Consider the following 543,938-nt stretch of genomic DNA (forward strand, 5'->3'; position numbering starts at 1 on the left):
ACTTGTTAAATATTTTGAACATCACCCCTGGCTATAAGGTGCCTGGTCTCAACTGACCGGAGGGAAATGAAACCGTGAACTCAGTGTTGAGGGTGATGAGGGTGACATGAATTCTGAAAGCCAGCAACTGGTCATGGAATCCCCACCTCCATCTCCTTCTCTCTCCTCCCCAAAGCCAGAAACACCTAGACCCCACCGATTTCTGCCTTTGCCCGTTCAGAATGTCCCATAATCACATTCAGACATTATTGCACTCTTTTATTTACAGAAAACACATATAAAGCATTTCAATGTTCATTTAGCAAACCGAACCACTCTTTTTTTTTCTTCTTTTTGGCACAAAGAAATATCACAGATGGACCCCAAGATCAATCAGAAAACCATAACATTTATCAGCCATCACTGGTCCAGAGGCAGCCACAAGACTCAGACAGACGAACAGCATTGCCACAGACTGGAAAAAATAAACAAGGTCCACATTCACCTCACAGTAAAAACCTGCTCACCTGACAGGCAAGGGCGGGCAGGAGGGGGCAGTTTCTCTGCTCCAAGGGAGGGAGGGGCAGTGGGCATTGGGGGGCAGAAGCAGGATGGGGAGGGATAAACGCCATTCATAAATTAGAGAGAGGTGGCCTTTTTGTTTTTAACTTCTTACCTCGTAGAAGTAAGACAGTGCAAAAACTACCATACCCTCGCCACTCGTCCGTCGGAGAAGCTTCAGAAGTTGTGTGGTTTGGGGTGTCTCTCCTCTCAGAGTGCGGTGTGTAAGTGCGGTGCTTGTAAACATTGTCACCATCTACCAGAGACACACATCCTTGTGTCTGAACGGGGTGGGACTGGGGCTGGACCTGGACCCCACTTCAGGCCCCCTCTGCCCCAGAGATTCCTGTCCAAGACTTAGTGCAAATTTCAGAGACAAAGAGAGGCAGAGGAAGCGGGGTCTGGACAGGGGGTAGGGAGGACACAAAGACGGGGTGGGAGAGGGAGGGGTAAGTAAGGCAACAGTTCAAAACGGTCCATTTTATCAAAGCCGACACCGTGTCCCCCTCGCCCCCACCCACAGAGCCCTGGTCACGAGAAAGGGCGGAAGTCCCGCCCCTCCACCAGGCTGATGGAGGGGTTCTTGAGCTCCTCCTCCGACTTGGCCATCTTGTAGCCCAGCTGCGCCAGCACCCGCTGACACGCGTTCTGGGCAAAGGCCACGATGTCGTAGGAGAGGCGGAAGCGCCACTTCTCGGCCGTGGCCGCCGAGTTTCGCACGGTGCCGTATTTGTGCTTGCCCAGGGTGGGGTCTCCCCGCGTGTTGTTCTGGATCCAGCGCGCCACGTGGCTGTCCAAGGGGATGCCCAGGAAGCCGTAGATCTCCTCGGTCTTCTTCATGGGGTTCCTGGCCAGGTCCTCGTAGCGCACCAGCATGTACTTGCCCTTGAGCCACGGGGGCCGCATGAGGCCGGTGGACACGGAGTTGGAGAAGTCCTCGCACACCGTGGTCAGCTGTGTCACGTCCAGGTTGTAGGGCTTCCTCCCGGTGCCGTACCAGAGCCGCCAGAGCCGGTACGTGTCGCGGAAGGTCTCGCTGCGGGAAGCCAGAATGCCACGTGGGTCGCGGACCAGCTGGATGACCTTGAGGTTTAACCGGGGGTCTTCAACCAGGGCCCGCAAGTCGTTAACCTCGGGCACCCGCACCGTCTTAATGGCCACGTGGCTGCGCTCCCGACAGGCCTCGGCGGCCACCGTCAAGTTTAGCAGGCCACACTTGCGCACGCAGTCCCCCTCCTCCAGCACCAGGTCCGCGGAGCCCGGAGGGTCGCACACGGGGCGAGAGCACAGTACCCTGCTGGCCCCGCGACGGAAGATCCTGTCGGTGGTGTGGTTGACGGGCGGCGGCTTGATGTAGTTCTCCAAGAAGTAGAGGTCACAGTCGTAGAGGCTCCTCAGGAGGTCACGGCTGGCTCCCAGCATGACCCGCCGATCCGCGGGGCTCTTGCCCTGGGTGAAGCGGGGGATGAGCGTGTTCTGGACGTGGTAGAGGGGCTCAAACAGGTAGAAGACGTCCAGGTGCTGGTTGAAGAGCTGGCCCACGAAGGAGGAGCCGCTGCGTGTGGTGGCCAGTATGAGGATGTGGGTCTTCCGGGAGAGGTTATAGGCGAAGGTGGGGCTCTCTTCGCACAGCCTCTCGGCCAGCCCCGCCTCCGCCAGACCCGGGCAGGTGTGGAAGGACTTGGCGGTGAAGGTGCGAATGGCCGTGTACTGGATGGCGATGGAGGCCAGGGCAAGGAGGAGGACGGCCTTCCAGGAACATTGCATGGCTGGGCACCTTCATGGGGCTGCTTCTCCACCATGTGAGGTCTGTGGGCAAAGGCGGGCAGCCATCAGGGGGCAGCCAGGCTTGGGTACCTCCCAAGGCCAGCGGCACTGGCTTGCTCCCTCGGGGAAGCTGGTCTCCAGCCCGCCTGGGGAAGGGCTGCAGCTCCCTGCGTCAGTGCTCACACGTGCATCTGAGGCCTACATGGCACCTGCACGAGACTTTACCAGTCTCTGGGAACTCCTGGGAGCCTTTAGGGACTGATTCCCATACCCTGGGGTCTACCCTACAGAAGGCTGTGGGGTCTCCCATCATGAGCTGGGTTCCTCAGTGGGGCCTGACTGGGCAAGACCCTAACACTCCCAACTCCCACACTTGGGAATGACCAGTTCCCAGCTCAAGTCATTCCCCTCTCACTGCCTGCCACCCCTGCTGGCATCTCCTGGGCCCACCTGCATCTTCTTCACCCCCACGAGCTGGCACCCAGTTCCCCAGGTGGTCATCTTTCCTCCATCCCCTGCCCACCCCCAAGAGGAAGAAGAGTCCACGTCAGATGCCTCCCCCTGACCCAAGTCCTCATGCAGAAAGAACCCCTGCACACCGTGAGTTGGTGGGCTGCTAGCATCCCATGCCTCCTGGGCTGGGAAAGGTGGACAACTGTGTCACCCCCCTGCCCCCCCAAAGTTACAGATGCAGGTGACTAGCTTATTCCAGAAGAGGACTCCCGGGGCTCACGGAGTCCCTAAGAGTCAGCTGGCCCAGAGCAGAGGCAGGGTCCAGGGGCTGCTGAGAAGCATCCCTTCCTGGGCCCCAGTGCCCTCCAGGATTTCCTCCTGGCCACTGAGGGAGGGGTCTGGGCCATGGAGCAGATGACCCTACTGTCCGCAGAGTGAACTGGTTCCTCCAGCCCCCCTCCCCCAGCCAGTCCTCAAGGGCCTCCACCTTTAGGCCCTCACCCCCTTCTGCCCACAGGGTAAGCACAGGGACCCCACTGTGATCCAACAGTGGCCCCAGAGAACCCAGGCAGGACAGTGAGAAGAGGAAGGGGTGGTACAGAAGTTAGTGTCTCAAGGAACTGAGAAAGCATGGGGGATGGGGAGGGCAGGGAGAGCAGGGAAGAGGAGCTAAGCTGGGTGTTGGAAAGCCGCCCCCCGAGATGGGCTAGCTCGGTGACCAGCCCTGGGGAAGGTGGGGCAGAGAGGACTCACCAAAGAGGGGCTGTTCTGGGCTGGGCAGTCCGCAGCCGCCAGGTCTCCAGGCCCAGCCGGCAGTCACTGCCTGTGCAGCAGCCCTGTGGCCACAAGACTGCAAGGAGAGAGGGAAGGCAGGGGTGCTGAAGGGGGGCTCCAAGCTCCTCCCTCCCCACCCCTTCTCTCCTGTGTCCTGCGCCCCACAGACAGCTCTCCAGGGCTGCACAGCAAAGGCCCTGCCTGCTCTCCCAGATTTACCACTGACTCAGAGCTCCAAATAACCCATTGCCATCTCTCATCCCCTGGATCCAGCCCTCTGAGGCCTGGACCTCCTTCACCCACCTCTTCCACCCCCTACCCATATCCTCCTAGCAAGTCTCAGTCCCTGTGCTCACACCACGCCCCAGTGGGCAGGGAGCTGACAAGCCTGCCCGCCCAGCTGGCCGAGCATTGGTGCCCCACCTGGGCAAGCCCCCCGTGGAGACACCCCTCCCAGCTACCACCAGAGGGAGCTGCGAAGAAATCCACCGGCCGCAAACACCCCCAGGCCTGGCGAGCTCAGTTCAGCTCTGGTGACCAGACTGACCCAACCAGACACAGCGGCTAGTGCCCAAGAACAAAACAGTCAGAGTCAAAGTTGTCCCAGCAAATGGGGCCGGGGCACAGTCCAGACTGGTTCCGCAGTTAAAATCAGCAGAGCATCCTGACCCTTTGCAATTCAACTTGTTCAGTGATTCCCCAAGAGGGGGGGTTAGCGGAAGTCAGCAAGGACAGGGGTGCTCACCCCAGATCTCCAGGCGGAAGCGGTGGCTCAGCCGAGACCACCTACACGCTGAGGCCCAAGGGGAGGGGACAGCCAAGAAGTGAGGTTCCTCTTCTAGCCACCGGGAGAGAGGAGAACGGCTACCTGAAACTCAAAGCAACAGTGGACCAGGGAGCATCCGGGATCTGGATGCTCTTCACAGATCCTAAGTTAAAACACCAAGACGGCAACGTTATTTTTGTTAGTGTCCACTGAGTATTTCCTAAGTGCTAAGCGGTTTCCCCGCCCTAGCTCATCAATTCCCCGCAAGAACTTTACATGGAAAGTATTGGCTCCATTTCACAGAAGAGAAAGCTGAGGCACAGAGAGGTGGAGAAACCTACCTGAACTCACATGCTTGGCTTACCCCCATCTAGCAGGTTCCCCAGAGCCCACTCTCCTTCCTTCTAAGGAGATTCGATTTACCGTTCCTCCAGGTTACCTGTACTTGGCCTTCGAACATGCATTCAATTAATGACCCCCCCCCCATTTGTTTGTGAATCAGCATGAGAGGGACCGGACATTAGAAGGGGACTTCAGACGGTTTCTGAGACTTAGAGCATGTTTCTTCCCTTTGCTGTCTGGTCTGGTCGATCTACTGGCTCGTGGCTGATGGGGTGAACTCCTGTGCCTGTGAATATGCTTCCCACATCCCCTGTATGGAACGACTCCCTGGAGGGCAGGGCGAGTAGGTCCTCATTTCCCAAACCTGCAGTGCTGCCTGGGTCGGCTCACTCACCCAACTCGCCACATCATGTTATTCCTTACAGCCCCCTCTGGAAGGTCACCGTCCTCACTCCCATTGTTCAGATGATGAAATTAAGATTCAAAGACTAAGCAAATGGGCATGATAAGCAAGGAAGAAGTAGCAGAGACTCGAATCCCTCTGGGACAGACTCTTAGGCCAGTGCTGTGGCCCTTTCACACCAGCACAGTGGGCAAGAAACATGCTGAAGCTTGAGGAGGGGCACAGAAGCTGGAGTGAGATGGCAGGGGGCCGGCTGAGGCTCTGGGGCCTAGGAGTCCTGTTTTAAGTATGAAACTCCACTTGGTACCTAGAGGAAGCAGTTCCATGTCACCAGGTGGCAGTAAATGGGGGAAAGCACAGTCTAAATTCTAGGGAAACTCCAACGTGACCAGAGCAACACCACAGCCCTGACCACATCCCACCCCACCCTGCCTCACACCACGACAGCAGAAGGTGCTGTCTCCATCGGTACCCAGAGAGAACAGCTTCTCTACATTAAATGTGACTCCCCTGCAAAGTGCAGGCCCCCCCTTTCCAAGTGCCCCAAGACAAACGTGAACACCTTTAGAGAACAGGGAGGGAAAGCCACCAATATTCACGCAAAGTAATATTTTTAAGTTATTTACGGGTCCGTTCTTTAGTTGCAATGCTGTTTCGTTCCACTGTATTTCCTTTGTATTTATTCACAAGCATGTTAGTTACCTAGTATGAGTTCTGGGCACTATGGATAAAATAACACAAAGGAAAGCAAGCACTTACTGGGCATTCGAGATGTTTCTCCCAGGCATATGCTCCCTTCCCAGGCATCAGTTCGTCTAGCCCTCACTAACCTTGTGAGGTCATAGTCCCATTCTACAGATAAGCAGACTGAGGTTCTGCAAGGTTAGATAACTTCCCCAAGCTCGCACCCTTAGTAAGAGGTAGAGCCAGGATACCAGCTCAGGCGGTATGCTCTAGAGTCCATGCTCGAACCCTCCTCCCTGACCCACTCCCTCTTCAACTACATCCAACACCCTTTGGTCCCCACCAAGACAGGAAACAGAAGCCTTAAAGGGACTCCACTTAACTCTAGGATTCCAGTTCCAAAAACAATTCACCCAAGGTTATCTTTAAAGAGGAGCACCTTTCAGGGAGGAGACCATTTACGTTTCTTCCCCCCACTTTCCCTCCCTACCGCCACCCAAAGAAACGTAAGGCCAGGCCTGGAGCCTGCTGTCTTTGTCAATAAATCAGAAGTAACTAAAGCATCATTGCAAAGTTGTAAATCCCTAAAAAAGTAGGACTCGGATTCACTAGGTGTAGCCTGGACACACAGGAGGGGAATGTGTTTGAAGGCCCAGACACAGCCATCCCCCTCCCCCTGCCCCAGGAGGGCAAAGCGGGGGCATGGGAACGGGAAGATGGAGGAAATCTGGCCCTCCTAGAGCTGCCCCTGCTCTCCTGCCAGCCTGGCAGAGCCGGGGCCACGGCCGGCCAAGCATCCTTGGTATGCTGGAGGCATCTGCCCTGGAAACCAGAGGCCCCGAGGCCAGGCCCTTTGTTCCCAGGGGAGCTTTGGCCACTGCAAAGGACTCCTCAAGGCCCTCATCCTCTAAGCCAGACTGTGAGCCCCAGAGCCCCTCTCTGGGCTTCTAGCAGCCTCTGGCATGGCCTCCCTCCACCTCTGGTTAGTCAAAATCCAGGCGCGCCTTAAGACACAGGGACCAAGAATCTGTAACTTCTGTTGGAGTCACCCACTCCCAAAAGAAAGCTCAGATAAAGCAGGGCACAGGATGGGAGTGGAAAACACCTCTTCCTGGGAGAACTGTAATTCAGAACTAAGAGCTCAAGCCATGAAACCACCTGGATCTGTCACTTCGCAGGTGCATGGACCTGGGTGACTCACCAGTTGTCTCTGAGCCTCAGTCTCCCCACCCGTAAAGGAGGTACAACCATAGCGGTGGTTATATGAACAGGCATTTAATACGGCACAGCCCTGTGCTTGGGACAGTGGCTCTGGCACCAGCCCCGTTGATGGCCAGACTTCTCAATCTCCCTGGACCTTTGCGTTCTCACCTGAGAAGCAGGGACAATCTTAACAAGGCTGTTGTGAGGACTAATTAGTTAATACAGTGCCTGGCATGGAGTAGGCACTCAACAAATGTTACTATTATCATCATTAAATGTCTTGTTTGCTTTTTGTCTCAGGGAAGCCCCTCAGAACACATCATCACTCTCCCTAACCGCTGTGCCCAGACCTCTGCCAGGCAGGTCTCTGCCCAAAACCACTTCCGCCGGCTCCTCTCCCAGCCTGGGAGCTTTCTCCTGCGGAGCCACCGCAGTGGCTTTCCTACTTCCCTCTAGTGGCCACGTCCTGTAGTGCAGCCTCTTAGCGCTGCGTCTTGGCTGGGTTCAGAAGTCCTGGCTGGTTGGCTGCAGCCTAATGTGAGGATGTAGGCTGCGGGAGGTGATGCTGCGGGTGGCATGAGGTGTGAGGATGACACGCCCCCGAGCTACGGGCCCTGCTCTGTGCGCCCCCTCTCCCTCACCCACACAGCAAGAGGCAAGCAGCAACAGGCAGCCTCACATCATCTGGAGGGCCTCTGCCTCCTAGTCTCATTCCGCTCTGGCAGGGGAAGGAACCCTAACCTGAATGTCACAGGCAGGGGCAGCCCACGGGCTCGGCATTTCCCTGGCTGGGTGACCTTGGACTCACCCGCCTGGTCTCTTTGAGCCTCGGTTTTTCCATAGATCCAATGACTCTAAGGGCTTCCCAGATCTGGCCACTGGAGTGTTCTGATCCCGGGAAGGCCCCACACTTCATCCTCAGAGTCAGGGCCACCATCGCTGCAGGCTGGGGGACCTTCCTTCGGAAGTGGGAAGGCTCCAGTCACCTTCCAAGAATATACCAGGGCTGGCAGCTCTGCCCCTCCCTCAGTCTGATCCATGGCTGCCCCAGTGAGGCCCACGGACCAAGGGGCTCTGCCCTCTGCAGAGTTAGCCCCTGCCACCTGCTCTATTACATCCCAAGCAACACAGTGCTATGGGCCTTTGTCTTTGCTGGGCCACGGACCCCCCTTGGAGAGACACAATCCCTCTTCCCAGGAAGACCCATTTGTGCCCACAATTTAATACACACAATTAGAAGGTTCTTAAACGTCCTAAAACTCACATGTGGGCATCCCTGCTCTTCCCTAGAGGCTTAACCCCTTCATTATTAGCATTCTCCTCGACCCTAGGGTTTTCTTTCCAACTGATTCTATCCGAGAAAGCTCCACAGATGTGTAAGCACTGATGTGGAAACATCACCCGAAATATATTATTAAGTAAAAAATCTAGGGCCAACAAAGACATGGGCAATAGTGTGCCACCATTTCTCATTTTTAAAAAATCTATGTATTTGAATCTATGCAGGAACAACCACAAGAACTTGCACTGAACCAGTTGTAGCTGCCCAGTGGGAGGAGCTAGGAGACAGGGGGGAGGAAGGCATAGTTTATACTGAGTGTGTTGTTTCAGTTTGAGTTTATTAACCTTGGGGGACAGAGTGAAGCTACCCCACGCAAGAACTGGAGGGGCAACTGATGACAGGGTGGGGCACTGAAACTCAGCACTGGCGTCTCACTGTGTCCCCGATTCCGTCCCCAGGGCACTGCCGGCCAGCTCTGTCCTCCCACATTTCCAAGGCACCAGGGTTGAATTCACCACCTTTCTGCCAGAACTGGGCTTGGTCTGCTCAGGTGGGGGACAGCAGTCACCTGGGGCTGCTGAGACAAGGCAGCAGCTGAAAAAGGGCGAGACCTCAAAAGGGAGCCTGGGGCTTTGGGGAGCAGCTAAGGCCTGAGTTGGGGAAATGACTCCCCTCCCCGTTTTTTCTCCCTGTCACTTTTTTCCTCCTTTTGTGAAGCCCTGGGGAGACAGGAAAAGCAGAGGAAGAAACCTGAACATTGTATTTCTCACCAGACTCAGGAGCCAGTATGGAGGGGCCCCAAGGCTCTGGGGTCCCAGGAACTGGAGCAAGGGGCAGAGGGAACTGGACGGGGGCGGGGGGGGGGGAGGAGTTGGCAAACAGGCCTCTGGGATGGAGACTGCAGAAAGGAAATGCTTAATCCCTGCGTCTGCAGTAGCCAGCATCGATCCACCATAAATGTTTGTTTAGTTAAGGCTTAAACACATAAAACGGCAAGGTTTTTTCTTCCTAAGGAAAATGGGGTGATGAAAATGAGGCAAGGGGAAAACAGGGGTACGAAAGTCTGAAAGAACTAGGAGCCACGTAGTATACAACAGCCAAGACACTTCTGGGCGACACAGACAGGTCAGAGCTACCTGGCTGCCAGTGGGAAAAAGGAAATATTTCACTTACACGTTTCATGCATCCGTGAGATGAAGATTAAAGCACCTGCTCAAGAGATGCCCAGCTATTACTGATACTGAATCCAGCACAAGATTTCTTCTTAAGGGTCTCCTAGAGAGCCCTGAGCAGGTAGACCTCACACCTAGTAAGTCCAAGGAGAAGCTTCGCAGGGCTGTGTCCTGAATCAACCTTCAAGGCGAGCGGTATGCCCACATAGAGTTCAGCCAGTGCAACCTTCCAGGGGAGGCGATCTGGTGGGGTCCAAACTCAGCCTCTGTGGTCTGGGTCAGCCAAGGGGTTACTGGAGGCCCCAGTGCTTCTTTTTCTCTGGAGTCGTGCCCCCTCAACCTGAAACACTGTGAGGTCTGTGTATGGTCCTTCTCCCCAGAATCTGTACCAACACGAACATGGATTTCGTGTACAATCTCTATAGCCCCCGGGCCCTGTGGCTTCTCCACAGACCCCACAGAAGCAGAACACCCTTCGGGCACCTCCAATGAGGGCAAGTTCTTACAATCATGGTTCCAAGGACAAGCATCCGGAGGGTGACCGTCCACCAACTTGTCACCATCGGCAGAGCTGCCTGGCTGCCTCTTAGGAGCTCTGGTGTCTCCAGCGTCCACAAGTGAGGACCCTGGGGACATGCATGTTGTGTCAAGCCTCCTTGAGAAGTTACCCACAGGCATGCAAGGCAGCAGGCCGGGTGGTAGCTGGGCACCCTGGCTGCGGGGCCAGCCAGGCCCGGGTTCACTCCCACTGCTGATGCATTACAGCTATGAGACCTTGTGCAGGGCACCTAACCTCAATAGGTCTCAGTTGCCTTTATCTATGAAATGGGAAAGACGATCACAGAATCTTTAGAGTATTTGGGCTGTGAGACAGAAAGCTGATGAAGCTTAGCACAGGGCTGGGCACAGAGCAGGACTCATTAAGTAAGAACCCTGGGCATGATTTTTAGGGACTACTCTAACCTACAAACAGGATACGGTGGCCTGGAAACGTTCAAGGAATCAAAACAGTGCCACAGCCTCCTCCATGAAGCTCCCACCATCTGTGGGGTTGAAGACCCTTGTTGTTCGGGCTGCAGAGACTACCTACTGCCCTGCCCTGGGCCCAGCGGGTCAGCGGGTCCGGCCCGACCTAAGGGAAGTTTTCCCCAGCATTGGGGAGAGGGACCGACCTCCTGGCACAAGGCTCCAGTGTGCCCGACTCCCCACCGGGGAGCAGTGAGTCAGAAGGGCCCGGTTCCCTGTCTCAGGCTGATCCTACCACAGCCCGGCCTACGGCCTGTGGTAGGCGGGACCCTTCTGCACCGACACTGGGCGGAAAGGCCCCGGGTTCCTGTCCCCCCTCCCCTCCGCAGCAGCCACAGCCTGAGTCGGAGAGTACCCAGGCCCCACCTCCTGGATACCGGGGCTTCAGCCCCTCCTCCCAGCTTCAAGGATGGGAAACCGCCAACAGGAGCTAAAGCACAGGCAGCTGCTGCTGGAGGAGCTGGGCGGGGGGCCATCTGTCCCTGGATCCTGGAGTCTCCAGTCTCGGGCCACCTGCCTAAGGCCCCGCTGGCCCCCGGGGATGAGGGAGGGAGGGCTGGGCGCGGGGGGAGGCTCACCTGAGCCTGGGGGCTATTACACCGGATGGAGGGGCTGCGGGAGCGGATACCCAGATATGATCACGGTCCTGGCTCCCATCGAGTGGCTTCTTACCGCAGGTACCACTGCCATCTTTCACAGGTGAGGAGCACGAGGCTCGGGCAAGTGAGGGAACTCGTCCAAGTGCGCGTAGCTAGTCCGTGGTAGGGCCAGGATTCAAGCTCAGCTCCGAGGACCCCCAAGCCCCAGCCCTAACCACTAAGCTTAAGCCCTCAGGCCACACCCGAGAGCAAGATTGGCACCCAGCACCAGGAGACTAGAGGGGAGGGGCAGGGAGTGCCAGGGCCAAGGTGGCCACCAGGGTCCCCACACACACTGTTGCCAACCCTGACCTCGGCATTCACCCAAACCCAGACGTGGGCTCATCCAACCTAGTGACCGGCTCCAAGGATCAGACCCCTGCGGCGTCAGCTGGAGGGATGCGGGCTGCCTATGGCCCTTCCTGCCTGGTTCCCAGCACATCCCATGCGTGAGCTTGGGTACCTTCTCACCACTTCCCAGGGGGTACTACCTCCCCAGCTGAATGACAAAGGGGAGATCATCGCAAAGATTAGAAGAGGTAATGGGTGTGGACCAGACTGGTGCTGTGTCCCACAAGATAGGCAGTAACCAAAACACACTCTGCTCCCCACTCCCGGGCTCCAGGCCTGGCTAGGCAAGTAGAGGGGGGAGTGGGTGGCTTCATGGCCAGGAATGCCCAAATCCTATACGGCCAAGAGGACACCAAAGATGTCTTCATTACTACCTTGCCTGCAGTGGTCTGGAATGGGGCAAAGGGTTTGGGCTCAAGGCCCAGAGGTCCCCACTGGTCCCTAAGCCCAGAACTTACCACCAGCCTGCAGCTGGTCCCAAGGATGCCAGACAGTTCAATCTGTCAGTCCTCTGTCTCCTGGAATGAGAAGCGTTAGGGGGAGCCCCTCACTGGTAACATGGCAACCGGATGAGTGTCCCTGCAGGGACAACAGGGACCTCCGGAAGACATAATGGCGGCTGCTCGTGGAGGGCCCATCTCACAGGGGAGGGACCGAGGCTCACAGAGGTTACGCAACTCGTTCCCACAGCCGAGAACTGGATGCGGGCCACGGGGTGCTGTGCGTGAGGTGCACATGCAGCGAAGTTCTCCCCTGTCCAAGGTGTTCCCTAAAGGCTTCCCTTCCTTCCCTCTCTGACCCGCTAAAATCCTCGGTCAGAACCACTCCAGTTACTCTCCTGACGCTGTACACCCTGTAAGGTGCACTTAAGTGGTTAGGAGCAACCCAGCAGAGGGTGACAAACAGACCTGGGATCCAGGGCAGCCTTACCCTCCCAAGACCTTAGCAGGCCCCTGGGGAGGGGAGCTCATGCCCACCTCCCAGGGGAGGTGAGGGGCTTAACTAAGATCGCAAACATAACGCTCTTAGCGTTATGGTAACGCTCCCAGTGCACGGTACCAGGTCCTCACTCAGTGACACCTTCGGAATGCCAGCATCAGACTTGTCTGTCGTCTTCATCTGCTTACAGAATCCCCGAGGGAGGGCACCAGGCCCCCTGCACACCCCCACCCCCAGTGCACAGCTTGGGGCCCCCAGAACCCGGCAGGGACTCAGCGGGTGCTAAACTACTCCCTCTCCCAAGCAGAGGCCGGGAGAAGGGGAGGGCTGTGCTCCGTCCCCGTCCCAGAGGAAGAAGAGATGAGCATTCCCGACAATTCCCAGCCCACAGCCTTGCAACTCTAATCGACGAGCAAACACAAAGAGGGAATCTCTAAACATTTAGAAAACGCGGGAACTCTGTGCCCCACGCGGCACCGTGGGGCTTTATAAAGAACAAATCATGCCTGACAAACTTGATAGCTTTCTTGATAGAACTACAAGACTGGTAGATGAAGGAAATGCAGGCAGGGTAATACATCTTGATTTTTAGCAAAGCATTTGATACAGCGCCTCAAGCAATCTTGCAAAACTAATTCCAACAGACTTGGCCCTAAGCACTTGTCATGGGGCTGAAAGCAAGAGGGGGCAGGTCCCAAGGGTCCTGGGTGGAGGAGGCAAAGCCAGGGGTAAGGGGTTGAGGGACAGAGTCTGGGAGAGGGGGCAGGGCTGCCAAGACCCAGCGCTGGGTCAGATCTTATCTAACATCTTCATTAATGATCCTGAGAGAGGGAGTAAACAGTCCGTTAATGAAATTTGCAGAGGATATTAAATTAGAAGGTGTTGTGAACACCAGTGAGGATGGCAAAGCGGTCCAGAGAGGCCTGAGGGAAGAACCTTGGCAAGAAACTGTCAGCATGGAGGAGGGTAGGGAAGGTTCTGGGCAGCATCTGGGGCTACCTGGAGAGCCAGGGAAGAGGGATGGGCATCCCCAGGGCTGGGGTGGAGCTGGGAGGAGTCACGGCTAGCTTGGGTGATGGCTTTAACAGGCAAACCCCAAGAATCTCGGTTTTCCCACCTGTAAAATAGGACGGACAAGCAGGATGCTTTGCAGCTCTGAGAGCTGGTACTGATACAGGGACTGCCTTTAGGGAGCCTGGAGCTGAAGCCCACCTTATGGGAGGGGAGGAGGGGAACAGTGACACGGAAAGGAGGAGGGGCTGTCTGCAGGCCAGGGAGGGGAGGGCAGCAACTGAAAGAAGGGCGGGTGAGGGAGACTGGCTGGGCCGTCACTGGAGCTCAGAATGCCCTCAAGCCACGCACAGATGCTGCCCAGGCAGGCGCTGCTGGGCTAAGCAGACGTGGGCAGGCCCCTCTCCCAGCCTGGCTGGGCAGCAGCACACCAGCTGGTGCCTCAGGCTGGAGCCCCGAGCCAGTCCAGACTTGTAGGGTACGCCGGGAACACTTCAGCAGCAGAGGTTCTAACCTGCGGGGCTGAGGAGGCCAGCGTCTGTTATCCTTCTGGAGAGTTCCTGACCCCTGTTTGGTGGGAGATGCTTCTCCAGCCAGGTGAACCGGCCTCTCCAGGATCAGGGAAAGTTGCCCCATTTCAGTCCCCCCTCTCTGTCCTCAGAGCCTGGACCTCTCCCGCCCCTCTACCTCTGGCCCAATTTCAAAGGGGCTGAGGCGGGAAGCTGCCCATCCATTTGGACCTGGAGGATTTGTTCCCACAAAGCTCCTAGACAGGTGGGGTCTGAACGGGAGCCAGGACTCCCTAGCGTGGCGCTCAAGCCCTCGGCAACCTAAATCAGTGCTCCGTGGGAGGAAGAAATGGATGCCTGGTTCCCAGCTGGGGGTGTACCGGCACTGCTGGGGAGGCGCTTCCAAAGCAGGAGGCCTGCCCTGCCAGATGTCAGGACTACCTGCCAAACACAGAGGACGGATCCAGGTGAACGCACTGCCGGGGGCGTTCCTTCCAACACCCCGAATTAACAATAACGACACTTACTGAACACTCACTATGGCTGCGTTCGTATTAATGCATCTGACCTTCCCAACAACCCTATGAGGTAGGTAAAGTGCTCTTATTTTCCCCATTTCACAGAGGAGGAGGCTGAGGCATACAGTGGCAGCCACAAGCCTGGGCACCTAGTCAGAAAGCCCATGGGAGAAGCAGCAATCTGCCAAGAGCCACAGAGGGAGCGGAGCAGCTCCTGGGGCGGGAGGGGCATAACCCTAGTGGGTGGGGAGAGGCAGCCCCTCCTGTAAGGACCCCAGAGCCTTGCCCAGCCTCTCCCTGCCCCCCTTGAAGGGAGTTGGTCCAACTCCTGCCACACTTGTGGAGCCTGATTTTACTATATGTTTCCCTTCTCCCCCACCAGCGCTGGCCGCGCTACACCGAGTCCTCTGAACAAGTCTGTTTCCATAGAAACCATACAGTGACTCAGGGCTTCGGGACCTTCTCTGAACCAGATTATGAATATCAAATGCTCTCTCCCCGCACCGATGCAGAGTGAGTTGGAAAAGTAAAGAGAGACCCACAGTGGGCAAGGGAGAGAAACAGGAATGTGGGCAAGGGGAACTGGGGGTGGGGCACAAGCCTGCCCCCCCCACCCCCGCAGTGAGAGCATGGCATCTGGGACCCCCTGCAGACTCTGGAGCACAGATGTACGCCTCCTCCGTGTGTGTGCAGCCGGCGCACACATAGCCCTATATGAGCTCCATCGGCACCACTCCTCCTCTGGAAGTAGGGCCCTGTGGGCGGGGAACAGGGAGGTGAGGGGGCTCCCTTCTAATGCGGGGGGTGGGGGACTTCAGGGCCTGGGAAGAGGGAAGCTTGTCTGCAGGAGAAGCTTGACTTCAGATGTAGAAGAGCAAACCTCTGGCCAAAAACATGGCAATACTCAGCAAAGAGGGAAATTTGGATTTTAGGGGGGAAATGTGTTTCTGCTTTGAGGTGAGGAGGTCGGCATTGTTTGTGCCAGGAGGGAGGCGGCGCCACGATTTCAAAGCCTCAGCAGGGTTGGGGGAATCATTAGAAGAGACTTCCTCTCACTTGCCCTCCCACCCTGGCCTGGCCTAGGCCGCTCACCTGCCCTGATCAGAACAGCAGCAGGGAAATGAAAGTTTGCAATGCCAGGTTCCTGGCCTCTCTCAGGGGGCTAAGGCCCCAGGGCAAATCCACCCCCTCCTTTCCCCAGTAGCTCCCTGAAAACCCAGGAAGGAGGGGAAGAGAATAGGTTGGAGGCTTGATACCTCCCCAGTGAATCCGATGTGTGAGTCATGACGGTGAGAGCACTTAGAAAAAGAAACAGGGTCATGGTGATGCCTGTTAAGTGTCCCCAGCAGCGGAGGACTGGAGCCCCGGTTGCCTGCCCAGGTAAGGTCTCTCTGCCTGAGACAGCCAGCCCCACCTCAAGGGGTTGAGGAACCCTTGAAGCAGGTACCTGGTACCTCGGCCCCCACCTGCTTGCCTCTTATACCTACAGCTCCTCTGGCCTCCCAGCCAGGGTGCCTACCTCCTGCCCCCAATCCCAGGTCCCCTCTGCCTCCAGCCCCTATCGGCCCTCGGGAAGATGCTGGGCTCAATGTCTGTCCTTGACTGGACATCCACCTCCCCATCTCCTGCCCCCACCTCTCTGTCAAAGGTCTAAGCCCAACCTCTGGCACTTGGACTCCCCAGTGGCCTTTCTTAGAAGCCTTCAGCTTAGGAGCAGTGTTCAAGCCCATCTGGAGAAAAGCTGCACCAGAGGTGAGGAACGTAATCCTGGGAAGGGGCAGGCGCAGGATGGGGACGGAGGTATCCTGTGGTATCAAAATTCAGGCCAAGGTGCCACCCTAGGACGACCATTAGGTCTCACCTTTTAACCCCTAGCTTCCCGGCCAAGGCCGCTCTGGATTCCCAGAGCCCGGGAGGCGCTGCTCTCCGGGTCCTACCCAGGGAAGAGCAGGAGGGTGGTTCTGGCTTCCGCGGGGGTTCTGCACCTTCCAGCAGCCCCTGCCCCGCCCGCCCCCCGACCAGTTCAGCGCAGCGTGGTCGGTGCCGGTGCGGGGCAGGGGCGGGGGGCAGGAAGCAGGAGGCTGCCCCTGTCTCCGCGTGCAACCCTGGTTTGGAAAGTTGGTGCAGGCGTGGGGACCTCAGGGTTTCCAGGCTTCTCAGCAGCCCGGAGCCGGGCAGGCTGTGGGACGATGAGCCTCGGGCAGCCCCCAAGTGCGCTTCGCAGCGAAGGGGAGCGGGCGCCCCGGGGCCGCCGCGCGTCTCAAGTTTGCTGCCTCCCCAAATGGGGGCGGGGAGGGCTAGGGTGAGCGCGGCGCTCACCCACCGCCAGCCCGGGAAGCCCTTTCCTGCGCCCGACAAGCTGCTGTCCTCCCCCCGCCCCGCACCGCCCTCAGCGACCGTCCCCGAGCGGAGGGGCGTCTCCCACCGCGCCCGCGCCCCTCCCGGCTGCTACGGCCAGTGTCCGCGCCCCCCCGCCCCGGGGCCCGCCGGGCCCGGCCGGTACCTGGTCCGGGGCGCACCGGGAGCCGCTGCAGCGCCCCGCGCCGGCTCCATCCTCGGGTCTGGAGTCAGGCTCGCGGGGGGCCGGCGGGCGGCGGTGGCGGCGGCGGCGGCGGCGGCATCCTCCGCCCCCCGCGCCCTCCTCCTCGGCCTCCCTCCTCCCTCCTCTTCCACCGCCTCCGCGCGCCCCTCACGGGCCCCTCTTCATGGCCCGGGGGCGCGAGCCCGGGCCAGCTGAGAGCGTTCTCCGGAGCAGGGCGCGGGACCGGGGACGGGAACGCGAGGGCCCCAGGGGCGCCGGGCCGTGGGCCGGGACCCGGAGCGCCGCAGCCCGGGGCGACGGAGGAGAGCAGTAGCCGCAAGCGCCTGAGCCTCGCCGAGCGCCCGCCCGCCCTGCGTCCCGAGTCCTGAGCAGCGGCGGCGGCGGCGGCGGCGGCGGCCGCTACAGCGCCGAGCGAGCGGCAGGCGCTGCGGTCCGGGCTCCACCCCCCAAAGCCGCCCGCCCCTCGGCTGCCGCCCGCCCCCTGCTCTTCCCCACCCCTCCATCGCGCGCCCTCAGGCTCCCCGCGCCTCCTGCCGGCTCCAGCTCCCCGCTCTGCCCCAGCCACCAGCGCTAGCGACACCCCCTCCACAGGCCGGTTCCTGTGCCAATCCACCCAAACCCGGGGGAGCCACACCTACACCCCGGGTTTTGGGAGACCGGGGAGCGAGGGCGCAGGCTACCCATTGGCACCTCTTTCCGTACCCTCTCCCCCCCCCCTGCCCCGCACCCCGGGGGCGCTCTCCGAGGGCCTTCTGCCTGAGTGCTCCTCCCCCTCCAGAATTTCGGCTGGAGCCCCAGCCTAGCCCCGGGCCCGGCTGTCCTCTACCCCTTCCCCAGCCAGCGCAATGGGTGGGGGGGGTGGGACACTCCAAAACCCAGAACGGGAGCCAACCATCTTTTAGTGCCAATACCTCAACACGCACCCCTAGCCCACCCCCTCCACCCCCTTTACTTCTCAACTGTGTAGATGAATCATTTGCCCCTGTTCCATTTGTACCTCTTGGGCAGGGTCAAGGGGGTGGGGGGGGGCATTAAGGAGGATTTGCTGGCAGAACCTCTTCCAGGCCAGTGCCACCACCCCCCACCCCGGCCCAGCCCCTTCCTACCAGCCCTTGGCACTCCTAGGTGGAAACCTGGAGTCACTGCTGCCCTTACGTAGGGAGACCTGCCCACAGAGCCCACAGCCCGCAGGCTGAGCACCTCAGCCTCTCATTCTTTGCACAAATATTGACTGAGCATCTCCCGCAGGCCAGGCCTGCATGGGCACCAGGGACTCGGTGACAAGACAAACGGACCCCTGGCCTCTCAGAGTGAAGTGTAGGAGAAGCAGGGTAAACAGGCAGAGAATACATGAGATTAGTGGCCCCTGGGCTGGAGGGGACAGCAGGAACGCGCAGCTCTGCCACTGCGTCTGAGCTGGGGCTGGCCACCACCGAAGCCTCACCTGGAGAAGGGGATGTGGTTGCACTGGCTGATCCCCTGTCCCTCCTCAGCTCTGAGCAAGCAATCATCTTCTCAGGCCAGGAGAGGCAGTCAGCTTCCATCTCCACCCATCTCTGAATCTCTGATTTCCAGTCATAGCCAGACGGGGGCCAGAGAGCCACGGATGACTTGAGAACTTCCAGCACCCTGCGGAAGCCTCCTCGCCCAGGACTGAAGGCCGCCACCCAACCGCAAACAGTGTTGCAGAGTGTGGCACAGGAGCTCTTGGGTCACAACCTGCCATGTATTTGCATGAATGATGCAGCCTCTTTGCGCCTCACTTTCCTCCTCCAGAAGATGGAGATACCGGTCCTCACCTCATGGGGCTGCTATAAAACACTAGATGGTGAAATGTATGCAGAGCTCTCAGCACTGTGTCTGGCACGTGGTAAGTGCTTGATAATTGCACCGTGCTGTTACTGTTATTGACGAGTTGGTGTTCAGGGTAGCCAGGAATGAACATTCACTCACTCACCCAGAGGAGGACGTGGCCTCTATGCTTCTCTGGGGGACTCAGGATTCGGATCACTAAGACTCTCTCTCCACACAGAACCACATGGTATGAAAGCCCCTGTCCCCAGGGTCCCACCAAACCAAACGGTCATTTATCTTGGTCACAATTGCAAATTCGTAATTAGAAACTCCCCCACCGCTGCTGGCCACAAGCCTGGCAGTGGATGCCCATCAAGCCAGTGTGATCCAGTGTGATCCAAACTCATCCACCAGTGTGTTTTCCTGCTGCAGCCGCAGCAGCCTGGCCTCAGCCCTGCCCGCCTTCCACCCACCACAGCCGGGATGGTAGCGCCAGTCCTCAATCCCGAACTCAAGGTGACCGGATCTGTTTCCCAGCGTGCCCCCGAGGCGTGGCCGTGCTCTGGGATGCCTAACAAGAGAGCTGACCTTCCAGAGGCAAGAGCTTCATGTTTCAAAATCCCGTTTGTCCCTCTGTAGAAAACCAACCTCTAATAGCCCAGAGCTGAGCCATCAGAACCTTCTTTCACCCAGAGCTAATCCCTCCCCTAGTCTTCAGCCTGACAAGAATAGCCAGGGTTTAGAGAGCGCCTTCTCTATCTTGCCCTCTCAGATCCAACACCTCATTTTTCAAATGCTAGTGTATTTCGGGTGGAGAGGAGGGAAATATACCTCTGGCTGACATGAAAAGATTGGTGGGGTTGTAGTGTAAAGACGGAGTGAAATTTGGAATTTTTTTTTGAAGAATATTTCAACTCTAAAAATAGACAAAAGAGCTGGTCTCAGGAACACCGGGATTCTGTTTCATTTTCTGGAATCTCCCAGTTGACAAGCGTGAGTGTTTCGTGAGCACCTACTGTGTGCACTGCACTGTGGCAAATGCTACACAGGAAGAGAGGAAGGAGAATATCGGCATTTGCTCAGGGAATTCGGATCCCAATGAAGCAGCAAAAAGCAGCTGCTGCAAATGTGACTGGCACAAAATATGTAGCCTTGGAAGTCAGAGGAAGATGGAGCCTCGGCGGGTCATTCAGGGAGGGCTTCCTGGAGGAAAAGGCAATTAAACTGAGGCTTGAGGGATGGGTAGGGTGTAAAAAGGCGAAAGAGCAGGAGAGCCTGTGAGAAGCAGCAGCAGCTAGCTGGATGGAGCTCATTTGTGGAATAATATAGGAAGATGAACATTAATGGCTAATGTTAGAGGTCTTACCCTGTGCCAGGCGCTGTACTATTTGCTTTGTGTGTATTATTCTGTTTCATCCTCAGAACAACCCTATGAGGGAGTTATTATCATTCTCATTTTATAGATGAGAGAAACTGAGAGCCAATCAGGTGAAGCGGCTTGCCAAGGTTTGCAGAGCTGGTGAGCAATGGAGCCAGGATTTGAGCGAGCAGTCTGGCTCTACCCACTAACCACTTAGCTGCCCCACCACTGCCAGCCCGACTCTGGTGGGGGTGCCCGCAGGGAAGAACAGCAGGTGGAGTGGGCTGGGGAGGACAATGGCAGGGGTTAGGGCCTTCCGAAGCCCCCAGGCATAGGGGTTTTCTCAAATAAAGCCCCCAGACCCCCCTGGGGAACTCTAAAATGAGCTCTCCCTTCAGTATGCAGGTCCCTGGGGTTTGGGGAAATTGGTTAAGGGGTTTGGGGGCTCAAGATTTCAGCTTTTTAATATCTCCCGCTGTCCATGCAGTGGCAGTCTGTGCCACCCACCTAGTTACTTCAGTCTGATTTAAGATCTGCCTCTGCGATCCTCAATTTCCCCGGTCTCACGGGGATGCTGACAAGACAGCGAGTGCGTGGAAAATGGCTCCTGACTATTCCCAGACTTCAGGCCTGAGAGCCTGCAGCACCTGTAGAGAAAGTTCCAACCTGAAAAGCCTGGGCAGAGGTGGCAAGGCGCAGGGGACCCGTCCTCTGGAGCCTCGGTTTCCCCACAGATGCTGTGAAAGGGGTGCCGCTGAGGAGGCCCATTCAATGATAAGAGTTGGAGGAACCCTCAGAGGTGAGCTATACCGACTCCCTCATTTCATAGATGAGCAAACTGAGGCCCAGAGAGGTTAAACGACTTACCCGAGGCCACACAGGAACTGAGTTGAGCCTTCAGCTGGGTCTCCAGCTTTTTGAGGAGAAGGTCTGATACATACCTCTTATCCCCCAATTCTGCCCTGTTCTAGATGAATTCCTGTTCTGGATAAATTCCCCTTCTGGATGAATCAAGGGACCTAAACTTCTCTGTGGTTAAAATAAAACAAATATTTGAACACCTTACCTGGGACCAGGTATTGAACTGTTCCCTCAGGAATATGTGATCCCATATCTTCCTCATAAGATCCCTGTGGGTCACCAGGCCCAGGAGTCACCAGGCCTTGCCAGCTCCTGGATTCAGAATACCACATCATTTTGGCCAAAACCCTCAGATCCCTGTTCTTGTCCTTTCCTGCCCTGTCAGGTCCTCAGCCGAAGCCCCTTGAAAGGTCACCCTACTGCCCCACCTAAAAGGGTCTCTGTGAATCCCTCAAAGGGAATTTGTGCTTCTCCCAGACCAGGGTGTCAGCTGCAGTCACCACTGGCCATCTGTCATGTTTGTCTTCTCCTGCTCTAGAACTTACCAAAGGCCATGAGGCTACTTGAAGGAGTGCCCTCACCCCCTGTCAGGTCTCCCTGATTTTGGCCTTTGTGGGGAATCTAATGTCCAGGCCAAGGGGTGACTCCTGATGCCCCCAGAGCCCCAGTCCTTGGGCTGTCAGAGGCCAGAGGAGCAGCACCTTCCCCAACAGAGGGGTCCTAGGTCCCCAGGGCCCTGAGGCATAACTGCTTGTACCCTAGTTTCCCAATACCTCTCTACGAAGAGCTGGTCCTGCTGGTGGCTACAACCTCTAATCCCTGGCCTCAAAGGCAGGCCAAGGGGCCAGGGAGGAGGGCGCTCTTCCCTCCTTACTCCTTCTCTTCTTGGACCTGCTCCCAACAGACAGTTCCCTCTCCTTCTCCAGTTACAGAGCAAAACGCTCCAAGTAAATCAGGGGATGCCAGCAAATCTCGGTAAATGGGAGGAAACGGTTTACTTCTAGCAGGTAACCAAGCCACAACACACCTGCTGCCCAGACTAGCCCCGTCACCCCAGGGCTCCGGCCCTTCTGCGCCTGCCGGATGGGACGCAGGAGGGGTCTATCTTCATTCTCAGCTGATTGACGCAGGCCCCATCCCATCCTCCAGGCTCCATCTTCCTTCCTCGGGCCTCACGTGGTCCAGCCCAGATCTTGGCAAGGCGAGGTTCGTCCAAGTCCCCCATAGTTTCCGGGAGGACAGAGAGATCACAGGAGGCCAGACGGCCACTTCCTTCTGAAGAAGGAGTCTGCTCCGGCTGTCCTCTGAGGAAGAAGTCCAGCACAGAAGTTGACCTTCCCTAAGCCACTCTGCGGCCATTGCCACACTTACCCACAAAGGCCCAGGCTGAGGAAAATCAGGGGGTACTCTCGGGATCCAGTGTTTCCATAGGTGCTTCCGAGAGCTTACCTGCTGGCAGGGTGGAGATGCAGGCCCATAGCCTGTGCTCATCTGGAGAAGACTTCCACCTCAGTCTCCCCACCCAGGGCAAACCCCGAGGCAGCCGGCCACAGAGCCATGGAGGAGATGGACAGACTGACCAAAGGCAGACAAGGCCTAAGATGGGCCGCATTCGCTGTGTCTGATGTAAAAATAGTGTACAGTGAATAGGCCCTGGGGCTGGGGAGGTGTTGGGAGCTGGGAGTGGACAGAACAGGATGGTGGGCTGCAATTAAAACCCCCCAGCCTGGGTAATTCCCAGGCCTCAGCAGGGCTGTTACCATGGCAAGAGAGGCTCACCAGGTAAGACAGGCTCCTAGCAGGGCTGGGCTCCCTCCTGTACTCGTGCCTACCGAAGCCTCAGCCCCGGGATAAGACAGTTCAGTCCAGGGTGTATGGTCCAGCTCGGAACCGAGCAACATACAGGTAGAGGCCCAAGCTCTGTGGGGCATGTGCCCAAGTGGCAGGGATAGGGAAGAAGGGACAGTGTCGGGGCCCAAAAAGTAAATAATGGCATGTCCTGGGACTACGGGAGGCCACCAAGGCCCTGGCCCAGACTCTAGGGACACGGGCTGCCTCGCGTGGCCAGGAAAGTCCCGTCTGGTCTCTTGAGGCAGGAAGAGCCCTCAGGAAGCCTGGATCCTTGTCTGGTAAACCCTTGTCCCCGACTCGCCAGGTCCCCCAATCCCCTCACTTGCCTCCAGGCCAGCCTCTTTCCTGTCGCTCCTCACACCCCCTCATTACCTCTTGCTCATGGGCACTCGCCTCATGTTGGTCCCCGAGGCAATCCCTTCCCCAGCCCTGGCTGGTGCTGAGAAGGTAGAAGCCCTTCTGGCACGTTCTCTGCTGGCAGATGGTAACAAGCAGGGTGAGAGTGGGCACCGCACTGGATGTCATAGGTGGACATTAGAGGGTGAAGGGTCAGGAGATAGATGCCAGGGCTGCCCGTAGGCCTCACCTCTGAGGAATCTTGGAGAAGCTCAGGAGGGGTAAAGATTCACCTTTCACGCCAGTATGAAGTCCCACCCTGGGGAGTCTGGGCCGGAGGCAACCAGGAGGCCTGCCTCCTGGGCCAGTTCCCAGGGTGTGAGCTGCCTGGAGGGGGTGCTGCTTCTGGGTGTTCCCTATGGGCCACTTCCTCCAGACCCCCAGGCTGTCCACATCCATTGAGCCCAGGAGGGGAGAAGGGATAAGTAAGCACTCAGCGTCCACTTCCCTTTTCTCACCTGTTCCCCACGCCTCATCTGTCCCCAGCCTCTGGGCTCCGAGGTGCAGCTCAGAGTCCGCCACCTGCAGGCACCCCAGCCCCTGGTGTTCGGGAGCCAGGAGGCTGAGCGGAGAAGGGGAGGTGTCCTCTGGGCTCCCCTTGCCCAGCCCCAGGCCAAAACGTTGCTCTTTCCCTCCTCCCTCTGGGGAAGGAGAGGAAGGGAGTGTTCTGCCAGGTGTGGTCAGCCCTTGGCCAGGGGCCCGTGGGCACCTCCCACTGGACAGCCCAGCCCTGGTCAGTGCTGCACCGGCTGGCTCTGAGAAGTCAGCCCAGAAACAATGGAGCCATTCACGCAGCCTGGGCTTTGCACAATGACCCTCTTGGTCTATCTCGGTGGCTAGACAGTGTGTGAGTGAGAGAGAGAGAGAGAGTGTGTGTCTGTGTGTGAGAGAGAGAGAGAGAGAGAATCTGGAGGTAACTGGAGAGCCCAGGCAGAGGCAGGAGAAAGAACACTGACCAGGGACTTATTTATAACAATCCTGATATCCATCCTTTGTCAGACAATTGCTATGTGCAAGGCACTATACTAGGTACCTTCATTATCCCCACAACAACCAAGTGAGTCAGTTCCAACATGACCCCCCATTTTAAGATAAGGAACCTGAGGTGGGGTTATGGAAGTCAGAATAATGGTAAGTCCCTGACAGGGGTATTAACTGGGAAGGGGCATAAGGGAACTCTCCAGGGTAGTGCAAAGTTCTCTCTCTGGTTGGTGGTCACATGGGTGTACACACACACTTTCATTGTGCTGTCCACTGAAGATTTGTGCATTTTGCTGTATATAAATTGCTATATGTAAATTATATTTAAGTAAAAAAAATGACAGTACGTCCATAGAATGGAATATTACCCAGCCATAATGAAAGACGAGGGAAACTTTTTGTATACTAATACATTAATAGATCACCAAGATACACTGTTAAGTGAAAAATGGTGATGTGCAAAACATTAGTTTCCAGGTATACACAAACACATGTTTTAAAATACTGTCTGTACAAATCTGTTTGCATGCTTACATTAGATTATCTCTGGACAGACACACAGTCACCACGATTGCCTCTGGGAAGAGGAGCCCCATGGCTGGCCACAGGCTGGAGGAAGACTTTCCACCATATACCCCTTTCTTAACCCATAAGAGTGTATTACTTCTTCAAAAAGTAAGTGAAATTAAAGCAAACGATAAAAGAGTGCCTGAGTTGTCAATTCCCAAGCCATTATATCCATCGCTTCAGAGCATTTAGTTCCAAAGTCAAACGGCCTCTCTCCACTCTCCCCACCCGTCTCCAGCCTGTCTCCCCTCCTCGAACCCAGCCACACTGCAACTGGCTGTGGCTGCCCAGCTGGGAAAAGTTCATGGCTGGGATCCACCGTGGACCATCCAGGGCCCACTGTGGCCTGAGAGCCTGGAGGCTGGGCCAGGGCCGGAGCTGCGGAGAAGCTGCTCACCTCAGAGAGCCCAGCCCCCTACCAGCCCCTGAAGAGGGTGGGTGCCACGCCCTCCAGCTGAGGGCGGCTGCCCAGGTCCCCGCCCTGCCCACTGCTCCTCACTCTACTATTGTTTTCTCGTACGTTCCTTTCCCCGGTGCCTCCAAGCAAACCCAGGGAGGCCCAGGCCCAGGGAGGCCAACAGGTGTGGCCGGAACACCTGCCCGACCTGGCTGCAGGCGGGCAGTGAGGGGCAGCCCTCCTCGGAGGAACGTGAGGCTTTCGCTCACTGCCGCTCATCATGTCCCGCTCGGAAAGGACCAGCTTGGTTTAGAGTCCTGGCTCCGGATCCCAGCTCTGCCACTTCCTGGCCATAACACTGCCGGCAAGTAACTTCATCTCTTTGTGCCTCAGTTTCTTCATCTACAAAATGACATGTCCCCGTCCGGATTATTGTGAGGGGAGACGAGATGCAGAGGAGCCAGAGCACGGAGCCTGGAGCAGAGCAGGCGCGTCTTGGCAGGACCCACTCCTCACCCACCAAGCAGCAGCATCTAAGCAGAGCTCTGTGGACGTTCGTAAAGCGCCTCGCAGAAGGGGGTGACCGAGGGGGAGGGCCCGTCCCCGCCAGGGCTCCAGGTCCCTTCCGGGTCCCTCCCTGCGCCAGGGTCATCACAACAGTTCAGAGTATTGACAGCTGAGGAGGAGCCCAGGATGGCGGGCTTGGAAACCTGGTTTTCAGGTCTCAGGGCCGAGAGGCAGGAAGGATGGCCCCAGGCCCATCTCCAGGTCTCCAAGAGTTACCACAAGGAAGAACACCAAGACGAAGATGGTGGGGCTTCAGGTGGGACAGGTGTCAGGGCAGCATCTCAGCATCACCTACCTGGCTTTCCTTATCTTACCAGGTCCCCCCAGCTTTGCAACCCCAGCAGACAGGGCCTGCACACACACCCACACACACACGCTGCACAGGCATCAGACCCTTGCGGCTGGGGCTGACCTGGGCCGGTCTGGCCTGGAAGCTGAGTTGCTCTGGGCAAGTCACTGAACCTCTGAGCCCCATTTTCCCTATCTGTAAGGATCATACAGGTGACCCAGCCTGGGCTCTTTATGGCCTGTTAACACGCTGATGGGCAGCAGCGCTCCACCTCCATCCCTCCAGGATCAAATCCTTGTAGGAGGCAGGGTCTGTGACGTCTGCAGCCTTCACTTGGGGACATTAAGGACGACCTCCTGTACAGGCCTTATGCCAGGCCTAGGAGCGATAACAGTAAACACACAGCAGCCTGGTCCTGAATGAGCTCACATTCCAGCATCGTGGGGCAGAGCGGAGACAAGCCAGAAAGTAAGGGACCAGGCCACATGGTGATAATGGTGGAACTAAGGGGAAATGGAACACCCTGGAACACAGAGAAAGGAGTTCATTCTGCCAGGAAAGGGGCTCCCCTGCAGACCCCATGTCTCTTGGCCCAAGTCTGCTCTGAGCATCACATCAGTAGCTCATGTCACCCTCAGAACATCCTCAGAGGCAGCAAGAAGGTGGGACAAAACACCTCTGTTTTACAGGTGAGCACCAAGCCTCCAAGAGGGCAGTCAGCGCGGCGCTGGGATGGGTACCCAAAGCCCCGGCTCCCAGGGCTGCTGTTCCCCGGCACTATTGTGACCACTCAGTACATCCCCACCCAGGACGCCTCCCCAGGTCATTGGCTGCACCTGGCCAGGCTTTGTGGGTAAGAAACTTCCTGCCACCCAAGATCATTCTTTGGCAAGTGAGAGCTGCAGGCAGTCCCTTCTCTGGGGTGAGAGGGTCTCCCCAGACCCTAAAACAGCCCCCTCTCCCCCTTACCCACTCACCCTGTTCAAATCCATGCCAGAAATGCTGTCTCCAAAAGTCCCCTGTAATGACGCATCAGGCATTACTGACTGCCTAGCCTGTGGGAGGCTCTCACGGGGCCTAAACCACCACTCCCACCCGCCCCCCCAGCCTGAGAGGCAGGTGGGGAGACACCAGAGTTATGGCAACCAGCCCATCTGGCTTTCTGGGCATTCCAGAAAAACCTCCCCTGGAGGTGAGTTACCTCTGCTCCCCTCCAAAGTGGTTCAACCACTGCTGCTCAACTATTTTCCAGGCAGGCCCAAAATACATCTGTTCTAGAAGGCTCTCTTTACATTAATGATTAGTTCCTCAGCCTCTAAAAGAGAGACATCTCTTTAAAGGGCAAAATCTTCCAGGCTGCGGCTGAGTCAGGCTGTGAAAAGAGCAAAGAGACACATACCAGGGTACCGAGTTCCCTATCCCACTCCTTAGAGCGGTAAGGACTGTCACAAAGCAGGGGTCGTGAGAGAGGAGAGGGGGATGGAGAGCCCCAGGCCCAGGGTCTAGCTCTGGGGGCAGAGGGAGAACGTTAGGATCGTGGGACCCAAAGGAAGAACATTGAAATAGGGTCCCTGGGAAAGGTTTCTGGGGTCCAGACCCCTGCTTCAACCCACTGAGGAGGTGGGGTGGTAACAGAGGAAATGCTGACCCCACTTCCTTGCACTGCCCAACTCTAGAGGACACTCCCTGTAACACAGGGGTGCATTGGGGGTAGGGAGGGTTTCAGTTCAGCCAGAAGAACAACTTTCTGACTAGGACCTTGAACAAGACACCAAGAAGCAACTTCTACCCAAGACCCCTCAGCCTGGTCCAGAGTCCTCCTCACCAGACGTGGTTCTCTGGGTCAGTCCTGGCTGGAGCAGAGGGATTCCCCAGTTGGCCTTTAGAGAGTTGTTCTCCTGAGGGAGCGAGGTCTCCCACCAAGGAAGCAGTGAAACAGCTGGTGCCTCTCACCCCCTCTCTGGGTCCCCATTTTAAATGGGGACAGGAATGGTGCATACTTCCTTGGATTGTTGAGACGAGTAAGGGAAATGAATGTATTAAATAAAGGATTTAAAGTAACAAGCACAGAGTAGACACTCAGCACATGTCAGCTATTATTATTATTATGGCTTTGAGACTGCCTGAGCCCCTCACCACCTCCTCCTCCCCTCAGTTATTGGCGCACACACACACACACACCCCATCAATGTCATGTCTGCTCGAGCTTGCAAACAAACAAACAAACAAACAAATCTGGGCTTCTGGAACGGGACTTCAAGCCTTGCTTGGAGATGCACAAAGCCTTTGGAGCCAGAAGTGGAGAGTGGAGGAAAGGGGGGAAAGAGGGGGCCTGAGTCCCCAGGGACAGCTGCAAGCAGCAGATAAGGGCAGAGGCAGCCTAGCAGGAGCTGAGCAGGAGAGCGAGGCTCAGGTGACTGCGAGGGAGGCTGGAAGGAAATCAGAAGACCGATCAAACCTGGGGGTGGGAAACACATACGCGCGCGCGCGCGCCCGCGCACACGCACACGCATGCACCCTACAGCACCACGAGTTGGAGTCCTTATATCAACTCTGTCTTATGAGGAGGAAAAAAGAAAATAAATGAACCTTGACAAGAGGGAAGATTGTAAAGGTCACGCAGAGAGAATTGTCAGCACCCTCTGCATGGGACCAGAGAACTAGGGGGCCTGGTGACAGGCCAGAGTCCAGCCCAGAAGGACATTCTGGGAGCCTCTCAACCAATCCCAGCTCTCACCACTCCCTCAGCAACCTTGCGGCCCCTCCACATCGGGTCCCCCTGAGGCAAGAGACAGGGGGCAGCTCTCAGGGCACACTCCTTCAGGGCGGGGTGGGCTGCCTCCTGTCTGGTTTGCCCTGTTCCCATGCTCCGGGACAGCACAGTGACCTCGGGGGCTGTTGATGGGCTGACGGTTCCCCAGGGGGCCAAATCCAAAGTCCCCTTTAACAGGCTAAGCTGCCCAGAGATCTGCATAAAACTTGGCAAGTCCTCACCCTCCACCTGCCTTTTTAAACCACTGCCTTGAAGCACTCTGGCTTTCAGCGGTGACCTTGGCACCTGTTCCGACCCGGGGCTGATTCTGACGGATCGGGCTGATCTCCGATCCCTCAGTCAGGGCGAGTCTGTGCTGGGCCCCTGCTCTTCCACACCACCTCCTGCCCCAGCCCCCCCCCCCACCTCGTGCCACCCCCAGCACCACGGTCTGGCCTGACACCTTCCCCTTCGCAGAGGAGACAGTTCAGACCCAGCCTCCCTACCTCGCCCTCATCTGTCTGGAGAGCAGCTACTCAGGCTTGATGTCTCACTTCAGGTCACCTCCCCTGCCAAGCCGTTTGCTCCCAGCTCCTTCCCATGAAAGGGGAATCCAACGTACTTTTCACATCCCCATCCATTACCGTTTTGCTTTTAAACGTCTATGCATCTGCCTTTCCTGCTAGACTGGGAGCACCTTGAGGTCAGAGCCCTAGCTTACTCGTATCTGTAAACCCAGGACCTAGATCAGAACCAAGCTGAGAGTAGGCAGCGACCGTAACTGCCAAGTGAACCCCAGATGTGACCTCGGAATGCGAGGTTGACATGACTCAGCGAGTTCTTCCAACTGACCCCAAATGAACCCCAGACGTGACCTCGGAATGCGAGGTTGACATGACTCAGTGAGTTCTTCCAACTGACCCCAAAGCGGGGCACTCGTCTGGACCAGCAGATTCTGCCATCTGTCCATCCTTTGGTGCTTAGGGAACCCCAGCCTGAGACTCGGATGGTGAGAGACCGTCCTGTCCCAGGGACCGTCCTGTCCTGCACACAGGACTGCGAACACGCCCGTCTGACTATTGACCATGCCAACCACCACCCCCTACATCTCAGGGAGACAGAAAAGACACAGTTCCAAATGCCAGCATTAGGGTGATTGTCCCCCCGAGGCTCCAGCTAAACCCACCCAAGCTACAGTTCTCCAAACAGCACTTACTCACCCACACTGCCATGGTACCCCCAGCCCCCAGGGCTGGGCCTGCCTGCAGAGGGGGGCTAGTTGCCCTGTGCTGACCTAAGGTCACATTCTTTGCCCAGAAATAGAATCCAGCGGGAGGAGGGAAGGAGAGAGGGAGAGAAGGAGGGAGGGAGGGAAGACAGGGCTCCCACAAGAGGGGTCCCAAGGGTAAGATGTGGGGATGAGGCTGGACTGAAAATCCTGCTGTGCCCCACACAGTCGTAGACTGCTTCCCTGAGAAGAGCCTGGGCTGTGGCTCTGGGAGTCCCAGGGGTGACAAAGAAGAACCTGGGTCCAGGCAGGAAGTAGGCACTGGTTTTTCCAGATGAATCACTCACTCATTCAACACACAGGAAACACCCAGCTGGGGGTGGTGTCACAATCCCACCCCTGGGGAGGTCACTGTCCAAGGGGGCAGGCGCTGCCCTAGACGTAGCCGTACCGTGCTTCCGGAGGGCAGAAGCTGGGGCAGAATCCTGCTGTGCTTTCAGGCAAAGAACACACAGGAGGCAGAGGCTGGCTCGGGTCGGAGGCCGACGTGGCTGAGCGCAGGGTTTTCTGGTGACCAGCAGCAAGTGAGAGGAAGATTTTGTAAGAGCAATAGAAGGAAGTTCGCCTTACCAGCACCTACGATGGCTAGGTGCCATCAGTCCATTCGCCTGGAAACCCTGCCGGGTGGCCTCCTCCGTTCCCACTGGGAGGGAATTGACAAGCTATCTTTATTTTATTAAAGTTTATAAAGTACTTTTTGTATCTATTGCCACGCTTCACCCTCACTAGATCCCTGTGAGGAAAGCACTAGTCTCCCTTATTTGGGCAATTAATAACCTGAGGCCCAGAGAGGCACAAAGTAGCTTCTGCAAAGCCAAACTGCCTGGCTTCACATCCAGGACTCTGTGCTGCCCTCTCGCACGTTGCAATGAATGGCCAGGCTGAGGTTGTGGAGGCATCAGGCGGGGAGGAACAAGTGCGTTGACCATCATAAGTCATCAGGGGAAAGGGACTCCTGCCCTTGCAGCCCAAAAGCCAACTGCAGGTGCCCGGGGAAGAGCCGGGCAGACATTACCATGAGGAAGCCTTGTGTCCGGTTGACGTAAGTGCTGACAAGGCATTAAAGGGCTAGAGCAGAGGGTTGCTTGATTTTCATGTTGCATTCATGCTGCATCGCAGAGATGGAACACCCATCCTGTCCTCCCTGTGGTGGACTGGATAGCCAGTGCTGGAATCACTTCTGAGGGCCACAGACAAGGTGAGTACCACTCCCCATCATTCACCAGGTGCCTGGGGAGGCCCTGCTCTGCATAAGGCACTGCGGAGGTGAACACAGGACTGAGCCTCAAAGAACAAGATGCAGTGGGTGGACCACTGCAGGTGGAGAGGACAACAGTGTAATCAAAGGCAAGAAGGTGGCTGGAAAGCCCACTTCTCACAGCACCTCAGCCCAGGGGGCCAGTCAAGGGGTGAAAGGAAGAAATCCAAGCTATGGTTGGAGTAATGGAGACAAGGAGAAGAGGAGAGGACAACCCCTAGGTCACCTCTAACAGCTCCAGAGAGAACGATGGATGCTGGTGGAGAATGCTCAGCAGATGGGGAGGTAGCAGGAAGGCCACAGTCAGGTGCAGGGCGTGGAACAATGCCCGAGACCAGAGACCCCAGACAGACCCTCAGGGCCTCCCTCCTCACGCACAGGGTCTACTTCCTCATCTATGCTCCGGCTTGGTCTCACCTCCACCGGCCTCCTGTCCCACGTAGTCTCCTGAGCTTTTCCAGGCCACTCTGCCCAGCCCCGCCGTGAGCCGTCCTTGCTCTTGTCCCTTCTACTTAAGGAGCCAGAGAAAACAGCTCCAGCCTCTTGTGCCCGGCCGAGAACAGGGAAGCCAGGGTGCCCAGTGAGGGAAGTGTGGCAGGGGGCCTCACATAAACATGAGAGGTGACAAACCCAAATCAACACAGAAAATAAACTAGACCAACATTTCCTATCATGTGTTCCAAAGAGCAGGTATTTACCAGAAATAAAGAATTCTCTGGTCAAATAAGTTTTGGAAAAGCAGAGTCAAGCAGGTGTTTCTAGCAGGACTTCCCAGAGTCCCTAATACACTAATGTATATGGCAAATTTCTGAGAGGGAGAGATAGAATGCAGCATTTCCCAAACTTTTTTTTTTTTTTTTTTACCACCAGGGAACCCTTTTGTCACAGCAGGTTTCTCAGGACCAATGTTCTATGGAACATGCTTTGGAAAACACAAAACTAGATCTAAGCGATCCAGTTTCCAAGTCGAGTATTTAATCTAACAAGGAATTCAGGGATTGAGTGGGACAGACAGAGGCTTCCCACCGGAAGGCAGACACGAGACAGGTCTAGCTCTGCCACTCTCTGTCAGGGGTCATTTCACTGCCCGCCCTGCCGTCCTCCGGGACTCTTTGGGGGATCAAAGGAAATGTGTAAAGCCCCTTTTAAAGTACAGTTCTGTAAATTTAAGGACCTAAAGAGCCAACTCCCCTAGGGAGGGAAGACACACTTTATGATATGATTCGATGCATAAAAGCTCTGCAACATTTAAAAGAACTTATCTGTTGAAAAGCAAGAAACACCTATGCAAGGTAAAGATGAAACAGTGGAAGAAAAGCAAAGATGAGAAAGAGCTGCAGTGTGGGCAGTGAAGGGTGGCAGGGCAGAAGAAGGCTGGCAGGAGGCAGAAGCCCTGGGTCTGGATCCGTCTGCCCCTGACCCAACCCCCGCCCCCGTGTGGCCATGGTCAAGTCCCTCCTCTTCCTCTGTATATGAGGGTGGGTGGGGAGAGATGATCTCTGAGGCCCTCCCAGCCCTCAAGTCAGAACTGAAACCTCTTACACTGCTTTGGGGAGTCCATCTCCCCAGAGGATCTGTCCAGGTGGGTACCTGCAAGGTACCGAGGGAAAGGACAAAATCGTGCCCAAGGAGAAGCCCCCAGGGCTAGCCAGAGAAGCTGAATCTATCCCCAGGATGAACTTGGCCATGAAACTGGAGGGGGAGCCACACATGAGGAACCAAGTAAATGCAGAGTCAGAGCAGTCCCCCTGCCCATGTCTAAGAGGCTCATCTATTCAGGCTCCAACTTCTCGCTATGGGATGGGGAGCTCGCCAAAGGTAACTGGGCAGGCAGAGGCCAAATTTCAGCCTGGTTTGCTGTAGCAGCCTTTGAGGGAAACAGGTCCTCAGAGTCCAAGATGTCACAAAGCCAGGTTTGATGGATGAGGGAGCTAATGGCTCCTGGAGTCTGCAGGGTAGGGGGACGTCCGCATGCTCACACTGAGGGGTCCCTTCAGCCCCACCCGTGCATGGCTTTTCCTATTCTTCACAAGGAGGTTCATTTTCCACTTGCTGCAAAGTCTACAATTAACTGCTTGGGAGGCTGAGGGACAGTCATACAGAGCGCTCCAAACTTTTTGCACAGCTAAGCAGCCGTCTGGACTTGAGCCCTGTGCCGAGGGGCGTGTGTGTGTGTATGTCTCTGTGTCTGTACATACTCGTGCGCGTGCGTGATGGGCAGAGAGATGTTCCCCAGCCCAAGGCTTACACCAGGAGGGTGAGCGTGTGGCAATGAGGTCAGGAGACTGGCTGTCTGGTGCTCGGTGACTATGTCTGGGGACATAGGGGTGCTGACAGTGTCTGCTGCTCTGAAAGTGTGCAGACTCAGTGACAACACAGTATGTGATGGGGTCTCCAGGGGTGTGGGGAGGCTCTTGTCTGCACAGAGATTGGGAACCAGGGACTGGAGGGTCTGCTTGTGATGGGGGGGTACGTGTCTCTGCAGGTCTCTGAGTATCTGAGGGCTGCTGGATGGGAGGTGTGCGAGAGCATGAGCCCCTGAAAGGGGGAGTGTGTGCAGCACACAAGCCCATTTGAGCTTGCTGCTGGCAGCAGCCGACGATTCTAATTCCAGGCCCACCTCTGCACCAACGCACCCTAGGGCTCTGGCTGAATCACTTCCCCTTAAATGGGAGGAGTGGACAAAATTGTCTGAGTTCTGCAGTCTGATCCCCTGAAGTGGCGGGGGGGGGGGGGTGGATGCAGCCCCACTGGAGAGGGGCCTTATCCCCCCACCCCTGCAGCAGTCTCCCCCAGCAGCCGGGACCCAGAGGCCAGAGCTCTGTGGGACTTCTTCAACTGCTCGTGAAATGCTTGGGCACACACAGCCCCGGCCTGCTCAGTCCCAGCAAAGGGGTCTGAGTTTGGGGGCAGAAGGGCCAGGGATGGGGGTTGGAATTTCGGAGCCACAATCCTGGCCGAGGCTGGATTCAGCTTCCCCAGGACCACGTCCAACTCCTAGCAGCGTCCTATGGGCTCCGGGCTAGTTTCCCAGCTACAGGGCATTAGCCCCATGCCAGCCGCAGAAGCCCTCCTGGCTCACCGTGATCAATACCCTGCACCTCGGGGACTGGGGGAGGTCCCAGACTGTAAGAGGAAAGGCTGAAATCTCTTCCGCACAGCCGTAGGTTGAGGTCAGCATGAAGGGGCGGTATCCTCCAATGGACCCCTTTCTTCAACCATCTTTCCTTCCCTCGTTTCATTTTTATTCTTTTTTGCCAGAAAGAGTTTAATTGAGTCTCCTGAGGGAGACGCAGCTCCCTCTAATTCAGCTCTTAATTAACCCAGCACATCCCAAAGAGGCTGCAGAACCACTCGTAAATTAAATATGAAAAGCATTATTTATCTAGGAACAGCCTTCTAACGACTCTGACTCTGACGTTTATGGTTACTAATGAAGATGGATTTGGAGGGAGAGAAGTCAGAGAGGAGTCTACTGCCTGGCAGAGAATGAAGCCCTCGGGCCCCATGAGGGTCCTCCAGGGCATGGAGAGGGTAGTCATCACATCCAGGGGGGAGTGCCCCCCAGTCCCTGCTTCTCCAGATGTCAGAAAGGAGGATCAGGACAGGCTCAGGTGTCCAGCGGGTTGTTGGACAAGACCCTCTCCCAGCAACCGCCGGACCACTCTGGCTGCCCCGTTTTTCATTCCCAGCCCTCGTTCTGACCTTCGCCACCCTTGACTCGCCACTTAACCGCTCTGCTCCTTGCTGCTCCCTGTCTCCATCCTGTTCCTCCAGACGCCTCAGCGCTGGGCCGTTGCTGGCTAAGGCCACGCCTCCAAAACGTGAGGCCCTCCCCTCCCTCCAAATGGCCACAAGTAGCCACATCAGGAGACTCTCATCTTGGCTTTCAAGGAGCAAAAGATGCCTCTTTCTCTATGCACTTGCACAGAACAAAAGAAGAAGCCAAAAGTCATCTGGAGCCTGGAGGGTCCGGAACGGGAAGCAGTTGTAATCTGATTGGTTACCATTTCTCTGCCATCACCCCGCCCACTCCATCCGTCACTGGAGGGTTTGCCTTGGGAATCATGCCTTACTCATCTTTATAAGCCAAGTCCAGTGCCCGGCATATAAGTACCACGAATGTTTACAGAACTGTTGAATTTGCAAGAGCAGAAGAGGGAAAGGAGGACAAGGAAAGCAGGTGCAACCGAAACCAAGATAAACAGGCAGGAAATGATCATAATTACTCCTGCTTTATTACGGCTTCAGTTCTTCAGGAAAGGCAGCTCTCTGTGAGTTCCCTTCCTTCTCAGGGCCTTCCCTTCTCCCTTGAGAGCCTCCACCCCACACAGCATCCACGGTCCCTGTTCAGCCCAGGAGTAGAAGTTCAACTTCCCTTTCTTGAAAAGCAACAGGAAGAAGGGCTTGAGTTTAAGGTTTGCTCTCTGTCGTGCTGTCTTCAACTTCTCTCCAAACGAGCCTATGTCTTCTTTTTGACCCCTTTGGCCTCTAGCGAAAGAGGAGTGTCTGTAATTTCTCAACTCTGCCAGGTAACAGACCTCTCTTTACAAGGTTAATCCCTTCAGGCCTTACCCAGATGATCACGTAAATGGCATCTGCTGAGCTGCTCACTCTGGGCCTGGTGTGGCACTAGACATAGTGAGGGACACCGCACAGGGGCTCTGTCCTCCCAAAGTGTCCAGTTCGGTGAAGGAAGACAAATGAGAAAGAAAAGAAGCATCTCGAAGGGCCCCACAGTTCTCCATGATGTGTGTTCGCCTTCATTGCAATGAGTCAATAAACACAACTTTGTTCAGCTCCAGGTGCCTTGGGGAGAGGGTAGTAACAGACATGGAGGTTCCAGGGAGATACGGCTAAAGCTCTCCCCACCTTGGCCCAGGACCCTGGACTCCATACTGGGACATACATCTGAAACCCTGGGGCCTCCACCCAGGGGAGGTTCCACTCAAGCAGCCTCTGCATGCCCTGCAAACCTGGAGGTTCAGCATCCTGGTACTCTGAAATAGCTAGATGAAAACAGCCTTTGAGCCTTGAAAGACCTTGTAGTACTGTCAGCCACCAACACAGCAGTAAAATGCCAAGGTGCTGACCATGAGGTTCGTGTTTCCCCACTGAAAAGATAGACACCACCGAACTCGTGGACATCCATTCCTTTGGAAGACCTCAAACTGAGGATTCTTATAAAACCTCAAAGCAAAGCTTACTTCAGAAAAGGCGAGCTTCTGCCCGAGACAACAGACGAGCTGCTGCCTACAGAAGTGGATCTCTTCCACCTGAGGCCACAAAACAACATTAATTTTGACTCTGCAGTGTCATTTTCCTTTCCCTTCACCACTAATCTTGTCACTAACTATACTTTGACACTCTCTATTAACCAACTAAAAGATTTCTCCACATGACCTCCCCTATCTAAATCCTGTCATCTTTCACCCCCCTGAGGTCTTCCTCCCCTTAAGAAAAAAACAAAACTTTCTGGTGTATTTTTCTCAGCCCACAATTACTGCCAACAGTCGATGACAAACACCTAATAACTGTTTCTTTAAATACTTCAGAAGGTAGATTTCCTTCTAAAAGTCCTTACTTAAGTTTCCCTCATATAATTAATCTCAAATTTAATTTTAAAAAAAAGAAAAATGGACCTTGACCCCCATGTCAAAAGTATGCTTCTGTTTAGATTATTATAACCCTATCAGCAAAACTTAGCCCATCAGAAATGGAAACTAATATTGGAAATATTTTTGCTACAATAGTTTGTTCTCTGTAGAGACACTCCACGCTGTTTTGCAGAAACTGGTTAACTCCATTCAGGAAATCTTCTAATCCTGAAAGCAAAAAAAGAAAAAAGCAAAAAAAAAAAAAAAAAAAAAAAAGAACTGGCTCACTCCTGCTGGGGTAAACGACATTGCCAACATGGTCTGTGCACCACTGTGATACTGCTTTTTATGTGGACGTCAGGCTTCTGCCACCTGCCACACTCTAACTTTTCCTCTGTTTTTAGGACAAATTTTAGAGACTTTCAGATGTTTAAAATTACCACCCCTCCAGTGGATCATGTTTCCCTGAAAAGAATGTCCAGAAGCTTCCAGAAAGAGGCACACACAGACGACCTGAGAGGGCTGCCAGAGGAGAGAGCAGACTTGCTAGTTGCACCTACTAGGCAAGCTGCAGTTCCCACAGAAGGGACAAGTCAGCTGGCAAAGACAGCCCAGAACTTTCCCCTGACCCTAATAGATGTCATAAATTACACAGCTTCTGCTCTGGAAGCTAAACCAACCATTTTAATGTAAATATATCAGCCAGAGTTGTCATGGATGATCACACGGCCCTTAATTTCTTCTTAAATAACCCAAAGGAATCTACACCATAGCAAACCCTTCTGGCGGCACCTATATAAACACTACAGGCTCAGGTAGAACAATCTAGAAGTAGACTAAAAGGAAAAGTCACCCGGATCTCTAGAAAAAAAAACAGTTGGATTTGGGACACATTTTCATTGCCTAGATTTGATCATTCTGGCCCCTGTCTTCAGGATCAGTTACAAGGACCAACAACAAGTTTTGTTTCTGGCCACTCCCTGCCTTGCGACAGCTGCCTGGTGTACTCGGCTCAGTCTTCAAAGCTGCTACGCGACCCTTCTCACAGCAGAAGATTAAGAAACTTACCCTGCACCACAAAGGAGCAGGGGAGACTAGCTCTTATCCAACTACAGACTACACTCTGTAAACAGCCTCCTAATCAGCAAAATGTTGGCAATAGTGAAGACCTGAAATTCACAGATGAATGCCTTGCTGTCTGACTTTGCCCTTGGCCAAAAGGGAGGACTGGTGAAGACAGAAGCAGCCCCTGACAGGTCCTGACTCGCATTCTCGCTTAGCCCTTGGTGTTCTCCAAGCCACAACAATGACCACACACCCTCCTGTTCTGGCTGACATGAGTGACTGCTGCTTCTTTACCAGTTATGGCCTGAATCTCACTCCATTCCTCCTGCCTTCTAGGAAAGACTTATTAAGATACCAGTCATAGAATTAACACCTCTTCCTGACAGCATCCGATCCGGAGCAAAGCCCTGCTTCCTTGAATCCTCCTCCCCAAGTCACTTAAACCAGCCCAAATCCTAAAAGTCTTTTCTAACACCCTCTCGCTGAAACTGCCCATGTTCCCCCATGAGGTGTGTTTCTCCTTTGCTGCAATGAGCCAATAAACCAAGTTTGTTAACTAGAGGTGTGTTTCTGGTGACCTTTGGCTGGAGGGCTCTGACGCATATATAAGCAACTCGACAAGAGACAGAAGGTGGTACATGCTATGAAACGCAGCTCCGCTCAAAGGGGAAATTGTATCAGTATGAAGAGTCCTGTACATGAAAAGAGCATCTTGTGAGCATTTCTGGGTATGTTGGGGCAGGAGGAGGTTTTTTGTCTTTTTTTTTTTTTTTTTTTCCAGAAGTAGACTAGGCTGAACTAAATGAGCACAACCCAGACAGCCAGAAAAACGTGTCTTGATCAGCAAGATAATTAGGGACCCAGATATGAGGAAGAGGAAGACATTGTCAGTGTTGACATTCTTCTACTGGCCACAGAGTGAGAGGGAGCCTAGCGCAGTTCTTGGAAGGAGTTTGTGCAGAGAGCAAGGCCTGGGATCTCCTGGGGGAAGGCTTGGGTCATAGGTGAGAAACACTGTGTTGAGCCTGGGGACTCAGAGAGCTCATTAAAAAGCAGGGCTGCCTCCCGCTTTCTCACCAGTCTGACCAGTCTCCTGGTACCTGTCAGCTGACACCTCTTTACAAAGGACTCTCAGTTGCTTTTCTGCCCCTTGCTGCTGCCTAAAGGGGGGACACCCCTTGCCTCACCCCATCCCACCTCCACCTCATACAGGGAGTATCTGGGAAGGAGGCTGGAGGGCTACATGTGTGCAAAGCAGCAACAAGTTTACCACCAAAAGCATGCGGGACCACAGAGGAGAGAGCACATCTGAAAAGAAAGAAAAAAATCATCCTTATGGTGAAAAAATGTTGAACACATTTTGCGGGGGGTATAATGCCCTCCACGTCAAGAGAGCGAATCAAAATCAACCAGACGAGAGCTCTCCTCTCCACAAAGAGACAAACAACTCACTGAACGCACAAGGACACGTGGACCCTTCACCTAATTAGACTCCTCTGCTGAGCTGTCCCCCGCAACCTTCCTTCCCAGCATTCTCTTCACCCTACCAAACACCGAATACCAACACCACGCCAAAGGGTTTTTGCATTTCATTATAAAATGACTGACTCAGGAGCTCTTCTTTTACAAATGAGGAAACGGCGGGGGGGGGGGGGGGGGGCCTCACAATATGACGTAGGGGATGATAACTGAGAATCCAATTCAGGGTCTTTAACCCTGGATCCATTGCTTGTTTGTCTGTTTGTTTGTTTTTTCCAACAGCACGAGCTCAACTCCAGTTCCTAAAATCCGCGTCACCTAGACTGGGACAAGCTTCCCTCCTTGACGTGTTAGAGCAAGGTTGGAACACCCTGGGTAAAACGCAGGTTAAAGCCTAGGTAATCAGTCTACAGAGGGTCCAAGGCCTTTGCTATTAAGAAACATGTCAGAGGCTGCATGCAGCTGACACAGTCCTCGGTTATTATAGCCCAGGACCCAGTTGCCTTTTTTCCTTTCCTATAACATGCGTTATGGTTACATAATTACAGTAATCAAGAAACTAAAACATTGGGTGGGCCAGAGCCCTTCTCCAGGGAGTCTGAGGGTTCTGTTCATTTCTGCCTTATAGGCATTTAAAACCCTCATAATAAGTCCACCCTGGCCTGGATTTTTTTTTCCATTTTTTTTCCACAGCACTGTTTCAGGTTAATAGCCATTGACCACCTCACTTTCAGAATTTATTTTCCAAAGCTCAGTCTGACTCTGATAGGATGCTGAGGTATCCCTTCGAAATTTCTGGCTCTTCTAGTTGTAGATAGCTGGGGGGCCACCATGTTTTCGCTCCCAGATACTTCGTCAGGAAGTATCTAACAGACCTCGGTTTGCATTTCTAGATGGTAGTTTCAAAAGCTCAGACTCATAATTTTTGTTGCTACTCCTAATACTAGACAGAGCTAAAGGGTTAGAGGGACTTTCTATTAAAGTCACCTTTTAAAATTGAGTTTGGGACTCATGCTTGGTAGTAGAAGCAAGAGGACACCTGCATAGCATCGCAAGGTGAGTGGCTTCAGCATTACCTAAGTCCTGCTTCCTGTGCCCAGCCTGAACTAGGACTCACATCCACCTAGTAGGGTGGGACCTCACTCCTTTTCAGGAGCTAGAGAGGAGGCAGCCCTCAGATGCAAAATCACCAGCAGGTAGATTTAACCTTAATTATGGGCCCTGTGTATTTCCAGCAGCCATTTCTCTTCTTACCCTTGGCCGAGGCAGGTCCTTTAACTGAGCCTCAGTTTTCCCCTTCTGTGTAATGAAAGGCGAGTTGGACCACACAGTCTTTAGGTTCTCCTCCAGCTCTATGACATTATGGCATGGATTGAGTGGGGTGAGATGAAGCGCTCAAGAGAGGAAGAGTGGCTGGAGATCCTTTCTATCAGATTGACATCTGCCATTCAGGTCCATCCCGGCCCCCCTTCATACAGCTGCAGGCCAATCAAACCCCCATCACGTCTCACCTAGACTGCATCCCACCGCCCAGTTGAAAGTAGCTTCAGGAGCTCCCACTGTCTTCAGAACCTGAGCTATCAGGAAGGAAGACACACCCTTAAGGGTGTGGCCTCTGCCCACCTCTTTGGGCTCACAGTTTGCTGTGCTCCCTTAGGTGCCATGCTCCAGGATTTGCTGCTCTCTTTCTGATTCCCGTTCTCCCCACCCCCCTCCCTCTCCCCTCCCCATCTCCCACGCCACTGAATATTCCATTCAATCAACAAGAATCCCCAAGCCTGCTACTCCACCTAACTAACCCCCCTGCATTCTTCAAGATGGGCTCTGCCCTCACATTCCCTCCCTGTGAAACTCCCATCAGCACCACAGCACCATGGCCTCCTGCACCACTCCCATCCCTCCGGTGCACCCCTAGCAGAACATTCGGGAATCACGCTACTTTGTCATTCTCAGTCTCTGTGTCTGTCTCTAGATGAGACGTACTCCTTGAACACGAGGAGGCGGTTTTTTCTCCGAGCACTCTGCCTGGCACTCAATACAGACTCCGTACACGTTTGTTGAAGCAATGAATAAGGAATGAATCAATTGGCCGCCAACTTAATTGGAAAACGTGAAGAGACAGTTAAAGATTACAGAGTAGAAAGGTGCCGAACCAACGAGGCAGACAGTGTTTTCCAAGTTCACGGTCAGGCTCTGTAAACCAGAACAGGTTGTTTTGGTTTTGCTTTTGTCAGGAATTGAAAGCGTTTTGGTTTATGTGGCGAGGGTGTGGGAGCATCATCATAAAAGCAGAGCTTCGAGATTAATCTGGAGGTGGTGTCCACCACAGATTTGAAGAGGCAATCCAGACAGCGGCTGGAAGGTTAGTTATTGCACCAACCCATGTCCCAGGTAAGAAAAAAGTCATTTTTTTCGCTGACGAGGGAGTCTCAGGCACTCCAGGCCCGACCCCAGCCCCACCCCACCTTGACCTTCCATCTTCCCGTCATCTCCTCGGCTTGTCTCCCTGTCAAGGCTCCAAACAAGAGCCGGTCCAAGACGGGGAACCAGTCCTCACTCAAAGCTGGCTTGTCTGAAGTAAAATCGGCAAGTGCTTTCTTTTCTTTTCTTTTTCTTCTGTAGACCCCTGATTAGGAGATGAGGTTCCTGGAAGAAACTTCATCCCACCTTTCCCCCAACCCCCAAGCCATTAGCCAGAGCCCCTCACGACCAAATCACATCTCCAAGCTTACACGTGGGGCCCATCCCCTTTGGGAAGGATAAAATGGGCCCAAGCTTCCCTCCTAGGACTACGTTCTGTTCAAACGTTCTCCGTTGAAGAAACTAAGCCCCGTAGAGGTCAGATGTCTTGCCCGAGGTCACGCTGTTAGTTAGCGGCCGAGACCAGACTTCAAACCGCAGTCTTCTGACTATGAGGGCTCTTCGTCTGCACTCGACCTGGGACTGGAAGAAGAGCTGATTCCGCTGCCTGCTGCAGGGAGTACCCCATGCCCTGGCTCCCGCCCGTGTGGCCACAGTGACCGCTACCAAGTTCACCTGCCTCCAGGGATGGTAGGAGCTGAGCGCTTGTTTTCTTTGACCCCTGCTGACTCATGAAGTCCTTCATGACAGAGCAGGGCTCTTCTGGAAGGTGAACAGGAGGCTCAGAACAAAGAGAAGAATGTCATGGCCCCCTCCCCAGGTGCCCACATGGCTGGCTAGGACCCTGGTAAGGGAAGGAGCGATCCGCCCAGGCTGTTTCTCACGGGCTCTCACTCTCCACCCCTGATGCATATGCCACTCACAGACTGTTGATTCCCAGGGGGACGGTGGGGCGGGGGGCGGTGAATAATGAGTTGTGAATTTTCTAGAGTTCCTAGCATGCTACTGAGGATAAATTCAGGTGAGGGGCAGAGGGGTTGATGTCCCAGGCAGAGCCGAAAGCTCCTCTCTGCCTCAGAGGCACAAGCAGCCGTGGGAGCCTCAGCTGTTCCGGGCTCCCTGTTCTCTTTGCCACCAATAAACAAGGACGGCCAAGATCTCTTTCCAAGTTCTATTACTAAAGTCATTCAGCAAAGGCCTGGCGGCACTCGTGCTATACCAGATGCTATGGGAGGTTCAAAGAAGTCCAACACCTCTTCAATCCCCCCTCCTCCATTCCAGCTACATCCCCTACACACTAGTATACGGGCATTTAAGATCGTTTCCTAAAGTTGTCCTCAGCCCTCCCAGCATGGCCCATCCTCCCCGATAATAATAAAAACTTAAAATTTAAAAATTTAAAAAACCTCTTCACACTTGATCTTTCTTATGTACAAGATGAAGGTCCCCAGAGCACTTTTAATCATATCCCTACTGAAATTCCTTGAGTGATTTCTCCCGAGTGGGTTTGAAGTCTGGTCTTGCTGCTAACTAGCTCTGTGACCTTAGGCAAGTCCCTTGACCTCCCGGGGGCTTAGCTCAACCTCTCTGGGCCTTTTGTAGAAAAAAGTCTAAAATCCTCAGTACGGCAGCCCAGGCCTTCCCGGAACAGGCGCCACCACCGTCTCCAGGCTGCTCTCCTGCCGCTATCTGCCCTGAGCCCACAGTTGCTGTCTGTCCATCTCTTACAGAACTTGTCCCATTCTGAGTCTCCTTCGAGTTATGTGGTTCTGGTTTGTCTCCCAGCTGATCTCCAAACTCCCTGGGGGCAGAGAATCTCTGTAGCTTCCAGAGTGCCCAGCACAAGGTGTGAAACACGGTAAGTAACTGTCAAATCGTCAATGAGATGTTGAACAAATACCCATCATTCCTTCCAGGAAGCCCTGCTGCCCTCCCCGAAAAGGTCTGACTGCAGATTCCAGAGTCAAGCTTCTCCAGTGCGGTCCATGGACAACTGACAGCAGAAATACCCAGCAAGCTTGTTGTTAAAGATGCAGGTTCCCAGGCTCCACCCCACACCTATGCAATCAGAACCTCTGGGGAAGGCTCACCCCAGGGAGCCCCCCTCCGCAGACTCTACAGCTGGGCCCTCGTGCAAGAAGGGTGTTACACGTGCTCCCCGAAGCAGCCTGGGATGGAGATGGGGTGAAAGGGGTGGGGACTGCGATTCTGTGCCTGCTAACTGTCACCACAAGTCCCGAGAACTCATCTCCGTCTCCCGCGATCCAAGTCATGAAGACAGAGGCACCGCCTCCCTGCCCCATTCTGCTCCCCTCCACCACCTGGCATTTCTCCTCTTTTTGCCTCCCTCCTCCTTCCCCATCCGCCCAGCAGGGCTGGAGGCTGCTCTTGCCCTCAGCCAGCCTCTCCCTTCCTCCCCAAGGCCTCCTATCTCTTCTTCCACTGGATTTAAATTTCTTCTCCAACCCCACCCCCCAGACAAAGGAGTAACTCTCTTCCTCCTCTTTGCCCTACCCACCAGCATGCTAATGGGTTTTATAAAACCAACGTGAGCAGCATTTCCAGCCGCGCGCTTTATATCATACCTAATTAAACCTCTGCTGGTTACCCAGGCAGCCTCCCCTCCGTCGCGAGGCTTCAGACCGGCAGGCCCCATGATACCTCTGATGCCAAGTGTCTGTGGTCGTGCGGGCACCATCACAGGACTGGGACACAAGGGCCCAGGCCAGTACAAGCACTGGGGCTGACTGGGCACATCTGGGGAAGCCACGTCCCCCATCTTAGCCTCTGAAGAACAAAGGATTTGGACCAGACCATTTCTGGGAACCCTTTGGATCTAAGGCTCTAGGATTAGAGTACTTTAATACTCTAAGACATATTAATCCTGGGCAGAGGGCTGCAGGGTGAGGGGCAAGGTCCCCAAAGCCCAGAGAAGTCCTCTTGATGGTGCCTATCAAGTCTCAGCTTCACATTTTAGCAGCTGCTACCCTGGGGACAGGCCATAGGGCTGGAACAACCTGAGGGTATTTGCCACAAGAAGAGAGTACTCGGCCAGAGTGGGGAAATCATAGCAAACGCTCACGCAGCCTTTACTCAGAGGCAGGCAGCATTCTGAGCACTTTACATGCATTAACTCATTTAATCTCCACAACACAGTCAATAGGCAGGCACTATTATTATCCCCCTTTTACAGATGAGGTACAGGTAGGGGAAACAGTTTGCACAAGGTCACAGAGTTCGTGGTGGCAGAGCTTGGATTTGAACCCAGGGCGAGTCTCTGAATCCATGCTCTCAACCCCAGCCGTTCAACCCTATCACCTTCTCACACTCTCAGAGAAGATTCACCCCATCCTGCTACCCCATCACAGGGTAGTGGAGACATCACCTCCATGGGAGGCATCATCACGAGTGTCATGTCTTTGAGGTCGAGAATCAGATGGCCTTCCTTTGATGAGACCAAATGTTGACATATTTCGACAATGGATACCATAGGGCCTAAGCCCTTGGCAATATTGTCCAGAAAAAAGCCCTTTGGTGTTCTCACCTTTCTTCACTCCCTCTTTCTTCCTGGCACCCTCTTCTCACCTCCGCACTACCACCCCTATCCCCAGCCCACCTGCACTGGGAGTGAAGAGCACAGGACTTCAGAGACAAAAGACCTGAGTTTGAGCCCCATTCAGTCACCTACTATGACCTCAGATCTCCTAGCCTCTTGGCTCAAGAGGCAATACAGTCGAATGACAGGCGTGTGGGCTGGAGAAAGCCACCCGAGATCACCTGTGCGTCTGTGTCACACACTTTCAAGGAAGTAGGCTTCCCTACTTGTGAAGTGGGGCTTTGCTGGGTTGGCAGGAGGGTAATGTTCGGAACCTAGCTCCGGGGTAGGCACGTGATTTGAGTGCCGGGCCATGCCAGGGGTGCTCACGCAAGCACGGCCTCACTTCGCACCATGGATGAAGCAACCTCCTCCCGAGGTGGGACTTGGCGCCCAAAGTCAAAGGGGCTCAGCCTGAGGAAGAGCTTCGTGGGCAGTGCTTGGGCGGCCAGGGGCCCGCTGCCAGCTGCCGGGATTCCTCACTAAGGCCTAAATCATTCTCCACGTTTTTCTGTCACCTTCTTCCCTCGCCCTTGTGATGCCAACTCACCAGCACATGCCTGTATTATGGGAAGGCACCTCTTCAGATAAGCTGCCAGCAACAACCTGGGACACAGTCTCCAGAAAACCACGGACCCTCTCCTCTGCCAGCACCGTGCGCGTCCTACCTCTTACCTGTGTCTGCACACCTGGAAGGCCTGTTCTCATATCTCTTCAACTCAAACCCCTGCTCCTCCTTTGAGGCCCTACTGGAACCCCGCTGCTGTCTCATGGGAAGAATCCCCCCAGGTTGGAGAGAACCACCTGCTCCTGTACACGCCATGATTATCTTACGGTTCTATCCTAGGAATCTGGGGGCGTGCTTGTGACCCATCGGATTTTCTGCTTCTTTAAGAGAAACCATGCCATGCACTTTTCCTAAACCTGCTCATAATCCAGTTTGGGATCTGGACACATAGTAGTCACTCAATACACGCTTGACAAATGAATGGGGAGGAACAAAAGGACAAGCACACTGACAGGCTGCGTCAGACAACACAGAAATAGCAAACGGCAAAGATTTACTTCCCTGGTGAACTTGGCCTGGGGTGTTTCTCTGCACCAAGGACTCCCGGACCCTCTCACAGTCACCTGAAGAGTACCTTACCATCGTGCCTTTTAGATATGGACCCCAAGCCTCTTGCTAAAAATCTGTATCTCCCTCCCCAGTGGAGAGCGGCCCCTTCCCTGTTGACTCGTAACCAGAATCTGCTAGAGGCAAGTGTGGGGCTTTGCTCCTTGGGAAGATTGGGAAAGAGCCTCCCGTTACAGCGTGGGATGGGGTGAAGAATGTGCCCTCTGCCTAGCTGTGGTCCATCTTTTCAGCCAGAGACGAGAGTTTTGTACCTGGCTGGATCCTGGGGCAGATGGGTGATTGATAGAGCATATTAACCAATCCGCATTGAACAGAATGTGGCCAAAGAAAGACACCTCACCCAAAAGTCAGACAGGTGGCCTCCTCGCTATATTGGCTTTTGGTTTTGTTGGGTTGGGATACATTTGGGTTTTGGTGGGAGAAATAGTTGGTGCCGTAAAGACCCCCTCTCAAAAGTTTTTCCCTGGCTCCTTGCTAAAGGAAGGACAGGCCCAGGAAAGTACTAGAGACCTCAGATAAAAAAGGGTAGCTGAAGCCTTCTTGCAGTTTTGTCCAGAGCTAGCCTTGCGGGTGGGTCTCTGGATTAATGCCTACTCTCAGTTAGGTAGAAAACACTTCCCAGGCAGAAGCAAATGGAGGGAATAATTATCCACAACACAGACAAAGAATTATGCACTGAGAAACTCATTACAGTATAATTTACATTGATGAAAAACTGTAAAAACGTAATAACAGTCTGATGAAAGTCGCATGGTCAAATAATAGTGGCAACTCCTTAGGATAGATTATTATTGATAATCTGTTTGAAGAGGCTTTAATGGCATAGGGAAATGCAGATGCTGTAAAGAGAGAAAGCTTGACATACCACTATATACGAAGTATATACAGGCTTAACTGGGTAAAGCACCAGATCGGGAAAAAGAAACCAGCCCAGAGTGCTATGTTATCTCCATGCAGTGAGGTTCTGAGTTCATTCTCTTGTGTATTTTTCTGTGTGCAGTTTCCCGAGTTTCCTATAATGAGCATATATTCCTTTTGAAATGTGGGAATCATATAAAAAAGAAGCAAAGGAGAAAAGTAGGGAGGAGAAGGAAAGTATGGGAAGAGAAGAAGGAAGCCGAGCAGAGGACCCATGATAAGGAAGAACGAGGGCATCTTCATGGCCCCCCTGAGATGGGGGACTAGACTGCTGCTTCGGGGGCAGGGGACATGCTGAATCACAGCAGGAGGGAGAGGGCAGCCCAGGACCTAGTCCTAGGTGTACAGCGGAGGCGAAGGAAGGGGCAACAGGAGGAGATTTGGGCCTCCACTTCGTGGGCCACCGCCTTTGTGCCCCAGCATCTCTTCTTTGTCACGTACTAGGGTGAGAATGCCATCTGTCTCCTGGAGCCAGTTCCCATCTGAGCAGAGCAGGTCCCTGAGAAGAAGCCCTGATTCTTCACACACACAAACACACACACACACACACACACACACACACACACACGCACGCACGCGCGCGCGCCCCACATCTCACAGCCCTGTCAGCTCATTCTTAGTCCCCCTCCACCCCCAATCCCCAGCCTCAGGCCCAGCAGCCCAGGCCCCCTGCTGCCCAGAATAACTGGAATATTCCTCCTCCCAAGTCTCCCCCTGCAGGTCCTTCTCTCTTTTTTTTTCCCCTTTTCTCCAGGGTCTGGTTTCTTTTTTTTTTTTTTTTTTTTTTCCTTACCCTGGGCCCAGTTTCTCTGGGGCAGCTTCCAGCTACCCCTCTCTTTCCAGCTCCTTCTTCTAGTTCCCAGAGGGCCAGCCTGGGTCTAGTGGATCAGCTATCTTTCAGCACCACCTGCTGCCCATTCTGGCCTCCACCATTGTCCCGTTTCAATTTCTAGAGTCCTCAGGGCTTGGCCGCTTATCACGCTGTATCCATTCAGCTCCTGTCTTTGGAAAGTAGGAACTGAAGTGTCAGAGCATGCACACTTCGCCTTTCTCTCCAGCCTCTTTCTATAAAACCAGAACACGTTAGAGCTGGAAGAGACCTCCAGGCCAGCCCCCGGCTCCTACCCCTACCCTCAATCCTGCTCCCCCAAGACCCTGGGGCAAAGACAGCAACCACAGGCCTCCTCTGGCTCCCACAGAAACCAGCCTGCTTCTCTGCACAAGATCTGAAGTCCAGGGTGCACTGGGGAGGGAGCAACTGTAATTCAGAATACCTGCACATCAGCGCCCCAGGGAGGCTGTAAACTCTCTGGGGGCAGAAGCCCATTTCTCACCAACCTTGGTGCTCTCATGGGGCCTAGCATAGGCCAAAGGCACTGCCCAGGAATTCTGACCAACACTTGCTTCATCTTCACTGGGGTTTTCTGAGCACAGCAGCTGCCACGCCGCCAGGCACTGTGTTGCAACTCTGCAGAAGTACCACACACCGTGATTAATACCCTATCCGCTAGCGAGGAATTATAATTAGTGCAGAATAGGAAACCAGGCATTATTAGGAGGAATTAGCTATCTGTTTTCATTTCCTGCTCTGCTCCCCTGCCCCACCTCCCGCATCACCCAGTTCCAGCCAGGTCATAGGTGGAGGAGAGGAAGAGCTCGGCCACAACTTCCTTCCTTCCATCCATGTGTGGTAACACCTATGTGCCAGGCTTGAATTAGGTGATGGAAAGACGAGGATCGCCACAGTTCCTGTTCTCAGGGAGCTTCTAATCCAGTGGGAAGCGCGCTTCTCAGGCTGTTGCAGGGATGGGAATAAACAGAAGCTACAGCGGCAGTCCAGGAGAGGAAGTGCTTCCAGAGTCAGGGAAGGCTTCCAGAGGATGTAGCATTTGAGCCGGACCTGGAAGGACGGACAGCAGTGTTCAAGGTAACAAGCGGGGAGAAGGCGTTCCAGAAGCAGCTCCCGCGTACAAGAGAAATGGCCAAAGAGCACATGGTGTAAAAATGGGAACAAGCAGTGAGAGGGCTGAGCAGGGAGCCAGAGCAGACAAGGCTGTTGGCTGTTATCCTCCAGGGACACGGATGGGGACGCGGGGCGGGGGGGGACGAAAAAGAAGGTTAAGTAAGGCCCTGAGCTGAGTAAGACTCCAGGCCGGCCTCAGGAGGTGAGCCCCAGTAGCAGAGGTCTTGGGATCAGTAAAGATGAAGACAAGTCCAAGAGCATGGTCTTGGGGGGAGGGGTGTGCCGGAAGTGGCAGCCGGCACAGCACTGGCTTCTCCTATTACACTCCCTTCCCTGGAGGCTTGAGGGCACCCACCAGGGTTCTGTCCAAGGGAGCAAAGAAGAAAAGTAGAGTCAGAATTGCTGGAAGGTCGTAATTACACTGTGAATTCCAGGAGAGCAGAGGCGGCAGACTCAGGATCACTCGACAGATATTTAATGATCAGGTGGTGACTGCTCGAATAAACAAATTCTGGCAGCAGTGTGGAGAATGGTTTGCAGCAGATGGAGACTAGAGGAAGGAAGACCACCAAGGAAGCTATTGCAATGCACCTGGTGGCGGATGAGTCAAAAGTGACGAGGCTCAAGTAGGGATCCCTGGCCCCGAACAGGGAGAGGATGCCTGGGTCATCCCTGGGGAGGACAGGATTTGGGAAAGAATCTGAAGAAAGGACGAGCAGTGAAGTCCCGCAAAACTGATCAATCAGCTCCCAGATGTCCTCATCCCCTGCTGCTTTGTCTCTTGAAAGTAGGAACAGGAGAATTGCTCCCCCAGGGCCTCCATAAATGCGTTCTCCTTCTGGGGGAGAACACAGCCTCGAAGTCTCTAACCCTAATTACAGAAGGTTAAGGTAGGAGCGTAATCCAGCAGGCTAGCTTCAGGCAGCTGGACTCAAATGGAGAAGCAGCATCCTGAGAACAAGGAGGTGTGTGAGGCGCCTAGGAGACAGCAGCGGGGCCCGAAAACTCACGGTTGACGGGGCGGATGTCCCTCAAGCCTGTAGGCATAACAACTAGTTGCAGTAGCTGCTGTGGGAGACTCCACTGTCTCGGTAGCCAGAAGAGGTCAGGCCTGCCCTACCTGACCAATCTCTCCGGATCCAAACAGCCTCCTCCCAGCTTGGAGGACCATCATAGCCCCAGGGACTCAGGACTGTGAGGTCCTCCTCATTGCTGACGTCTTCCCCTTCAGATCAGATGCAAGCCCTGCCTCTAAGGATTCCTGATGACGAGACCCCATGGAATTCCCACCCCAGGACGTCCAGCCTTCAGCACAGGCCTTGGAGTCAGTTGTGGTCTCTCGTAACTAGTCTTTCTCCAGTCTCAGCAGCAACTTAGTCCATTTGAGTGAAGCTTGATGCACTCACAGCTCCAGTGCTCAGCATCTGGGACCTTATTTCACCAGAAATAAGGTGAAATAAAGCAGATGTCTAGTTCTAGCCCTTCAAGCTAAGTATTATCCCCATTTTTCAAATGAAGAAGCAGGCTCAGAGAAGTGAAATGACTCTGTCCAGTAGCGCACAGCGGCACTCAGGGCTCAAACCCAGATCTCATTAACCCCAACATCGACACCAGATGCTTCTGTCCGGTCCTGTCTACCTTAGTTGAAACATAAGGAGCAACGATAGCACAGATTCTACTCTGGATGAAAACTATATGGTCAATCCGGAATTGGGCCACCAAAAAGAAAATTAACTTTTTTTTGAGTAGCTACCACATGCCAAAATGTTGAGCTAGCCATTCAGTACACTTTGTTTCATTGTGAACTTCTCTGTCCAGCCTCTGAGTTCAGCCCATTTTGGACCCAGATCCCTCCTCCTCCTTTCTTTTCCTCCAGATTCATGAAAGTCTGTTTTCTCAGATCCGCTCTGTTCCTCCAACCAGACCAACCTGGAGCCATCCCTGAGGACCACCTCCCCACCCGCACTTCCGACTGCACCTCCAGCCACGAAGAACAAAGTGCATCGGCTCCCTCAGCGGCATCTGCTCCAGGCCCAAGCTGAGCTACACAGCGAAGCCCAGCCGGACACTGATCTCCTCTTACAGTGGTATTCCTGCAAGAGATCCTGGTTTGCTCTCCTGTCTGTAATTCTCTCTTACAAACTAACTCTATTACCCTGGCGATGGAGAGAAAGACCATCACCCAACGGCATGAGTCAGACTGAAATCAGAAATGCACAAACCCGAAAGAAAGGAACAAAAGTAATTTATAAAGGGAGGGACCCAAAGAAAGAAGGCAAGAGGGTTAACTGGTCCAGAATTCCCCCCAAACCCCTATCCTCCAGACCCCTTCCCCAGGACCTGCTGAGCCAACTGACTACAAAACAACCTTTCCTAAAGAAAGCTGGCTCCCAACTAAAAACCCCAAGCAAGTCAGCTCCTTCGGAGAATGAATGACTTGGCTTGGCAGCCAGAAAGAGGCACCACCCCCAAAATGCTGCTGTGTAAACTGGAGCAGCTCATGTGGGTCAAGTGAGCCTTCAATTCCTCATTCATACACTCAAAATAATAAGCTGAGCCCTGCCTACCTTACAGGATTATTCTGAGGACCCAGTGAGATCTTGGATACAAACATCCTTTGGGTATTAGGAGAGGAAGATGGGAAGGAGGAAAGCAGTAGGATATGGAAATCATTAGGGGATATATTTGAGGTCAAGCAAGGCCACGTGGTGCCCCTCCAATCTGGCCAGGTAGTATTCATTCTGAAAATGCATAGGGTACTGGCTGTACCTTAGGGCAGAAGCGCCAGTGTGGGGAAGTGGAGTTCCAAACTGCATGGTCGGGTTACATGCAAACAAGGCTCACCCGCTCCTCAACACGACTAGAAGAATAAGGAGTAGGACTTGAAGGAGCATGAGCTCTGAAGACAGAAAGACGTAGAGTCCTAGCTAGGCCGCCTACTTCGCTTTTTGACTTCTCTGAGCCTCTATTTCCTCGTGTGCACAATGGGAATAAGACACCTAAGTTATAGGACTGTTGCAAATTTGTAAGGATTGTGTTAAATAACTTATGTAAAGCCCCTGGCGTGCATGGTACTTGTTTGTATTATTAATAATAATAATCCCCCCTTTGCTACCGCCTCATCCCTGAAGGTGAGGAGGCAGCACTGAATGGCTAATAAGAAGAAATCCACAGTTCACCTTACAGCAGGCAGCCAGTGGGCCCTGAGCAAGCTCACTAAGCATGAGATGGAGCAAGAATATTTATATGTCTACTTGAATGCTAATGAGTAATGAGGCTCTAACTGGGAAAGAAGGGATATCTGTGGGGTTCCCATACTGGGGGTGGGGGTGAAGGGTCAGAAAAGCAGGTGGAGAGAGGAAGGGCAGATGCTGGGAGGCTAATGCTCAGACCCAAAGAGCCAAAGGCTTCTTTCCTTTGCTTTTTTTTTTAATTTATTTTATTTATTTATTTTGGGCTGCATTGGGTCTTCGTTGCTGCGCTCGGGCTTTCTCTAGTTGCAGCGAGAGGGGGCTGCTCTACATTGCAGTGCACGGGCTTCTCATTGCAGTGGCTTCTCTTATTGCACAGCACAGGCTCTAGGCACGCGGGCTTCAGTAGTTGTGTCACGCGGGCTCAGTAGTTGTGGTGCACGGGCTTTGTTGCCCCGCGGCATGCGGGATCTTCCCGGACCGGGGCTCGAACCCGTGTCCGCTGCATTGGCAGGAGGAATCTTACCACTGCGCCACCAAGGAAGCCCCAAGCCAAAGGCTTCTACCTGGTAGTGTCCGGACCAGCAAGCTCCATGAGCCCACTGAGCACGCCTTTCCAGCCCAGGACTAAATGCCCAACAAACGCAAGCTTGGCCATTTCCAAAACTGGAAACTGGAAATCCTGGGTTCCCAGGTTTGGAAGGGTGAGAAGAGTTGGCTTCAGTAATCCTAAGAGACGGTCACCATGATCTGCGGCATCCATCCCAACGGGACAGCTAGGAAGTAGCAGCAATAACCTCAACAGAGAACTGGCTTTAGCCATCCCTGGAAGAGGCTTTCAAGGCAGAACTTGACAATGAAAGAAAGCGAAGAAGGAAAGGAAGAGGGAAAATGCTGGTATGGATTGACTCACGGTTTTAGCAGATAGGAAAGCCTGAAGAAAGAGGGATAGTAAAAGGGAACATGCGGGAATGTCAGAGCAGAGGGTAGATGTATTCCTGACTGTGTACATAAAGGCAGACAGGAAAGCAAGGGAAATAACCAGCCTTATGCTGGTCACTCTACAAGGATAGTTATAGGTATTATCTCATCTAATCCTCACACCATCCTTGTCAGGGCAGTAACTTTTATCCCCATCTCACCCTTTCACAGATGAGGATCCTGAGATTTGAGGCATTGCCTAATTTATTAACTTTTCTTTTTGATTCTCTAACTTTTAAACAAAGCAACAACAACGTATGTTTTGATGTTTAGATATCCTGACACATGGTAAAGAAAACTTCCATGGCTATATGATCCAATGTAACAGTTTTTGCCTGCTATTCCAAATACTGGTTCTCTTTTCTTCAGCCCTTCTCTTTTATCTATGAATTTCCCACTTCTTATTTGTTAAAAAGACATATTCTTATCAAAATGCTTAAATGCAAAAGCAGACATCATATAACCCTTTTCCTCAAAACGACACAAGCAAGCGTTTTTAAAGGAAAAACGCCTAAGTTACAAAATTCAGTACCTTTCTCAAGACTCCTAGACTTTTCATCAGCTCACTCTGAATTTTCATCTGGAGACAGAATCAGGCGCTACTGCCTTAACCTTGGCCTTCACAGAGCCACATGCCCCCCTCCTCCAAACTCCTTCCCTCTCAGTGGCAGTCATTCTCTCTCTCTCTCTCTCTCTCTCTCTCTCTGCCACCATTTAGTTCCCCCTGCTGAGGCTGTTCCAGTCAATCAGAGGGAAAGCCTTAGCTTGCCCTTAAACCTCCCCAATTTCAGAGGGCCTGCATTCTTTCCCCTCACGCAGCAGAAGACAGCAACAAGGGTATAGAACAGTCTGTACACGACCCTCCAACCACAAAGGTTCATCTTCCAAGTTGCCTCTATTTGGCTGTTTAGAGAGAATCCCTCTCCTGACTCACTATTTGCCTGTATCGTGGAGCTATACCAGGCGGTGCCTCCCCAGCCCAAATTAACCTCCACGCGCTCAAATGTTATCCCAGGAAGACAGACTTTAATACCTCCGTGTCCAAAACATTTTCCTGGATCTTCCCACTGAAGACCCTCTCTTCCTCTGAATTACTGCACATTAGCAGAAGCTCTTAGCACTTTTGCCTTGCAGTGCAGTCAGCAGTTGTCTTTCTTTATTCTCAGACTATAAGCTGCTTGAGGGCAGGACCCAAATCTACTCTGGAGGAACTTCAGCAGCCATCTGCAGGTTCAGTCTTAAAAGGACCAGCCTTACATTTTTTTTCAGATCTCCCATATTCAAGGCTGAGCATCCCCCTAAGAGGGGCCCTTCCCTGGGAGTGAACCCCATGAAGATAAGGATTTGGGGTCTTATTCACAGATCTCCCCAGCAGCTGGAAGAACCCCTCCTTCAGAGCGGGTTCACAGCAACTAGGTGCTTCACAAGTAATGTCTCTAGGTTGGATTTTCCTAGGATAATTCATTACCCTCAGCTTCTTCTGTATCAGTGCTTATCCTCCAGGATCTCAGCTGCCCCTTTGACTAGGATCAGGTTTCTGATAAGAAGGCTTTTCTCACTGACTAGAATAGCCAGCCCCTTTTATCTGCTCTTCCACTTCTTTATTTAGAACTAGAGGTGACGTTATTTGCATGAAATACCTGTCTACTTCTCTGATAGCCTGTTACTACCAGCAACGATGCCATCAAACATGGGGGATACATAGATTTCTTTAGAACGATTTTATTAAAGGTTCTAGATCCCTTATGTGAGATAACATGTGAAAACATTGCTTAACACATAAAGGACACTTGGTAAATGCTTGCTCTCCTTCCTTCCTCCTACAGAACACGTAAAATAAAATTTAAACAAAGTTTTCCCTGGCGATTTACGTTCTTTCCCATCTGTGCACGTGCAGGGATGTCTGATTGTAGAGGGCTTCCTGTGAAGGTGAGGATACACGTACGAACACACATGGGTAAAGTGACGTGTGTAAGTGAAGAAGTCGCCGTTGCTGAGGTGAAATTGTAGGTTCTCAAAGAAGTTTTGCTCTGAAGTAAGACAGACAGGAGGTTATTCCAGTAGAGAGTAATCTCCAGTAGAGATTATTCGTCTAATGTGTGAAGTCGGGAGCCACCCCGAAGAGCCACGAGTGAGTTACGTTGCCCAGTAAACACGCAGCACCAGTCAGTATCATTCATTTGTGCTACCAAGACATTTTAAGCCCTATGATCTTTACAGCAGCACTGATGATACTGATTTTTAACTTTTTTCCCTATATTCTTCACCTCCTATCAAACCAGACCCCAAAACAGACTCTAAACGATGCTTAATTTCTGACTTTTCTGCATCCTTAGACTGCTATGATATGATTAACAGGAAAATACCGTTAAAAGCATCAGAGCAAAAAGTAAGAGTCCAGGGAGGCTAGTAACAACTTTGCGTGTTCAGCGGATGAGTGTGGGTCAGTTCTTAGCTAGCCTTTTCAGTTAATGAGTGTGAGTTAATTCCACCTGAGAAGTAGCAAAGGTGGTCACCTTAAGACTTTGTTACTGAGAAAATACAGATATTGTGTAACCATGAGTTGTGAAGGGAGTGGACAACAGGATCTCTACAAAGGCATTGTCTGCACATGCATCGCCATTGCAATCAACAGTCACTCACTCAACATGCTCAGATGTTCAGTGCATTCAACCAGCTATTGTCTGAGCACTTACTATATGCCAGATGCTGGGATACAATTGAATATATGAAAGACAATGTTCCTGCTCTCACAGAGCCTACATGTCAGTGGGGAAATGGACAGTAATCAAGAGAATAAATAAGATAATTTCAGATAGTGATGTGTGCTTTGAAGACAACACGGGAGACTGTGGCACAGAGCACTGCAGCAGAGGCGGTACTGGGTAGAGGACATGCGGAGAGCCTCTCTGAAGAGGCAACATGTGAATACTGAGAAAGGTCCAGGCCAAAGATCAGAGGAGAGAACGTTCCAGACAGAAGAAACAGTTAGGCAAAGATCCTGAGGGAACAATATGCTTGGAGTATTTGAGGGCTAGAGCTGGCTGGAGCAGAGCCTGCAGGTAGAATGGTGAAGCCAGAGAGATGGGCTGGGACGAGTGAACACCACATCTTGTAGGCCGTGTTCAGTTTGGATTTTATTTCACGCCCAAAGGACGGCCAGAGAAGGGTTTTAAGCAAAGCAGAATTGGATTTACATTTTTAAAAGATCACTCAGTTATTGTATAAAGGGTAGACCCAGGGAAGCTCCAGCAAAAGCCGTCAGGAGGCTCTCCAGATCCATCAGTCATGCACGCTAGCGGTGATGGTGTCCTTGCTGACAGTGCTAACAATAGAGCTAACAAAGGAGTGGACAAGCCAAGGATGTATTTCAGAGGTAGCATTAATAGGACTTGATGATGAATTCGCTGCAGAGATGTAAAAAGTGCAGACAAATGACGTGTGAACCCAGTTTGGGGGCTCTGAACATATGTAGATCCCATTAGTAATATGGGGGGAGACTGCACTTGGAACAATTTGAGGGCTGAATTGGGACAGAAAATCAAGGGTTCTGTTTTAAGACATGATGTGTATGTATAACATGCCTGTTAGACACCCAAGGGGTTAAAAGTTCAATCCGGACCTCATGGGAGGGTCTGCAGCTAAAGATCTAATTTGGGGAATCAGTGGCATGTGATGTTAAATCATGAGTCTGGCTGAGATTAGAGGGGTACATTTTTTTTTTTTTTAATTAGCCCTGCAGAAGCCACTGAGAAGGACTCATGAGGCAGAAAGAAAACCAGAAGAGGGAAGTGTCAACCCAGCTGAGGAGGAAGAGGCGTGAACCCATGTTTAATGACCATCCAACTCTCAGCACCATCGGTGCTGGTCCTGGGCCAGGCACTGGGATCACGGTGATGAATAAAACACTGCCCTACCCTCAAAGAACTGACAGTCTAGTGGAATTATGGGCGACACCCAGAGAATGGGAAATTTAAATTTTGTCTCTTGGCGATACAGCTTCTGATTCGAAGCAGGACAAAGCAGAACATATCCCAAGTGAGAAAGATGTCAAACCTACAAGACAGTAATAGGTGGAGTCCTTCTGTTTTACGTACAGATCAGCAGATCTTTAAACATAGGCTGTGGCACAACCTACCAGTTATTGAACTTGTACTCTATTCAACTTCTAAGAGGCTTCAAGTCTTGCAAGTAAGGCTTGCAAGAAAGGGACTGTCAGCTGCCCGGTAGCATTTAGTGTCCCCAGAGAAACAGTGTGAAAGTTGAGAGTACAGAGAGAAGGGGATCCATCACCCTGAATGTTCCCCTGTTATCCCTCGATACAAGTGCACAAGGTAAACCCTGTTAGAATAATGACATGAACAGCTCTGCAGACACATGGTAATCCCTAAGCAGCAATCCTTGAAGTTCACTGGGCTTAGATCAAGGGAGTCATTCCTGAATTTTCTGAATAATAGAAATGGAGTGGGGTGGGATTTGCAAAATGGGTTTTGGATATACTCCTGACATAATGTAGAGACCGTCACCCTTCAGCCATCCCCTTTATCCTACCTCTCCTCATCCTCTGCCCCTGGGCTCCTGCAGAAGCCACACCAGTCATCACAACACAGGGGACCCTAAAGATCTAAAGAAACAACCCAACTTTGCACACTAACGCTGCCTCTGGCAAAGCAGCTTACATAAAAGGCTTGTACTAGATTATGGACACGTGTCGGGCTAGAGTGTCATGAGGTTCTCTGGATCAAAAAGTAGCATCTCAAACGAGGGAAAGATGCAACAACAAAAGAATTGGTGAAACTCTCCTCCTTCATAAATGAACTTAGCTTAACCATCTGAATGGCCAAAAAAATTTAAAAATTAAAAAATAAAAGTAGCATCTCACCATGGTAGAAGTGAGGTAATCATTCGACCAACAGCAAGCAAGGGAGGTGGAATGCTCATCGGTGACATTTTCCCTACTGTAGCCATGTTGGATTTGTTAGCCAGAAAGACAACACAGTGCTAATCAAGAACTGGGAGAGTAGAGCTAAGGGAGTACACATCAAGGACCAGAAGAGCAGAGAAGACAAGTAGAAGGACGTGAGGACAACCGTGGCATTTTAAACATTCTTGCACCCGTATTTCTTTCAGATACTAATCTGTGTTGTGGCCTTTTGTATTTCTCCCTCTCCCTCAAATTTCAACGTGGTAACCTCAGGCTTTTAAATTCTCACCTCAGAGACACTGTCATGGCAGAAAGCTTTAGCAAAATGAACTCATAGCTGTTGGGGAAAAGCCCAAAGCCATCCAGTCACATGCTGGAGGTAGAGGAGGAGGGTACCTGTGAGAAGCAAGGAAGTGAGGAGGAAGATTTCCCAAGTCTAAGAAGGGGGCAAAGTCTAATGTCCCCTCAAGCAAATAGGGACCAGACCCTGCTGCCTAGCAAGATCCTAGGAAAGTGGCAAAAGCCAAGAAAGGAACAAGAGATCTTATTCCCTGTCCTTCCCGAGCATGAAATGGAGGAAAAGCCACTGGTCCTGACTTGCACAGACTTGTGACTGTTGAGTCAAAATGCCTTGGCCCTCTGTGACCTTGAAACCATTCAGTAGCAGGGAGCTGCAAGAATGACTGTGGTTAGGGGCTTCCCTGGTGGCGCAGTGGTTGAGAGTCCGCCTGCCGATGCAGGGGACACGGGTTCGTGCCCCGGTCCGGGAGGTCCCCACGTGCCACGGAGCAGCTGGGCCCGTGAGCCACGGCCGCTGAGCCTGCGCGTCCGGGGCCTGTGCTCCGCAACGGGAGAGGCCACAACAGTGAGAGGCCCGCGTACCGCAAAAAAAAAAAAAAAGAATGACTGTGGTTGGAGTTCAAAAGTAAACTCATGGATGTAACCTATTACCACCTGACATAAGCAACTAGTTAGAGGCATCATGAATAGAAAACACTCTTGCTGGACTTTTTAAACCTGTCATAATCTCGACTAAATGCCTCAATGCTTTCATATGCCATCTACTTATGGTAGAGCAAGCTAACGAATTAACTATGCCAGGATTTGGGGAGATGGGGGGACTTCCCTTCATATCCCTTCCTAGGAATCTAGGAGGGAAAAGGAATAAATACTAAAGTACGCCAATGGACAGCAGACTTCTCTCTTCTCAACCCTCCAGGTAGCTGTTCCTGACCCCTACCATACAACCTACAAGTGCTTTTTCTCTCATCTAAATTCTGATTGGCTGCTTTCGGCTAAACTTCCCTGGGCAGTCACCCTTGGGTGGAATCATTGCACCCTAGGATTTGCAAAATACATATTGCAAACTTGATTTTATCATTTCCTAAGTCAAGCTCCAATGAACAGATTCACACTTGCCAAGTTCCTAAGAAACAGATTTTAAAGCTCAACTGCTCCTTAATTCCTTTGCAATAAGCAATGTACCAGCCCACGTTCTCTACATAGGACATGTCCTCCTCGGAAAGGCAGTACAATGAAGAGACCAGAATAGAATATTGCTTGCTCAACACAGAATCAGAAAAGCGTAAGTACTGTCTTGCTCAAAGGATATTAGCATCTATTTATATATGTATATTTATATATAGCTTCGTGTCATCCTCCCCTAATCTAGGATAACTGTCAAGATAAAACTATCTCATCATAGGTTCACTGATAACAAGTCATGCTATATTAATCAAATTTCCTACTTTAATAGGGGGGAAGAAGGTTAAGAACAGGTGGAAACAATAGACACATTTTATTTTATACCTTGACCAGGAAAGTGTTTGACAAAGTGTCTCATAATATTTGCACCAACCAGGCAGAGATATGTGTACAGGATGACAAGCCAAACCAGGTGAACTGTCACTGTGTGATTAACCACAGTCGTACTCTTCTTGGTTCCATCCCGCTCAACATTTTTTTAAATTAAGGCAACAAAGACATAAACATAGCGTCCCTCGATATATGCTAATGTCACAAAACAGAGAGGTATAGCTGATATTGCCTTACTGAATTAAGACTCAGAACTATCTCAACAGATAGGACATTAATCTAAAAAGATGAAATTTACTACATCTAGTTGGTAAATCCTACACTTAAAAGAAATCAACTGCACTGAGTGTAAAATGGAGAACCTGGCTTAATAGCCATTCAAATTTCCAGAAAAATAGGAGAAAAAAAACCCCCACAGAGATCAGGGGTTTTATTGTCTACAATCTCCTCAGGCTGCATGAATTGAATATCCAGGTAATGATTTCACTACACACACTGTGCCCAGCTAGGTACCACTGTTAATATATTTAAGAGGGATATTAATGAGCTAGAGCAAGTCCAGAGAAGGGTAAGCAGAATTGTGAAAGGACTTAAAAAATATATTCTATGAAGCATGATTGGGGAGGTGGGGGAGGGGAAAGAATGATTGAAGGAGCCAATAAGGTTCATAATAATGAGTGGGGACATTTGTTTGCTTCCTTCAACATACGTACATGGATGAGAGATTTGGGCCTTTTACAGGGTACTGAAGGCTGAACTAGAACCAGTGGGGCCCAGTTATAAGGATGGCAGATTTCACTTCAATAAAAATAACTTTTAAAAAGAATCACAGCTATCCTGCAGTAAAATCAACTACCCTGTGAAGTGGGGAGCTCCCCATTACAAGACTCTTCAGAACAGGTTGAATGGCTATCTGCTACGACCTGCTCCCTACCAGTGAGCACACCAGTCCCCCATCTGCAACTCAGAGACCAAGGGGCCAGATATGTGACAAAACTCTAAAGAACCATCCAGAGGAATTGGACCACGTCAAAGTGCTCGTGGTCCTGCTCTGACCCAGGAACCTGGTCCTAGCATCTGGGCCTCCGGCACTCTTCCTGACGAGCCTTGTTGGCCATTTCCTCCAACAATGGTTTCAGTAGATGAAGCTGTTCTTTTACCACCTGGTCCTCAAAAGCAAGCTGGCATCTTGCGTTTCATTCTGTCCACTATTTCTTAAACTCGAGTCTTATCTATGAACCTCAGTCTCTATAGATAGGTCTCAAGAGCACCCCCAAGGAAGGCTGTCAAAACCCCAAGGCGTGAAACAGCTGCCAGCCTGCATCAACGCCTACCGCCCACTGCCAGGAGACCTGATGCCAGGCCGGCCATCAATTTTAAAGCAACTAACAAAACTCCCTGCCATCAGCTCCTGATGAGTTGGACTTTGTTACCTCCTATATATCAGGCCCTGAGGATCCAAAAATAAACAGTCCTTGCCCCCCAAACCCCCCATTCTGGTAGGGAAGTCATCACCTTAGCACACTGGTTACGCCACTAAGAGGGCATATGAATGAAAAATTAGAATACACAGTATTCTCTGAAATATAGAGAAGTAAAGGACAGTAGTGCCCCCTTATCCACGGTTTCACTTTCTGAGGTTCAGTTACTTGTGGTCAACCACAGTTCGAAAATATTACATGGAAAATTCCAGAAATAAACATTTCATAAGTTTTAAATTGTAAGTTGTTCTGAGCAGCATGATGAAATCCCATGCCGTCCACTCCCTCCCGCCCTGGACATGAATCATCTCTTTGTCCAAGGTATCCACACTGTATATGCTACCCGCCTAGTTAGTATAGGAAAAAACACAGTATACATAAGGTTTGGTACTGTCCAGTTTCAGGCACCCACCGAGGGTCTTGGAATGTATCCCTCACAGACAAAGGAGGACTACTGTAATCAAAAATTCCTTTCTGGGCTTCCCTGGTGGCGCAGTGGTTGAGGGTCCGCCTGTCGATGCAGGGGACGCAGGTTCGTGCCCCGGTCCGGGAGGATCCCACATGCCACGGAGTGGCTGGGCCCGTGAGCCATGGCCGCTGAGCCTGCGTGTCCGGAGCCTGTGCGGTGAGAGGCCCGCGTACCGCAAAAAAAAAAAAAAAATTCCTTCCTGATGTGGCAGTGGGGAAGGTTCTCAGGAAAGACTTCAGTGGACACGGCACTTGAGCTAGGTTTTGAGCGATGAGTAGGATTTTGCCCCCTGGAAAATGTGAAAGAGAGGAAGGCATTGCATTCTCTGATGATGAAAGAGCATTAAAAACAACACTGAGGCATGAAACTCGCCGGCATACTCAGGAAATCGGGGCTACCTAGTCCCGCGTGATTAGAGCAACAGTGGCTGCTGCTGGCACCGCTATCATCTACCCAGCCTCTAGGAGTCTGTTTGTCTCCAGGTATAAGCCATTCAAGTTAGCCTATCCTGCTGTCAGAGCAAAGGCAACACAGCAGAGAAGTAGATTGGATCAAGATTCCTCAGTACCAGTGATGGCCGGTCTGCTCCCCAAAACGAATCATGAGAACACTGTTTGTTCTGAGATTATATCCTTCCTACTTTTTGGAGTAAAAGACCCTTTCTTTTGTAAAATGATGGTGACTGTAGATCAGGTTTAGATATTTAATATTATGACCTAAAAAACCATTAGTCCCCCAAATTTTAGAGGGGAAATTTTGCTTTTTGTGAATCCGTGTCTGGGAACCACTAGGAGAGAAGACCTTTGAGGTACCTTCCAACACATCATTTCCAAGAACTGGGAACTTAAGTCTACACTCCTAGCCCCTCCATGAGTCCTCTTCTCCGTGGGTCAGATTAGAGGGGTCTCTTGATCAATTCCCCTTTTCCTGCAGTCATGACTATATTGCCTCACAGCAACATGCTGCATCTCCCAGATGACAGATTGCTGGGGAGTAACATTGAGACTGTTGAGTTTCTGATGAACTTGAGTGGTCTCTTAATGACATTTACAACATGTAACAGATCAGCTCTTAGCAAAGAGATCGATCTGAACAGATTTTACAGATGGCAAATCTCATCTATTGCCCGTGTGAGTGCTAGTTATCTTTCACTGAGGTAATAACTCTTCTCTGTTGCACCTCTATTTTAAAGTCCACCATTACATACCCCCTGGCTTTAGAGCTTTGACCCCCAAATCTCACACCACCTGGGGAGACATCCTCTCCCTCTGCCTCCCAAGTCCTAAGGAATGATAGTTTCTGACTATGCTGTGTTCTCTAGTGAGGGGTCAGGGATCCTGCTTTCCAGAGCTACAACCTAATGGAAAGACTCAAGACTTAAGGACTTGGAGGAAGAAGTATGCACAGGTTCGAAGGTGACACGGCCCTTGAGCTAGGCTACCTCATCTCTACCACCCTTCACTTTTCTTCTCTCTTCCGCCTCCTTTTACCCTCTCCTTTTCCGTATCCATTCTGTCCCCAGTCCCAATAGTGGTTATTTGGGATATATTCTGCTTCTCTCCTTTGGATTTCCAAATTCAGACCATCTCCTGCTCTATCCTCCACCTTTATGGTCCCTTGCTCCACTAGAGCTAATTTTCTGTATTTACCCACATGGAAATTCCACAAACTATTTAGTTCAATTCTGTAAATACCTATTTATTGAATTCTTATAATATGCTAGACATTCAGGATACAGAGATAAGAAGAGCCTCTTCTCTGCCCTCAGGGAGCTCCAGGAAACAAGGGAATAAGCTGTCTTCTACCTGGCTCTGACTCTAAAATTCTCTCCATTTTCTATTCCTTTTCTCACACACAAACCTGACTCCCATGTGTAATTAACAAGATGAGTAATGGATTTTCACCAAGATGGTGCCTCTTGCAAGCTTGGAAAGTTTAGCAAAAGAGGCTTTGCATACTTCCAATTGTTTTTGTTTTTCCCTTTGCACCTTTAAAAAGCCCTGAAAACCTGATAAGTGTAGCTCTGAATCATCAGAATCCTTTTGAGGGGTGGCTGACATAGGAGGGAAAACGTGGAGGACTTGACAGACAGGTAGGTGTAGTCTTTTCTGGGTCTCTGCCTTTCAGTTACTATCTGGTTTTCTCTTTCTGGGTCTCTCCTTCATCTCACATGATTCTTTTTCCCCCTCAGGATGGAAACAAACCACAGAAAGCTATTAAAGTCATGGGCAAGGGAGAGAGGACGCCTGCTACCACGCAGCCACAAGAGCGGCCTGGAGGCAGCAGGAAGAGCCACCCCAACGATATTATGCTTCATCTGGAGACCCTGCTTCTGAATCTGCGCCTTTCAGAAGAGGCTCTTCCCGTTCACCAGAAACTCTCCAGGTACCACCTCTGGAGGAATAACCCAGGCCCACCCATGTCACTCAACCTGCCGTAAGGTCCTCACCCATGACCTCACTTCACTAATGCAAGGGCCTATCACGTCCTAGATGCTCACCTTAGATTCTGGCCTACCAAAGGAAAGCACTAACCATTCTTCCTCCCAATTGCCCACTGACATATTTATTATTTTTCACCAATATAGTTACTAGATACAAAGTCAAGGAGAATTAGATCCACGCTCCAAAGCTCTTCTATCCAGACCAAAAAAAGCCACCTCTGCCTTTTGCCGCCTTCTGCATTTGTTTTGCTAAACCCCAGAGTTCTTCTAACATCACTAATCTGAAGACAGGACTAGAGATGGAATGGGATGGCAAAGAGATTAGGAAGGATCTAGAAAAGGAGTGATGGCTGTGCCTACCTTCTCTCAGAACTGAGATAAAGGGAACACACTATACCTGGGCACTGTTCAGAGGCAACTCCCTTGTGATTAGGTCAACCATTTCCCCAGACATGGCATCCAGACATTTCTATCAGAGTTGAAGTATAGTGGAGAAACCCCAGAAAGAATGAGTTTCAAGTGGAGAGGGGGAAGCCTAACTCTCTTCCTCCTCTCACCTCCCATTCCTTCTCTTCCCCTCTCCAGTCCCAGACATCTCCCCCTACACTGCTGCAGTTTGGTCAGGGCTGGCTCAGAGGGGGTCTGACTGTTCCCTTTCTTCTTTTCATTTGACTCCTAACCCCAGTCCTCCTCACACTCAAGCCCTCTGCCTTTCACAACCCTGTCTTCCGGGCTGCCCACCAAAAATGCACGCTTTATCCTTGCTATGTTAGACCCCAAGAAGAAAGGCAGCTGGCAGGGGTTAGAGCTCCTTACACTCCACTGCCCCTTCCACACCCCCCAAGCAGACTGAGAACGGGAGTAGTGAATCCTGACCAGGTTCAGGCCTCCTTCTGTGAAAGTGAACACCTTCTCCAAGCAGAGAGGATTGATCTGAAATGCACAGCGTAACTAAACAGTTTTTCCTGAGGCTTACAGTGCTCTAAAAACACAATGTCTCTGCGAATTAGCTGAACCATTCTTGATGAATCACAAGAGCTTGGTCATCACATTTTCCCAGACTGTCTATCCCGCTTTTTCCGATTCATTTCTTTCCATGCTTCTGTCTCTCTCCTGTTGTCTGTTTTCTGCCCGTACCCCTCTCCCTCTCTCCCATCTGACATTTTTCCCCCCTCGGGAGAGCTGGGAGAGCCCAGAAAGTGAAGATAGCCGTGGGAGTCAGAAGAACTTTCCCAATCCCTTAACCTCAGATGCCCACGCACCACATGGCCCCACAGGAGGTGCAGCAAAGAGACGGTCCCTAGTACTTCCTACCATTGCACGGTTCTACTTAGCTGGATGCGTCCCTGCTTACCCACAGAAAGACCAGTCACGTCACTCAGAGCCCCCAGCCAACGCTGGTGGGTCCTTCCAATACTCTCCTAACAAACTCTGGAGGTCTGCCAGGTCCATTACAGCAGCCATAGGCACCTTAGACTCCAGCCTGCTGGGGGCCGCCACGACCTTGCCTTCCCCCCGGCCTTATCAAGTGTTGGCTAGTCTATCGACGTTGCTATACTCTCAGTGGTTCTATCTACAATTCTGAACTTGAAGATTTCTTCTGCTGCCCCTCAGTGAAGCTGTCTCTTTCCTCACAATCTCTCCTTTCTGGCCACTTGACCTCATCTCACTCGATAATCGGAGAGGATGGGAGGGAAGAGCTGGAAACTCTGGAGAACTAGAGGAAATGAGAGGATGAGAAGGGGAAGGTGTCCACTTTCTCGTTCCAAAGGAACAGTCAGAGATGCAAGTCCTCTTTCTTGCTCATCCTCCCTAAGAAGGTAACTTATATCTAGGACCACAATATAATCCTTTAACAAATGCTCCCAAACCACCATCACAGCTCTCCTTCCGGCATGACTCAGCGCCTTGACAAGAAACTGTCTTGGCCTAGAAGTTTCCACCCCGCAGTGCTGTAACAATGTGACCAGCGGCCTTCCCGTGGGGTCCTGAATTCCCCCTGGCCACCAACCAGGTTACGCTCAAGAGGTATATGCCACCCTCCAGCTTTCTTCCCTCCCCGCTCAGGAAGTTTCCGTCGCAGCACATTTGCTGAGACCAATGGAGACCCAGTCCTCAGCCTTTCACTGAAGCCTCCCCTCAGGCTGGCTGGCACTCATCAGTCACCTCAGACACAGAGTATCTTAGTTCCCCTGGAGTCAGTCACGCAGAATTGGGCTCAGCTACCCGCATCCCTCACCTGTTGCCCAGCAAGGAAACCCTGAGGCCCAGCCACACACCCACAAGCCCACCAAGGTCCAAGCAGACTCCTGAACAGAGCTAGACTCCAGAGTTTACCGAAGGCCGCCTCCACCCTTGCCCACACCCTTCCCTCTGGCCCAACGGCTCACCATTTTAGCAGTTGCACAAATTCAGTCTTTTATTTGTGTAAAACATTAACACAAATAATGTATACTTTTAGATTAGATATTGAGTATGTTCATATTTTCTTGGAGGTTTAGTTTCTATTATTAGACGCCAAACCTGTCTTCTCTGTGAAGAAATGACCCTTCTTTTCTTTTAAGAAGAATTGCTTTGACAGTACTTGTATTTCAGTATTAATTTTGTAAAAGTGTGAAGACTGGATTCTGTAACCATTGGGAGGATGGGAACATGGGGACAGGGAATGTGGTTCTTAGGAGTCTCCAAAAAGGAAACAAAGACAAAAATGTGAGCTTTGGACAGCATTTTCTTTCTTTTGCCAATGACCTGACAACTCTGTTCTGCCTATCACAGGTACAGCCTACCTGCACCCCTGCCCCCTCCAGAAAAGCCCCTACACAGGTTAGAACTGGAGGATAACAGGGATTTGTACTCCAACTAGTCAACAAAGAGAAGTCTAGGCTAAACTGTAGGATTCCAAAAAAACAGGGGGGCCATCCAGAGGATGAAGGAGACAACTCCGGGCTCTGGGAGCTTTATGGGCAGACTGGGATACGCCCGCCGCACCCAAGAAGAGCAAAGGAGACACTGCAGTGGAGGAGACAACTCCGGGCTCTGGGAAGAATCTATTTTCCACAAGACCAAGCTGAGAACAGGTTTGGAATCCAATAGAGTCAAAGAGCTAATAGCAAAGCTTAGGATCACAGCAGGTTACAAACCAGTCAAAAGATCGCTTGGCCCCAATATTTCACATTTTCTTATTTGTTTTCTTTTTTACTTTTTATTTCCCTGTAGAAGTTACTTTTAAAAATTTCAGTCTTGTCATAGGCTGCTATGGCGAAAGGGCTGTGCTCACTCCTGTGGCAGCAATAGTGCTGCAGCCAACTTGGCAGTAAAGGTCTGCGCCCTCTCTCCTCTGTCCTATGCTTCTCATCAGAGGGGCTCTGGTGGAGGAAAGGAGAACTGGGACCAGAGAAGGACGACAGTAAGAAAATGCCTTCAAAGGATAAGGAGTTTTCATTGAATCTTTCTTACATTAGGTGGTATCCTCTCATTCTCAAACAGGAAAAACAATTCACCCAAAACATTACTCCTGAATCTTAAAAGCGTGATGCACCAATTATGCCACAAGTAGAAAAAAGAATTCAGGGAGGCCCGTTTCTATTTCTTAGAATTAATGACGCCATAATACGACTCCCCGAGGAGTAACCCTGTGGCATCCCTCTGACCTCACCCTCCTAGTGGTCCCACTTGATTCTCATCACCTCTTCTACCCAGTCCTATCCACACCTCTCGACACATCTCTCCTCTCCTTTCCCAACCAGACTCTTTCAGCAGATTTAGGGGATAAAAACTCGCAACTCCCGCCTGCCTCCTACTCTACGTTGCATCCCCCGTCCTATCTTTTCCTGTATTTGCCCACGTGAAATGGAAAGGGGGCAGCTACTGTGGCCTGTCTCTCAGAAATGCTCTTCGTTGTTTGGCAACCAGTACAAACCACTGTCTCTGAATCACTTCAACTCCTCACAAGCCGAGGAACCGTCATTTAGCAAACAGAGGCGCCCAATTCAAACTGAGCTCAGGAAGTATAGTGATTTTGAGGAAGAGAGTTCTGAATTCTGGGTTAAGGAGGTAAATATCCCTTGAGGATGAGCATAGCACTATGATGAAGCGCAGCAAAGAGATGCAGAGGGTCTGTTACTACCTCTGCGCACCTGTCTTTCCATCTCTAAGTAGGATATCATCTAGGCTCAGTCTCTCCACATCCTTGTCTCTCTTCTTCACTCCTCTCCCTCATTCCTGCTCCTCATTTTACTGTAAGGTACATGAGAGATGACAGGCTGAGGAGGCTGAGAAGGCTGGGAAGTCAAGTCTCATGGACAGGCCAGCTGCAGGACATGGCCCAGGAGGGCCAGAGGAAAGTACATGATGCATTCGTGTGCCTACATGCCCTCTTCCCACAGGCTGTTTCTCCCTTCAGAATAAGTTCTCTCTGCCGACCTGACTTCCCCGGCTCAGCTCCTCAAGCCCTTTATGACCATTAGATCCCATCACTACCTCCTGCTGGCAGCAGGGAAGCCCTTGGGTTTAATATGCAAAATCAAGGGATAATTAGCTCCTGGCCGGCCAACCACTTCCCTTCCTCTTGGACATTTCCCACAGCTTGAGTCCCCAAGACAAGGCCACTGCACAAGAAAACCCAGTTTCCATTCTACACATACTTCCCACACATTGAGAGGATTTAGCTGAGGTGAGTACCATGGAGGATGAAGGCCATTTTCTGAATCCACAGAAAACCCTCAACCCATTCTCAGCATCCTTGGTGTTTTATTAGGACCATCTCAGGTGGAAGAACAGAAAGAGACCTCCTTAGATGACCTGAAGAAGAATCAGTTTAATGGGATTCTATCTCTCTTCTAATGCTCTAGCACATTTGTTTGCCCCTCTCGCCTCTGCTCTTTTCCTCCATCTCTGACTAATCATGATCCTCTCTGGCCTCTGTGGTTTCCCTCTGGGGGAGGGGAGAACACCTGCCGTACTAGCAACAATTGGCTTCACGGCCCTGTCCAGTAGCTGTGAACAACTTGCCCAGGCCCTACTTCCCCCCAAGCCTCTTGCCTTAGTCCTGCTCAGTTTATCAGAAGCATTTCTAGTCACTAACAGCGGACAAACCATCCAAGACAATCAGAAACTAACCTTCGCTGACAGCCAGTCAAATGCTAACCCCCCACTATAGTGCTCCGTCACATTCTCCATCCCAGGGCCAACAGCCCCTCTCATGATACTATTATCACTTGCCTCAGTGCCCCAACTGCAATGTCACTGTCTTGCCATATCCCATGGCTGCTCCAAAGCCACTCATTCCATGCCTACCCAACTGCTTATTTAGCCCTTGATCCATGGACGTGAAAAATCAGAGCAGCTTCCAGAAGCTGATTGCCTAGATTTGGCTCTCAAAAGTACCCCTTGCCTGTCTCATTTGTCCCACCCAGATCTGAGCCCTGTGATAAGGTCATCAGGGATTGCCTGTGAGCATCAGTAAGGTTCTGAAGGGTTTATGCAAAGTCTGTCTAAGTTAGGAAATGGAATGCTTTCTGAAATCTTGGAAGACTGAGAACTCTAGATATATTCTTTGTAAATTAATAGAACCATATTCAGTGGAAACAAAAGTAGAAAAGACTTTGAAGACTTGGCAACTAAGTTAACTAGCTCATTTCAGGGTTAGCTCTCTTAGCTCTCTCAGTGTGGCCTCAGCACCTTTCGTCACTGGCCTCCACCTTGCCTCAGTCCTTCTCATCCTTGTCTTTGTCTTCTTCTCTATCTCCTCTTGTTTCTTTCTGGCCCACCTTATCTCCTTCCTACCCTTTTCTCCCCAGGCACTATAGGCCTCGGGCCCCTTAGCTGGGGGAGGCTTTGCACTTCAATTGTGGGCCTATAGGTTCCCCATCCTTCAACAGATCCATATTACGGATAATCTAGGGACTCAGAAAGATTCTTCATTCTTCCTTCAACATCACCTTCTCTTAGCTACCTCAGCACTGCTCACTCTGCATCCTGCAACAGATACCTCCCATTCAGTGATCTGATAAAGGGGAACACAAAAACTAGTGAGGATAGGAAAGGCCAAGGGAAATGGAGTATGAATGGGGAGCTTCCTCTTCTCTGATCAGAACGTTTATGAGCTGTACTGTGTACTCCCCAAGGTATTCAGGAGACTCCAGTGATATACACTCTCCCTGTCAAAGAGAAAATGATTTCCTTGTCTCCAGGTCTGTCGGGGGAGTCTTTCTCTCTCAGCCTTCAAAGACCAGTGGTCCCCGAGGAAGTTGACACTTGTGACAATGACTGATGGGAATTTCCAGTGGAGCCTTGAGTCTTACCACCATTCCCTTTTCCCAAGAGAGACAACAGGGTGGGCCTCTCCCCACCCCAGCAATCACGAAGGCTGTTCTGCATAAGATGACACAGCTCACCCAGCGCCTGCCCACACCACATCCCATTCCCGTTCTCACCTGTACCTCCCTCCTTCACCTCACTTCTAACAGGGCCCCATTTTAGGACACTTTTGAGAAGGACAATAATCTCTCCTCCTTCCTACTTCCCATCCTTTGGGATCCCAGCTCTAGCACATCTAACACCCTTACTCTTTAACTCAGTCCTCCCTTCTCATCCCCCAAGAGGGGTGGCTTCTGCAGTTCTCATAATCACGGTGGGGACAGAGAGGGCATGGCCTGTTTTCCGGGTTCTCCCTTTTACTTCTCCACTCAGTTCTGATTCCACTTTAACTACATTTTAACTACTCTGGCAACCCCTCCCCCACCCCAAGAGGGCTAATAACAAGAGCTAGCAGTTACTGAGTGACAACCATGTGCCAGGCATGTACCTGCTCAGCTTTCCTGGGACTCCAGCTCTAAGTCCCTACAGTACCCTCTCTTTCTTTCGTCATACTTTCCATCTCTTAATTCCCTATCTCATCTCTCTTATCTCTGACCCCCTCTTCTAAAAAGTTGTGTGGTGATCCACCATTCTTCCAGATGCCACATCTTCCGTGGCTGTACCCTTACAAGATGGGCCACTCCATATCTGTGCTCCAGCCATTCCGATATCCTCTTCGGAAGCATCTCAGAGTCCAGGCCTCTCCTTCTGTCATCCAAGCCAGCTCTTACTTAGAGGCCTTCACAGAGTGACCATTTCCACGGGCAAGAACACCCCAATCACTGCCCCACCTGCCTGCCGTCCTGCTCCCTAGCTCCTTGACCTTTAGAGTCCCCAGCAGGGGCTGCATCATTTCACCCAGGTCTCAGAACCTATTCAGGCCCCAGGAAAAACTTCAGCATTTCACACAGGCTACAGAAGCTGCAATAAACACCTTAAACTCTTGTCTCCTAAGCGCTACCTAAGTCTTCTGTCCCCATGCCCGGCCACCTTTCCTCCCTCCAGCCCACTCACTTTCCCAACTGCTTAAGAAATCAAGCCCTCATTTATTAAGTGACCCATTCAGCATAGCAGTCCCACATTTTTCTTTTTGAACGATTCATTTTGTACTTTTAGACCCCAAACGTGTGTCTTCTTTGAAGGAGAAAATTTCCTTTCACCCTTTACTAGGACGACGCTCGTTTTCAAACATGAAAAACGGCTGACCGGATATTGACAAAACCGTTACCCCAGGGTCTCGCGATGAGAGAACTGGCTGGTAACTGGCACAGCACTTCCAAGATTCATCATTCACTGGGCTACTGACCTGTCAATCACTTCTGCTGGGCCAATGAGCAGCATCGCCTCGCAAGAAACAGAGGTTGGGGGACAGGCCAAGTGTTTCTTGGCTATTTGACCCCAGTGATGGCCCTGCTGACCCCACTTGCTGCTTTCCCCGCTGACGTCTGCACCTCGTGGGCGGGTGGGCGTGGGGAGGGGATGGTTGAGTCAGCCTAGACCCACACACAGGTTAAGGGATTTGGAAGGGGAAGGGGAAAAGATTTAGCACCAACTAAATGTTGGAGTTTAGCAATAGTAAGTACTGGGAAGGCAGCATTGGTTGGATTCTGCCGAAATCCCCTTGCCAGTTCCCTTACTGCGTGAACCTCAGTTGGTCTCTCCCTTGTCCTGGGCCTCAGTTGCTTTTTCATAAGGAGGGGGTTGATTCCTCAAGATCTCTCAAACTTTTATTTTTTTTTTCAATCCACAAGCATTTATTTACAATTCTGAAAACTTCCACATAATTACAAATGGGACAACAGTAGTAAATTACTATTTGGATAAAGAAAAGATACAAGTTAGCACAACCTAGTTTACAAGCTTACAATTAGGCACCTTCGATTTGGTGCTAAGTCATAAAATATTCTTTTGCAAGTTATGAAACATATCCAATAGGCATGTAATGGCCAAAATGTACAAATGATACAAATATCTATAGACATGACAATGTACAAATTGCGACATAAATCGATCAGAAACTAGAAAATCTATGTTGGTCTTATAGTTCCAGCTTGCCAAAAGATACAGGCTTTGGGTGGGAACACAAAAAAATCCAGACCTGGCCATAACAGGGTTTCCAGAAAGTATGGGAACTAGCAAAGAGTAGGCCTCTGGATGGGAGTGGGTCCAACGTGAGATGAAACAATGCCTTAATGGGTATGTAGTATGCTGGGACGGAAAATCTAGGAGCAAGGGATATTTGGAGAATCAGATAGCTAAGTATTTGACACTAACAAAATCTACCAGTATCCCATAGGGCCTCAGGTACCATGCAAGGGTTTGAGGGATTCCAGTGTTTAATTAAATCACAATGTGACAATGGGAGGAATTAAGGACAGCCTCAGGGGTAGATGAACTGGGGATGTTACACCGAGACATGTCTCAGTTAACCTGATGGGTTCAAAATGCAGGAAGTGGGTATACGGGACAAGACAATACCCTAACTGTAAGAATAAAGGTTTCGGTCAGGGTAGGGCCTCATGTTCCTAAGTGTTGAAATAGAGCTCTTTAGTTTTTTCCTCCTACATGTAAGATTCTTTTAGAGGTTAAGATGATGCTGAACCTGCAAGCTAAAGTTAAATGGCTGGAACTAGGGAGAGGAAATAAGTTACATGGGCTCGGAACCAGGAAAAGCCTAACTAAGGGTTTGCCTAAATAGAATTGAATGTTGGAACTGAATATTTTAATATGTAAACATTTTACTGATACCAAAATGTGTCTTCCCACACTCCCCCCAATCTCACACCGCCCACCCTAACCTGCAGTAGCTATGGGTCCCTTGATTTCCATGGAAATATAGAGAAAAGAGACACTGATTTGGCTTGCAGGTATTTAGTAAGTTGTTAGCCTCACATCATATACTAGTATCATGTAAGTAGGCCATCTGAAGTAGGAAGCTTAGGGGAAAAACCTTGAAAAACACTTAAAAGCTTAAGCCACATCTCTATACTACAACACCTTTCACAATTTCTTCTCAGAGAAGCATCATCCCCATCAGTGAAAAAACTCCTATCTCATAATAGGAGAAACAGGCCTAAAACTTAAATGTGTGTCTTTGGAGATCCCGTCTATGGGATATCTTCCTGGTACTAGAAAAGTCCCCAGAAAGATCAATCTTCGCACCCCTCCCTGAAAGCTTACCACCAAGGAAAATGACTAGATCCATAGATTTCCTCCCTCAAACCAGCTTACCTCACATAGAAATCATTAGCAACTCAGCCCTTACTCACATTATCACAGTCACAAGAGTGGTTAGGGAGCAAAGCACTAACCACGGGAACTAAAACAGAGGCAACCCAGACCAAGTTGGGCTGATGTCAAACTTCTTATTTTTTTGATATTTCGGAAGACAAGGAGGGGAGAACCCAGCTTAACCACAGGACAATTAATTGTGAACATGGGGAAGGCAATGGGTCAGAGGTGGAGAAGCACTTCCAGGATCCAGAGCTAAGAGGATGCTCAAAAGGAATGAAGGAGGGATGCCCTCTAGCCTGAGGGAGAACTTGAGGAGGGGGATAGCTTGCCAGAAGGGCCTCTCTGAATGTGGACTCAGAAGATAGAAGAAGCATTTTAGGCCAGTGTCTACTCCTACTTTAGGGGTGGGGAAAGGAGCGCTGTGGAGCTTAAAGAATCTCCTCTCACCCCATTTATGGGTCGTTTTGTTTCTTTCCTGGAGTTTCCTATAAAAGGTCTTTTTGAAGAGTTTGGTCTTTTCTCGCCAAGTTGAACAAGGATCTGTTCCCACACTATAAGTGAACCCCCTTCATTTGCTGTTTTCTATTTTCTCAACCAACACCACCCGCAGAAGCTGAAATGACCCTTGGGCTTTTCCGGTGACTACCCAACACCATTTCCTGCCACCTGGGGATAAGACAGAATAATTGTTGGCAGCAAGAAGTGAGTATGGGTAAGGAAAGGGCAACACTTTCCCCTCTGCCCAGCCCTCCTCGCTCTTTCTTTCCTCATATCCTTCTGCCCAGCCCTTCCCTGCCCCCACCTGCTGATTCCAGCCAGGGCCACACCAAGTTCCACTTTTAACTCCCTCCCCAGAAATTCAGGGGACCTGAAAGCATGCTCAGGAAGGGTTATTCCCTGGCACAGCCTCTCCATTGTCTGCTCCACTGAGAAGTAATCAGCTTCCAGAAAGTTTGAGAAATCGCTTTTCAGCAAGAGGATACCAAATCAGTTTAGAGGAATGGTCTGTTATGAGTACAGTTGGCAAAACCATTTCTCTGACCCGTGGGGTATCTGAATACTTGACATTGGCCTTGGTGAGTTAGGGGTTGTCAGCCGAGGAGGTGTAATAAGTTTTTCGAGACCCGAATTATGTCTTGCTGCTTAAGCTTCTACCAAAAAGATTCCTACTTCTCAAACCATCCACCTTTCCCACAACTGTTTTTTCCCCTCTGTCTCATATTTCTTGCTTTCACTCTGTTCTCCTTACTCTCTCTTTTCCTGTGTCTTTCTCTCTGGTTGGATTTGTTTTTCCTTTTATTTTCTGAGGCCAAACTGGAATCTGGAGGCAACGTTGGCATGCCGGTGGTTCAGAGGAGGAGACCTGAGCATTCGCCTTAAGAGGCAGACCCACCCTCCCCAATGCAGCAGGGATGAATTTTACTCCCCATCCACGTCCTCAGATGCTCTCTCAGACACCCCATTGGTACTAGGCTTGTTCTCTAGGCCTACTAGAGGGGTGCCCCCACTCTAATCCAACATCCCCAGTGATTAGCAGCCCTGCCTCCTGCTTCCCATGTCCACCGCCATGGCAGGGCCCCTAAAGAAGCAAAACATAGGCACCTTAGACTCTGGCATACCGAGGCCAGGCCATGATCCTGTTGGCCTCACCTTCCTGCCATCTTTATATTTCATAAAAATATTGTTAAGGTAGCTTCCTGGTGGCACAGTGGTTAAGAATCTGCCTGCCAATTCAGGGGACATGGGTTCGAGCCCTGGTCTGGGACGATCCCACATGCCGCCGGAGCAACTAAGCCCATGCGCCACATCTACTGAGCCTGAGCTCTAGAGCCCACGAGCCACAACTACTGAGCCCACACGCTGCAACTACTGAAGCCCGTGTGCCTAGAGCCCATGCTCCTTAACAACAGAAGCCACTGCAATTAGAAGCCCGTATACCACAACGAAGAGTAGCCCCCGCTCGCCGAAACTAGAGAAAGCCAGTGTGCAGCAATGAAGACCCAACGCAGCAAAAAATAAATAAAATGAATTTTTTAAAAAATATTGTTAAATGGTATTCATGTGTCTAAAGTACTGGTTAAGTATTTGTTGTTTCAAAACATAACATTAAATTGTATTCTCCTCTTTTTCCCCATTGTATCCTTTCTGGGACCAAAATGATAGGGAGAGGCTGAGAATGAAGGTAAAGTTGGAGAAAGCATGACAGTATCCGTTTCTCAGGAGAGAGTGATCACGTGATCACGAAGCTTGCTACACACACGGTGTTTGAGAACACAAACGGCCCTGCTCCCCCCAGCCAAGAAGATGGTTTCCCTGCACTCCAGACACAGCTTTCAATTGGGGTGCATTTCCCCTACTCTATTAGGACATTATGTAACAGAGATTTACAGGTCAGAAAGAACTTTTTGTTACTTATAATAATAAAAGTCCTAAAATAGTTACATTTGGGTTGGTCCCAAATCCAGTCGACTATCATGTAGCTGTTAAAAAGATACATTTGAAGACTTTTTTCTTGTGACAGGCAGAAAAAAGCATATTCTAAAACTGTGTAGGCAGTATGTGCAGAATCTTCTAAAGGTAAACAAAATTCCGGAAGAGTTTGGAATTATGGGTGATTTTTATTTTGTTACACACTTTTTATTTTCTACAATGAGCATGTATTATAATCAGAAAAAAAAATGTAAATTGTAAAAGTAGTTGGTTCTTCCCTGTTGTAAATGAAGAAGGAATTGGAACGAACTGATTGAGGGAGCTCTTAGGGCTGGCTGTCCCTGACATGACAACCTGGCCCGTGAAGTTGGAAGGTCTAATGGGAGCCAGGAATTTACAGTCCTGCGAATTGTCAGCAAGACACAGGCAGATTCAGCTCTGGTGGGGGAAAAGACAGTGTATATTCCACCTCACCTCATCTGCACTCACTTTTCCTTTCTTACGCCTTCTTTGTGCTGAAATGACAAGGATACCATATTTAAAGGCAAAAAACCTGGGTTAAGATACCGACCCTAGCCCCTCCTAGGTGGGTAACTGGGCAAATTATTCAATCCTACAGAACCTTAGCCCGTTGATCATGCAAAGCTCACTCTCACCACAGAGCTTTTGCAATCGCTTTTCCCTCTTTCTGGAATGCCGTGCTCCCAGATCTTCCTGTGGTTTGTTCCTTCCTGCATTTGGGTCTCAATGCAAACGGCATCTCCTCAAAGAGTTCCTCACTCCAGTCACGTCCCATAACATTTTTTTCAATTTTATTTTCTCTGAGCACTGATCCCTAACTAAAATAATCTCCTGTTTTGCTTAATTGCTTATTGCCTCTTAGAAATTAAATTCTTTGGGAGCAGGAATCTCATTGTCTCGAGCACTGCTGTATCCCCAGTGCCTAAAACGCTGCCTGTCACTAATTAAATGAGTCGAACACTGTGCGATACATTTTCACCATGTTTTCTTATTTAATCTTCCTAAGAACTTCGTGTGGTTCACATATGAGGGAAAGGTTAAGAACAGAGAGGTGAAGTACAATGAGTAAGTGGCAGAGCCAGAATTAGAACTAATTCCAGAATACTTTCCGCTTCGCTACCCTTCCCTCCCAAACAGCCGGCATGGGACCTGCTTGGGAGAGAGAGGGCTGGGACAGTTCAAGGGCAGGGAACATCAAGGGCCAAGTCTCTGAGTCCAGAAAGTTCAAAATAGTAAAAAGCCTGAATTGGGTATGGTCATGGGAAGCCGTGGGAGCAGAGGACGGAAAAAGCCAGAGGGGCTTGTTGCAATTCAGGAACTTGAGAGCATTTTATGAGTATCTGAGCAGCACATGGTCTCTTTTATTCATTCCATAAAGAGAAACTGAACACCTCCTGTGGGCTTTAAGTGATTCAGAACGTCCCTGGAATGGGCAGTCCCTGTCCTTAATTGAACACCTACTGTGTGCTCTGCACGGCTCAGGGCCCATCTAGGCCGGGAGAGTCTTGTCCTTGTCCTCTTCGTATCTGGGGTACCGCATCAAGCCAACTGGCTGTCTGGTTAGCAGGGGTTACCTGCCCTGAGCAGAGACAGATGGGAGATTTCAGTCATCATTAACATTTATTGACCAGCGCAGCTGGAATTTCCCAGAGAGAGGAATTAATCTCGCTACTGACTGAGAGCAGACATCCTGCTGGGAGTAGTTACATAAATTCTGTTGCTCAAATTAATTAGGATTGTGATTCATTTGTTTAATGAGGAAGAATCTGATGGTGGTAAGAGGCAAGCCTGCAGGCCTTTCGGAACCCAGCCAATCCCAGGTGACACTGCGGCAGGTGGAAGGGCTGGCCTGGTTGAACTGGGACCTGACGTGGGTGGAAGGACCCAACCAATCAGTAAGAGGAATAAACTGAGGCAGGCAGAGACAGCCAATCAGAATACAGTGCTAGTTTAGAAGGGAGTCCGAGGCTTTGCGGCCTCCGGAGCTCCTGCCTCTCAGGGTTGCAAGCGTGGAAGGACCTCTCAGCTTCATCCCCAGTCTTCCATCCTCCTCTTTTTTCCAAGCTGTGGAGAAAAATGCAAACAGCTGAAATCGCCTCAGTAGTGCACCCATTTCCTCCCATCCCGCAAAATGCCAGATTATATCATTCAAAGGAGGAAGCATTCTTTCAATAAAGATCTTTTGCTAAAAAAAAAAAAACAAAAAAACTTTTGCTTGAAGCATATAGAAATATTTGTGTCTCACTCCCACCTCTACTTATAAAGAGATCCCTCCTCTTTACCAAGAATGTCCCGACTGCCTGTTGATCAAACCCCATCAGTGTCCTTCACTCGATCTGTGAGGCCCCTCCTCTTACTGTGACTGACCAAGATGGTGCAACCTGGATAAATCGTGAGTCGGGCACTACCAGACTTTTCAAAAGCATGTGTTTGGCTGCCTGAGGGCTTTCATCCTCTTCCCAGACTAGGCGGAGAAGCTTTGCCTAGAGCTCAGTCAGTTACACCTCACTTAGAAAATGGGTAGCCACGAAGGAGCACTAATCTGGGAACCCGAAGTCCAAAGCCGGGTGACCTAAGACAAGTCTTGTTAGTCTCTGGGCCTCAGTTTCCTCATCCTTGAAAGGGGACTACCTTCTGCTCTGAGGAGAATGGAGCTTCTGCCCTGGCACCCTGCAGACTGCCCCCACCACAGCCCCCAGCAGTTAGAGGTCGTTTTCACATCTAAGTCAGATCTTGGCACTTCTCACGTTTTAAAACCCTCCAAAGGCTTAATAATAAAAATGTAAACTAACATTTATCCCATGGCTAAAGAGGCCCATGTGATCCATCCCCTGCTTTCTTCTTTGACCTCAACCTCTGCAGCACCTCTCCCTCACTCCACTTCAGTATTTCCTCTTGAATACAAAAAGTCCACTCTCTCCATCAGGCCTTTGCTCTGGCTGGTCCTTTTCCCTGGAACATTCTTCCTCAGCTCTTTGCATGGGCAGAAACTTACCATTTCTTTCCCTGCTTAAATGTCACCGTCATGGAGACACCATCCCTCACTACCCAGTCTAAGGTAACTCAGGCCGTGGCCCAGTGGTCCAGTGGTTAGGACTCTGCACTTCCACCAGGGGGAGCAGGTTTGATCCCTGGTCAGGGAACTAAGATCCCGCAAGCCAAAAAAAAAAGTAACTCAGGTTCTATCCATTACCCTGTCTTGTTTTTTATCAGAACACTTTATACTGCTGGCCTTTTTATTGGTTTGTTGTCTATCTTCCCCAAATTGAATTCAAGGTCCACAGGACCAGGAACTTTCCCCATTGCATCATTCAGAGTCCAGTTAGGAAAACAAAAACTGCACTAGATATTTCAACAATGATAATTTAATAAAAGGAGTTTGTTTAAAACATATTAGAAGTCAGTTGCTCAGCAGCGGTGGCTGTGGTCACCAGGAAGGATATGGGACGGCTGGCAAAGATAATCACCATAGCAGTGTGTGAGCCCCTCAGGTATCTGTCTAAACTGGAACTTATGCTGTAGACATTTCTTTGTGGATTTGTCTGAAAACCTAAGGTGAGCAGAAGCAAAATGGACTACAATCCTGCAGCCTGTGAAACAAAAACCACATTCACAGAAAGATAAACAAAATGAAAAGGCAGAGGACTATGTACCAGATGACAAAACAAGATAAAACCCCAGAAAAACAACTAAATGAAGTGGAGATAGGCAACCTTCCAGAAAAAGAGTTCAGAATAATGATAGTGAAGATGATCCAGGACCTCGGAAAAAGAATGGAAGCAAAGATTGAGAAGATGTAAGAAATATTTAACAAAGACCTCGAAGAATTAAAGAACAAACAAACAGAGATGAACAATACAATAACTGAAATGAAAAATACACTAGAAGGAATCAATAGCAGAATAGATGAGGCAGAAGAATGGATAAGTGAACTGGAAGACAGAATGGTGGAAATCACTGCCACAGAACAGAATAAAGAAAACACAATGAAAAGAAATGAAGACAGCCTAAGAGACCTCTGGGACAACATTAAACACACCAACATTTGCCTTATAGGGGTCCCAGAAGGAGAAGAGAGAGAGAGAAGGGACCCAAGAAAATATTTTAAGAGATTATAGTTGAAAATTTCCCTAACATGGGAAAGGAAATAGCCACCCAAGTGCAGGAAGCACAGAGAGTCCCAGGCAGGATAAACCCAAGGAGAAATACACCAAGACACATAGTAATCAAATTGACAAAAACTAAAGACAAAGAAAAATTATTAAAAGCAACAAAAGAGAAATGACAAATAACATACAAGGGAACTCCCATAAAGTTAACAGCTGATTTCTCAGCAGAAACTCTACAAGCCAGAAGGGAGTGGCACAATATTTTTCCTCTTTTTTTGTCTTCTTTTTTTTAGATTCCATATATATGTGTTAGCATATGGTATTTGTTTTTCTCTTTCTGACTTACTTCACTCTGTATGACAGACTCTAGGTCCATCCACCTCATTACAAATAGCTCAATTTTGTTTCTTTTTATGGCTGAGTAATATTCCATTGTATATATGTGCCACATCTTCTTTATCCATTCATCCGATGATGGACACTTAGCTTGTTTCCATCTCCTGGCTATTGTAAATAGAGCTGCAATGAACATTTTGGTACATGACTCTTTTTGAATTATGGTTTTCTCAGGGTATATGCCCAGTAGTGGGATTGCTGGGTCATATGGGAGTTCTATTTTTAATTTTTTAAGGAACTTCCATACTGTTCTCCATAGTGGCTGTATCAATTTACATTCCCACCCACAGTGCAAGAGGGTTCCCTTTTCTCCACACCCTCTCCAGCATTTATTGTTTGTAGATTTTTAATGATGGCCATTCTGACCGGTGTGAGATGATATCTCATTGTGGTTTTGATTTGCATTTCTCTGATGATTAATGATGTTGAGCATTCTTTCATGTGTTTGTTGGCAATCTGTATATCTTCTTTGGAGAAATGTCTATTTAGGTCTTCTGCCCATTTTTGGATTGGGTTGTTTGTGTTTCTGATATTGAGCTGCATGAGCTGCTTGTAAATTTTGGAGATTAATCCTTTGTCAGTTGCTTCATTTGCAAATATTTTCTCCCATTCCGAGGGCTGCCTTTTTGTCTTGTTTATGGTTTCCTTTGCTGTGCAAAAGCTTTTAAGTTTCATTAGGTCCCATTTGTTTATTTTTGGTTTTATTTCCATTTCTCTAGGAGGTGGGTCAAAAAGGATCTTGCTGTGATTTATGTCATAGACTGTTCTGCCTATGTTTTCCTCTAAGAGTTTGATCGTTTCTGGCCTTATATTTAGGTCTTTAATCCATTTTGAGTTTATTTTTGTGTATGGTGTTAGGGAGTGTTCTAATCTCATTCTTTTACATGTAGCTGTCCAGTTTTCCCAGCACCACTTATTGAAGAGACTGTCTTTTCTCCATTGTGTATCCTTGCCTCCTTTGTCATAGATTAGTTGACCAGAAGTGTGTGAACTTATCTCTGGGCTTTCTATCCTGTTCCATTGGTCTATATTTCTGTTTTGTGCCAGTACCATACTGTCTTGATTACTGTAACCTTGTAGTATAGTCTGAAGTCAGGGAGTCTGATTCCTCCAGCTCCATTTTTCTTTCTCAAGATTGCTTTGGCTATTCAGGGTCTTTTGTGTTTCCATACAAATTGTGAAATTTTTTGTTCTAGTTCTGTGAAAACTGCCAGTGGTAGTTTGATAGGGATTGCATTGAATCTGTAGATTGCTTTAGGTAGTATAGTCATTTTCACAATGTTGATTCTTCCAATCCAAGAACATGGTATATCTCTCCATTTATTTGTATCATCTTTAATTTCTTTCATCAGTGTCTTACAATTTTCTGCATACAGGTCTTTTGTCTCCTTAGGTAGGTTTATTCCTAGATATTTTATTCTTTCTGTTGCAGTGGTAAATGGGAGTGTTTTCTCAATTTCATTTGCAGATTTTGCATCATTAGTGTATAGGAATGCAAGAGATTTCTGTGCAGTAATTTTGTATCCTGCTATTTTACTAAATTCATTGATTAGCTCTAATAGTTTTCTGGTAGCACAATATATTTAAAGTGATGAAAGGGAAGAATCTACAACCAAGATTACTCTACCCGGCAACATCTCATTCAGATTCAATGGAGAAATGAAAAACTTTACAGACAAGCAAAAGCTAAGATAATTCAGCACCACCAAACCAGCTCTACAACAAATGCTAAAGGCACTTCTCTAAGTGGGAAACACAAAAGAAGAAAAGGACCTACAAAAACAAACCCAAAACGATTAAGAAAATGGTAATAGGAACATACATATCGATAATTACCTTAATTGTGAATGGATTAAATGCTCCAACCAAAAGACTCAGGCTCGCTGAATGGATACAAAAACAAGACCTGTGTATACGCTGTCTACAAGAGACCCACTTCAAACCTAGAGACACATACAGACTGAAAGTGAGGGGATGGAAAAAGATATTCCATGCAAATGGAAATCAAAAGAAAGCTGGAGTAGCAATACTCATATCAGATAAAATAGACTTTAAAATGAAGAATATTACAAGAGACAAGGAAGGACACTACATAGTGATCAAGGGATCAATCCAAGAAGAAGATATAACAATTATAAATATATATGCAACCAACATAGGAGCACCTCAATACATACGGCAAATGCTAACAGCTATAAAAGATAGCTGTTAAAATTGACAGTAACACAATAATAGTAGGGGACTTTAACACCTCACTTACACCAATGGACAGATCATCCAGACAGAAAATTAATAAGGAAATAAAAGCTTTAAATGACACAATAGACCAGATAGATTTAACTGATATTTATAGGACATTCCATCCGAAAACAGCAGATTACCCTTTCTTCTCAAGTGTGCATGGAACGTTCTCCAGGATAGATCACACCTTGGGTCACAATTCAAGCCTCAGTAAATTTAAGAAAATTAAAATCATATCAAGCATCTTTTCCGACCACAATGCTATGAGATTAGATATCAATTACAGGGAAAAAACCATAAAAAACACAAACATGTGGAGGCTAAACAATACATTACTAAATAACCAAGGGATCACTGAAGAAATCAAAGAGGAAATCAAAAAATACCTAGAGACAAATGACAATGAAAACACAATGATCCAAAACCTATGGGATGCAGCAAAAGCAGTTCTAAGAGGGAAGTTTATAGCAATACAAGTCTACCTCAAGAAACAAGAAAAATCTCAAACAATCTAACCATACACCTAAAGGAGCTAGAGAAAGAAGAACAAATAAAACCCAAAGTTAGTACAAGGAAAGAAATCATAAAGATCAGATCAGAAATAAATGAAATAGAAACAAAGAAAACAATAGCAAAGATCAATAAAATTAAAAGCTGGTTCTTCGAGAAGGCAAACAAAATTGATAAACCTTTAGCCAGACTCATCAAGAAAAAGAGGGAGAGGACGCAAATCAATAATATTAGAAATGAAAAAGGAGATGTTACAATGGATGCCACAGAAATACAAAGCATCCTAAGAGGCTACTACAAGCAACACTATGCCAATAAAATCGACACCCTGGAAGACATGGACAAATTCTTAGAAAGGTATAACCTTCCAAGACTAAACCAGGAAGAAATAGAAAATATGAACAGACCATCACAAGTAATGAAATTGAAACTGTGATTAAAAATCTTCCAACAAACAAAAGTCCAGGACTAGATGGCTTCACAGGTGAATTCTATCAAACTTTTAGAGAAACGCTAACATCCACCTTTTTCAAACTCTTCCAAAAAATTTCAGAGGGAGGAACACTCCCAAACTCATTCTACGAGGCCACCGTCACCCTGATACGGAAACCAGAAAAAGATGTCACAAAAAAAGAAAACTACAGGCCAGTATCAGTGATGAACATAGATGCAAAAATCCTGAACAAAATACTAGCAAACAGAATCCAACAGCACATTAAAAGGATCATACACCATGATCAAGTGAGATTTATCTCAGGGATGCAAGGATTCTTCAGTATACACAAATCAATCAATGTGATACACCATATTAACAAATTGAAGAATAAAAACTGTATAATCATCTCTATAGATGCAGAAAAAGCTTTTGACAATATTCAACACCCATTTATTATAAAAAAAAAACTCTCCAGAAAGTGGGCATAGAGGGAACCTACCTCAACATAATAAGGGCCATATATGACAAACCCACAGCAAACATCATTCTCAATGGTGAAAAACTGAAAGCATTTCCTCTACAATCAGGAAGAAGACAACAATGTCCATTCTCGCCACTGTTATTCAACATAGTTTTGGAAGTCCCTGCCATGGCAATCAGAGAAGAAAAAGAAATAAAAGGAATACAAATTGGAAAAGAAGTAAAACTGTCACTGTTTGCAGATGACATGATACTGTATATAGATAATCCTAAAGATGCCACCAGAAAACTACTAGAGCTAATCAATGAATTTGGTAAAGTTGCAGGATGCAAAATTAATGCACAGAAATCTCTTGCATTCCTATACACTAACAACAAAAGATCAGAAAGAGAAATTAAGGAAACAATCCCATGCACTATTGCAACAAAAAGAATAAAATACCTAGGAATAAACCTACCTAAGGAGGTAAAAGACCTGAACTCAGAAAACTATAAGACACTGATGAAAGAAATCAAAGAAGGCACAAACAGATGGAGAGATATACCATGTTCTTGGATTGGAAGAATCAATATTGTGAAAATGACTATACTCTCCAAAGCATTCTACAGATTCAATACAATCCCTATCAAATTACCAATGGCATTTTTTACAGAACTGGAACAAAAAATCTTAAAATTTATATGGAGACACAAAAGAACCCGAATAGCCAAAGCAATCTTGAGAAAGAAAAATGGAGCTGGAGGAATCAGACTCCCTGACTTCAGACTATACTACAAAGCTACAGTAATCAAGACAATATGGTACTTGTACAAAAATAGAAACATAGATCAGTGGAACAGGATAGAAAGCTCAGAGGTAAACCCACACACCTATGGTCAACTAATCTATGACAAAGGAGGCAAGGATATACAATGGAGAAAAGACAGTCTCTTCAATAAGTGGTGCTGGGAAAACTGGACAGCTACATGTAAAAGAATGAGATTAGAACACTCCCTAACACCATACACAAAAATAAACTCAAAATGGATTAAAGGGCTTCCCTGGTGGCGCAGTGGTTGAGAGTCCGCCTGCTGATGCAGGGGACACGGGTTCATGCCCCGGTCTGGGAAGATCCCACATGCCGCGGAGCGGCTGGGCCCGTGAGCCATGGCCGCTGAGCCTGCGCGTCCAGAGCCTGTGCTCCGCAATGGGAGAGGCCACAACAGTGAGAGGCCCACGTGCCGCAAAAAACAAAAACAAAAACAAAATGGATTAAAGACCTAAATGTGAGACAGGACACTATAAAAGTCTTAGAGGGAAACATAGGAAGATACTCTTTGACATAAATCACAGCAAGATCCTTTGTGACCAACCTCCTAGAGTAATGGAAATGAAAACAAAAATAAACAAAAATGGGGCCTAGTGAAACTTGAAAGCTTTTGCACAGTAAAGGAAACTATAATCAAGACAAAAAGACAACCCTCAGAATGGGAGAAAATATTTGCAAACGAATCAACAAAGGATTAATATTCAAAATATATAAACAGCTCATGCAGCTCAATATTAAAAAAAAAACAAACAATCCAATCCAAAAATGGGCAGAAGACCTAAATAGACATTTCTCCAAAGAAGACATACAGATGGTCAAGAGGCACATGGAAAGCAGCTCAACGTCACTAATTAGAGAAATGCAAATCAAAACTACAACGAGGTATCACCTCACACCAGTTAGAATGGGCATCATCAGAAAATCTACAAACAATAAATGCTGGAGACAGTGTGGAGAAAAGGGAACCCTCTTGCCCTGTTTGTGGGAATGTAAATTGATACAGCCACTATGGAGAACAGTATGGAAGTTCCTTAAAAAACTAAAAATAGAGCTACCATATGATCCAGCAATACCACTACTGGGCAAATACGCAGAGAAAACCATAATTTAAAAAGACACATGCACCCGAATATTCAGTGCAGCACTATTTACAAGAGCCAGGTCATGGAAGCACCCTAAGCGCCCATTAACAGACGTATGGATAAAGGAGATGTGGTACCTATAGACAATGGAATATCACTCAGCCATAAAAAGGAACAAAATTATGTCATTTGTAGAGACGTGGATGGACCTAGAGACTGTCATACAGAGTGAATTAAGTCAGAAAGAGAAAAATAAATATCATATATTAACGCATATATGGGGAATCTAGAAAAATGGTACAGATGAACTGGCTTGCAGGGCAGAAATAGAGACACAGATGTAGAGAACAAACGTATGGACACCAAGGGGGGAAAGCAGGGTGGGTGATGGTGGTGGGATGAATTGGGAGATTGGGATTGACATATATACACTAATATGTATAAAATAGATAACTAATAAGAACCTGCTGTATAAAAAAATAAATAAATTTTTAAAAAATTAATAAAATAAAACATATTAGGAGAGAAAAATTGTTAAGGGAGCACTGAAAAAAGACAGAGGTGACAACCACAGAAAACAGTGGGGTTGTGAGAATCTAAGAACTTGGGGGAGGAGCCCACAGCACTGTGACCCAGCCCTCCCAGGAGTCATCTGTTGCTCACCTCTGAGGAGGCAGGGGAGGCTGTTCTGGGGGTGTCAAAGGGAGCTGGAGGCCGCAACCAGCTGTAGCTAGTAGGAAGAAGGGCCATTGATGGGGCAACCCCAGCGGGATCCAGCAAGCACAAAGGAAGGAACAGGTCCCCACTCCCTCCTCCTGCCTTCCAGTCTCACTCTAGTGCCTCTGCTGGCAGAAACAGGAAGTGCCAGAACAAAGAAGAAATGTAATTTGCAGGATCCGCATAGTTTATAGCATCCCTGCCCAGCATCACAAGGCATAGTAGTAAAAAGATGGATTTGGAGCTGGGAGACAGCAGCTGAATAACTAGCACACCTTTCTTGTACAATCCTGGATCCTCATGCTGGAAGAGTGTGTGGCATATAGTAGGTACTCAATAAATATTTGTTGAGTGGATGAATGAATGATGAATGATGTACCACATAGAGTGTTAGTAGCTAGGGGTGCAGAGATGAAAGACAGATTCTAACTTCACGCTGCTCACACTCTAATAAGAGAGACAGACATCATCTATGGTTCAGGACAAGTGCAGTAACTTTATGGCTCAGGATAAGTGTAATAACAAAAATACCCACAATGTGCTGGGGAAGCACAGAGGAGGGGCTCTGCTCAGTTGGGGCACCATAGGGAAGACCTAGAGAGGATCATGCTTCAGTTTGATGCTTTAGGAATTTGCAAGGAATGGAGGGATGCTGAGGGTTAACTATGTGAGGATGCAGGGTGCTTCAGGTCTGGAAACAGCTTGTGCAAAGGCAGAGAGCTTGGAGGCGGTGTGACTCAAGTAGTTCATTACAGCTGGCGCATCCACGGAAGTGGTAGCAGCTGAGCCTGGAGCGTTCAAGTTCAGCTCATGAAAGCCTCCTATGTTGCTCTAAGGAGTTTGGCTTTGACCTCAAGGCACAGGAGTGCCAGTCAAGGTTTTTGAGCAGGAGAGCGACATGACCCAACCTGAGGATTGTGAATTTGCGGGGACGAGAATGAAGGCTGGAGACCAACTAGAAAGTTGTTAGAACAGACCTGGGCAGAACGGATGGGCACTCATCTCACTGTGCTTTCAATGGGTGCAGTTGGCTCTGCATAGGTTACACCTCAATAAAGTTGCATTCAAAGAAAACACACATGACGGGGATCTGAGCTATGGCTGAGGGAGCTGAGGATAAGGGGAAGAGAAGGAAAAGCTGCTGAGGAGCTGGGATCCCTCGGCCTGGACTCTGTCACAGGATAACACAAGCTGCAGGGTCCTGAGAGTCGGCTAGCTCTTTGCATCTTCCCCCTCACACTCTTAAAATCATGGAGCTAGAAGGGGCCTTCACAGGATGCATGTGTCCCAGCAAGAAACAAAACTTCACTCAAATAGTTCAACTGAAGAGACTTTAATGAGGAGGGACTATTTCCAGAGAGATGGGCAGGATTAAAGAAACTGAGAAGGGGTGCTGAAAGCCCTGAGATTACAAACAGCTGGAGGCCGCCCCCAGGCCTCAAGGGTCAAGGGGAGGAAGGAGCATTCCTGGAGCCCAGTGAGGGCTGGAGCAGTGGGGAAATGCTGTTGGCATGAGCTGTGGCCAAGCAGAGAAGCGCTTCCTCAACGCCTACTACCAAGCAGAGAGGCGGCGGGGAAGAAATACTCCAGCCTCTCCTCCCACCCTCCAAACTGGAGCCAACTGGCAAGGGTGTCCATTGATTCATTGCACAGGGGTCAGCCTCCTGAGGCCGAGGGCAGGGCAAAGAAGGGGAGACCTGAGCCTCTAAATTGGAGGAGACAGAGAACGCAAGCCTAGTGGATCTCAATGTCCACCCTCTTGTTTTTCCAGAAGAAGCCTCAGACAGTGGAGGCAACTTGCCCAAGGTCAGGCAGCAAGTTAGTACAGGGTCACTGGCCCCTCTCCCTTGGGGTCAAGGTTCATTAGGTACTGGCCCTGCACTGAAGGCAGCCAAGTGGGGATGGCCTCTTGTCCTGGAGCTGCAGCTGCAAATCCAAATTAACCAGAGGAAGACAGCAGAGCAAGGGCAGCGGTGGGCAGTGTCAGGGAGAATGAGTACCCAGGGGCCAGCTTTGAGCCCTCTGCATCTGGAAGGTAATAGACACCTGCTTCCTCGTCTCTTTGTGACCTGCTGCCTCCCCCTGACCCCCATTTTCCTCTCTTGAGTCCTCGCCAGGACTGGGGACAGGAGCTCAGACCTGGGATTGGCAGGGACAAGGGGAGGAGACTCTGCTTCCCTGGTAGCCAGCCCTGCCCATCGATTCCCTGGAGCTGCTCACTGATCCAGCACAAGATGGTTTAATTGAAGTCATTACAATAAATTGTGCAGAAAAGCAACATCCTTAGTCTTCCAGGAGCTTCAGAGATAGGAGGGAGGGCGCTGGGAAACCCAGTGGCTGCCACTGAAGTTAGATCCCGGCTGGCTACGGTGGAAATGGGGCAGGGCTGAGAGGTCACATCGGCCTGGGTTCAAATCCCGACTCAGTCACTTAAAAGCTGTGTGACCTTAATCAAGTCCTTTTATATTCCCAAGCTTCTGTATCCTTGTCCAGGAAAATGGGGCTATTGTTACTTGTCCTCCAAGGCCATGCATGGCCCCGGGCGCTGCCTGCGTCTCCTGCTCCGTCTCCTATGACCTCCCATCTCTCTCTCCACACTTCAGATGGTTGCTGTTCCCTGCCTCACGCTCTTCCAGCTTTATTCACATGGGTTCCTGTTCCTGAAATACCCTCCCCACTTCTGCCCTGGGTCATTCCCACTCACCTTTCAAGATTCAGCTCCAAGGTCACCTCCTCCAGGAAGGCTGCCCTCCCTCATCTCTCCTTCCCCTGAATGTCTTTCGCACTTTCTAACTGTGACACCCATCTGGCATTCAACACGCACTGTCCTGCATGGCAACCTTTTTCTCTTCTCATTGCTGGTCTTCTCATCTAGAACTCTATCTTCTCTTCCTCACCCTCACACGCCTAACACACATGCTTAACATTAACATTGTACTGGTGGGAGAGTGGCAGGCTGGAGTGAAGTGCAGAGATTCCAAGCCCAGGGCTGGGCACAGAAAGAACTCAGCAGGCACCGGTAGACGACAATCTACCCTGAGCTCCCTTCCCGGAGAATTAGGATGATACATCCATCATATGCTTGTGACTTTAGCATGAGACACAGCCGCCTCTCTGCCCAGGCCCATCTGGCTCTCCACTCAGCTTCATAAACTTGTATCTGATTCATTAGCAGAAGACAGAGGATCCAGTTCAAAAAAATCATAAAATTTTAGCATCAAAAGAAACCTGATGAGCTCCCCTGGTGGTGCAGTGGTTGAGAGTCCGCCTGCCGATGCAGGGGACACAGGTTCGTGCCCCGGTCCGGGAAGATCCCACATGCCGCGGAGCAGCTGGGCCCGTGAGCCATGGCCGCTGTGCCTGCATGTCCGGAGCCTGTGCTCTGCAACGGGAGAGGCCACAACAGTGAGAGGCCCGCGTACCGCAAAAAAAACAAAAACAAAAACAAAAAAGAAACCTGATTATGTAGCGAATGTGATGCCCTGGTACCTCCGAGAGTAAGTCATAAGAAGCCTTGCAGCTTCCACCTGGGTGTCTTGGAACACCCCTTCCTGGGTCCTGCTCTGAGAACCCCAGCACCACACTGAGAGAAGCCCAAGCCACACGGAGGAGCCATGTCTAGGTACCCCATTTGGCAGCCCCAACTGAGTCTCCTGCTGGCAGTCAGCATCAACTGTCAGCCCTGAGAGTGGGCCATCTCGGACATCCAGTCCTGTTGACCTTCAGATGACTCCACTCCCAGCCACCCTCTGATGCTACCACATGAGAGAGTCCAAGGAAAAACGTCCCCACTGAGACAAATCAATCCACGAATCTGAAAGAAATGACAAGTTATTGTTTAAAAAATGATAAATTATTGTTTTTAAAAAAAACAATAAATTAAATGGTTTTAATTGTAAAGAAATCTTACCGAAATGTCATTTTACTGATGAGAAACTGAAGCTCAGAAATGCCATGTGATTCGTTCAGGGTCACACAGTGCATTAGAAGCAGAGCCCGGTGCATGTAACGGTTGTCACCCATTGCCACCATCAGAAAAGATAAAGAGGAGTGAGCTATCTGGGGCAGGAGTGGGGCAATAGGGAGGAAAGGAGCTGGATTTTGTAGAAAACCTCCCAAGTTAATTCCATGCGGGAAGAAAACAGTTCCTTAAATGTACGTGAATTTTTTTTTAATTTTCAAAAAGCGTCTCATATCTTCTTAGAGTTTACTGAGTTAATTGCTCTGTATTCTAGCCTTAGGTTTGTTTTATTTTTCCTTCCCCCTTGAGATAATTAGCCATAAGCCTACCTGAGTACATTTGTCATGTCAAGAAAACAATGGCTTCAAAGGAAGGGAAAGGACCGAGAAAAGAAGACCAAGGGACAAAGCAAAACCTCCCAGAAAATATTCACATTTCCTGAATGATCTGTCATTAAAAACGCATGCACAAGCAGGAGGGCAAACGACAGAGTGTCAGAGCAAACGTTACCTGGCCAGCCACTGTACCCAGCAGTGCTTAGAGTTCCTTATCTGAACCAAACCCATACCTGGGGCAAAAGCAACAGCCCTTCCCCAAGTCACTGCCATCTATTTGGCTAAACCACAGGCTCAGAGGTAAATCTTGGACTTGGCTTTTTTTTTTCAGCCCTCTCAATTTAAGCAACTTTTTTTTTTTTTTTTTTTTTTTTTTTTTTTTGCGGTACGCGGGCCTCTCACTGCTGTGGCCTCTCCCGTTGCGGAGCACAGGCTCCGGATGCACAGGCTCAGAGGCCATGGCTCACGGGCGCAGCCGCTCCGCAGCATGTGGGATCTTCCCGGACCGGGGCACGAACCCGTGTCCCCTGCATCGGCAGGCGGACTCTCAACCACTGCGCCACCAGGGAAGCCCAACATTTTTTTTTTTTTTTAACCCATCTTGCTCAATATACTACAATGGAGGATTCGGGGAAGCTGCATTTCATTGTAAGGCCAGAACCAAGCCCTTCTGGCCTTCATTTTTACCTTTGAGCTGATGTGAAAGGTATTGGCTTCACATCTGGACAATCCTTGCTCTGGGCCCCATAGTCCCATCGTTGTTTGTCTTGAAGGTTTGCTGTGAGAAGCCACCATCTTTTAGACATCATCTAGATCCATACTGTGTCCCAAAGGTTTTATTTCTTTTACCTTGTGTTTAATCTTTCTAGCAACCCTATGAGGGAAGTATTACCACCTCATCTTAAGGAGAAGGAAATTTAGTCTCAAAAAGGAACACACTCGGAGCAGCGCAGCTGGAATTCAAACCTAGCCCTCCCCAATTCCAAAGACACGCTCTTTCCTGTATACTCATTCTATCAGTTATCTATTGCCACAACAATGCTGTGGAACAAATAACAAGAAAACCTCAGTGGTATACAGTAATCTGCATTTATTGCTCACAGATCTGGGATGGCTGGCTAGGCGGTTCTGCTGACCATGGCTGGACTCACTAACATGCGTAGGGTTTGGCTGGCCATTGAGTGATTTAGGCTGGGCCCAGCCGGGACAACTGCAGGGACACACTCTGATCTACATGTCTCTCATCCTCCATTAGGCTAAACCAGGCATGTTCTCATGGCGTTGGCAGAGGTACGAGAGAGAAGGCAAACCCAACTGATTGCACAAGGACTTTTCAGGCTTTTGCTTACATCACATTTGCCATTATCCCTTCAGTCAGAGCAAGTTACACTGCTGAGCCCAGAGTCAGAGAAGGAGGACATTGCAGATGGTGTGGGAAAAGGTGTGAATGTAGGGAACGATGGAGACTGGGGACCACTCTTGCAGTTACCACACTGACCTCGGGCAAGTCATGGCTCCCTCTTGGAGCCTCTTGCATTTTTTTTTAACAGGATTATATCTATCTTGCAGGGTAGCTGAGAGCATTCAATAAGATAAGCTCTGTGAAACATCAGCAAAGTCAAAAGTATTCTTTCTGCTGATGTATTTCAAATACACAAGCCTGCAGGTGCGAGGGTACTCATTAATAGAGGTACATGAAAAACTCAGTTCCTATTTCTAGAGTCCAGAAGGTTTACACAAGTCTCGGAGGTAAGAAGGCCCAATCACTGAGACGATAAACAAGAATCATAGGAAGAGAATAAATCAAGGAACAAAACAATAAGTAAATGATGTAATTAAAGTTACTGTGGAAGAAACCATCAAGGAGAGAATGAGTCAGTGGCAAGTTTCAGCGATGAATCAGGCCCAATGTCATGTTTCTAGAATTCTTGTCTATTTCAAGAAAGCCTGATGTCCCAGTTAAAAGAGCACCTTGAGACTGTAGCAACAACATCTGGAAGGAAACACGCTTGTAATTTTGATTCCTCCTCAGCACCACCACTAACAACAGGGGCAGAGTGCTGGGTGCAGAGTAGGCTCTCTGAATAATCTCATGCGGAAGGGGCCGATCTCTGCAGTATTACTTCACATGTATTCAAAGGGATTTTACATTCTTTTTACAAAAAAATCCCTGTGCAATATGCCATTTGATTGTCAAAACAAAGCCGTGAATATTAATTGTTCTGTTCAACAGATAAGGAAACTGAGGCTTAAACGGTCCCTGAGTTAGTGGCAAGGCTAGGATTAGAAGGCAGGTCCCTGAGGTATTCTCTCCCAAACTAACAGAGAACCATCTTCCTACTATTAGTAACTGCATTCAGATTTTTTTCAAGTCTGTAAGAAATAACATCAAACATTTATTGAGCACTTACCCCGTAAGCATGGCAGTTCATTTAATCCTCATCACAGAGGTCACTATATGGATGGTTCCTTTTACAGATAAGGAAAAATGGAGCTCAGAGATTTAAGCCACTTGCCTGAAGTCACACAGCCCATTACTAATGAGCTATGATTCACACTCAGGTCTGTGTGACACCCCCCCCCCCCCCCCGCATGGCACATTATACTCTGCCATTATATTTTTTCAATTTAGCTATCACCTACATTAAAGCCTGGATGATTAAAAGCAATTGTATGGATAAATCTGCCCTCCCCACACACACACACACACACACACACATGCATATGCTTTTCCCTCAGTTATTCAGAGAACACGTTTTCTGACTTGTATTTTCCACTTCACTTTGCCTACCCCACCGCTTCCTCTAACAGACAAAACTCAAAGCAGAGGGGCAAGTGATATTGGTTCAGGAAACCTGTGCTGTGACCCTGAGCTGCTGACAGAATGTCTGCTATTTATAGCAACTTAGACTCAAGTACCAAGGAAAGTGTGTTCTGGATTGTTGCAGATGTCCTCAGGGAGAAAGAAAACATCTCTATGAAAAATTGTGTGGGATGCTTAACTGATGGAACATCAAACATGAAAGGACAATTTAATGGTTTTGCATCCTGGTTAAAAATAATAATAATAAAAGGATGGCCCAGCCAGTCTCTGTGGATAACATTCTTCAGACACTTAGGATATAGCCACAGGAGAGGCCACAATGCTAGCTGGATTTATAAATTGCCACTCTACACTTTAGCTATTTTATTTATACATTTACCTATTGATTTACATCTGTCCCATTCCACAAAGGATTTGAGGCTGATTGTTTGATTGTGAAGACTATGGGCAAAACATTTTATGCCTGCCTGTATCCTTGCCTTTGTCTTCCGCCCTGACTCTGGGCTTGGTCTTATGACTTTCTTTGGCCCATGGAAGAGCAGCAAACTTGATGCAAGCACAACTTGAAAAATCATGCAGAAGAGAGCCCCAGCCATCCAGCCAAGGCTATTCTAGACCAACCAGCCTCTGGCCAATTTGCCAGTGACCACAGAGCCCAGCTCAGAATAGCTAGTCCTGGCCCAGATCAGCAGAATGACCCATAGACCAATGAGAAAGACTGTCGTTTAAAGCCACTAGGTTTGGGGATGCTTTGTTACACAGCAATAACTAACTGATACAGAAATTTCATTCTTAAAAAACATTATTAATTAATCAACCATCATATATTGAGGGCCCATGATCAGTCCTATCATAGGTTCTGGGGAATACAAAAAAACATATAAGACATGATCCTGCTTGGAGTTTCACATTTACTTGTGGCAAGACAGACAAAGGAAAAATACCAGCAAGGTCTACTTAAATCATGTGGAAACTGTTTATAGCCTACTCTCTCTACAAGGCCAAGCTCAAGTGCTACCTTCCTCTTGAAACATTTCCTTCCCCTAACATCTTACCAAATTGAAGTGTTAACAGCTGCCTCCTCTGGGAAACTGCAGACTGTTGTTTAGGGAACATGAGGGAAAACTCAGAAGTGTGGAAGTCAAGGAGGGCTTCATGAGGGAAGTAGGAGTTAAGGTTCTCAACTGAGGCCCACAGTAACAATTCCTAGAATCCATGGACTGAATTCAGTGGGACCTGTGAACTTGGATGAGGAAAAATTACATCTCCGTGTTCACTAACCTCTAACTGAAACTTAGCATTTCCTTCCATTATAACTGTAGGTTACAAACCACAGAAGCAGGTGTAACAGATACTTTTCTAATCATATTTACTATTGCAGAGATCTCAAAATATCATTTATGTTCATCACTACTTTGAAATGATAGTAGTTATTTAATATGTTAATAAAGAAGCATAGCATTACCATATCACAATTTGGGGGTTTTTTTTGACATTTTAATAGCCACATCACAGCCAATTTCCTTTATAATACTGTGTATTTTTTAACGTGTCTAAAATCATATTTTTGAGATGGGGTCTATAGGTTTCATCAGCCTGGCAAACGGGTCCATGGCACAAAAATGATTAAGACTCCTCTCTATCTTGGAGAATAGGCAAATTGTGACTCCCTAGATGGGAGAGAAGTAAATATCTTGGATAGATGACCGGCATAAACAAAGATACAAGTGGGGATGAACATGAGTTCCATGGCAGGATGGAAAGTTCACCCCCTCCCCACCCTTGAGGAGAGAGTCTCCTCGGCAAGATTAAGTAAAAAGACAGAGACTTTGTTAGCATAATATTGCATCAGAGAAGTGAGAGAATAACTGATTTCTCTTAGACATGCTCTAAGAATTTGGAGAATTTAAATTCTTAAGGCTCTAACAGTCCCCCTGCAGGGTGGAGCTGGGACTCAAGAGAGAGCTGAGCTCTGAACCTTGCAGAACCACTTTCCCCCCCACACACATCTCTAGTCAAGTTGATGCCAAGAAGAGGCCACCCGCCCCAGCCCCCCAGGGACAGGTCTTCTGCACAGTGATACAGCAACACACGGCCTGTGGCTCAGTTTGGGGAGACTGGTGGCTGACTCATTGGGACAAAGGATGCTTTGCACCATTCTTGGGCTCCACGAGAATATGTAATTGGCTAACACTAAGACTGTCTTTTAGAAAAATGAGACTATGACAGTATGCCCTTGCAGACGTTACAGGCATAACAGAGGAGTGACCACATGTTCGGGGACAGCGCAGAGGCCACCCTGATGAGATCAGAGGGCTGGCTGAAGAAGTAAAGCTGAAGAGGGGAAGTAGGGGCAGGGAGGAGAGGAATGAAAGAGAGAGGAGCAAAGAATAACGCTAGGGTTTCAAGAGCCTTTGACCAAGACAGGGAAGTTAGAAGATGGGGGTTTGGGACAGATGGCAGGGTCTATCTAAGGGGTGAGGTAACATCAAGACGTCTCAGGGGAAATGTCCAGGAGTCCACTGGAGACTCAAGAGTAGAACTCCAGGGACAGACTGAAATTGAATGGGGAGAGAGCTAAGGGAATAATCCAGATAGAGGTGATTGTTAAAGTCTCCAAGAATCAAGGAAATAAAGTGAAAGAAAAGAAAGGACTGGGCCTAAGGGGATGATCACAGAATCAAGACTGAAGACAAACAAGTTAAAAAAATAATAATAATAAACCAATAAGGAGACTCGTGTCCAAAAGCGAAGGCAGGAGAACATTTCAAGAAAGGGGTTAAATGCAGCCAGTAGAAGGAACTTGTACAAGGTCTCGGGCTGTGGCCGGTGGGAGGTGCCTGGTGATTTCCAAGTGAGCAGTTCCCACGGAGCAGAGCGTAGATGGATGGAGGCCCACGGTGGGGAAGCTGGTAGGTGGGGCCAGTGAAATGGAGAGAGGGAAGCTAGGACAGAGGCAGGGCCACAGCATTGAATTAAGTTTCTTTTTTCCAAGATGATCCAGACTTTCATTAGAGAAAGAAGGAAACTGCAAATCTTGGGTATTTAAAGGTCATGTGAAAATCATGGAAACCTCAAGTTGAATCTGTTCCCACCTAAATAAGTTTTGTTTAGAGACCAGGCAAAGCCACTGAAACCATGTCAGCACAGCTCCTAGAATGGAATGACTCAGATGTCCCTGAAAATGTGTAGATGCTCTGAACCCCTCTGCTAATATACGGTCTGCCCACACTGAGCCCAGTGTCGGTGTCCGGGGGCGTCTGACACAGAGGCCAGAGCTTCTCGGAGGTCCTGTAAGGACAGGAATTCAGGAAGTGGGGTCAAAGGAAGAGCCGCTGTCACTGAATACCCCGCAGCTTCATAAAACCATCACACCATTTAACCAGCCTCTACTGTGTGCTCGGCACTTCCCCTACATTCCCCTAATCCTTAACAACAACCTGACAAAGTAGTTTAACTCTATTATTCTCCCCACTGTCCACACGAGGAAACTGAGGTTCAGGGAGATGAGATAACTTGCCTTGAACTCACAGCTACCGTAAGGTAGCTGGGACCCAAGCATGTCTGTCTCTAACTCCCAACCTGCTTCTATCTACCCTGTGACCTCAACCAACCCCATCCCACCCCCAAAAATGGAAAAACAAAATGTGTCATTAGCACCTGTGACAGCTAATGAAAGACAAATCTCCTTTAATGTTAGTGTGGCTTTCACAGTTTAACCTTCTTCCAAAGTTTGTGGTTTTTTTTTTAATTCATCTGAACTTAGCCATTTTTTTTAAAGGAATTCATTCACTTACTCTCCAAGAACACGTCCTGAACCCTTGCTGAGGACAAGCGCTCAAGTGGCTCCCAGAGGGCAGGGCTCGGGATGCCTGGGTGGTCAGGAAAGTCTTCACAGAGAAAGAACATGAACCAAATCAATTTCTTAATTTTTTGTTTGTTAGTTTAAACAAAGTATTACCTGTAAATCTTTTGAAAAGCCAAATACTGCTAAAAGGCTTACAACTGAAAATAGCAGTCTTGGGGCTTCCCTGGTGGCACAGTGGTTAAGAATCCGCCTGCCAATGCAGGGGACACGGGTTCGAGCCCTTGTCCAGGAAGATCCCACATGCCGCGGAGAGACTAAGCCCGTGCGCTACAACTACCGAGCCTGCGCTCCAGAGCCCACGAGCCACAACTACTGAGCCCATGCGCCTAGAGCCTGTGCTCCACAACAAGAGAAGCCACTGCAATGAGAAGCCCGTGCACCACAAGGAAGAGTAGCCCCCGCTCGCCTCAGATAAAGAAAGCCCACATGCAGCAGCGAAGACCCAACGCAGCCAAAAATGAATAAATTAAAATAAAATAAATTTAAAAAGAAAGTAGCAGTCTCTTCTTCTCTATTCCCTACCCCATCTTTCTCATCTTGTTTTCCTGAAGCCGTTTCCTCTGTTATTTACCACCCACTTTCTAAATAACACGTGTATTCTTCAATCTCTTGAGTCATCATCTTAAACATTGGTCAACGTCTTAATGGGCTAGAAGTTTTTCTTCCATTCTCTCTTCTCCTCCCCCATCCTCCCAAAATATTTATAGCTCAATTTTTAAAATCCTGATTCTACACCTTCACTATTATGACCACAAAAATAGATTTTATTCCCAGGCTCTATAATAGAGTATGCTGTCAGATAATTTGTCGGTATCATTTATTTTCCTGGGGACAAACTCCCTTACCCCTTAGAGTCTTCAGGTACCCTGCTGATCAGGTCTAGATGCTCCCTGGGCCAAGGCACAGCTGTTTTCCTGATATTCCCTTAGCCATTACTTAAGGAATTCCCTTCCCTTTTCTCTCCCGGGGTGGGGTTCCTATTCCTGGATTCCACATCTTCTTCTCAACTAAAACCAGGCTACCTGGTTTTAGTTGAGCACATCCTTCAGTAGTATCATGACAAAAGTTGCATGGGAGGGCAAGTTATTTTAAGATATTGTATGTCTAGAAAAGTCTTCATTTCACCATCACATTTAATTAATAGCCTGGGTTGGTATGGAATGTTAGATGGAAAAACGTTTTCAGTTAGAATTTTTAAACACGCTGGTTCCATTGTCTTCAAACTTCCAATGCTGCTGTTGAGAAGATTGATGCCATTGCTATTTTCCATCCTTTGCGTGCACAGCTGGGACCAGGGTGAGGTGAGTGAAAGACTCACCTCTAGTGCAAAATTTAAGGGAGTGCCAAAAAATTCAATGCTCAAGATATATAATATTTAATGTATATTTTTTAAATCAAAGGTAATGTGAAAAAATCATGCTGAATAAGATATTAATCTCAAATAAAAACAGGAACCTTGCTTGCCTCATCTAACCCCAGCCCTGTCATTCTTGTCTTTATTTTAAATTTTACTATTTTGTTCCTCATAGATTATTTTGCATTATTTTTAATTTTTAAAATAGTGCACCAATTTTTTGTCTTGATCACTGAGTGTTTTGGTGCCCCCCCCCTTAAATTTTGCACACAAGGCAAGTGCCTCATTCACCTCATCCTAATCCCAACCCTCTCCACAAACTTTGAAGAACTGCCCTTTATCTCTGCATCTGAAACATACTGATGAGCTTGGATGTGGGTATTTTTTCATTCATTGAGGTGGATACTCAGTGGACCTTACCATCTTGAAACCTGTGTCCTTTAATACTAGGAAATTTTCTTGTATTATTTCTTTGACAATTTCATTTCCTCCTTTCTCTTGTTTCTAGAACTCAATTAGCTGAATGTCATACCCCCTGGACTGATCCCCTAATTTTTTATGCTTTCTCTCCTGTTTCTTCTTTAGCCCATCTCTTTGTCTCTCTCTATATATTTCCAGAGAAAGTTCCTTGACTTCATCTTCAAACTCTTGATTTTTAAAAATTTTTCTATCTTGTTCTGATTATTCCCTTTTTATCCCACCCCATTATTTTTCCATGGGTGCAAAATGTCCTTTTATCTAAGTATATCAATTATGGTTTCTCTGACCTTATGTCCTGCTCACTGAATAATCTCCATTTCCTCTTGGTTCATATTTTCGTCAGGGAAAAATGAGGGAAAGTGTCCCTCGGATGTCAGTGATTTTCGGCTGTGTGTTCAGATGTAAGAGTAGACACCAAGGGAATGTAAGTTGGTGCAGCCACTATGGAAAACAATATGAAGGTTCGTCAAAAAACTAAAATTAGGGTTATCATATGATCCAGCAATCCCACTCTTGGGCATATACCCAGACAAAACTATAATTCAAAAAGATACATGTACCCTTATGTTCACAGAAGCACTATTTACAATAGCCAAGACATGGAAACAACCTAAATGTCCATTGACCAATGAATGGATAAAGAAGATGTGGGGGGTGTGTGTGGGTGTATACATACGTGTGTGTGTATATATATATGTGTGTGTGTGTGTGTGTGTGTGTGTATATATATATATATATATGTGTGTATGTATATAAAATGGAATATTACTCAGCCATTAAAAAGAATGAAATAATGCCATTTGCAGCAACATGATTGGACCTACAGATCATCATACTATGTGAACAAAGTCAGAAAAAAAAGTCAAAAAAAAATCAACGTATCTAAAAACAAAGAGACTCACAGATATAGAGAACGGACTTGTGGTTTCCAAGAGGGAAGGGGTGAGGAAGGGATGGATTGGGAGTTTGGGATTAGCAGAGGCAAACTATAATATATAGGATGGATAAACCACAAGGTCCTACTGTATAGCACAGGGAAATATATTCAATATCCTGTGATAAACCATAATGGAAAAGAATATGAAAAAGAATATATATATGTATTGAATATAACTGCATCACTTTGCTGTACAGCAGAAATTAACACAACATTGTAAATCAACTGTACTACAATAAAATTAAAAAAAAAAAAAGAGTAGACACCAAAAGGCCAGTCAGAGGCTCTGAGTGCCTGGGCTTAACAAGTCGATTTGATGAGCTACATTCTAGGACAATCGATCCTCCTGCCACCTTACCTGCTACAGACCCCTAAATGTAAGCATCTATTGGTCATTTCTTTGGGACTGTTTAGTTCCTCCAGAGAAATATTCTTCTATCTCTTTGTGGGGTTGAGGCTGGAATGCCAATATAGGTCTGATCCTGGTGCTCTTGAGTTCAGCGGAAGAAGGGTGCTGGGAGTCTCTCAATTTATCTGCAGACTCAGTCCCCCTGAATTTAGTAGGACTCCTTACCCCTCTCCTTATATACATCTGGCCTCCCCAAGACCAGAGCCTCTGATCTCTCATGGGAGTGAGGGGGACAGTCACCTGGCTACACAGAATGAAGCTGAGCACTCAGAGGTCTACCTGCTCCTTACCTAGGTTTTCAAACTACCTCCCTGTGGTGAGCCCCTATCTCCATCCCACTTCCTTTGGCACTGGTGCCTTCAATCCCTGGCCCTCTTTGGGTTACTGTAGAGGAAATCAGCTTCCTTCTCTTCAGTACCTTTACCACCCATGGGTATGGAGGTTTGATATTCCTCCTCTAGCAGCTTTCCCCCTCCATGTATTGAGATCGAGGAGTATAGATGTCTCCTAACTCCATCAAAGACAAAATTCAGGTTTCTGTTCTAATTCTCCTGGTGGTTTCTGTACAGTTTCCAGGGGGTGACTGGAGTGGAGACATCTTCCTTCTATCATCTTGGAATGTCTTGAGCTCACTCTCAAAGGTGGATAGGAGTTGACCAGGCAGCTGAGGCAGGGAAAGGTATTCCTGGCAGAGGGGATGGTGTGCTCACAGGCAAGAGGAATGGAAGTAAACTGCCTACAGCTTCTCGTGGCTGGAAGCAAGCTCAAGGGAGGAGAGGCTGGACGGGGGCCAAGGAAGTGGGTCATGAAGGGCCTTAAGTGTGTCAAGAAGTTTGTCCTTGATCCTGGAGCAAGCAGGGGGCATGAAGGAGAGGAGCCACATGACCAGATGGGCCACTTGGGGAGCAACATGGCAGGTGTGCTGAAGCAGTAGTGGGTGGACACACCTGGGAGGAGAGAGACCCACTGGGGGTTACGACAATGGTTTCCACGTGAGAAATGGCAAGGAAGTGAACTAGAGCAAAGGCAGTCGCCAAGTGAGGGGGAATAAACATGAAAACTACTCAAAGGTAGAATCAACAGGACCTGTGACTAATAGGAAGGGAGCATGAGGGGAGTGGGAGGAGTCTAGTTTGAATCCCAGGTTTCCGATTTGGGCAACAGAGCCGGTGGCAAGACTGTCCACAGAGATGGGGAAATGCTGGAGGAGAAGCAGGTATAGGGAAACTATATTTGCATTTATAGTACCTTCCTCCAAATCTAGGCTCTGGGACATCCGTACTGGTATTATATAGCTGCAGTCAGTATCCACACAGTAATCTGGGTCTTGCTTTTTTCTCTTAGCAGTACTTTTCCAAGTGTCAACAGAATCTTCAAATGTCCTTCTTTAATTTGGCCACAGAGTATTCCATCATATTAATAAATGCCCAGCGTTCTACCTCCTCGGGACTCTATTCCAGGCATTCTAAAAAGGACTGTAAGGAACTCCAAGGCGCTCTTGGCAGGGCCCTTGAGTGGCCTCCATGGTCCAGGCCTCCTGCTTCCCCCAAGGCCGAGGACTCCCAGACGGCTGGGTCAGCGGCATCTGCTCCACCTGCTCTGCCACCTAAAATGGGAGTGATGAAGAAGCACGCTTGGCCACACAGCCTGCAGCTCATTGATCCCCCAGGCCACCCCTGAACCTCATCCTCTGGTCAGCAGGCAACAGTGACCCTACTGGGCTTGAAAGGAGCAAGGCCCTCACTCTTCCCTCACCTGGGTCCTCTCCCCTTCGCGACAGCCATGCTGCTTTCTGCTCCATCCCTCCCCAGGAGTGGCCCCACTCAGATCTCCTCTCAAGAGGGTATCAAGATACGTGGGGTCAAAGTGACATCAGGGCCACTCCTGAGAATGGTGGGGCCCACACAGGGAAGCTGGTGGCCCTATGGAAGGGGAAGAGGAGTGGACCAATGGTTGTTATGGCAACCAAGGTTCCCAAGATGGAGGGAAGGGAAAAGGCTGCCCTGCTCAAGAATTGCCATGGCAACCTAGATTGTGAGGCCGGCTTGGAAGACAAAAACCACACACTCGCCACTTACAAAGAAGCAGCCAGGACTCCTCAGGATTCCTTGCATTTCAGAGAGCTGAGTGCAATGAATCAAGTCCTCCTGGTCCCACAGTTGATTTCACAGATTTCTTAGGGACAGAAAGGCTTCCACTTTTCTTTGGGAAGTGGGCCAGGGCTCGTCAACCCCTCGATTCACTCAAGAAGCACTTGTTGAGACTACTATGTCAGGGACACTGTGATCAAGGAGACCCAGGCCTTATTCTTAAATGAGGGAACCAGACATTTAAACATCAGTGCAAGGCTGTTGCTGGGAGATGTAAATGGTTCAACCTTTTCTGAAGATAGTTTGGCAGTATCCATTAAAATTATAAATGCACGTACCCTGTGATGCAGCAATCCCATTTCTAAGACTCCGCCCACAGAAATATTTGTATCCGAAGCTGGTCGTTGCAGCATTATTTGTCGCAGTATAGAGTAGGAAAGTCCCACAATGAAGTCTGGTTAACTAGGTTTGGGTGCAGCCATATATGTTGAATATACACATGAATATGTGAGTAAGAACATGAGAAACTGTTAATAGCGATTACCCCGGAGTAGTGGGATTGACCAATAAGATCAGAAAGGGGGGGACTTTCACTTTTCCTTCTGAACCATTTGGCTGTGGTTCAGAGTTACAAGAGTGTGTATTAGTTTTTTAATTTAAAGAAAACATCAAATATTGGGGGAATATGTAGGATGGTTGGTACTCTAGTGAGATTTATGGAGGTGAAAAGTGTGTACATTGCTAGTTACAGTATTGGGTTGGCCAAAAAGCTCCTTCGGTTTTAAGTAAAAATAAAAGACACGGGCTTCCCTGGTGGCGCAGTGGTTGAGAGTCCGCCTGCTGATGCAGGGGACACGGGTTCGCGCCCCGGTCCGGGAGGATCCCACATGCCGCGGAGTGGCTGGGCCTGCGCGTCCAGAGCCTGTGCTCCGCAGCGGAGAGGCCACAACAGTGAGAGGCCCGCGTACCGCAAAAAAAAAAAAGACACATTTTTCATTTTCACCAAGAACTTTATTGAACAATGTATTCACTCTTTTGTTCCCCTACCTTCTGCCATTTTTCAGGCAACTTCATAATTCCATCTTCCCAAAACTTTTTATCTTTTTGAGAAAAGAACTGTTCCAGGTGCCTTTTACAGTCTTCCAGGGAATCGAAATTTTTTCCATTAAGAGAATTTTGTAAAGACTGATACAAATGGAAACCTAAAGGTGCAATGTCTGGTGAATACAGCAGATGAACCAGAACTTCCCAGCCAAGCTGTAGCAGTTTTTGCCTGGTCATCAAAGAAACATGCCGTCTTGCAGTATCCTGATGGGAGATTATGCGTTTTCTGTTGATTAATTCCAGATGCTTTTTGTCAAGTGCTGCTTTCAAGTGGTCTAACTGGGAGCAGTACCTGTTGGAATTATCGTTTGGTTTTCCGGAAGGAGCTAACAATAGAGGACTCCCTTCCAATCCCACCATATACACAACATGACCTCCTTTGGATGAAGACCTGCTTTTGGTGTGGTTGGTGGTGGTTTATTTCACTTGCCCTATGATCTCTTCTGTTCCACATTATTGTACAGTATCCACTTCTCATCACCCATCACAATTTGTTTTAAAAACGGAACATTTTCGTTAAGTTTCAGTAGAGAATCGCATGCGGAAATACGGTCCAGAAAGTTTTTTCACTTATGTGGAACCCAAACATCAAAGCAATTCACATAACCAAGCTGGTGCAAATGATTTTCAGTACTTAATTTGGGTATTTTGAGTATGTCAGCTATCTCCCGCGTGGTATAACGTTGATTGTTCTCAATTCATGTGATCAATCAATTTGATCGCTATCAACTTCCACTGGTCTACCCAACTGCGGAGCAGCGTCCAGCAAGAGATCTCCAGCATGAAACTTCGCAAACCACTTTTGACACATTTGATCAGTCACGGCATCTTCTCCGTGCACTGCACAAATCCTTTTTTGCATTTCAGTTGAGCTTTTACCTTTCTTGAAATAATAAAGTATAACAGGCCGAAAATGTTGCTTTTTTTCTTCCATCTTCAATATTGAAACGGCTACACAAAAACTCACCAGTTTGGATAAGGTGTTCTTTTAAATGCACACTGACAGGACAGCTTTCACAATACAATCTAACAAAACTGTTTCGAATGAAGTTAAAGACAACTAAGTGCCACTAGAGCCATGTTATGGAAAACAACGAATGAGCTTTTTGGCCAATCCATACAAGGCAAGCAGCCACACTAGAGGGAGGGTTAGAAGGAAGGACAGGGCGGGGGGAAGAAGGGAGGTCTTGCAGGTTGCACCAAATTTCATCAGAAGGAGGAGGAAAGGCATTTTAAACGGATGGCAAGAGCAAAGGCTGGGAAGCGTGGAAATCCAAGTGTGTCCGAGAATGCCAAGCGGTCTCCGTGCAGAGGTGGAAGAGATGCGTTGGGACCACAGACCTTCCCCAGGGGCAGTGGGGAGCCATGCCAAGTTTGGAAGCAGGAGAGGGACATGAAAAGAGCAGAACCTAGACAGGTGTCTCTGGCTCCTGCATAGTGGGTGGACTTGGGAGAAGCCCGCGGGGCAGGAAGACACCATGAGAGGCTGCTGGGATCCCTCCCACAGGGAGATACGATGGGGACCCACCTGAGGGCAGACGGAGGGCAGGGAATTCCTGGAAGCATTTCACAAGTAGGAAGCCCAGGAGTTGACATGCTGATGAATCCATAGACTGACACTGTGTCAGGGCTAGATGGGCTTCCTCAACTTACAGATGGGGAAACGGAGGCCAGATAGCAGAAATGAGGTGGCCCCCGGTTTTATGACTGAGTTTTCTCTGGGTCTATTGGAGGAGGTGGCTCAATCCTTCTAGGACCTGGCCTCTTTTAACTTCTGATTCAGACGATCCTCAACTGAGGGGGATGGGCAAAGGTGGGGCTGCTGCCCTAGCAGCCCCTGCAGGAAGACGACAGGGAGAAAGATGTCTGGACAGCAAGGGTCCCACTCAGAGATCCAGGCCTCCTGACGGGGAGTGTTCCAAGCAACAGACTCAGGCATGGCTGGGCTGCAGGGAGTGTGGGCAGGGCTGGAGCAATGGGGGGTGGGGAGGGGGACTGGTGGTGGGCATGGTGCTCTCAAGAGCTGGTCCAGGAAATGCCTCCGTCTCCTGCCTCTCTGGTGCCCTGCCCCATGCCAGGGGACAGAAAGGGTGATGGCTCAGACAGAGCACTGGACTCAGGAGTCAACCCCTGAAATCTAGTGTCTTCCTGTCCTGCCACTCGGTAAGCTGGCCTTGAACTTGCCATGTAACAAAGGCACAGGACTCACACTGAGAAATGCTGCGGTAAACATGGCCTCCTCCTGGAGAGGAAAAGGGGAACGCCCCCGAGGGATCCTTATCGCCAAACTGCCAGTGAGGCTCCATTTATCAGGTCAGTTAGAAGAAGGACCGGTGTCGACCATCACCCTCCCTGAAATGTGCGCAAGCGAGCGGTTGGCAGCGCACTTCTACACACAATGGCCTCTCATTTGACTCAGAAAAGAAATTAAACAAACACCCAGGGCAGGTGCGGCTATTCCATTTTACAGATGCAGGAAACTGGTTCTGATTCTGATTCCACCAGCCTCATGCCAGCCCCTGGACAGCGGTCCCAGCAGCTGCTAGACTAGAGTCGGATCTGTTACCACTGGTCCAAAAAGTTCTGCATGAGGAAAGGGTGACCGGCCAAACAAGTTCGGGAAATACTACAAACTCTATCCCCCTTTCAAAGAATCACAATGCCTCTTAAATTATCAAAGGCTCTGAGAAGTCCTGTACTAAGTCTCTTCAACATAACATTTCCCTAACATACGGCCTCTTGTACAGGAAACTGATTAACAGCCTGCAGAACCTGAGTCCCATGAGACACATTTTGACAAATACAGATCTGACCAATAGAAACAGAGCACTATAGGTGGGATTTCAGACCTTCAGACAAAAGATAGATCCTTGCGCAGAGTCTTCCCTCACTCCCTCAGATCACAGCAGAAGCCTCCGCTTCCTCCTGGGCCTCAGAACAGAGAGGGAGAATGAGGCTGAGGTCTGCGGGACCCCTAGCTGTGCCCTCGGCCGGCAAGTGGAGGACCACACCTTGGCTACAGCCGAACTTGTCTGTGGCTCTGGGACCAGTTGTTTTCGGGTGGGCGGTGGGGTCAGGCAACTGGAACAGCCAAGGCACAGATGTTCCAGCCACTCTTGGACTCCAGCCTGGGCTCCTGCTTTCTCTAATTCCAATATTTGGCTATCGCTCTTGCCTAATTCATATTCCAATGTCAACACTGCATAATCTCCCCCAAACACTGACAGCCTTGGAGCTGGGAAAAGGGAAGGGACAGCTGACAAGCAGGGACAGAGATACCAAGGGGGAGGGGAAGGGGAGGTGAGCAGGAAGCAGGAATTCCCAAAGGCCCCCAGCGGGCAGCACTCCATCAGGCTCCCAGCTGGACTGGTAGGACCATCAAGCCACCCTGGAGAGACAAGACTGTGGCCCTAGAGGCACCCAGCACCCATCCTGTGCGATCAAGGCCATGAGATGTGCCCCAGGCCAAAGGCCTCTCGTGCTCAGAGAAGGGGAACCAGAGCCCACCCAGCGGTCAGGAAAGAGAGCACGACCACAATCTGGACACTAGGGTCTAGCTCCAGCTCTGCCTCTAACTGGCTGTGTAACCTTAGCCAAGCCACTCAGCCCCTCTGGGCTTCATGTCGTTTATAAAGTGAAGAAGTTGCCTGTCTCTGAGAGGAGGAAATAGAGCATCATGAGAAACAGCACGGGCCCGACTGCTAAGCTGGGTCCTGGCCCTTGACCTCACTGTACGCTGGCATCCTCATCTGTAAAAGGGAAATTAAAATGGTGTCTACCCCTGGGAGCTCACTGGGATTAAATGAAAGAGTGTGTAAAGAGCATGGATTTCTAAGCTGGCTGTGGACGGTGTGGAGCAGTTAGAACAGCAGCTGGCAGTCATCTTCTCCATCCAGGCCCTCACCAAACCGAACCTCACATGAGCTCTATGAGGGAGAGACTATTATTAACCCATTTTACAGAGGCGGAAACCAGGGGTCAATAACTGGTCCAGAGTCACACAGTTGGCGGTGAACCGAGGTCCGCCTGACGCCAAAGCCCAGGCCTGTTCCGGTGCCCCACACTGTCTTCAGAAACGGCGAAGGAGTGGACCTGGGGCCCAAGAGTAGCCCCACTGCCTGGCTGAGGGGGATGGGGGGGTGGGAGCGGGGGTGATGCAGGTCCAGGGGTGCAACTGCAGGGTGCGGAGCTACAAGGCAGCCTTGGCACTGGTGGCACTCAGGTCTCCCTCCTCCTGTAGGAGCCTGTCTCCATCCTCACTGGCCTCCTTTCCACCCCCAGCCCCACCCTATTCACCCCTGCCATTTATGCCTACCACCACCCTGCCCTCCCTCGACACCCCTTTCCCAGGCAAATGCTCCCCTAGTTCTGACCACAAACTCCCTGGAATTCAGTGACTTCCACCCAGATTTTCCCCAGGGCCACGTCCAGTCAGACTTCCTGAGGAGGGCTGCTAATCAATACACAGGGGATTTGCACGTGATTTGCATACACTTAGAAGGACCTGGAAGGCAATTATCAAGGCTGCTGTCCCCTCCTTATCTCTCTATTTCTTCCTGTTGCTTTGAAGCTACCCTCAGGCACTGCCCACCCCCCCACCCCCCCACCCCCGCTTTCCTACTTCTGAACGTGAGGAGTAATATTTTTAAAAACGTGAGGAGTAATATTTTTAAAAACAACAATCTCCATTTACTGAGCACCTACTATGTGACAGGCACTGCCCCTCACAATAATAACTAAAGGAACTACTATTTGAGGGGGTCTGCAGGGAACCCAGTAAAGAGAACCCCTCTTCCCAGCCCCTGTTCAGAACCACCAGAGAGACTGACACAGGCAGAGGAATTTCAAATGGCCTCTTTAATATTGGTAAAGCTGATTTGGGACAATACGCCTTAGGTCTGCGGTTTCATAATTCTGAACGCTAGGATTAGATAAAACCACTCATTCCTCGACTGTTGGACACCCAACCGCCCAGCCTCTCCTGGCTGAGACAGGGCTGGCCCCTGTAAAACTTGGGGCACAGTAGAGCATGGAGAGGATGCATGCTCTCTGCAGGTGGGGAGACCCCCCAGAGAGAAGGGGGGAAGGCGCTGGGCTACACTCTGAGTCCCAGGTTTGCCATTTACATGCCCCTCCCCCTCCCTGGGGAAGATTGGGCTTGGGTGGGGAAGCCAAGAACGTTACTCTGATGGGTGCTCCCTCTACGTGGAAGGAAACCACAGCAGTAGGTGAGGTGTGTCCCCCCTTTTACAGAGGTGAAAACTAAGGTTACTTAACAGAGGAGGAATGTAACTTCCCCAAAGTCCATGAGTAAAGAAATGAGGGGGTTAGCATCGAAATCCAGGGCTGTCTAACTCCAGAGCCTGTGGTTTCTCCACATCACCAGAGTCATCTCTCCGAGAAAAGCACACAGACAAGGGAAAGGGAACAAAGAGACAGCACAGAGAAGAGGACAGAGGGAAAGCTGAGGGGTGTCCAAATGTGGGTCAGCTCCAGCTGGGGAAATCTACTGCCTTGGAGCCAGCGCAGGGAGGGCCTTTGGGCACCATGGAGTCAGGGGAAAACTCTCACACGCCCACTGGGGCGAGGCAGCCTATCCATGAGTTGGTGGGCTAGAAGACAATAGGGAGTGGTGGGGACTGAGGTCAACCCGGCAGGGGCAGGCCCAACTCAAGCCCAGTCCACCTCGGGCATGCAGCAACACAAGCCCAAGTCACCAGGTCTTCGGACTTTTCAAGAAATGCTAGAAATCAAATTATTACACGAAATCTCCCTGCTTGTATAGATCGGCTCAGCGTTTAAGAGAATGAACAAACACTGTGGAGGCAAACAAAACACCACTTATTCTTGGCTCCAGCCCACTGGCCACAGTCTGAAACCTCTAAAAATCCGGTCCCGTCACCTCAGAAATGTGCTCCCTGAAGTGTGAGTTCCTGAGCTCCAGGACTGGCTGAATTCTCGTCCCCTACCATCTCCCCAGGCCAGAGCAGTAGGTGCTCAGTCAGTCGCAGGGAACATCCATGGGGCCCATCCCAGAGCCAGCAAGTGAAGAGCCGGGCCTCCTGATTCCTAGTTCAGGGCCCCTTCCACAGACTCACAGCTACTCTCACTGTCTTCTGACCCAGGAGATGCTTCTTAAAATACAGTCAGAATCTCTGTGGTTTCAGGTTGGAAATCTTCGTTTTTAACAAGTCACGCCAGGGAATTCTTAAGCACACAAATGTGTGGAAACCATCACAGGGAGATTGTGTGCAAAGACGGAAATGCACAGGCATAGGTTAGCTCTGCATGGATCAGCTATGTGACTGGAAGTCACAATCTCTCTAAGCCTCAGTCTCTCATCTTTAAAAGAGACACAATATTGGCTGCTTCACACGTTTGCCTTGAGGAGAACATGAGGTCAGGTACACAAAAACACTTTTGTCAACTCTTAAGCAGTGGTTTTTCAAACTGCAGGTCCCAGCCAATAAATGGGTCACAGGATCCATTTAGTGGGTCTTGACAGGCATTATTTTTAATGAACTAGAATGGAATAAACAATAGGAAGAATACTGTCTCATAAAACTTTTTATGAAACACGAAACATATATACATATATGGGAATGTATGCACGTATGGGAATGCTGGGTCACAATTCATAATGTTTTCTTCCCACGAGTAGTGGTCAAAAAAAGTTTTATTAAAACATATACCAGCGGGCTTCCCTGGCGGCGCAGTGATTGAGAGTCCGCCTGCCGATGCAGGGGACACGGGTTCGTGCCCCGGTCCGGGAGGATCCCACGTGCTGCGGGGCGGCTGGGCCCGTGAGCCATGGCCGCTGGGCCTGTGCGTCCGGAGCCTGTGCTCCGCAGCGGGAGGGGCCACAACAGTGAGAGGCCCGCGTACCGCGAAAAAAAAAAAAAAAAAAAGACAAACAGTAACATGTGTTGACAAGGATGTGGAGAAATTGAAACCTTCATACATTGCTGGTGGAAATGTAAAATGGTGCAGCCACTTTGGAAAACAGTTGGGCAGATCCTCAAAAAGTTAAACATAAACTTACCACATGGCCCAGCACTTTTACTCCTAGATATACACTCAAGAGAAATTAAAACACATGTCCTCACGAAAACTCATTTAAGAATGTTCATAGCAGCTTTATTTCTAATACCAAAAGGTGTAAACAACCAAATGTCCATCCACGGATGAATGGCTAAACAAAATGTGATATAGTCACATAATGGAGTATTATTCAGTCATTAAAAGGGATGAAATACTGATTCACGCTACAACATGGATGAACCTTGAAAACATTATGCCAGATGAAGAAGCCAGTCACCAGAAGCCACATATTGTATAATTCCATTTATGTGAAGTGTCCAGAATGGGCAAAATCATAGAGGCAGAAAATAAATGAGTGTTTGCCATGCGTTAGAGGCAGGGGGTCATGGGGAACGATCGCTAGTGGGGACGGGGTTTCTTGCGGGGCGGGCAGTGAAAATGTTCTGGAACTAAATAAGGGTGATGGTTGCACAACCTTATAAACATACTAAAAACCAGCTAAATTGTACACTTTAAAAGAGTGAATTTTATATGAACTGTATCTCAAGAAAAAAAAAAAACCCACCATTCTAAAACATTGTACTCATGGAATTTATTCATTAAGAAGATGAGACAGTAAAGAAAATAAAGAGACCAGGAGAAGAGAGCTAAGATTGTAAAGGCCCCAGAGGGCTGCAGAGGGATATCAGGCCCCCATCGTGTGCCCTCTGCACAGCCCAACCAATGGCAAGCCATTTGAATGAATGAATGAATGAATGAATGACGTTCACACACTACGGATGGTATTGTTACCTGATACAATCTCACCGAGGGGCAGTTTGGCAATATTTGTTAAAAACTATAAATGCTCATACTCCTGACCTCAGACTTCCTATTTTAGGATGATAGCCTTCAAAAATACTCCCAGAAGGGGGTCACCATAAATACAAGTACATTCGTTGCAGTGTTGTTTGTAATTGGGGGAAAATGAGTACACCATGATTAGCGACTGAGAAATGATGAAGTAATAATCATGATATATCATCCATGGAATACGGAACAAACGTAGGTGTCGAGAGCTGGTACTAAGTCGGGGTGGAGGGTGTAAAAACAGCATGGAGAGGGGAGGAAGAATAGGGGTTTTTCATAACAGAAGAATTCCAACTAATAAACTGGATAGTCTCAAAGTATCTCTCCTACCCCCAAGATACTTATTAATTACAAAGGAAAAGATAGTTTATAGGAGAGACACCCAGCAGCTGCCCCCTGAACCAAGTGATCAAGGTTAACATCACCTAAAACATGACATGTGGATAATGTGTACCCTCTGGGAAAAATACATTACTTCAGGGGTATTCATGCCTACAGTGCACAATCTCAATCTAATCATGAAAACAACAGCAGGCAAAACCAAACAGAGGAATATTCTAGAAAATAAGTGACCAGTACTCTTCAGAGTGTTAAGGTCGGGACTTCCCTGGTGGCGCAGTGGTTAAGAATCCGCCTGCCAATGCAGGGGACATGGGTTTGAGCCTGGGTCCGGGAAGATCCCACATGCCACAGAGCAACTAAACCCGTGTGCCACAAGTATGGAGCCCCCGTGCTGCAACTACTGAAGCCTGCGCGCCTAGAACCCGAGCTCTGCAACAAGAGAAGCCACCGCAATGAAAAGCTGGTGCACCGCAACACAGAGTAGCCCCCGCTCACCACAACTAGAGAAAGCCCGCGCTCAGCAACAAAGACCCAACGCAGCCAAAAATAATAATAATAATAAATAAAATACACAACATTAAAAAAAAAATTTTTTTTTAAGTGTTAAGGTCAGGAGAGACAAAGAAGGACTGAGGCTCCATCCCAGACCAGAGACAACTAAGGGGACCTGATACCTAAGTGCGGTGTGAGTTCTTGATTGGATCCAGGAACAGAAAAAGGTTATTAATGGAAAAACCAGTGAAATCTGAATAAAGAGTGTAGGTTAGTTAATAACATTGTACCAACGTTAATTTCTTAGTTTTGACAATTGCATTATGGTTATGCAAGACATTAACATTAGGGAAAGCTAAGTGAAGGACATTAAGGGTACGCTGTACTATTTCTGCAACTTTTCTGTAAGGCTAAAATTATTTCAAAGTGAAAAAAGTTTAAACCGAAAGGATATTACAGTACTATTTTTGTATAAAAGAATTATAATCTGGTGAGCATTTGCTGGTTGTCTTCTGTCCTGGGTGGAATAGCGTTCCCCCAAAATTCATGTCCATCTGGAACTTCAGATTGTGACTTTGTTTGGAAATAGGTTATTTGCAGATGAAATTTGTTAACATGAAGTCATACTGAATTAGAGTGGGCCCCAAATCCAGAGACAGGTGGTGTCTTTGTAAGAAGGCCGAATGAAGACACACACAAATACACAGAGAGGACACAGGGTGATGACGGAGGCAGAGACTGGAGTGACGCAGCTGCAAGCCCAGGAACACAAATATTTCTGGCCACCACCAGAAGCTAGGAGAGAAGCATGAAACATATCCTCCTTCAGAAGCCCCCGAAGAAACCGACCTTGCCAACACCTTGATTTTAGACTTCCAGACCCCAACACTGAAAAAATAAATTTCTGTTGTTTTAAGCCCCCAAGCTTAATGGTATTTGTAATTCGAGTTAGTCAGGACTCTTTACTCCAAGTGTTTAGGTTTAGTCTAGGAAACAAATGCGTCTTCCTAGCCAGCATCCTCCACCCCTCACCCTAGTCCCAAAGTCCCAAATTTCCCTTGAGGATCCATGTTGCTCAATAAAGCTGACATACTCCCATCACAGATGCGTTAGATTAACCAGCATATTCCACCTCCCCAGCCTCTAAGATTGGTTTAAGGATGGCTGTGTGACCCCTGAGGAAAATGAAACTTGAGAACACATTTGCCTCCAACTCCTGGGAAAGAAGCTTGCACACTTCCAGAAGAAACTCTCTCTCCTATTAGACCTGAATGAGGAAGCCATCTTGCTATATAACAAGGAGAACCAGCCTCCAGATGAAAAGGGCAAAACAGGAAGCAGAATAGAGAGGCAAAGATGCTGACCCATCAGTGAGCTGCTGGATCAAGCCTCACCTGAATGAATCATCTCTGGACTTTCGACTTATAGGAGCCACTAATTCCCTTTCTGGTTTAAACCAGTGGAGTTAGTCCTGACTAACTCAAGTAAGGCCAGATCCATAGAAACAAAGCCTTAACCATGATTAGGATTCTCACTCTAGCTAGCTCTGTTTTGCTTTCTGTTAGTTTCACCCTTAAACAGGTTCTACTATCCTAGTCCAAATTCAGCTTAGCAACTCCTATGGAAAGAAAACATCTCTATTTTTAACATCAGGTGTCTGCTGCAATGATGCTGTGTAACAAGCAACCCCCAAAATCTCAGTTGCTTACAGCAACAATCATTCTTCATACTCACGGATCTATAGGTTAGCTGAGGGTTTGGCTAATTTCCGCTGGGTTAGGGTGGACTCAAGTCTCCGGGTTGGGTTCGGTTTGCTCCACATTCTCCACCCTGGACTCCAGATGAAGGCCATGGCCGTCTGGGGCACATCCTTCTCATGGTGGGGGTCAGAAGCTCAAGAGGGGCAAGTGGAAACATGAGATTGCTCTTTAAGGCACAGTGTGACTTCTACCCACATTCTAACCAGAACAAGTCAGACGGTCAAGGCCACCATTGCCAGGGTGAGGAAGAATATTCACCCACAGCAAGCTACGGCAAGGACAGGAAGAGAAGGAAGATTATCAATAAATAATTTGATCAAACACATCTTTCTCAATAGTGCCTCAAACAGGTTGGAAATAACTCAGCCACCTGGCTTGGGGTCACTGCCCTTCCCTGAAGCAACCACTGTGGCCTGAGGGGGTGAAAGCAGGAGGCGTAGCCAAGGGTCCCACCCGAACTTCATAGGCTGGGGGAATGGGGGGAGGGGTTGTTTCCCAAAAGAAAATCAAAATGTTTCCACAATAAGGGGGAAGGGGGGAGTCATCTAAACCAGGGCCCAGTGCTTCTCAAACTACAACATTGCAAGTGAATCACCTGAGGATCTTATTATAATAGAGGTTCTGAGTCAGTAGGCACAGGGTGGGACCTCAGACTCTGCCTCGCTAGAAGGTCCCAGGTGGTGCTGGTAAAGATCCACAGCAATGATCAAGAATAAAACCAGGGGGCTTCCCTGGTGGCGCAGTGGTTAAGAACCCGCCTGCCAATGCAGGGGACATGGGTTCAAGCCCTGGTCCGGGAAGATCCCACATGCCGCAGAGCAACTAAGCCCATGTGCCACAACTACTGAGCCCGTGCACCGCAACTACTGAAGCCTGCGTGCCTAGAGCCCATACTCTGCAACAAGAGAAGCCACCATCATGAGAAGCCCGCACACCGCAACGAAGAGTAGCCCCTGCTCCCTGCAGCTAGAGAAAGCCCGCGCGCAGCAACAAAGACCCAACTCAGCCAAAATTAAATAAATAAAATAATTTTTTTAAAAAAATGAAATGAGGAGAGTCAACCTCCCGATGCCACATTCTCATTTATAAAATAATGCCACCTGCCATGCAGACTTTTCTTGGCAAAGAAGACGGTGCCCTCTGGGAATCAGGGGGTATAATATTTGTTCTATTGCTCATCCCCTGACTGCCCTTCCACCCCTTGGCCTCCCCCAGTCCCCAGGAAAGGTCTCACAAGCAGGCCAGTTGGGAGACAGGAAGCACATACCACAATGTGTGCAGCTTGCCATTAACTGCCTTAAACTCCCTGCGATAATGCTGGTGTCATCCATGAGATTCAGTTATGGTTATCAGGCAATTAGGCACACTGCAGCAAGGTTGTTGCATAACTAATGCTCAGCCCCCATCCAGCAGCTTCTGAAAGTGGCGCAGGTAACATGACTCACCCACCCCCACCTTTGGGAGAGGAACAGAGGACCCAAAATGTGGGCTGCCCTCCCCCTCGGGTTCTAAGGAAAACGTTCCTAGGGACTGAGCCCTAGATGCGTGGTGAGGGGACAGGGTGCAGCCCAAAGAGCTTGAGCCCGTGACTGCCAGGGAGCCCTCGCACCTGCCGTGGTGCTTGAGTGGTGGAGCTTGAACCTCAGGGCAGAGTTCAAATCCTGCCTCTGCTGTTGATTAGCTGTGCAGCATCAGGCACTCACCTCAAGTTTTTAAAGCCTCAATTTCCTTGTCTGTTAAAGAAGGTTATTGATAATAACTACCTCCTAGGGTGTTATGAAAACTGGAACAGAGAGTTGGCATATTGCTTCAATAGTTCCTGCAGGACTCTTAATTATCTCCCTGTCTGGGCCTCAGTGTCCTCATCTGTAAAATGGGGATAATAAGTCTCCCCTTGCCTAAGCTTGAAAGGTCATCATGTAAATCAAATAAGATGACACATGTGCATGAGGAGCTTGGAGCATTTCGTGGACATGCCATTGTGTCTTAGCTACCACGTGCCTGGGTCTGCTCAGCCGTCCAGAGCATCACCGTGTACATGTCCCCAGCTCTCTGCTACCCCACAACAGGGCAGTGGGTGATCAACCCCGTTAAAGGTGCGTAAACCTAATGACCTGGGTATGTAAAGGAGAATCATTTCTTGAGCTATGATCTGTGACATTCAAACGAGGCTCAAGTGACACAAAAGAGAAAAAATAGTCAAAGAAGTTTGTTGAAATTGTGCAGGTGAGAAGTGAGGGAGGAGACTGAGATCCCAGAGTAGAGGAACTCGGGGGGGAGGGGAACGGACAGAACAAGGGGAGGGGAAGTTGGCTGCAGGGAGAGTTGTCAGGCCTTTGTGAGGAAGACGGGGCTTCTCCTATCAGCCTGTATGTCCCCGTTGCCAAAACACACATCCACATGGACATGTGCATGCACACACAGACAGACACACAGAAAGGCACACAGATGCAAGCACAGACGCACACAGATGCACACATGCGTACATATACCCATAAACAACCACCAGCAGACACAGAGACACAGGCACACGCAGTTGCATCCACAAGGCAGCACACACAGACATGCACACAGATGCATACACACAGGCCTTAGAATCCACCGGCCTCGCTGAAGTTGAAGCGAACCATTTTCCCACGATCCTTTCCAGCTGAGCATGAGATTCCAAAGCTGCCCACAAGAGGGTGCTCAGGAACTAGAAATCAGGAGTCCCTGCACGCTCACACTTAGAATGGGGAGCTCAGAGGCTATGGGGACCCACCTCGCATATTATAACAGAGAGCTGAGCCCAGAGACGGAGGGGCTTGATCGAGCACACAGCCGATGACCCCTGCCCTGTCTCCCTACAAGGATTATGCTCAGGAATGGGGACGGGGGACAGGGGGTGGGGGGGTTCTCACGATCACAGTCCTGGCTGGAGAGGAAGGGTTGAGGGAAAGTTAGGATATGGAAGGTAAGTTCTCCTGAGGTTTTGTCAGACACTGTCCCTAACTGACCGTGACCCTAGGTGTGTGCCTGGCTTCTTGGTTCTTCAGTGTTGTCACCTGTGAGGAAGCTCCCCCAGGCCCTCTGGAGGCCCCTGGACAGACCCTTTCCTAGATCCATATGCACCCAGATCTTCGGACCTCTGCTTTTCCTCCTCATTCAGGACTCATTCTGTCATCTCCCCAGACAGGCCTCCTCTGCTGGTGCCCGCCCCGTCACCACTTTATTTGCATCACGTTATTGCTACTTACTGCTACTTGAAACAGCCTCATTTATGAATGTGCTTACATGTTTATCTTGTCTCCTCCAAGAGAATGTAAACCTAAGAGCAGAGTCCTGGGGTGTCCTGATGCCCCACTGGTATCACTCGCACCCAGAACGGTGCGCGGCGCCAGGCGGACCGCAGTGACTGGAGAGAAGTGTTTCCTCCTGGCCGGTCCCTGGGAGAGGCTACCTCGGCTGTGTGCTGGTGCTGCCCTCTGGCGGTGCCAGGCCCCCATCACACCTGGCTTTCTCCTCTTCTGTCGGCCTTTTCAATCTCCAACCACCTGTCGCAAGGCACATCTCTGTGGGACCATGGGGATGGAGGTAAAGGGATCTTGTCTCCAGGGATCATCCCACGTGGATTCAGATAAGTGATCCTCTACGACACCTGGTATTTGAAAGGCCAACCTCACAATGAAGAAAGATGAGTTTAGTGTATGCTGTGGATTCTGTCCCGGAGAAGACAACTTCAGGGCAGAAAATGATGGTGCCTGTGTCTCTACAAAGTCTAACAAAGAGAGCAAGAGAAGCCAGTCTGACTGTCCCACTTTACAGATGAAGTCACCGAGCCACAAGCCAGGACACAAAGAGAAAGTTGCCTGGCCTAAGCAAACCCTAGAATAACTGACCCATTCCCCCACCCACTCACCGTTAAGCACAGGGCAGTCGCATTTTATGCAAAGCATGTGTTCCTGAAGACCTTGCATAATTCAGAACGTGCATAATTCTGAACTAATTTTGCCATAGAAATGAATGCAAAGTGGAAAGGATGTGTTGCATAAATCTACCCCCATTGTGGCATATTTTTGCTTTAATGCCACTTTTTATTTTCCCGGCATTACCTCTAATATTTCACCGCACGGTCTCAGCTAAATTAACAGCACAGCATCTCCTGCCGGTGGTTTGGTCTTCTTCATAACATTTTATCACATCTCACTTCCTTTCCAACGTTATCGATTTTCAGGTGCGTTTTTCAGCACCAACATTTAAAGAACACTTGGATGACACTGTTACAGGATACAGATAAAAGATTTAAAGTTATAACTGTGAATGTTGAGAAAGTGGCACAATGTCTCCAGAATCCCCAGCAGAAATTAGCAATTTGGAGGCATGCAAACAGCCATGCATGCATATAGAAGGCCGGTATTTCTATTGCACAACCAAAGGGACATTACCATGTGGCAGGTTTACAATTCCCAGTTAACAATTCACTTAGCTCCTCCAACTCTAGGAAACTGGGCAATTCTGACAATTTTTTTTAACCGAGGGGCTTTGCATTCTTGCCAGTTTCGTGCATAAACATTTATCAGCATTTTACATTGCATCTTTACAAAGCCACACAGTTGGTATTCTCATAAACCGTGACCTCATCTCCCTTCGCTGTGTCCTTAACCCCAGGAGGGTGGAAATGTACAACCACACCAACAATCACAGATACAGACTTCAGAAGTTCCAGCCACCCAACTCATACCCATGCCAGGGCTCTTTTGGATGCAGCATCAGCAGAGGCCCCCTGCACAGCTGGGTGGGTCTCACCCCTCCTCCAAGTCAGCTTCTCTTACTAGCCAGAGAAGGACCTCCCCTGGGAGCAATCCTCCTGTTTCCTCCTGCCCCCTCTCCCCATCAGCCTTTGGTTCAAGTGGTCAGCTACCCCCTCCCCCAAAAGTAGCCTGAAGGGGTTTTAGATCCATGTTGGGGGGAGTGGGGGGGGAAGAACACTGGCTCTCTGTTTCAAGCATTTATAAGACCATCAGCCTTTTCACGTCGCCAAGACCCACCTCTCAGTACCACTCCTGTGAATTGTCTCTTTGGCCTTCCCCTGCCTGGAATTGCTTCTGAAAGGCTCCCTCAGCTGGGCCAGAGCCTGGCCCCATGAGAGGGAGGGCCAGACCCTAGGAAGGAGGAGAGGAGAGGAGGGGCAGCAGGGCAGGCTCTGACCCTGTCTGCTGGAACTCCTGTCCAGAGTCACCTCCTCCTGACCTTAAGCAAGCCCCTGTACAAGACACTTCCCCTCTCTGGGCCTGTTTCTTCCTCTGTAGAATGGGAATAATATACCACCTACTTCCCAGGACCACTGTGAGAATGAAACGCAGTCCCCCAGGTGACAGCACCTAGCACAGAGTAAAGGACAGGCAAATATTCACTGGGAGTTTGGGATGTCTGAGCGTCAGCATTAGAATCTGGGAAATCCCACCCCTGGGAGAATTTATGGTCCAATATTACTAATGACCCAGCCAGGAAGACTCTTCCCACTAATTCACAAATTCACCAGTGGGGATGCGGAAGGAATTGCTCAGCTGAGGAGGGCAGGGGTTCCCAGTCCTGGCTTTGATCAAGTGTCTGTCAACTCACCTTCTGCCTCTGGACCACCTCTAAGACTTGAGGGGCAGGGACAGGCACCTGGGGCCCTCCAAGTGGTCCATTCAGGCCAGCCCCTCCCACTGGGCCCACCCCTCCCTGCACTGCCAGCGAATCTGCAAATCTGCCTGGTGAGTGTGTCTGTGGATTCAAAACCACACTCCCGGGCTTCCCTGGTGGCGCAGGGGTTGGGGGGTCTGCCTGCCAATGCGGAGCACGCGGGTTCGTGCCCCCGTCCGGGAAGATCCCACATGCCGCGGAGCGGCTGGGCCCGTGAGCCATGGCCGCTGAGCCTGCGCGTCCGGAGCCTGTGCTCTGCAGCGGGAGGGGCCACAGCAGTGAGAGGCCCGCGTACCGCAAAAAAAAAAAAAAAAAAAAAAAAAACCACACTCCTCTTACCCCTCAGAAGACGGTGGAGTCATACAGTCGCCAGACCCGAAGGCAATGGCCACATCCAGGGCTTGATTTTCTGGACCCCTGCCCTGCCCCTCCCCCGTGGTCCCTCCCGCCTTGGTTCCTCCTCTCTCTCCTCTTCTGCTGCTGTGGGTGCCTCTCCCCGGGGGGCACTGAGGCTACTGTTGCTCCAGGCACCAGAGGAGGGACCCCACAGGACAAGAGGAGAAGGAAGGGGCAGAGTTTTCAGGAGAGAATGGGATGGCCTAGCCCCAGCACGGCTAGCCATAGGTTAAAAGCTGGAGGGCATGCCCCGCCCATTCTCGCCCCTCTCCTGCTGTTTTAATCATCTCTTCACATTCTTGTCTCCCACCAGACAAGGAGGCTTCTGAAGGCCAGGGACACCCAGCCTTTCCTCTGTATCTCCAGCACCTGGATGCTGACTGGACAGGGAAAGGATGGGTGTTCCGGGGCAGGCGCCAGGACGGTAACATGGTCCCTGCCTGTGGCTTATCCAGTGCGTTCCAAGTGTCCACACAGGGCCAACCATGCCACCAAGAAATGAACTGCCCTGGACTCTTCCTAGCTCTCTCTTCCCTCCTTTCTCAGCTCCTCAGCCTTCTAATCTCTTACTTTTCCCCTCCCTCCCCCTACCCAAGACCTCCTCCCCTTGTGCCCAGCCTCCCTCCTGGAGAGCCAGTCTGTTCCAGCTCTGACTCAAATTGGAAGGGGGAGAGGAACGGGGAAGTGGGGACTTTGGATCAGGAGGGTAAAGGAAAGGCCCCAGGGTGGCCTGGCTTCAGGGCAAAATGTCTAAAAATCATTCAGAATTTTATCCTAGGGGAAATTCACCCACTTGCGTAATTTTCATATTCAATTCTGCTACAGTATCCGTGTCCTTCCCACGTCATGTTACATCTCTAAGGACTCTCTTCTGTTACTTGAGTCCTGAGAAGCACCAAGTTCCAATAACTGTGCGTGGGGAGAGTAGAGGTAGCAGGGGAGGAGAAATTCATGCTGCCCCAGTAAAAGTTAAGAACCGCAAGGTGTGGCTTCATTGAACCCAGATAGATCCTGGTGTCAGCCCTGAAATTCCTCCTCCTCCAGGAAGCCCTTCTGGGATGGGAGGGAGAGTCCCATGATAAAGGAAGAATATTAGATGTTTCTCAGATACATCTCTTGTTCTCCTGCCTCTGCATCTTGCCACTTGGAGAGCCCTTCCTCCAGATGTGTCCAAATGCTCCCCATCTGTCACTGCCAGACTTAAATGTCACTACTTCCCAGGGGAAAGCAACTGTTCCCCTATTAGGGTCACCCCAAGCATTTTCTATCCTGGGCTACTATGATCACAGGTGCCAGGGAGAATTGCTCAGGCTGGGGACCAGGGGCAGCTCCCAGTCTGGCTTTGCTCAAGTGTTTTTCAAGCCACTTTCAGCCTCTGAGCCTCCTCTTCCACCGGCGGGGTAAGGTGAGCTTAGAGGCCATTTAGGCTCTATATCTACCCTGGTGTCATCTCCCCACTAGCCTGTGAGCAAGATCCTTGACCTATATTCGTGGGACACTGAGGAATCTGTACATTTGTTGAGTGGCTAAATGGATGAATTCAGAACTTGGGGACGTAAGATCTAAAGCTCTCTTAACATTAAGCCTCTGAGCGTCCTCAGTCTTGCAACTATACCTCCTTTTCCTTACACCAGCCCAGCAACAAAGTCACCTCCTAAGCCCCCAGCCAGGCAGTCACACCTTTGGTGTGACCCCAGGAGAAATGATCAGAAAGGTTAACAATATGTCCACTCACTTTTTTTTTCTTCCAATATATTTATACACCATGGAGGTAATAATAATAATAACTGCAAATATTTATTAAATGCCTATTATACACCTGACACTGGGCTCTACACTTTCATATGAATTTTCTCATTTAATCCTCATGATAATCCATGAGGTAGGTTCTACTATTAGCCCCCACTTTTCAGGCCAGGAAATAAGCCCGACAGAGGCTAAACTTGCCCAAGGTCACATAACAAGCTAGTGACAGAATTTGGGAACTTTGTAAGTAAATCATTTTTTATGCATTTGTGTCACAATAGATTTGCATTTTTATAGTCCTCTCTCAGACTTTAGATTTTTGTTTTTTAATTTAAGGTCCTGATCTATTTTCAGTCCATTATGCCTACTCTGTTGTTTGGCAATGTTTCTGTGAACTGTCAATTTTGTCTTCCTCTCTAAGAGAGTAGAAATATACTGTGGAGTTTGTGAAAACATAGCTAAATGGGTAAGTGGACATGGATGACTGGAAATGAATTTTTAAAATGAAACAACCTAGAAAGCAGACAAAATTGCTTTCAAAACGCGTATGAAAATTGCAAAATCACCCCAGGGTGTATCAACCTTATCAAGACATGAACTAATGGCTGTAAACATTCATTTCCAGCCAAATTCCTTTCAACTGATTCACTTGGAACCTGGTAGAAAACCTTTGAAATGTGTTATAACTTTGTCAGACACATGCATAATTGCTGAAGAATTATTTAGAAATTAAAAGCCCAAAAGACTGGAGGTGAGGATGGAGAGTAAAGAGATAACAGTAAAAGCTAAAATATACTTTTTAACGTTTCAAGGACACTCCCATGGTACATAAAAATTAATAGTACTTGGAAAAACAGGGGCCAGAAATACCATTTCAACCAACTTTTTTTGTGTCAGCATTATTGAAGTATAATCGCACACAATAAAATGCACAGATTTTTAAGTGTAGAGTTTAAGTTCTGACAAGTATGTATACCTGGATAACAACCATACAATCAAGATATTGATTGATATTGACATTGATAAGAGACTGAACATTTCCATCACCCCAGAAAGTTCTTTTGTGCCTCTTTGTAATCAAGCCATCCACCCCCAGTCAAGCAACGATCTGCTCTCTATAATCAGTTTATGTTTGTCTGTTCTAGAATTTCATATAAATGAACTTGTACAGTACATACCCTTTTGTGTCTATCTTCTTTCACTCAGTAAAATGTTTTTGAGAGTCATCCATCTTTTTGCTTAACCCAAGCAGTTATTTCATTTTCAGTAGTATTCCATTGTATGAAAATACCACACTGCATTTATCCATTCATCTCTTAACGAACATTTGGTTTGTCTCCAATTTTTTGCTATTGTAAACAAATTTGGATTGTCTCCAGATTGTTTTTTTTTTTTTTTGCGGTACGCGGGCCTCTCACTGTTGTGGCCTCTCCCGTTGCGGAGCACAGGTTCCGGACACGCAGGCTCAGCGGCCATGGCTCACGGGCCTAGTTGCCCCACGGCATGTGGGATCTTCCCGGACCGGGGCACGAACCCGTGTCCCCTGCATCGGCAGGCGGACTCTCAACCACTGCGCCACAAGGGAAGCCCTGTCTCCAGATTTTTACATAGGTCTTACTCTGAATATAATTTTTCATTTCTTTCGGTAAATACTTAACAGTGAGACCTCTGGGTCATGTGGGATATGTATATTTAACTATTATAAGAAGTTGCCAGGGGCTTCCCTGGTGGCGCAGTGGTTGAAAATCTGCCTGCCAATGCAGGGGACACGGGTTCGAGCCCCGGTCTGGGAAGGTCCCACATGCTGCGGAGCAACTAGGCCCGTGAGCCACAACTACTGAGCCTGTGCGTCTGGAGCCTGTGCTCCGCAACAAGAGAGGCCACGACACTGAGAGGCCCGCCCACCGCGATGAAGAGTGGCCCCCGCTCGCTGCAACTAGAGAAAGCCCACGCACAGAAACGGAGACCGAACACAGCCAAAAATTAAATAAATAAATAAAATTTTTTAAAAAAAGAGAGAGAGAGAGAGAATGTAAAGACAAGCTAAAGACTGGGAAAAAATATTTTTATGCATATATCTGATAAAGGATTTTATCTAGATGTACAAAGAACTCTCACAACTCAATAATGAAAAGCAAACAAACCAATTCAGAAATGGGCAAAACATGAGAACAGACACCAAAAAAGAAATATGAATAGCGCATAGGTACATAAAAAGACAACATCAGTAGCCACTAGACGAATGCAAATTAAAACCACAATAAGCGATCGCTACACGTTTATTAGGATGGATAACATTTTTAAGCTGGCAACACCAAGTACTGAGAAGAATGCAAAACAACTGGGACTCTCATACATTTCTGGTGGGTACAACCATTTCAGAAAACAGATTGTCAGTCTCTTAAGAAGTTAAATATACTTGCCATAGAGACCAAACTGTCCCACTCCTAGGTATCTCCCCCAGAGAGATGAAGACAGACCTCCAACAAAGACCTGTACACAAAAGTTTATAGCAGCTTTATTCATACCCCCCCCCCAAAACTGGAAACAACCATCAACTGGTGACTAGATAAACAAATTAAGGTACATGCAACACGGGGGAATCCTAAAAGCATATGCTAAGTGAAAGATGTCAGACACAAAAGCCTATATACTATGATTCCATTCATATGACATCCTGGAAAAACCAAAACTATAGGGACAGAAATCAGTTCACGAGTGACCGGAAAGAACTTTTGGGGGTGATAGAACTCTTCTCTATCTTGATTATTGTGGTGGTTACCCAAGTGTACACATTTGTCAAAATTCACCAAACTGTACACTTAAAATATAAATTTTTCTGTATATAACATATACCTCAATAAACCTAACTTTAAAGAAGCTGACCATTATGTGCAGGAATCCTATGGATACTTTCTCTGTACTCAGCTCTCCCAATTACATGCCACACACTGATCACACTAAATAGTGTGTTCTGCAAACACACCAGTATTGACACTTCCTGGTCTACACTTCCTGCTGCCCTGCCCTTTCCTTTCTCCCACCCTGTTCTTGGAACCCCAGCACTTCGGGAGAAGTGGGGTTATGATGGCCAGATTCATTCGCTGGAGCTGGCCGGTTCCTGCCCTGACCCCTCCTCTTGGACAGAAGGAAATGCCCACAGTAGCATCTAGGGTTCTCTGATTGTAAGCAATAGATACAGGCTCCAGCCGCCCTATGCAAAAAGGAGGTCATTGGAAGAGTTCAGCATTGCTTGCAGAGCCAAGGAAAAAGCTGAAGAAAAAAGCTGGGAAGGACAGCGAGCAGGGCAGCTCTGAGGGTCTCAGTGGCAGGAAGTGGTAAATGGGTTTTCTGGGCATTGCTGCCACCACGAATCAGCTGTAACCAATTTTAGGTTTTATTGTTATTTCTGTCCATCTCAGAGAAGGGATAAGTAAGTAATGGGCTCATTAGTCTGGCCTGGGTCACACCCACCCCTTTTGAAACAGAGCAGGACCCTATGGTCCTTGCCTCCCATGTCCTCAGCCTGACTTTTGTCTGTGGAAAACTTTAGCCAAAGAATAAGTTTAATCAGCAAAGTGAGAAAATGTAGAAACAAAGGAAAACAGTCAAATGAGACCAAGTAATAATTGTTTAGTCATTAAGCAAAATCAAGGACCTTCATTTCTCTTCAAGGGCTATAGTTAATATTCTGAGCCACATCCTGTGAGCCGTCTTATAGATACTGAGACCCCCCACCAGGTGGAAGAAGTTAACTACATGATGACCAGACTGTAGCCATGACATAAGCTGCCACAATTCCAAGAACTGGCCTCAAAGAAATGAGAACAAACCGACCCTGGAACTATAGGCTAACTGTACATAAAACAATCAAGATGACACTGATCAGACCACTACATGACCAATTTCTAGATGACTGTCAGAGCTGACTGTACTGTTTCTGCATGTAGCCTCCTCCCTCCGTCTATAAAAGCTCTTGCCCTCTGTCATGGGTCGGGGGGAGTCAGCCTTTGGACTAGAGTCTGCCCTCCCCCCCAGGATGCCGGCCTCGGAAATAAAGCGAACTTTTCATTCCACCAACCTTGCCTCTTTACTAGCTTTAGAGCATCAAGCAGCCAGACCACCACTTTCGGTAACACTTTGGCTGGAGAAAAGCGAGCAGTGCATTGATGGCCCCCAAAGACTGCAAGAGCCATGGAAGGGGCTTTCCCAAAAGGAGACGAAGATGTTCTTACCCAAAAAGGAATTGGTGCCTCCTGTGTGTACTCTCTTCACACCTCGTCAACAAAGGGAAGCAGCCGGAGTGCACATCAGGGAGATCTCATCTAATTGGAGAGTCTCCCTAAGGAAGCGATGTCTGCGCTGAGTCCTGAGAACAAGAAGTTAGCCAGGTTTAGGGGCGAACATGGGAGAGCACTGAACAAGGTGGAACCACAGGAGCAAAGGAGGAGGGAAGAGGTCCCTGCAACCTTCCAGATACCCTCTCCCCCTTCCAAAACAGGCCCCTCACAGCGGACCTCGGTAGTTTGCCATTTCAGCATCCATCCCTCTTCATCAGGCAACACCTCCTAAATTTTATTTCCAGAGCCAAAGCTTACCTACTCTCAGACCACCTTGTCTGGGTCCAAGGGTGGAGCTTGCTATGCAGGGCTTAAGCCGGGAGGCTGGATTTATCCACCTGGCTACAGTGATTGGTCAAGGGTGGTCATGTGACCTGGGCTGGATCAATTAGAATAAACATCAAGGCTTTTGAGAAACTGATTTTTTTTCCCCACCGGACAGAAACTTGAGCAATGTTTTAGGGCAGTGACATGACTCTGTATGATACTATATGTCATTGTATATTTGTTCAAACTCACAGAACGTAGAGCATCAAGAGTGAACCCTAATGTAAACTACAGACTTTGGGTGATAATGATGGATCAGTGTAGGTTCATGGATTCTAACAAAGGTACCGCTCTGGTGGGGGATGTTGATAATGGGGGAGCTGTGCATGTGTGGGGCAGGGGGTCTATAGGAAATCTCTGTACTTTCTTCTCAATTTTGCTGGGAACCTAAAACTGCTCTAAAAAATAGTCTATTTAAAGAAAAAAACCTACATGGTATAAAGTCTGGAATGCTTGAAGACTTTTGCCAGCGCATGGAGCCTGAGAACAAAGCCAACACTTGGAGAAGAGCCCAGACAGGATCTGTTTAATGTCATTGTTTGAGCTGCTGGGTCAAGCTGCACCTCAAGCCAGCCACTCCCCCTGGACTTTTCAGTGACATCAGCCAATACATTCCATTTTGCTTCAACAGGCTCTCCCCTGCCCCTCCATGTACCATCTGGGACAAGGATCAGAGTCTTTTATCTTAAAGACCAGCAAGCCTGACTCTCCTCCCATTTTACTGATGGGAAAACTGAGGTCCAGAGAGGTGGAGAGAATTATCCAAAGTCTAAAGATTGTAGTCACCAGGCCAAAAACTAGAAGTCTAGGGAGCTTTCCACTATGCCTTGATGTCTCTCCAGGAAGATCAGTACCATCCACTGAGGGCGTTAAGGATTCAATTAGCTGCTGGTACCCTCTCTTCCATCACCCCCAGCCACGACTGCGAAAAAGCTGTTGCTATCATGAGATTTCTCAGTCAAGCAAGAGTTTTTGGTTTTGTTTTTCACAAACCTACCATATTAATTTCCTAGAGCTGTCATAACAAATTATCACAAACTCAGTGGCTCAAAACAACGCAGATTTATTCTCTCACAGTTCAGGAAGCCAGAAGTCCACCATCAAGGTGTCAAAGGTTGGTTCCTCCTGGAAGCTCTGAAGGACCATCTGTTCCATGCTTCTCTCCTAGCTTCTGGTGCTTTCCAGCAACTCTTGGAGTTTCTTGACTGGTAGCTGCATGACTCCAACCTCTCCAACCTCTACCTCCGTCTTCACATGGCCTTCTTCCTTGTGTGTCACCTCTGTCTCCAAATCTCCCTCCTTATAAGGACACGAGTCATAGGATTTAGAGTCCAACTTAATCCAGTATGAACTCATTTTAACTTAACGAAATACATCTGCAAAAACCCTATTTCCAAATAAGTTCACATTCTGAGGTTCTGGGGATGAGTTTGAGGGTTGAACGCTATTCAACCGAGTACACTTACTACATGCCAAGCATCATGCTACATGCCTTGAGGGATAACTGGGATGAAATGGTGTGTCTAATAATAACACACACACCAGACTCATGTTCATTTTTTTTCTCTCTACCTATTTTATTTTTTTAATTAATTTTTATTGGAGTATAGCTGCTTTTCGTGTTCATTTATTTTTTTATGCAATTTTTAAAGGTTACACTCCATTTACAGTTATTACAAAATATTGGCTATACTTCCCATGTACAATACATCCTTGTAGCCTATCTTTTTATATATATATAAATTTATTTATTTTATTTTATTTTTGGCTGCGTTGGGTTTTCCTTGCTGCACACGGGCTTTTCTCTGGTTGCGGAGCGCGGGGGCTACTCTTTGTTGCAGTACACAGGCTTCTCACTGCAGTGGCTTCTCCTGTGGAGCACGGGCTCTAGGCGCGGGCTTCAGTAGTTGTGGCACATGGGCTCAGTAGTTGTGGCGTGTGGGCTTAGCTGCTACACAGCATGTGGGATCTTCCTGGACCAGGGCTCGAACCCATGTCCCCTGCATTGGCAGGTGGATTCTTAACCACTGCACCACCAGGGAAGCACTTGTAGCCTATCTTACATGCAATAGTTTGTACCTCCCACTCTTCCACCTCTATATTACCCTCCCCCAACTAGTTCGTTCTCTATATCTGTGAGTCTGCTTCTTTTTTGTTATATTCACTAGTTTGTTGTATTTTTAGAGTCCATATATAAGTGATATCATACAGTATTTGTCTTACTCTGTCTGACTTATTCACCTAACATAATGCCCTCCAAGTCCATCCATGTTGCTGCAAATGGCAAAATTTCATTCTCTTTTATGGCTGAGTAGTATTCCATTGTATATATATACATCCTCTTCTTTATCCATTCATCTTTTGATGGACACTTAGGTTGCTTCCATGTCTTGGCTATTGTAAATACAGCTATTACGAACATTGTGGGTTCATGGATCTTTTCAAATTAGTGTATTTGTTTTTTTCAGATGTATACTGAGGAATGGAATTCCTGGCTCATACAGTAGTTCTATTTTTAGTTTTTTTGAGAAATCTTTGTACTGTTTTCCACAGTGGCTGCACCAATTTCCATTCCCACCAAAGTGTCCAGTGGTTCCCTTTTCTCCACATCCTCACCAATGTTTGTCATTTGTGTTCTTTTTGGTGATAGTCATTCGGACAGGTGTGAGGTGACATATCATCATGGTTTTGATTTGCATTTCCCCAATAATTAGCAATGTTGATCATCTTAGACTCACATTAATTTAACACACACTCCCTGAACACCTACTGTGTGTGAGGCTCTGTGTTAGGTGCTGAAGAGCTAAACATGCCAATGGCATAGCCCCTGTGCTCACGGAGCTCCAGTCCAGGGAAGGAGCTTGGCATGTGCAGGGCTGTCAGCATCTAGGAGAGCGGAGTTCCAGTCCTGTCTCACCTTTTCATAAACTGCCCCTCGCTGGACCTGTTTTCTTTTCTTTAACGTGAGGGGTTTAGAATAGACAATCTCTAACATACTGTTAAGCCCTGGTGTTCTGAAAACTTTTTTTAAATGTGTTTGAAAATGCTTTGTAAACTGCAAAGTGCTGTACACAAAAAGAGAGGCAGAATAAAGTTAATAGTTAAGTGAGTAAGTCAGTCGACCTGGGTTCAAATCCCAGCTCAGCCACTTACAAGCCTCTATGACCTTAGGCGACTTACTTTATCTCTCTGGACCTTGGTTTCCTCTTCCATAAAATGGGATAATAAGATAGCATCTCAAAGAGTTATTATGAGTTTAGAGGAATGAGACCATGCGGTATTGAGGCCAAGGCATGGCACAGAGCAGTGCCTGATAATGATTAGCTACCATATAACTGTTAGCTACACCCTCTCTGCCACCAGGAGTTTACAGTTCATGTGGGAGATGAAACTAATAGGTGAAAAAGTTAGAGAAAAAGATCAGATAGTGGATCAACCAGAGGGCTCTCGAGTGACAGCGTGGAGAGTTCCCTGGGGATTGGGACAATGCAGCCCGAGGCACATATCCGCCCTCCAACAAACCGCGGGACAGAGGGCAGCAATGCCATGGTCACTCCATAGGACCAGTGTCCTAGGAGACCAATCAGGAAACCGGGCTCGGGAGGAGATGAACTCATGGAACAGGACAAACTTCAGCTCAGCGGACAAACTGGTCTGGGTTCAAATCTGGCTCTCACCTCCTCACTGGGTGGCCTTGGGCTAGTGACCCAATATGTCTGGGGTCTCACTTTCCTCATCTGTAAATTAGAGATTAGAACAAGAGACTATCCCTCACAGCGTTGTTGCGAGGACTGCGTGCTGTATACGGAAAACCCTGGCGTGGAGCCACCTCCAATAAGTGTTAAGTGTTAGTAAAACGCCCTCCACCAGGAGGGACTGGCTCTGTCACTCACTCCCCAAGGGTTAGCTGCTAAGCTGGGGAAAACATCACTCCCGCTTGGAGATGATCCAGGTGCATGTTACAGGAGCTTTGGGGAGTAATGCTTTTGGCTATTCTAGACCTCAGAAAAACCAAAAAGGCCCGCACCATCCCAAGCTAGGTGCTTCCCGGAAGCCAGCACCGGGCATAGAGGTGATGTCCCCGGTAGACGTTATTGTTAAAGACAGCCAGCTCTTTGCTAATCCTCTGCAGTTTTCCCGTTCTTTCATGCAGAACCCCCTCCCCCATGTTGGGACTCCTTTGTGAACAGTCCCTGGCCACGCATCTCATGCTTTGGAATTTGCCCATGCTGACGTGGGCTCCGCCACCCCGAGCCCTGCCTTTGGAATGCTCCACTCCGCCTCCAGCTCTGCAGCTTGCATTCAATCCCAGATAACTGTATCCCCTCCCTTGCTGCCTCAGACCCAGTACCACCCAATCCCGGGCCTTCCTGGAACCTTAGACGTGAGTTCCAGCAACAATTAATTACACAGTATAGTGGACCGTGCTCTAATGGTACACTGACAGGGTCTTATTCATCTCCTGCAATAAGGAGTAGGCAGCCCAGAGCTGGATGGCAGCTCATCCAAGCTCTAAGGGACTCAGGCAAGCCCTCTCCCTGCTTCTGCTCTGCCATCCTTTGCTTTCCTCCTATCTTTTGTCTCATGGTTACAAGATGGCTGCTGCCCTTCCAGACCTCAAGTCTGCATTACAGACAGAACATGTAAGAACAAGAAGCAACAAAGGCTGTACCTATATCAAGAAAGCAAAGGCCTCCCCAGAAATTCTCAGCTTGTAACTCATTAGCCAAAAGTATGTCACATGGCCACATCTAGCTGTAAGGAGGTCTGGGGAATAAGTATTTTTAGGTGGACACATTGACATACAAACAATATATGGGTAGTGTTAGTAAGAAAGAAGGTTAAGTTAATAGAGGGTGAACCAGGGGTCAGCAAACTACACCAGCAAACCAAATCCAGCCCATGGCCTATCTTTATAAAGTTTATTTATTTATTTATTTATTTTTGGCTGCATGTGTCTTCATTGCGGCACGTGGTCTTTTTCTAGTTGCGGCGAGTGGGGGCTACTCTTCGTTGTAGTGCGCAGGCTTCTCATCGCGGTGGCTTCTCTTGTTGTGGAGTATGGGCTCTAGGCGCGGGCTTCAGTAGTTATGGCACATGGGCTCAGTAGTTGTGGCGTGCGGGCTTAGTTGCTACACAGCATGTGGGATCTTCCTGGACCAGGGCTCGAACCCATGTCCCCTGCATTGGCAGGAGGATTCTTAACCACTGTGCCACCAGGGAAGTCCCTATAAAGTTTTACTGAAACACAGCAGCACCCATTTGTTACAACACTACAACAGCAGAGTAGAGTAGTTGTGACAAAGACCATATGGCCCACAGAGTCTAAAATATTTATTCTCTGGTCCTTTACAGAAAATGTTTGCCAACTCCTGGGGTAGGCAATTCATACTGTCTGCCACAAGTACCAGCAAAGGAAAGGCATAATTTTTTTTTTTCCTGGAAAGAATATACTATTTTCCAAAGAATATTCCAATCACCATGAGAAAAACAGAACATTTTTTTCCTCTCCTTACATTTATTTTACAGTTTAGTATTAATTTTTATTTTGAATCACATATAGGGCGAATGAGGAGACTTATAAGCTTTTCAGGGTACAGGGCCAATAAAGGTCTTAAATCAGCCTTGATTTTCAGGTACTCCTAGTTGTGGTGTGACTTTCATTCATTCCACAAAGAGGTACTGAGCAGCTTTTGTGGCAGGAATAGTGCCAGGTCCTGGATAGGAACAGGATGAATGAATGAATGGATAGATAGATAGATAATAAACTGAGGGAGAGAAAAAGCAAGAGAGAGAGGGATCAGACTAACAACGTCATGCCTTCTTAATTTTGCCTAGAGAACACATATATGTTCTAGGAGAAGGGAATATAGACTACGATGGGTATTGTGGGTAAAGGCCTAACTGCTGTAACAAAGAGACCACTTCGTAACTGCAGAGGTGTATATAGCACGCAAGTTGATTCCCCTCTCATAGAACGACTGTTCTCAAGGTAGGCAGGGCAGGTTGGCGGGTGGCTCTACTCCACACAGAGACCCTGGCTCTTTCCATCATCTTGCTCCCACAGCCCCTAAAAATTGACCTCGTCCCCATGGTAACAGCTGTGTTATAGGCACATTTGGGTTGCAGGTTATAGGAAGAGGAGGAGAGAACACGGAAGAGCGCCCACCTAACGTTTAAGGCCTAGACCTGGAAAGTACAACACATCACCTCTGTTCCCCAGCCATGGAGTCATGTGGTTCACCTACCCACAAGGGAGGCTAGGAACTGTGCTCTCTGGCTGGGCAACCATTCAATTATCTTGGACAAATGGGAGAATGAATTTTGGTAGAAAACAGTGATGTCCACTAGATGGAGTAGGCTCAGGAGTCCTTGCTGAACTCAGGGGTGAGAGAGTCAATACCTGCGTGTTCCCAGGAGCTCTCAGGCCCTTCTGCTACCGATCCACTGTCCCGCACACCTGGGAGGTTAGTTCTGTTCACCCTGTTGGGTAGACATCGTCTTCTTCTGACGTCATCAGTGGCTCCCAGCCATGGCAAGAAAATAGGACCACACCCAAAAAGGGCCCAACTGCCACACTAATGACCTTATGTTCTGCCACATACCAAGTTCACACCCTGGGTAATGACTCTTGACAAGACCTAAAGCATCACCCTTTATGAATGGTTTAAACAATTTACATTCCTTAAGAAAAATTCAAAAGCAGGTCGTGCAAAGTGCACAATTCCTGAGGCCTTAGACCCCTAAGAAACATCCCCACTTCCCCTTTCCTTCATATAAAGAGACAAAAGGATTGGGATCTATGAGATTTACTGTAGTGGCCTATTACAACCTTAATCCAAGGGAGTGAAGCTAATGGTGGAATTTCAGGTACAACATAAGGGGAGGGATTGGACCCAGGGATGCACCTTGGTCTCCTGGCACATGGGGAGCCCAGACTGTGCCCCAAACATCCAGTGTGGACTGTCCCTGGGTCTCTCTTGGTGAAGTGCATCTGGCCTATATACAGTATATATCTCTGCCCTAGGGGATCCGGGTGACAGCACATTCATCAGATAAATTAAGTCCTGTTAACGTGCCAAGGAGAAGGGCCCTTCCAGGAAACCAGGGCCTCTCAGAGACAAGTTTGCCCTGTTTGCCATTAAAGTGTTTGTCACAGTGAAATATCAGGCCTAAGAGAGAAGAGCACCTAGGGGCTGCTCTTAATAAACTGAAACCCACAACCTTTAAAGTTTGACCCTGGAATGAGACTCTCCAAGTAGGGGACAGAGGACCAGCTCAGTCCCTTTAAGTCTTTCCCTCCCCCAAAGGGTAATTTGATTCAAAGGTGACAAGGTGATCAGATGGCATCCTCCACCTGGAGACCAGCCCATAACTAGGAAGCAGGAAGTCCCATTTCTAGAGGAAGGGGCAGTGCAGGTATTACAGAGCAAGAGCCAGAGTGGTTGGAAGACGACAGGCCTGGGGCAGAGCTCACCCTCCGGAGGCTGTACCTGCCCTGGGGCTGTTGGTTGGTGCTCATTTCCCTGTAACCCTTCCAGTTCCCATAGCCCGCCAAGGGCTGTGTTAAACTGGGGCGAGGGTTTATGCAGTTAGCAAGTGAGACTTTAAATGTACTCCATAAGCTTTACCTTTTTCTTATGGAAATTTTCAAATGTACACAGAAGTAAGGAGACTCCTATACCCTCCATGTTCCCATGCCTAACTTTAACAATTGCCTATCTTGTTTTATCTATCAACCTTTGGGGATATTTTGGGGGGTGGGGGTGAGTATTCTGAGTATTTCGAAGCAAATCTCACCCATAAATCAAATGGTACTAATTAAACGGTATTTGACATCCTACACACAAATAGTCGTCTCTACTTTCAACCATATCAGCTAGGGTTTTGAGCAAGGAGGTTGAGGCCCACTGGTATGGTCCAGACCCCTAGTTTTAATGACGATAACGCCGGAGAACTGAGCTACCCAACGTTGGTGCTAGAGCGGGTACCAGGAAGAAGTCGGTCCTCCCGGCTGTCTGGTGAGTGACGGCCCAGGCTGGTAACCATTTCCCAGGCCCCGTCCCTGGGAGGGGGAGGGGGACCCTCCACTAACTGCTGCCAGGAAGAATCCCGGCTGTTCCCCGAACACACTTCTGGAAGCACAGACCGGTTACGCGGCAGCGGACCACGAATGCAGCCGGGTACTGGGATGTGCAAGCCGCGGTAACTGGAGCCGGGGATCCTGGGCGGTATACCCGGGTCTGGGGTGGCCTTGTAAAGAGAAGGGGGCCTGCTCCCACGACCGGTGGGATAACCCGGGGCCAAGGTCAGGCTGCGGCCCGGGTCGCCCCGCCGCCACCCCGGGTCCACGTGGAGAGCAAGCCGGCGAGGCTGGCGCGGCGCTCACGCCCGGAGCTGGGATCAGGAAGTAGTCTCCCGCGGGCGCGGCCCTGGGCGCGGCGCTGCAGGTGCGGCTCAATGTGGCGCGGGCCGGCGGCCGGTGCAGAGGAGGGGGTAAGAGCGGGGTCGCCTTCGCGGCCAGGGAACGCCAGCCCCGGGGTCGGAGCTTGCGGCTGAGCCCGGCCTGGAGAAGGTGTTTGGGGATGGGGTGCTGACTTGAGGCTCGGATCCGGCCGCCTGAAGGGTCTCGAATCGGGGGTGGGGTGGGGTGGGATGGGGGCGCTGTTGGGGGTCTCCGGCTCGGGAGAGGGATGGGGGCGGTGAAAGTAGGGGGAAGGAGGAGACTGCAACAAGGTTTTGGAAGTGTGAGCGGGACTAGGTAGAGGGACGCGGGGTAGGTTGGGGGCGGGGGTTCTCTAGACGCCGGGGAACGCGGGGTGGTCCTAAGGCTCTGGGGACGCAGTCCTGCCCGGGGATGAGGGGCAACGTGAAGCTGCAGATGAGCCGAGTCGAGGGGCGTTAAGCCTCTAGAGGATGTGGAGCAGGGGCGGAGGAGGGGGACTGGGGGGAGGAAGTGGGCCGAGGCTCTAGCACCCACAGGCACCTCCCGCGGCTACCGATATCTAACACCAGCACCACCATCTGCGGGCAGGGAGCGCACAAGGGCTGCCAGGGACCCGACGCGAGCCTGACTCCGAAGGCCATTTCTCTGAGGCTGTGGCTTTAAGGGAGACGCGGGGCTTGCGGGCTCTTTAAGGAGGCGGTTGGGGGCGTGTCAGGAAATGAATCCTGGGCCCGCCTCGCCGGCGGGAGCGGCCTCGGAAGCCCGGAGGTTGCTGGGCGGAGCGAGGGCCGGCACCTGGGGAGACTGCGCGCCTTGGGCTTGTACCGGCACCTGGGCCGTGAGCGCCTCTGACCTCGCCTGCACCCTCTTTCCAAACGCCCCCGCACGCTCTCCTTTCAGCTCCTTGCATGCCTCCTCCTCTCACCCTGCAAACCTTTCTCTCCCATAGCAGCCCATGCCTGTCTCTCTCAGCACCTCTTCACCACGCTGTCCCCCGCCCTTTTCTAACACCCCCGCCTTGCATTTCTCCCCCTTTTCCTTCCATATCTCTCCCCCGCCACCCCCCTTCCTGCGAATCCTCCTTGCTAGGTCCCAGCCCCTTCTCCCCTGACCTGTCATCTCTGTCCAGCCTTAGCCCGTCCCTCACCTCTTCCCTGTGTCTTGTCTCATGAACCCCCTCAGGGTGGCAGCAGGTTGTGGAACTCACCCCAGAGCAGAACCTCTCCATCCAGGAGACGGGTGGGAGGCCTCCAGGCCACCCACCATGTGACAGTTGAGGACTTCAGCTTGCAGAAAGCAGAAGTGAGCTCACTGCTCCGTACTCAAGGAAATCAGTCTGGCTGTAGGGTGACCCAGCTCCTCTGCTACCATGAACAGGGCCTCTCTGAAGCGGTCAAAGATCCTGCACATGGCACTGATGGGGACTTCCGACCCCTCCGGAGAGGCAGAGGCCAGCCACGAGAAGCCCTTTGTGCTGCGGGCACTGCAGATCGCTCTGGTAGTCTCTCTCTACTGGGTCACGTCCATCTCCATGGTGTTCCTTAACAAGTACCTACTGGATAGCCCCTCCCTACAGCTGGACACCCCCATCTTCGTCACTTTCTACCAGTGCCTGGTGACCGCGCTGCTGTGCAAGGGCCTCAGCTCACTGGCCACCTGCTGCCCTGGTACCATGGACTTCCCCACCCTGCGCCTGGACCTCAGGGTGGCCCGAAGCATCCTGCCCCTGTCGGTGGTCTTCATCGGCATGATCACCTTCAACAACCTCTGCCTCAAGTATGTGGGTGTGGCCTTCTACAACGTGGGTCGCTCACTCACCACCGTCTTCAATGTGCTGCTCTCCTACCTGCTGCTTAAGCAAACCACCTCCTTCTATGCCCTGCTCACCTGCACCATCATCATTGGTGAGTGGCCAGCCAGGGCCACGGGGAATGGCTGTGGGGGGTGGGGGAAGATGGGGACCAAAACCCTAAAGAATAAGCCTGTCAACCACCTTTGACTTTATCTGTCCCAGCTCCCTTGTCGTGACAGTCATATGAGGAAGAGCCTGGGGTCCAGAGAAAGCAAGTAACTTTCTGGAGGTCACCTAGCAAGTTAGGGGCCCAATCAGGGCCCTTCAAACAAGATGGGATTCTAATCTACATTTCACAGAGGGAAAACCAAGGCACAGAGAGGTTAAGTAATTTGTCAAAGATCACTCAGCTAAGTGGCAGAGGTGGGATCTAATCTCAAGCAATCTGGCTCCTTACACTTGACCACTACTATACTCTCTTGCTTCTCAAGACTTCAAGTGTCCTGACCCCCCATCCAGTGCTCTTTCTAGAGGACATGGCATCTTGTAATAAATATACCATCACCGTCTGACCTTGCAGACTTACAATAATGCCTGAGTCAGTGGCAAGAGATATGCTTTGAGATAACTTAGCCGTCTTCCCAGACTTGACCCTCAGAAAATAAAAATTATTGATGGGGACATTGTGCTAGTCATTTGCATACAGCATCTCCTGTGGTCCCCAGATACCCCTGGCTGGTAGCGTCACCATGATCAACTCTACACAAACAAGGAAACTGACACTCAGAGAGGTTAAGTCACTTACCCAGAGCCCCACAGCTAGGAAGTAGCCATGCTGGGATGCAAACTCAGATTGGCCGGACCCCCAGGCCTGTGTTTCTAACCACTCTGCTCTGTTCTTGTCCCCTAGAGGTTAGAACTGCACTATCCGGTTCAGCAGCCACTGACCACATGTGTCTATTCCAATTCAACTTCAGTGAAATTTTTTAAATTCAGTTATTCAGTTGCAGGTGTTGTTACCAGATTCTGTAACCACATTTCAAGTGCTTAGTCGCCACGTGTAGCCAGTGGCTACTGTATTGGACAGCACAGATGACAGAACATTTCCATCATCACAAAATGTTTTATTGCAGCCCATTAGGTAAGAGCACCCCCAGCTTCCCACCCCCTCAGAGCCCTCCTGGGGCTCAGTCATCCAGGAATGGGATCTTTCTTTGAACCTGTGCAGGTTCTTCCTGGTGCTGCAAATTTCATCTTGGTTGACCTACATATTCTCAGTTGGTGTCTCAGAGTCTCAGGCTGAGTTGCACTGGTTGCTGGGGAGAGGCCCATCCCAGGCCACCTGTCCTAGAAAATGTTCCCCTCACTGAGCCACTTCGGGGCCTAGGGCTGCCCAGTCTAGGTCCAAGGTGGGAGAGGGAGCAGGGCAGAGGTTGGAGTGGGGGGGAGCTGCTAAGACCCCTGGCAGATCAGGCTCGCTGCTTCCACTTCCTCCCCAAGAGAGCTGGTATGGGCTCCCAGGCCTCACTTAGCCAAATGCCCCAGGAATTTCCACTTCAGCCCTGCTGACCCTATAAGGGGTGGAGTGGGAGGGACCTCCTGGTTGGCAAATTTGCATGCCGACCAATGAAGTCATTAGGGAAACTAGGCCCAAGTCCCAGAAAGTAATCGAAGTAGCAGATGGTGAGATAGCTTCTGGGAAAGTGCATTCGCTGTCCAGCCTGATGGGGCAGGCGCCCTGGAGGCTGGTGGTCTGTGCTGGCCCAGCACCTGGCTTCCTCTCCGCAGTGTTTCCCCTTCCTTCCTTACTCCTCGAGGGGGAAGATGGGTCTCAGGTGACTCTCCAGGCCTCCTGGGATTGAGACACAAAAGGTGCTGTGGAAACCCTGGTGGGGAGTGGGGAGGGAGGAATCTAAGCAGGCATTCCAGAGAAAGTACTAGATGGGTATAAGGAAGGAGTGAGGAGAGAATGTTCTAGTCAGTAGAAAAAACATGTGCATTTCTGCATGGCTGGGCCAGAGCAAGATGCACCCATGAGGCTGCCCAAGTTAAGTGAGTCTGGACTGTTTCCTGAGGGCAGTGGGGAGGCACAGAGGGGCTTTAAGCCAGGACAGGACCTGAGCAGATCTGTACTGTAGGAAGATCATTCTGTTTGCGAGGCGGAGAGTAGATTGATTGGAGTGGGAGGGTCAAGAACGTGACCCAGATCTCTACAGCTGAAGGAAATGGGAGCTCAGAGAAGTTAAGTAAACTGTCCCCAGGCCACCCAGCCTCTACATAGCAGAGCCTGATCAGAGCCCACATCTCTCTGGCACCAAAACCACATCGCGGGCTGCTGTGGTGGGAGATAAAACGTGTAAGATTCAGCCCCTGCCTTCTGGGGAGGTGGAGTCTAGCTAAAGAGACTGTACTGTCCCCACGGGCAGGTGTCTAGCAGCCCAGGGCAGGCAAGGGTCTTGAAGGAAAGCACAGCAGGAGGAGGCCAGGAAGAGGTCTGGGTGCTGGGGATATCAGGAAAGACTTCACCCCTGGAGAGACTGGCTTTGACCCTGAAGAATGAGTGGAATCTCTCAGGAAGGAGGAGGGTGTTTCTGGTGCAGTAAATGATCAAGGACACTGAGCTCTGGTGTGAGAAGCAGGGAGATGAGAGGGGACTCGGGGTGATCGTGACATAGAGACACAGATCGTGGCAAGGGCATGGGAGGCCCCGCGTGCCAGGCTGAGACTCCTTGCAGACTTGGGGGGCAGTGGGGTGCCATGGAGGCTCTGTGAGCAGGAGATGTCACAACATGAGAGTCTCAGAAAGAGTGACTGTCCCCAAAGACCTCAGGCCACAAGTGCTTCCAACCATCGTAGGCTCCCATCTTACAGACCAGGAAGCCGAGGCTCCGAGACCTTAAGTCGCTTTCCCAAGGTCACCTTAACCGCTAAGTGCGGTATCTGTGCTCATCCTTCAGAGCTCATTTCAAATGTTGCTTTCCAGGTGCCCCAGGTCAGCACAGTCGCCCAGTTATGGGCTCTCACAGCACCCTGTACTGTTTTATGGACCTCATTACAATTGTAATTAAGGAAGTAATTGGGAAATTACTTCTTTAAAATTACTTCTTTAATCATTTTAATGACTCTCTCCTCTGCCAGAATGTGAGCTCCGTAAGGAAGGGTTCATGTCCTGAGCTGCTTCCCCAGCCCTGAGTGGTGCTTAGCATGTAGTGGAGACTTTGCACACGTTTCTTGCAGGAAGAGCAGGGAGGATGGGATGATGGGGACAGCGTTACACAGTCTGTGAACTTTGGTGGCAAAATTCTCTGTCCTTCCTCCTCCCCCCCCCCACCCTTCTCCTCCTCTCCCTACTGTAGGTGGCTTCTGGCTTGGTGTGGACCAGGAGGGCGCAGAGGGTACCCTGTCTTGGATGGGCACCCTTTTTGGCGTGCTCGCAAGCCTCTGCGTCTCACTCAATGCCATCTACACCAAGAAGGTGCTCCCGGCGGTGGACGGCAGCATCTGGCGTCTGACCTTCTACAACAACGTCAACGCCTGCGTCCTCTTTCTGCCCCTGCTCCTGCTGCTGGGGGAGCTCCCAGCCCTCTACAACTTCCCCCAGCTGGGCAGTGCCCACTTCTGGGGCATGATGACGCTGGGCGGCCTGTTTGGCTTCGCCATCGGCTATGTAACAGGACTGCAGATCAAGTTCACCAGTCCCCTGACCCACAACGTGTCCGGCACAGCCAAAGCCTGTGCCCAGACGGTGCTGGCTGTCCTCTACTACGAGGAGACGAAGAGCTTCCTCTGGTGGATGAGCAACATGATGGTGCTGGGCGGCTCCTCCGCCTACACCTGGGTCAGGGGCTGGGAGATGAAAAAGATTCAGGAGGAGCCCCGCCCCAAGGAGGACGAGAAGAGTAACGTGGAGGTGTGAGCTCCTCCGGAGACCCTGCAATGGCCCGGCCCAGCCCAGGGAGAATGCCCATGAATGAAGTGAAGGTGTCTCTCTGGACCCAGAGACAGTGGCCTTACAGACTTGATGCGAATCTGGTGGTTGAAATGGAACCAGTGTTTCCAAGTGATGTCAGAAAGTTGCCAAACCTGTCTCGACCCCCCTTCCTATTTCTGGGTTTTTGTCCTCCCCTAGGGAGGAGGGAACCCCCATGGGAAGAGCCAGTTAGGTTCTCTGGAAGAGCACCAGCTCTCTGGGAGTAGGAGAGGGACAGCACCCCTTCCTGTCCCCCTGCCAGGGCCTCCTACCTCCACATGACCTTTGGGGTTGGGGACAGGCCACAACCTTTAAGGGACAGTATTGGCAAAGCCATTACATCTTCACTTGGACTCAGGGGAGGTGGGGGTGTGACCCCACCACAGGCTTAGGATTTGGGAAACCTCACACCTCTGTGCCCCGGGGCAGGCAGCATAGCTTTGGCCCACCCCAAACCAGCCGCCTTTTGGAGGAAAAGTGTAGGCTGGGCTGAGGGAGGAAATGAACAAGCATTCTCTCTTCTCTGCATTGAGACCAGCAGCCCCCGTGCAAGGGGGTGAAGGATCGGGGGTACCAAGCCTGGCCCAGGCCCCTGCTCGTTAACACCCTCCCGCAATCGCTAACACCAGTTTTGCCCGCCTCACTCCCCTGCCCCTGAGGGGCAGCTGCCACCTGGCACAAACAGCTACCTGGCTCAGGTAACAGCCCCCCAGAAGTGGAGGCAGGGAGCCGCTTTGGCTTCTCCCAACTCTGCCTCTCCAGGGAATGCTGATGGAGCCAGGGTCAGCTCAGAGCCTTCCACCTAAGCTGTGCTGGGCCCCCCAAGATCCAGGTCCCTGCAGGGCAGGTGTTGTAACCTGATCTTGATGAAGGTGTTAAGCTAACAATTATAAACTTCCCTGAGTTTGGGAAGGAAAGAATCTTCCCTTCCCCTCACCACACCCTCTGGGCTTGAGGGTGGCTTTCACAACTCCTGTTCCTTCTGTTGGGTGTTTTGTTCCACCAAGTGGAACGAAACTCCCTGGGGTAACTCCTGATGTCTTCAACGCCTGTAACGAAAGGCTGGGGAGAGTGGAGCTTCTCACGACTACTCTCTTCGCGTCCCCGCACAATCCCAGGTGGTTTCTAATGAAGTTGGTGGGGCCCGATGCCCTGAATTGTGTGTGATTTAATTAAAAATCAGAGTAAGACATCCTGTGTGTGTGCAGCGAGAAGGGACAGGCAGGGTCTGGCTGGGATTTATGAACGAAGGCTCATCCCTGCCATCGCCAAGCCTGGGTTCGAGCAGGACAGCCCTTCTAAGAATCTGTTCTCCCTCCAGGCAAGGGGTTGATTCAAATACCAAGACTCCTTCCAGACCTCAGGTTTCATATTGGTGCTTGTTGCCATTTACTGGGCACTTGCTGGAGGCAAGACACTGCTGAGTCCTCTATTCCATCATTCATCTCCACAGCCCTCCCACGCGCCTTGAGGTGGGCACCATCGCCGATCCCCCATTTTACAGATGAGAACACTGAGGCTCAAGGAGGAGCACAGGAAGGAAGAGGCAGCAGTAGGATTCAGAAGGAGGTCTCTGCCTTCAGAGCACAGGTACGCAGCATTTTTTGAGCATCTACTACGTGCCAGGCACTGTGGTAGAACATACTGGTATGAAGACCCAAATCTGCTTCAAGGGTCTCGAATAGAAACACACATCAAATAACAGATGCAGTATTGCCCTGAGGTCTCAGAAGATGGAGAGGCCAAGTCTTCACAAGGGCCAAGATGTTTGAACTGAATATTACTGGGCAAGTAGGGGGTTCCAGGAGCAAGGGTAGACTGGCCCAGGAAACAAGGTTAAGCTGAGGAAAGAGCACATGGGGGGTGGTGAGAGGTTTTTTTGGGGGGGGGGTAGGGTGAATAGAAAAGGAGGGTGGGCCATGGCATGAACAGCCTTGAATGCAGTGGTCAATCTGGACTTGATTCTAAACGATTTTAAAACCATCACCATGTCCCTTAAGCAGAGAAGGGACATAATCGTTTCTGCACCCTTTGTATGATCAGAAAATTGAGATAACATTCTTAACGTTAGTTGCACTTTCTTGAACAAGATTCAAGGAAAACCTAAATAGTTTGAAAAAAATTCAGGCAGCCTTAACTCTCAGGACACAACTGAACAGCCTACTGTGCAAGACCCCCACGCAGAAAAGCACAAAGATGCGCAGTGCCAGCATCCCAGCCTCTCCCACAGTCAGCACCATCGCCCCCAGCTCATCTCTATGGTATTTAAAGGAGCCAAGACCGCCTCCAGGAATGTTTCCCCTGCAAGCAGCAGAAGAGGTGCTCCTTCCCCTGCAAACCCACTGTTCCCCTTCTCTCTTGTCCCTTTTTTTTGAACAAATTGTCTTTTGTTCGTGACATACAAATACAACCAATGGAAAAAGAGATCACTTTCTCCCTTTGATTCCAGTGATAACAAGTTGCTAAAGAAAAAATGTATCTATCAAGAAGGCATTTCTCTTCAAAGTTTCCTCTAAAATAAAAAGCCAGGAAGGGTTAAAAAGAACCATATAAACGTCATATACACATCTGACATCAACAAAGATAACCTGAAATAGGGTGGATACAACTAAAAAAAAAAACTCAGAAAATATATTTTAACTTGCCCCAAACAACAAACAATAAAAAAAAAAAGCCTGGTACAAAAGACAGGGATGTGGAAGTCAGCCTGCCCAGCAAAAAAAAATTGGTGGGTGAAGATGGAGAATTTAGGAACAGTGAGCTGGGCCAACCTGCAACACACCTCTGCTTCAGAACGCGTCGCTCTTCACTTCTGTTTTTGTTTTTTTTATTTTTCCAGTACGCGGGCTTCTCACTGTTGTGGCCTCTCCCGTCGCGGAGCACAGGCTCCGGTCGCGCAGGCTCAGCGGCCGTGGCTCACGGGCCCAGCCGCTCCGCAGCATGTGGGATCTTTCCGGACCGGGGCACGAACCCGTGTCCCCTGCATCAGTAGGCGGACTCTCAACCACTGCGCCACCAGGGAAACCCTTCACTTCTGTTTTTGAAGAGCACTTGACCAGGAGTCAGGAGACCTGGGTTCCACTTCTTAGAAGCTGGGGGGCCTCAGGCAAGTCCCCTAACATTTCCAGGCCTCACTTTTCCTATCTGAGATATGGGGATAACCCTTGTCCCTCCTGCCACACAAAATGATAGTGAATTAATGCTCAGCACCATTCTGGAAATGCAGTGAGCTATTGTTCTTACCAACATCAACAAACAACAACCTCTTGGAGTATTACTATGCATCAGGCACTAGGGAGACAAATAGTGGACAAGACACTAAAAACAAGTAAACAGATACAGCATGTTGAGGACAATGAAGAAAACAAAAAAGCCAAAATGGAGAATATCAGAGGGGACCCTTCTCTAGACAAAAGAATCAGAGAAGTCCTCTCCCTGAGCACATTTAACCTCAGACCCAAATGATGGGAAGCAGCCAGCCATAGGAAGAGCTAAAGAAAGGGCATCCCAGGCAGAGGTTACAGCCCATGCAAAGGCCCTGAGGAAGGAAGAGTTGGGTGTGGTCCAGAACCAGAGAGAAGTCCAGGTGGGTAGGAGCAGAGTTGGGGAACCAGCTATTCCCAGGGGACAAAAATCCCAGGAATAAGGACTTCCCTGGTGGCACAGTGGTTAAGAATCTGCCTGCCAATGCAGGGGACACAGGTTCGATCCCTGGTCCGGGAAGATCTCACATGCCACAGAGCAACTAAGCCTGTGCACAACAACCACTGAGCCTGCGCTCTAGAGCCCGCGAACCACAACTACTGAGCCCACGTGCCTAGAGCCCGTGGTTCACAACAAGAGAAGCCACCACAATGAGAAGCCCACGCACCACAACGAAGAGTAGCCCCCGCTCACCACAGCTAAAGCCTGTGTGCAGCAACAAAGACCCAATGCAGCCAAAAATAAAAATAAATAAATTTGTATTAAAAAAAATCCCGGGGCTTCCCTGGTGGCGCAGTGGTTGAGAGTCCGCCTGCTGATGCAGGGGACGCAGGTTCATGCCCCGGTCCGGGAGGATCCCACATGCCGCGGAGCGGCTGGACCCGTGAGCCATGGCCGCTGAGCCTGCGCGTCCGGAGCCTATGCTCCACGACGGGAGAGGCCACGACAGTGAGAGGCCCGCGTACCGCAAAAAAAAAAGAAAAAAAAAAATCCCAGGAATAGGAAAGGAGGAAGAGACAGACTTGGCAACTTTCTGACATTACTTGGAAACACTGGCTCCTTTTGGTTCCACTCACCATGGGGTGGAAAAAGAGGAGGTCAGAGACCAAGTTCCAGCCGGGGAACACCCTACTGACCACAGCAAGGAGGTTAGATTTATTCTCAGTGCCTGGGGAAGCCACTGGGAGTGCCATGACTGGTTTATAGCTTAAAAAGTTCCCTCTAGCTGCTGTGAGGAGAATGAATTAGGTAAATCACTTAACCTCTCTGATCCTTTTCCTCATATAAAAGAAAAGAAAGTTGTTCTAATTAAGAGATAATATGTTGATTTAAGGAGTCAACATACATGAAATTTAGTTACTAGATGAGAAAACTGAGGCCCCAAAGGGTCAAAGGACTAGTCCGGGACACCAATGACAAAACAGTGTGGTACTCAGCCCTGCTGGCCCCCTGTCTGATTTGCTTCCCACAGCTGCCTCACCAGATGCAGCCCTCGCCCAGCCCATCCCCCCACCCCCCAAACCTTGGCTCCTGTGAAAGGGCTAAATTTAGGACCTGAAACCAGCTGAAATGGGACAGCAGAGCCAGCTGCACTGAAGCACCTGGTCCAGGTGTGCTGGGAGCTTAGGTGAAGGAAGGCTATGGGTGGTGTGGGGCAGGGAGGAGTGGTTAGTAGCGTGGGGACGACAGCAGGATGTCCGGCACCTGTTGAGCACAGGTGGGGAATTTATAACATGAGAGCCAGGAATGAGTTGGGAAATCAGAGTCCAGCCCCAGATTCCACAGAGAAGCCTGCGGCTCAGAATGCATGACAGGCTTGACCAAGGCCGCAGTGCGATAGAGCCCAGACCCCTCCTCCCAGGCCAGTGCCCTTTCTACTAAGCACCATCATCATCATCATTTTTAGAAATAATAATAATCACCACGACTATTATTATTGCTAGCAATTGTTAGATACTCACCCCATGCCAGGTGCTATTCTAAGCACTTGACCCGGGTACTATTAACATCCCCCTTTCACAGATGAGGTGAGGGGACCAAGACACAGAGAAATTAGCAACGTGACCCAAATCACAGAGCTAGGTTCCCTCTCTGCACAGTGAGACTGAACATACAAATGGACATTGGCCAAGCCATATATGACAATAGAACTCTGACCCACAGCTTCGGCAGCAATCAGCTCTGGAACCCAAACCAATATCTCCACAGATGTGAGCCCAGGACAGTCAGGATCTGGGGAATGACTGCCTGTTTCCCTATTTTGGCCCGCACCCCCTACTTCCAGCTAAGGAAGGCGCCCTGGCCCCCTTGTAGTTAGCCCACCTCCAGCTTCCCCATCAGTTTAACAGCCTCCTGAAGCCTTCCCTTTTCTCACTGTAAAGCTTTCCCATTCCTCTGCCTGCCTTCAACTCTTTGCCACATTAGAAGTGATGGTGGCTGACTCCCCCGCCATAGCAGGCTCCAAATAAATAGCCTGTTTGTTCTCATTCGGGTGAGCTTTGTTTATTTCTACAACTGCCACTCCCCATCAGCTTTCCGTCCAGGTACAGGCTGGCTTGGGAGGAGGAGATAGCCTCAGGTGAGCCCCAGCCAGGTGGAAGGAGCCTGTGGTGTGAGGGTGGGGCTCGTTGGGGGTGTCTGCATTTCTATCAGTCCTGCAGTCCGGCTTCCAGGCTGCTCTGTAGCCCCAGAAGGCTTATATGATTTTCCATCCAGCTAGCGAGCCTCTCTCTGCTTCCTCCCCAGGTCACTATGCACAGGGTCCCTGCCTTACCTCATTTTTCCTTCCCCTGGTCCTTAGTGAGTGCCCGCTATATGCAGGGCCTGAGCTAGTCTCTTTACACCTTCATCTCAGGTAATCCTAAACCCCCTTTAATAACCCTGATTTAAAGCAGGATCACTTTGCCCTGAATCTCAGATAGAAAGAAATGACTTAAAACAGTAAAAATCAATTCAACCACCACCCCAGTGAACCAGTGGATCCTGAAGCCGACTCAATCTATCCAACAGAACTTGGGCTGTGGAACAGCATCATGGTCATGGAGCTGAACCCAAACCCAAACCGTATCTCATCGATCTCAGCTTTCAACTCCCATGAAACCTGGTGGGGTGGGGTCAACAGAGACAAACACAGACCTCCAGCTCTGTCCTGGGACCAAGAGCTCACATTCACTTGAGTCGGACTCTGTGGGAAGGTGAGGGGGCATAAAAGGAACATGAAGGTTCTCACCTTCTCCAGAGACCAGGCAAATAACAGGCAAGGGGAGAGGCCAGGGTGTGAGTCAACAGGGATTAGTGGAGCCTATAGCAAACTGGGGGCCAGTGAACCCAGCAGAAGGCCCCAAATTCCTAATTTCCAAAACTAGTTTGCCCCTCTGGCCACCAGTTTTCAACTTCTAGGCAATTGGACCTTAGTTGGAATCCCAGCTCTGCCAAGTGCTGGCTGGGCGTCTTTGCGTGAGTCAGATGACATTTCTGCAGACTCAGTTTCCTGGCCACTTCCTAGCTGTGTGGCCATAGGCAGATGACTTGATGTCTCTGAGCCTCAGTTGCCTGATATGTAGAGAGAGGATGATGATAGTTCCTACACCAGAGGGCAGTGCAGTGACTGGATGAGATAATGCGTGTTGCCTGCTTAGCACGCTATCTGCTACATAAACAGCAGCTGTGATTCTTAGATGGAAGCTCACGGCAGAAAAAACGGTAGGACTCTGTCCCCTCTGCCACACGGGCCCTGTGGATTCAGCTCTGAGGCCTGCCCAGAGCAGCCTTCCAGCCCGCTGGGTGGGAAGGATCTGCCCTGGCAGGAGCTGGAGATGCCAGGGCTCTGTTGCTGCATCCATCCCTGCCGCCTTCATCTGCCTTCTCTGCTCCCTCCCTCCCGCTGCAATCACAGGGAAGGTGAACACTTATTTATCACGGGAGTGAACTCCTGATATAAAGACAGCAATGGGGACCACCAGTAACGCAAATGAGGAAGGTGAGCTGGATGGGAGCTGTGGTGAAATGGACAGTTCCAAACAGGGGAGGCACGACTGAGTTCTTTTCATCTTTTGCCACTTGGGCCTATATTGCCAGAACTTCTACTTTTGCAAGAGAAGCTGGAAATCTGAATCTTTAAGTGCAATCTCCTGATTTCTTTTAAACAGTGACTCGGATTTATAAAGTACTGTGTGGGCTGTGTGGCACACACACACGGACCAGATTCAGCCTTGGGCCACCATTTCACGTCCTTTTTCTTAGAATATAACTTATTTGGCAGCCTCATCACATCTGCGAGAGGTTGACTAGGACACAGAACTGGGGGGCAAAGGTGGCAGCACCTCTATGAACCAGAGCTGATGGGATTGTCACTCTTGGCTTTGCCAGCTAAAGCACCCTTCTTTTGCCATCTCCCCAGAAGAGAAGCTCCCTGAAGGGGGTCACTCTGGCTGTTTCCACCATTTTCCAGCAGGAATGAGTAGAAACAACATTTGCAGGCCCTTAGAGTGTGTGAAAAGCTTTACTGCCCCTCTTCACACTGTCCTTGAAATGCGCAGGGATGCAGGAGAGGACCTGGGGGGCTTCTGTGATCGATTTTGCTACTGCAAATACTAAGAATAGTTAACATAGCAGCATAATAACAAAGCTTTCTATTATTGTAAGGAATATTTGCATATGGCTTCACAGTTTATTTTGAGAGGGTGAAAGAGTGAATGCTATCCCATCAACCTCCTCCAAAAATTCCTCAGGGCTTTTAATCATGTTAATAGAAGGTGCAAATGGCAGCCACTGCTGGTTGTTCACCAATAACCCCCTCTTCTGGACCAAAGAGCCCCCATTTTGTTCAAGTGTCAGGTGAACTCTTGCTTCCCTGAGGCCAGCTCCATCCAAACCCCAGGGGTGAATTGTGATCGGTCTAAATCATATCAGATTGGCCTGGGCAAGGCCATGTGTGCAATCCTGGCCAATGAGACCTGAGGAGAGGTCTGATGGGGTGCTTCCCTAAAGACTTTCCTCTCTCTTACAAAGGAAGCATTCTGTAGGTGGGTGGAGCTGCTGTAGCCATTTTGCCACCTTGAGGGAAGGAGCCAACACCAGAGGACAGATGAGCGGAAGGATAGAGGGAACCTGGGTGCTTGACCTGGGGTTCATTTCATTTAGCATCTAGTCTTTAATTCTTCTAGTGCTTAATGCTCCTACCCACCTCAGGACCTTTGTACATGCTGTTTTCTTTACCCACAGCAGTGTTTTTTCCCTTCTCCACATAGTTGCACTTGCTAGCCCCTCAGATCTCAGCACAAACATTGTCCAATAAAAACAAATCTGGACGTAGATAGGGAGACACGTTCATTAGAAAGAAAGGCTACTGCAATAGAGAGAACACACCAGTCTCAGAAATCTTTGAGCATCTCAAAATCAAGAAGAGAAAGGTTGTTCTCTTTTAGGATAAAGGAGGAGGCAAGCAGAATCTATGGAGGGGAGACAGACAAGCAATGGGAAGTGACAAATGGGATCTGATAGGAAAAACATCTGTCTTTAGTCAGCCAGTTCCCAGGAGAAGCTGATAAGGGGAGGCACATTCTACTTTTTCGGTGCTTGCTCAGGCTTGGGGCAAGCAGACTCCAGGGGCCTGTAGGAAAGGGAGAAGCCTGACTAAAGTTTGGTCAAGACAGAGCAGATGGTAAGAAGGGGGCAACTGTGAATACCTGGACAACACCAATTCCTCAGAGAAGCCCTCCTTTATTCACCCAACTTGGACCCTAGAGCCAGACTGCCTGGATTTAAATTCCAGCTCTGCCACCAACTAGCTGTGCAACCTTGCATGGGTTCCTTAACCTTTCTGTGCCTTGGTTTCCTCACCTGCAAAATGGTGACAAGAAAATGATGTATCTCACAGATTGTCATGGGGCTCAGACGAGTTGAGCAGGTCCCTGGCACACGGTAAGTGCTTCACAGACATTAGCTATGGCAATAAGATCCCACCCCTGGGCATTTCCTCCATAGCACTGTCTCCCCCACTGGACTGTAAAGTACTTGACAGCAGGAATGGGGACTCTCTTGCTCACGACTGAATCCTCAGTACTGGTAAAGAGGCTATTGCAGAGAAGGCTCTTAATAAATTTTTTTAAACGTCTTTTATTGAGCTATAATTCACACACCAACGCATTTACTCGTTTGAAGCATACAATTCAACGACTCTAATATTTTTAAAATGCATTCTAGCATGCAAAGAGGTGATGGCATTGGGGGAGAAAGGTGAGAGAGCATGAAGCCTTTAGCCTGCAGATGGGCAGTGACAGGCAGAACCCCTACCCCAGACAGTGCTTTCACTGTTCTTCCACAGGGAAGGCGACGCAGTTTCTGTACACGCCTCTCGCCTGTAGTTTTCAGTACGTTGTTCGGGGCCCTAGTGGCCAGTGTTAAGGTCGTTTCTCCTGCTGAGCTGGTCTGTCTCCTGCTCCCAGGCAATGAGGGTTTTCCCTGCCTGTGTTTCTTTGCTTTCCTTGACCTGGGGTTCTTGGCATCAATTCCTCCTCATTTTGTTCTTTTTCTTTGGGTGACTTTATAAGTCTGGATGCTAGAAAACCCAACATAAAGAGCCTAAATCAGGCTTCCCTGGTGGCGCAGTGGTTGAGAGTCCGCCTGCCGATGCAGCGGACACGGGTTCGTGCCCCGGTCCGGGAAGATCCCACATGCCGCGGAGCGGCTGGGCCCGTGAGCCATGGCCGCTGAACCTGCGCGTCCGGAGCCTCTGCTCCGCAACGGGAGAGGCCACGACAGCGAGAGGCCCGCGTACCACAAAAAAAAAAAAAAAAAAAAAGAAACAAGTTGGTATCTTGTGTCTGCTCCCCAATGAAAGTTCATTTGTAAGGTATCCTTGTCCAAAAAAAAAAAAATCCTGAATTCTTATGAAGCTCTGGAGCTAACTCCCAATTAACAGGAAGTATAGGATTACAGATTGGTATGTTAAATGATTCTCAGAGACGCAATGAATGAGAACAACCCAGAATGTGGGGCTCTCTGCAGGGAAAATGACCCTATTTCCTCAACAAATAAATTGCCAAGAGAAAAAAAGAGAGAACGAAGAGGAACCTATAGTTTAAAATAAACTTGCAAGACATGTCAACCAAAAAAAATAGAAAGAGATAAATGACAATCACTCAGCAACTATTTATTGAGCACCTACTACATGTCAGGTACCAAACCAGGTTCTGGGAATACACTGATGAGCAAGATAAACACAGTCCCTGCCCTCATGTAGCTCATGGTCTATAGAGAAAGCATCGTGGGAGTTCAGAGGAGAAAAAGAGAAGAATACCCATCTTTGAGGCTATAGGGAAGAACGATCTCCTTCCACTCTCTGTTCCATTCCTAGTAGAGCATCAACCTTGTGGAGAAAAAAGGGGAGAAGGGGACTTCCATGGTGGCGCAGTGGTTAAGAATCCACTTGCCAATGCAGGGGACATGGGTTCGAGCCCTGGTCTGGGAAGATCCACCTGCCGCGGAGCAACAAAGCCTGTGTGCCACAACTACTGAGCCTGCTCTCTAGAGCCCACGAGCCACAACTACTGAGCCTGCGTGCCACAACTACTGAGCCCGCGTGCCACAACTGCTGCAGCCACGTGCCACAACTACAGCAGCCCGTGTGCCGAGAGCCTGTGCTCCGCAACAAGGAGAAGCCACCGCAATGAGAAGCCCGCGCACCGCAACTAGAGAAAGCCCTTGCACAGCAACAAAGACCCAACACAGCCAAAAAAAACAAACAAATAAATAAATAAATTTATTTTTTAAAAAATGGGGGGTAGGAGAGAGGAACACAAAATCTCAAAAGAAATGATCAACTATACCTCAATTTAAATAAATAAATGTTTTTTAAAAAAAGAAAAGTAATGAGAGGTGGCATCTCTTCGTTCAGCAAGCATTTGGAGAGGGGATTCAAAAATGACGACAGGGTCCAGACTGGGATAGACCATTAAAGTTCCTGGCAACCTGAGATTCTAGTCCCTGTCCAACTTTTACTAAATAATCCTCAAGCATAAAGTGCCAAACACTGAGCTAGACCCTGGAAATACAGCTGTAAGTGAGCCACATTCCTTGCCCTCCAGTAATTTATAGGCTAATGAGGCAGACAGACAAGTAAGAAATTCCCGTACCATGTACTAAGGCCAGTGATAAGAAGCACAGAACGAGATGGGTCACTAGGTAGGCTGGGACCAGATGGCAAGTGATATCTACACTGAGCAGTGACACAGGACAAAGTGGAGTCAGAAAGGGGGTGGAGTGTGGCCTGTGATCCAGGTTTGAGGGAACAGTTTGTACAAAGCCCTGGCAATGAGAGACCCTAGGATTGCAACAACACTGGTTTAAGAGTTGTGCCAATCAACACCACTAAATTGCTAGCTATATTGCTAAATTCCTCACTGCTCATTCCCAAGTTCAGGAAGGGTTCTGAGCATGGGCACAACCTAGGGACAAACTGAGATAGACTCTTCATTTGATAACCCCCAGAGCTCCAGTCTGACTAGGGTAGCTTAGTCCATCATCAACACTTCACTGTGGAGAAGACATCCTGTCATTCACTCATTCTGTCAATCAGCAAGCCCTGTGCTAGACTCCAGAAGGAGAAGAGGGCGCCACCTGGCTCCCCTGGGAGGAATGGGGAGTGTCCTCCACATCTCTGAATCCCACACAGACTCCAGTTCAGTGCTTTGCATACAGTGGTACCACTGAGTCTACTCAACATAGAAGTAAAAGCAAAACTCATCTGATGGCATAATTACTATCTCAACCCACGTCCTCTACATTTCCAGCCCCTACTCCCAAACCTTCTACTGCTGCACATCAGGGCACTTCTCCCCACTCTTTGAACTCTACCGCTTGTAAATGCCACGTTGCTCACCGCAGACGCAAGTATAGCTTTGTAGGTAAAAGCAGAAGCTTCGGATTCACAATAATCGGGGTAGAATCCTTTTATTAGCGTTATGATACTGAGCAAGTCACTCACCCTGCGGCAGCCTCAGTTTTTTTTGTCCGTAAAATGAGAATAAGAACAGCTCTTTCACTAGGGTTCGTTGAATGAATGCAACTGGGCTGAACTGAGTAGTAAATGGCACAGTCAATGTAAGGGTATTATCATGTTGCTTGGCATATATAATGCACTCAATAAATGGCGGCTGCAGTAGAATGTTTTAATGATGTATATAGAGTGAGGTAGATGATGATGATATTGATGACGATGAATATGTAGGACGGCCGGTTGTTCGTCGTGTAATTCACTTTCTGGAGTCACAGCAACCCCGCCAGCCTACACAGCTTCCAGCGGCAAGCCTGGGATCCACAGTACCTCCGGACTCGGTCCAAGCCCAGACCTCTCTGGGGAGCGCCAGCCTGCGTCACCCGCCTAGCCCTCCGGCTCCTCCCCAGCGAGCCCACACATGGTGGGAACGTGAGGGGACGGGGTCAGACTGGGCGCCTCAGAGCCAATCGCCGGGCGAGAGGCGCCCAGCCAATAGAAGATGGGATCCAGGTCCCGGGGGCGGGGACCCAGAGAGGAACGGAAGTGTCATAGGTCACTGGGCGGGCTGGGGGCGGAGCCCGCGGTGTCTATGGGGGCGGAGCAGCGGTGGCCAGAGCAGTCAGGGCGGTGATGGCGGCGGCTGTGGCAACCTCGGCAGTGGCGGCCCCGGCGCCGGCGGCCCGCGCGGAAGGCGCCTCCTCAGTGCACTGGTTCCGTAAGGGGCTGCGGCTCCATGATAACCCGGCGCTGCAGGCGGCCGTGCGCGGGGCGCACTGTGTGCGCTGCGTTTACATCCTCGACCCTTGGTTCGCGGCCTCCTCCTCAGTCGGGATCAACCGATGGAGGTGAGGGGGCCCGGGGCGGGTTCGCGGGCCCGGGGGACGCAGCCTTGCCTCTGGGGCACCCATCCTCGGAAAGGGAGGCTCTGGCCCCAGTCCCCTCTGCCGAAAGACCCCGGCCTGAAGGAGGTGGGGCAGGGGGACGGAGCCGAGTCTCCAGAGGGGAGAAGTAGGGAAGAGGGAAGCAATTAGTCCCCGTAGTAATAGCCTGGGTGGACCAGGGCTCAGCTTCTGACACCGCGCGCTCGCACTGCGTGTTACCCTCTTTGGTCCTCACGACATTCCTGTGGGACAGATCATGATCCCCATTGTACAGATGAGACTCTTGAGCCCTAGAGGCACAAAGTTGACGTGCTCAAGGAGTTGCAGCCAGTGAGAGGCAGAACAGGGACTCCTTGTCTAAGGCTCTTAGGGGTGTACTGGGGGCGGGGGAAGGGGGAGGACAGGAACTATTGTGGTGTGAGGGCAGGGATAGGTTTCTGAATTGATAGCACGGCAGATGCCTGCATTCTTCAAGTAAAGAGCGCATTGCTGTGCTCCTGAAGGTCATCTGTAAGCCTGTGGTTTGTCTGAATCCATTTTTTCAACCATCCTGCCTTCCCTCCACCAAGATCATTCTGTTTCTGGAGGCGTCTAGAGACCCTGGCTTAGCGTTAGATAGGGCAAGTGCCGTCTCCCCTTCATTATAGATAAAGGCCTCAAGGGCATGTTCACTTAGAGGCACTTTGTGTCCGGAGCTGGAGAGCAGAGAGCAGTACTTAATCCATTTTGGAGAATTCCCTCAGCAGCTATGGGCTTGCTAGAGGAAAAAAAAAAAAAAAAAAAAAAGGAACCAAAGTGTCCCTTCCTCCTCTTCTCATGAGATTGTTTTTAAAGGACGGTTGAGCCATTATAGATTAGATGTTTATCAACTGATGTACTAAGATTAGGGACCAGGAAAGCTGTGATATCAAGGGTCCCTCTTTGATGATTCCCAGGAGATGGAGTGGACAGGATCATGGGAGAAGATTAACAGATAGGCAGTTGATGGGTTTTCTCTTTAACGAGTGTTTAAAACCAAGGAGTTCTGAGACCTTGTGTCCCCATCTCTCTTTAACACGCCCCTCGGTAGTCCTTTGGTTTGTTTGCATCGTTTTGGAGCATGTTTGCTTGTGACCTTGTTGCTCGAGAGGCAGGGTTATTCCCAGGATATGCTGGCTCTCCACCATTCTTTCCTCACCAAGGTGTGTGTGCCCTGCCAGGAGAGTGAATGCCCCTAGCAGTGGATCTATTAAGTGCCCCCCTCCTGACCCATTTATATTGAGAGAACAACTAAAGATAGTCCTGTGGAGAGCCTGCCCACACAATTTTCAGCTGCTGTATTGCTCTGCCTCTGCTTCAGTTTCTATAGATAGGAGGTTGGGTTTGACAAACATCCTCAAATGACCGGCCATCCCTAGCATGGACTAAGCCTGAGACTTTGCCCCTCTCCCAGTGGCAGTGTGCCAGTCAGAGCAGAGGTAATAGAATCCAGACTGCTTGCTTGCTGCGTTGTCACGGAGTTTCTCCTTTTTGGGGGTTTTGGAGGACATTGCATGGACTACCTACTCCTTTGTGGTAGTGGAAATTACAGATCAACAACAAAAACTCTGTTGCTGATTAAACTCAGATTCGCTAGAAACTAGGAGTTTTGTGGGTCACCCTCTTGTGATTGTGCTTTTGAGTGAGTGAGAGAGAAAAGGAATGTGGCAGTTCAGATGCCTGTGTCAAATCCTGAAGTCAGAGACTGTGTAGGAATGCAGATGTTAACTGAGCAATTATTTAATGAGTGCCTAATATCTGCCAGGCACACTGCTAGGTGCTGCTAGGGAAATAGCAGTGAACAAGCAGATGTGGTGTCCAGAGCTCCTGGAACCTACATTTGCATGGCGCAAGACAAGTAAACAACCTTAATTTAGTAGAACTAATGCCATGAAGTAAATAAAGTAGGGGGACAGACTAGAGCAGTGGTTCTTAACCTTGCTGCACATGGGAATCATTTAAGGATCTTTGAAAGATGTCTGGGCCCCCTTCTCTCCCAATTCTGATTTTATTGTTCTGGGTTATGGTCTGGGCATTAGGGTCTTTAAAGGTGTGGTGTGCAGCAAAGCCAGAGAAGCACTGGGCTAGAGAACCCCAGACCTGAGCCCGACAGCTCGGGATATGTATTGCAGTGCATTGGCAAGAAGTCTGATTTGTTTTGGCATCAGAAGAAAGAGGTGAAATCACACAAAACAGATCAAATACGATAACTGCTCCTGGAGCTGGGCACAGACACATTCGTACCACCCCCGCCATATTCTTTGCTCCCAGGTTCAGAGCGAGGGCAGAACTGCAGGCTGTTTTATGCACTCGGTTGGGTGTTGGGGGAGTGATGGAGCCAGCTGTACCTCTGTGTAACTACAATATGTGTAATCTTCCAGTGGCTGTTTCTGGATCTGGAAGTGACCTGGGAGAATTGTGCTGCAGCGTAACATTCTAGCTCTGTAAATATTTCAGTTGCTGCCTCTGAGAAGCCTCCCTCAGAAGAGTGGGCCCTGGGCCATCTGCAAGAGGTGGGGGGAACCAAAATCTGTATCTCTGTTATCCTCCTGCACTTCCTACACTGACTCCCACACAGCATTTTTCAGCAGATAAATCAGATTAAAATAACCATGAATGGCCCTTCCTAAGAGTAAAAGTGGACAGAGAAAGGCAACCAAGAACATGTACATTTATTAGCATAGGGGAAGGGCTTGCATACTCCTTGCCTTGGTGGTAGTGGGACGTTTATAGGCTAATTGTAGCATTTGAGCCTCAGGACTTTTTTCTGCCAAGCACTAGTCAGCTAAACCCTTTGCCGTTTTCCCCAGCCCCACCTTCCCCAAATTTACTGCGTCTAGAAGGAAGTACTGTAGTGAGAACCATAAAAAAAAAGAAGGGGATGTGAGCCCCTTCTAGATTTAAAAATGGCCCTTGCAGTTTTTCATTACCTTTCTCTCCCTACTGCAACCCAGATGGGTGTTGGCAACAATTCACCTCACCCTTTATTTATGTCATTTTCTCCTTGGCTCTGTGCTACACCTGTATTCAGGAACTTGGGGGCAGAAGGAGTTGGTAGAAATAAAATATCAGCCCAAATCACTCAGAACTAGTGAATGAGATGACCTGGGAACTCCCCAGCATGCCTGGTGAGAACAAGTGTGTCTCTCTTCCCAACACCGGGAGCTAAACACTGGTGGACTGTCCAAGTTGGGTGGTTCTTCCCTGGAACTTGGTCAGCAAGAAGGTCTACAGGCAGGGAAATTTGAGTTTCTCTGAGTTGTTCACACTGGTACCCAAGAGTCACTGTATTGTTCTGCTGCTGAGGAAATGTTTCCATTTGCCTAAAAGGAATGAAAACTTTCACATTCATCTTTCTCTTTGAAATTAGGAAAGAATAAACATAGTTTTAGCCAAGTGATACGTAGAGATCAATCCCTGCTATGGATTGTGGGTTTGGGTTATCCTTTTCCATGGGGCTTAAAGCGCTCTTAATTACTTAGGAGAAATTAATTTATATTAATAGCCTATGTAGCCAGTCTGGGCTGGCCAATGATATCATCATTACAGTTAACCTTGGCTTGAAGCAGAGAAACTTGGTCAAGGGCGATCTAGACCCAAAAAGAGAGTTCACTATCATTTTCCCTCTTCCTATTAATAACAAGCAAAATATTTCTCAACACAGAATCTGCCTTCTCTCGAGAAGTCCTTCCCTGAAAGATCTACGTGTCTTTTATTTTAAAGGGCTAGTTCCGTGGAGTCCCTGAATTACTGAGTCCTTTTAGTATTTTTTGAAATCCCAATTTGATTTCTTCCAGTTCTGTCTGCTTCTGGCTCCAGAGCACTTACATAATGCAAGTAAGCTGCGCATGTTGTCTAATCCAAAGGGTGAGCTTGAACTCTCACCCAGGACGGTGCGCTCTGAATTTCAGCCATGTGAGCTCAGCTTGGAGCTGCCAAGGGTTAGCTGCCTGCCTGAACACTGCCACCTCCAATGCCCAGGCCAGTTTTCTTTAGAGTCCCCCCTCATTGGAGTAAAGAGAAACTGGCCATGTGGAGACGAGGGCTCTAGGGGAGCACAAAGGCCCAAGGGTCTCTCTGGTGAAAGAATGCGCCCGCTGGCCCCAGTGAGCTTTTGCCCAGGGCAAGCACTGCTCCGCTGCCCCCTGTTCCTTCTTGGCAGTCCTCACAGGTGGTGCCCTAGCGGTGGCTACTCTTTCTCTGTCTGCCTGGAGGCTGGGGCTCCTGGGGGCCATCCTGAGGCCTCCCTTCCTGGAGGAGCCCTGCAGGGCTTGACTGGGGAGCGGGGGAGTTGGAAGTAAGTAACAGCATTTCTAGAGGGCCAAAGGGGAGGCAGAAACCAGGCTCTCAAAGAGAGGAAGTTCAGTGAAAACAAACTAGAAGCAAAGAAAGGCAACTTGTAAATAGAAGCTAGAAGTAAAATTCAGTTTTCTGGGACAGTGCTTCTGAACCTTTGATGTGCAAAGGAGTCACCAGGGGATCTTGCTAAAATGCGGATTCGGTTTCTGGAGGTCTGGGATGGAGCCTGAGATCCTGCATTTAAGCAAGCTTCTGGGTGATTCACAGCTGTTGATCCCCGGAGGAGCAAGGATTTGGTAGCAAAGGTGTTGGCCTACGAGTAGAGCTGTGGTGCTCTCTGATGGCTGAGTCCCTGGCAGCACAGCCTCGGTGCTCAGGGGGTAAGTCCTGGTTGAGAGGCAGTGGAGCCTGGTGGTTAAGAATAAAGACGCCAAACCACACTGTCCGGGTTTGAATTCTGGCCACCTGTTAAGTGAATGATGTTACGCAAATTACTTAATCTCTCTGTACCTGAGTTTCCCTCATCTGTAAAATGAGAATTAAAGGAGGTGATATATGTAAAACAAGTAGGATAGTACTTGGTTCATTGTAAATGCTCATTAAATATTAGTTGTTGCTGTTACTGTTATTATCCTTTGGTTGCTGAGTCCAGAGTCGTGCCTTCCGCTCACTGCCTCGGCTATAGACTTCTCTTGTCAAAGAAGAAAAGGGTTCTCACAAGGTTATCTGTACTACAGAGATGCTGCAAGGAATCTCTCCTTTTAATAAATGAGGTCTAGAAATAAAGTCTACAGAAGGCAGCTGGAACCTAGCTTTCATGTGCATGCCAGTCCTATTTGTAGCTTCAAATCAAAGTCCTGGGCAGCGTGGTGGACTATGAAGGCTGAGACCCCCAAAGTGCATGGCAGGGACATTCCTGGGAGCCGCAGGACCCTCTGTCCTGGGCTTGCAGAATCTAAGTCACCAGTTATCCCTAGGCATTCTGCCTGGCAGGGCCCAGGTTTCAAGTGGCACAGAGGCAGTTTACACTGGTCTCTCGTCTTTTCCTCCTGAGAAGAGGGTGAGGCCTGGGAGGAGGCCAGAGCAAGTGCAAGTGCGTCACTCTGTCTCAGCTTTCCTTTTCTGAGGGTGACAGTGTTTCAGAAACAGGAATTCGCAGAGGTGGAGCTTTGGCTTTGCATAAAGCAGCATTCAGCCTGTCAGTCTCCCATCGCAACCCCTTGGGGAGTCTCTGCCTGCTCCTGAGCTAGCCTGATGCTTCGGGCTGAGCCCAGGACTCAGCTCGTGCTGGAATGTGGGTCTGTGGCATTCCCCGCCTGGCAGTGTCAGGTTGTCGACGTCAGAGGTGGCAGCAGGGACTGGTTCCAGTTGGCAGCCTGGGAACAGTCGCTGCTTCTGTAAGCCTCCCATAGTCAAGGGAACGTGATGTGCTGCATAGGAGCCACCGGGTTTCGTTGTGCTCAAAATAAAATCTGGTGATTCCCGTCGTTGACAGGCCTGGGTGGGAGACCCCAGCATAGATAGCAGGAGGTGTCCATGAAAGCGGCTCACCTGCCAGGGCATCGTTCCTGAGGAAGAAGAGCAGAATGTCAGTGGATTATCTGGAGTCACGTTTGTGTTTGCCGCAAACACATGAGATCCTGCAGGAATCTCAGCCCCTGGAGCAGTGTTTGATGTGCCACTGAAAGGCTTAAGAAATGCGGCACAGAGAAGAAAACATGGTTTGAGTCTGACCGAGAGTCGGATAGTTTGTTATCCCAGCTTTGTCACTCAATAACTGTAATCTTTGGCAAATTAATTCTCCTCTCTGTATCTCATTTTCCTCATCTATAAAAACAGGATAGTATTTTCCTTCAAAATGTGTTGAGAGGGCTTCCCTGGTGGCGCAGTGGTTGAGAGTCCGCCTGCCGATGCAGGAGACACGGGTTCATGCCCTGGTCCGGGAAGATCCCACATGCCGCAGAGCGGCTGGGCCCGTGAGCCATGGCCGCTGAGCCTGCGCGTCCGGAGCCTGTGCTCCGCAACAGGAGAGGCCACGACAGTGAGAGGCCCGCATACCGCAAAAAAAAAAAAATGTGTTGAGAGAATTCAAAAGAAAACGCACTTAAAAAGCATAACAGGCATATAATGACATTGATAACATTAGTTGTCTCTGGAGAGGGGGATGGATTAAATTCCTTGGGGAAGCAGGAGGAGGAGACTTTTTACTGTGTACCCTTTTGTAACTTGAATTTTGAACCACATGAAGAGTTAATCTGTTTAAAATGTTAAAGATAAAACACATAATCTGTTTAAAATGTTAATTTAAAGATAAAACACATATCATAAAATGTATTGGTGGAATTTCTCAGAAAGGTGATTATGCCTAACTGAATAGGTAATAAATTTTTGTGGTCCTATGAAGTAAATAAATAAAACACTGAGGGCTCTCAGGCAGTGTTAATTTCCTTTCCCTTTCCCATGGTGATCCAGCTCAGGCTAGGTCTCTTAAGTTTCTGGAGTCTCCCACACCTCAACTCCCACCCCCGAAAGCATGGGAGAATATCTTACAGAGGAGTGCCTCCTCCCTCTTGGGACAAAAACCTGGTGGCCAGAGCCCTGGAGAAGCCTGGAGAATGAGCTACCTGCCAAATGAAACCCTGGCAACTGGGGACTCAGCCCAGGCTGTGGGACCATGGGACCGTGGCGGTAGACATCCGCGCAGCCCAAAGCATGAGTGCGGAAAGACAAGGGAGTCTGTTGGACCAGGGTAGGTGAGACTTTCCAGGGCTCTTGCAGTCTTGTTCCTCTGCTAATAGGACCTCAGGCCTCCATACCACGGGACTGCACTTGTCTTTCAGATGGCTTTCCCGTGTGTCCTCCCTTTTGATTCTCACAACCGCCTGGTGGTGGGAAGATATTTACCCCCAGGGCCTGAGGCCAAGAGGGGGTAAGTGACTTGCCTGTAATCACAGAGGAACAACACGAGTAGGAGCAGCTCACACATATCGCAGATTTCCTACATGCCAGGCTCTGTGCTAAATGTTCTTCGTGCATTATTTGGCTTTCTTAACAATTCTGTGAGATAGGTACCAACACCAGCTCCATATCACAGATTAGGGGCGGGGTTGGGGGGAAAGCTAAAGAGGTTAAGTAACTGCCTAAAGTCACACAGCTAGTAATGACAAAGGCAGGATTTCAGCGGAGATGGCACTGATCCTCTACCATATCACACGTCAGCCAGAACGCAGTAGAACCATGCTACTTGTTTGGCATAAACAATGTACCAGCTTCTCCCTGCTTTGTTAGGAAAGAGTAACTCTTTGTTGTGTTACCACCAACAAGGACTGTGTGGGTTCTGCAGGTTCCTACTTCAGTCTCTGGAAGATTTGGACACAAGTTTAAGGAAACTGAACTCCCGCCTGTTTGTAGTCCGGGGACAGCCGGCTGACGTGTTCCCAAGGCTGTTCAAGGTAAGTGTGCAAAGTCCAAGAGAAGATAGTGAGAGTCTGCTCCAGGGTTTCCCCACAGACTGAACGAGACAGTATTCTGACTGAGGACATGGAAATGGTCGGGGACGGTCTGACCACTGCTGCTAGGGAAGTTGGGAGCAAATGCAGCCAGTCAGCTGCCAACAGAATGGAAACTGCGTTAAGGAGAAATTCTGTGAATCCAGTGTCTTGTTGGAAAGTTCCCATCTCAGTCCAGACATGGGATGTGGCAAGTTATTCCACCCCGGATGCCACTGGCTTCCTTAGATGTTTTCTTGGCTCAAGCCAGCAAGATTTATTAGGGCTCATCCTACGCCAGGAGTTTGAGGGTGAGCTTTCCTATTGAGCAATGGGCGTTCCCCATCTTGCTTTGCTTTGCTTATTGGAAAAAAAAGTCAGCCTCTTTGAGGAAACATCCCTACTTCCTCTGTGAGTGATTGATAAAATCTTCATTTAGGTACCATATAGGCCTCTGTTTGCTATACCAGGTAGCCAGCCCACTTTTCCCCCCAACCCCTTTATAAAACACAGTTTTTAAGGCCCAAACAGAGACGAAAGTGCTCATGGACAGAGGACTCTAGGACGTTCTCCCCTCATCCTCAGTGGCACACAGTTGTTTTTCTGCCTCTCTCCACCCCAGCTTCCTTCCCTACTCTTCCTGGGGGAAAAGGCAAGAGCAAAGACTTAATGTCAAGGCCATAGCTTAGTAAACACTTCATCATTCACTTTACGTCCCCGCACAAATGCCACGGTACTGATAATAGCCAGCATTCATTGAGGGCTGACCATGAGTCAAACACTGTTCTAGGTAAGTGCTTCACATACATTAATTCACGTACTCCTCACAGCGGCCCTCACAGGTGGGCGCTGCTGTCCCTATTCTGCAGATGAGGAAACAGTATCTTGGGAAGCTAAGGGTGGTGGTCTAGGATTTGCGCCCAGGCTCTGACTCCAGGGCTGTGTTCTTAACCACCGCACCGTTAAGCACATTTGCCTCTCTTCTGCCTCTGCATTGTCCCCTCTCTCCCAGCACCTCAGAGGCCAACCCGCTAACAGCCCAGAGATACAGATCATTCATTCACTGTATGTTATTAAGCTTCTACTGTGTACTAGGCCCCATACTAGGTCCTAGGGTAATGAAGAATAAGCATGATTTCTGCTGTGAGCATTCACACTGTAATGGAGGAAACAGGCAAGTAATGGGAAGCTTCACTGCCATATGATAACTGCTGTGATGGAAAACGGGCAAGGTTCAGGAGAATCATACTGAGGGAGAAGGCCTAGGAGGCTTCTTGGAAAAGGTGTCATCTAATAATATTTTTATTATTATTCACAGGATTATGAGTCTTTAACAGTGTAATCTATATGAACTGCTAAGCATGGTACTTGGCTCATAGTAAGTGCTCAGTAAGTGTGTAGTGCTGCTGTCCTTGAACGAGGGATAAGCAACCCTGCTCAGGACTCACATGCATCAGGGCTGAGTCAGGACCAGGCTGGCCTGTGCACGGCCAGGACATTTGCCCCGGGGATTCAGAGTTTTAAGGGGCCATGACCAGAGACTTTGGTTGGAATGTGGTTTCCTTCTAGCTAGTTGCATGCTCTAGGGCTTTCTGTGGGTTTTCTGTACAACTTTTCACTGGGCCACTTTCTCCCAGCTTTGCTAGGAAATCTAGAAACTTCTACCAGACATGACTAAAGACTTGGAAAAGAATTCCCTTCTTTTTAAATATGTGGCCCCTCTGGTTGATTTCTCTGACCTCTGGGCTAAGGGCTGCTCCTCCTTTCCCAGCTCTCTGAGACCTGGAGCCTATTAGCTGTGTTTCCTACTGGCCTCAGGAGTGTTGCTGTGGAAACCATCAACACACTTCACACAGCACAAGTCTGCCAAGAAAACTAGGCCAGAAGTTTTCAGGGCCCTGAGGAGCTCTGGGAAAGGCTTGCCAAGCAGGCGGAATATGGCAATCCTGTCCCCCGCTATCTTTACCATTGAGTCAGTGCCTTTCTGGGATTGGAGGCTCCCCTGGGAGCATGTATTTATGTCCTCCTGCTGCATTCTCCTACCACAAGGACACAGCAAGTGCACAGAGCTTCCCACCTCTCTCCTGATTCCACAGAGACCACTAGCCTCGGGCTCCACTGTCGTAGGCTGCTGGCCTCACCTCAAAGGCCTGCCCTCCTCAAACCTTGTGGATCTCAGATTTTTGGTTTTCCAGTTCAAGTCATTGTCCCTAGTTTGTTCTGCAGCCCATTCTGTCAGGTCTCTAGACTTACTCTGTACCCTCCCAGGAGAGAGCTGAGTGCCCAGCTTCTTTCTCCCCAAACAGTGTTGAGCATTACAGATTCTCTCCCTACAGGAATGGGGGGTGACCCGCTTGACCTTTGAATATGACTCTGAACCCTTTGGGAAAGAACGGGACGCAGCCATCATGAAGATGGCCAAGGAGGCTGGTGTGGAGGTGGTGACTGAGAACTCTCATACTCTCTATGACCTGGACAAGTAAGAGATGGGCCCCAGGGGTCAGGTTGCCAATTGTGGGAGTTGGTGATTTGGGCCCCTGCTGAGTGGAACTCAGGGAGATTCAGCAATAGGGCCCCCTGGCACATGAAGTATGGCGTTTTCTAGAAGCTGGAAGAGAATAGGTCAGAGTTGGGGCCTGTAGAGCAGCTCAAAGAGCTTACCCGATTTGGGTGCAAAGAGGCTTATTAGGCCCAAGGGACAGAAGCAGTGAGGCTCCCCACTCAGGATCTTCATAGATCTGCTCCTAACACGCTCCAGTCCCATCCACCCCACACACTCCCGCTTCTGTCCTGCTGCTCAGAAACTGCCCTCTGACCTCAGTGGGCCCTGTCTGTCGCCCCTCCCAGCAGATCTCTGTCCTCATAGACACAACTTCTGTTCCTGAGATGCGTTCCCTGGGCTCCCCTGGCTATCTGGGTTTCCCGGCCATGCATTTAGATGTTGCTCCCGAGGCTCTAGAGATCCCTGCAGGGCCTCTGTGCTTTCAGAGGGGCTAGGAGGAAACCCTCTCCTCCCCTACCCTGCGAGAGCTGTCACCCTCCTGCTGCTGCTGCCACTGCTGCCAAGCCCTGCTCCCTGTCCCTCTCCCCACAACCAGTGGTGGGGGTCACACAGCTCTGCATGTGAGCTGGGCCCAGCTCAGGGAAGCGCTGGGTGTGGAGCTCCTCCTCCTGCCACGTGCCGGAGGAGGGGTGAGGTACTGCAGGGGCAGCAGCCAACCTTCTGTCTCCACTAACGGAAGGGAGGAGAAAGGAACTGATATATAAACTCGCCCAGCAAGCCCGGCTTGCGTAAGCTGCTTCTTGGCCAACAAGAGCCCCAGGAGTCTAGCTGCAGCCCATCCCAGTTCATCCTTATAAAAACAGCCTCAGTTCTCCTCTAAACTCTCCTGTATCTTTTCTTCCTATCTCAGTGCCGCTGTGTTTCCCTTGCTCATGAAAAAATACTTTTGTAAATTGCAAAAAAGAAAAAGAAAACCCTTGAAGCATTAGTTGTTACTATTAACCCCAGGCCCAGCCTCCGATTTAGGGAGGACAGGCTGTTCTCCACCTCTCTGTTCTAGTAATTGGGGCCCAACAAGGGAATGATTTTTCAACCAAGGAACATGTTTGCCGCTCTTATCGAAGAACTTCCTCGAGGCTTACGCTGGGTTAGAGAGGGAGGTCCACGGGACTCCCTGTGGCTTGGACAGGCAAACCAAGGACCAAGAAGGCCAGTGGGGACTTTTCTGTGATTAGAGAGATACGGTCAGTCTCTGTCTTTAGGCGGCTCCACATCGGCACCAGGGAACCTGGAATTGAGCCCCAGTTTTGGCCCTGACTTGCTCCAGGCACCTGCTCCGGCAATCTAGGCTTCATATTCCCTCTCGGTAAAATGGAGATGTAGCCCCCCTTGTCCCCTCCTTTCCACTTAGGAGTGGGACCCATGAGCGGATGAGGAAAGCCACCCTCCAAGCCTTCGAAGTCTGGGCTCTTTTCTGGGTGGGCAGGGACCTGAGATGAAGGGTCTTGTGAGTGACGGACGTCTGGGGTGCTTTGGGATTCCCAGGATTATTGAGCTGAACGGGCAGAAGCCGCCCCTTACCTACAAGCGCTTTCAGGCCATCATCAGCCGCATGGAGCTGCCCAAGAAGCCTGTGGGCTCTGTGACCAGCCAGCAGATGGAGGGCTGCAGGGCCGAGATCCAGGAGAACCACGATGAGACCTATGGCGTGCCCTCCCTGGAGGAGCTGGGTGCGTACTTCCTGCCCCAAGCCTCTCATGCCAGCACCTCCTTTTTTGTAAAAGAATTTGCCGTTTTTTCTTTTCTGTCAAAGTAATGCAGTTACTGTAGACACTTTAGAAAATACGGAGACATGAAAATGGAAATAACACTATTACCCACCACCCAGAGAAAAACAGCCTTAATTTTGCAGTAGTCCTTCTGCAGTCTTTTTTCTGTTCGTATTTATGTATGTAATCTTCTGTTTCTAGTTCATGCCTCTATTTTTGTACTTTTCCCTCTCAGATACAGGCACAGCCTGGTGCTGGCATCAGTGGGCTTCTCAATACCAACATAACTAGTGTTGTTTCTGATGAAAGGGGGTATGTCGGCCTCTCAGGTTACTGACTACACCCTCTCTCCCCTTCCCGTTCCCCTTCCTCCCCACCATCCATTGTTTTGATCTGAACAGTTAACCTTTCTCACCGAGTAGTCAGCTAACCTGACAGTGCCAGCTGTACAGGACTGTTCACCTGTCCAGAGTGAAGCTTGGGGGAGGCGAGAGAAAGGAGAGGAAAGGTCACGGTGGAAAGAGAACCAACGTGACTTAGAAAACATGGACCCATTAAGGATTATCTCAGCCCCACTAGCACCAGAAACACAGTGGTTCAGTTCCCAGGAAGCTCAAAGAGCAGCCCAGCCTGGGAGGACTTGCCGAGCCGTCACTGAAATGGCCTGACCTCCAGTCCTGTGACCTGCTCCTCCCCGTGTAGGATTCCCCACTGAAGGACTCGGCCCAGCTGTTTGGCAAGGAGGAGAGACGGAAGCTCTGGCCCGCCTGGATAAGCACCTGGAACGGAAGGTACGGCCCCGTTTCTGAGACACAGAACTTCAGATGCTGACACCCATGCCGCAGGGAAGATGGAGCCAGGTTCATGTCCCTTGGTGCCTCTTAGCTCAAGCTGGTTGAAAACTGGAAAGTCTTCCTTATGGCAATAACAACAATAATAATAGCAGTTACCATTTAGTGAGTGCTTACCATGGGCTGGTCATTGGGCTGAGCATTTCTGGGTTTAGCACCTGCTTGCACTATATCCTTTCATCTTTCCAACAGCCCTACAAGGACAGCATTAAGCTCTCCATTTTACAGATTAGGAAACTAAGGCTTAGAGTGGTTAAGTAACTTGCCTGAGGTCACACAGTAAGTAGTAGAGTGAGATCTTGTTCTATGTGATTCTAAAACTTAGGCTAGATTGCTTTTCTTTCATCTGTGTGTCCCCTTACTAAGAGGGTATCTGGTCAGTAAAGTCCATAAGATTAATTATTTTGTGTTTATGTGCCCCCCACCTTTTGCTGGGTCTCCTCCAAGGGTTTGATTTCCATTTGCTTGTCACAGAGAACAAATGACCCACCTCCCAGTAAAGTGGGAATTGGTAAGAGGAAGGAAAGAGGCCAAGGCCCCAGAGGCACCCCTCATAATGTCACATGCCCCCACCTCCCTGGGACTAGAGAAGCAGAGGAGGGTCTCATGAACAGTCAGCTCCTATTTCCTGCCCCCCTGCAGATGGTTTATAGACTGGGTCTCTAAAATCACAACTTGTTCTATTCCTGCTCAGATGGCTGGGCATTTGGCCCAGCATCCAGGTGATAATGCAAGAAGGAGGCTAAGATAGCAGACTTGGAAAGAATGCTTCCCAGCCCTGGAGGTACCTCGCCAGCAGTGAAGGCACACCATGGGCCTAGCCTCCCCAAGGCCCAGCAGCCTTGATGTCCCTATTTGGGTGTTACCATCAGACAGGGCCAAAAGCAAGCCCCAGCAATTTAAAAGGATAACTGATGTCCAAGGGCGTGGGGGAACCAGCTGTCTTTGTCCACGTCAGCTTTACCAAGAGATTCTTACGGTCAGTCTGGAGACAAAGGCTGGGCCAAGGAGGCAGAAAGGCACAGATGATTTTGGAAAAGAGGCAGACAGCTTCCTCTGGTGGTGCTAAGCAGATTGAAAATAAGCTGCTGGTGACCAGCCTTGCCACTGCTCAAGGAAAGCCTGCCTGAGAATGAAATAATACAGAGGAAAGCAGAGCTGAGATGGTGAATGCATTCCAAGTAGCACTAGTTGGACACCTAGATCCAGCTGTGCCTGAAGGCTACATCTTGGACTCTTGGTTATATGAATTAAAAAAATCCCTTTTTCAAAGGCCACCCCAGAAATGGGGTGGCAGGAGTACAATGAGACTTAAAAGTGTAAAGAGCTAACCTATAGCTTGGGGATTATTATCCCCTTAAAAGCATTTTGGGTGCCAGACCAGCATCCCTGGTGGCACAGTGGTTGAGAGTCCTCCTGCCGATGCAGGGGACGTGGGTTCGTGCCCCGGTCTGGGAGGATACCATGTGCCGCGGAGCAGCTGTGCCCGTGAGCCATGGCTGCTGAGCCTGCGCATCCGGAGCCTGTGCTCTGCAACGGGAGAGGCCACAGCAGTGAGAGGGCCGCGTACAGCAAAAAAAAAAAAAAAAAAAAAAATCACCAAGTCAGGGACTTCTTTTCCAGACACCCCTGGAGGGCCCCTTTGGAGTGGGGCCTTATGTCAGGGCCCTTCAGACTCAGTGGTAGCCTGAGGGAATACTGTATTTTACACATCAGGGAGAACAAAAGGTACCTGATGGGCGGGAGTTTAACCATTTCAGGAGGTTTATTTTAACTTCTTCAATTCTCCAAATCTGAAACGAGTATTTTCTTATGTCAGAATGGTCTAGCTGCTAGAAAGACTGCCTAAAAAGACAGGCATAGTGTCTGTCTCCAGAAACATAGTCTATAGGAGATGATAGACACGAAACAAGTAATTACAGTATGCTTAGGGTTAGGAAAGGAGTAGTTCAGAGGGTTATGGGAATGAAAGAGCAAGATGATTATATTAATCAGTTCTTGTTTGCAAGTTGGCCTTTGAAAAAGGGATTTTTGTAACTCGTATAACCAAGAGTCCAAGATGTAGCCTTCAGGCACAGCTGGATCTAGGTGTCCAGCTAGTGCTACTTGGAATGCATTCACCATCTCAGCTCTGCTTTCCTCTGTATTATCTCATTCTCAGGCAGGCTTTCCTTGAGCAGCGGCAAGGCTGGTCACCAGCAGCTTATTTTCAATCTGCTTAGCACCACCAGAGGACGTTGTCTGCCTCTTTTCCAAAAGCTTCAGAAAAAGTCCCAAGGGGTGTTTTCATTTGTCTGGCTTGGGCCATGTGACTTTCCCTGACTCTGTCACTGTGGCCAGGGAAAGGGGCGCTTTCTCTGGTCAGACTTGAATCTGGGAGTGAGCCCACTCCCAGAGTCAGAGGTGGCTTAGCTTTACTTTCCCACCTTGAACTGAGATTAGGGAAGGGTTGGGTCACCACAAGAAAATTAGGTGCTGCTACCAAAAAGGGGGAGGCAAACAGTATGATCTTTACCACTGGCTTACCCAGTAGTAGCTGAGGACAAGCATCTCTCCATAAAGGTGTCCCAATTAAATGAAAAAGGGATGATGGAATCTTGCAGCCCCTAGTGAAGACACATGATACATTAATGACCTCTAACACCAAGGAGAGTGACAGTCAGGCATGTACCCCCTGTAGTCTTGCCAAGGAGATCAGATCTGAGTCCAAGCCAGTCTCTGGTACCAGCCACCAATTTGCAGGCAACACACAGGACAGAGGGATGTGTTGAACTGCACCGTAAGTACACAGGGAAATCTGGACTGTGGGAATTAGTACAAGTCAAACGGCTTGGATTCTTTGGCAGAAAATATAAAAGGAAAAGAAGGAAATGGCAGGAAATGCATAGAGTAAAAGAAACTTAACTAACACATCAAAGTATAATGAGAACGTACTGTATAGTACAAGGAACTCTACTCAGTGCTCTGTGGTGACCCAAATGGGAAGGAAATCCACAAGAGGGGACATATGTATACATATAGCTGATTCACTTTGCTGTACAGCAGAAACTAACACAACATTGTAAAGAAACTATACTCCAATAAAAATTAATAATAAAAAAAAACACTTCAAAGTCTTTTACATGGCCAAGACTAAACTATAGGGCCTAGGGATGCACATTTGGGTGAAAACAAGAAAAAAACACTTAAAAATGCGAGAAATAACTGAAAAGATAAAGCCCTCCCTTCAAAATGTGCTTTGCAAAAACAGGAAAATGTAAACATTTTTATTTATTTATTTTTTAAATTTATTTATTTTACTTATTTATTTTTGGCTGCGTTGGGTCTTTGTTGCTGCGCGCAGGCTTTCTCTAGTTGCGGCAAGCGGGGGCTACTCTTCGTTGCGGTGCGCGGGCTTCTCATTGCAGTGGCTGTTCTTGTTGCGGAGCACGGGCTCTAGGCGCACGGGCCTCAGTAGTTGCGGCACGTGGGCTCAGTAGTTGTGGCTCGTGGGCTCTAGAGCGCAGGCTCAGTAGTTGTGATGCACAGGCTTAGTTGCTCCACGGCATGGGGGATCTTCCTGGACCAGGGCTCGAACCCGTGTCCCCTGCCTTGGCAGACGGATTCTTAACCACTGCGCCACCAGGGAAGTCCCAGGAAAGTGATTATTATAAAAGTTGGGCAAGTGGTCACTTACGGGGCAGGGAAGGGACCGTGACTGGGATGAGCACATAGATGGGCTTCTGGGGTGGCCGGCAAAGTACTGATTCTTGAACTTTGGTGATGGTTGCACAGGTGTTTGCCTTAGAATAATTTGTTAAGCACACATCTGTGTGATTTCTGTATCTGTGTTTCACTTAAAATAAAAAGATTTTCAAAGAGAGGTGGGCCAAGGATATGAGCAGGTAAATATACCTCGCGTCTGTTAGAGGTACTTAACCAATACCTGAGGGATCACCTGCCAAAGAGGTGGCCTTTAGGTTGAGACTTGAAGGAAGAGTCAAAATTAACCAAGGAAAGGGGAGTGGAAAGGAAGGCAGCACTCCAGCCAAGGGAGCTGCATGTGTAAAGGCTAGTAAGAGCATGGTGCTTAAAGAAGAGTGGTGAGGAAGGAAGCTAGAAAGATGGGGCCACTGTGGGGTGCTTGTAAGCCATGTTTAGGATTTGGGACTCTAGCCTAAGAACACCAGGAAGCCCAGTGCATGTATTGTCCTCAGGGACAGGCATTTTAAAGAATCACTGTGCTCCCACTGTGGAGGGTGGATTAGGGGGGACAAGAATTGATGCAGAGAGGTCAGTTAGGAGGCTGTCACAGTTGTGCAGTATAGATAAAATCTTAGCCTAAACCAGGTTGGTGGCAATAGGGAGTGGAAAGAAAAGGACAGATTAGAGAAACACTTGGACAGTAGGATTGACAGGACCTGGTGAGCAGGGAGTCAAAGGTGACGGCCAGGCTTTTGGCTTGGGCAACGAGGTGGATGACAGTGCAGTTTCTGAGATAGGGAATGCCAATGGAAGGGTGGTTTAAAGAAAAGAACCTGCTACCCTTGAGGTGCCTGAAAGGCAATCAAGTAGAGCTCTCTGGCAGGGAGTTGGGTGGAGTGACTTGGGAGTCTAGGTGAGCAGTCTGGGCCAGAGCTACAGACGTGGTGATCGTCTGCAAAGAAATTGTCTCGGGAGCCGTGGGACTGGATGAACTCACGCAGGAACACAGTTGAGTAGAAGGGACCTAGGACAGAGCCCTGGGGTGCCGACACTTAAGGAGTTGGGAGGGGTGGTGGACCTGGTGAAACACCAAGAACAGCCAACCAGCTGATGGCAGCCAGGAGCCAACAGAATGGCAGGTGTGGAGACAGGGAGCAGTCAGCAGGGTGAAGTGCTGCGGGGGAGTCCAAAAATACAGGGACAGAAAACGCCCACAGGATCCGGTGGCATGGACATCTCAGAGACTCTGGCAGGAGTGGTGAAGGCAGAAGTGGAGGTGGGCGTGAGGAAATGGAGAAAGGCTGGCTGCGAAGGGAGGAAAGAGGACCCAAGGGGAGAAGTCCGCAGGGTGACTAGAAGTTCTTTTTTGTTTTGTTTGAAATGAAACAAGATCATTTTCCCAATGTCCTTGAAGTGAACAGGGAAGAGAGGGAGAGATGGAATGTGCAAGAGAAGGAAGAGGGGAGGGCTCCAGAGCCAGGTGGAGGCCTTAGCCTTGGGCAGGGTCACAGGAGGGACAGGGGGTAGATGGGGATGCAGGTGAGTTTCTAGATTTGGTGGCTAAAAGTTGAGGTGTTTCCTACCTGATGGCTTCCATTTCCTTATCAAAAGGAAGGAAGGTCATGGGCTGAAGGGTGGTGGGAAAGTGTGGAATAGGAGGTCTAAAGAGGGTGTAAAGGACTTCCCTGGTGATCCAGTGGTTAAGACTCCACACTCCCACTGCAGGGGCTGTGGGTTTGATCCCTGATTGGGGAAGTTCCGCATGCCAAGCAGCGCGGCCACAAAAAGAATAAAGAGGGCGTGAAGTTTGTGAAATAGTCATCACGAGGAGAAAGAGGGCATTAGGAGTCAAGAAAGAGAAAATGGTTATTAGAGGTAGTGGAAAAAGACTGGAATCTGGAGTCAGTCCCTCCAGCTCTGTCTCTTACCACCTCTGTAACCTCAGAAGAGTCACATAACACTTTGAGCTTCCTTTCCTCGTTTTCGAAAGGAGGTAATGACAAATGCTGCCTCAGACGATTGTTAAGATCAAATGAGAGAACACAGGTGTCAGTGAGTTGTGGAGATAAAGCACTCTGCCGGCAGCAACTGATGATAAAAACAAGACCAATGATACTGTATGACAAGTGGCCCCAGCAATGAATGTCTCTGTGGGTTTCCAGGAATGGGTTTCTCGGCGCTGTTGAACAGTGGGGAGAAGTGCTTGGGTAGCCACCGTGTAGCAGCAGCCTCAGGGCCCCTGGGACAGAGCAGGGACTGAGGGAGGGATATCTTCCTCTGTAATGTAGATGCCCTTTTCCTTTCTTCTGTAGAATCACAGACCCTGCAGTGCTTTCAGAAACTTTCATTTCCATCATCTTATTTCATCCCCAGGAGGTGGGAAATTTTGTTCTCATTTAATAAACAAGTAGCTGAGGGACTAAATAACTTATGCTCATAGCACAAATTAAACAGAGTCAGGACAAGAACTTGGGCCTCATTGTTTGATCGGTGGTGGTTCCATCAAACATTCTGCCAGCGTGAAGTAGCGGGACGTGCACAGGGTCTCATCCTGGCTCTTTGGCTTTCTGGTCTGCGACCTTAGGCAGATCCTTAACTAGCTGGTGCCTAAGGCTTTTTCCTCTGAAGCCTCCAGGTCTGTCCTTTCTTGCCTTCTCTTTCTGCTGCAGGCCTGGGTTGCCAACTATGAGAGACCCCGCATGAATGCCAACTCCCTGCTGGCCAGCCCCACGGGCCTCAGCCCCTACCTGCGCTTCGGCTGCCTCTCCTGCCGCCTCTTCTACTACCGCCTGTGGGACCTGTACAAAAAGGTAAGGGGCAGTGAGGGCGGCAGAGCCCGCCCCCGGTTGCAGCCCAGAGGACACCAGGGCTTTCTGGGCCGGTCAGTTACCCTGAAGAGAGGCCTTCCCTCTGGCTTAAGTGTGCGTACTGTCCAGAGAAGGTGAGGAAGACGCCACATCCAAGAGGGGCCAGAGCCAAGCACAGCCCAAACTGCTCATCTAAACAAATCCAGGTTCTCAAGTGGAGCAGAACAGGCAGGAAAGCCGACCTCGGGGTGTGACCCCGGAGGTGGCATTTCTGCTGGCAGCAGGTGGATGGGGGCCAAGCAGTCAGGGTGGGAGGCAGGGAGGCTGAGGCTGCTGCCAGTTCTAAGGTGAAGAGCACAGCAGCCCTCTATGGGGCTGTGTCCAGAGCATTTAAAGGGGAGCCTAGGAGCGGCAGTTGCCCATCAGTGATGAGGAAATGACCCGGAGGGCTGAATGCAGGGCTGGACACGGACAGTGGGTGGATAGCCCTGTAGTAGTGCACCCACCCCCAGGAGGAGAGAGGACAACACATCCAGCTGTTCAGATTCATCAGATCCATCCTTGCGTCTGCATCGTTTCACGTTCTTTCCTCATTCTTGCCAATATCTGGATTTTGTGGCGTGGCATGCGGTAACTTTGCCCGCTTGGTGGGTAATCTTGTGATTTTAGGAAGATTATTATTTGCTTGGCAGTCTGATGTCTTAATTCTTTCATGGCCCCAGATCCAGGCTGTTGGGCATAACTTATTTAACCAAAATCTAGACTGAGCATTTCTTAGGTGTGCTGATGAGAAAACTGACTTTGACGTTTTAGAAAGTGGAGCCCAACAGGAACTCTCGAGGGCAAGGATCATGACCATTGTTTGGGAGTTTGGTTCCCAGTGCAGAGTCCGGCAGCGCTATCCCTTTCCACTGCCTGCTGCTCCGCAGCCATCCTCAGGGCTCTGAGCAGTAGTGGGCACAGCCAGGGCCCAGGGTTCAGTCTGCAGCACACCCTGCCGCTTCTCCTTCTCCTCCACGCATCTAGGGGCTTGGAGCCACCAAGTTCATGGCAGCTCCAGATTCCTTTGTGGGGAAGTTCTGAGTGGCACGGCGCTGATAGCTGGGCAAGCGTTTGTATCCACGTGCCGTCCCACCCCACCAGGTGAAGCGGAGCAGCACACCCCCGCTCTCCCTGTTTGGGCAACTCCTGTGGCGAGAGTTCTTTTACACGGCGGCCACCAACAACCCCAGGTTTGACCGCATGGAGGGGAACCCCATCTGCATCCAGATCCCCTGGGATCGCAACCCCGAGGCCCTGGCCAAGTGGGCCGAGGGCAAGACAGGCTTCCCTTGGATTGACGCCATCATGACCCAACTGAGGCAGGAGGGCTGGATCCACCATCTGGCCCGGCACGCTGTGGCCTGCTTCCTCACGCGCGGGGACCTCTGGGTCAGCTGGGAGAGCGGGGTCCGGGTGAGTCCTCTCTCATCGGGCAGCCCAGGGCAGCCCCCTTTTGGGCTGGGGGATGGGCTGGGACCCTGGGTCCAGGAGGTTCCCTCCAGATCCTTCTTGGCTTGCCCTCAGCAGAAGGCTTTGGCTCCCTTCTCCGCAGGGTGTGTGGTGACTTGGGGGAACCATGGCCGTAGGTGCCCAAGGAGGCTGATTGTCCCACCCTCCCTGCATCTAGGTATTTGATGAGCTGCTCCTGGATGCAGATTTCAGCGTGAACGCAGGCAGCTGGATGTGGCTGTCCTGCAGTGCTTTCTTCCAACAGTTCTTCCACTGCTACTGCCCGGTGGGCTTTGGCCGCCGCACGGACCCCAGTGGAGACTACATCAGGTGAGGGTGCAGACCAGGCTCTCTGGTTTCTGACCACTTTGGCTTCCTCCTAGGGTGAGATATGCTTGGCCTTTGAAGGAGACTCCAGCGTGCTGATGGGTCGTCTGGTGTGTATGTTTCAGGCGATACCTGCCCAAATTGAGAGGGTTCCCCTCTCGATACATCTATGAGCCCTGGAATGCCCCAGAGTCGATTCAGAAGGCAGCCAAATGCATCATTGGTGTGGACTACCCACGGCCCATCGTCAACCACGCCGAGACCAGCCGGCTCAACATTGAGCGGATGAAGCAGATTTACCAGCAGCTCTCCCGCTACCGGGGACTCTGTAAGGAGCCCCTACTCTGACTGCCACCCCCTAGTTCCCCGAAGGGAAGGACAACACCTACAGGCTCGGGGCGTAGAGATTCCCAGATGTTTGCAAAGGAAGGCCGCCGAGCACTGTCTTCCAGGCTGTTGACTTGACTTCCCGGGCACAGGCCACACAGGCTGGGCTGGATCAGGCCTCTCTGAATTAGTTGTGGCCAGTGGGAAGCGATGGAACCTTGATGTCATGGCCCAGCACCCCCTGCCTTTTACCTACCTGCCCTGGGGCCCTGTACAGTCCTGTGAGATGGCATTCTGATTATCCCCCTACCTCTTTCCCAGGTCTGCTGGCGTCTGTCCCTTCCTGTATGGAAGACCTCAGCAATCCAGTGGCAGAGCCCAGCTCGAGCCAGGCTGGGGGCATGAGCAGTGCAGGTGAGTACAGCCAGCCTCCCGTGGCCTGTGCCCACCCCAAGGGCACTGCAGAGCTACTCCCACTTCAGTCACTGAGGGCTGAGGATGGAGACCAGAACCAAGTTATGCCCCGATAGAACTTGTATTCCACCTGGGGAGACAGATGGTAAAGGAGCTGTGCAGGATCATGTCAGATAACAAGTGCTTTGGGGGAAAATAAAATCAAGTGACCTGATAAAAGAGGGCTGGGGAAGGGGGTTACTTTAGATGGAGTACCAGGGCCCCATGCAGTGAGCAGAGCCAGCCTTCTAAGAACAGGGGGAAGAGCATTCCAGGCAAAGGGAAGAGCAGGAAAAGACCCAGAGATGGAAACAAGCTTACCCATTCCAGGAACGAGAGGAGGGAAGCCAGTGGGGCTGGTGTGTTCTGAGTGAGGAGCTGGAACGAGAGGAGGACGGACACAGCAGGAGTAGCAGCGCGTAGACTCGGCGTCCATGAGGAAGATTAGGGTTCCGTCGTCAGGGCAGGGAGAAGGCACTGACGGGGGTCAGCAGGGCAGAGGCGTGACCTGGTTTATGTTTTAGAAAGCTCATTCTGCCTGCTGTGTGGAGGGCACAGTGTGGGCAAGAGCCCCCGAGTATAGGAGGCTGGAAAAGAGGCGACTGTAGTTGTCCAGGCAGGTGGCGGGAGAGAGGAGTAGATGGCCTTGCTGTGTTCTTAACCTCTGCCCTTCGGCTCTGGGACGAAGATCAGCGAGCTCAGACCGGCAAGAACGTCAGGGCTTTTTCTAGTTTCTAGTTTGCCCAGCCAGGTTGGCTCCCCGGGTTAGGGCACTGCTCATTCTGGCTTCAGGAGGCCAGTTACGGAGGGAATGCCTCACCTTCAGCGCGAGGATGGCAGACAGGCCAAATCAGTCTCTGGCCTGGAGCCCATGGGATTTGGGGCCCAAAAGCTGGCTGTACTGCCAGCAGGCCTGGTTATGCTCTCCTTGGATGTTTCCAGGCAGAGTCACTGCTGGAAGGAAGGCCAGGGGGCAGGTCTGAGAAGCAGCGTGCTGGTTGCATTGGTGAGCAGGCTCCCTCCCCCTAAAGAGCTGCTGCTACACTGTTGAGCGTCATCTTGGCTCCACACACAAGTCTGTGTGACACTTTGACCTGCTTCCCTACAGGCCCAAGACCACTACCCAGTGGCCCAGCGTCCCCCAAACGCAAGCTGGGAGCAGCGGAGGAGCCACCTGGTGAAGAACTCAGCAAACGGGCCAGGGTGGCAGGATTGCCCCCCTCGGAGCTGCTGAGCAAGGATGTCTGAGAGTGAGTGACAGCAGCTGAGAGTCAGCTTCAGGGACGGGCGTGGGAGAGAGGTGGGGTGAGTGTGGAGAACTGCCCTGCCAGCTGAAGGTTAAAACCCACAAACTAGATTAAAACCTGGTAGGTGCCGGGGGCTTTTCTAGGGTTTCAGCTCAAATTCTACCATCCTGACTTCTATACCTTCTAATACTAAAAAGAGAGTTTAAAGATAAAGCCTTGTTCTTTCTTTGCCAGCTAAGGGAAAAAAAAATTGACTCTTGCTACCTATCAAAGTGAGCCAAATCCAGAAAAAGAAAGCAGAGACCCGATTGAAGCTGTGGGAGAAAGAGTCCCAGGGCAGGGTCTGCGGGTGCTCCAGGCCCCTCTGCCATCGCCCCGACAGGCTGTGTCCTGTAGGCTGGCCAGCAGAGGGCAGCACTTACCTTCAGAATTCAGGCTTAGGGACGTTTGGAGGCTCACTTAGCCCAGCCCCACCTGAGGGCCAGAAGACCCAGGCTCCCTATCGCCTGTGCCTCTTACAGCCACTCCTCCATTAGTGCCTTTCTTGTGGCTTCAGCTCTGCACTTCCCTGGCAGTGCTCATCTTCCTTGAAAGCCCCCTGAATGTCTCAAAAAACAAAAACAAAAACCTGGCTCTTCCTTCCCCAGAGCAAGAAGGGCCTTTTATGCCTTTCTGGGGGAGATATAAATTACTGTCCCCTTTCAGTCATCATCTCGGGCTGTTCCTTATGTGCCGTCTGCATCATTAGGTTGGAGGGTGATTTTCTCCACGGAGCCAATTCTTTTTTCTAAACCCTCTACTTCAAGCCAGGTGAGGCCAACTGGTTTGCACATCTAGACTTGAATGCCAGTGAGACGGCGAGTGTTTGATGCCTGGGCCCTTTTCTTTACTCGGCTCTTCGTCTTAGACATTGCAGGTGGACAGATCTGTTATCTTGTTCTGGGAGTACCAGCAACCTTAGGTACTGTTCTCTTAGTTACCTCTTAACTCTGTGGTACTGAGCATAGTTCATTCTGTCTTACAAACCTGGAACTTTCCAGGGTGATACTCTGACTTTCAGGTGAGAAGATTAAAGAACAGAGGGGTTAAATGTCTGGGTCATGGTTCCTCAGAGGTAATGGCATCCAATTCAGCTTGAAACTGTTGCCAGCAAGTGTGTGAGGAAGGGGAGCATAAGACATAGGAAATGTGATACGGGGCTTCCCTGCTGGCGCAGTGGTTGAGGGTCCGCCTGCCGATGCAGGGGGCGCGGGTTCGTGCCCTGGTCCGGGAGGATCCCACGTGCCGCGGAGCGGCTGGGCCCGTGAGCCATGACCACTGGGCCTGCGCGTCCGGAGCCTGTGCTCCGCGACGGGAGAGGACGCAGCAGTGAGAGGCCCGCGTACCGCAAAAAAAAAAAAAATGTGATACGATGCCCATCCACAAGGGTTAAATAGTCTACTTAGAAAAACAAGACAAATAACCTGTAATTCCTAGACAAATGATACAGACTCTACCAGCTTATCACGAGACAGTTATTGGTGGGCCAGAGTGATCAGGGAGTACAACACAGAAGGTTACCCTAGGGGACCCAAAAGATGAATTGGATTTAGACAGCAAGGAGAGCATTTCCAACAAGAAAAACAGCTTAATGATTACATGATCTTGTACAAATTACTTAACCGCTCTGAGACTCAGTTTCCTCACCAAAAATTAGGTTCTTGTTGCAAGGATTAAATGATGAAATGTATGTGTCAGGGATGTGTGGGGCTGCTAGTTGCAGAAAACCTGACTACTGTGTCTAAAACAAAGAGGGATTTGGTTTTCCTACTGAACAAAAGGCCCAGAGCTGGGCGCTGCTAGTTTTGGTTTGGTGGCTCAACAGTGTCAGAGCCAGTTTTTCTGAGATTCTCTTGTTTCCTGGCCTCAAGGTGGCTGCCACAGCTTCAGCCATCAACTCCTTGTTCAAAGCAAGAAAGAGAAGGAAACGCAGAGACAGCTGCACTCATTCATACAATAAACATATGTCAAGTGATCGCGATTTGCCAGACACCGTTGTAGGCACTGGATATAGTTGTGAACAAGACTAACAAAGTCGTCCCTTCCCTCTTGGGTGCGTCTTTGTGGGAGAAGACAGACAGTAAACAAATAGATACATCATGTGTCAAGAAGCCCTAAGTGGTATGAAGAAAAAATAAAGTCGAGTAAGAAGGTAGAAAGTTTGGGGCACAGTGGAGGTTGCAGTTTTATATTATGAGGATTGTCAGGGGATGCCTCTCTTCCTTTTCCATCAAGAAAATAAAAGCTTTCCCAGGATACCCCTTCCCCAGCTTTTCACGTTGGCCTCGTGAGCCAGAACTGAGTCACAGAGCCTCCCCAAAGCCGGGAAATAGTGGTGTGGAGTGTCAGGATTGGTTAGACCACTGATGTCCAACCTGAGTGAGCAGTGGAATTCCCTAGAGGATTTGTTAAGCCTCAGATGGCTGGGCCCCACCCCCAGAGGTTCGGATCCGGTGGGTCTGGGGTGGGACCTGAGAATTTGCATTTTTGCAAATTTTCGATGCAGCAAAAATTTGCAGCAGTTTGATGATGCTGCTGTTCTGGGACTGTACTTTGAGAATCACTGACTTAGACCATTCCTGACCCATTGTCTGGGCCACGTCCATGACTCACTGAACAAAATCCAGATTCTGTTAGCTAGGAAGTGTAGATACTGGTCGATAACTGTCTACGCTATACAGGGCACTTAGCCCAGTGCCTGCCTTGTAAGTTCATAAATAAAGTGGTAGCTATTATTATTATTATGGATATTGTTATTATTATTTTTTTAGAAGAACATAAGGTTACAGTTGGGTCTGATCACGGAGGCTCTTTAATGTCAGGCAGATGGAGTCCTTGGTGTACTCTCTGGGAACTAAGGAGCATTTTGGAACAGGAGAGTGAATGATCAAATTGGCATTTTTGGAAGATTAACCAGGCATTGGGCTGGGACCTAAGAAGAAATGGTGGGAGGAGAGAGCCAGCTGAGAGTCTGTGGTGGTGATTCCAAGTGGACATTACAAGGGTGCAGAGGTCAGCACTGGTCTCTTGCCTTGTAGTCGAGGAGATATCCGTCAGCCTGTTGGGATCTTACGGACTGATTCTCAAGGTTTAGCCCTTAATCATGGCTGATTGATTGGAAGTGAGGACCAGGAGGTCAGAGGACAGGACAGATACTCATGTTCTTTGGAAACCCTGAGAGAAGAGAGTTTCTTAGTGAAACGTGTGCTTCTCTGTGTACTGGTGGTAGCACCTGGGCCTAAAGATGTTGAGCATCCTCGTCAGTAAAACAGTGATAATAGCATCTTGTCACCTGCCCTCCCATCGAGCATACGCACTGGGGAAAGAAAATGAAAAACCATATGTGAAAAGCCTTTGAATGAGTGAAATGCACCACGCAGGGGAAATCACATTACCACCTTTGCATATGCTTCTCAGGGTGTCTTTGACCGTGTTACTGTTACTTCGGTCAGGGCCAGCACGCTGAGCTGGATGGACCACAGAGCAGTGGCCACAGGGCCTGTGTTGATACAGTCGTATTGACCCTTCCCCCTCTCCTCTCTGTCAGTTTTACTTCTGTGACTTAGGGCAGAATTCATAACCTTTCTGAGATGCTTTAGCTATAAGGTGTGAATAATCATTCTTTACCAGCCTGAAGGCTCCATCATGGACCTTTTGAGGCCATGTTTAGCTCCAGCCTCTATAGTTTTGTGATTCTGTTATTTCTAATGCCTCAGGCCTGCGCCAGACAATGATGTAAACTGATCTTGTGGGAAAACATACCCTGATATCAGTCGGTTCTGTGTTTACCTCAAACCCACATCAGTATCTGTTCTGTATTTGGTTATCGTACAATGTTCACTAAACTGAAAACTAAGCCAGCGCCAAATAGCTCTCATTTCAGCTGCTTCCCCGTAATCCCCAAAGCTGCTGACTGCTCAGGACTCCAGCAGGCTCCAATTGTGTACAGAGTTTTCTTATTGGTCTAATTATTTTAACAGTTCACGTGATCCATTTGTCCTTCTGCTGGTACATGGTGATCTGTTGAGAGAAGCCCACTGAATATAAAGGGTTCATGGCAAGGATCACCTCTTCCCCTCCTCCGCCAAAGTTCACCCAAGCTCGGTTAGCCCTGGGGCTTCGCTGAGGAAAACCTGATTTCTGGAATCTCTTCATTGTCTCTTTGACATTTGTTCCGTGTATATCCTTCCTCACGTGAAATAATGTGTGTGAAAGGCACTGGGCGATCTGCAAAATGCTGCCCAGTGGAAGCAGAGGCCGTGTGGTGGTCAGAAACCCCATCGTGCTGCTCGCTGCCCGGGGGCCTTCGCACACGTTCTTCTCACCTCTCTGTCTCTCAGTTCCTGAAACAAGTAGTTGGGACTTGGTGTCCCCTCACACTTTCCCTGGCACTTACTAAGAAGCTGTCGACTAATGGACGTCCCCTCCCCTTTGCCATGTGATTTCTGTGGTGCAGGAAGGGCAGGCGTGTAGTTGACATGAGGAATGAGACTAAGCTAAGAGCCCAGCTTTGTACCCCATCCAGGCCCAGCTGCACCTCTGGCCTTCCCTGCTCCTAACTGGGAGCTGGCAGCAAACCCCCTGCCCCTCTCGAGCTCTTGGGCGCTGTGACTCACCCTGTGTGGTGGCGAGGCGTGACCTCTGAGACCTGCTTACAGGCTCCAAACAAAGTTTCTTCCCGACCTTGAGCCGTCGTGTCTCCTCTGCTGACACACGCTCACGCGCGCACGGTATCCACACTCCCCTCCTGGGCTGGGAGCTGGGGAAGGGTGGACTTGCAGATTTGGGTTTCTTGTTAGCGTCCAGTGGGTGGGAAGGGGTGTGAGGGCACAGGTACCCAGGGGGGCCGTCCTAACTGACATCGGCACACTGAGGGAGGTGCTCGTTCACTTATTCTATGTTCCAGCCACTTCTGCTTCTTGTATTAATGACAGGTTGAAAGAGTTGGACAATCGTGAGATTGATTTTTTTTTTTAGCGTATGTTTTATGAGTTGATTTTTTCCCTAGTGCCTCTCCCCTAGCTGTTCTTCCCTTTCTTTTAGTGCTGCTGTCATCATTTTCCTGCAAGGCCTCATCTGATTTCCGCAGCCCCCTTTTTCTGCAGACTTATGCCCTAGCTTGAGAACAAGAGCACAGGGACCATCTAATTATCTGCTGATGGAGCAACTTGAGTAACTAGTTGAACAGGCCTCTGACTAGCTTTGTAGACAAGGGTAAGCTGGTTCTTCCAAACCTTGGTTTTCTGTTTGGGTTTTTTTGTTTTTGTTTTTGTTTTTTTTGCAGTACTCAGGCCTCTCACTGTTGTGGCCTCTCCCGTTGCGGAGCACAGGCTCCGGACGCGCAGGCTCAGCGGCCATGGCTCACGGGCCCAGCTGCTCCGCGGCATGTGGGATCTTCCTGGACCGGGGCACGAACCCGTGTCGCCTGCATCGGCAGGCGGACTCTCAACCACTGCGCCACCAGGGAAGCCCCCTGTTTGGGTTTTTGAACCCATCATAGAGGGTCGTGGGTCACTGGGGCTTATCTGAGGCCAGGACACTGCCACCTCCCTTCATGAGTCTGCTCCATACCTAGACCACGCCCAAGTCAGCGTAGGTCTGAATGAATTGTTGTTATTATTATAGCCACCTGACTGCACCTCACCCCCATATCTTCTAAGCTTAGGCATCAGTTCTTAAACCCTCTTTGGGTTACCCATGCTTTGAAGAGTCTGATGAAGGATGGAGCCTCTTCCCAGAAAATTGTACCTGTTTGCACACACAGAGGAATGTACACATTTCTCTTCCTGGTCTTCGTGGACTGCCCCTTAAGCCTATCCTTGGACCCCTTAAGGATCCAGGAACCCCCAGAGTAAGAGCCCTTGTTCTAAGGAATCTTAAAGCACTCTTTATCTTCCCCCATTCCTGAAGGTGCAGAAAACACGAGAAATGGAGGTAGTAGGTAGGAGGACCTGCCTGTTGTGTATACTCTTCAAGCCTGAAATGGAGGTAGTAGGTAGGAGGACCCATTGTGTATACTCTTCAAGCCTGAAATTTTCAGTTTCAAAAGAATAGTCATCTCTTTGGCTTAACAATATGGGCCAGAGAAAGGTCTATGTATAGAATATATATCACCATCAGCATGTTTCAATAAACGTATGTACACTTTATATTTAACAAATATATTTATTCGTAGTGAAAAAATATGGCTAGGTTATTATAGTACAATCTTAAAGGAAAAATTGTTGAAAATATTTTAAAGAGGCTCTCAGTACTGACCCCTACAGGTACCCACCCACTCCTACGTTTGCTCTTGATTTTTCCCAGCTTCTAGATAAATTATCATCATCCAGTTAAAATCTTCTTCAGATTTAACATTTGTCTGAAAAGGGTCGCATGTGTCAGAAGACTGATTTTGAATCTCTGACTCCAATGTCTTGGACTCTTGAGAGCATTTCCCCTTTTCTGTTAATGTCTGAACTTCCATTTATGTTGCTTGGATATTAGTCTTCATGCCATCATGTTGATTTCTTTTTATATCCTCTAAAAGTCTTAATGAGCAATACTATAATATAGAGATTACTTAGTGATAAAAATACAGGTTTTGGAATCAGACAGACCTCGGTTTCCTGTCTTGGCTCCGCCACTTCTGAATGCTCTAGTCTTGGGCAATTTACTTACCCTCTCTGGCTTCCGTTTTCTCATCTGTACAACTGGAAGCCATATCTTCAGGGTTCATGGGATCGCAAGCTGTATTAGTTTGCTTGGGTTCCCACAACAGAGTGCCACAGACTGGGTGACTTAAACAACAGAAATTTATTCTCTCACAGTTCTGGAGGCTAGAAGTCTGAGATCAAGTTGACCGCAGGGTTGGTTTCTTCTGAGGCCTCTCTCCTTGGCCTGTAGATTGCTGCCATCTCCCTTTGTCTTCACATGGTCTCACCTCTGTGCGTGTCTGTGTCCTAATCTTTTCTTATAAGGACACCAGTCATTTGGGATCAGGGCCCACCCTAAGCACCTTATTTTAACTTAATTACCTCTTTAAAGACCTTCTCTCCAAAAACAGTCACCTTCTGAGGGGGTTAGGACTTCAGTGTATGAATTTGGGGGGACGCAGTTCAGCCATAACACAAGTGTATGGCGCCTGGCCCGTAGTGGGCTCAGTAAGCCGCCTTGTTATTATCTGTCTGACCATCATTTAGAAGGTACAAACTTTTAACGGAGCCCTGCACGTCTCTTTACTCTCTCAGACACACTAGACCTATTTCAACAGGCAACCCAGCATTATGATGGGCTTACCCTGTCCTCTGTTATCAGACATGAGGCCTTTTCTTCCCTCTGCCCCAGATTCAGGATGTTATAAGTCTTTAAAATGAGTCATCCTTGCGTCTCCTCTCCCCGCCCCTCAGTCTTCTAGCACAGTGCCAGGGTTCTCTTATCTCTGTGTGGAAATTTGCTCACCGGCTGATTGTGAACTCAGGCATTGCCTTCACCTTCAAGATGACTGGTCCCGGCTGGCTTCTGTTCCAGCCATTTTTATCTGATTCTCCAACTCTGGCAGCGGCCGCTGTGCCTTGATTCAGAAACTGCCCTTGTCATATCTGAGCAAGTGTTACCCAAGGCCTCAGGTGACTGTCCGTGGCCTTCTCCCCCTCCTCTGCTGCTCTCAGGCAAGGGGCAGAGGAGGCCCAGAGGGTCCGCGGGGGACAGCTTGTCCACGTCAGCACCCCAGAGGGCCAGTGTTCAGGCACCCGCTGGCATCCCAGCAACAACCTTGTCCCCAGGTACCGTGGCCCGTTCGGTTTGCTCTGGGCTCTTCCCAGTTCCCCAGAGAAGCAGCTGGAGGAGCTGTGTCCCTGGGCAACTGAGAGCCTCTGAACGCTCCCTTTTGCCCTTGTTTTTCTCTTTCAGCTGCAGTGCCGTGACGCTGAGCAAAGCCTGGGTGCCCGAGCAGCCACCGTGGCAGCAGAGTGCAGCCTGCAGAGCAGCTGATCACCTCCAGAGATGGAGCAAGCGTGTGCGTGCGTGTGCGCGTGCGTGTGTGTGCGCGTGTGCCGAGGAAGGAGTGCCTGCCCGCGTGCGTGTGCGTGCGTCTGTTTGCACTCTTGTGGCTCCGAACACTGCCTGGGCTGGAGGAGTACCTGCAGCAGCTTACCTCAGCCTCTGGACACCAGGCTAGAGGTCATGGCAGTGACTTTCACCCCAGTCTGTCCCTGTGAGCCAGCTGCCTTGTCTGAATGTTAGAGTGGTGGGACCTTAGCTGGGATCCTGGCATCTGCCCCCCCAACCCTCCCTCCCTCCCTCCCTCCCTCCCTCACGTCAGACTGCCAAGCAGGGGAAGCATTTCTGGCTCTTGTCCAGAGCGTGGGATTCTAGCGGCAGCTAGGGTTCTGCTGAGTTCCTGGGCAGGCTGGAGGGGACGGGTGTGTCCAGACATAGTCACCTGGCCTGGCTTATTTTAAAATTCCCTGCCACTGGGTTCTCCGGACTCTTCCTTGGGGAGCTGGGACTGAGCACGCGGCTGTAGACAGGTCTGGAAACTTTGCATCATCGTGCAGAAGTACAGCCAGGCGCCTGACTGGAGTGCTGCACGCACAGTATCATAGATGATAGCTGAGAAGAACATCTCCCTCTTCGGGCCTGAAAACCTGAGGTTAGAAGGAGAAGGCCGGCTCTCACTACTGTTCCCCAGAAGCTGACTGGAGGCTCAAGTGCCTGCACCGGGCGGAGGCCAGGTTCCTGGTGGCAGAAGCCCCATGGCGCTTCTCGCCACACTCCATGGCGTCTCGGTGTTGCCACCGGGCTCAGCTGACACCAGCCAGGGAAGCCATTCTAGTCTGCGCTTTGAAGGATTCCACAGCCTGCCCGGGGCTGGTCAGGAACCAAGCTGCCACACCAGCTCTCCCAGTAGCTGGACATCAAAGACCCAGGCAGGTGGACTGCCGGGGACAGTTGGGAAAGACCCAAGCCGAGATCCCACCCAGCGCACCAAGCCTTCCGGAAGCAGCAGGTGGGAGTGACCCAGAGAAGCCAAGGCCTTGCATTCTAGAGGCAGCCTGTGCCTCCCACCTCAGCCTCCCACGGTCGGGGCTGTGCTGAGAAAGACACCATGAAAAGGAGGGCTGTGCGGTCAGCTGGAGCAAGTCTTCCTTCCACCCATGGCCTGCACTTGAGCCACAGCGTGTGTGCGCGTGCGCGTGCGTGTGTGTGCGTGCACGTGTGTGTGTGCGCGTGCGTGTGCGTGCGCGTGTGTGTGCGTGTGTAGCTGAGAGGCCAGTTCCTCTTGGGATCGTTGTCCTCACACGTAACATTAAGCTGGCCTCTGGGCCTTCTCCTCTCTACCTCCCCTGTGACCTTCGCCGGCCTCAGTGCTGTTCATTCCCTTGGCCCCAGCCCTGCCCTTCACTGTCCTCTGTCCTGGGACCAGAACCCTGGGTCAGGCCCCTGCCTCCTACATCTGTCCAGCACATCGACAGGCTTCTTCCTGAGACGTCCTCAGGCTTTCTCAGCCAGAGAGCTGCCTTTAGAGTCCAACTGTTGTATGTACGTCACCCTCACTAGAAATGTCCCATAATCATGTGGGGAGAACAGGGCACCGGTGATGGCTTTTTCTGCAGCATTGGGTTGGGGGCTTCACTGTTCCCTTAGCCCCAGCCAAGGGGAAAGAGAATCAAGGGCTATTGTCAGAAGGAGAGTAGAGCAAGCCTGGAAGGGCTAGTCTGAGAAACTGAGAAGGCCAGAGGGCTTAGGGCCAGAGCCAGTATTTATTTAGCAGCACCTTCACAGGTCAGGACGATTCCCTTTACCTGCCCATTTAAGGATGGTTCTCTTCCCTAGGGTACAAGTTGGCAGGACCACCTCCCCCTACATCTCCACCGTCCCTGGCGTGCGTCCACTCGGGAGCTGGGAGGGGCAGGGTGAGGAGAGGGTGCATCCAGCGGCCTGGAGCTCCACAATCGCCTCGCGCCTCCCGTCTCCTGGCCCAGGTGTCCCTGGGGGCTCCTGCAGAGCATTGCCCCAAATCCTGATCCAAGGGCCAGCATGGGGAGGAGATGGTCGCAGGCCAAATGCACTTTATACAGAGGTTTTCTATTGCTGGGAAGGTGTGTTTCTCCCCCAGTTTGTGAATATTCATGTGCTCCATAAATGTCTGATCCTGTCTGAGCAGAGTTGTGCTGTTGTCAGTTTTGCGGGAGGTCTGGGGACTGGGAGGCAGTGGGGCTTAGCCCGCATGAAGCCTTAGGCCAGACCGTCTTGGTTCTGCTGAACAGGAGGCTCTAGCCCACTTTGGAGGTAGCAGGGAGGAGTGGATGGGAGATGGAGGATCGGGGAGGCTCCTAGTTGAGCAACTGGAGCACCTAGTGGTGTAAACTCCAGAGCTTGGTCAGAGTTGGAGGTCAGTCGGCCATAATGGTACAGAGCATGCCAGGGCCAGGATGCAGTTCCTGAGTGCTGTTCTGCAGTGACCCAGCCTCTCGGCCTACTTAAACACCCCCAGGCTGGGGATCAGTCAATGGCAGGGCCCCCTCCAGGCCCTCAATCCATTCTTTACCTCAACTCAGCACGTAAGCTGCAACCGCTTGGTGCAGAGGGGATGCAAGCCCTCTGGCTCTGGCCACGTAGTCAGATCTGCCCACAGACAAGCGCAGAGCCTGGATGCTGACTTTGTCTCGTGCCATCTGGCCAGAGCGGCCCCTCTCTACGGTGTGCATGGGCTTTCCTGTGAGGGTGTCTAGTCTTGGACCCCTGGACATGGGAGCTTTGTTAGCCCACACCCCAAATTCCTGTGGGGTGGGGTTCGGGCCAGGCTAAGAAAATCACAAGCTGCCTTGCACAGAGTGAGAAAGGGGGAAAGGAGGAACTTGACCCTGGGACGCATCTCATTCTCAGCTCTGCTTTGAAGCTCCTGATGGCCCCCTTCCCATTGACACCTGGGCCTGGCCTTCCCTCTCTCCCTTCTCCTGGCTTCTCTCTAATGTGGCTTTGGTTTGGCCACGGAAGCTAAGATACCTTTGTTCTTGAGCAAAAGATTCTGGAAGATGGAGTTTTCCTACACACACACACACACACACGCACACACCTGCGTATGCGCGCGCGCACGCTCCTCACCTGAGGAGGCTCCCTCGTAGAGAAGCACACACTCTAAGGAACAATTAGCCACTATGGCAAAATTGCTTCCCTGGGAGGAAAAGTCAGCACCATAGCAGCAGGTGGTTACCATTTGGGTGTAGTGAAAGGAGCCTGAGCCAAGACAGGAAAGGTAAAGTGTCCCCTCTGGGCCCAGGGGCAGGGAGAAGAGAGGCAGCAAGGCCTTCGGCTCTAAGTATTGAAATGTTCTCAGGGCTGGAGCTCGGGGGTTGCTTACTGTGCGGCAGGTGCCTGCCGCTGCTTTCTGGGTGCTAATCGAAGGGTCGTGCCACTGGGTGGCACAACCAGTGGGCAGTCTAGATTTGCAAATAGGATTCCACAGCTGTGAAGCAGTTTGCTCTGCCCCTTCTTCAGAAGGACAGGACCTCTGTGGTTCTCAGCTGGCCAGACAAGCCAGTGAGGATTGGCCAGAGGCTCTATGACCCACCAAAGCTGGGGGCCTCGCCGTGGCCAGCAGCCCGAGTATCCAGAAGTCCATGCTCCGTGAAAGAGCTCACAGGCTTAGTCCTCTTAGGGGAGAGAAGGCCAGGAGGAACCATGGCCCAAACCTAGCAGGGGCAGAGGTGCTGGGAGGAGCAGGAAAACCACCGGAAGAATCCCAAGAAGTCAACTGTGGGGGCAGGAGGACAGGCCCCAAGTCTGAGAACGTGAGAAGCTGGCTATGGGGCGTCTGGGTGCACAGAGGGGGTGCTCGGCAGGAAATGCAACTGAGCTGCTAAATGAGGAGAGGGAGAAAGCAGAAAGTCCTGACACAGGGAGGAGAAGCTGAGAGTCAGAAGCCAAAAGGAAGGGTTCAATTCACCATCAGAGGTGTTTGGGGCTGAAGGGGGGCTTGAGTCAATCTTTAGTGAGGAGACACTCTGGGGAGAGTTCTTGGGACAGAGGGTCCCCTCAAGGTAAGGGGACAGGGTGGGGTTAGCCCTGGTTCCCAGCTGGAGGTGGGGCGTTCCCAGCCTCCAGCGACAACACATTTGTATCACATTTCATCCTCACAACCGTGAGATGGACCATTATTGTTCCCATTTCACAGATGAGAAAAATCAAACCTTAGGACTCTTGTCACTAATGCAAGGCCACGCCACCTATTCACTTGGAGAGCCAGGCTGCGATTTCACACCACCTGACTCCAAATCTGTCTGCTCTAGGAGCCAACTCCCAACACCCACTCGCCTTTCTCTGCCTTCCTCCGTGACCCTCATTTCCTGACCCTCATTTCTTCGCCTGCAGCGAGGGGGTCAACTAGGGTCCTAGGGACCAGGGACCCACCATCAGTTATTCGATACCCAGGCGCTAGGCCCACCCCGAGAAGCAGAGTCCGCATGGGCACGGAGGGCTTTGAGGTGGGAGGAAATGGGCAGAGGAGCCGGTGTGGGATTTAGGGCGGGGCTGAGCCAAACCCGGGAACCACGGGGCGGAGACTTCAGCACCTTGGAGAGAGCGCGCGGGGGGGCGGAGCTCGCGGGGCAGGGGGCGGGGCGCACGAGACCCTGGCACGGAACCCGGGGGCGCGCGCGGTGGCGCTCGCGCCAGTCCCGAGAGCGGTGCGCGGTCTGGAACTGCGCCCTGCCCTGCGCAGGTGCGCCCGCCGCTCCCTCCCCAGCCCTTTACCCGCGGCGGCGGCCTCTCGCCGCGCCCCCGCCTCCTTCCCCTCCGCCGCCGCCGCCGCCTCCGCGCCGCGCTCCGCCCGGATGGCCAGGGCTGTGCGGGAGAATGGCGGAGCGAGAGAGCGGCGGCCTGGGCGGGGGGGCCGCGTCCCCGCCTGCCGCCTCCCCGTTCCTGGGGCTGCACATCGCGTCGCCGCCCAATTTCAGGTGAGAAACTCCGGCCGCCGCGACCCGCCCTTCGGTCAGGATTGACCTGCCCGGGCTCCCCCACCCCCGCGCCCCCAGCTCACAGACCCCGGGAACGAGAGGGCGGCGTGGGGATGGAGTCTCCTTCCGAGACAGAGCGCCCAGAGCCCCCCCTCAGCCTCAGGTCCAGACTGATGGCCGCTGCATATCCGTGGTGCGGCTGCCTCCGCCATTCCGTGTCCTAGGCGAGGAGATCGTGAGCTGGAATTGGAGGAGTGGGCGCGGAGGCCGCCTTCTCCCCGACGTTGGGCTGCGGCGAGGCCTGGCGTGTGCGTTGAGGTCCCGGAGGAGGCAGGCCGTCTGGGGCTTTGCCTGTGCCCAGTCAGAAGGCTTCTGAATAGAGATGGGAGCAGGCCAGGGTGCCCCGCGGGTCCCAGTTTCCTGGGGCGACCGACAGCCTTGGTGCAGGAAGGAGGGAGTCGTAGGCCCCTCCCCCAATCCTGCCTGGCCAGAGGGGCCCAACTCCCAGGCCTGGCGTGGCCAGGACCCTCCGTGAACTGTGGCAAGCCCTTACCTGGTCAGGTGTGTGCAGGTGCAGAAGAAGGCCCAACACCGAGATCCTAGGCCCGGCTGTGGGAGAGAGGGAGTCTGGTTTGGAGCACCCAGGAGTAGCCAGGGGTATTGGTGGGATGGTTCCTGCTGGGGTAGCTACCCAGGACCCTGATCTGAGCTCCTCCTTCACCTCTCTCCCTGCCCCCATCTGGTGTTAGGCAATTGGGAGGTGGAGTTCAGAGAGTGGCAGAGAGTGTTGTGGGAGAAGGGGTGAACATCCCTCCCTCCTAACCTGGCCCTCCTAACCGGCCGGCTGGAGAGGAGGAAGAGGAGGGTGTCACTGCTCCAGAGCCTCCGAGAAAGAGGACTTGGCATTCCAGCCCATTGTTTCTCCAGCTAATGAGCTGGCGCCTTCCCTTCTCCTGGGGCCCCCACCCCAGCCAGGCCCCAGCTGGGCTCTGGCGCCAGCCCATCTTCAGACCAAGGGGTTGCTGGCTCCCCGGCCCTCAGGTGGGCGGGGACCCCTGGGAATCTCTAATGGCATCATCAGGACTAGAAACCTCCCCCAAGGCCCTGAGCTGAGCTGGAAGAGCCCAGAGGGAGGGGACCAGATGGAGGAGGCCAAGCCTGAAGGCTCCAGGGCCGGGGGGCTTTGGGGTTAGTGCCTCAGAGTAACGGGGCTGAGGTCTGAGACTGACCCCACTGACCTGAAACACCACCTCGACGCAAACGCTGCCTCCCTTCCAGGAGACCCCTCTGTAGTGGGAGAGCACCGAGCTTAGACAGGCCTGGCTTCAAATCCTAGCTCCACCACTTCCTAGCTGTGTGACCTGGGCAGCTTCTTGTCTTTTCTGAATCCCGTCTGTTAGGTGAGCTAATTAATATTGATTCCTTAATGTGCGCCAAGCGGGCGCTCAACAAGTGTCAGCCCTCCGCACCAGCGGACGTTTAGATAGCTCATTACGGCTCAAAGTGTGTTCCCTGTGCTGGCTCAGGTCACCCTCACAACCACCCTGGGCATGGGCATGGGCCCGCCCATTTTGTAGATGAGGAGACTGAGGTTCAGGAAGGCAGGGTGGCTTGCCCGAGGACCCCAAGGGAGTCAGAGCCAGAGGCTGCACTGGAACCGGGGTCTCCATGTTCATTCCACTCTACCTCCAGGCCCTGCCTCTGGCCCAGAGGACAGCTTGGCCCCCCCTACCGGCTACCCCATCCCCAGGTGACAGTGCTTCCCGTTCCGCCCCAGCCCTGGCAGGCAGGTTACCATGGACGCCTTAGGGAGAGGAGCTGACGAGGCGGGCCAGCCAGGGAGTGTGTCCAGCCCTGAGCCCGGTGGGCGAGAGTGGCAGTACGCCAAGGCTGAGGCGTGGGCCCACCCTCCAGGACTCCTCGGCCTGGCCGCGTGTGGGAATAATAAGGGCAGTGTCTCCGGCCCCTCAGGGCCCGCCCCGCCGGCTCCCCCTCCCGCCTCTCACAGACCGCTGGTGTAACCCTGGTGGGGACCGCTCTCCAGTGGCTCTGGCCTGGGTTTCAATCCTGGCTCAGTCCTCTTAGCCACGTGCCAGGAGTGGGTGCTGAAGGCCTGAGTCTCTGTTTCTCCTCCACAATGCCGACTTTGGCCCCTGCTCAGGGCGGTCCTAAGACTTGGATGAGACAACACATGCTGAGTGTTTCAAGGGCTGTGAAGAGCTGCGTTCACGTAGGGCTGTTCTTATTGTTGTTATTATTGTGCATGTGTGTGTGCGCGTGTGTGTGTGCCCCCAGCACCACTGTCAGCTTCCAGGAGGCAAAAGGAGTCAATACCTAAACTTTGGTTTGCCCAATGCCCAGCACAGAGTAGGTGCCCAATAATGCCTTAGTGGTTTCTTATTTAATTCAAGATAAAATTGGAGAGTTCAGAGGAGAACAGTGCACACTGTCAGAGAAAAACGCTGTAAACGCCGCCGCCGCTTTGGGAGGCCCTCACTTTGCCCAGCTGCCAATCTAAGCACTTTCTGTGCAAGAGCATCTAGTCCTGCCCAGAACCACGTAAACAGAGTGTTATTGTTATCCCCACTTTGCAGATGAAGAAACTGAGGCATGAAGAGGTTAGATAAGTGGCAGAGCTGGGGTTTGAACGCAGTCTGAGTTCAGAGCCACCCTGGAAAGAGAGGGCCTGGAGTAAAAACAACAGAGGAGAGTTTGTGGAGGGGGACACATGGTGCGGATTTGGGAGAGTGGTGAGCGTTTGTTCGTTGATAGTTGGTTTAAATAAACATGTGCTTTTCTTTTTTTTTTTCCTGATTTTAGAAATACTCCAACCAGTTACTAGTAGTTACCTTTGGCTCTGGTGTCGGGGGAGGGATTTTCACTTACTTCACATACTTCTGTATTCTTTGACTTCTTATTTTTACCATAAGCATAGGTTACTTCTGTAACTTACAAAATAATAAAAGAAAATTGAACGTGAAAGTGATACATGTTCATTTTAAGGAAATTCTGGGAGAGAATTTAGAAACTTAGCAACGGATGCCTTGAGCTGGGACGTAGGAGGGGGACAGTGGGACGTAGGAGGGGGACAGTGGGACAGCCCACATGGGAGGCTTGTGGGGAGTAAAGTGAGCAGCTGCCCTGGGTGTGTGGAGGGGGAGCGCGGGTGAGAAGGGCCTTAGAGGTCAGCTCGTCCAGCCCATCCTCCTCCCCTTTTACTTAGAAGGAGACAGAGGGGGTGAGTGGCTTCCCGAGAACACACAGCAAGTTGCCGCAGAGCTGGGGCAGCACCGAGGCCTCAGGACCCCGTGCGGGGCGGTGGTGTTCTTCCACACTGCCTGGGGCTTGAGAGACAAGGGCCCTCCCTACTCATCTCTTCACAAGGTGCTGTGCACTCAGCTGTTCCTTCGTTCATTCAACAAGTACTTGTGGGATTTCCCTGGCCGTCCAGTGGTTAGGACTCCGTGCTCTCACTGCCGAGGGCCTGGGTTCGATCCCTGGTCAGGGAACGAAAATCCCATAAGCCGTGCAGCACAGCCCCCCAAAAAACCTACAAGTGCTTGCACTTTGCCAGTCTCACTGAGACACTCCAGAGCCACTGACAGGGGCTTGGCCCATCGTGCAGACGTGTGGTCAGTGTAGTCAGACAGACAGACAAGGCCTTACCAGATAGGCGGTAGGTGTGCGGGTCAGGGGCCTGGAGGAGCCCTGGGTCAGGGAAGGATCAGCTCCGCCCAGGCCTGGTGGGTGAGTGAGTGTCACCCAAGAGGAGGAAGGGTGAAGAGGGAAGAGAAGAGGGAGGGAGCGGCCCGGGGGGAGGGCTCAAGGCAGGAGCGAGCCAGCAGGGTGTGTGACGCCCGGTCTGGCACAAGCGCGAAGAGAGGGCATGCAGGAACGCGAAGGTCATGTTGGGACCCTGGCCTGTCCACCTGCAAGCAGGGGCAGCCAGCAGAGGTCCAGGGAATGACGGTATCAGATGGTATCTCGGGGACTTCCCTGGTGGCTCAGTGGTCAAGAATCACCCTGCCAATGCAGGGGACACAGGTTTGAGCCCTGGTCCAGGAAGATCCCACGTGCCACGGAGCAACTAAGCCTGTGCGCCACAACTACTGAGCCTGCGCTCTAGAGCCCGCAAGCCACAACTACTGAGCCCATGCGCCACAACTACTGAAGCCCACATGCCTAGAGCCCGTGCTCCGCAACAAGAGAAGCCACCGCAATGAGAAGCCCATGCACTGCAATGAAGAGTAGCCCCCGCTCACCGCAACTAGAGAAAGCCCGTGCGCAGCAACAAAGAACCAGTGCAGCCAAAAATAAATTAATTTTAAAAAAAGATGGTATCTCAGCTGCCAGGTAGAGAGTGGACAGGGAGGCTGGGAGACGGCTGGGAGGGTAGATTAACCCACTTCTGAGGGGGGAGGAGAGACAGGAGTCCAGGATGATGCTAGGTCCCGAGGGAGGGGGTGCCTTGCAGGAGATGAGAGGTTTGGCGGGCAGGGTGGTGAAGTCACTCAGGCCTGCTGAATCTGAGCTTGGCGATCACTGGGGGAGCCAACTGGAGGGTTCAAGCAGGCAGTTGGTTTGGGGTCTGGAGCTCAAAGGAGAGGATGGGGCTGGGGCCAAAGACCCTTGAGTCTCCACTTAGAGAGCGCGCGATGGCCTGAAGCCTCAGGGAGAGCGTCTCACCCAGAGAGACAGAGAGAAGGGTGAGGGGGGGGCCAGCCACGCTGTGGGGCGGGGAGGGGGGATGAAGAGCTGCGGCTGCCGGGGCCACTGCGCCCCAGCCCCTGGGCAGTGCCCGGCCAGCTGCGATGAACCTCCAGTGCAGGGACAGAACGTGGACTCGCCTCACACAGCCGGTGTGGCCAGGGCAGGAATTCAACCCCCCTTCTTGGAGGTCAGAGCCTTACATTTGGTCTCTGGATCCCTGGGGCCCAGTGGATCCCACAGATTGGTTCCCTGGCCCCATCCCCACTCCAGGGGCTCTTGCCCATCCTGGGTGCCACCTCTGGCCCCTGACCCTGCTCAGGAAATCTCTGGGAGCGTCGACCGTAGGCCTTGCCTCATCCGGCACCAGATGCCCTCGTGGAACACCCAGGGCCTGGGTCAGCCAGCACTGCCTCTAATAGGCATTTATTTAGCGCCTACAGGGTACAGGGCCTTGGGTCTCATGCCCTCAGGAAACCCAGCTCTGTGAGGGGCCAGAGCCAGGCCCCGGAGGCTGGTGGGAGGTGTGACCCAGCAAGGGCTAGGAGAGAAGAGCCCCCAGATCCCACCACATCTCACAGCCGTGTTTTGTCGGTGTTTCTTCCTGCGTTTGAAGCAACACGTGGAGCCATAAGGTCACACGTTCCGTCTTCTGCTCATTGTATTCATTGCCATTTTCTACATTAATACGCAGACTTTATTTATTTGGCTGCGTCGGGTCTCAGTTGTGACGCACGGGCTCAGTAGTTGCGGCGCACGGGCTTAGTTGCCCCGCGGCATGTGGGATCTTAGTTCCCCAACCAGGGATCGAACCCGCGTCCCCTGCATTGGAAGGCGGATTCTTAACCACTGGACCACCAGGGAAGTCCCAGTTCACAGACTTTATAACGTTCATCCCAAAGGAGAGTCATACCCGCTCTGCTGTTTGCCGTTACCAGAGCACACATCCTTGTGTATAAAGGTTTTTCCCTGGGTGGGATTATTTTCTCAGGATAGTTTCCTGAAAGTCGAGTCACCAGATCCCAGGGTTCTTGCTCCATATCAACACCACCGTGTTTAAACAGATGAGACACATGATAACCCCAAGTAAGGGTTTTCTCCTGAGACTTGTTTCTTGGGTTGGTTTCAGTTTTCAGTGAAGATGACCTCAGTGTGGACACAGTTGAGAAGGGAATTCCAGACCAGGGGAACAAACCCGGCCTGGCCCCAAGGTCCACCCAGAGCTGGGGGTGGGATGGAGAGAGGGCTCTGAGGGTGACGCTGGGCCTGGCTCGCCCCCATTCTAGCCAGTGCCACCTTCCCCGAGGCCTCCACATCCCACCCCAGACTCTGATGCAGGTGAGGGGTGGGGACACAGGAAGTTGAGTTGAAAGGGGAACTGACGTAAAGATTTCCAAGGGCGAAATCTAGAAAGACCTGGGGACACCAGTGGTTCATTCATTCAACGATGTTCATTAAGTACCTGTTGTATCAGGCACCACCCATTGTTGGTCAAGAGACACGATCCTGCCCTCAGGGATGGACTGCCTCCAAGGGGAGCCCACCACTGGCTGCAGAGCCCAAAGGTAAAAATTACAGTGACCCAGGACACCAGCAAGAGGGACCCAGCCCATAGCAGGGCTCTTGGCCTGATCAGGGAGGTGAGAGGAGGCTTTGATAAGGGAGCCTAGAGAGTTGGGGGGGGGGGGCGGCAATGAACTAGGCCAGAGGGGAAGGGAGGGGCCACAGGTGAGAATTTTGGCCCCTTTTCCTAAGGGTTGGGGGAAGCTGTTAGGATTCTGAGCTGGGGAGGGGTGACAAGACCAGATTTGCATTTCAAATGTTGGTTTTGGTGGCCCCTCGGAGAATGGCCTGTAGGGGAGCCTGAGGGAAGCGGGGAAGCTGCTTAGAGTAGGGCAGCCTGGGCACGTGTCCGAGAGCCCACTGGGCAGCTCTGCTCAGCACTCAGAAGGCAGCAGAGAGACAGGCTGGACCCTTGGACCACAGATGACCCCTGTCATGAGAGGGGCCCGTGGGACACCATGGTCAGGACCCAAGGTCACTCCGCTGGCATCCTTACCTCACTCCAGGAGGAGAGCCAGGAGCAGGAAGACAGGAATGGCCTCTGAGCAACCAGACGCCTGGCTCTGATTGGCCTTGCTCAGCTAAAGCCTCAGCACTTTACCACTTAACCCTCCCTTCGCGTGCACTTCTAACTCCACCTACTACTGGGTTGAAACGGCAGATTAGAAAGAGCTGCTGTAGGTGGAACGAGGCGAACAGGGGATGTGACAGCACGTGGCAAGGGAAAAGGCCATGACATGAACGTCGGAACACCAGAGGCTTGTGTGTTCATTTAGGGGAGCTCGGCTCAGGGAAGGGGAGCCTGAGGATGGCATGTTCAGAGTGCAGTGAGGGGCCAGCTCGGCCAGAGGAAGGGACTGGGGCACCGGAGCAGGAGGCGATGAGGTTAACGCGGAAGAGGGGGCCTGGAATATAAAGATAGACGCCAAAGGTCAGGGAGGTCTCCAGAGACCAAACCCGTGACATCGAGTCACCAAATGCTAATGTGGATGAGACCTCAGGAACCATCTCACCGGAATGGGCAAGCAGGTCTGAGATCAGCGACGGCTGCCTCCGAAGGGCTGGGGTCTCCAGATCTAGAGGTGGCCTCGTGGCGCTCAGGGCTCAGGTCTCCATGGGGAGGGTGGATCAGTGGCTTCAGGAGGGAACCTCCCTCCTTCCTTCCTTCCTTCCTTCCCTCTTCCCTTCCATCTTCCCTTCCATCTTTTCCTTCCTCCCCATAGTTGCCCTTCTTGAGCTTGGAGGGACAAAGGGTCTGTTTAGTTTTCCCTCGATGAAGGGTATCCCAGGGGATGAAGGGTATCCCAGGGCTTCGGCGGAGAGACCCAGAACACCTGGTGTCTGGAAAAGCAGGAGGAAAGGGCAGGGCTAGGGCTGGGACTGGGGCTGGGGGATGGGAGGCGGGGGGAGTATGACTTGCAAAGGGGACTCCATAATCAGTAAAGCCCCTTGATCCTTGGTTGTGACCTCCTGACAGCACCTTGCAATTCACAAACACTCCACTCAGTTAAATTTACCAGCATCCAGACATGGGGAGGGTTCATTTTATATATGGGGAAATGGCGGACCTATGGCATCTTACGTCTGGGCCTTAGTGCTCCTCATCTGTAAAATGGACAGAATAAAAACCCTCTTCCAAGGCTGGAGTGAGGATGAAGGGAGATTCAGAGCATAAAGAAGGTTGGTGGCCAGGGCACAGCAGCTGCTCAGGAGACGGGGCGGTTGCTTCTCATGAGCGAAAGAATCAGGATCTGATCTCAGGCCTCCTGCCTCTGAGCCTGATATGGCGGCCATTCCACCATCTTGCCTGCTTATGAGAAAAAAATAGGATTAAGGAGCTCCCTTAACCCACCCCACCAGAGCCAGGGATCAAGTGCAGGCTTTTTTTTTTTGGTTGTGCCGCGCTTGCATGTGGGATCTTAGTTCCCCAACCAGGGATCGAACCCATGCCCCCTGCAGTGGAAACTCAGAGTCCTAACCGCTGGACCACCAGGGAAGTCCCAAGTGCAGGCTTTTGAGCCCCAGCCCAGTGCTCTTTCCACCACTGCCCTCAGTTAACCTCATTCCTCATCTGATACAGCTGTCCCTGCCTGCCCCCAGACCTGCTGTCCCAGGAAGTGGGAATATCGGGTGATGCTGAGATCAGGTGTGTAGAGATGAGCTGAGAAGCCCCAGCCCAGGTCCAAGCCAGACCCTGCAGGTCTGCCCTGAACACTTTGGTTTGAGAGGAGCCCGTGGGGGCTGAGGTTGTCCTTGACAGACATCTAGCAGACACGCACTGGGTGCCTGGTGTATGCAAGATGACCTCACCAGCTCTGCCCTCCAGACCTCACTGGGAGGGAGGGGACCTTTATTCACCACCGGCTGGGTGCAGGGTGGGGGCAGGGTGTGAGCTCCATCTATCTTCGGAGCCTCCTGAGAGGGGAGGGAGGGCGTCTGATGCAGGCCTCGTCCTGTCTGCTCCCCAGCACTGCCTCGCCTCCACGCAGAGTGTGATGCCAATCACGAGCAAGGGGAATGACAGGGGACCAGTGAGTGCTGCCCGGAGGGCTGTAAGGCACTGACACGGGGCCAGGAGGGCTTCCTGGAGGAGCAGGCTTAACTGAGCCTTCTACCAACAAGCACAGGTTGAGAGCCTGCCGTGGGCTCCATCCAAGCGCTGGGTTAGACCCTGGGGAGGCGGGCGCCAGAGGCAGGCAGTCGCGCAGGGAGCTGCAGGTCTTGATGCAAGGCCAAGGAGTCGGCCACTACCAGGGCATCTTGGAGGGTTTTGAGTCGGGGGCGAAAGGGCGGCATTTCGGACAGCTCCTCCTGATAGTGGCGGGTGGGGTGGGACGGTGCTGGCATGGGGAAACTGAGGCAGGCAGGCCAGTGCAGGGGTCTGGGACTGCAGAGGCAGGAGCTAGACCAGGCTGGTCAGTGAGGACGAGGAGATGCAGATGTGTGCAGAGGTCACCGGCAGAGCAGGGGGCGTCTGAGGGCACCTCTGGGTTAGACACCCAGTGGTCCTGCAGTTGCCTGGTGCTGACTGAGTCCCAGGAGTGACTTCTCTGTGACTGGCCAGGCAGCCAGTGTGTATATTAACCATTTGCTTAGTGCCCGCCACTGGGTTCTCATCCCAGGGCCAGAGATGCCACCCTGTGCTGCTCTGGCTTCTGGGCTGGGCTGTCCTCCCCGCCCTACCCCTACTTCCACACCACACCCTCCCCCAGCCCTGGGAACCTACCACCCTCGGGCTCCAGGTCAGGAGAGGCCTTAAAGAGCACAATGTCCATCCAGCTCCCCCGCCCCCCGCTGTTTCTCCAGGGACCTTCCAGCTTCTGCTTACGCCACCCCGCAGTGCCAGGAGGCTCATTAGCTCCCCAGCTGCCCTTCCTGCCCTGCTGTGAGATATCCACATATGATCTGGCCTTAGCCCTGGCTGTAGCGCCTCTGGTGCCCACGGGCACTTCCTGGATGGGTACTGAGGGATGGAGCCCTGGGGAGGGGCACCCAGGTGGGCAATAGAGGCAGCCCAGACCCACCCCAGGCAGCACTGTGTGAAGGCTGCCTGGGCCCACAGAAACCTCTCTGATGAGGTATGGGGGTGAGCGAATAGCTGTGCGGATGGAGCGTCCATTTGTGGAGGATTTTGGAAGCCCCTCCATCTTGCTACCAGGAGCCCTAATTGTGGTGCTGGCCCTTTAAAGCAGATCAGGGGCTGGCTTTTGCGGGGAAACATCCCAGATTTCTGCTGTCTGCTTACAAGCCTGGGCCAGGGAGGGGGGCCACCCCAGCCCCCGACAGGGGCATTGGAAGGGCAGGTGGAGCCGTGGCATCGATTGCAGTAACCTGATCCCGCGGCGGGAGGCTGACGGCAGCGGCAGCGCGAAGGGCCAGGGGAGGAAGCTGCCTGCAGCCGAGGGTTGGCTGGGAAGAGCTGGGACCGGGGCCGGGTCGGCAGCCGCTGCCTCTTCTCCCAGCCCATCTATTTTTAATGAGCTCCCCAGGCTTCTGCAGCGGGCTGGACTCAGAAAGGCAGACCCAGGCGGTGGAGGCCCGAGGCCCCAGCCCTGTCCGGAGCCCTGGCACCTCCACCCTTCTGGGCATGAGAGGGCGGCCCCGGGGCCCCGCAGCCCCCCAGCCGGGCTGGGCTCTCCATGCAGCTGGTGCTGAAGATGGATTCCAGCCCAGACAATGACAGCTGGTTGGAGGATCAGTGGGAGAGCTGGTAGGGGTGTGGGGACCGGTGTGGGGGAGGGGAAGTACTGGGGCAGCTCCGTGGAGCTCCGGGTCTGCGTTTGGTCTGGTTGAGGTGAGAGGCAGAGGGTGTGGCCTCCTAGGATCCCCCTGGGGCTGAGTCCACCACCTCTCCTGGGTGACCTTGGACTAGTGGGTCTCCATTCTCTATGCCTCCGTCTCTTGGTCTTACTGAAGAAAAGACTCAGAATTCTCCCCAACTTCATTAGCAGAATTCTCCCAATGTCCCACCCACACCAAACCGGGCGGGGTCCCCGGGGCAGGGGCTGAGCAGGTGAGGGGACCAGCAGGCACCTCAGGGGCTGGCACAGTCCTGCAGTCTGGGGTTGGGGCCCAGGGTTGGCCTGGGGGGAGAGGGTTCTAACACAGCCAGTTAGCGTTCCCTCGCTGAAGTGCTTTGATCTGCTTCCTGCGTTCAGGACACATCCCCCTGTCCCTGCCCCCAGCTGGGCGGCCTCCTGTTCGGGGCCCACATGCCAGGCAAGAGGATTTTGTGTTCGAATTGATGAGACCAAGGACACAGAACAGGGGCATGGTCTCTCCTAGAAGAGGCTGAAACTAGACTGACACCAGACTCCCCTGCACTTGCTCCCAGGGCTTACGAGGCGTGGGACTTCCTGGGCTGGGGACATGGAGCTCTCCTCGGAGACTGGGGTGGGGCCTCTGCCAGCACCTTGGGGGTTTTGTCACTGCCGTGCACAGGGAGCCCCCCTCCAGGCATCCCTTGGAGTCTCTTCTCAACTCTCTGCCTCTTCCATGGGTGAACTGGCCTTGGCACCTGCCTTGACCCTGGGAGTCATTTCTCTGGCAGAGCCAAGGCTCTGATCAGCTGGGCCTTCTAGGCATGGCCTCCTGATTGGCAGCAGGGTGGACAACTCCCAGCTGGGAAGAGCTGGGGTAACCTGGAGCCTCCCCTTCCACTGCCACCCTAGGAGGCCTGCCCTTTGACATGAGCCCCAAACTCTTGCCCTGCCTGTTCAGTACCCCTTGCACTGGCACAGGTAGACCCCAGGTCCCATCCTCTGGGGGTTGTGATCTGCCTTCGAGTGGCTGCCCCTTGGAAGAGGTACTAGGGAGGCATCAGGGGGCCTCGGCCCGCTGGCAGCAATCCCCTGAGTGGTAACTTTGGCTTCTTGTCCCCACCAGGCTCACCCATGACATCAGCCTGGAGGAGTTTGAGGATGAAGACCTCTCCGAGATCACCGATGAGTGCGGCATCAGCCTGCAGTGCAAAGACACCCTGTCCTTACGGGTAAGGGTGGGCTCCCTGAGTGGAGTGGCAGGATGGGTAGGGACAGGACTGAAGGTGTCCCCGTATCTAGAGGGGCTTTCAGGGTCTGTGTGGCACCCTCATTAAATGCAATAACATGCAGGAAACATCCAGTACAATGCTTGGCACATCTTGAGTGCTCAGATTCTTAATTTATTATTTATTTATTTATTTTGCCAGGGGCTAAGGCAGGAGATAGCTCCTTCGACTGCCCACAAGAAGGGAGAGAGCAGGAAGTCTTGAGGCCTAGGACAGCAGCAGTTAGGGCCAGAATTAAGGGAAGCCTCAGGACTACCCTAAATCCTTTCCAAAGCTGCCTTGGCAGAGGGCCTGAGGCAGAGCAGGGTGGAGTCTGGTGGAATCTGCAGTGCTTTGGGGCAGGAAAAAAGAGCCAGGGCACTCCCTTGGCTACCATTGCACCAAACACGCCACACAGCCTCGAAGACCCTCTCTGGCCCACCGTCCTAAAGGTCCCTCTAGAAGGTTAATCCAGCATTGCTGCTGCTTTGGGCCCCATGGCTTTGTCATAGGACAGATGGCTCTCTCGGCTCCCAAAGTTCTGACTCCTGCCAGGAGGTCCCCGGCATCCGGAGAGACTGAGTCAGATAAGGATCCCCCTATGTCTTCTTTCTTTTTTTAATTGGAGTATGATTGCTTTACAGTGTTGTGTTAGTTTCTGCTGTGAAATGAAGTGAATCGGCTATATGTATGCCTATATCCCCTCCCGCTTGGGCCTCCCTCCCACCCCCACCCCCCCCCAGGAAGAAGGGGCTGCTAGCCAGGAGACGGAAGGCAAGTGCGGAGCTAGGTTGCAGAGCCCAGAGCTTCTCTCAGCCCCCGGAGGGTGGGTAGCCGAAGTAGACATGGTGTTGGGAGAATGGTTAGCAAAGGAGAGCTGCCGTGTGAGCTGGGATGGGGTGCCTCTGTGTTGATCTCCTTTTGCCCCCAGAGATTCTGTAAGTTCTGCCAGGCAAGAGGAAACCAAGGGGTGGGGCTAACCCTCCACTACCCTGTACTCCAACCCGCCACCCTCTGGCCAGGCCAGGAAGCGCTGGAGGCAGAGGCCACTGATTCTGGACTAACATAGCTTCTCGACTCCCACTTGCACAAGCAGAGCCTTGGAGAGGGTGGTCCTTGCAACGAGCAGGACCCTGAGGCAGTACTAGCTCGGGGCGTACCCTGTGGGGCCTTAGACAAGCTCCAGGGGGCCATCAAGTACTCTTGCCAGTGAGTCCTCACCTCTCAGGGAAGCGGGGAGACAGTTAACTGGTGGGGGAATTGGAGAGTCAGAGGATCTGTCCAAGGTGCCAGGGAGTTAATGGTAGAGCTGGAACTAGAACGGGGCTCTGAACGGGGTTCTCAAAGTTAGGCTGGCCTGAGAGAAGGCAGGTTGGAGGGGCCTCAGCCTGAGGACCGAGGAAGGTGGGGATGCAACTGCCTCGTCCAGGTGCCTGCCACTTGCTCCTCCCCCTCAGCATCCCTCTTCCAGTCGCGCTCAGGTCCTCCTGTCTGCACTGAGGCCCTCCTGGCTGAGACTGTTTCCTCAGTTTTCCTCCCTGCCCCCTTGAAAACCCCGTCCCCATCCCTGTGGGGCCCGAACTCCTCGGCGACCCTCCGTCCCCATGGCAACAGCGGTGACCTCACTCTGGGCTCGGCTTACTACCCGGGTGAGGTCACTGGCCGTTGCCAAGGGAACGGGAGGGTGCAAAGAGTCGGGAAGGGGGGACCGTGGGGAGGGGAGAAGTGCGGACTGCAAAAGGCGTCGCCTGACGTGGGGAGGAGGCGGCCTCGCGCATTCTCGAAGGCGCGGGAGGGCACGGTCCTCTCGCGGGGCTCCTGCTCCGTTCCCTCTGTCCCCCTCTTTGCGGCCGCGGAATGGACTCGCCCGCGTGGGGGGCGGTGCGCGGCGGCTTTGGCACTGCCCCTTCCCCGCCCCCTGACGCCCCTCTGTCCGCGCCGAGCAGCCCCCACGCGCCGGGCTGCTGTCTGGGGGCAGCGGCGGCGGCGGCGGCGGCGGTGGCGGCGGGGGGAGCCGGCTGCAGGCCGAGATGCTGCAGATGGACCTGATCGACGCGGCGGGGGACACTCCTGGCGCTGAGGACGACGAAGAGGAGGACGAGGAGGAGCGTGCGGCGCGGCGGCCGGTAGCGGGCCCGCCTGAGGCGGAGCCCCACCAGGAGACGGCGCCCCGCGGCCAGGGTCAGGGCCAGGGCCCGGGCGGCGGGGATACGTACCGGCCCAAGCGGCCCACCACGCTCAACCTCTTCCCGCAGGTGCCGCGGTCTCAGGTGAGGAGCCAGCGGCTTGGGGGCGGGGCTTAGGGGGCGGTGCCCCGGGGCAGGGCCCCGGGAGGTCTTCGGGGCGCCGGCCGTCTCAGGGTTCAGGCCCGGACGGGCCGGGGAGCAGGAGGGGATGCGGAAGAGTCACTTGCCAGTCCGGAGGAGGGAGAAGTCTCGGGCCTGCTGACACCTTCCGTAGCTTCCCACGGGGGAGGTCCCTGGGGAGGTGGTCGCTGAGGGCAAGTAGAGTCTGTCCTAAGGGAGAGGGGCCGAGCGGGGCTGGCTGGCTTTGAAGCCTTGAGAGGAGAGGCTGAAGGAATGAAAGGGCTGAGAGGGGCAGTGGAAGGATGCGGGTGAAGAGAGAAGTAGGGAAGTAAGAGAACAGGGCTTTGAGGGCGTGCAAGGGTATGGGGTTCCCGGTGAAGGTGGGTCAGAAGCGGGGCCTGAAGAAAAAGGCATGTGAAGTGGTCAGTTTGGGGGAAAGTCATGGGAAATTGTGAAGAGCTGGGGATGGTTTGAAATGTGGGCAGCTGGGGATTCCCAGAAGGCAGGGAAGAGAAATGGGAGGTGGAGCTGCTTGGCTGGGTTGGGGGCCTAGGGCCCCTGGACTGGGTGGCTGGATGCCAAGGAGGGTTGAATAGGGTTGGGGAGAGCCGGCCGGGCCCATTGTCTTCCAGGCCCAGTCTGGAGAGGTACAGAGGAGTGGCTCAGGGAGCTGGGCCTGCTGGTGGAGGGTGCAGGGGCTGCAGGGAAAGGATTGGTCCCTTTCCCAGGATCCTCTCGGGTGGGTTTTGGCAGCCAGACTCATGCATGCGAGAGCCTGTGAGGGTGTCCTCAGGGGAGGGGGCTAAGTTGTGTGCAGGGGACCTTGTATGTAGGCATCGTGGAGAGGGGTCCCGGGGGGCTGAGAATGTGGGGTGGGTGGCCCCGAGATCCAGGAAGGAGGCCTCTGACAACTACATCTGTCACTCCTCTGTCACGTGCTCTTGGGGGGGTGGGGAAACCATGTTCTGGATTCGTCGTTTGTATGATTCATCCCAGTCCCCCAAGCCAGGGGAGCTGCTGGGGAGCGCCTTCCTCCTGGCTCTCCTAGAATGTCCCTGCCCCTTCCCTAGGCCATAGGTTCCTGAGCTCCAGGGGAGTTGGGCTGGAAGTGGGCATTTTCCTTGTAAACCCTGCGTGTCTGAGACTGGCGGTCTGGCTCTGGCCCTGGATGGCTCTTGCTTCTCCCCGCCCCTCCCCCCACTCACCACCATTCACATTGGCCATCACCACCTTTGTTGAGGTTGATGAGAGCATCCCCCTGAGGGTTGGCCAGCTTCCCTGAGCCAAGGGGGTGGTCTGTCTCGCACCAATAGCCCTGGCTGGGAGGGCTGTGACTTGCCACCCCTTCTGCCTGCTCCAGAGGGTTGGGGGTGAGGCCCTTGGCAAGTATTAAGGGGTGGGGGGAGCAGCAAATGGCCTAGGGATGGCCTGATGGGGGCAGGGCCAGGGCCTCCCTGTACCGGGCACTGTTGAGCGCTGCTGTCACAAGGGCCTTTTGTTCCCTGCACAGGACACACTGAATAATAATTCCCTGGGCAAGAAGCACAGTTGGCAGGATCGGGTGTCGAGATCATCCTCACCACTGAAGACAGGTAAGTCGTGACCGTTTCCCTTACCTGGACCTCCACGTGCCCTCAGTCCCCACTGCAGAGAGCAAACCAGCAGTCTCCAGCCTGCTGGGTAGAGGTGAACTGCCGGTCCCACAGGTCTGAGCAGGCCCAGCCGCTGTCGGCTGTGGCTGGCGTGAGAGGACTGGCCTCAGAGCCTGCCGTAGGCCTACTGCCCCGGAGGCTCTATCTTGGTGTCTGTGTCCACATGCCAAGTGGAGGGAGCAGGTAGCCTCGGAGTCAGGGGCGAGGCACCTGCCTTCAGCACTGCCCTGCCTGCTCTCCAGGGGAGCAGACGCCTCCACATGAGCACATCTGCCTGAGCGATGAGCTGCCGCCCCCAAGCAGCCCCGCCCCCACCAAGGACCGAGGCACCTCCACCGACAGCCCTTGCCGCCGAAGCGCTGCCACCCAGATGGCACCTCCCGGCGGCCCCCCTGCTGCTCCACCGGCTGGCCGGGGCCATTCGCATCGAGACCGCATCCACTACCAGGCGGACGTGCGGCTGGAGGCCACCGAGGAGATCTACCTGACACCAGTGCAGAGGCCCCCAGACCCTGCAGAGCCCAACTCCGCCTTCCTGCCGCCAGCTGAGAGCCGGATGTCGGTCAGCTCCGACCCAGACCCTGCCGCTTACCCGGCAACTGCAGGGCGGCCACACCCCTCCATCAGCGAGGAGGACGAGGGCTTCGACTGCTTGTCGTCCCCGGAGCGGGCCGAGCTGCCAGGTGGAGGGTGGCGGGGGAGCCTGGGCGAGCCGCCGCCGCCTCCACGGGCCTCGTTGAGCTCGGACACCAGCGCCCTGTCCTACGACTCGGTCAAGTATACGCTGGTGGTGGATGAGCACGCACAGCTGGAGCTGGTGAGCCTGCGGCCGTGCTTCGGCGACTACAGCGACGAGAGCGACTCGGCCACCGTCTACGACAACTGCGCCTCTGCCTCCTCCCCCTACGAGTCGGCCATTGGGGAGGAGTACGAGGAGGCCCCCCGGCCTCGGCCCCCCGCCTGCCTCTCTGAGGACTCCACGCCCGATGAACCCGACGTCCACTTCTCCAAGAAGTTCCTGAACGTCTTCATGAGTGGCCGCTCTCGCTCCTCCAGTAAGTCGGCAGCAGGGAGCCATGTGGGGACCGGGGTGAGGGTGTCCCCGGGAGGTGGCCTCAGGTCCATCTGGTTCAATGCGTTAGGACCGAGCGCTCTACCTGCCCCGCGAGCCTCAGCCGGAGCTGGGACCACCCTTTCCTAGCCCGCCCCCCTCATCTACAGGTGCGGAGTCCTTCGGGCTCTTCTCCTGCGTCATCAACGGGGAGGAGCAGGAACAGAGCCATCGGGCCGTATTCCGGTAAGAGCCCCAGGGCCGGGCTGGCCAGGCAGCAGCTGGGGCCAAACCCTCCCTGCCTCTGCCGTCACCCCCTGGCCTAGACCCAGCCCCACCACTCAGCCCCAGGTGGACAGTGTCCACCCTCTAGGAACTCGGAGTTCAGGGACGGAGTGGATGATTTCGGAGCAATGTGTTGTGCTGCCCAGAGCCCAGGACTGAGCCCTAATCTGGCCGGGGCAGGGGCCCAGGAGGGTGCCCAACAGAGACACCTGACCCCACACAAAACCCACTACCCCTCACCCTCCTCCATGTGGAAATACTCGCTTCCTGTGACCTCTCACAGTTTACCAGTGGCCCTGGTCACTTGCTTCCTGGGCTGCAAGTTCCTCCATGGCAGATGCATGTCTGATTGACCTTGGTCTCACCCCCCCACCCCCAGGGAGTGACAGGCACATGGGACGCTGTGCAAACGTTTATTGAACCAGCGATGCCGACACAACCCCCCGACCTCAGGGTGGGGAGTAGATGGCTGGCTGGAGGGGCCTGGGTGGTGAATTCCTCACAGGCCCTTGTTGGGGACAGGTTTGTGCCTCGACATGAAGACGAACTTGAGCTGGAAGTGGATGACCCTCTGCTGGTGGAGTTGCAGGCTGAGGACTACTGGTATGAGGCCTACAACATGCGCACGGGTGCCCGGGGCATCTTTCCTGCCTACTACGCCATCGAGGTCACCAAGGAGCCTGAACATATGGCAGGTAGTGTTCCTTCCCCCCACCTGGTGCCACTGGGTCCCCATTTTTTGCCGGGCGGACCTGTGCTTCAGATCTCAACCACCCAGGGAGGGGGCCGGGCAGTGGTGACTTCAGGTCCATTTCATAATCGAGAAAAGTGAGGCCCAGCCAAGTCGGGGCAGCCCTGGGTGGTGCATCCTCTGCTGGGTCTGCCACTCCTCACTCCACGCTTGCTTTCCAGCCCTGACCAAAAACAGCGACTGGGTGGACCAGTTCCGGGTGAAGTTCCTGGGCTCAGTCCAGGTTCCCTATCACAAGGGCAATGATGTCCTTTGTGCCGCTATGCAAAAGGTACCTGCTCCACTGGGAAGGGTGCCCACCCCCGGCCCGGTCCCCATCCTCTCCTGGGGAGAGGGCCACCCAGCACCTCATGTTCCCATCCCTCACCCACAGATTGCCACCACCCGCCGGCTCACCGTGCACTTTAACCCGCCCTCCAGCTGCGTCCTAGAGATCAGCGTGCGGGGCGTGAAGATAGGCGTCAAGGCTGACGACTCCCAGGAGGCCAAGGTGACTGCCCCGGCCTGGCCCCGCTCTCCCGTCAGACCTCCAACCTGTGCCCCTGCAGGCTGATGACCACCCTCTTCTCTCCTCCCTCCTGTAGGGGAATAAATGTAGCCACTTTTTCCAGTTAAAAAACATCTCTTTCTGCGGATACCATCCAAAGAACAACAAGTAAGAACACGACGGGGAAGAGGTCAAGGCGCGGGTGGTGGTTCAGGGCGTGGGTCCACGTGTGTGCCTGAGGGTTCTGAGCCCCCGTCCCGCCCAGACAGACTGCTGTCCTCCCACAGGTATTTTGGGTTCATCACCAAGCACCCTGCCGACCACCGGTTCGCCTGCCATGTCTTTGTGTCTGAAGAATCCACCAAAGCCCTGGCAGAATCCGTGGGGTACGTGTGTGTGTGTCCTGCCAAGCACCCAGCCCTGTAGCCAGCCCCGGTCTCAGGCCCCGAACACGTTCCTCATGCTTGGCAGCATCCCTCAGGCCTCCCCGGCACTCGGCATGGCGTCCTTGGGTCACAGAGGCCTGGAGAGAGGGCTGGGTGGTCTTGAGGTCCGAACTTCTTGGTTGCTGGGCCCTTTCTTCAGTTGAAATCTCACTCAGGAAACACTGTGTGCAAAGAACAGAGCTGAGCAGCTCTGGCTGGGGGAGGCGCAGCCCTATCCGGGTACCCCGAGGCTCCAGTGTGAAAACCCTGGGTCGAGATCCTGTTCCTCCCCAGTCATTCTGGTGTGTCTGCCTGCCTCCTAGGAGAGCGTTCCAGCAGTTCTACAAGCAGTTCGTGGAGTACACCTGCCCCACAGAAGATATCTACCTGGAGTAGCAGCGCTGCCTCGCCCTCTGCATCCCCTGGGCCCTGGGGCCAGCGCCAGGACGGCTGGCTGCTGACAGGACATGGCACTGCTTGAGGAGGGGCACCTGCCACTACCAGAGGATGGGGAAGCGGGGGGGCTGTTGGCCGAGGGTGGGGGAGGGTGGGGGTTATGGGGAGAGGCAAATGCAGTTTATCATAATATATGGGATCAGCTTCATCTATGGAGGACGGAGCGGGCTGCCCAGGGATTGGGAGGGAGTGGGGCTGGGGGGTGGTGTTAAGCCTCTGGCCAGGAAGGGTGCCCATCCTCGGAGCGGAGGGTTCTGTCTCATCTTGGGCCTCCCTCACTTTCCCTGCCAGGGCCTCCGGGCCTCTACAAAGCTCACGCCACCTGTGAGTGCCCACCCCACCCCCGCCCCCAGCTCCCGGAGGGCCCTGAGCTCAGGCTGAGCCCAGCCACCTCCCGAGGGCTTTGCAGCAAGGAAAACAGCAGCAGGCAGGGGTGCAGTCCCTGTCCCCAGCCCTGTCACTTGTGTGGCCTCTGGGTGGCTCCTACCATCACCGGCATGCCAGCCCCTGGCAGGGGTGCGGCCTCACAGGGAGGGAGAGCGCCGCAGGGGGCCCCGCCTCAGCAGGAAAAGGCGGCTTCCGCCCCGGCCTGGGCCCGCCAGGCCCCTTGGCTGCTTCGGCGGTAGCCCCATCTCAGTCCTGTATGCTGGCCACAACTATTAAAGTGCCATTTCCTGTTGGGACCGCAGTGGGTCTCATCTGCTTGTCTACTTGGACCCCCTCCCTTGCCCGGTTCCTTTCCATCCCGGGAAAGCCCAAGCCGTTGCTGCACAGAATAGCTTTATGAGGGGTTCCTGTCACAGGTGCGCGTCATAAGGGTTCCTGTCACAGGTGCGCGTCATAATACTCGGCCACGTCCGGCCCGGCCCGCTTGCGCTGCTGGGCCCGGGAGAGAAGGGGTCGAGGCCGTCGTGGCCATGGGTGCTTGGGTCGCACCCCATAGTCTAAGGAGAGAGAAGAGGGTATGAGTGGGAGGGAGAATCTGTTCTGCGTCCACTGAAGACGTCCCCAGGCAGATGCCGTTTGGGATGAGAAGGCCCTCAGGCTGGACCTGGGCGCCCTCTCCTAGGGCATCTCTCCCCCACCAGGTAGGGCTGGGGGCAGAGGAGGGGAAGGGGTAGGGGAAGGAGGAGATACTACCGTCCACCAGGCCAGAAAGTGGCTCCAAGAGTTCCAGGGGGGCTGAAAATTCCTCAGGAACAGATCGCTGGGGCCTGCGGGAGTTGTGGGGTGCTCAGCCCAGGCCCCAAAGGGAAACCACCGCCTCCCAGCAGAGGGGGAAACGGGCCAGGGTGGGGCCGCACTGCAGAGTCCCCACCTTCCAGGCCCCTGGCCCTGTTGAGCCCTGACCCCGTGTCCCCAGGAGTTACCTTAGCGCCTCGGGGCAGAGGAGCGCAGCCGCCAGGATGAGGCTGAGGAGGTGGCGGCTCAGCGCGGCCCTGGGGTACAGAGCCCCCAGCATGGCGAGAACGAGAACCATCTTCGACTTGGGTCCCTGCTCCAGGCTTCTGCCCGCCCCTCCCCCGGCAGGACAGAACCTGCTGCCAACTCCCAGGGCCACCTCACAAAGGGCGCGCGTTCCGGGGCTCCGCGTCAGCACCAGCGCCGGGGCCAGGCTGGAAACCTCCACGCTGAGGTTGGTGGTTTGATTTTACTGAGGCTATGGACCCGCAGGGGCCACACCACACCGTGTTGCTGCCATCACTGGTTACGGGCACAGGTCTCAGTTCGGACCCTGACCTCGCCTCTTGCTAGGCGGACACATCACTTCATCTCTGTGGGCCTCAGCTCCCTCACCTGTGAGGCAAGGTACACACGTGTGTACCTAGGGACTGGCACACAGGAGGCCCTGAGCAGAGGTCACAGTCACCGAACCCTCACACCTGGAGTCCCCACCGCTCCCACTCAGCCTCATCCCCTCCTCCCGCCCCCACCACCGCCCCACCTCTCCCTCCCGTGCCTCCGCAATCCCAGGAAGGTCCTGCCAGCTAGCGGGCCCAGAGCAGGTGACTGAGCAGAGCCTGCTCTGAGGGCCTTCCCCACGCCACTCCCCGCAGCTTAGAAGAGCCTGGCCCCGGGACGCCACAGGCCCTGCCACCACCCCTGAGGCTGACAGGGATTTCAGGTTAGGTGGCAAAGCCTGGGACCTGGTCCCCTCGAGCATAAGCTTCCCGAGGGCAGGGACTACAGGAAGCCCAGTACTTGACACCCAGCAGGTGCTCGGTAAACACTTGTTGAATGAATAAATGCAGCGTGACGGTAGGCTGGAGACCGAGTCTTCACAGGCCTGCAGCAAGGCCGTGCGGCCCTCCGGTTCCTGCCCGGCCCCCATTCACGCGGTGTGGACCCGGCTCATGTTCGAAGCCACACACTGACTTCCCACTGACCACCTCTCTTTCTGTGTCCTGGACACGGCTGGCTCCCACAAGCCTACTCAGCATCCTCTGTCCCCACCAAGGTTCCCTCCACACCCCCCACCCCCCGACCTGGCCAGGAACCACAAGTTCCAGACGCTCTGGCTCTGCCTAACTCCAAACCCCTCATTTCCTTGCCTCCGAGACGCCCCCCTCTTCCTCTCTATCCACAACCAGTCCCCATGGCCTGGCTAGGTTACACCAAAACCCCTCTCCCTCCTGCCACTGTCTTCATTCAGCCCCATCCACTGTGGCAGGTCTCCAGCCACAGCGTCCTGCTCCATTTTCCACCCCTACTCACGGGCCACCCTGCACACCACCAGTGCTGAGATGAATTTTGAAACAGGTCCCCTCCCCACCGCCTCCTAAAGGCAGGTCCGAGTTTCTTGCCTGGTATTCGACAGCCCAGTGGATTTGGCCCTGACCTCCCCCTCCAACCTCATCCCCTCGGCTCCCACCGACTCCCCTCCGCTCCAGCAGGGGCTTCACCCCACTGCAACACTACGCATGCTGTTTCTGCACACGCAGCCTCTGCTCCCAGTTTGCCCAGTGCCCAACAGATGAAGTTTTACCAGTTTAAAAGCCTGCTTAAATGGAGGGTTCCCTGACCAGCATACCCTCCGGCTGGTCCCAGCGGGCAGGCAGCCCCACTTGCACGGCTCCAATCTGACCACTTTCCCTGCACGCTTCCACCTACTGCAATAACCCAGGGCACTGATGCATCCACACATCTGTCTCCCCTATCGTCAAGAGTGAGGGCAAGGAGCTGGGCCTGACTCATTTCTGACCGCACATCACAAGGCACAGAACCCACTACACGGCAAGTGCCCAGCAACGCCTGCTAGGCAACCCAAGGTCACGGGTCTCGAGTGATGACTGCCTGAAGGCTCAGTACCTTCATCCCCGAGCCAGGACCTGAGTGGGGCTTCTCAAGAGGCACTTGGGGAAAGCAGTCAGTGAAGGGCCGGCCCCTCCCGGGATGGAGCTAAGGCAGAGCCAACACAGTGCAGATGGAGCCCTCTCAGAACCTAAATGGCTGCCTGTCTGGCTAGAAACTCGAGCAGGAGCATGTGGTCTGCTCACAGCACAAAGGCAGCAAAGGCCGAGGAAGGAGGAAGTCCAGGCAGAAAGAGCAGCTGCACCATCCAAACCCCTCTACCATCCCCAGCAGCGTGCATGGCTCCACCGCAGGCCCGGCCACCAGGGAAAACATGGGGGAGACCCCAGCTCATACCACGTGAACCTGCACCCGGCTTTCCCCGGAGCCTCTCAGGCTCCCATCCCTGCCAACCTTACCACCGCCCCGGTGTCAGCCCCAATGCTGGCTGGTGCCTGACGCTCCTTTCCCACAGCAGAACAGCCTTTTGCTCTCAAGCAGGAGTTCAGGACTTGAGGTGCCGCTCTGCACTGAGCCGGGCCCACCATCACCGGGCTCCACCACGGAGCGGCTGGCAGGCAACAGGCCCCGGCAGGGGGAGGGGCAGACAGAGGCTCCGGCCAGAAGACACAGGGGCAGCTGTCATCCACTGTCTAGGTTCAGCCTCGTTTGTCGTCAGTAGGGACCGGTGAGAGAGAAGCAGCATTCACTCCCGCAGCTGTGGTGGCAGGCAGGTTCCCATGCTCGGTGAGGTGAAATGCCAGCTTTCTGTGGCTGGAGGAGCCCAGGTCCCAGTCCTAGCGGTGGCTTCCCAGCTCAGTGACAAGGTGCAGGCTTGTGTCTCCATCACTGGAGGATGCAAAGTCAAAAGGCTATTAGGGGAGATCTAGTGGTGACCAGGGCTGTGTGCAGAGCCTGGCCAGGGTGGGAGCGCCAGGCACCCTGGGCAGTGGGCACGGAAAGGTCACAGGCTTGGACACTGCCAGAGTCAGTTTTATTAGGGCAGAGGGGACCAGGGGACTGAAGGGTTGAGGCACCCCCTGCCCTTCCCCACACCCCAATTGTGGAATGTCTGTCAGCCCCAACTGTAGAAATAAATTTTCTGCCAGGTAGGCAAGTAATCCATGAGTGGCCCTGCAATGACAGAGAGAAGAACAAATTCAGGGCTGAGGGCCAGACTCCAACCTGGCTCTGCTCTACCCAGGGCCCTTCTGAGCCACTGCTGCCCCAATACAGCTGCTCCCATCCCCCAACTCTGCCACCTCCTCCCCCAGCATTGGCAGCGATATCTGTCCTCGTTTACAGACAAGGAGTTTCAGGCTCAGAGCAACCACACGGCTGTCCAGTTGTACATGCTGACGGCCCCAGCCCAGTGCCTCTCTGCTGCGGTGGGATCTCCAAACAGGCTTCTCCAGCAGGCTTCATTCCCGCCATACAGTCTCCACCCACAGAAGCCAGTCTCTTACCACTCGAGAAGCTGTCACCCACCCAACCTGACCTCCCGGGCTCCCTCTCCCAACTGTGCCAAGAATCATATTACAAGGAGACAAAGAGAAAACAGAGTGATGGGCCACACGTGAGATCTGACACACTCAATAATCATCACATCTCCGCCCCATGCTTACTTGTGACCAGGCCAATGCCTGGGACATGGTCTGCCAGCAGCTGGAGCAAAAAGAGGATCTTGGCCCTGCAAGAAAGGAGCAGGTTGAGTAGGCGGTATGGGTCCCTGCAAATGCAGGTGCTAAGAAGCCTCCACTGACTACCTGACTAAAGGCAGTGCCTCTCCGAAGACAGAAAGTCACTCTGTGGATCAAGCACATCCTCCAGGACAGAAGGACGAGACCTCTGGTCCTGCCGTCCCCCAGCCACATGCCTGGAAAGCTCACACCTCAGCCCGCAACTGGAAAGCAGCCGGGCTCTAGACACTATATTGTGTGACAATAAAAAAAGCAGAAGGAAGATGCTCTTCCCAGCCTACACCCCAGAGGCCCCTCAGCATCCTGCTCCCTGTTCTCTGGGGAAACAAGAAATTTCTCTGACGGGTTTCTGGACCACCCTTCTCAGTCCAGGCCACTGCCCTAAGGGTGCTGGACTGGCAAGGTCAGCAGGAGACCGAGCCAAACTGGAGGTCTGCAGCCTGGGAAGCCACCTCTGCCATTACCATCTCCCAACCCCTCAGTTTAATGAGATACTGGGGCTATAATGTTTCCTCTGTAGAGTGCAAGCAATCTGTAGGGGGGAGGTCATATGATCCAAATAAGTCTCCAGAATGTTTCCTCTAGAGTATGGAAGAGGATTTGGCTTTAGTACCTTATGAGCTTTTAAACTTACCTGAAAATAGGAACTGCCAGGCAGTTACTTTCACTCAGGTGGTTATTAAACATGACCTAAGCTTACTTTCTATTGTCTCACAAAGTAAACAGAGGTTGTACGGACAAAACGTTAAGTACAATTGCAACTGAACACTCCAGACTTTAAGCAGCATACTTGTTATGACCTGGACAGAGGGGGTCCCGGGAGCCTCCAGTCTGTCTCACAGCCCCAGTCGCTGTACAGGGACCCCTCGTCAAATCTCGGTCTGACCTCAGGAGAGGTCTTTGGGAGACTCGGCCCCAGCAGGCCTCTGTCTGTCTGGCTGTGGCTGGGAGCTCTGGACCCTCACAGGGGATGGCGTGAGGGCTGGGCAAGGCAGGGACGGGTCAGGAGAGTACACGGACGTGGAATCTGGCTCTGCCACTGGCTAGTGGTTCTGTTTCAGTTTCCCAACCTCTTTGAACCTCAAGTGTCTCCTGTGAGAAGTGGGGATAATTCCAACTATTTGAAAGGACGATGGGCAAGCGAGCCGAGGATGTACTGACAGAAAGTTCACGCCCATGACCCCAGTGGCCCTGCCCTCAGTGAGCTGCCTACCAACAACAGCTGAAGCTGCACCCAGGGGGGACGGCCCCGAGAAATCAGGGAGTGACCGCACCAGGAACAGCACATAGTGCGTGCTCAGTGAACCCAGATCAGGGAAGGAGGGGGGAAGGGAAAGCGTGAACAGGGGTGGGGCACCGTGACCCACTTCCCTCCCCTCTGCTTCGCCGAGGTGGGCCCTGCCATTCTAGGGGCCGGATCCTTACTCGGAGAAGCGGTCGTAGAACGGGGAGCGCAGCAGGTAGTAGAGCAGCAAGATGGTCCGGCGCCGCAGCTCCAGCCGCTCCCTCCGGGTCAGGCCCTTCCTCTCGCTCAGGAGGCTCAGGCTGGGGGGAGCGGACAAGGTTAGGACCAGCAACAAGAGTAACAGGGACCCCTGCCTGCCCAGGTGACGCCAGGCCTGCAGCACAAAGCCCGGCAGAGGGAATGGAGCCCCCAGGCAGGCCCAGGCTCACCTGGTCACATCCACGACACCAGACAGGAGCCAGGGTGTCCACGACCGCTGACCCCATAGGCCCAGGCTGAGCACTGACGGCCAAGGCGTCAAGGATGTCTCCAGCACGTGGCCCGCCCTGCCCACTCCCGTCTATCCCGCCCCACCCCAGGCCAAAGATACAGTGCAGCAGGGGCCGGGCAATATACAAGGACTCTGCGATGGTCTCCTGCAGCCCCAGCGGGGTGGGGGTGATGCTCAGCTCCTCGTGCTGCTGCTGCCGTCCCTCCCGCTGCTGGGGGGCTCCCCAGTGCCTTGAGTGCAGGGACGGAGCTAGAACACAAGAGCAGCAGATGAGCAGCCAGGCCCAAGCCGGGGCGGGGCAGGGGGAGGGCGGGCAGTGACGAAAGCCAGGCCCTCAGGCCCATGCTGACCTCAGCACCGAGGTGCCGCATCCGGCTACATCCTACACTTACTGTCCTGGAGAGTTCGCACCACTCGCTTTGACCGCTTCCCCACATATGACTGCTCCTGGCTGCCCGGGCTGCGGTCACCATCTAGAAGGAACAGACACAACGTCTTACCGTCAGAGGGACATGTTTCCAGCAGAGCCTGCAAAGAATGTGCGCGCAGTGAACGCCTGTGGGCTAAGGGAAGAATGGATACGCTTGTACTAGAGCAGAAGCTAAGTCAAGGACACCACAGCAGACGCTGTGGCTGGGAGCTGTCCACGGTGGGGAGCATTCTGCAGCCCTCCCCAGCCTGAGGAAAGGCCGGTAATCACCTGTGGCAGACGAGCCAGCCAAGAACCAAGGCTTCCCAGGCTCTGGAACAAGGCAGGGAAGACCCTTGGTCTATGGGGACCACAGCACCAAAGTGGCCATACTGGCACTTCCCTGGCAGTCCAGTGGTTAAGACCCTGCACTTCCACTGCCAGGGTCGTGAGTCCAATCCCTGGTCAGGGAACTAAGATTCCGCATGCCGTGCTGCACGGCCACACAAAAAACAAAAAAAACGAAGGGCTGTATCTTCTCAGTGCTTTGCTTTCAACATGACCATGAAGAGAAGGGAAGAGAGACAAAGAACTGCCCCCACCCAAGGTCAGGAGAGTAAGGCCCAGAGGCCAACAGATGATGGGCCCAAAGCCTTGAAGGGACAGATCTGCTGGGTACCCTGCCTCATGAGGCTGTGCTCTTGATACAGAACCAGGCCCGAGACAAGACTGGCAAGACCCCTGCCTCCCACTGATGCTCTGTGCCCTCTTCTTGCAGCCCACAAAAAAGAATGAGGATTCTGACATCAAAAGTCCTGAGTTTAGGATCTAATCCTGCCTCTGACCTCATCATTCTTTTTCTTCTCTAAAGTACAGGGTGATGAAAACAAATGAGTTGACGAGGACAGATGTGCTCCACGAACGACAATGCCGTATTCACGTGGGTCAGCTCTCAATCTACAGAGCAGCCCCATGCCCGTCTCGCCCCAGAGCAGGGAAGCGGCTTACCTTGCGACGGCGCCTGGGCCTCCCTGTCCAGCGGAACGATGGGGGGTGAGGTCTGGAGACCAGCCTTGAACCAGATCAGCAGGAACATCCGCAGTACAGCCCTGGGTTGGGAGTACGGCGAGGCTGGCGTGGGGAGGTGGCTAGCCAGCCGGGGGTCAGGGCTGCTCTGCTGAACACCATCTGTACAGCTGGCCTCAGGTACCCCCACCCAGGGCTGGCCCCCCACATTCCCAACATACTTGGCCAGCTGGATGAGGGCAACGACGAGCCAACGCCCCACTTCGCCCCACACCTTGGCAGCCCCCATCTCCATGAACACCTCCACGCACTCCAGCACGCTCAGCCATGTCAGCAGCTTTTGCTGGGACAGGGACTGCAAGAACCCCAGGCCAATAGGTCAGGGGGCACCCCCCAGTTTCAGCCCCTCCCCCTAGAGGACGCCTCTGACAAGAGATGTGGATTTTCCTCCTTCCAAGACTAAGGGTGTAAGCCTGAGTTCTCCTGCTGGGAAAGGCTATCCTACCCTCTGACACCCAGTCTCTTCACCTGATAAGGGCACCTGAACACTTCACCTAATGCGACGGCTTGAGGCTCAGACGGATGCAGCCTCATCTCGTAACTCTATGAGATCATAACATGTGCTACCACAGGGGCTGGTGGTTACTAGTTTGTTCCCGAGCCCCCATGCTTCCCACCCTCAGGTCCTGGCACAATTCTTACCACAGGTAACTTTCTTCGAAGCTCCTTCCGTAGGATCCCGTCATTGAGCAGCACGAGCAGGTTGGAGGCAGAGTACACTGAGGGGTAGAGTGTGGCCTTGAGAGGCTGGCTCTGTAGCCTCTACCCCCTCACCTTCTCCCTAGCGCGGCAGGGATCACCTGTCACCTGCTGTGCTCAGCCACCCACACACTGTGGAAACCAACATGTCTCCCCACCCACTTCCTCAGAACTCCACACTCCCCAAAATGATCTCTCAGGTGGGCGGCTGGAACAAGAAAGGATGGTTTGATCTCTATGACAAAACAGCTACTGCCCTGCTGGATAGCACTGGTCATCCAGCTGCCCAGAAGTGCCCATCATGCTCCAGACAGACACAGATGTGCAGTCTCACTTCCTGGCCTTTGCTCTCTCTCTGCAGCCTGTCCCTGAAAGTTTGTTCCATCTCTACCTTTCAAAAGCTAGCTCACCCTTTCAGGACCTGTACCTCCTGTACTCACTGGGTGAACACCACTGAGGCAGTTACAGTCTGCGGAGTCTGGAATCTGGGAGATCTGGGTTTGAATCCTGGTTCTGGGACCTTCAGTGGCTGTTCCTTAACCTCATTTAAACTTCTGTCCCCTTAACTGGACAATGAGGACCACAGCAGTACCCACCTCACATGACTGTAGAGAGGATTAAGTGAGCAAAAGCAGAAAGAGTGTTTCGCTCAGCCTCCTGACCAGTCAAGGTCCCCAGACACGTCTCTCAACTATGGAGACATACACGGAGGACCTAGGATAGTGGACGCTGTACCCTTGTCTGATTCAGTCACTGAACAGGATGAGCTAACGGGAAATCTGAAACGGGGTGGTCACCTCTCTGGGAAGCCCTCCCCCACCCTACCGCCCCCCACTCTCCCCAAAGCCCGGCTCACCCAGCTCTGACAGCTCGTGCGAATCTGCGAAACGACCTGAGGAGAAAGCACACAAGGAGGCGTCGATGAGAGTTTGCCTCACCACGCGGCTTCGGGTCCCTGGACGTTCCCGCCCTACGCCCTACGGGAACCTGGAAGGAACTTCTCAAACAGAGCTATCACTACCCTGACTCCGCAGGGAAGGGAGCCAGTGGGGTCAGAGGTCAGAGTCCCGAAGGGATTGGTCAATGGTCAGGGTGGCACCTGCCAGCAGGTAACTGAGGCCCCGCACTGCCGTCTCCAGCTGGGCCGTGGCAGCCGGATGACGAGTCACGTACTCCTGGTAGAGGAGGCCCAGGAGCCGCAGCTTCTCCATCCTGCCCTCGGGACCGATAGACCCACGGACCTACAGCGCGACTGGCTACGGCGCCCTGCTTCCGGCGCACTCCTTCCCGCTTCCGGTCTTAGGCCCGCCTCTGCGTTGCTTAACTTCCGCGGGCCAGAAGAATGGTGACTTGAAGGGCCATTGAACCACTCTTCACCCCATTTCGTAAATCACCCCCCACCAGGGTAGCGTTAACCAACTCCGGGCCTAATCTCGCCCTCCCTACTCCTTCAGGTCATTGGTTAACACACTCTGCGCTCCCGACCCCAATTGTCCGAACCGGCTCTTCCGCCTTCCGGGTTGGCTGTCCTTGCGCCTGCGCAGTTATAGCTCCAGGAACGCTTCCCGCGGCAGTCTGAACAGTTCATTCTAGAGTGGAGACCAAAAGCCTAAGGTCTTTCCAATAGAACGCCGACAGGCTCGAACGGGAGGACTGGATTTTCAAGAGCTGCGAGGTAGCGCGCAGAAAGGAGCCTCCGTCAGACTTGGGGAGGTGCGGGGACAGCCTAAGGACAGTCGCGTTTGGCAAGTTGCCTTGTCTCCCGACCCCCACCAGAGGTAGTGCTGGGGAAACTGAGGCAGCGAGGAGTCCAGCCTCTCACGCACTCACGATCCCCTAGCCAGCACCGTTAGTGCCTCGGCTTTGGCCCCAGCACCCACATGGACTGTGCCCCCCTTCAAAAGCGCCCACCCGCAGACCCATCTTCACAGAGAAAACCCTGGCCCGGGTTTCTGCTCTCGGCTCAGGGTGACCTTAATCAGGACTTTCCCTTCCTTGGGCCTCAGGTTTCCCCATCTGTAAAATGGTTAGAGGGCAGGCTTGGTCCTCGAACTCGGGATCAACCTCAAAGCGCTTTTCGGCACTCGGGTGCACCTTCCGGCTCTCAGTTTCTCCCCAAGAAATGGGGGCTTCTCCAGGGAATCTCTTCCAAGACGGGACAGCCTCCCCGAAAGGGGCGGCGGCGGGAGAGGAGCGCCCCGAGGTAGAGGGAACGGATGCTCTGGAGACGCCGCCGCCGATTGGCTGTGAGCAAAGGGGCGGGGCATGGCTGGGGCCGCGGGGCTGCGCCGTTATGGTACTCTGAGAATAGTACTGTACTACATTGTTTTACCTAATCCGCTCCACCAGATACTATCTCCACAAGAGGAAAGGATCCGCTTAAGAACGCCCAGTCAAGACTGGAATCCTGGTCTAGTCTGACCACAGAATCTAGGCATTTTAACACAGCCACCAAGAAACCACAGGTCATCCTTGCATTCCCTCCTGCAAGCCTCTTCCCCAGCTTAGTTTTCTTCTATATCAGGTGGGGAATCGAATCGTAACTGCCCTCCCCACCCATGCCAAGGAATGAAAACTCGGGGCCTAAGGAGAGGCAAAGGTCCTGGAGAACAGAGGTGGCGGCCATGGGCATCATCTACACCATTTTTCACCACTTCCTGGGTGCCAGGTTCACTCACACTTGACTCCTCCTAGCCACCTGTCTAGGTTGGTGTGAGCTACTTTTCACAGATGGGGAATAAGAGGCCCAAGGAGGGGAAAGGACTTGTCTCAGGAGGTCACACACAGCATGGCACTGGCCGAACAGACCACAGTGAGAGTCTCCTGTGATAGGGCCCTGTCTCCTACTGTCCACGGCTCAGCAAGAGCAGCGACTGTTGAGGCCACTTGGTCATGAGTCAAGTTAGCAACTGGGATTAAGACCAGTGCTCAGGGCATTTAGCGTGGGGCTCTTTCTCCCTTCCTCCCTACATCTCATCATCTTAATGAACTTGTTCCCCAAACCTCATCAGTGGTACTCCTCTAGCCCCTCCGTCTGCGGCTGCGGAGAGAATGAGGAAGGGAACTGTGCGGTTTCTTCAGCACTCCCAGGGCTGTTGGTTCTGTGCTTCTGGGGAGGAGAGAGGCACACCGCCGCCTCCCCCCCCCCCACATTCTTGGACAGAATATAAGGGACACTGGGGCTGGAGCCTCTTTCTCTTCCCTCCCTCAGGACTGGGAAGGAAGGGATCATGAGCTCAGCCAGGCTGGCAGCAGCAGGGCTGCCTGAATTTCCTCTTCAGATCCTGTGCCTGATTAGGTCTCAGAGACAAAGAGTGGCCGTGTGTGCAGGAGGTTCCCAGGGCAACCCCGCCCTACTGGGCCCCTGCCTGGATTTGGTCACCTGGCTGGGCTTTGAAGGGCCTTTGGGCAGGTTGGACCTGATCCTGCCTCCTTCACTCTGCCCTGAACCACAGGGGAAGAGAGCTAGACCAGTCTGACAGGTCTAGCTCAGATGTGGACATTGAGGCTCAGAGGGGGGGCCTGACTAGTCTAAGGTCACACAGCAAAGTCCTGGGCAGAGCTGGGTCTCGGGCCTAGAAGACCAGCACCCTTTCATATGCCCATGCCTATCTCGCTTTCCCCCTCCACACCCCAGAAGAATTTCTCGGAGGCCCAGCAAGCATCTCAGCACCTCAATGTCCCCTGAGTGGTAAGGTTGAAAAAGGGGTGGGGCCAGCACTGTGAATGACTACCGTCACTCTGCAGACCCAGCTCCCTCCACAAACTCCCTGGTCAGGCCCTCCCCTGTACCCTATCTGCTCTCTTACATCTAACCCCCCCAGTCTCTGTTGAGGGGCTTGGGGAGGGATTCACCCACACCCACCCCATCTCCAGGCTAGAGATGAGGATTAGGGGACTGGAGGCTCAAAGCTCCAGACGCATGGGTGGACCCTACATCCCCTCATGTCCTCTCAGTTCCTACACGTTTGAGGAGCCTCATCAGTCTCCATGGTAACCACTGCCCCTGGCCTCCAAAGGCCCAAAGCCAGACCTTCCTTGCAGACTCCCCATTTCCCAGAGAAAGGCATCCTGGCCTCAGAGCAGGAGGCTTGGGGGGAGGGGGTCTCAGGCTGGGCTGCTCTGCCACCACTTCTTTTGGGGCTGGGGCCTCTCAGACCCTCATTTTTTATAGCTGGAAGCTGGGCTGAAGGACACAGCCTGAAACCCTTTCCAGGTCACAGTGAGGTCCAGTGAGTCCCATCCATGTTCAGCACATACTTACAGGCCCTGGTTGGGTGCTGGGGTCCCAGTCCAGGGAGCAGCTACCTTCTAGGGGAGACATAGGCTATAAGCAAGTCAATAAGGGCAACTTGTAAGGAGTGCTAGGAAAACAATATAAACCAAGGGATGTGAAAGGAGAGGCCTACCTTGTGAGAATCTGACAGAATCCAGGCAGGATTCTAGGGCAGTTTCTAGGGCAGGAGACCCTTATGGAGGAGCAGCTCTGAAACTCTGTCTGCAGGGTAGAGCCGCGGGAGGGGCCAGAGGGTGTTCTAACAGGTCACTTCAGCTCTGCGGGGAGAATCATGCCTGTGTCACAGGACTGATGTGAGGGGTAACTGCAGTGAGGCTGTGGAACCTCAGCATAGGTCCTGGCACAGAAGCATACACGCTCAGTCAACCGTGGTTGTTTGTTCCCAGCCCAGAGCGTCGGTAACCCCTCCAGGGCGGAAGGTCGGGGGGGAAAGGAAGAGATGCAGGCCGGGCGCCAGGCACATTCACGACGGTCTAGTGAAGGGTTGGGGATCCCCGGCCCTGCCCGGGAAGCCCAGGCCGCCTGAGTCAGTAAGGCCCCTCGCCAACTCTCGGGCAGGAAGCGACCTTCACAAGGCCGCTTTATGCTGCCAGGACACCTGGACTGAGTGGGGGTGGAGCAGACGGGGAGGAAAGCGGGGACTCCAAGTGCTCCACTGCTCTCCTGGGCGAGTCTCGGCCGGCCCCGCCTCCCGCCCCCTGAGCAGGTGTCCGGACCCGTGAGGCCCGGCCTTCCAGCCCGCCCCCTCCCTCTTAACTCCGGCTACTCCTTTGATCCCGGGTCTGGGGATACGGCCCCTCCCGCAAGGGAAGGTTCGGGGGAGGAGATGGGGCAGGGAAGAGGGGGATGGGCTCAGAGCAGGTAGTTGGGACTGGTCCTTCCTGGGTGGCTGCCCCCAAGCCCTCCAGCCATCCTGAGGGTTCCCGGGTTTCGTCCCCCCACTGTAGGGGTCCTCGTAAGCCCGGGCAGGGGCGGGGCGGGGCCTCCCTCTCCCCCCCACCCCGGGGAGGGGTCTCCCCGCCCCTTCGGATTCAGCCAAGCGGAGATGAAACCTGAACCCAGGTTGGGGGCGGGGCTGGCTCCCGCTCCGACCGGGCTGGCCTGCTCCTTCATCTCCCCTTTGCCTGCACCCCAGCCGTCTTCTGAGAGAGTAAGGTCGGGATCCCCAAGACGCTGGAGCAGGTGAGGTGGCGACTCAGCGTGGGAGAGAAGATCGGGTGGCCGTCGGGCCCCACCGCCCAAGGCTGACTCTCCTCTCTCCCTCCCTGGTCCACAGGGCCCGCGATGGAGCCCACAGCCCGGGGTCGCGCCCCGCCGTGAGCACCCCCTGCCCACAGCCATGCTGCCCCGAGGGCGCCCCCGGGCGCTGGGGGCCGCAGCACTGCTGTTGCTGCTGCTTGTGATCGGTTTCTTCCTGTTCCGTGGGGACCTGGACTGTGAGCGCAGCGAGCGGGAGGCGAGTGGGGGCGGGGGTGACCCGAGATCCTTACCCAGGTCGCTAACGCCACGTGTACTTCCAGACGAGCGGCCGCGGCCGCGGGGGACTGCTGCCTTCGACGGAGACCCGCCGGCAGACCCCGGGGGCCACAACGGCTCGGATTGCATCCCGCCGCGGCCGCGGCCGCCCAAGTGCGAGGTAGGTAGGTGCGCACGGCCCCTGGCGGTGGGAATCTCAGGGGCGGCGCGCCCCCAGCCCAGGGACCTGGACACCTGTGGGAATCCCGACACCTGGTGTGGGTTCTGGCACTGACCGGCCAGCTGGGGGCGCCTGGAGTTCGCACCTCCCCTTCTCCTGTCCTGGCCTCCCTATTTGTGAAATGAGGGGGTGTACTCCCACGCTGCGGAGTCCCCCTCGACACTCCTGCCTAGCTCTGATGCCGGGTGGGGCTACACTGCCCTGGGCCAGGTGAGCCCAACCATGGGTCCTTACCGTCGAGGGGAGGAGGAGGCTGCTGCCGACCTGGTGTCCCCTCCCCAGCTCTTGCAGGTGGCTATCGTGTGTGCGGGTCATAACTCCAGCAGAGACGTCATCACCCTGGTGAAGTCCATGCTCTTCTACAGGTACAGCCAGGAGTGTCCCTCTCCTCACTTGAAGGTGGTTGTAGGAATATCCGGAGCTGGGTACAGAAAAGCTCTTGGCAGAAGTTGGTGCTGCCACTTCTGAGCCCCTCGAAGGGTAGGGCTTCTCCCGTGTAGTTCCTTCTGGGGCCTTCAGCTTTCCTCCCTTGTCCTTCCTGAAGGAAAAATCCACTGCACCTCCACTTGGTGACTGACGCCGTGGCCAGGAACATCCTGGAGACGCTCTTTCACATGTGGATGGTGCCTGCTGTCCAGATCAGCTTCTACAACGCTGATGAGCTCAAGGCAGGAGCCCTGACCCTTCTGCACCCATCCCCAGCCATCCCCAGCCCCCTGCTTCCTCCCAGGGTTGTGGGGGATCACGGGGAGAACAGGTTAGAGCTGCCTGGGACCTCCAGTCCCATCACATCTACTGAAGCTCAAATCCCTCACCCTCCTGGGGCCCACCCCTTCTTCCCCCTGTGTCACCTGAGTATGTTCTGGCACTCGTAGGCCCTTCTCTTGCAGGCTCATGCCCTGTCCTTCCACCCACAGCCCCAGGTCTCCTGGATACCCAACAAGCACTACTCTGGCCTCTATGGGCTAATGAAGCTAGTGCTGCCCAGCGCCCTGCCCCCTGACCTGGCCCGTGTCATTGTCCTGGACACAGATGTCACCTTTGCCTCCAACATTGCAGAGCTCTGGGCACTCTTTGCTCACTTTTCTGGTGAGAGGCCTGGGACCCCACCCCAGTCAGCCCCTTTCCCTGGCCCATGCAGGCCTCCCTGTGGCCTAGCCCTGAGCCGAGGTCCAGTGGCAGCCTCAGGCAGCTCCCTCGTGCCCTCCCCTCCCAGACAAACAAGTGATTGGTCTCGTGGAGAACCAGAGCGACTGGTACCTCGGCAACCTCTGGAGGAACCACAGGCCCTGGCCTGCCTTGGGCCGGGGATTTAACACAGGTGGGGACAGTTCGGGGGGGCGGGGGAGGCAGGAGGGGCGGCCACTGGTCCTTGGGCCCCAGGGGCTGGCTAGGGCACAGAATGATTGGAAGACCCCCCAGGAAGAACGGTTCTGTAGAAGGAACACTGGGAGAAGAGCCAGAAATCACAGTTCCACCCTTGTCTGTACATGCTGAATGACTATGGCCAAATCACTCGGTTCCTCTGAGCCTCAGTTTTCTCATGCATTAAATGGTGGTGACTTTAGCAGCCCTGGGATCACCAGATTTGAGAAGATGGTTGTGGAGGTGCTCTGTAAGCTGTGCTTTGCCTCCCCTTCACCCCCAAGAGGATGAGTTGCTGATAGAGCTAGTACATGCTCACATCTGAACAGTGAGAAAATACCAACACGTCACAAAATAAGCATTCAAAAGACACTTTCTTGAGCCCTGGCCCCAGAAGCTGGTCATCCCAGGTGGGCATGACAACCTCTCCCCATGAGCAGGCGTGATCCTCCTGCGGCTGGACCGGCTCCGGCAGGCTGGCTGGGAGCAGATGTGGAAGCTGACAGCCACACGGGAGCTTCTCACCCTGCCTGCCACCTCACTGGCTGACCAGGTCTGGGGGAGCTTTTGAGGGGGGGTGGGGCAGGCTCTGGGCCGAGACGTGATGGCTGTCTCTGCCCAGGACATCTTCAATGCCATAATCAAGGAGCACCCGTGGCTGGTGCAGCCCCTGCCCTGCGTCTGGAACGTGCAACTGTCAGACCACACGCTGGCTGAGCGCTGCTACTCAGAGGCGTCCGACCTCAAGGTGAATGGGGTAGGGGGACCGAGTGGTGGTGATGGGCCCAGGATGGGGACTCCTGTTCCCTGCTCCCATCCCCCCGCCGATGCCCTCCCTGGTCCCAGGTGATCCACTGGAACTCACCAAAGAAGCTTCGCGTGAAGAACAAGCATGTGGAATCCTTCCGCAACCTCTACCTGACCTTCCTGGAGTACGATGGGAACCTGCTGCGGAGAGAGCTCTTTGGGTGCCCGTGCCCGCCCCCTCCTGGGGCCGAGCAGGTGAGAGGGAGCCGCCTTCCCTTCCCTCGGGGAGGCTCTACCCCTCTGCTCTGGTGGGACCCGGCCTTGTCTGGGGCTTGTCCGCCTGCCCCACCCAGCCCGTCCTCCTCTCCCCCATCCCCTCAGTTGCAGCGGGCCCTGGCGCAACTGGACGAGGAGGACGCATGCTTTGAGTTCCGGCGGCAGCAGCTCACTGTGCACCGTGTGCACATCACCTTCCTGCCCCACAAGCCACCGCCCCCCCAGCCCCACGATGTCACCCTGGTGGCCCAGCTCTCCATGGACCGGTGAGGGTGCCGAGGGCAGCCCCAGGGAGCACGGTGTGGTCTGGGACTGGGGGTTTCGAGAGGAGGGTTCCACTTGGTGGAAGGAAGAGCTCTTACTGCCTGATGCTTGAGGAGTTCCAGGAGTTGGAGACACCGGAGATGGTGGAAGGAGCTTGGGCTTTGGGAATCATTCAGATGTCTGGAACTGCCCCTCCGTAGCTGTGGGACCATGGGCAAGGCTTAATATCTCTGGCCCTCAGTTTTCTCATCTGTCAAATGAGAAAGTACCCACCTTGTGGGGTAGTCGTGAAGATTAAATAAGAGCATGTCAACAAGAGCCTGGAAGGTGCTCAGCAAGTCACTTGAGGGGGTGTCTGTGGCAGCTAACGCGGGAGGTATCCCAGCCCTCCCTGGGCTGACCACTCCCCTCACCCCAGGATGCAGATGCTGGAAGCCCTGTGCAGGCACTGGCCGGGCCCCATGAGCCTGGCCTTGTACCTGACAGACGCAGAGGCCCAGCAGTTTCTGCGTTTCGTGGAGACCTCGGTGGTGCTCTCCGCCCGGCAGGATGTGGCCTACCACGTGGTGTACCGTGAAGGTCCCCTCTACCCCATCAACCAGCTTCGCAACGTGGCCTTGGCCCAGGCCCTCACACCTTACGTCTTCCTCAGTGACATTGACTTCCTGCCTGCCTACTCCCTCTACGACTACCTCAGGTGGGTGGAGGAGGGAGAGGAACGGCATGTGAGTGGGTGTGGATGGGGTGGGGGAAGACCCACAGGACCCTGGCGAGTGTGTCCCTGCTCCCTTCTGGGCTGCAGTGTCCTCTGTAAAATGGGGGCGGCATTTGGGTGGGGGCCGTGTCGTTTCTCTGGGCTGCCTAGGAGAGTGACAGTCTGGGAGCAGGTCCTGGGCAGCAGCTCCACGTGTGTCCAGTGGGCTTCAGGGTGAGCTGGCCCCTGAAGTCAGGTCCTACATCTAATAAAAGTAAGAGAACCACTGGGCCCAGCGCTGGAGGCAGAGCCTTCCTAGCTCTCTCCTGCTCATGGGCGCTCCATCCTCAGGGCCTCCATCCAGCAGCTGGAGCTGGGCAGCGGGCGGAAGGCAGCTCTGGTGGTGCCCGCATTTGAGACCCTGCACTACCGCTTCAGCTTCCCCAGTTCCAAGGCCGAGCTGCTGGCCTTGCTGGACGCTGGGTCTCTCCACACCTTCAGGTAGGAGAGGTCACTGCCCTGCCCTGGGGTTCCCCACACTGACCCCCTCCAGCCACGAGCTCCTAGCCTCAGCCTGGCTCCCCACCCTATCCTGCCCCACAGGTACCATGAGTGGCCCCGGGGTCACGCGCCCACAGACTATGCCCGCTGGCGAGAGGCTCAGGCCCCATACCACGTGCAGTGGGCAGCCGACTACGAGCCCTATGTGGTGGTGCCACGTGACTGCCCCCGCTACGACCCCCGCTTTGCGGGCTTCGGCTGGAACAAGGTGGCCCACGTCATGGAGCTGGATGCACAGGTAAGGGTCACCTCGTTGTCTCCAGCCTTGATTTGAATACCTCCAGGCTCAGGGAGCTCATTATACCGCAGTGGGGCACGCTGCACCGTTAGGCGGCACTACTGGGCATTCCACCCCTCTGCAGAACTAAAGCCGTCTGCCTTTGGCCCTGAGTTTGGCTCTTAGCGGCTATCGAATAAATCTGCTCCCCATTCCCCAGAGCTGCCATCTCCCCCCAGCCCAGGCAGCGACTGTCCGCGTGCCCCACCCCCCAGGAATACGAGCTGCTGGTGCTGCCGGAGGCCTTCGTCATCCACCTGCCGCACGCCCCAAGCCTGGACATCTCCCGCTTCCGCTCCAGCCCCACCTATCGTGACTGCCTCCAGGCCCTCAAGGACGAGTTCCACCAGGATCTGTCCCGCCGATACGGGGCTGCTGCCCTCAAATACCTCACCGCCCTGCAGCAGCCCCGAGGCCCCACCTGACCTCACACCTGCCCCCGCACACTCCCTGCAGACAGCACACTCCCTGCAGACACACTAGCGACCTTGCTGCCGCCCCACCCTCCCTGCTATTTAAATTATTTATGGTCTCTGTGGGAAGGGCTGGGGCGGCACCTCCCTTCGCTGCTATCCTATGGCTGGGGGTCTAGTGATCCTCTGCCCCAGCTGGTTTGGGGCTGGTTCCTGCATCCTCACCTGTGACACCCCTTTTTCACAAGTAAAGTTTTAACAGTTCCTTTTCATGTTCCTCTTGGTTTGGGGCATGAGGAAGTGAGCCTGGGGAGGTGCTGAATCTGGCACGGAGGCTGCCGGGACTGGAGTGTGTCCTGTCCACCCTCCCCTGCCCCAAACCCAACACCATGAGTCTGAGAGACTTTATTTGGCTTTATTTAGTAAAATGTTAAAATAAATAAATACAAATTGATCAGCTGCTCTGTATCCCCCCCACCCCCTCAAAACAAAAATCAAACAAACAAAAACAAAAACTTTGAAGCACAAAACTCCAAATACAAGTTCTACCAAGACTGAAATCACAAAGGGCCTGGACAAGAGACAGGTTGGGAGCTGGCTGGCTCTTTTCTGCTCAGAGCTTGCTGACCTCCGGCTGCCCGTCCTGTCCTGCCTTACTGCAGCTTACCCTGGGCTGAGGACCCAATGACACCGGAGAGAGGAGCAGGGGCCAGAGACTGCTGAGGGGACAGTGGAGTCCTCAGGGAAGAAGAGCCTTTGGGAGTGGGGAGTGAAGTGAATTTGTGAGCCCTGCTCTTCCTTTACAAGGGCTATTTTCAAGAGCTCCACCGGGGTCAGCTTCCTTCCCCTTTACTCTGGTGGGAAGGCCAAGAGGAATCTTCTCAAAGGCCACCCCCTCACTTCCTGGAAAGGAGCTGATACTGAAGACGGCTTGAAGTCAGGGTGAGAACAGGTCTCCTGTTTCCTGCCAAGGGTGCCCAGCTGAGGGCTGGGGGTGAGGTCCCCAGTCTTTTAGACAGAGCAAGGTTGCCTCCATCCAAGAGAAGCCATGGAATCGGGAGAACCCAGGGCCTGGAAAATGTACCTGGGCCACCATCCATCCTGCTACCAAAGAGCCTTTTGCCCCTTGGGGTAAAAGTCTCCTAAATTAAGCCCTTTGGATAAATAAGAAAGACCAAACCCTAAAAGGGAGGGAAGGGAGGAAGCCACTTTTGAGTGTGCTGTGTGAGTCGTGAGTTGGCACGAGAGCGCAAGCAGGCCCCACTGGCCCCAAGAGAGTAAGTGTCAGAGATGGCTGGAGCGGCAGCTGCACACGCAGAGACTGAGGTGAGCAGGATACGCGACCACCCTCACAGGAGACGTGTGGGGTGAGCAACTGCGCCCATGCACACCACCTGTCGAGCCTGAGCCAAGCAGCAGCGGGGACAGAGGCAGGCCTGTCGGGAAACCGCGCACTCACATGGCGCCGGCTGGAGGCTGCCACGGCCATGTTACAGGCCCCACACAGGTAAGGCCCACGAGGGGCTGCCCCGAGCCTGGTCTCCCCGCCAGGCACGACCAGCAGGCTTGCGCCAAAAGGGCCCGATAAGGAAGGAAGAAAGCGGAACTCTGGATGAGCTCAGCAGCGGTGAGACAAGACCCAGCAGGCTCCGTGAAAGAAAAAGGACCCGCAGGCCACACTGGCAAGAACATGAGCAGGGATGATGACAGCAACATGACCTCACTGTTTCCAGGGCGCGTCACCTGAGCCACGGGACTGACAAGGGGCGTCCTGATCCAGGGCCCGGGGGGCAGCTCCTTCCTAGAGCCAGACCAGCCGCTCCCTGGCCTCTGAAGTGACTGCAGGCCAGCTGCTCTCAGGTGTGTCTGTCAGCAGCTACACTGGGACACGGGGATAAGCAGCAGAAGGGAAAAAGGGGGAGGGAGGGAGAGGCAGCTCCGGTGGGGCAGTCATGAACGTGTGTCTCAGGCGGTCACAGGGACCCCACAGGTCTGGAGGGACGGAGAGGGTCTTCTCTTGGCAGGACAGTGAAGGAGGAGGAGACTGGGTGACTAGGGCCCTTTCTCTGCAGTAAGGGGTGCTTGGGAATTTTGAGTCCAGAATGCGGGTTCGGGGGCAGCGTTGCCTCGTTTACTCCATACTCGCTGACTTGCACAACAGCTTATGTCTGAACCTGAGGAAGAATCCACACCCAACCCTAGGCAAGGTCAGACTGTGACTACTCACAGCAGCTGGCAAAACCCTGGTCAATTCCTAGCCCTGCCTCCCACCCCCAAGAACCTCCAGGCAGCTCCTTTCTGAGCAAAGGCCTCTAGTGATCACAGTTTCCCCCTGCTTTCAAGAGGATAGGTATTATGTGGCAACCTCCAGCCTCTGGGCCCAGACAAGTCAAATGGGAGGGCTCCAAGACAGGGCGTACAGCCCGCCTCTGGGCTCTGAACCTCTGCCAACTATTCCTCCAACTAGTCCAGGCATCTCCCAAAGCTCCCTGACTAGACATAGCACCTGGGTTTTTGCATGAGGAAAGGGAGCTCCTTTCTTGCCCCCTCAGGCAACCTTGCAGCCAGGTCCTGACTCTGAGGCCTGTGCAGCCCCTCTTAATCCCCTCTTCTAACATCCCAGGAAGATGAACGGAAATGGTTGGTAGAGATGAGACGTTTTACCTAAGGAGTATTTCTCTGTTGCAATTGCTTTCAGGATCCATCTCTGTCTCTCTGGGCCTAACTAGGTGAGGGAGAAACTACTGGGCCCTTTTCCGCCCCTCCTAGACTCTGGCCCTTAGGGGGCGGGCTTGGGAGAGATGCTCTGGGAGTGCCGGGGGTTGCAGAGCCCCCGCCTCCCTCCTGTGGCCAGATGCGCGCAATGGGCTAAAGGTCTCCAGCGGGAGCGCACACTTGACAAAATTTATTTCCCACAAGGCAAGATGATAGAAATGGTCTGAGCCTTTCAGAACCCTGCTTTTCTCAAGAAGAAGACAGGCCAAGCCAAGGCAAGCACCGCATTCTAGCCAAAGGTCACCCAGGAAGCCTGTGGGCGGGCAAAGTGGAGTAAACGCCCATCTCCGGCGACTAGAGCCAGCAGGCGGAGAAAGCAGCTGGAGACTCAGACCTCTCTTCGAAGACATGAAGACACAAAGGCCACCCTGGGCTCTCTGTCTCAGAGACACCACGTCCCCTCAAGACATCTCACTCCCTTGTTCTTTCTAAGCACCAAGGGCTGATGCAGCCTGCCCCCTGCACCCTTCCACCAAAGCCGGGGTGCGTGCGCCCCAATGAGCTTCAGTGGCCATTTCCTTCAAGGCTGTCCCCCAGGCGCTCAAAATGCTGGTGGCTGAAAGACCAAGAGCAGCACCAAAGGAAGGGATCTTATTTAGGCACCAGCCTTCTGCTCTAGCAAAACCCGAGGAGACAACAGGGAGGGCCCTGACACCATCCACACTCCATGTGGGCTTCTGAAACAGGAGCCCAGATCCCTGCACCAAGAAGACAGGACAGTCTTTTCTGAGCAGGGGAGAAGGGTGGGAGAGCTCTGCCCCTGCTCGTCAGGGCCGCAGCCGTCCGGAGGACAGAAATCGTGGAGACTAGCCCACCAGTCTTGAGACACAAACACAGCAAAATGTCATCATGTTCAGCAGGTTCTGTGCTAAAAAATTATAACTACACAGCATTTTCTCCAGTTCTGACACCTTTTTAATAGAAATCACTGTTTTTAGGAAACAAATAGCACTTTTGTAATTTTTTTTTACAATGTTTCTTACCTTGATCTTAATTTAAGTAACACTAGGAAGACCTCAATCTCTTTTATTTTCCTTTTTAATTAAAAAAAAAGTTGTTGTTGTTTTCCCCCAGATACAAAGATTTTTGCCCTTGCATAAAAAAACAGTGCCCCGAACGATGACACAAGGACTCACACAGACTCACTGGACCTCACTGACACTATGATTCCTATTCTACCATGCAAGGTCTCGACTACCCTTAATTGGACTGTCAGCCTGAAAAACAGCTTCTCTATTCCTTATTTTAGTTTTTGTTACCAAAAAAGTAAAATAAACAACAAAATAAAACTTTTTTTTAAAGAAGAAAGAACAGAAACAAAAATTAAAAAAAAAAGAGAAAAGCAACGTCTCCATTCAATTCACACACACCTGGGTCGCGTGCTGCTTCGCTCAGGATCTTCTCTTCTTATAAATATAGAAAAGGGATGGAGCTTGTTTTCAAGTAAAATCACTGATCCACCTTTTTTCCTTCCTCGACACACACACCCTTCTTCCCTGCCCCGGGCAAGGGCCACCTGAGGCCTGGGTCTGCTTGTTCTTGGAGAGGGAAGGTAACCGGACGGTGCCGATTTGCCAAAGCAGGGAAGGAGCTTGGGGAGGGGTGGGGGAGCGGAGTGCTCCGGAGAAGACCCCGGTGGCTGTTTCTTGGTGTCCATCTCTCCGTGCACTGTGCCCGCCCCAGACAATATGAAATACTGCTTATCTGATATACTTTTCCCCACCCCGGCACCCTCCCATTCCCTCCCCATCCCTTCCTCTGGGCACTGGGGTTGGTTAAATCTCGATTTCCTCTTTTTGGTTTTATAGTAGTGAAAGTTTAGAAACAGGAAAGCCCACGCACTCTTTGGACTTGTCTTCTCTACCTAAACAAACAGCTCAGCAAATAAGGGTCTGGAACCTGCTCCCCCCCACCCCGCGGCCCGTCCCCGCTCCCCACCCAACAAAACAAAAGCGAGCCCACGGTGGTGGTGGGGGCTGCCGCAGGCACACACTGGCGTGTAACAGGGAGAGCAAGTGTATTATCCACTCGGCGTGGTGCTGGCCCAGAGCCTCCAGCTGGCACGGTTTCATGTGGCGTGGTCCAGTCTTTGCATGTACACACAGAATAAGAAGGATCAATTGGCAAACTCTGGTGCCACCCGGCACAAGCATCTTCTCTCTCTCTGGAACCAAAGAACCAAAAGAATTCTGTACTTTCCAGAAGAAATCCGGCTTTGCTTGTCTAGAGTCTTCAGTGTTTTGCTCTCCTTGCCACTGGGATCCCGTGGCTTCTCCTAGCAGGGCTCTGTTATTTAGTCTCTTCCCCCTGGTTACAGTTCGCTGTGCAGCTCTGGTTGGAGGAGGAGGGGGGCGGGGAGGGCACCGGCGTGGAGGTGCTGGCGTTGGCAGGGGGAGTGCAGTCCGGGCCGTTGGAGACGGCCCCCAGAGTGGCCTCAGAGTCTACAGGTTTGGAGAGGTCGATGCCGTGGATGAGGCGGATCAGCTGTTTTACCTTCTCCAGGGAGCTGTGCATCTCCTTCTGCCGGGCCAGGATGGTGTTCTTCATTTCCATGCATTTCTGCAGCCAATGAGAAGGGCAGTGGCACTGAGCCTCCGGCTTTTCTGACAGGCCTGGCAGCCCTCTCCAGATAAAAGAATCCCTGTGGACTAGTGTGCGGCCCCTAGACCTTGTTCTGCTCCACACTGGAGTGGCTGCTGCTACCCAAGGGAAGGAGGAGGCCCAAGAGGCAAGAGACAGAGGGCAAGTGAGTGGTTTAAAAGCCCGCTACTTGACACTAGGACTTAACACCAAACATGAACTACCACTATAATACCACAAAATAAAAGCCATTAAGGAAAAGCTCTCCCAGCTGGGCTGCAGCTGGTTTGGGCAGGTCTGGGTACGCATCTACCTTGCTAATGGCGCTGATACGCTCAGGGCTGGGCTGAGCTTCTACAGGGCAGACACGAGCCAGTGGTATCTGGATTCAGTCTGAGGGCCTGCTGAGGATCACTGGGTCAGCAAGATTTTAGAGGCAGGGCCTGGGGTGGGATACTTAGTGATATTTAGGAGAATCAAAGACTGCAGCCAACAGAAGACCTTCTGCTTGGTCAGGGACTTGTAGTCTTTTGCCCTTTTGTACTTGGCCTCCCACACCTGCTGGCTTCTGTTCTAGGCAGGAAAAGCGATGTGAAACCTGCCAGCCACGGGCAGTATGATGAGGAGAGACAGCGTGACTGCCACCAAGTCCAGGGCACCACCTGGCGCCCATGAGGGCTGAGGCCACCTCACTCCAAGAAGGGGACCTACTCAATGGAAAAGAAAGCCTGCTCCTGTCAGGAGGAGCCTCTGAATCCCTGCTGCAAACACAAACCCCTTTCCCACCTGGTCAGCCAGGGGTAGTATTTACTTCCAGTACTTGTCTCTAGAAAGCGCTCTTCCTCAGGCTGGTCAGATAAACCTGGAGAGGCAATCAGCAGGGCATGGAAGAGGGGCGGGAGGAAAGAGCCATGCAGATGGACCCACTAGCTAGGGCGACTGGGAAGAATTACACGCGGGGGCCTGGTGTGTGTCAGGCGGCTCCACACTCCTCCCAAACACACTCAGGAGCACGCAGGGGTGCTGGCTAGGCTGCTGCAGTTGCTACTTGATCTCTTCAGCCAGAAGACTGAAAATCTTCTCTCAGGTCAAAGCCAAGAGGATGTTCCAGAGCTTGGCTAAGGCACCGTATACCAAATGGCCACCTGTACCTGAGGGCCGAACTCTAACTGGAAGCAAACTGCAACCACCCAGGTTAACAGTGTTAATAAGCTGAAGGAATGAATCAGCGCTCGAGAGCCACGCGTACTGTTATGTACACAGAAAGTTCTGTACCTCTGTACCTCTCACCGAAAGCATGAGGTTTACTTACACTTATAGAATTGCTGAGCTGTTTCACCTTCTGCTCTAGTTGTTCTCGTTCTTGTTTTAAATCTGAACTCCATTTAAGTAATTTCTGTTTTTCTTCTTCTTTTGCTGGGAAAAAAGAAAAAGGAACTTGTTTTTGACAATAAATTCTTTGAAAAGGCCGCCATGTTCAGAAGGCTTGCCAAAGAAGATATCTTCCCCAAAGCTCCCCAAGCCCCACAGCCAGTGCACAGAACCTGCCCACTAAGACTCTCCCTTTTATATGTAAAGGGACGCTAAGAAAACTGTCCCTGGCTTGGGCCTGGCTTTACATAAATATCACTTCTCATTTTTCCCCCCCAAGGAAGTGCTACAACAAACTTTTTATTTCGTTCAATAAAAGCTTTTCATTTTTAACTTTATAGTTCCTTTTGAAAACGAAACAAATACTGTCTCCTAGTACTTGTCTGTTTATTTTTTTAAACAAAGGGAGGCTTATACAAAAGGCAGTATGGATAATTCTTTACCTGCTTTATAGGCAATATAGGAATGAACAATTGCTAAAGTTCCAGGCCATGGAATTGCTTCTTCCTTCTTCAGCATCTGAAAAGATTTTTAGAATTTTACCCTTGAGAAAGATATATAAACACACATCCACTGTGTGGTAACAAGCAACAGTGTCTGTAGCTATTGGCAGACAAAATCCAGGAAGGATTTACGGTGGCAGTGTTGCAAAACCCTGGTCTATAGTTTCTGGACTACAAAGTCCCAGTTTATCAGCCTGAAAGAATGAGGGTCAATGGCAGGAAGAGCCAAGCCACCTGAGCCCTGGCTTAGAAAGAGGCTGGGAGCTGGCTAGGCATTCCCATCTTTTCATGCCTGCTACACGACCCCCAACTACTCCCAACCAGCAGAAACATCAGCACACAAGCTGCAGGTCTGCCTAATGGCAGCAGCCACTGGCAGCTTCGTCCTTCACCCGACATGGGCTGCCTGTCGCAATTTTAGCTTATATGTGCCTCAAAGACAGCCTGACCAAGGAAATTAAGTATCAGCTCCAAGTACTGAAGTATAATCTAGACCCCGAGTAGAAGATTATCAGAGGGTCACAAAGCAGCATCAGGAAGAGAACAGAGAGAACTGTCTCTGCTACATCATGGAGACAGTAAGGGTGAGGACCAAGATTTAAAGGGGAAAACCAGAATTCCCTCAACTCAGGATTCCAAAGAACCGAGCAGGACCCCAAAGCTTGCTGAGCTACTGGGCTTATTATCTATGTAATATTTATACTTTTGCCTACTTCCAAAAAGGTCTCAAGACAGCTTATAATAAAAACATAAAGACATAAAGATACATGGATAGTTTAAATAAAAAATCAGAAACCAAACAGAAAAGGAAGGGAAGAGGCTTTCTCTTCTTTCAAATCCATGAAATATTAAGACAGTACTTTTATAGTTAGTTCTCTGATCCTGATGATGACACAGGTTAAAAGTAAAACTGCTCTTATTTGAATTAAATGATCAATTGGGCAGTTCCCTTTAAGGATTTTATTTCCAGAGTTTCAAGCATATGCTGAGTTTGGACCATTTTTAGAGAATGAGGCAGACAGTCTTATGGACTTTTAAGGGTAAAGGTAATGAAAAGATAAGTCATTTCAGATAGAGGGAAGCAGTTAGGGTCTCTCCACCTGTACATGAGTCACTGCCTCATGAACAGAGAACCTCTGAGAGGAGGGATGCTGTGGGGGTGAGTGCTGTGCTGTGAACAGGGCAGATGTGGCTCGGAGAACTACTGGAGAGGAAAGAGACTCAGCCATTCCCTCAGCTTAGAGGGGAAAGGAGGTCCTTCTCCTCCTCTGTCCCTCACCCTTTCTGACCCACCCACAGTACCTGGTCCTGACATCTGGGACAGATCCACATGCCCTTGGGAATCGTTTTCAGAGGAGGGTCCAAGCAGTCCAGATGATATACACGGGAACACGTGTCACACATCAGCAACTGGCCACTTTTTCTGCAAACACTGCAAAAATCCTCATGGATATCACCCTATGAAATTGAGAGGAAAGGTAAGAGAAAGGACAAAAAGGTAAAATTGGAATGTTAACGTACACATTCTGGATACATATAAATGTTTTCGGACAATCAGCTGTGCCCCTCCAACTCATTGCAAGAGTGTTCAAGAAAAGCAGAAATTACCAACGGTGCAAGCCTGCTCTACAGAGTTGAGGTTCCCCAGGTGGGGCTAGTATTCTTAACCTTAAAGTAGAGTTTACAAGCAACTGTAACTGTGGGGTCACCTAGGCCAAAATTAGCTTTACAGGTAATAACTCAGCATTTAAGTTTTGGTACAGTCCAACTCACAAATCATAAAGTTTAAAGACATTGAAATCCATTCATCATTTCCCATCATCAATGGGAAAGAAGACAGACAAGAAATGGAGGTTTTCGCTAAACTCTTTACTTGCTCTGGGAGAAAAACTATAGCCAAAGTTCAAATAGGAAAGTATTAAGTCAGGAGCAAAGTAAACTCCTATGAGTTTTCTAACATGAAGAATTAAAAAAGCCAAACAGCTGAGAGTGTTCTCTTAAAACCAGTATTTGGCATTTGCTGTTCAATGGACCGTTCTATTCCGGGAGGCTTTATTCCTCCCTGTAAAATGCTTCACCAGATAGATAAAGAAGAGCAGCCTAAGTGCACTCTGCTAGTCTCTCCCGCCTCCATGAGTGATGGTTCTGGTACTCAGGCGAGTCTGTGGGAGCCCTCTCAACAAAAGGCACCATCAGAAAAAAGCAGATCTATTTAAAATTTAGACAGAACATATTAAAAAAACACGAGGTATTAAAGAGGTGTTTTTCAGTAAGTCAATCCCTGGCCTGTTCTCTAAACAGGATTAACGCTGTTGATAAGGACACCAGGAAAGGGAAGACTGAAGGGTCAGGCCAGAGGTTAACTAACAAGGCAGCACCTCAGCTTGGAGGAGACCCCGGCCTTTTCACTTCCAATGTGTTGTTTTAGAATTCCAGGCTATTCTGACAGAAGGCCTAATACAGAAATTTTGCACAAGAAGCAATGATACAGAAAGCGATGCCCAGTTCTTCCTTTCTATGATATAACCCTTCAACCACGATTGCTGAAAGGAACATATCTTCCCAGACCTACTATTTCTATCCAAAGGAAAGGAAAGGAACTATCTGGCAGTATCTACATATCTAGGGTATCTGGTGGCCCAGAAAACTGGCTGCAAAAAGTTGTAAGCTACTTCAAAGTGTGGATGGATGTTAATCTCTTTTAGTAAGACAATGTTACCTCTGGGCAGTCAAAAAATAAGATACTTAGTACATGTGTAAGAATACTACATAAGAATGCAGCCTAACAGTGTAACTTCAAGGCACCGAAAGATGTTAAGGTTTCATCCCTAGATTAACTGTGACTTTCTTCTTAAAATCAGCCTGAGGGTGGCTCTCCTCTAGAGACCTAGTCTTTTTTGAACCTTCGCCCCATGTTGTAAGTCTGCATCTTTAATAAGTTTATAATAATTTTATGGCTTCAGAAACTCTTTTACACGAACCACAGGTACAATTATCACTGATGAAGTAAATGAGACAAACTGGACATCTTATTCCAAATACCTATCTTATTTGTTGGGTAAAGAGCTCTGCTCACTTTCCTTTGCTCCAGAGTAAGGAGAACATCAGGAAGTGGAAGGTGGAGAGTACATAAAATAAAGGTTAAATAATTTCTTTCAATTTCCTAAAGGAAAGAAAACTTCTATCCTATTTACATATCCTGTAGCAGCAGTTCATAATCTTTTCAGTGTCAGGACCCCTTAGTAACACTTAAAATTACTAACCACCTCAAAGTGCTTTTGCTTAGGTGAGTTGAATCTATTGCTATTTATTGTACTAGAAGTTTTAAAACTTTTTTATTTTGAAATAAATAACAGAATCACAGGAAGTTACAAAAATCATGTATTGAAGAATGTTAAAATCCAAGAACACACAAGGGCACATTCAGTTAGCCCTCAGAGTGCTATCACCACTTATCATGTAGTACCTGGAAAACCCCACTGTCCTACTTTTGAGAAAATGAGAATGAAAATGGCAAAGAATATTTTGGTATTATCATGAAAATATTTTTGATTTTATATTTTGATTGATATTATATTTTAAAATACATAAAATTATATTTTATATTTTGACCCCCTGTAAGAGTCTCAGTATCATACCCAGACCACAGATTGAGAACTACTGCCCAAAGAAATGAATATAAAATGCCAAGATATGTATTTCATCCACGCAGAATTGGTTCTTTGCTTAAAGAGAGCAGAGGAAGTCCCACAGAGTTGCTGCACCAGGTCCAAAGGGTTAGGCTTTGGTGACTGACCAAATTACTACCATAAACCAAATAGTAAGTTGAATGATGGCTGACCCACAATCCTTTGCTGGGAGCTAAAGATGTATGTTTTTTGGAAACACCCTGGCTGTATCAATTGCAACTTCATCATCTGCTAAACAAATTTTATAACTGTGTCAACATATCTTCCCTTCCCATAAAAATGATGATAGTGGCAACAAGATACATCCTAAAGATTAGTGACCGGCTGGGTCTTATATTACCAACTCCTTCTAGATGGTTACTGATCCCCAGGAAATGCCTGCCTCTCAACTGTGATTGTTTAATTAACATTGCTGGGGCTTACGCTACCCAGCAGCAAACACAGAGCCCTGTGTGTTGATTTTAATCACTGCCACTGTTGGGACACTGTAAAAGTAGAAGTCAATTATCTTTAAAGAAAATCCATTCCACTAGGTTTAACCGAGAAAGTTCTCAACATATTTAATGGTTTTAGAAAAGCTTTCTTTTACCTTTCGATTCCTGAAAAGAACAAAGTTTCCATTTTAAGAGGAAACCTGGCAAAAGCATTTAGTTGGTGATTTGATCCGAGTGTATCCTTCGGGTTCAGTCTCTCAAAGAAAATCATAAACCTCCTCAGCCAAAAGTCACAAAAAGGAAAAACAACATCTTTAGCGAAGACACTCACTTGCAGACCCACAATCATCTGTTCCCCAGCATCTGTGCATCGCCTTGCAAAGGATCCCTACCAGGAAGCCATGAGCTGGCAATACCTCGGCAATGCTTCAACTGAGGAAAACGGAGATAATCTTTGGTGCAAACAAAGTTTCTGACAGGGACTCCTGGTGCTCATTAACAGGACAGGTAGAAAACCTGTGTCAATCACTAATGCCAAAAACCAATGCTGAATCTTGAGAGCAAGACTGGGTCTGTAGCCACTAGCTATTGTCCAAGGAAGGAAACCTGCCCGAGAACTCTTCTATGACCCTGGTCCTCCGAAGATGACACTTCCTTTGTTGTTTCTGGAACCGTAACTCAGGATGTGCATACGGTATGCTTTTGCTCTTTGGAGAGGGGTAGACCTAATTATTAAGTACTAAGAAGCTTCAAGTTCAAGGGATTTTACCTGAAGACGATCCTAAAGACAAGCTCTGTAATTCACAAAAGAACTGGGATGTGCACAAAATGTAACTCTTGGTTTCCCTCCTCAAACCTGCTCATCTTCCAGTAAATGGCAGCTTTATCCTTTCAGTTGTTTAGGCCAAAACCTTTGGCTATTCTCTTTTTCTCACATCCCCTTATCTAATTCTGCTGGCTCTTCAAAATAAATGCAGACCCCATCAGTTTTTTCCATCTCTACTTCCGCCATTCAATCGGGCCAAGTCATCGTGAGCTCTTCCCAGGATGACTGCAACAGCCTCCTAACTGGTCTTCCTGCTCCCATCCTATCCTCCCCACAGTCTCTTCTCCGTTGTCAGACACAGTGATCACTCTAAAATCCAAGCCAATTTTGCAAACGCCTTAAAAATAATAAATGCACAGGACAGATCATATCTTGGGTCACAAATCAAGCCCTGGTAAATTTAAGAAAATTGAAATCGTATCAAGTATCTTTTCCGACCACAACGCTATGAGACTAGATATCAATTACAGGGAAAAAGCTGTAAAAAACACAAACACATGGAGGCTAAACAACACACTACTAAATAACCAAGAGATCACTGAAGAAATCAAAGAGAAATCAAAAAATACCTAGAAACAAATGACAATGAAAACACGATGACCCAAAACCTATGCGATGCAGCAAAAGCAGTTCTCAGAGGGAGGCTTATAGCAATACAATCCTACCTCAAGAAACATCTCAAATAAACAACCTAACTTTACACGTAAAGCAATTAAGAGAAAGAAGAACAAAAAACCCCCAAAGTTAGCAGAAGGAAAGAAATCATAAAGATCAGCTCAGAAATAAATGAAAAAGAAATGAAGAAAACAATAGCAGAGATCAATAAAAGTAAAAGCTGGTTCTTTGAGAAGATAAACAAAATTGATAAACCTTTAGCCAGACTCATCAAGAAAAAAAAGGAGAAGACTCAAATCAACACAATTAGAAATGAAAAAGGAGACGGCACAACTGACACTGCAGAAATACAAAGAATCATGAGAGATTAATACAAGGAACTCTATGCCAATAAAATGGACAACCTGGAAGAAATGGACAAATCCTTAGAAAAGCACAACGTTCTGAGACTGAACCAGGAAGAAATAGAAAATATAAACAGACCAATCACCAGCAGAGAAATTGAAACTGGGATTAAAAATCTTCCAACAGACAAAAGCCCAGGACCAGATGGCTTCACAGGCGAATTCTATCAAACATTTAGAGAAGAGCTAACACCTATCCTTCGCAAACTCTTCCAAAATATAGCAGAGGGAGGAACACTCCCAAACTCATTCTATGAGGCCACCATCACCCTGATACTAAAACCAGACAATGATGTCACAAACAAAGAAAACTACAGGCCAGTATCAGTGTTGAACACAGATACAAAAATCCTCAACAAAATACTAGCAAACAGAATCCAACAGCACATTAAGAGGATCATACACCATGATCAAGGGGGGTTTATCCCAGGGATGCAAGGATTCTTCAATATACGCAAATCAATCAATGTGATACAACATATTAACAAATTGAAGGGTAAAAACCATATGATCATCTCAATAGATGCAGAAAAAGCTTTCGACAAAATTCAACACCCATTTATGATAAAAACCCTCCAGAAAGTAGGCATAGAGGGAACTTACATCAACATAATAAAGGCCATATATGACAAACCCACAGCCAACATCATTCTCAGTGGTGAAAAACTGAAACCATTTCCATTAAGCTCAGGAAAAAGACAAGCTTGCCCACTCTCACCACTACTATTCAACACAGTTTTGGAAGTTTTAGCCACAGCAATCAGAGAAGAAGAAGAAATGGAATGCAAATTGGAAAAAAAAGAAGTAAAACTGTCACTGTTTGCAGATGACATGACACTATGCACAGAGAATCCTAAAGATGCTACCAGAAAACTACTAGAGCTAATCAATGAATTTGGTAAAGGAGCAGGATACAAAATTAATGCACAGAAATCTCTTGCATTCCTATACACTAATGATGAAAAATCTGAAAGAGAAATTAAGGAAAGTCTCCCATTTACCACTGCTACAAAAAGAATAAAATACCTAAGAATAAACCTACCTAAGGAGACAAAGGACCTGTATGCAGAAAACTATGAGACACTGATGAAAGAACTTAAAGATAATACAAACAGATGGAGAGATATACCATGTTGTTGGACTGGAAGAATCAACATTGTGGAAATGACTATACTACCCAAAGCAACCTACAGATTCAATTCAATCTCTATCAAACTACCAATGGCATTTTTCACAGAATTAGAACAAAAAATTTCACAATTTGTATGGAAACACAAAAGACCCTGAATAGCCAAAGCAATCTTGAGAAAGAAAAACAGAGCTGGAGGAATCAGGCTCCCGGACTTCAGACTACACTACAAAGCTACAGTAATCAAGACAGTATGGTACTGGCACCAAAAAAGAAATGCAGATCAGTGGAACAGGATAGAAAGCCCAGAGATAAACCCAGGCACATATGGTCACCTTCTCTTTGATAAAGGAGGCAAGAATATACAATGGAGAAAAGACAGCCTCTTCAATAAGTGGTGCTGGGAAAACTGGACAGCTACATGTAAAAGAATGAAATTAGAACACTCCCTAACACCATACACAAAAATAAACTCCAAATGGATTAAAGACCTAAATGTAAGGCCAGACACTATAAAACTTTTAGAGGAAAACATAGGCAGAACACTCTATGACATAAATTGCAACAAGATCGTTTTTGACCCACCTCCTAGAGAAAGGGAAATAAAAACAAACAAAAGAAAAACAAATGGGACCTAATGAAACTTAAAAGCTTTTGCACAGCAAAGGAAACCATAAACAAGATGAAAAGACAACCCTCAGAATGGGAGAAAATATTTGCAAATGAAGCAAATGACAAAGGATTAAACTCCACAATATACAAGCAGCTCGTGCAGCTCAATATCAAAAAAACAAACAACCCAATCCAAAAATGGGCAGAAGACCTAAACAGACATTTCTCCAAAGAAGATATACAGATTGCCAACAAACACATGGAAGGATACTCAACATCACTAATCATTAGAGAAAGGCAAATGAAAACTACAACGAGGTATCACCTCACACCGGTCAGAATGGCCATCATCAAGAAGTCTACAAACAATAAATGCTGGAGAGGGTGTGGAGAAAAGGGAACCCTCTTGCACTGTTGGTGGGAATGTAAATTGATACAGCCACTATGGAGAACAGTATGGAGGTTCTTTAAAAAACTAAAAAGAGGGGCTTCCCTGGTGGCGCAGTGGCTGAGAATCTGCCTGCTAATGCAGGGGACACAGGTTCGAGCCCTGGTCTGGGAGGATCCCACATGCCGTGGAGCAACTAGGCCCGTGAGCCACAACTACTGAGCCTGCGAGTCTGGAGCCTGTGCTCTGCAACGAGAGAGGCCGCGATAGCGAGAGGCCCGCGGACCACGATGAAGAGTGGCCCCCACTTGCCACAACTAGAGAAAGCCCTCACACAGAAATGAAGACGCAACACAGCAAAAATAAATATTAATTAATTAATAAACTCCTACCCCCAACATCTTCTTTAAAAAAAAAACTAAAAAGAGAACTACCATACGACCCCACAATCCCACTACTGGGCATATACCCTGAGAAAACCGTAATTCAAAAAGAGTCATGTACCACAATGTTCACTGCAGCACTGTTTACAATAGCCAGGACATGGAAGCAACCTAAGTATCGATCGACAGATGAATGGATAAAGATGTGGCACAAATATACAATGGAGTATTACTCAGCCATAAAAAGAAACGAAGTTGAGTTATTTGTAGTGAGGTGGATGGACATAGAGTCTGTCATACAGAGTGAAGTAAGTCAGAAAGAGAAAAACAAATACCGTGTGCTAACACATATATATGGAATCTAAAAAAAAAAAAAGGCTCTGAAGAATCTAGGGGCAGGACAGGAATAAAGATGTAGACGTAGAGAGTGGACTAGAGGACACGGGGTGGGGGAAGGTAAGCTGGGACGAAGTGAGAGCGTGTCATGGACATATATACACTACCAAATGTAAAATAAATAGCTAGTGGGAAGCAGCTGCATCTCACAGGGAGATCAGCTCGGTGCTTTGTGACCACCTAGAGGCGTGGGATAGGGAGGGTGGGAGGGAGACGCAAGAGGGAGGGGATATGGGGATATATGTATAAGTACAGCTGATTCACTTTGTTATACAGCAGAAACTAACACACCATTGTAAAGCTATTATACGCCGATAAAGATGTTAAAAAAAAATAAATGCAGGTAAGAACCTTCAAAGGCTGCTAAAACCACTAAGTTTGCTGGGGAACTGGATATTTTTATAGACTCGTCACTATCTTCACCTAAGGAAACAGGCATCTTTAGGATTAGAGATATCTGATTGAGTCTATCTTAAGAGATGAAAGCTAATATCACCAACAATGGGACAGATGGACAACATGTGCCTCTTGTGATGCACTGAGAATCAGTGCATCATCAGGTATTTGGTGCTCCTACAAAAATGCATACCCTGAATCTATTCTTGAGAAAACAATCAGATCATCCAAATGGAGGGACACTCTATACAGCAACTGGCCTATCTTTTAAAAAATGTCAGTGTCACGAAGGACAAAGACAGGCTGAGAAACTGTTCCAGAGTAAGGAGACTAAAGACAAAACACCATAAAAATTAATGTCAAGAGTGATCTTGGGTTGGATCCTGGAGCAGAAAAAACAAAGTGCCACTCAGGCATTTATTGAGATAATTGGAGAAATCTGAAGATGGGCTGTATGCTATACAAATAATGTTTTGTCATATTAAATTTCCTCAATTTCATAACTGCATTGTGGCTACGTCAGAGACTGTCTTTGTTTTTAGGAGATATACACGGAAGTATTTTGGGTGAAGATTCATGATGTCTTCAACTTCTTAACTAGATCAGCAAAACAAGCGTGTGGTGGTGGGAAGTAGCATATGTGGCGAAATTGTAACAATCGGTGAATCTAGGAGGAGGGTATATATTCCTTCCTTGTGTTGTTGTTGCAACTTTTCTGTAGGTTTGGAAATTTTCAAAATAAAAAGTGAAAAGTAACGTCACTCCTCTACTTAAAACTCTGGAGCATCTCCCATCTCACTCAGAGTAAAAGCTACAAGACCCTGCGAGACGGGCCCTGCCCTCTGAGGTCTCCTCTCCCACTGCTCCTGCCTGCCCACCAAGCCCTTCTTCTCTACGCCATATACACTTCCTCCAACGAGCAGGGCTTCTGCACTGCTGTTCCCTCTGCGTGGAATGCTCTTCCCCGCCCCAGATACTCCAACATACTCCATTCCCACCAGAGAGGCTGTCTCTTACCACTCTTCATAAAACAGCAACCTCCTGCTGTAACTCCTTATGCCCCTGATTCTGTGTCAAGTATTTTTTCACAGCACTTATCATGACCTGACATTTAAATGTTCATTTGCTTATCACCTGCCTCTGGCCGTGCAATACGAGCTCCCTGAGGGCAAGGAGCTGGTTCTGTTCCCTGTTCTGTCCCCAGTCTCAACAACAGTGCATGCTCAGCAGGGCAGTGCTCAGTATTTGTTGAGTGAATTCACGGCTTTGTAAGCGCTCATTTAAAAAGAGGGCACTAGTTTGCACTCCTGCAGCCTCTGGGGGAAGGGCTACTAAGCATCTGATGCTTTTTTCAGGAGCCTGTTTCTGACCAATTCTGATGAATAAAGTTGCTTTTCGGAAAAGTTGTCTTGAATTTTACTTGAAGCAGGAAACACGGACTGCTAGGCGAATGTACACCTTTGTTCATCATCCCCACCTCCCCAAACTGACGACAGACACCTGCACACCTCTCAGTTATACGACCTGACTTCCCCACCCCATCCCCCTTCCTGAGAACTCCTTCACCGCAGATAAATTCCAGACTTTGAAAACCCTGACTGAGCCTCCTAATGTGGTCTTTAATATGATTCTCAAGGACATGGCAGGACCTGGGACCCCAGCAGAAAGCTGCCTTACGTGGCACACAGTGTCCTGTAGGGATTACTGCTGTTCCAGGGTTAGTCAAGGAGATGCAACTGGTAAGGAGACAACATATGATAACGGTTTCCCCGATTTAAGCTCTGAGAAAGAGAGTGAGCTTTTCCCAAGTTACTTACGTCTGTGGAGGTGGGGCTGGGCAGGGACACAGGCTGAACAGGTGCAGGGAAAGTGAATGTGGTCTCTGTCTTTTCATTTTCAGGGGAGTCAGGATGACTGGATGGGGGGGATGTTGGGGTTAGGGCTCCAAACCCCAGCACTGCATTGTATTTTGGAGGACGACCTACAGACCGAGAAAAGGGAACAAAAGGGAAAAAAGGGGGAGGGAAAGAAAGGGGGAAAAATGATCTTACATACCTTTGGCCAGTGTTCCTCATTGGCTAGCATGGAAAAGGAAGTGAGGTAGCAGAGAGAAGGTTAATACAACAGTCCCAAAGAGAGGAAAAGAAGCAAAGATTTAAATGTCATTCGAAACAAATGCATGAGTGTCGAAGGGAGGATAAGAGAGCCTCAGAGAATGACAGGAGATACTGGGTTATGTTAAAGGTCTTCGCCTTGGGCAGATTATAGAGACGTTCCTCAACTATGACAATTTGAGATTTCTAAGGGGAGAACAAGATATCAAAGCCCACAGGAGCCAAGGCCAGGGAGAAGAATTTATTTTCTTTTTCCATATCTTTTACATATTGTCTCCTAAGGTTTTTCTGCAATCGTTATTCTTATAATAATATTAGTGATTCTCAGTTCCCACAAACAGACTGGCTGAGGATCTCTGCTTTTCCTCTTCTCTCCTGCCCACATTTTGGTTACTTCATTGCTTGTGAGGGTAGAGAAAGGCAAAGGGAGGAGGCAAAATTCAAGTTAACTATTCTTACCCCTTCTGGCAGAGCTAGGAAGACATATGTTCTGGGAGTAGCTGGAACCTAAGAGCTAAAAAGACCTTCTGGGCTTAACAGTGAATTTAAGTAAGTCTGGACTCAGATACCCTTCCCAGTTGATCAAAAATCATCTCCCTGCTTTCCATCACAAACATTCCAGTGAACTACATGTCTTAGAACTGGGGTGTTCCAAAGTCTCAGGAAAAGCCCTGTCATCAGCAACAGCTACCAGAAAGAGCTGATTTGAGCAGAAGCATTTTGAATCAAACCTCATGGCTACAGAGAATCTACAAGTGGGCCCTAATGCGTATGGGAAGTCCAGGTCAACCACTCTTGCCTTATGATATATCTAAGTCAGGGTCCTTGTCTTCTAAGGGCCAAAGGTCATAGCTTCTAAGCTGTAAGTGATCAAAAGTGTACGCCCAGCACACCATAGGCAAAAAAAGAGCCGGAGAGGTACACAACTGCCTACGAGCACTGGTGGATGGTACGTGGGATCATGACTTTGCCAACAGTTATAATTTATATTGGAATTATGCACAGGAGTCATGATTCTGTCAGATATTACACAAACATTACCTATCTGTGTTAAACCGGCACTGTGTGCAGTACAAAGACAGATCGTACTGGTTTGCCTTTTCTAGGGTATTTAGTGCTGCTAGAAGGGTAAGTGGAAGATAAATGCTCTTTGTTTACCCACAGAAGGCACGTCCTAGGCATTGTGAATGCAGGCTTTCATCCTCTGACCTTGGCAAGAGATGCCAAGGTCTTTCTGGCTCATTTAACCCCTATCCTCCCAGCAGATGCTGTCCACTAGCAGGTCAATTAACTGTGGCTTCTGGCTGGGGGCTCCTTTCTGAGGACTGTGTCAGAGGTCACTAAAACAACCCCAAACAAAATAAAACAACAAAAGATAACCCATGACACTGGTTACTGTGGCCCAGGAATCAATATGAAACAGTGACTTAGGGATACCCATCTAAATATGTTTTGGCTTCTTGAAGGAGGGGCTGATGAAACACTAGCGTGGGTGTGCTATCTCTCTGAGGGGAAGAGACGGTAACCACTGTACCACCGGTACAGTGCTAGCCCTCCCTAAGGCAGACAGAGGGTCGGGATGACCTCCTAAGCTTCCAATGGCTCTGAGATTGCTGTGCATACACAAAAATTAGCATGCTACTCCGCTCACTCTGCAACCTTTCTAGCCTGGAACTATAATTCAAGGACACATTATCACGTGGAGAAAAGGACCTTGGGATGTATTACTGACATCAAAGAACCATTTCAGAGCCTTGTTTATAAGCTCAAACTCTGAGCTATTAAGACCTGTTTCGACCTGCATGGTGAAGGCAGTTGCTGACCTGAGAGTGAGGTGGAATGCCCGCCCTGGAAGGTCTGAAACTGGGGGACGGAGCTCTTTAGGAATTTCTGCTTTGGGAAGCCTGTTTCGACAGTGATGTTTTCTTCTTTAGTTGCAGGTGCTCTCTTCTCATAGATTCAAAATTCTCAGTGTGGCTACCTCTCTCCTTCCTGCAAAGTCTGCAGCTCACAGAAGCTTAAGAGTCGTGCTCTGTCCTCACTGGCATCAGGACAACTTAGACACTACTAAGAACACCTTGGCAACACCAGTGCTCTGTTGTGCTCAATGATGCTAAAATGCTCCCTTTTACAGGGTGTTCTGTTCATTGTGCTACTCGTCAACAGCCTGAGGGGCCTGGGGCAGAAATCCTGCAATGAGTCATTCCCCTCAGCCAGCTTTGCCCGAATCCCAGGAAGGGGAGCTTTCGATTCAGTCTACAGAACTCTCATAAGAGATCTCACTCTCTTTTCCCCCCATTCTCAGAGAACAACAACAAAACTATATTCAAGGGATATAGGAGTTAGGCTCTAGGACAATGGGAGGAGGGAGGGGAAAGAAACACAACACAGAAAGCAAAAGCAACAGCAAGGGAGAGATACAAAAAAGGTACTCACCTCTCTTCCGGGTCCCAGGATGCATTGTACTGTTCAGGTACGTGACTGCGCTCTTCTTACGCTTTCGGGATTGAAGAAAGAAAGGTGACTGGTTGAATAGCATGGTTACTACTAATCCCGGTACAAGCCAAAGACCAAGCACAGCATGCCCGTCAACATGCCAACTAGTTAGTGCTGGTCACCCAAAGGTCTCAGTGATAACTGGATTTATCGTATGTACTTGGCTCTGAAAGAATATTCCAGAGAGGTACGTCTCTGCTTCAGAAGAAAGTTGTGTTCAGATGACAGGATGAGTTAAATTTTTAAGGTAGGTGGTTTGTATCTACTTAAACTTCAGGAAAAAACTAAGGGGGAAACAGCAAATAATAAAGATGAAATAATGTCTTCAGCCAGAGAAAAAGCCATCATTTTACAGAGCTGGCCAAGCACAATCAGGGTACTGCTCGTAAGCAGCTTTTCAGACGGGAGGTGCTGAGCAAGTCCTAAATAAAACTGGAGACGTGAGGGAATGGCCAAGTGCCGGCCAGGAATACCTCTGGCTCAAAGACCGCGCCACTGTACACTGGATTTGCTGTCGTTCTTCTTTTTCGTTCTTGCCGCTTGCTTTGGATTTCTTGGGAAAGCAAAAGGTCTGGATTAGAAGAAAGGTATGAAGGACCCCCCCCAACGTAACCTCATCGTTTACTTATTGGGTTTCCCATGACAAGTCAGAAACGAGAGTAAGTCTCTCGGTTTCACTGCAGCCTCAGCGAAGGGAAGCCCGCTGCTGGGAGCAAACATGAAGGACCATCCACTCTCACCTCTTGGAAAGCAAGGCCCTGCTGTCCTACAGTGTGGCTCTCTGTGATTGAGAGCTTAACAGTAGACAACACTTGTAAAAGTTTCCTGATTTATTTTTAGATCACTGTAATATAGGTGTGGATGAACTTTACCCACAGACCTAGATTGAGTAATCATAGTTCACCATTCTTGAATTAAATCACTAGAACAGGTATAGCTTTGCAACTATTCTTAAGATTCCAATAATCTAGAGTGACTGAAAAATACAGACAAAGACTTGTCAGAGGGGCATTTGCTACTTTATGCTGCCAGGGAAAAAAAAAGTTTCTCTAAGTGAACGGAAGTCATCTTAATGCAGGCAACTAGGGAGCTTCCCCAGGACAGTAGTGTGGATAAATAATGATAGGAAGGAGAGGGGCTGAACATTAGATAGAAGGAAGGTAAGTTTATTCCAAAAAAAGAGTCCATACTGGTTGAATCATACTCTGCTTGTGTTCCAATTTTCAGTTCTAACAATAAATCAAACAACATTTTCAAGAACAAAGCCCTGGGCCAGAAGCAAGGTAGCGCCATGAATATCTTCTCTTACCTTCTAGATGGTCATGTGTTACCAACCCCAGAGACACCATGAAGGCAAGTTTCTGTGCCAGAGAAACAAAAGAAGAATATACTTCAGTGTGGGTTCTCGCAAAGTCAGCTGCATGTTCCTACTTAGACTCCTGGGGAAAGCCAGCCCAATGGCTGGTGGGTGAAAGAAGCCGGGTTCAGGTGAACAAGGAGTGGGCACCCTCCACTCTCAGCAGCTATGGAACCGCTCTGGAAGCTTTCTGATCTTACAGGGATCAAAAGAGAAGGACTGGGGCCTATATCTTCCACTCTCTCAATGGCAGAAATCAGTATCTTGAATGACCTAAGTTTTTTCCAGAAAAATTCTCAAGGAGGGAAGAGGACTTCACAATGAAGAAACCCACAGAGGGTTACAAACAGCCTCCCACACAACAAGCTCCAAATTCTAAGTACTTCATTTGTCACACCAGGTCAGGGGTTCTTATATTTTTGCTACCACTGATTGGACAATAACTCAAAGCTAAGTGAGTTTTAGGAATGACAGCAGGTGGTTCTGCTTAATACTATGATTTTTCAATCAACCATGGACCTACAAATTATAGAGTGCTTTCTCTCTGGCCACCACTCTCAGGGCTCCATCAGAAGCCAGACTGCTCAGAACACTGCACTCCAAAGCTGGAACGTTAGATGCTTAAAAATGGAGACAGCAACAGATTGATTACTATTTTGCTCTTTGGTTGCATGTGGTCTGGAAAGTACGCCTTTATTTTCTGCTGTACCACTGCATGCAGCTGCTAAATATGCCAAATAATGTATCATCCATTTCTCTCGGTGATGAATAAGGAACATCATTAGTTGTCAGGAGACATAATCCTGCAGAATTATTCATACCATAATTTGGTCTTTGAAAATCCTGACATTTTACCCTCAACTTTAAATATCATGGTATTCTGGCCTGAAGTGATAGGTTCAAGCTATTCGAGGTACTGAGTGTTTTATAAAGATAACCTTGAACAAGCCACTTGAGAACACAGACATGTCCTTTACTGGTATCCACAGAGTCCTGAAGAAATGTTTTAATTTTATTTCTTATTTCAGAAACTAGGGTGGGCACCTGTCCTCCCGACAGCCAGAGTACTTCAGTAACGAAAAGCGTCTTGGACGTGCTGCCCATTTTCTACATTGCATACATTTTGTGGCTGCCAATTAACTACATTCCTAATTTTCACTATTCCTTCAAAACATAAGATTAGAAGGCTGTCTACCAACTGTTCTCTGTTAATAAAGCAGTGTGTGAACTGACATTCAGATGCACCTTCTTTTAATCAAGTAACAGCATCCTTCTTGGCCACTCACACCCAACTCATCTTTGCCAGTCTAGATCAAGCTCATAAAAGAATTATTAAATGGAAAAAAATCTCTTCTGTAGAACAGATTTTCAGTGATAAATAGAATAAAAAGCTGTCAAGAACTTTCACCTTATCTATGTATCACACACATGCCAATAACTAATTTATTCCCTTTATGGCAGTGATTCTGTCCAATTAGAAATATGTGTTACTCCACATGATGCTACTTGCTTGCCCACACTGTGCCACTGACACAAGATATCCTTTAGTTTCTTGGTTTTTTAAAATAAATTTCTTTATTTATTTTTGGCTGCACTGGGTCTTTGTTGCTGCGCGCGGGCTTTCTCTAGTTGCGGCGAGCGGGGGCTACTCTTTACTGCGGTGCACGGGCTTCTCATTGCGGTGGCTTCTTTTGTTGAGCAGCACGGGCTCTAGGTGAGCGGGCTTCAGTAGTTGTGGCACGTGGGCTCAGCAGTTGTGGCTCGCGGGCTCTAGAGCACAGGCTCAGTAGCTGTGGCACACAGGCTTAGTTGCTCCACGGCATCTGGGATCTTCCCGGACCAGGGCTTGAACCCGTGTCCCCTGCATTGGCAGGAGGACTCTTGACCATTGCGCCACCAGGGAAGTCCTCTTTTAGTTTCTTTTGATAAGGAAATTTTGCTAATTGCTGTTTTCCCCTCTCTAAGCCTAATACTTGTCATTAATTTTGCAGACTATAAGTTTCTCAGCAATATGCATGACTAGGACTTCTTTTAGGTTCAAGTTTTGGTCTCTTCTTTAAAGACAAATTAAAAATTAATTCATTTCATATCAGAAAGTATTATAATTTGTACTTGCTTTAAAAAAACCTGAACTGGCTTAATAAATCACTGCTTCAAAAAAATGACATGAAGCTTTGATGGCTTTATGCCACTATTTGACATGGTTTCATTAAAAAGAATGCACTGAGGATTAGAAGGAAATGGATTGCTGGTCTAATAAAATCCAACTATCATATATTCATCATCATATTACCCGTCCACATTTTTCTTTTATAGCTGCTTGTACAGAAGTATCAAACTAAAAAATCTCTTGCCTAAGGACATACAAATTCACATTCTATATTTGTACCACAGTTTTGTTTGCTATTTAAGTTTATAATTCTATCCTAAGTTGTAGTACAGATGCTAGTATTTTCATCCCTACTTTCATGCTTCAGTGAACTACTTATGAGCTACTGATTCATCTGGGATTTGGGGATCTAATGCAATACAATAGCAATAACAAAAATGCACGTGTAACAACTGTAATCGATAACACAGACCTTAACTGAGTGAACTGGACATCTTTTAAATGTTGGCTGAGACAAACAAAACATAATGATCATTAGGAATGCAGTGGGATACCTGGGGCAATGGTCACGAATCACACAAGTCTAATGTGTGACATACGTATGAAAGGCCTGTTTGCCAGCTCACGAACACTCAAGACCACACTCTTAATCTGTCCCAGGCCAACCTGATTTGGCAATAACATTACTGAATAGTGAGAAAGCACAAGACAAGGATATCAAGTGATTCAGGGAGCAAGTGTCCCTCATGATGCCTGTGAATAAGTCGCATCACATAGACTGAGCCATGCCTTGGAGGGCTGGGCCTACCTGAGGGTTCTCCTCCCGTTTCGGTTTGGGTGCAGTAGGTGGAGTGACGGTGCGGCTCTCCGTTTGTTTCTCATCTGTTTCTGTGTGGGATTTAATTGTCTAGAAGAAGAAAATTAAATGAAACTTCAGAATTCACTTTTTTATTAAAAGAATAAAAGCAAACATAGTTTGACTGTTGCCAACAAGAAAGAAAAGAACATACTCAAATTGGAAACATATTAATAAAGGAGATAATACGGACTTCATTGTAGAAGGGGGAAAAAGTAAAATGGAAGGCCCCAGTTGAAATGATTAAATTGCATGACTAGAATACCTATGAATCTATAAATACAACAGTCTATTTCAATGTACTTTAGGAGGCAGGGGTAGTTTCCCAGAAGTCAGTCCATTCTTGTTACATATGGGTCAAGCTCTAGTTCATAGCATGCTTAGGATCTGAATGATGTCCAGAAAAATCTTAGATACACACTTTTCTATTTCAGAACAATTCTAATCACAATCTAAGAGAGGTTGCAGAACTATCCTTACTTGGGATATTTAAAACCTGCCTATATCATCCATTAGAGGAGAGATGCAGTTGCCAAGGAAAGGCCATCTTGTAAAGGGCTGCCATCCTGATTACGGCCAAGCTCATCTTCCAGATGCGTCCATTCAAACAAAAGAAACACCAGTAGCATTACCATCTTCAGACACAAATGGCAGCTAGCAAACTAGTAGACTGGGTTTGCATTACTATTCTTATCTTGACCCAATGGCTAATTCATTTTATGAAACCCTCTGTAAATACTGAAATGATATTAGAACAGTGGATATAAAACTATAAACATAAACCTAATTTACATTTTCAAAATTAAAAACCATGCAGAAAAGGATTATAAGAGACTACTACAAACAACTATATGCCAATAAAATGGACAACCATGAAGAAATGGACAAATTCCTGGAAAAGTACAATTTTCCAAGACTGAACCAGGAAGAATTAGAAAATATAAACAAATCAATCACAAGTAATGAAATTGAAACCATAATTAAAAATCTTCCAACAAACAAAATCCAGGACCAGATGGCTTCACAGGTGATTTCTATGAAACATTAAGAGAAGAGCTAACACCGATCCTTCTCAAACTCTTCCCAAAAACTGCAGAGGGAGAAACACTCCCGAATTCATTCTATGAAGCCACCATCACCCTGATACCAAAACCAGAAAAAGATATCACAAAAAAAGAAAATTACAGACCAATATCACTGATGAACATAGATGTAAAAATCCTGAACACAATATTAGCAAACAGAATCCAACAGCACACTAGAAGGATCATACACCATGATCAAGTGGGATTTATCCCAGGGATGCAAGGATTCTTCAGTATACGCAAATCAATCAATGTGATACACCACATTAACAAATTAAGGAATAAAAACCATATGATCATCTCAACAGATGCAGAAAAAGCTTCTGACAAAATTCAACACCCATTTATGATAAAAAAAAACTCTCCAGAAAATGGGCATAGAGGAAAGCTACCTCAACATAATAAAGGCCATATACGACAAACCCACAGCAAGCATCAGACTCAATGGTGAAAAAGTGAATGCATTTCCACTAAGATCAGGAACAAGACAAGGATGTCTGATCACTCTCATCACTCTTATTCAACATAGTTTTGTAAGTCCTAGCCACAGCAATCAGAGAAGAAAAAGAAATAAAAGGAATACAAATTGGAAAAGAAGAAGTAGAACTGTCACTGTTTGCAGATGACATGATACTATACATAGAGAACCCTAAAGATGCCAAAAACTAATCAATGAATTTGGTAAGGTTGCAGGATACAAAATTAACGCACAGAAATCTCTGGCATTCCTATACACCAACAATGAAAAATCTGAAAGAGAAATTAAGGAAACACTCCCATTTACCACTGCAACAAAAAGAATAAAATACCTAGGAATAAACCTGCCTAAGGAGGTGAAAGACTTGTATTCGCAAAACTATAAAACACTGATGAAAGAAATCAAAGATGACACAAATAGGTGGAGAAATATACCATGTTCTTGGATTGGAAGAATCAATATTGTGAAAATGTCTCTACTACCCAAAGCAATCTACAGATTCAATGCAATCCCTATCAAACTACCAAAGGCATTCTTCACAGAATTAAAACAAAAAATCTTACAATTCATATGGAAACACAAAAGACCCCGAATAGCCAAAGCAATCTTGAGATAGAAAAATGGAGCTGAAGGAATCAGGTGCCCTGACTTCAAACTATACCACAAAGCTACAGTAATCAAGACAGTATGGTACTGGCACAAAAACAGAAATATAGATCAATGGTACAGGATAGAATGCCCAGAGATAAGCCCATGCACATATGGGCACCTAATTTACGACAAAGGAGGCAAGAACATACAATGGAGAAAAGACAGCCTCTTCAATAAGTGGTGTTGGGAAAACTGGACAGCTACACGTAAAAGAATGAAATTAGAACACTACCTAACACCATACACAAAAATAAACTCCAAATGGATTAAAGACTTAAATGTAAGACCAGACACTATAAAACTTTTAGAGGAAAACATAGGAAGAACACTCTTTGACATAAACCACAGCGAGATCTTTTTTGACCCACCTCCTAGAGTAACAGAAATAAAAACAAAAATAAACAAATGGGACTTAAAAGCTTTTGCACAGCAAAGGAAACCATAAACAAGACAAAAAGACAACCCTCAAAATGGGAGAAAATATTTTCAAATGGAATAACAGACAAAGGATTAATCTCCAAAATATACAAACAGCTCATGGAGCTCAATGTCAAAAAAACAAACAATTCAGTTAAAAAACGGGCAGAAGACCTAAATAGACATTTCACCAAGGAAGACGTACAGATGGCAAAGAGGCACATGAAAAGATGCTCAACATCACTAATTATTAGAGGAATGCAAATCAAAACTACAATGAGGTATCACCTTACGCTGTCAGAATGGCCATTATCAAAAAAGCTAGAAACAATAAATGCTGGAAAGGGTGTGGTGAAAAGGGAATCCTCCTACACTGTTGGTAGGAATGAAAATTGATACAACCACTATAGAAAACAGTATGGAGGTTCCTTAAAAACTAAAAATAGAACTACCATATGACCCAGCAATCCCACTACTGGGAAACCATAATCCAAAAAGAAACATTCACCACAATGTTCACTGCAGCACTATTTACAATAGCCAGGACACGGAAGCAACCTAAATGTCCATCAACAGATGAACAGATAAAGAAGATGTGGCACATATATACAATGAAATATTACTCAGCCATAAAAAGAAACAAAATTGACTTATCTATAGTGAGGTGGATGGACCTAGAGTCTGTAATACAGAGTGAAGTAAGTCAGAAAGAGAAAAACAAATACCATATTTAACACATATATATGGAATCTAAAAAAAAAAAAAAAAAAAGGTACTGATGAACCTAGTTGCAAGGCAGAAATAAAGAGGCAGACATAGAGAATGCACCTGATGACATGGGGTGGGAAAGCGAAGCTGGGGTGAAGTGAGAGTAGCATCAACATGTATACACTACCGAATGTAAAACAGTTGGCTGGTGGGAAGCAGCAGCATAGCACAGGGAGATCGGCCTGGTGCTTTGCGATGACCTAGCAGGGGTGGGATAGGGAGGATGGGAGGGAGGCTCAAGAGGGAGGGGATATGGGGACATGTGTATGCATATGGCTGACTCACTTTGTTGTATAACAGAAACTAACACGGTATTGTGAAGCAATTATACTCCAATAAAGATCTATTAAAAAAAAAACACAATGCAGATGCAAATGGTCTTTTTGTATGGCAACAAGTAATTAAATAAATGAGAGTGAAACTGTCTGATTATTGATGAGTAGGAGCCAAATGAAAGACTGGTTCTACAAACAGGATATCAAAATTCTCAGAAATCATTATGTTGTGAAATATTTTACTAGATCTGAAAAACTAACATAATCACTTTATTTTTTTCACTTTATTTCTTGGCCATGTCCATATTTTCCTTCTGCTTCTCATATTATTACTTTAGGAAAGTGTTAAGTATGTGTCTTATCAATACTGTGGCAACCACTGTCCTGGGGCATAAATGCTACCTTGTATTTTTTTTTCTCATCAGGGTCCTATCTTATTTCCACCTCCAGACAATATAAGCTACTTGAGAGCAGGATTGTTCTACACGCTTTTGCACCCCTTTGTACCCAGCACAGGGCCTCACCGTAGAGCAGGTATGCTGTAAAGAGACGTTGATCTTCTGAGTGGGGAGCATGACCTACCAGAAGAATCACTTGCTTTCCTCTCTCTCTCACACACGCTTTTTTTATTAACCAAAAAGGACACATTTCCCCCATAAAACAAACCACCAAACACATCTACAAAGGAACACAATGGGAAAGTAGTTTATAGTGACATTTTTAAGGTCCTGGGTATCCAGGAAGCTTATTTCATAGCTCCGTGAATTGGAAGAACAGGAGTCTGACAGGGGAGGGAGAAGAGAAGGTCAACTATAAGGGTTTGCTGCTCCATTCCAAGGCTGTGTGATGTCCCTGGGGGTCTCTTACTTCCATCTCTAGGGCTGAATAAGCAGGCAGTGGTGATGCCTCCAGGGAAGATCAAACCAATTCCTCTTCACTAAAGAATTATCCAGGGTTCAAATTTTCTCTCACGCAGAAGAGTACAGTTATCTCAAGGTTGGATAAAGAATACCAAAAGCACCCAAGAAAATAAAGATAAAGCAATTGCTGGTGGCGCATTGGTTAAGAATCCGCCTGCCAATGCAGGGGTCACAGGTTCAAGCCCTGGTCCAGGAAGATCCCACGTGCCGCAGAGCAACTAAGCCTGTGCGCCACAACTACTGAACCTGTGCTCTAGAGCCCGTGAGCCACAACTACAGAGTCCGCGTGCCACAACTTCTGAAGCCCGAGTTCCTAGAGCCCGTGCTCCACAACAAGAGAAGCCACCGCAATGAGAAGCCCGTGCACCACAACAAAGAGTAGCCCATGCTCGCCAAAACTAGAGAAAGCCTGCATGCAGCAACAAAGACCCAACACAGCCAAAAATAAAATAAATTAAAAAAAACAAAAAATGTATTAAAAATAAAGCAGAACTCCTTAAAAAAAAAAAAAAAAAGAGATAAAGCAATCGAAACAAGGGGGAGGTGTCTTTCTCTCATGGACCTTCCGCTCCAGGGGAAGCCAGCTGCCATGCTGTGAACAGCACTATGGAGGGGCCTATGAGGTGAGGAACTGAACCTCCTGCCAACAGCCAGGGAGAAGCGAGGACTGCTGACAACCATGTGACTGAGTTTGGAAGTGAATTATCCAGCCCCAGTTGAGCCTTGAAATGACTGCAGTCCTGACCAACTAGTTTGAATGCAAATTTGTGAGGGACCTTGAGCCAGGACCACTGAGCTAAGATGCAACCTGATTCCTGACCTCAAAAATTGTGTGAGATAATAAATTTTTGTTGTTTTAAGCTGCTTAAAACAAACAAAAAACATTAGGGTTTGACATCACAGAAAACAGGGAGTTTTAGAATCAGTCCTTTCACTAAAGCAAACATTAAGCTGGCAGAAACTGACAGAATCAACTTTTAAAACTCTGGAATCTAATAAAAAACTAAGAATAATCGGGGGGGGGGCACTTACTGAAGAAAGAGGCTGCTAAATTTTATTAAGAAAGTAGTTTTCCTTACCTACCAACAAATCCATCCCTTAGTTCAACAGAGGCTGTGGAGAGGGTAATCTGTGTTCCTGGTGTGGTTTGTGGAACCTCGTTTTCAACTTGTGGCTGTGTATTCTGACCTGTCTGGTAACCCCCTAAGGACTGGTGCAGGCTGACCCTTGTTTGCCCACCCAAGGCTGAAGCAGCTTTCCAGGTGCCATCTGATGAAAGCATCTAAAGACATATGTTACCTGTAGTTACCTGGTGCAAAGGATGGGAGGTGGAGTATGCAGCAGACAGACCCAAAGGTCTAGGAAGAAGGAGGCTGAGGAGGAAGATCCTTGGAGGAGTAAGGGCTTTGAAGGGCTATCACGTGTACTGGGGAACCCCAAGTGCACTGAGCATTCCCAGGGCTAGATGCATACTCAGAAAAGAGCTGAGAGAACCCTAAGCTTGTACCTCTGGCTGATCTTTGAGCTCTGTCCAAGAAAGAGGTGAAGTCTAAGACACAGTTACAGGTGGCCTGGCTTAGCATTGAAGGAATGCCCCCTGCTCAAAGCCAATCTGCAAAGACCAAGAAAGGGTTTTCTGTTTTTATTTTAATTTACTTATTACTACCTTTTTCTTCTTTTTGGCTCCAGTTGTTTAAGTAAATCTAATAGAACAGAAATTTCAATAACCACACATGACAAGAAATAGTATTTGCAAAAATAGTTTGGAAAAGGCACTAAACAAACAACTGCAGCTCTCAGCAATTAACAGCAGTAAACCCTGGGGTAGGAGGAGAACTGGGGTAGCAGTCAACTGCCTTAAATATGCTCAAAGAGCTAAAAGAAACCAGGAACAAAGAACTAAAAAAATTCCGGAAGAGGGCTTCCCTGGTGGCGCAGTGGTTGATAGTCCGCCTGCTGATGCAGAGGACACGGGTTCGTGCCCTGGTCTGGGAAGATCCCACATGCCGCGGAGCGGCTGGGCCCGTGAGCCATGGCCGCTGAGCCTGCGCGTCTGGAGCCTGTGCTCCGCAACGGGAGAGGCTACAACAGTGAGAGGCCCGCGTACCGGGAAAAAAAAAAACATCAAGAAGAACAATGTCTCACCAAAAAGAAAATGTTAATAAAGACATAGAAATTATTTAAAAGAACCAAATAGAAATCTAGAGCTGAAAAATATAATAGCTGAAATGATAAATTCATTAAGGGGTTCAGGCAAAAGAAAGAATCAGTGAACCTGAAGATAGGATAACTGAAATTTCCAGTCTAAGGAGCAGACAGAAAAAAGAATGTAGAAAAAGTACAGAGCCTAAGAAACCTGTGAGACATTGTCAAGCATACCAACATATGCATTATAGACTCCCAGGGGGAAAGGACAGACAGAAAGAAGCAGAAATATTTGAAGAAATAACAGCTGTAAACTTCCCAAATTTGATGAAATATATGAATCTACAGGCATACCTCATTTTATTTATTTATCGCACTTCACTTTATTGCACTTTGCAGATACTGCATTTTTTACAAACCGAAAGTACGTGGCAACCCTGTCTCTGTGTCAAGTTTTGGTAATTCTCACAATATTTCAAACATTTTCATTATTATCATACTTGTCATGGTGATCTGTGATCAGTGATCTCACTGCAAAAAGATTATAATGTGATAAAGGCTCAGATGATGGTGAGCATTTTTTAGCAATAAAGTATTTTTAAATTAAGGTATATACATTGTTTTTTGACATAATGCTATTGCACACTCAGTAGACTACAGTATAGTGTAAACATAACTTGGATATACACTGAGAAACCAGAAAATTCATGTGACTACCTTTATCTGCTTTATTGTGGTGGTGTGGAACTGAATCCACAATATCTCCAAGGTATGCCTGTACACATCCAAGAAGCTCAGTGACCTCCAAGTAGGATAAACTCAAAGACACTCATACTGAAACACAGTATAATCACACTGTCAAAAGCCAAAGAGAGAATCTTGAAAGCAGCAAAAGCAAAATGATGCATCACATGTAAGGGTCCTCAATAAGATTAACAGTCAATTTCTCATCAGAACCAGAGACCACAAGGCAGTGGGATGACACATTTAAAGTGCTGAGGGGGCTTCCCTGCCGGTCCAGTGGTTAAGACTCCACACTTCCACCGCAGGGGGCACAGGTTCCATCCCTGGTCAGGGAACTAAGATCCTGCATGCTGTGCAGCACAGCCAAAATAAATAAATACACAATTAAAGTTCTGACAGAAAAAAGACTATTAACCGAGAACTCCATTTCCTGCAAAAAGCAAAGGGAGTTCACTGCAAGTAGACCTGTCCTAAAAGAACTCCCTTTAGAGGTCTTCAGGTTAAATAAAAAGACCCTAGACAGTAACTTGAAGCCAAACAAGAAAAAAAACTCCAATAAAGGTAACTACATAGGTTAATATAAAATCCAGTATTACTGTATCTTTGATTTGTAACTTTTCTTTTTGCTTCCTATATGATTTAAAAGAGAAATGAATGAAAAAATTATAAATATGTATCAGTGGCCACACAATATATAAAGATGCAATGTGAGACCGTAACAACATAAAAGGGGGCTGGCCAGAGCTGTATAGGAGCAGAGATTTTGTATACTACTGAAGCTAAGCTGGGATCAAATTAAATTACATTGTTAAAAATTTATGAATGTTATCTATAGTCCCCATGGTAACCATTAAGAAAATAACTAAAACATACAGAAAAGGAAATGAGGAGAGCATCAAAAAAGTACATACACTGGTGTAAAAAAAAAAAAACACACACACACAAAAGATGGCAGTATTGGAGGAACTGGGGTCCAAAAAAGACATAAGACATGTAGAAAACAAAGAGCAAAATGGCATAAATCCTTGCCTATCAGTAATCACTTTAAATGTAACTGGATTAAACTCACCAATTAAACAACAGAGAGTGGCAGAATGGATTAAGGAAACAAGATCCGGGACTTCCCTGGTGGCGCATTGGTTAAGAATCTGCCTGCCAATGTAGGGGACACGGGTTCGAGCCTTGGCCTGGGAAGATACCACGTGCTGCGGAGCAACTAAGCCTGTGCACCACAACTACTGAGCCTGCCCGCCTAGAGCCCATGCTCTGCAACAAGAGAAGCCACTGCAATGAGAAGCCTGCGCACTGCAATGAAGAGTAGCACCCCCTCATCACAACAAGAGAAAAGCCCACACACAGCAACAAAGATCCAACACAGTGAAAAAAATAAATAAATGTTAAAAACAAAAAACAAAAAAACACAAGATCCAACAATATGCTATCTACAAGAGATACATTTTAGAGCCAAAAACATAGAAAGGTATCCATCAAAGGATGGAAAAAGATACTGCACACAAATAGTAACCAAAAGAGTACAGAGATGGCTATGCTAATATCAGACAAAATTCACTGTAAGTCAAAAACCATTACAGGAGACAAAAAAGGTCATTATATATTGATAAAAGAGTCAATTTATCAAAAAGATATGACAATTTCAAATATATATGCACCAAACAACAGAGTCTCAAAATATATGATGCATATACTGACAGAATTGAGGGGAGAAATACACAGTTCTATAATAATAATTAAAGACTTTAATACCTCACTTTAAATAATGGAAAGCACACATAGAAAGAAGATCAATAAGGAAACAGAGGACTTAAACAACACTATAAACCAACTAGACCTAAGAGACATAAAGAACCGCCTACTCAACAACAACAGAATACACGTTCTTCTCAAGTACACATGAAACATTCTTCAGGATAGACCATATTTTAGGCCACAAAACAAATCCTAATAAATTTTAAAAGACTGAAGTCATATGAAGTATTTTTTCTGATGACAACAGAAAGAAGCTAGAAGTCGATATAAAGGAATACCAGAAAAATTTTAAGTATGTAGAAATTAAACAACATACTTTTATTTGGCTGCGCCGGGTCTTAGTTGTGGCATGCAGGATCTTTGTTGTGGCATGCGGGATCCTTTTTTCTTTAGTTGCGGCATTCGGGACCTTTAGCTGCAGCATGTGAACCTTTAGTTGCAGCATGCGGGATCTAGTTCCCCGACCAAGGATCGAACCCGGGCCCCCTGCACTGGGAGCGTGGAGTCTTAGCCACTGGACCACCAGGGAAGTCCCTAAAAAACATACTTTTAAACAACCAGTGGAACAAAGAAGAAATCACTAGGGAAACTTTCTATCTCCCTGAAGAATGAAAATGAAAATAAACATACCAGAACTGATGAGATGCAGTGAAAGCACTGGTCAGAGGGAAATTTAAAGCTGTAATAGTCTGTACATAAAAAATAAGAAAGCATTCAAATCTAAATGCTTATAACCTAAATAACCTAAATTTACAGCTTAAGGAACTAGAAAAGAAGAACTAAACACAGAGCTAGCAGAAGGCAGGAAATAATAAAAATTAGAGCGGAGATAAATGAATTGGAGAATAGAAAAACGACAGAATTAATGAAACCAAAAGTTGATTCTTTGAAAAGATCAACAAAATTGAAAAATCTTTAATAAGACAGAATAAGGAAAAAAGAGAGAAGACACAAATAACAAAAATCAGAAATAAAAGTGGGGACATTACTACCAATCTTATAGAAATAAAAAGGATTATAAGAGAATACACTGATCAACTGTACACCAACAGGTTGCCAAGGGGGACTGGATTGGGGAAGGGATGGAGTGAGAGGCTGGGGTTAGCAGATGTAAGCTTTTATGTATAGAATGGATAAACAACAAGGTCCTACTGTATAGCACAGAGAACTATATTCAATATCCTATGATAAACCATAATGGAAAAGAATATAAAAAGGAATGTATATATATGTATAACTGAAGCACTTTGCTGTACAGCAGTAATTAACACAATACTGTAAGTCAACTATACTTCAATTAAAAAAACAATCAGATAACATATGAAATGGATATCAGATGAAATGGATAAATTCTTATAAACATACAAATTACCAAACTGACTCCAGAAGAAATAGAAAATGTCAACAGACCTATAACAACTAAAGAGACTGAAACAGTAATCAAAATCCTCTCAAGGGCTTCCCTGGTGGCGCAGTGGTTGAGAGTCCGCCTGCCGATGCAGGGGACACAGGTTCGTGTCCCAGTCCGGGAAGATCCCACATGCCACGGAGCAGCTAGGTCCGTGAGCCATGGCCACTGAGCCTGCGCGTCCGGAGCCTGTGCTCTGCAACAGGAGAGGCCACCGACAGTGAGAGGCCCACGTACCGCAAAAAAAAAAAAAACCTCCCAAAAAAGAAAAGTCCAGGACCAGACAGCTTCTCTGGTGAATTCTACCAAACAGTTAAAGAATTAACACCAATCCTTCTCAAACTTTTCCAAAAAATAGAAGAGCAGAAAACACTTTCCAACTCATTCTATGAGGCCAGCATTATCCTGATACCAAAGCCAGACAAAGACACCACAATAATAGAAAATTACAGACCAATATCTGTCATGAATATAGATGCAAAAGTCCTCAATAAAATACTAGCAAACTGAATCCAACAGCATATTAAAAGGATGATACACAATGACAATGTGGAACTTATCCTAGGAATGGAAGATATTTTTAAAAAAATCAATGTAATATACCACGTTAATAAATGAAGGCAAAGAAAAACGATATGATCATCTCAGTTAATGCAGAAAGAGCATCTGTGAAAATCCAACACCCATTCATGATACGAACACTCAGAAAACTAGGAACAGAAGGGAATGTCCTCAACTTTATAAAGGGCATTTATGTGAAACTACAGCTAGCATCATACTCAATGGTGAAATACTGAAAGCTTTCCCTCTGAGATCAGGAACAAGAGATGTATGCCCACTTTCATCACTGCTATTCAACATTATAGTGGAAATTCTAGCCAGAGCAATTAGGCAAGAAAAAGAAATATAAGGCATCCAAATTGGAAAAGAACACATAAAACTATCTGTTTTTGCAGAGGACATGATCTTATATATACATAAAATCCTAAAGATTCCACAAAACAACTACTATAGCTAATAAATGAATTCAGGGAAATTGTGAGGTACAAGATCAACACAAAAACCAGCGGTATTTCTAATACATGGTAATTCATGATAGCAATGAACAATCCTAATAGGAAATTAAAAAAACAACTCAATTTACAATATCATCCAAAAGAATAAAATACATAGGAATAGGGACTTCCCTGGTGGTGCAGTGGTTAAGAATCCACCTGCCAATGCAGAAGACATGGGTTCGAGCCCTGGTCCAGGAAGATCCCACATGCCACAGAGCAACTAAGCCTGTGTGCCACAACTACTGAGCCTGTGATCTAGAGCCTGTGAGCCACAACTACTGAGCCCATGTGCCACAACTACTGAAGCCCGCGTGCCTAAAGCCCATGCTCTGCAACAAGAGAAGCCACTACAATGAGAAGCCTGCACACCACAATGAAGAATAGCCCCCACTCGCCACAACTAGAGAAAGCCTGCATGCAGCAACAAAGACCCAACACAGCCAAAAATAAACAAATAAAAAATAAATAAATTTATTTAAAAAAACAAAAAGAAAACCTAGGAGTAAATTTAACCAAGGAGGTGAAAGACTTGTACACCGAAAAGTATAAAACACTGCTGAAGAAATAAAGAAAACCTAAGTAAATGGAAAGACATCATGTTCAAGGACTGGAACACAGAATATTGCCCAGATGGCAATACTATGCAAAGCAATCTACAGATTCAAAACAATTCCTATCAAAATTCCAACAGCCCCCTACCCCACCCTTTTTTTGCAGAAAGACTGGAAAAGCCAATTCTCAAGTTCATGTAGAGCTGTAAGGGTCCCTGAATAGCCAAAACAAGATTGAAAAAGAAAAAAGTTGGAGGATTCATATTTCCCAATGTCAAAACTTACTATAAAACTATAGCAATTAAGACAGTGTGGTTGGTACTGGCATAAGGACAGACATATAGACCAACAGAATAGGACTGAGAGTCCAGAAATAAACCCATACATCCATGGCCAATAGATTTTCAATAATGATGCAATGATCATTCAAATGGGGACAGAATAGTTTCTTCAACAAATAGTGCTGGGAGAACTGGATATCCACCTGCAAAAGAATAAAGTTGGACCCTTGTTTCACCCTATATACAGAAATTAAGTCAAAATGGATTACTGACCTAAATATAAGAGCTAAAACCATACAACTCTTAGAAGAAAAATTAGGGATACATCTTCATGACCTTAGATGTGACAATGGATTTTTAGTTATGACACCAAAAGCACAAGCAACAAAAGAAAAAATTTAAAAACTTCTGTGCATCAAAGGACATTAGAAAGTGAAAAGACAACCTATATATTGAGAGAAAATGTTTTTAAGTTACATATCTGATAAGGATCCAGTATCCAGATTATATAAAGAACTCTTACAACTCAACAACAAAAACATGAACAACCCAGTTTAAAAACCGGCAAAGAACTCAGAGATTTCTCCAAAGAAAATTTACATATGGCCAACGAGCACGTGAAAAGATGCTCAACAACGTTAATTATTAGGGAAATGCAAATCAAAATCACAATGTGATATCATTTCACACCCACTAGGATGGCTATAATTTTTTTAAAAAGGAAAATAATAAGTGTTGGTAAGGAGGTGAAGAAAATGGAACACTCATACCTTGCTGGTGGGAATGTAAACTGATTCAGTTGCTGTGGAAAACAGTTTGGCAGTTCCTCAAAAAGTTAAACATAGAATTACCATATGATCCAGCAATTCCACTTGTAGGTATATACCCCAAAGAATGGGAAATAAGTGCTCCAACAAATGCTAGTGCATTAATATTCACAGCAACACTATTCCCAATAGCCAAAAATAATCCAAATCTATCAATGGGTGAATGGATAAACAAATTGTGGTATATACATACAAATGGAATACTATTTGACTATTAAAAAGGAATGGAGTACTAATACATGTTACAATATGGATAAATCTTAAAACATTATGCTAAGTAAAGAAACCAGATACAAAAGGTCACATACTATATGAGTCCATCTATATTAAATACCCAGAATAGGTAAATTTATAGAGACAGAAAGCAGATTGGTGATTGCTAGAGGCAGGGGAGGAGCAAATGAGGAGCAACTACTTAATGAGTACTGAGTTTCATTTTGGGGTAATAAAAATGTTCTGGAACTAGACAGAGGTGGTAGTTGCACAACACTGTGAAAGTACTAAATGCCACTGAGTTGTTCACTTTAACATGGTTAATTTGATGTGATGAGAATTTCGCCTCAATTAAAAAAACAATTAGGTTGGGAAACAAACAAACAAAAAAGATTAAGCTAAAAGTATGGTCTCTATCAGAGGTTATAAACCACTATCCAGAGGTGAAGCTGTCCGGCAGGTGTTATTTTTTGCCTACATGGTGTTTAAACAGTTACTGATATATATATATACTTTTTAATTTTTTATTTATTTTATTTTTATTTGTTTTTAATCTCAAAAGTATATCTTGAAATCTCTCAAAATATCTGGATTTCTGGCTTTTCTTGAAAAAGTTTTCGTATGATAAAAACTGGCTATTGTCAAAAAGTTGCTGCCTCCTTGAGATGGAGTATATTACTTTGCACTTTACCACAGTCTCTTCTACTTTCTATTATCTTCTTGACACCAAGGCCAAATTGTCGATTTTATCACACTTGTCTTACTATTTCAAAGAAATTAAGAGTGGGATATCTCTTGTACTCATGTTCCCATTGGAAGTGGAAAAAAATCTACTTGTTTACTCCCAGTCTGTTTTACTCGTTTATTGATATATTTCCTACTTGGCACCTGTACGAATTTGCAAATCCTGTTCTTTTTTGGTTTTACAAAGATAAAAACCAAAAACTCTGAATAGAACTAAATTAGCCATTTATACCCCTGAATTACAAATTCATCTTTTAAGGCTGGGCTGCATGAATAATGAAAGTTAGGTGCTTGAAAATTTTTTAAATGTACAAAGTTTCATCAATCAAGGTTAAAAAAATCTGGATTGAGGGCAAAGAGTTACCACCTCAAGTTTCCTTAAAGAGAAGACTGGGATCTGAGGCTAATACATTGGATAATACTCTCAACTTGGAAGTACTCTTTTTTTTAGAGGACATTGTGTAGGTTCCTATACAAAATATAGATGGAAGTAGGGGAATGGGTGGCAATCTGACAGATTTTCCCATACAACCTAGGATTTTTTTCAGTAGCCTAGCCTTAGGGACATACATAGATGTCTTTGTTGCAGGGATTGGGGTGGGGTGACGTGGATAAGAAATGAACATAATCCCTGAGAACTAAATGCGTCAGACACAGTCTAACGGACTTTAAGCTCTTTACGTCATTCCGCCATCCACAGGTGTTTAGCCCCATTTCACAGAGTGCTGGCGAGGACAAAGACATAACAGGAGGCAGTGTGGGGGCCATGATATAAGTCTGTCTGGCTTTATCTGCCTTTCTGCCTAAGTATGTTTCTAGCTTCAAAGCTCTTTAAACTCTACCACTCAGTTTCTCACAGCCACAAGGTAATGTGGCTTCTGATAAGGGATAAGACAGGTTCTCTTATCTAGGGTGGATAAGGAAGTTGGGGATGCCTGATGGGGGGAAGGAGAAGTGAGACCACTGTTGTTACAGCTGACGCTGCCTCTCCCTTTCCTATGCCTATGTGAAACTACACGACCTGCCATGCTTCCTCCCCTGGAGGCAGAGCCACAGTGCCTGCCCCAGACCAAGCTCTGTGAGGGTACAGGCTTTGACCTCCCAACCCTTGTGTTAGCACATGTCGCATGGCAGCTGGCACAGAATCTACATTTTTTATTAAGTGACTGTTATCACCCTAAACAAAAGAGTAGCAAGCAGAAAGGAACCCATCTAGCCTGGCCACAGAGAGAATGCTGGACACAGGTTTTGATAACTCTATGAGTAGGCTGTAAGTGGTACTTCCGTGGCTACATAATGCTCATCTATGGGATCTCTTAACAGCTATAAATAAGATACTGGAAATGAAACATGGAAAAAAAAAAAAGAGGATAGTAGAAAGATCTGAAGTAAGAGAATTCTGAGAATGGAGTCTAAAGAGAATCCTTGCTGACTGAGCTTGATAACCTGTAAGACTGCTGTGCCAGGTGGCCTGCTAAACTAAATCAGCAATGACTACATTCCTCTATTAGATCAACAAGAAGAAAGACCATGGAATTCACTGCTAGAAAATAATTTTTTTTTGATTTTTAAGAATTCATGGATACCTTTTTATGATATTTTTATAATCAAAATGAAAAGCTCTATCAATATGTAAGGCTGGGATATGAAAAGATATTCAAGATTTAATATGAAAAAAAAGCAAGTTACAAAGTAATATACAGTTTGATTTTGTATTTTCCTTTAGAAAGAAAATATGTGGAGGAATATAATCTAATCTGCTAATAGCAACTTTGGAGGGTAAAATTATGGGAGAAATTTACTCTCTTCAATGATTATGAAGGGATACATTTCTACAATATATATTTCTGTAACGTTTGAGCTTTCCTTTACGGTGAACAGGTATCATCTTTGTAATCAGAAAAAATAAGAAATGTAAAACTGAAATGAAACTGAAGATTCTTGTCTCCTAAAAATATCTTTATCAAAAAAGAGGTCAAAGAGAAATAGTATTTAATAATTTAAAATAACGTTTTGAGGGACTTCCCTGGTGGCGCAGTGGTTAAGAATCTGCCTGCCGGGCTTCCCTGGTGGCGCAGTGGTTGAGAATCTGCCTGCCGATGCAGGGGACACGGGTTCGAGCCCTGGTCTGGGATGATCCCACATGCCGCGGAGCAACTAGGCCCGTGAGTCACAACTACTGAGCCTGCACGTCTGGAGCTTATGCTCCGCAACAAGAGAGGCTGCGACAGTGAGAGGCCCACACACCGCGATGAAGAGTGGCCCCCGCTTGCTGCAACTAGAGAAAGCCCTCGCACAAAAACGAAGACCCAACACAGCCAAAAATAAATAAATTAATTAATTAATTAAAAAGAAAAAAAAGAATCTGCCTGCTAATGCATGGGACACGGGTTTGAGCCCTGGTCCGCGAAGATCCCACATGCCGCGGAGCAACTAAGCCCGTGCACCACAACTACTGAGCCTGCACTCTAGAGCCCGCAAGCCACAACTACTGAGCCCGCGTGCCACAACTGCTGAAGCTTGCGCACCTAGAGACCATGCTCCACAACAAGAGAAGCCACCACAACGAGAAGCCTGCACACCACAGCAAAGAGTAGCTTCTTCTCACCACAACCAGAGAAAGCCCACGACCTGCAACGAAGACCCAACGCAGCCAAAACTAACTAACTAAATTTAAATAAATAAATAAAATAATGTTTTGAAACCACATTCTTTACAACTCTAATGCTCCTCAGAGGTCGTCCTTTGAGAGCCAGCACGGGACATGATGGCAGCTGGTCTACAAACACGCCCCCACCCAAACTCCTAAGCTTGGGCATCTTACTTTCATTATTTTAATATTGAAGTTCTGCTGATAATAAATTTGAAAACTCCTGATCTAAAATACATGTAAGTAATTTATCTCTAAATGTTCCTCAAAGCATTTTGGGGGGTTTGAGTAGCCTCCCCAGGAATAGAGATGTGTTCTTGCTGGTATTTCTTGATACGAGATTTTGGTACCCAGGTTCTTAGTGCCAGATCGGCTGCATTTATGAGCTGCCTGGGCAGAAAGCTGGTATTCCATGCATAAGGCTCCTCTGTTCAAGGTGGCCAAGGCAGCAGGAAGCCTTCTCATTCCCCACCATCTGGCCAGCCTCTCTGAATCATGGTCAGCCATCCAGAAGCAGAAGATTCAGGATCACCAGAGACTATTTTCAGTTGAATGAGAACTCAAGCCTGAGCAATAAGAAATAGGGCAATGACTTTTTAAATCAACTTTCTTGAAAGAGCTTTTCTTTCCACAATTCTTCTTTCTTGTCACTGGTCTTTCTTTAAATAGAATATGGTGACTGCCTGTAAATCCTTTTTCTTGGTTTTAGAAATCTTTCTGTCATAGAACCCTTACGTATCTTTGGAGGTTACCTGTATTTCTATAGACTTGTGTTTTTAGGAGAAAATCTGATTTTAGAAATATAAATGAAAGGCTTCAATATCTGAGCTAAAATGTCTGTATCCTCTAGAGTTAAAAGAATGAATTTTAGAAATCTTAATTTTTTCATTGGCTCCTCACTATCTGTAATAACCAGGGAAAACCTTTGAAATGAAATCCTTTTCCTTGCTTTGTTTATTCTTCCTAACTTTCATAGTGATATCCTCATCTGGATTCTTACTGGGCCGAAATGAATATAGCATTTTCTGTTTACTACCTTATCTGTGCTTCCTGACTGAGGGCAGCAGAACCCATCTGTGAATTTCTGCTTCAGAAGCAGCAGGGGGAGCTCATTCACACAGGAATCAAAATTCATGAATAAGGGGATGGTGGGTAAAGCAACCCAACTTTCTTCGGTAAGAACAGCCCTTTTGCATTGTGGATAAATTATCACATGATAAGTAACAGACAATGGTGCTAACATAAGGAGCCGCTGAGAAGATAAAGACCCCTTACAGACTGACCAGCCTCAACGGCAAAGCTACTGCCCAAAGCAGGTGCGTACTCTGCCTGTACCTGTTTTTCAAGGCTTGGCTTGCTAAGCTGTACAGTTTGAGGTCCAGCGAGTCTGGTGCCCGGAGTAGCTATCACAATGCTGGTGAGCTGGGCCATGGGGAACGTTTTGGCTATGGTTGCAGTCTGCCCATTGACGACACGGACGGGGTGGATGGAATTCTGGGAGGTAGGGAGGGTCGTGGGAGTGAACTTGGTCAGCATGACAGGCCTCTGGATAAGTTGAGGAGCTGCAAGCATGGGAGGAGGTGCTGGGGCAATAGGAATGTTATTCTGGGCCACAGGCTTAGGTCGAACCTATGGAGAAAGAAAGAACAATTATTGCATTACTTAAACTTCTCAAGTCCTATAAATCTTAGACATTGCCAGATCCTCTGCACTATATATGTGAGTGAAATGGTATTCAGTACAAATATTAATATCCATTTTAGTATTATCAATTCTATAGATCTCAGCATATATAATATTACAAAGATGCATCAGCTCTTAAGAGGATGCAAATGTTACCCCAGAATGTAGTTTTTCTGATTCCAAACCGCAGCTCCCTCTCCTATACCATGCCGCCTCTTCGGGCTGAGGTCAAATGCCTAATCCAGAGACTGGTCTCACCCAGAACTTGTGCCCAGTATGGTAATAATGCTGCCACTGCCCTTAATTCACGTTCTAAATTTCTTCATATCCACAGCTCAGTTCACTCCCATCTCTGGCCCTCTAACTCCCTGTTCTTGGGTGCTCCTTCTCTAAGTCTCCTTTGTGGTTTCCTCTACCTCTGCCCAATCCAAAATATAAATATTTCTCAGGGTTTTGTCCTGGTACCCCTTTTCTTCTCAATGTCCTCACTCTCCTGGGAACTCTCACTGCATCCTACAGCTTCAACTACTATCTATATACTAAAGACTTCCACACTTGTATCTCAGGACCACACAGTTCCTTAACTTCAGAGTCATTTATTCAACTCCCTGTTATACATCTCTACTTGGAAATTTCACAAGAAGTTCAAAATCAGCATGTCCAAAACTCATCAACTTCTTCTTCCAATCTTTTCTTCTTCCTATAATCATTACATCAGTAAATGCCCCTTTCTTACTAAAAAAACTTCAGAATCATTCCTAATGCTTCCTACTCTACCTCTACTTCCTAAATCCTTCTCAGATATGTCTACTTTCTATCCTCACTACCACTACTCTAGCTGTGTTTGCTTTACTCAAACAGTGGCAGAAAACTGTGATTAAAAACATGGGATCAGCCTTGCCTGGGTTCAAATTCTGGTTCTACCACTTACTAGCTAGCTGTGTAACCTAAGATAACACACCTAATCTCTCTAAGAGTATTTTTCAAACTTTCTAAACTGTGACCTGTGGGCAAAATCCTTTCTCCTTATGCATAAGAATTTCACCTTCAGTTAACTCTCTAGCTGTATACCCCTGGAAACCTGATAAGGGAAGAATGTCAACTATGTTAGCAGGCCACACTGCTTATGGTACAAATGACCTCTTGCTGCTAAATCAAATCTAACATTTCCATTACTTGCAAAAAGCAGAGATGGAAATACGTTATTAAAAATAAACATTTTTAAGTTGTTTAAAAGAAAAAAACGACAATGAGACACCCTGCTTTGGGCTTCCTGAAATGGGGTGACTCTTGTAACTGTGCCTGTCCGCTGCGGGGACCTTGAAAGCCATGCCTATAGAATTGTTATAAGATATATTAGGCTCCTGTAAGGCATAAGATTTCTGTGCTAGGGTGGCTCTCCCACTGACCTGATAAAGATCTCACTTCCCTGTACCTGAGCAGTCCCTGGACTGCCGTAGAGACTATTATATGGACTGCTATAGGGATTCCTACTGAAGAAGCTGTCTTGCTGGCAAGCTCTGGTTTCTGTCCTATATCATTCCAAGTAGACTGGTGCCAAGTGTGGCCTCTGATAGTCTTGTGAGTCTGAATACTTAGCTGCATCTAAGACAACCCTATAGTGTGTGCTGTGGATACACAACAGGAAATATGTTTCACGCTGTAACCAATACGCGTACATAGATATTTATCTTTACCTCTCTAACATAAAAACTTCATGAAAAAATACTTATGTGCTACATACTCTAACATTTCCTATTGTCTTGTTCATTTTACTTAAAAACTCTGGTTACAATCCACTAAATTGATTTCACAGCCTACTAATGGGTCATGCCCCACCGTTTGAAAAACAAAGACTAAGCCTTAGATTCTTATTCTTAGATTCTTACCTGAATACCTACTTTCAAAGAGTTGTTGTGAGGATTAAAATAGATAACCCATGTACAGTGCCTAGTGCAGTAAGTGGCACATTAGCAAGATTCTCTAAATATTAGCTATTGTTATTGCTGACAATGTCCTGTTTTTCCTGCCACATTCTTGACAATCTCCAATCTATTCTCCACACAGTGCTAAGAGGGAATTTTCTAAAACAAAAATCTGATCATGTCAAGTACCTGTTTGAAAGTAATTTAATGGAGCCCCACTGTTCCTAGGTAAGGCCCTAATTCCTATATAGCCTACAAGGTTCCAAAGGCTTTGGCCTATGGGCTTCTCCAGCCTCCCCTTACTCTAGCCTGAGTCAGCCACATGGCCCACTGTGCTCAGCCACACCAAATTTCCTTTGGTTCCTTAAGCCGACATGTCTCTCTGCATTGTGGACTTGCATATAGGCTCTTCTCTCTGCCTGGGACATTTTTCTTCTTCCCCCAAAACTTTCTCAAGCTAACTTCACTAGGATTTTAGGTCTAAGATGGAATGTCAACTCTTCAAGGAAACTTTCTGTAATATTCTAAGAATGAGTTGGCTGTCCTTCCCATGGATTCTCAGACTATCCTGTACTTCCCATAATGGACACAGTAATTGCCTGTACATGTGTCTGAAGCTCTATGAGGCTGAGAACTATCTTGAAAACTTCATATCCATAGTTCTTAGTGCTCTTTTGATACCTAAGGTATTCATTAAGAATTTATCTGATAGACGATTGAAATAGTCTTATGTTAGCATTGCCCATCCCCTCCCCAGAGGCAATTCAGAAATCACTTATGGCCACTGACCACACACATCCTTTCCCTTCTCTCTTTGCCTGAAAGCTGAGGCTTCAGACAGGAACACCCAATCTTTCTACCAGGCAAGTCAACTCCTCTCAAGGTCCAGACTGGGACAATCATGACATTCTGCCATAAGAATGGTGAGTTCAGCCAATTGCTGGAAGAATACTCTCATGAGAATATGGGTAGAGTTGCTTGGGTCTAGGTAGAAAGTTCCCTGTGCAGCTTCCTAGTCTGAATCTTTATCATCAAGACTTTGTGTTTAAGAATGATGCTCTATGTAATCACTTTCCAGAGTAGAACCGAACGCTTCCTACCAGTTAGTGTCACTATTGTCTCCTTTCCTACTCTCCCTGGCATACAGCGAGTGGGGTGGGAGGTTGTGGGGAAGAAGTGGTAACTGCGTTCCTTCCCCACTGGCAGGCAGTTCTGGCTAAATTCTTCCAGTAAGTCAACATTATAAGGTTTAAAATGGTGCTATCTTAATTATTTTAAATTTAGGAAAATTTCCCTTTCCTTATATCCCTCTGCTACAGCCTTTCATCATTGTTAAGAAACCCTGATGATAAAACAAGCTTCTTCTCACACAGATGTAGAGAACCAAGGGGGGAAAGGGTTGGGGGTGGGATGAACTGGGAGATTGAGATTGACATATACACACTACTAAATATAAAACAGATAGCAAATGAGAACCTACTGTATAGCATAGGGAATTCTACTCAATGCTCTGTGGTGACCTAAATGGGAAGGAAATTCAAAAAGGAGGGGATATACGTATACAGCTGTATATAGCTGATTCACTTTGCTGTACAGCAGAAACTAACACAATACTGTAAAGCAACTATACTCCAATTAAAAACAAATAAAGCTTCTTTTGTGGGACCTCCCTGGTGGTCCAGTGATTAAGACTCAGAGCTTCCACTGCAGCGGGCATGGGTTTGATCCTTAGTCAAGGAACTAAGACCCACATGCTGTGCAGTGCAGCCAAAAAAAAAAAAAAAAAAAAAGCTTCTTCATGGTATAGAGATCAGCAGCTAGAATCCTTAGCTAAGTGGGATCTGAATACAGCTGAATTGACAAGTGCATTACAGGCTGCTTAGAAAGGGCTCACAAGGATTTTTGTCCCACCTAACCCATCACTGGGCTTGTCAACTGATTTACTCACCTGTGGAAGAAAGTTTGGACGTGGAGTGAGTCTAGGAGGGGGGATAAACTGTGGTACTTTGATGGGCTGAGGAGGTGTTGCCTGAACCTGCTAAAAAATGAGAAAAGTAAATCAGAGAGGAAAATAATTATTCAATATCAAAGATGGTATTCTTAAAGTATTTTCAGCATCACTATTCTCTCAATCAGACAATATTTTCTATAAGCTTTCACCGTAGAATTAATCATCTGAATTAACACTGCCTTAAGAAACTTGTTTACTCTCCTGCTTGCAGGCTTTACCCCATAAAGTAAACCGACCTCATTTCTGTTTCCTTACACAGCTAACGTAGAACACAGCAAGCTCAGCAATCACAATTTCCTCTGACGTTCAAGAACTCTTGCACTTATGTTATTTTATTTTATTTTATTTTTTTAACATCTTTATTGGGGTATAATTGCTTTACTGCACTTATGTATTTTAAAAGTCAACACTGGATGCAAAGGAAAATCAAACTTGCTGCCTGGACAAATGGGCTTTTTCCTAATATAAGAGCTTTACGTAACAGTGAACAGCTTTATTCCTATAGAGAATGTTCTAACTCTCAGCGTCCGGCTGAGTGATTTGGTTACTCCCCTAAAGATTCTTGGGTAAGTAGTAAAGCTTCACTTTAATGCCCTCTAGTTTCACTCACCACTGGTCATTATTCGAAAGCCACTAAGAGCTCTTAGCTTCCATTTTAAGAACGGACATTTAAACTACAATTTGGGTATATTCTGAAAACAGTTTTTAGACAGTTTTACCCTAGAAATCTCAAGAACAATTTTTATTCAAGTGCTTCTTCCTTCTAGGGATCTTCTTTCTGATGGACCTTGGACATGGGCACTGTTATTTGTGAGTTTCTTGAAAAATTTTTAAGTGCCCAACTAACTCCAGTACTTCCTGAGTGCAATTTCAAGGAAGAGTGTACTAAAAAAATTCACGGCATTTTCTCCAAATTGGTAACATAGCACCAGAGAGTTTAAGCACTCTAGTTTCACAGGAAGGAGTGTGGTTAGGATAGAGGGAGAGATACGTGAAACAGTGTAAATGCCTCTGTGAAGGACACTTTCCCCCCTTAAGTCAAGTCATCCTTTGGCCTCAGATAATACCTCAAAGAGTTTTGATCCTTGGTGTAAGAACACCTCTATAGTTATTTAAATAGATAGCAGGAATGCCAAATTCCCTTGTCAGCCCCGAAGGGGAATCTGGTATGGTAGAAGAGTGATGGAGACTGAAAAATCCAGCAGGAGCATAAAATGGATATACTCTACAAATGCATATCCTGAACCCTCGCATGTGGGCACACATGAGTAGCAGCTGCTGGCTTACCAGAGTGACTGTGTTTTTTGCCACAATTTGGACAGCCTCTGCCCCAGGCCCAGTGACCTTACTAGACGTCTGGAGGTTGACTGGTGTGTTCTGCACATCAGTGCTGAGCACAGCCTTCTGACTGTTGATGGCGGTCACCATAGCAATGGTAGGTCTCTGGCCCACAACAGAGGCAGGCATGGTCGCAGTTGCTGCTTTCAAGACGAGAGGTAGTGTCTTTGTGGTAATCATAGAAGCTGTAGTTACAGTCTTCTAGGAGACATGGAGAACAGACATTAGGACGCTGAAGTGTCATCCCACTAAACAAAATGCTAGCCTCCAGAAGAAAACAAAGCAATGATTCTCATCATCAGTCAAGTTTCTTGGTGTAACAACATTTCTTTTGTGTACATAAAGCACAGTTCTTACTGTACGAAAAGGCAATCTCTAGTTTGCCAGAGTTCTCAAATTTAGCTTTAAGTTCATAGTAATAACTGCAGACTAATATGGGCACAGGGTTCTCAACAAGGAAGGGGTGGGCTTACAGATACAGAATATGAGTATACCTATTTCTTCTGATTTTTCTAATTCTTTGCTTGCTCTCAATTAATTTAAATTTTGTAGAAGTTGCAAATCAATGAGGTACACACCATCTCTATCATTAATTGCTACAACCTCATCAATATGAAGAAAGCTATCATATAATTCTGGATATCTGCCTCCTGTGACACAAAGGCTGGGATAAAACGACAGGGTCTTTTAATTCTTTTGAGTGCCACCCTGGAGAAGAGGAAGGGCAACTCACATAAGAATTAGTACAATTGTTGCCTCAAAGGCTGTAAATCCCAAACTCTAGATAATGAAACCTATTAACCAACTAGTATAGTAAATACCAGCTCTTGATACCAAAGGGATATGAATCACAATCTACAATCTTTGCTCTGCAGGACTGCTGCAGAAGTGAGGAAAGATCCAGAAAAGGGCGACAAGGTGGAAACAAACACTTGAGCTTCAGAAAGTCTTACAGATCAGAGTCTGAACTGAGGTGAGAGGACTTGACTGATGCTCCGCAAGCGCTACTGCAGCTTTGAAGCTGTATTTTTCTAGACTTTCTATTAGAGTAATTAAAGGAGCCAGCTACAAAACAAGAAAATATAAACAACCTGATTTCATGGCATACACACCTATCGAATGCTACTAGTCACTCAAGATAGAGATGTTTCAGAAACGTGAAAATATACCTGGTCTAACTTGTTGGTTCTGATTTTGATATTATTTCACCTTTTTCTTCTTACTTGCACTGTTCAGTTTGGTAGCTAATAGCCTCATGCAGGTATTCAAATTTAATGAAAACAAAATAAAAATTAAAACATCAGTCACACTAGCCACATTTCACATGTTTACAGCCACACATGGCTAGTGGCTACCAAACCGGACAGTGGAGCTTTCCAACACCACAGAAACACTACAGAAAGTTCTATTGGACAGCACTGCCCTCGACCAGGGAAAAGGACCCCACTCTCCCTGAAACAGATCTGAACAAATTCCTTTGTGAATTTCTATTTCAGTGTCTATGCAAGCCCTTGTGTATTGTTTGGTTCTAAGTAATTTTTCTGCCTTAAACACATACATGCATGTATTATCTAATATTTTAACAACTTTTTTTTCTTTTAACCTAAACAATGTAATAATCTGGCCCTGTCTATCCCATCACAGCCTAATGAGCAATCCTTATTGATGCCTGCAATTAAAATCACCCAAATATGTTCCTCTTCTCTAAGTCAACAATACAGAATGGCTCATTCTCCTTGCCACTGTCCTCTCAAGTGTGAAATGGGAGTAAAAGGGGGAACACGGATAATTATTTATTTTGGGAGGTAGCAGGTCATCCTGCCTATCAGTGATGAAAACCAAATAAAAGCTAAGTGCTATTTATCATCAGAAATGTTACAGTAGTGTAGCAGCGGGACTGACTCTGTATTACCTGCTATTTTTAATATGTGTTTTTAACCCAGTGTGATATTAGCTCTCTCCATCAATTTAAAACATTCAAATACAAAGAACTTTTTGAAGTGGTGAGCAAGTCACACCAGATGGCATTCAATCCTGGTGCCAATACAGGTTATGGAAGAAAAGCTCTAGTCAGCAGAACTCACTGACATGGATTTTAAAAACAGTCATGCATGTTGGTTCTACTTTAAAAGAGGGTCAATATACTTTTGTTTAAAACATCCTTGATCAGGTAAGTCATTAACAATCTTTTGAATAATTTTTCTTAAAAAGTGAGTAAAACCTCAAACTCACCTGATTTATATACTTAGCATTACCTGCAACACTAAAAAGCACTGAATTCTAACAAGTCTGTTCATATGTTAGGTTAGCATTTTTATTCTACTTTATAAATATTTGGTTGTAGCTAATTTCACTCCATGTGAAATTCTAGCATCTACATAACTCTCTTCGTATACAGAGGCACAAGACCTAGTACTATATGCACTGATGAAAAGCTTTTGAAGACTGCATTTATTTGCAAACCATTTACTGACACCAGGTATTGACACAGGTACTGCTTAGATCTTCACTCCTGGTCTGGTGCTTATTCTACTGTTAAGTACTAGGGAACATACATCAAACTCCTGGAGTTCTGAGTTTAGATGACAGAGAGAATCTAGAATTTTGATATCCAAACCTAATGAAAACCTCTGAATTGTTCTGGCAGGAGGAAGAGAAGACAGTGAGGAAAGGTGCCCAGAAAAAAAAAAATGATTTTTATGGAAGCTGCGATTAGTCCTTGGCTGGTTGATGCTATCCAAGTATGATCACCTTCAAAAGATGACAGCAGTTTCCCCCGTTTCATGAAGGGGTTCTTTATGAACAAAACCCAAACTGCATGAACTAGAAGTTAATGCAGAAAATACATGGCAAGAAGCACTAACAGCAAAATCCTTTTATTTTTTTGCTAAGTTTTTTTTTTTTTTTACCTGCAAAGCTGAGGTATCGATTTAAAAAAGATAAACTCCAACATACAAATCAGAACTTAGAGGGATTATTACTATGGGCTCTAATTAACTTCCACACCTATTTTAGACTATTTGTTTAATTTTTTAAAAATTTTATTTATTTTATTTATTTATTGGGTCTTCGTTGCTGCATGCAGGCTTTCTCTAGTTGCACCGAGCGGGGGGCTACTCTTTGTTGCAGTGTGCGGGCTTCTCACTGCAGTGGGTTCTCTTGTTGCAGAGCTCTAGGCACATGGGCTTCAGAAGTTGTGGCACACGGACTCAGTAGTTGTGGCTCGAGGACTCTAGAGCACAGGCTCAGTAGCTGTGGCACACAGGCTTAGTTGCTCCGCGGCATCTTCCTGGACCAGGGCTCAAACCCGTGCCCCATTGGCAGGTGGATTCTTTACCACTGCGCCACCAGGGAAATCCCTATTTGTTTAATTTTGAATGGAAGGTAACTGTTGTACACTCGGACAACTATCAATAGAACCCCTCCTCCTTCTGTCTATGAGGGTTTATTTTCTGTTTGGTTTTATTAACTGCATGCTTCTTTACATTTGTACCCATTTAAAATGACAGAGTTGTGAATTTAAGTTGAAGGGTACGCCTGTGTTCAACTATTCTTTCATTTTTTTTCTGTAGTTTGGAAAAATTTCAAAATATACATACATACATAAGCTGGAGTTAGCTAAGGAAAGGGGACTGATCCTCCCACTGCCCCATGACTTGGTACATGCTAATCACCTGACTTAGAATAAAACACTTTCTCATCCTAGCACTTCCTCCCTGCCCATGCCGATCGCTAAATTAATAGTTAATCCTTTCTGGACTTAGAAATTTAGTATATGCCATGTATTAAACTTCCCATTTGTCCTTGACCTCATGAATCTTTAATGACTCCCTAAGACTGCCAAAACCCCCAAAAGTTCTGCCACATATTGGAGGGCTTCCACAAGCTAGCCTCTTCCTACCTTCTGGTTTTATGTCCCTCTCCACCATTTCCTGGAATCCACGCTCCAGCCACATCAGCCTACTTGCTATTTCCAAGACACGCATTTACTTTTTTGAGTCCATACTTCTGTTCACATTGTTCTCTACACCTTGATGCTCTTCCCCCTGTGCTCCATCACTGAAATCTCACTTATCTGTCAAGGCCCTGATCAAAAGCCACCTCCTTTATGAAGCACTCTCTGATCCCTCTAGTCAATATTACTGTCCTCTGGTATTTTCACAGGTGCTTTCATTTTATTCTTCTTTGTTAGCTGTTTACATCTTCCCCTCCTCTAAATCTGTTAAGTTCTTGAAGACAGAAATTCTGTCTTATTTACAAGACACTGCCTAGCAGAAAGCTTGCATATAGTAGAGACTCAATAAACATTTACATAATGAATGAAAATAATTATCATAGTTTACCAGATTCTAGGCAGGGACCATTACTACCTCTTTGTATACCAGAAGCTCTTGTATAAGGAGCATGTGATAAATAATGATTGACAGTTTACTATAAAAACAAAACCCAATAACCTAGAGATCTTATGGCTTTTAACATTAAACAAAACAAAATAATATAAAACAAGCTTAGCTAAATCAATTAAATATATCAGGTGGGCTACCAGATGGAGGGATGCCACATAACACTGTTTTGGGGATAGCCCTAGGCCCCTTACTATTACCATCCCAAAGCAGCACAGAACTCAGATTACCAGGGAAGGAAATAGCTATTGTAAGTATTATATAAGTATTTTCTCTGATTTGTGTGATATGGAATGGTACTTGAACAGAAAGTTTCCATGGGTTAGGAGAGAAAATTCCTAGTACCAGGAAACAATGAATTCTACCACACTCCTTCCATGTAAACACTTTCTGATCAAATTGTACTTTGAGAAGAGAACCACCAATCCAACTCTGTTTAAAACTCCAAAAAAAGTAAACTGATAGGCAATCTTTTAGAAGAAATATAAATGCTGGTCAGGGGGGTTTTAAAGTCAGTTTGAATGCCTAATTTCCAAATAGCCTTGGAGGTTAGGGTAAAAATGATGTAGGCCACTCTAGCTACCTGATTTACAACAGGGATTCTTCATTTTCCTTCTTTGGCATTTTATATAATGTTGGCATTTCTTTTTTTGGTATTGTATGGCAGCCTACAGTAGCGAATGGGCAGAATTTTTAACCAGAACATCTGGGTTCAAATCTTGGCTCCACCATATAATAGATATATGATTTTAGGTAATTACTTAATCTTTCTGTGCCTTAGTTTTCTTTTCTAAAAAACAGAGATAATAATAATACTGTCCTTAGTAGGGATGGGGTGAGGACTGCGTATGTTATACCTGTAAAGTGCTTAGGAGAATGCCAGTATATGGTAACCTCTATTAACTGTTAACTATCTTTAGTAATCTTCAGTATTTTTGTAAGTAATGTATTTTTCATTTGCAAAATATTGTATACGAACCAGCCCAATGTCCATAAGTGGTGACTAACCAAGTAAACTAAAATCTTTTTCTCTACATATAGATACAGTGAAGATGGTGTTGGTGGGTGAGAGGTGTCCATGCTTAGGTTTCAGAAGATCCCAAAGTCTTTAAAACCATGTGCAAAAATGACTGTATTAGGTGTGAGTGTATTTTTCCAGGGAGGGAATCCATGGCTTTCAACAGAGTCTTAAAGGAGTCTGGGACCTCCAAAGATCAAGAACCACTGCTCAAGTGTCCCACTTTAAAAGGTATGCCCACACTACATATAAGTATGTGGAGATCAAGCTTGAATACTTTTCTTAATAGAAACATTCCCAAATCTGTCCTTTTTGTGTGTCTTGATTGCCTCAATATCCTTACATTATATGGTAGTGCAAATGCCCTTTTCAGTAAAATCATTTGCACAGCTACACCAGTTAGCATATTATTAGGCTTCCCACCCCTTAGTGCTATTTTTGACCTGTAGCTTCCATTTCAGATTTCCTTTACTATGTGAGAACAGATACATATTCTCATATGAGACGAACTGGACTTGGAAATGAATATTTCATTTCTATGAAATACACCACCTTCTAAATGCCTCTTTCTACCTGGTTCCATGGGTATTGATCCTGGAATATGTCCACATCTAAAATTGCTAAGAATTCCAGAAAAACAAATTCCTGAGGGTCAAGTCACAAAGACTTTTAGAACAAGTGCAAACAAATACTTCCAGAAGTTCAAAAGAAGACTTTAATTCTGTTCTAATAAAGAGAAGTGATTTTTCGTTGTCACTGATTACCTTTTCTCCTTCTTTGGACAGATGGGAAATCAGTTTAACTTTTACTCCTTGGTAATGTCATTTCCTTCAGGCAATGAATTTCAAGTGATTATCATCCCAGTACAGTATAAAAAAGTAACCAAAATAACCTTTGTTTAGTGCTGGTTGAGGTTGTTAACATAGTCTGAAACAGGACCTAGTTCTCCATGACCCATAGCAAATCAGCCTACAGCACGAAGCCCGAGGTGCTCCATCCACACTTGTACCTGTGAAGCAGTCAGGCTGGGAGAGGATGCAGCCGACTGGGCGTGGTGGTGGTACTGCTGTTGCTGCTGTAGCTGCTGTAGTGGTTGCTGCTGTGCTGTTTGTAGTTTGTTTTCAGATTGTGGCAATGGCTGTATTTGGAACTTGTCTGGTTGTTCTTGCTTTACTATCAGGTTCTTCCGAAGCTGTTCAACTACTCTTTTCTACAAAGGAGGACAAAAAAGAATAAAATCTATGAGAATATTGTTCTATCTCAGCTGTATAGAAATAGGCAGCAATTATATTCCTCTGACACCTTTTCTGTAACTAGCTTATTCTAGATCTTGTTACCTCTAAAATTTACAGATTAGACAACTGAGGAGAAACCCATGTCATAAGTAACGTTTTATATCAATCTATAAAGGGAAACAGAGGCACAGATGAGAAGAAAAGCTAATGGAGGTCGCATAGCAGAGCTGAGACTCCTTGACTATTATTATTTAGTGTGCTGGGCTGGAAGGGCAGTATAACGTAGCAGTGAAAACACAACTCTGCAAACATACTGCCTCAATTCAAATTTCAGTTTTGCTACTTACCAGTTATATGATGTTGGTCAAGCCACTTAACCTATCTGTGCCTCAATTTCCTGTTCTGTAAAGATGAGGTGATTAATAATATCCTTAGGATTCTTACGAGTACCAAACTGCCTCACGTAAAGTACTCGGAACTATGAGTGGCACACACTTGGTCATTTATTTATTTTTTTTGCATCTGATAACATATATACCAGTTATGCTACAGTAATTTTTGTTAATCAAACAAACATCATGTATCTAATAGCAGTTTCAAACATTAAACAGACTTTTAAACAAAAAAACCTTGATCCCAGCACTATGCAATATACACAACAGACATTGTAAATAACTGAAACATGTAACTCATGAGCACTGCTTTGCTGGGACAGGATCTGTGAAAACACATACATTTGCTTAGGCAGAGTAGTGTTTTAGCTATATGGGATGAAAATTTTTAATTAAGGTTTTTTGAATTTTCTGTCCTTGTTGAAATCCAAGAAAATGGTGCATTTGGAAACCTTCATTACTATAATAATACATTTCAACAAAAGGTAAGCTCCACGCGGCTATGGGTTTATTTTGTTCACAACTAAACTCTGCACCTAGAACTACGGTGGCTAAGTAAATGTTCTCATTCTCTTCACATGATGTGTGAAGTGATGGAACCAAAGACCAGCAAATGGCTCAGAGAAAATATAATAACCATTTGGGGTCAGACCTGGGTTCTGACGCTCCTGCCCTAATGGCTGGAAGCAAGTATAAGCAGCACTCCTCGCCTACACTTTCAAGTGAGTTCACCAGCTGAGGTTTGTTACTTCTGACAAAAATAGATTGTCTTCTCATATAGATTTAAATAGAGAAGAAGTAAATGAAGATCTTTAAATAAGGGGTTAAGTGAAACCATAAGGGCCGGGTTGATTTCACATTCCTGCCTATGATTCTAACCAACTTCACTACACACACTCTCTAAAGAATCCAAACCTGCAGGTTACTTCCTTGACATATTGGAACATTAAAACATTTACAAAATGGATTTTTAAAAACTTTAAGTCAATACAAAATACAGTCTTGAGAAAAATTTTAATATTTTTATGACTGATTCTTTTTAGGCAATGAAAATATCACATAAAGGCCGATTTGGCGAGGGCGGGGCGAGGGCGGGGCGGGGGCGGGGCGGGGCGGGGGCGGGGGCGGGGCGGGCAGGTCTGCTATACTTTGTACTCTGCTAGCACCACCTCTTTGAGCAGTTAAATATTAAAAAGAAAAGATGTAGAGTCCAAAGTCTTTCCAGAAACCATCTGCAGAATACTAAAAATACAAATTAATAAAAAAATTCTTAAAAAATAACTTTCAAGTCTTCAAAACCCTATTTCTCAAGTGTAAAACTTAGGTAATTGAATAGATACAGTTTAAGAGAAGGGGAAGTAACAGTAGCGGTGGCATGGATAATCCTGAGTACCACATGTAGACTTTATTGCTTGGTGACTGCCAGAACAATAAGACATTTAACAATTAAGTAATTATTTAGAGTTGCTTTCAGTCCCCCTCCCCAACATATTAATCAGCATTAATCAAACATATTAACAAACTAGCTAAAGTACAGCATCATTCTTAGTCCCTTTACCAAAACAAAAACAAACCCCCCCAGCTCAAATCAGGGGGAGGAGAGAAACCAGGAGGAAATAATACAAACACAAATGTGACACCTGCCAAAAAATAAACTTTGAATAGAAACAGCACAGGAGGGCTTCCCTGGTGGCGCAGTGGTTGAGAATCTGCCTGCCAATGCAGGGGACACGGGTTCGAGCCCTGGTCTGGGAAGATCCCACCATGCTGTGGAGCAACTAGCCCCGTGAGCCACAACTACTGAGCCTGCGCGTCTGGAGCCTGTGCTCTGCAACGAGAGAGGCCGCAATAGTGAGAGGCGCGCGCAGCGCAATGAGGAGTGGCCCCCACTAGCCGCAACAAGAGAAAGCCCTGGCACAGAAACGAAGAGCCAACACAGCCATAAATAAATAAATAAAATTAAAAGAAAAAACAAAACAGCACAGGAAACTAAATAATTACTATACCAGGCACAAAAGGAAAGGGTGTTTTTCTCCTCTATAGCTGTTTTTAGGAAATACAGTGTGCTCTCCTACTTACTGCCTAACCGGGTTAAACTAGAAGCAAGAGACAAAGCTTGGAACCCACTCCCAGTGTTTTGTACAACAGAAGGGAACAGTAGGGGAAAGAACAAGAAAGGGACGCAGGCTAGAGTACTCTGAAGCCATATGGCTAGAGCAAGGTGACAACCAATCAGAACCAGAATCAGAAACGTGGGAGTCAGTGAGTCACGATGCATTCACAACTGTTCCTCCCCCAGGGCCTGAAACTAAGCGAGGAGGGGAGATGGGATCAAAATACTCGCAAACTTTCATTAGTCCTTGAGAAGAGGAAAAAAAGAAGAGAGAGAGAACTGTGCAGATTGGACACGGGTCAGATCATATGAGGTGAGTAATGCTTTCTTTGAAAGAAGGCGCTGGCATATTTCAGAGAGCCGCTCAGAAATGCATTGTCCTGGCAGTCCTTGCTGTGTTCACCAGAAGCCTAGAAGAATACCCAGAATATAGTTGTGCACGTCTATGAAATTTTTTTAAAAAATCAACGGTCAGGGGAAGCACTGTTGCCTTCTGTCAAATAAACTATTCACTGCATTTTGAAAACCAATGATCTAAAGTTAGGTGAGCTCTGCAGTGGAGGCGCTCCTTAGGTGTACAGAGACCCTGCACACTCTTTTAAGGACCAACTAATAAAGGAGAGTTGCCCTGTGCAGTGGCTGGCTTTTCTAGGCTCCACAATCCAGTCTTGTTCTAGTTCAGTCTTGCAGCTCTGGCAAATACAACAGTCACATTAACTCCAGCAGGACCCCAATCTGGGTCAGTACCAGTTCTGGGTGGCGGTGAGAGAATACAGCTATAATATTTCATAAATTTTAGCTTGTGGTATCAAGCAAAGTTCCTAAGAAGCCTCATCTCCACAGGAAGTGAGACTATATTCTTCTACCATTTCTTTGTCTTAAACAAAGAAATCATGACTTCTGCTGGTCACTGATGCAGGTTATACTGGCCTAAACAACTGGATGTTTTCAATGTTGTTCACATATAAAGGAGACCTTTAAACATAGCTAATTATCTTGGAACGTTATCCTGAAGCTTTCAGAAAAGGCTAAGTCTCACAAACTGGCCATTCATCACTCACTAACAAGTTAATGAGAGCTAAAAAAGCGGGGGGGGGGGGTGGTAAAGCAATTACACTCCAATAAAGTTGTTAAAAAATAAAATTAAAATTAAAAGCGGGGGTGGGGAACAAAAGAAAGGAAAAAGGAAAAGCTGGAAAGAATGAAGGCAGAAGAGAGAGAGAAACGTTAACAATTTATTACCTTCTCTCCTTAATATATTTTCTATAAACAACAGGCCAATGTGCCAGGTATCCAGAATGGCAAGTACCGCCCCCCTCAATGCATCTGTCAAGAACTGCTCCATAAACCCAGGATGGGATTCCAAGCCTCCAATTCCCTTGACATGCGCATTGCTAGGTTTCATCAGGGCTTGCTCAGGCAGAAGGGTTCACAGAGCCTCTGACACTTGAAGTCACAGTTTCTGAGACAGGTAGTCACCGTGATCAATATTGTGACATTCAGCGATACTATCAACGTGTTCACATGACAGCAAGACAGATTCCAAAGAAAAACACAAAAGTTTATCAGTCCGATTCAACAGAAAATCGGGTTCATTTTTCTGCTACGGAAGTCAATCATTCCAAGTGCCATGGCCTTGGTCAATACAGAAGGGAGATGGAGTGGTGGAAGAACAGCCCCTACCCCTCCAATCGAGCCACCAATTTATTTCCATCCAATCCTCACACAAATCTTAGAAAGCTTCTCTCAAAAGCAAATGCAGGGCTTCCCTGGTGGCACAGTGGTTGACAGTCCGCCTGCCGATGCAGGGGACGCGGGTTTGTGCCCCGGTCCGGGAAGATCCCATGTGCCGCGGAGTGGCTGGGCCCGTGAGCCATGGCCGTTGAGCCTGCATGTCTGGAGCCTGTGCTCCGCCACAGGAGAGGCCACAACAGTGAGAGGCCCACATACCGCAAAAAAAAAAAAAAAAAAAAAAAGCAAATGCAGGCACAAGACCTGTCCTCCACAACTGGACGCTGGTGCTTCAAGGCTCCGTTTTTCCACACAGTCACTCAGCTTGCTTGTGTTCCACTCAGCATTATCTGTTCTTGAATCAATTATGAGAGGGCCACATCCACCCAGACATCTTCCTACACAGTACTGCCTTAAAAATTCATCCTTGTTTCCTCTATGATCAACCACACAATCAGAAAATATAACCTCCCCCCTCATACCAGAAACTGGTAGACTTGTAACTTGTCACAAATCCAGAAAGTCAAGAACAAACCCTACCCATCTTCATACCTAAAATGCAATGAAAAATCTTTCCAGGTCTTCAGACTCACCAACTGCCCAAATGAAACCAGGGATACTACATTTTTTGTGTGCATAAAAACTAACATGGAGAAATTTACATTTCTTAATAAAATCCGAATTTACCCAAAGAGAAGAGAGGAGAAAAATAACCTTTCTACTGTCCAACTGAAAGTCAACCAACTGTTTTTATAAGTAACACCAATATTCAACAACACTGAAGATACAGGAAAGAGATTACATGAGTCTTCAGAATGCTGCCTCATAATTATCCTCTAAACAATAGGGTATGTTACTGGCATAACATTAATGACAAAATTACAATCCAGAGTAAAAGGTATGTGCTGTTTAAAGAAAATAGAAAATTAAGTGAAGATTCCACCATTTTATGAACAAAGACACAGGAACAAGAAGCAATAAACTCAAAATAAGCTCCTTCTTGATGTGATATATTACTGAAATTCAATGAGAGAATATGTACTGAAGTTATCAGAGGGAATGTTTAGGGGAGACACACAGGATAGAATTCTGACAGGAGAGTAGGAGGAAAAATATTGGTGGCAGCATCTATAAAAATATACTTAGGGGAATTTCCTGGCAGTCCAGTGGCTAGGACTCAGGGCTTTCATTGCCAGGGCCCAGGTTCAATCCTGGGTCAGGGAACAAGCTGCGTGGCATGGCCAAAAAAAAAAAAAGTGTGTGTGTGTGTGTATATATACATGCATATTTAGATAAAAATAACTGTTTCATTCATTTTGTAAGGCCCTAGAAGGTTTTCCCCCAAACTCTCCAATATTCAGTTTCAGGGTTAGAATTAGACAAATAGCTTCTAACCTTATAAGCCTTATTTAAAAGGAATATATTCCTGAAAAACACTACCTGTTTGACAGAGCAGCATCTACAACCTCGTCTTATACAGTGAACTGTGTATGTTGTCTTCTAAAGAGGATCTGTTTGGTCATAGAAAGCTGGGAACATAGTCATGTTATAGTTCTTCACAAGGTGTCATGGAATTTGAACAGTACAATTTAGATGAATTAAGGAACAGCAGCAGTTGGAATTATCAGGGTTTTTTTTTCAGTAAAGTTCAAAATTCTCTACATGGATGCTTAACAGATGGTGGAGAATGCATAAGTCATGATACTGATTAGACTCTGGCTTCTTTAATTAAAAAAATATTCTTTGGGGTTTACTCTTCCTTCAAAATACACACACACGCACACACACATACACACGCTGATACGTACATCAATAGGTTTTACATCCCATCTCCACAGGAGATTAGACCTTTTATTCATATCAATGGGATTTATATCCCATTTCCATTGGGGATTAGACCCTTTATTTGACAGCCTGATTGAAATGCAGTTTACTTTTTTCTTATTTAGCTCATTCACGCTCTAATAGGTAAACTCAACCCCACCTTCCCCCAACTCCTTATGCATGACTATAAAGGACTGCTAAGACTGCTATAGTCAAGTTCTGTCTAAATCGAGGAACCCTTCTAAGAACCTGGGGACTGTCTTTAATTTGCATCAAACAAGAAAAAGTGTAGCTGTTTACTCAAGAGAGATGGGTCCCTGGAGAACTACAGTGCTTCAATATGTAACATACCCAGATGCTAGGACAAAATAGTACCAACACAGAGACAGACTAAAAAAGAGCACTGCATGCTGGGAATGGTAGTTGTTATATATTTCTCTATAATAAAAGACGAACGAAGCCAAAATCAGGACCCAGTTTGCTTGCATTTAAGTTCTCTATGTTTCTTTGAAGTACTAAGCTATACTGTCCTGCTTGCTTAGAAACATGTTGAAGATCAAATGAATTAATGGTAGGGAGTGCTTAGGAAATTGTTGAGGGCAATGTGAAAATCAGAGATGATAACCCATAAAAAATACAATTTCTCTAGTGTGAATTTTCAGGTAAGAGCAGCAGCTAATTAAATGTGACTTTTCAATGTCAATTATCTTTCTTTTTTTTCCAATTTTAAAAAAATTTTTATTTATTTATTTATTTATTTATTTATTTATGGCTGTGTTGGGTCTTCGTTTCTGTGCGTGGGCTTTCTCTAGTTGCAGCAAGCGGGGGCCACTCTTCATCGCGGTGCACGGGCCTCTCACTGTCGCGGTCTCATTTGTTGCGGAGCACAAGCTCCAGATGTGAAGGCTCAGTAGTTGTGGCTCACGGGCCTAGTTGCTCCACGTCATATGGGATCTTCCCAGACCAGGGCTCGAACCCGTGTCCCCTGCATTGGCAGGCAGATTCTCAACCACTGCGCCACCAGGGAAGCCCCTCAATTATCTTTCAATCATTTTATTTTTAACACCTAGTCAAACATTTTATGTTTGTTCAAACCTCGTTTTTTTTTAAAACGAGAATCACCAAAAAAAGTACAATTAAGAAAGAATGCTACCTGTTGCCTTTTTATCTCATAAATCAAGGTTATTGGGGAATATTTTCCTGTGTAGAAATATAGGTATGGCCCGGATTTCTTATACCTTCATTAGTGGTTCAGGGCCATATTCTGAATGCATAAAATAGATGTCCAATTTAAATGTAGCCTGACCCAGCAAAGACCCTAAATACAGTAATGAGAACAGCAGAATAAAACATAAGAACCATTTATAATCTGCGCAATTTAGCTGTTTGCTAATATAGAAAAGTGTCTGAATCACTGTTTGTACCACAGTGAGATATGACACAAAGGTTATTAATTTGTAAATTAAACTCCAGTTCAGTAAAATGCATGGCCCTCTGTAACTATCTGTTACAAACCTGCACATACCACCAGCTTGTCATTCATCATTCCATGGCTCTACCCCCCAACTTAAAAAGCAGCATTGCCTTGTTAATGTCAGAGCTGTCCCATACACTACAGAAATTCTCTCACTGCTCTGCCCTGAAGCTGTTATGGTTTTCCTCACAAAAGAAATATGATTGGAAATGGCTGCACAGTAGCTGTCCCTGACAAGTTGGATATGAAAATACAATTTAAGCACAATAATGATCCTAAAATGGGGGGAGGGAAAAGGAAGAAGAAAACCAAAAACCTGTATTATTTTACAAAATACTGCTCAGATACAACAGATTGTTTTGCTTACTCCAAGCCCTGGGTACACTGGAGATAATGTAGAAAGCCCTCTTTTCACAGAAACACAAGACATAATCAGATTCTGGGAGAGGTAAATATAATAGATTATCTAACCAAATTCTACACAGAATACACGTACTAAGTCATGGATCAATCATTTCCAAAGGCAAGGATATATTTTAACAATCCTCAATTCTGCAGTTTTTGCTTAAAAGAGAGAAAAAAGACAGACAACAGTATTAGAACAATATACTGTGTCAGGCAGGATATATCAGGTAGAAAATATTTTTTTATAAAATGTAATGTTTACCTTACGTTTAAACAAAAGTAGGTCTTATAAATCACTGAACACTGATATTCTGAATAAGTATTTTAACAAAACTACAACCTGAACAATACTCTTGATGCTTAAAAACATGTTTTTTATCACCTGCCATAATAGGATAAACACGTAGATTAAAAGGTTCCAAAGCTACTGAATGAATATGTTTTAATTTCACAAAAAGTATCCAGCATTTCAGTAGTTTATCACCAAGTACTTGTTACAATCGCTTAAAGAAAAAAAATGAACAGTGTTACATATTTACTTTCTGACAAGACCCCACATAAAACAACAGAGGAAGCAATTCTATCACCTACGTAGGCTGCCAAGATGAGGGATAGTCAACTTCAAGGGATTGGACCTTCCAAGACACGTGACAGAGGATGATTTGCACTACTTTGTAGTTAGTCTGAGTTTTCTGCATCAGAAAGAGAAGAAACCTGAACTCATCTTTCAGAGCAGGTTTGATTTTTTGTTTTAAACTGTCAGTACTAGAAATATTACTAAAGAGAGAGAGCTTCAGCAATACAGGAAAAAAAAGCATGAACAAAGCATTTTGTTAAAAATTTTAAATTTTTATTAAATCTGAGGTGTGAAGAAAAACATTTTTCATAGGTTATGAAAATTACTAAATCCAATTCACAAATCTCTACACAAATATTTCAGGTCTTTACACACACACACATACACACGCAAGCACATACTCTAACTTTCAAAAAAGATGGAATGGCCACAGTAAAAATGATTTATTTTTATCTTCTTTTAGCATATTTTTTAGTATTGAAGGTGTAGTTACTCTTTACTGTACTGTTCTCCAGTTTCCACATCCAACAAAATTACTGAGGTGCAGCGCCAAGAGAAGAGGACATTGTACTGAACATAAGATACGTCCCCCCTTTTTTTAAAAATAGACAATTTTTTAAATTGTAGACTGCTTTTCATTTTTATATTTTATTTTATTTTTTTAATTTATTTTTCACTGAAGTATAGTTGATATACAATATATATAAGTGTACAATACAGTGATTCACAATTTGTAAAGGTTATATTCCATTTTAAGTTATTATAAAATATTTGCTATATTCCCCGTGTTGTACAATATATTCTTGTAGCTTATTTTATACCTAATAGTTTGTACCTCTTAATTCCCACCCCTATATTGCCCCTCCCCCCTTCCCTCTTCTTACTGGTAACCACTAGTTTGTTCTCTGTATCTGTGATAGACTTAAATTTTCTTTTTTTTTTCTAGGTATGCGGGCCTCTCACTGTTGTGGCCTCTCCCGTTCCGGAGCACAGGCTCCGGACGCGCAGGCTCAGTGGCCATGGCTCACAGGCCCAGCCGCTCCGCGGCATGTGGGACCTTCCCGGACCGGGGCACGAACCCGTGTCCCCTGCATCGGCAGGCAGACTCTCAACCACTGTGCCACCAGGGAAGCCCCTAGACTTTATTTTTTAAAGCAATTTTAAGTTCACAGTAAAACTGAGTGGAAAGGGACTTCCCTGGTGACGCAGTGGTTAAGAATCCTCCTGCCAATGCAGGGGGCACAGGTTCGAGCCCTGGTCCGGGAAGATCCCACATGCCACGAAGCGACTAAGCCCGTGCGCCACAACTACTGAGCCTGCACTCTAGAGTCCACAAGCCACAACGACTGAGCCCGTGAGCCACAACTACTGAGCCCACAAGCCACAACTACTGAGCCCACAAGCCACAACTACTGAAGCCCGCGCGCCTAGAGCCCGTGCTCCACAACAAGAGAAGCCACCGCAATGAGAAGCCTGTGCACTGCAGCAAAGAGCAGCCCCTGCTCGCCGCCAACTAGAGAAAGCCCGTGCCCAGCAATGAAGACCCAACGCAGCCAAAAATCAATCAATTTATTTGAAAAAGACAATGATGATATAATCACTGCACACCTATTAAAACAGCTAAAAAAAAAAAACTGAGTGGAAAGTACAGAGAATTCCCACATAGCCCCTGCTCCACCACCCACAGTCTCCCTATCAGCAGTCCATCAGAACGGAACATTTGCTAAAACTGATGAACCTGTGTTGGCACATCAGTATCACCCCCAATCCATAGTTTACACTAGAGTTCACTCTTCTTTTAAAAATTGAAGGATAGTTTATTTACAGTGTTGTGTTAGTCTCTAGTGTACAGCAAAGTGATTCGGATATACATATATATATTCTTTTTCATATCCTTTTCCAATATAGGTTATTACAAGATACTGAATATAGTTCCCTGTGCTCTACAGTAGGACCTTGCTGTCATCTATTTTATATATAGTATTTGAATCTGCTAATCCCAAGCCCCTAATTAATCCCCCCCTTTCCCCTTTGATAACCGCAAGTTTGTCTTCTCTGCCTGGGAGTCTGTTTGTGTTTTGTAAATAAATTCATTTGTATCTTTTTTTTTTTAGATTCCACATATAAGTGATACCATATGATATTTGTCTTCATCTGATTTACTTCACTTAGCATGATAATCTCTAGGTCCATCCACGTTGCTGCAAATCATATTATTTCATTCTTTTTTATGGCCGAGTAATATTCCATATATATATATGTATATATATGTATATATACATGTACACCACATCGTTTTTATCCATTCATCTGTCAGTGGATGTTCAGGCTGCTTCCGTATCTTTTTGGTTATTGTAGATAGTGCTGCTATGAACACACTGGGGTGCATTATCTTTTCAAATTAGAGTTTTCTCTGGATATATGCCCAGGACTGGGATTACTGGATCATATGCTAGCTCTATTTTTAGTTTCTTAAGGAACCTCCATACTGTTCTCAATAGTGGCTGCACCAATTTACATTTCTACTAACAGTATAGGAGGGTTTAGGGTTCACTCTTAATGCTGTACATTCTATGGATTTTGACAAATGTACAATGACATGTATCCACCATTGCAGTATCATATGGAATAGTTTCATTGCCCTAAAAATCCTCTGTACTCTGTGTATTCATCTCTCCCTTGCCCAACCTCTGGCATCCACTGATCATTTAACTGTCTCTATAATTCTGCCTTTTCCAGAATGTCATATGTTGGCATCATATAGTAGCCTTTTCAAATTGGCTTCTTTCACTTAGAAATACATATTTGTCCTTCCATGTCTTTTCATGGCTTGATAGCTCATTCTTTTTACCCCTGTATAATATTCCATTGTCTGAATACACCACAGTAGTCTCGATTTTTAGATACAGTCTAATGCGGCAGCTGGTGAGTTCTACAATGACTACAATAAAAACAGCAGCAATAGTATCAAGTAGATATCACCTGCCAGGTAAGACACTAAGGCTCTGAGCATCTAAGTGACTTGACCTAGGTCTCAAGTTATGGGCAGAGTCAGACTTAGAAGTTCTAGTTCCTGGTATCTAATTTCTTATCTTTCCCCTCCCCCCATTATTTTACTTGCTGGTAAGGACTTGAAGCTCTCACATCTATATACTGTATAATATGGCAAGCCACAAAAGCACCTAGTAAAAAACCTTAAAAAAAAATACCCGCCCTCCATCCCATTCTGCTTTTAGGAAAAGTAAGTAGAGAGGCAGTATAGTGCAGCAAAAAATAATACAAACGGTCAAGAAATCTGGGTTCTGGTCACATATCTGTCACTACACTAGTTTTGTGACCTTGAGTAAGTTATTTACCTGATCTTGGTCTCAGTTTCTCCACTCAGTCTTCAATATTCTCTTCTGTTAAAATTCTGTGAATCTCTAAATAACAAGAATACAATCTCTTGATCTTTACTTTCCACCTCTATAAGCACAGTACACAGAAAACTACTAGCGCTCACAATGATGATCTTGACACACTACAAAGAAGCTAAATCATTAAAGAATAGTTTCATTCAGGGATTAAAAATTCACATGAACAGGGGTCAAGCAGGTAATGCATGTGAATGAAGCAGGCCAGCTATGAGACAATAGAGAGTGATGGGAACTAAAGTCAACTGGAGAGGGAATGACCTGTCTAAAGGCACTAATGTAAGGATTGCTTTTAACATTGTTAAAATATCTTTGTTACTTAGATTAAGCCCATGGGTTACCAGTTTTCAACCTCTAGGCAGCAACTACATTCACTGAACTGTAGCTCCTAGGAGAGGAATCAGTCATCACTTAGGAATTTTTTCAACAATAAAAGGTGAGTCAAAAAAGAATTTCAGATAACCAGAAAATTCAAATGGCTTTCCTGTTAAGCAAAATCTTGGCATTGTTAAACAGCTGGGTTGTGACTTTAGTGGGAAGAAGCACAAACATAAAAGCAAGTGATAAATGGGTATTAAGAAAAGTATGGTAAGATAAAATATCTTAAGATATGAGAGACAATACACAAAATATAAAAGAATAAAAAATTTAGTAATATGTTCCATAATTGTGCCAATTTTATCCAAATAGCTTAAAGTACCTTGCAGACAATTTAACCTCCTCCCATCATGTAACACCAATGTAAGAATGAGCTAGAATCAGTTTCTCTACCACCCAACCGTAGCTGTCCCTAGGGCTGAAGAAAGCAGCTGTTTAAACAGCCACACTGTAGAGGTCAGAAAAATGAAAACTACCTTGTTGAAGCTGTCCAGGGAATTACAGAAAGCAAAACATAATCATCAGACTTGGAATCCAACCAGAACACTAGAAACAACTCCTACACTTAACTGGTTCTTGTTTCTGAGTACTGGGGATTTTTCAAAATCACTTAGTTTACATGATTAAGGAAAAGGAACTTATGTTATAAACATACGTATTCATTAATAATTTTTCAAGAATCTTACTTTCTGAGTGAACCCTAAATGAAAAATGATGATACCATTTTCACAAACATTTCCCTAATAGTGTGATTTTTTAAGCTTAAACAATCATACGTTTATATAGCACTTTCTAGTTGTAAATTTTCACACCCTCTTATCAAATAAGATTCTCACAACTACATGGGGTGAATTAAGGCAACTGTCTTTGATTCAGACAGGGAAACTGAGGTGACTGACGACTAACCAAAAGTTACACAGTTACCTAACAGTAAAAAGGGCACTAGAATATGGAATCCCTCTCCTCTGGAAAACTAGTCTGTTTTTCTCTTGTGCTGAGTCTAGTTTCACTTGCTCATAGGGTTCCTGCTACGTGCAGAGGGCTCGCACCCGGCACTCCTCACCAAAGCTCCCAGTGCGAAAAGCTGGAAAACTAGTCTGAATGAAGCTCTGTTCACTGAACAAAGAGCTGGAGCTCATTTGTCTGAGCCAATACTTCTGGGGCCAACAGGAGGTTGGATGATATCCAAGTGGACTGACTAAATGTAGAGTATACTGGTGTGGGGAGCTCGGCCAGGGGGAGAGATGTCCTTTGTTGGACATCCGTCTCTAGATATAGTTAACTGTCTGGAAACAAAGATAGATTGTCAAAAGCCAAGGAAGAAGAATAACCTGTGCAACAAACTGAAGGGGCCAAGCAGGAGAGGAGCCTGAGGATGCGGTCAGGTAGGAATTGGGACAGCCGGAGATGAAGCATGGATGGCTTGAGAGATGGGTCTGGAGCAAATTATACCAAGAGTGACCATCCTAAGGCAAATTTCCTATAAGCTCTGAGCACCAGCAGGGCTGAGAATGTTCTTAAAGGGACTGGGCAGTGCTGGATAACTTGCTCCAAAATGCCAGAGAGACTGTATTTCTATCATCAAAGATACTCTCTCTGGCAGCTGAGGAGGGATACACGCTGGAGCCAACACAACAAGAATGATACGCTTCCTCATCTATGGAGTATGATGGACAATTTTAAGATTCTGTTGCTAACCTTCTACCTCAAGCCAAAAACTTCAATTCTGGAACAATGACTTCAATTTAATAAATGTAATGGATGCTGGCAACATTTAGACTGGTAAAATAGTGGGTTCCAGTATTTAAGGGAGTAAATCACAGCAAACTTTACATACCAGCCACTAATATAAAGCTGGATTTAAAATTTTTATTCACTAACAGATTTATCCTACTGCCATAAAAACTATACAGCTATTTTGCTTTTAAAGTAGAGCACAGATGAGCAGAACCCATATGCAAAGGGGCTGGGGAAATAATATTATAAACCACACAGAGAGGTTTTAAAATCAGCCTCCCTGCTTTCAGAGCCGCTGCTAGGAATCCTGGCTGCCCCTCCCTCACCGCCATGCAAGACCAGGGCTCAGTCAATAAGACTGCTGTGCAAGTGACGCAGCCATCACTTCTGCTTAGTCTCCACAGGCCTAATGTATGTGATGCTGAATTTACTTATCTCAGTAGGCTGCACAGCCTCGCCAGGAATAGTTATATTTTAGACTTTGTAAGAAAAAGATGTCAGGGGTTTTGTTGTTGTGGCATCATTCTGCAACACCTTATTTCAACTCTGCGCTGAGCTGGCAAAAGCCCTCAATCAACTCGGCTCCGTAATCCAGCTCCACTTACCCTTCAGATGTTCCAGTAGCAGGATGAATTCGCAATACTCACTGGCAACGTGACACACACTAGTACACAGATTTGTCCACTCATCACACCCTTTGAATGTCTCCTTGGTCCTTCTCTGTCCTTGTACCTCCAAGCTGTCATTTTCCTTTCTAAATATTTCCTGTGATATTTTCATCCAAAGGAACTAAGGCTCTAACTCCATCTCGAGCCCACTGAAATGTGTGTAATAAGAATCTCTGCAATATGGACATCCTGGGAGAAAAACCCATCAGACGGTATTTGGGCTTTCTACAGCCTACTCTGCTTAGATGCTGAGAATGAGAAGAGACGGTTGTTTCCATCCCCTTTAAAAGAACCCAGTTGATTTAAGAGTGGCTGTAAGGGCAAGCACGACAGACTTGGAGAAAGCAAGGGTATTGGTCGTCTGAGGCATACAGTGGAATGGACCTACTCGTGTGCAGGCTGTCAGCCTTGCCACTAATCAGAAGGGGGAAAGCATCTTTAGGAAAAGAAGATGGAACAAATTGAGTGGAAAAGAAGAAGTGACACAAAAGCACAATGTTTAACAAGGAGCTTTTCTTGATGGTTGAAGGTGCTCCTTTCCTGAGACTTCCTGTAATAGGAAGGAATCATTCCTACACAGGGGTGCATACCTATACTTCACAGGGTGTTTGTTTGTGTGACAGTTATACTGTCATAATTTTAGATGGTTAAACCTCTGCCCCAGGGTTTATAAAAGATCAGAGCACTTGTCACTCTTGGTGCAGGTAGAGTGAGATAGAGTAGTTGAGCAGTTCATTTGTCTTTGTAATTACACTCCATTAACCTTCCACATGAGAGCTCCCCTGTGCCTCCATACCAGCAGCACCAACTGGCTGCATTCGATAAGGCTCTACAGAGTCTGCAAGACCAGCACATGCAACAAAAGGAACACTTTAATACTGCAGACTTAAGCAGAAGCTGAATGCAGCTCTGCAGCTCCTCTACTTATTGGCACACATATTCAGCTCAATTATACATGTGTAGACAAAAACAAACCAAAACCGTAAAGTCTTGAAACCAGCAAACAGATGATGGGAACTTATTCAAACCAAAAGTGATTCAAAATCTTCTGATAATCTTCACAATATTAAAACCCCAAATTTATTACTATTTTTCTAACCTTTGATAATGTGGCATCCTATAAGAAATGTACTCAATATACTAAAGCTTACAGGGTGACACAATCACTGGGTGATCTGTATTACAATTAGATCACTTTGGTGTCTACAAGCTGCATGTTGTGAAGGTAATTTACTCAAGTATTTCTCCTTAGGTATCTCTCAGTAACTCATTAAAAAAATTGGTTAAGGGCTTCCCTGGTGGCGCAGTGGTTGAGAGTCCACCTGCCGATGCAGGGGGACACAGGTTCGTGCCCCAGTCTGGGAAGATCCCGCATGCCGCGGAGTGTCTAGGCCCGTGAGCCACGGCCGCTGAGCCTGCGCACCCGGAGCCTGTGCTCCGCAACGGGAGAGATCACAACAGTGAGAGGCACGCGTACCGGAAAAAAAAAAAAAAATTGGTTAAGAACTAGCACTAAGTCTATCCTTATCCTCCTTGACAGTGCACATATAACTGATTTCCCTTTTCCCTTTTTTGAGAGAGAGAGAGAAAAGAGACCTACCCCATTAATAATGCATTCTCCTGCAGTTTTTAATGCAGTGCCCTGAACGCTTCTTTCCATCCGTAGATTAGTGCTCCTACCCTGAGCAAAGACCAGGTGGTACATGCTTGAGCAGATAAAACGAAAGCCAGTTTGGGAAATAGGTGCGGGCACAATTAATCTTGAATAGGTTCCCAATTATTGGGGAAACAAAAAGCAGCCAAATGTATACCTCTGCTCTAACCAATGGCATCCACAGCCCTCACAGCATCTCAGAAAAGGTTTCCACCATTGTAGTTTGTGTTTTTGGATACATCCCTACCACAGTGACCTAAGGAAGGTCGACAGGTACCTTGACAATGCTACTCACTACTAACTCGCTTTCTTTGGCAAATATATGCACTGAGAGTGTTGGTCTATGGTAAGTGTAATCTGACAATCAGAAAATTCAAGTACAAGAATTCAGTGGTACAGCATTTTCTTCATCAAATGTTACATTTAAAACACTTTTCTAGAGATATAAACTACAGCAAAACCTTGTTTTGAAAATTAATGAGATACTTAGTACTTCTGAAAGTATCTGGCAGAGAAATGATTGCTTGCATTTACATTTTGAAGATGGATGACTGGATCTGGGAATTCCACTACACTTTTTTTTTTTAATGCTTTACATATGAAACTGAAGGATTTTTCCACTAATATTTTTCTTTTGCTTGATACCATTACAAACTCACGTTACTTTATGTTTGTATGACACTAACCACCGTGGTATCCTTTTTAAAAAATTCTCTTCTTAACCCAAATATCAGATTTGTCTTGCAACTAAATAGTTCATAATTCTTTAAAACCCAGTATCAAAGACATAAGATTTTTCTTGCTGCATATTACAGCAAGCATGACAGCTGAAGCATTCAGTATAATAATACTGAATGACCAAATGCCAAAAGATAAAGCCAGCCCATGCCTATAGGACCCAGCTCCTGAAGATGTTGGGTTTCAGTGTCCAGATCCAGTGACAGATTTCTCTTCTGCCTAATGATGCGTATTTTTCACTTCCTAATGAGTAGAACTTCTTTCACTAAGTACTTAGTTTTCAGTTTTAGGAGTGGTAGATGTTAAAATTCCATTCTCTATAACCATGTCAAGAATCAGGCAGAAGCCAATCTACCTGCTCCGGACCTGTGGCTCTGACTCATTGTTGGGCCATCTGTTTATGTGTGCTGCTTGTCTCATGGCGCGAATCAACCTGCTGCTGGGCAGACCTGCCTCGTGCAGCAAACTCATTCTGCAATTTCAACCTCCCTCACCAGCAATCGGCCCTCTTGTCGGAATCTAAAACTACCACTTTAATCAACTAGAGTCAGACCTCACTCTACTGCTCTTGTACCAAAAAATGATACACCACAGGCCCATGTGCAAACAGGTCATCTCTGAACACTGAGCTCATGAGGAAGACGGCAACACAGTTTTGCTCCTATCCAAACATTTTAGTACCATCAGCAGCAATCAGCCTGCTACCCAGAAATATACACGTACTACTGTGGACAGGCTAAAAAGATTACTGAATCCCAGAGGACAAGAGCATGAACTACAAATACAAACCATTCTGGTCTTCTTTGTTTTAAAGATTGGCAACTTATCCAGAGATGGGTTTCCATCTGTGTGATTAGCACACAAATGTAAAGCAGCATTAGAAAAGGTTCTCAGAACATCCTTTGAATCACCCACAACTATCAATTTGCTTGCTGTTTTGCACGCACTTTGCTAATCATTCTTTCATCTTAGATTTAAAAGGATGTCAGGGCCATAATAGGTTGTATAAGGTTTGAAGACATTATTTATTGAATATATCTACAGAGTATGTATTAGATTTTGAGGTATAATATTAAAAAGTTAAATTCTTTAAAAAGTTTATATAGCTATTTCAGGAAACAGAAGATGTGTATGTAAAAGAACTATAACATTTCTTATAGATTATTAAAAGAAAGTACACAATTACCAGAACTAGCTAACAGTCAAATCGTAGATGTTAAAGACTTTAATGTTTTCCTTTTGAAAAACAGTAGACTTAAAACTGACCAAAAACTCACCAACTACAATTGTCTAATGATTTTTTAATCCAACCCTTCTGGAACATTTCTATTAGGATATAAACTTACAGGTCAGATTTTCATTGTTTGTTTCAAAGAGGTCACTATGTGTGTTATTTTCTAAATGCAAAACCTATGTTAAAACAAGAATTTAACACTCTAAACTTGGAGTAATGCCACATCAATAGTTCAATAAATCTTAACCATCAAACCTAGACATTTTGCTAAAAAACGGAAATAGCACACTGGAACTTATTAGCTGCTTTAAAAGCAGAAACATCATATAAGTCATGTATAGTTCTGGTAGGAAAGCTGAAGGGAATGTGGAAGTTGAAAATCCATCAAAGTCAAGTCAAGGATTCTGTGACTACCAGGGTGGTGGAAATGGGGCAGTGTTTTAGAATTACGTTTTAGAATCAGGGCTCTACAATGTTTTAGAATGGCTAATGATATGGCCATTAGAACTTCCATATCAACAAACTTCTTTTCCAATGAATTACTGCCATGTACTTAGCCAATGGGCCCATAGGTTCTAATGAGATAAAACCACGTTCACCTGACCTGAAAAATAAATGAGACTAATAATGAAAGCCACACTTGTAGTAACTAATCAGTGTTTCCACCACGTGTCCCACAGCTTCAACAGAACAGCTAATAACACAGGGAAGAAAACAAAAACATTGCTAGCTAACACTGCATTTTTGTACAAGAAAAGAGCAGGAAGGGGATTAGCTGCATTCTTTTTTTCCCCCTGATGCTTACATTTTAAAAATTCCATTAGTGTCTTGCCAGATTTTCAAGAGAAAAACTGCATGCATCAGAGTTAACTGGTAAGATAGGCCATGGGAGAATAAAACCAATAAGAAACCTTTCTCTTCTGCACTTCACAGGGCTGTCACTCGTACTAGAAAAACGTCACTTTGAAGCCCTGTTTGCATTCCATTTTTAACTAGAGGGAAGAGGATGGAGGTCTTTGGTTTCTATGACAACCCAGATGGGCCATAATACAAGATACTTACAAATGTTCAATTGCAGGGATGCCAAATCAAATTAAGGCAGAGTTAGCACTACTTCATAAAAACTAGATGGAGGAGAAAACAAAATACTTATGGCAAAATGATGCCATTTCTAGAAGTGGTTCTGAAAGATTTCATGAGGAAATATAAGAAAAAGAATGACTATTTTTAGTAAAAACAAAACGGCAAAACTAATATATAAAAATAAAGCTCCAATTTACATGAGTAAATGTTTTCATTAAATTTGACTACTGGAAAATTACTACCTCGCTTAATGTTTAAAAAAATTCCTCTAAAACAACATGAATTTCATTAGTGATTTAAATCATTACAATCTGGCACACTGGCTGGGCTTTAATGGTAAGTTGAGCTCCTTTGAGCAACTTTTTCCTTTGCTTCATCCTTAAGATCTGTTTCTATATTTGGCTTTCATAAGTAGGGTACTTAGTCCTCAAAATAAATGTGGAATGGCTAATGTTTCAGAAAGGAACTAATTTGTAACTTGTACTTACTATAACTTGTGAAATTTATTAACTTTCCAATAGAATACAAGAGTAATCTACTAAATCCCTTTCCATTTATAAATTATGATTCCCCAGCAAACACTTCTAGCTTTTAAAAGCACTATTCTGAAAAAAAGGTATTCATATGTGGCCCTCTTCATTTGAGGGGAAAAATGAAATGCTTCATATTCAATCCTAGTAAGTGATCTGATTTAGATCATGATCTTACCAATGGGGTTACATCTTTAACGCCTTTAACATCATAATGAAGAACTATGGACCTGGCCTCCCAAAATGCCATAAGTGTAAGAATATATACACACACATACTGCACACATTTCAGGGAGTTTACAGCCCCACCTTCACCCCGAACAGCCTCCAAAAACTAGTTCACATCCTTATTCAGGTGCTTTCTTCCCCAAAGCCAAAATCACATGCTTGTAATAATGGAAGTCCCCCAAACAAACAAACACTTAATATTTTCAACAGTAAATACACTGATGGTACATTTTTACTTAAAACACAGCCCATATAAAGTGAATTCAAATAAAATGCATTAGTTTATGGACTTCCCTCGTCGTCCAGTGGTTACAACTCCACGCTCCCAATGCAGGGGCCCAGGTTCCATCCCTGGTTGGGGAACTAAGATCCCACATACCATAACTAAGCCCGCGTGCCGCAACTAGAGAGCCCGTGCACAGCGACTAGAGAGCCAGTGCACTGCAAGGAAGACCCAGCACAGCCTAAATAATTAATTAAATTTTTAAAAAATGAAGTGCATTAGTTTAATAAATATGTATCTGCTGCAAAAATTTTACTAAAGCTTGAATACTATAGTTCCAACTCTTTGGGACTTGCAATACCAGGTAAGTTTGTTTCGTGCCTTTTTCTTCTCCCCCGAAAGGCATAAACCCATTTAAAATTATTTTGAGAGATTCTGAGATACGAGAAGGTTGTAGAAACAGGACTAGAACAAGTTTCTTGGTAGAACCTTTTAAAAACTCAAATGTTTCTTGTTTTGAAAGAAAATCTGTATATGAAGAGTTCCATTTAAACAAAAGTAGCCCTGAAAACATTGTACCTACTGTACTGTACAAGGGAAGAGCTTGGGTTGAAAGCTAAAAAAACTTTACCAACCAGGATGTTGGTTTTCCTTTCACCCCATCGATATGACTCTGGTCATCACTCAGCCTCTCTTTAATATTAGTAGCCTCTGTGATAAAATTAGGATAATACCTATATATTCCCCACCCCACTCAAAGAAAAAAGAGAAAAAAACTTTAAAAAATAAAATTAGAGTTATAAAACACTCAGTATTCCTAGCACTGATAATGACACTAAATAATAAACTGATAGTCTAAAAACGCTGATGAACTTGATTTTAAAACACCATAAAGCTGCCTGCGGCCCATTATTATGATGACATTTTCACAAAGGGCAGCGAGAAAAGGCTGTAATTCTCACTAGGATGATGACTAGTACTTACAGAAGATTAAAAATAAGAATGATATATTATGTATAACAGAAACGAAGATGGAAACATACACTTGGCTCAGGACACTATGGAGAATATGATATTTAATTTGAAAGGTGCTGTCAAGACCTTGCACACAGGCCCATACAAGTGCCTTAGACTCTGTGGATACTTGCCCTTCATCAATTGCTTCCTATACCAGGATTTCCTTTTTCACTGTTGCAACCTAATATTCTTCACCCAGGCAACCACAAGCCTATTTTGGAAAGGTTCCCTATTTCAGAAGCCTCAGTGCTATTTCCATTTGGAAACACATCTTTATGAAAATATGTATCATCCCCAGAACTAAAATGCTTAGATATATTAAGTTTCAGCTGTAAGTGATATTTTTAGAAAAGTGGTAATTTCAGAATCTCTACTTCAAAATTACAGAGTTGGGTTTTTTTTTAATGGAGTCACGAAGTAGAAAATTAAAAAGATATACCAGTGCTTAAAGTCCTCTCCTCTCTTTTTCTAGTCCCATTTTACTTAAAAATTTTTAAACTTTATTTTCCTTAAATTTTAAAAATCACCAAATTATGCATACTAGTAAGAAATTTAATCAGATATTCATCTTCATAAAAACCAAATAACTCAATGAAAAAGAGCTCTTAACAACAGTCAATGTTCTCAGAAATGGTCTGACATTATGGATGGTGCTCCTGTACAACACAGTGAATCAGTCTGAGATGGCTTGTATACAGCAAACTTTTGACCAAAGGAAAAGGATTTCACTTTTAATACATAAGAAATAAAAAACCAATATGTTATATGCCAATTACACTTCAATAAAAAAACTACACAAATATCAAATCATTATGTCATACACCTGAAATACTGCTATACGTCAATTATACTTCAATGAAAAAAAAAAAGAAGAAAGAAGAGACATGGGGGTGGGGGCAGAGAAGAGAAGGAAGTCCTTGTTCTCAGATTGTATTAAAAGCTACTTAAAACATGTAAGTGAGGATACTTCATGAACTAAAATATTTGATCAGTGGCTAACAGAACATCCTGTATCCTTTTCTTCAACGTAACAGTTTTAAAGAACCGTGCTCATTTGACCTCTTATACAACAGAAACTCATTTTCCTTCATGTTGGTTTGCACAGCATAGGAGTATTTATTTTGTTATAGTAATTAAGTTTTACTGTGGATGAGTGCTATATCCTGCCAGCAGTGGATAGCATACCACTAAACTGTCTCCTCAAGACAAAGGACTTATCACCCAAAGATCTGTTTGCAAAATAGAGTTAATGCCTCCTGAAAAGATGATCTTTCCCTCTCATTCATTATACTCATATACCGGCATACACTCAAATTTTATTCCTCTTCTTATGTCTACTCCCAAAGGAAAAACACACCATGTAGATAAGCTCCAACTGTCATGCGACACTATTTACTCTTCCCCTCTACAACAGTATTTCTCTGTCATCAGAAACTTCTCTGGGTACTGAAAATGAGATTATGCAGTTAAATTTTAATACATGCCTGTATGACACCTGTAAATACAAACATGTGCATAAGGTGTGATTAGAAAGAAATGAACTAATTTTCAGAAGTCACCAAAAAAAAAATCAGTCACAATACAGTTATGCCTTGCATATACTAAATTACCTTCGGCAGTTGCTATTTTTTGGTTAAAGCTTCCTAAGATCATAAGAAAAAGTAAAACCCTCATTTCAGATACTAATTTGACTAATGGGCACAGTGTACTCAGATCTTCCTGTTCTGATTTATAAAACATGTTATTTTGTCCATTGACAGACAAATGGATAAAGAAGATGTGGTATATATAACCCACGGTAATCTACAGATTCAATGCAGTCCTTATCAAATTACCAATGGCATTTTTTATAGATCTAGAACAAAAAAATTTTAAAATCTGTATGGAAACACAAAAGACCCCATATAGCCAAAGCAATCTTGAGAAAGAAAAACAGAGCTGGAGGAATCAGGCTCCCTGACTTCAAACTATACTATTAAGCTACATTAATCAAAACAGTATGGTACTGGCACAAAAAGAGACATATAGGTCAATGGAATAGGAGAGAAAGCCCAGAAGTAAACCCAGGTACCTACTGTCAATTAACCTACAACAAAGGAGGCAGGAATACACAATGGAGAAAATAAAGTCTCTTCAATAAATGGTGCTGGGAAAACTGGACAGCTATTACATGTAAAAAATGAAATTAGAACATTCTCTAACACCATACACAAAAACCAACTCAAAATGGATTAAAGACCTAAATGTAAGACTGGATACTATAAAACTCTTAGAGGAAAACATATGCAGAACACTCTTTGACATAAATTGCAGCAATATCTTTTTGGATCCATCACCTAGAGTAATGAAAATAAAAACAAAACAAAACAAAAAAAACAAATGGGACCTAATCAAACTTAAAAACTTTTGCACAGCAAAGGAAACCATAAACAAAACGGAAAGACAACCCACAGAATTGGAGAAAATATCTGCAAACGATGCAACCAACAAGGGATTAATCTCCAAAACATACAAACAGCTCATGTAGCTCAATATCAAAAAAACAAACAACTCAATCAAAAAATAGGGCTTCCCTGGTGGCGCAGTGGTTGAGAGTCCACCTGCCGACGCAGGGGACATGGGTTCGTGCCCTGGTCCGGGAAGATTCCACATGCCGCGGAGCGGCTAGGCCCGTGAGCCATGGCCGCTGAGCCTGCGCATCCAGAGCCTGTGCTCTGCAACAGGAGAGGCCACAACAGTGAGAGGCCCACGTACCGCAAAAAAAAAAAAAAAAATAGGCAGAAGATCTAAATAGACATTTCTCCAAAGAAGACATATAGATGGCCAAAAAGCACATGATAAGATGCTCAACATCACTAATTATTAGAGAAATGCAAATCGCAACTACAATGAGGTATCACCTCACACCAGTCAGAATGGCCATCATCAAAAAGTCTACAAACAATAAATGCTGGAAAGGGTGTGGAGAAAAGGGAACCCTCCTACACTGTTGGTTGGAACGTATTACTGGTACAGCCACTATGGAGAACAGTATGGAGGCTCCTTAAAAAAACTAAAAATAGAGCTACCGTATGATCCAGCAATCCTACTCCTGGGCATATATCTGGAGAAAACCATACTTTGAAAAGATACATGCACCCCAATGTTCACTGCAGCACTATTTACAATAGCCAGGACATGGAAGCAACCTAAATGTCCATCAATAGATGAACAGATAAAGAAGATCTAGTACAGATAGTATGGAATATTACTCAGCCATAAAAAAGAATGAAATAATGCCATTTGCAGCAACATGGATGGACCTAGAGATTATCATACTAAGTGAAGTCAGACAGAGAAAGATAAATATCATATGATATCACTTACATGTGGAATCTAAAAAATGAACTTATTTATAAAACAGAAACAGACTCAGAAAGCAAACTTATGGTTACCAAAGGGGAATGGTGGGGGAGGGGGCGATAAATTAGGAGGTTGGGATTAACATATAAACACTACTATATATAAAATAGATAATCAACAAGGACCTACTATACAGCACATGGAACTACACTCAATACTCTGTAATAACCTATATGGGAAAAGAATCTGAAAAAGAATGGATATATGCATATGTATAACTAAATCACTTTGATGTACATGTGAAACTAACACAACACTGTAAATCAACTATACTCCAATATAAAATAAAAATTTTAAAAAGATGTGCTATATATAAACAATGGAATATTACTCAGCCATAAAAAAGAATGAAATAATGTCATCTGCAGCAACATGGATGGGCCTCAAGATTATCACACTAAGTGAAGTAAGTCAGAAAGAGAAAAACAAATACCATATGATATTACTTATACGTGGAATCTCAAATATGACACAAATGAACATATCTACGAAACAGAAGGAGACTCAGATATAGAGAACAGACTTGTGGTTGCCAACAGGGAGGGAGGGTCGGGGAGGGAAGGATTGGGCGTTTGGGATTACCAGATGCAGACTATTATATATAGGATGGATAAACAACAAGGTCCTACTGTAGAACACAGGGAACTATATTCAATATCTTGTGATAAACCATAATGGGAAAGAATATATATATGTATAACTGAATCACTTTGCTGTACAGCAGAAATTAACACAGCATTGTAAATCAACTATACTTCAATAAAATTTTTTTAAAAGCACATTATTCTGACTCTATTGGCAAAAGTCCTTGATTGTTCTCAACTTTTTTATTATAACCAGTGGATAAAACTATCGGCAATCCTTTTACTAAGAAATGTGAACTACCTTATGTTGGAATAGTTACATAAACATTAAGGGAACCATCACCACCAACCACTTACTCCCGATGGGCGATGAATAAAAGTATAATATTTGTAGCGCAATTAAGCCTCTATGGCTCAAGACGGATCATCCCATCAATTTTGAAACAATTTTATTCTAGCTATATGAATCTGATTATAAAGAAAAAAAATCACTTCTAATGAAATGTGGAACGGCTTTTTTGCATGTGAAATGTATTCATCATCATTTCTTTAAAAAAATTTCACGTCAGAATTCTTAAGAACAGAAGAAAATAAAACATATATGGAAAAAAAGCTTAATTATTTATTTGGGGCCTACAAACGACTGTGGAAAAGCACAATTTTTAAACTTTGAAATTGACTAATCTGTAATATAAAATGGTCTTTGTAGATAATAAGTAATTCAAATTCACATAAGAAAGAATTAAAGAATTGGGACGTTTGTTTTATTTTACATTTATGACTGAAGAACCAGAATAACCCACAAATGAATCACTGTTGATCTAGTCCTTACAAATAAGAACCAAATTATTTAAAATTAAATCTGTTATAAGCTATATGCTTTAAGAAGTATCTGCTTCCCATTTTCAATTGTTTTCCAATGTTTCCAGAAGCCCAAACAAGATTATGATAATAGGGCGATAAACTATGAGGAAACAGTAAGTTCTGAATCTTTCAGTTGGATATATAATTAGGGCAAAGGCTAAGTCAAAGCTAGAATTAATTAGTACCTAACAAAATACTGTAGTTTATTACAGTTTTTTAGTTTGAATAAATCTGCCCTCAGCCTTCTGATCTTCCTAGTATCTCCAAATAGCCTCCACAAATCACTATATATAAACAGCAGAGTCCAAGAGTACACTGCCACGCTCACCCTGTAAAGATACTCAAATCAGCTGAACTACATAGGAGGCTGTCTGCTTATGTTAGAGGATGAAGATATCACTTAATGAATTAACGCCATCTAGTGGGATCAGTGAGATTTCAGCTGAATCTGGTTTACTCCAGGTTACTACAATCTATTATTCAATTGGTCAAATACCTTGTCTCAAAATATACACTTGTATTAATAAGTGAACTATCTTGAATGCCTATTGTAAGAATGTGGTAAAGTTGCCTACAATAAAAAAGGCACAAAAATATTTTAAGATCAGCAATCTTAGAAGGGAATAATATTTCTACTCTTTCCTTCAAAGGCACGAAATATAAACCAACACTTACTAACAATATGCATTTTCAAAGATCAGAAGAAAAGCGAAGTCGAAATCAAAACATTTGGTCAATAAAAAATTTTAAATAACAACAATAACAACTATTACTTATTTATTAGATGCCTAGCATATACCAGGTATGTCAACAAGTTTTCATCTTTTTTTTAATAGAAAAAATACCATATTTTAATAGAAGATCACCATTTATCAGAATGCATACCAAAATACTACAACAAATTGGTCTTCAACAGAAACAGCACAATGACAGAAAACTCGATATGCTACACCTCTGAGGAGTCTGCAACCAGGCTAATTGGAAATCAACACACAACTCCCACTACCCCACACACAAATATGTACAGATCTTTAAAGCTATCTTGCAATGTAGTTCTACAGACAAGTCCGTTACAAGAACACTTACATCCAGAGTGACTAATCAAAAAAGCGATCCTTCTTCCCTCTAACCATGATGTGAATATCCCATCTATCAACACCAGCTTACTATATGCCCAGAAACATGCCAAGAGATGTGGAGGTTCTAAGAGAGGAAGAAGAGTCCTAGCCTTTGAAGGAGCCCAGGCTCAGCTCTGAATCCAAGAATCAGTGGCACTTTACAGAAGATACTTACAACTACCTTTTATCACAGTTTCACTGTTAATTTTATTCACATTAAAAATAAACTGCCAGTGTGAACATTAAATCCATCATGATTTTGATTCACTGACATAATTTAAACCAAAGATTGTTGAGAAAAAGATGTGCACCCTTCATATAGCCCAACAATACAAATATCCGTATTTTAATTTCCATAAATATGATCTATTTTTGTCATTTGCAAGTCTTAGGATAATGTTAGACTCTCCCATAAGGTACAGTATCTATCACAGCAATCAGCGTTACTAAAGTTATTTACATTCCTAACAGCATATTTGCTTCTACTTCTCTTCGCACTTCTTGGGATTACCATACTCCCAAGGAACTTTAAGTAAAATGTGTTCATTGTTTTTCTATCCACCGGTAGGTGGGAAAATAACACAGAGTGACATTCAGACAAGTAGCCTGCAAACTATTCCATTTTCTAAGTGGGAATGTTAACTTTAACATTTCAGCATCTTCTCCTACACCGTGTATTTGTTTATACACACACACTCCTACACTCCACCATGTCAAATATTAGATTAATAATATATAATAATGTCCAGTTGATAATTCAATTAAATTTAGCAAGTTTTGTAGAATCTTTAAGGGTATCAAAATTTTCCTGTGTGTGTGTGTGTGTGTGTGTGTGTGTGTGTCCTTATTAAAGAAAGTACAGAGCAGAGTTCCATACTATAAAGCATATCCGGGGCTCTATGAACCACACATGGCCTCAGGTCTGAAAAGAATGGTAAATTTAATCAAAACCCCTCTCTCCATTTCCTGAAAGAGTCAGGGAACAGGTGGCATACATTTCATCTTGACCCAATTTACTTCACTAGAGAAGTGCCAATGGCCTGAAAACCACTCCAGGGGTCAAAGGTAGAAGATGGGAAAAGAGCCTACCTGACTGGCTGAGTTGACTCTCAAATCTACCCGTACATCTAGCAAAGGAAGAGAAACAGCAAGATATAGAGGAATGGGGCTGGGTTTGGTGTGAAAACCTGATGCTGCTGGACAAGTTACACCTCTCTGAGTTCAAGTATACTTATTTATAAAATGAAAATGAAAATAACAACAATAATAATAAAATGTATATTTATGTCACATAAATATATCTGAATAATAGTTTTGTTAGATTTAAGTGACATAAATAAAAGTGAACATATAATAAATGTGAATGCAAACTGCAAAATGCTATTTTCAGCCTAATAGTCTTGTCTACCCTATCCACTCTCATCCCACCACTGATCTGAACAATATTCACCCTCCATCTTATCCAGATACTTTGATAAGATCGGTCTCTTTCCTGCTCAGTGAACTTAACAAATTTGGTCCCCTTTTTAAGCTTTTGTTGATGATATTCCCTGGGCCTAATTTACCTTTCTTTCTCTCCTCTGCCTCTGTCCCTCTACACTTGAAGGTTCTGATAAGTACCACCTCCTCTATAAAACTTTCCTTGACTCTACCTGCCTAAATGATCTGTGAAACCCTATTATACCAAGTGACTGAATCATACATAATTTAACATCTAAACATATAACAGTAGCAGCTGAAAACACATATAGTACTTACTATATGGCAGGCAATTCTAAGCGTATTATGTAATTTAGTCTTCAAAGCAATCCTATGATATAGGTATTATTAGTATCCCATTTTACAGATGGAGAAACTGAAGCACAGAAAAAAGTTAAGTAACTTTCCAAGGTTCCAAAGTAGTCAGTGGCACAGCCACAGCAAGATTCTAACTCAGGCAGTCTGGTTCCAGAGCCCATGTTCTTCTCCACCATACAGTACGGATTCTGCTTGTTAAATGTTTTACGTGCTTTTGTCTTTTGACCCAGAATGTATGATCCCTAAGGATAAGGGCATTTCATTTAGTGTAACCCTTCCATAACCTTGCATTTTTCTGGGCTATACAATTACCCAAGGTGCTCAGTGTTACCTTGAAAGTAGAGATGGACCATCAGTCACTTTATATTCTGGGGAAGGGAGTTCAACTTTACAATGAGTCATTCCAGACTTCAGTGTTTTCATTAAATAAATATACTAATTTGTTAAGCTTCTGATAATAGATTATTCCTGTTTCTAGCCTAGAATCAAAAAATTTAGGGATGTCTGAGGAACATTACTTTAGTCACTTAACAATAAGTAACTTTAAAAATGGTGAAAAATATGCCTAGTTTGAGAGTTAGTTGCAGGAATAAGGACAATCTTTTAACGATAAAAACTAAAGCTCTCTGATTTATACCCACAAAGCAGTCTCTTGAGCATCTGTAAGGAAAATAAATAATGGAGATTTAATAATTCAATGATTAAGTCACCTGAGACCAGGTATAGCACCAGTCCAAATATATGACTATTTTTAAAATGTCAGCATTCTGTAACTATAACTGACATTATGGTTTACAAAGACTTCTCTTTTAATTACATTATGTTATTTGCACCTCACAACAATCCTGTGAAGACACTTATTTTAAAGAAGGATAAAGTGAAGCTCAAGGAGATTTAGTGATCTGTCCAAAATTACACAATTACATGGCAGAACCAGGACCCAAATCTTTGTTTTCTGATTCTAATGCCTAAATTCCTTTCTGCTTTACAACACTGATGGGAATAGTGGTGTAGATAACTCAAAATGAAATTAAATTTGGAGTATGTTTTTTGGTGTCTCATCTATTGGTAATTCATAATACTGCAAGTCAACAACAATCATAAAGCAAAAATAAAAGCAGTCTTGGCTCTGGAAGAAACAGCAGGTTTCCTAAGCCACTGTGCCCTGGCCCACAGAAGTTAGAGAAGAACAAGAAGTCAAAATGTATGTGTGTACCTCTCTTTCTCCTTTATTTTTTTAAGTTTACTGTTCCCCCTCCCCTAACAACCCCCCCCCTTCCAACCCAGTCGACTGGGGGTAATAATGATTAGTTGATTTTTTTTTCTTTTTCATTTATCTATTTATTTATTTTGGGCTGCGTTGGGTCTTCGTTGCTGCGTGTGGGCTTTCTCTAGTTTCGGCGAGCGGGGGCTACTCTTCGTTGCGGTACGCAGGCTTCTCATTGCGGTGGCTTCTCTTGTCGCAGAGCACGGGCTCCAGGAGCGCGGGCTCAGTAGCTGTGGCTCACGGGCTCAGCAGCTATAGCTCACGGGGTCTAGAGCACAGGCTCAGTAGTTGTGACACGTGGGCTTATTTGCTCCGCGGCATGTGGGATCTTCCCGGACCAGGGCTTGAACCCATGTCTCCTGCATTGGCAGGCAGATACTTAACCACTGCGCCACCAGGGAAGCCCTCATTAGTTGATTTTTAAGACTGAGTTGCTAGGTGCACTGGAGCAACAGAAGTAACCAGACAGTGAACAGTATCTCCCTCTTCACTGGCTTCTTCCCCTCCACGTATCAACAAGCACGCTCAGGTCTCCTCTATATAAAAAGCAAACACACTCTCTCTCTTCCCAAGGCTGCTATTCTCTCTCCTCTCCTTTCCTGACAGGTGAAAATGAAATGTGTGATGAGGAGAGTGCCCAAAAGAAAATGGGCATCCACTAAATCATAGTTACCATTCCCCTTTCTCACTGAACTCTCTGTTGTTGTTGTTATTTTGAAATATTAATTTTTTTAGGAAAGCATTTGATAGTTTTATTAGATTATATAATCAGTCTCTTTATTTTAAAACTACGTGCCCTGAGGACATCAATTAAAATATGGGTTTTTTCATTTGTTCAACAAATATTTGAGCACCTTCACTAAATTTCTTAATGGAGTTACTGGGCTCTTTGATCTTCCCACTAGACTGCGAGCTCCTTGAAGGCAAGAATAAACTGTTTCAACTGGTAGCTTCACTTATTAGCTTGCCAGTAGTAGGGTGTTTAAGAAGTGTTCAATGAATCAACTGAAGACGGCAATTCCTAAGATATCTTCTGGCTCTTGAAGTGTAGGATTTCATGACATCTCCCACTTGGTACTAAGCATTGCTTTTCATTTCTAAATTCATGAAAGAGTTTTGACTGAGATCCTTTCTCTTCTCTGACTTCTGCTGAATAGTGATGTTATTTCAGGCAATGTCTTTAGCTAATAGTTCCCGCAAAGCAAAAAATATGGATGCCCGTGAGTTTGGCACAGCAGAGCTGTAGAGCAGTTTTTATTTACTGATTGACTTCCACAATAAAGGGATTACTATGAATTTTTTGCCTTCTTTTAATTTAAAAACCATATACGCAACACACCAAAACAAAAAGACCAAAAGCTTCTTTATTAGTATAACATTAATTTTAAAACTTTGTGCATAAAAATTAGAAGCAGGCTGCACACCACAGGTCATTTCCTTCACTCTCTCTAGACTTGCAGACTAGGAGTCAGTCACTGTTCAGTACTTCCTATGCATCTTGGAACCCAGACTAAGCTACTTCCACTACGCTCTGCCTTGCACTAGACCCCCTCCTCCTTTTGACCTTAACAGTCCTTATTCCTGAGCTGCTCATTACTACTGGAAAGAATCCTTTAACCAGGCCACGGGCTCTGCCTCAAGCTCACGCCATCTTTACCTTCACCTTATGGTCATCCTTAGGTGATCATCTATCAATTGCCCTCAAAAGCTATTCAAATCTTTGTCTTCCTTGACTTCTTTGGGCTACTGCACTGTTGACCATGCTCCTCCTGGGATCCTCTGCTCACCTGTCACTATTACTTGTCATTATTTTCTTGTTTCTCTTTCCCATAGCCCTGAAAGTTCCTTTAAGTTTAGATCCTCTTATATTCATATGTTTTTTAAGTTCCTATGCTAGGCCCTCTTCCTCTCCCTCTCTACACTCATTCCCTGGGTACCTACATTCAATTTCAATGCTGCAATTCTCTCCTTCATGGAACAATGGAAGTCCACATACCCTGGATAGAATTTTGGCCCTTATCACTAGCTGTATGGCCTCAGGCAAGTTAATTAACTTCAGTCTGTTTACTCACCTCTTAAATGGGGTAACAGTATCTATCTCCCAAGGCTGCTGTGAATATTAAATGAGGTAACAGTATAAGGTACTTACCTAACAATGTCTGGAACACAGTGGAGGTCAATAAATCTATATCCCTAGCCCTGGCCTCGCTTGAACCCCACACACCCACATTGAACCTCACACACCCACATTGAACCCCACACACCCACATTGAACCCCACACACCCACATTTCTAATTGTATGATACGCATTTCTACCTTAATGCCTCACCAACACTGAAAATTTGGCCAAGACCAAATGCATCACTGTCTTCCCCCCTTGCAGTTTCCTACCTTAATAACACCCTAATAGCTCAAGCTGGGAATCCTATGCATGTTCAGTCCCTCACTCTTAGGTCTAATTAGTCCTTGCACTGTCTTATACTCCTATCCCACTGCTGTGATTCAGGCCTCTTACTAGGACAATTTGTAACATCTTCCCAACTGGTACCTCTCCCATCTAGAGCAGATACATCCCTTTGCTAATAGAATACTTTCTCAAAAAGGGATCTCACCATGTCATTTCTCTGCTTAAAATTTCCCGTGTCTTCTCCCTAGTAACTATGGAATAAAGTCTAAACTCCTAGGTGAGGCATTAAAGCCTGTTAACAATTGTACCTCATCTCCCACTATATTCATTCCTTCAGCCACTCGGAATTATCTGCTATTTCCAGAACTTGAAATGCTTCTTCTTGCCTCTGTACCTTTGCTTAAATCAGTTCCTCCCTTCCACCCAACACCTCTCCTGCCTGTCTAAACCTCACTCATTCCTGAAGACCTAGAACAAACACTGTTTTTTACACAAACCTTTCCCTAATCCCCTACTCAGGATTAACTAACATCTCTCTTCTCTATGTTTGCAGAATACCCTGTTTATAACTCTGTAATGGCATGTACCATAGTCTACTTTATACTTCAATTTATAGGTTATACATTTGTCTCCTCTGCTATGCTGCCAGTGCCTTGAGGACAAGGAGACTAGGTCCTATGTATTTTCGTAGTCCACTGCCTGGAAATTGGTAGCCCTCATAGATGTCTGTTAAACTGAATAGAATAATTATATGATTCTATCATCTAGAATGCAGACCTACAGCACTTAAAAAACTAACTAAACAGAAACTACCTAAACCAATAATCGAACTTAATGTCACTGATAACAGGGCAAATGGTCATGGTGTGCCCTCCTGTGATGAAGACACGAAGTACTCTAAGTAGTATTCTTAAACCAAAAATGTTTAATGTGGATTTACTCATGAGGAACCAAATCAGATAAATCAAAACTGCAGGACATTCAGCACTGCAACTGGCTTGGACTCTTCAAAAATTTCAACTAATGAACCTCTGCCCCTTTCCCCCTCCCCCCACCAAAAGGCCATGAAACTGCTGTGGATTGAAGATCAAAGAGAAATGGCAACCAAATGCAATGTGGGATCCTTGATTGGATCCTGGATTAAAAATACTAAAGAACACAGTGGTCACCTACTGGGGAAATGTGCTTTTGAGATTAGTGCTACTCAAAAGTATAGTCCATGGGCCCAGGCTGATCTGTAAACTATTACTGATAAGTGGTAAGATAAGTATAAAAGTTGAGAACGAACATTTAGAAATGTTTAGAGAAATGTGACAATAATTTTATGTCTTTAATAATAAAACAATTGGGCTTGTGCTTTGTATATATGCTGTTTTTTTAAATTTCATTTTTCTAGTAATCCATTTTATTGTATATTACAAAAATGCTGGTGATGGACTGGAAGTTTAAAAACAGATCCTTTACCACAGATAGTCTGAGAAGTACTCTATTAGAGAAAAGTATTGCATCAATCTTAAATTCCCTGAGTGTGATACTTATACTATGGTTATGTTAGAGATAAACGCTTAAGTCTTTAGAGGTGAAATATGATGCTTACAAAAAGCAGCAAAAATAAATTTAAGTAAACATGTATACAAAGAAAGTATACATCTCGATAGAGAAAAAATTAACTAGACTTTTAAATCCGAAAGATGTATACCTGTTAAATATATATATATATATATTTTTTTTTTTTGCGGTACGCGGGCCTCTCACTGTTGTGGCCTCTTCCGTTGCGGAGCACAGGCTCCGGATGCGCAGGCTCAGCGGCCATGGCTCACGGGCCCAGCCGCTCCGCGGCATGTGGGATCCTCCCGGACCGGGGCACAAACCTGTGTCCCCTGCATCGGCAGGCAGACTCTCAACCACTGCGCCACCAGGGAAGCCCACCTGTTAATTTTTAAATGACACGTTTGCTATCTTATAGCTCTAGTACAGAGAAAAATGAGATTTTTATTAGCACTAAGAGTGAGTAAAGATGCAGGAGATGTCAGAGTATACTGAAAGCTAACAAGACTGCAGACCACTGCTTGCAGACAGTACTCAGATGTACTCTCTTCCTGCCCCGTGGGTGTGGACTGCAGACACTCTATCTGCAGTGGTAGTGCTCCATGAAGCTTGTTTGGTAATCTGAAACTCTTGACAATGAAGAGCTCCAGATTTTTAAGTAACACTTCAGGATTTGCACTTTTAAAAAAACCCAAAACCAAACTGGGAAAGAGATCATTATCCTTACCCACTATAATATTTTATTTCTAATTTCTACAAAATTAACAAAGATACACAGATCAAAATGCAAGTGGTTTTGTCCCTGAAAACTGTTAATTATAAATATGTGGACTAATAGGGAAAAGATTAATTTCACCAAATTAAAAAAAAAACAGAAACTGAGACAGCAATTGATGCTTGTAGAAAAAATGATGATGCTGTACTGATGACTGCAGGTAGGAGCAGATGGCAATAACTTGCTTAATGGCACTGCTTACTGCATACCATGTCACACACGCTCACAGATGTACATCACCAATCTCTAAAATAACATCTCAGAGTAATGCAACCCAGTGCAAGACTTTTTACGGCAAAAATCAATGTATCATCACTGTAAGCAGCAGAACACACAAATCATGTAAGAAGCTAAAATTGTGTTTAAAGACAAACTCATTTGGTCAGAAATAAGGCAAGAAAAAGAAAGGGAGAATAAAATAAGACTTTCCCAATCTGGAAGCTTAGTCTACTTTGTTTTTTTTGTTTGTTTGTTTGTTTTTAAATTTGGAGCCTTTTTTTTTGAATTTTATTTTACTTTTTTATACAGTAGGTTCTTCTTAGTCATCAATTTTATACACATCAGTGTATACATGTCAATCCCAATCACCCAATTCATCACACCACCACCACCACCACCCCCCGCGGCTTTCCCCCCTTGGCATCCATACGTTTGTTCTCTACATCTGTGTCTCAACTTCTGCCCTGCAAACCAGTTCATCTGTACCATTTTTCTAGGTTCCACATACATGCGTTAATATACGATATTTGTTTTTCTGACTTACTTCACTTTGTATGACAGTCTCTTGATCCATCCACGTCACAACAAATGACCCAATTTCGTTCCTTTTTATGGCTGAGTAATATTCCATTGTATATATGTACCACATCTTCTTTATCCATTCATCTGTCAATGGGCATTTAGGTTGCTTCCATGACCTGGATATTGTAAATATTGCTGCAATGAACATTGGGGTGCATGTATCTTTTTGAATTATGGTTTTCTCAGGGTCTATGCCCAGTAGTGGAATTGCTGGATCATATGATGATTCTATTTTTAGTTTTTTAAGGAAACTCCATACTGTTCTCCATAGTGGCTGTATCAATTTACATTCCCGCCAACAGTGCAAGAGGGTTCCCTTTTCTCCAGCATTTGTTGTTTGTAGATTTTCTGATGATGCCCATTCTAACTGGTGTAAGATGATACCTCATTGTAGTTTTAATTTGCATTTCTCTAATAATTAGTGATGCTGAGCAGCTTTTCATATGCTTCTTGGCCATCTGTATGTCTTCTTTGGAGAAATGTCTATTTAGGTCTTCCGCCCATTTTTGGATTGGGTTGTTTGTTTCTTTAATATTGAGCTGCATGAGCTGTTTATATATTTTGGAAATTAATCCTTTGTCCGTTGATTCGTTTGCAAATATTTTCAAATTTGGAGGCTTTGAAACGCACATACTCCATTTTTGAACTTTCGTGGATGCTAATTTCTCAGTTACTGGTTTTTGCTTTACCTTCTCTGAAGAGGCAAAGGAAGACCTGCTTCTAAATATTTTCTAGGAGATGGGAGAAAAGACTGTCAACTTTTTTTTTTTTGGCTGTACGTGGGCCTCTCACTGTTGTGGCCTCTCCCGTTGTGGAGCACAGGCTCCGGATGTGCAGGCTCAGAGGCCATGGCTCACGGGCCCAGCCGCTCCACGGCATGTGGGATCTTCCCGGACCGGGGCACGAACCCGTGTCCCCTGCATCGGCAGGCAGACTCTCAACCACTGTGCCACCAGGGAAGCCCAGACTGTCAGCTTTTAAACTTGGCAATAAAGGCACTTTTTGATGAGTGTAGGATCTGAGTTTCAAATAAAGTCGTATCAAAAGTAAGCATAACATCAAATCAATCTTAACTGTTTTCACTTGAGACCTAGATTAACCTAGAAGCTAACTTTTACTGATACATACACATGCCATGCCAAAAAAACAAGATGGCCCTTTAGAAACTAAGTAGGAATGAACCAGGCCCACACAGCACTTGGATATGACCAATTCTGGGCAAAGTCTGCTGAAAGTAGGCATCAGAGGAACTTAAAGACACTCTGCCGTACTCCTAAGCTCTGGAGTTGGTATTATGGAGTATCATGTTCTTATTGATGCTATAAACTGCACTCTACCCACTTGAAACAAATTTTTTCAAGACCTAAATGCTTTACTTTTGTATTAACTTAGGCAGTAAGACTACATTCCAGTCTTAGCAATGAAATTGAGTCTCATGGGTCTGTTTGGATTTGACGGGCTCCTTTGTTTTTGTTTTTCGTACTTCAGCTTGAGAGCTAAATAGCAGCTCTGCTCTAGAAATGCCAGCAAAACACTGAAATATGAGTTACATTTCCTGGTAGCCAAGGACCACATAACCATATAAAGCAGGAAAACCAGTGTGCTTGACTTTCAGGGTTCCTAATAATCTTAACCATCATGTCATAGCATCTCAAATCCTCTTCCTTTAAGGGCATACCACTCTTGTCTACATTTTAACTCTCCTTTTTGGGCTATCATTTTGAAGAGACTGCTTGACCCAAATGATGGGATCTTAGGCCAACTCTGATGAGCAAAGCCACTCCAGTGGAAGCAAGTCTTTTCCTACTCCATTTTATTCATCCTGGTTATTTACTACCAGCAAACAGGCAATTCTGCCATTCAGAAATACTCTGACTGGAAATATGATTACCTTTTCTTGGATCTGGTCCCTACTTTCTGGCATCAGTGGTGTCATTTCCCAACGTCTTCTTTTGTTCCCTGTTGACACTCTCAGACACGGCGTTTCATTCACACATATTGCGTCTGTAGAGTAAGATCCTGTGACGTGTTTGGGGATGACACTAGAATTCCCTGAAGTGGCTGCTGATATGCTGCAGCAAACCAATTTTTCATTAGAACTGCCACAAGGAACGGGAGCACCGGCTCTGACAACTGCCTGACTGGCCTTCACGCAGTGGCGGCAGGGAGCACCTGGTCCATGTGCAGGAGGTGAGAGTCCTCTCTAGGCACGTGTACTATTGCTGTGCCTTTCAAAGCAGTCCCTTGGCACAGCGGACTCCCACTTCCACTTTTTCTGCTTCTCTTGTGTCTAACACTATCCGATGATCCAGAATATAAAACACTATCCTCTTTGGTCCTATTTACCTCCACAAGTTATGGAATTTCTCAAACATGAACATGACTCCTAGCTCCCTACATCTTAAGTTATCTCTTGGGAACCGCACCAAGGGTAACTGATTCCACGTTCTAAAGTATCATGTTTTGAATGCTGATGTGCTAATAATACATGATAGTTATAACTGAAAAAGATGATCACAAATCTAAGCATTTCAAATACATGGAGGGGACCAATAGATAGATTTCTTTTTAATACTTTCACCAAATTTTTAACTATTAACAAGTATACATCACCACCTCTGTTAGTATCATGAATCTGTGAACGGTGTCATGCTGGGCTGAGCATCACAGAAAGTGTCACAGAAAACAGTCAAAAGTCAAAATTATCTTCCTTGAGCTCAGATTCCAGAAATTCCTGACGAGGGGAAGAATAATTTACTTTGCAAGGAGAAAAACCACCACAAGAACAGAAAATGCAGGCAACACACTAAGTGGAAATGGATCTGTGTATGCGTGTGAGGTGTTCTGGTGAAACAGAGATAACTGTATGTCAACAATATCTTCTTTAAAGAGACACAAATGCTGTAATGAAACAAATGAGTATGACATAAAAAACTAGAAGTTCAACATATGCATATATGATTCTGTAATTTTTCTATTATAGAATAAAACCACGTTCTATTAGTTTTTATTACTGTTTATCTAGGCTGAGGTCTCACAGCTTGAATGATATGTGGAAAAGCTGGAGAAATAACAAAAATAATAAGAAAAAAGATTAGAAAATAAACAGAGAAAAGTTAAAGGAATTTGTACTATTTAGTCTGGAAAAGGAACAAGTGACTTAGGAGAGGACCTAGTGTAAGTCCAAGTATTGGCTTCCCAGCCTTCTGTAAGACAAGACAGGAGCTGGCAGAGTGAGGGATGGACAATTACTCAGGTCCCTCCCACTTTGAACAGTCTATCCTACACAATGTTGCTTTGCAGAGTAGGAAGACCTAAGCAGAAGGGATTTAAGCAACATGTCAGAAACTAGACAAACATTCGGGAAGTGCCAAAATCCATTCCCAGAAACAGGTGAGGAAATTAAGAAGGAAGACTGCTCTCTCTCCCTAGAAAGGCTTAGGTCAGCAATCCCAAATGGCATAATGAGGAATAGTGGTATCCCCTGAGATACGAGGTGTGTTCCCGGAAAGAGGTTAATAAGTTTGCCAAAACCCAAGTTAAATACAGTTAATTTCTTTACTGTAGAATTTCAGAGTCTTTAATTGCTAACATACGTTAAGAATCTCTAAAAGGCAGAGAATATGAAGCATTTCTTAAAATTTTCTAATAACAGAATGCTTTTTTCATGAAAGCCTGTTAATATGTTGGAGCTTTAATGTTCCAAGGAACACAGTTTGGGAAACGCTGGTTTAGGTGCAACTGAATTAGAAAGCAAGGAAAGGACAAGGTGGTACCTGGGGAATGTCTCCCAACTTTATGATTTTATGTATTTGGGCCAACTGGGATGCTGATCTGCTTTCTTTCTCCTACTTCTCATTTATGCCTTGACCTAGGCATAAGTCTACCTTCCATCAAATTATTATTTTCTCTGACTTTCCCAATTCTCCCACTGACTTGTCTAGACTATCAAAACTTTTCTTCCTTTCCTCTTTCCCTCCTTCCCTCCTTCGCTTTCTTCTTCCTTTCTTTTTCTTGTTAGTAGTCCTCTTTCTTCCATAAAAGTGCCTTCCTTTGCTTTCCATTTGTTAATAAGCAGTATCACTTTTCTTTCATTAACAAACACTTGTCATTGCTTTTCACTTAATACTAAGTTTCACTTTGATGTAACCATCTAGTTCATATTCTCTTCTATTTTTTCACCTATAATTTACTTGTATAAGACTTAAGGATTTCTCTAAGACTAAACCTGCTGTTCTGATGACTCTCTTATCTCCCTTTTCTCTACCATAATGACTCCCTATCTCTAGATTAGTCTATGAAGCCATCATCCCTTATCACTGAACATCCCTTCCAATAAATAATTCCTTACAGAAAGCTCTTCAAGGTGAGCATTATGCAATGCTGTTCCATTCTTGATTCTTAATCTTGTCATTATTAGATACTATTCATCAGCTATGTAGTGGTGTTCTACATACTTTATGAAAATAAGTATGCACTACCTACCCACAAGGAGTTTTCTCTGAAAGAGATAACACTGAGGTGGGTTTTCTCTCAGACACATGTGTAAAGTTTTATTTACTTTTTATTTTTTTATTTTAATAAATTTATTTATTTATTTTATATTTGGCTGCATTGGGTCTTCATTGCTGCACACGGGCTTTCTCTAGCTGCGGTGAGCGGGCTTCTCATTGCCGTGGCTTCTCTTGTTGCAGAGCACAGGCTCTAGGCACACAGGCTTCAGTAGTTGTGGCACGTGGGCTCAGTAGTTGTGGCTCGCGGGCTCAGTAGTTGTGGCTCGCGGGCTCTAGAGCGCAGACTCAGTAGTTGTGGTGCATGGGCTTAGTTGTTCCAGGGCGCGTAGGATCTTCCCAGACCAGGGCTCGAACCCGTATCCCCTGCATTGGCAGGAGGATTCTTAACCACTGCGCCACCAGGGAAGTCCTAAAGTTTTATTTTTAAAATCTTTTCTCCATCTCCCAATAGAATACAATATTATGCCATAGATTTTTAAAAGGGAGGAGTCCTCTCATGTCTTAACACCACTAAGTTTCTTCTTCGCCCAAACTTGTGTCCCCTTCACTTGGACATGACCAACAGGCAGGTAAACATTTCAGTTAGTTTTCAGATAAAAGTCAAATTCTTGCTGATGAAGTAGCTATCCCCTTCCTTCCTGCTTAAGCATTAAGTCTAGACCTTCCATGATAACAGATTAAGTAAGCAGAGATGCCATTCTCCTAGTAAGACAATAATAAAACCCTAATCATTTGTAGTTCTGGGCTAAAAAAAATCATTTTATCTAAGGAGTGATTCTCTGATAACCTGAAAACATTCCGATTTGATTAATTATATTTTTCTTACAATTTCAATTTATTTTTTCTTTTAAATTTTTCATTTTGACATAATTTCTGACTTACAAATAAGTTTTAAGATGGCACAGAGATGTCACTGTTTGCAGATGACATGATACCATACAAAGAGAATCCTAAAGATGCTACCAGAAAACTACTAGAGCTAATCAATGAATTTGATAAAGTAGCAGGATACAAAATTAATGCACAGAAATTTCTGGCATTCCTATACACCAATGATGAAAAATCTGAAAGAGAAATTAAGGAAACACTCCCATTTATCACTGCAACAAAAAGGATAAAATACCTAGGAATAAACCTTCCTAAGGAGACAAAAGATCTCTATGCAGAAAACTATAAGACACTAATGAAAGAAATTAAAGATGATACAAACAGATGGAAAGATATACCATGTTCTTGGATTGGAGGATCAACATTGTGAAAATGACTCTACTACCCAGAGCAATCTACAGATTCAATGCAATCCCTATCAAACTACCAATGGCATTTTTCACAGAACTACAACAAAAATTTCACAATTTGTATGGAAACACAAAAGACCCCGAATAGCCAAAGCAATCTTGAGAAAGAAAAATGGAGCTGGAGGAATCAGGCTCCTGGACTTCAGACTATACTACAAAGCTACAGTAATCAAGACAGTATGGTACTGGCACAAAAACAGAAATATAGATCAATGCAACAGAACAGAAAGCCCAGAGATAAAGCCACACACATATGGTCACCTTACTTTTGATAAAGGAGGCAAGAATATACAATGGAAAAAGGACAGCCTCTTCAATAAGTGGTGCTGGGAAAACTGGACAGCTACATGTAAAAGAATGAAATTAGAACACTCCCTAACACCATACACAAAAATAAACTCAAAATGGATTAAAGACCTAAATGTAAGGCCAGACACTATCAAACTCTTAGAGGACAACATAGGCAGAACACTCTATGACATAAATCACAGCAAGATCCTTTTTGACCCACCTCCTAGAGAAATGGAAATAAAAACAAAAATAAACAAATGGGACCTAATGAAACTTAAAAGCTTTTACACAGCAAATGAAATCATAAACAAGACAAAAAGACAACCCTCAGAATGAGAGAAAATATTTGCAAATGAAGAAATGGACAAAGGATTAATCTCCAAAATATATAAACAGTTCATGCAGCTCAATATCAAAAACACAAACAACCCAATCCAAAAATGGGCAGAAGACCTAAATAGACATTTCTCCAAAGAAGATATACAGATTGCCAACAAACATGAAAGGATGCTCAACATCACTAATCATTAGAGAAATGCAAATGAAAACTACAATGAGGTATCACCTCACACCAGTCAGAATGGCCATCATCAAAAGATCTACAAACAATAAATGCTGGAGAGGGTGTGGAGAAAAGGGAACCCTCTTGCACTGTTGGTGGGAATGTAAATTGATACAGCCACTATGGAGAACAGCATGGAGGTTCCTTAAAAAACCAAAAATAGAACTACCATAAGACCCAGCAACCCCACTACTATGCATATACCCTGAGAAAACCATAATTCAAAAAGAGTCATGTACCACAATGTTCATTGCAGCTCTATTTACAATAGCCAGGACATGGAAGCAACCTAAGTGTTGATCGACAGACGAATGGATAAAGAAGATGTGGCACATATATACAACGGAATATTACTCAGCCATAAAAAGAAACGAAATTGAGTTATTTGTAGTGAGTTGGATGGACCTAGAGTCTGTCATACAGAGTGAAGTAAATCAGAAAGAGAAAAACAAATAACGTATGCTAACACATATATATGGAATCTGAAAAAAAAAATGGTTCTGGGGGCTTCCCTGGTGGCGCAGTGGTTGAGAGTCCGCCTGCCGATGCAGGGGACACGGGTTCGTGACCCGGTCTGGGAAGATCCCACATGCCACGGAGCGGCTGGGCCCGTGAGCCATGGCCGCTGAGCCTGCGCGTCCAGAGCCTGTGCTCCGCAACGGGAGAGGCCACAGCAGTGAGAGGCCCGCGTACCGTAGGGTCAGGACAGGAATTAAGACGCAGACGTAGAGACTGGACTTGAGGACATGGGGAGGGAGAAGGGTAAGCTGGGACGAAGTGAGAGAGTGGCATGGACATATATACGCTACCAAATGTAAAACAGATAACTAGCGGGAAGCAGCCACATAGCACAGGGAGATCAGCTCGGTGCTTTGTGACCATCAAGAGGGGTGGGATAGGGAGGGTGCGAGGGAGACACAAGAAGAAGGAGATATGGGGATATATGTATATGTATAGCTGATTCACTTTGTTATAAAGCAGAAACTAGCATACCATTGTAAAGCAATTATACTCCAATAAAGATGTAAAAAAAAAAAAAAAGATGGCACAGAGAGTTCCCCTATAACTTTCATCCAGATTCCCCAAATGTTAACTCTGACACATCTGTTTTATTCTTTTCTCTCTCTTTCTCTCTCAGACACACACATACACGGTTTTTCCCCTGATCCATTTGAGAGTAAGTTGCAGGCATTACATGCCTTTCCTATTTTGCTAATAAACAAGGAGATAGATAGGTAAATAAGATGGGTGCACGAACAGATGTGATGAAGCAAGTATAGATAATGGGCATATTTTGGTGTTCATTATAAAATGCTTTCAACTTTTATTGTATGTTTGAATTTTTTCATAATAAAATGTTATGGAAAAAAATCAGAAAATCAACACTGATACAATACTATTGATATTTTCTGCAGACCTTATTCAAATAAAGTTTGCCAATGTCCCAGTAATGTCCTTTAAGCAAAAGAAAATCCCAGATCAAGCCTTGTACCTTATTTAAATGTATCCTATTTTCTCTATTTCTCTGATGGGGCAACAAAGCAAGTCAGCTTTCTGATTATTCATGATTATGTGAGAGACCTAGGCTAAGGATAAATCAAAATACCAGAATATCCAAAACTCTGTTATTTTTGGCTCATAAATTGTCAGGCTTTTAAATGGTCCTTTGGGGGTTAGATATATCTCTATAATTATGGTTTGATTGAGTTTTAAAATTAAAATTCCATTCGAATGTTCTGAAAACACCCAAGCTCACTGGCACAAGAAGTGTTTCTGTAGTAAAGTTTGCCTCGAGGAAAACTGTCCTCAGTGGAAAATTTAGTTGCAGACAGTCTATGACGTAGATAGCATGCCCAAGGTGCGTGAAAGCTGACAAGACATGGACTCGAGGATGCCATTCCAATGCTTTACAATCCTTTGCAAAAACAGGTGTCAAGGTTATTTTTATTAATGTATCTTTTTTTTGGACTCTTAAAATAAACCTAAGGAAGGGTATTGAGGAGGGTTTTTTCCCCTCTTCTCAGAATAAAAATGTGGAAAAGGTTTAGCTACTTCTACTATACCCTGCTTGCCACTCAAACAAGTTTATGTGGTAAACTGTCTCCATACTGAATGGCTGACTGCCTTTTATAATCTGAATTAGAAAATGCAAAAAAAAAAAAAAATCCTTTAAAGTCAAACAGTGGAATTAACATATGAGCAGAGCTCCTGTGGGCATTTAAATCCGTAATTAAAAAGCCTGAGACACGTTGGCTTGGCAATCGTTATTGTCTAACGTGCACAGATAGCCAAAAGGTACTGAAATGCGACATTCTGTCCCACATGACTCACTCAGCAGAGGCAGCCTCACGAAGAATGCCGAGAAGGCCTTACATCTTTAAATGCCTGGCCCACCAAAGGTCTTTCCCCCAGCACTGAAAAATGCCCAGAGGTCCTGGGGAGAGAAGGTTGAGTGTTTACAACTCAGAAAATCTGCTTTTGCTAGCATGCTCCATTTCCATGCAGGAAAAGGAATCCTTTTCCAAAAAATTAAAAGTCGGAGAGAAGGAACACACGCACAGACGCACGCAAATCATCATTCCTATCTGATGTGCGAGAGCACAGCACACAGCACAGCAATCTAGCTACGAGCCTCCTAGATTATAAATAGGCCGCCAATCCAAGCAGCAGCTGTCTCACATCGCTCTGCTTTTTCTCCCTGATTTTATTATATTTCAAAGATGAAGCACAGATTTCTACAAGTTTTCTCTATGTTAACAGGTACAACACGCACAGGCCAAGGAAATTTGTTTTTAAGATTATGCACATCAAACAATATTCCATGCTAATCTGCCATTGTTTACCTTGTTTATACATGTATAAGGGGTTTAACAGGTTTGTACTCCTGCATTTTCTGTTATAAATTAGGCCCTCCGTATTATAATTCTGCACTCAATCGCAGTCAACCAAGAAATTGCCTTTATGAAGGCAACTGAGCACCGTGCCCTTTCTGGACTTTGAAAACAGTACTACCTACACCTGAACGCAGACGCCTGCACAGAGAACACACAAAATACAATGCGATTTGATGAAGTCTTTAATGCATACAACTCTTTCAAGAACAAAGCAAACCAATCAACTAAATGTGCTACTTAAGATCTTTATACCCAAGTTCTGAAGACATTCCCAATTCACCTTCCATCACATGAGGACTAAGCCAAAGCTACTGAGAGACACCTTTTGTTCCCATATGGAAAAGCTTCCTTCTCAGAAATCAGTATTCAGGGGACACCTTCTAAACAATTATTCCTATCTCCTCTTTATCCTGTTTTCAGCATATAATTCACTTTGGGAAGATACTTAATAGGCAAAGTGGCCATTATTTTACTTTCTTGTTTATGGTCAGTACATTAAGAATTCCTACTTGGCTGTCACAGAAATGTCACCCCTATACATGATGGACCCTATATTATGCCAAGGGAAAGCAGCCTAAACTACCATTTTCTTTCTTGGCCAACAAGGAATTCACTTCAGCCTAATAACACAAGCAGGGTTAACATTTACTACAGGTGGAATTAATAGAGTGGTAGTTAGTTCTCTAAATGCTTGAGTTGGGAATCTCCGGGGACAAATTTTTCTGAAGGGTGGGCTTTGGGGGAATACAACAAAAAAGGAATTGAAAAAGTTGTCTTACCCAAAAAACTACACTTGTATTCTTAATTATCCTGAAAACTTCAACTTCCCAGCATTTGTTTGGTGTCAAGATACAAAATTATTTCAGTTTTCAAGTACATGCACATAAAGTTGTCATCCTGAACTATAAAAATAAAAAAATACTGCACATCAAAATATTAACAGTTGAGCACTAAGCTTACAAGCACATTTTGCTTTGCTGACTTAATTGAAGGCTTTACAATAAAATATATTATTTTCATAATTAAAATAGTAATTATAGTAGCTACTATATTTTGAGGAAAAAATGTTTTCCCCTCCTCATACTAAGGCTTCCTGATTCAGCTGCAATGCTCACGTTAAAGTCTATATGTTAAAAATACTTCTTTACACTTTAAAAGCTTGCCTTTTAAAGCCATTTTTAATTTTTCACTTGCTTTAAGTGTGTATTAACACATCCCTGAAGGACACGTGAACAAAGGATGAATCCTATTGGATCTCCAAATTGAGCAGAAGTCCAACGTTGATGTGATCATGGTTTACTAATCTGAATTTCCCCTTTCCAAAACAAAACATATCTGCCATGACAAAGTAAACTTTGGGGCCATCAAAGAATTAATTCAGGAAGTCAATGATAACTTCTTGTCTCATAATCTTTGGCAAATTTTTTGCACTTAATGTCCTGAGATACTTTTCACTAATTAATTCTACTTGATACTTACTGAGTTTCACAAAGTTTCATGAACTACTTAGGTTGAATTTTTCCTCATATAATAGATTCCCCAAACAATATATTCTCTATTCTAGAGCCCCAACTAAGTAACTGTTCTGAAAACAGACTTTTTTTTTTCCTACTCAAGGTTCTCTTTGAGCTTAAGGTTCAAAAAATTCTTCACTGTCTTCATTGTTAAACTATATTTCCTTAAATATAACCTAAAAACCTAGCAATAAATTCCACGTCATTTCCAATAGTACACCTGAAATAAAAACAATAAATCGTCACTGGAATGCTTTTAGTTAAAAGTAGTTCAACTTTACTCCACCTTACCTATCCTGCAGTTACACAGTAAAAATAACAAAGGCATAGAAGAAAATAAAAATGTGAACTTCTAAGTTGGGAGCGGGAGACGGTTAAAATACTCTGTTTATAAAAGTGTTTTAAAAGACGTATCCTTTGAATGGTGTTTTACAACTTGATTTGATAATTATCCTTCTCACTGAAATTTATTCTCAAAACTGGAATGTAATACTACCTATTGCAAGAAGAAAGCCCTGACATATAGGACTGATACAGTAGGTTGTTACTCATAACAGCCTTTGGACAAAGAATCAACATGAAACAATAGAGCAAACTGCTGACTCTATCTGGAGAACATCTTGCTAATACATTAAAAGTTACTGTAGGTTTAGAATCCCAGCCTCTGAAAAGAACTATCCAGAGAATATGACCAAGCTACATTTTTGGTTTCTATTCTCTGATTTCCTTAAGTGAGTATCAAACAAACAAAAATTATTTTTTCTTTCTATACGCTCTCCTGCTCCAATCAAGAACGCTTCTTTCACTATAAGAGGACAATGAACAATCTTTTATTCTAATCATATTATTTGCCCAGGTTTTTAACATTTGTCTAACATTATGATGATCAGATTCTTTGAATCAGTGGGGGACTAAAATCGGAAAAATAATCTGAAAACAGACAATGGTAAAGTATTTTTTTTCAGCCCAAAATGTACAAGTAAGCTACTTTTCATTAGTCTACCACTCTCTGAATGTTACTAAAATTTAACTTTTTTTTTTTTGCGGTACGCGGGCCTCTCACTGTTGTGGCCTCTCCCGTTGCGGAGCACAGGCTCCGGACGCGCAGGCTCAGTGGCCATGGCTCACGGGACCAGCCGCTCCGCGGCATGTAGGATCCTCCCAGACCAGGGCACAAACCCGCATCCCCTGCATCGGCATGCGGACTCTCAACCACTGCGCCACCAGGGAAGCCCCTAAAATTTAACTTTATATAACAACCTTGAACACAAAACTCAAAAAAACTTTTAACCCCACAATATTGTAAACCAACTATACTCCAATAAAAATTTTAAGAAAGATCTTTTAACCCTAAAATACATACTTCTTAGATCTTTGAAAGAAACAACCTCCATCATAAACATAATAAAATTTGTGTTCAAATAATATTTTATGCTTTCATTCAACTATTTTCACTTCCATTTTTTAATCTGCAATTTTCAGAACTTTAACATCATTTCTTCTGAACTACATTTTATGAGTGTGTGAGTGTGTGTGTGTGTTTATGCAACCAATTTCCACTATTTTGGAGTGGGCTGGGACTAGAAAAGAATGCTGATTTCAGAAACGTAGCATCTATCCATATTTGCTCATAAGTAAATAAATGTTTTAAATAGCAAATAACGCAGAACCAGAAGGAGCTAGAGACTATATTACTGAGTGGAGTTCTACGAGAAATTCTTGTACAAGAGCGTACTTAGTAAAGAAGTGCCCTCGTGCCATCCATTTTTAGCCTCCCCAGCTCAAAGTCTCAGAATCATCTCTCATTGTTTCTTCATCTGCCTTATGGCCCAGTTTCAACCAATTCCTAATCCTGTTGATTCTTGTTCACCTCCGCAGTCCTATTCATTCCAAACCTCTCTTCCTCGTACTTCTTGCCCCTTACCTGTGTCAGAAATAATTTCCTTATCCCTAAACTGCAATAATATGATTCTAACTCTACGTCTGCATCCCATTTCTCCCTTTCGATACAATGCCGTCAGATTAATTTCAAGAAAGCATAACTCAGATTGATTATGTCACTTCCATGGCCAAAAAAAAAAAAAAAAAAAGACAACAGCAAAGAATCATAGACTATTAGAGTGGTAGAGTGGGATGGAGCCCTTGTGGTCCCTGAAACCATGAGCTGAGAGAGAGGAGGAAGGGAAGGTAATGGAGCTGAAGCCTAGAAACAGGAACCCAAAGACAGTCGACAGGACAATGAGGTGGACATGTGGCAGGATTCAACCTAATTGTTTATGCAGACTGCACAAATTCATTTCCTATAAAGTTTGTAATAAACATGCATAACAAGGCAGTATATATTTTAAATTGTTTAGTTAGTAGATTCATTTCTCTTTAGATTAACAGGCACTCTGAGGCAGGTCAAATCAAAAGGGTTTGGCCGGGACTCTTCCTCTGGTTTTGTCTGTAATGCCTAACAGTGCCTAGCAAAGGATGAAATAATCTCATTTCTTTCAGAGACTTTATTAACACTATACACAAAAGCTGGAATTATTCTTAAGTTTTCAGAAGTGACACTTACCCAGAGACTGTGGAAATGGGGTGAGACATAAATGCTTAATTAAAGTTAGCAGCACTATTATGAGTCCAAGGTTCTGGATTGGATTGTGTCACACAATTACCCAATTTCCCCAATGCATGTCTCTGCCCCACCCCCCTGCCTCCTTTTCCTAACCAAAATGAAAACCATAGCTCTATAAGCTGATAGCTTAGATCACAGTCAAAGCCAAAATCTTAAGAGCTGCTTTAAAAAGAAAACTGTCCTAATGTATAAATTTCTCAAAAGGAAAGACACTAGACTTTGACTTAGATAACTTCTAGAGCAACATCCAGTGTCCTTAGGATCCTGTTACATGAAATGATGCCCATCTCCTAAGAAAAAAAGGGGTAATATCCCTACATTTTCCTGTTTATAAACATAATACAATTTCATTTAAAATGTTTCAAAATACTAAAATATCAAGTAATCATCCATCTGCCTCAGAGATAAGCACTGTTATTTGTTTGATTTATTCTTTCTGATGTTTTTCTAATTTTATATAACAATATTGGGATTGTATATCATACATTGTTCTGCCCTTACTTTATTTAACAATATGTCATGGACGTGTCTCATGTCAATACATGTATCACCTACTTCTTTTTCTTAACAACTGCACTTATGAATATATCATACTTCATTTAACCAGTCCACTACAGTGAATGTTGTTTTCAATTCTCCACTGTTATAAAAAAAAAAAAAAAGCTTTAATGAACATCCTCGTAAAAATATCTTTATTTATTTACCTGAATCTTTCCTGAGAATAAATTCTTAGAAGTTAGGTTGCTAGGTTAAAGGGTAGTCCAATTTAAAACTTGGATTCCTATTCCAAAACTGCTCTCCAGAGAGGCTGTGTATTCTCATCAATAGTATGTGAACTGCCTGTTTGTCTATTCCTTACAAGTACATGGACTTGACACCTTTAAGATATTTTTACCAGTTTGATAAGCAAAAAATATTTCATTATTGTTCTATTTATAATTCTTTGATTAGTGAAAATGAGTAACACTTCGTATCTACTGGCCACTAGTGATTTTAATACAGCCAACAATTTATACAGAAGTGTGTGTGTGTGTGCATATGTATGTATGAATGTGTATGTATATACATACAGACATATCTCTAATAAACAGGTTATTATCAATCTTTTTGCATCCCTGTGAGCCCCTCTCCAACTGCATCCCTCTCCTTCTGCCCAAGAGGTAGTTACTTTTCTGAAATTTTTTTAATTATTCTTTTTCCTTTATAACTTTACCACTTAGGTAACTATCCACCCACAATGTTTTATCAGTTTTGATATTTTTTCTGTGACTTGTATTTCTTTTTTGCCCAATATTGTGAAATTCTCCATGTTGATACATATGCCTGTAGTTCATTCATTTTTTTAAAAAGTATAGACAGTATTCCACTGTGGAAATTTACCATAATTTATCTATCCTGTCAAAGGACATCTAGATTGGTTCAATTTTCTGTTATTATTTAAAAGGCTGCTATGAATATTCTAGTATAAGAGGGCCTCTAGAGCTGCACTGTCCAATACAGCATCCACTAGCCACACAGGGCTATTGAGCACTTGAAATGTGGCTACTTGAGGTTATGTTGTAAATGCAAAATATACACACCAGATTTCAAGGGAAATATCTCACTGGTAATTTTTAATACTGATTATATATTGAAATGATAATATTTTAAATATATTTATATCTAAAGAAAGTTTATAGTTAATAAATTTAATAAAATATACAATTAAATTAATCATTATGATATAATTACAATTAATCATCTGTTCACTTTTTTGTAATGGGGCTACTAGAAAACTTTAAATTACATATGTGGCTTCTGCTCTATTTCTATTAGACAGTGCTGCTCTAGAGTACATACCTAGGAGTACAACTGGTGGGTCACAACATATACACGTCTTCAAATTTGGTAGAAAACACAAAATTGTTTTCCAAAGTGGTTGAACCAGTTTACATTTCATCCAGCAATGTACACGGTTTCTTGCTGCTCTATCTTTGGCAACAGTTTTTGCTGTTGGATATTTTAATTTTTGCCAATCTGGCAGAAGCAAAGTGGTATCTCATTGTGATTTTAAATCTCATTTCTCTAACTACTAATAAGGTTGATCAACTTTCATATATTTGTCCATTGAGGTTTCCTTCTCTCTATGTATACTAACATGTTTCCTTCTTTTGTGAACTGCCTATTAATGTCCTTTGCCTAATTTTCCCTTGGGATGCTCATCCTTTTCTTAACGATTCATAAGAACTCTTTAAATATAAGACTAATAATCCCTTGTAAGACATGTGTTGAAAATATTTTTCTTGGGTTTTTTATTGCTGTTCTTGCAATTTTGTTTTTACTGCCTGTGCCTTAAAGAAGGCTTTTCTTCTTTTTTCCCATTATGTTATTTACTCTTTCCCTGTATGGTTTCTGGTCTTCTTATCATGCTAAGGAAGTCTTCCACACTCCAATATTTTTTTTAAAACCAACAAAACTGTTTTCTTCTAGTATTTTTATATTTTACCTCTAATCCACTTTATTTTTCTTATTTTATTTATTTTTTTGGCCTCATTGGGTCTTCATTGTTGCACGTGGGCTTTTCTCTAGTTGCAGTGAGTGGAGGTTATTCTTTGTTGCGGTGTGCGGGCTTCTCATTGCGGTGGCTTCTCTTGCTGTGGAGCACGGGCTCTAGGCCTGTGGGCTTCAGCAGTTGTGGCATGCAGGCTCAGCAGTTGTGGCTCATGGGCTCTAGAGCGCAGGCTCAGTAGTTGTGGCGTGCGGGCTTAGTTGCTCCGCGGCAGGTGGGATCTTCCCGGACCAGGGCTTGAACCCATGTTCCCTGCATTGGCAGGCGGATTCTTAACCACTGCACCACCGGAGAAGCTCTCTAATCCATTTTAAATGTATTTTTTGAGTATGATGTGAAATAGAGGTAAGAGCAGACAAAAACTAGAGTGACCGTCAGCTCATCACAAGTCCCTGAGTGGCTGTGGCTGTGCTCCCTACTTTCCTTTTTTTGAGAAGGCTTTCTTCTTACCACCACCCTCCTTCCAATGCACACAATTACACACACACACACATGCCCCCACAGAAACCAACACACGCTCAGTGTAGGAGCTCACATTACCCTGTCTCCCTGGACATAGAAATTGCTCTAAGCCTTAGATGGGGACTGTGGGCAAGCATGTGACCCAAGCCACAGAAATCAAAGTACTTCCTCAGGGATGTTCAACATGGAGATAAGACTAGAGAGTACTTTTCTTCACAAGGTGACAAAGTTTTGAGCCTGGAAACTGCTGGAGGCTACATTCCCTGCCACACAGTTAAGTCTACCATAGGAGAAAATAAAGCTGAGAACATAAGATGTAAGAGAAAGAATATCTTAGCTATTGAGTCCATGAGGGCTAAGAGGTTTGCTGCTTCTTGAATTCCTGAAGCTTAGTTGTTCAGCTATTCCCTCCTTTCAATGATACCTTTAAATCCTTCCAACAAATTCTTTTTGGCTTAAGCTAGTTTGAGTTGAGTTTGCAATATGCAACCAAAACAGTCCTAACTAGTGTATGAATCTCACTTGATATTTTTCCTTAAGTGGATAGCTAATTGTTCCAATATCATTTATTAAATCATCCATCTTTCCCTACTTCTATAATACATTAAATTCCAACTTATATTAAAGTTTTGTTTTTGAGTTTGTTTTGTTCTGCTGATGTGTTTGTTCCTGCCAGCATAACACTATTTCCCCTATTATAACTTTCTAGTATGTTTTTGATTCTGGCAGTTAATTATTTCACTACACACATTTATTGAACACATTACATTGTACAAGGCACAGAGAATATCCTCTTGAATAAAAAGATGATGTCCTAACTCTCATTGGAGTTTAAAACCTAGATCCAAGAAAAGATAAAGAGTTACAATAAAATAAAATGAGTGCTAGATTAAAGGGAATAGGATGCACTAGGTGAACATCCAACAGTTGGACCTAACCTGATGCAGAGGTCAGGGAAGGCTTCCAGGAGGAAGTGGTTTTTACACTGAGACCTGAGGATGGATATGAGTTTGCGAAGGTGGGAAGAACAGTACCTCAGAAGGAAGAATGGTTAAGTTCAAAGGCACAGAGGATCAGGGCCCATTTAGTTAGTGAGAGAAGCCCCCAAATGGCTGGTGTTTGGAATGAGAGAAAGAGTAGAATGAAGAGAGGGTGGGAAAGGTAGGTGAGGATCATACAGGTTTTTAAGTCATCTGGGGATTCTGGACTTAGTCCTAAGAGCAAAGAGAAGACATTGAGGGGTTTTAAGCAAGGATTCAGATCTGTGTTTTTGAAGACTCACCCTAGTTACAGTAATTGGAAGGGAGGAAGACCGGAAGCAAGGAGATCCACAAAGAGCCTCTTTTAATAAGCCAGGCAAAAGATGATAATGGCATGGACTAAAGCAGCGATTATGGAAAGAAGATAGACTTAAGAGCTATTTAAGAGGAAGACTGGCAGGACCTAATGACTGAATTTTGGAGATGAGTAAAAGGGAACAATCAAGGATGCCCTTCAGGTTTCTGGCTTTAATATTATAGTAGACAGTAATATTTAAAGCAATAATATTTAAAGCAATAAGGAACATCAGGGGAAACAAGCTGGAGAGAAGATAATGAGATCAGTTTGGGACATCCTGAGTTGGAGGAACCTGTGGGACATTTAAGTGAAGTTGTTCAGTAGCAGCTGGATTACAGGTCTGGGCCAGAAGTGTACCATCCCCCATTACTCTTTTCCAAAGTTTCCTTGGTTACATTTAGGTGAACTTTATTTATTTATTTATTTATTTAGCGGTACGCGGGCCCCTCACTGTTGTGGCCTCTCCCGTTGCGGAGCACAGGTTCCGGACGCGCAGGCTCAGCAGCCATGGCTCACGGGCCCAGCCGTTCCGTGGCATGTGGGATCTTCCCAGACTGAGGCACGAACCCGTGTCCCCTGCATCGGCAGGCAGACTCTCAACCACTGCGCCACCAGCGAAGCCCTAGGTGAACTTTAGAATCAATCTGTCAAATTCCTCAAAATATCCACTGGGTTTTGAATGGAACACTATTAAATGTTTAGATTTCAGAAGAATTAACTTCTTTAAAATGTTGACTCCATCCAGAAAGAAGATACAGATCTTCATTTATTCAAATCCTTTTATATCCATAAGTATAGGTAAAGGTACAGGTATTATACATTTCTTGTTAAGTTTATTTCTATCTTTTAAAAGATTTCTTGCTTTTGTAACTAGATAATTTTTTCCATTATTATTTCCTCACAGAATACTCCTGATATGAAGGAAAGTTCTTGGCTTTGATTTTATCCTGTAGGTGGCCACCTTATTGTTATTAGCTGTAGTAATGTTCATTGATACTCCTGGTTTCTCTAGGTAGACAATCACATCATCCACAAATAATGACAATACACATCTATTGTTCCAACAGTATTTTTCATGCCTTTTTCCTATGTTATTGTACTATCTAGAACATCCAGAATAATCTACTCTCTTTTTACCCCTTGGTCAGTATTGCTAATGGTTTGTTAATTTTGTTGATAACTTCAAAGAATCAACTTCTCATTTTGTTTACTGATTCTTTCTTTAATTCTGACTAATTTGACTGAAGCACATCCAACCAAAGTTTTTCAGACAAAAAGTTTCTCGGAAAGGCTATATGAAAAGTATACTTTGTGAGTCCAAAAATGTCTTTTACCCTCACACCTAAATGACTCATATCCTAAATATGAAGTTCTAGCGTCACAATCCTGTATCCTCATGCTGATGAAAAATGTAACGTTCATCTGATTCTTATTCCTTTACAAGTAACTTTTTTGGTTGTCATTATTAACTATTGAGAGGTTAGTGGGATTCTTCTCCTTAAGTACTTAACATTTTTAGCAATAGGATGAGTCCTTTTTTCCCAAAATAATCTCACCTGATGCTAAGCTTTACCTATCTGAGGCTTTTTTTCAGCTCAGAAATTTTTTTCTTCTGTAAGTTCTTTGATCAGTTTTTCTTTTGAAACTATTATATAGATATTAAATCACTTAGATCTAGTATCCATGTTTATTTTTCTCTCTCATATTTCCCACCGCTTTGACTCTTTGCTATGTTACAGGAAAATTTAATTTTCTTTTGACTTACTGATTCATCTTCTTGCAGAGTCCACTGTGTTATTCACTCCCTCTATTACATTTACTTCTGAATACGCCTATTCATTTCAATCTTTCAAAAACTATTTACTGAACACCTACCATTTGCCAGATCACACTCTAGTCTCTTGAAGGAGGTAAAGCTGTGTGTCTGTTTAAGAGCTTCCCAGGCACAGAGAATGGCCACTCTAAAGCCTGAAGGTGGGAAGAGCCCAAAAGGTTCAAGAACAGCAAGGAGCCCCATGTGGCTGGAGGAGAGGAGGAAATGAGGACAGGCCATGAGACCTTACAGGCCACATAACTGACGGTAATAAGGATAGCCTGTTTTTGTTTTACTGATGAAATAATATCCTCTCAAACCTCAGTGAGAATACTAATGAAAAATTTAAAAAGTTATCTCCTGTTTTCTCACATTAGCTGCATTAGCAGAGGTGGGGTGAGGGATCTGGTTTGACTGCTCAGCTTCATTCCCCACTTTCAAGCTGTTGATTCTCTTCATATAACTAGTAATTTTTTTTCTTGTCTGCTTATACGTACAAATAAAGGTTTAGCTAATCAATATATGTGTGGCCATGAAAGTCCAGAAGAAGGCTTTGTCCCAGGCAAAGTGAATGTGTGGGGAAGTCTCAGAATACACATGTAAGTACAGGGCCCATCTTGAAAGGAAGCAGTTCACCATAATTTTTACTACAATATTAATTCTCAGGAAGCATGTAATGGTCAGCACAGGGAGCTCTAACTTAAACCTAGAGACCTGTACTCTAATAGTCATACGCTTCATATCAGTCAATAATATCTTAAAAATCAAGACAGGTATAGGCTTAGTTGTAGATTATAACGACTGAATTCAATTCTGCATTTCACTCCACCCTTCTCAGTAGTAAAGACAAAAGGTCAATGTTATAAAGAGCAAACCAAAATTACAGAACACTATCAGGACCTCAGTTAAAACTGCACAATCTGCAGCTTTCTAGACTCCTTGACTAAAGTCAGAGAAAATAAGTTAAAATTCTTCCTATGATTAAAAATATCTGCATGAATGAAAAACACTGAATGCTTATCAATCTGTTTCCTTTTCTGCATCTTCCCAACACTTCCAAGCAACACATCTATGAAAAAACCCTCAAATAAGTTTACTATTATTTGATATGGACAGCATTTTTTGGGAAAAGAGATTAGACCTTTTATAAGCCTAAAGCACATGTAACTGAAAATGTTCCAGTAGGAGAATTTAACCTTCCAAGTCATTTTGTGCTGGCTCTGAGTATGAACTATACCAGATATAACAGGGTTACTAGATTTGGTTTCTTCTGAACAACCTCTGGCAGTAATCCCAAGTGACTTTTCACTCTACTCTTGTATTTTAGTGGGTAGAATATAAGTCACATAGGAAACAGAATTTCATTAAACCTAGTGGTCCAACCTCAGTGGTGAATGGTGGTAGGATGGAGGCAGGGTTGGCTGGTAGTGGAAGAAAATACCTACACTACTCAGCGATGATACTACTTGTAGTTTATAAACAAAGAAAAACACTATGTTACACAAACTATAATAAAGTTTTTTAGGGAATCTTTCATTCCAATAATTTAGCAATATAATTACAAGTAGGAGATATAATTTGTGGACAGCAATTTTAAAAACATGGGGAGGGAGAGGGCTTGTGGCACTACAGCGCTTGTATAATCTAAGGTGATTTTCAGAGTAAAACAGCTGGATTACTCATTGTAGTATATTAGCGTTTAGCAACTAATATGATCTAGTGTATGGAAAATAAGAGTATGTGCTAAAGGACTACTTTAAGAGGTCCTGCTGGTAAACACTTGCTCACAATTCAATACTGAAGCATCTTATACAAAATTGCATACTATGGTGAGGAGTGGAGAAGTCTATAGATGTTCAAGTTTAAATACCACTGCAATTTTTTCTTATAGCACTGATTCTCTTTCATGAATTGATTATTTAAATAGTAAAAACCCAGGAAGAGCTCCCCCATTCCTCTCTGGTTAAATGTAAATCTAACATGGAAGCAACATAAGTGTCCATTGACAGATGAATGGATAAAGAAGATGTAGCACATATATACAGTGGAATATTACTCAGCCATAAAAAGAAACGAAATTGAATTATTTGTAGTGAGGTGGATGGACCTAGAGTCTGTCATACAGAGTGAAGTAAGTCAGAAAGAGAAAAACAAATATCGTATGCTAACACATACATATGGAATCTGAAAAAAAAAATGGTTCTGGTCAACCTAGGGTCAGGACAGGAATAAAGACGCAGACGTAGAGAATGGACTTGAGGATACAGGGAGGGGGAAGGGTAAGCTGGGATGAAGTGAGAGAGTAGCATTGACATATATATACTACCAAATGTAAAACAGATAGCTAGTGGGAAGCAGCTGCATAGCACAGGGAGATCTGCTCGGTGCTTTGTGACCACCTACAGGGGTGGGATAGCGAGGGTGGGAGGGAGATGCAAGAGGGAGGGGATATGAGGATATATGTATACATATAGCTGATTCACTTTGTTATACAGCAGAAACTAACACACCATTGTAAAGCAATTATACTCCATTAAAGATGTTAAAAAAAATGTAAATCTATTCACCCTTAGGACTACACTGACAGAGCTCAGAGGAGGGTACTACACACCCACACCCACTCACACACCACACAAGATTAAGGTTCTTGATCTAGCAAGATTAAGGACTTCCCAGGTTGGTCCCATCCTTTGTCAGTGTACCAGATTTAACTATGCCTGTATATAATAAATAGGTCATCCTTGCTGATTTTTCATGGTGAAGATAATACAGGGAGCACTAGATACACGCATTCATTTCTCTCTCTCTTCATTAAAACACATACAAAAATCCAACCTCCTATTCTCCTTCCTTTTTCCATCATCTCCTTCCCCAATGACCCCCAAAACACACTGTGAAACACAGAAGCAAAACTGGTCATATTTTTAAAAACTGAATTTTCATAACACACACAAATGCTTCTCAAACACAGTAAAAGTCACTAAAAAAAGGAAAAAAGTTAGAAGGATGGAAAAGACAAGTTGTTAACAAATGAGATCTTAGAAACATTGGGATGTAGAGAGAAAGTACTATGTTGACTACTGATTTGTGTGTGGTTATTTCTGTTGAGCAATGACTTTTTTTGCTGCACACTACTAAACGCTTCAAAAAACGGATTATTTTTAGTCATCTGGGTCAAATTTATCTTGGGTACATTAACCAAGGGGTTAATCTGAAAGTTAGAAGTTTCTTCTCCTTGGTTTCAACTACAGGCAGGCCAAGATTACCTGCTTCTTTCAGCGGTGGTGTGATCTACTTAGTAAAGTATTCACGTCAGGATTCTGAAGGTACAGGTTCTGCCCAACTTGTTGCTTTGTAAGCATACCTAATACATGAAGACCCAGATTTAAAATAAATTAGGAAGCATCTCTTGGTTTTATTTTTATTACTTTTTATTTTGTAAAATTTCAAACATACAGAAAAGTTCAAAGAATAATACAATGACCCCTTCAATAAACCAGTATCCATATATCCTCCCACCCTTCTCCAAATCATCATGTATCTTTTTTTCCCCGTGAACCATCTGAAAGTAGACAACACAACACTTCATCCTTAAAACACTTCAGTAGTAGGCATTTCTGTTACAGAAAGATTGCATGCATTATAGTAATGATATACCCCAGAAGATCCCTGAGAACAGGATTCATCTAATTCATTTTTTAAATCCTGTACGTCTGTTTAACTATTAAAAATGGCAATTTCCCCTACTATATTTAATATGGTTTTAGATCTTCAGAACAATCTTTTGGAACACACAGTCTAAAGAAAGGTAAATAAGTAACTCCTCAGAATTACCAGTTCAATAATATTCTCGCTATTTTCCAGGGCATCAGGCAAATAAATATAGTGCTTATCATTTTAATAAAAGTAAACACATCTTGGGTCTGTGGGAGAGCCACATGACCGACTATATTCCTCAAGAGAGCATATTTCAAAATTTTAGGGATTCTTGAACCAAACTTTTAGAACACTGGACACATCTTTGGGCATTTTAAAGTGGGAGTTGGAATTTGACAATGATCAAGAAGATCCTAGAAGAAGCTGTATTAGCTTGTGTGATCAGTGCAATTCTGGAAGAATCCATCACCACTCAAGTTGGTCTAAGATCAGGTACAGGACAGGCCATGGACACATTGTAAGACTGGACTGAAACCAGACTTTTTTGTAAATCCTGGGAAACTGAAGGAAGAGACTGGTGAAATGTGTAACATTTCTCCTGGACAAGTAATTTGAACTCTCTCAATCTCACTTATGTCCTATGACTAAGACATGGTAATCAGGATGTCCAGAAGATCTCTCTCCCTCTAGTACCTCATATTATTCTAACATTCCCTTTCTCATCTTACTGTCCTACCCCTCCTTTTCATAAGAGATATTTAAGTTTTTAATTTTGTGAGGATAAAAAAAAATGACATTCATGTTTAAAATGCCTTTTGGGTCCCTTAGATGTTAGAAACTTAATCAATACAAAGTACACTTTATATAATCATTAAGCTTAAATAAATAATGTAGGAATAAGATTCACAACCTAACAATGATCCCATTCTCTCGAAACACTTCTTTCAAAAGTTATCATATTCAAACAGAGAAATAAAACAAGTTTATGCAATTATGGGATTTATTCCAAAATATCATGCATCTGAAGACACAGGCTACTGCTGTTTACTTACGTCGTCACCTTTATCATTCATTTACATATAAAGGTTTTTCCCAAATTAATCCTTTCTGGCTAACATACTATATTCTACAACTAGAAAAGCAAACAGAAAGGCAGATAAAGCCCATATCACGGTCTTCTGGCTATTAATATCTGCAGTGCTCTCTCCTCACACTGGCCTAGTGAAGCCTTGGCCCCTGAAGTGATAAAGATGAGCTCTGCCAAACTATTCCCCAGCTCTAAGGCGGTATTAACACGATGCAAAGTGCCAAAAGGGCCGTTACAAAAAAAAACTGACCCACTTTTAGAGGTCAGCAGCTTTTTCCTTCTGGTGAAGTATGAATATTTAAATCAAGCAGACAAGTCAAGGAGCAAACATTCCATCCTGAATGCAATGTGTGCATCTCCGGCTCAGAGCTGAAAGGATCCCACTGTCATATACCAACATGGAAATGAGCGCTCGCTTAGGACTCCAGAAGGGCAGTTTTCTAATCATTTCACTGTCTTTCAAACTTGAAGTTCCATATTTGGACGTGAGAGCAGAAAACAGTAAAAGATGGATCACAGCAACTGCTTTAAATTATATCTTAATGATTTATATCAGGCATAATATAATTTAATTTGTAGTAAATCAAGCAAACTGAGGAAAGGTTAGGTTTGTGGTTAACAGCTGTAAATTTGTTTTTACCTTCATGATATAGTAACAATGCTTTAGAGGAGTACTAGATTTGAGAAGATGGTAAACTTATCATAATAAAATCGACTAGAATCAAGTTTCAACCTAAGCACTACTGTTTAAATGAGATTAATAATAGCACTGTCAACACAACACAAGATACAGGAAAACGAACTGTAAAATACACTACTATTCAAAAGCCTACCTACATTACAGGTATAGGCTCCTTTTGGTTTTATTGAGAATATATTATTAAATGAAAATATACCTTAAACAAGTAGAAAAACAAATACTGAAAATTCATATTAAGGTAAAAGATACAAGTGGAAATTTTAGGGTCATCCGTTCCTACTCAAATCTAAAATTATAATTTACAACAGAAATTCCCAATCTTTACACTGCCAGGGCCCCCTGAACTACTACCCTCCTCCCCCTCCCCTCCCCCATTTGGATCTCATATTTTATCTTTCAAACAAACAATATTTCTATGTGACACCCTGTACAACTTACCATAGGTAAGATTTCTCTTATTGCTTCAGGCAACCCCAGATCAGGAAGCAAGGTTATAAATCAATTTCGCTTCTGCAACAGCTATCCAAACTCTTTTAAACTTTAAACCCATTCTTTCACTCACAAACATTCTCATTTATAAGGAAACAGGCCAAGATTTCACAACTAGGAAACAAAACTCCTTCTAAGGGGAAAAACCCTGCTCTCTTAACTTCCTTCTACAAGATGGAGAATTGATGTAGTTCCGTGAATATGTTGTTTCAGCAAAATAAACAAACAAACAAAGCAAACAGGCCAATGAAACCTTACTTCCTCCAAATACAAACTCATTCCACCCTTCAACTGCTAAAGCATTCCATTCAAAAGACAGGTACTGACCAAAGTTCTCCGAGCAAGTCTAGTTCTAGGCTAAGGACAGTATGGTCAATTAAAGCCTTCTGATACCAGGCCTTATCATAACCACTCAATCTTAATTTTCACTGTTTCCCAACACATTTTATGAAAAATTCTAGCATACAGTAAAGTTCTTATGTTTGTTCTTACATATCACTTTCCTTACTATATCCCTGCCTCTGCTCACATGCTTCCTCTTAGAATGCCTCCATTCTTTCTGCCTTTCTGGATCCAGGTCCTATCTGGGTTTCCTAACCTCTCACTTCTCATTATCTATACCACATACTAACTCTATTATGCAGTGTCCTGTTCTGCTATGTATGTGTTTACTCCTTTCTCCCTACTGAAGATCATAAGCACTAGCACACATCTAGATATTAACACAGAGGAGGGCTGAAAAAACACTTCCTGGTTGACGGATTTCATATAAAAATACACAGTTGAAATTTGCTGAGTGGAGCTGGGATGGGTGGAAAAAAGAACAGAGAGGCTGCCTGATTCAGCAACTGATATGTTTTCAAGACTCCACTGCTACCCCAGCCTGATTACTTGCTATATTTTACCCGAGTAAGCAAGATGAGAATTAGAAAAAAATTATTTTTTTCTTATATAAGCATTTTAGGTCCTAATAGAGTCACAAGAAGGATCCAAAGCACTACAAAGTATTTCAAAGAAGACAGGCTGGAAATCAAGATTCTCTCTCTGCACATTTAGTTGATGAAAAAGGGCAGGGGCCTAACTTCAAAGGAAATCACTATCTGTTCTCTAAAACATGTAGGTTACTAGATTTTTCGAAAGCCCTACTCTCGCCTTCTGTGAGTTCCCTTTATGCTGCAATGAGGATATGGCAGCCACATGTCCTAGGGAGAAGACTCTGGACAAGGTTTACCTACTTGGCATGTGGTCACCAGGGAAATGAGGAGAAACTCCACTTTGGGTTAGACCCAGTGGCCCATGAGCGCACCACGGGCTCTGCTTTCTTGCTCAGAGAGATAAAGCACCATATTAAAACTCAATACATTTGGGGAAGAAAAGATAAAAACACAAAAAGTGCCTGGCTTATCTTCAGAAATGCAATTCTCAGCTTTGTTAAGTTCTGGCATTCAGCTAGCCAGATTACCAAGCTCATTTAAAAGCTGAAGGCTTTACCTCAACTTCATATTTTGCTATTTTCAGGGTTTGTTTCCACGAGTGCGCCTGAGCTTGTGTACATGTGCTTCACTCAATTCACACACATCAGTGAACAGAGGCTGCAGAAACCCAGTCCACAGCAGGAGGTTTAATTAACTGTACACAGGACCGTGGCAACAGCACTGGGGCCGTCTCCCCTGGGGCAGCACACCAACAAGGCTAATATGAAGGAAGATCCACTCCTGGGGGAAAAAGTGCACCTCCATCAAGTAAGATGAGAGATAAATATGACAAAAAAGAAACTCCTCCAAAAAAAAACCAAACAACCAAAACAACTTGCCAGGACAGCCTCAGCAAGAAACTACAGCTTCTCTTAACACAAGGAAAGAGAAAAGCCGAATTTACTATTTTCCAATAGATGGGTCAGGCTTCACTCTGCTACCTGGTGGGTTATTAGAAGCTACCCTAAGGCAATCTCATACAGGCCTTTCTAATCATCTTACACATTCCTCACATATATATTCTCTGTCAGAAGGGTTGGTAATGGCATTAAGCCATAAGACCAAAATAATATTAAATGATGATGGCGGTGGTGAAGATCTAGGTTGTAAAGCAGACGGTAAATGAGCTTGCTACATGTAAACGTACTGTAAAACTCAACAACTTGGAAGGAAGTCTGCCTTCACTCTGTTAAGAGTGTCTGGACAAATGAGAATAGTTTCCGAAGACTCATCCAGGATTTCACCTGTCTACACAGCAGGGCAACAGTTGGCACCGTACCCCATAGTGAATGATCAAATCAAAAGTATATATTCAGGAGTTGTGCACTGTTTTCTAGGCTAGATCATGGTCCAGTGGTTAAAAACCTGACTTTCAATGCAGGGGATGCGGGTTCAATCCCTGGTCAGGGAACTAAGATCCCACATGCCGCGGGGCAACTAAGCCTGCACGCCACAACTAGACAGTCCACGCGCCACAACTAGACAGCCCACGCAACACAACTAGACAGTCTATGTGCCACAACTAGGCAGCCTGTGTGCCACAACTACTGAGCCCGTGTGCCACACTAGAGAAGCCCGCGCACTGCAACAAAAGATCCCACATGCGGCAACAAAGATCCCACGTGCCACAACTAAGACCCAACACAACCAAATAAATAAATAAAGAAATTCATTTATTTATTTAAAGATAAATAAATTTATTTTAAGATGAATAAATAAAATGAAATAATAAATAAATTTATTTATAAATAAATAAACTAAAAAACAAACAAACAAAAGAATGACACTGTCAGGTCAAAATAAACAGCTTTACCCTCAATAAAGTTTAAGGTGATCTAAAATGATTCAGGAGGGCTATTCAGGCATTGTTTTCATGTTTAACAAGTGACAACCTCATAGAGAATAAATGTAATTGACCAAATAAATATCACCAGAGGCAAATAAATGAGCAGTAAATATAGTATAGACCCAGACCGAAATAAAGGCTTCAGGCAAGTTACTTCACTTCTCTGTACTCTAGGTTCCTCTGATACCAGCTCCCTATGTAACTCACGGGGATGTAGAGAGGATTACTTTGATAGTGTCTGTAAAATGCTCTGAGCTCCTTAGAGAAAAGTGATATAAGTGGTTATTACTACGTCCCACTGAGATTGTGAGTTTGTACAATATAAAGGAAAGGAAAAAACAAGACTCTTTGATAGTTTGTTATAAAGAATTTTCATAGCTTGGCAAGATGTTTCATAATTGTTTTTTATTAGTTAGTTTTTATTATATGTCCATGAGATAGGATACATTCCTAGCTCCCACCTTTAGAAAAAGAAACCAAGACAGGACGTTAAGTGACTTTTGAGACGGGAGACATTCTTATCTCTATTTTCCAGATAAGGAAAACAAGACAGAGAAAGTGAGTGACTTTTCTAGTCATATTCAAGAGGTGAAAGGGTTAAGCATAATTAAGAATCTGGAAAACATCAAGGGTCACACCATTACCTTCTTTGCAATTCTGACATTGTTCTGACCAGAGTGCACTGACTAGGAAACAGAAAGCCTGAGATTAAATACTTGCTCTATCATTTATTGGTTGTATAATCTTAGAGAAGTCACTTTTTCTCTATGTATGTCACTTTCATCTGCACACTAGGGTTCAATGGGGATCAAATTAGATGAAGCATGTGAAAACTAAGGGCAAACAAGGACACACTGTGCAAATAAGTCATTACCTTTATTAGACTGGTATTCTTGTTGGGAATATGGGTTCTCCTAGCCTCTACAACTTTAGGAAAGACAATTCAATTCAGTGCCTTCAGACCAAATGAAATATGTAGTGATAATTTTTTAAATAGCTTTATTGAGACATAATTCACATACCATACAATTCACCCATGTAAATGTACAAATTCAATGGCTTTTAGCATATTCACAGAGTTATACAACCATCACCACTATCAATTTTAGAACATTTCATCACCCCAAAAGAAATTCCAAACACATTAGCAGTCACTCCCCATTCCCCCATCTCACACACACACACACACACACACACACACACACACACCCCTCTGCCTTGGGCAGCCATTAATCTACTTTCTATGTAAATTTGCATATTCTAGACATTTAATATAAATGGAATCATAAAGTATATGGTCTTTTGTGATTCGATTCTTTCACTTAGCGTGTTTTCAAGATTCACATGTGGCAGCATACATCAGTACTTCATTCCTTTTACTGCCAAGTAATATTCTATTGTATGGGTATACCACATCTTATTTAACCATCTGTCAGTTGATGGGCTGTTTCTACTTTTTGGCTATCATCAATAATGCTGCCATGAACATTTTGTGTACAAGTTTTGTTTGGACATATGTTTTCATGTCTCTTGGGTACATACCTAGGGGTAAAATTATTGAGTCGCATGGTAACTCTATGTTTAACACTTTGAGGAACTGCCAGACTGTTTTCTAAAGCGGCTGCACCATTTCACATTCCCACCAGCAATGCCTAAGGAGAAGGTAATTGAAGGGAGACCATTAACTGGGTGCCTGCTCAGGGAATAGCTACACTAGCTCTGCAGAACGATAACTTGTGTTACTGACAACAGGGATGAAAGTGCTTCACACCAAGTTTTAGAAAGAAGAGATAATGGCTGTTGGTGTATCTTCCTCCTTCTGCCCCCCAGCCCACCCCCCCACACCCCCCGGCCTTGCCTAGGCCCAGGTTAAGACAAGGAATATAAGCAGCTTTTTTATACACAGACTAATGTTGTTCCCATCTCTAACAGAAAGTAATGCAGAACTTGCAGGGCCAGGCTTTGAAAAGTCTTCTATCATTTCTCAGATCTAGGTAGTAAGATACCTTGTCCTTTTCTGTTTAGTAGAATTGGTGTGTAAAATTTATGAAATTTTATATGCCAGGCCCTCAGCATTCCCTTCAGTGCATCAGGCTGAGCCCAGCCCAAATACATACGTTTAGTACAGGTCAAGCATACGTTAGCTCCAGTACAGCGTGTTCCTATATAGTGGCATCTGCAAGCCAAATAGAACTGGTAGAGGGAAACAGATGGCTTCTAAAAGGGGAAGAGAAGAAAAACGGAAGGTCAGGTAGAAGAGGGTGGGGGGAAAGAAGGGAATAGAAAGAGGATAAGAGAAAGGGGAAGCATATTTTCTGGTTTTGCTCTTCCCACCTGTCACAGCACTCTCCTTGCTGGTTGCCAGCATGCTCCCTTGCAAACGCAGCTGCAAGTGACAAAGAGCAGCCACTGTCCTACTCAGGGGGTCCCTTCCATGTTCCATGTTATAAACTGTACTGAAATGCCAGCTGCTTACAAGAAAGGGAATTATACACCCATTAGAGCCACGAGTAGCAAACTGCCGACTCTATCCAACTAATTATAATTAGCATTGAGACCCATAGGTTCCCTACAAAATAATGTTAAGACTACCCAGAAAACAGTAAAAAGCAACAGAATCAAGAGATTAAGTACTAAAAAAAAATGTGGCTTATTTTAATTTTGTAGATTTGCCAGATCTGTTATTAATTCAACCAATGTAAGATCGTACTGTCATATATTCTCTGTAGTCACCACATGTTCAATTTGCTGTGGGGCTCTGCTCTTTTACAATTAAAAGAAAATTACCAAGTCTTTCCCCAGCAGAGTTAGGGACTGCCACTAGGGATTGCCAAAGGAGGGAGATGCTTCACACCAAGTTTTACAAAGGAGAGATCCTGGCTGTCCAGGCATTTTCCTTTTTCTCCCCCCTTGCCGAGGCCTAAGCCAAAGCCAAATCTAAGGCAAAGGGAACACAAGCAGCTTTTTACACACAGACTAATGCTGCCAGCAGCGTTCCAGTGGCCTTGCTCACGGCAGGAGAAGGCGTAGTGCCTAATACTGCTGGGTCTTGTTGAAGAAAAGTGGCTGGCTTCCTTTGATCAGCTGAGTGGTGTGCTGATCAGTGTGATTTCCCTGTTCTGCTGACTGTGAGCGTGTTGGGGAGAGCAGGAGAGCTGGCTTCTGAGAGGCCCACGCAGGGAAGCAAATTCCACAGCTGCCGAATCACAGAAAGCAACAAGAAATAAAAGAGGGCAGAACTGGAAGCAGACACCTTAATTCTGCCAGCGTGTTACTTACTGAAATAAGGATCTCTGGGAGGGGAATGAAGTAGGTGCTTCGATAACTCTAATTCATCAACTGCAGTACTATACGTAACTATTAAACACAATGTTCAAGCCCAGAGTCCAACCTCCTGAAACTATCATTTAATGGAAAAGTTTTAATCACTTCATGTTGATGGGTGAGAGGAAAAATTGAGAATTACGATTTTTTTTTAATTGAAATGGAAAAAAACCAGAAACTCATCAGCATAGATGGCTCCTGGCATAGTTTTTGAGACAAAGGAAGTATACCCAGCACCTGAGTGTGTGTGCGGGACTACAGCTGCATACCCTCTCTCCTATTTGCCAGAGAAGCAGCTGCTGGATTAACACGAGTTAATCTGCTTGCATGCTATACAGATTTTTTCCCTAGTAAACTGCAAAATTTACCTAAAGATAAATATAGCAGTCTCCTAGTTCTCTGCTCCATTCAGCTGCTACTGAGAAACACTTCTGTTATCTCAAATTTCATCAGCAGATTGTACTCCTTCCTGGGGAACAACAGCAAAAAGTAGCTTTCTAAAAGCATAGTTAGTCTCTGAGGTAAAATACACCATATTGAAATGACTTCTTCCAAAAAGGATAACTTTCCACCTTTAAAGTTCTAATTCCTGATAAATAGAGTATGTGATTTCTTATACTAGATCTATTCAGTGTTGCTTTAAAGAGTAAATAGTTAACTGCAAACTGAACAAATTGCTTTGGCTATCCTAGTACCAGAAATGAAATGGATTAGGTCAGCAGGTGGCATGTCATTTCAGTGCTGCCTGAGGCCCCAAAATACAGTTAGGTCATTTTTATTCTGGTGACAGCAGGAATGAAAACCTGAGCATTTAACATTACCTCCCACCTCCATTCTCATAACCATCTTGGGCAAAAAGAGTTTCCAGAAGCCCCTGCATCTCCAGCATCTAGGCTGCTTCTAAGTCCTCCGAGGTACCCAAGCTGAAGTTGCCCAAGGAAATCTGGGACAGGATACTCTGATTTTGGTCTTCAGAGTCACAAAGCTTCTTGTCTACACAAGGTGAATGAGTTCTCCTCAACAATTCTTAAGCATGTCAACATGTAATTCCATTCTGTGGTACTTTCCTTAAAGAAGAGAGTGATTATTATGCCTCTGCTCCCATGGGGGGAGTGATTGGAGAAAGGAATCAACTTAAGCCGACAAACAAAAAGAAGGGTGATGGGGGGTTGGGAAGACAGGCAGGAAAAGACAGGGTTAACTGGGAGGAAAGTCCTTCTGTCCAGAAGTCAGGAGCTTCTTACAATGTTGGAAAATTTAAACAATCCAACAATAGCTTTTCTTGTTAAGCCTCCTTTCCCCCGTATGTATTTCAAACTATTAGTAAAATTCCAAAACTAAGTTGCCTTCAAAGCTTGTTCCTCTGATAACAGTCAAAATGAGATCAGATCATTTGATAGTGTCTAGTCTATGATGTTGAGATGATAATACTCAACTTGTCAGGAAGAAGGAAAATGGGTTTTGACATTAAACAATCTACAAATTTCAAGATTTCATGTCCTATCTTTAGACAATTATATTTATTTTTCTGATTGTACTTCTCTTGCCATTTTTAGTAGTAGGAAGTTGAAAATAACATCGGTTCAATAACTTACTGGGGATCTTATTTTTTTGTCTTCTCAGTACCTTTTTGGAGAACTACTCTTCCCCCACTCTCAATGTACGTAATTTTTTCAAGGATGATTTCAATATTGCTTCTGGGGTGGCATGTGACCTAGGCCTGGTCAATGAGAAGACTCCAGTTCCCTGGCCACGGTGAAGGATGACTGGTTCAAGAATGCACCTGAAAATCATGTTTTGTGCTGATACTTCCAGAAGAACAAAAAACCTTCTCTTTCCATTGGGGTTGATAAAATGGCAGGCTGTAAACTAAGAGCTGCCAGAGGCAACCACTGCCAGTACGGGACATCCTGTCTGCAGATGAAACCGAAAGGAGAAGGTGTTCTAAAACGTAGTTTAAGTCCCTAAACATAGCCATGCCTGAAACCAGCCACATCTCTCAATTTACTAGTTGTATAAGCCAATAAATTCTCTTCTTTGCTTCAACAACTTTGAGTTGTTTCTATCCCTTGAAACGAAGAATCCTCATTAATACACCAGCCAAATAACCTTGGACAAGTCACTCCATCTCACTGCATATCAGTTTTCTGAACTCCAAGGAGGAGGGAGAAAACATGTTTGTTTACCTTACAGAATCGAAAACTAAGCACTACATAGGAGGCATTGATATTTTAACTAAAACAGAAGGCAGGGATAGGAGGAATAAGGTATTCGTGGCGCTAAATTGCTCCTAGCTGCTACTGCTAATAACATTCTGCTTCTATTAGTTTTCTCATCATTTGCCCTGGTGGGACCTATGAAATCTTTATCAAACCAGTTAATCACCTAGTAAGTCTTTAAGTATTTTCCCTTTAATACAAATTCTTTTAAGTATTTTCCCTTTTACCTTCAGTTGATGATACTTTTCCACCTTCCTAGACATCTTTGATCAAGCTACCTAAGTAGTTTACCATGATGGATGGATAAATAAAGGGATCACAGAAAGGGAAAACTAACAGCTCCAGCTTCAAGGGTGTGTGTGTGTGTGTGTGTGTGTGTGTGTGTGTGTGTGTGTGTGTGTGCGTGCGTGTGTGTGTGTGTGTGTGTGTTAATGTGCTGGGAGGTGAAGCTACCCCTAAACAAGATGAAAACCTAAGTGCTTCAACTAATGTACCAGACCGTCCCTTCCCCCAGAGCGTTAGTATTCTAAGAGCAGAACTGAACTATTAAGATTACATTTTCAATCCAGAATTCACAATCAAATGTAATGTGTATTTTGGAATTTTTTGTAATGTCCTGATAAATCCTTGGTTTCATAGAACACCAGATCACATCCCTTATGGATACCATAAAGAGTAAGAAACTTTCTGTAAGAATGTATCTGATCTACAAAACATCAATGTCAAAGGATTATTAGTGAAACAAATACCCAAAAGTAAAAGTACTAACTTCTGGTCCTCTTTTGAGTGATGTAAGTGGGAAAATAAGCAAGAAAAGCACAACTATATTTTCAAGAGCTACGAAGAAAAATAATGAATGCACCACACTTCCAACTTTCAAAGTTTCCGGGCCTAAAGATTAATTATGAACGAAATCATTCTTAAGAGGAGGTTTTATTTCAAGACTTTTTTAATACCTTTGACATCAATTAGTTTTTGTTCATCATACGTAAAATTATAACTACATGCTATGACTGGTAAAAGGAACCCCATGGCTCAGCATTTCCTAACCTTAACCAGTGTTTCATATAAGTGTTCATATAAGCTGAACATTAATATTTTGAAGCAAATAAAAGATATGATGCTTTTCTCAAGATTTCTCACATGTTTCTGAAGGCTAAAATACCTTGGTAAAAATTACACACTTCTAACTATGGAGAAAAGTCAAAGAAGAATTCCAACCAACTCACTGTCTTTCTTAAAAATTTCTTCTCTACAAGAAAAAGCTGAAAAGTCAGATTATTAATATGATAGTTTCTTCTCTAGGAAGATTCAAACAAATCATTAACTCTGACAAACCAACACCATATAGATTTGTCCCCAGAGGATTCAGGAATAAAAATGCTATATCAAACTGGCATAGGGTTATCAGATTTAGTTTGGGCAATATCAAACACTTTTAACTGAACTCAACTTGCTTCTCCTGCACATCTCTGTATGTCTGGGCCCCACTCCCAGAGATTCTAACCCAATTGGTCTAAGATGGGGCCCTAGACACAGCATTTTCAAAAGCTCCTCAGGCTATTTATTCTACGGTTCAAGCTAGGGTTGAGAACCACTAGTCTGCAGGTAGATGTGGCTTTGGCCTTCAAAACAAAGACTAGATTTTATTTTGATAACTATTCTATAACTGTTGAGAAAAATCATTACTTTTTTAATCACTATACATTCACTAAAATGCCACTAGAAGATAAGCTCCTTAAGAAGAGAAACCCTATCAGCCTCGTTTTGCGCTGAGGCCAAGTAAAATGCCTGGCACGTAATAGGTTCTCCATAAATATTTGTGAATGAATGAATTAAAAGCTGAAAAGTCTACCTCATTTTTAGTAGGTTGAAGAAATACAGTAGAAGCTCTCTTAAATCAATAATGATCAGGACCAGTAATTGTTCAGGTAACGGAAAAAAGTCATATAAATGAGTAAATCATAAAAATTTGATACACCTACCTAAGCATTTTATTTTAACTTAAATGAACATTCACTTACTAATCTTGTAACATAGGACCAGGCCTCTTGTTTGTATGGGTCTACATATTCAAGAGTGTCAAAATGTCTTTCTTTCATAAATCATAACCATAATTCGTCCTCCACCATATCCACTTTTAGCTTTCAAATTATAGTGAGAGATCAGCTCGGTGCTTTGTGACCACCCAGCGGGGTGGGATAGGGAGGGTGGGAGGGAGACGCAAGAGGGAGGAGATATGGGGATATATGTATATGTGTAGCTGATATACTTTGTTATAAAGCACAAACTAACACACCATTGTAAAGAAATTATACTCCAATAAAGATGCTGAAAAAAAACAATTATACTGAGAACTTAAGAACTTTAAAGCAATGAGAATGTAGAATCCTTCTGGACGTTAATAATTTACCTCATTCTTTTATAGTTGTCTTACCCACACATAACTAGGCAGCAATTTTTTACTAACTCACCTTTATCAACTCTTTCCAAAGCATTTAACTTGGTGTTCGTAAGTCATTGGTTTATGTAATAGCTGAATTACATCATTACAATAATGAGAACAAACAGCATAAACAGGTCGGGGAACAAACACCACTCATTCTTGATAATCATTCCACAACTGATGGGAGACATGTATGAGTACCCTAGACAGCAACCTACCGGTCACAGGCACAGAGGGAGTAAAGAGTGACAGTTAAGCCAGTCAGTCAGTGGAAACTTTTCTGAGCTTTTACTGTTACACAAATGCTGGCCACAGGTTTCTTCCCACTGACCTTTCCAATTCCCTAGAGCATTCAATTCATCCCTTCAATTAGTAGATGATCTGAACTGAGACCCAACAAAAAGTATCACCAGGTCTGAAAAATGCACCATCAGAGAAGCATCAGGTGTACAGGCAGCAGGAGTCATGGAATCTTTAATACAAAACACCCTAACAATACATCCGGCTTCCCTAATTCATATGTAAGGCATTTATAAGTTAACTATTTAGGGAATCCGTTTAAAATAAAATAGATGAACCTAAAATCTGAATTTTAAAAATGCTCAGCACAAGCCACTGTGGAAAACAGTGTGGAGGTTCCTCAGAAAACTAAAAATAGAATTACCATATGATCCAGCAATCCCACTCCTGGGCATATATCTGGACAAAACTATAATTCAAAAAGATACATGCACCCCTACGTTCATAGCAGCACTATTCACAATAGCCAAGACATGGAAACAACCAAAATGTCCATCAACAAATGAATGGATAAAGAAGATGTGGTACATCTATACAATGGAATACTACTCAGCCATAAAAAAGAATGAAATAATGCCATTGGCAGCAATATGGATGTAACTAGAGATTATTATACTAAATGAAGTAAGTCAGAAAGAGAAAGACAAATACCATGTGGTATCATTTATATGTGGAATCTAAAATATGACACAAATGAAACTATCTATGAAAAAGAAACAGGGGACTTCCCTGGTGGTCCAGTGGCTAAGACTCCACACCCCAATGCAGGGGGCCTGGGTTCAATCCCTGGTTGGGGAACTAGATCCCACATGCCACAACTAAGAGTTCGAATGCTACAACTAAAGATCCCGCATGCTGCAACGAAGACCCGCACCAGCAACAAAGATCCAGTGCGCCGCAACTAAGACCCAGTGCAGCCAAATAAATAAACATGTTAGGAAAAAGAAGAAAAAGAATCACAGACATAGAGAATGGACTGGCGATTATCAAGGGGCAGGGGGTTGGGGGAGGGATAGAGTGGGAGGTTTGGGTTAGCAGATGTAAGCTTCTATATATAGAATGGATAAACAACAATATAGCACACAGAACTATATTCAATAGCCTATGATAAACCATAATGGAAAAGAATGTTAAAAAAAGAATGTATTAATATATATGTGTAACTGAATCACTTTGCTGTACAGAAGTAATTAACACAACATTTTAAATCAACTATACTTCAATTAAAAAAATGCTCAGCACATTATTTTACTTAAAATCTTTGTAGTAAAAGCCTGAAAAGGATACAGACAAGTAGAGTAGGTCTGCTTTGCTAATTCTGAATCAGCTCCCATTCGTCAGGTGTCTCAAATGAGGACACTCTGGTAACAAAGAACTGCTGCCACCAGGAGGCTCTGCAATGTACCTTTTACTGAAAGTCTTGAAATTTTAAATATTCTTGTTTCTTTATAGCTAATGTGATACCTTTTCAAATATACAAGTTTTCCATGGAAACTTTTTTAAAAATAAAGTTACAGCATTCCCACTTCCTACTCCCAGGTAACGGGACCTCAGATTTTGAATTTTATCGTGTAAGAATAAAGAGAACTAGTTAAAATTTTTTTAATGCAGCAGCAATCTTGTTTTTATTTAAACCTTTCCCAACAAAGCTGGTAACTCCAACTTTATTCCATGGATCACCTGGCAGAAGACTTTGAGAGCAAAAGAGACTTTGCGTTTTCACTGGCTTGGGCTCTATGGGCCAGCATCTATGACAAATTAACACAAATTATTTCTATGTTAAATATGAAGGTGATGAGAATGGCAAAAGGTAAATTTTCACTTTAAGGATCTGTAAACCTGGGTCTCAGTATCACAGTCAAGATTTTAAAACAAGGACCTGGACTTTTAAAAAAAAAACAGGTCCTTGTTAACATGTTTTTTAAAAGGAGACTGCAGAAACTTGTTAATCTGTCAATTTCTAGGAATCTGAACTTGTTCAAGATGAACATGTCACTTCATTGTCCACAAAATGGGCCTCTCACTGTTGTGGCCTCTCCCGTTGCGGAGCACAGGCTCCAGATGCGCAGGCTCAGCGGCCATGGCTCACGGGCCCAGCCGCTCTGCGGCATGTGGGATCTTCCTGGACCGGGGCATGAACCCGTGTCCGCTGCATCGGCAGGCGGACTCTCAGCCACTGCGCCACCAGGGAAGCCCCACAAAACGTTTCTTAACCTGTGTGTTTACTTCACCAATAATGGCTCTCCTAATCAAGGAATCAGGATTTAGCTGCAAAAACACAACGTAAATTTCATAGATGCTCCTGTTTAAAAGACCTCTAGACAGGGAAATGTTAAGATTAGCTACAGAACCCTTGTGCTTTGTGTTAAACAAACCATGTGCTGTCCTCCTCCCCAGGGCTCAGTTCCATAAAACAGTTACATTATTTACAAACAGAATAGTTTTGCCTTTTGCTGAGCTGACAGGCTTTTCACTTACCTATTTTAAAGACTAATCAAGTGCCACATCTCATCAAGATAGCTGATTTTATTTGCTTTAAACATAGTAAAAAAAAAATCAAGATAAAGTGCTGGAAAAGACCAAAAAGTTAGCACAAAAAAATTAAAATGTTATTGTTATTAATCTGTTTTGATTTACATGAAAACTGTAACTGGGTTTTATCTCCCTCAAGTTCATATTGGACTTGATTACAGGAAACAGCGGAGTATTTCTTTTCACTAGATCATGGCCACCAGGCTACTAATGCTTGAGACTTTTTTGTTTCCCATCTTCAAACGACGTAAGCAGCTGCCATATTACTGCATACTCACACAGCTATAATCTTTGGGTGTCTGTGGGTTTTATGGGAGAGGGTTTCTTATCATTTTAGAACAGCCTTTCTCAACCAGGATTCCTCATTTGAACTACAGGACACTAACTTATTTTTGTGACTATTTTCTCAATTACCACAAGAATAGTACGAAACTACAGAACCATTCTAGACTCACAGGAATGTTAATTCAATACATGTAATGAATACCAAGAGCATTAGGGCTTAATTCTCCCACTGAACGCATGCTGGTTTAGAAACTGCAGAAGAGGTTGAAATTTCTTGAATTATATATAGTATTATATATAATATAGTATAATACATAAGAAAGCTTACACTTTTTGTTCTCTGTGTTGTACTTTCTGAACAGAGAAAAGAGAGAACTTGGTGTCTCTTTAAAAATGTCATCCATGGGGCTTCCCTGGTGGCGCAGTGGTTGAGAGTCCGCCTGCTGATGCAGAGGACACGGGTTCGTGCCCCGGTCTGGAAGGATCTCACATGCTGCGGAGCAACTGGGCCCGTGAGCCATGGCCACTGAGCCTGCGCATCCGGAGCCTGTGCTCCGCAACGGGAGAGGCCACAACAGTGAGAGGCCCGCGTACCCCCCCCAAAACAAAAATGTCAGCCATAATATGGCTCAAGCTGAAATCAACTAAAATCCTAAATCCAGCAGCAGCAAGGAGTCTCACTAGTGCAAACAGGCAGTAGTAGGGCTGTTCTAGAGCTTGCCCTAGTTCACTTAAAGGAGGCCTGCCCCATCCAAACCAAGATCGGGTCTCATGAGAAGGCACTACCCACTAACCCTGGCTTAACAGCAACAGATTTTCAGGTGAAAGCCAACTCGGAGCAGAAAGTATAAAAATATGATTCTTCGGGGAATTTTCCTCTAAAACACCAGGCTTGCACAGCACATTTTCAAGCTTGTCACTGGGTGACTGACCTGCTAACCTAACTGACAGGTACAAAGCACTATCTGGAAAAAGTCTAATCTGTTTTCGATGTAAACTCAAAACATAACTCTTTTTCTACTTTGCAAAGGGTTTTCTGTCAGATAATTTCCAACTTGAAGGAGAACTCTAATACTATAACATCTCACCTATGAGAAAGTCTTGTTAAATGTGAAGGATCTCACTTAAACGTGCAGAAAACAGAAGCAAGAGACCCACAGCCCAAACACCTCTCTGCACTCTACCACTGCCCTACCACAGAGGTGGGGGAAGGAGGAAGGATAAACTGTCAATATTCTAAGATGTCAAGCAGCATAACCTTACAACTTCCTATCACCCACTTAGAAAAAAACTGAATAGATATCCCCAACAGAGGAAACATTATGGGTGTTTCCTTTTTATAACTAGGCTTAAGTGTGCTTTAACATTAGTAAAATGAAATCTGATTAAGACTCTGAAGGGCAGTTGGAAGCGTGTCAAACTTCTAACACAGGACTAAAAGAAAAGCTGTGACTTACAGGACTGATTACAGTTGACCCTCGAACAACGCAGGGGTTGGTACACTGACCCACCTAAAAGTCACCTCTGTGTATGTGGTTCCTCTGTATCCATGGTTCCGCATCCAGATTCAACCAACCACAGATCATGCAGCACTGAAGTATTTACTATTGAAAAAAATCCACGTGTAAGTGGATCCATGAAGTTCATGTTGATCAAGGGTCAACTGTACTCTCAGCATCTAAAAGGGTGCCTGGCATATAGGAGGTGCTCAATAAATATTTGCCAAATGAACTGATCGTTAAAGCTTTTCATTACATTCAAGGTAGAATTTCATCCAGCACATTAAATACCGAGAGCCAGTAAATCGGTGAACAAACCAAGTGAAAATGCCTGGCCCTCATGGAGTTTACAGTTTGGGGGCTTTGACTATAGCACCATAAGGTATCACTTTAAGGGCAAAAGGGACATTATATCCTATGGAGCTAAACTTATGAGTAGTACCATGCTTTTATATGTTTTATTATTATTAGAGCCTAAATCTATTCTCCACCCAGAAGAGAAGAGCAACCAACTAAAAAGGCCAGTTTGTCTCTCCTGTAGACTCCTAAGGAATGCCTTAACCAAACTTTGGAGTCACCTTGTGGCTTATACTAATAAAAATGAAAAGGAAGAATTAAATAGGCCCGAGCAGAGTTCCTAACACTGTCTAGAATGGGTGGGAGGCCAAAGCCTTAGTCAGCAGATGACCTACCTCAGGAGTCCAGGGTAATCCCACAAAGGCTAATAAACATCTTATCTAATAAGTCCAGTCTTTCATTTTTCTATTTAGTTTTTAATTGAATACAGGTTTAAAAAATAATACTACAAGACATAATAAAAACAGCAGTCCCTTGTACCAACCCTCTCCAACTCTCTAGTCCTACTCCTTTCAGGAAACCACTTTCACCTCTCTTAGAGATTCCTTCTTCTGTCTTATTTTAAAATATATATTCATTGTGGGGACTTCCCTGGCAGTCCCATGGTTGAGACTTCACCTTCCAATGTAGGGGGTGCGGGTTGGATCCCTGGTTAGGGAGCTAAGACCCCACATGCCTTGCGGCCAAAAAACCAAAACATAAAACTGAAGCAATATTGTAACAAATTCAGTAAAGACTTTAAAAATGGTCCATGTCAAAAAAAAACTTAAAAAACATATATATTCATTGTGATTTCTTGATTTTTCACTTTAATCATTACCTGCTGAATTTCTACTACAGATAACTGAAATCCAGTTCTACTACTACCTTCCCTCTTCCCACTCCCTACTCCCACTGCAGTCATATCACAATTTTTAGTTAAATCCATTTTAAGGTTTATTATTATTAGAATCATGTAAGTAACATTAATTGGTGAAACGATCAATACTACAGTTATACTTATTTTTTGGACATTTTGTTATTCCTGAAACTAAAAATGCCTTGCTTTGTCATTTGCTTGGTTTTCTATACTACTATCATTCATTCTTCCCCATACTCTCTAAAGAAGCTATAAAACATCTCTAAATAATGGCTCAAAACACATCATATAATCTATCAGTCCCTTTTTTTCTTGGCTACATCTTTCCTAGAGTCCTCCATCCTCCTGTTCAACCTAAACTGTTTGTTCTCTAAACCTGTTGTAAACAGTCATCTGGGTTTTTCCTTCCTCAAATAGGAGATTTTCTTCATCTCTCTTTTGTTTTGGATTCCCTGTTTTCTGGATCCATGTCTTCATCTTTATTGGTTTCTTTTCTTGTTTTGATGGAGAACATCCTTCAGTAGCTTCCTCAAAAGGGTGCATGGGAGGTAGGTTTGTAATCTTGCATGTCCATAATGTCTCTATTCTACCCTCAGACTTGATCATCAAGAGTTGGGATGGGTATAGAATTCTACATGGGAAATTACAACTTTTCAAAAGCATCATTACACTGAATTCTAGCTTCCTGTACTGCTGCTGAGAAGTGTGATGACATCCAATTCCCAATCCTTGTTCACAACTGTTTGTTGTTGTTGTTTTTTCCCCTTTGAGAAAGCATTTAGGATCTTTTATTCACACTGTCTTTCAGAAGTTTCACAGTGATGTGCCTTGGTATGGGGGGTATGGGTCTTTTTTAACTCATAGTTTTAGGCACTCAGTAAACTCTTATTAATCTGGAATATATGCTCTCCAGTTCTGAGAAATTTCCTTGTATTCATTATTGGATGATTTTCTCTTCTCCATTTTCTGTTCTCTTGTCTTAGAATTTCTATTAGTCAGACATTAGACCTTTTGGATTGATCCTTGAAAATTTCTCTCTTCCACCATCCATCCCTTTGTCTCTTCATCTATTTATTGAAAGACTGCTCCAATTTCATCTTCTAAACCTTTCATTTTTTATTATCAAGAATTCTTTTTGGTAAACCTGAAACTAACACAACACTGTAGATCGACTATACTTCAAAAAAAATTCATTTCCTTCTCTAATTGTTCCTTTATTCCTAGCATCCTGTTCTTGTTTCAGAGATGCAATACCTTCTCTTATTGATCAGAGGATCTAAAGTTATAGTTATTTTGAATTGTCCCTTCCAGTTCTCTGGATCTGTTTTGACTTTCATGTTAGTGGCTTCCCTTAAATGGCTGGGATTCTTGGCTGTTATGTTCATATTTAAGAATAAAAGGCCAAGGATGCAGAGCAACTAGAATTCTCATGCACTGCTGATGGGAATGTAAAATGGTACAACCACTTTGCAAACATTTTGGCAGTTTCTTTAAAATGTTAAAAATATACATACCATACCACTGGAGCCACACCTAAGTATTTACCTAAGAGACATGAAAGCTATCTCTACACAAAGACCTGTATATGAATGCTCATAGTAACTTTATTTCTAATAGCTAAAAAGTGGGGGAAAAAAAACCCAAAGAATATATACTGTATAAATACATTTATTAAAATTCTAAAATGTATAACCTGGGACTTCCCTGGAGGTCCAATGGTTAAGACTCTGCACTTCATCTGCAGGGGGCATGGATTCGATCCCTGGTCGGGGAACTAAGATTCCATATGCCGCACAGTGCGGCCAAAAAATAAAAATAAAATAAAATGATGCATGTTAAAAAAAACTGAAATAAAATAAAATGTATAAACTTAATTTATAGTGGTAAAAAGCAGACCAATGTTTGCCTGGGGACAGGGCTGGGAAAGTAGGGGAGGAAGAGAGAGATTGCTAAGGGACACAGGAAACCTTTAGAGGTAATGGACATGTTCATTATCTTGATTATAGTGATGGTTTCACCCCATCAAAAATTATACTCTTTAAAAAATGTGCACAGTTTATTTTATATTAATTATGCTTCAAAAATTATAAGAGAGAGGGAGAGGGAGCAGGAGGGAGGGAGAAAAAATAATCCAAAATAAAAGTGGCTTTTAAAAAAATGAGGTGCTTAAAAATGAACTGAAAACTGTGGGGCTGGCATGTATGTATGTAAGAGGGCCTTTTCATTATTCAGTATGTATACTGTTTCCAGTGTGGCACTCACTCCTCTCTATACTGTTATACTGCGCCTACTATCTCTAAGTCAAGTGCCTCTCTGGTTAAATTTCTCTCAAGTTGGCAAACTTTTTCTATAAATGGCCTGGTCTTTGTTGCAGCTACTCAATTTTGCCATCGTAGCCTAAAAGCAGCCAGAGACAATATGCAAACGAAAGATTTGTGGTTGTATTCTGACAACATTCACGTAATCAGGCAGCAGGCCAGATCTGGCCCAGGTCCCGGCCAGATCTGAGCCCATAGCTTGCTGATCCCTGCTCTACAGAACCATACTGGTCTTTCCATCTTTGAAGAACTGATCAATTTCTCTTCAGAAGTCATGGCTATAAAACGCTTTATACCTAAAGGAGACAATTAACCAAGTAAAAAGAGGAAAGCAAGTCACGGAGAGGGGATACTGGAAATTTTATAAGTTGTAGATAACCTTATCAGCTATTAACAGCATATGAGGCTCAGGGGCAGTACCTCTGACAATTTGCAAACACTGTCGCATCTGATGCACTCACATCTGGGATAAACAGAAATCAGAGTAAAAAGTATGTGTCTTCAGAAGTTTATATGACAGATGTTTACAAATGACTTCTGTTACTTTTGTCTACCTTGACTTCAGTTGGGGGTTTTGGGTGTAATAGTCTCGAAATTTCACTCCAGATCAAAAAAATCAAATAAACATCCAATGGAAGAGGTGAACTTCTGAATAATATGTTAAAAAAAAAAAAAAGACTGCTACCTCATTCTTAATTAAAAGAAAGTGATGGATTAACTCAAAATCTTCATAAATCTGTCTTAAATTCACGACCAACTTCTATAATCTGTAATAAATGAGGCACACTCAGAAAAACGAATTTCAATTTCTGTCGATTAATACACTCCCCAATTTTACTCAATTCTTTTCCTTCAGGAAATACAACATTTCAGGGTGAGTTTATCTGTGCCTCTTGACTCCATAGGAAAGGCGGTGTTTATTTCTTCTCCAATCACTGTATTAGATGACAGAAGCCCTAGATAAAACGAGATCAGCAATAATCATTCACTGCTCATAGGAGAGGTAACTTCAGAACTGATCTCTACCTTTAGTGTTCTTCTTGGTCAAAATGATATAATTTATTTTGGCAAAAGCAAGAGAGGTTTTTTTAAAAGGTGATGGAAGTGGGAGTGGGAGAAAAGGTGACAAATTAAACATAACAGTTGATTTCTAGGGCCTCATTTTTCAGAGCAAAGGAATATTTGGTGCTTAACTGACAGAAACTAATAATCACTCTGTCATTTTCAGACAGAGCTAGTATGAGAGAATTTACCCAATCCCTGCTGATTCACACAAACATTTGTTTCCTGAACTTAGAGTACATCAACTCTGGGGAACTTGTCTTCTGTAAAGATAATTTTGCAGGGCAGCCTCTCATCTAACCAGCTACCGTATGAAGACAATGGTAGCTCAAGAGCAAGCTTCTTTTTACTGTCTGGTTCTCTGTTTAAAAAAAAGGAAATGAAGGAATCTGTGATTTGGCCTGTCATTTACAGTGTTCAACCTTTTAAAAACCTGAAATCCATGAATACCATTGGGTTTGATAAACTCCAGCTTTCCTGAATAATGCAGGTGTGTGAAGGTATTGTTAACCAAGGGATATCAGGCTGCTATGCTTCAAAGGCATGGAGTATTAATATTAATAACCTGACAGTGATTGTTTACAATTTTTTAATATCAAAAAACTTTAAAATAATTTATAGTTCACATTTGAAATAAATTACATTATTTTCTGTATTAGATTTAACCTTACAATAATATACTACTTTAGCGAACAGCAAAATTACTTTTGCATTCCTTGCCCTAAAACAGGTTGCTGCTAGGTAGGGTGGCAAAGGGAAACCTTTCTAAAACAATCCACAAAACCAGTAACAAGCACTAAGGCCTCACACATCTTTCAAATATACATTATATTTAACTTACATTAGTAGAGAAAACTGTTACAGATGGAGAGAGACTTTGCTGATTGCCTTTTCAAATCCATTATTTTCCATCTCTTCTGTTTCCTTGCTAACAAAAACTAATTTCGTTTGTGTATCTAGTGTCCAAATGTTTGAGAGGCGAATCCTCAGCTCCAGGATATAAATCAGTCTTGGACCCCACTATTCCTGCCAGTCACTACTTTAGACATTGGCATGTGACAAAACTGTAGTCAATGAGATGCAAAGTCTGTTGAATGACTTCTAATTAAGTTTTTCCTTGCTCTTAAGAAGAGACATAGAAGAAGAACCGGGAGGATGTAAAGCCTGGAGCTGCAGCAGCAATCCTGTGACAACAAGCAATGTTTGCTGACTCACTAAGGGTGAGAAAGCAGAAAGATGACCAGAACATGTGTTCTGATGGTGTTGCTGAGATGCTGAACTGGAAAACTCTAGCAACTTCTTATTAGGTGAATCAGTAAGTCCACTTATTATTTTAGCCACTTTTAGTTGGATGCTCAGTTACATGCAGCTAAAAGTACAGGAACTGATGCAATTATAATGCCCATATTACAGATGAGGAAATCAGTTCAGAGAAATTCAATAGGCAAGACCAGTAAATACACACAGACTAGAACACACAGACTAGAATGTACTGCTTTTCTTTGACAAGTGTTGTTTAAGTATCACTGTGTGTGAAGCACTAGGTATACACTGGATTTTAAGGATGAAAGGAACACAGTACTGAGGGACTCACAATCCGGAAGGGAGATAAGCATACAAACAAATAATTAGTGAAATGTGATAAAAGCAACAGAGCAACGAACTATCAATTCACAAGAGAACACATTTAACAATGCCAAGAGACTTCAGGGTGGGTATATCCAGGAGATGACAAACTTTTATTCTTCAGTGATTTAAAATTTCAGAAGACAACTTCCTGTGACTCTATAATTATTTTTTAAAGTTTTTAAAAAACAGTTCCAAAGAAACACATATAACCTCACAAACATTATGTTGAACAAAATAAGCCAGACAGAAAATAGTACACCCTATTTGATTTCATATAGGCAAAATTAACCTAGCTTGTTAGAAGTCACAATAGTGGTTTCTCTGGTGGAGGGCGGTAGTGAGTTGAAGAAAGCACATGACCGTTTCTGTGGTGATGGTAATGTTCTGATACTGATAACGGGTGCCAGTTACCTGGGTGTTTCAGTTTGTAAAAATATATTTGAGCCGGATGTACATATATATAAATATATACATATATGTGTAATTTTTGTATTTATACTATATTTCAATATTTTAAAAACAAATTTAAAAAGAATATACAAGGTTAAAAGTGCCAGCGTCCTCAGTCACCTCTTTTGAATCCCACTTCTTAGAGGCAATCACTGTTAACAGCTCCACGTAAATAATTCTAGAGTTTTCCCACGTATTTCCAAGTATAAATGACCATGAATGCATATATACAAACATGGTTTTTAAATATTTTGTATTTTAAATAATGAATCATATTGTACATCTGTTTTATAATTTGCTTTTTTCACCTTCCATTCATCTTTCTATTCAGTTAAGTACCTCATAATATGCATATACAGCTCTTATGTATTACTTGCTAATTGCACCCTGATTTATTTGTAGTTGTTTTCAATTTTTGTGTGGCTATTTCTGAACCATAAGGCCCTAAAAATTAGCTTACTGGGTCAAAGGGTAGAAGGTAACTCCAGGTTTGCTCTAAGCAAAGAATATGGGAAAGAACATCCCAGGTCAAAGAAACAATGGAGCATAACCAAGAAAATTAAGTATGTGGAAGTCTGGAGGAAAAGGTATGTATGAGTTCGGTGAAGAGGCAGGCATGGACAAGACAATGAGGGGTTTTCTGAGCCATCATAAGGAGTTTGGACTTTTCCCTACAGTACAAGGGAAGGTGAGTTACTGACCGAAGGATCTCAAGCAGGAAAGCAACATACAAGGGTTTTACTTTAGATCATCCTGAAAATAGCGGAAAAGTTGAATCATAAGAGATACTAACTGGATGCAAGGCAATGCCATGGAAAGGGAGTAGGAGGGTATGGGCAATGCTGAGGAGCCTGAATAAAGAGGACTTCGTAATTATGGACGAGAGACCAAGGGAGAGTGAGAAGAAGTCCACGATCATTTCCAGGTTTCTGCCTGGCCACTGGATGAATGGGGTATCACTAACCACAAAGGGAAAGAAGGAGAAGTAGAATTTGAAGAGGGATGGATATAGGATTCTGTTTGGAGAATATAGAGCTTTGGGACATCTAGCAGGCAGAAGCTGAAAATACACATCTGTCTGGACCTCAGGTAAGAGAGGAGAAGAGGAATAAAGAGGTCAGTGGCATTCAGTGGTGGTTTAAGGCTCAGTTTAAGGTGGTTTAAGGCAGGATATCACCTACAGGGGAAAAACAGAGCAAGATGAAAAGGAAGACAAGGATAAAATACATACAGAATATTAGTTTTTAAAGGGTAGGCTGAGGAACAACTGCCTGAGAAGGAAACTGAGCAGGTGCATTCAAAGAGGTAAAAGGAGAACCAGGAAAGGAAGGTTCTTGGTTCTCTGAAGAAGAAAGTGGTCATTAATATGAAATGCTACAGTTAGTTCAAGTAAGATGAAGTGTGAAAAACTTCCTTTAGATTTGGTAATTATGTTACTGGAAGTTTCTGTGAGCTCAACAGAGTAGAATGAAGATGGAAACTGATTGCAGTGGGGCTCATACAGGACTAAAAAAAAAAAATGTAGTACCAAATACAGCCTGAGTTGAATAATATTTAATAATTTAATAAGTTTAATAATGAAGGGATGGAGGGTAGAGAGAGATAGGACAATGGCAGAAATAAATTAAGAAACGAAGGAATTTTGTTGTTGTTTACAAGAATACCAGGGATGTAAGCATGTTTTATAAGGTCAGGAAAAGAAACCTAAAGAGGTACTACAGAAAGAGGTAAGTGATGTAGCAACGATGCAGAGGACACTGTTTCTAGATATATTACGTTTCCAGATTGCTGGACCCAGGCTCATTTACTAGTTTATGCTACTTCACTTCACAAAAGTTTTCCTTTCCTGGAACTATGATTAAGCTGCTCTGAATTGGAACAGAGGTAATAACGTTATTGAATGTTCTTAAAGCATTAAGTAAGAAACAATATTGAGAATATTTTTTCCCAAAAAAAGGGGGAATTTAACTATTTGAATGAAAATCTCCTTTTAATGGTAAAATTTCTTAGTATGGACTTTCAACATACTGGGCCACCTTACTAGATTACTAGCTTCTTGAAAGCATAATGAATTAATACATTCAAAAATGCTTGCCTACATATGCACCATCTAGGCTTTGGGGGTACAAACATGATCAAGACACACTCCCTGTCCTCGAGGGAGCTTACAAACATATAATTACAATACAACACAATAAGTACAAATAAGAGAGGTAGACATAAACACCATGAGTACACAGAAGACGGATCTCTAACTCTGCCTGGAGTGTGGACAAAAGTCAAGGGAAGCTTTAGAGGATCTTTGCTTAAACTGGGTCTTTAAAGGATAAGCAGGAATTTACCAGGCTAAGAGGAAAGAGAATTTCAGCTGTAGAGAACAGCACGTACAAGCGCATGAAGTCTTTAGAGACTCCAGTGAATAAAGGTGACATCAGGGAACTTATGGGGTATGTACGGCAGGAAAGGATGCAAGAGAAGCGATCAAGAATGAGTTGCCAGGGCTTCCCTGGTGGCGCTGTGGTGCCTGCCAATGCAGGGGACACGGGTTCGTGCCCCAGTCCGAGAGGATCCCACATGCCGCGGAGCGGCTGGACCCGGGAGCCAATGGCCGCTGAGCCTGCGCGTCCGGAGCCTGTGCGTCCGGAGCCTGTGCTCCGCAATGGGAGAGACCACAACAGTGAGAGGACCGCATACCGCAAAAAAAAAAAAAAAAGAAGAAGAATGAGTTGCCAAAGGTGTCAGGGTTAATGAGCCTGCACATCTTTTAGGTGATGACCAGTCACAGGGAAGTAACACTGTAAGGTTTTCATTCTCAGCATCTCCCATGGGCCTAGGACCATGCCTTTTACCACAGAAAACTTTCAACAAACGGATGTGGAACAAACAGATGAGTCAGAATCTTAGAACGATAAAGAAATTTGAAAAGAACACAGATCCCAGGGAGAAGGGAATAAATTAGAATGAACTGATTACTAAAAGCACAAATTAATTTACTGACACAGTGGAAAGGTAGAGTCAGAATTATACTGGCTAAGGCCCTGTTAAGCATTTGTTGTGTACACCACCTACCACCCAAGAATTAGATTAACGTTTTCCAAAGAGTCAAAGTGAAGAGTCCCTAAACACAGGGCTACAAACTTGGGCTTTGACTAGATTTTCATAGCTTGAAGCAATTGCTCTCTGTTAAGTAAGAGATGAGTAAAGAGGAAATAAATACAGTAGATACCAGTAGCCCAGTGTCAAGACATGCAACACCTGATGATGAGGATTAAAACTTTCAAACCGAATTTTTTAAGTCATTGTACTTACCAGCACCAAAAATAAATGATTAGGATGACCTGAGAAGATTACTCTAACCTACTCAGCTAGCAGACTGCTGCACTTGGTACAAGTCACCCACTTAACTTGATTTCCTCCACCATATTCAGGTAAAATGTCCTACAGTAACATGGCACAATATTATTAAAATATGAGTTCCTTCATCAAGCTTTTCTATCTTAAAGAGATAATCAAATCTTTGACCAGCAGATTACAACTACCGGCCTTTATTCTGCACTCTGAGAATAAAGGTTAAAAAGACCCAGGAGATATTGCAGCAGTGGGAACCACAGTCACATCAAAGGCAGACAACCTTTCAATCTTCAGAACCTTTATGTTCCTGCCTTGTATTTCTGAGCCCTTCATTCGTCTCATCTTGGTTTATTATAAGACAACAGGATTTCACCAGGAGGAATTTGAAATAATACATTTCCTGTATTTGGTGCAAGGGAGAAGGAACATATGCACACAAGAGTCAGTAAACTCAACAAACATTTGGACCAATGGTTTCACATAAATGGTGTGCAGGAGGGGATGAACTAGATTAAATCCTAGGAACTCCTAAACTTTAGATAAAGATGAGGTCAGACTCCCATTATAATTCAAGGAACTCTAAGAAAATAACAATTCTAAATTCTAATGTGACATGTCGATCACACTAGTTTGGTTATGAATGAGAGAGGGTAACTTTCTATGGTTACTGGTATCAGGCTGGAGACAGTCATGTATCAGGTTACCAGTATGAAACTACAAGAACTAATTTACTTACATGACTCCAAGGCAATGGAGCTTAAAGGCAATGTAATTATTGTGCCTAATGTCCTATTTCAAAAAATATGTGATAAAGGTCCACAGAGTAATTTAAGAATATAATTTACTAAATAAAACCGAACAAATAGTACAGTGATCTGGATTCTAGTTGTGAATCTGATACAATTAATTATCTAATCGTGGCTAAGTCACAAATAGTCCATGTCCCAGTTTATGTATTACAATGATGTACTCATGACTGAGTTAAATGTGAAATGTTCTAAGCTCCTTAAAAAAGTAGTACTTTACTTATAAGACGAAGGTATTACATATGAGATGAAGTTAACCACCATGACCAAAGCTAACAATTTCAATTTAAATAGAACTTACCTCCAAAAATATTCAGTGCACTCGATACATGTTCATTAACTCTTAAAAGGCATTATTCAAACATTTCATAACTAAGGCAACAGACGTATTAAATTACTTAATAACTCAAAATCTTATCAACAAGTCTGTGACAGAGTAAGAAACAGAATCAAACTCTCAATGTCCCCCTGCCCCCCCCCGCCCCCCCCCAGTCCACTGTTCAAGTCACTACTTAGCTTAAATTATGTTGTTCTATGTATCGGAAACATAATTAGTTATGGCAGAAACAGAAACTTCTCTCCCAAAGGCTTCAGAATCTACTTTACCAAAATATGTTCAAATTTTAAATGAGAATGGTTCCATGAACGGCAACTATTTATTAAACCCAGAAAAGTATTTCATCTTGTATTACGTTGAGCAATCTGTAAGGAATAGAGACTATGATTTTTAAACACAGAGTCAGAAAAGCAAACCAGGAGCAAAGACCAAAGACTATGACGGGGTCTACCTCTCTCAAAAGGATTAAGAAAAATAGAGGAAAGAGTGAAAGAAAAACAAAACCCAAAATCAAAAGGTAATTCTATGGAATATTTGTACCATGGACAAATGGCATGAAAAATATACCTTCAGGTAAGCATCAGATACATATTAATCCATTTTCCAAATCAGCAAAGTGCTTCCCCGTTAGTGGCCCCCGCTAAGGTATCTCTTGGGGAAGACTTGTTTACTCTCATATATGCTGTTAATCTGATACAGCCTTTTCTGGAGACTATTTAGAAATAAGTAATAAAAGTTTTTTTAATATTGTAAAAGTTTTTTTATACACTTTGACCAAGAATGGTAGATGGATTATTGCTTTCAACTCTTCATATTCTCTCTGTCGTAAAATTATACATTCACACCCTTTGTCATGTAATTTTGCAAGGGTTGGCCACATGGTTTGTTTTGGCTAATGAGACTTGATACCAGCAGAGGCTTAAAACATGTTCTGGTAGTTTGGCTTATTTCTTACACTCTGGTGATAAACCATGATATATGACTATGCCCCAGGCAGTTGCTGCCCCTTCATGATAGGCCTCAGGACAAACACATTTAGAGGAGATCTAACCCAACCTACAGCCTGAGGCAGGCCAACCAACCCACAAACTGAAGTAGATTTGCCTGGCCAAGCCCAGCCTAGATGAGGAGGATCTAGACCCAGTGTGAAAATAAACCCTTAGTGTTGTAACTCAATAAAACACTGGTTTGTTATGCAGAACTGTTATGGCAATAGCTGACCAATACACCCAATAATCTCACACCTGAGAATGTATCCTGGGGCAATTAGAGAGAACAGATTCACATATTTAGGGTGAATTTATCATAGCAACATTTATAAACAACAAAAAACTGAAAACATTCTATCATCAAACAATAGTGTGAATAGTTAAATAAGTTATGATCTAGCCAGACTATTAAATATTTAAAGCTCTTAAAAATTATGTTCTTGGGACTTCCCTGGTGGTCCAGGGGGTTAAGACTCCACGCTCCCAATGCAGGGGGGCCCGGGTGCGATCCCTGGTCGGGGAACTAGATCCCGCATGCATGCCACAACTAACAGTTTGCATGCCGCAACTAAGAGCCCGCATGCCGCAACTGAAAGATCCCACATGCCGCAACAAAGATCCCGCGTGCCACAACTAAGACCCAGTGCAGCAAAAATAAATTAATTACTTAAATTAAATAAAACTGAAGAAGAAAAAAGAATTACGTTCTTAAAGAACACACAAAAATGTATGATAATGTTCATAATATTTAAGTTTAAAAAGTATAAAAAGCAAGGTGCACTGTTTAAAAAATATCTACAAGTAGAGAAAAAGATCAGGTAGATAAAATAATTCTTTTAAGAAGTACAAATGATTTTCTGTGCTAAATATTATTTTATGCTGCACTTGGAATAAAGAAGTAAATAAGTATGTTCCCTGACTTCTTGAAACAGTCTAGTGAGGAAGACACATATTAAAAAATAATAATCATATATATGTAATCACAAATTGTGATAAACTATTGTGGTAGAAATTGCTAATTATCCCCAGTATTTATTTCCCCCTTCTTGCTCAGTACTTGCTCACTGAATTTTATTGGCCCATGGCCACCTGGAATGGACTATACTTCCCAGCATTCCCTGCTCCTACTTGGGGCCATGCGACCAAGTTCTGACCAATGGGATCTAATTGGAAGTGAGGCATGCAACTTCCAGTAAACATCCTTAAAAATAAAGGGCTTGCTTTCCCCCTTCTTACCAGATGGAGCAGCTATTTTGGACTATGATGTGGAAGCTTCATGCTGAGAATGGCAGAGCGATAGAATAGGAGGAGCCTGGGTTCCCTGGCACTGTGGAACCACTGTCACCAGCCTTATTACACCTACAGAGCTTTCACATGAGACAGATAAAATTCTACCTTGTTTAAGTCATTTTCATTTTGGGTTTTCAGTCATCCACAGCTGAACCTAATCCTAAATGGCACAGCTATGAAGGAAAGATGAAGGGTTCAATGAGAGATTATAATAGAAACTGTTGGTTTTGACAGGAGCAAGGGGTTTCAGGGATAGGTCCTCTGAGGAAGTAACTTTTAAGTTGCAACCTACCTAATGCCTGGCCAGGAGAGCACCAGGTGAAGGGAGGTGGGGTGGCAAACCCCTCAAGGCGGGGGAAATCAAAGATGAAACTACTATGGCCTAAGCCTGAATCTCAGTAGGAATAAGCAACAAACTGGGATGTTAAGATTGCTTCTACAATGAATGAATCAGAATGAAAGCAGAGCACTAAAGCAAGTAAGTGCATTGGCTCCAATATTAGAATATCCATTATGACAAGCAAAAGACCACATATACATGTCAAAAATGAGAGGGGAGAGGTGCAGAATGAGAACAAATGCTATTAAAGAAATTAACAGTTGCTGCTACACTTCAGTACTACTAGTGTTTAAAATAGTTGGATTCTCTGATTAGAGTGGTTCATAAACCATAAGGAGAATGTCATTAGATTTTTAAATGCTAATCCTCCCTGGAAAAGACAAGAATTTGGTGTTAAAATTTTTTTTTAATAATTGTTTCTTGTCTATTTCTGATTATAAAAAGGAAGCGTATTTATTGTGGAGAATGTAGCAAATATACATAAGACTATAAAGAAAAAATAAACTACCTGTAAATCATCACTTTGCAACAACATTTTATAATGACGCTGTTTTTATATGCTGATATGCCTACATACACATATACACACAACACACAAAAATGGAATTGTAATGCATATGAAGTTGCATGTGCTTTTTCATTTATTTTACCATAAGTGCATTCCTATGTCATTAAAACATTTTTGAAACCATGATTTTTAATGGCTATATAACATATAATTTATTTAGCTAATCAAGTCTGGGTTAAAACTGTCAACCACAAGGACTTCCCTGGTGGTCCAGTGGCTAAGACTCCATGCTCCCAATGCAGGGGGCCCGGGTTCGAGCCCGGGTCAGGGAACTAGATCCCACTAGCCGCAACTAAAGATCCTGCATGCTGCAACTAGGACCTGACGCAGCCAAATAAATAAATATATAAATATACTTTTAACGTTTAGGAAAAAACCCGTCAACCACAGATTAAAGCCCTGTGGGTCAAGAAGATGACTTCAAAAACTGCCATGGGGAGCTTCTGTTCAGAAATCTCAAATTATAGGTTGAAGCACTGGAACTATCTAACAAGAATTCACTCAAATTCACTGAGTTTTAGCCATGAAGGATGCTTAATAAAGACTATATTTTCCGAAATGGAGTGCACCATTTTGTAATTAGTCTTGAGGAAGAAACAGAATAAGTATCAAAGACTGAGGTAGCAATAACAAATAAGAACTAATAAGTGCCTACTGTTAGAATCGGTGACTATCTGCAGTGTTTTATTTTTTAATAAAGCATAATAAGGGAACATATGCTTTTATTATTTCTATAATTAAGTTTTAAAGTGGATTTGGAACAATGATTATAGAAAAATGCATATAGAAAAAGAACGGAAACAAATATGACAAAGGGTTAATAGCTGTTAGTTCTTGAATATGACATTCTTTGAACTTTTCTGTATTTAAATTTTTTCTCATAACCAAAAACTTAATATTAAATTATTAGTCATGCGAGTAAGGTAATTCAGATTTCAGTTATTAAAGTAGAAGGAAAATCAGTAAGTTTTGCCAGAGGCTAAGTAGATCTTTTGAGAAGGAAAAACAAAAAGCTGGGCATACAGCATTGGGAGTTTGTTCTAAAATAAAACTATTTTAAACAAAATTATCAGTGTTTCATGTTGGAAATAGGTCTGAGGAAGGACAAGCTTTTGAATTTTATAGCTGTGCTTCCTTCAAGTACTATCCTACCTAAAAATGATACATATTCTGTTCTATCAAAAAGGTTGTTTCAACAGTTAAGCAAATACTTTAAAAACTGCCAAGACTGCATTTTAGTTTCTGACACTAGCTTTCTTTACTTTGTATACCTAAGATTTTCCTGATGCTACACGCATTTTTTAAAAGTCTAGGTTCTAAAATCCAAACTTAGTTCAGATGACAGAGTTTGCCACTTGATGAAACATCTTACTAAACATAAATGGTTGCAATGTTCTATTAAGTGAGGTACCTAGCAGAAAAAACATTAAAGAATAAAAAGTTACAGAAATAAACCAAATCTTTACATCAGTTCTCATAAAAATTTCAAATAAATGTACATTTTTTACAATTGCCCCATTTTCCCCAAATGTAGCCTTAGGTTGTCTTAACTTTGTGATAACATCCCCTATCCCTTACTCCACTAATCAGTTCTCACCTTCTTTCCCTGCTAGAACACGTGAATTTTTCAGCAAAAGTGACTCATTCATTGGCATCTTGTCAAACTAACCCTGAAATTTTAAGGAGGCTCAGTGCTAACAGAATTTTAAAGCTAGAACATTTTCACTAACACACATCATTTTGACTTTAGAGAAATGAATCACTTTCAGAGCCAAATACGTCTAACAAACTCTGTTTATATTTTTCCTTACAAATTGTTCTCCACCATGTTACCTCCTCCCAATTTTAGTTTGGCAATTCCATAATCTAAAATACCTCTTATTTCTGAAGAAGGCAAGATGGGGGAATGCAGAAGCATTAGAATAGGAGAGGGAAGAAAAAAGCAATTGTTCACTAAGCTTGGAAAAAGATTCTATTCTGAAACATTAATGATTCGTATCTATTCCACATAGTTCTCAAAATTTATTTCTCCCCTTAGTTAAATGAAAACACAATACAATACATAATATAAACACAGTCAGGAATCTCCAGGAATAAATTACTCTCATTGCTATTATTTCACTAAATAAAAGTTTTAAAAAAAACACAAAAATCAATAACTGAGAACTATATAGCTAAAAATCTTCAATAAGATATCACTAGTATAAACTATCAATTGCAAATCACCTCATCATTTTGGTTCACACATTCATCTACTCCAAAACCACCCCTTTTAACCAGAGGGAGAGTGGTAGGGAAGGAACAAGAAAACAAATGCTTTGTCAGATTACCACGGACATTTACTTATAGCTCTATCAATTGTCACACTCCACCTGGTGGCAGGAGCTGCCTGAATTGGCGAAGTGGAGGTCATTATACAAGAAATTCCAAAGAACACTTTCCAGATGTCCCTGGGAAAAAAAGCAAGATGTTCTTTTTCTGTCCTATATAGAATATATCTAACAAGGCTCCACCAAAGTTTTTTCACATAATAGTAGGTCAATATCTAACAAAGATTAACATAAAGGAATGACAATGATCAGAATGGGAGATCTACACTTAGAGCAATCTACTTACAACCACTCCACGTTAAGTTCAGTGTCATCTCAAGCCTTTAAAACAGGTAACAAGGCACATCCAGCAACTCTAAGATTCTCTATCACATACTCCCACTAACTTTCTCTGCCCCTATCCTCTATGGGTAAACTATAGAGTTTAATTAACACAGTTAACAGCAGCCTGCCACCCTGCTTTTAGATATTCGCCAGTAACATATACCCATGGGGTACTCTAGAGACTGACTTCAACCAAAAATAAAAATAGATAAACAGATCTCAAACAAAATTAAAACTGAGTCTGGCTGCCCACACTTATTTTCACACATGAGGAAAAATAGCAGTTCTCCTAGAAGCCTCGAGCAGACATATCTTTAGAACACAATGTTAAAAATATGCCCCCCCTCCTTTTTCCCCTACCTGTTTCTCACTCAAAGCTGTGATTTTGGCTTGAAGTTCATGAAGCTGTTTCTTTAAATCAGCATTCTGATTGGAAAGAAAAAATATCTGTGAGGAAGATATTTCATTTGTTAACAGAAGAGTAGCGAGATGACTTTATGCAAACTGTATTACAAATGATGAAGCAATCTTAAGCATTTAGCCAATCATATTTGTCATGCATTAAACTGTAGTCATATTACCACCACCCAGTGCATAGATCCTAAATGTAGGTTGCTAACACTAAAACAGGGGTAAGCTCCTTTGCAACTGCAAGAAGTTTTATATTTCAGCGTTTTGTACTGTAATACTACTCCTTTCTACTAAAATAGTTATTCTTCATAAGAAGTAACAGTTGACAGAAAACCTAAAGCTCCACTAATCAGTTGTAAGTATGAACACACTGCATGCTTAACGGCATTATCAGTAAAAAAAAAAAAAAAAGGTTTTTCTCTGCTTGCCCTCTCCCTTATTTAGTAGAGTACATTTGTTATTTTAGCCTAGATTTGGAAAGCTGTCAGTGCTGCAACTGCCTTAAACACTACATCATTCAAATTAACATACTGACTACCAGGGCAACTTCTCAGTTCTAAAATGTTAGGAATCAGAAAAGAATACTCTTTTAAATGAGATACACTGAGCGTGCTTGTCTTTTACTCACATGAGAGAAAAATCCAAAATTAAAGTTTTCAAAAGCTTAATGTAACAGGATCACTAGCAGATTGAATACCACCCCAATGAGAGACTACTTTTCCTTCGTCCTTTCACATGCAATTCTTTCAATTCATCCTGCCAGGTCTTCTGACAGGGTCGGGGCATACATCCTCCCCTTCACGTTTACTCCATGTGGTCTTTTTTGTGACAGCATGTGAAATAAGACCTCTCTAATGAGATCACCCACAAGCCTGTCCAGCAACTTACTGCCCCCTCAGATTCTTCACATTAAGACTGCTCTGTTACATGACTGCCAGCTGTATCAGAAATGCTGAAGTTTTCTAACAATATTTCAGTTGCTGATAACATAGGTTACCATATTAAATACAAAAGCGTCTATTCATCTAAGGTCTACTGACTCTTGGTTCCCTAAACCTAATTTAAATTATAATATATATTAAAAAAATTAAAATGGAGGAGCTTCTCAAAGAAGTTGGACTGTCAAACAAGAGTTAAGTGGATATCACTGCCAGCTCTCAGAATCAATGGTTTGTGTTAAAGACACAATAGTTAAGCCACTGGGGGCTAACTTCGTAGAAATGAATATTATTTCCCACTTCTAAAAATCAATCTGCCTCAGTACCATTCTTTAATCCAAGAAGCTTTTTTACTTAACTTTACAATGAGGCATGTATGGTATGTTTAACAAGCTAAAAAAAAAAATGTGTGTGTACATATACAAATATACATATACACACACACACCCCCCACCATCAGTGGGTCTAGGCAGGTGTTCTGTGAACAGATTACGAGTAAACAAATGCAAGGGAGAAATCCTGAGCATGTCTGAATAAATACTCTCCACACTTATGACCCACTGTCTAATTGCTGCAAAAGACACTGCCTGAACAATAAATATACTAATTAAAGACAAGATAAATTTTTAGGAAGATTTCTCTTCAGGGATAGAAAATAAAATGCCTGAGCCAAAAACCCCTATGAGACTTTAAAGAAAAGGTAACACCTGATGAATTACTATATAAGGTTCTTTAAAACCCTCTCTAAGGGCTCTTTCAAAAATGAAATTTTTAAAAATGCTTTAAAAAAATTATTCTAAAATTCTATTCTGAACATAGTGAGATTAAGTACTTAAATGTTCTATACTATAAACTATGAGAAAATAAAAATGGTTCTGGGCCATATTCAATAATTCTGAGATTACAGAAAGCCTTGCAAACTCTGATTTTGAGTAAGTGGGCTTGTGGAAATGAAATTTAAGCTATATGAAGAGTATTAACTCTCAATTCTTTTTCCTAAAATATTCAAAGCAATTAGCATAAGTTACAAGCAAAATAACAGTAACAAAGATGAAATAATAGCTATATTATAATAGAATGACTGGAGCTTTCTTAATTCTTATAAATGAAGACCAATGTACTAAAAAAAATTGCTGTTACAGATGAGATAATTTCTAAAACCTAAGTATTGCCTGTATTTTAATATTTTATGGTCACTTTATTTTAAATTATTTTTATTTAAAAATTAAATGAATAAAAGTAGTATTTTACCTGTGGATCCTGCTTCATTTGAGCAACCAGTTTCTGATAATAAAAAGAGAAAAAGAGCCATCAGTCTTACATATAAACTCACTATGGCTAATCAAGCTCAGTCCCCAAAATCTAGAGTGTTAAGCCCACACAAAAAAATGAGCAATACCACAATCAGAACAGACCAAAAGCTTCTGTGATCCATATAAAAAGTTAATGAAACACTCCTCTTAATAATAAAAAAAAAAATCAAACTATCGCTTTATATTTGAAACGAAGAGCTTCCTGCCTTTAAACAAATCTGGAGATGGGCTGGGGGAGGGGAGCTTTCAAAAGACAATTTAAATAAGCTGAATGCTCCAAAAGCCAAACGTCCCTTTAAAGGTTGTCATTGTCTAGAGTCCCAAGTAAGTCCTGGAAAGAAGGTGCTCCCGTACAAAAACAGGCCTGTCTGTATACAGCAAACAGATTTGGCGAGTCTGTGGGTTTGGTTCACAGAAGGAGCCTAGTGTCAGATGTGACTCTGCCACTGTCCTCTCTGTGGGGGGAGGGGGGATGTACTCAGTGGAGCAGTGATGCTCAGTATTTGAGAGTAAGGAAGCGAAGGAACAGTAATGCAAAATTCTACCTACCTGGGTTCCTGTGGGAAGGAGAGTATTACCAGAATACTGAATGAGAAAGGCCTTTACTAGGGAACACATAAGTCCAAAAAATGAAAAACAAAGAAAAATGGACGTCAACTGACCTAACCCAACTTCCAAAAGCATCACGGCCCAAAGGTAACAATAACCAGGGACGGAAGAATTTGAAGCATAAAGGAATGTCAGAAGGCTGAGTCCTAAAAGTATCTAGGAATAAGCTGTTCTCCAAGTGAATTTTTCACATAGCTGAAAAATCTGTCCCTCTCTTTGGGTGACAAGACACTTTTAAAGTTTTTAGTCATAGGGACTTCCCTGGTAGTCCAGTGGTTAAGAATCCGCCTTCCAATGCAGGGGACATGGGTTCGATCCCTGGTTGGGGAACTAAGATCCCACAAGCTGCGGGGCAACTAAGCCTGCACACCGCACTATTGAACCCGCACACTCTGGAGCCCACACGCCACAACTAGAGAAGCCCGCATGCCGCGATGAAGAACCCACACGCCACAACGAAGACCCAGCACAGTCATAAATAAATAAATAATAGTTTTTAGTCGTAAAATAAAACCTTTCTAAAATATATTATATACTTATCTGTCTTATTAAATAGAAAAAAAGCAGCATTTAATGACACTTAGAGGCATGATTACCTCAATATACTATTCTACAAACAATACAAAAAGGTCCTTACAATAAAGGCCCCAAACTGCTGTGTTCTAAAGAGTTCTTGTGCCTGCATTTGAGTTTTTCAGTCTACTCCTTAATGCCAAGCAGTCAGCTAGCAAATCTTGCTACTATTACTATGCCTCCCTCTAAGAGCCCCTGAACCCCAATTCCAATTTGCTACTTCTGAGCTGCTTTGTGATACACTCAGTGAAGTAATTCTAAGATGAGTGAATAGCCTAAGAAATCCCCCTTGAGTAAAATGTATAATCTTGTGTGACTTCTAACATTTATTCTAGCTTGTCAAAAACCTTACTTCAGGTGCTAAGGTATACATTTTGGATGGCTGAGACTGCCAACCATGTGACCTCCAAATACACAAGGTATATGTTACTACAGTCTACTTCATATATGACAGTGGTAACTCTTCTATATCCTGGTCTTAATCTACAAAATAGTAATAACACACATTCCAAGAACTCACGGAAATAGAAACATAAGGTTTTATACATATACATTTTTACTAATGCAGCCTAAAGGGTAGCCACATTCTTCAATGAAAAAAGTCCTTCATTTTCCTTTCTGCTTTTGCCACCAGGGAGTGGAGTACTACACTAAAGTTGCCTTTTTAAAGCTGAAAAAGGTTTTCCTCCACGACACTGAAATTTAAAAACTGATAATCAAAGTAAGTCTCTGCCTCTGGAGGAAATAAGTAAGCCAACTTTTCTACTATAATCAAGCAAGCTGCATTTCAGACCATTAGAGGCAGGACAGAACAAGCTGGGCAACTTAACTAGACCATCCAAATCCCTAGTGACTTTAAGTGACGTTGTGTGTTATCAAAGTGAAGTTACTTTCTATTGTAAGAACGCAGCAATTTTTCATGAGAGTATAGTTTAAGCCAAGGGCTGGCAAACTACAGCCCACAGGCACCCTGCCTTTGTAAATAAAGTTTTACTGGGACACAGTCACACCCATCCATTTATACATTGTCTATGGCTGCCCTGTGTGTACAGCAGCAGAGCAGAGTTGTTGTGACAGAGACCATAAATGATGCCCATAGTATAAAATACTTCAACCTCTGGCCCTTTGCAAAAAGTCTGGCCCTCTGCTTTATACTATTCTCTGTTCCATGTAGAGTAAAAATACTCCAAAAGTTAAAAAAATCTGCATAAGAATAATCAAAAAGGCAATTTCCCAAAAAAGATGAGATGCCCATCACAGGCCATTATTATGTAAACATTCATTCAATAACAACCACGTGTACGTCACTACTTTTTAAATCATCTCGGTCCATAAAGAACAAAAGTATACTTCTACCACAGCAACACCAGGTAGTTTCAGGACATACCTTCTATACAGTAAGCTCATTTTCAGCCCTAGTTTCCCTAAGTGGAAATGATGAAGGGGTGGCTTCTGCCCCAATATTTAGTCAAATGTACAATCTGACTTTGGCCTCAGCCTAATAGCCAGTGCTTACTTTGATGTCATTTCTGGCATCCCTGAACTTGTCATGATCAGTGATCATGTAGGTTACCATGTATCCAATCAGAATAACAGCATCAGATTTACAAGCAAGGCATGTCACTTGGATTTACTGTTAAAACTTTTTTTTTTTTTTTTTTTTTTTGGCCACACCGCGCAGCATGCGGGATCTTAGTTCCCTGACTAGGGATCAAACCTGTGCCCCCTGCAGTGGAAACGTGAAGTCTTAGCCACTGGACCACCCAGGAAGTCCCTACTATTAATACTTAAACTTTTTTTAATAGGAAAGGATTCTAAATATAACTGAAGTGAAATATCTTACATACTTTATATGTTAAAAGACTATCAACCAACACTGATAAACATAAATAAATGTTTATTACCATACAAACAAAATGCTATATAATAATTAAGGATGAATATAAAAGCTATTAATTTTATGCTAAAAAAATAGTTAAATATACAGGAAAATAATGTGAATATTGAGAGTGATAACTTTAGGAAGAATATTAATCCCTTTTGAGTCAATAAATGTAATTTTAAAATTTAAATTAGATTTTTAAACAATAAACGTTAAATTTTTTCATAATTATAATTTTTATAAAATTGGTATGCTTGAATTAAAAATATGAAACAAAAGTAATATTTAAGAACTCTAATTTTTAGTAATTTAGTTCAATTTAGTTCATGAGTCTTCCAAGAAAAGTCTTACTTTGACTTGTTCACGTCTTATGAGGATGAACTAAAAGCAGAATATTAACTTTGCCATCTCAAAATTTCTTGAGAGGAGGAGTATGTCCCAAAATCACATATGAGTAAAAACTTCAGTATACATGGTAGTCAATTTAAATATGTCTTGTTATTTAAAATATGCAAGTTAACACAGGGAACTATATTCAATATCCTATGATAAACCATAATGAAAGAGAATACGAAAAAGAATGTATATATATGTATATATATGCATAACTGAATCACTTTGATGTACAGCAGAAATTAACACAACATTGTAAATCAACTATACTTCAATAAAGTAAATTTAGAAAAATAAACAAATAAAATATGCAAGTTAAGTCACACGAACAAAGTCCCTCAGATGAACCAAAAAACAGATAAAAAAGAGAGGTTTTTTTTTTAACACCTTCGCTATATGGAAAAGAATATTTTTAGTTCTTTTGTCTGGAAGAGAAGTCAGGAATATTTTATTAAAGTTCTCAAAAATATTACCAATGAGTTTGTTGAGTAGTAATAAAAGGCAAATAACATGACTCTTGGACAAGTGACTGAAAAACGATTAAAAGCTCTGCTAAAAATCAGAGATAGCCTGTTTACTAATTTAGCCATTACTAATAACATGATGCAGGAGAAGCCAGGAATGCAACATACCTGGTGAACCTGAATTTCCACTTTAAGAGCCTCCTGTAGAGTCTGCAACTCCATCCTCTACCTTCTCCACTTTTTCTTATGTCTGCTAATTCTATAGTTTCTTCAGCCTCTGTTTAAAATAACAAACTCCTCTTCTTACTGCAGCTGTAGAGATCATAAAATGTTTTGGATCATTATGTTGGGTATAAAGGAAATATACGTTAGATAAAATAAATTACATTAGTCGAAATATTTCGTCAACTAAACACAGGGCAAAAACTTTCCCCAAACAGATTTCTTTCCAAAATGAGTAGTTTTTTCTGAATTGGCACCAAAACTTTCTGGGTTTTATTCTCTGAGCATTCCTCTAGAAAACACTTCAAATAAGTAAGAAATGAAAAAAAAATGTGTTTAATCTGGTCATGAAAACAGCTAAGCACTTACTAGGCGCTCAGCACCACGCTAGATACTACTTTCTGAGGATACAGAGCTGAACAAGACCTCTTCTGTCCTGGATGCGTTGGGAGTCTAGAGGGGGAGAGGACAACCATCCAGGACATGCTGTTCTTAGAAAGAGACACATAACAACATGATCATACATTTTTAACCATCACACAGAGTGAACTGGAGAGTTCAGGATCTCTCAGAGGTTAAAGAAGGCCAGAGTACTCTCACAATTTGGATGGCCTCTCACTCTATTTAAAAAATAAAGCAACTCAAAATAGGGGCAATTCTGGTATAATTTAACGGTTTACATTTAACAAATTAATACTTAACACATTGCAATGAACTCTGCTTTCCACAAAGTTATGACAGGGATGTTAAAAAATAAATCGTGCACAACAAATGATGTGGGTCTAGCAATAGAACAGACTTTTCCAGCTATACAATGAACACCATCTTCTTTTCAAGCCTGCCGGTGCATCTCTTTGGCTGCATGTATAAATGCAGGTGGAGACAATGTCAAAAGTCTAGATTTGCGAATGTGAACCTTCCTATTCTGCTCTGCTCATCACTACTGCAAATTAAATTAACTCAATGGCTAATTTTTCTTTTCATTTTTTTTTCTTTTTTCTTGAACGTGGCCTTAGACATGATTTTAGGTACTGTCCCTGAAGCAAAAGTTTACTTGAATAAATTTAAACTTTACTTCTTTCTCCTTTCTTCCTTGAACCTATAAAACTTGTAGTTAGAGCAGCTTTCCAGCATTCTTACAAACTGAGGAAGGGAACAATCAGGAAGTTAGAAGAACTGTTACTCCTTATGCCAATTCAATGAGATTCATAATCTTTATACTTTCTAAAAATTATTTATCTATGGATAAATTCCTAAGTTTTCTTAAAAATTCTTTAAAACCTGATTTAACAGAGTTATAGGGAAATCATTAACTTCAGGCTGTAATCGTGTGAATATTAATCTTCATTATATTTGTTTAATCTCACTAGGCTTAAAACGTCATTGGCAATCTCTCCCCTAGGGCTTGTATACTATGTTATGTAATATCAAAATACTCTAACCTTTTTTTAAAAAAATAATGAATTTCAAAAGTGTAAAATTCCTTCAAAGTTGTATCTGTGGAGGCTAGAAAAGCCTCCGCATTATTATGGTACAATGATATTGTCAATCAAAAATTTTCACAGACGTAGTATGTTTAGGGAAGATAATTTGGAAAGTGTGATTTTGATGAACAAACCCAGGTTTTTCAGATATTTATTACCTTAAAAAATCTTTTGAACTACATAAATATCAGAATCATTAAGTTACTGATTTAGACCAAGGCTTTTGTTGTCATGTAAGTTTATTCTATACACTAAAGCAAATGTTAAAAAACTATACAGTCACTGTAATTTTAAATATTAAAGTAATCTCCCTACTCAAATTCCTGACTTATGTATGCATTAGAGTTCTTCCTGAAAACAGTACTTAAATTAGTTTTAAGGCTATCAGAAAATGTGTCCAAAAATGATTCCTTATAATTTTTGTCAAATTAAGTATCACCTTGAAGGGTATTTTCAACAACAGAAAGGCCATATTTTATTTTACTGGTAGCAACATATAATATCAAAGCTGAACTCAGCTCATAAACTCTGGAAACAAACAGCAGGTTAAAAACATGGAGAACTTAACAATATACACAAAAAAGGGTTAACATAATTTGTACAGTTACAGAGTGCTTACAAATTAACTACAAATTAATTTTTTTTAATTATGAAAAAGCAACTCACAGAAGAAATAAGAATGACCAACATGAAAAACATCTATTTTCAAGAGAGTCATAGAAATGTAAATTTAAGAAGACACGTTTTTGTCAATCAAACTGACAAAGATTTGTAAAAACAGTGATACTCTGAGCTGTCTAGAGTTTAGGTCAGGTGGCACTTTCATAATTTGCTATTAGTTATCTCTGAGCAGTAGCACTCAGGGTTATTTACTTTCTTCTTTTCAGAGTATCAATATTTTCCATGGAAAATATGTACTTATTTTTAAATAACAAAAAATTAACTTAGAATTGCTAGATAAAACATCAGAAAATTTTATACTGATGAAACAAAATGTTCAGGAAAAGAACAAGTAAAACCAGGGTTTAACCGGGAGGCTCCAAATGTCAGAGTGCCTCACAGGATAAGAAGCCTGCAACTCAAGTTACTGAGGAGGTGACAGCTTTTACTTCCTTCATCAGATTGTTGTCTGCTTATTAGAGACACACAAAGGCACAAAATTTTATTTGGCAAGGACACTAAATGCCAATTACTCATTTTATTTCAAGATAAAACTGAAGGGTTAAAAAAGGCAGTGACTTAGTAAAAAAAAACTTATGAAGGATTAGAAGATTCATTTGATATCTTTCTTCTTCATAAAAGTCTCTTTCTGAATAGCAGTTTTAAGAGACTGGTTTCTGCCTAAAGGAACAAGTTGTATACATATATATTCATAGCCTACAAAAACAAGGCAAGCACATGTTGAATCCTTTTAAAAAATATTTGGGGGCTTAGACAACTCATGCAGCCACCACGTGATGACCATTTGGAGGCAGTTTATAGCATTATAAAGAAGGTATTATTTGCTAAATTTATAAAAAGATGATTTAACATATTTCGACCAATTCTAGTAAGTTATAAATATCAGCTGCTGCAACATAAATATGAACAGACTCCTAAAACAGTTTATTGAGGTACAATGCCTTTCACCACCCATCAGCTCTAAATACTATCACCAGAGAAGACAAGTGCCGAACACAAAATACCAACGTTCGTTATATTGAAAACTGTACAAACGAACGGGACACCTAATAACCTCCCAGCTTCAAATAACAAAAACCCCAAAACATAAATAAAAACTCCACAAACCTAACAAACAAAATAATCAAATCCCACTAAAAAAGGCAGATGTAATGTCTAGAAAGAACATTCACTGTCTCAAAAAAAAAAACAAAAAAAAAACCTGATTCCACTCACTGTGTAACCACTCTCAACTTTAGGTTTGTTTGCTTATAAATCAGGAAAATGGAAACGGTATCACCTATTTCATAAAATTGCTATGAGGTTTAAATTAGGTGAAGTTATATGAAAAGCCCTTTGTAAACTGTAAAATTCTATGCTATTCTTAACATACTTAATTTAACTCTTATTCATACACAAACTTTTATATCAACTTCTCAACACAGCATATTGCTGGAAAGGCTGTAGGGTTTCTTATTTTCAAATTCTCTAAGAAAGGGGCTTCTAACTATTTTATCTGGTTACAGTTCTGCTTGGAGATATGTGACCTCTAGGTCTTTCATTATGATTCTAATAATGTAGTAATGCTCTAATTCTGAATTTTTTACCAAAAATCACTGCTCTGTTCCTGAATTGGTATAAAGGTTTTTCCAATCAAAACAACTCACCAACCAAGTTTCTTTTTTTTTAATTCTTCCTTCCTTCCTCCCTCCTTCCCTCCCTCCCTCCCTCTCTCTCTCTCTTTCTCTGCGTCCGGTCTTAGTTGCAGAATGCAGATTTTCGTTGAGTCATGTGGGATCTTTCACTGCGACACGTGGGCTTCTCTCTAGTTGTGGTGCGCAGGCTCCAGAGCACACGGGCGCTGTAGTTTTCGGCATGCAGGCTCTTTCATTGAGGCGCGCAAGCTCGGTAGTTGTGGCGCACGGGCTTAGTTGCCCCGCGGCATATGGGATCTTTAGTTTCCCAACCAGGGATCCAACCTTCGTCCCCTGCACTGGAAGGTGGATTCCTTACCACTGGACCACCAGGGAAGTCCCCAACCAAGTTTCTTTAACTAACAATAAGTCTGTAATACATTGTACCCCCGGACTGAATTCCTTAAAAATGAACAACTCAGTGTTCTCTATACCATATATCTACTTGGTGTAAGACCCCACTTTTGATCTATACTCTCAAAATTGTGTTTAGAGTAGGTTTAATTAAGTTTTTAAAATATGAAAAAGTAGAAAGCCTTGACAGATCTATGTATCCTTACTTGACAGATGCCTAATACTAAAACATCAGGTTTCAGTTTCTACTAAATACTTATTGCTTACTATGTATCTAATGTGCTAGGAGATAAAATGTATCTTTAACTTTTAACTAGTGCTAAAAATGATCACAAACGCCAAAAATAAAAACAATATTTTAACAGCTCTTACTGAAAACTAACGTTTACTAACTTGAATCAATAAAATGACATTAAAAAACAATGTAACGTTTTTCTTATTTTCACGGTGATATTTCTTTGGTGACACTCTACAGATCAACAGAAAACACTGCTGCACAAAGAGCTTGATTTTAGAGGTCACCCTCTGAAGCTGGCAAGGTTACTATGCTCAAATCCTGTTATTACAGGTGTTGACAAAAGTCACCTCAGCTAGTAAGACTGATGTTTCCTAACCACTAAAATAAATTTATATGCACACATACACATACACACACACACACACACACACACACACACACACACACACACACACACAATTAGGTTTATGGTATCTGAATGTATGGATGTCTTTGGGTATAAAATACGTATCTTCCTTTTCTCTGGTTATTTTGGGGGCAAGGGGGCCAGGTCCTCACTAAAGAAAAGGAACACCTACACAAGTCATACCATTCCAACACAAGGGTGTGGTATTTTCAGTCGAGTCAGGGTTTCCCCACAGCACCCTCTCCTACACAGGTCTGCTGCAGTGTCCTGCCCCTCTCCCTACCACCAGTGTTCACTCTAACATACAGGTTCTACATCAGCTTCCTGGGCCCAGGCCTGGTAGGCACACATACACTCTTCTAGTTCTCGCCTTTCTTTACAGAAATCAAGCATGTGTACTAAAATCTTCCCAACCATACCCAACAACAAGAAAGATGAAGTATATTTAAAAACTCACAGAAATTCAAAATGAAGGAGCCTGAAGAGTAGTATAGAAGCATAGTGACAATGAGGTCGAGATTTTAGAAATGGTTGCCACATTTACCAGAATGCTATTTAATGATAAAAAATAGTCCAGACAAGCCTGGCCAGAATCATATATATAATGACTACACAAAGGATAACATAAGAGGGTGTGGTGGTCTTAGTATAATCAATAAGTACTTAAGAGAAGTGGAAGTTATGGGAGAGAGATTTCAGATCAGTGTAAGGAAGAGCTAAGGATTAGAGCTGTACAAAAAAGGAATGGGTTACCTTATGAGGTAGTGGGCTCCCTGTCAATAGAAGTATTCAAGAATGCTGCATATCATATCCCCCTCTTGGAGATTCACAATGCACATTAGCATATTAAAGGTTCTGAGAAGTCCTGCAGTAAAGAAACCTGTTTAACTTTGTTTAAAGCAGCATTTTCCAAATTATTTGACCACAGAACATTTTCCCCACCCCCGCCCCACCCCAATAATATTGATTAATTTCTGTGGAACTAGAGTTCCTCGGAATACATTACAGAAAATATGAGCTACAGTTTTTTTTAATGTAGTGTTCAGTATGTAACCAAATAACAATATGCCAGGGACATAAGAGGAGAAATTGCCACACCTGGTAAAAGGCTGAAAGAGAAGGCCCTTAACGTCCCTTCTTCTTTAAGAATCTACGATTCCGTCGCATCTCAGAGTAAAGGGCTGTAGGGTCTTGATTATTTATTTTAAGTGGTTCCATGAGAGAAAGGCAAGTAGAATAAAATGGTAGTAAAATGTAAGATTAACTGGTTCAAATGCCTCCCTTTCACGTTCAAAGCCCAATCCCCAAAAGGTTAAGAGATACCTCAAGGACCATAATTATGAAAAGAAGCTTTAACCAAATATCTACTCCACCCACTAAATTAATTACTATGAGAGAGAATTAAAACAAAAAAAAAAAGAGTAGTCTTGCATTAGGGGACTACCCTATTCCAGTTATCTTGTTTGAATTTAATTTTTTAATCATAATACATGCTCTCCAAATAAGATTAATATTTGTTTGGTCTTTAGACACTGGACTGCCCTGTGTAATCTGAATTAGACATTCAAAGAAATGATTAAGTGTGATGATTTATAAGCTGTTAAAGTAGACATTAAAGTTGATACTAGGAAAAAAATGTGTTTGCCTCTATGCCCCACACTGCTACATTTCTCTCTTTTTCTTCCTCTTCAAGAATTATACAAAACAACACACACTGAAAATGCAATATCAGACATGAAGCCAACTCAACATTAAATTTAGTAATATACATGCTTAAGAGTCCCAAATTTCAAAGTCAAGGTTCCCATAGCTACATTAACCTAGCCATTTTGCACATATACTAAGGCCATCAAATTTAACGCATATTAAGTAATACAAAACACAATGGGAACCTTAACGTTTGAATTTCCTGATTTTTTAATTTTTAGCCCTAACCACTGCATTAAGGACATTTTTCGCAAAGGGGACCGTTACATTTTAAGAGGTTACTGAATGCAGGAACATGCATGCCTAGCAGTATTATTAGGAACACAAATGCATTTGAGATTTGGCTACGTGAAATTAGACAAAAATTCACTTTCACTCAGTACAAACAGCAAAGTCTCATTCTCATTTCTGGGAGAGAGCTTTTTTTGCAAAAATAAAAAATAAAAATCACTGAACATTTGAATTATTATCCAACTAGCATCAGGCACACTATGGCTGCCTGAAGAAAGCACTTACCAATTTTGGGGAAACTGGCTCTCCTTCAGCTCTCTTGCTCCCTACAACAGAAGAAGGGGAAAATGGAATTAGACTACAAACACAGATTTATGACATGTCATCAAAAGCTGATTTTTAACAGCAACAACAAAAAAAACCACACACACACAAAAATGTCCAAAGTTTTAAAACCAAAAGAAAAAAAAAAAGAGATAGGTAGTTTTTACAACAAGGAAAGAATTCAAGGGCAGTTAGATCTCTTTTTCCGGTTTTTTTCACTTTTCCACAGCTTTTTCAAGACAAGAAAAACTAAGTAGTTGACGGCTTCCCTTTCCTAAGAGACAGAGAAATGAAATGCACCTCATCTAAGTAACACAGAAATACAACCCTCATCCCCAACAAAGGAACTTTCACTGTTTGCTGCTCTATGTTACAAATTAGGCTAACATCACTGGCCCGTAGTTTGGTCCACTTAAAAGGCCTTTTTTCAATTAATCTTGAAATGGATTTGTTTTATATAAGGCTTAAAATTCACAGCATTTTATATGTATAGTCATAATTTAATTTTTCATTCACAATCTTAAAGTCTCACCACCTGAAACTGTAAACCACATAACACAAAAGTGACTTTCCCTATGCCACACAGTTAATCAGTGATTGAGCCAGAAAGAAAATCAAGGTTTTGGGATCTCAATCCAATGCTCAGTGATGCTTTTATCAACTGTGTGTTGTTTTTTTTTAAGATTAACTATACTCCATTAAGTTAATTTCAAGGTCATGTCAGGCTATATTGTTTATTTATTTTTAACTCTTCCTTGCCCCAAACTTCTTTTTTAGTTAAAAAAAAAAATTTAGGAAGCAAATATTAAAACTTTTCCCTTAGTATTAAAGTATTAAATTATTTAAACTCCACATACCATGTTCCAAATCTGAATCATCCTTATGCTTTAAACACAGTACATTTGTTGACTTATGTTACTCCAATAGGTATAATGTAAATTCTCATTTCCTTAAGGGATATTTCAAAAAATCTTCATGTCATCCAAATTATAAATTTTTATTTAATCATGTACAGTCATACCAAACACACAGTAAAATAATTTTAAAGGGCCCCGATTCATGCAGTTAACATTCATTTCCAAAAGAAATCCAATTTGCTGTTTTATCCTGCCTTTCTTTTAGCAGCAGCACTTTTTAAAGTTCTAAAGTCCATATAAATGGCAATTTTAATCACCAAGATTAGAATGACTCCCAACCAAAAGAAAAATGATGCAAAAATCTGTAGAATGATGTGGTTATTAACAAGTGGGTTCTTGGGAATTCCCTGGTGGTCTAATGGTTAGGACTCCATGCTTCCACTGCAGGGGGCACAGGTTCAATCCCTGGTCGGGGAACTAAGATCCCACAAGCCGCACGGTGCAGCCGAAACAAACAAACAAACAAAAACATGAAGTAAATGCTCAGTAAATAGTTGTTAAATGAATGAATTCACTGAGTGGACTCTTAACTCTCTGTTGCAGGCTTATTTTCCCTATTAGGCATTTCTTATTAGCTCTTTCATGCTGGGGATAATTATGCATCGATCTCCCACAGCATTATTTGTTAAATGAATGACTTTGGATAAAAACAGTTGATTAGGAAGTAAAATACTGTCATTTTAAAATATAATGAAAAGACAGATAAATTGGATCAAATTAAAATTAAGAACTTCTGTTCACCCAAAAAACCCCAAAAAAACCCTTACGAGAATGAAAAAGCAATCCACAGAACTGAAGATTATAACTGCAATACATATAATAACAATGGCTTATATCCAGAATATATAAAATATGTTGAAACTCAAAATGATCAGGGTGGGGTTAGGATTTTAACTTTTACTCATATGGCATCTGAGAAAGTATAGTCAAATAAACTCTTCTGAAAATCATATTCAGTAAAAAGGGACCATGGATGCACCTTATCTCTGGGGCATTTTCTCCAAAAATAAACAGCAGAGTCAATCCCTAATTGACAAGGAATTTTGCCATGATATCATGAAACTACTCATAAAACTGCTTGCAGGGACTGCAGAAATCACATTGGAAATCAAAGCCCGAGAGGTTAACTGACTTCCCGGAAGGTTACACACCTAGCTGGTAGTAAAGCTGGAGAGAAATCTACAGATCCTGAGATTCCTTTGACTGAACTGGCCTTTCCACTAGACCTCACTTCCTCTTAAACAGCTGTAGCAGTTACTCTCCTAAGAAATAAACTACAATAAATGCTGACCAAATACTTTTGGGAAAATCTTCGTATAAAGTTTTAAAGAAAAATCACATAAGTAAACTATCTAGGGCAGGTTTTAAAACCTGAGATCCTTTATGCCTAAGGGATTCCCGTGAATAGGCTTCAGAGGGGTTTGCCAACTCCATGATACTATATGCTAAATTTTGAATGTATGAGAATTCTGGGAAGAGGATCCACAACTTAAATAAGATTCGCAGAGGTTCAGATACCCAGAAAAGAGTAAATTATTTTTAGACTGGTGATTCTTAAACACTGTGCATCAGAACTACCAAAGTGTTCCTTCTAAAGACTGATTATTGACTACCGTTGGGATACTGATTTAAAATATATATATATATATATTCTATTTCTGTAATTTAATAAAAATGAGTTAGCAGCAAAAAAGATCTACATATAAATTTGTACTTTTTACACTATCCATATGCAAAATATATAAGACTGAAATACAAGTTTGATTTCCTCATGTTAAGCTGATTCAAAGTCCACTTAATTTGTTTCTCATATTTCACACTTGTAGCTAAGGTAGTTCAAATTTTTTGCCTTATTTGCTTATTAAATTATTAAAATATAGACTTGTTCTTGAAAAATACATTCAAAACACATAAATTGGAGTAAATGAAATTATTTTTGCTTTTAGAGAGGAATACCATCTTGCTAACATAACTTCATGTGATTTTTTGCAAACTGAAGATTGTTCACCTCCTCTCCAGAACTTCACAAGCAGCTTCTTTAATCAGAGCTGGTAAAGAAATGAATCATTCAAATTTCTGATGTGGTTGTAAAATTTAAAATATCATCAATAAATCAAAAGTGATTAATAACTACTTTGTAAGTACCTTTTGTAAAACATCTAAAACCTTTGTGTATAAAGACTATACATTAAACAATCAACAAATTTTGCAGAGAAAAAGTTCAACACTAGATCATGTTTTAAATTAGGCTAAAATCCACCCCATTACAAATTTTGAACAATTAAGTTTATAGTCTGTGCTCAATCATAAATTTTGATAAGGGACTAGAATAGCACAGATAATTGTCATTCAAAGACACTTTAAAATGTCACCGTACGCAGAAGATTCAATCTCTTCTACTACACCAAGTTGATACACTAATTTTATATACAGTAAATTTTACTGCTTTTTATCTGCCTTTCCTAATTCTAACAGAATATAGTAAGTTTGAAATAAATTTAAAGGCAAAAAATGCTCAGAAGAAAAAGCAGAATCCTGCTAAATGAGATTTAGTCCTTTAGGCCTCAGTATCATAATCATCCCTCTTGCCCCCATCCCTCTTAACCTTACCCTCTCATGGGCATCACTCTAGCACTTCTCCCCTCGCTCTCAAGAAGCATCAATTTTTCCCTCATTACTGGATCATTTTGTTTCCTTTGTCTAAAAAAAAAGCCTCCCGTGACTCCATATACTTCTCTAGTTATTGTCCCACATCTACACTCCCATTTATAGCAAAACTACCTGAAACAGTTAACCAAAGTCACTGTCCCTAGTTCCTCTCCTCTCACTCTCTACTGCACCCACTCCATTAGGGCTTTTGCCTCCTTCAATTTTGTTAAGATCACCAGTGACCCCCCTGTTGCTAAACTCAACAGTAAAGTCTCAGCCCTCATTTCTCTGTTCGAACAGTATTATTTCACCTAGTTGACCATTCTTCCTTCCTGAAATCCTTTCTTCTCTTGACTCCCAGGACACCACTCACCCTCAATTTTTTTCCTAATCTCTCTAGCCACTGTTCTGGGTTTCCTTCACTAGTTCTTTCTCATCTCTCAAGACCTCAAAATGTTGAAGTGCCCCAAGGCTCGGTTCTTGGAACTCTTCCCATTAGGTAATCTCATGTAGTCTCATAGCTATATAAAAGGGTCTGTACTGGTGACTCCCAAATTTGTACCTAGCCCAGACCTTTCCCCTGATTTCCAAACTCATATATCAAACTGCCCGTTCAACACCTGTCAAATTGGCTCCTCAAGCTCAGCAAGTCCAAAACTAAACTCTTGACTGCCTGTCCCCCAACCTCCTCCCCAGAGTCATCCCCATTTCAAAAAATGGCAACTCTATCCCTTCAGTCAAAACCTTAAAGTCATCATTGACTCCTCTCTTTCTCACACTGTACATCCAATCCTGTAACTGACCATCTTGCCTCTGCCTTCAAAATACATGGACTTTGACCACTTGTCTCAAATATACTTCCACTTCCTTGGTCCAAGTCACCATCATCTTTCACCTGCATTACTGCAACAGCCTCCTAACTGGCCTCCCCACAACCACCTTTGCCCCCCAGAGTCTATTCTGTCAGTAGCCAGAGTGACCTTTTTAAAATCCAAGACAGAGCTAGTTACTCCTCTGCTCAAAATCCTCTAATGGCTTCCCATGACACTTAGAGAAAAAGCAGAAGTCTTTTACAATGGCCCACAAGGCTCTAAGTGATTTGGGCCTCTGTTACTCTCAGACCTCATCTCCTTTCCTCTCCCCATTGCTCAATCTGCTCCAGCCACTGGCCTCTGTTTTGTACTTCTGAAACTCCAAACAAGTTTCCTTCACAGGACTCTCCTGGAACACTCTCTCCCATCAAGTATCTTCACAGCTCACTCCCTCAAATGTTTAGGAAATCTATAGCAGTTGCAAGAGTAGAATACTAAAGGACTAAAATATTCATCAGAATTGTTCTCCTCCCCAAACTTTCACTTGGGGGATGCTCTTTCTTATACCAAGAATACCCTTTTTTTTTTTACCTTTTCTCTGCCTATCCAAATCCCACCCAGTCATTAGGGTCCAGATAAAGACTCATGATTAATGGAGACCTTCCCAACTCCCAGTTCTCCCTTCTTTGAATTCTCAAACTGTTTATCATCTCTCTCGTTCATCTTAGAATTTAACCACATATTGTCTCACACTGTTACTTACCTGTCGTATTTCCCTAACTAGACACACACACACAAGTAGAATAGAAATAATGTCTTGCACCAGTAGTTCTCAAACTTAGAATCGGGATAACTCTAAAACTTCAACAAATATATAGATTCACATGCCCTACCCTTAAAGATTCTGAATTCATTATGTCTGATTTGGAGCCCAGGTATCTATATTTTATTTAAATTTCCCCCAGAAGATTCTGATGGACAGCCAGGATTAGGAACCGTTGCCTTGCGGTCCTCTATTTCCTTTGGTACCTGGGAAAGTGGGCCTTCAAACAGCCTAAAGCTAGAATGGACACCCCAGAGTGCCAGATCCATACCTTCATTTCAAGAACAGTGGTCCAAAAAGTCTAGATGTCTAGCCACAAGCTATAAAGATTATAAGAGGGAAAGCCCAGTCTAAAACCCAGGTTTACTGCTCTCAATCCACGAATCCTTCCATGAGACTATACACAAAGTAACAAAAATCCAAAAATTCAGATAAGTATAGTAAACAGTGATTATCTAATCCTTGACCAGTGATTGCAATGTCCACACGCTAAGACAGTGCAGATTATTAGCTCCTATATGCTTGAAAAACGTGAGCAGCATTAGCTGACTTAAAATGCTAGAGAGTAATTGTGGAAAGGCTTACAAATGAAAAAAATAATTTCTACTAAGTTCTTACAATATGTACAAAAACTTGTAAAATCATTTATTTTGTAGTGGATAAGTATTAAAAAAAAATAAATGCAAAGAAGAAATCTTGCTTCATCATATTATAAAGTACAAAAATTCTTATTCACAAGCTTCCACAGTTCACAAAGGTATAAATGTTTTCTGAGTCTAATCATCATAACATAACCTTAATTACAGATCAGACTTAGTAAATCACCCCATATCCCAAGACAACTCAAACTCTTATCTTAATAATCAGTTAACCTCAGGACCAAAACTCTTACCATCAACAAAAAAAAACAACTGAGATATCTATACAGCATTACAAAAGAGTTTGGATTTCTCTTGGTGTATAGGGATTTAAGCAAGGGCCTCCTATTAACATTAATGGGAGTTCTGGGTGTAAACCATAGGCACCAAGGAGGAGGATCAACGCCCAGCAGTGCATCTGTGAAAACTCTTTCTGTTGCACTAACTGCAACTACTGGGACTTGTTCTCTCAGAGATGGGATAATAGACCCCAATTCCTAAGTCTCCAAAGCACAAATATAATTCAAGTAAAACTCACTAAGGAAGGTCATTGGTAAACACCTAATTTTAAAAATATATGAAAAAAAGCTAAACTAGAAGAACAATTACCACATAAAGGAAATTTTTAAAAATAGCACCAATATGCACAGAAAAAAACTAGTGAACTGCTGTAGATAAAACACCTCACACAAATATTCAACAGGATTAAAACAACTGCAGCAGAAGCTTGTCCAAAGAAACACACACACACACACACACACACACACACACACCCACAACAAAACAAAAACTCCTCCCCTGATGGAGCCCTAAGTACACTTCAATCCTTGCCTTTAAAACACAGAAGAAAACTCCTGCTGCACTGATAGCCAGGAATAATCACAAAGCACTTCCAGACGGACGGATAACAATCACAAGCTGCCAAGGAGGACCAAAACGAACTAAACAAAAATCATAGCACGTTACTGTGTTCCATACTGCCTCATTTCTCAATACAACACTGCTGGGACTTCCCTGGTGGTGCAGCGGTTAAGAATCCGCCTGCCAATGCAGGGGGCATGGGCTTGAGCCCTGGTCCAGGAAGATTCCACATGCCACGGAGCAACTAAGCCCATGCGCCACAACTACTGAGCCTGCGCTCTAGAGCCCACGAGCCACAACTACTGAGCCCGCGAGCCACAACTACTGAGCCCACGTGGCACAACTACTGAAGTCCGGGTGCCTAGAGTCCATACGCCGAAACAAAGAAAAGCCACTGCAATGAGAAGTTCGCGCACCACAACAAAGAGTAGCCCCCACTCGCCGCAACTGACCAGAGGGCAGAGAGCCGAAGCAAGAAGAACTACAATCCTGCAGCCTGTGGAACAAAAACCACATTCACAGAAAGATAAACAAGATGAAAAGGCAGAGGGCTATGTACCAGATGAAGGAACAAGATAAAACCCCAGAAAAAGAACTAAATGAAGTGGAGACAGGCAACCTTCCAGAAAAAGAACTCAGAATAATGACAGTGAAGATGATCCAGGACCTCGGAAAAGCAATGGAGGCAAAGATCGAGAAGATGCAAGAAATGTTTAACAAGACCTAGAAGAATTAAAGAACAAACAAACAGAGATGAACAATACAATAACTGAAATGAAAACTACACTAGAAGGAATCAATAGCAGAATAACTGAGGCAGAAGAATGGATAAGTGAGCTAGAAGACAGAATGGTGGAATTCAGTGCTGTGGAACAGAATAAAGAAAAAAGAATGAAAAGAAATGAAGACAGCCTAAGAGACCTCTGGGACAACATCAAACACAACAACATTCGCATTATAGAGGTCCCAGAAGGAGAAGAGAGAGAGAAAGGACCAGAGAAAATATTTGAAGAGATTATAGTCAAAAACTGACCTAACATGGGAAAGGAAATAGCCATCCAAGTCCAGGAAGCACAGTGAGTCCTATACAAGATAAACCCAAGGAGAAACACACTGAGACACACAGTAATCACACCGGCAAAAATTAAAGACAAAGAAAAATTATTGAAAGCAGCAAGGGAAAAACGAAAAATAACATACAAGGGAACTCCCATAAGGTTAACAGCTGATTTCTCAGTGGAAACTCTACAAGCCAGAAGGGAGTGGCATGATATACTTAAAGTGATGAAAGGGAAGAACTACAACCAAGATTACTCTACCTGGCAAGGATTTCATTCAGATTCGATGGAGAAATCAAAAGCTTTACAGACAAGCAAAAGCTAAGATAATTCAGCACCACCAAACCAGCTGTACAACAAATGCTAAAGGAACTTCTCTAAGTGGGAAAAACAAGAGAAGAAAAGGATCTACAAAAACAAACCCAAAACAATTAAGAAAATGGTCATAGGAACATACATATCTATAATTACCTTAAACATGAATGGATTAAATGCTCCAACCAAAAGACACAGGCCTGCTGAATGGATACAAAAACAAGACCCATCTATATGCTGTCTACAAGAGACCCACTTCAGACCTAGGGACACATACAGACTGAAAGTGAGGGGATGGAAAAAGATATTCCATGCAAATGGAAATCAAAAGAAAGCTGGAGTAGCTATACTCATATCAGATAAAATAGACTTTAAAATAAAGAATGTTACAAGAGACAAGGAAGGACACTACATAATGATCAAGGGATCAATCCAAGAAGATATAACAATTATAAATATATATGCACCCAACAAAGGAGCACCTCAATAGATAAGGCAACTGCTAACAGCTATAAAAGAGGAAATCGACAGTAACACAATAATAGTGGGGGACTTTAACACCTCACTTACACCAATGGACAGATCATCCAGACAGAATATTAATAAGGAAACACAAGCTTTAAATCATACAATAGACCAGACAGATTTAATTGATATTTATAGGACATTGCATCCAAAAACAGCAGATTACACTTTCTTCTCAAGTGTGCACGGAACGTTCTCCAGGATAGATCACATCTTGGGTCACAAATCAAGCCTCGGTAAATTTAAGAAAATTGAAATCATATCAAGCATCTTATCTGACCACAATGCTATGAGATTAGAAATGAATTACAGGGAAAAAAACGTAAAAAACACAAACCCATGGAGGCTAAACAATACGTTACTAAATAACCAAGAGATCACTGAAGAAATCAAAAAATACCTAGAGACAAATGACAATGAAAACACGACGATCCAAAACCTATGGGATGCAGCAAAAGCAGTTCTAACAGGGAAGTTTATAGCTATACAAGTCTACCTCAAGAAACAAGAAAAATCTCAAGTAAACAATCTAACCTTACACCTAAAGGAGCTAGAGAAAGAAGAACAAACAAAACCCAAAGTTGGCAGAAGGAAAGAAATCATAAAGATCAGAGCAGAAATAAATGAAACAGAAACAAAGAAAATAATAGCAAAGATCAATAAAACTAAAAGCTATTTCTTTGAGAAGATAAACAAAATTGATAAACCATTAGCCAGACTCATCAAGAAAAAGAGGGAGAGGACTCAAATCAATAAAATTAGAAATGAAAAAGGAGAAGTTACAACAGACACCGCAGAAATACAAAGCATCCTAAGAGACTACTACAGGCAACTCTATGCCAATAAAATGGACAACCTGGAAGAAATGGACAAATTCTTTCCAAGACTTAATCAGGAAGAAACAGAAAATATGGACAGACCAATCACAAGTAATGAAATTGAAACTGTGATTAAAAATCTTCCAACAAACAAAAGTCCAGGACCAGATGGCTTCAAAGGTGAATTCTATCAAACATTTAGAGAAGAGCTAACACCTATCCTTCTCAAACTCTTCCAAAAAATTGCAGAGGAAGGAACACTCCCAAACTCATTCTATGAGGCCACCATCACCCTGATCCCAAAACCAGACAAAGATACTACAAAAAAAGAAAATTACAGACCAATATCACTGATGAATATAGATGCAAAAATCCTCAACAAAATACTAGCAAACAGAATCCAACAACACATTAAAAGGATGATACACCGTGATCAAGTGGGATTTATCCCAGGGATGCAAGGATCCTTCAATATATGCAAATCAATCAATGTGATACACCATATTAACAAATTGAAGAATAAAAACCATATGATAAAAAAAAAACTAGAGAAAGCCCACGCATAGCAACAAAGACCCAATGCAGCCAATAAATAAATAAATAAATAAATTTATATATATATATATATATATATATATATATGGCACCGCTGTACCCACCAGGCTAAAAAATGAGCAGGTGCCTTTCAGGCTATAAAAAAATTAGTGAGACACACACACACACGTACACACACATCAATCACAAACACAAAGGGAATGATATTCTTTCACATGAAGGGGCTTAAGAAACACAAGGCTTTGCTGTAAGCCTAGAAAACTAAGAGTAGGCCTTACCGCAGCAGTGAGGAAAAAGCCAAGGTTTATCCCAAATCCCCATTCAAAGACTAAAAGAACTAACATTTATTTCACTTAAAAGGCTTTGGCAACAATCCACTTTTTTTTTTTTTTTTTTTTTTTTTTGCGGTATGCGGGCCTCTCACTGTTGCGGCCTCTCCCGTTGCGGAGCACAGGCTACGGACGCGCAGGCTCCACGGCATGTGGGATCTTCCCGGACCGGGGCACGAACCCGTGTCCCCTGCATCGGCAGGCGGACTCTCAACCACTGCGCCACCAGGGAAGCCCAATCCACTTTTTAAAGAAAGAGAAATTAAGATTTTCCCCATTTCCATCTCCCACAGAAAATTAGAATATTTTCTCTCTAACTACATAGGTTTAGCTCTACAACACTAATGAAAAAGAACCCTGACTTAAGGCCTGAAAACTAAATGGTTCCATAACATTCACATTAAAAAAAAAAAAAAAAAAAACTATGTAGTCCAACGTATTGATTCTTTACCATCACTGCTATCATTAATGAACATTTAGCTTTTTATCTGTACTTTGAAATGTCAGTGAGAAATTGAAACAGCTACAATATGCTGGGGATTTTAACTTTTGAAACAAAAACCACAGCGAAACATGAGTCTGAAGCATAAAGCCTCAATCATGCTGATAAGTAAGTGGTCCTAAAACTTGAAAGTGAAAGCAATACAGACCAGAAAAGAAGTTTGCTTGATATTAATGCTAGCCTTTAAAACCAAAAATATGTTCTGTTACAGAAGACTGAAATCAGGGCTTCCATTAACCTTGTTTAAAAAAAAAATCCCATGAGCATGGATTTTTTTCCTAAGTCTCTTCATCAGAGCAGCATGGGGTCCCATTAGGCACCCTATTTTACTTCTACCTTATAAATAACGTTAGCTATTCGCTATTTCCATGGAAACCAAGTACAGAGAAACCCACTTAAATGAATACCGGTTAAAGGAATAAGTTTTATTTTAGAAAGGTTTTGCTGCTCTAGATGAACTCTACTGGGGAATACTACAAAGTCTTCGTAAGTATAATTTTTTAAAAGATATCTTTGGTATAGTGGGAGCTTATTAAGAGTCCTGTTAAATAAGTACACTCCTTTCACCAAGTATTCCAAACAGCATCATAATGTTAAAAGATATCTTTCCAATGCACTGTACAGGGGTTTAGATGCACAACCACCAATGACTATGTATGCTTTTTCATGCATCAGCGTGGAATAATTACCCCTATGGGTCTAATTTAAACTAATAAAAGCAAGGAAATTTAGAAATAAGGCTACCATCACCTTGTAGTAACTACTAATGAACAGGACCCACAACTGGAGACACACGCACAACTTACTACCCCTCCAAAGAGAAACAATAACTTAAGTTCTAACATCCTAAAAACTGTTACCAGGTCCAGGGATAGCAGACAGTCAAAATTCCCTCCTCAACAAACTTTCACAAGTTATAATATGTATTCCCTAGTCAATCAATATATACATTTGGGTAAAATAGAAACAGAATATGCAGGATAAAGTATAGAACAGGCTTTAGTGATTTCCACTTTAAGTTGACTTAAATATTGCCTGACATACTCTAGAAATGATCATTACCGGTGGTCCACACAAACATTGCAGAGAGGCAAGGGCACATAAAATTAAATGCAACTCATAAGAACAGTAAATTCAAAACTAATAATCTTGAGTTTCTAAAGATAGAGAAGAAAGCTAAAATCTTTCCAGCAGACATGGTTCTCCATCAAGTTGATGGTGGCTCAGATATCTTCAATAAGTCAAAAAACTAATGAAAGCAACATTATCCTAAAAGATGATTACCACTGTTAAATTTACAGTGTATGAAGAGTTAACATTCTGGCACACATACTTTTCCTTTGAGTATACCAACATATCTACCTGTAATACATGTTCTAAAAACATAAAATTACTTTCCTTGTTATGTTTCACATACCGTAAAGTTTGGCAAAATACAGATAATTGTTGAAGTTCGGTTAACAGGTACGTGGGGTTTGTTAATATTATTCACTCTACTTCTGTGTATGTTTTTAAATTTCCATAAAAAGAATTTTTTTTAAATCCTATAAAGTTAAAGCTCTTGTCTCAAATATGTTTTTCTCTATGTGTAACTGAATAATGGATTAAATGCCTGGTACAGATCTTAGAAGCCACCAAATTTAAAACCAAGATAGCCATTACATGTAACTACAACTGATTTCCAATTTTTACTTTTCTTACCAAAACAATTCAGTTAACAGTTCAAAATCACTACAGAAAAATCTGAAATGTGTTGCTACTTGCACAATAGGTCTGCTATGGTGCAAATACCAACAATGAAATGAAAGCAATCAATGCCTAATAACAAGGTATCATAACCATATTTTGTATTTTACAAACTAAAGAAAGAAATTCTACTAGTCCTCTCTCTACTAATAAATCAAAATACTTTCAGAATGAGCAACACCAACATTTCCATTTTCTTTCTCCAATTAGGCCCATAGGACTACAAAGGGCAGTCTAACAAATTAATGCTTCCTATTTCCTTTATCTTAGTTAAGTTAACAAGGCTTCCCCCTCCCCCTCTATGATCCCATCTCACCCCCTACCAGAAAATACAGCAACTTTTGAGGTAAAAAGGTCTTTTTCTATTCTCTCCCTTAGTCCAGACATGAAATGTTTCACAAATACTCAGTTACTTTGGAAGTGATTTTAAGCTATTATCCAACTCCTGGCTGAGGGCCCAAAATGGAGAGGTCCACAAACTGTTAAGCCTTAAGGTATTGATAACAGCTCTCTCTGTTTAAAAACTAATAATTACAATGATGTTATGTTTTGAAGAGAAACAGAGTAAGATGGTGGTTGCTTTGGAGGAGTGATGCACAGCAGACAGGGAATAGTATAGGCACAGTACAGACATAAAAGACTGTAAAGAAGAGGGGAGAGGAAAAGCAATGGAGGGTCGATGGCAGCATCTCTCTACAAAGTAGCTAATGCATCATGAACTGGACAGGTTCCTGCACAAGTGTAACAGGAGTTCAGCCCTGTCATAAGTAGCCCACCTTTTACAAATCAGGCAGGGACAAAATGATTTTCAAAATTGTGTAATTCTTTAAATCAACCCCAAAGAGGCTATAGGGTCCACTTCTAACTCCTATATTTGTTAAAATGAAATATACTTCTAAACTTTTTACAATTCCATTCACCCAAGAGAAGCAACTTTTATAGGCCCTGCATACAGGCTGAAATAAAGAAAACACAGTACACATGCTACGCTAAGTCTAAGACTACAAAGCTTTACTTACTCTAGCTATTGTAAAGTAGTATTATAATTTTTTAATTGAAAAAATTAAAATTGCTCTATTTTTAAAAATATTTGTTGAGTTAAAGTACAGCACTTTATCAAAACAAACTTGTTGGAATTTCTGCTCAGAAAGCAGAAACAATGTTTTAGGAACACAGACAAAATAAAATATAGTACGACTTCCCTGGTGGCACAGTGGTTAAGAATTCGCCTTCCAATACAGGGGACACGGGTTCAAGCCCTAGTCCGGGAAGATCCCACATGCCGCAGAGCAACTAAGCCCGTGCGCCACGACTACTGAAGCCCGTGTACCACAACTACTTAAACCTGTGCACTTAGAGCCCGTGCTCTGCAACAAGAGAAGCCACCGCAATGAGAAGCCCGGCATCACAACAAAGAGTAGTCCCTGCTCGCCGCAACTAGAGAAAGCCCGCACGCAGCAACGAAGCCAACAGTCAAAAATAAATAAGTAAATTTATTAGAAAATAAAATAAAATACACTAAATACTTCTATCTACCTACTAGGCCTTTATCAAATGGTGCAGCTGGGTAAATGAGAACAAAAAGTTAATGGAAGCTATTATTCTATTTTTAACTCAAATGCTCACTAGTGGTAACATATACTATATTCAAACACACTTGTTGAATCTCAGGGAAAAAACTATACAGACCAAAGACCAAAAAAGTTTCAGATCTAAATTGGCAGTAAATGAATAAGATTAATTATATTTCATACTTAATGATCATTCCCCTTCCCTCAATGACTGGTTTCACTTACCAGATAGATACATACATACCTATAGATACACTTACAGATACCTACATACTAATGAATACATTGAAAACTCAAAAATACATTAAAGAAACCTCAAAATATATTAAAAACTCAAATTCTTTACCAAAAAAATCTTAATTCTGAGATCACTGTAAGGCAGAAACTTAAAGTGTGGCTTTTCTCACAATCAACCTGCTCTCAGGCCCAGTTTCTAGGCTCAACGTATGATGATTAAATATAGAAAGAAAATAACAATCACTGTAAGAAAAGACTAGGCACCAGATGAGAGGAAGTTTCACAAAGGAAAAATGCTCAAAACCAAAAGGCAAATAAACTGTGTCCATCATTACTAGAAAGCATTTGTATGCCACTTTTATATCTCTGGGGTTCTACATTTGTTTCCATTAGTTCTTACACCAAGCATACGTTCTCAAGGGTTAAACAAACACAAGCAATTTGTCCTGAGCCACAGACCCAATGGACTGACCAGCTGATTAGTATTTTGAACTTGTGAGTTATAATGCTTTATCTACTACTGCCTTGGTGCTAAGTGACCTACTATAAACACCAGTATCTTGGTGCAAAAAAATCTTTCATCGCTAAGAGTTTTAATAAATATAAAATGCCCTGAAAATACTTTTTAAAGTCTCTGTAATAACTGACACCCTCCCATGTATTCTATATTTCTCTCAGCAGTTTTCACAAACAAGAACTCATTAAATCACTTTACCATCCATACCTTTTCTAATGACGTTTCAGGAAGAAAACTCTCCTCTCTTCCTAAGTTGTTCCATATTTAGTCTTTTCCCATAAACTTTTAGAGGGACTGTAACAAAAGCAATGATAATAGCAGCTATTGCTTATAAAGTGTCCTAAGACTTCCCCATTTTATCTTCGTATCAATCCAAAGAGGTTAGTATTATCATCCCTATGTCATCAGTAAAGAAAATGAAGTCCAAGTGAACAGCACAATGCTTGTTATACAGCATGTACAGGAGACATCTTTTTTGAGAAGAGCTTAAATAATTAGTCCAAGGTCACACACTCAACTAAGTGGTTGCACTAAGATTCCAAACCAGAGGTCAGAGCTCCAAGCTCAGGCTCTTTCCCCACTATGCAACATTTGTCTCAAGCCTTGAGAAGAGAAGAAGAATCCAGAATTAAGGTTAAGTAATAATAGCTAACAATAGCTACCATTTATTTAGTGCTTACTACGTGTCAGGCACTTATTTATTCCTCGTAACCACCTCAGAAAAAGGGTATTATTATGTATTCATACTTTACAGGTGGAGAAACTGAAGCAGAGGCACAGCAGGTGAAGTGATTTGGCCACTGCCACAGAGCTAATTAACACAAATCCAGATTGCGCAGAGCAAAGCCAGGATTTGAGCCTATGCGTACTCTTACTCTTAACTGGCCCATACTCTTAACCACTGTGCTCTACTGCCATGCTAAAAACTTCCCTTGTCTTGAATGGCATGAAAACAAAACTTTTAAGCTTTTCACAAAATGAGTAAATTGTAAGCCTTCATGCTTTGACTGAGAGAAAACTAGTAGTGCTTTTCTAAGCATGCGCACCAGACTTCTTTACAGGCACAGAAGATATGCCCCTAGTGATTAGATCACTGCACTGCTCAGGAAGTGGCACACTGTAAATCAGGTTAAGAGCCCCCAGCCCATCTCCCTCCACACCCAGACACACTAACCATGCACTGCAAGTTACAGGCAATTCAGAGATGTCCCTGTGCAATCTTCTATAAAATGAATGTCACTCTGGAAGTACCCAAGTGTGCATAGTACCCTTCCATCACCCTTTCATCCTCTTCCCAAACACCATAAAAAACACAGCAAAAGGAATGAATGAATCTAAGCTACTTAAAAATCATAACAAATGTCCAATGATAACTACAAATTTAAATGAGAAAAAAATGCAAAATTCTCATAATTTTGTAACTTGTCCAAATTCCACATTCAAAAAGCAGTAAGCCTCTTTGAAAGTCTCAATTCTTAGACTACCTTATTATCATAAATGCGCCTTGAAGGGTGCGTAGAAAAGCCCATTTTTGCCTCGGATTCTACAAATGTTGATATGCATATTTAAAACAAGAATCATTACTGCTGGATTACAAGTTATTGGGCTTTTATATTAATATCTATTAATATGACAATGTATTTAATAATAACAAATAAAAATATTAAGCATGGATTTAATATTTGTATATTAACATGTAACATGTACAGAAAATAAATAGAAAAACAGGACTGGACCTGGAGGTACTAAGAACCTGACACAATGAGAACAGGAACTACTGCAGCTCCCTCCATTGACATCGTAAAGTTGCCACATTTTCTGGGCTCTCTTTTGAATTAATGTGGCATCTGTTCCAAGTACAGCATGCTAACATTTTACTAAAAGATATTTTCATTCTACATTTGTATCTGGTTTGCTTTTTATTTGAACTCCTGTTTTATTTCAGTGGTCATTATTTCTTTATACCAAGTTGTCAATTTGGCATTCCTGATCTATCTCTCCTGAGCACAAAAAGGGTGGGGAGGAACCATCACCTTAAAACCCTCTAACAGCAAAAATTACAATATGCTTTGCATATAGATTAAATAAAGAAAATAAGCAGCACAAAGATTTTTGTGGGCTTTTTAGTATCAGGTCCTGATAAGCTAATGGCATCTGTTCCTTTCAGAAAAAGAATTCTGCTCTGGGGGGTGGGAGGGGGAGTAAACAAATACTAAACAGGATAATTCAAGTTACAAAGTTTGGTCTTCATGAAATGATGATTTCAATAATTTGCACATATCCAAGTCTATCGAGTGATAATTGCTTTTTCAGATAGCCTCAAAAATGCTGCAGCAACAAGCCAAATACAACCACTTGTACTTAACATGCATGCTGCATACTCCACAATGTTACGTCATATCAGGCACAGAGAAGACGCTTACCAAGCTATCCTGCTTTCTATAAACTGCCTGACAACAACAGAAAAAGCCACTGCCATCTCCACAGTGGGAGCAGGAGCTCAGGGTAGGCCAGCCTTTTCCCTTTGGACAACTCTGAAGAAAACAAATAAAGCCTATATTTTTGTCTTTTAAGCTAACCTCTCTCAAGGCCTTTACTCTCGACCATTCAGCCTTCACGGAAAGAAAGGCTGTTTCTTTAAAATTAAAAAGCTGTAAAAGATCGCTCCAACTTAAAAGCCCCACACCTTGTACCAACGGTCCTCCAGGTGTCCCCATGGCTACCTCTTCTGCAGAAGAATAGTCTATCTCCACTGCGAGTCTCCAAGTGGGTGTGCCCACCCGGGGGAAAGAAGAGGACCGTGGGAGGAAACACAAATTATATTTTTAAATCTCATCCTTTTAAAAATTTCTAATTTCCTATATGTTTTATAACATACACACAATACTAGGTTCAGTAAATTATATCTAAGTATACATTTACTGGGGGCCATAATATTTAAAAGTTTGGATACTACAGGTTAAGAAGACCAAAACCAGAATATGAAAGTCGGAAAATTAGGCTCTGCTATTAACTTACTCAAATTCTTGTCTCTGCCTCAGTTTTACCGTTCTCAGTTTTACCGTCCATGACATGAACTGAGTCCTTTGTACACTTATAAAATTATCATGAGAAATAATAAAATACTCTCTAGGGCATGGTCTGAGCCACACAAAATGAAAAGCACACATGAATGCTACCAACAAGAAATAACCAAAAAATAAAGAAAGAAAGAAAGAACCTTAACATGGCTTGTTAAAACTAGTTAACTGCTACACCCTACCAGATCCAATTCTTAGAATTTTAAGGCCATGCTTTAGCACTTCACTAAATACGGGTCTAAAGAAGTATAAATCACCTTAGATAGGAGCGCATTCTAGAATTAGAATTTTTTTAAACTTCTATAATGAAAAACTTATTACCTACGAAATAAAATTTTTTAATTTAAAAATTACAAAGGTGAATTATGAATAACAACCTTATCAACAAGTCAAAACTCTCAAAGCCAGAATCAAAAGATATTTAATGCAGATTATAATGTCTTGAGTATGCTTTTTTTTAATATATGTAACACCAGAAAAATGAATTACTGGCACTCAATAAATTATCAGCACTTCCAATAATTTACCTTTTTTTACTGCTTTAAAAAATGCTGGGTTACCAGTATAGCATTTGAAGGTGGCTGAGTAAATAGGGATAGGGATGAAGGTGAGTTCCACCAACACTACTCATATGAAGAACTAATTCCTGGGCAGGATATCTGGATGCCCATTAAACAGTACTGGTCTGAGCCGTTACTAATGAAAACAGCACAAGCATTTTCTTGGTTTTAAAACTCTACTTTACTGTGAAAATGTTGAATGAATCCCTCCTAACAACCAGGAAGAGAGACTACCAGTTTAAAAAAAAAAGTTATCTGAAACCACAACTGATCTCTTTATAAATAACTACCAGAATAAACTAGCAGAATTTAATTCTGAAATGATACTTTCTAAATTACTTGTGCAGCACAGAAAACAATGTTGTCATTTTACATCAGTTAAGACTTTAAAATTTTTTAAATAACAATGGCCATTTCTAAGGCATTAGGTGCAAGTAAAAAGAACTTAAAATGCTTTTTGCCCCATAGGTAATAATCAGTCTAGGGCATTAGGTTTATAATCTTAATGTACAAATCTTACCCACCTCTCTCCTTCCAACCTCACTCCCATTTCCCACCTGAGCCTTATGTTCAAAAACAAGCAAGTTTTTTAAATAGCCACCTGAAAAAAGTAAACTTCAAGAGAGTATTATGGTATGATTCTACTTATTTTGAAAATTCATATACATTATACATAGTTAAATGCACAGGAAAATTTTTAAGTAGGTGAGAATGGGATAACTTTAGTCTTCTACTTTACACATATCTATATTGCAAGTATTACTTTTATAACTCCGATGCTCTGCCTTTTAATATTTTTAAAGTATTAAAATAACATTAAATATTAAAAGAAAGGACACTTACCATCAAACGCTCTAAAATGTTGAAAGTTAAATAACAACTAATTGAAATAGCCAATGTAATCTATCTGCACCTACTAAAAAAATTTATAAAATAACCTATCGTGCTCCCGTGCCCAAATTCTAACCTTTAAGAAATAGGTATTAGACCCCACTCCACAGTAGGCGCTGTGCTTGGCAATGGGCATACAATGATGGACAGGACATACACTATCCCAAATGCCTTCATTTCCAATCCATTCCAGTGCTTACTACTTCCAAAACATTCAACCTAACCCAACCAAAATCAGATGAAACATTCTTAAAATGATATGTCATAGCTGTGGCCATTTCAGTAGATTGAAAAACTTCTTTAGTAATTCACTTGCTAGGTTTCTATGGGAATTGCACAGTTTAGTACAGCATTATAGACACTTAAGAGGAGGAGCTCTGGAATCAAACCTGGGCTTGAGGTAAGATTGTATGATTTGCTACCTATGTTATTCCAGGGAAGCCTTCATTTCCTCATCTGTCAAATGGGAGTAGAATAATAACAGTAAATCCTCAGAATATTGCTGTGAGGATTAAAATTAAATGAGATCCTTTATGTAAAAAAGCTTAGTACTAAACATAATAAACACTCAGCAAATGTTAATTATTATTAATATTATAATAGATAACTTTAAAATACAAAAACTGTTCACAACTTGCCAAATATTTAAAGTCTTATACCTATGCCATTTCTCTAAGAACAAATATGTATATTTGTGTATATCTGTATATTAACACATAAAAATATTTTTCAATATAAAAACCCATAATTGAAACTTTTCATTACTGTAACACACCAGTACATTTGTGATATTTTTATATATATGATATATACACACAAAGGCATCAGCGTACGTTGTCAAGAACTACACTGTGAACACATGCTAAGAACTTGTCTGTTGGCCATGGTGGGAGGGTGGGGGGAATCTAGATCACCAATTATGATTCTAACTCATATATTTAAATTTTTTTAAATATTAACATTGTTAACACAACATAGAGAAATATCTTAAAATCCAGCCATCTATTAGTGATTAAAAACTCAATTTATATGTATTGATACTTCTTTAGTCTATAAAGTACATTCATGAGTATTATCTCATCTAATCCTTTTAGCAACATAGTGAAGCAGGCTTTTACCATTATCCCCATTTTACTACAGTACTGGGAAAACTAAAGCCCAGCTAGGATGAATTTCTCAAATGCATAGCTAGTGACAGGACTGATCTTAAAGCCAGGTCCTCTGACACCATCACAACCATTTCATTTACATTGGTCTCAGACATTTCATTAAAAAAAAGACAGAAAACTGTGCTCAATAATTTAGGTGTGTCAGAGAACTCTACAGATAATTATGCATGGCTGCCCAGTTTTACTCTCCTTGTTTCCTCTCCTTATATCTAACTACAGTATTTCAGGAATCACACAAGTGTGCACACTATAAAATGTAGAACAGAATTCATCCAAACTTCCTGTACTGGCCAATTAATACCAGAGACCATTTTCTCCCTTACATTTAGCCCTTTGAATTTAACATCTTTGTAACCACTGATTAATTTCATTTTAATATTACATCTTGAAAAGACAAGTTAACATGAAGTAAATAAAACCATTCATAATGTGGAAGAATATCAGACCAGATACCATAAATTTATGACACAGCTAAAGAATCTATCTCATGTCTAGTATGCAAACATTAACAAGGTTCAGTTCACGTTTGTGAGGAAAAAAAGGTTAGTATTATTACAGTGGAATGGGTTGTTGTATAAACAAGTACTTAAATAATTACTACTAAAGGCAGAGTTTTCTTAAATAAACACAGCAGCCCTCAGTAATAACATTTGAGGAACTCTGCTAGAGTAGGGACTGGCGAAGCAGATAAGAAAGACACTTCCCTGATTCTACATACACTCTAAGGCACACAAACCACAACTTATGCTTACATTTTTCAGTATTCCCAGGTGTCCCTTTCCCTTCTCAAAAAGCTAAAAGCATGCAGATAAAAATATCCTTGAACAATCTCAAGAGCCTAAAAGAAGTTAGTGTCCTAAAAGAGAAAAATAATATAAAGACTTATGATTTCTTTGAACTAACATTTTAAGTACAACCCACAGACCTGAAACTACATTTTCTTTCTGGGGCTGCTGCTCACTGGCCTCCAATACATCAATCCTATAACACTGTGAACTGTGGTGACAGACTGGTTCATGCTTCTAAACACAACAGAATTTTTCCAAGGTTACATACACCGTGACACGAGGAACATTTTTGCAGCACCTTATTTTCATTAGTCAACTAGTTTGGATGTTCTAACAGTGCAAACATTATTAACAAAGAAATTTTCATTATCTTTTGAACTCTCCAAAGTCAACCAAAGGCCATGGCACAGTGGCAAAGAGTACTGAATAGGCAGAGCTGAATCCTGGTGAAAATTCTGCTACTGGCTGGTTGTCTGACCTCAGGCATCTATCACTGAGGGAGAAACTGAGGTGCAAAGACATTTTAAGTACAGCAAAAAATTCCAGGGAATTGCCACATCATTACCATAGGCCAAAAATCTCAAGGCCTTGTTAGAACATCCTGGGTTTCTGATCAAGTAATAATGTAAAAAGAGAGTTAAAAATGTAAAGCATAATATTTTTTAAAATAACAATAACCACTACTACTACCACTATTGCTAACTCTATAAACATTTACTGAGCCTTCATTATGGGCCAGGAACTGTGCTAATCACTTTCACAGATTTTAACGTTTAATCCCCGCAACAACACTGACAGTAGTTAATAAAGTGAAAGTATTAGAACTCTCAAAAGGACAGAAATTTTAAGTTTACAAATGAAAATATAAACAAATTATTAAAGAAACCTTCCCTTTTTCTCTACCTTCCAGCCTATACCTTTGAGTATTAAATTTACACTAAAATCACATTTATTTTCAGGAGTCTGTCTTCCATTTAAAGAATACTGAGATTCAAGATGTTGACAATCATTACAGAAGAATAAAAAACTCTGAGCTTAAATACTGGCACCAAAAATACCCTTCCGTCCAACTTTACTGAATAATTGCCCCCATTCAAAGAAAAGAGAACAGCATACATATCCGGCCCCACAATAATAGTCTTCTAATTCTAATGCCCACACTAGCAATCAGTTAATGCTGTAATTATAGGGACCTATATCGTCACAGACAAAAAAAATTTACAACTGCGAAGTCAAGTTTTGACTCTATATACATACGTACGCTATTTTACATGTAAATCTTACAGTAACTGACTTAAAAAAACAGCAAACTCATCTAAGGTAAACTAATACACTAGGGTGTTTCTGAAGACCCACTTTAGAATATCAGCAGCGTAATAACCATGATATTAGCAATCAAACTTTACTTAGCAGAAAGTTCTTAGAGGCTTGGGAAGCTGTGTATAAAATGGAGTAGACAGGAGAGAAGGGTTCCCTGTACTGTTTAAATCAACTACAGGTCCCAGCATGCAATGCTCTATTCTGGAGTTAGGCAAAAACCGCAATGCATCTTGGGACTTGTAGTAAGTAAACCACTTCCCCCTATCACAGTAAGTTTCAAGAAACTGAACTATCTAGCACAATCTGACTAGATCTTACTATCAGGGCCTAGTCAAATCCAGATAAAATTTGGTTGTTCTCTGCCCTAGCACAGATTCTTTAGCATATACTGGAAAAAGTATCAATTAACATTTAGATCAACATTTTCACGTTAGAAAAACCTTATACAGGATAAGCATATAAAAGAAATCCTTAAAAAGCAAAAAGATGTGTTACAATTTTTAAATTATATTTAAAGACACAATTTTTAAAACAATTTTTTAAAGTCTGATCAATTTCAAAGCTTTCTATTCCCCACCCCCCAAAAAAGTTTTAATTGTTTTACCAGCTTTTCTCTTAACACTCTTTCAAGTTATGTTTTTATGAATAATTTTTCTTGAAGGAAATTCTCATAAGAAAACATTTCCCGTACTTTAATACTACCCATTAGGAAATGTATTCTTATAGCTATACACATACCACCATCACACACACACACAACAACAAAAAAACGAATAATACTTAAGTTCCTCTTTTGTCAAATCCTTACTCAATATTTACCCCCTCCACTCCTCACCCTTCATTTCACACACACGTGTGAAAAGAACACTCAGGGGAAAAAAATTCCATTTCTCTCATCCACTGACGTCTTCAAAAAAAAAAAAAAATTTTTTTTTAAGCAATCAATAACATGTCCAAACCCAAGTAGACAACTTTGAGCTGTAATTTATGTATATAGTTTCTACACACACCCCTATTTTCTGCCAGACTGAAGGAGGAGGCTGGGAAAGAACTAAGTGCAATCTGCATCAGGAGGCCTAACACAGGTGGTGGGTTATTTTCAGGCAACAGCACCTTCACAAACATGCTGTGGAATACAGTCCAAGAAATTCCTAACAAGGAAAGATAAGCTGGCACACAAATTTAACATAATCCAGCTAAAAATCACCTGCAACACAAGCTACTACATTTCACCATAAAAGTGACAGGCTACTATAGGATCTGAAGCTTCATCAATACAACATACTGTCCATAAGGCCAGAGATAGCAGTTGCCATGGTTACTATCACCCACTTTTATCAGGAAATATTGTCATTAACTCTGAAGTTTTGGGTACTTATTTAAAATTTTAAAAAACAAAAGTTTAGGGTTCTGACTGTTAACTGAATAAAAGAATCAACTACTGTTTAATACCTAAGTATGCTGCTTTAGAGATGCACATGGTTAACAATACTTGGATCTGCAGCAGAAAAAAATCAATTCCTTTCTGCTGCTCCTTCTCCTCAAGTACTGACAGTTTGTATTCTCAATGCAGCCAAAACAATAAAACAAAACCCATCTTTCTGGCTTCTGTGTTTAAGTTATTTTTCTCCCCTAGGCCCACAAACAGAGTCAAAATAAAGCCTAGATCATCAACCTGTTAGGCCCCATCCCTTTCCTAGTTCCAAATTACCGGTTCACTTTTTTGTCTACTTTAAAAAGCAGAAAAACATTTCCACAGATGATTCCAAAATATAGGAAAGAATAGTTTCCTTCAGCCGAGACCCGCTCACTATTTTGTATTTAGCAAGGGGGTGGGGGGTGTACAGTTTGCAGTGTATTGGAGGGAGAGAAGCAGAGAGGCATTCAAACTGCCAAACAAGTGTCCAGTGTAAGAAAGTTGCCTTAGAAAAGCCCAAAGGATGACTGAAACTCACATAATATTATCTCTAAAAGGGAAGAGTTCACCACCATCCCAGTTTAAGACTCAATTGATAGACAAGCAATATAAAAGTTATTCTTAAAGGTCTATTTCAGCATTCTCACAAAAGATAACTGTTCAGAAATTCAGTACACAAATATGATGATATGAAAGCCTACAAAACAGTGTGGCCACATATACACACAAATATACAAAGAAGGAAACATATGCTATTTAAGAAATAATTATCTACAATACTTTTAATGCAGTGTTAATATATTACCTCTTTAAAAACAAAACACAACAAAACACCACAAAGCAGCAAAAATACACACCTGGTAAAGTTAAAGTGATCAAAACACACTGCTATGCTCCTAAAGAATACTTAGGGCCTACAAAAAAAGCCCATGTACAAAAGTTCTGAGAAGTCAACATAAATCATTAATATTTCCCATGACAAATTAATATGAAAATTCAAACAAGAAATCAGCTCTGAATATAGATATAAAGGAATTCTGTCAAAGGTCAGAGACCTAAAACTTTAATCCCTTCCTTTTCTCCCTTTCAATACTAATTAAATACAAAAGACTTTGGCAATAAAATACTAAGAATACAAAATTTAAAAGCACATTAATATAACCTTAATGTCAGTATTTCCTCAATAAAAGCTTTAGTATTCACCGTCTGCAGGATGAAAACATTAATATTACCCTGAGAGGTTTCATTTTTATCTAAACAGTTAAATGTTTTTCTCACCCTTCACCGAAGCAAGTTTCTACATTTCATTTCTAATTGAGGTTATTTCATAAAGAGCAGTCAATTCTAAAATTTAGGGTACTCTATCTTTTGATATGCTCATAAACATAGGAACTCCCAATTATCTATATGTCATTTTACCTTAGTCCAAATAGGTGAGCAGAGTCTATTAAGAAGGCCAGAACTCAAAGTTCTGAGTTTTAAACTTCTGGGTTATTTTTACACAAAAAATATTTCAGTGCACTCCTCTAGATTTGAGTAGTCATTTCCTCACGCATCCCTCTAAATTAGAAAAACAAAAATGATACACACACGTACCTAATACGAATGCATACAAATATGTCTTTTTCACTTTGAAACAAGTTTGAAAGGTTTAGTTAGTAAGAATTTTTCAGAATGTTAGCAGGATCAGTCAAAACAATCAAAATATTAACTGTGACATCTGTTACTCTGTGTGTTAATAAGAGTCTATAGAAGAATCCGGGAACTTAAATAATCACTAAAATCAACTACTATCACATCAATGGTGAAATGAACAAAAACTTTAACAGGGAATACACATTTCACAGGATCTACAAAAGGAAAAATGATCTTTTTTTTGAATTAAGGGAAACTGCCTAGGCAGCATTTTTTAAACAAAGCTTCAAAACTGTAACAAAGAGCTTTTTGGTAACCACAGCAGTATTTAAAAAAAAAATTCATAAAGTGTTCTGGGTGTACTTTTAATGCACTCGTTTCCCAAATGATATGGAGAAAGTTAGTATTTTAAAGACAGAAGCTTCTGTCCATGTATTAATTAGCCACCTATCTCAACAACTTAACATCTGCATGGTTTCTGACAATTTACAAAGCACTTTCACATGTATTATCTCATTTGATCTTATTGAGAAAAAAGTACAGTATTATTCCTAAAAAACAAACAAAATTCAAGGCAGATTCATCAAATTTTCTACACATTCCCAAGTTTTTAAACTTTGACATAAAACTTTACAAGCCGCCACAGTAGCATGATATTTCCAGTGATAAATCAATTCACCTAACACTAACAGACTTTCAAAGGACATGTGCTATAAATGCTACAAAAATACTTGCATCTTTATGCAGTTATTGTTAAGTGTTACTAAGGGACATATCAGCAATGACCCATACCCACAGACAGAACTTTACTTCTAGCTCAAGAATCTCAGTCTTTGGAGGCCAACTCCAATACATCAACCATATGTATTTATAACGCTGAGTGCCTAAGAATTTATCTATTAGGATCACTGTCCATAGATTGGAGGAAAAAAACACAAAAAGTCTAAAAATTTTTCCATACAGTATCTCCCTTTCCAATAGTTCAAGTACTCTACATCCCACTTGTATTAACATTATAGGGATGACCATAAAGCCTGAAGTCCCAAGTCATACCAACTACTTTTGTTTATAGCCATCCATTGCACATAATTTTTAAAAATGTGTTCAACACCCCACTCACCAATATGGGAATAACCCCTCTTCAAACTAAAATAATTCTAACAGCACTCTGTACCTCAGGGCAGCATCCTTAAGCTATCCACAATAAGCAATCTACTTTGTGTAATATTGTAAGCAGGTAAAAAGCAAATGGAACTTTTCAATAGACTTACTCAAAATCTTTCTGGAACTTTAAGGTGTTAATCCTGTTGCTTAGTTGATGCTAAGTAGAGCTGTAATAAGTAGCAAGACCCTCAAAAGTCATAGATTTCCTTTATCTTGCTGCAGCACCTCCTGCTGGATAGCATTTAGAGTTCTTCATGTAAGCAGAAGAAGAGTATTTCTGACGCAGCTCTTTCCAGATGACTGAATGGGAAAAAGGATGGACCCTTCACAGCTAAAAGAAATAGGGCCCCATCCATCACTTATACCTCTTAAAAATAAAATCTGGCATAGGCAGGAGTCTTAATTGATTACTTTTCCAGTTCCATAAAGACCCGCCAGAGTTCAAAGTGCAACATGTTTAAATAAAGCTTGCAAAATTAGCTAAAAACTATGTTAAAAAGCCTTTAGAAGCACTCAAGGAAAAGACTATTAAGACCATCCAAGCAATGCCAGTCATATTGCAAATACTATTATGTTAAGACAAGCAAAAGTATGACATAAAGAAAAACACCTGGAATATTTTTAACATGTTAGCCAAAAGTTTGTGTTTTGCGAATTTTCTGCACTACTACTATGCTCTTCATTTAAGGATAGTTGTATATCTACAAAAGTTTTAAGTGCAGAAATTTTTTTCATAAACATGAGCATAACTGCACACAAAAACTTCCTCTTTGCCATCAAAAGATGTGTCCTGAGATTTTAAAGTGCATTCTTCAGACATTTTAAATGGTCCTTAATAAGCCAGTTTTGAGCCCACGATGTAGATTCCATATACAGAGACAGAAAAAAGAATAGAAAAGAACTTACCAAAATCAAAATGAATAATAGTATTTCCAGTAAAAATGTAGTAACAGTTTCCTACAACGCTGTGAAACCAAGTAAATTGTGAAACTTAAAAAAAAGGGGAGGGGGAGGGGGAGAGAGCTAGTCTTCAAAAACCAAAAGAAAATCTGACCTATTTATTTCCACTGCCCAAACTTGAGTGAACATCAGATGTAAACAAACAACATAAACACTGAAAAGTACACTCAGATGTCATAGCCCCAGTTTCAGTCCCCTTATCAGGCCCTCAATGAAGCTACAGATGTTGGTGAGTAACCTCTCTAAAAGGAGATATTCAAGCTCTGTGCCCTAAAGAACCCCTAAAAAGTGTGCCTATGAAAAGGTTTCCTAGAGTGCATAACTGCTTTAAAAAAAAAATTTCATCAGCCCAAATTAATCTGTTTCTAATATTCAGCTATCAATTATTAATATATAAATGTTCTTCCTTCTCTAACGTCCTCACCTCAAGCATCTACATTCCTGACACCTACTATTAACAAAAATGCACAGCTCGCACCCCAGTTATGGGGCAAATCTTTGCAATCCAAAACACAGTCACAAAGTTCACTGTCAAGGCCAGTGCTGAGGCCCACATACCCCCGGACCTTAACTCACATTTGAAATTCTAGAAAGCCATACTTGCAGAGACATCATTTAAAAACAAAACAATGTGGACGTGAAAAGTAAGATCCTCTACTTCAAGACCTAAACAAAGAATATTTCAACATATGACCGGAATATGATGACACCAGATTCACCAATAAAAACAAAACCTGCCTACCATTAGCAGCCGTACCCCTCATCTCAACAACTCAACTACTTAGAAATCACTCTCAGCACATCTGCACCCCACAACCGGCGTGTGGCCTTCTCCGGGGGTGCAAGTCACAAAGTTGAAAGGAGACATTCTTCCCCCGGTGCCCAATCTCGACATCAACCCCTCCCCTGACAGGGCCACCTTGCTGCTACCCACCATCGCGAACGTGGTCAGGGGAAAAAAAGAAATCCTAACAGCACCGCTCAGCAGAATAAAGAGACCAAAGAGAGGATGACGAGAAGTGTTGGGAACTGCGTGCACGACGGGGCTGGACCAAACGGAAAGAGTCCCACTCCGCGCGCCCCTCCCCCCGGCGGGGGCGCGGGCGGGGGAGGGGCGGCTGCGGCCCCTCTTGGAGCGGCCTGGCGGCCCCGGCCAGCGCAGGGTCCCGGGGGCGCCCCGCGGCCGCGGGATGCGGGGGCGAGTGCGGGAGGACCGGCCCCGGGGTGAGGGGTGCTGGCACACTCTCCGGAATAACAAGTTGCAGAAGAAGAAGAATAAGCGGAATTTCCCCAACGCTGCTCCGGCCACCCAAGACAAATGCACCAACACACACATACACATACACATACACATACACATACACACACACACACACACACACACACACACTCGGGCCCGGCAGCGGCAGCAGCCGCAGCTTTTTTTTTTTTAAACCAGATCCCTCAGTCACCAAACAAGATGGTTTTCAAAAAAAAAAAAAAATTAAATAAATAACCATAATAAAAACTTCCCCCCGACATCATCCTGGGGGGAGGGGGTAGTGAAAGAGCCCCGGCGACCACCCCTGGGCGGAGGGAGAGCCCAAGGGGGCGGACGAGGCTCCGCGCCCCCCGCCCACGCCGGCGGCCCCCTCCCCGGCCCCCCGCCGGGACAATGTGACGCCCCCTCCCCGCCACCCCCGGTGCGCCGCCTCTGTCACCCGCTCCGGCCCAGCACTCAGCGCCCAGGCTCCCGAAGCTGCTCATAAACTTACTTCCAATTTATCCTGGGGAGGGGTGGAGGGCAGAGGGGAGGAAGGGGGAGACAAGGTTTTTCCATTGTCTTTTTTTTATGGGGGGAGGAATAGGAAGGGCACGCAGGGGGGCGCCCCGAAGGGGAAGTTATTGCTCAAATCTCAAGTTGACTGAGGGGGTCCTGCCGAGAACACCCCCCTTTCCCTCCTTCCTCCCACACACCCCTCCCCTCCCCCTCCCTCCCCCCAAAACAAACTCCAAGCAAGCAGACCCTGTACCTCCCAGAGACAAACACCAGAGACAAGACAGAGAGAGAGAGACAGAGAGAGAGAGACAGAAAGAGAGAGACAGAGAGAGAGAGAGGAGGGAGGGGGGAGGGGGAAGGGGAAGGGGGGAGGGAGGGGAAATAGAGCTACTCCAGAAAAAAAAAGAGAGGAGAGTGAGGAGAAGAGAGAATGGAAAAGCTGGGATACTGCACCCTCCTGCTGCTGGCTGGCTGTCCCCCCTGGCAGCTGGAGGCAGGAACTCTGAGCAGGAGAAGCAGGAGGAGGAGGAGGAGGGAACTCTTCTTCATGGGGAGGGAGGGAAGAAGCTGGAGCTGCTGCTGCTGCTTCTGCTGCTGCTCTGGGCCTCTCGCACTTTTTAGATATTAGTGTGTTAAGATGGTAGGTTGTTCCCTTCTCCCTCCTCCTCCTCCTCCTCCTCTCCTCTTCTCCCCCTCTCTCTCTCACTCACTCTCTCTCTCTCCCTCTCTCTCTGGGCTGTTTCTTTCCTCCTCTTCCCCAGGCAAGGGGGGGTGGGGAGGAGGGGGTGGGGGGAGGAACTGGATCCTCCTCCTCCTCCAGGAGAGACACACAGGCCCCGGGCCGGAATGTGGGGGGAAAATCAGAGCAGCAGGAGAGAAACTGTGGGAGACAAACAAGCCCAACTCTTCATCCTCCTCCTCCTCCTCTCAGCAGCAGCAGCGAGCACCACCAGCCCATTCACCACCCGGCCCCGGGCCGCAGCACCTCCGCCGCCTCAGCCCGGGGATCCCTCCGCCCAGGCCCAGACACACTCGCCCGCGCGGGAGCCCGCCGCGCGGCCCCGCCGGCCCGCCGCCGCCGTGCGCGCCCCCGCCGCTCCCGAGAGCCGGGCGAGAGGGACTGGGGCTGGGAAAGCGGGGACGAGGGCGGGGGGAGAGGAGGCGCCGGGGTAGAGGGGAACGGCGGGGAGGGAGGGGGCCGCCGGGCGGAGTTGTACGGCGGCCGGCCCAGGCCCCCGCGCCTCCTCCCATGGCTTCACAGGGCGCGCGGTCCCCCCCAGGGGCGACGGGGCGGCGGCGGGAGGGGCGGTGGGGGCCCGCGGCGGCGCTCGGGCGGGCGGACTACTTGACGTGTCGGTGCGGCGAATTTATTTCACTTTGCCTAAGGAACGGGGTGTGCTGCGGTCCCCATTGCCTAGGGAAAAAACCCGGATGTAAAGTGAGTGAAACTAAACTAGAGTGAAGTAGGGCAGCAGCAGCCAAACTCCAGTGCAGCGGCGGCGGCGGTGATGGGGCTGAACAAGGAGCGGCGGCGGCCAAACTCCGGGGCCGCCGCAATGATGGGCCCCGTGCAGCGCTGCAGCTCGGCACCCGTGTAGCTGCAGCCGAGGCGAGGCCGGAGCCCGCTGCGGCCCCCCCAACTCAGCGGCCCGAGCCCAACTCCCCCTCCCGTCGCAGGAGCTGCACAGGGGCTCCGGAGCGGCCCCAACTCCCTCCAGTGCAACAGCAGTTGGAAGGGGGGAAATAAAGCCGCGAGGGCAGGGACGGAGAGAAGCGATGGGGAAGCACTGCAATGGGAGAGCGTGGTCCAGGCAACAGGAGAAAGATGCAACCTCAAGTCGAATGCAACATGCAATCCCCGGCCGCCGCTCGCCCGCTCCCTCCCCTCGCCACCCCGCCCCCTTTCCAAATAACTACCCTTGAACCACTTTATTAGCCGTACTTAGTCCCACACTCGCTTCGGGGAGGGGCGGGGGACGGGATCCTTCGCTCACCTTTATTTATTGCTGCTTTCTCCCCCCTCTCCATGTTTTTTATTCCTAAGTTCTTTTGTTCTAAGGGGGATGATGGCATTTACTTTTCTGCTTTGTGTAGCAGGGCAGTCGCTGGGAATCAGCCACGTATAATCCGGCGGTTTGTCATATTTTATTAGTGAAAGTATTTTATGCCTATTCTACCTCCAAGGACTGTAACATGGAGAACTGCAGGGAGGAAAAAAACATCAGAAGAATTCTTGTTTTGAGAGATTTCTTGGCGGGGCGGGGAGGGCTTTTATTTATTTATTTATTTATCCCCCTGCAGGGGGGTTATTTAGATTTTCAAATCGATAGTTTTCAACTTAGAGCTGAATGTTTTTGTATGGAAATACTACTAGATTCTAAAACAACCCCCAACCACAATAAAGAAAAAAAAGTCCAAAATCTTAGATTAAAAAAAAAATCCCTGCTGGACAGTGATATTATCTGTTCTGTGTAGCACGCTGGACTTAACGTACTGTTGGCCTCCGAATGTTAAATAACAATAAGCCCGAACCTCAACTGAATACAAATGGGGGGTGGGGGTGGTTTTGTTTTTAAGGCTCAGCACTTTTGTAGCATCTGCCACTACGCATTTTCCAGGCATTGATTAGCCATGCAACTCCCATAGACATGAAGTCCAGTTTTTGCAGATAAAGAGCAACAGTGGTGAGATGATCTGCCCAAAGTCAAAGTGAGTCAATGACAGAACCAGAAATAGCCTTGGGCTCTATTTGTTACTAGTCACATCTTTTCCATTAAATACTAATTCCTCCAAGAAATAAACAGTATTTAAAAATAAATAGACGTTCTTTACCTTGTTATGTATTTCCACCAGAGGTGCTTTGAGATCCTTGGACATGCAGGCATTTTCTTACTTCTGTGACCTGCAAAATTAAGTTTCGTTTCTCAAGAGAAAGCAATTTTTTAAATTTTTGATTTCTTAAAGCTAAAAACTAAATGAAAGTACGGGCTTTATTTTATATGTGTAGGCCATTTAGTACCCTGAGCTTTACGTTTAAAAAAAATTCACAGCAGAGAAAGTGTGTAAGAGTTTGAGATCGAAAATGAAAATCCCTATAAATGATTCAAGAAGCCTGGTTGAAAAGAAAAAGAAGAAGAAGAAGCCTGGATGGATGAACTCATAATGTTGTGAAACTAAACCCATAACACAGTCAGTATGAATAAAGGAAGGACTGCTCAGGTAGTAAGACGCAGCTTTACAGTCTAGAGATAACTCTAGTGTATCTAAAAGATGAGTGAAGGCGGAGGCCTTTCAAGCAGGACCCACTAGGCACTGGACCATAATCTAATGGTGTCATTTCAAATCAGCCCAGGCTGTCAAAATTTTTTCAGAGCAAGACTACTTTAGTGTTCTTGCTGGGCGGGGGGGAAAAAAAAGAAAGAAAAAAAACTTTAAAATGTTTCAAAATTTCATAGAAAAAATTCAGAAACTCAAATTGTGCCTGAATATGTAAATGCTATAGAACAGGAGTCAGCAGACTTTCTTCTGTAGTAACCTGGATAGGAAATATCTAGACTTTGCAGACCACACAGTCTCTCTCACAACTTCTCAACTGTATGCAGTAGTAACACAGAAGCAGCCATAGAAAATACATAAACAAATGAGCCTGGCTGTGTTCTAATAAAGCCTTTATTTATGGGCCCTGACATTTGAATTCTATGTACTTTTCATGTGTCAGAAAATATTCCTCTTTTTTCACCCATTAAAAGAAACGTTAAAACATTCTTAGCTCGTGGGCCTCAAAAACCAGGGGGTAGGCAGGATTGGGCCCATGGGCTGTCGTTTATCAACCCAACTTTTGACGATGAAAGCCCGTGAGCTTCTTGTACTAGAAGGTGCTTGGTTACTAAGATGTTTGAATAGCAGTCAGAAATCAGTGTCATGCAAACTCATGTTTTAGATATTTACACGTAATTAAAATAGTATAACCAAATAATTGTCTAATACCCATATAACTATCAAACTCTATGAAAAAGAATTCTCTAGCTTGTGGTTCATTGTTGGACCACGTTTGCATTTACATACCCTTCCTCACTCTAAGATGGTGAAGAGCAGTGGAACCAAGTAGCCGTGGACTCCCACACCCAAGAAGTATCACTCCTTCTCAGCTAAGGCACTTTAGGCAAATTACTTAACCTTTCAGAGCCTTAGTTTTCCTATCTTGTAAAATGCAGCTATTAATACCTACTTTGTAGGGCTGTTGAGAAAATTGAATGAAATAATTCACGGAAGGTGCTTAGCACAGTGTCTGGCACACGGAACCACATAACATATCTTTTCCTGTGCCTTCAAATTCATTTTCTGAGTTAATGTAACTAGAGAAGGTGAACACGTCGAGTCCCAATACCTGGTCAGTGCAGATGTGGCATATGGCGTCCAAGGAGTCTCGGGGTGACTTAAGGTTGTGATATATTTCTGTGGGTCTTTCTCAAGCTCATAGTGTGCCTGACGTGGGGCACTCACTAGACACTCACTAGCTGTGTGGCCTTAGACAAACATTTAGGCCTCCTGAACCCTGGTGTTTCTCATACATAAAATACATATAATACTCTGTAGGATTTTTGAAAAGTCTAACTGGCATAAATGCTAAAGAAAAAAGATAACAGTATAAGTTAGTGAAGATCCCAGAAATAAGCTGAGAATTCAAAGTTCACCATCAGAATCTCCTTTGAAGTAAACTGTTCAACTTTCAGACGTGAATGACGTAATAATAATAGCAGGGGCACAATGACTTAGAGTTTGTTCTCCGACCACCTAGTTACCCTCCAGAAAGCATTTAGTAGTCATCAAAACCCTGTTGAGCAAAGTTGTAAATCTCAAATTTTATTAAATATTGGAGTACAGTTTTTAATTTTTATATAAGCAGTCAAACCTGTCAGTGTTTTCCTATATATTCCTCCCTTCTGTCCCATGCTTCAAGAGGTCATCCAAAGTCCAAGATTAGGGCTTCCCTGGTGGCGCAGTGGTTGAGAGTCCACCTGTCGATGCAGGGGACACGGGTTTGTGCCCCGGTCCGGGAAGATCCCACATGCCGCAGAGCGGCTGGGCCCGTGAGCCATGGCCACTGAGCCTGTGCGTCCGGAGCCTGTGCTCCGCAACGGGAGAGGCCACAACAGTGAGAGGCCCATGTACCGCAAAAAAAACAAAAAACAAAGTCCAAGATTAGAAAAATACCTACAATTTTCTTCTTGTATTTTTATGGTTTCTATTTTTTACATTTACTCTGTGTGTGTGTGTGTGTGTGTGTGTGTGTGTGTGTGTGTGTGTGTGTAGGTTAGGAGGTAGGAATCTAAATAACTTTTGTTGGACAGAAAATATTTAATTAATATAAGGATTCTATTAGAGAATGTAAAATGTCATTCAAAATAACAAAACAGCTATCTCCCTATAAGGACTATCAGTCTAATGCAGAGATACTGTAAATATAGGAGAAATATAACAGAGGCATTATATATTGTAGTATCATAGGGAAGCATTATATATTAGAGAATAAAGAAGTTTCTTCTGCATTTTCTTATTTTATAGTTTTGTAGTAACATAGTACATGCCATACCCTAGATATTAAGGTTTTGGTACCTGTATTTGCATATGATTGTCTCTGATATTCTGGAATTCGACAGTATTTCAAACAACATAATGACCCGGCCCCCCAAACAACTACTGGAACAGCTTTCTCATCCAGTCCCCCCCACCCGCCACCTGTCCTTCACACTGTCCTTTTTTCTACTCCAGGCTGAAAACTAACCCCATTGTCTCTTAAAAGGTCACTCTAAAGAAGATTTGAACACTGCCTGAAAACCTGAGGGTCCTGCCTCTTCACTGAGGCAGGGAGGTAACTATTGGAGGTTTTTTTCCAATTCTTACTGGGCTGGAATAAATGAAAACCTGGCTTGTACCAACAAAATACTTAAATAAGGAGAGGAGACATATCAGTGTGATTTTTAAAGAATTATGACAGAAAATCCCCAGTGACTAGCAGAAGTTGAATGTATGTTCTTTCTCCCCTCTGTCTCAATGGTTTCTGATCTTTTAAAAATCTCTTTAACTGTCTTGTGTGTGCTTTTGTGGTGAGCTGAAATCATCATTGGAAATGGGTCAGATATAACTGGTAACTAAATAAATACTGGTGGATAAGCAGTCAACCCTCTCGAGAGTATTCTTTTTTATTTATTTATTTTATTTTGGGCTGCGTTGGGTCTTATTTGTGGCACTCAGGCTTCTCGTTTCAGCGCGAGGGCTTCTCTCTCATTGTGGTGCATGGGCCCAGCAGTGGCTGCACACCAGCTCCAGAGCGTGTGGGCTCTGTAGTTGCGGCACGCAGGCTCCCTAATTGCGGCTCACAGGCTTAGCTGCCCCGAGGCATGTGGGACCTTAGTTCACCAACCAGGGATCAAACCCACGTCCCCTGCATTGGAAGGCAGATTCTTAACCACCGGACCACCAGGGAAGTCCCTCGAGAGTACTTTTCAATTTCCCTACTATGTCATAATCACCAAGGTCAATTTAATCCTAAGCAACTTCAGGTGTATGTGTTTAGTAGCACTGACTAGACCAGGGCTCTTCAACGTCGCGCTATTGACATTTGGGGCCAGATAAGGTTTTGTCGTGGGGGCTTTGTAGGATATTTAGCAGTGTCCCTGCTCTCTACCCACTAGATGCCAATAGCACCCTCCCCTCACGGTTGTGACAACCAAAAATATCTCCAGACATTGCCACAAGTCCCTTAGGTGTGTATGGGGCAGGGAGGAGGGTAAAATTGCACCAGGTGGGGGATGGGAAGGTAGGGGATGGGGGATTTCAGGTGGTCAGGGTTGATCACCACTAAACAGATAGACGGATAAACGGATAAATGTAGGTGTGTATTTGCATATGTGTGACTCTACCCTCCACATGTGTGACGCTGCAGATCCCAATTCCTTTTCCAAAAAGTAACGGAGGTGGATCAGGGGGCCTAGGCTGGATCTGTTGGTAAAAACTAAAATGGTTTCAATTAGAGCTGTAGAAATGTCTGCGCTAAAGCTGCTGAGCTGCTAAAAGTATCACAGGGAGATCCTCCAAGACTGGGGATGTGGAAAGAACTTTATCATCTTGTTATTTGTGCCTTTAGTTTATCTATTATCAACATAAATAAATTGTATTGTGGGCCTTGAGCAAGGATGTTATCTAGTGGAAGGCATTCCCAGATTTGGAGTGTGAAAACCTGAGCTTGGGTCTGGGCTCTGCAAATGTCTAGCTAATCACTTTATCTCTCTGGGCCTATTTCCTTGTCCAAAATGGGTAAAACAATAATACTTAATCCACTGGGTTGTTGTGAAGGTCCAAGCTGTTCATGAGAAGTAGCAGGGCTTATTCTTGAGGAATTAGGAACATTGAAATCATACGGTCCTGGGTTGACCTTGGGTAGATGATACACTATTGTAAGCCACAGTTTCCTTGTGTGCAAAATATAGAAATAATCATATGACTTCATAGAGTTGTCACAGAGGTTAAATAAGTTACATGTGCTGGATAAATATTATTATTGGTCTTTGGTGAACTGCATCACATTGCACAAATACATATCATTTTATTGTTATTTCTTTTCTGTGAACACTGAAACCTGAAAATCTGAAGAACTAATTAATACATCTATACAAGTGAAACCCTATTATAAATATGTTACAACCCAAATTCCAAACAAGTGAAAGCAGCGTTAAATTGTAGTGTGCAACCTTTCATTTTCCAAGTTAAATCAGTTAGGGCACAAGTATTTTGCAATGACGTAAGGTTCTCCTCCCCTTATTGAAATAATGTTCTAATAAGTTTTCTACAGCCTCTGTATCACATAAAACCCATGGGGTCAAGCACAGCATGCCCAGGTAGCACAATGTACGTTCATCCTGAATATTGAAATCTGACTACGTGCTGCAAAATTCACCTTCCCCAAAAGCATTGGCAAATTGCGTTGCAGTCCTAAAATGGGGGTGCAGGGAGGTAGGTATCTGAGGGTATCTTTTATAGAAACTGTTTAATTAAAGTATAACATTCATACAGAGAAGCGTACAAATCACATCAGGAATTTTCACAAAACGAACACACCTATGTAATCATTGAGTGTTTTTAAAGGTCTGAGAATTCTGTCATAAACATGTGTTTTATCATTAGGGGTGTAAAGAAAAAGGTGATCATGAATTTGGAAGAAAGCAGTGGAGATTTCCCAGAGGAGATAGCAACTGCCTTTGCTGTCCAAATGTGATTTTGAATTATCACGTGGCAGTTTTGCAAAATGATCAGTTGGATCAGATGGCCAAAGCCATATCACCATTTACCACTTGCTATATGATTCTGGACAATTAACTTCAAGTTCCTCAGTCTTCTCATCTGTTAAATGGGGATAAGAATAGAATTGTTATTAGGATTAAATGAAATAACGCTGGTAAAGGTTTGGATGAGTTCCAGCACATAAACTCTCAATAAATGTAAATTATTATCTATTTAGGATGATGCCCCTTGGGACAATAGGAAAGAAGTTACAGAGATCTCAAGAATTCTTTTAGAAAAAAAGGGAAATTTTGCACAGAAGGGGAGTTGGATCAAAATAGCTAAGGGGTGCTATCACTGAGCCCCAGGACCAGCAGGGAGGGTTGGTCTGTGGGAAAGCCTGCAGAATTAAGCCTGAGACAAAGCAGAGTACCTGGAGTTGGCAGGCAGGGTGCTGAACCAAGGAGCTGTAAAGATAGTGCGGTTCTGAACAGAAAGCCACAGGGGTGTGCCTGGCATCCAAACAGGACATGACCTGATTTTTCAGAAACCAGAGTAAGGTCTAGGAGTGATTGTTTGTTTGATGTGGGCCTATAGAGAGGAACGAGAGAAGAAGCAGCCACAGGAATCATAATCCCAGGGGTCAGATCCTTGAAAGCCCTGTCCACTGAAGGAAGGGGACTCATTTAGGGCTTTATCCACGGCTAGGAGACTGGAGCAACTTAGAGTTTAGGAATGACCTCAAATGTATCTGGCCTGGCATTCCTTCACACTGAAATACGATGGAAGGATGCACTTGAATCGACCTGGATCCTGAATAGAGAAAGATATACTACTAAAGAAGAAAAGAAAGGAGGCAGTCTGAGTCTCAGAACCCAGACATGGCAGAGAAATCTGCCCCTCTGAATGACGGCAACAAGGAGTTACCCCAAATCCAGCCAGCAGCCTGATTTGTCACAGCTGGACCTTAGAGTGTCCTTATTTCTTCTTCATTATCTCAATCTTGCAAATGGCTTATCATCTCTCTAAGGGTCTTTGAAAGGAGGCAATTTGGTTTCTTTTTCCTTGATTGGTTGTAGGAGATGCATCAGAGTATAAGATTCAGCAGGACAATTTTGGTGAATAAATGTGACCCACTGTGCTCATTTTGAGGAAACATCTGTCACTGATGGATAAAGAGTATGAAATACCCAAGTCAGGGATGGCAAATCTGTGGCCTGTGGGTTACCAGAGGTCTGAACTTGGCCTCAGAATCCTTCTCAACACAGTGCATCAGCCATTACCAACTATTTGGAGCTTGCTCAAGATAGAAATCCATTTTGTCATAGCAGGACTTACCCCTCATCCCTTGTTATAATTAATGCACCCATCCTAACCACTTCTCCCAAAGCCCAACACATAGGGTATCAGATATGTAATTTGCTTGGCTTCAACCTTGCATATTTAAATTAAGCCCTTGATAGGTAACAATTGCCTATTTAGGGATCTGTTCTCATATTTCTGAGTTTATAACTGATTTATGACCTATAAATAGTCACATCAACCTAATTGCTGAATAATTTATATACTGAGGTCATGATCTCTGGATGAACCTGATACCCATTAGTGTTAAACTCAACATCTGTGTGCATCCGAGCTAGACACACAGAGAACCATACCCCAAAGTGGTAGCAGTGGAAAAGCAGAAGACCTAGACTTTATTCTCTCCTTTTACATCCAGCCAATGTACTTTCCTTTTAGTTTCATCCCTAAAATGGGATAGTATTTCCCCACGGGTGGCAATGCTAAGAAAACTATTCAAATAATAAATGTTTTTAAGGCTCGCAGAACTCAAAAACTTTGGACTCAAAGCATTATGTCTATAGATGTCTATTGATGAAAGCTTTATTACTCCCCCAGGGCTAAACAGAGGTTGAACATTTGTGTTTTACACTTTGTTGCATGAATAAGCCAAATCGCTTCCACACTATGATGTTGATGAGATGGGAGAGAGGTTGTTCCCAGCTTTGAGGTACAGTCCTCTGTTGTTCCCATCTGTAAAATGGACACGCCATACTGCTCATGTTCCTCTCTTTGCCTGCAGAGAACTGATGAGATAGAAATTGCAAAAGACTGAGTTTACTGAAAACTAGTGCTGTAAATGAAAGACAGAGGAATTCATTAAATTTTAATTTTAATTTAAAATAACACTACTTCTACCATCCCAGCATCTGGGTGGGTGAATGAAACTAGAGGTAGTAGTGGGTTAGCAACTTTGGGCTAAGAATTTCACTGGTGGATAGGGAGATAACACAGAGAAGTAGGGACCAGAAACAGCAATATATGCTCCTAACTCATTGAGAGTGAGAATTAAAAAACAAGAAGCATTTTCCAATAGCCACTTGGGGACTTTTGACTCCACGAAGGTACAGGGGTTATGAGTCTCAGAGCCACAAACACTTTAATACTACTTCCTCAATTAGCATAAGCACAAACTTGTTTTTCCAAGTACATTGTGTTGTTGCTGTTCATCTAACAGAAAAGAAAAACTCATTCCAATTCCAATCTGGATGAAGACTACATTTCCTATGATAAACATCAGTGGGCTGATGGGAACAGACTCATTCCACGCTGAAATGCTCGAACCTAAGCTCTGTGACTAACTTTGCCTAAAGACAGCTCATTTCATCCTGGAGCATCCTCGCCTCAGCAGCCTAGGCAAAACCAAAAAGATCACAGAGCAAAACCAGCTGAGAGTATGACAACGTTAATGTGGGGATTTTATGTTCATCTGTTATGGGGACCTAAGTCAATTTACAAAAATGTTGTTTTAAGGGAAAATGATTTGGCCTGAGTAATTGTGAATAACAAGAAAAAGTAAACAAACAAACAAGATATGGTAGTGGGTAATACACGTGGGCCCTGCTTCCAATCTAATTTTAGATCTAAATTTTTTTTTTTTTTTTTTTTTTTTGCGGTACGTGGGCCTCTCACTGTTGTGGCCTCTCCCGTTGCGGAGCACAGGCTCCGGACGCACAGGCTCAGAGGCCATGGCTCACGGGCCCAGCTGCTCCACGGCATGTGGGATCTTCCTGGACCGGGACACGAACCCGTGTCGCCTGCATCGGCAGGTGGACTCTCAACCACTGCGCCACCAGGGAAGCCCAGATCTAATCTTTAAAATTAAAGTTTCTCATTTTTCATTTTACCAAACTTAAATTTCAGAGATATTTTATCCTCATTGCTGATTGGATTTCAATTGGAAATAGCTCCCAAAATTTTAAATCTGAATTTCTCTGCCTTCTCAGGTACATTTAGCTGTTTGACACATCGAAGTGTCTTAAATTTCTGTGAACTTGGAATCTAAGTCCTAGTTCTGCTATTTGCTAGCTGTACATTGAAAAAGCCACTGGCTTAACAGATTTCTGTTTTTTCATCTTCAACACAAAAATATCTGTATCTTATCACACCAGGATAGTTTGGGGATTTAAAACAGGGATCCCTAAAATTTTCTTTTTTTTTTTAATTTTTGTTTATTTATTTACTTATTTATTTTTGACTGCATTGGGTCTTCATTGCTGAGCGCCCGGTTTTCTCTAGTTGCGGTGAGCGGGGGCTACTCTTCATTGCGGTGCGCGGGCTTCTCATTGCAGTGGCTTCTCTTGTTACGGAGCACGGGCTCTAGGCGCGTGGGCTTCAGTAGTTGTGGCTCGCGGGCTCTAGAGCACAAGCTCAGTAGTTGTGGCACACAGGCTTAGTTGCTCCGCAGCATGTGGGATCTTCCCGCACCAGGGCTCGAACCTGTGTCCCCTGCATTGGCAGGGGGATTCTTATCCACTGCGCCACCAGGGAAGCCCCCCTAAATTTTTCTTGATGAGTTTTTTTTTTTTCCCCTCTGTGAAGACTTACTGTTAATCATTAACAGTAAAAATAACAGCTGCCATTTACTAAGCATTCTGGGCCAGATGTTTTGTACATACTTAAAATTTTATAGGTAAGAAAATTGAGGTAGAGAGGGGTTAAGTAAATTTCCTAAAGTTACATAAATAGTAAATGGCAAAACTGGGATTCCTGCCCATGGCTACTTAGATTCAGGTTCTGCTTTCTAATGGGAATTCCCACGAGCCAGGAGGAAGGAGATATAGGGTACTGCTAGACTAAGAGATAAATCAGGCAAGGCTTTAAAAAGAATGAATGAATTCTGAGACAAGGATCTCTGAAGAAGAGCAACTCACCTACCCTTTGGCAAAAAGAGATGTAAGTAAGTCTCTATCCCAGGTAGGAAGACATATGGTATAATAGGAAATGTGGAGTTTGGAGCCTAAGTGAGAATCTTGGTTATTATTTAGCTGAACGGCCTTGGGAAGGTTATTTATCCACTCTCAGCCTCATTTTTCTCATCTGTGAAATAGGCATAATACTACTTGCAGAGTTGTTTTGGTGGTTAGAAATAATCCATGTAAAGTGTCTTGCACATGGTAGGCATACAATATACAACAGGCAAAATGTCATATCCTTTCGTAAGTACCTTGGCAGCGTTTCCCAAATTGTGTTGTTGTTCATAGGCATTAGGTAATAAAACGAGAAAAGATCAAAGAAATTTTAAGTGAGAGGACAGTTTGGCAATCAAGTAAACCCAGGAAATGCTGTTAAGCAAAGTTACACTCTTTCCTTAGTGCAGGACTTCTCAGAGCCTTTAAATTGCAAAGACCCAATAAGAATCTCCAAGAGGAAGTATTTTCCCAATTTATTTGATTATATAGCCCAGTTGTTTATTAAGCATCTTACAGGACTGATGTTCCTGTGAACACGTTAGGAAGCGCTGGTCTGGTGAGTTTTGGAAGAAAAAGCTGAGTTGCTCAGGTCCGGTCATTATGACGCATTCACTATTCTGCAGTACCTCCAGAGCCATATCTCTTCTCTATTTATTTCTCCCTAAAATAGGACTTCTCCTTTTTACAAATGTCACAGAATGAAGCTCTAAAGAGTGATTTCCAGCATCCATTCAAGTGAAAAGTTCAGCTCCCAACAGGACCAGGCAACGTCCACAAAGCAAACCAAGGCAGGCCATGGGGCCAAGGCATTATTGGGCCTTTCAGGATGGAGGGACATGGCTTCTTCTTTCTGCCTGCCAGAAAAGCTTTAAAAGTGCAGGTTAAAAAAAAAAAAAAAAAAAGTGCAGGTTACTCCAAAGACCACCAGAAGGCACTGGCATGGGGAAAAAGAGAACCCATGTCACCTACCCAGAGAGTAAAAGGCCAGCCTATCCAGAGTGGCCCTGCTTAGGCATCTGTCCATGCACTTGTCAAAGGCCAACCAGCCCAAGGAGGGGGAAAGACTTAAATAGAGGATCAGTTTTTTATTTTCACGTAAAAAGCACTTGCCCTCGGGTTATAAATGTTATTGCATTTGTGTAGCACTTTACTGCTGCCCTCAGCTGGCAAGCATCACAGGATACCAGTGGCAGTACTTTTATAACCTTTGATCAATAGCTTATTTCTATCGCCTTCAGTCCCAGCTGCCAATCCGTTCTGTATAATGTGGGAGGCAGACTTCGCCACTCTCCAGCTGGACATGTTATGAATGTAAACTGTGAGAGTAACATATGTATGTGCATTGAGTGGGGGACATGGGATTTTTGAACAAGAACTGACAAAAATGAGCCCCTTGTTCTAGGGGACTACCACAAAACTAGGAGTTTTCTCTCTAGTGAGTGCTTCTCTCTCTCTCTCTCTCTCTCTCTCTCTCTCTCTCTCAAACTGCAAGTTTGGTAGTCTTTGGTGGGTCTAGAGAAATGAGACATGATTCTTTTTGTGAGTGTTTTCATCTCACGTATATTTGAGGGTGGTGGTGAAAGGTCATATGGAAAGATGTAAACGTTCCAAGAGAGGGCCACGACTGTCTGGTTCATCACCCCTGTATTCCCAGCCCCTAGTCAGAGCCTAGCACAGAGTAGGTGCTCAGGAAATATTTGTTGACTAAATGAATGAATTCCAGTTTGCAATGGGAGGGCAGGAGGTGAGTCCTGGAACGTTCTCCTGGGGCTGCCTGAGCAAAGAGCAAAGGACAAAGGCTTTCTGTGGCCAGCAGCACCGGGGACCACAAACAGCTACTGCGGGTCTGTTTTATTTAAGGCTCACTGCTAGGCACCATGGGAACCACAGAGAAATAAGGGTGACCAGCTTCTACTGCTCTATTTTTCCACAGAAACAAGTCAACCCCTTAGAGGACATATACCCTGCCTCACCTTCTTCACCCCACTTCGGAAACCAGTTTTAGGACCAAGCCACTCTAGGAGAGGTCTTCAAGCAGGGCCCCAAGGCTCCCCAACATTTTTCACCACTAGGAAAATGACTCCAGCTCACAGTAAGGCAGCCAAGCCTGCCCTTGTCTGAACCTGTGCCCTTGAGACTCAGCCAAACCTCTCCCAGCTTGGTGGAGGGATGTTGAGGTGACATTCTTCTCCCTGCCACTCAGTATCTTTTAAACAATCCTCCTCCACCTTGGGAGAATATGCATGAACTCACTGCCGACTAGGGCCACGGAAGCTGAAAATTCCCTTTCTCCCTGGGAGGCGAATTCATCGCAAGTGAAAAATAAGAATCTGGGATGTGGGCAAGTTGTTCTGAAGTTCTTTTGATTGCCCGTGATAGAAAGATATCCACCGTCAGGCGGAGTTAGTGAATGAGGGACCTCGTTGGAAGGATGAGTGTCTCAGGGGGCTAGATCAGTGGGCTTCAGAAGGACCTGGACTCGAGCCCTGGCAAGGGTTGGGAAGCTGGAGCAGTAGCTCCCCACGTCTGCCTGCTGCCAGCTGCACTTGGGTTTCCTCCTGTGCATGGAGTTCACAGCCTCGGGGGCATGTGGCGGGAGAGGAGCGGGAGGTTGACGCAGGCGTTTTTGGCTCCGGACCACACTGCCTGTAGTGCACCATGAATTAATATTTTTAATAAATCCTGTAACTATCTTGTGAACAGATCACTTTTGTGGCACTATATTTTTTGGTGTTAAAAGGATTAAGTTGTTTCATATAGACATTAGACATATACCATCATTTTTGTAACCTTGTTTCTTTATTTCTTAATGTACCAGGAGCCTCAGGAAATAGAAGTGAGCTCTAAGGCCTCAACTAAGAGTTATGTTCTGCTCTGTGTAGCCACCCCAAGTGGCCAGCCAGGCCCAGGCCAGCTCTCAGGCCCAGTTCTGAATGTCTAGGAGAGGCTGCTCTGCTCCACTTGGGCCAGAGGGTCACCCTGGCACAGTCCACTGTGATACTGCCAGGGCCCCTTAAGGAGGCAGAAGAAAAGGGATCCTTATGGGCTGGACAGAGACACTCCACAATGTGTCAGTGTTCACTATCCTCTTCCTGGGCTCACCCTGTGCAGATCCCAGGATGTTGGACGTCTCCAGCTGGGAGACAAAAAACCAAAAAATTTAAATAAATGTCAGGGGTTGTATTTAAAGCCATCAAATCAACCCATCTTGAAGGCGTCTCAGGATCCTAGCTGTCCTCCAAGAGGGCTTGGTCCAAGTTAGTCTTGGTTTGTCCATCCCGCCTCCCCCTCCCACCTTCCTCCTTTCTTTCTTTTGTTTTTTAAGAGTAACAACTATCTTTTAAAAATATTTTTAAACAGGGAAGTATCACCAATAAAATGAAAATCATTCAATCCCACCTCCCCCCCTACCGGCCCCCGACACCCCTCCCAAGAGATAACTACTGTTAACATTTTGGTGTACAACTTTCCAGGTAATTTTCAATAAAATTAGCTCCACTCTTAAAATACCCCTACTTGAGCTTCCCTGGTGGCACAGTGGTTGAGAATCTGCCTGCCAATGCAGGGGACATGGGTTCGAGCCCTGGTCTGGGAGGATCCCACATGCCGCAGAGCAACTGGGCCCGTGAGCCACAACTACTGAGCCCACGCGTCTGGAGCCTGTGCTCTGCGACCGGAGGGGCCGCGACAGTGAGAGGCCCGCGCACCACGATGAAGAGTGGCCCCTGCTCGCCGCAACTGGAGAAAGCCCTCGCACAGAAACAAGACCCAACACAGCCAAAAATAAATAAATAAATTTTAAAAATAAAAATAAATAAAATAAAATAACCGTACTATAACATTGACTTGTATTCCATTTTTAAACTTAGCAATATATCATATGTTTCTTTTCATATCATTGCAAATTATTCTGGAAACATTTTATTTCCTAAACTGGAATCAATTTTGTTTCTTCTGATGTATAAAATATTCAACCAATACAGAGAAATAAATTCCCTCAGATTCCCAGTTCCTAAAGATAATCACTATTCTTAAAAAAGAAATCCTTCAAGTTTTTATTTATATGTATGTATATACATATGTATAAACATACATTTACATAAACAGAATCATAACACATAGTGTTTTGTAACCTGCTTTTTCCTACTTATCACTAGATCATGAATATCTTTCCATGTTAACACATATAATGCATCATCCTTCTTAATGGCTACATAGAATTCCATTCCATTCAATGAATGCTCATAATTTATTTAACTAATCACCTATTGTTGGAAACATTTGAATTATTTCCATTTTTTTTCTATTCTAAGGCATACTGCACTAAATATCACTGTATATATATCTTTGTCACAAGTCTGATTATTCCCTTAAAACAATTCCTAAAAGGAAAATTGCTGAGAAAAGTAGGATACATCTTTTAAAATTTGATTCATATTAATAAATGGCTCTGTAGAAAATTGTACCAATTTACATTTCTCCAACAAGTAAGAGATAAGATGATTCTCCACACCATCTCCAGCATTAACCATTATCACTCTTTTTATCTTTGCCAGTATGATGGCCAAAAATGATATTTTATTGTGATTTCAATCTGTAAGTCTTTGATTATTGGTGAGGTTGAGTGTATTTTTATATCTTTGTCAGTTGAATTTAATTTACAAATTATCTGTTTATGCTTTTTGCCCATTTTATTTTCTTAAAGTATTCTCTTTTTTTCTTTCTGGTGAGTAGAGGTTCTTTTATTAAGTAGTCACCTTTATTAAGGCTATTAACCTTGACATCAATGTTGAAATTGTTTTCTCAGTTCATTGTGTCTTGTGCCATAGGATGTTTTTATCTTATGTTTATATCCGTCCTAGGGAACAGAAAAGTCAAGTAACAGCAGTTTAAACCATTTAAAATATTAACTATTTAATTAACCTGAAATCCAGAGGTAGGTTGTCCCAGAATTGGTTTGATGGTTCAGAGATGTCATCAGTCCCTGTACATCTTTCAAATTTGCCATCTATAATGTGTGGACAGTGTCTCCCCTTGTAAAGTGAGATGGCTACTACACTCCAAATACTACATCCTCACGTGCCAATTAGGAAGGAAGAGGATAAGGACCATTTTTTTTTCATCTCTCAGGTCTGTCTTCTCATCGGGAAGGAAAATCTTTCCCAGTGGTCCCCAGCAGATTTTTATTTACATCTCATTGGTAACCAGTGGTGTCTGCCAAAATAGTCAAACCTGTCAATCATTTCCTCCATGACTCGTGGTTTAGCGCCATATTACCAAAGGCTCTGCTCACCCCACAGATTCTTTTAAAATGTGCTCCAGTATTATCTTCTTGAACTTTCAAGGTTTTTGTTTGTTTAATTTTCTTAATATCCACATCTTTAAATTATCTGGAGTTTATTTTGGGGTGTGGTTTGACATAACTTTTCTTTTTTCCCCTAAGGATATTCAGTGATACCAATAACTTTTATTAAATAGTAAATACTTTCCCCACCACATTGAAATACCATCTTTGTTATATATGAAATTCCCCTATATTCATGGGCCTATCTCCATTATCTGTCTTTTCCTGCACTGGTACCACCATGTTTTTAATCACTATAGTTTTATAGGTCATTTTTATATCAGTTAGAACAAATTATCCTTTTTTCATTATTTCCTTGGCTATTCTCCACATGTTTATTCTTCTAAACAAACTTTAGAATTAGTTTAACTAGTCCCCTCCCCCTTCCAACAAATGTTCTCTCTTGGCACTTTGGGATTACATTAAAACTACAGATTAATTTTAGAAGACTTCACACCTTTGCTAATGTTTAGTCTTTCCTTTCAGGATCATGGAGTGTGCCTCTCCATTTTTCAAGCCTTCTTTCATGTCCTTTAGCAAGGTTTTATAGTTTCTTTATAAACACCCATTTTCATTAAGTTTATTTGCATTTTATTTTTTATGCCAATTTTGAACAGGATCTTTTATGCCAACAGGAAAGCTAAGGAAGGACCATTCTTGCATTCCTTAAATAAACCCTATTTAGTTATGATTATTTTTAAATATTGCTTGATTCCATTTGCTAATATTTTATTTAGCATTTACTCCCAAGGGAGGTTGGGCTATAATATTTTTACCCCTTGAAGGATTTTTATAATAACGTTTGCAACGTTTAAAAATGAATTAGGGAACTTGCAGTTCTTACTTGACTTTAGAACTGCTTTATCCAATACAGTGGCTACTAGCCATGTGGGCAACCGAGTACTTGGAATGTGCTTACTCCAAATGAGGACCTAAATTTCTAATTGAATTTAAATTAACGTACATTTAAAGTTAAAACTGATCCTCAATTCAGTTACTGGAAATTGTTTAAGTATGTTTGGAACAATGTGGCTATGTGACTCTACTTTTCAACTGTAAGTTTCATGAAACCTAAATCTTCAGAGATCAGTATTTCTGATGAAAATTTAGCATCTGAATTGAGATGTGCTGTAAGTATAAAATACACACTAGAGTTCAAAGACGGTGTGAAAAAATAATTTAAAATATCCCATTAATAATTTTTATATGTTGAAATGATAATATCTTTGATATATTGGATTAAATAAAATATATTATTAAAATTAATTTTACCTGTTTCTTTTTACTTTTTTATGTGGTTACTAGAAAATTTTTGAGTATATATGAGGCTCATGTTATATTTCTATCAGTCACCACTGCTCTAAATTTTTAAATAATAGCAATTATCTGATCCTTTATAGTTGATAGAACTACACTTTTTGTTTTAATTGAACTGCAGTTGATTTATTAGGACTACACTTTTTTTTATATCTACATGTCCTATCAGATGGATGAACTAAATGTGCTTAACCCATCTGTTATTGTTGAATATTTAAGTTATTGCTTCCTTTCTCTCTTTTTTCTTCCTTTCTTTCAACAATTGTAAACAACTTTGTGTTTAACAAGTTGGTGGCTGTATTTTTATGTAGGGGAATGACATGATCGGATTTGCTTTCTGAAAATCACTTTGGTTATATTGTAGAGAATAGGCTGGCCAAGACCAAGCATGGATTCAGCCAGTTAGGAAGCCACTGCACAAGTTCTGGGGAGGTGGGGCATGTGGAGAAGGAAAGAAATGGACACTCTCCAGAGATATTCAGGACAAAGAGCCAATAGGACTTGGGATGAACTGAATACTGGGATCATGGCAAGGAAACCATCAAGAATGAGTCCTTCGGTTCTTGTTAGGCAACCAGAAGTTGGTGAGATAGTCACTGAGTTGGGAATCCTAAAGAAGGTCTTGTTTGGGTGAATAAGCTCTTGAGTTCATGTTAGGAATGGTGAGTTTAACATGTACTTGAGGCATCCAAGTAGAGATGTGGAATACTGTAGATAGATCTAGAGCAACAGGAGAGGAGAGGATGGACATCAAATCTGAGAGTCATTGGTGTATAGATGAAGTTCGAAGGCAGAAATGGCCTGAATGAGATTGTCTGGGGAGAGAATGTCAATTAAGAGATCTGCGTGTTTGGGGGAACAGGAGAGAGGTGACTAAGACCAAACCTTGAGGAACATCAATATTTAAAGCCAGGTGGAGAAGGAGAAGTCAGAGATGGAGACTGAAAGAGTATGACCAGAGGTATAGAGGCAAAGCCAGGGCAGTGTGGTGTGGCTTGTCACAGAAGCCAGGGAAAGGGAGTATTTTAAGGAGAGAGTATCAACAATTGCTGAGAGATTAAGTTAAGATTTTAAAAGTACCTATTGCTCAATCTCACTACTAATCAGAAAATATAAATTAAAACAATAAGATATCACTGTTCAACTACCAGATGGTTAAGATTTTCAAGATTAATAATATTCAGTGTGGGCAAAGATGGGGAAGGGTTACTCTCACATCTTGTTGGTAGAAATGTAATGGTACCAACTTTGGGGGTTGTTTTGACAGCATCTATAAAAATATAAACTGCATACACTCTTTAACCCAGCAATTTCTCTTCTATGTATCTATACTCGGGAAATGCTCACTCATATACAAGAGGTTGTGATTACAATACTGTTCACTGCAGCATTGTTTGTAAAACTGAAAAACTGCTAATAACAGAAATGTCATTTGGTAGAAAGAAAACAATGGCATATATTATTGAATACTGGGCAGCAGGGTAAAAGAATAATGTAAATTTATAGACGCTTAAATAGAAAGCCCCCCAAGACAGGTTGAAGTGAAAAAGTAAGTTGTAGAACAATAGATAGAGTAAACTCTTATTGGTATACATTTATAAACCTGTATACTTGCGTATTTAGATTTATATGGGTATAAATACATAGACATATGTCTGGAAGAATATCTAGCAAACTGTTAACAATGATTAACCTAAAAAGTGGTTTAGCGTTAGTAAGGATCAGTAAAGGAAGACTCGCTTTTACGCTGTATACTTTGGAATGGTTTGCATTTTTCAAACAAAAATTTATTGGTGAATTGTTTAAGTTTTTATGTTTTAATGCCCATGAAATTCAGGAACATGGGGATTATTGGTGGTGAGTTTAGCCATGTTGTCTCAGGGATAAATGATGAGAGTGAAAGCCAGATTGGAAAGGTTTTCCTCTTTACTTCTGTGCTCTTATTCTATTACCCCCATTAGATCTATGACAGCAGAGCCAGGCTCTGGAGGGGTGGCAGAAAAAATATGAGCTCAGTGATAGAAGCCTCAGATGGAAATTCTGGCACCGATATGTACTAGCGGAGCCTTTTCTTATCTGTTTGTTGATTGGAGTATTCACTGGGTTTTATGAGGATTACATGAGATGATATTATATCACAAACAACATTCAGGTGGTCAATTATATTATTACTACACTAATCCTGGCGTCCCAAAACTCATTTACTGTCCTGCACCTTGACCTCTTCAAGTCTTATCCCAAACAGCCAAGGCTTGCCCAGGACCTGAGTTCATGTCAGCGAGGCCTCATCTCACCAGCCTGCCCCAGCCAACTGGTAGTGACACCTTGGGGAGCTGTGTTGAGAAGGATGCTTAAGGCCAGCAAGCAAGTGCATCACAATCCTCAGCAGTGTCTGAAATGGATGCAGGAAGGGGGAGTCACACACACACACACACACACACACACACACACACACACACACACACACGCCTCTTGTTTACACAAGGCAGTGAAACAGGCAGAGGCTGCTCTCTACCACCTTTTCCAGGAATTTGGCCCCTTTCTCTTTCTTTCCACTTTTCAGCCATTCTTACTATCAATTGGTTCTATGTAATCTTTTCCGAGGTTTAGCTTCCCTTTAAAAAGGTCTCCCAGGGATATCTGTGTTCATGAAGGGCTTCTTGAAAACAGAAAACCCTTCAAAATCCCCCCAAGTGAATCTTTAACGGTGAACCACTAGCGCAGTGAAAGGTAGTCATTGAAATAATTTTGAGCCCAGAGTTTTATCCCTAACTTTGAAATCACACCTCAAAGGTAGCCTCCTTTTCTGCTTCTTCTAAAGTCAAAAGGACACTCGAGCAGTGTAATGACCCCTATGACAGCATCCTCCCAGCCAGCCTGGTCTGGACCCAGGGCCTGCCTGGGTCCCAGGGCAAGTGTGACCTGAACGTGGTGTGGGAAAGCCCCATGGATGTCAGCTCTCACCTCTGAGACCACCGGCTTCTCACTTTGTTTCTCGCAAACTCCCATCTCTTCCCTACAGGCACTTAACAAACAAGACGATGTATGGGACATAAAAGGGCTTGTGTGCGCGTTTAATGATGATGACAGTGATGACAGCTTTTATGGAGGCTGCCTGGGACCAGGGCACAGCACCTGCGCAGGAACTTGAGCCTTTTCCCTCTTTCACATAAAATAGTCCTTCTTCACACACCCTTCTTTCAAAGATTTCTTAATCTTAAAAATGACTTTCCTAGAAGGATGTCCTTTCATTTTGTCTCTATTGTTAGATTTTTAAAATAACGATTATATGTTATTTTAAAAAAGATTTTTTCCATGGGGGTGGGGGTGGGGTGGGAGGAACAGACACTCTAATAGCTGTCTCTGCCTTCATCCTTTACAGCTGAGTTATTTCCGACTCGCTTGAGTTTACTGGATGACAGCTACATATAGTTTAAAAGTATTTGTCCTCTTATCCGTAGCATTTGGTATGATTAATCCATTGGCATAAAATACAAACAACTTTATCTACATTGTTTGAAAGACGCTAGAGTGAGGAGGTATGAAGAGCCCAGCAAACAAGCCCAAAAGCTGGATAAGAATGGCATTTTGGGCTTCCCTGGTGGCGCAGTGGTTGAGAGTCCGCCTGCCGATGCAGGCGACACGGGTTCGTGCCCTGGTCCGGGAAGATCCCACATGCCGCAGAGCGGCTGGGCCCGTGAGCCATGGCCGCTGAGCCTGCGCATCCGGAGCCTGTGCTCCGCAACGGGAGAGGCCACAACAGTGAGAGGCCCGCGTACTGCCAAAAAAAACAAAAACAAAAAAGAATGGCATTTTGAGTTTGTTTGGAAATGAAGCTATCTCATTCTATTTGTCCTAAATTGCCTTTTCCTTTGCTTATTGTTGGGTTTTTTTTTTTTTTTTTTTATCATCTCTTAGTTTTCTATTGCTACGTGACAAATTATCACAAATTTAGTGGCTTGGACAACATCAGTTTATGATCTCAAAGTTTCCGTGGCTGCGCATGGCTAAGCGGAGTCCTCTGCTCAGGGTCTCCGGGGCTATAGTGCAGGTGGTGGCCAGGGCTGGGGTCTCACCTGAAGCTCAGGGTCCTCCTCCAAGCTGTGTGCTTGTTGGTAGAATTCACTTCCTCGCAGCTTGCTTCTTCAAGACCAGCAGGACCTTCTCTGATCTCAGGGAAGGTCTATGTCCTCTTTTAAAGGGTTCACCTGCTTAGGTCAGTCCCACACAGGATAATCTCTCGTTTGATTAACTCAAAGTCAACTGATTAGGAATTTGAATTACATCTGCAAAAACCTCCTCACCTCTGCCATATATGTAACCTATCAAAGGAGTGGCAGCCGACATATTTACACAGCCACCCACACTCCAGGGGAAGGGATTATACAAAGGTCATTGGAGGTCATTTTAGGATTCTGACTATGACATCCTATTTTTACACTGAGCTATCATAGACAAATGAGAAAAATTCAAGTAAGCAAAAAGAAAGATAAGTTAAACAATTGGAAATGCTACCACCTAGAGATAACCTCTCTTAGCTTGTTGACTTAGCCCCCTACACGTTTCCCATGTGAATGTATTTGTAAAATGAGATCGTGGCATACATACTGTTCCATTACTGACTTTTTCTCACCCTAACAATGTTTTGAAACTCTCTTTCTATAGCCACACACACAAATATCTATTGCATCCACTCCAAAGGATGTAGTACACTCCATTTTATGAAGCTCCTATAATTTATTTAAGCAGTCCACAATTTGGGGGGGAGATTAAATAAACTTTTCACATTTAAACAGTTTTAGATTTACAGAAAAGTTGTGAACTTAGTACAGAGAGACATATACCTCACACCCAACCAAATAACAGTCTCCCCTATTATTAACATCTTATGTTAATATGGTACATTTGTTAAAATTAATGAATGTACATTGATACATCATTATTAACTAAAATCCATATTTTATTCAAATTTCCTTGCTTTACCTAATGTCCTTTTTCTGTTCCAGGATCCCACACAGGATCCCACACAGGATCCCACACAGGACCCCACACAGGATCCCACACAGGACCCCACACAGGATTCCACACAGGATCCCACATAGGACCCCACACAGGATCCCACACAAGACCCCACACAGGATCCCACACAGGACCCCACACAGGACCCCACACAGGATCCCACACAGGACCCCAATAGGACCCCACACAGGATCCCACACAGGACCCCAACAGGACCCCACACAGGATCCCACACAGGACCCCACACAGGATCCCACACAGGACCCCACACAGGACCCCACACAGGATCCCACACAGGACCCCACACAGGACCCCACACAGGACTCCACACAGGATCCCACACAGGACCCCACACAGGACCCCACACAGGACCCCACACAGGATCCCACACAGGACCCCACACAGGACCCCACACAGGATCCCACACAGGACCCCACACAGGATCCCACACAGGATCCCACACAGGACCCCACACAGGACCCCACACAGGATCCCACACAGGACCCCACACAGGACCCCACACAGGATCCCACACAGGACCCCACACAGGATCCCACACAGGACCCCACACAGGACCCCACACAGGATCCCACACAGGACCCCACACAGGACCCCACACAGGATCCCACACAGGACCCCACACAGGACCCCACACAGGACCCCACACAGGATCCCACATTACATTTCGTTGTCATGGCTATTTAGGCTCCTCTTGACTGTGACAGTTTCTCAGACTTTCTTTGTTTTTGATGACCTTGACAGTCTCGAGAAATACTTAGCCAGGTTTTTTGTAGGATGCTTCTCAATTGGGATATTTGTCGATGTTTTCCTCATGATTAGACAGGGGCTATGTTTTGGGGAAGAAGGCCACAGAGGTAACTGCTATTTTCAGCACATCCCATCAAGGGTGCATACCATCAACATGACTTATCACCAGTGATGTTGACCTTGATCACCTGGGTGCTGTACTGTTTGTCATGTTTCTCCTCTGTCAAGTTACTCCCTTTCCCCCCCTTTTCCACACTGTACTTTTTGGAAAAAAGTCACTATGTGAAGCCCATACTCTGGAGTGAGGAGTTAATCCCCCTCTTTGTGGGCAGGGTATCTACATAAATTGTTTGAAATTCTTCTGCATGGGAGATATGTCTCTTCTCCTTCACTTTTCATTTTTTCAATCATCAATATCAGTATGGACTCATGGGTACTTATTTTATACTTTGGGTTATAATCCAATATTACTTTGTTTTGTTCCTCAAATTGTTCCACTTTCAGCCATCGGGAGCTCTTTCATTTGGCTCCTGCATTTCTTTGACATTCATCATTGTGGGTTTAGTCTTTGTTTCTCCGAGCACTTCCTTACTTTCTGGCACTACAAGATGCTACAGGTTTATCTTGTATTAATATTTTTCTTGCCCCACTCCAAGAATCAGCAGTCTACTATTTTTTGACACTTGGATCATTTCCAGTTTTTTGGTTTTGGGTTTTATTTTTTGTATTTCTAAACAAGACTGCAATGAACATCCTTGAGAATATATAAATAGGTATATTTATCTGATATTTCGTTTGAGTTATAAAAGGGCAGAAGCTGGAACTTAGACAAGACCGGTGAAAGGATTTAGACCAAACCTTCCTCTGCGTAGCCACTTTGAAAAATAGTTTGACAGTTTCTATAAAATTAAATATACACTTTCCATATCACTGACAATTCCAGTCCTAGATATTTACCCAAGAGAAATAAAAACATGTCCACCAAAACACTAATACTAAATAGTCATAGCAGCTTTATTTGTAAAAGCCAAAAACAGGGACAGTCTAAATGTCCATCAACAGGTGAATGTATAAACAAATTGAGGTCTATCCAGACAATGGGATACAACTCAGGAATGAAAATAAATAAACCATTGCTCTGTATAACAACATTTTCCAGAAATATCATAAAAATATGTTGAGTGAAAGAAGACACAAAAGAGTACCTTCAATATGATTCCATCTGTATGGAATTCTAGAACAGGTAAAACTATAGGAACAGAAAACAAACCAGTGCCTGGGATGGGGGAGACTGACTGAAAAGGACTCAAGGGAACTTTTGGGGGTGATGGGAATGTTCTATGTACTAGTGGTTACACAAGTTTATACAGTTTTAAGGCACTTAAAATGGGTGCATTTTTTGGTATGTAAATCATACTTTGATAAAGTTGATTAAAAGAAAACAACAACAAAACTGAGCCCAGATTGCAGCAAAAGAACCTAGAGTAGAGGGCAGTAGGCAAGGAGGCCTTCTCAGGGAAGGGGGTAGGGCCTCTTCTGTCTCTCTCACGCACTCTTCGTCAACGAGAGATGCTCATCCTGATTCTTTTTTTAAAAAAATTAATTTATTTATTTTATTTGTTTATTTTTGGTTTATATTTGGGTCTTCGTTGCGACTAGCGGGTTTTCTCTAGTTGCGGTGAGCGGGTCCTACTCTTCATTGCTTTGCGCGGGCTTCTCATTGTGGTGGCTTCTCTTGTTGTGGAGCACACGCTGTAGGCGCACAGGCTTCAGCAGTTGTGGCTTGCGGGCTCTAGAGCGCAGACTCAGTAGTTGTGGTGCACACGGGCTTAGCTGCTCCACAGCATGTAGGATCTTCCCAGATCAGGGCTCGAACCCGTGTCCCCTGCCTTGGCAGGCGGATTCTTAAGCACTGTGCCACCAAGGAAGCCCTCATTCTGATTCTGAAATGTGCCTCTCCCCACTCCTCAGGGATCCCTCATGCTGAATCAGGGCCTGGGCTTGGAGAGAACGCAGGTTGTAGACACATAGAGTGGACCCACCGTATCCAGCAGCCCTGAGGCTGGAGGTGCTTTGTGACACGTCTGTTTGTTGGGGTGCAGGGAAAGGGCTAGAACACACTGGGGCTTAGGCAACTTTGCTGCAAGACACTCCCAAACAGAACTTGATGAAAGTGGGGCTGCCTCAGTGCCTGTGCAAATGGGCAGAGTTCTGCAGGCCTAAAATTGCCTCACCAATGGGTGAGCCCCGCGTCACCCAGCAGCGGTGTGATACCTCTAAGAGGAGGCAGCATTTGGGGCCAGGGAGGACAGCAGGTGCAGTGACACAACAGGAGACCAGGGTTTGTGGACTCTGGTCTCAAGGGACATGCCTGGGTGTCCCCCTCCACTCACTGACAGAGGTGGTGAGTGATGACCAGGGCCAGGACTTATGGAAAATTCAAGGGGAACTTTAGCTGTGTGGAAGAGCGAGACATTTGTGAAAGACTAGATCTGCTGTCAGTCAAGCGGAGTTTGAGATCTGAGGGATTTATGTAACGTAAGCTCATTCATTCCTTCGTGAACCTTTGTTGAGGGCCTTCCATGAGTCAGATGCTGATTTAGTCACTGGGGATAAAGCAGGGGCAAAGCAGAAAAGTCCCTGCTATCATGGGACTCACCTTCTCTGACAGTTACATCCTGTCATTTCAGCTGGAGGGAGTGCTTTGAAGAAGACAAGGAAGGGTGAAGGCGGGGGGAGCCACCTCAGGTTGGGTGGGCAGGGCCCCTCTGAGGAGGGAACACTTGAGCATAGTCCTTTGGACCAATGGGCTGGAGAAGCCTGGAACATACTAGTTACCAGATAAATTCTTAGCAGGGCAATTTCTGGGTCAAAGAGCGTAAACATTCTAAGGCTTAAATTCTTCTCCAGAAAGTTTCCTAGGTTGCCTTTTTAAAGAAAGGGGGAAACACTATGTGTTTTAGGAGTGCTTCAGAGTTTTTTAAATGTATGTGTGTGTGTGTGTGTGTATGTGTGTGCGATGTCTCCTTTTCCAAATGCCACCCCAGAAGGGATGGTTCAAGTCAGTTCAAGTCTGTCAGACCTAAGATCTTAGGAGCTAAACATCCTAGTAGTTGAAATGGCAGTCAGAAAGGCCTCCGTGTGTATCTCAGCTCTAGCACTGACCAGCTCTGGTGTGACTTTGGACAACTTTTGCCGGAAGTTGTGTAAGCCTCAGTTTTCTCATCTGTAAAATGGGCCTTCTAATAATGCTTAGCTCCAAGGGTTATGTGAGGGTCAGACAAGACAACATAAATGAGGTGCTTTGCGGAGTACCCAGCACACAGTAGGTGTTCGTGATTCTTTCTCTACAAGGGCTCCAGTGCAGTCTCCTAGCCCAGGGCGCTATGCTCCCACAGGACATAGACAGGGTGTAGGCCTGCTCTGTGCCTTCTTCCAGACACCAGATCAATTGTTGTCCACTAAGATTCCCTATCTGGCCAATGTTCCCCACCCAGGTATGAGTTAAGCTGACTTTAAAAGATCCTAGATGATGAGCGTGTTTGTGTGTATCTGTGTATTGTGTGATTTTTTTCTCCTAGGAAAGAACAAGGATTTTTCCACACTCCCCTAAGCGAAACCAGATGAGCAGAGTTAGCTCAAACTTCTCAAAAACAATTCACCTCTGCACTTAGACCAGATATGGAATGTTTCAACCCCAAAGTATACTTGTTGGTGTCTGTGTCTGAAAAAGCACAAGTGATTCGGAAGAGGGTCAGAGTGAAATCATCATGAGCCCAAACACCCTTCAGCTACAGACGGACGTGGCAAGTTTTGATTGTTTGCTTGTGTCTTAAAAAACAAACAAAAAAACAAACAAAAAACTCAAATGCAAATACAGCCGTTATTTTACCTGGAACTCAGACATGAAACGTTCTGCCTCTGCTCTCTTCACATACTTTATATTGTGCACATCAGCTTCTCACATTTGCTCTCCAATCGTCCACCAGGTCCCCGGACTCAGCAATCACACCTCAGCAGTTCTTTAAACTTAACACGGAAAAACGCGCTGCTCCGTCATCCTCCGCCTACCCCCTCCCCACCTCAGGGCAAGGTGTCCACAGCAAGGATGGGCGCATCTGGAAAGCCCTTCTCAGTTGTCAGTGAGGGCAAGAGTTCCCAAATGCTGATCTGTGAACCAAGTTTCCACCCATCCCTAGTGAGATAAGATAAATAAGAACAATGCAGAGAGGTTTTCGTAAGCTAAATGTATTCCATTTTTAATTCTTAAATGATGTCCTCTTTATTTTTTGTTTTCAAATATTCTTTTATGAAATTTAGTGACAAGAGATGGAGATCAGTTGTGTTGTGTTTTTTTATACTGTTCTTTCTTGGCAAAAGAAAAAGTTGGCCAACTTCATGCTCATCAAAATGTATTTTGAGATTTTCCTAGTCTACAAACCCCTGAAGTCTGGGAATCACCTGGAGAAGGAACCAAGTGCATGGACAGAAAAAAAACGCATATAAACTGAGTACCTGCCCTGTGCTGTGCTCATGAGTCATTTCATCTCATCCTTACAGTAACACTGGGGAGCGGGTGATAGTATTTCCATTTGATGGATCAGGAAAGCAAGGCTTCTAGCGGTTAAGGGACTTGCCCAAGGTCACTCAGCTAGGAAGGGGGAGAGGGAAGGCTGGGATTTGAGCCCAGGCTGCATGAAACTAGATCCGGAGTCCCCTCCTCCACCTCATGTCTATTCCAGAATTCCCAACACAATCGAAGATTCAGAAAAGCATCTAAAATTGAAGTAGGTGTAGGGCCTTATTCAGAAGCAACACTGAGTAAATACATTCACAGATCAGGAACAACCCTTCCACCCACAAATGAGAGGGAGAGAAAGGGAGAGGGAGGTGAACTATGCTATTCCATGGTGGATGCACTTTCAATAAACACAGTGGGTGAAATTATGAAAGTGTTAAGTGCTGAACAATCAGCAACAAGCTGATTCATACGCGAAGGGGCAGGGGCGGGTCCTGAGCACATTAACTGCCCTCTTCAGACGCTGAGAACAGGAACTGGACACGGAAGCAGCTGCCCCATTACCAGACAAATGTAGAGAAAGTGACAGTTCAGGGAAAAACAAGAGTGATTAAGGGATGGAAGAATCCATGAGTAAAGATGAAGAAATAATTATGCACAGCTTGGCTAACTCATAAATCAAGGACGTTCATTCCATCTACAAACACCAGCAAGGTGAAAAGAATCAAAGAAAGATGGGCTATTTAATGTACATTTAAAAGTGAAACAATGGCTAGAATTGAGAAAGAGCTAGAAGCTGAAAGTCAGGGACACGTGGACTCACTGTGAAAAATCACCTCGGTGGGGGGGTGGGAGAGGGAAGCAGCCAGAACCCCAGGGGGGTTGAGACACCAAGGAGATTGGACAAAGCATCAGATAAGGCACAGTAGGGAGCAGCGCCCCTCTGGGCTGAGACGTGACCTCAGTCTTTGCCCTGCCTTCCTCTTACGGCTTCCACACCTCTCTCCCCCTCCTCCCCTTCACCTCAGGAAGACAGGATAGCAATTTGAGGAGGGAAATGGTGTCAACAAATATCGCCAGGTGTCATAACAGCAGCCCACCACTCGGTTTGATTTGGGACCATGGCAGAGGAGCATTCATTATCCCCCAAGAAACCAGCCCCACAGCAGAACGACCCTGAGGGCAGAGAAGCCCCTCAAGGCCTCTCCCCTGGAGCCTGCAGGGATCGGGTGACCAGGTTTATTTACCCAGAACCAGCTGTCGCAGGATTTACTGCCAGCACACGAGGGGTTCCCCAACACTGCAGACAGAGGAAGGTGACATTTGGGCAGAGTTTGGGCTTCGTCAGCCGCTGGAATCACCTTCTGCCTGAAAGTGCCTTAGCCAGAGAAAGATGGAAGACCAGGGATACGGTCTCCTTTCCACTGTGATAAAACCACTTGGCCCAACCTGTGAAGAATGTGTTTTTGTCCCGAAACGCCTCACTGAGGAAAAGGGGGCAGGCAGGACAGGAAGCCAAAGGGTCAAATGTGGGTTTGGGAAGAGGCTAGTACTTAAGAGATGTGGAGGGAGCAGGTGAAGGGTGGTGCCTTCTTGAGAACGCACTGAACACCAAGGAAAAAACAAAAAGCAGTGGAGAGATGGAAGAACAGAGAAACCTAGTCGAGGTTGTATTATAAGCCCTCTGGGACCTAACGCCCCCGTTTCTTACATTGTCATGCATATTATTGGCCCTCCACAAAGGTTTGTCATCAACAGTGCAATTAAATAAACATAAGAACAATGCAAAGAATGGAAAGACACAGTGGGCAATGGGACACGGGGGCAAGCTAGGAGCTAAATAAGGCCCATGGCATAAATTACAAGCTTACTGAGGGCAGGGGAATCTGGCTACAAATTCTGCAGTATTTTCTCCTCCACAGAGCTCCAAGCGTTTAAGGGATAAATGATACCAGTTACAAAGTCAAGCATTTTAAAATAGTGACAACCCCCAAGAGGTGAATTTCAGTCCTTTTTCAATTTCTCTCCTGGGTCTCTTAGTGATTTTTTTTCTCTCATAAAACGAGCACTCCAAGTTTTTAGTCTGATATGCTTCTCAGAACAGCCTGTTGGCTCTAAATAAGCTAAAGAGAAGTAATATAAAAACCCTGGTTTGGAACATCAGGTCCAGCCATCGATTATGTGGCCAAGTGGCCTGGCTAGAGAGTGCTGGACCTTGGGCTCTCCATCTCGGGAGCCATCTTTTCGTGCTTACATCCATTCACCAAACCAGGAGCCAGCAAGCATCAGTGGTGGGCAAGCCACGGTGCTGGCCTTTGGGGAAGAAACCAAAATACACAGGACACTAGAAATGCAGGTCATCGAGGACAGGAAAGGCGTACTATTCATTTTATTTTTTTTGTCCCTCAGTATCTACCACTGTGAAGAAGGACACTGCAAGCCACCATGAGTCATTTACTACTTAGTATAGATGAAGGCTCAGAATGACGTTAGTGTAAGGGTTTTTGAGAGATAGAGACAGAGACAGAGAGAAAGAGAGAGAGAGAAAAATGGAGAGAGGAGGAGGGCGTGGGTCCATAGAATGAGGGAGCACAAGCCAGAGTGAGGAGGGGAGGGCCAGACTGGGAAGACTAGAGGAAGCAAGACAAGTCATATAACTGCGTTAATTAATTAAACACACACAAGACAAAACTTCCTTACAAGTCACCTTACTGGAATCAAAGATAAAAGATACAAGCCCAGACCCTTGGGGTGTGATTGTGTGCATGTGATCACACAGGATACAGAAAAATGTGAACAAACATCTATAAAACAATGTGACAATTGTTACAATAAAGTTAAAGAAAGGGATAATGGATGAAATTTTAAAATGAACTGTGGATTCGAAGATGTATTTGTATCCACGATAAATATCCTGATTGTGACGACTGTACTGTAACCCCTGTAGAGAATATCCTGATCTTAGGAAATATACACTGAAGTATTTCAGGGTTTAAAAGAAAGTGGGTTTTGTTGTTGTTGTTGTTTTTTCCAATAGGCACGTGTATACAACATCTGAAGAGCACACAGGATGAAAGAATGACTCCAGGGGGGGAGGAGAGTAGGGAGGGGCTTCACTGCGGATCTGACCTTTGAGTACAAGGGAAAAGACAGAGGAGTTCATTTGGAGAAGAGGGGTTGGAGAGAGGGCAGGCTAGGAAAAGGTCATGGGCAAAGGTGTGGCATGAAAGCACGGAGGACATGCCCTCCTGGAAACCTTAAAGAGCGAAGCCTACCTAGAGTTTCCAATCTGTGAGAAAGGATGTGGACAACACAGATGGACAAGACTCTTTGGGTCAGTGAAGGGCAGGCTCTGCAGTTGGAAAGTCAAAAGCAATTCCTCAGTAGACACAATTCTCATCTACAAAATAATCACTGTCTGTCTTGTGAGACAGAGCCTATGCCTGTAATGAGTGCAAAAAAGCTCGACTATTTTGAAAAAAAAAAAAAAATTAAATCAGGGTCACCTCAGCCAGGAAGCATTCAGAATTGGGTTGGGTAAACTCAGTTTCCCAAACATTTATGAGCAACTTCTGTGTTGGACCCTGGGGATACAAAGACGGAAAACACATGGTCCCCGCCTTCAAAGTAGATCACAGGCTGGTAATCAAGAAGAGCTTCTTAGACAAAGTGAGTTTTGAGTAGGAGAGCAGGGATGTGGATTGACAATCAGCCAGACCTCCAAGCGTTTGGCTTCTTCAGGCCTGCCACTGACCTCCAGGGGGGTGTTCGGTCTCTACTGCGGCTGGTACCCAGGCATCAATGCACTGATGCTAGGAGAGAAAGCCAGAATGGAAAGGCTATTTAGGAGCCAGCAGTGGTAGGAAGGGCCTTCTAAATTGGAGATAATTGACCTGTGCTTAGCTACAGTGACAAATCTGTTGGAGGAATATAAAGAAATTAAATTGGTCAAGAAAATTAGAGGCCAATCTCATTTCTTCACCTAGATGCAAAAATCCTAGAAATTGAATTCAGCAGCGTATAAAAAAGATAATGTATTGTGGTCAAGTTAGGTTGATCCTAGGAATACAAGAGTGATTTAACATTAGAAAAGCTATTAATATAATTCACCATATTAATGAATAAAGACCATATGGTTATCAAAACAAGTGTAGCAAAAAATATTTGCTAAAATTTACCACCAATTCATAATGAAATGTCCTACCTGATAAAGAGCTTTTATCAAATAATTACAGCAAACATCATTCTTCAAGGTGAAAGACTTGAAGCATTGCTTTAAAATCAGGAACAAGATAAAAATGTCCACATCAACTCTTCTTTCCAGCATTGTACTTGAAGTCCTATCCAGTGCAATAATAAAAAAGAAATAAAATGTATAAGTTTTGGAAAGGAAGAAATAAGACTGATATCTTTATAGATAATATAATTGCTTATTTAGAAAACACAACAGACTAGAAATTGCTGGAATTAATTTTTAAAAGTTTAACAAGGTGGGTGAATAATATAAATTGACTGCATTTCTACCCTCCACCAATAAACAGAAAGCTTAATTTTAAAAGATGTCAGTTATTATAGCAACCAAAATTAAGGTACTTAGGAATAAACATGATGTAAGGTGTGGAAGACCTTTAAAAAGAAAAAAATTTACTTTATTGAAAGACATTACATAAGACAAGTAAATGGAGAGATGAGCCACATTCATGAATAAAAAGTCATAATATGAAAATAACATCAACACTCTTCAAATTGATCTATAGAGTCAACTCAACTCAAGTCCTTATCTCAAGAGGGCTTTTTAAGTAATTTGACAAACTAATTCTAAAATTTATATGGAAGGGAAGAGTCCTAAAAGAAGCCAAGACATTCCCGGAAAAACGAATAAGGTGGGCTTCCCTGGTGGTGCAGTGGTTGAGGGTCTGCCTGCCAATGCAGGGGACACGGGTTCGAGCCCTGGTCTGGGAGGATCCCACATGCCGCGGAGCAATTGGGCCCGTGAGCCACAACTGCTGAGTCTGCGCGTCTGGAGCTTGTGCTTTGCAACAAGAGAGGCTGCAACAGTGGAGGGCCCACACACCGCGATGAAGAGTGGCCCCCGCTTGCTGCAACTAGAGAAAGCCCTCGCACAGAAACGAAGACCCAACACAGCCAAAAATAAATAAATAAATAAATAAGTAAATAATAAAACAGTTCTTTAAAAAAAAAAAGAATAAGATGTAAGGACTTTCTCTACTATATATAAAACATACTACAAAGCCCTAGTAAGTAATATAGTGTGATATATGTACAGGGACAGATAAATTGACCAATGGAATTGAATAGAATGCCCCAAAGCAGAACTACACGTATATGGAATCCAGATTTATGACAGAGATGGCACAGCAGACCACCAGAGAAATAAATGTACCATATTATCCAGTATATGGTACACAATTTGTAATTTACATGGGGGAAAAAAAGATGGATTCCTATCTCACACCATATTCAAAAGTAAATTCTCCGTGAATTAAAAGCAAAATGTAGGGACTTCCCTGGTGGTCCAAGACTCCACGCTCCCAGTGTAGGGGGCCTGGGTTTGATACCTGGTTAGGGAACTAGATCCCATATGCATGCTGCAACTAAGAGTTCACATGCCGCAGCTAAGAAGTCCACATGCTGCAACTAAAACAGAAGATCCTGCGTGCCACAACTAAGACCCAGCACAGACAAAATAAATAAATAAATTTTTTAAAAGTCTTTAAAAAAGAGCAAAATGTACAAGGCAACACTTTAAAATTTTTAGAAGAAAATATAGAACAATTTATCATATCAGGAGAGAGAAGGATTTCTTATACAAGGTACAAAATGTACCAACCACAAAATAAAAGATTGATATATTAGACTATATTAAAAATAAGAATGTCTTTCATCAAACTGTATCTTAAAGAAAGTGAGAAGGCAAGCCACAAAGTGGGAGAAGATATCTGTAATGCATGTAACTGACAAATGAATACATAAGAAAATTTTCCTATAGCTGTCTGCACGTTCATTTCCTGGTCTCCTTCAGAACCTTGCTCAAATGTCATGTTTTTCATAAAACCTTCCCTGTCCCCTGTTTAAAAAATTGCAAGCTCACCACCACTCCCTGCCTATTGCCCTTTCCTGCCTTATTTTTAGCTATAACATTTATCATTACCATACATACTATACATGTAACTAAATGATTTGATTGCCTTCCACCCCTCTCCTCAGTAGACTATAAACTCCTAAATGAGACAAGGAATTTTGATCTATTTCGTTCACTGCCTTATTCCCAGCATATAGAAGAGTGCCTGGCACATAGCAGGTACTCAATGAATATTTGTTGACTAAAACTCCTACCAATCAATAATAATAATACCAACAACTCAATAGAAAAAAAAAATGAGCAAAAGACTTAAACAGGAATTTCAATAAGAAAAAACACAACTTGTCAATAAACATATAAAAAGATGCTCGAATTTCTTAATAATCAGGGAAATGCAAATTAAGACCAAAATGAGATAGTATTTTATACTTACCAGATTGGAAAACATTAAGAATTCTGACAATACTAGGCGCATTGGCAAGGATGAGGCACACAGGAACTCTTAATACACCTGCTGGTGGGAGTGGAAATTATTTCCCTCTTTAGAAAACACTTTGAGATTAGCTTGTAAAGGTGAGCATGTGTGTAGCCTGTATGTCAATTTATCTGTTCTTAGGTTTATACTCTGGAACATTGCCACTCAAAGTACAGTCCACAGACTTTTGCCGGTATGTGAAGGAACGATCTGGTACAAGCCAGCCACCTTGAGACAAGTACAGAAATCGACAGTAAGGATTAAGAAAATTTGATAGCAACTTGACACTGCCATTCTATACTTATTTTTAATTTTTTAGACTTTTTTATCATGGTAAAATATACATAACATAAAATTTGACCATTTTAATCATTTTTAAGGGTACAGTTCAGTGGCATTAAAAGTACATTCACACTGTTGTGCAACCATCACCACCATCCATATCTAGAACTTTTTTTTTCATCTTTCCAAACTGAAATTCCACACCCACTAAACAATAAATCTGTATTCCTCCTGCACCCCCAACTCCTGGCAACCATTTTTTCTGGCTCTATGAATTTGACTACTCTCAGTATCTCATACGAGTGGAATATCATACAGTATTTGTCCTTTTGTGACTGCCCTATTTCTCTTTAGCATAACGTCCTCAAGTTTCACCCACATTGTAGCATGTGTCAGAAATGCTTTCCTTTTTAAGGCTGAATAATATTCCATTGAATCTATGTACCACCTTCTGTTTATCATTCATCCATTGATGGACACCTGGGTTACTTCTGCCCTTTGTCTATTGTGAATAATTGCCCTACTATATTTATTGAAATATAATTTATGCCTGTTGAATATAACAATTAAAACTGGGCTTTCTGTTTGTATGTCTTTGAATTTTTAATAATCTCATTTTCCAAGTAATTCGTTTTTATGGTATTTTACAAAAATAATCTGTGACAGATTGGAAATTTTTCTAAATCTACCCACAGATAGTTCAAGGAGCACAACCCTGGAGCAAGGGTTTCCAAACTTTTCTAACACCCATGAAAAGAAAAACTCCACATCACAGCCCAGGACACATAAACATAACTGAAACAAAAGTTTCACAAAACAATACTTAACCATTTCCACAGGAAATGCACTAAGGTAGTTATTGCTCTGTTTTATATTTTTTTGCGGTACGTGGGCCTCTCACTGTTGTGGCCTCTCCCGTTGCGGAGCACAGGCTAGGGACGCGCAGGCTCAGCGGCCATGGCTCATGGGCCTAGCCGCTCCATGGCATGTGGGATCTTCCCGGACCGGGGCACAAACCCGTGTCCCCTGCATCGGCAGGCGGACTCTCAACCACTGCGCCACCACGGAAGCCCCATATTTTTTTTAAAATCCTGGTTGAATCTATTAAATTGATTTCACAGGCCACTACAAATCATGAATCCCAGTAGGAAAGCCAGTGCTTTTGAGAAATTCTTGCACATGTGTGTCAGGAGCCATGTAAGAGAATATTCCCAGTAGCATTTATTCGTGTAAAAAAAAAAAAAAAAAGGAAAACAACCCAAACATCCATCAACAGGAAGCTAAATGAATAAATTGTGATATATTCACCTAATACAATATTACTGGGGCTCAATCAATGTTTATTGAATGAATTAATAAACAGCTGTGAAAATGAAGTACAGCCACATGGAGCAGTTTGGCTGAATCTTAGAAATACAATGTGGAGTGGACAAAGCAAGTCACAGTTGATTCTATACTGAACAAAACTATTTTTAAAAAGCTAAAAAAGGGCTTCCCTGGTGGCGCAGTGGTTGAGAATCTGCCTGCCAATGCAGGGGACACGGGTTCGAGCCCTGGTCTGGGAAGATCCCACATGCCGCAGAGCAACTGGGCCCGTGAGCCACAATTACTGAGCCTGCGCGTCTGGAGCCTGTGCTCCACAACAACAGAGGCCACGATAGTGAGAGGCCCGCGCACCGCGATGAAGAGTGGCCCCCGCTTGCCACAACTAGAGAAAGCCCATGCACAGAAACGAAGACCCAACACAGCCATAAATAAATAAATAAATACATTTTTAAAAAAAAAAAGCAAGCAAAAGTAAACACTATATTGTTTAGGGATCCATGCATGTGATAGGACTACCCTAAAAAATCAAAGGAACAATAAACACAAAATTCAGGACAGAAGTTACCTCTGGGGAGTAGGGAGAGGGTTGGATCAGGGAGTTCACAGTAGCTTAACAGAATTGGAAATGTTATTAAGTCGGGTGGTTTACAAATGCTCATTATTATGCTTTGTACTTAGATATACATTGTATATATTCTTTTATCTATCAAACGTTTTTTAAAAGATAGAAATGAAGTTGATGAAATTGGAGGACAGAGAATTCTAGCCACATTGCGCAAGCCATTGATATTTAAAAATATCAGTAAAATAGGGCCCCCTGATCTTCTTCCAAGAGTGTGAAAAAAATAGCTGATAAGCTTTTTTTCAGACTGAAAAGAAGGGTATCCAGACAAGGTGTTGAATTGGCTATCATTTCCCATTATAGAATAACTGCTCCAGTTTCCTTACATCCATCCACCAAACTCCCACCCCCTAACTGTTTCCAACAACCATGGAATGTTCTTCTGCATCCCTGACTGTTGGTTGCTCTTAGAATTCTGGGTTAGGGGTCTTGGGGAGGCAATAGAAGAAGACTACAGCCCCTCAAGGGTAGGGGCCAAGCTTTATTCATCTTCATGTTTATAATTTTCAGCCCAGTGCCCGTGCAGAATAAGTACTGGATAGTTCTTTCCTGTACAACTGAATGAAGCAGTGAATGAAAGAATAAATGACTATTGCAATTAAGCTAAGGACGCTATACCATTTCTGTCACTACTGATAACATGAGATTATTTCAGCCTGCTCTGACTCATGATCTAACCTGAGACATGGTAATGGGCGTGGCTTCCCCAAAGGTATTTATGAATTAAAGATCTGAGGGAGAAGGTAAGATGAGGTCCCAGGATAAAAGTGGGGAAGCAGTCGCCTTTAAAATAAAAATGAGAAATCTTGGGAATTTTTAAAGCCCAGTTGGGCATATTGGTAAGCTAGTGATTATCTTTTTTATCCCCACTTTAATTTTTATCGTGGTTAATCCCAGAGTGTCATGAGCAGAGTACAGTGGTTAACATAACGGCATTGTCTGGGTTTGAATCCAGATTCCTCCACTTCCTGGGGAAGCTTGGGCAAATTACTTAACCTCCCTGTACCTCAGTTTTATCATCTGTAAATGGAGATAATAATAGCACCGACACAGAATTGTAATGACAAAAAATGATTCAGTGAGTATATAGTCATAAAGAGAACAGCGCCTAGCACACAGCAAGCACGCTATCAGTGTTGTTAAATAAAATCTTCACCTAGATCGACAAATACACTCGTGTGCCCATGTGCCTCCTGTACTCTTAGGGTTAGTTGCCGTGTGGGTACTCAGACTTTTACTCTGACAAAACAATTTCTGTGGCCTTTTCCGTGGAAAGCCCTTGAGAGGTTTCATCTTTATGGCCCTTTGCTATAGGACCCTTTGCTTAATTAGCATCCTTGAAGTCCTGTTGTTGGTACCTTCTAAGATTGTCTTTAATATATACATAGATTCCTGACATGCTGCCTGTCCCACCATTCTTTCTTTTCCCTTCTCTCTCTCTTTCTCTCTGCTTCCTCTGCCCTCTTGGACTGTTGGCAACAGCCTCGTAACAGATTTCCATTCCTCTAGTCTTTGTTTCTGCCAGTTCATCCTTGGCCCCAGGGACACATTAAATCTTCCTCCAACAACCGTTTGCACACATCATTCTCACCCACCCCCTCTGCTCAGAACCCTCCACTCCTTTGCCACCGTGTACAAATTCCTTAGCTTGACTATCAAGACCTCTAGTGCGAATTTAGCCTTGCTCTCCCACTTTATCTTTCTCTATCTGTCTTTACAAACTTTTTTTTTTAGGCAACCAAATTAGCCTATTAGTTGCGCTATACCGGTCATGCCTATACCCACCCAGGCAACACCATTTCTTCCACTCCCAAGCCTGGAATGCTCTTCTCGTGACTTCAGAGCCTGGGGAAGACACTCTAAGAGGTAAGAGAAGGGCATCAAAATGGAGATGGGGGAATATCAAAAGCAAATTTTATGTTTCTAACTTGTTCCCTGACTTGGCCGTGATCCCAGGAATGGGAGAAGGATTCTCTCCCTCTTCCTCCTTCAAAAAAGGCACAGAGCATGGAGGTTAAGGGCATGGGCTCTGGCTCTGTTGTTTCCTGGCTGTGCCTCAGTTTTGCTCATCTGTAAAAGGAAGCTAGAAACAGCACCCTCTGGAGTGGATGTGGTGATGAGCCACACAGGTCCCCCTTCAAGGCTGAGATCCGTATTCTCCCAGCTGTGAGAGTGTTGGCTGCCGACTGCTCACACTGAGTCCCTTCCAGGAATTGCCCTTAATCAAAGGGAGCTGCACCACCCAAGATGATGCCCTCTCTCTGGGGCAGCCTGCAACCAGTGAGGGGTCAACAGTGGGTACAGAAGCCTGGCCTCTTTGCCTTAACTGGACAACTCTAAAGGGCCATTCCAGCTTCTAATCTCCCCATACAGTTCACTGAGGCCTCTGTTGTGACTGCACCAGAGCCCAGCTTCTCTCTCTGCCCAATCCAGCTTCCTTTCCTTCCCCTCACAGGTGTTGTTCCCAAAACTACTCCTCAATAGACTACACGCATGCAAATATCTGCTTCAGAGTCTGTTTCCCAGGAAACCTGACCTACAATGGTTGGTCTAAGAAAACAGTCCCAAAAATGAGACTTTGGAAGAGGATCACTTGCTGCCTGACTGGCTCTGAGGACCTCATGACTAATGGTAGGTCAACAGTGAGAGCACCGGGCATGTGGTTAGGGTGCTAAAATTTTCACTGGTGATGACCTGGGATGGGACACAGTTGGACATTAATGCACTGGCGGTGCAGCTTATCAAGTGTTTGAGAGCTTCTGGTAAGAACTATTTGTAAAGACTGTAGAATGAGATGGCTGTTGCTGGGGGTTAGGGGAGGGGCAGTGGATTGATTCACTGAAGAAAGACAACGAAAGGCCCAGAATGATTAATCACCAATATAAGGCAAAGTGTAAAAGCTTGAGGGTAGCCTATATAAGGTAGCATATAAAGAGACTCTTAGCTCCTGTACCAGAGGGCAGAGGATCAGGCCCAGAACTTAATTATAAGAAGATTGAATTCTCAACACTAGCAGAGCTGATTGGAAAGATCTGGGGATCTGATTGGAAAGAATGGGACCCTGAGACTCTCATGAGGCTGAAAACCAAGATAATGGTCAGGGTGGCAGTCATCTTGAGGTTCAGCTAAGACTGGAGCACCTGCTTCCAAGATCACTCTCATGGCTTTGGCAGGCCCTAGAAGATCCTTTTCTAAGCTCATTCCTGCAATTGCAGGTAGGCCTTGGGACCTTGCCATGTATCCTGAATGTCCTTACAACACAGCAGCTGGTGATCAGAGACAGAGACAGAGAGAGAACCAGAGGGTCTCCCGAGACAGAACCTACAGCCTCTTTGGATGCTAATCTTGGAAGGGCCATCCCATCATATCTGCCATTTTCTATGCGTTAGAAGCAAGCCACAGGGTCTGCTCCATATACCAGTAGAGGAGAGTACACAAGGGAGTGAGTGCTGGGGGCGGGGATCATTTGGGGACCATCTTTGAGTCTGCTTCCCACACCCTAGCAGGCCTTTTCAGGTGCTAGAGACAACATGTTCTACACTTGAGGACATTGCTCTGACCCATTTACTTAGTGACAAGGAAGACTGTCAGCTTTCAGTGGGGCCCAGAGCACGAAAGGGCTCTGCAGCAGGTGCAGGCTGTGGTGCAATTGCCTCCATGGTATTCAAGGCATCTATGGCGGGACGAGACACTGTGTGGAGTTTGTGGCAAAAGCCCCAAGAAGAATCCCAACTTAGCCCCCTGGGGCTCCGGAAGAAGCCCACGCCATCTGTCACAATGGTTTTTGCCCATTCAAAAACCAGCAACCACTGTTCTGTTGAGCCCTGGGAGACGCAGAGCATCTGATTAAGGGACATTAAGTGATCTTGCATCCAGAGCTGCCCATCACAAGATGGGTTCTGTCAGATCCACTTAGTCATACAGTCACATGGGCTCAGAGCTCTCCGTCATCAGATGCAAGTGGTATATCCAGACACTATGTCCACAGCAGAGGAGGTGTGTGGTGGGTATCAGAACCAGTGGAGAAGCAGCAAGTGGGGAGAGGGCACCTGGGAGAAAAGTCTCTGTTCTCTGTATGTTGAGGGTGGCAGCAATGAATCTCCCTTTCATCTACCAGCACCACTCCCCATTCCATCATAATTGTCTAATAACTTTGACATTCATCTAAAATATGAGAATTGGGGTCTGAGAGTGACACTGAAGCCCAGCTTTCACAAAACTTGCTTAGCAAAGCAAAAGGTGTTTCCAAGTTGCATCTCATTCTTCCTGCTTGGACAACCCCTGCAGCTGTGTAAAGACACCCTGAGTCTCCTTGTTCTCTCCTTCTCCAGTCCTTGAGGGGTATCCCAAAGCCCCATTCCACCCACGTCCTCCTCAACCTGACCCTTCATTTTCTTAAGAGCCTTACCAGGTCCCACATCTATCCAGGTTGTGAGGTCCCAAGAAAGAAGGCAGCAGGCCGGCACACACTGACCCACTGACCCAGAAGAGCACCACAGTCCACTCACTCACCCCAGCTCATCTTGACAGAAAAGGGCTCCAGTCTTGCTGAAGGAGGCTAGCTTTCCCATGATTCTTCCCTACTCCAGGCAGGAGTCTTTGGTTGCAAGCAACAGAAACAAACTTTGGCTAACTTAAGCAAGGGGATGGGTTGCTGGGAGGGTGGGGCCAGTTCACAGAATCAAGAGACAGCTGAGAATGAGGCTGAAAGAGTTGGGAACAATGACAGCCACGACATCCTGGAATAGGAGCTAATCAACCATCTTGTTGGGGCTGCTTCTTGCACAATGTTACGCTGTCCTTCTGTTATTTTGGTTAAGATCCCAAGTCCTTGAATCTGATTGGCTTGGCTTGAGTAAAATGCCCTCTCCTTTGCCACCTTGATTGACAACGCAACTGAGACTGGAGCAGAAGCAACTGCCCAAAACAGAAATTGGGGCTCTTATCAAAAGAAGGGCGCAGGGCTTCCCTGGTGGCGCAGTGGTTGAGAGTCCGCGTGCCAATGCGGGGGACACGGGTTCGTGCCCCGGTCCGGGAAGATCCCACATGCTGTGGAGCGGCTAGGCCTGTGAGCCATGGCCGCTGAGCCTGCGCGTCCGGAGCCTGTGCTCCGCAGCGGGACAGGCCACAACAGTGAGAGGCCCGCGTACCGCAAAAAAAAGGAAAAGAAGGGAGCAGAATGTTGGGCAACCAAAAACTATGTGCATTCAAAACACCCCCAGTCTCTCCCCACTTGCACAATTTACTTGTCTACCAAGATTCCGAGTGCTGTGTATGAAAAGTTGGCAGAACCGTAAACTAAACCTCATGATAGGCAGGATTGAAATCAGTGGAAGGAAGCTCAGTTTCAGGAGAATTTGGGCTTTTTGGATCAGAAGACCATATTCTAGTCCCAGCACTGCTACTAATTGTGACCTCTGTTTCTTCATCTAAGCAATGGGGTAGGCAGTGATCTATCCAGCAGGTCATTATAAGCATCAAAATAGTGCGGCTTCCCTGGTGGCACGGCACAATGGTTAAGAATCCGCCTGCCAATCCAGGAGACATGGGTTTGAGCCCTGGTCCGGGAAGGTCCCACATGCCACAGAGCAACTAAGCCTGTGCGCCACAGCTACTGAATCCCGCATGCCCTACAGCCCATGCTCTGCAACAAGAGAAGCCAACACAATAAGATGCACATGCACCACAACAAAGAGTAGCCCTGACTCGCTGCAACTAGAGAAAGCCGGCACGCAGCAACGAAGACCCAACGCAGCCAAAAATAAATAAATAAATAAATTTATTTTTTAAAAAATGATAGCGTGCTTGAAGGCACTTCGAAGGCTGTTAAACGTGCAAACTTGAGGGACTGTTATTGGTCGTTTGGGTTTTTCTAATTTACTTTGCAGATCACGTCATATTGACTACTTAACCTGAGATTGCATTTGGCCAGAAGCAGTGCAGTTCTGACCTTAGCTGGCAGACAGGCTGCAGTGAAGCGAGAGGAAGGAGAGAGCTCTGCAGGTAATGCAGTGGGCAGTCTTATTTCAGCCTATTTTGCAATGCAATGATCTTGAGGAAATATCAGGATGCAGTTCATAGAGAGTTCTTACTAACTCAGAAAAATCAACTCCAGTGAGAGTCAAGAAATAGAAAACTGCTAGAGTGTAGGAAATAGCCATTTGCAAGAACACATCAGATATTCAATATTCAACACAGTGGCAATGTAGCATATGCGTTCAGAACACGAAATTTGAGTCATGAAGACCTGAGTTTGAACTCTAGTCCCATCCCTTGCCTCATCTATGTGAGTACAGCAATAATTCATTAAACAAATATTTATTGAGGACTTATTATATGCCAGGCATTATTTTAGGCACTGATGATACAATGGTGAACAATATAGATGACAAACCCCTGCTGCCCTCGTGGCCTTTACTTTCCAGTGGGAGAAGAAAGTAAATAAAGAACCAAAAAAGGTAAAATATATGGTATATCAGGTAGTAATAAATGCTATGGAAAAAATAAAACAGAGAAGGAAGCCATTGGGGTGACTGGGGAAGAGTTACTATAATCTATAGCGTGATTAGGTGACAACCCAGTGGTGACACTTGATGTGATGGTGACATCTGAACCAAGAGTTGAGAGAAGCAAAGGACTGTGCTAGGCAGGTGTCTGGGGGAAGATTATTCCAAGCAGAGGGAACAGCAAGTGCAAAGGTCTGGTGGTGAGAGCACACATGGAAAGTTCAAGGAACAACAGGCAGCCAGGATGGCTGGAGGAGACCTCATAGCTGCAGAGAAGATGGAGATTAGGGCAGAGTGTTGAAGACAGGGCAGATGCCTAGGACTGGTAGGTACAGTACTTTGGCTTTTACTCTGAAGGAGATGGGGAGCCACTGAAGGGTTTTGAACAGGAAAGTAACATATTCTAATGTACATTTTAAAGTCTCATTTGAGCTGCTATGCTTAAGTGAGGGCAGAAGAGGGAAACCAGTTAGGAGGCTATAGCAAAAATCCAGGTGAGACTTCTAGTTTCTGGTCCAGCTGTAAGGAGCTTGGGAGTTATCGCTTTGTCCTAACGACAAGTAAAAGGCTGAAAAACTGAAAAAACAGTTTAGATTCATCAGAGAAGTGAGGTCTCAAGGCAAACTGCTGCCCCCACAAATGTGGACAGCCCGCCAGGTCAATACATAGAATCAGCACTTAGAGCAGAGACCACGAGCAGAAACATCTGTGGGAAGCAGTGCCCGGGCAGGAAAACCTGAACTGCAATTGACAAACTTCCTGAGGCTCAGTGTGCACAAGTCTGAGCGTTAAAAACTCCAGAAGGGCTTCCCTGGTGGCGCAGTGGTTAAGAATCTGCCTGCCAATGCAGGGGACACGGGTTTGAGCCCTAGTCCGGGAAGATCCCACATGCCACCGAGCAAATAAGCCCGTGCACCACAACTACTGAAGCCGGCGCACCTAGAGCCTGTGCTCCGCAACAAGAGAAGCCACTGCGATGAGAGGTCTGTGCACCACAACGAAGAGGAACCTCCGCTTGCCGCAACTGGAGAAAGCCCACGCGCAGCAACGAAGCCCCAATGCAGCCAAAAATAAAAATAAATAAAATAAATTTATAAAAAAAGAAAAAAAAAAAAAACAAACTCCAGAAGACCCAGTCATGGAGAGGTGCCCGCACTTTGGTGAGTTTTACCTCCAGGGACTCAACCGTGTTCTCATGGTGAATATTGGAGAAAAACCCCTCCAGCTTCTGGCTTGGGTAAAAGAAAAGGAACCATTCTGAAATACACCAGAGCATTCCGTTCTTCTTAACAAGGCTTGCCCTCAAGAGAAACTATTTTACAAGAGTCTAAACTATTGGGCAGTTTCCAGAGCATAATCCTCATGGAGAAAGGGAGATACCCAGCTCCAGCCCTCTCTCCTCATCCTCTCCCATCTAAGCTGGGGGTGGGGTGTGGGGGGAGAGGCTGAGAAGCACTTGTGAAATTCACAGTCCAGGGGTACAGACTCACTGTAAGACTGCAACCTCATCAAGGGACTACAGAATGCTTTCTTCCCCCAATACCTTACCCTACATTACTAAAGGCCTATTTACTGCAGTTCCTTTTACCCAGTATAGCATGTCCTCCTAATAAGAAAAAATTATAAGGCATATCAAAAGGCAAAACAACACTTGACTTAAAGAGTCAGAACACACATCAAAACCAGACTCAGAGATGGCAGAGATGATGGAATTATCACACTGGGAATTCAAGACAACTATGATTAATATGCTATGGATTCTAATGGATGAAGTAGACAGTATGCAAGAACAGATGGGTAATGTAAACAGAGAGATGGGAGTTATAAGAATGAATCAAGGGACTTCCCCGGTGGTGCAGTGGTTTAGAATCTGCCTGCCAGTGCAGGGGACATGGATTCGATCCCTGGTCCAGGAAGATCTCACGTGCCACGGAGCAACTAAGCCCATGTGCCACAGCTACTGAGCCCACATACCACAACTACTGAAGCCCACAAGCCTAGAGCCCATGCTCCCCAACAAGAGGAGCCACCTCAATGAGAAGCCCACGCACAGCAAAGAGTAGCCCCATCTCACCACAACTAGAGAAAGCCCACGCACAGCAATAAACACCCAATGCAGCCAAAAATAAATAAATAAATAAAAAGAATGACTCAAAAAGAAATGCCAGAGATCAAAAACACAGTAACAGAAATGAAGAATGCCATTGATGGGCTCATTAATAGACTGCACATGGCTGAGGAAAGAGTCACTGAGCCTGTGGCTATCTCAATAGAAACTTCCAAAATTGAAAAGTAAAGAGATAAAAGACTGAGAAAAAAAAAAAAAACAGAACAGAATACCCAAGAATACCAAGAACTGTGGGACAACTACAAACGGTATAACATACACTTAATGGGAATACCAGAAGGAGAAAAAAAGAGAGAAGAAACAGAAAAAATATCTGAAGCAAAAATGACCGAGAAATTCCCCGAATTAATGTCAGACACCAAACCACAGATCCAAGAAGTTCAGAGGACACCAAGCAGGATAAATGTGCCCCACCTCCAAAAAAAAACTATGCCTAGACATATATTCAAAATGCAGAAAATCAAAGATAAAGGAAAAAATCTTAAAAGAAGCCAGAAGAAAAAATTACCTTATCATAGAGGAGCAAAGATAAGAAATACATCTGACTTCTCTTAAGAAACCATACAAGTAAGTAGAGAGCAGGGTGAAATATTTAAAGGGCTGGGAGAAAAAAACCACCAACACCGAATTCTGTCCCCTGTGAAATTAGCCTTCAAAAGTAAAGAAGAAATAAAGACTTTCTCAGACAAACAAAAAATGAGGGAGTTTGTTGCTAGCAGACTTGCCTTGAAAGAAATGCTAAAAGTTCTTTAGAGAGAAGGAAAATTATATAGGTCAAAAACTTTCATTTACATAAAGAAAGGAAGAGCAATGGAGAAGGAAGAAGTGAAGGTATAATAAAAACTTTTACTTTTATTATTCTTAATTGAGCTAACAGAGAACTGTTCAAAATAATAATAGTAACCATGTATTCAATATGTGTGTGTGTCTGTGTGTGTGTGCACAGGCTTACTTATAAGTGAAAGGAATGACAGCAATGATACAAGGGACAGGAAGGAGGAAATAGGATTATTTTGTTATTATAAGGTACTTGCACTACCAATGAAGTAGTATAGTGTTATTTGAAAGTGGAATTGGATGAGCTGTAAATATATATTGCAAACTCTGGTGTAATGACTAAAAAGAATAAAAAAGGAATCATAACTGATATGTTAAGAAAGGAGAGAAAGTGGAATCACATAAAATGCTCAGTTAAAACCACAAAAGGAAGAAAAGGAGTAGAAGACAAAAACGGGAATGAAGAACAAGGGCAATGCATAGCAAACGGTAACAAATATGGTAGCTATTAATCCGACTATACCAATAATCACTTTAGAATTTAAACATCAGTGGTCTAAATCAACCAATTAAAGAACAGAGATTGTCAGAGTGGATCAAAAAAACAAGAGCCAACTCCAGGTTGTCTACAAGAAACCTACTTTAAATAGAAAGACAAACATAGAGTAAAGTAAATGGATGGAGCAAGATATACCATGTTAACACTAATCAAAAGAAAGCAGGAGTAGCTGTATTAATTCAGACAGAAAAGACTTCAGAGCAAGGAAAGTTATCAGAGATAAAGAGGAGTATTACATAATGATAAAGAGGTCAATTCTCCAGGAAGACATATCAATCCTTAATGTATAGGCTCCTAACAACAGAGTGTCAAAACATGAGAAGCAGAAAGTGACAGAACTGCAAGGAGAAAAAGATGAACCCACTATTGCAGTTGGAGACTCCAACACCCCTCTATCAGAAAGAAACAGATCCAGCAGGTAGAGAATCAGTAAGGACATAGTTGAATTCAATAGGACCACCAATCAACCAGATATAATTTATGTCTACAGACTGCTTCACCCAACAACAGCAGAATGCATATTCTTCTCAAGTCCACATGGAACATTCACCAAGATGGACCACATTCTGGGCCATAAAACACACATTAAATTTAAAAGAATAGAAATCATGCAATGTCTGCTCTTAGACCACAACAGAATTAAACTAGAAATCAATAACAGAAAGATAACTGGACAAGCCCCAAATACTTGGAGATTAAACAACACACTTCTAAATAACACAAAGTCAAAGGAGAAATTTCAAGAAAAAATTTTAAATATTTTACTAAATGAAAATGAAAACACAACTTATTAGAATGTGTGGGATACAGCAAAAGCAGTCATTAGAAGGAAACTGTTGGCATTGAATGTGTATATTACAAAAAGAAAAATCTAAAAGTCAGTCATCTGAACATTCACCTTAGGAAACTAGAAAGAGAAGAGAAATTAAATCCAAAGTAAGCAGAAGAAAAAAAAAACTATAAAAATTAGAGCAGAAATTAATGCAATTGAAATAGGTAATCAATAGAAAAAATACCCAACAAAACCAAAAGTTGGTTCTTTGAAAAGATACATAAAATTGATAAGCCTTTACTGGGCTAAGTAAAAAAGAAAGAGGACATAAATTACTAATGTCAGAAATGAAAGAGGGCTTCCCTGGTGGCACAGTGGTTAAGAATCTGCCTGCCAAGGCAGGGGACACAGGTTCGATCCCTGGTCCAGGAAGATCCCACATGCTACAGAGCAACTAAGCCCATGCTCCACAACTACTGAGCCTGTGCTCTAGAGCCCACGAGCCACAACTACTGAGCCTGCATGCCACAACTACTGAAGCCTGCGTGCCTAGAGCCCGTGCTCCACAACAAGAGAAGCTACTGCAATGAGAAGCCCATGCACCACAACAAAGAGTAGCCCCCTCTCGCTGCAACTAGAGAAAGCCCGTGTGCAGTAACAAAGAGCCAACGCAGCGAAAGATAAAAAATAATTAATTAATTTTTTTAAAAAAGTAAAGAAAGAGACAACATTACTACAGATCCCATGGACATTAAGAGAATAATCAAGGAATAGCATGAACGACTCTATGCCCACAAATTTGATAACCTAGATGAAATGACCCAGTTATTTAAAAGACACAGTCTGCCAAAAGTCATACAAGGAGAAATAGACGATCTGAATAGGCCTATGTAAATTAGAGAAATTGAATCAATAATTAATAATCCTCCAAAACAGAAAGCACTAGGCCCAGATGGGTTCACTGGTGAATTCTACTAAAAATTTAAGGAAGAAATTGTACTAATTCTGTACAGTCTCTTTCAGAGTATAGAAGCAGAGGGAGTACTTCCTAACTCATTCTTTGAGGCTAGCATTACCAGTACCCTAATATCAAAACCAGACAAAGACATTATAAGAAAACCACAGACCAGTATCTCTCACGAACATAGGTGCAAAAATCCTCAACAAAATATTAGCAAAGCTAATCCAACAATGTATAGAAAGAATTATACACCATGACCAAATGGGATTCACCCCAACTTTGGGAGGCTGGTTCAACATTTGAAAATCAATTAATGTAATCCATCACATCAAGCCAAAGAAGAAAAATCACATAACCATACCAACAGATGAGGAAAAAGCATTTGACACAATGAAACACTCATTCATGATAAAACTCTCAGCAAACTAGAAATAGAGGGGAATTTCCCCAATTTGGTAAAGAACATCTGCAAAAAATTACAGTTAATATTATACATAAACGGTAAGAAACTGGAAGCTTTCCCACTAAGATCAGGAACAAGGCAAGGATACCCCTTCTCACCATTCCTTCTCAACATCATCTTGGAAGTCCTAACTAATGCAATAAGACAAGAAAAGGAAATAAAAGGTACACAGATTGGGAAGGAAGAAATAAAACTCTCTTTGTTCATATATGACATGATTGTCTATAAAGAGAATTGGAAAGATTCAACCAAAAAACTCCTGGAACTAATAAGGGATTATAGCAAGTTTGCAGGATACAAGGTTAATATACAAAAGTCAATCACTTTCCAATATACTAGCAATGAACAAGCAGAATTTCAAATTAAAAATACAATACCATTGGGACTTCCCTGGTGGCACAGTGGTTAAGAATCCACCTGCCAATGCAGGGGACACGGGTTCGAGCCCTGGTCCGGGAAGATCCCACATGCCACGGAGCAACTAAGCCCGTGCGCCACAACTACTGAGCCTGCGCTCTAGAGCCCATGAGCCACAACTACGGAGCCCACGTGTCACACCTACTGAAGCCAGCATGCCTAGAGCCATGCTCCACAACAAGAGAAGCCACCACAATGAGAAGCCCGCGCACTGCAACAAAAAGTAGCCCCTGCTCACCGCAACTAGAGAAAGCCCGTGTGCGGCAACGAAGACCCAACGCAGCCAAAAATAAATAAATAAGAAAAGAAATGCAAATTAAAACAATAATAAGATTCCACTGCACATCTATTAGAATGGCCAAAACCCAGAATACTGACAACAGCAAATGTTGCTGAGGATGTGGAGCAACTGGAACTCCCATTCATTGCTGGTGGGAATGCAAAATGGTTCAGCCACTCTGGAAGACAGTTTGACAGTTTCTTAAAAAGCTAAACATACTCTTAACATATGGTCCAACAGTCATGGTCCTTGGTATTTACCCAAAGGAGTTGAAAACATTCACACAAAAGCCTGCATACAGGTGTTTAGAGCAGCTTTATCCAAAATTGCCAAAACTTGGAAACAACCAAGATGCTCTTCAGTAGGTGAGTGGATGAACTGTGATACATTCAGACAATGGAATATTATTTAGCACTAAAAAGAAATGATCTATCAAGCCATGAAAAGACATGGAGGAACTTTAAGTGCATATTACTAAGTGAGAGAAGCCAATTTGAAAAGGCTACATACTGTATGAATCCAACTATATGACATTCTGGAAAAGGCAAAACTATGGAGAAAACAAAATGATCAGTGATTGCCAGGAGTTGGAGGAGGAAGGGATGAATAGGCAGAGCACAGAGGATTTTTTTTAGGGCAGTGAAATTATTCTGTATGATATTTTAATGGCATACATGTCATTATACATTTGTCAAAATCCACAGAACATACACCACCAAGAGTGAACTCTAATATAGACTATGGATTTGGGGTGATAATGATGTATCAGTGTAGGTTCACTGATTGTCACAAATGTACCTGTCTGGTGAGGGATGTTAATAATGTGGGAGGCTGGGGCAGGCAGAGGGTATAGGGGACACCTCTGAACCTTCCACTCAATTTTGCTGTGAATGTAAAAATGCTCTAAAAAATCAAGTCTATTTTTTTTTTTAATTCAGGTAAGAATCAAGGGTGGTTTGGCAAAAGTAGTAGCTGTGGAGGTACGGAGAAGCAGTTGGATTATGGATTTATCTTGAAAGAAGAGCCAACAGAATTGCCAGTGGATTGGTTGTGGAGTATGAGGGCAAATGAAGATTCAGCCTATAGCCTAGACAAGATGACATATGACAATGACTTCACACAGTGCCAAGCACATATTAAATATTTAGCAAATACCAAAATCCCATAAAATTTCAGAAGAGATGATGGTCCTCAGCAATGTAATATCTTAGTTAGATAATTTGTGGAGGTGGGGTTCGGGACACACAAGGAAATTGAAAGAAGAGGATGGCTAAGCTCTAGTCAACTCTAATAACTCCTCTTTTATATATAAGCAATATTTTTTTTGTCGTCAGTAGCTCAGTTCTGGAAATAGGAGATAATAGAGTAGGAACAGAGAAAAACAAGAATGATTCACCCCAGGACCAGTACATAGTAATAACTCCAAAATAAATAAGTAACAGGGACATAATGTACATTACAGCACAGGAAACATAGTCAATAATATTGTAATAACTTTGTATGGTGCGAATCTATAAAAATATCAAATCACTATGTTGTACACCTGAAACTAATATAATATTGTAAGGCAACTACACTTCAGTTTAAAAAAAGAAAGAAAAATAATGCCAGCCTTTAAAAAATGATGATAACTCCAGAGGTAACACTTATTAGTAATCACAGTGGCAATATTAGCTAGACAGGTGGAATGTTAGTTTTTGAAGGCCTGTGCTAAGCCACCCTCTTCATTGCAGTGCTTTTAGCATGAGGTAAATGAGGAGTCATTTGTGTTAAGGTGTGGGAAAAAAAAGCAAAAGGATTAGTTCTTTAAACACTGATTGTCAATTCCCAAAGGATACACTCTACTTTAGTTGGAACATTCCTATCATTTGTTGAGCCCTTACTATACATTAGGCACATGTATTTCTCTAGTGTTGAAATCAGCCTAGCTGATTTCAAGGTAGATATTATTGTGTCCATTTTACAGATGGGAAAAGTAAGGCTCATATAAGGGGATCACTAGCTAAAGAGCCGTGAACCTGGATTCAAACCCAAGCCTATGCATCTCCAAAGCTCATGCACATACCACACTGCCTCACTTTTGTTTTGTTAACAATAACCAACCTTCACTGAGCACTTACCTCAGGCCAGGCCCTGGTGTTTTACAATTATTAATATGAACTACTATTATCCCCATTTTACAGATGGAGAAACTGAGGCCTAGAGAAGTTAAGAAGCTTACTGTAGACGTTTCAGCTGGTAAGTCAGGACCCAGGCACTGTAGTTCTAGATTGTAGGGTCCATACTCTTATGGTTTTTTTGTTTGTTTTTTGTTTTGTTTTGCAGTACGCGGGCCTCTCACTGTTGTGGCCTCTCCCGCTGCGGAGCACAGGCTCCGGACCCGCAGGCTCAGCGGCCATGGCTCACGGGCCCAGCCGCTCCGCGGCACGTGGGATCTTCCCGGACCGGGGCACGAACCCGTGTCCCCTGCATTGGCAGGCGGACTCTCAACCACTGCGCCACCAGGGAAGCCCCTACTCTTACGTTTTTTTTTTTAAAGTGCTTTTAACAAATATAATAGTAATGTATACTCATGGTAACAATTTTAGAAAATTCAACAAAAAAATGAAAAAATCACCTATAATCCTACCATTCTGAGATAACCATGGCTATCATTTGGGTGGATAACATTTTAATCTTTTTCCTACACACACACAAACATTTTTTTAAAAAAATAAGATCATATTATATTTGTTTTAATCTATCCTTCATTTATTCACTTAATAATATGTTGTCGACATCTTTCTGTTTTAAATGTTTTCTACAATGGGGCTTTTTTTACTCTCTCGGGTCATGCACCTATTTAAGAATCCATAAGAATTCTCCCTTTCACCCAAAATGTGCACACACACACACACACACACACACACACACACACACACAATTTTGCATATAATTTCAGACTCCCTGAACCATGGATCCTGGAACCTCCAGTTCTACAATATTATTTCTTTTTTTTTATTGAAGTATAGTTGATTTATAATGTCGTGTTAATTTCTGCTGTACAGCAAAATGACTCAGTTATACATATATATATATATATGTATACATTCTTTTTAATATTCTTTTCCATTATGGTTTATCCCAGGATACCACATTATTTCTAATGCGTGAACAATATTCCATGATGGACGGATGCCCTATAAGTTACTAAACCAACCTAAGTCAGTCCCCTATGACTGGACATTTAGATTATTTCCAATTTTCCACTATTCTAAACAATATTGCAATGTCTGTTCCTATGGATAAATCTTTGAGTATAGCCCTAGTTATTGCCTTGGGATCAATTCCAAGAGTACGATCACTTTTAAGGCTTTTGATAGTACTTCCAAATTGCCCTCCAGAAAGGTTGTATCTATTTACACTCCCGCCAGCAGCTTCTAAGAGGGCCCATTTTCCCCACATCATTGCTCACATCTGGTCTTATAAAACACTATATTCTGTACCTTTTTAACCCTGGCTCAGAACTTTTCTTTCTCCTCTTGCTGTCTTGAAAGCAGCAATTTCTGGCTCAAGGAACTGGAAACAGCAGTCTTTGGGGAAGACTCCAGGTTGGGAATTGCTGTCTTTCCCTGCTTCAACAAAACCACAAAGGCTGTGGTTTCCTAGATTTAGCAGAAGACCCTTCTTTTCTTTGATAGAAAAAGCGTCACTGGGTGAGAAGAAACAAACAGGCTAACCTTTTTTTTTTTTAAATCTTGGTTGATTTTTAAACATTTATATTATGAAATGTTTGTCCCCAAGGGAACCAGGAGGGCTCCTTTTAGTAGATCTTAAAATTCATAGACAAGTAATTCTCCTTCTCTCCCACTTTAGACAGCCAAATCTGGCTTCTGATGTATAAAATTTACTAGAAAAAAAAACAAAAAAAACTTAAGTTTGGCTCAAGAACTCCACAAGAATGGTTATAATGAGAAATCTCTTGCATATAGTAGGCACTCAATAAATATTTGTTGAATCGCACCAGAAGACTGAGACACGCACCCTGGAGTAATAGGGAATTTCGTGTACGTGTTTAACTACTAAAGCTTTCATTAACTGTGGCAGTGTTAAATACAGCCGGTACTAATGAGGGGGAGTGGTGACCTGAATACACCAAAACAGAGGGAAATCCCAGATCAACTCTATTTAGTCTTGAAATACAGTCCATCATTTTTTTTTTCCTCTAACAAATGTACCTTTCCAATTCTGTTTGGCTCAGGCGAATACTACAATAAGCTTATCCTCCATTAGCCCACAGAGAGACCATGCTGGGACAGGCAGTCGTCAGGCTAGATTTAAGTACTGCAAAAAAATTTTCACATATTAGATGATATAAAGGAATTATTGTTAATTGTTTTAACTATGATATCAATATTATTTTAGCTATGGAGGGATATGTTCCTTTTTTAAAAAAGATGCACCCTGGAATTGACAAATAAATAAGTTACCAAAGACCATCTGCAAAAGGGATAATAAAGATTTGACTATATTATAACAATAACTACTGTTTACTGGAAGTTCTTTGTGGAAGCCAGTTCACTTACATTAACTTGAATCCTTATAATAAACCTCTGCAAGGCAGGTATCATTATCCCCATTTTACAGGTGAATAAACTGAGGCTCAGAAGCAGTAGTGGCTATCCAAAGTTTCTGCCCTGATTCTGCTTCAGGGAACTCCCCTCCCTCACTGATGAAACTGACAGCCAATGTACCCTGCCCTCCTGCCCAGAGGTACGGGACACAGGGCTCTGCTGTAATCCTCGGTCTGCATGGAGTAATGCTCAGGCCAGCGCTGCTGGACACTCTGAAGAGGTCAGCCATTGGCCCTTTCTGAGGTCAGGGGCTGGGGCTTTTCTGTCCATTCTGTGACCCTTCCCTGCTCATGGCAGCCCGAGTTGGTTTCTATCGTACACAACTAAAGGATGATGACTATCAGAGAAATGTTATCTGACTCGCCCCAGACTGCCCAGCTAGGAAGTGGCAAAGCAAGGATTTGAACCCAGGGCTGTCTGATGTCAAAGCCTCATGCCACTTCTCAAATGGCATGCATAAGGGGTCAAGTTCATGTGCCTTCCAAGTCCCAACTTTCACTTTCCCTGCCATCTTCTGCTCCCCTGTAAAATTCTTACACACTTACTTCCAGGTCTCTCTACCTACAGGGTGTGGGAATACATCACTGCACTAATGTAACTACACCTCCACATGGGGAACCCAGTGTTTAATTCAGTGATTAATCCATATTCCCCTAGACTAAAAAGCTGTTACTGGTACTCACAGCACTCTTTGTAACTAGAACAGCACTGAAGGGGAGGCATGAATGGGTTGTCTGGTCCAAGCTCCTGCCTCAAAGAAATGCTGCCTAAAATCAACAGCATTCAGTCACGTGACAGGAGTCACTTTTGCCATCACAATTATCACAAGTCAACCTTAAGTAGCACCATGTGCTATTCTAATACAGAATGTGCAAGCCCTGAAAAGACAGCCTAGAAGAGAGTGCCTCAGGGCCTGAGGGTAGTGGGAAGACTGCAGCCTCTGCAGTCAGAGATTCGCATCTTGTACCAGGTGTGTGACCTTGGACTTACCTTCCCTGAGCCTCAGTTTCCTCATCTATAAAATGGGGATAATAATAATAGTGCCAGCCTCACAGGTTCTTGAGATGCTGTATCAGATGACAAAGTTAAACTGCCTGATACACTGTAGGAGCCAACAATGTCAGTGCTTCCCTTCCTAAAGAATTTAGGACAGTTGATCTCTTATTCCTATTTTTAAAGATCTCCAAGGAAGGAGAAACCATAGCATCCCTTGGTAGCTAGTGTCTGTGTTTCACAACCCACTTAGATGATGTGTGAATATAGCACAGAGGCCCACATCCAAGGAGGCTGGCGGAGGCTGGGAGGCATGCCAAGCAGCCTGCTGGACCGTTACCATCCTATCCCTTCCCCCTACCATTGCCTCCTAAATATATATATTAGCTTAGCCATCCTTCATAGGCAGACCTCCTTTTGGAAACCTCTCTGATAATCCCCTGGTTTGAAATGTTTTTGGTCTTCTAACTGCTATAACACCTGATGGCTGTAAATTCTTCAGGCATTTACCAAAAACAGGCTGGTACTATAACTAACTAATTCCTTCATTGGTTAATTCAATAAATATATTGAATGCCTTCTACACTGCCAGACAGTGTCCTAGGCACTGGGCACACAGAAATAAACAAAACAAATGTGGTCCCTGCTTTCGTGAAGCTCACATTCTAGAAGAAGGCAAGGGGACAGAAAATAAATGTAGAGTGTATCAGTTGATCAAAAGTGCAATGGAGGGAATTCCCTGGCTGTCCAGTGGTTAGGACTCTGCGCTTCCACTGCAGGGGGTACATGGTTCGATCCCTGGCGGGGGAACTAAGATCCCGCATGCCACATGGTGTGCCAAAAAGAAAAAAAAAAAAAAGTGCAGTGGAGAAAATTAGAACAGAGTTGGGGTGTAGCTATTCTAAACAGGAGGAATGCCAACACCTGAGACCTGCCTGCCTCACACCAGCTCCCTCTCATTCCCTGTGCCCCATGCAGCCTTTCTCTCAGCTTGTCCAATTCACCACATTCCTTCCAGCCCCAGGACCTTTGCACGATCCTTTTGTCTGGAACACTTGTCTCTCCTTACCTCCTCCTAGTTAACTCCCTGTTTTTGATGAAGTGACTCACTGGAAGGAAGTGAGGGGACTACTTATATGTTCTTGGCTTCTCTGGGAAACTAGAAGCTCCTGGAGAGTAAGAGGAGGCAGTGGAGAGCAGTGGTTAGAGAGACACTTCTGGAGTCGGGCTAACCTGCTTCAAATCCGGGCCACCCACCATACCCTAGTTGTGTGACAAGTTCCTAACTTCCCCAAGTCTCAGTCTCTTCTGGAAAATTGCAAAAGAACAATATTTATCTCATAGGAATATTGTGGAGATTCAGTGACAGCATGAACATACAATGTTGGGCACCAAAGGCAGATTTACCCTGAAGCTAATGGAACTTCAGGAGCTCCCCTCAGCAATGCGTTTACGTGGTCACCTGCTTCTGTAAAATATGTTAACAACCATCAGTTAAGACTGCTGTCTCTTCCCACTTTGACTCCCTTCTGTCATACTTCTCTTCCTGTCAAATGGCCCCGGAGAGGACACAGTCCTTTTGTCTTAACAGTTTCGATGGAGAACTCAACCACTGCGCCCCAAGAGGACAGGAGATTGCCCTTCCCGGAAAGTGACTGGGTTCACCATCTGAGGATCCCTCCAGAGAGCTAAGGGCTCTGGGCAGGTGTCCCCCACACCTGGAGGAGGAGGAGGCTTTGGGGAGCAGGACAACACACCTCCCAAGGGATCTCCAGCTCCAAGGCTCTGTACTCAGAGCTCAGGGCACTCTGGGATCTTCCTGAGTCATCACTGAGAGCCAGCCCCAGGGTCAGGCTGTTCTTATATTTAAGCTGAAAAGCTCTTGAAATCTACAACCAGCTTGGGAATGAGTTGTTTCCTCCTCCTAAGGGTTGAAAACAGCTCATGACCATCTTCCAAAGGAAAACCTTCTCCCTACTTAAAAGCAGTTATAAAATCACGTCTCAGCCTTTTATTTCCCAGTGAAATGATGCCAATTACTAATACCAAAGGGAATGAACGTGACTCATTGATGTTCTCAGTTCTGACAGCTGATTGCCATAAATTCCCGGGTCCCTAGAGTTCACTCCACCTTCTCCTTTCTGACTGGTCTCCACAGTCATCGCCCAGAAAGTTACCCTTTCTTCTTGCTTTTCTCCAGGAGACTTCTGGAAGGACCCCTTAACGCCCACTGGTCTATTTACAAGATCTCACTAAGTCCCTTTGCCCATCTCCTGGCCAAACTGAGAAAAGGACTTGATTTCAGTGTCCTTGTATGCATTTGTGCATGTACAGGCATGTTTATGTCTAGTATCTATTAAACAGATAATCTTTGTTCATCCTCATCTGCCCCCGGTACTACACACTGTCCACTCCTGCCTTCCCCAGGGCTGTCTCCCAGTCATAAATTCGGTGGGTTCATCATCATTCAAAGTACACAACAGCGGGCTTCCCTGGTGGTGCAGTGGTTGGGAGTCCGCCTGCCGATGCAGGGCACGCGGGTTCGTGCCCCGGTCCGGGAGGATCCCACGCGCTACGGAGCGGCTGGGCCCGTGAGCCATGGCCGCTGAGCCTGCGCGTCCGGAGTCTGTGCTCCGCGGCGGGAGGGGCCGCGGCGGTGAGAGACCCGCGTACCGCAAAAAACAAACAAACAAACAAACAAAGTACACAACAGCAACAGACAGAAGCATATTAGCCTGGGATACCTCGCTGAAGGGACATTCTGCTCAGAAGGAAATGACCCCTCGATCCCTTGACTCCCAAGAGGCTCAGGCCTCATCCTTCCCTCTGCTTTCCTGCCCATCCCTAAAATGAGAGGAAGACTTTAGACTCACAGGAACACTTGCTTTTTTTGAGGGTAGGAGGGAGAATAAATTTGGTTGACTTTGAAAATTGTCATAATGTACTGAACTCGTGGCCCAACAATGTTAGGACACATGTCACTCTAAAAGTGTGATCGTGCTTTGGTGAGGACGGGGCTGGCTGGGGGGAATTACCACTTACAGTAATAATTTATTACCACTTACAGTAATAATATTCTCCTAGCTTTCTGAAACAGTCTCAATGGCTGGGCATATCTTTTCTTAATTGAGGCAGTTTGTTAAATGTGGAATTCAATGTGATTGGAATGTATAGCTTTCTGGATACTCTAAAAAAAGAAGGTGAGGGGGGGAGTCCTTTGTCAGACCATGTGCCCTGATTTGGGATTCAGAAAACATGATCCCTGTAACAGGAGAACTCTGTATCCTCAAGTCCGGGAGCTTTTATTGATGGATTCAAGAAGCTGAGGCTAGGGTAGAGGACGTGAAAATACTTTGAAAAAGACCTTTTACGATACAGATGCAAGCGTTTATCATCATCATCATATCATCATTATTAGCAATAATAAGTGGATCAGGGGGATCTTTTCAAATGCAAATCTAATCACATTGTGCCTTTCATCCAAGGCCTCCCACTGCTCTTAGGACAGAAGCCAGAGCAGTATCGCAGCCCTCCAGGCCCTGCATGGCCTGGTCTCCTGCCCGCCGCACACCCGCTCCCTCTCATTCCCTGTGCCCCCAAGCAGGCCTTCTCTCAGCTTAAATTCACCACACTCCTTCCAGCTCCGGGACCTTTGCATACTCCTTCTATCTAGAACTTTTGTCCCTCCCTCCCTCACCTGATTAACCCTCTCTTTTTGTCCCAATATCAGTGTAAGCACACTCTCAAAGAAGCTTTGTCCACCTCTCCTGACTGGGTGAATCCTTCCCTCCTACAATCTCATAGAATCGTGTAAAGCCATCCATATGTTCATTAATTCATACTTATTGAGTGACTACTATGTGTCAGATGGTATTCTGTAGGCTGGAAATGTAGTGGCGAACAAAAGAAGGCCCTGGGTTGCTTCCATTCTAACAGAAGAAGAGACAATAATCAAATAAACACATACATGTGTAATAGAATGCTAGGCAGTGATCAGTGCTATGAGGAAAATTAAGCTGGGTTAGGATTGGTGTGGCATCAGGGGTAGGGGTAATGGTTTCCAAAAGGGTAGCAGAGAAAGCCTTTTTGAGCAGATGACATTTAAACAGAGACCCCAGTGAAATGAGGGAGCAAACCATGCAAAGGTGTGTGGAAAGACGACTCCAGACAGAAGGAACAGCAAGTGCAAAGGCCCTGGGGCAGGAATGAACTTGGTAAGCCCAAAGAACAGCAGAAGGCCAGGGTGGCTAGGGTTGAGACAGCAAATTGGGAAAGTACTAAATGAGGCTGGAGGGCATGCAGACAAGTCTTTTGAGGAATTTTGCTCAAAACGAGGAGCAGAGAAATAGGGAAGGAGCCAGGGGAGCACATGAGCTCTGTGGAGGGTGTTTCCGGTTTGTTTTTTATTTGTGTTAAGATGGGAAGTATTACAGCATATTTGTATGCTGAAAGGAAGGCTCCAGGAGCTAGGGCAACAATGGCGATTCATGAGAGAGGAGATAATTGCAGCCAGTCCTTGAGCAGGTGAGGAAGAATGTGGTCCAGGGCCCAGGTGGAGAGCTTGGCATTACACAGGCACAGGGATGATCTGTAATTTGCAACAGAAGAGAGGACAGAGCAAACATGTATGGATGCTGGAGGTTGGTAAGTTTGTGGTGGGGAATGAGCATTCTGATGGCCTGTTTTCCCCATGAATAGGAAGATGCCAGCAAGAGAAGGGCAGTGAAGCTGGAGAAAAGAGGAGAAGGGACAAAGAGGCATCTTGGAGAGTGGCACAGTGACTGGGCACTGCAACAGGACCGCTGGGCAGTGCGGAGGCAGTCCACTGATTTGCAGACTTAAATGTAAAATGAAACCTGTCCTGGCTGTTGTGGGTGTTTTCTCCAGCCACGTTCCTGTGCCCAAATGCAGGTGCAAAGGAGGTGCTCTGTTGGGTTTAACCAGGGCGGGGGTTTTGGCAGGTGGAAACAGCAGAGCAAGGATGTTATGGAGCAACCATAATACTAGGCCATGGAGTCCAGGCTGGGTGAGGAGGAAAGGGAGGGCCTGGGTCAGGGCTGGTAAGGACAGTGAAAAAAGTGATCGAGGCATTGAAGAGCTCAGCAGGATCAGAAAATTGTGGGAATGGGAGTCCCAGGATAACTGAGCTGGGGTGATGTGTGGTGATGATCTGACTAGGATGGTTAGAACGGAAACTCCAGAAGGACTGTGGTTGTGGCCAGGTCTGTGTTTGACTCCGTGGGTGAGGTAGACGACGGGGATCGTGGCACTGAGGCATCAAGAAACAAGAGGCAGGGCTTCCCTGGTGGCCCAGGGGTTGAGAGTCCGCCTGCCGATGCAGGGGACACGGGTTTGTGCCCCGGTCCGGGAAGATCCCACCTGCCGCGGAGTGGCTGGGCCCGTGAGCCATGACCGCTGAGCCTGCGCGTCCGGAGCCTGTGCTCCGCAATGGGAGAGGCCACAACAGTGAGAGGCCTCCGTACCGCAAAAAAAAAAAGAAAAGAAACGAGAGGCAGGGGGATGCATGGTCATCTATGTGGATCTTACAGTCACCGTGGACAACGGCAGGAGGAGAGGTACAGAGGAAGTCAGGGAGCCAGGTGGCCAAATTGTCAATAACCACATGAGCAGGAGGTAGGTAGAGAGAACAAGACATGGTCTCATGACAGGCTCATATTTTTCACGTTTATATGATTATTCGATTGATGTCGATTTCACCCTCTACACTGTACTTTCCATTAAGGGTAGGGGTCATGTCTATTTGTGTCCACCATGTTATCTTCAGCTTCTAGCTCAATGCCTGGCACATAATAGGTACTCAGTAAAAACTTCTAGAATAAATGAACAAATACTGTTCCCTGGGATTGGAGAAAGAGAGGATGGGAGGCATTGAACCAATATAATTTGTTCTTTTCTCTTCCCATTGAAGTCTTCACTGCAGTCCTAATTTTCAGAAATTTCAGTCAATGGTCACTCAACATTTATGAAATCCCTGTTAGGTGCCAGGTGCTGTGCTACGTGCTTCAGAGAAAAAGAAGACGTGATTGCAGCTCTTGGATAGGTTAAAGTATATCCTTCTAGGCAGACTCATGAATAAATAACTTTGATACAATGTGGATAGAGTAATGACAGGGGTCTGAGCAAAATGCTCCAAGAGTCCTGAATCTGACTGCCAGGGGAAGAGGGGACGGCTGTGGGTTCAGATAACATCAAGAGAATGAAGATGGGCAGCAAACAAGACAAATGGAAGTCAGGTGAAGGACCAGTTTTTCCAAAGGTATCAGAGATGGGAAAGGAAAAGCCTGGCAAATTGAGAAGACTGATGAAGCTAGAAATTAAGCTAAAAATGTCACCTGACCTTTATATTTATGGTCAATTGGTTTGCAGTGAGCGTGCTAAAATAATTCAATGGGAAAAGAATAGTCTTTCTAACGAATGGTGCTGGGACAACTGAATATCCACATGGAAAAGGATGTAGTTGGACTCCCACCTCCCACCACATACAAAAAGTAATTCAAATTGGATCAAACACCTAAATGTAAGTGTTAAAACTATGAAACTCTCAGAAGAAAACCTAGGTGTAAATCTTCATGACCTTGGACTGGGCCAGGAAGTCTAAAATCCTAAATAAGAAATTAGCTATGTCACCAAAAGCACAAAACAAAAGAAAAAATAGATAAATTGGACTTCATCAAATTTAAACTTTTATGCTTCAAAGGAAACCATCAAGAAAGTAAACAAACAACCCACAGAATGGGAGAAAGTATTTGCAAATTATATGTCTGATAAGGAACTAGTGTCTAGAATATACAAAGAATATTTACTACTCAACAATGAGAAGACAAATGACCTAATTTTTAAATGGGCAAAAGATTTAAATAGATATTTCTCCAAAGAATATATACTAACAGGATAGAAAGTCCAGAGATAACAGGATAGAAAGCCCAGAGATAAACCCACACACATATGGTCACCTTATCTTTGATAAAGGAGGCAAGAATATACAGTGGAGAAAAGACAGCCTCTTCAATAAGTGGTGCTGGGAAAACTGGACAGGTACATGTAAAAGTATGAGATTAGAACACTCCCTAACACCATACACAAAAATAAGCTCAAAATGGATTAAAGACCTAAATGTAAGGCCAGACACTATCAAACTCTTAGAGGAAAACATAGGCAGAACACTCTATGACATAAATCACAGCAAGATCCTTTTTGACCCACCTCCCAGAGAAATGGAAATAAAAACAAAAGTAAACAAATGGGACCTAATGAAACGGAAAAGCTTTTGCACAGCAAAGGAAACCATAAACAAGACCAAAAGACAACCCTCAGAATGGGAGAAAATATTTGCAAATGAAGCAACTGACAAAGGATTAATCTCCAAAATTTACAAGCAGCTCATGCAGCTCAATAACAAAAAACCAAAAAACCCAATCCAAAAATGGGCAGAAGAGCTAAACAGACATTTTTCCAAAGAAGATATACAGATTGCCAACAAACACATGAAAGAATGCTCAACATCATTAATCATTAGAGAAATGCAAATGAAAACTACAATGAGATATCATCTCACACCGGTCAGAATGGCCATCATCAAAAAATCTAGAAACAATAAATGCTGGAGAGTGTATGGAGAAAAGGGAACACTCTTGCACTGCTGGTGGGAATGTGAATTGATACAGCCACTATGGAGAACAGTATGGAGGTTCCTTAAAAAACTACAAATAGAACTACCATACGACCCAGCAATCCCACTACTGGGCATATACCCTGAGAAAACCATAATTCAAAAAGAGTCATGTACCAAAATGTTCATTGCAACTCTATTTACAATAGCCAGGAGATGGAAACAACCTAACTGTCCATCATCAGATGAATGGATAAAGAAGATGTGGCACATATATACAATGGAATATTACTCAGCTATAAAAAGAAACGAAATTGAGTTATTTGTAGTGAGGTGGATGGACCTAGAGTCTGTCATACAAAGTGAAGTAAGTCAGAAGGAGAAAAACAAACACCATATGCTAACACATATATATGGAATTTAAGAAAAAAAAAAAAAAGGTCATGAAGAACCTAGGGGTAAGACAGGAATAAAGACACAGACTTACTAGAGAATGGACTTGAGGATATGGGGAGGGGGAAGGGTAAGCTGTGACAAAGTGAGAGAGTGGCATGGACATGTATACACTACCAAACATAAAATAGATAGCTAGTGGGAAGCAGCCGCATAGCACAGGGAGATCAGCTCAGTGCTTTGTGACCACCTAGAGGGGTGGGATAGGGAGGGTGGGAGGGAGGGAGACACAAGAGGAAAGAGATATGGGAACATATATATATGTATAACTGATTCACTTTGTTATAAAGCAGAAACTAACACACCATTGTAAAGCAATTATACTCCAATAAAGATGTTAAAAAAAGAAAAAGAATATATACTAATGGCCAGTAAGCACATGAAAAGATGCCGAACATCATTAGTCATTAAAGAAATAAATGCAAATCAAAACACAATGATGGGGGCTTCCCTGGTGGCGCAGTGGTTGAGAGTCCGCCTGCCGATGCAGGGGACACGGGTTCGTGCCCCAGTCCGGGAAGATCCCACGTGCCGCGGAGCGGCGGGGCCTGTGAGCCATGGCCGATGAGCCTGCGCATCCGGAGCCTGTGCTCCGCAACGGGAGAGACCACACCAGTGAGAGGCCCGCGTACCGCCAAAAAAAAAAAAAAAAAATCACAATGATGGGACTTCGCTGGTGGTGCAGTGGTTAAGACTCTGCACTCCCAGTGCAGGTGGCCTAGGTTCGATCCCTGGTCAGGGAACTAGATCCCACATGCATGCTGCAACTAAGAGTTCTCATGCCACAACTAAGGAGCCTGCCTGCTGCAACTAAGACCCAGCGCAACCAAATTAATTAATTTATTAAAAAAAACACAATGAGTTGCCACCTTATACCCACTAGGATGGCTATAATAAAAAAGACAGACGTTAACAAGTGTTGGCGAGGATGTGGAGAAATTGAAACCCTCATACATTGCCGGTAGGAATGTAAAACGGTGTAGGTGTTTTGGAAAATAGTCCCTCAAAAAGTTAAACATTGAGTTACCATATGACCTGGCAATTCCATTCCTATATGAGAAAGAGAACTGAAAACCTATGTCCACACCAAAACTTGTACATGAATGTTCAAAGCAGCATGAATCACAACAGCCAAAAAGTGAAAACAACTCAAACGCCCATCAATTGATAAATGTATAGACAAAATGTGGTACAGCCATACAACGGATACTCTTTGGCAGTAAGAAAGAAGGAAGCACTGATATAAGCCACAACATGGATGAATCCCGAAACATTATGCTAAGTGAGAGAACCAGACACAGAAGGCCACACAGTGTATGATTCTATTTGTACGAAATGCCCAGAATAAATGGGGTGATGAAATATCCCGGAATTAGCTAGTGGTGATGGCTGCACAACTTTGTGAATGTAGGAAAAACCACTGAGTTGTAGGTACAGAGAGGGTAGATTTTATGGTGTGAATTACAGCTCAATTTTTAAAAATGTCATGTGGTGTCCCTGTAGCATGAAGGCCACGCTAAGGGGCGTGAATTAAATCCTGTGGGCAATGAAGAGTTCCTTAATATTGTGTGTGTGTGTGTGTGTGTGTGTATGTACCTATGCACACAAATGTTCATTCTGTTTCCACTACAGTTGGAAAATCAGGAAGGTGAAATCAACAAAAAAATCCCACAAGGTGCTGTCACCTAGAAGCAATTGGGATGAAAGTTTGTTGTATTTCATTATTGCTCTTATTCGTGTTTGTATCAAGATTATGTTTTATGTACAATTTGGTATGCTGCTTTTTTTGTCAGTTACCGTAACTTATTCTAAGCATTACTTAAAAATAAATTTCCTTAAAAAAAAATAAAAAAAAATAAAAAAAAATAAAATAAATTTCTTATCTAATTATAATAGTTATTTATGGTAGAAAGTTTGGAAAATATAGAAAATTATAAAGAAGAAAATTAAAATCATCCATAATCCCACCAGTTAGAAGTAATCATTACTAATATTTTAGTGTATCTTATTTTGTCTTATTTTTCTATGAGTAAATGTCTTTTTTTGTGTGTGTGGCCCTGCTGTGTGGCATGCAGGATCCCAGTTCCCTGACCAGGGATCAAGCCCACGCCCCCTGCAGTGGAAGCATGGCATCTTAAACACTGGACCACCAGGGAAGTCCTCTATGAGTAAATGTCATTTTTAATGGCTGTATAATAGGCCATCCAGTATCATAGATTACTTCCATTGTAATATAGTTAGGTTATTTCCCATTTTTCTTTATACAAATAATGATGTAATAAATATCTTTGTGCATGAAACTTTTTCATAGCTGGGGTTATTTCCTTAGCTTCTCAGAAATGGAATCACTGGGTCAAAGACAAGATATTTAAGCTCTTATGTTGTATTCTTATACAGCATTCTAAAATGATTCGACAAATTGCATGTCTATTAGCAATAAATGAGATTGCCTGTTTCACAGCATCCTCATCAGCACTGAGGATTACACTTTAAAAAATTCTCCTTGCTGTTTTTATTTTTATTCTAGTAGAGGTTTCGTCAGAAAGAAAGTAGCGTACTCAGGTTTGTGTTTTAGATGATAAAGAGGCTGGGCTGAAGAGAGGTGAGAGAGTGCAGACCAATGAGGAAAATATTGCACTAGCGAAAAAAAGAAACAACACAGCCAGGCAGTGAAGGTGGGTGGGTTTAGAAGACTTTTAAGATTAGAAAGACATTTCTAAGAAAGGATGGGTTGGATTTGTGACTGGTGTGAAACTGGCAGGAAAGAAGCAAGAAGTGTCAAGTTTGACTCCAAAGTGGAGGCTGAATGGAGGGTGATAGTATTAGGCAAGACAGGGAAAAGGGAAGGAGCAGGTTTAGAAGGAAAAACAAAGCTTCCTGTTTGCAACACGTTACTTGGGGTGCCTTCCAGGGTTCCAGGTGGAGATGTCAACACCCCCATTAACAACATGAGTCTGGAGCTTGGAGGAGAGAACGACACTGGGATAAAAGCTGGGGAATGTATGTAAGTGATAATGCGTGAGATCACTGGAGGATGAAGAATAAATTCTAAGGAAAACCAACATTTGCAAGGCAGAAGAGGAGTGAGTGAAGGAGAAAGGCCTGCTTAGGGGCCACTTGGGGAACCAACAGACGCTGGTGCCAAATACCAGGGGGCTCAAGGGGGAGAATGGCCAACAATGTCAAATGCCTCCAGTGCTACAAGGGTCGGAGAATGAAGACTCCCGCAGAGGGTCTTAGAGAGGAGAGGCTGAGGAGGAGGTCCAAGGCAGAAACCCAATCAGGGGCTGCAGAGTTATCTTGCAGGCAGTTTGGGGGTGTTGGGAAGGTGTGAGAGAGGGCTCTAGCCTCAATGGGAAGTCATTCTCCTCAAGTTTTCCTCTCTCCTTCCACGCCGGCGAGAGCTAGTCCGTGATCCCACTCTTGACTGCTCACCTGAGGGTACACATGTGATGCAACCGAGGCTGAGGACGAAGCCCGGAGGCCAGCTCTCCGTCCAGCTCTGCTGTCATCTCCGCCGCTGACTTGTGCTCAACCCTTGATCTCCTCACCTGCAACATGAAGGAGTGGGTGAGTAAAAGGGTGCCTGAAGCAGGCCTCCACTTAGTGTTGGTCCCCACCCACGGATTCACAGGACTGCAGTGAAATGATTTATGAATTGCCAAAGTGCAGGAATAAGTGGCCTAGATATTTTGTAGGGCTCTCACCTCTAAAATCCTAAAATCCCAGCTCTCTGAAGATAGTCCTAAGAAGGACACTCTAAAGAAGGAAATATAATGGTGCAGCTCAGCCAGGGTTGGATGGAACAGGCATCTCTGTTCCGCCCCCTCCCCCTCCCCCAAGCACAAGTGCTTTGATTTGGGGTCTTTGCCCCATGATGCCGCGTTCCCAGCCTCTCTTTATCCCACAGTCTTCTGTGTGTTCTGCGGGTCACGGCCCCCAGCACTGCTGTGTCTGCCCAGCGGCCAGGCTCGATGCCAGGCTCATACACACAGTAGATGAATTCCCATCTTATCCGTGAGGAAACTAACCCATTCCCATCCTTAAACTCCTCGAGGACGGAGATGTGTATCCCCAATATCTAACAAGAGTCCTGGTGGGTGCTCAGGGAATGTGTGAGATTTGTTATTTTCCCAACACTGCTTGGCTAATGTGCGGCAGAAACTAAATTTGAACCCATAATCCTTTCACTCAACCCATTACTCTCTCTCCCCACGGTCAGTACAGAATTGTGGGACATCCATCACCAATAGGGATTTGCAAGCAGGACAACCTCCAGGCCTCACACTCAGGGAGCAGTGTAAGCATGGGCCAGGTCCTACCTCTGGCCATGATTTTCTTCTGTTCATACTGGCTGTTGATGAAGGGGTAAATCTGAACTGTCTATACATGGGATACAGTCTTTTAAACTTCATCTTTATTTTTCTCAATATCATGATCGCTCCTAGTTTAAGAAGTCAAATTGTACTAAATACACTTTTAACCAAAAGCAGCTCCTTTTAGTCCCAGAGGCAACCACCGTCACTCTTCTGCACATTTCTTTCTGGTATTAACCTTCATATGTCTAAAGAACAAGCATAGAGGTTATGTCTCGACTTGTGTGTTTCTCCGTCATCCCTTGGCCAGCACGATGAGTGAGGTCTTCTAAAGCATGACGTGTTCCCCTCTTCTGCTCAATGTAGTTACAACTCTTGCTTAAGTTAACACCTAATGTTTGCTTTATTATGATATTTATTCACTTGAACTAGCATACCAAGATATGCTTCTTTTCTTGGACAAATTTTTGTTTACCCTGAAGTTAGTAATTAGCTCTTTTTTTTTTTTCTTTCTCATTTGCTTAGTATTCTGGATATCTAACAATGACTTTTCTTACACCTTCTACCAGCCTTTTAACGTTTCCAGACACCAAGCAGTCAGGTCACCTCCCGCTTCTCTTTGTCTCGCAGACCTCCCTCCTGGAACCTTCGGCTTTTCTCCTTCTCTTTGGACTGGCTGCTTCCATTTCCCATCATCCCGGAAGCTTCCTTTGCCACTGTCCTGATATGGATCCCCTGAACCCTATGTCACCCTCTTCCTTGGTTTATTCCAAGGAAGGTAAGCCTGCACGTCTAAAATGTCTTTACTTCCCCTTGACACTTAATTGATCATTGAATTCAATACAGAATTATAGGCTGGAATCACTTTTCCTCAGGATTTTGATACGTTGCTCTATTCTCTTCTAGCTTCTGATTTTGTTGTTTGTTTGTTTGTTTTTTACGCGGGCCTCTCACTGTTGTGGCCTCTCCCGTTGCAGAGCACAGGCTCCGGACGCGCAGCCTCAGCGGCCATGGCTCATGGGCCCAGTCGCTCCGCGGCATGTGGGAACTTCCTGGACCGGGGCACGAACCCATGTCCCTTGCATCGGCAGGCGGACTCTCAACCACTGCGCCACCAGGGAAGCCCGCTTCTGATGTTTTTATTGAGCCGTTTGAGGCCATTCTGATTTGCTGATCCTTTGTAAAAGCCCACTTTTTTTGGTCTCTCGGGAAGCTTCTAGGATCTTTTCTTTACCTCTGAGGTTCTGAAATTTCACTGAGATGTGCTCTAGTGGAGTCTTCTGCCCATTGTGTTTGGTACCTAGCGGACCCTGCCAAACTGGAAATGTATGTCTTTCGGCTCTGGGGAGATTTTTTCATATTACTTATTTCTGTTCTTTCTTTCTGAAATTAGGCAGAATGAGGAGGTGGAGAGTAATGGGAGATACTGTTTTGGACAGAGTGGCCAGGGGAAGTCTCTCTGATGAACTGACATTTGAGCAGAAATTGGGATGAGTGTCTTCTCGTCTATCGGGGGAAAACTATTATACTTTTCTTTTGTTCCTTGCATTGTCTCTTTTTCTTTTCAGTTTCTTTTGTCCACCTTTTTTAGTCTCTCTCTCCTGTCGGGAGGCTTTCCTCACATGTCTGGTGATCTTTGGCCGAGCGGTCACATTGAGAAGGAGACACTAAAAGCTGATGGGCAGCTGCCAGTGTGACTTGGCTTGTCAATGGTGGCAGTCACTGTTAGGTGACCAGGAGGCACATTGACTTTTTCATTGGGGAGCTCCTTCCTCTGGGATTGCTTAGTCTTTCCAGAGAAGAGTCTTCCGGTCTCCTGCCTGGAGGTGGTGAAGGAGGGTGGAAGTGTCAGGGGAAGGCAAAGTCACCAATCAGTCATCCAGGCTTTCACTTAATTCCCCTCACTCCACCTTCAGTGATTCCGTGGAATTCCTGGGCCTTTCTGGGATTCTGCAGGGCAAGCTTTTTGTATTCTCGTGAGCATCTCCCGCTGCAGGCTCTGCAATATCTGCTCCTTCCCTCCCTCTCCTGTCCACTGGTGTCCCCCTTTGCCCTTGCCCTTCGTCCCCATCACTTCGATGGGATTTAAAAACAGCATGCATGTAAACACGCTTTCAAACTACTATGTTTAACCAGGACAGATGGATACTCTATGAAACAAATTCTAGCAAAGAGATCACACTAAGAATAATTTTTTAAAGAAAACCTTCGCAGGGGATCCCTCCCATAGCGAGACCACTGTACTTGACAGTCATGGACTTTTCTGGGTGAAGTGACTTCAGACATTATCTATTCTCACCACCTCATTTTACAGATATAGAAAACGAAACCCAGGCAAAGTCTTGCCCAAAATCACAGCAGAGAGATGTAAGGAGTCCCTGTATTTTCCACTTATAATCCAATGCCTTTCCCACTGCCATTCAGCCTTCCCAGAAAAGCCCCTAAGGCAGTGGAAAGATTTTCCTCCTGATGCGGTTTCCAAAGCAAATGCCTTTTTGCCTCCTGGGCCATTCTGACCCTGATCAGTCCCATCTGGAGAAGAACCGTGACAATGAACTAGACATTGTTTCTCAGCAAGACCAGGAGGCTTCCTGGCATTTAAACAGAGATCATTTCTTAAAGGACAGAGTCAAGATAACAAATCCACCTTAAAATAAACCTCAAGTCAGACCACCAATTAACACCTAAATGTATTTAAGTGGAAATAAGTTTAATTGTCCTAATTAATTTTTCACCAATTTTCACATGTCACATTTTACACTGGCTTGGCAAGGAAAGTAATTGGATCCCTTTATAACCATTTTCCACTTCCTGATTTGCTAAGTAGTTCAATGCTGTTGTCTACAGAAAATATGCATCACTCCAAACTGGTCACACTGCAACTTTATGACGTTCATAACGTATTGGGGGAGGGGTGGGGGGAGTAGCTGCAAAGATGAAAATGACAAGATACTGTATCCAGCGGAAAAGGTGCCCTTGGTAGGCAGCTTCTAACATGGTCCCCAATGATCCCTTCCTCGTGGCTTTCACACCCTTGTGAAGTCCCCTCCCCTAGAGTGTAGACTGACCTAGTGACTCACTTCTAAGGAGTAAAATATGCCAGAACTGATGCAATGTCACTTCTGAGATTAGGTTATAAAGAATTCCATCTTAGTTGCTTTTCCTCACTTTTCCTCTTCTTCTCCTTCTCCTCTCTCTCTCTCTCTCTCTTTCTCTCTCTCTCTCTCTCTCTCATCCCTCAATCTGGGTAAAGCTATGTCATGAGCATCCCTATAGAGAAGACCTGAGGCCTCCTGCCAAAAGCCACATGAGTGAGCTTGGAAATGGAACCTCCAGCCCCCGTCAAGCTTTCAGACCTTGAGGTCCCAGCCAACAGCTTGAGAGCAACCTCATGAGAGACCCTGAGCCAGACCACCAGCTAAGCCACTCCCAGGTTCCAGACTGTCAGCAATTGTGTGAGATAAATATTTACTATTTTAAGCTGCTAAGTTTGGAGATAATTTATTTTACAGTAATAGTGGGGGAGCTACGTATGAGTTCTGACTTTTCTACTTCCTTGCAGAAGCTTCTTGTGTTTGTCCCTTAACTTCTCTTAATTATGCCTGTTTCCTCATCAGTAAAAGGGGGATAAAGACCTTACCTACTGCACAGAGTTGCTGTGGAGTTCAAGGACAAGGAAACTAATTTTAAATGATCGTGAGGCATTAGGCATTTTTATCTAGGCTATCTCATTTAATTTCTTCCAAATGGAAAAAAACACATGTGAATCATAACCAGTAAATTAGAACACCATGCTAGTATTATTAGAGCCAATTCATTTTATGAGTTATTAAAACATTGTTTTTAGCAAACATCAATCTTGGATCAACCTTAAGTAAACCATATGCCTTTTAGAACTGATGGGTTTTAATTAGTTTCTTAATTAACATGTGAGAAGTTTGTAAACCTGTTAGTTTTGCTATCAAAACCAGAAGAACAAGCTTTATATATTTCCCATGGGAGGTGCTCTTCAGGGCCAAGGCTAAAGCCCATGGGCCCCTCGAGTTAATATGGCCCAAGCACAGTGCTCTTCCACAACCCCCTTCTCCTGCTCGCCAACCTGGAAACCAAGTCATCCACCCAGAATCCTCCCCTTCCACTCCTCACCCCATGTCTTGTCACCAGATCCTGCAATTCTAATTCAGAAACATTCTTCCCTTCCGCCCCCATGCCACTGTTTTAATTCAGGTAAATCTCATCCACATTTAATCATTAATATTATTATAATATTATATACAATTATAACATACATTAATATAGTGTTCTTTAATTATACTATTATGATAATAAATATTAATAAATCATATTTATTGACAGTGCATCATGTTTCAGAAATTGGGCTCTGCGCTGGTGATCAGACTTACAAAGGCCCACCCCCGCTCTCCCCTCCCCTGTCTTCCTGGAGCTAACAGGCGGCTTCATTCAGCTTTGCAAGGGCTAAACTAGAATTAAAGGTTAAGAGTAGGCTGCCTCAGTTTAAATCTTAGCTTTTCCACTTACTGTGTGCCCTTAGACAAGTTACTTAACCTCTCTGAGCTTCAGTTTTCTCACCTGGAAAACAAGGATAACAATAGCAAGAATTAAGAGAATTAAAATATTTGAAATGCTTAGAACAGAGCCTGGCAAAAAAATGTTAACTATTGTTATTTTTGGTCCATGTCGTATTTTCTCCAACACCAGCTCCCTGAAGGCCAAACCGTCCTCTGTCGAGCAGTCTGGCTCTTCTTCCTAAGGAACCGTTTAACCATGCCATTCCCTAGCAAACATCGGGAATATGGGCCTTAGCATGGCCCACCTCTTCGGCTTACCCTCCACTTCTCCCCAACCCCAGCCCCAGCTCCCACACTCCTGCTCCACTGAATGTCTCACCATCCCCAAAACACACCACTCTCAGCCTAACTCTGCGTCTTTGTGCCAAGATATAAAGGAGAGAAGACAGCTTAGTCAAGCAGCGGCAAAACACAGCACCCAAGATGGCGACTGGACGCTCCCACTTCTCTTTCAAGCTCTGTTAGGAAAAGACCAAAGCGGGTTGGAACTTAAGTACTTCTTTATGTCAGGGGGTAGCACAGGCCTTAAAATGGCCAGGGATTACCTTCTTTCGGAGCACAGGACTGCCTCTGCTATCATCAGAGAAAAGAAGAGAAAGGAAGAAAGGGGGCTTCCCTGGTGGCGCAGTGGTTGAGAGTCCGCCTGCCGATGCAGGGGACATGGGTTCGTGCCCCCTTCTGGGAGGATCCCATATGCCGCGGAGCGGCTGGGCCCGTGAGCAATGGCGGCTGAGCCTGCGCTCCGCAGCGGGAGAGGTCACAACAGTGAGAGGCCCGTGTACCGCAAAAAAAAAAAAAAGCTTGGATTTTAGAGTAAGTGAGACCTGTGTCTAAATCCTGGCTCTACCTCTAGCTAAACAAGTCCAGTACCCTTAGTTTCTTTGTCTGGAAAGTAAGAATCATAACAGTACCTTTGCAGTGTTGATGTGAGGGTTAAATGAGAAAACGTGAAAGTAGCCAGCACATCCCAGGCTCTAGATTAAATGCTACTTTCCCTTTTTCTCCTGTCCTGTTCTCTGTGTCTGTGAAGGTCTCCCTGCTTCCCCTACCCTGTGTTCCTGGTGAACTCCCACTCAATCAAGTCTCAGCTCAGTGTGACCCTCCCAGAGAAGCCTTTCCTGGCTTTCTCAGGCAGAGCTCGTGGCTCCTGCCACTGTCTCCTGCCGAACTGGAAACTCCTTCACAGCAGGAATCACTACCTCTAAACACCTTTGGATCCTCAGAACCTGGCATCATGCAAAAAATAAATGTCAGGGGCTTCCCTGGTGGCGCAGTGGTTGGGAGTCCGCCTGCCAATGAAGGGGACGCGGGTTCGTGCCCCGGTCCGGGAGGATCCCGCGTGCCGCGGAGCGGCTGGCCCGTGAGCCATGGCCGCTGAGCCTGCGCGTCTGGAGCCTGTGCTCCGCAACGGGAGAGGCCACGGCAGTGAGAGGCCCGCATACCGCAAAAAAAAAAAAAAGTGTCAGGTAGTGTTTTATGATTTCCTTGTGAAAATGAAGAATTCTTAGGTGCTTTAAAATATTTTCATTACAGTACCATTTGTAATAGAGAAAACTGGGAAGTAGCATTCATGTCTAATAATTAGAGGTTAAGTAAATTATGGTTCCTCCTTAAAATGTGGTGGTATGCTGCCATTATAATCATCTTGTAGAAATGTGCTGTTGACATTGAAAAAAAGAAATGTTCTCAATATATACTGTGAGGGAAAGAAGCAGTTTTCAAAACAGTACTATGTACAGAATGATCCCGTTTTGTGATAAAAATATAAATGTTTATGTATGCATAAAAAAGGTCTGGAAGGACCCAGTGGTTGTCTCTGGGTGGGTGGAATTTGCATGTTTCTTTTCCTTCCTTATGCTTGTATGTATTTTGTGATTTTTCTATAATGAGCATAAATTACTTTTGTAGTAAGAAAAAAAAAATTTTTAACTACCAAAAATTGTTTTTCTGATTGTAATGCATTTTCATTGTAGAAAATTTGGAAAGTCTGAAAACTATAAAAAAGAAAAGCTAATTATGCACGTTTTTCTACCGAGAGTCTGTTAACATTCTAGTATATTTCTTTCTAGTCTTTTTTTTAATGCATGTATGAATTTTTTTTAACTTGAGATCTAACTGATGTATAGTTTAATATCCTGCAATTTTTTATTACGTTGTGAACATTTTCAAAAAATTATTACAAATTCTAAATATCAGATGTCTTACAAAAGGTTAGAATAATCAGCTATCCTAGGGAAAAAAATAGGAGAACTAAAGAGAGGGTTAATGGCCTCCCATGTACAGCATAACGCATTTTAAAGACTTTCCCAGGCCCTAGAGAGGCCTTGTATTGTATAAAATACCTAAAATATTACATATTAATAATTTTACCTGTAAAATTTTTGAAAGGGTTTTTAATACTTTTGCTACTGAATTTGGCTAAACATACTCATTTAATTTACAACTGGTGAACAACTCACTTAATTTACAATTGGCAATAATTTCTCAGTAACTATCGTGCCTATTGGGGAACTCTTACAAAGTGAGTAAAATCCAACCTATAAATTGTTTTCAAATATAAAGAAACACTAAATTTTAACAATTAATGACGTGAACACAATGTTACATTTTGTAGATTTTTAATTAAACACTTCTTGATTTTACAGTTTCCTTTTCCTATTTTGGTGCCAATAACTTTTTTCAGATCTCAAACTTTTCCCCAGGCCCTTGAAAAGTCCCTACGCCTTGGGGTCTGTGTCCACCCTGACTCACAGAGGAAAACATCCTGCTTGAGACCCTTTGGCTGCTGGGTAGTCATGGCAGACAGATATCAGAAACTTCCAGCAAGGGTAGAAGTCACTGCAAAGGCCAGCAATGGGAGAGGCCAATCTATGCAGCAGAGTCGTTTTTTCTGTGCCAACCTCCAAATACAAAGTGGGAAGGTTTGGACAGGGGATTCCTGCACAGTAAGTTTTTGTTTCTCAGGAACAGCAGGTAAATTGGGGAGAAGGAGGGGGGCGAGGAGGAAGAGGTAGAAAAGGAAGAACAGGAAGGAGAGAGAAGGAAGGAAAGAGGGAGAGCAGGGAAGAAGGCAGGTTACCGTTCATTAATTGCTTGGTTACTGGTCTGCACTGAGCTGAGCGCTCTACATACTGCATTTCATTCGATACTCATAACAACCCTGGGAGATAGCAACTCTTGTCACTCTCATTTTACAGTTAAGTCTCCTGAGGCTCAGAGAGGTTAAGTCATTGGCCCAAGGTCACACAGCTAGAAAGTGACAGAGCTGGTGGTCCAAGACTGTTCAACTCCATAGCCTGTACATTAACCCCTATACCACTTGGCCTCCCCAAACACACCTGCCCTATCTGGCCCTCCTCCTAGTTCCAGAAGGACAGAAATTAAAGCTAGAAGAGCCGCATGAGATCAGCTCACCCTTCCCGTCTCTACCCTTACCAGAGCACTGCTCACAAGGAAAGTCTTGTTCCCTCACTCTGCTGAGCCAAGTCCTCCCCGAGGGGCACCGTGCCTGGCCCAGAAAATGTGCTCAGGACATGTTGGCTGAATTAATGAATTAAATAAATCTCTCATTTTGCTGAGAAGGAAGTCCAGAGAAGGAAATGTGGGGACCACACAACAGGGGTAATTTGCCTGCGGTCATCCAACAAGATAGTGATAACAGATTTGGGATTAGAATCGCTGCCAGTGCTTCTTGCACTGCTTTACCTGAATTTGTGTGAGGTTTTCCACTTTATATGATCTCATTTCATTCTCACAGCAACTATGTGATTACTATCATATGTCATCAGATCTAAGATCATCAATAGGACACACCACTATTTTATGTAACAATAAGAAAATTTAAAAAAAAACAGCACTGCCAAGTATCCTTGAGAGATACCATCAACTGTAAGATGCATCCCTAGCATGTGAAAAATGTGTGATGTTATCCACATTTTATAGATGTGGAAACGGAGGCTCAGCGGCATAAAGTGGCATGTCATGGTCACACAGCTATTAAGGGTCAGACGTGTATGATTCAAACTAGTCCTGGGCTCTCTCTACAATTGTACCTCAAGGCACAATGATTTGATGGTTGGTTTTTTGTTTTGTTTTGTTTTGGTTTGTTTCTGCCATTTAAATGAGAATCTTACTTAGCTGGTGACACAGATACCTCCCCACCAGATTATAAGAGCCATTTTTCCAGTGCCTAGCACCGTGGCTGGCCCAGAGCCAGCCCTCAAAACTTATCTAAGAGGTGGAGTGGGGGTCACACTATGAGGCACCTCAGAAGTCCAGAAAACACAGACCTGAGTTAGAAGTCCACAAACTGCTGCCATTCCTGTGCTGCCGACACCAGGTGAGGTAAAAGCCAGGTGCAGAGTGGGAGTAGGGGCTGCGGAAGAAGGCCCTTTACTTAGAGTGAGTCCTGAGGTGGACAGACCTGGTCAGAGTCCCAGCTTTACCAGCCACCAGCTGTGGGACCTTGGGCAAGTTACTTAATCTCTCTGAGTCTCTGTTTCCTTGTCGATAAAATGGGAATAATGCCATATTACCTATGTTGTGGGATGGTGTGAAAATTAAATGAGAAAATACACATAAAGAGTTTAGCACAGGGTCTGGCACGTGCCAAACACTCAACTGATCACAGCAAAAGCCATGTACACGAAGGAATGTCTGTCTTACATCATCTCAAACAAAACCAAGTTGGCTGGTCATTGGGAGATTTCATTGGGAACCCTCAGCCTCAGACTGGCCATATAAACAGGCAGCCTTGCAGTGGAAGATCTCCCACCAGTTTTTTAAAGATCAAATACCCAAAATAAGAAATGAGAGTTGGGAAACCACTACAGATACCAAACTAATTAATAAAATCATAAGCATTTACCTTGGTCAACCTAAGCCAAAATGTTGAAAGCCCTGAGTTGAATAGATAATTTTCTAGGAAATAGAAAATATTACAACTAATTTAGAAGAGTTTTAAAATGTATACTCCAAAAAACCTGAAACGTACTAAATACCACAGAATAAATTGAGGATGTCTTCAAAGAACGATACCCCAAAAAAGTGTCAGGTCCAGACGGTTTCATGGGTGAATTCTACCTGCTATTTAAATTGTTCCAGAGCAAAGAGAAAGCAAGAAAACTTCCAAATTCTTTTTATGAAAGCTAGCATAACACTGTGAAACCTGACAGGGAGAACACAGTAAAAGAAAGACTCAGAAAGAGACACTGACAGCTGCCTCTCTGCAAAGTCTGTACCTAGAAGCATTTCCTGTAGGGTCAGGAGCAAAGTAAAGATTTCCACTAACACCATCATTATTAACACTGTTCTAGAAGTGCTGGACCATACAGTTAGAAAACAGAGAGAAGTAAGAAGTATAAAAACAGGTAAGGAGAAAGCAAAATTATCATTATTTTTAGATGATATGACTGTATATCTAGAAAACATAACTCGGGCATTATCAATAAAATCATTCAATGACAATAAAATAAGATGACTGGTTATATGACTGATATACAAAAGTGAGTAGCTTTCTTACATGCAATCAGCAACCAGTTAGAAAATATAAGAAAAGATTCCATTCATATGAGCAACAGCAAAAAACACAACTATTTAAAATGTGCTAAATCTATAAGAAGAATGCTTTAGAATGCTACTGTAGGACTTAATAGTCTGAATAAATGTAAAGACATATCCTGTTTTTGAGTAGGAAGATGCACTGTTGTAAAGATGTCAGTTCTCACAAATCATTCATATTTACAGTGATTCCAATTTTTAAAACATACTGAAAGAGTTGCTTTTGGAACAACATGAGCTGATTCTAAAGTTCACATGAAAAAAAATAAGCATGCAAGAATAGGCCGGGGGGGCAGGGCGGGTGGGAAGTGAGGATAGACTCTTTGCCAAACATTAAAACATAATGTAGTTTTTTAGATATGACACTAAAACAACAAACAACAAAAGGGAAAGATAGATACATTGGACCTCATCAAAATTGAAAACTTTTGTGCTTCAAAGGACACCATTAAGAAAATAAAAATACAACTCACAGAATGGGAGAAAATATTTGCAAATCATATGTCTGATAAGAGACAGAATATATAAAGAGCTCTTACAACTCAATAAAAAAGATAAATAACCAAATTTTTTAATGGGCAAAGAATTTAAATAGAAATGTATCTAAACAAGATATACAATGTTTAATAGGCACAGGAAAAGTTGTCCTACACTATTAGTCATTAGGGAAATGCAGATCAAAACCACAATCAGATACCACTCACAAGGATAGCTAAGATCAAAAAGACAAACATTAACAAGTGTTGGTGAGGATGTGGAGAAATTGGAACCCACATACAGTGCTGTTAAGAATGTAAAATAATGCAGCCACTCTGGAAAACATTCTGGCAGTTCTTCACAATGTTAAACATAGAGTTACCATGTGACCCAGCAATTCCACTCCTCTATATATGCCCAAGAGAATTGAAAACATATATCTACGCAAAAACTTGTACACGAATGTTCATAGCAGCCTTATTTATAAGAGCCAAAAGTGGAAACAATCCAAATGTACATCAATTGATGAATGGATAAATAGAATGTGATAGAGCCATACAGTGGAATATTATATGCCAATAAAAAAGAAATGAAGGAGACTTCCCTGGCGGTCCAGTGGTTGGGACTTTGCCTTCCAATACAGGGGGTGAGGGTTTGATCCCTCATCAGGGAGCTAGGACCCCGCATGCCTCTTGGCCAAAAAATCAAAAACATAAAGCAGGCTTCCCTGGTGGCGCAGTGGTTGAGAGTCCACCTGCCAATGCAGGGGACACGGGTTCGTGCCCCGGTCCGGGAGGATCCCACATGCCACGGAACAGCTGGGCCTGTGCGCCATGGCCGCTGAGCCTGCACATCCGGAACCTGTGCTCCGCAATGGGAGAGGCCACAAGAGTGAGAGGCCCGCCTATTGCAAAAAAAAAAAAAAAAAAAAAAGAAGCAATATTGTAGCAAGTTCAATAAAGACTTTGAAAATGGTCCACATCAAAAAAAAAAAAAAAGGAATGAAGTACTGATACATGCCTCAACATGAATGAACCTTGAAAACATTATGCTAAGTGCAAGAAGTCAATCATAAAATGCCACATACCAGATAATTCTATTTATATGAAATGTCCAGAATAGACAAATCCTTAGAAACCAAAAGAAGATTAGTGATTGCCAGGAGCTAGGGGCAGGAAGGAGTAGAGAGTGACTGCTAATGAGTACAAGGTTTCATTGTGGGGGGATGAAAATGTTGTGAGATTAGCGAGCAGTGTTGGCTACACAACTCGGTGAATATACTAAAAACACTGAATGGTATAACTAAAGGGGTGAATTATATCCCAGTAAATCTGTAATTAAAAAAATAGTGGAAGGGGCTTCCCTGGTGGCGCAGGGGTTAAGAATCCGCCTGCCAATGCAGGGGACACAGGTTCAAGCCCTGGTCTGGGAAGACCCCACATGCCGCGGAGCAATTAAGCCCGTGTGCCACAACTACTGAGCCTGCGCCCTAGAGCCTTTGACCCACAACTACTGAAGCCCACGTGCCACAACTACTGAAGCCCGTGTGCCTAGAGCCCGTGCTCTGCAACAAGAGAAGCCACCGCAGTGAGAAACCCTCTCACCGCAACGAAGCGGCCCCCACTCGCCGCAACTAGAGAAAGCCTGCACACAGCAACAAAGACCCAACGCAGCCAAAAATAAATTTTAAAAATACAATTAATTAATTTTAAAAATAGTGGAAAACTTTGATAAGCAAAACAGCTCAAAAGACTAGAAAAGATACAATTACCCACTAGAATTTAGTATATAATCAAGGTGGCATTTCCAATAAGAGGAAAGATGGATTCTTCTGAAAATGATACTGGAACAACATTCCTTGATGGGTTAACAATGCGGGGAGGGGGCCTGCGGGGAGGACAGCACTTGGAACCTTACCTTGCTCCTTTCAACTAAGTATACCCAGATGTATCCAAGACTTAAATGTAAAAATTAAAACCATAAAAACATGAGAATTAATCAGGAGAATTTTTTAAAATTTCAAAGTGGGAAAGTCAAGACACAAACCGCAAAGGCCTCAAAAGAAAACAAAAGGTATAAATTTGCTTTATAGGGCTTCCCTGGTGGCGCAGTGGTTGAGAGTCCGCCTGACGATGCAGGGGACGCGGGTTTGTGCCCCGGTCCGGGAAGATACCACATGCCGCGGAGCGGCTGGGCCCGTGAGCTCAGCATGGCCGCTGAGCCTGCGCGTCCGGAGCCTGTGCTCTGCAACGGGAGAGGCCACAACAGTGAGAGGCCCGCGTTCCGCAAAAAAAAAACAAAAAACAAAATTTGCTTCATAAATATTTTAAATTTCAACATGGAAAAAATCAAAAGACATAATAAACTGGACAAAATATTTATAAAAATATAAAACAAATTTCCAATTTCCTTGTTATATAAAAATATTGTATGTATCACTCACTTAAAAAAAAAAGCAAGCCACTAGAAGAATAAACATGAGCAGACCACTGCCAAAAATTAAAATATAAATATAAAAAGATGTCAAATTTCACTCTTCATTAAAGAAATGTACATTAAAACAATGACTAGATACCACTGTCATCTATCAGGTTAGCCAAGATGAAGAAGTTTGCTAAAATACTGCCTATTCAAAGGTGTGAAAAAATTGGCACAGTTGAAAAACTTATGTCCACACAAAAACCTGCACATGGATGTTTATAGCAGCTTTATTCAAACCTGCCAGATCTTGGAAGCAACCAAGATGTCCTTCACTAGGTGATGGCTATACAAAATGTGGTACCTGCATACAGTGGACAGTTATTTAGCGATTAAAAAAAAAAAGAGCTATCAATCCACAAAAAGACATGAAGGGATCTTAAATGTACATGGCTAGGTGAGAGAAGCCACTCTGAAAAGGTTACATATTATATGATTCAAACTATATGACATTCTGGAAAAGGCAAAACTATGGAGACAATAAAAATATCAGTCTTTGCTAGGAGTTTGGGGTGGGAAAGAGTGAGGGATGAATAAGCGGAACAGAGAGGATTTTTAGGGCTGTGAAACGATCGTGTATGACACTATAATTGTGGGTACATGTCATTATACATTTGTCAAAACCCATAGAACGTAGCATGCCAAGAGTGAATCCTAGTGTAAACTAGGAATTTCAGGTAACAATAATGTATCAACATCGGTTCATCTAATTGTAACAAAGTACCACAGTAATATAGCATGTATATAAGAGGGGGAACTATGGGAAGGAGGTATATGAGAACTGTACTTTCTGATCAATTTTTCTGTAAACCTAAAACTGCTCTAAAATAAAAAAGGCAACTAATTTTTTTAATCGCACTGGTACATTAGTGGTAGGTGTGCAAATTGGTACAATCCCTTTAGAGTAAAATTTGACAATACCTTCCAAAAATTTTTAAATGCATGCCCTTTCACACAGACACTGCTTCTCAGACTTGATCTCACAGGTAGGAAGTGACATTTATACAAGGACATTCATTAGTTCTGTTTGTAATAGTAAAAGACAGGCAATAACTTTGTGGTAAGCAGAATAATGCCCCCCAAATGTCCACATCATAATCCCCAGAACCTGTGAATATGCATGGCAAAGGGGAATTAAAGTTGCAGATGGAATTAAGATTGCTAAACAGCTGACCTCAAAATAGGGAGATTATCCTGGATTATCCGGGTGGGCTCAATGCAATCATAAGAGTCCTTGAAAGTGAAAGAGGGAAGCATAAAAGGACAGTCAGAATAATGGGACTTGAGAAAAACTCTACCAATGGTTGATGGCTTTGAAGATGAAGGAAGGGGACACAGCCAAGGAATGCAGGTCTAGAAGTGTCTAGACACGTCTGGAAGCTAGAATGGACAAGGAAACAGATTCTCACCTAGAGTCTCCAAAGGGAAGGAAATCCTGCCAACACTTTGATATTAGCCCAGCAAGACTCATTTCAGACTTCTGATGTACAAAACTGTAAGATAATAGATTTGTGCTGTTGTTAAGCCACTAAATTGGTGGTAATAAATAAATAAAACTAACACAGGCTAAATGTCTATCTGTAGAGGACTGGCTGAATAAATGAAGTGTAATACTATGTAGCCTTAAAAAGAATGAGGTAGCCCTATATATACTGATAGTGAATTAGTTTCGAGATACATTGTTTAGGACTTCTCTGGTGGTCCAGTGGTTAAGACTCCTCATTTCCAATGCAGGGGACACGGGTTCAATCCCCGGTCAGGGAAGTTCCACGTAGTAGTGCGGGCAAAAAAAATACATTGCTTAGTTAAAAAAAACAAAAGGCAAAGTTCAAAATCCAGGTAGATCCTTATATGCACATAGACTATCTCTGGAAAGATACACCAGAACCTGATAATATTTATTGCCACCAGGGGAGGAGAAATGGGCAATAAGAGGTTGAAATAAGGGAATTCCCTGGTGGTCCAGTGGCTAGGACTCTGTGCTTCCACTGCAGGGGGCATGGGTTTCATCCCTCGTCAGGGAACTAAGATCCTGCAAGCTGAGCAGCCAAAAAAAAAAAAGAGGTTTCAATGAGACACTCACTTTTCACCGAATCCTCTTTTGTGATGTTGTAGTTTTTGTTCTCTGGTTGTTTGTTTGTTTAAATCATGTACAAGTATTAGCTTAAGAATAAAGAGGGGAAAACTTTTTTAAGAAAAGGGAGAGAACTCTGCTCAGTCATAAATGAGTTTGTAGTGTTTTCATCTTTCTCATGAGCAGTGATTGAATCCCTTCCACAAGTGGCGCACTGTCACCTGCCTTTTCTTGTTTAATCTCCCTAACAACCCTGACAAGTTGGTGTATTATTATCCCTACCCCTAGTTGGGGTGCTGAGGCTCAGAGACCAAATTGCACGGCTGGTAAGTTTGCAGCTGGATTTTAAAGCCTGCTCTTCTGGCTCCAGGGCTGTCTCCTCAAACCACCGCACAGTTGTCGCTGGTTCTAACAGCCACGGTAGGGGCCAGCTCAGCCCTCGGGTGCTACCACGCAGAGCTGTCAGACAAGGATCTCAGCCGTCTCCGTTGTTTTCTTTCAGGTCCCTTTCCCAGATCTCTGAGTTGAGGAGAAGGTCAGCCTCCAGAGGGGCCCTGCCTACGCTGCTTTCTGGGTTCAGCCCACCTTCTCCTGTTACATCTCTCAGCAAAGTTCCTCTGAGCCTTCTGGGGAGAGGCCGCTGCCCACGGTCACCGTGGCTCTAATTGTTCTCGCTGGTGGGCTCACGTTGCAGTAGGCCCAGTGCAGTCACCTGCTTTCCTCATGTGGCGATGAAACCCTAGAGATGACGGGCCTCTGAGTAGCACTACATCTTGATCAAATAAGGCTGCCCTGAGATTTCTCATTCCTGCGAGCCTGGGGCAGGAGATGAAGGGGGTTTCCCCGTGTCTGTCCACAACTTACAACTCTGGACCAGCAATCTGCCTTCCCGGGCCTCACTTTCTGGTAAAATGGAGATCAGATTCCCGAGCTGCTTGGACAGATGTTGCTGGGCCATTTACCTCTTGGGAGCGCTGTTTAAATACAGCCAAACTGCCTTTCATGTTGAGGATCTCAAAGCATTTTAAAATGAGTAATTAATGAAGTTCAACCTCCAGAAAAAGCAAGAATTATTATCTTCATTTTATAAATAGATCAAAGGTCACACAATCAATGGCAGATGTAGGAAACAGATGTAAGAATTCTGCTTTTGTCCCTGGCTGCAACCACTAAATCCCACTTCTGGTATCACTGACAGACCTTTTTTCTGCTCTCTGACTTCTGTCCAAAGATGTGGAATTGGCCTTTATATGTTTCCACTTAAAGGTTTGAATTCTATGTATGGTTCATATGCCTTTGATATGTCTGGAATTTATAAAAGAAAGGGAGAAGAATGATATTTGATGCTTTTCAGAGATCGTGTTGGGACTGAGCCTTATATAGTGGGTCAAATGCCAATAAAGGGAGGGGAAAAAAAACGCTCACCAGATCTTCAGGAAGTTCAGTTTTATTCTCTCTCTGAAAGAACTCTGCTGTTAAAATTAAATAGAGTGTATCTTTAGTCACCAAAATGATTGTTCTGGGGATAATGAAAAGTCACCACTTATTGAGCGCTAACTTCCTCGAATACATTGTATCGTGTGATTCTCACAAACAGCTGAGGTTTTCATATTCCTTCATTTTATAGATAATATAACTGGGCTTAGGGATAGAAGATGGGTTAAGGAGAAAGGAAAGAAGAGAAAGAGAAAGCTCAAAGGAAATTAAGCAAAACTGACTGGATATGTATTCTGTGACAGAGGTGTTATGTTGTGATAGATACAAAGATGGAGACACGAAAAATGAATAAAATAGCTCCAGATTCCTGCTCTCAAGGAGTTTACAGCCTTGTGGGTCACTGAGGATGAGGGATGAAGTGATAAGCATGTAAAAAGACAAATAATGTCAATACACCTCAGTACAGAAACATTTACTATTGAGTCCCGGTATGTGTTCGACACTACATGCCTTGTGGAGGTTGGTCCCTCTTCTCATAGAGCTTATAGTCTAGTGGGAAAGTCAGCCATTAATCAATCACACAGATTTAAAACTGCGCTTGAGTGGAGTAGGAGATACCAGATGGGCTACAGCCTGACAAAGAATTGGTACCCAGAATATATAAAGGCCTCCTACACATAATAAGAGATAATCCAATAGAAGCACTGTCAAATAAACCAAGAGGCAATTTTAAAAAGATGAAAGGCAAATAACCAGTAAACACATGAAAGTATGCTCAGTCTCTCTTGTAAACAGGGAATTGCAAATTAAAACACTGGAATACCATTTCACACCCACTAGCTTGGCAAAAGTTTTAAAGCCTGACATTACCAAGTGTTGTTGAGGAAGCCAAGCACGGGAACTCATATATTGCTATCGAAGTGTAAACTGGTACAACCGCTTTGAAAAACTGTTCAGCCGTGCCCAGTAAAGCTGCCAATTTACACGACCTGAGGCCAGCGATTCCACACCCAAGAATCTTCCTGGGTGGCTAACTTTCACACAAAGGGATGGGTATAAAAAATATTCATTGTAGCATTGTTTCTAAATGAAAAAAAAATTGAAAATAAGCTGAATGTTCTCCAGAAGGAGATGGGTAAAGTGTGTTGAACTCATCCAATGGGACCCGAATCAGCAGTGAAAATGTATGATCTAGAACTACATGTGTGGCTACATTTCATAGTCATAATGCTGAGTGAAAAAAACTAGTTACACAATGATATATCCAGTAAATGCCATTTCTTCAAAGTTTACAAACATGCCAAACAATTCTATGAAGTGTTTATAGGCACAAACATATGTAGTAAAAAAATACAAAAGCATAAATGAGAACGATAAACCCCAAATGCAAGAGATCAGGTACCTTAGGGGAGGGACAGAAATGAGTTCAGAGGACTCTACCTAGATCTGTGAAGTTTTATGTCCTTAAAAAAAGATTTGAAGAAACTACAGCAAATGTTAAGCTTTGGCAAGGAGGGGGGGTGCCAGGGAAGGGGTACAGGATAAACAGGTGTTAAGAATATTATTCTCTGTAGGTGTTTTTGTATGCTTTGATCCATCAAAGGAGAATTCAACTGAATTGGGGGTGGGTGGGGGAGGGTCAGGGGAGGAAGTCTGAGGAAATGATGCTTACTTAGAATGAGAGCCAAAAGTTGAGTAGCTGAGAAAGGGCAGAAAGGTACAGACAGAGAGAACAGGCTGTACCAAGCCACTGGCATGGGAAGGTGAACACAGAGGCTGAGAACTGAGACCCCCACTGTGGCCAGAGCCAGGGAGGAAGAGGCTGGAGTTGTGGGTGAAGGTGGGGGGCAGTGTACAGACCAGGCAGGGCCTCAGAGGCCATCCTGAAAGATCAGGCCTTTATGCCAAATACAACTAAAGCAGCAGGGATAGAAAGTTTGGGGGTCCAGAGACACTTCACTCAGCCAGATAGCAGAACAGGGAAGGCAGTCGTGAAGACGTGACTCACATCTTGAGCTTTGGGGAATGAGTAAGAGGAAGCCAGCTGGGGCAGGAGGGGGAGTGGGGAGTAAATTCCCTTGATAGGGCCCAACAGCAGTAAACGTACGGAAGACCTTGAATCGTGTGGTCCCAGCATGGTGCAACACCCAGGGCTAGCTCTGAAAGGTATCAGATAGAAAACGGCAGAGGAGGGTGTCCATGAAGACGGAGAGGGCTTGGGGTCCCAGGCTGGGCAGCCTTAAGCAGGGAAAGGCATGGCCAGGCATGACTGCAGGTAATCGCTCTGGCGGTGTGTGGAGGATGGATTTGAAGGAGGCGGGAGCGCAGCAGGGAGATCCTTGAGGGGAATATGTTAATAGCCAATGGGAGACGGCCCCCTAAACCAGGCTGGCTGGAATCAGAATGAAGAAATGGAGAGTGCCTGGAGAGGTGTTTAGAGGGGCGAGGCGTCTAGGATGATGGTCCTGCCATCACTGAGATGGACCAGACGCGGCGAGTTGGAGATGCGTGCACGGCAAGCCAAGTGGAACTGTCCGGCCAGGCCAGCGAAGAGATGGGCGCGCCGAGGGCTGCAGATGGAGCCTGGAGTGGGAGGCGCCTCCTGTGGGTGGTTAATAACCACTCACAGCAAATGAGTTGGTCCAGAAGGAAGGTGGAGGAAGAAACTGAGCGTGTCGCTGGGGACGAGAAGGAATAAGATTGGGGCGGGTGTGGGGAAGAGAGGACAGGAGGGGAAAGACCACGCAGACACTAAGCGGCTGCCAGGAGGTCAGCCCCGCGCGGGGCTGGGCGGGCTCGGGGCGCGGGGGCTGCAGGCGGAGCCCCGGCGCGCCCAGCGCCCGCAGGCGCGGGAGAGCCAACCCCGGCTAGGGCCTTCCCGCAGCTCCTCGGGCTGCCTCGGCCGCAGCCGCCGGGGGCAGCAGGGCACTTGCGCGGCCGGGGCACCACGGTCATCCCAGTCACCCCAGGCTCCCGCGTGTCCAGGCCGCGCCTCCCCCCCGCCCGCGGACCTGGCGACGTCACTGCGGCTCTGACGCGCGCTAATGGAGGCACGGGCGGAGGCGGCGTGGCGCAGGCACCCTCCCGGGAGGTCCCGGTCCTTGCAGCCCGCGGCCGCGTTCTTGGCCCTCCTCCAGGGGAACCTCGATTTTCCAAACTCGGGAAGGCCGGCTGTCCTTCGGCTACTGATTAGGACGCGAGCGCCTGGTAAAAGATTTTAACAATGCCCGGAAAGAAATAGCCGGACCCAGGAAAGACTAATAATAGCCGCCAGCTAGAGTTCTGCTCGTGTGCTCAGCGGTCTTAAGAACAATAATAACGACAACCACAATAGCCACCATTTATTGAGCGCTTACTCTGTGCCAGGCACTGTGTTCAGCGCTTTGCAGGCAACAACCCTCGGAGGTAAGTACCTTTATTATCCCTATTTTGAAGGGAACCGGGGCACAGAGAGGTTAAGTAACTCGCCCCAGGCACACAGCTAGCTGAAGTCAGTGCCAGAATTCCAACCCAGGCTGTCTGATCCCACGTAATCGTCATGTAAACCCACTAAAGTCGGGATCATTTTCTCCATCTTAAAGATGAGGAAATTAAGGCTCATGGAAATTTAAGTACCTTGCCCAAGGTCACCTAGCTGGAAAATGGATGAGGCAGAAAGCGAACCCAGGGCTCCTCTCTGTCCGCAGAACCCGTGGTCTTGGCCAAAGGCGATCCGACAGCCCAGCAGGCTTTGGCCCCGGGTCCCAGAGGCGCAGCCTCTGCGGGTTTTGGGTGGGTTCCCGCGGCCTCCGATCCCGGATGAATTGGATGTTTCCGAGCATCGTCTCTGCTCAGCCCACAGGCGTCAGATAGGGACGCTCCTCCCGAAATCCGGTCGGGGACCGGGCCACGAGGTCCTCTGAAGGGATGGAGCGGGGGCGGAGGCAGCGAGAGGGATCCCGGGTCCCACCTGCAGAACTGCCGGGCGGGCGGCTTGCCCCGCGCAGCCGGCAGAGGGCGCTGCCGCATGCGCCTCGGGTCCCACGGTTACCAGACCCCGGGGTGGGCGGGCCTCGGCCTGCAGGAGCTAGACTCACAACCCCAAAGCGGGTAGCAGGCACCCCATATGGCCCCTCGCCTTAGCCCTGGGCCTGCTTTTCCTGACCACTCTTCCCCATCTTCTGTGCTCCTACCACCCAACCATCGGCCTTCAATGTTTCCCCCGTCCCTGCACTGCTGGTTTGGTCACCTCTTGAGAGGCAAGAACACTGATCCCATCCCATTAAAAGGCCCAGGTGTTTACAAGTCAACTCAGCCTTGTCTCCCCTTCTGATAGACCCTTTGGTGATGCAAAAATTGATAAAAATCATCCATGGAAACAGATGACTAACTTTCTTTCCTTCTCCAAAATAGGAGAGGATTGGTTAAGGAAGGAGCGAAGAGATAAAAGGACCGTTTTTTAATAATAGCTACAGTGTATTAAGCGCTTGTTTTGTGCTGAGTCTTCTCTGTGTCTTGACTCCTTAATCCTCATTACAGCCCTGAGAGGTGTGCATCGTTATTCTCATTTGACAGGTGAGGTCACAAGGCTGGTAAGTAGCAATGCTGGGAATCTACCAGGAGTATCTGACTTTAAAGTGATGTTCCCGTCACCCATCACGCAGAATATACAAGGTGATACAGCTGAACAAAAGAGGTAAGATACAAACCATGCAAAAACAAACCAAAATCTATTCTAAGACTGCTCAAAAATACCACATGTGTAGCAAAGGCTTCAATAGCTTTCTGAGACCCAGTCTGAGACTCAATTGTCTAAAATAGGAAAACAAATCCTCAAGGTGCAATCAGAGGAGAATAGGAATGAGGCGTTCGCTTTCCCTTGGAAGAGCATCTGGAGAGGCCCACTCACTTTCTATGTCTGGGCTCTGAGGAAATAAAGGTGGTTCTAGGAAAATCTGAAAAGTATGAGAGGGAAAAAAAAAATCCCTTCTGTGGTTTTTACTTTAACCAAGACTCATTTTGCTATTTGTGTTTTATTTTTAAACTAATGTGGCTCTCTCCACCCTTTAAATTGGCACATAAATAGCAAAAACAGAAGGAAGGCCAGCTACAAACTTCAAATGTGGTGGGTTTCTCAGGGAGGAGGTACCTGACTTGAAGTGAAAATGAGGATTAAATGAGGTGCCTTAAACATTTCAAAGACAGACTTTCCACAAGGAATTTAGATCATAAGCCTTTAGAACAGAAGGTTTGTCTGGGTTTAGGCTGGGTATAGTGTTGAGAATTTATGAGTGCCCCCAGAATGTGGAAAACGAATCACATTTTTAGTGCCTGTCTCCATCATCTAGTCATCTGGGCCACCACTTTGCTTATGGCTTTAAAGGATGGCTTCTGGGGGATTTTCCTGTCCTCTGGATCTCAGTCACACACCCTCCCTCAGACCCCTTACTTTTCCAGAAGTTTGCTCCGGGAATTCTGTCGAGGTGAAGCAATGATTGATGATGTCACTAGGCTTGGTTGAAGAGATTGACTGGCCAGCTCTGGAATCACTAACTGGAGGTTTTCCAAACTGGGAAACCAAAGCAGAAGGAACTTCTTGAGACTTGTCACTTAACAGTTGTGACTCTCTCACCCTACGTCTTTGAACTACAAGGATTCCCCTCTTACCCAACACCAGAGAGTCCTGAACATCCTAGGCTGCTTCTTGCAAAATTCTTAGACCTCTTTGACCTTTCCTCTCTCTGCTGCTTCCCTCATTCTTTCAGTGCATTCATTCTACAAACATGTATTGAGGGCCCACGATGTGTAGATCCTAGCAGTACAGCAGAGAACCTAACATGAGCTCAGAAGGTTACTTTCTCCCATTCCCACCTAGCTTCTGACCTCCTGGCTCCAACTTCTATGCCTGGAGAGGCCCCATAATAGTAAATGACTTGCTTCTCCAGGTGAGGACTGTTGCTTAGACATATCTGACATTCTGTCAGCTTCTGGCAGCTCCCTGAGATCACACTCTGTGACCACAGACGCCACTGTGGTGACACCTGTTTGGTTGAAGGTTTGGGTCCTGATATAACTTCAGAAGCAGGGCTCAGAAATGCTCCAGCTCCAGCACTAGCCCATGCTCCTTCCTTCTCTAGTAGTCACTCCTTCCGTTTATAAGATCACTATTGACCAAAATAGCTCAGGCCATATTTATGAAGCATCTACTCTGGTGAAAAATCCCATAGTGCCATAATACCCCACTGTCCAAAGGAAAATGTTGGCTTAAACAAACAACAGTGACTATCTGGCAAAAGGATGTGTGGGATAATGCTTATGAGTCTTTTCGGTCATTTTTCTATTGAATCTTGGGACTGAGTGATTCATAATAATGAGGGCAAGGAAGAACACTAGGCCTGTTTTAGCTTTCAGGATTATTCAAATGGAATAGATTTCCACCATCAACACCCTAGCAAAGACAGAATGCATAAGGTAAATTGCCGGGTTTTGTCTTTTTGGAAAATCCATTAATACTGAATGATCTTGGTTTTAAACCATTCCCCCACTCCCCCCCCCCCCAAAAAAAAAATGAGAGAGAGGACTGAACTGTAGGATTCAGATTACATCCTTGGAAATCCCTTTAGAAAGTAGATTCTAAATCAGTACTCATTCTTCTTGAACATCCCACCCCCAAGACTGGCCCAACCCTCCTAGATACAGTATTATTTTCTCTCCCCTTGAGGAAGGAGTGGCTCAGAGACCAGAAGACTGAGGGAGAGTAAGGAAGACTTTTCCATTACCTGAGTTGCAGAGCTGTTTGGGTCTAGAGAACCTGTATATGTGTGCTGTGTCTGCACTGAGTTCATGACTGTGCATCCTCTGGCTAATGTCCAAAGTCTTCATAACATGGGGACTGAGATGTACCAAAAGAAGGCCTATCTGTGAAGGAGGACATGTGTCCACCCACCAAGAAGTTTTTGATGGTCAGTGTCTGCGTGTTCAGCTGCTGGATGAAGAGATTTGGAAACCACTAAACATTCCTACTGGGATCTTTCCAAGTCCTTTTGGGAATCGGCAACAGCGCTTATCCGGGGAAATTAGTTTTGCACTTTCACGGAGCGAGAAATTCCTCGGGGGCATTCTTGTTCTTGGGAAGAGGAATCAAACCCTGCTCACTCCTTCAGGGCCCTGGCTCTTAGTAAAGCACAGCGAATCCCAGTTTGGTTGGTCCAGCCTGGGGCCTTGGGGTGGGAGCAGATGCAGCAGCGGAGTACAGCGAATTTCACCTGTGGCTAAGTCCCTACCCGCCCCCCCCCCCCCCCCACGACTGGCGCAAGCGTGAGATTTCAGTGGATCGTGTTACCAGCGTGTAAACACCTTGAGTGGCCGCCAACGCTCCCAAGCGACCACAGAAGATCTCAGACCTTTCCTATCTTCCTAGAAACCCTGGCGGCCCGGCCGGCTGCTTGCTGTCTGATGCAACAGTTTGCAACGCTGTTCTGGGAGCCGAGCCGGCCGCGGGGCGCTGGGCGTCCTGCCGATGCGCCTGCGCGGGCTGCGGCCCGTCCTGCCGGGAGCGGGAGAAGCTTTTCACCAGATGTGCTGGGGGCGGGGCGGGCAGGGAGACCTTTGGCAGCTCGCGCCGGCGATCTGAGCTTAATTAAACTTCTCCCGAGGCATTGGCTGACTGATTGACCCAGTGATCCAAAAAAATCAGAGAGGCCCGAATCGCCCTAAACGCGACAGGAGAGCGAAGTTGGGGAGTTGGCTTTCGGTTTCCAGAGCTCGGCCTCTCTTCCCCGAGCCCCCCAAGTCCGCAATGCTTTCGGGGTTCCAAAGCTCACTAGGGCGTCAGGTCTCGCTTGCCTGGGCCCTTCTACTGAATTCTCAAAGAGGGAAGAAGAGTGGTTACAGAGGAGAAAAGAGGCAAAGTTTTGATAGCATCTAGATCAGTATCTTTCCTCCTTCATTTCTCCACCCATGTGCCTTAGAAGGTTTTATAAGCAAAAAGGAACATGGCATCACGGATTTTTTCCCAAATTTTTGAGCCATTTAGGTATTGCCTGCATGATTTTCTTCCATACTCACATTCCTCCTATATTATATATTTTAAGTTGACTTTTATTAACTTTCCTTATTTTTAAAATTAACTTTAAGTCGATTCCCTTTTTCTACATAGCCTTGCCTGAAGCAACAACATTAGTGAAACCACAGCTCTGATGTGCTAGTCATATATTTTAATACACTTGAAAATAAACTCATAACTAGTCAAATTAAAAAAGTATGTGTTAGCTAAAATGTGTCTTGTCTACTACATTTGAAGAAAAACTCCAGAGGTAATAACAATAGCTAACATATGCTGAGTGGTTGCCAATGTCCCAGGCACTGTTCTAAGATTCTAAGGCCTTAGGACACCTTAGAAGGTGGGTGTTGTTTACATTTTACAGAGGAGAAAAGTGAGCCACAGAGAGGTTAGGGAACTTGCTTAAGGTCACAGAGCCAGGATGCAAACTCTACTAGCCTCGCTCTAGACCTATACTGCTGGCCTAAAAAGAGGCTAAGTTACTGCCGAGATCCCCCAGGTGGTTAGCATACTCCAGATTTGAACCCAAGTCTGACTGACTGCAGAACTGAGCTTTTAACTAACGTGTGGGGACTCTTTTGCCTATATTCCCAAATCTCACCTCACACAGCCTTCTCTCTGTCCGCTTCCTTTGGAATCCAAAATGCGCTTCCAGGTCTTTCTCTCCTTATTCCCCCGCCCCCTGGGTGGGACAGAGTTTCTCTGTTCTAGTGTTTTCTTCTCTTCTCTGAATTAAAGTAACCCATAAATCTCTGATTTCCCTGGGAATCCCTACTTTGAAGGTCCTGTCTTCTCTCCTCCACTGACCATGGAACTGCTTAGAAATTCCACCTATCGGCGTTGAAACTACATTTCCCAGACTGCCTTGCTCGCCTGGAAAGAGAACAAAAATCCTGTGTCAAACCATGTGGCTCCTGTTTGGGGGTCGGAAAATCTGGTCACTAGCTAGGACAAAGATTGGTATGCCCATAGACTAATCCATCTGGCCCCAGGCAGACATGAATTTCCCAGGCCTCAATGATTGGGGGTAGGGGTGAGTTATTTCAGCAAACAAAACCCTCAATTAGGGGTTTAAATGAAGACTTGGCATAAGACTTCTAAAAGATGGCTGACCCCTGCCCCGTAAATATATTTTTTTTTCTGCAGCAGCCCTTGCCACCACTCCTTCCCTCTCTTCCCTTCCTTTTCCTTCCCCTTCTTCCAGACTCTTCTCTTAATTGTACCATCCTGCCACTCCCTTGTCCCCATCCCCACCCCCAAGCCCACACCCACTCTTTAACTGTTTAGTATAAAATCCAGCCCACCAGACTGAGGTTTTCTTCGACCCAAATGTTATTTTCAGAAGGAGCCATTGAGGTTGGGGTGTAATTGCAGCGTTGGGCCTCTGCAAGCCAAGCTGAAAATAATCAGCGAGGCAGATGGGGTGGGAAGAGTGTGCGGTGGCCACTTCCACCAAAGAGCAAGAGAAACCCAGTGGGGTGAGTCAGAGAGAGGCGAGTGCCAGGCTGGGCCTCCTGGGCTTACAGCTGGGAGTTGAGTTAAGGAGAAACTGCCCAAGGTGTTGGGCCTTTGACTGAAACCAATCCAAGGTGGTTCCTGGCTGCACATCACAAGTCCACATTTCTTGTGACAGCTACTAAGCTTCTCTTGCTCTTCCTCAGTTGGGCCATAGAAGCCAGTACTCCAAATGGGCGCTTGGCCATCCTGTTGGCTCACCCATCTCTAGAGCAGGGTGTCTCAACTTGGGCACTACTGGCATGTCAGCTTGGATACTCCTTTTGTTGTGGGGAGCTATCTTGTGCGTTGTGTAGGATGTTTAGCAACATCCCTGGCCTCTACCCACTGGACGCAGTAGCACACACACACACACTTACACAAGTCAGGACTACCCGAAATGCCTCCAGACACGCCAAATGTCTTTGTCTGAGAGAATCACCCCTGGTTGAAAACCACTGGTCTAGAGTGATCCAGGCCTATTAAAGGGTCATGTCACCTGTCCCCACGGTGGCCTCATTGCTTTGCATTACATCTGAATGAGCCCTGATAGAAACTATTGGCCAATTCCTAGTTCCATTGACAACTGTTGAATACCTCAAACCCAGCACAAGTGCCCAGGCACTGGACAAGGTGTTGAGGATGAAGCGGCAAGCAAGACAGATGTGGTCCCTCATGGAAGTAACTGAGTGATTAAACAAGCCTGAGTTAGAGGCTTGTGAAGAAAAGCCCTGGGGCACTACAGGAAAATCGAAGAGGGCTTCTCACCTAAGTTGGAGGAGGTTGTCAAGAAAGGCTCTTAGAGGAAATGAGGAATTAGCCAGCTGGAGATTTGAGGGTGAGGCAGTGTTCCATGGAGTAGGCACAGAGTGTTCAGAAGCGCTGAGTTAAGAGAGAACGTCATACATTCAAGGGACCCAGAGAAGTCTGTCATGGACCAGGCTGAGGACAGTGGGTAGTTGTTTTCTCCTCTCACCCCCAAAACTTGCTTTCCTTGTACTCCTTCTCCAGATTTCTAGCACAAGCAAATAAACTTAGGATCATATTTAACTCCCCCCTCTTCCTTGGTGTTGCTCAACCCCCCTCAGTCACCCAGTTACCAAGTTCTGTCGGTTCTGCCACCAAAATCTCTCTGCAGACTATCTCCTTGTCTCCTTTCCCACCACCACAGCCCTGATGCAGGCTCTCTTCATTACTCAGCCGAATTTGTGAAATAGCTTCCTAACGAGTCATCCTCCAGTCTCTACCTCAGAGAAAGACACAGATCTGCCCATGTCTCTGCTGGCTTAGAAACCCTGCATGGCTTCCAGAGGCTTGTCAGACGGGCTTCTGCCTCCCCCACCCCCACCCCCACCCCCGGCTCTCAGGTGCCCTTTGTTAACTGCTTCCAAGATCACTCCCGCCCTCCCACTCCCTAGCCACACCAGACCACTAGCCACACCCTGTAGGCCTTCACGCCTCTGTGATTTTGCTGTTCTCTTTATCTGAAAGGCTCTTTCCCAACCAAAATCATTTGGGGGAATTCCCACATATCCTTTAAGACCCAGACAAAATGAACTCATGATATCCTTTATCGCTTCTTAGAAGCCTTCTCTTAATTCTTCCCTCTGTTTTCACTGGGATTTATATATTGCTGCTAGTTTACCATTTGTTATGTTGACCCATAGTGACGTATTTAAATCTGTCCTTCTCCTAGAGTCAGAGGGCCTCAAAGGCAGGCAATGCAGTGGACCCTGCTGGTTGATTACCCAAGACCCATTCACCCCACTTCCAGCTTCCTAAGGAGTATACAAGGCACAGTGTATTATTTAGCAGACAAGCTAAGTTGCCGTAACAAACAGACCCAGAGTACAGAGGCTGAAGCAAGCCCATATGCCTCAAGGGAAGCTGACCCCTTGCCCAGCTCCAGGGGTGGGCCCACCACCCTTCTCAAGAATTGGTTCGGGAACCTGGGCCTGAACTAATCAGTGTGTGGTAGAGACTTCTCTGGTTCCCTAATATCCGCTCTCCCCTTCTTTAGTAACATTACTCCCAGTTTGGGGCCAAGCGGATAGCTGCCTGGTAAGGACTGCATTTCCCAGCCTCCCTTGCAGCTTGATGTAGCCACAAGTCTAAGTTCTCACCAAAGGACTGTGAGCAGACACGATTGTACCACTTCTAAGCTATGCCTTCGCAAAGAATGTGCGTGTGCTCCCTTGTCCTTCCCCTGCCCTTCCCCCCCTTTCTGAGAGGTAATAGAAATTGGAACAGTCTCCCTGGACCTAGAGAGGGAAGCCACATTTGGAGGATGGTGGAGCCCACCTATCAGTCTTGAATGGCTTTTTTTTCCTAACTCTTCTATGATATGAAAGAGACATAAACTTCTGTTTTGCTTACACTTCTGTTTGGAGTCTTTTAGGCCTGTGACCTAAGGGCCAGTGAGATACAAGGAAAGGTTTAATAGGGGTTTCAGGGAAAGATCTCTCTTGTTTTTATGAGGGAACATCGTGGAGCAACCTTCTCTCTTTCTCTTCCTCTGCACATTGCTGGGCCTGGAACTATCACAGTGCTCTTGCTACCAGCCTAATACATGGGCTACAAACAAGGAGGGCAGAGCTGAGAGAACCGCAGGGAAATGGAGCCAGAGTTTCTGGACTAAACAACTCTGAGGTCCACTGTCTTGTCTGCTTGGGTCGTCATAACAAAACACTACAGACTGGTGGGCTTAAACAATAGAAATTTACTTTCTCATCATTCTAGAGGGCTAAAAGTCCAGGGTTGGTTTCTGGTGAGGCCTCTGTTCGTGGCTTGCAGACAGCCACCTTGTCATTGTGTCCTCACATGGCCTTCCTGTGTGCTTGCAGAGAGAGAGAGCAGTCTGTTGTCTCTTCCTCTTCTTATAAAGACACCAGACCCATCGGATTAGGGTTCCATCCTATGACCTCTTTTAACCTTAATTTTCCGTGTCCCCAGATATAGTCCCATTGAGGTTAAGGCTTCGACATATGAGTTCGGGAGGAGGTCACAATTCAGTCCATGACACCCACTCTACCTCTGGGCTTCCAGTTTTGTGAGCCAATAAATGTCCTTTTGTTGAAACCAGCTCACATTACTTTTCTGCCACTTCTAACCTTACATTGTTTCACTCCTCTTGGGCCTAGCACAGAAGAGGTCTATAAATATTGGTGGAATAAATGCCCAGTCACTATTTTTCTTCTCTTACCTGAAATGACAACATCACAGATAAACTATAAACATTTGTCTTTCTCTCTGCCGCAGCCTAAACACCTAAAGCAGTAGCATGGACCTCATCTCTAGAAAATTCTTCACAGACCCAGCTATAAAATCAGAAAGTTGAATTAAACACACTCTAGCCTACCTTCCAGCAGAAACATCCCAAGTCCCCTCCAGCTCTGATGTCCCATGGCTCTGCCCGAGGCTCTCTGTGTCATTCTGTGTCCACACTGAGGACCTTTCTAGCACTAACAATGTACAGTCTACCAAGAGGGCCCTCTGGGCTCCTGCCCCCACCCTCTTACGGTCTAGGGTTCTGTTTGATGCCTTCTCGAGCTCTGGAGTCCCAAGATTCTGTAACACTACGCTGAACACAAGGAAGTTTTTGAGTGGCTACTAGACCTCTTGCCCCGCAGCACAGAAGAGAAAGCCCAGAGGAGGGCCTGGACTGTCACAGCCTTGTCCTTCCAGAAGAAATCAGAGGCTGACTCTGCTGAGAAGCAGGCAGGTAGGGGCCTCACAGTGCTCAGACATACGTACAGTAGATCCTGCAGCAAGGACACTCGAGTTCCTTGTGCCCATCGCTCAGCCATCCAGACTGCCATCAGTGGTGCCCAAAACAGGGCACGTGCCAGTTCCAGGCAACACACTTTCTTCTTTCAGCCATGAGAACTCCACTCGTACAGACCGGGGAAAGGGCAGCCTCATTACTCAGCCAACTGGAATGTGGGAAAATTAGACCTCCGGGAAAATGACCAGTGAGTGGACCCTGGTCAGCCAGGACCTTGAAGGTCCAGAGGTGCTTCAGCAGCAACTCCAATCCTTTCTTCCCACGCCTTTTGAAGTTACCATCTATAGGACACTCACCATGTGCTGAGCACATATATTAGCTCATTTTCTCTTCACAAGGGCTCTGTAGGATGCATCATTGCTAGCCCCATTTTATAGATAAGTGAATTAAGGCTTAGAGAGGTGAAATGGCTTGCTTGGAGTGACAGAGCGGGATTTGACCTCAGGTTCTTAACCAGATGCTTGCTGGGAGACCTTTGTAATTTGACGGCATCTCCTCTGGTTTTATAACTTAGGCGGGCCTGGGGGAAAGGCATGGTGAGACCCCAGACCTGTGAGGTCAGTGCCGATGGGGAAGAAGTTAAGACCAGAGAGAAACACAGTCACAGTAGTGAAGGAGAAGACTGGCAAAGACCAGCAGGCAGTCAGAGTCAAGTACAAAGAGTGTGGCCAGCTCCGTCAGTTAGGGTCTACTGGACCCAACCAGGGTGGTCAGGATCTCCCTGGGCAGAGCGGTGATGTCTTAGTCTGTTCGAGCCGCTATCACAAAATACCATAAACTGGGTGGCTAATAAAAAACAGGAGTTTATTTCTTTCCGTTCTGGAAGCCGGACATCCCAGATCAGGGTGCCAGCATGGTCGGATTCAGGTGAGAGCCCTCTTCCAGAAGGGGCCAGGGAGCTCTGTGGGGTCTCTTCCAAGAACGCTAATCCCATTCATGAGGCTCCATCCTCATGAGCAACTCCCAAAAGCCCCACTCCTAAAACCATCACAGCGGGCATAGGATTTCGACATATGAACTTGGAGGAGACACAAACATTCAGACCATAGCAGACAGGAAACTCCCAAGCATGAGGGTGGGCAGAAGCTCCATCCTACAGCCAGGCCTCTAGGGTGCCCCTTGGGTGCCAGTTAAGGTGACCATGAACAGAATGGAGCGGCCTCCAGCAGGACCTCACGGACCCCAGACCAAGAGCCCTGGCAACTGGCAGGTCTGAGTCTACAGGATGTCTTCCTGCCCAGCGAGATCCATTCTGCCCCTCATGTTCTCCCAGCCTCAATACGATCTCAGCTGGGCCACTTCCTCCTCGTGTGGCCAAGTCACCTAATCCCTCTGGACCTCAGTGCCCTCCTCCATATTTTGCGGGAAATAGAGTACCCCCTCTTGGGTTGTCATGACAACGAAATAACGCCTAGTGCCATGCCTGGCACAGAGCCAGTGGTCAGTGACTGGGAGTAGCAGTCATAACTGTTGTTAATAATAATAATAACCTGGGCAGCAATAGAGGAATTGGTGACCTGTCTGTGAGGGTCTTCAGAGAGCAGGGGCAGAAGAGATAAGGTGGGGCCCTGTTTGGAGCAGTCAAGCCGGAAAGCAGCAGCATCTGGGGTTCTGCATCCAGGGGCCACCTGCTGGTCTCCCCCCTTGGAGGACTGGCACCCATTTCCCTGACACCTCAGACTCAGTCACAATTCTTCCTCCAGCTGGTCCTCGGACACTCCAGCTGCCACGGTCCTAGCAGGGGAATATTCAATGCCTGAGAAGGGGATGGAGGTTTTGTCCCTCCCCTGCCGCTTCCAGGTAAAGGCCGGATGCCAACAAAGGGCTGGGGGGTGGGAGAGGCGGAGGACGATGCAAGCATCAGGTGCCTCCACTGGGTGTTTGCTATATGCCAGGCTCTGTGTGAAACACATAGACACTTCCTGTGTCCTCTCGGGTTTAATCCTCCAGCCACTAGAAGAGGAGGTATGTGTCTGTTGTCATCATCATCATCAACAGAAAATTCCCCATTTGATAAAGGCATTGAGCCTCAGAGAGGTTAAGGAACTGCCAAGATCCCATAGCCAGAATTCAGCAGAGCCAACGTTTCGACCAACTCCACCTGATAGAAGACTTCAGCCTCCCAAGGAGGAGTTAATGTGTCTCTCTCGGCCCATGGCTCTGGCATCAAGAGGGCACTGGTCCTGGCATTTGAGTCAAGGAAGTAGGCGGCCCACTGGGAAATGGATCGCTCACAGAGCTCATCCATGACTCAGCCTGGGCCTCCAGGCCTGTTGCACCTTCGTGATGTTTGCCAGATGTTGCAGGCTTGAAAATGGTGGTCCACCAGGAGGTGGCTACTGCTGCCTGGCGGGGGGTGACCCCATACACACAGACGCGTGTGGACACACCGGCCTGACCCCCACCTTGGCCCAGGAGAGGACAGTGAAGGGATGTTCGTTTGGCAGGTGAGTGGGAAGGGCTGGGTGGCTCCACTCTCATCCCCCTCCCAGTTCTGGGGAGATGCTCTGATGTTTTCCTGCAGAGCTGGCTATGGGCCTGGAGGCTTTTACTCTCCGTAAAGTCAAGAAGAAAGGACACTGGGAAACTCCTTCTCCAAAATCCGTTCAGACTCGACCAGCCTCTCTGAGCCTCTGAGCCAGACGGTGGCTGATGCCCTTGTGGACTCACACTGAGTAAGGACAGGCTGCCTCAGAAACCTCATCTCCAGATCCCACCACCTCCTGGAAATCAACCTCCCAATGACCCCAAGCCTTGCTCCAGGCTCTGAGTCATGCAGAATGGCTCCCTCCTAACAGCCCCATGCCGTAGCCTGGTGTGGCTGCAGGAGCATGGGCCTTGGGGTCATCTGAGTCTCAGTCCAGACTGATAGGAGCTGTGAGAGCTGGGGCAAGTGACCCAACACTTCTGAGCCTCAGTTTCCTCTTCTATAACATGGAGGTAATAACTATACCCACAGAAGGTCTAGTAAATGGGAGTGCCCCTGCCTCTTCCCTTTATTCCTCCTCCTCCTGGACCTCCTTACCTCCACTGACCACATAAGCACCTAGCTGCAGGCCCTCATTTCCCAGCATCCTCCCAGCCTCTGAGCTTCTCAGGAGACAGCGGTTTTGCCACCCTTTGCTTGTGGCCTGCTGTGGGCCAGCTCCCCCTGAGAGCAAAGGCCTCAGAGCTGGGCGACTGGGGCCGCACCCTCTTTGTAAACACTAGCTGGGCACCAACTGACCTCAGGAGGGAAGTGCTCGGCTGGGACCCTCCTCCTTCGGCCCTGCCTGCCACTGTATGTTCCAGGGGAAGCGCCAGGCCAATCTGGCACCCTTGTACCCAGGCCGCCTCTGTCCTGGAAATAGGCATTTGGAGCCAAACCCTTGGTTGAAGGTGGAAGGAAGTTAACAGGCCTGAGTGCTTCCCTCCTGCCCTCCCTCAGCCCCACCCTGGCTGTCCCAGACAGAGCAAGTTGTCTCTAATTTAAGTGTTTTTAATGATCATGACAGACATACATAAAGAGGACTTTACTGTTCCTTTTTGTTTCTTAAAAATAAAGACAGGAATGAAGTATAACAAAATATTAATCATTTTAACTCTGGGCAGTGAGGATGTGCGTGTGTTATTGCTCTTTGTAACATTCTTTTCTGGATTGTTTAAATTTCTCTAAATAAATAAGATTCATACAGGTTTATTGCAAAAAAATTCAAAAATGCCAAACAGTGTAAAGAGAAAAATAAGAATCACCAAAATCTCTACTTTGGAATCAGACCATTATATATTGGCTTATCTTCTCCTGGTCTTTTTTCTAGCATGTATTTGTATCTTTTTTTTTTTAACTGAGATATAATTGGCACATAACATTGTATTCATTTAGGTTCACTTTATTCTTTTTACAAAAAAAAAAAACTCTAGAATTATACTGTTTAATAACGTTTTTCCCTCAACACTATATTTTGAACAGTTTCCCATGCCCTTGAATATTAATATTTACTTAATATTAGTACACTTCTTTTCAGTCTTTTTTCCATGTAATCATGAATAAGGTATATTTTTTAGGATTTGGACCCATATGGATCATACATTGGGTCATTTATACCTTTTATTATTTTTCCTTATCCTAAAAGTACTACTTCTGTTGTAGATCGGTACAAAATACAGATAAGCAAACAAAAGTACATGTGAAATGCTTGTAGCTTCACCATCCTGAAATAACCTCTGCTGACATTTTAGTTTTTAACCTTCCTGTCCACTTTTCTACGTACATATGTAAATATATGTAAACACACATTTGAAAATAAAATTGGAATCATACAATTCATATTATTTTGAACCTGCATATTTTGTTTACTTAACAACATACCTTATATTGATTGTAATTGTTTCAGCTACAAATGACAGAAAACCCAAATTTACAGTGGCTTAAACATGTTCATTTCTCTCTCTAGTAAATGACATCCAAAGGGAAGGAGCCCAGGCTGGTACAGAAGCTCTGTGACCATTAGGGACCTAGGTAGGCTTCTTCTAACTGGGGGTCCCCATCCTCAACAGGTGTCCCCCCACTCGGGACCCAAGACAGCTGCACCGGGAGGAAGAAGCAAAGAAGGAGTTGCCTCTCCTCAGAGGACACTCCCTGGAATTCACATGCATCACTTCTGCTTATACCTCACCCACCAGAACTCAGCCCCACGGCCCCTGGGAAATAGGATCTTTTCTAAGTAGGGGTTCTATGACTACAGCAGAAGGGGAGAGTGGGTGCTGGGGGAGCACTGGCCTCTCTGCCACATTTCACAAACATCTTTCCAGTGCATATAGCTTTGTATTCTGTATTTTTCTCTTATGTTTTTGGTGAACACTTTACCACATCATTAAATATTCTTCAAAATTCTTCATTTTTAATGGCTGCTTAATAGTCCCTAATATGCGTATAGCATTGCTTATAGATCCAGTGCCTTGTTACTTGATACTTGGGTGTTTGGCTCTGATAAATAAGCCTCTTCTACGGTTAAAACTTGTCGGAGGAAGAGCTCCCAAGCTTTCCTCTGTACCCTGTGGGTACCCACCCAAGACATTTGGCTGGGGCGTTAGGGTAGTATCTGCCTTAAAAGCTGACTTATGGGCCTGAGTTTGTTTCTACCCCCAAAAATGGAGCTTTTTGGCAACAGCTGTATCCCGCTGTTCCCGCTGCAAGGGAAGTCACCGGAGTGGGCAGAGCCAAGTGGGCAGCTCTGCTCAGGGTGGGGGTGCGCGCATGGGGGATGGGTGGGAGTAGGGAGTGAGTAGGACGAAACCAGTGGACTCTCAGAGCCAAGGGAGGACCTGGCCCTGACGAGGCTTGGGGGGTCTCAATGGGGCCTGTTTCATTTTTCATTCAAGTCCAACAAATGCTTTCCGAGCTTCTACTCAGGGCCGTGCCCTGCGCAGGCCCTGGGGATGTCTCAGAGAACACGAGGTCCCTGCTCTCCAGGAACTTAGTCTACTTTAAATTCTCCAGTGTTAGAGTTCAACATGGAGAGTTGCCTAAAACACAGAATCCTAGGGCCCACACCCAAAAATCTGATGCAATAGATGTTGGTGGGCCTAGAATCTGCATTTCTTTCAGTCTCCCCAGTTGACCCTGATGAGGGTGACCAGGAACCATTTTGGGGGAAAAATGTCAATCAAGGCTCTTGGAGAAAAGCTCTTATACCAGGCGAACCTGGAGCCTCTCTCTGCTCAGTATGTAGTTTGTGCCTTGACTAAGCCTCCGGAGATAATAAAATAATGAGGGTGACTGCCAGACACAACTGAACCCAAACCCTAGTTCTATCCTTTGGTAGCTGAGTGACCTCAGACAAATTCTTTAACCTCTCTAAGCTTCAGTTTTCCCATCTGTAAAATGGGGATAATCATAGCGCTTCCCATGGGAAAATAAACATTAGTGCTTAGCAGTGTCTGACACTCAACCAATTCTGGATATTATTATTTAACTAATTTAAATTAATTTATTAATTAAAATTGCCTCTAGAAAAGTAATTACAGCAAGGGAGACAAGGTATATAAAGCTTCTTATACGCTGCCTGACTCATGGTGGAGGCGCTCAATAAACGGTTATTATTATTATTAACATCCTCACATTCATTTTAATTCTAGGTTTTATCATCTCTGCAGCTGTACCCACCACACAATTTTGTCCTCCCAATCATGGACAAAGCCATGTCCTCCCAATCATGTCCTCCCAATCATGGACAAAGCCATGGATTCATGGCTTTAAAATGTGGACTTCATGTCTGCCCCTAGTGCCCCAGCATGAAAGAGACTTTTTCAGGTCCTTCTGGAAGGATGTCCAAGAGGCAGATAGGTAAGCATGAGTGGGAACCTCAGGTCCCTACTTTCAACTGCCTGCTTTTGGGGAAGCCCAGGCCTAGAGCTGGGCCATTCACCCAGCCCCAAGGGTCAGGACTGTGGAAGCCCAGGGCTGCTGTGAGGTAAGAAGGAAGAGGCAGGTTGCTATTGATGACTTCCTTTTCAAGTGCTCATGGATGACGTGGTTACCATGGTGATGCTGGTGACTGAGCACCAGAGCCTCCCTTGAGTTGTGAGTCAGGTTCAGCTTTATTTATTAAAAAGGAAAAGCAGCACCCTGACCTGTGAAGGACAAAGCAAAGCTCTACACGGAGGCCAAAGGGTTCCCCACTGGGGGTGAATCGGCAGCCCTGCTCAGGGTCCACCAGCCTCCTGACATCAGCTGACCCAGCCGGCTGCAAGGCCTGGAAAAGGCCACAGAGGTAAATGAGGAGGCCAGCGTCTCAAACTGTGGCCCAGGAGGGGAAGCACAAACAGAACCCACACTGCCACTAGGGAGCAGATGCCATCTTCCCAGCTCTGAACAAAAAGCCAGACTCTTTCAGGGGACTCTGCCCCACTCTGGTATGGGAGTCCACAGGGCCCAAGGAAATGGGTCTCCAAGTGAAGACCAGGACCTGGTCCAGAGACGACCAGTGTTGGCTCACCCACCCACCAGTGTGCACACACTAGTAGTGCTCTCTGTGAGGGGCAGGGTCCTGGAAGGACAGGGGAGGCCGCAAAAATTTCCTCCCACGGCCTGAACTGGGAGGTGGGGCTCCTTTTCCCAGAACTCCTGCAGGAAAAGAGGTAAAGGCAGTGATGACTCCAGCTGCAACAGAGACGCCTGGTGGAGCGCCCGGCCTCGTGTCAGCATGCCATGGGGAGGTCCATGGTAAGAGCACCAGAGACACACTGGAATTTTCCTGAGCTTGGACACTGTCCCAGAATCCCAGACCTATAGCGGCAGGGTTCTTCAAACCTGCTCGTTTGTTTGGGTTCACTGCTGATCCCATTGACCGATGTCCTGGTGGTCCCACCTGCTACCCAGCTCTGGACTCCAAGCCCTTGTCTCCACCCACTGCCCTCATCAGTGAGCAGAATGTTGGGGGCTGAAGTCAGGGTGGATGGATTTAAGTCTTCTTCTGCCCCTTATTAGCCTTGTGACTGAGCCTCTGTGCCACCAGCTATAATACACAGGTGATAATCATAATAACATGTAATCCCAGGGTAGCTATGAGGATGAAATGCAATAATATTTGCAAACGTTTATCACAGCGCATGGCTGGCACACTGTAAACACTGGAGAACCGTTAGCCATTGTTGACTTTGTGCGAGACCTTATCACATCCACCTGGATAACAGCAGCAGCCTCATAATTCCACTTGCTGATCCTACCTAGTCTTGCTGGCCTCCAACCTGTTGTCCACACCACAGCAGAGTGGTTTATGGAAAATGCAATCCTGGTCATGCCATTTTCCTCTGTAAAATCTGCCGGTGGCTCCCATTTGCCTTCAGAACGGCTCTTAGCATCCTTTAGGGGGCCTACAAGGCCCTGCAGGAAATAGCGCTGGGCTACCCTCTCCAATCCTACCCCCTCACCATGCCTTCACTGCCTTGAAAAGTTTTAGCCATTCCCAACTGTTAGCAGTGCCCCAAAGGTGCCAGGCTCTGCCATACCTTCAGGATTTTGGCATGCTATTCCCTTTGCCCAGAATGCCCTTTTCTCTTTTTGTTTATCTAACAAACACCTACTCATCCTTCAAGACCCACATTAAGAACCCTCTATAGTGTGAAATGTTCCTGTCCTTCCCTCAATGCAGAGCGGACCACTCCCTCCTCTGAGCCACTCTGGTTCTCTCCATAAAGACATTTATCACTTTACATTGCAATCGTTGCAGTTTCTGCCTGTGACACCTTTCAGCTTCTTGAGGGCAGCACTGATTCTAATTAGTGTCTGTTTCCCTAGAACGTACCATGGTACCGTAACAGTCACAAGAGATGACGGACTGAATGAAGACAAAAACCCCGTTTGTAGAAGAGGAAACTGAGGCCCACCTAGGAGCAGTGACATTGCTAAAGTAGAGTCCAGAAGCCCTGTAACTCCAGGCCCTTCTGATGGCAGGGACTATGGACCATTCATTCCTCCATCCATCACTTATGAAGCACCCATCATACACCAGACACTGTGTTGCTTCCTCGGGTACAAAGAACAAGGTGCAGTCCTGGCCATCAGTATCCCACAGGCAGGTGGGATAGAATGACAGGTGTACAGACAATCCTTCCACTGTGAGTTGGGACAGAGGCTATAGAAGGAGCTATGGGAATTCCAGGGGCCCCAATATGGATGAGGGGGAGAGAAGCCCCTGTTTCTACGTCTTCCACTCCCTCTCCCCAAAGTCTGGAGGTCAAGTTCCCATAGACCACCAGGCCAAGGCAGCAACCCTCTAGGTGCTGTCACCACAGGTAAACAGACATACACACAGGCTCACACGTACCGAAGGCAGGTGACACGGGCATGCCTTGCCCCATGGGGCAGGACAGCCACGAGGACACATTTGTGCCCCTAAGCAGTGATGTCAAGAGCTGTCCTGGGGGTGAGGAGAGATGAAATCAGACAGCAGAGCGTTTCCTGACACTTCCCACCGCACAAAGTCCTTCCGGATATCAGGTCTCACTGGCCCCCCACCAGGTGGGGTCCTACAGGCAAGGCAGATGTTGTTTTCTCCCCCATTTCCAGATGGATAAACTGAGACTCAGAGAGATCTCAATGACTTGCCCGACCTCACTGCCTGGCCAGTGGAAGTGCCAGAACCGATCCCCAAGCCTTTGCTGGACCTTCAGTCTGTGCCAGGCCCTCTGCTGGGCAAGGGGACACAGAGGCCAGTGGGACACAGTCCCTGTCCCTTGTGGAAGACAGCAGCATAGCTGCCATCCTCAAGTCAGACCGCACCTGTGTTTAAATCTCCATTTCCAGCCATGTGAGCGGAGCCGGTTGTCAGCCTCCGCCACTTACGTTCTGAGTCCGTCTCATGCTCAACCCCTCCAATCGCTCCCATCACACACAGAATAAGCTCCAAACTCCTCAGCAGACCCCGCAAGGCCAGCTCCTGCCCTCTTACCCAGCTCGCTTCCTCTCACTGTCCACCCCTCATCCTACGGGCCTCCTGGCTGTGCCTGGAGCAAAACAAGATCCCTCCAACCTCTGACCTTTGCCCCTTCTCTTCCTTAGTCATGTGACTAACTCCTTCCCTCCCCTCAGGTCTCTGTTTCCTCACAGAAGAGGACGCCACTGAGTCCAAAACGATGGCCCTGACTCGAGACGATACTTTTATTCGAGGCCGTATCTTTACGCTATAGAACATGATACTACGTGTATTTGACCATTTGTTGATGGCCTGTCTCCCCTTCAGTACAGATGGGTAGGAAAGTGCCCACTTTGTTCACTGCTACTTTCTCAGCGCCTAGAGCAGTGCCTGGCACATAGTAGGAGCTCAGTAAATCTTTATGAACATGAATGAATCAATAACCCTCAGTTTCCTCCCCTTTGAAATGATACCCATGGCACACAGTTATAAGGACTGAATGGTGTTATAAATGGAAGACGCTCAGCCTCGTGTCTGGTGCTAGGTTGGCACGCAAGAACGCTGCTGCTGCTGTCGTTATTGTGCTCACAGCCTCGTGGGGGAGACAGGTACAAAAATAAATTACACAATGTGCTAACAAAACTCTTACTTCGGAGCCCTCTCCTCCACTTTGGGGCAGCAGCCCCTCCATCTGCCTGAAGGTCAAGGCCCAGAGCTCTCGCCCTGGCTGCTGAGGTCACCCTGGGGGTCTGTCTGGCCCTGATGGCTGGGAGACCTCTGGGCCCCGCCTGGGCTGGGGGCAGTGGGCAGAGTCCAGACTGGCCCTCAGAAACCCTTGATTTCTCCCCTGGGAGCAGGCCCCACATCAAAGCCGATCTCACAGGGGCGAGGCCTCGAGATAAATGGAAGATTAAAGAAGGCGAGGTCTCCACAGGCCACAGGGAGAGGCGGCCGGCTACTGACCACAGAGAGGAGGCCCTGACACAGCCCTGGTGGCAGCCATCGTGGGGGGCAAAGGCAAGAAGGGAGCCCAGGCCTGGGCAAGTAGAGTTGGGGAGGGGTACCTTAGCCCGAGCCTGGCCCCCCACTATTTCCCTTTGGCCTGTCCCTCCAATGCATGCCTACTTCTTAACCCTTTCCCAGCCAGGCAGCAGCAGCGATATACAGAGGAACCCCTGGGTCTCTCTTCAAGAGAGTTTGTTTGGTCATTGAGTTCAGTCATTGGGGTTTGCTCCCTCCAGCGAGCGAGCCTGTAATGAGGACCTCCGGGCCCTGGTCTCCCTCCCTAGGGAAGGTCTGTAATTAGTGCAGGAGGCGAGGCTGGGGAAGCTCAGACAATGTCATTTGAACCAGGATGAGACAGGGCTCAATTGCTAGTCTGTATTTTTTTCCCCCCGGTGCCATTTCATATACAAAACTCTGGCAAGTTTAACCCTTTCTTGGCTGGCCTCTGATGCTGGGGCTGGCTTACCATCTTTTCCCATGCTTAATGGGCCATCCCTACCTCCCCGACATACACAGCCCAATTCAGGTGAGCCATGGTTTCCAACTTCCCTAACATCCAAGCCACCTGACGATCAATCATCCAACAAGCCTTCACTGAGCGTCACCGGATACTAAGCACCAAGGGGAGGGGACCCAGAGGAAAGTCTCCCATCATACCATCAAAGAGATTACAATCCTTTGAGCAGTGGAGGCACGGACACCCCCAAACAGGTGGCAAGAAATGCACGACAGAGACATCCCTGGTGGTCCAGTGGCTAAGACTCTGCACTCCCAATGCAGGGCGCCTGGGTTTGATCCCTGGTCAGGGAACTAGATCCCACATGCCGCAACTAAGAGTTCACATGCCATAACTAAAGATCCCACATGCCGCAACTAAGATCCCACGTGCCACAACTAAGACCCAGGGCGTGCAAATAAATAAATACTTTTAAAAAAGAAGAAAAAGTAAAAAGAAATGCATGACAGGTTAGAATCAGGCGGTGAGGATCAGCGCAGGCCAGGGAAGGAGGCCACGTGGAGGCAGAGCCGACAGGATGAGCTCAGGGAAGACTGGTGTGTGGTAAGCACTCTGTAAATATGTACTGAGGGAGCCATCTTCCTGGAGCAGAGCATTTCTGCAATCAGAGTCTGAGGGCTGAACCCACAGGGAGAGGGGAGGCAGGCAGAGCCTCGGCAGCCCCAGGTGGACACAGGTGACAGGTGTCAGAGTCTACTGGGATAGGCAGAGGCTATTGCTTCTTCCCACAGGCTCCTGAAGCACTCATTCTGAACCCCTGAACTACAGTTCATCTCACACTGGACTACCACCTGTCTGATTACCCCACCGAACTTCCAGCAACCTGAGAACTTTGTCTATTCACCTCTGGTTTCAGGTGCCTAAGCACTGAGCCTGGCACTCAAGAGATACTCAATGAATGCTCCTTGAATCAATGGCTGGGCTTGGATGAGAGGGTGGAGATGTGGGCAAGAATCCACCTCCACAGCCTTTCCCAGAGGGGAGGCCAATTTTGGCCCCACTGCTGCTGCAAATCACATCACAATCTCCCTAACATATAAAGAGCTTCTAGAAATCAATAAGATAAGACCAACCACCAATTTTTTACAAGTCAGAGAATGAAAAGCGTCTACAGAAAAGGAAACATAAATTGTTCGAGGACATCTAAAGAGACTCTCAACCTCACTAATGATAAGAGAAATGCAAACGAAGCCACTCAGAAGTTTGATAATATCCACTGTTTGAGAGACTGTAGAGAAACCAACAGCTTCATATACTGCTGGTGAGGGGGTAAGTCGATATGAAATATTTGACAATATCTGTCAACATTACATATGCACATTCTCTTTGACCCAGCAATACCACTTCCGAGATTTTATCCTACATATATACAGTGCCTGAACAAGGCTATCATTATAGCATTATTTGTTAACAGTAAAAAACTGGAAACAATCTAAATGTTCATCAGTTGGGGACAGGTAAATAAATTATGGTACAGTCACACAATTGGTAGCTACGCACCTACTTAAAAAAAAAAAAGAATGAGGAAGTTCTCTATGTACTAATGTGGAAGATTTCCAAAACAGATAAAATGGTGTGGGGGGGAGATGTAGAACAGTGTATTTAATGTAAATTTATTTATTTTATTTTTGGCTGCGTTGGGTCTTCGTTGCTGTGCACAGGTTTTCTCTAGTTGTGGTGAGCAGGGCTACTTTTCATTGTGGTGTGTGGGTTTCTCATTGCGGTGGCTTCTCTTGTTGCGGAGCACGGGCTCTAGGCGCGTGGGCTTCCGTAGTTGTGGCTCGCGGGCTCTAGAGCGCAGGCTCAGTAGTTGTGGTGCACGGGCTTAGTTGCTCCTCGGCATGTGGGATCTTCCGGGACCAGGGCTCAAACCCGTGTCTCCTACACTGGCAGGTGGATTCTTAACCACTGCACCATCAGGGAAATCCCTAGAACAGTGTATTTAATATGCTCCTTTTTGGTTAAATAAAAAAGAGAGAAAAGATGTATATACATATGAATACACACACACACACACACACACACACACACACACACACACACACACATACCCCACTGAAGGATGCCCAAGAAAGTAATAAAATTAATCATATGCTGGTTGAAGTGTGGGAACTTAGTGGTTAGGACATAGGATGTAGGGATGAGAGGATTAATTTTCATTATTTTATATATATATTTTTGCAGTACGCGGGCCTCTCACTGTTGTGGCCTCTCCCGTTGCGGAGCACAGGCTCCGGACGCGCAGGTTCAGCGGCCATGGCTCACGGGCCCAGCCGCTTCGCGGCATGTGGGATCCTCCCGGACCGGGGCATGAACCCATGTCCCCTGCATCGGCATGCAGACTCCCAACCACTGCGCCACCAGGGAAGCCCCATTATATATATATATATTTTGAGTCATGTGATGCATTATCTATTCAGCAAATTTAAAAAGACAAAACAAAACCCAAAACCCTCTCCCTAGGTATTGGGGGTTCCAGGTTTCTTCCCAAGTTGCTGAGTAGACAGGATTTCACTTCAGCTGGCTGACCCTCCATCACTGTCCCTCCCCAGTGCCTGCCAGGTTTTCCTGAGGCCTTGGGTCCCCATAAATGGTGACTCTCATCCCAACTCGTACCTTAAGAACACAGACTATGAAGTCAGACCAAGTCACTGTGTGACGTTGGGCAAGTGTCTTCACCTCTCTGAGCCTCAGGAAAACAGAGTAATCATGTTATCTATCTCCAAGCCTTGTGGTAAGGCTTAAATGAGAAAATGCAGAGGAAGGGCTTAGATAGATCCTGGGACATGATAAATAGTACTGTATAAATGTACCAGACTCACTGTTCATATTCTTTGTCCATATTTTTATTGGATTGTTGGCCTTTGTCTCATTGATTTATAGGAGCTCTTTATAGATTCAGAAGATTGAGATGCGCACTGCAAACTGGCGGAGCACTGAAGGGCAACGGGTCCACAACAAATGACAGTTTGTGAAAACCATTATTTCTATGATTATTTCTCCTCCAGGCCATGCAGGCTGTGTCTGAAGGCATATCACACAGGAGACCTCAGGGCTTATCTGGAAATGAGTCTTTACTCATTGGCTCTGTGTCACTGTCAGTGTGACGGTGTCCCCTGGGTTGACCGACATTGTCATTCTCCGCTACGGCTTTCAGAATAACCACACCCCTTTCCCCTAGATTAGGCTCATCCTTTGTGCCCTCCCCAGGGGTCCCCAGGTTTGTGCAGCACATGCGTGATCCCCTGTAAGGAATGAATTCACTAACAGGTAAGTATAAGGCCTCCCTGGGGAATCCCAAAGTCATCATCCAGGGGCTCCCCACGGGAGACAGACTCTAGGTGGGCAGGTCTGAAGGGATACAGCGAGGAACAGAGGTGCGGAATATGCAGCACTGGAGCTCCTTGCCCTGATCCTTGGACCCTTGGTGCTTGCTTGCCATAGAGCTGAGAAAAAATGTGGCTCCCCTGGGCCCAGATCCATTCCTTTCCTCCGGGGAATTGGTCCGCCCTTCAGTTCTGGAGGCTCCAGAAACGTTCCTCAGAGCATCTGGAATATATATTCACTTTAACTGGTGATTGCCAAGACCAGCTCTGCTGGTTTTCTGTTTGTTCTGCTTAGCTATGGGGCCTAGGACTGGTCCTTGAAGACTGGGGATGCCCAGGACCCCCAGTGCCCCCTCTTTGTGCACGACCTGGGATGGGAATCCCCACCTGGACCTGCTCTTCAAGAAGCGGAGACTGGGGCTTCCTTGGTGGCGCAGTGGTTAAGAATCCACCTGCCAATGCAGGGGATGCGGGTTCGAGCCCTGGTCCGGGAAGATCCCACATGCCATGGAGCAACTAAGCCCGTGCACCACAGCTGCTGAGCCTGTGCTCTAGAGCCCGCAAGCCACAACTACTGAGCGCACGTGCCACATCTACTGAAGCCCACGCACCTAGAGCCCGTGCTCTGCAACAAGAGAAGCCACGACAATGAGAAGCCCGCGCACAGCAATGACGAGTAGTCCCCCTCACCGCAACTAGAGAAAGCCCGCATGCGGCAACGAAGACTCAATGCAGCCAAAAATAAAAATAAATAAAATAAATAAATTTATTTAAAAAAAGAAGCAGAGACTGGATGAGGGCCAGTGAGAGCTAAAGGCTCCTCCCAACTCCTGAAAGCCTCCTGCTTGCTGTGCATCTTGTCCACTCCTAGAGTCTGGCACAGTGAAAATACTGTCAAACTGATCCAAGCTCAAATTCCCAACTCTCTTGCTTAATACCTGTGTGACCTTGGACAAATAACATAACCTCTCTGAGCCTCACCTTCTTTCTTTTTATGGTTAATTGTTTTTATTTTTTTTAATGTTTATTTATTTATTTGGCTGTGCCGGGTCTTAGCTGCAGCATGAGGGATCTAGTTCCCTGACCGAGGATGGAACCTGGGCCCCCTGCCTTGGGAGCGTGGAGTCTGAGGCACTGGACCACCAGGGAAGTCCCCTCACCTTCTTCACCTATAAAAGTAAAAATATTTTTGTATTTATACCTGTCTCACTTCAGGGTGTATTAAAGTTTCTTGAGAAACCCTACAGACAATGGAATTAAATGGCTATTAATAGAGGGAAAAGGATATGGAGAAGGGGGATTAAAAAGCTAAGATGAAGCCAGGGATGCAGTTAGTTTGTGAAATGCACCCCCATGAGACCCTGTTGCAAGAGGTGGGCCCCAGCAAACTCATCTCTGAGCTTCCTGACAGCCCAAGTAAAGAAGGAAAGGCAGTGAGCTATAAAATCCAGAGTGTCCATTAGATAGAAAATAGATAGAAATTCCACCTCTGGGAATTCCCTGGCGGTCCAGTGGTTAAGGCTCCATGCTTCCACTGCAGGGGGCACAGGTTCAATCCCTGGTGGGGGAACTAAGATCCTGCATGCTGCCCGGCACAGGCAAAAAAAAAATAGACCCACCTCTCGGAAGCAGCCAGCGTTTCTGGGCCCTGAAGTCAAAGAAAAAGTTCTCACCTGGGCCTTCCAAAAAAGGGCAAGTGGGGAGGGGATGGTGTGTGCAGCAAGGGTGATACTATCTCCTAGGCCTTTCTGTGTTTGAAATAAAATAAAATGCCTGACGGTGACCCTCAGAGTGGGCTGCTATGGTAGGTGCTTCAAATGCGCCCACTTCCTTTTTCCTACTCAGTCCTCCATCTTCTCCCAGGTAAGGGTATCTGTGAGATCTCTCATGCACTCGAGCAGTCAGCTATTTAATCATTCAGCAAACACTTACTGAACACCTACTATGTGCCGGGCTCCGGATCAGGCAAACATCCGAATCACCCTAAACCTAGCTAGTATCTTCCCCGCTGTCCCCAGATTCTTAGTCTCAGAAGCCCTCTCCCTCCCCCTGCCACCCACCCTTTTGGGTCTCAGGGCTCTGCCTCCTCCCAAGTGTGCCCGTAAACCCCAGGGCACCCCGCTCCTGTGGCTTCCCCCTCATTCCCCACATAGCTTCAGGCTGTTCCCTCCGACCACCACATTCATGGAGCTCAGCCACGTGCAAAAGCACAATTAATATTCCACTCAGTCTCCCCCAGCCCAGCTGCCTATTGGAAGAAGATGGAAACCAGATTTGCAGCCGCACGCTCTGGCATGGATGTGCACAGGGGGGTGGGCCTGCTCTTCGGTGTGAACCGGCACTCTCTCCTCCAGAGGATTGTACATGTGCACGGATGGCAGGAGCCCCACATGTAGGTCCACACCTCCAGACACGGGATCATCCACCCAGCGGCATGTGTGCGCACAGTCACACCACCACAGGCAGCACACTCAGTTCCTGGCCAAATCGATGCCCAGAGAACACATGGGCTCCTCACACACAAGGCCTGTATTTGCTTTCTGGGCAGAGGGAGACAGAATCATAGCGGTTCAGAGCTGGTAGGATGGAATTTCAGAGACTATGCTATCCAAAACCCTCCTTTGACTGGGAAGAATCTGAGGCCCTGGCTTAACCTGGGTGGCGATCAGTCCCCGCTGAAGTGAACCGTGCCTGGTTGCATTTTAGCAAAGCCTTTGATTTAAACGCCTGATGCTGCCTCTCCGCTTCCTGGTGACGGGCCGTTCAGCCTCACCAGCCTTGGAGGTTGGGGAAACCGAGGCTACGGGGTAGGGTGGGGGTAGATCTACAGTGCAGTAGATCACAGGCAGAGTCAAGCCTCTGACTTTCCATGCCCCTGCCCTTCCCACAGTTCCAGCTCTGCAGCCCTAAGTGAAGCAGGATTGGCAGGGGAGTGTCCCCGACAACATGGGGGCTCACTGAGGCAAGAGGAAAGACTAGCCTTATTGACTTTCCTCCCTTGACTGTAGACTCAGAGAGCGAGGGAGATGGAGGACATAGTATGCCTGAGTGTATGTCTTAGGGGTTGGAGCCAGCAGCCTGGGTTATAGAGGCATCTAGAAGCAGAGTTGGTGCAGGTGATTCGAGGTGGAAGAAAGAAGGGTGAGATCAGAGCAGGGCCGAGAGCAAAGCAGGAAGCGGGTGGAGCTGTTCCCCAGGCAGCAGGCAGACCGAGGGCCAAGGGGTGGGCCTGCCTCCAGTCCAAAGATGGGACAGTAGAGCAGAAATTCAGGGAAAGAGAAGCTAAAATAATTACCAGGAAAAGGAGCTGGAAGGGAAACAAGTGTTTTTTTAGTCCTTAAGGAACTTCAGTCTTCAGAGAATTTGGAGAGGGAAAAAAATCTATCTTTAAGGCCCTTCTCCAAGGCAGAGTGAAGGCAGCCTTCACCAAGGCTGGTGATTCACTCGCTGCTGAGGAAGGCCCTGGAAGGCCCTCCCCTCAGCGCCTGCCTCTCCCTAGTGAGCAAACCCAGTTCATCTGGGGTGAGTGGAAAGGGCCCTGGGTGAGGAGCCTGGAGGCCCGGATTTCAGTCCTATCTCTGTCTCATTGAAGCTGGCTGACCTGAGGAAAGCCTCTCATGGCTCGAGGCCTCGGTTTCCTGCAAAATAAAGGAGTGGTAAGTCATATAAACTCTCTGAGGCTCGGTTTTCTCCTCTGCAGACCGGGGATGATAATAATATCATGTTTCATCGAATCTAAGATGTCATCAATTGTACGCTACACCATTTTTTTTGTACTGTACGCTAAGAAGGAAGAAACACTGTCCATTCAAGTATAACATACTACCGATTATAAGACACATTCTGATTTCAGAGGTGTAAGTGTGCATCTCAGAATCAGTGAGTATGATATTTATCTCACAAGCTTGTTCCAAGCATTAAACGAGGTAATATAAGTCAAGTATTTAGTGCCTGGCACAAAGCAAGTTCTCAATAAATGTCAGGTATTTTTATGGTTCCGGGGGGAGCAGGGAAGGAACCACAGGCCAAGGGGATGGAGAAGAGTGAGAGCTTGGGGCCTGAGGCCCACCTCCGCCCTCTTGGCAGGGTGCAACCCCAGGGACTCCACTTCTAGCCCTGTGGGGGGTACAGGGAGAGCAGCCATGAGGCCCATTTTAGGGAGCCACAAGAGAACAAAGGGCCCCCTTCTGTGCCCCGGAAGTCAGCCTAATCTCCAGGATGAATATGTTTTCATTTCTCAGAAGTTCCTGTTAGAGTGTGCCAAAGCGTTTTTTCCTTTACAATCCAGGCAAACAAGGCAGGTTTACTTTGGGCGACCTTCTCACCACCACCCAGAGCCTGCCTGCCAAGTGTAAACACCCAGCCTTGCACCCTCCTGGAGGCTCCAGGATGGAAGCCTGGAAAATCGGAGCTCCAGGCTTCCTAAAGAGGCAGGTCCTTCACCCTACCTCCCCCTATTCCCTGCGCCTCTCTCTCCACCTGACCTCCAGTGTCTGGGACAGGCAGGAAGCTTACCTCTGTCCCTTCCCTCCTGTGTGTCGCTGTGTGGGTTGGAGCATCTTTATGCGTTATGCTTCACAGCTGGAGCCACTGCTGAGCGCACCAACCAGACTTTCCTGAGGCCACAACCGGAGGGGCTACGGTCTGTGAGCTTTTCTTGACCTGGAGTATTTTGCAGCACCAATCTGGGCCTCCTTCCCCTGCCCCTTCAGATGTAGAGAAGGGGCCTGAGGCATCTGGGCCTCAAGCTCAGGACTGGCCTGGAGGAAGTAGACCCTCCCTGTTGGGTCAGAACCCAGACTGCAGACCTGGTGAGCTGTCTACTTTCCTCTGCTGGAAAATCTTTAAGAGATCTAGATACCGAAGGGATGACTGCTACAGAAGGCTTCAGGTGGGCCCTCTAACCTGAACAGGCACAATTCTTTTCACTACTTGAATAGAATCAGTGAGACCATAGTGACTGTGTATAGGGCCTTGGGGTTTCACATTCATCCTCTCTCTCCCATGTCACTGCCTGCCCCTCCCAGTCTTTCTCTTGCTTTCTCCTCTACTTGCTGTTCCCTCTATCTGGAATGCTTTTCCCTCCATTTTTGCCCCATAAATGACTCCAGTTCTCAGATCACACATCACTTCTTTAGAGAGGGCTTCCTTACCTACTCAATCATATCACACTATTTTATTTCCTTCATAGTCCTATTACTATTTGAAATTATCTTCGTAACATTTTTTTTTTTTTTTTTGCCCATTCTTTCCTCATTCACTCTAGAACTTAAGTACTTAATCACGACTGTATCCCCAGGGCCTGGTCTAGGGACTGTTCACAGGTGCTCAATAATACTTGTAGAATGTGTGAACAAACCCCCTGCCATCCTTCTCTACTGTACGTGCCAGGCTCCACACTGCCCATTCCTCTTCTCTCCTCTCCCCGTCCCTTCCCCCCAGGATTTCTCTTGGGACCTCCTGCCTCTCAGACTCCACAGGAGGTGCTGGAACCAGAGTGTCTCCCCAGGATTATTTTCAATGGTTTCCTGGGGTGTTCACCTGGGTAAGAATCAGGAAAGAGAGGACACACTAATCTTATTTATCTAAAACTGTATAATCTTCCCCAGTCACTTAAGTGGTGCTTATGTCTCTAATTACAGAGCAGGCTGGGAGGAACACAGGCACAATTTCCAGCCAACCTCAGGCAGAGGGGCACTTTTGTTCCTTCTGGGGACCTGCAGGGACTCCAGCTCGGGAGCCAGGACTCCAGACACCTGCAGTCGCAAGCTCACCCACCATGGACTGACTTGTCTGCCCAGCCAGAGACGGCAATCCCCCACGCCCACAAAGGATCAGCTACATTCTCAGTATCTGACTGCTCCCCAGTTGGCCAGAGGTGACACACTTGGGGAAAACTCCCATGGTCTCAGCACCCTAATTCTACCTGGCACTGTTTAGAGAGTGAACTGATTTCTTTTTGGCCCTGCCTAACTTCTCAGAGTTACATTGCTGGTGAACTGGTCCCCAGAGCATGGGCTGTATTCCCAGCTTCTCAAGAGCAAACTCTCCGGGGGGCCCAGGAGCTAATAGTCATATGACAATGTGGAGGGTCAGAACGTCATTCTCCAGAACTATGTCAACTGGATCAGGAGATGGGGGAAAGCCACATGCCTGCCTGCCCGCCCCAGGCAAACAGCTGCTATCTCAGCCTAGCTGTGTGCCCTTTCCCCACCTTGGCACTGAGAGAGCAATTTGGGTGACATCCCTGGCTTAACTGCGATGACATCTCTGCTTCTTAAAGGCTTTTGGTTCCTGAGCTAATTAAAAGCTCCAGACAGGGAGGACACACTTAATCCTATTAATGACTTCTGGGCAGGAACAGTGTGCCCAGCCCGCGGAGGGAGTGACTTTCTGACCACTTGCATTTGTTCAGGTGCCTGGTGATTGTTTATCAGCCCTTTCAAGAGATTAAGCTGTACTCTGGAGCGGGCCACTTAGGTAATGGATCCAGGGGGCCTGGGAGTGTCCTGTGACCAGGGAGCATGCAGCCAGCCTACATCTTGGCTCACGCAGAGCCCATGACCACTGTTCTCCAACTTCTTGCTCTTCAGAAACACTAGGGGTACTCGATGATTGATGAGAAGAGGGGTCCTTACCTCATCTCTCCTGTCCCCCCCAGCACTTTCACACACAGGAAAGCTGGATACAGTCCTCGCCCTGAGGGATCTCAGAGTCCAGTGGGTTTATAGACAC

At 45.5% G+C, this 543,938-nt stretch overlaps 8 protein-coding genes and 1 long non-coding RNA gene across 17 annotated transcripts; 5 read left to right on the forward strand and 4 right to left on the reverse strand.

The window, feature by feature from the left end:
- Positions 1–767: 767 nt before the first annotated feature.
- Positions 768–17,358, reverse strand: CHST1 (carbohydrate sulfotransferase 1). 2 transcript variants are annotated; one of them, XM_060017389.2, is made up of 4 exons: positions 16,882–17,358; positions 4,280–4,402; positions 3,514–3,610; positions 768–2,349 (listed from the first exon to the last, which is right to left on the reverse strand). In XM_060017389.2, exon 4 carries the CDS (start codon positions 2,305–2,307, stop codon positions 1,072–1,074), a length of 1,236 nt encoding a protein of 411 aa, XP_059873372.1. In that variant the 5' UTR covers positions 2,308–2,349; positions 3,514–3,610; positions 4,280–4,402; positions 16,882–17,358; the 3' UTR covers positions 768–1,071. The 2 variants fall into 2 exon arrangements, with proteins under 2 accessions (XP_059873372.1, XP_059873373.1); XM_060017390.2 differs by having other exon boundaries at positions 4,280–4,408.
- Positions 17,359–136,285: 118,927 nt separating this feature from the next.
- SLC35C1 (solute carrier family 35 member C1) lies at positions 136,286–144,448 on the forward strand. 3 transcript variants are annotated; one of them, XR_011246576.1, is made up of 4 exons: positions 136,320–136,338; positions 137,471–138,192; positions 141,437–143,640; positions 144,178–144,448. XR_011246576.1 is itself a non-coding variant. In XM_060018765.1 (3 exons), exons 2-3 carry the CDS (start codon positions 137,697–137,699, stop codon positions 141,994–141,996), a joined length of 1,056 nt encoding a protein of 351 aa, XP_059874748.1. In that variant the 5' UTR covers positions 136,286–136,338; positions 137,666–137,696; the 3' UTR covers positions 141,997–143,890. The 3 variants fall into 3 exon arrangements, 2 of the variants coding, with proteins under 2 accessions (XP_059874748.1, XP_059874747.1); XM_060018765.1 differs by lacking the exon at positions 144,178–144,448 and having other exon boundaries at positions 136,286–136,338; positions 137,666–138,192; positions 141,437–143,890; XM_060018764.1 differs by lacking the exon at positions 144,178–144,448 and having other exon boundaries at positions 141,437–143,890.
- Positions 144,449–154,852: 10,404 nt separating this feature from the next.
- CRY2 (cryptochrome circadian regulator 2) lies at positions 154,853–188,591 on the forward strand. Its single transcript, XM_060018766.1, has 12 exons — positions 154,853–155,097; positions 162,794–162,902; positions 165,275–165,417; positions 166,987–167,171; positions 167,913–168,001; positions 174,415–174,555; positions 175,696–176,007; positions 176,222–176,373; positions 176,496–176,698; positions 177,019–177,111; positions 178,259–178,400; positions 186,327–188,591. The coding sequence occupies exons 1-11, from the start codon at positions 154,883–154,885 to the stop codon at positions 178,396–178,398; spliced, it is 1,782 nt and encodes a 593-aa protein (XP_059874749.1). The 5' UTR covers positions 154,853–154,882; the 3' UTR covers positions 178,399–178,400; positions 186,327–188,591.
- A 2,472-nt stretch (positions 188,592–191,063) lies between these two features.
- On the forward strand, positions 191,064–210,628 carry MAPK8IP1 (mitogen-activated protein kinase 8 interacting protein 1). Of its 2 annotated transcripts, none has more exons than XM_060018767.1 (12): positions 191,064–191,374; positions 203,030–203,135; positions 205,118–205,441; positions 206,988–207,069; positions 207,372–208,184; positions 208,351–208,426; positions 208,988–209,160; positions 209,378–209,487; positions 209,590–209,706; positions 209,801–209,871; positions 209,991–210,089; positions 210,452–210,628. In XM_060018767.1, exons 1-12 carry the CDS (start codon positions 191,274–191,276, stop codon positions 210,522–210,524), a joined length of 2,145 nt encoding a protein of 714 aa, XP_059874750.1. In that variant the 5' UTR covers positions 191,064–191,273; the 3' UTR covers positions 210,525–210,628. The 2 variants fall into 2 exon arrangements, with proteins under 2 accessions (XP_059874750.1, XP_059874751.1); XM_060018768.1 differs by lacking the exon at positions 191,064–191,374 and adding an exon at positions 201,419–201,854.
- Positions 210,461–212,453, reverse strand: FREY1 (Frey regulator of sperm-oocyte fusion 1). Its single transcript, XM_060018769.2, has 3 exons — positions 211,955–212,453; positions 211,725–211,798; positions 210,461–211,528 (listed from the first exon to the last, which is right to left on the reverse strand). The coding sequence occupies exons 1-3, from the start codon at positions 212,062–212,064 to the stop codon at positions 211,410–211,412; spliced, it is 303 nt and encodes a 100-aa protein (XP_059874752.1). The 5' UTR covers positions 212,065–212,453; the 3' UTR covers positions 210,461–211,409.
- Positions 212,454–214,773: 2,320 nt separating this feature from the next.
- PEX16 (peroxisomal biogenesis factor 16) lies at positions 214,774–220,954 on the reverse strand. The gene is made up of 11 exons (XM_060018787.1): positions 220,605–220,954; positions 220,362–220,397; positions 219,449–219,525; positions 218,968–219,101; positions 218,729–218,829; positions 217,704–217,784; positions 217,411–217,560; positions 217,250–217,322; positions 217,001–217,120; positions 215,501–215,565; positions 214,774–215,009 (listed from the first exon to the last, which is right to left on the reverse strand). The coding sequence occupies exons 1-11, from the start codon at positions 220,714–220,716 to the stop codon at positions 214,951–214,953; spliced, it is 1,008 nt and encodes a 335-aa protein (XP_059874770.1). The 5' UTR covers positions 220,717–220,954; the 3' UTR covers positions 214,774–214,950.
- Positions 220,955–224,774: 3,820 nt separating this feature from the next.
- Positions 224,775–230,453, forward strand: LARGE2 (LARGE xylosyl- and glucuronyltransferase 2). 2 transcript variants are annotated; one of them, XM_060018780.1, is made up of 15 exons: positions 224,775–224,984; positions 225,079–225,238; positions 225,323–225,438; positions 225,781–225,863; positions 226,043–226,166; positions 226,416–226,587; positions 226,715–226,819; positions 227,304–227,416; positions 227,486–227,611; positions 227,710–227,865; positions 227,992–228,152; positions 228,569–228,847; positions 229,196–229,345; positions 229,448–229,643; positions 229,898–230,453. In XM_060018780.1, exons 2-15 carry the CDS (start codon positions 225,142–225,144, stop codon positions 230,105–230,107), a joined length of 2,088 nt encoding a protein of 695 aa, XP_059874763.1. In that variant the 5' UTR covers positions 224,775–224,984; positions 225,079–225,141; the 3' UTR covers positions 230,108–230,453. The 2 variants fall into 2 exon arrangements, with proteins under 2 accessions (XP_059874763.1, XP_059874762.1); XM_060018779.1 differs by having other exon boundaries at positions 225,079–225,438.
- Positions 230,454–230,496: 43 nt separating this feature from the next.
- On the reverse strand, positions 230,497–424,992 carry PHF21A (PHD finger protein 21A). 4 transcript variants are annotated; one of them, XM_060018786.1, is made up of 21 exons: positions 422,039–423,535; positions 421,240–421,363; positions 394,197–394,237; positions 393,072–393,163; positions 392,727–392,838; positions 387,084–387,227; positions 382,933–382,965; positions 380,693–380,758; positions 285,899–286,099; positions 279,418–279,669; positions 278,068–278,157; positions 273,847–274,140; positions 255,482–255,580; positions 252,516–252,567; positions 251,680–251,759; positions 251,147–251,207; positions 248,652–248,674; positions 238,627–238,782; positions 237,265–237,340; positions 236,763–236,866; positions 230,497–235,429 (listed from the first exon to the last, which is right to left on the reverse strand). In XM_060018786.1, exons 6-21 carry the CDS (start codon positions 387,135–387,137, stop codon positions 235,160–235,162), a joined length of 1,911 nt encoding a protein of 636 aa, XP_059874769.1. In that variant the 5' UTR covers positions 387,138–387,227; positions 392,727–392,838; positions 393,072–393,163; positions 394,197–394,237; positions 421,240–421,363; positions 422,039–423,535; the 3' UTR covers positions 230,497–235,159. The 4 variants fall into 4 exon arrangements, with proteins under 4 accessions (XP_059874769.1, XP_059874765.1, XP_059874767.1 ...); XM_060018782.1 differs by lacking the exons at positions 248,652–248,674; positions 421,240–421,363; positions 422,039–423,535 and adding exons at positions 248,414–248,577; positions 424,305–424,992; XM_060018784.1 differs by lacking the exons at positions 248,652–248,674; positions 393,072–393,163; positions 421,240–421,363; positions 422,039–423,535 and adding exons at positions 248,414–248,577; positions 424,305–424,992.
- An 87,544-nt stretch (positions 424,993–512,536) lies between these two features.
- Positions 512,537–517,680, forward strand: LOC132429189 (uncharacterized). Its single transcript, XR_009520314.1, has 3 exons — positions 512,537–513,046; positions 514,196–514,316; positions 516,346–517,680. It is a non-coding gene; the product is annotated as an uncharacterized lncRNA (long non-coding RNA).
- Positions 517,681–543,938: the final 26,258 nt, after the last annotated feature.

Source organism: Delphinus delphis, chromosome 8 (genome assembly GCF_949987515.2).
Source record: "Delphinus delphis chromosome 8, mDelDel1.2, whole genome shotgun sequence".
Taxonomy (NCBI): Eukaryota; Metazoa; Chordata; class Mammalia; order Artiodactyla; family Delphinidae; genus Delphinus; species Delphinus delphis.

Excerpts from the sequence above, each read along its gene's own strand:
- CHST1 (XM_060017389.2), bottom strand. The coding sequence starts at position 2,307 with ATGCAATGTTCCTGGAAGGCCGTCCTCCTCCTTGCCCTGGCCTCCATC.
- SLC35C1 (XM_060018764.1), top strand. The coding sequence starts at position 137,658 with ATGAACAGGGCCTCTCTGAAGCGGTCAAAGATCCTGCACATGGCACTG. Across the intron at positions 138,193-141,436 it reads CACCTGCACCATCATCATTG|GTGGCTTCTGGCTTGGTGTG; the intron begins GTGAGTGGCCAG and ends TCCCTACTGTAG.
- CRY2 (XM_060018766.1), top strand. The coding sequence starts at position 154,883 with ATGGCGGCGGCTGTGGCAACCTCGGCAGTGGCGGCCCCGGCGCCGGCG. Across the intron at positions 176,008-176,221 it reads GCTGGGAGAGCGGGGTCCGG|GTATTTGATGAGCTGCTCCT; the intron begins GTGAGTCCTCTC and ends CCCTGCATCTAG. Across the intron at positions 176,699-177,018 it reads CTCCCGCTACCGGGGACTCT|GTCTGCTGGCGTCTGTCCCT; the intron begins GTAAGGAGCCCC and ends CCTCTTTCCCAG.
- MAPK8IP1 (XM_060018767.1), top strand. The coding sequence starts at position 191,274 with ATGGCGGAGCGAGAGAGCGGCGGCCTGGGCGGGGGGGCCGCGTCCCCG. Across the intron at positions 209,707-209,800 it reads ACGACTCCCAGGAGGCCAAG|GGGAATAAATGTAGCCACTT; the intron begins GTGACTGCCCCG and ends TCCCTCCTGTAG. Across the intron at positions 209,872-209,990 it reads TACCATCCAAAGAACAACAA|GTATTTTGGGTTCATCACCA; the intron begins GTAAGAACACGA and ends GTCCTCCCACAG.
- FREY1 (XM_060018769.2), bottom strand. The coding sequence starts at position 212,064 with ATGGTTCTCGTTCTCGCCATGCTGGGGGCTCTGTACCCCAGGGCCGCG. Across the intron at positions 211,799-211,954 it reads CTCTGCCCCGAGGCGCTAAG|GCCCCAGCGATCTGTTCCTG; the intron begins GTAACTCCTGGG and ends CAACTCCCGCAG. Across the intron at positions 211,529-211,724 it reads ACTTTCTGGCCTGGTGGACG|ACTATGGGGTGCGACCCAAG; the intron begins GTAGTATCTCCT and ends CTCTCTCCTTAG.
- PEX16 (XM_060018787.1), bottom strand. The coding sequence starts at position 220,716 with ATGGAGAAGCTGCGGCTCCTGGGCCTCCTCTACCAGGAGTACGTGACT. Across the intron at positions 217,785-218,728 it reads GGCCCAGGCGCCGTCGCAAG|ATGGTGACCGCAGCCCGGGC; the intron begins GTAAGCCGCTTC and ends TGTTCCTTCTAG. Across the intron at positions 217,561-217,703 it reads GGTGCGAACTCTCCAGGACA|CTCCGTCCCTGCACTCAAGG; the intron begins GTAAGTGTAGGA and ends CTTGTGTTCTAG.
- LARGE2 (XM_060018779.1), top strand. The coding sequence starts at position 225,142 with ATGCTGCCCCGAGGGCGCCCCCGGGCGCTGGGGGCCGCAGCACTGCTG. Across the intron at positions 225,439-225,780 it reads CGCGGCCGCCCAAGTGCGAG|CTCTTGCAGGTGGCTATCGT; the intron begins GTAGGTAGGTGC and ends TCCCCTCCCCAG. Across the intron at positions 228,848-229,195 it reads TCCCTCTACGACTACCTCAG|GGCCTCCATCCAGCAGCTGG; the intron begins GTGGGTGGAGGA and ends CTCCATCCTCAG.
- PHF21A (XM_060018785.1), bottom strand. The coding sequence starts at position 387,137 with ATGGAGTTGCAGACTCTACAGGAGGCTCTTAAAGTGGAAATTCAGGTT. Across the intron at positions 274,141-278,067 it reads GTCCAAACTTTCTTCCACAG|GTTCGACCTAAGCCTGTGGC; the intron begins GTGAGTAAATCA and ends CTTTCTCCATAG. Across the intron at positions 252,568-255,481 it reads AACGGGAGGAGAACCCTCAG|AAACTTGCCTTCATGGTGTC; the intron begins GTAGGCCCAGCC and ends TCTCTGGCACAG.